General features: G+C 40.8%; 9 protein-coding genes and 3 long non-coding RNA genes across 19 annotated transcripts in view; 4 read left to right on the forward strand and 8 right to left on the reverse strand.

Moving 5' to 3' along the window:
* The window catches only part of LOC132324297 (uncharacterized), a 1204-nt gene extending 477 nt beyond the window's left edge, over positions 1 to 727 (reverse strand). The window contains exon 1 of the long non-coding RNA XR_009485564.1: positions 590 to 727. This is a non-coding gene — a long non-coding RNA (uncharacterized LOC132324297). The remainder of the gene's footprint in view (positions 1 to 589) is intronic.
* Positions 728 to 3627: 2900 nt separating this feature from the next.
* TSGA10 (testis specific 10) lies at positions 3628 to 19654 on the reverse strand. The gene is given in 18 exon segments (XM_059840316.1): positions 3628 to 3688; positions 6213 to 6268; positions 6271 to 6319; positions 6643 to 6726; positions 6728 to 6840; positions 11388 to 11429; positions 11431 to 11470; positions 11472 to 11559; positions 12121 to 12235; positions 14151 to 14256; positions 15656 to 15689; positions 15692 to 15806; positions 18248 to 18325; positions 18513 to 18692; positions 19043 to 19112; positions 19114 to 19192; positions 19445 to 19606; positions 19609 to 19654. Coding segments are annotated over 18 exon segments (1518 nt in total).
* Positions 19655 to 23713: 4059 nt separating this feature from the next.
* LOC132323807 (uncharacterized) lies at positions 23714 to 25953 on the reverse strand. The gene is made up of 2 exons (XR_009485435.1): positions 25728 to 25953; positions 23714 to 25645 (listed from the first exon to the last, which is right to left on the reverse strand). It is a non-coding gene; the product is annotated as an uncharacterized LOC132323807 (long non-coding RNA).
* Positions 25954 to 26033: 80 nt separating this feature from the next.
* LIPT1 (lipoyltransferase 1) lies at positions 26034 to 27801 on the forward strand. Its single transcript, XM_059839498.1, has 2 exons — positions 26034 to 26123; positions 26324 to 27801. The coding sequence occupies exon 2, from the start codon at positions 26548 to 26550 to the stop codon at positions 27688 to 27690; it is 1143 nt and encodes a 380-aa protein (XP_059695481.1). The 5' UTR covers positions 26034 to 26123; positions 26324 to 26547; the 3' UTR covers positions 27691 to 27801.
* A 1313-nt stretch (positions 27802 to 29114) lies between these two features.
* MITD1 (microtubule interacting and trafficking domain containing 1) lies at positions 29115 to 33336 on the reverse strand. Its single transcript, XM_059839499.1, has 7 exons — positions 33183 to 33336; positions 32900 to 32995; positions 32316 to 32452; positions 32147 to 32233; positions 31448 to 31563; positions 31065 to 31125; positions 29115 to 30974 (listed from the first exon to the last, which is right to left on the reverse strand). The coding sequence occupies exons 1-7, from the start codon at positions 33334 to 33336 to the stop codon at positions 30873 to 30875; spliced, it is 753 nt and encodes a 250-aa protein (XP_059695482.1). The 3' UTR covers positions 29115 to 30872.
* Positions 33337 to 33421: 85 nt separating this feature from the next.
* MRPL30 (mitochondrial ribosomal protein L30) lies at positions 33422 to 35874 on the forward strand. The gene is made up of 5 exons (XM_059839500.1): positions 33422 to 33554; positions 33871 to 33951; positions 34418 to 34564; positions 35368 to 35441; positions 35541 to 35874. The coding sequence occupies exons 1-5, from the start codon at positions 33504 to 33506 to the stop codon at positions 35671 to 35673; spliced, it is 486 nt and encodes a 161-aa protein (XP_059695483.1). The 5' UTR covers positions 33422 to 33503; the 3' UTR covers positions 35674 to 35874.
* Positions 35875 to 38436: 2562 nt separating this feature from the next.
* On the reverse strand, positions 38437 to 51014 carry LOC132324216 (lysozyme g-like). The gene is given in 6 exon segments (XM_059840317.1): positions 38437 to 38567; positions 38948 to 38992; positions 38995 to 39081; positions 49585 to 49710; positions 50452 to 50590; positions 50817 to 51014. Coding segments are annotated over 6 exon segments (717 nt in total). The 5' UTR covers positions 51006 to 51014.
* A 10704-nt stretch (positions 51015 to 61718) lies between these two features.
* On the reverse strand, positions 61719 to 71757 carry TXNDC9 (thioredoxin domain containing 9). 4 transcript variants are annotated; one of them, XM_059839507.1, is made up of 5 exons: positions 71621 to 71757; positions 69714 to 69930; positions 67457 to 67575; positions 65434 to 65688; positions 61719 to 63262 (listed from the first exon to the last, which is right to left on the reverse strand). In XM_059839507.1, exons 2-5 carry the CDS (start codon positions 69900 to 69902, stop codon positions 63145 to 63147), a joined length of 681 nt encoding a protein of 226 aa, XP_059695490.1. In that variant the 5' UTR covers positions 69903 to 69930; positions 71621 to 71757; the 3' UTR covers positions 61719 to 63144. The 4 variants fall into 4 exon arrangements, with proteins under 4 accessions (XP_059695490.1, XP_059695492.1, XP_059695494.1 ...); XM_059839509.1 differs by having other exon boundaries at positions 71486 to 71630; XM_059839511.1 differs by lacking the exon at positions 71621 to 71757 and adding an exon at positions 71114 to 71136.
* Positions 71758 to 71843: 86 nt separating this feature from the next.
* EIF5B (eukaryotic translation initiation factor 5B) lies at positions 71844 to 109927 on the forward strand. The gene is made up of 24 exons (XM_059839501.1): positions 71844 to 72283; positions 86980 to 87105; positions 87195 to 87282; positions 87658 to 88300; positions 88759 to 88979; positions 89149 to 89299; positions 90899 to 90991; positions 91884 to 91970; positions 93370 to 93453; positions 95616 to 95911; positions 96522 to 96629; positions 96745 to 96855; positions 97711 to 97778; positions 98938 to 99079; positions 100625 to 100756; positions 101403 to 101585; positions 101713 to 101874; positions 103467 to 103598; positions 104908 to 105039; positions 105149 to 105225; positions 105326 to 105490; positions 106470 to 106608; positions 107142 to 107303; positions 108163 to 109927. The coding sequence occupies exons 1-24, from the start codon at positions 71868 to 71870 to the stop codon at positions 108268 to 108270; spliced, it is 4026 nt and encodes a 1341-aa protein (XP_059695484.1). The 5' UTR covers positions 71844 to 71867; the 3' UTR covers positions 108271 to 109927.
* Positions 109928 to 112040: 2113 nt separating this feature from the next.
* Positions 112041 to 167101, reverse strand: REV1 (REV1 DNA directed polymerase). 5 transcript variants are annotated; one of them, XM_059839503.1, is made up of 23 exons: positions 166855 to 167101; positions 153328 to 153394; positions 152404 to 152536; positions 150513 to 150681; positions 144680 to 144829; positions 141887 to 142599; positions 139986 to 140093; positions 138355 to 138471; positions 133583 to 133712; positions 132492 to 132620; positions 131668 to 131822; positions 130646 to 130765; positions 129018 to 129238; positions 127880 to 128052; positions 124950 to 125052; positions 123266 to 123422; positions 122680 to 122882; positions 120655 to 120888; positions 116530 to 116638; positions 115276 to 115487; positions 114949 to 115108; positions 114031 to 114133; positions 112041 to 112461 (listed from the first exon to the last, which is right to left on the reverse strand). In XM_059839503.1, the coding sequence occupies exons 2-23, from the start codon at positions 153382 to 153384 to the stop codon at positions 112350 to 112352; spliced, it is 3768 nt and encodes a 1255-aa protein (XP_059695486.1). In that variant the 5' UTR covers positions 153385 to 153394; positions 166855 to 167101; the 3' UTR covers positions 112041 to 112349. The 5 variants fall into 5 exon arrangements, with proteins under 5 accessions (XP_059695486.1, XP_059695485.1, XP_059695487.1 ...); XM_059839502.1 differs by having other exon boundaries at positions 133583 to 133715; XM_059839504.1 differs by lacking the exons at positions 138355 to 138471; positions 139986 to 140093; positions 141887 to 142599; ... (3 more) ...; positions 153328 to 153394; positions 166855 to 167101 and adding an exon at positions 135247 to 135471.
* On the forward strand, positions 166420 to 170558 carry LOC132323815 (uncharacterized). Its single transcript, XR_009485436.1, has 2 exons — positions 166420 to 166461; positions 170197 to 170558. It is a non-coding gene; the product is annotated as an uncharacterized LOC132323815 (long non-coding RNA).
* Positions 170559 to 185164: 14606 nt separating this feature from the next.
* On the reverse strand, positions 185165 to 462936 carry AFF3 (ALF transcription elongation factor 3). Its single transcript, XM_059840318.1, has 21 exons — positions 462881 to 462936; positions 461890 to 462010; positions 455803 to 456663; positions 363437 to 363481; positions 321996 to 322082; positions 316593 to 316629; positions 310827 to 310878; positions 280648 to 280699; positions 265880 to 265920; positions 238083 to 238248; positions 229930 to 230967; positions 228545 to 228669; positions 224678 to 224879; positions 222036 to 222163; positions 209194 to 209257; positions 206439 to 206575; positions 204278 to 204349; positions 201769 to 201862; positions 197750 to 197799; positions 197405 to 197619; positions 185165 to 195957 (listed from the first exon to the last, which is right to left on the reverse strand). Exons 1-21 carry the CDS (start codon positions 462934 to 462936, stop codon positions 195836 to 195838), a joined length of 3765 nt encoding a protein of 1254 aa, XP_059696301.1. The 3' UTR covers positions 185165 to 195835.
* Positions 462937 to 570906: the final 107970 nt, after the last annotated feature.

The raw sequence follows: 570906 nt of genomic DNA on the forward strand, positions 1-570906 counted from the left end.
ATTTAAATATATGTATAAAAATCAAGTATAGCGTTGTTCATAGTTGCAAATAAGTGCCACAAATGCAAACAAAAGATAAATAGATTTTTTTGGTGTAGGTCTGCTTCCAATCAAAATATTGCAACTAAGCAAGAACAAGAAAATCACATGTAACAAGTAACATCATGAGGAAATAGATACATTCACAGAGTGAGTAACACACTTCAGGCTGGGCATACACAACAGTAATTCCTGGGCATTGAAAAAATTAAGATGTAATGCAGATTAGAATGTTTACAACCAAAAATAAAGAACTGTAGAAACTCTGAGCTTATTGGCCTTTAATATTCAGTCATGGTCTGGAGGCTTTTAGAATATACTATTGGGGCACTGCATACAATTCCCAACCAACAAACACTGTTTCAGTCCTCGTAGGCTATTACTACAGACATTGCCAACAAGCAAATTTATTGTCAAATAAAACATATTGTTTGCAAACTTCAGCAAATTCAATTTTTTTTTTCAATTTTTTTCTTTCTTTCAGTTTCTGACTTAGATCAGACATAGGGGGATTGGCTCTACTGTGATCCTGCTCTCTGAATATACTCACCTGAATGGGTTTTTTCCTTAATCATCAAAAATTATGGAGCAATTAATTGCTGTCAGAAGTCACTTGAAGTCTGTATGTCATCACCATTGACAAAAGTTCCTTTGGCTCCAATCCATGATATTGTAATCCCCTTGCAATTTTCCTGCAAAAAATGCAAGTTTTCATTTCCAAAACATTTTTTAAGGAAAGACTAACCCTAATAAAAAGGCTATTACTTTACCAGAGTACTCAATAAAAAGCAGGTTTATTAGATCTTGATATTTATAATCTCATATTGCTTTATTCCTCTCTCCATAAGAGAAGAGCTTTTAAGTCCAAATTGCTTAAGAATCTTCTGCTTTTACTTTTTAGATGAGCACCTAGCCCCTCTTCATTGACTTCTTTATTATGTTACATGGAAAAGCATCATCGTTGCAACTAAATAATTACATCTTAGGACATGGGCCTCTGCACCGCATATCCACTCCCCAAAAAAACCTCCTTTTATCTGTACTGAGTTTATCTAATATCTGCTTCTCATCTTCTAGATGATAGGGTATTAGTTTTATAGACCAAGATCACATATCTCAAACTGTTTTGTGATCACCCTCTAGAAAAATAAAAATCAATATGACAGTATGATTGCAAAACAACAAATTTCTTTCTCATCTTCCAGCATAATGAAATGATCATCTCTCATCTGGGAAAAGTGTGCAATATGCCTTTTAATGACTGCATAATGTGGCAATGGTTAATACCATTGTGTCTGCTCCTAGAGTCTTTATTTATTACTTGCTAGCAGTCTCATTAACACTGGTGATTGCTGATATGACTTCTGTGGCTGTCTGCCAAAGAAGGAATGAAGAACCAGAAGCTCCAAATTAAAATCTGCTCACCTGTGCTGAAAAATATTGTTACTCTTGTGGAAGATAATCCTAAAATTTATGTTGCACATATATATCTATACTTTAATTTTTTTAAAATATTGTTCATGAAACTATTTTTAGAAGAGGCTTTAAAAAGCCACCTGATCCTAAAAAGCAACACAGTTGCTTTATTTCAGTATTAGGAACATTCATATGGGTTATGCTGTCCTTAATTATTACTCAGATATGTATGTTAATGTTGAGCATTCAGCTTATCACAAAAAAAAACTCTTATAAAGGAATATATGTGCAAGTTTATGCTTTATCCATTATTGTGACCAACATGCCTTGCAAAAATAAATGAGAGACCTAATCAATTATTTTATGAAGATAGCAAAAAGGATTAATCTAGGTGTGGATTCTGAAAGCATTTTGAGGAAACTTCCTAGACTCTTTAACAGTCAATCCAGATCATTTGACAGATTAGATTTTATTGTATAAAAATGTCATGGCACATTTGATGTGTAAGCTTTAGACTCCTATCACCTAAGAAAATCAGACAGAAAAGGTCTTTCCCACCAGGTCTGCACCACAAACTGCAGGGCACATCCTTTTCACTTTACTGGAGCAAGGACTCTGATACAATAAATACACAGAGAAAGATGGAATAATAAGAAAAAGTTACTGTCCAATTTACTTCTGATATCACATCCTCCATAGAATGGAAAGGTGACTGCCTGCCCCATCACAGTGTGTCTACTGAAATAGCAGCTGGAAAGAAGGAAGGGCATTAATTGTGATTCCAATACTACTATCTCATTATACTTCTTGTATGATGCAGAGTCACACATCACCTCTCCAGTTTCTAGCAATTGTTTCTACAATACCTTTTTCAATCCTTGGTGACTTATCTTAAAGTGGCTGGAAAATGAAATGTCCTGTCCAGGAAGACCCTCCTGGAATAGTAGTACACTACTTAACAGGAACTTACACCTAGATCATATTTCATCAGTTTCCCAAATATCTATTTTAAAAGTCTTAATTCAGTGATTCTGATGATTATTACACCCAAATATTTGCATTAATATTCTTGCTTTTACTCTCAGGCAATATTCTACATTTGTTTTTATTTTGTTATGGTCTCAATGAATTTTCTAAATCTTTCTAGAGTTAGCTGAAAGGGAAATCATGATTCATAGATATTTCATACATTTCTACTATTCCATCTCATTCTCGATTGACACTCAAATTTCTTGACATAAAATTTATCAAGAACTTTAGTACTGTGGACATTTAAGCAGATCAAATATGCAGATCAAATGTAAAATCACTTATACAAAACAGACATTTCCAGGTTCAGATCTCTGCTCTATTTTAGGACAGCCTTTTCTAACAGGCTATTTCATTCATCCCTGTATCTACACTACACTACACAAACCTGATAAATTCTTTCCATTTAAGCTTTTAAAATGTAGCACAGACTGCTAATGTTTCAGTTATTATTGCATTTTTTTTTAAATTAAACAATCCCAAGCCATTTAGCATAAACAAGTAACTAAGTAGTGCTCATGAGAATTGAGCAACCTGGTTTAGTAAAGGTTAGAACTAGATGGTCTTTAATGTCCCTTCCAACCCAAACCATTCTAGAACTCCAGGATTCTGTAAGTCTGAAAAAACTTTAGTTCTTCCCATGTAATTAAAAAAAAAGTATAACAAGGACTTGGATGAGGAAAAAAAGTGGGGAATTATGTTAGTTATTACATATTAATTACATATCCTGAATTCTCAAAAATGGAAAATAATCGAACAGAAAAACTGAGTTCATTGCCATGCAAAAGCTACATAGGTTTAATTAGGAAAAACTTAGCTTAAAACAGTCTGAAAATTTTAAACCTGGCTCACTTACTTCACTTTTAGTCTTTAAACTATTGTACTCTAGGCATTTGCAAAAGTCACATAAGGCCAACCAGGATAAAAAAGCCCAAATCAAACAAAAACAGAACACCGAGCAAAAATCCCCCACAAAGACGGAAAAAAAAGGAACACCAAGCAAGATAGGAATTAATTCCTAATCTAGCTTGTAGAAGATTAGTCTTCATTTGTTATTTAGCCAGGAGTCTACTTCTTAGAATGGAATTTTATCACCTTGGAAAGGGAGTAATGCAAATAGAAAAAGCACCATGATTGTTAGTATCAGTGTGGTGACCACATGGATTGCTTCTTCTTCTCTTTATAAGCATCAAAATAGAAGAAACTGTTATGGTAATAAAAAGTAAAGGAAACTGTTCCAAATGACACAATGTTTCTTTCAATATATTTAAGAGCTACACTGTACTCAGATGAAGGAGGAGTAGACACAATTCTATCAGAGGAATGAAGACTCCCTGTACTTTCTATCAAGGATTGGCAGTAGCTAAAAAATAATTGTCCTGCACAGCTGTGTTTTCTTCCTAAGGGCACCAGAACCAGCTCGCTGACCCGAGGAAACTTGTCTCTTATTCTTGGGAGCCATTTTTAATACTTAGAGAAGCCTTTGATAGCAAAGATTAGTCAAGTGCCAAGGGAAATAATCTCAGTGAACAAATTAAACTTGGAAGTACATAATCATCTCAAAAGCAAGTCATGAACTGAGACTTCTTCCCCTTCCACTGGCAATATTTTTTTATGCATGGTGTCAGATTCTAAATGTTATTTTAAAAGGAAATGTAGTTTTCATCACATATTTATCTGAAAGACAGATTAGTGAGTCTCTTTGTATTATTCCCTTACTGAGATTTATTTCTATGTATCCATTGTCTCAATTTTCACTGAAAGACAGAAGATATCCATGGTAACTGCAGCTTTAAAACTAAAAACTGTAAACGTCTCCAGGGAGGAAGAGCCTAATTTTAAGGTTATTCAAAAGTAAGAACAGCGCTGTTTGAGTTGGCAAGGACAGTGGACCAGTGTCTTCTGAAGTGCCCTGAAACTGATGGATATTTAAGAGATGCTAGAATCCCCAAAGGGAAAGTTGCAAAATGGAAGTCAAGTCATTTTGAGTGCAAGAGATGGGGCCTGGATATTAGTTCAATTCATAAGTCCTGCATCTGGCTGTATGGGAAGGAAGTATGTGGGATTGGATAATCCATTGGAATGTTTTGAAGGTACATACTTCTCTGGGATCCTGGTTTCAGTCTGTCAGTTGTTTACATTAAGGAAAATCTAGTCTGTGTTGGGTTGGGAAGCTCCAAGATAGGGTGACTACAACAACCCCTGGGTTTCAGTGTGGCTCAGCCATTACCACAGACCTACCTATGGAGTGGACCACTGAAGCAGGTCACTAAAGCCTGCTGGGGAATGAACACATTCAGCACTGCCTCAGGGAGCTGGATCTAGGGACAACAAAAGGACTTGCTCTAGCAACAGCAGTTCAGCAAGCTCAACAGTCCCTGTGCTTGGTCACCACAGCCAGGAGAGGACAATAATTAAAACCTGTTGCTTCCACAGGAGTCCAGACTGCTTCTGCAATAAGAGAGATGGGAGGGATGGGGAGGTGCTTTTCCTGGCTGGTAAAGAAAAAGCCAGACTGATGGATGAAGCCTCCTGGTATCACTGTTTTGGTGCCTATTCAAGGTCTGACAATGTTGGCACTTCCACCTCCTAATTTCAGGCATTATTTCATTCTGCACCAGGGCAGTAAATTAGTAGGACTAGTCCAGCCACTGTTATAAAAAGGATTGCATATACCTACTTCAAGCTAACAACAAACCATTCACTACTCACAGCTGTTGCTTCCATTATGTACTAACATGATAATATTAATGCTAGTATTTTTCTTCTATGGCAAATTTTCTGGTTTTTGCTTGCCAGTGGCAGAAAAATACTTTGGCTCTAAGAAGCTGCCTAATTTTTTCCCATGAAGAAGATGATCTTCCCAGAGATATCCTCTCCAGACCCCTCATCCTTACTTATGAGAGAACAGAGTATCAACAATTTACTAGTTAAATGAGATACCTCATCCTCAGACCTATGCTATAATCACACCACTCTGCTTCTTTTAGCTCGCTGTTTTACATATCCAAAATAATACCCAAAACTGTAATATTTTATCCTCAATACACCCATGAAATAGGGAAGTATTGTTTTTTCAAAGATAAGAAGACTACCTTATCTTGGTAAGACACCAAGACTATGTAGATAAATTAATGCATGAAGAAGGACAGGGACCATTCTCTGCTGCTGTAGCAAAATCATGTGAAATAGTTCCTACATGTTGTTAAACTCTCTTCTTGCAAAATTAAAAAATATATATATTTGTCATACTGCCATTTGGGAACCATCCATAGCACTTCAAGTAGTACCTGGGAAAATGGGGTTGGTACGGGCAAAAATCATTCCAGAGGTGCAGAGAACTAGTACACTATAGAGCACCTGTATAAATGACTAGTCACCTGGATTTTCACTATAGATCAAGACAGGCATTAGCATAAATGAGTGAATAGAGATGAATATCTTCAGGAAAGTGACCCACCTCATCCTAAACCAGGCTATTCCAGAGGGCGGTTGATCCCACTGTCTCATTCTGTTGGCTACACATGCAACCTACATAACCAATTTAGACAGCATGTGTAACAGCCAAACAGACTAAATTTAGTGACATGAATAGTTTCCAAACACACAGGAGATATAGAGCAGTATAAACCCAAACTTTGTTATTTGTCTGACTAATTAGCCGGAGAACTATACTGCATTTCACCCCAATTAGCTGCAGGAAGCACAATACAAAAACATATACTTGCCTATCAGAGTGCTCAGTCCCCAGCTGTGTTTTGGTGATATCCAAATTTAGTTCTGACTCTGAGCTGCTCTGTTTCTGAGGTGAGTAAAATCTTGATTCTGCACAGCACTGTGAAGTCCATACACATTAATTAGATAGCAACTGTAATTCTCCAAGCATGTAGCCACATGCAATTATTCAAAAATCAAAAGGGCAGCTGTACTATGCAAATGAGATTAGGAACATTTTTTGGAGCAAAATATAGCACTATGAAGAAGAGTCTCTTAGGGTTTAACTGAGAAATCCAAAGCAGGTTCTCGGTATCTTCTGCTATTATTATAGTCAAGGCACATAGGCCATTTGAAAATGCAGCTAGATATAAAACCACCTCTGTTTAAATACACTTGGAAATAATGAGAAAAACTGCAACACTCTCCTGGTCATTTACTCACAGATTATCTTCTACTAAAGCAAGCTGTTCCTTGTGAAACTGAACTTCAGAGACTTTCTCTTGGTTTGCTCTCTGTAACTGAATTCTCACAATTGGACACAAGTGAAGATTCCAGGTTTTCCATAGATGCTTTTTCATTTCCCAGTTGTTTTCTCAGCAGCTCTGTTTCAGAATGGTGTGATTCACACTTGCTCTGCAGATAAACAAAGATTTTAAAGTTTCAGGTGTATATCTATTAAGCTTACTGGCTTTCTGTTGGAGTAACCTTAAAAAAAAAAAAAAACAAAAATTAAAAAAAAAGGAAGTCTGGGATCAATGACAAAATTTGTCTTCACTGCAAGATGGGTGGTTAGTTTTATATTTTCCCAGTCAAAATCCTCTGTAAGATTTATAAAATCATCCAATGTATATATCTTAATATAAATATACTTGTTACAAATGAGAAAATGCTATGAAATAGATGGATCAATGGATTCTGTAGACAGAATATTAATGAAGAGGAAGGAAGATTCACATTTTGTTGAGGCAAGAAGCTATTGATTAACTGTTTGCACACAGGAAATAACATGTGGTACTACAAACCGGTACCAACATCACCATCAGAGTGAGATTATTTTACTTTCAGGAGCATCAAGAATAAACTGGGGGGAAAGGCAAAATGAATAAAATCCAATCTAAGAGATTAAATATCTCTAAATCTTTGAGGAACCTAAAAAAGAAAACCCAAAAAACCTAGTATATTTCACTGCAGAAGGAACAATGGACATACCTGTGACATAGCTACACACACACATTTAAAAAATAATTCCAGAGATTGAGAATCAGGAAAATCAGTATTGGATCAGCTACAGAGACAAAGAAAACTACCTGTTTCAATCTTACTATAAGTAAACTGGATGCTATTTTCTCTTCATGTTTTCATGTATGTATTATAATCTGACTGAGTGCTGCAACACTTTTATCTCTATTTTACTCAAGCCTAGTTACATTAAGCACAACAATGCTCAGCCACAGGTCATGGGAAATGTATGAACTGAGACATCTTAAACTCTCCACTTCTCCAGCACATTTCTCAGAAATTTCAGAAGATAACCATTTGTATGTTCAAAGGAGGAAGATACTGAAAGGACTAAGATCTTAGGCCAACAGAAGGGGGGGGGGGGGAAGAAAAAAAGAAAGAAAATGGCAAGAAAAAAACATTTGTCATTTATCAAAAGTCTTTTTTTTACCAAACTAAACTGAAAGGTTTCTTCTTTCTGAAAGATCCCATTTTCTATGTTACTCAAAAATCTAGTTCCTTTGCAGAGAAACAGTTTTGATATTCTGCATTTGTATTTCAGAAAAAAAGAATACTGAAAACCGAAGACAGAAGAAGATACAGGAAAATAAACAGTATTAGAAACATTGAAAGAACAATATTATTCAGAATCAGGTTTAGTTTCCACTTCTGAATATAAATATGCTGCAATCTAATAATGCAGATTCTGTGCTGGAATACTGTGTAAAGCAAGAGCCTTATCTGAAGGTTATACATGGCTAATGAAAGACTACTGGTTGAAAGATACAGAAAAATTAGTGAAAATTTCCCAACTTCTGACTTTTCTCCAACTCTCCTATTGCATTTCTGCAGTTTTCTTTCCTGAAACTTGCTGTTCTCCACAGTCCCAGCAATCTCCTTCACAGAAGGATCCAGGGAGGCTCAGCCATATTAGATCTCATAAAAGTTTCAGATAAATGTCATATGCTGGAACTCTTCCATATCAAAAGAATCATAGAGGATTTCACAAGGATACAAAATACATCACACACATTTGGCTGGAATGCATAACCAACTGGCAAACAGCAGCTTTACCCACTCTGCTTCCAAAAGGCATAAAGGTTTAAAGAGACTGCTGGAAGCCTATAAAGAACAAGAAATTTTCTCAGCTGGAGCAGAGGATGGACAGGTTAGTAATAGAATCATACTGAAAATACCTGAATAATCTGAGTATGTATGAATAACTTTTCAAAGTTTATCCAAACTGAATTTTAAAAATGTGTGTATCACATAATTTTGTATTTTTATAAAAATCAAGGTCAACAAAAATTGATTTTCAAGGGAAATTAAGCAAATACTAAAGATATTGATATTTCCTAAAATAGTCAATCATTTTAAAGTCCACACCAAGTTTTATTGCTAGCAAACAGCTTCAGCTATTCTGCTTACCTGGTGACTAGATGTAAGATCCAAGATACCTTTCTTGAAAACAACAGCAATTTTTAGCCCTGACTTTTGAGTGTTCATAGTAAAGCCCTGCAAAGCAGTGAAGCAGCATCCTTTTCAAAAAGTGCTCAATTCATACCCTTTGAGGAGTAAGCCCCTGAGAAATGCCAAATTAAACATTTAAAAATTTGAAAAAGTGATCATTCATGATCCTAAAGTATATTTGGATCCCTTAAGTGTAACATTAGCATAAACTTATTTTTCTGATATATTTCACATACCCTTTTTACCTTCTCTGCTGTGGAAATTAAACGCTAATTTAATCATTCTTAGATTACATCTACTTTAATGCAAAGTTCTGGTGTAGATGTGGCATTTTCAAGTACAGAGACTCTCTCCTAATGTATATTTTGAGGCCCTCTGCCCATTTTCACAAAAGAGTTGCTTAAGGCAAAAATAGGAGACTTGTATGCTGCTTCTGTTGTTAAATGATACAGCAATGCAATATAAAACTCTACTAAAAAAATAATTAAAACAGCTTCCAAAATCCTACAAAATAGCTCTACGTAATTGTGGCAAATTTTAAGAGGCTGCAGTAATTTATTCTACAGTAAACTTTAAAGTTATTCCTTTAAATAACTCCTGTGTACAAAAATTAGAAGAGTTCTTGCTTCTGACAGCAAAATTATCTTCTGGCATTTTAAACTCTATTCTTAGAATTCTACTCCTTTTGCAAAGTTAATAAGGTTGAGAATTCCGCCATGGACCGCATTTTATTTTCAGATGAGATCCTCTTATTTTAGCAATAAAATTTGGTTTTGTATATAGATGATCTGTGAATCCTGAGATTCTGTCAGTCATGTTTACACTGCTGTCACCCGTAAATTCAGGCATGACTGAGAGTTGAGAGAATCACATTAAAGTGGAGTCCACAAGGCAGCAGCAGCAGGTCTGGCTAAAAGCATTAAGAATTTTGTACATTTCAAATTAACATAACCTAGGTTTTTCCTTTTTGAAAAACGCCTGTACTTTGCCCAATGATATTCCTGGTCAGCCACTTTCAACTCCTTAAGTTTCAGTGGGTGGCAGAATGAGTGTGGGAGGTTAACAGAGCAAAGTGAGAGGTAAGGCAACTGTGATTTGCTTGAAGGATTTACTAAAAATGACATCCAGAGAGATTATTTTATGGGAGCACATCACATAAATTCTAGCTCTGTCTCAACAAAAAAAAAAAAAAAAAAAGAAAAGCACAAGGAACACAGAGCACTGCTGAACACAATAAGATTTTTGAATAAAAACTTCTGTGTTTTAGATACATGCCTTGCATGTAACTGTATGAACTGGGATATGACATTTGGAATTGACCCAGTATGTTGACATGGTGTTCATGAAGAGGCCTGTTTATTCCTATACTCAATAGCAGGCATGTATTAGAAGGAAGTATTAGAAGGATGAAATGTCTGCTGATTTCAGGCTTGTTGGACAAACTAGAACCATGTACCAGTTTTATTATATCTTCAAGGAATGCCAAAATCTGCCAGAACACCCTCCTGTGCTGTTTTGCTATTGCTGAACAGCAACAGTCTGGCTCTTCTACAGTGTCTAATGTTCTTGAGCAGCCCTCTGTAGGATTCACATTCTCTGAACCTGAGAGAAGCAGTAAGAGAAGCAGAGAAAAGAACGATTAAAACAATTCCTAGCTCATTTACTGCTCCTGTGTTGTTCACAAGTGGAATGCATTGTGGAAGATTGTTTACCTGAAGGGAATTGATAATTGGATTCTGGTGTGGGTGTTTTGATTCATTGGCCAATTGAATCTATGTGTGTGTGGGGACTGCTGGCTGACAGTCACAAGATGCTGTGCAGTGGAGTGCAGTTGAGTGCTTGGCAGATTCAGTTTAGATGTAATGTAATATAATATAGAATAAGATAGTATAATAAAGTAATTAATTAGCCTTCTGATAAGATGAAGTCCTTCTCGTCATTCCGCCCAGATGTTGGGCAAAAAATATCACCAATAGCCCTCAGCAGCTTATGTGATGTTCAGGAAGCAGAGATGATCTGCAACAAAAATTGGAGAGCCTCCAAACCATGTTTATTTGCTCACAATGTATTTCCAAAGCCAAGCTATGAATTTTTCTTAAAGTTCTTCAGATTTTCCAGTGGGAAGAGCCTCTTTGGGACTTCTAAAGCAGTGGAAGAAGGCTAAGAAGCTCAAAGCAAAAAGAGCAGGGACAGAAACGTGACAGATGACAAAGTACTTGATATGATTCAGGTATGCTGAGTTGAGTTGTGCATGACTTTATGCCTTCAGTGATTTCAAACCATGAGAACATTTAATTTTTTTTTTTTCTTGAATTTTTTTTTTAATATTTTTTTCCCAAATGTGACCAATGGAATTCTAATCATATTATTATATAAAGTAAAATGCATACAGTTCATGTTGGAAAATCTCCCTGAAATAGAAGTGGCATTAAACATAATTTTAAAATATTACCAGACCATTTCAAGGGTGAACTATGGAAAGAATGATTTCAACTCACTTGCTCCATCTGTGATTCAAGGGACTCTATTTTCCCTTTCCAATTGTGACTCTCAGACTGCACTGATCACTGCCAGTCTAACAGGAAAAGCCTGTTTCTGCTTCCTGGCATTTTGCTTCCCAACTTTCTCCTTGTTCACAGGCTTTGTGATAAGAGCTCACAGTTCTCTCTCCTAACACATAAAGCTTATTTATTTAATAATTTACAGTAAGCTCCAAAAAATAGGGATATTTATAGATCTACAGATATGGTATTGGATATACTGTTTCCACTGAAAATTCTGCCATTTAGTGAAAACATTGAGAGACTTCTCAAGAGCCAGAGTTTTGTCCAAGATGAGCACATTTTAATGAGCAATAGACATCTGTTAAGAATGGCTAGGTTAACATTAGACATACAAGTTACAGCAATATAGTGCAGTAATATTTCTTTTTACTTTAATCCCATGAAGCAATAAAGAGAAAAGAGTTCCAAGTCTCTGTATTACTCCCTGTCTGATTTTTTAAGTTTAATAAACACACATGTGTGTGTGTATATACTTTTATATATATAAAACCACAATGAAATATTCTACAGCAATTTTGTACCACAAAACCAGCAATGAAAATGTGTCCAAACTACTAAAACCAAATTAAGGAAATAAAAATAAGTTTTGGTTAGGAAGCAAATTCTTCTATAGAGATATCTAAAAATTTCATTTTTAGTTAAAAACCAACAGTTTTAATTTGTATACTCACTTTAGACTTCAGCACATTCTTCAGCCTGAAAATATTTCTGTTTGAATCCTTGGCTTTCAGCTTCATATCATCAAGCTCAGTTTGGTATTTTGACAGTTTTTTATATAGTACCTATGAAGAAAGGTTTTTTCCCATCCCCCCTTTTTTTTTAAGGTACTGCTTGTACCTTAAAAAAAATTGTGTGTATTTAATATCTATGGCTTTATTAACTAGTTTTAAAAGGTTATGAGAAATGTAAATTATATGTATTTTTATAAACCAATTTTTTCATTTGTGAAAAATTTTTTTAACTTATAAATAATGCTAAATCTTCTTAGAAAGATGAAAAATGTCAGTAAAGGATTGCAGCAGTTAAAAAGAAAAAAACCAGATGGTTTATTTAGCATCTAGATTGTCATAAAAAACCAGCCTGTCCCATTTAACAAGCAGAGCTCAATCAATTCCATCTCTTTTTAAATTACAGTTTTTTAAAAGCCTGTATTTTAAAAGTAGAAGACAAACAATTAAGTAATTTAATTATTATGGAATTGCTTACATGCTAATTAATCAAGTGGTTATCTCCCAATCAGGAGAAATAAAGCCACAAGTATTAGAAGAACACACACAGGACTTCAGAGAATTATTGCTTGAGAAGGTGAACAGAAGAAGGAAAAAGAGCTGCAGAAAGGCCGTCTTGAACTGCACAGTTCAGAAATTTCTTCTGAGCAAAATTACTAGGAGAATTCAGCTGTAAGAACTGGGGGAAGGTGTGGTAGTGTGAGGAAGGTTCTATGGAGAAACCACCATTCCTGTTGCAAAAGGCTGTGAGTTACAGAATAAGGTATTCTGGAAACTTTCCAGTAAACGCAAGCAAAGAAATGGTAATTCTTTAAATAGTTGGAGTATCACCTCAATTAATGGAAGGGCCTGGAAGAACCAATACATATTCCAGAAGCAATCCTACTAAAAAGTACTTCATCCTATGATACTAAGATTATTTGTTTCCAACTGCTTCTACAAGCATCCACGTCTTGCAAAGAAAACCGTGAAGCTTTCAAAAGTAGCTGGGAGCAACAGAAAGCTGCATTTTGTACCAGCTGACATCATCCTTATAAAGTGTGATTCCAAGAGAAGGTGAAGAAGTTATTCCCTGGTGAACCTTTGGCAGTCAAACCCACAACCAAGCTCACCTTTTCCAGGAGGGCACTTAAGAGAAAAAATTAGTATGTTTGGGAGAAAAGCTATTTAGAATGCAAGTGGTCTCATGTGAGAATTAAACACCTGATCTAAATCCATTAGTTATACTACCTCTATAAGAAGGGAGAGAGGTAAAATTAATCACTTTAAAAACTGGGGTGAGATCTCCTGGAGGACCTCACTTTAAAGAGACCCTTAATGACTTAAGAGTTTTATATACCTGACATCAGGTACAGTTAATTTGCTCCTTAAAAACTGAGTAGCACTTCTAGAGGAAGAGAAAGTCAAGTGAGCAATAGAGCAAGTGCACAGATCAAGTACCAGAAAACCCAAATGAAGGCAAGAAGCTGAAGAACACCCACATCACTCAAGTGATGAACTCCTACAGGTATTAAGCTAAATTTCTAGCTGCCTAGAAAACATATCACTGCAGGAGTATTGTGTGTGCATGAGATGACACTAGAAACATTTTAACTACTTACACCAGGAACTGCACAGAGATAAAATACATAGTAGAAAATGTAAGGCTGTATTATAACCCACTATTTCAAGTATCTTCTATCCAAAAGCAACTCTTGAAGAAACATAAATACAGTATGTGTTGTCACTGAAACTTGCACTTGCCAGACTTCTGTCACTTAATTTTAAAATGCAAAAAGCTTTCAATAATGAAAGAAAACAAGAGTTTTGCATTCGAAATGTTAAAACTTTCAGACATATATTTATTAATTTGCATTCAATACCTTTTCTTTCAACCCATAAAAAAAAGATGACTGCAGAATATGAAAATTAGCCTATTGAATTTTATTTAAAAAATTGGATCTGTCACTCACCAGTTTTTTTAATCTAAATGCATCATTTTCTCTTGGCCAAGTTGCATTTCAACTTTTTTCTTCACAAGGCTTCATTGAATCTCTGAAACACGCTGTCAGTGTTCTGTCTTTTCATTCAATAAACTGGAAAAGCAGAAGCATTAAACAGGAGAATTCAGACACTGATGTACTATTTTTTTTTCGTTTAGAAAGGTCACTAAAATTGCAAAAGATAGGAAAAAAAAAAGAGATTTTTCTGTCTATTTTAGACTGTTTGGGATATTTTATTACTGTTAACTTTAATCCCAGTGTATTAAATTCTGAATAATTGTGTAAAGGATTACAGAAAAGTAAGAAGAGTTCTTTGCAACAGGTGATTATACGAAAGTCACAAAAATAATTAAAATAAAAACCATCCTCTGGGACATCCATTGGAATGCCTGACCTGTTTCAAGTTATAACCAAGTTATCTGTTCAAATGTAGCAATATTAATGATTCTCACACTGATCAAGAAACTGAAAAGAATCATCAGTTTGGTTTGGGGGTGTAAAGAAAAAGATCTTTTAGTAGCAGAGCCTAGTTTTCAATAATTCAACAGAGTTCACAAATCTAACAATTTATTATAAAGCAGGACTGACTGACATATTTATTATTTCCTAAAGGCTTTGATCAAGTCTCGTCCCACTGTGCTTCTGAACATAGCTGGGAATTCCAGTTGAGCAGCAGACAATAAGCCCTACACAAAGATTCAGTTTTACTTCCTCTCATGAAAAGGCTCCAAGAGTAAGAAACGGATCTTTAAAACTAATGACGTGACATTCACTAGTTTACGTGTGTTTACCTATTTTTATTTAAAAAAAAAATTAAAATAATATTATTCATATGCTATTTACCAAAACCCATCAATCCCTGTAGTTTCTAACAGAAAGCTCCTAACTCTAAATTAAATTAATTTTACTTTTTCACTGAAGGTGGTTTCCACCATATCATCCTATTAATAAGACAAGAACATTTACATATAAATAAGCAATGAAGAAAACAATTTCATTCCAAAATGAAAGATGGCTCATAAGCAGCTTTTGTAAATTCCTTTCTCTTTGAGCCATATAACAGTTACAGAAACCAGTGAAGTGTGGCAGCAGCTCTCTGGCTACAGAGAGTGGCACACAACTTCCCTGGGTCTTTCTGGGAAAGGCTGTGAGAGGATCAGAGAAAAGAATGAGAAACAATTCTTATCTTCGCTTGCTGCACCTGTTGTTGTGAACGTGTGGAATGTGTTATGAAGATTTGTTTATCAAAGAGTGGTTTCTTAATTAGCCAATGGTGATGGTGTTTAGATTGGAGGACCAATTAGGTCCAGGTGTATTGTAACTGTCTATAAAAGCAACGGGGTTTCTTAATAAGAATAGAATAATAAAGACATTGATCAGCCTTCTGAGAATCATGGAGTCAATGCTTACTGTTACCAGTCAGGGGCCTGCTGTGGCAAGACATAGGCTGGTGTTATTAGTCAAATTAATGCAATTACATAATTTTACTTACCTAAGAGAAGCATATTCAGCTTCTTGTCAACTCACTCAGTTTCAGAATCCAGTTCTTTTCTTGTCAATCTTTTCAATTCAGTTTCCAGAGAATCAATGGTGTCTTTCATCAGTGCCACTTTAGACATCTGTTCTAACTGTTCACTATCTAACTATAAATATAATCAAACACTAACAGCTGGCAAAAAAAAAAAAAAAAAAAAAAAGCTGATTTATAGAATTTTTTTCAATTTTTACTCTGTTTTTTGCACAAATCTTTTGCTGAAGTAGAAATGTCCAAGTATCTCATTTACTCAACAATCAGTTTACTGAAAATAGCTGGCAAACATATGAAATGTGACTTTCACATCCTTTGAAGGTAAATTGATTTCCCGTCTTTTAGATCTCTGGGAATATTTTCATTTATTCATATAAATTGCCCAAGGGCAAAAATGTTTGCCATTGATCAACATTAAAAGTTTTCAGCTCAAAATAACATGAAAGAAAACATTATTATGAGTGTATGAAGGGAGAAACCATGGTTTGGGACACAACATGACAAATAATGGCATTAGGTGTCTGTTAAGTTACATGCCTATATCAATAACCAGGTGGAGAAATCATTGTAAAACACTTGCATAAAGCACCATGTAACCACCATGTAAAGCACAAGTTACCACCATGAGGCCTTCAGGTCTGTAGCTAAAACAAAGAACAGACTGAAAGCCTCCTTCACAGACTCCAACAAAGCTAGTTTGAAATCTTCAGTCTAAAGAAACCTCTATCTTTTTATTAAAATGCTTACACTTAACATTCTTGAATTAAATTCAAAGGATTGTCCTTTCTAAATTATTTGAAACACATATTTTAAAGTACAAAAATTTTCACCTCATCCCTCTCCTCCTTTACCAAGTTTTTCAGTACTAATTTCTGTGTTACTACAATCAATGGTCAGGCCTCTAAAGAGCAAGACAGTAAGCCTTTGCTATACAGTAGCTTCTTCAATACTAATGTCATAAATTTCATGTTGATGTATCAACCTCAAAGGGTACCAAAAGAACCGAAGAAATAAGATGATGTACCTAAAACAGGGCTCCCAATACTCACTACACGTCATATGTAGGCGTGTGATTAAAGTTAATTTACTACTCAGAGCTATTTCAGCCTACAGTGTATTCTTCATATCAGATGCACTCTATTTAATATTATAAACTGTGGTATTATATTTATAAGCTTGGCAGGATTTTAGAAGGCTGAGGAGGAAAAAGAAGATAAACCAGAATTTAAAACCATAAGATGTAGAAGAAAGAGAAACTGCAGAAATCAATGTTAATTTTTAAAAATCAAGTTCTACCAAGACTGTAAGTATATTTAGGATTTATATTCATTATATTAATATTTCCATTTTATATTTTAGTGCCATTTGTTAGCAAACAATTGCACACACAAGTAACTTAAACCATATTAAATACGATTTGCCAGAAGACTACAATTACATTTAGCTTTGAAGCATAAGGTCTTAGTAATGCACAGTCATAAGATAATTCACATTTGAATAGACTCCAGGTCTCTAGTCTAAACCCCTGCTCAAGCAGGGCCAGCTCTGAGGTCAGGCAACTCAGGGCTTTGTCCAGTCCAGTGTGAAAATCTCCAAGGCTGGGGACTGCTCAACTGCCCTCATGAGAAGCAAGTACTCCCTTGTATTCAGCCTGAACCCTTCTGGCTTCAGTGGATGCTCATTGTTACTTATTTTTCCACCAAGCACTGCAGTAAAAAGCCTGTTAATGACTTCTTGATGTCAAACCTACTGGCAGGTAGGACTTATGTTCCTCTTAAGGCACTTCTTCTCCAGGTGAAATAAGCCAATCCTCACCTGGATATAAGATCACTGTGGGTAAATCTGCCAAAGCTTGGTACAGTCTTAAAATCACAGGATCACAGAATGGTTTTAGTCGGAAGGGACTTTAAAGACCATCTTGTTCCATACCCCCTGCAATGGGCAGGGACATCTTCTATCACATCAGGTTGCTGAGTGCTCCTCCATCCAACTGGTCTTGAATACTTCCAGGGATGGGGCTTCCACAATTTCTCTGGGCAACCTGTTCCAGGGCCTCACCACCCTCACAGTCACAAATTTCTAACTTGTATCTAATCTAAACCTGTCATCTTCCAGTTTAAAAACATTCCCCTTCACCCTGTCACTACATGTTCTTGTGAAAACCCCCTCCCCAGCTCTCTTGCTGGTTCACTTTAGGTACAGGAAAGTGCCAAAACATGTCTCTGAAGTCTCCCCTTCTCCAGGCTGAACAACCCCAACTTTCTCAGCCTGTCTTTGTAGGAGAGGCGCTCCAGCCCACTCTGATCATCTTCATGGCCTCCTCTGGACTTACTCCAACAGGTCCATGTAATCATTATGTTGGAGACCCCAGAGCTGGACACAGCTCTCCAGGTGGTACCTTACCAGAGCAGAGTAGAGGGAAAAGAGTCTTGGTAAATAACATCCACAGCTCCCAGCCTGTAGTTTCCTGATAGCAGTCTGGCTGGTGCTGCAGGATTAACCAAGAACATCACCTGTATTATATTTACAATTCCATAAATAATTATTTTCCCTTACATTGTGAATAGTCATTTAAAGCTCTTCAATTCTCTGTTCCAAATGAGCCCTTTTATTAAATGAAGTTTCTTGGGAAATCTGTATCAAATAACAGCAGCAACAAAATCCCTTATAAAACAAGTCTCAACTCACCAAAGACTTGTAAAGCAATTAATTCTCAGAACCAGAAGAGAAACCCTTAGCAACTTTAATTACACTGCTAGGTAGTTTTCATGTTTAAATAACCTGTGGGGTGGGGCTGAGGTGGAATGGGACAGACTCAAACCTGTAACTGCTCCCTGAGGCTATCATGTTCTGTAGGCATCCTTTGGCAATCTGACAGTGCTGTATTGCTTTCTAGCTCCATGTGTCTTAATACAGCTTGAGCTGTCACAGGAGTGATGCTTTTAGGAGTCCTGGGGCATTTTCTAACTTCCTGACAAAGCCGGGAAATCTCCCCCTGTGCCTGTTTTTGAAAACAGTACAATAACAGAAACATGGAATAGATAATCAATATATTACTGGGTCCTGTGGCTGGCTAGAGCATCCCAGAAACTGTGTAATATCGAAGATGAAGTAATCATTTGTGCACAGATTCTTTGATTCAGGAAAGCATTTTTAACTCAAGACAGCACTTACAAACTTGTATTGAACTGATAGATGCAAATCACAGAATTTCCATAACTTTTTAAAAAATATTTTTAAACAAATACTTTGCATTCTTTCTTTTTTATTTAATATGAAGCCAAAATTAGATCTTTTTCTTGCACATTACCTTGTTATTTTAATTAATCACACAAATATAAATAAAATTACCTGTTCATAAACACTGATAATTTTGTCTCTCTCAGCTGTTAAAACTTTAAAGTTACCCTGAATTTCTGCCATGACATTCATTTATTTTCCATGTTGACTCAAGTTCTTCACATTCTCTCAATATTTTCAAGACTTCTGGATCAGAAACCACTCCCTTAAATATGGTGATATTGTGTTAAAGCAGAGAAACAAAACTTGAAACCCTTTTTTATTATATCTGGTTAGGAAACTTCTATTATTGGCCCATTCCCATTTTATGCATCTTTCTGTTTACAATCAACTAGTTTTTCTTCCTGGTAGTTACAGCTTTAGTAGCTTAACTCTAAACTACTAGAGTAGTTCAGAGTAGTTTAGTAGTAGTTGTTATATTCCTCCTCTTCCGGAGTGACTTCCCAAGCTCACCTGGATGGATGATTTTATTTTTTATGCTGCCACAAGTAGAGATTTAATTAGGACTTGAGAATGTGTTTCTTAATGCCTTCAACAAATTCTCAGTCTCATATTTATGGCAGTTTCTGTCCTTTTCCAGTAACTAAATAAAGGCATCAAGCCTTGAGGGTGATCTCCTTGCTTTATTTCATATTCTCTTTGTAACAGAACCCGAATTAACATAAATGAGAGAGTGCATGCACTGAAATAAAACTTTTGTAATTATTGATACTTCAATGTAAACTGGATATATACTCTTCAAAATGAAGATGAAGCAGATATCTAATTAAAATAAGTATCCATATAATACTTTAACTTCTGAATGTCTGTATTTTTCTTTTTTTGTTATATTGCAAATATGCCTGAATGTCCTTCTAATATGTATCTAACAAGAAAGAAAGGGACATAAAAGCTAAATGTTAATTAACTTGAAATATATCTGTTCAAAACCAAGGGTAGATTTGTATTGGAATATCTAATGAATTTTTAAATATGATAGAAAATAGGCCACCATGTTTGTTTAAGGTCCATGAAAGGCAAATTTTTGGAATGGAAATAAAGTAATGTGCAAGTAAGTATTGTTGAAATCTAGAAAGTCATGTAAGAGCCTAAAACAGATTCTGAAGATAAAGTGCTATTCTGAAATTCAAAAATTGCACATCAAATCCCATTTGTTTAAGAGTAAACTAATGTAATTTTGAGTCACTACAAAGAGTAATTTCTAGAAATTGATTCCTACAATTGATTTTGGCATTCATACTAAATAATCATGTCCTAGGAGTACCTCTGATGATAAAGACAGCCTAGATATCTATTACAGTCATCATCACTGCTGACATATCATGTAGATTAGGTGAATCCCATCCTAATATACTGTTCTCTCTGAAAGAGTCACTCAAGTTCTGCAGTTATATGCATTTCCCTAGTCCTAGGGAAGGGAACAGATCACACCAATCAAGCAATTGGCACCTTCAGTACTTAACTGAGCATCGAGGACTCAAATTTACACACAGAGTTTACACACAGTATTTGCTCACTCACAATACTACCTTTAACAACTAGTGAAAGCTGGTTTCCACATTTTGGAAAACATTATAATATTTATATATCCTAAAATACTTACACTACACTTGCCATATAGTGGTAAGAATGTACTGCTGTGACACATTTCACCACTGATTTGAAAAGAAATATGGAAGACCCAGGGAAATACAGGCCAGTAACTCTTGCCTCGGTACCTGTCAAGATCATGGAGCAGATCCCCCTGGAAATTATCCTATGGCACACAGAAAATAAGGAGGTAACTAGTGGCAGATGACATGATTTCACCATGGCAAATCATGCCTGACAAATTTGAAGACCTTCTACAAGGGGGTTACAGCAGTGGTGTAAAGTAAGTGGTGAGGAAAAAGCAACTGCTATCATCTACCTGGGCTTGTGCAAGACATTTGACACTGTCCTGCACAACAGGAGAGACATGGACTTCACAGATGGATCATTCTGTGGATAAAGAATTAGATGGATGGTTGCACTCAAACTGGCCAATGACTGGCCAGGTGGAGACCAGTGGTGCTCCTCAGGGGTTGGTATTGGGCTGGTGCTGTTTAACATCTGTCAGTGACATGGACACAAGCTGGGAGGAGAATGGATGGAGAGCAGCCGTGGGGAGAAGGACTTAGGGGTGCTGGTGGACAAGAAGTTCAACATGAGCTGGCAATGCGGCCTTGCAGACCAGAAGGCCAACCACAACCTGGGCTGCAGCAAAAGAGGCATGCCCAGCAGGGTGAAGGAGGTGATGCTCCCTCTCTACTCTGCCCTCATGAGACCCCACCTGGAGTGCTGCATCCAGCTCTGGAGCCCCCAGTTCAAGAAAGACACTGATCTGTTGGAGTAAGTCCAGAGGAGGGCCACTAAGCTGATCAGAGGGCTGGAGCACCTCTCCTAGGAAGATGGGCTGAGAGAGCTGGGATTGTTCAGCCTGGAGAAAAGAAGGCTCCAGGGAGACTCCAGTACCTAAACAGAGCTTAAAGAAGGCTGGAGAGGGACTTTTGACAAGGGAAGATAGTGATAGGACAAGTGAGAATTACCCTAAGCTGAAGGAGGGAAGGTTTAAATTAGATAATAGGGAGGAATTGTTTATTTTCAAGAAGAATTCACTTCTTTGGAGGGTGTTGAGGAAGAGATCACCTAAGAAGGCTGTGGAGTCCCCACATCTGGAGGTATTCAAAATTAGGCTGGACAGAGCTCTGAGCAACCTGGTCTAGTGGAAGGTGTCCTTGTCCATGAAAGAGGAGTTGGAATTAGGTGGTCTTTAAGGTCCCTTCCAACACAAACTATTCATGACTCTGATTTCCTTCAGACAGTAGTTCTATAGGACAGAAACCAAGCAGCTGTGATGGACTCACTGACTTCTGGCTCAGTACCAGCAAAACAGCTTACCCAAACACCTTTCTAGTAAGCATGATATCTCTGCACTTTTACTTTCTTTACTCTTGCTTTCCAAGATGATCATAGTATTGGTTGTCCCTACAGGTGTATGTGACTGAAATTCTAAGGTTAGAAATATTCCTAAAAATAATTTTTAAAAAGATGGATTGTAAAATCTTGTACAAAATTATCAGCAAACCCCTTTTCCCATTAATGCTGATATAAATATTTATGACCACTGCTTTCATATAAATTTTAATTATTTCTCTACTTGGTTTCATTTTGGGAGGTTTTTGAATAACTCTTATCTATGAAAATTCAACTTTCTCTATCAGGTTTATGATGTAGAGCACGTTTTCTCAATAAAAGTTACTAAAGTCAAGGAAAGGAGCTCATTTTTATTTCTGATTTTAAGTACAAATGAATACTGAGTAACTGGTTCCTGCTACATCTTTTTGAAGACCTTTTCTGTTGGGGGAGAGAGTTAAGCCAAGCTTCTCCTCAAGTGACACAACACTTTCTCTACATCTTGACAAGATAAAAAGATGACTTCCTCAAATAATAGTTAAATTCTTCATAGTTATTTGGGGAAGGAAATAGGAGGATGGATCATAAATTGGCCCACTCAGACACATGCAATACCCCCATCCACTGTTGTTTTGAGTGAAATTCTTTTAAAGAATTCCTTTAAAGCACCTTTAACACCAAACCTCCAGGGCCCACACACGGAGCATAGGCCTTGCCTGTGATTAATGCAAAAGCCTCAGCAAAAGGCAGGGAAAGGCAGCATGAGCAATGCTCACAGGTCACAAGATTTCAGAGACAAAGTCAAGCAGCCAAGTCTTGTCATTCCAGCCCCAGGAGAGAGATGGGTATTCTGAAACTGCCACAGCTGATCAGGCAGGACTGACAGTGAACTCAGGGAGCTCAGCTGAACACCTCTACTCTAATTAGGTTCATCTCTTCCAGAAACTAATATCCACGGAGACACTTTCACAGATGAAAACTCCAGCAATTGCCACACAATATCTCAGGCCTGACAAGAACAAAGCAAGTGTTAGATAAGACTGACTTAATCTTGTGAAAATAGCTTCCTTTAATTAAACCTTATCTTCCATCCAAAACCCATCTAATTAATGTATTTATCTGTAAGACTATGTGCCAGTTGTATCATCCAGAATAAATATTATTCTTTGCACTATACTTGTTCCTTGACAGTGTCAAACATTAGCTTCACACATATGACAAAATCCAGTCCTGATTTTTAATGCCAGGACTAACATATTACTGGTTTACAACATCATGAAGTTAAAACATCAGAGTATTACAAGGCTAATTAAGCTTTTCTTTATTCCACCAACAAAATAATTTCAGAGAAATTACTTCTTATGTTTCCTTATATCCCAAGACAGGAGGTCTTATTTACAGTACCTCTGGCTGCACATATCTTCTTCTTGGAATAGCACAGACAGGGACAAGCAGACTGGTCCCTTTGAAGAAAGTGATGCAAAAAGGGTAAGAAGGCCATGTGAACCCTGTGACTCCTATTGCCTGCTCATGGCAAGGATATAAACAGCCTTTGTAAGAGGCTGCTTTAGGTAGTCCCAAAGTCAATCACAGAAACCAGACAAAATGCCCTCTCTCCCCTGCTAGCCACCAGCACAGGTTTTATGTTCTGGAGACAGTGCAGGATGAGTTACGGGGTTTTTTGGCAAGCAGCCCCTATTAAGCACTCATGGATACAGCTCGCCTTTTCAGACATAGGAGTGAGTAACACCTCTGAAATAAAATCCCCACCTAAAGCCAGAAAAGAAATTGGAAGATTTTTAATTTCCAGAAACAGAGCTAGAGAAACAAGTATTTTTCTTTTCCCTTTCCCCATCCTGGATTTCTTGTAAATCTTACTTTCAAATTTTGGCATGGTGGAAGTGGAGATTCCAGTGTGTATTATCACATTTATCTCCAAAAGAGATGTGAAAATGGCATCTCATGTTTTCACAACTTTAACAAAATTATCTCAAATGAAAATTCATTTTAGGAGTGAAATGATACATTTTTAATTGGTTTTATTCTGGTCTAAGGTATCCTCTAAGGGACATATGGTGAATAATTTTTCATATCTTAATGCTGGTTAACGTTATGCAGAGCAGTTACATTGCTTTTTGAATATCAAACAATGCTTCGTTGATCAAAAAAGAAATTAAAGTCATATACAGGATTGTTTTCAAAAGTGAAAATAATATTTGGTGTATTTTACAGATACATGATTTATACAATAGTAGTTGGGATATAAAAAATTTAAATGTCCAATCCAGAAGAGATAAATAAATCATGGTGTGCATTTACAAATTCATTTGTAAATTTTTGCTTATTCTCAGAATATTTCTAATTATCTTGCTGGATTCGTCTTCAACAATAGGAAGGCATTTATTGTTGCATGTGTATTTCATCCTTTAGCTTATCAGAAACAGACCCATGACATTTTTATCTGTCCACCCAGTATTCTGCTGGCTGGACAGATAAAAACTGGTAAACTTTATGTTTTTTAGAAAATTATGGTTCCAATTATGAAAACAGTTTTTGACTAGAAAAACACAGACTGCAACATCTCTCAGCAGGTTTTTAGGGACACCCTGTGGCAAAATGACACACTGCAAACGTTCAAAAATCAAGTGCCAAAATGGAGACAAGTGGTCCCACATTTTTTCAGAGTTTTAGTAACATCAGTGGTCTCGCAAGACACATTTCCATACTTCTGACTAGTGCTAGAATGCACGGGTTCATGTTTGCATTTTGTCAACTGCCTTCAACAGTGATTTCCAGCACATTTTTATGGACAAACTCCACATGCTTTTTACCTTTTTTTACCTGTGCATTACAGAATAGTTCACCCCACTGAAAAATGATTACCAGTCTAATTCAGCAAAAAGTTATAACCATTTCAAACTGCCTAAAAAAATTCCTTCTTTTTTTTTTTTTAATGTGGCAGGACAACATTAAAGGTGCTGGCACACCCATCACATCAAGCTCCTTTTAGAGTCTGTTTCTCTCACTAATCACCACTAGCACACATGTTGTGATGGTTTCTTACTTGCCCTATTACACCCACACAGTTCTTTTAAAGCAGAATGGAAGACAAAGGTTTGTAATGTACCTTTTAGAAATACACATCCATGAACAAGAGAAATACAGCACATATTTACCCATAGGGATACTACTGTGGATAAAAAACTTCACCTAGCAGTGAACATTCTCCCATGGTATAAGCTTAAGCACAGACAATAGCTTCTGATGAAGAATTATAGCTAAGGTTGGGTAGATTTTATGAATGGCTTAAATGCAAATCTGAAGACAATCTGCTGCCAGCAATACATCTAGTCTTTGATCACTTTCCAGTTTATTAATGAATTATTCTATCGACATTCAGCTTTTATATCTCCATGAGCCCATAGAGAGTATATTTCACAAGTCTCTGCATTTGCATTAGCTCTGTCTCCTTGTGAACTCATAAAAGCTTCTAGCATCCAGAATATCCTGCAGAGAGGATCTGCACATCTGGGTCTTGCAAGAAAAATCATCCATTTTTATGCATTGTGCACCGGCCTCTGTTGCCCTGTAAATATTGTGGGAAATGCCCAAAAGTATCTGAAGTGAAGGTATGAAGAGGATGAAGTCTGGCTCTTCTTGGAGGTGCCAAACAATAGGATGAGAAGCAATAGCCAGAAATTGAAGCACAGGAAGTTCTACCTGAGCATGAGGAAGACCTTTACTGTGCAGGTGACCCAGCACTGGAGCAGGCTGCCCAGAGAGGGTGTGAAGTTTCCCTTACTGGGGATACTCAAAATCCTGTCCAGGTGCTCTGGGATGACCCTGCTTGAGCAGGAGGTTGAACCAGACGTCCCGCTGTGGACCCTTCCAACCCGACCGGCTCTGTGATTCTGTGACCTGGTCATTCCCGCTCTCCCCAGCTCCATCCCCGCCCGGTGCCGTGGCTGCCTGCGCTAGGACAGGCGGGACCCCGCCGCTCACCGAGCAGCAGGCCGCGCTCGCAGCCCGCCGCCCCCGGCCCTCCCCGCCACCGCCCTCAGCCCTCCCCGCCGCACTGCATGTGCAGCACCCGCCCCCAGCACCTCTCACCCGGGAAGCGGAAGGCGCTCCCGATGCCGCCGGTTCCGAGGAGTCCCCGGGGGCACGGGCGGGCGCTGGAAGCGCTCCGCTCCCCGCTGTGAGTAGCGCAGGGCGCCCGGCGGGGCCGTGCGGGCGGAGGAGCGGCGTCGGGGGCTGAGGGGGCGCCGCGCCGGGAACCCCCTGGAAAAGAAGGCAGAAAATCTTAACAAAACTCGACTACGCGAAGTGAAACCGAATTAGCAAGGCTGCGTTGATGAGGGGATAATACACATTTCGTTTCTTCCCTTGGTTTTTCAGGCAGCAGGGATGCGAGGAGCAGCTGCTGTGACGCCCCCGGATGTCCTGTGAGGCTCCCGCCGGGGTCTGAGCGGCATCACCGGAGGAGCACCGTGCCTGGGAAGTGGCGTGCTGCTGTGCGAAGAGCATGACTGTCTCATGCCCGCCACTGGCCTTTCAGTTCTGTCACAGGAGCCGGCTGCGCTCCTGCCGCATTCAGCATTAGCAGAGCAGGCATTCCTTCCATGCGCTGTGTAGTTATTAAAAACATGGTGCTGCAGTCGTTAAAGAACTGCCTTTGGCTGTCCTGCATCCTCAGGACTCCAAAAGCTTTCTTCTGGAGCACAGCTAGTGGAGGTCTTATTATCCAATCTGTTTCTAATGATGTTTACCAAAATCTAGCTGTGGAAGATTGGATCCATGACCACATGGATTTAGAGAAGCAACAGATCCTTTTCCTTTGGAGAAATTCCCCTGCCGTGGTAATAGGGAGACATCAGAATCCCTGGCAGGAATGCAACCTCAGGCTATTGAGGCAAAAAAATATAAAACTAGCCAGGAGAAGAAGTGGAGGAGGAACAGTTTACCACGACTTAGGCAATATCAATTTGACTTTCTTCACAACCAGAAAAAAATATGAACGAATGGAAAACCTGAAGCTCGTTGTGAAGGCACTGAAAGCCTTGCGACCCCAGTTAGATGTACATGTCACTGACAGGTATGACATCTTGCTAGACAAGCAATACAAAATCTCAGGCACTGCTGCAAAGCTGGGAAGGACAAGTGCTTATCACCACTGTACCTTACTCTGTAATGCAGATAAGTTTGTTTTATCTTCTGTGCTAAAAAGTCCTTTTAAAGGGCTAAAGAGCAATGCCACTCCGAGCGTGCCTGCCTTGGTGAAAAATCTCTTTGAAGAGGATCCTAGTTTAACTTCTGAGATGCTCCTGGATGCCATTGCTAAAGAATATGCTGTGCAACACCAGATAGATCACCATATCACCTTAATAAATCCAGCTGATGAGACTCTGCTTCCTGGAATTAGTGACAAAACTAAAGAACTACAAACCTGGGAATGGGTTTATGGAAAGACACCAAAGTTCAGTGTTAGCACATGTCTTAACATGGTCTATAAAGATTCCATTCTTGATGTTAAAGTAAATATGGATGTAAAGCATGGAAGAATTGAAGTCTGTAACATTGATCTGCCAGAGCAATGGCTGCCACCAGGACTGTACAGTGAACTGGTCAAGAGTCTTACTGGCAGTAAGTTTTGCCCAAATGAAACCACTACGCTAGTGACAACGTTGCTAAGAGTGTGTCCACAAGACAATGAGTTGCACAGCAGGTGGAGTCTACTGTGTGAGAATATAATAAGATTAATGTGACTTGCATTTTGAAAATGTAAGTTAAACTTCTGCTGCTTTTTTATTTAATGTATTGAAAACAAAATTAAAACAATCACTAGTAAGAGAAAAATTCAGCTTGTAGAAAACAAACTGTTCAATCTTGTGCTTTTATTTAATATTACAATTAAATTTCACACTGCCTGCACCTGATGTTCCCAAACTGTAGGATTGAAACCACTGCTGACAAGACATCATTGCTGCTTGAACCAGGGAAAATGGTGGGGACATCCCAAACTGGCCCTGTAGCAGAGAAGGTACAAATGACTGTCACAGATGGAATGGGGTAGGTGTAAAACTGGTGTTGTGCTGCTGCACTGGATGCCCCAGCCTGCTCCGTGTGGACAGTAGCCCAAAAGCTGTGTCACAGCCTCTGAGCTGTGTGGAGAGGGATGTTCCCTGGTTTCTGATTCAAAGTCCTTTCTTGCAGAGTGCTGGTGCCCCTGTGCCTCTGGTGTACAAGCACTGCAGTGAGCTCAGCTCACAGCTGGGTAGTGAATCACTGTAGGTCCAGCCTGACTTATAGCTTTGTCCATGCATGTGCAAGAGCAGGGGAAAATTAGCAAGTTCAGTGTGGGGGTTTATGTGATGAGGACAGAAGAGGCTAACTGGGAGGCCAGACGTGCCTCCTCTGTTCTTGTGCCCGGCACAAAGCTGGGAGTCCCTCCTGCCATGGGTACTGGTATCAAAGCTAAACACTCGAAAATGCAAATACAGATCTAGGAGAAAGAGTTTCCTTATGTTACCACCTAGCTGATTTTCCCATAAAAGGCAACAATGAACTGAAAGTGACGGGTTTTTTGTTAAATAATAGCTATATAGTAAATTATATATAGCTATATAGTAAAATCATGGAAAAAAGGCTCAAGATGTATTTCACTGTTGTTGAAGAAAAAGTGTAATGCAATTTTGATTAGGTCAGAACAGATACCTGAAAGGAGGCTGTGGCCAGGTGAGGTTCGGGCTCTTCTCCCAGATAACCAGTGACAGGGCAAGAAGACACAGCCTCAAGCAGCACCAGGGGAAGTTTAGGCTGGGCATTAGGAAATAATTGTTCACGGAAAGAGTATTGGGCATTGGAATGGCTGCCCAGGGAGGTGGTGGAATCACCTTCCCTGGAGGTGTTTAAGAAGACTGGATGTGGCACTCAGTGCCATGCTCTAGTTGACAAGGTGATGCTAGGTCACAGGTTGGACCTTGACTCAAAGGTCTTCTCCAGCCTAGTTAATTCTGTGATTCTCTACATTTGAAATTGCTGGACTAGGTTAAAAGACACAAAGCTTCACATACGGGAAATTACTGTATTTACAGTGAGCCTTCTCCAGAATGTGGCTGGATCTATGAGGCATTACACAGCTTCCTTGAATTTCCTGATGTTGTGAAGAAATCAAACAGATGACTAAAGCTACAAATAATAAAAAATAACCTTTATTCCCATAAAAATAGGCATATATTATACACAACTGAGTAAAATTCACAAGTGACAAAAAACTTCGTATCACAGCAGCAAACCAGGGAGCTCCTATGGAATGTTTGGGGGAATGACTAATAGCACACAGCTCTGTGGCACATATAGTATTCATTTTGCTGAGGCAACACTGCAAAGCTGAAACATTATTATGAGAAAGGATAAAGAAGGCAGACCACTGGCAAATTGTGACCCAGAAAGCAAGGCAAAGACCAGCTCCATTTCCTATTGATTGCTGTGGAATAGATTTGTTGTTAGAAACAAGAGGAAAAGAATAGCAGCATTAGATGACAGAAGATGAAATAATAAAGTACATTAAGGGGAAAAAAAGATAATGGAATACACCAACCATCAAGAAAAATAAATATAGGAAACAAAAAAATTTCTAGCAATAAACATGCTACTAGAATATAGAGGCCTATTGTATTACAAGGCAGAAAGTGTAAGGCACGTGTCAGTCCTGAGGCTGAAAAGATTTTGATGAGACCTGAAAAAGAGGCCACTGCCTGTTTTTTATGTCAGATTGTATGACTTAGGCAGATTCTTGCTAACAAAGAACTCTTGTATAAGGGGAAAAAAAAAAAAGGCAGCACCTCTGGTAATACCTTCTGGTTTCCAAAGGCTGAAGGAATGACAAGGGAAGACTTTGTCTTTATTCTAAATAGCATATAGCTAAGAATCGCAGAATATTTTGAGTTGAGGGACTTTTTATATTTTGAGGAACCCACAAAGATCAAGTCCAGCTCTTAAGTGAATGGCCCTTACAGGGATAAAACACATGACCTTGGCATTATTCACACCATGCTCTGACCAACTGAGATACTTAGGGTACCCAACTTCTGAAAAAACTTAAATTTTCTTTTTAGGGGATTCCCTTAGTAGTAGCGAAATACTTACTGCAATTGAGAGTGGCATGAAAAACCAGTCATTGGGCTTTAAAGTCAGAAACTAAGACTCAGAGAGGATCACACATCCTTTCCACACTTAATGCAAAGGATGGATATCAGGTATATGGTCATGTATCACAAAATAAAAGAACACACAGGAGTGCCAGGGAAGAGATTACAGCTGTTTGCAGCCTTCCCAGTCCAAAATCCATTATGCAGAGACACATAAGACAACCCTAAAATGACTGGGTACTGAACACTACCACTTCATAGGCAAAGAGCTTGGAAACTGCAATGTGAAAATTGGGATTACTAGTAAAGTCTGGGAAATAAAGTATTACAGGATTGACAAAAACCCAGCAAAATAGTAGTCATGAGTAGAATACAGGAATTAAAGGAAATAAATAAGACTGCTTATAAAAGGGGACATGTGAGAGCCCAGCTTCCAATGATTGTGAGGTGGTCAGTTAAAGATATAAAATCCAAAAGAGGCTCAAGACAAAATCAACAGTAAAAATAGAAATGACATTATAGAGGCTTTTGAAAGACACTATTGAGGGTCTGTTATGAAATCAAGATAAAATTTAGACATGGATTGTAATTAAGATTACAGAAGAAGTACAATGAAGGAATCACGCCGTTTTGTTTTCTCAGACTGGAAAGTCTCAAGCATTCTAAAACATATAGATTTTAAAAGCTGTGCTGCACTAAGTACTTAGAAGAGTTGCTTCTGTGGGCAACCAGCTGGACTCAAGCAGCATGTTTCAGTCTTACATTTTTATGCTTATGAAAACACTTATTAAAAGCAGTCATTTCTGATCACATTTTCTTTGTTTAGTAAGAATGACATCCACTGTTGTTTCACGACAAGGTCTCAAGTCTAAGTCACAGTATCCAATGCTGAAAAGACCCTGCAGAAATGAACAGAATTGACATGGTGAGCATATACTCACCATGAAGAGCTCATTTTAACTTAAATAAAGAAGTCAAAGTATCCTTACCCGTGGTTTCTTAAAATAATCAAGACCCCTTCCAATCTTAATCATCCACCCATTGTTGAATCTGTTTGAAAAATGCACAATAAAAAGGTTACATCCACATGATGCACAAGCTCCTTGTTTCAATCACAATTACTTCCTAGTGCCACCAATACCTGTGTGAACCACAGAAGACACCATTCTGTATAGAGACAACTAATACTATATTCCCAATTAGAAAATACAGAACTACAGAGGGCTGATTTCATCCAGTGAGGGCCAGTGCCTTTTACTTTGTTAACCACAGCTGTAATTATCTCAAAAGTTAAATAGTTAACTTTTAAGAGTTAAATAGTTTTGAGTTCAAATAAATAACTGCCATTTGGTCATTTTTTTATATCACCCACCTGATTTCTCGATCATGTATTGAAGACGAAAAGTCAATATTCAGTGTTACTCCATAATTACTCAATGACTGTTTTATTTCTTCCAAGGCAGTCATCTGTTGACTCCTCCCACCACCCTATCAAAAGTAAAAATAATGTGGTGGGGTTTAGTTTTCTTTTTTTAACGTTATATTCTACTTCTGGTCACCACTTCTTAAACTCACACACCTTTAAACTCAAAACCTTTTCAGTATCAAAGTAAACCAAAGGAAAGTAACTTGGATGAAGGCAGATTTACAGTTTCAAAGACAGGATAAAAAGCAGACAGACTACAGGTATATTTGCTGAGGGATGTGGAGGATGAGTTCACTCTCAGCCCTTTGAAACTATATATGTACTAGTTGAGCCAAAATAGGTGCAGTGATAGTTTGAGAGATTTCAGTTCCTGAAAGCCTCTAAAATGACAAATACAGCTGTTGGAAGAGCAAAAAACCCTTTCTCAACAGATGCTTTGGTTTTTATGACATTTTCCAAAACAAAACTTTCAGAGAAATTTCAATTTAAGATTCTGCTTACTCAGAATTGGTTAACCAGAAAACTCTAAACTTAAAAAATTACTTATGTTCAACTATCTAGGAACAAGTCTGTATTTTTATATTTTGTTTTGTACGTGGCATCATCTGAGTACAGGGAAATAGAGCTCAAAATCTAGACACTTACCTCATCATAGGAAGTGAGGAGGTGGATTGTTTTCACCTTGCATGGCCCCTTAATTAGCATCTCGCAGAATCGTAGAAAGTTATACAACTGAAAAAGTTTTATTTAATTTAGTAGCTTGGAATTTCTCTAGTGGCTACATCTGTATCAGTTACACCAAATATGTACTTGCCTGATGAACCTGGCGAATGTATGGGTCCTCCACCCAAACTTCAGAAACATTCTCAGTGAGGTACTCATGGAAAAGCTTTTCATAGCCAAAACCTGTTGCATTTTCTTCTATCCTGATTTGCTTATGGTATTTGCTATCTGAAAGGAAAGTAAATCACCGTTTAAGTAGAGGTCAGGACATAATTCTCATGTTAAACCACCTCACTCATCAAACATTCATGTAACAACAGAAAAAAACATTTAAAAGCAAACGGATATGTCCAGTACATCCCAGCTCATAGAATCACAGAGTGGGTCAGGCTGAAAGGGACCACAGTGGGACATCTGGTCCGACCTCCTCAAGCAGAGTCATCCCAGAGCACATGGACAGGATTGTGTCCAGACAGTTCTTGGGTATCTCCAGAGAGAGAAACTCCACAGTGTCTCTGGACAATCTGTTCCAGTGCTCGGTCTCACGCACAGTGAAGAAGTTCTTTCTCTTCCTGTGCATCAGTTTCTGCCCCTTGCCTCATGTCCTGGTGATCGGCACCACCGGGAAAGGGCCTGGCTCCCTCCTCTCGGTACCCCCCACTTAGGTATTTATACCTTGTTTCTTAATGTGTTCTTTAATGTCCTCGGCTCTGGTCAGGTACTCGGATATCTTCTGCTGGTAGCGGTGCTTTTTCGCCTCGTTAGTCGTGGCTGTGAATCACAGAAAGTCACGGGTCAGCTGAGCACAGAGGCCGGCCCTGCCGAGCCCTGCCCGGCCCGGCTCTCCCGGGAGGAGACCGCCAGCCCCCACTCCCTCCCCGCGGGACGCCAGGGTCCAGCACTGCTCCTGTGTCCCCAGGGCCACCCCGAGCCCCGACGGCGCCGCCCAGCCCGATACCTTTCATCGCCTGCAGCAGGAGGTCGATGCCTTCCTGGTAACACACCAGCGACTCCTGGAACCGGGACGCCTCGTCCAGCTGCACCGCCCGCTTCAACGTTTCCGCCCCGGCCCGCTCCAGCGCGGCAGTGCCATCGTTCCCCGCCCGCGACATGGACAGGGACGGGGACACGAACCGGATGGCTCCCGACTGGAACGGGACGGGGAGCGGGGACTGGGCGGGGGAACGGAGGGGAGGTGTCGCACCGTTGTCCTTCCGCCCGCTCGGAACTGAAGTGCCGCGGCACCGGTGTCCGGCCGGGACGAAGGGTGCACACCGAGATGGCGGTCGCGGCGGGCCGGGCCGGCCTGGGGCTTGCGGGCCCCGGGAAGGTGAGGCTCTGGGGTGGGGACTGGGGGAATCCAGGGGGAACCGGAGGGAGGGGGAACGGGAACCCAGCTGGGGATCCGGGCTGGGGCTGAGACTTGCAGCCTCCAGGACAGTGGGGATCCAGATGTGGTTCCGGGAGAGGGATCCAAGCGGGGTCTCGTGGAGGTGGATCCAGCTGGGAATCCTGCTCGGGGCTCCGCGGCCGCTGGGAAGGTGGGATCCAGGTGGGGCTGGGACTCCTGGCTCAGTGTCATCTGTTCGCAGGTGTTCATAGCTGTAAGGAAAGTGCAGACAAGTTATGCCCTCCTCTCCTTGCAGGTGCTGGAAAAGAGGATGGAGGCGATGGCGTCCCCGGTGTGGGTTCGTTGTCTCTTTACAAGGTCGAATATTCCAGACTCGGTATGTGCCTGACTTGCACTTTACATTTTTTACGTTTATAATTTTAGTTTATTTTTGCGAGATACCATCTGGTGTCAGTTGACTATTTTCCCTAAAAGCATTCTTAAAGTCTGTGGAAAAAGTTGCCATCCAGAGGTTGATCACAGGCTCCCTGATAAAATGCATGTAAATTAGGTGTTGTGCTGGTACGGGGTGTTGTCCGTGTATTTCTGTGCCATTCTGTGGCTAAACTCTAGAGCTACTATACTTACCAGCAAACTGTTATAGAAATATGTTTGACTTCATGTTATAAAAGCTAAATTTGAGGTCACTTTGTTGGTGCTTTGACTGCCTGAAAAGAAAAATATGTTAAGAATTTTTACCAAGGTTTGTAGTTTGAAGTATGTTTTGGGCAGTAGATAACTGCAGTACTTATGACCAGATATTTAGGGAAAAAACCTCTGGTTTTGTCAACTTTTTATTCTAGGTATTTCAGCCACGGCCTGGAGATCATGAAAAGTATGGAGGTGACCCTGAAGAGCCCCACAAAATCCATGTTATTACTAGAATAAAAAGTGTCATTGGTCGCCCATATTGGGAAAAGAAGATAATACGTGATCTGGGACTGGATAAAGTATGATTGTTGTTTTTTATACTTGTGTATGTCAGAACTGTAGCACTAAGTTGGTGGGTTTTATAAAGACCTCCATTTTGCAGTCACAAACCAGAATTACATTTATAGCAGCCATAAAGCAATCTGAGAAGGTGATGATGTGTTGAAGAGCTGAGGGGAATGTTTGTGGCAAATGTGCTTTTAGTGAGAATTCAGAATATCTCTCTATGGTATTGTGCTGCATTGCCTGAGGAGAACTTTACCCTGAGAATTCTTCTAAAATAATATAAATAGGTTTGTAAATACTTTGAATTCAGGTCTCTGTAGGTCATATTATTCAGAAATGGTAGGAAGGCAAATAAAACTCATTTATCAGTGAAAAGGCTTCTAAATTCAGGACTCTAAAAGTTTGTGTCAAAGATGTGTTTATCTGAGTTTTTCAGGCCAACTGCACATTTTGAAAAGATTTGTCTAGTCAGTGTTGTATTACAGAGAAAAAATGTGTGCTTGATCAATTTAAGATACAACTGAAGAAAGCAGTTTTGCCCCTAAACTCTTGTATTTACATTTACAGTATTTTTAACTGTGTTTTTAGTTGGGAGGAAAATGCATTTATAGTGAAGTAGGAATAAAGCTGAAATTGTCTTTTACTGTAATCAAGTTTTGATTGCATATTTTTATGTCTGTTCTTGATGCATGGCACTTCTCTAAATCTTACATTTGCAAATGTGGTTTATTTTTGTACTGGTAGTGTGCAAAGTTCAGTGAACAAAGATTTGGGATTTGGCAACACATTTGTAAAACTTGTTTTATCCCTTATGTAGGCACATCAGCCAAGATTGCACAAAAATATCCCTTCTGTGAATTCCAGACTGAAAGTTGTTAAACATCTGATAAGGTTTGTTAACTATTTGTTTATTTATTTGTTTATTTGGAACACTTAATGTAACTCCCTTCTAGTCACAGGACTTCACTAAGGAAACTCTTTTGCCTGCAGAATACAGCCACTGAAGCTACCCCACGGGCTGCCAACAGAGGAGGAAGTGTCCAGCACCTTTCTGACACCCAGGGGAGAGCTTATCATTAAAAAGCGCCTGAAACCTGTGGAGCAGAAAGAAATTAAGTCCTAAGGTGTGCTGTTTGGATTTAGATTTTATAAAAAATATACTTTAAATCCCCAGTTGAGAGTTTGTGTATGAAAAGTAGAAATTCTTACTCTGGTATGAATGGCAAAGGTGGTACTGATGTTTAAAGAAGGACTGCAGGTGTACAGATACAAAATTCAATGTTGTTAATAGTTACCTGAATTATTAAATCAATTATAGGCTCTCTGTCTTTGTGTTTTAATTTTGTGGCTAGATTGCTGCAGTTTTTGGCTAACTGTAAGTTCTCTTACAGTTTGACTTTATTGGTAAATAAAATAAGCAGAGAAGTGAATAGAGTAGTTCTAGCTAATGATGGTGAGGACATTTCACAGCTAGCAGTAAAGATTTACAGCAATACTGCAGGACTTTCACTGCACAGAGGAAGGAATTGGAATTGAAAAGCCCTCTGTTCAGTTGTCACATGAGAATTGACTGGCTGTCCATGGACAGTGATTTGCCATGGTTATCCAGATCTCATGCTGGTTCCCTAGCAAACAGTCTGTCCTCTGGCTTCTGTAGCTTACAAAGCATGTGAACTCTTCATTTGGAAGGAATGGGAGTTATTCACCTCTTGATTGGTTGTCTGATTTTTCTTTCAGGAAACCTGCTGTGTTAATTGTATCCCCTGATCCTAAGTATTCAGTAAGAATAGCCTAAGAGCTGCAGTCCATGTGAAAGTTGATGCTTTTCCTTTTCTAGAATGGCAGACGTTAGAAATGTGGAGACCCTGAAGCAAACCTCTGATGTGAGTTAGAATTATGGGCTGCAAGCTTATAAAATACTACTGTGTGTGTAGTTTTATTTACAGTTTTAAAAACTGTGGCCAAAGTTAGCAAGCTGGTGCTGTATCAAATGATAAAGTAGTTTGCATTTCAGTCAGGATAAATTCTGTAATTTAACACGCTGTGAGTCTCTCCCACATTAGACACGCTGAAGAGGAGTTAATCTTAATGACTGCATGTTGTGAGAACATCTGAGGGATGCAGTCACTGAGAATTGGTGTTTATCCTTTCTGCCTGCTTGCAGAGAAGAGTAAACACCTGTAGGAGTTCAAAGGAAGAGATATATCAGAACAGGGACATAAGAGCTGGAGGCACCATGCAGAGGGAAAAGGATAGGTGTGGTGGTGTTTGAGGAGTGTAATGGCTCCTGTGGCCAGGCTGAAGGCAGAAATGAGATCTGAGCTGAAATAAAGTAGCATGGGAAAAGTGATTAATCAATCGCTTTTTAGATAAATTAATAATTTTTCAGATAAATTAGTGTTGTTTTTCTCACCTTCCTCCTTTCTTCCAGCATCTGCACAGCATCTTGTGCTGCAGCGTGTTATAACTGCAGTCTGTGCGAGGTGTTGATCGTATTCCCACAGGGAGGTACAAGCTGGAATTTGAGCCCTTTTAAAGGACATGTAGTGCATCCAAGACACAGGGCATTCTTTAAAGAGATCGTGCAAGTAGTAGGACACAGAAAATTAGGCAAATGGATCTTGCTGCTGGTGGATAGCAAATAATAAGAATTGTGGCTGGATCGGTGTCCCAAATCACCAGCTCCAGGCTGGCTCAGCCTTGCTAGGCACCTTCGGGGTTCACATCCGCGGCACTGCAACCTGGGGAGCTTCCAGCAGAGGGCTCTGCCAGCTCCCTCCCACACTCTGTGTGTATGGATGTGCGTATGGATCTCTGGCGCTGCAGCCTACGAAAGTGCTGCCGGGTATCCCGGAGGGCCTGTGTTAATGAAAAGGCTTGGTACCGTTCACAGCTAAAGAAGTGTCTGATAAACTATGGACACTGCAGGCTCCCACACAGAGAGAAGGGAAAATACATAGTAGCTGTTATTTCTGAGTAAGATGCAGCTCCAAGAGATCTTTGCAGAGATGTTTAATTGACAAGCTGACAGTTCTAATGAAAAAGAAAATTGGTTTTTTTAAACTTTTTAATATTTGTCTACGTTTGGGTGTTTCTGAAATGGTATTTTCCCTAAGGGGCCCCACTCTCCCACAGTCTGCTATCCCAAACCTTCTCTGTATGAGCATACATTCTCTCAAGATTTGCTGTCAAACTCTAAAATCTGAACAAGCAGTATGCACAAACACAGTGTGTGTCCACACCTTTTCAGTAATGGAGATTTGTAATGCTCCGTGTAGGTCTTAGTGAAGCACAGGTAAGAGACTTTTTGTTCCCTTTTTGTGTAGGGAACAAACAGACTGACTTAATGATGATTGCAAAGTTCAGATTGGAAAGTACCTTTCTGGTCTCTAGTCCAACCTCCTCCTCAACACAGGGCCAGTACTGAGGCCAGATGAGGTTGCTCAGTGGGTGTTGAAAGCCTCTGACAGGGGCAGCTCAGCCACTCTCCACAGCTGGCACTGCTGTTTTGTACAGCTGTTAGACATGTGTATTGACAGATAAAACATAAGGCAGGTTAAATCTTGTTAAGTAGTGTTACAACTTCCTTGCAGCATTAATCTGTTGCTTGAGAAACTGCAGGCACAGATGAAAACTTTGGATATTCTCATGATGTAAGATAAAAATTAGAGGCAAAAGGTAAGTTACATTTTGGACTATTAGGTGTGTTCTCTTCTAAGTTTTTTTTTAGTCTTAGCTGGAAAAAACCCCATTGCAAGTTTATTCTTGTTCCTGGCTTTGTTGTCCTGCCCCATTCTTAGTGGTTTTGGAGGAGAAGTTCTGAATGTTTTTAATTAGAAGCAAAGTATGCAATCAGGGCCTCAAATCTAATAATTACTCAGAGATCTCAATATCCATTTTTCTTATAAAACCTGGCTCTCGCACCCACATCTTTGGCATAGTTGTGTGTTTTGCCAGTACCCATTTTGTCATAGGTCTGGACAGTGTTAACTCCTGCATTATAGGCTGAGATCCCACCTGGAAAGAGGGTGAAAGAAACACGTGAAGTAGCACCTCTGTTTATCAGTAAATAATACTTCAGAGTTGCCAGGATAGGCAACCAGGAAAGGTTACTTTTTGTAGGTGAGTGTAGAACCACAAAACAAATGGAATGGAGAGAGGAGGGGGAGAGCCCACCCTTCCTACAAGCAACTGAAAAATGTCATGGTATTTGCCAGGTTTCAAAAAAAACCTGCTAGAAGGCTAATCTTATTCTTCTATTCCTTTTAGTGCACACTAAGGAATATTATTCCACATGAACATAGGGACTGGGATGTGTTTTGCTTTCTGCAGTGCTTGTAGCATTATCATGCCTGACTTCATATATGTGAAGTGTTTCAAAGCTGATAAAACTCAACCTCTGAGGTGCTGTTCCTCTGTCCAAGATGGAGATTTTTTTCGGGATTTATCATCCTGTATAAAATCTCTGTGTCTTGTGCTAAGTGCTCTTCAGTGTCCCATGGCTCTCCAATCTTATGGTACTGTTTGCCAGCTTGAAAGTGAGACAGCAACGTCACCACACCAGATACCCCACTATTTATCCAGAGCTCTTTGTTGCTTACAGGCTGCTTGTGTTCATTTTGGTCCTCAGTCTCATGATTTACCTCTTTTGTGACTCTATGGAGGGGGCACAAGCACTTTTCATGGCACAGGCAAGGCCAGCAGATGTCTGAGGGGCAGACATTTGGACACAGAAGAGGAATGCCAGCCCTACTTTCTTGTCTGTCAGAGTCTTCAAAAAACAGCACAGCTGCTGTTGTAAAGGTGACAGTGTGCAGGAAGCAGGATTACTGCTGCTTCACGGTGTTTCCAGGTGCAAGGTGACTGCCCCTCTCCTCCCCAGCTGAATCAAGGGTGGGAAAATCCATTTCCTTTAGGGATCTCCCCTTAATCCGTGAGGTAGTGAAACACAAGTCTGAGGGGGCTGGAGCTGTTACAAAGCAGATCCCATGCATGCAGCAAATGTTTAGGGATTTTACAGATAAGGCTACAACTTGGCAAACAAGCTAGGCACAAATGTAAGCATGAATAATGAAGCAAGATCCCCCACAACCTAGGCCCCTGCATAAAGTATAATTAACCTGATGGTAATAGCTGCAGCCTACAGCATGCTCAGCTTAAAAAGGTGCTTTTTGAAAAAAAGACTCATTATCTAAATGTGAAATAAGAACAATTAATCTCTTCAATCCCACGGGAGTGCTGGGAAGCAATCATCAATTTCACAGTGTAAAAGCAGTCTGCTCATGCACTGATGCTCACCCACGTCCTTCCCTGGTGCTGGGAGCTGACAACCTGGTTGGCATTGGCTTTAGCCTTGCCAAAGACTTGGTTGAAAAGGCTTAGGGGGTTGCTTTTCAGCAGGGTTCCTACCACTCTTCTGACTCTTCTTCAAAGGAAGGATGAGATTTATGTTTTTAAGAAGGTTGACCATACCTGCGTTAAGCCAAATGCATTTCCATGGTCACCCAGGCCATCCTTCAGTTCTGTCCCAGCCCTTGAAAGATAACTCCAGCAATCAATCACAGCTGGAGCAAGACCCTCACCATTGCCAGCTTTTGCCATTTTGGCCTGTTATTTCTCCATGTTCTTCTGCTGTCTTCTCTGAGGCAGGAACCTCTACAACATGACATGCATGACTTTGCCTTTCATTTTAGAATCCAAACCCAGTTTTTCTAAAGGTCACTATGGCTGAGCTGACATTTTGAATCCTTCTGAATCTGTTTAGAGCGAAAACAAAGATAGAATTGACTAATTTTACTGAAGGGTACCTTAGAAATCAATACACAGATGTAAAAGACTTTTTTCTTCAGATTCAGAGGGCATTTCCCTAGCATGCAGATTGAAAGTGAGGTGAGTCTTGTTTTAAATCTAAGCCTTTGTGAGGATTAGTCCCAGATTTAGTCCCTTTGAATTTAGGACTATAGTGGAGAAATGTTCGGAAGTTCAGGTTTTCAGGGAAACTCTCAGTGGAGAGAGAAAAGTATGTTCAGAGGTTGGATGCACCCAGCAGACTTTAATTTTTTCTGTTATGGTCTTAAATGTCATCTCAAAGACAACCCTATTCCCAACATAAACTTATGTGCCCAAGTAGGATCTTTGTTGATTGCTTAAATATCTGCTTGCTTGGCAATGACTGTCAGAGACCAGGATCCATAATAGGCATGAGCTTGTGCACTGGTGTAAGGGGGTAATGAACAACTGAGTTAGTGCCTACCTACAGCTCAGACCGTCTGCTTTCACAGTGGCCCCAAAGCTCCGGTTGTGTCAACATTCAGTATGTTCCCATAACACTTTGAACAGCCTAAGAACAGGTGCTGGTTTCAGCTTCAACCAGCACAGAGCAGTCTTTACAACCAGATGGCAGGCCAAGGCAATGTGTGACTCATGCTGTTAAAATGCTTTCAGATCCTTGACAAACCCATGGCATCCTTTTGATACTAGTACAGGTGTTTGTCTAGCAGATGCAGTCTGTATGTATGGCCTGCTCTGGAGGGGATTACCTCTTAGTCATGCTAGCTCATGTACCTCGTGAACTGGTACTTTGTGCCCAATTCATCTCCCCTAATTACCTAAAACTTTGCTGTCTTAGTCTAAGCTTGTGACTTGGGCTGCCTGCATAGCCAGTGGAGGAAGGCATCTCAAAAAGGCAGGTTTTCTATTCCAAAATTTTTTAAAAAGTGAGGAAAAAACCATGAGAGTCAATTGAAATCCTACACTATTTATTGGCTCCAGCTTGCTTTTCCATAGCTACAGGAAAATCAAACCAAAACATCCTTCAATTACACCCATTACAATGTATCTGACTTGCAGATTGTTTGACTTGCAATTTATCTGCATTTATCTGTTGTCTTAACACACCATTGCAGGAGGGAAAACACACAAACATCAACTGAGAGGAACAATTCATCTAATGGAATACAGACTTTGGTACAGTGAATCATTTACAAGAATATTAGTCAAAGATCACAGACCTGACATGTTTGCTGCAGGATGTCTCCCCACATTCTCAATGCACTTCCTGGAGACAAATGGGCTTTGTGTCTGCTGGCAGTGTTCTGGAACAGCTGGCTCCATGCACTTCCCACCCCCACTGGTCTTACAAGAAACAGAAACACCTAACGACTTGTGCATCCTCCCAAACACAACAGGGATTCTGTTCTACAGCAAAAACACAATTAGAAATTAAAAAATGAAATAGCTTTTAGTTTAATTTTAAGTCCCATTGCTAGGAACCGTGGAGGAGCTAGGAGGAGCCTTGTCTGAAAACGGCTGCTCCCCTTCAGTTCTTGGAAGCACTAACATGCTGACAATAGGAAAATGTGCTTCTGGATTTAATGACATTTTTGCAGGCAAAGATCCAGGAACAATAACATGACCAGAGCTGCAACTGCTCGGCATTCGGATATGCAGAGACTACGCCAGGCCCCTGTTGTTATCCCCTCTTGCACAGAAACTACAAAGGTCAACAACCCCAAATTAGCAGGCGCTGTGGGTTTCAAAGCTACTGTAGCTGTGCAGCAGTAAGGAAAACAGCCACTGGATGGCAGAGCTCCCGCGGCAGAATCTATCCTGACCCGCTTCTCCCCCACGGCAGATTTTGAGGGTGTGAATTGCCATTTTGCTCTTTCCGCAGCTCTTTTACATTTTTATCGGGGGAATTCACCTCGTGTCATTGCACTGAGAGATTCTGTAAGTTTTTGCTCTGCTGTTGATACTTCCCATAGAGAATCAGCTACAAAAAGTCACAGCAGCTCATGCATGGGGCTCTTCAGGTTCACAATTATGACTGAGTGTAAAGAAGCTTGAAACAGGAAAGTGCATCTGACAGGAAGAAGAATAGAACAAATGTGGCTCAAAACATGTGACATTTAAAAAATTCAAAAAACACCAAAAGTGATTCACAAACCAGTAATCTCCAAATGGTCTGTGCTACTATTCCCTTATTTCTGGGGCAGAAACATAAAGGATGTACTAGTTTGCTTCTTCTGCATCACAGTAATTGATGCATTCACACCATGTACAACTTTATTCCCTGCACATATTCTCTATACAAACCTCCTTTGCCACACCTGGACAGTTTCACCTGAATTCCCTGGGACTTTATTTATACTCAGCTAGCCCTTCAGCCTCTACCTAGAGCAACCTGACAGCTCTGCTGTGGGGGGATAGAATGTAAGAAAATAAAGATTGTGCAGAAGGTAATCTCTCACCTGAGGAGTTGCAGCTGTACTAATCACCAAAGATTAGGAACAGGTGTGCCCTTAATAGGCCACAGCTGTGTCCAATAAGAAGATGAGTGCTACAAAAGAGTGGGTTAGCTGGTTGAGGAGAGAGCTGCAGTTTGTTGGCTGTGCTGTGAAGAGAGTTGGAGTTTGTTGGTTGTGCTGTGAAGAAGAAGAAGAAGGAGTTAGTGCTGTGAGGAGCTGCCCATGATAAATCACCGAGAAGGTGTGGAACTTTTGCAGTAAGATGATGACACTCTACTACTGAAATATTTTGTGCACGTGGTAAGTGTAGGACATCCACCTATAGTACACATCACAAGGGCCACAGTGATCCATTCAATATCAGTATCCATGATTGATTAGCAAGCAGCTCTTTAGTGATCACAAGAGTCACAGGGCAGGGACAATTTTGGTTTACCCAGAAGCCAGGCTGCAGGGCACTGGACCAGATCTAGTATCTTTGCTTTTCTCTCCTGTGTCTGGCAGGAAGGAAGAATTGTTTCTGGCAAATAAATGGTTCAGGGCAAACATCTGTGGGATAATCTGGTCCTCTATTATGGTATTTATGGCTCAGGCATGCAGCTGTGCCTTTTTAGAGTTTGTCTTCATTTCAAGAGGAAAGGTACAAAAATATGCTGCCTAGATTTTTATTATTATGGCAGGAATCTATAAACCTGGTTTCTGTAACTATGGACACACCCAAACCCCTTTAAAAACTTTGTTTCTTGATCTGAGTCAGCCAAGGGGTGGCTGAATAAGCAGGGAATTAATAAAATAAAACCTGATTTGAAGGACAAAAATGAGTCAAATTTCTCCTTGCCTGCTTAGGAACAAGAAACCTTTCCAGTCCTTGGAAATTGAGTGTTTGTGGAAGACCGAGGGCTGCGGCAGTAGCAGGTGGCTACTGGTCAGCCACATCCTCCCTGTGGGGGTTTTTTCATGTTCTTGAACATTTCCTCTAATTGCTAGTTAGCTGAATAAGAGGTGGGTAAGAAATGAGTGATCCTAGTTATGCTTTCAGGGGAGAAACTAGGCTGACACAAGCTTCCCAAGGCAATCAAGCCAATTTAAGCTGTGGGAGGTTACCCAGCCCGTGTTAGGAAGGCACGGTGTTCTGTATGCTGGGAGAAGGTCTGTGTCCTGAGCCTCATAGGGAAATGCAGGGATTTGTAGATGAGTGAGACATGTGAGGAACTGGCAAAACATGGATGAGAGGTGCAGCATGGAAGGGGCAGGCTGCACCTGAGCTGTAGCATAGACAACCAGTGTCACTGGAAATGGAAGAGCTTTTAGAGGAACATTTCCACTAAAAGCAGGGGAAAGCTGACAAATGCAGAGGAGTATGTTTGAACTCATGTGATCTGTAAGGTGAACAAGGCTGATGTTCAGTTTACCTCTGAAAAAAACATGAGGGAAATAAACAGCATGATCACAATAGGTGAGAAAGACAAAACAGAATACTGTGGCAAGGATTTGGCACATGCAGTATTAAGCAACAAAGCAAATAAAAACTTGCAGGTGTTTTTGTACAGTTGCTAGAGACTTCAAAATCAAGCCAGAACCCAAATGCCTGGACCAAATGACAACCCTGACTCAGAAGGTGTCTCAGACACTTGATGGAGGCTAGAAAACCAATGAGATACAGCACTGCCAGCCTCACAGGAACCACTGAGTAGGATGTGGAGGTGTGATGCTGCATGTAGAGTGATGCTGTATGTGAAGGATAAAAATGTTACAGCATAAAAATATTACAGGAAAAGAGAAGCACCCTAAAAACCTGTGGGTGGAAATCCCAGTTGCTACTGATAAAAATGCTGTAGTAGGACTGCACTATCCTTTTTGAGTTCTGTGAGATTGTCAGTGAAGCCAGAGGAGCAGTAAATGTGGGATGGTGGCATGAGTGGGAGCCTGCATACTGGCTGGATCAGTGTCTCATCAGGATGAGGTGCAGAAGCAGAATGTTTGGTTGCAATAAATCCTGGCTTCTAGGATGAGCTGGTTGAGGAACCCACAGAAACAAATGCTGGAGAGAGGCACAAGGATTTTGTTTGAGGGATAGGAAACTGCTCTGAGGTTGCAATCCTAGAATATGATCTCTTTTAACACTGAAATGGGTAAAAGCAGGCCATGTGCATCCAATATGGATGCACAGTTTCAAGGAAGGCAATTAAATAAACTGAGGCAAGCATTAGAAACAGTTACCCCCAGCTGCAGCACTGATTCCACAGGAATCCCTGGTACCACAGGCTGGTGCCTGTCCTGGGCAGTGTAAGAGGCTCTGTCCTGGGAACAAGTTGCTCTCTAGGAAATCCCAGCCCAGTTTTGCAATGAGTAACAAAGCAGAACAAACACAGTTATTCAGCACTGCTGTGATGTGCTGGTGTTTCCCTTTGTTTTCTGCATATCTCAGGGAGATAGACATGGACACGTGGCTCAAACAGATCCAGCTGCAGCATTTGGAATCAGCCATTAGAACAATCTGCTCTCCCACGTAGCTTAGAGCTCTGACCCAATGGGGACTTGGTTTTGACAGTGTTTTCCTGCTGCTTCAGTTACTGCTGAGATTGTTTAATTGGTCCCTCTGCCTGGTTTCTATGAAAACTAGTCATTGCAGCTCCAGTCTCCAGGCAGATCCCTGCCTGAGCCACAGAGGGATCAGCCCATGCCACCTGCAGCTTAACAAGTTGATGAGAGAGAAAGACTCCACCTCACACTTGCTCTTTGCTGTAGGAAGCATGTTTAAATAAATTTCCCAGTAGTAACCTCAGTTGTAAAACTAAATCATAGGACCCCAACAAAGAAGGTTTTCTTCCCTGTCTGCAATTTGTTTTCCATTTGTTGACTGCTCATTCTGATTCAGCAGTGTTAGCTTGGAAAGGTCCTTAAACAACACCTATTGTGTTTCCCCTCTCTGCAAAACATTGCAAAGAGAGCAGGTTTAGATTAGATATTAGGAAGAAATTCTTTACTGTGAGTGTGATGAGGCCCTGGAATAAGTTGTCCAGAGAAGTTGTGGATGCCCCATCCTGGGAAGTGTTCAAGGCCAGGTTGGATGGAGCCCTGAGCAACCTAGTCTAATGCAAGTTGGATCTTGGTGATCTTTAAGGTCCTTTCAAACTCAAACCATTTTGTGATTATATATGATGTACAGCAACTTTTACATGTTGGTCTTGAATGTTGTTTAAAACACCCAGGAAATGTTGCATTGCTTCGTTATCCTGAAAGTTTTTTAAGTATTCAACAAATCTGCTGCTAAACTCATCGCTATTTGTCTTACCCTCAAGGGGAATGGAAGCATGTAGGTCCTTGCCCTTAATTTCTTTTGCATATTAGAAAATCATAACTGTGTGCTTTTTTTTTTTTTTTTTTGGGGGGGGGGGGTGGAAATCTAATTCCTTATTTCCAAAGACTGTACTTTCCATCAGGGTTGTGATTGTCCTGAGCATATTTTTGTTGGTGCAACAGGCACAAACACTGTTGCCAAGCCTCACTGACTGACAGGTGAATAGCTGAGAGAAGAGTTACCCCAGGTGCTTCATACACAGTGCTGTAACAAAGATAACCTCACAAATAAGATGTTGTTCTTTTTGATTTCTTCTGTCTCTGGCATCAACTTTCCTTCCCACTAGGATCCCCAGCCCTTTCTGTGAGATTGTTGCCCACCTGCTACACTGCTGCTTGACCTCATAGAGTGTTTTGCACCTGTGTTTAATTGATTCCTGTGTTTGGTTCCTAACAGGTTTTCACAGTTTCTAACCACAATGGAAGCACTCATGTTCCCTTCCCATGTAGCCCACAGTTTGATAGCTCACATCCTCCATTCATTTTCTGACTGCAAATTTCAGAGAAACTGCTGTAGGACAGACTTGTGTATCTCCACTTGAAAATATCATGGGTTTGGCCAGAAGCTGCTGCTGCCCAGTGCTTTTTTTTCCACTTATTTTAAAGCCCTTCACATATGAGGGCACTTTGTATTTCTGCTGAAAGCATATTTGACCTCATGATATGGCACAACCATGGCTTCTCTCTTGGCCACTTACCCAATTGATCTGAGGTGGTTTTTCCCTGCCAAGCCAGGCTGCCAGCACCCTCCTGACAGTTTCTTGCTGCTCTGTTGTCCCACAGGATCTCTTGAAGGAAGCATTCAATCCTTTACTATAGCACCTTCCTCAATGTTTCAGGCAGGTGTCTTGGTCTTTTTTTTCCCTGGAACTTTTTTTCCCCTCTGATTTGGTTTTTCTCTTTCCTTGCCTGTGCTTCTGCTTTTTCTGATATGTTACTTGGTATTAGATAATTTGCTTTGCAAGATGTCTGTTGTTTTTATTTTTTTTTTTTAATAGGTCATGGGTCAAAGGTGACTGCAGCTGCTCTGTCCACATCAGGCAGAAAGGAACTTCCAGTAACATGGACAGAGGTGACCAGAAAAAGATCAGAAAGGAACAACAATGATTATTTGTCAGGAAACCTTTTGCTCAAATCTTAAGGCAGCATGCTACTGTTAAACTTTCCTTGTTTATTTCTTCCTTATTACCAATTTATCAAGCTTCAACTAATTTTCTGCAGAGATTTTTTTGTATTTGCTGCAAAGTCCTGATACCCTAAAACAAAATTTGGAACAAAATATGGAATTTCCATAACTTGGAATTTTAAATGGACTTTAAATTATAAATAATCCTTTGTGGTGATGCTGCACAACTCAGCAGGCAGGTCTGCAGGCCCTTGGGTGTTGTTACCACAACATGAAGCAGCAGCTTCATAGCTTCAAATTGGACTCCTGAGGAGCTCAGAGATCTGCAGGGCTGGCAGCACCAATAGTGGTGACAAGGAGCTTGCTGGCAGCAGCTAAGGATGACATGAAGGCAAACATAGAGAGCTCCACTCTTGTCACCCTTGGAACTCAAGCCCCAGCTTTGTACACACAGGCAGCAATGAGATTCCCTGCCCCATGTGAAGTTTATACTGATCTAACAAAAATTCATTCATAGGCTTTATATAAGAGGTTTATGTAACATAGGTTTACATAATATAATGCACCAAAGGCTTCATCCTATGAATTTTACATAAGTAATGTTAAGTAGACAACCATGTGATACATTTCGTAAGTTTGTATTACAAAGTAATTATTTCAGTAAAATTATATTAATATAGTGCAGAATTCATTAAAGACTAATATCAGGATCTGTGATTGCTCAACCCTGAACTGTTTATGGTAGTCTTTAAAAAAAAAAAAAATCAGCGACATTTGACATTTGAGACAATATAGGGTTCCCTTTGGTCTCGAGGTGATAAAATTAGTTTGCTTGTAAGGTATGTTAATCATGCAGAGTCCTTGCCGTGATGGTAAGCAGATGAGTGACTGGCAAGACAAGGGGCATGGTGTTAAAAGTGCTCTGCTGGCAAAAGCTGTCTCCAGCCCAGCTCTCATTCTGCCTGTGTTGACCCTTCCTGGCAGCCCAGGCACGGGCACAGCACTGCCCCTTGCTGCCAGGCAAGAACTGCCAGGAACATCACTTCTGCATCAGCTATGGCAGCAGCTGGAAGAAAAGTACTCTGACACCTTCAAAATGGTTATTTGAAAGGCTAGATTGAACATTCTTATTACCAGGTTCACAAGTTTGGGTGAGCAGCAGCCAGGGTCAGGCCCAGCTCTTCTGACCTATCCAGTCTGCAGCACCGTTATCCTCCCTCTGTTCTCAAACTGAGTTTTAGACCCCTTCCAAGAGTACTATATAGGGTTATTTTCTCAAGCTATAGATTGCTACCCACTGAGCCCCATGAAACTGAAAAAAAAAAAAAATAAACATTGGTATTTAACATTTATCTTTATTTCTATCTTATTCTTATTATTGTTCTCTAATTAATAAATTGGCACCAAGAGACCCATCCACTTTCAAACAGACCAGAGCTCATTCACTTCTACTAGAAACTGGGATTCCTGGCACAGGGACAGATGCTGAAATGCTTTTAAATTTGGAGGAAACTCAGCATAAATGTGCCTAAGCTAAAGCAGGAAAGGTTGTGGGTTTTTTACCAAAACCATTGCTGTGATATGGCTCCTGGTGTGGGTACATATGGGGCTGATTCCTGCTCCAAGGGCTGCTCACTGATGGAAAAGCATTTTGCCTGCTGTGGCACTTGCAGTATTTTCCATATAGATACCCTGATGAGGTTCCCCAGCTGCACCATGGCCATGGACTTAGGAGACCAACCAAAGCATGTTTTGTATTGTTCCCCTGAAGGCTGGCTACAGGAACCTTCAGCTACTGCAGAGACCAAAGGCTCACTGAGAAGTCTCTTCATTGCTCCTTAGCCAGCAGCACCAAGGCAAGGAAAACAGGGTATTCATCCCCTGCATTGGCTATGGAGAGGAAATAAGGTGGCTGCAGATGAGAAGAGCACAGCTGATGCCCAGGGAGAGCTGTTTGTGTCCATGTCTAGGAGATGCACAAACAGCCCCAGGGTGCAGCTTGAACAGGAAGAGTCACCTTCCTCACTCAGAATTTAAACATTGCTGGTGTGTCCCCATCTGCCTTTCAAAGGCCCTGGGGATCTCCTGGAAGTCAGTGCTGAGCTTGCCCATCAGTGAGCAGGGGGCTGGGATTTGCTGGAGCGAGCAAGGTGGCATTGGCAATGCCACCAGCATCGGTCCTGCCAGGTGACCTGAGGAACTGCTCTGGGTACTACAGCACTAGGCTGTAGTGGGTACTACATCACTGCTGGGCCAGTCTGCGGAGGGGAGGCTCTGTGGTGGGGTGGGTTTAAGACCTAGAACCCATTTCTCTTAAAGTACTGGGCTCGCCTAATCACGCCGTTGGCGTAGCTGTAGTCGCTGCTGCATGGGTCTGCCTCGTAGACCTGGACGTTGTCCATTTTTGCACGGTAGGTGCAGAGTCCCCCTGGAAAGAGTTGAGAAGAAGTTGTTATGGGCTTGTAAGTAAGAGATAAAAATTGAAGAGCAAAAATTTGTAGCAAAAAATGCCATGCATCTCACCAAACAGGAACTGCTTGACAAAGTGCCAATTGTGCATTATTTTTGAAAAGTGACTGATTTTGTAAAATCTTTTTTGCTGTAGTGAAGGAGCCCATGACTCTCTTCAAATACAGGTGGAAATGGAACACCGTTACCAGAAAAGGGTGTTAATCAGAGCAAAGGAAGTGCAATAGCAGAGCAAGGAAGGGGGACTAAGAAATAGCATAGGGTGAACAAACCCACACACAGCATCGACTACAAGGAAACCTGGATTGCAATCTTCTTGGACACAACAGGTTGCTACAATAATTCTGCTGTGTTGCGATGCCTCAGTTTCTGCATTCTCAAGTAACTTTTTTTTAGTTGCTTTCTATCATATTTATCCACCTAACAGCCATTTCTCATTACCAGTCTGCTGGTCTGGTACTGCTTCTGTTAAACTAGAAAACTCTGGTTCTAGTTGTTATTTTGGGGTTTTGGGGGTTTCTTTTGTTTGTTTGGGGGTTTTTGTGTTGTTTTTTTTGTTGTTGTTGTTGGTTTTTTTTTGTAAGAGATCCTGTAAAATCTGCCAGATTGATGCTCTTTTTCCCTTAAAAGTGACACCAAAAAGCACACAGCACTCCCATCAGTCAGTCTGTCCCTCCCTAGTACAAAGCCCATTCCGTACCTCTCAGCTGCCGGTCCCAAGTCCAGGCAGGATGTCTGGCCCGTACTTCATTAATGGAAAGAACCAGGATATTTGAGCACTGATTTATGTGTTCTTCACTATCCCACGTCACAGAAGGTTCTGCTTGCTGCCTGCTGATCTAAGAAAAACAAGCAAGAAAATGGGTTTGCCTCTGAATGCCACTCCCTCTTCATTGCACTCCCAGGCTTTGACTCATTGAAGTGACCTTATTGAGGACAGCCTTGGATACAGAGGGATTGCAATGAAGTGCCCTTTCAAACATGGAACAATCATTTGCTAAGCTAAATCCCTGGGGTATGCACTACATGACTGTGCTGTTGCTCACGCTTGTCACCCTGGAGTACCTGCATCAGGCCGTACTTCTGCCGTGCCCGGTCCCAGCCGTTGTCCAGGAGCAGGCCCACACGGCTCTCCTGGGACATGATGCCACCGATGAGCGCTGGGTCCAAGCAGAGGTTTCTGGCTACTCTCCTAATTGGGACCTCGTATCTCCTCAGGCGTGGCAGGTCTGCCTCCGCAGTCCTCCGTATCATGGCATATCCTGCGGCTTGGGAAAAGGCAGACTTACACACACCCCTGTCCAAACCCCTCGCTTCCCCCTTGAGCAGGTGTGTCAAAGGGGTAACTCAAGTTTTTAAGAAATCGCATCTACGTCAAGTTGGGCAGTGGGGTTTGGGGAACAAGCACGGCTCTATTGTCTCTGACCATGGCCAGGGAGCTGCTGTTCCGCTACCCAAGGATGACCAGGGGAACAGGGAGGCTTCTTAGGAGGTGGAATGCATGGTCCTCTTCTTTTGCTGCCCCTCTGGAGTCAGAAAACTGCAGTTTCAAAATGGATTTGAAAAAATAACCCCTGTATGTTACTACAGATTGTCCACGCTTCAGTAACAGCTATGTTCTATTTCTAGAGGGTGGGGGATTTTTTGAAGCAAATTTGGAACAGTTTGGAAAAAACCAAGCAGGTTCATATCTATGCTTGAACATCCGCAGTCAGGTATCTGCCCTGGAAAAGCCTACATCTGAGGAACATGACGATATCAGCAGTATGACAGTGTGTGACATAGTCAGCTGTGTGCTCACACAGGCAGTAACACCAGGCAAGAAAGAGAGAAATGTGAAGAACTAGCCAGCTCAGCCAACATGCCAGCACTCAGGACCTGGCTCTGTATATCTTACCCTGGGAGCAGACAAGCCCTGGGGCTTAGTAAGGAGGCTGATGCTAAAGTCCTGGCTGATGAAGAAGCTGTTTTAACTGAAAAGAGGTTAAAACTATTTCCTTTTGCTTTGAGGCCAAAGATTCTTATTATGGGACATGAAGTTTGTCCTTCCACTTCCCATCAGGTCTGGAGGCTTCACCTGCTCTTTTGGGAGAGGAAGTGTTGCTTTCTCCCTTTTTGCTGTTTGAATAGCTGCACCACATTTAATTTTCAATGACAGGAGGTAGGGCATCTCTCTGTCAGGTACAAAAAAGTTGACAAATCAAGCAATGAATGATACATACCACAGTCAGCGGCTCTTACAGGTGTACAGGAGGTCGTGGGGGCTTGAAGAGCACTTATATCGCCATAGCAACTGTAACTCAGGGATGGAGCTGAAATTAAATGGAGCTGTTTGAACACATAAGATCTCATAAGAGCAGTATTGTTCAAGTCCTGCAAGTGCATACAAGTCAAGCATGAGAGAGTCCAGACCTGCAAACCACATCCCCTTGTGCAGGCCCTGCTTGTACGGTTGCTACTGGTCTCCATCAGTAATGTTATCAAAGAAAGGTAGAGAACAGAAATTGGTTCTTTTCTAATTGAATATTGAAGCAAATGGATCTAATGACTGTTTAGGTGAATATGCACCTGCCCCATTAGGTCTAAAGGGTGGTGTGGGAGAGAACCAGAGCCTCTGCATTTATTTCAGAGGGCAGTTCCCATTCAGTGCCCCACTCAGGTGATGGCTGGCAGTAGCTGAGCACCCTGGCTGGGATTGTCTGCTGTGCCCCTCGATAACTTGGTGAGGAATTAATTCAGGAGAATGCTTGCCTCAGTCTGGGAAAATTACTTTGTTTCCCCAAGAAGTGAGGAACAAATAGCCTCTATCAAATAGATTGCCACTTTTGTGAGACCATTCCTGAGAAGGCGAGATTGGATAAGGTTAGCTGGGAAAACCAAGAGGAGCCATGCCTGTGAGTGAGTCCCTTGGTTTCAGTCCCCTCCTCCAGGTGAGCTGGTTTAAAAGGCACATGTGGGCAGCAAGCAGTCTGATACAGCAGCTGAAGACCTTCAGCCACACCAGATCTTACAGGGCCATGCAGGAAGGGGCCTCAGGCCTACTGCACACTTCCTCTCCAAGGTCCTTCTGCAAACAATTCCCAGTGTGCTTTTGACAGCAACCCAAACCTGTCTTACCAACAAGGGCTGAAAGACCCAGCAACAGCAGTGCAGGGATCATGGTGATGGCTCTCCTCAGCTGTCCCAGGAGACCTGGAAACACAGTGGTTTGCAAAACATGAAGAAATTACTGCTGATTTTCAGCAGCGCTCTAGCAAAGTTGGCATGCCAAAAGCCTCCACCCTGAGGCACCAGAGAGAGATGGCATTAGCTGAAGAGGGGTTGGGCAGCAGAGGAACTTTCTTCCCTTAGGGAGGTTGGGACCAGGGAGGTCCCTGTTGGTAGCCTGGACTAGCAGGGGCCTTTTTTAGCCCCAGTCACTTGTCACTGCTTGCTCACATGGCCCCTCCTAAAGGTCCATGTGTCTTTATGATGAGCAGGTCCACTAGCTTTGCTTTAATTTTATAGGTGTTTGAAGTCTGATGTGCTATAAAGTGCACACAACCCCTGCCTCCCCATTCAAAAAGAATTTTTCCTTGGCTCTTGGAAAAAGTTGTTTTCAAAAATCATGGACTATGACCCTTAATACTCTGCTAAGAGCATGCAAGGCAACTCCAGCATATATTGGGTGAAATAATACTTCTCTGTGTGATACTGGCAGATAAGCACTTTACTAATAAATGTGTACGTTTTGCCTATTAATACCATTCCAAAATATCAACAGCTATCAAATGCAAAAATATTGACTGTATTTGCCTTGCTGATGAACACATTTAAACTGTGCAGCTTTTATGGCTTACAAATGTTTTGGCTGTTTTTTTTTCCCCCCAAGATTTCAAACACAAAATACATCATGAGTTTTGTAGGCAATTAACACTAATCCTGTTAGCACTTGAGAACACATTTTCAGTTTTAATAGCATGTGACCATTTCTCTAGACTGCATTTCTACTGCAAACCAGATTATATAGATGCAGAAACACAAATAATCCACCAGTACCATTGGAAAGACTCTCTTGTCCTGACTGAGCTTTTTCAGGCCAGCAATGCCCATGGCCAGATCAGGGCACACCCAGCAGCTCTGTTTGAGCTCTAACACTAAGGCTAAGTATTCACAAACCCAGATCAATACAGCTTGACCCAACACCTATGAATTCAGTGGCAAATCCATCTGTGTCCCGGTTGAAAGCTACAGGATGTAGCTGTTTCCACAGGCAGGAATTTTTTCACTCCACTCCCATCACAAAAACCTCACAGGCCTTATATAGAAACACCATAGCAGTCACAATATTGGCAAAATGCTAAATCAAAACAAATCAAGGCTTCTGGTTCTAAATAAATATTCTGTAAGTGAATTCAGACTCACCCGTATTCAGTTGTTCTTCCTCTGAGGCAGGTCACTTGAAGACTTTTATATATATACATAAGCAAAGGTATCCACCCTATGGGCTTTGGAATGTTAATTCCTACCTAGTGTGATGACTGTTCTAAAGTACACTAAGTAATATATATTAAGAGCTTAGAACTCCAATGATTTCTTTCATCCCAAGATTTGCACAAAGGGTGGTTAGTCAGACTCAGGACAACTCTGTGAAAGGAAATAAACACTGGTTTTCCTCCATCAATAAGCACATTGATGCACAGTAAATGCCTTGCAGAAATTATCGAAGTGAATCAGTGGCAGAGGCCAGGCAAAATCCAGATCCCTGTCTAGTCCTCTCCTTGCTTTGCATCTGGACATATTTCTGGAAGGATTGGTTTTGTCTTGTTTCCTCAATGGTTTCAGATAGGCAAGCTTTTAATTAAGTATCATACTTAATTAAGTATCATACTTTAATTAAGTACCATATGAATTTTAACAAGGACTATTAAGGAAAATCATCCCACTGCTTCATTGTTTACAACAAACCTAATTCAGGGTGGGCACTTGACTACTTTGAGAACTGAGGCAGGGTCTGAGTTTAAGATGTGGGGAGGCAAGAGGTTGCAGCAGAAATTAGGAGGAAGAGACTGGTGTCTCAGCAACGGGAGTTAGTGGGGACACACAGAGGGGCTCTGAAAGACTTGCACTTTGCAGCCAGGACACTTTTCCCGTCTCTAAAATATCTGAGTCACTTGGAGAAGGAAAGAGAGTCTGGGAGGCCAGTGCCCTTCAATCCTGTTCTGTTTGCCACATTTTTCTCTTCCCTGGACTCTGCCCAGCATGCATGGAGGTTAGGAAGGCCAAGATTTTCTCCTGGTGGTTTTCTCTTCATTATTTAATGCATCACAAATCTATCTATTCCTAATGCTCTTTCAGGACTGATGTGGCAGGTAGGAAATGCTGTTTTGGCCAGATACTAATAAATATGTTCAAAACCAGGCAATGTTACAGGAGGTTTAGTATAAGGGTTAAGGTGAGTCTTAAATATAGAACTCCTGCTGAAGCCTTCCCAAAGATTACGACAAAGCTAGGCAATAATTCTTCATGCACAAACCTGATATTTTCTGTGGTATCTCAGACTAGACTATCATGTAATCCTTTTCCTGGGGTTTAACATTATGAAAAGCAGAAGGTAAAGTATGAAATAATGTGAGGTGCACATCTTTGTGGTGTTGTCATGGTCTAACACTTAGAAAATAGAAACATCACACGTACAGTGTGCTTTAATCCGTTCAAAGGCAATAGCTACTGATTAAATGCTGGAGGGAAGGACAAGAAGAAGAAATTATCTGGGAAAAGCTCATAGAGCACAGCTTGACGGCAGCAAACCCAGTAGATACATTCATTTATCCTCTACAGAACAAGACAATAATTTTGTATTAGAAAGAGATGTATTGTCTCAAGTAGATTATAACAATTTAGTATTAACATCTGGGTATCCTTTATAAAAACAACATCATGTTAGTGACAAAAAACTAATGTTCCTCTGTCACTGAGCCTGTGTTCATGCTGGTGACTTGGGACCTTTGAGAAGTAGCCTATAATCTTAGGTAAGATTTATTTCCTAATATGTTGTCCACTTGCTGATGGTCCTTCAGGTAAAGTTTTGAATTGAAATACTGTTTGGTTTTGCTACATATTTTTCTCTTTCATTTGTTACCATGTAATCACATTTTTCTGCATTTCACAGTAGTCACATGAATTTTTAATGCCTATTCTGCATTACATTGCCCTTTATGTACTCATTGAGTAGTGGATATTATGTTTTAAATGCAAGTTTTTATCTGTGCTGCTATAAGCTCTTAGGTCCCTGAGACAGAGTCCTTGTATTCATTCAAATTCCACTGTAAGCCCAGATAAGAGGGTACTTTTTCAGCAATGTTATGGACTTTTTCTCACTCAAACCCTCTTTATCCACACAAAATTTTCCAACTGGCTTTTATAGTAAAAGCCAAAAGCCAGCAGCCTCTATGGAAACATGCTCATACATACTGAATGGAGCAGGGCTCTCGGCTAGTGCATTTGCCCAAGGCACCACCACATCACGAGAGCTGCATGGTGTTAGAAAACACCATCTTCTGCTAAAAGGTCTTTGTGGGGCCGTGTAAACACACAGCATTGAGTGTAGGTGAGCCACTTGATGAGAGTGGGCTGCATCTGTCACTAGTACAGCACATTTTTCATTTTTATGATAGATTTAATTTGGAAATTTTCATCAGGAGTAGTGTTAATACCTATTCTCCTTGTGCTGGGTTTGGTCAGCACAGCATGTGACTGGAAGGGATGGAAAGTCAAGGAAAGAGGAGGAGTAAACTTATCAAATAGTATCTGCATCTTCTTAATTTTCAGAAGCAGGAAAGGTTCCTGGTGTTCATGGGCATCCTGGCATTAAGCTGCAGTCAGCGACCACAGACACACTTTCTCTGTGATCTGTCAATGACACTGTTGGTTACATTCAGGTAAAGGGAGAACAGAGTGGACAAAAAAATGTTACCTGACACAATAGCATTTTCCACTTGTCTTACATAAACTAGAAGGGACCACTCCTGAGATCTAAAGCCCACCAAGGTTCAGTAACAACAGTTCTTTCCTACTCACAGATTTTCACTTCATATTTTTTCTCCCTCATGCCAAGGGAATTTTTTTACATTCTGTTTGATGGAGAAGTGATCAAAATTGAGCATCATTTTGAAAAGGACTACATGCTGCACATGTTGTTCTCCTTCGGGTTGCAGGTTTTAGCATCACATGTCACTGGGTGGTGAGAATACCATCTAAAATTACTTGGAATGATACTCGCAATAATTATTGTCTCCATTGTGTGTTTCAACTTGTTTCATAACATTGACAGGTAGATGAATTTCTCAGGTTGTTCCTTTTGTCTGGGATGTAATTACAGGTAACACCAGGTATTCTCAGACTTTGTAACTGCTTTATAGGGAAGTTGCCAATCACTGCTGATGTAGGTCGGATACCTACCACTAACTGACCAGTTAAAGATGCATCTGTAGCATCATCTCAGACAAATCCTCTACAGTTGTCCTTCCCAGCTTTTAAAGGGACACACCCAATTTAATAGTTACATTTCCATAGTTTTTTCTTTCTCACATCTAGCATACCTGGAAGTAATCATAGAATCATTTAGGTTGGAAAACAACTTCTAAGATCATCAAGTCCAGCCATTAACACAGCACTGCCAATTCCACCACTAAGCACCACATCTACACATCTTCAAAAGTCGTTAAACTTGTAAGACATGAGGCTGTCAGTTTTCACTCTATTCAGAAGCGAACAAGTGCTGAGTGTCCCAATCTTTTCCTTTACCTTGCCTTTCTGAATAATGCAGATGAGCACTGAAGTAACATCCCACTCTGCATCTCTCTGGCCTTCACATAAAGTATCTAAGGCTAGAAGTGTTTATGAGGGAGGGAAACAAGTATTTTCCTTCTGCTCTCTAAAATGAAGTTTTTAATTTTACTGTAGGAAAGGTGTCCTAGCAAAAAGATCACTGGATTGGATTCTATGAGAGCTTTTTTACATCCCGTCTTAAACATAGATCTATCACCTAAAAGAAGTAATTCAAAGTTTGAGCCAAGTTCGGGTTCTGCACATGGGTCGGGGCAATCCCAAGCACAAATATGGACAGGGGGATGAATGGATTGAGAGCAGCCCTGAGAAGGACTTAGGGGCATTGGCTGACAAGAAGTTCAACATGACCCAGCCATACGCACTCACAGATCAGAAAGACAACTGTGTCTGGGCTGCAGCAAAGTCAGCGGGGCCAGCTGGCTGAGGGAGGGGATTCTGCCCCTCCACTGCAGTCTCCTAAGTTCTGGGCTCCCAAAGTAAGAAGGATGTGCAACTGCTGGAGCAAGTCCAGAGGAGGATCACCAAGGTGATCAGAGGGCTGGAGCACCTCTCCTATGAAGACAAGCTAGGATTAGGATTGTTCAGCCTGGAAAAGGAAATACTCTGGGGAGACCTTACAGCACTTTCCACTACCTACAGGAGCCAAACAAGAGAGCTGTGGAGGCACTTTGTACAAGGGCATGTAGTGATAGGACAAGGGGGAATGGCTTCAAACTGACAGAGGGTAGGTTTGGATTTGATACAAGGAAGAAAGTCTTTGAGTGAGACACTGAAACAGGTTGCCCAGAGAAGTTGTGGGTGCCCCATCCCTGGAAGTGTTGAAGGCCACAGTGTATAGGGCTTTGTGCAGCCTGGTTTCATGGAAGATGTCCCTGCCCATGGGCTCAGAACTAAGTGGTATTTAAGGTCCCTTCCAACCCAAACCATTCTGTGTTTTGATGATAAATATTAAGGACATTTCTGTGTGCCTGGAAGTGATGACAGAAAGCATTGAAGACTGTTAACATTCTAGAAAACAAACAGGAAACCATTTCAGGCTTTTTCCTAGGGTGGTGCACTAACAAAAGAAACAATTAGCAAGGAGGAAGTACATCAGGAAGGTAATTAATGTTGTTCTGTGTATCAATCATCTGGTTTTCATACAATGCCATCTTGGGAAAAGCCAATCATTACTGGATATTGCATGGTTTGCAAAGAAGATAAGTTAATTTTTAAACCTTTTTTATAAGAGTCACATGTTGAAGTCATACCACCAGGTGGGTGATGCTTGAACAGGCTGTGTTCCAAAATGCAAATAATAGTAACACAGATTCAACACTGAGCTGACCCAGCTACATGGCTACTACACCAGGGTTGGCTTAGTTTAGGCAGCTCAAGCCATGGCTGTAACAATTAATCAAAAACCAAAAAATAGCTTTAGAATATTATGGGTTCTCTAAAAGTAAGTTTTCTTAACTACTTCCTTTCCATCAACAAGCACCCAGTATTTCTCAGTGTACATGCACTTAAAATTAATGAACCAAATTTGAACAAGGTATCTTGGGGTTATGCTCTGGGGTGTTATGTACTGCTTTAGCCAGCTGGATGTGTTACCTTAAATTGATGAAGAAGGTATAAGTTCCCTTCTTTAACATATGATACAAGAGTGGTGCTCTGCACAGGGCCAGGAAACAAGGAGCAACTGGCAGACCACAATGTCTTGGATCACCACAATCTTATTGGACTGGCTGAATGCTGAAGGCTCCCAAGCGTGATCCAAGAACAAAAGATCAGAGTAAATCTTTTTTGTGTCAAATGTGGGGGAACCTATCTCTATTTATCCTTTAAATGTGGCTCAGGAGTAACATACTCCTCAGAGGAGTTCTCAAGTAGTCTACTGTAACATCGAGTACCCTCACCTTCTGATTCTTAGAGGCTTTTCTTCAGCTCCAGAGCATAACTCTCACTCTCAAACTGTCACATACAGCTGTTCCAAAGAGACAGATCAGCGACTACTGACAGAATTTTCCTTTCAAAAAGTGTGTTACACAGCTATTGTATATACAATGAGTACAAAAGCCATGTTATTTCTGCATCAGCTAGTGCTTGTTTTTGTGTATGTGAGAAATGAAGTGACAGCATCCCTCACACTGGGTTGAGAACACCAGCTTTACTCTTATGGGGAAGACAAGGGGCTTGTCTTAGAAACTGTACAGGTCAAAATTCTATAGAAATTTCTGTAGAAAAGCTTTCATTTTAGTATTTCTAGGTGGGGGATAGAAACAAAGGGGGTTACTTGTAACATAGGACTTGACAGAATCAATTCATTTTTCGAGCTGGCCTCCCTCCACTCCTGTGACACTTGCAGGTAATCCATGGGGTCTGAGAGCAGTAACTCAGGTGATGCCCTCCCCAAAATTTATTTCTCATCCTGCCTCTTTCTGGAACCAGACTTCTTCACACTCTCAGATTCCAAAGCTCAGCTCAGCACTTCAATTTGGGGTAGATTTCCAGAAACAGAGCAAAAGCCAGGATCAGTCAGTGATCAAGGAGTGTCCAGTCGTGTCCAGATAATTCAGCATCAAGACCTAACAACAGAGCTCTCATTTGGTTATTATGATTGCCTTCATGCTTTCTTTTATTATTTCATGCCAAGCATCAGGCATAGACTTGAGCACTAATCATTATTCAAGTTATATGCTGAGTTCAGGCATAAGCCCCAGCACTTCCAAAGTTATACCTGAACATTTCTCATCTCTTTGTTGTCTAACAACCTTTCATGGCAGACACATGCCAGACCAGGCACCATTTTGTGATTGGTCTAGGCTCAGGAACCTTGCTCAGTCATGTCCTCACATACTTCATCCATCTGTGGTAAGCAATTAATCACATAAAACCTGTGTTTCTTCTGCATATTGTAAATCATTAGCATCCCATCTATCAGCCGTACGGCGACTAGATTGCTGTTGACAAAGTTATCTTTCTGCTTTTCAAGTCTGTACAGCTGACATTTATTTGAGCTGGTGTTCTCTGTATCATGACACTTCTAGCTGCTATCCCAGGTCTTATATCATGGACAATTCATTAATTTAACCTGCAAGACAAAATCATTAAACTTTACCACAGAAGAGTAATTTGTTCCTCACTACTCAAACTAGATGAATTTCCCATTTCTTAAAGAACTTCTAGGTTTCAGCAAAAATAAAATTTTTGGGTTTGAATTGTTCATCTCAAAGTAATATGCAGGATGGAGGTGTAACGAAGAGGACTGTTCAGTAGCAGTTTTAATGTTCATTCAAAACAGAATATGCAGAAACTAGAAAAGTTTCCATAAAAGTAAAGACTTGAAGCAAATCTGTGAGATTGCTACTTTCAAAGTAAATCTAAACTTATAGTACAAACAGTCTTAACTTCCTTTGCTACCCATGTCCATGGCAGGGGGGTTGGAACTAGATGATTTCTAGGGTCCCTTGCAACCCAGCCCTGAGCCTGATTCTACCCAAGCCACACATTCCTGCAAACTCCTTGTATCAGCACTAGAGTATGTGTGGTCATGTTACAAGCCTGATGAAGGAAAAGGTCCCAGGAAGAAGGGAGATTAACCTAGAAAAAAAAAATCATCAGCTTAAAGTGACATGAAAGCACAGACTCCAAGTAGGATTTGCACTCAGTTTGTAATGAGGCTATTCACGTGTGGAACTGAGTAACCTCCAACAACGCACTGTGCTGGAATCCTGACAAGCCCACGCGTTTCCACACAGCACGCAACTACATTAGAGGTGATTTTATATTTACACAGCTTATTCAACACAATTAGGGCTCAGTGATGACTCCTAAGACACTTGTAAAAATACTATTGGAACATTGGTTTCCTGAATTTCATGCAACTGGTGCAGGGGAAAAAAAGGAGCACTTTCTAATGCATTTGGAGACTTTGTGCATTAAAAAAGAGATTAACGTGAAGCAAGTCTCCTTTATGCAGCTGTGTAATTTTAAGCTGTGTTCTCAAAGTGATCCTGTATGTTAGTACAGAACTGTATATCACCTGTTAGAAATCTAGAAAGGGCTCAAACAAACTTTCTGATGGACTTTATTAATAGAGAAATTATTCCATAGCACCTAGATCTTCTTTAAAAGGATACAGTAGTCAAGTCAACATTAGAATTAAAATAATTTTATTTCAATGTACATGAACAGAAATAAAATATAATTTTTTAAACTTAAAGAGATATATTGCTGGGCTGGCCCAATCACAAGTGTTCTCTACTACAAGGCAGCAAGACTGGCTAGACCCACTTCACTGCTATTTGGACCAACTGGGTTCAAAGTACCACCCCAAAAGGGTCCTTCAGCACAAAGCAAACAATTTTTCTGAAAATGAAAAGAAAACTCATCAATGGTTCACCTAGCCAGGAATATTATATTGTGTCCAAGGAAGATCTCTCTTAAAAATTCTGTCCATCACTGAAGAACAGTACACAATATGTGGCACTATATCTAAACTTAACAATCAAGGTTTCTCCCAAATACTTTTCTCTATTCTACTCTCTTGTACTCTCTTATCTGCTATAAAACCCACACATTCACAACCATAGAATGATACAAACCCATGAACAAGGCTGTTTTCAATATACTTGTTGCTATGTGCTATCGCCTGCTGTATCAGCTCTGACATGCAGCATTCGTAGATGGTAAAAGGGCATTTCTCTTGGCCATCTATTTCAGAATTCACAGAAGTTATGACTGTTTTTACAACTTACAGTGCAATGCAGTTAATTTATTCAATGGCATGATATGGCACCATAAGAAAAGCAATTATTTGTTAAAATGCACAATTTCTTTACTAATAATTTTGTGGTGCTTTCCTGATAATGCAAGTAATAATAAATATAAAAAGACAACTGGAAGAGGAACTTATAAAGAACAATCTTTTTTAGAAGTGAATGTTACCTCCTTTAATAATGAAAAACAGAAAAAAACCCTTGTTAGATTCAATGAAAACAACAGGAAGTAGTTCCTCACAGAGCACAGTTAAACTGTGACCTCCTTGCCACATGATGCGGACGCCTGGATACTATAAGGATTTCAAGAGATTTTTCTTCTCTTGTTTTAAGCAGCAAATGCTCTCAGATATGGTGTTCCCCAAGCCACAGACTGCTCAAAGCAGACTGTGGGGAAGCATTGCTATCCTGGTCACCCTGTTTTCCTTCTTCCTTGTGCATCTCCTTTTAGCCACTGAGACCAGATCCTGGGCCAGAGGGACCTTTGGTCTGACTTCATACAGCTGTTTCAAAGTTACTTCAAAACATTTAATAAACTTATACTTAAGACAAAGGGCTTAAGTTCATCATTTGCCATGTCATTTAGTTAGAAGGACTAAGATTTTCAAATGACAAATGACTTCCAAAAGAGGAAAAAAAAAAACTTAAGCTTTTTCCTGCTGTGACTCAGTTGTATAAAACTGTATAGAAAAATGAGAATTATGTGCAGATGTAATGAAAAGCAGTAAGCTTTATAAAAAACATTCTTAGAAATGTACCACGCATAAACAAAAGATGATTTACAAATATATTTAGCGGCTCTTCTAGTCATCATCAGAATCTGAATCATATATCTTTCCTCTGATGGTCTTCTTGTCCAGCTTTGTAAAGCTTGTTCCGTATTTCTTTTGACTTTGAAAAGGTGGATCCATCAAGTTTCCACTACAGAGAAAGGGTAAGACAAGTTGATTAAAGCCATATTCATACAGACAGTAAGCATCATGTCTAATGACCCGTTTCTCCAGAAACACACATTCTAAGAGAATACAATGCCTACTTGCTACAGGCACCCTAAGCAGCACTGAGGTGTTGCTAGCATAGCACATCCTGGTCAAAATGGCTTGGATAACTGGAGTTAAAAGGCAGGAGTGTGAAAGTAAACAGCACCTGTACATGGAGCTGTAAAATGAAAAGGCTTTTCCTGCAAACTGATCATGCTAAAGACAACAATCTGTCAGATTGAACTGTAACTAGGGAATTACGGAGAGACTTTTCAAAACAGCTGAGGAACCACCAGCACAAAAGAAGCTAAAATGTTGCTAACAGGGACTTTGGAGTCAGAACTGGGTTTGCCAGAAGTCACTCTGTGCTACCTATCTCTTCCCAGCAGGAACTCACACCTTGGAGTGCCCCCATGATCCTGCAGGGGCTATCTCAGCAGCATGTGCATCCATGGGAATGGGCCTGGGCTCCCCGGTGGAAGCAGCAGGTTTTCACATAAAGCTGGAGCGCCTGCTTCTCTTCCAGCAGGGTTGGGCAAGGAGGGGAATCCCCTCTGGCTGGCTCAGAAAAGAGTGTGCCCTGCTTTTGCTCACATGACCTGTGAGGGGTTTGCATCCAAGTGAGTGAGTGAGCAATTGCAACAGTTACAACCTTCTGGAATTAGGAATAAAGGGGTGTTTAGAAATGTGTATTTCTTTACAAAACATTAATACTCTTTTGCTGATATAGATAAATATACAGTTCACAGACAGCAATTTAATCACATATGTTAACATACCACTTGAATCCTGATTTTGGACAAATAATCTGACCTGAACAGTTTTTCCCCTAAATAAAGTATACCCTTTTACCATTTGCTATCCCACAGGTTGGAGGAAAAGAACTATTTCTAAGCTCTGAGGAGGCCTATGCCCTTTTCAGGAACTCCTGAGAGTGGGAAGTGGGAACTGTTTCAGAACAGTTTGGAAATCTGGCTCGCATTGCAAAGCCAGGGTCTGCCAAAAGGAACGAAGAACAAAATTCCCCCACTCCACAAGGAGCTAAGAACAAATACACAGTACAGAGTCAAGTAGAAGTAAAATTATGCCATAAGCCAATGTATCAACGTTTAGCAAATTTAGTGGTGCTTGATACAACTCCAGTGAAGGATTTTTCCCATAAAAGGCTGTTGCAGTCTAGAATATGCATCCAAGCTGTCTCTGCATATTTGCTTTTTACTGAACTGGGAAATACCAGTTGTTTTAAAATTGTAAGTTTCAGTCATTTCACCCAAAGTTCAGCAGCTACTAAGCCACATTGAGTAGTAGTTCCTTTGGCTTTAAGATACAATACTTCTTGCCAAAATTTTAGCTCATTAGACATTTAAATAAATTCAGTAATGAATATTAAAATTTGAAGTGCACTAAATACATTCAAAACAATAGAGCAAAATTAACCTAAAGCAAGAGATGATATTTGAACCACATTGGAAAGGAAAGCAGAATTTTAGTAAATAATTCTCCGGTAAAGTTAGGCTATTGTGGTGACAGATATGTTCTACTGCCTTTTGTTCTGTAGTCTTTAACAAGATAGTTATGATGAGTATATTGTACTGTTACTAAGTTTATTTACACTTATTCAAATTATTTTCCACTTTCAGTACAGTTCGTTGAAGAAAAAAGTATATTCATGTATGTAATACTGACTTAGATGCAGTTTAAGGATGACTTGCTGAGTTTTCTCTGAAGTGGATGAAAAATGCTCAGACTTCAGTGCACTGCAACTGTGACATGAAGCATCTATAGATGCTATAGGATTACATTACATGCACGACACTGAAGCCATATCAGAGCATCACTGCTACTATATACACCTCATGATGAGAACTGGGTTTATTTTTATTACTCTACAAAAGGGACACCTCAACACTCATTACAACGTCTCAACACTTTGCCAAAGAGATTATCTTCTTTCCCTTGATGAAGCACACAGATTAAGTAACTAGATTAAACTCCTACATGTCTTTTTTAGCATACAACATAATAAAGTTACAACCTTTCAGATTCCCGTCTGCAAGCGCATTCTCTTTGTATTTAATCTGAAAATAAAAGAATCACAAAACACTTAATTACCTGTAATTAATTACATCTGCACAGCCTAATCTCCATTCTAAGGTTTCTGTAGTGAAGTCATCAGTGTTACCGAGGTCAGTAAAGCCCACAATGTAGTCTTGTGTTTTCCCGTCTTTTATTAGTGCTAGAGTGGGAATTACTTTGATGCGCAGTCTCTCACACAAGAAAGGAGATTTTTCAGCATTTAATTTCAAGAATTTTGTCTCAATGTGCTTTTTTGCCAATACAGTCAAATGTTTGTCCATTATTTGGCACCTGTGGAAAAATTAACCCAAAATATATAAAGTGTTAGAACGAATAAGCTGACAAATATGCATTTGGGAGGAAGTTTAAAAGGAGCAGTAAAGAACTAGTTCTATCATGTTAATACTTAGACATTACCTCTGTAATAGAGAATTTAGTTTCAAGAGAAACTATGTTTCAGAGGTAGCTGGATCTAATGACTAATAGTGGAACAGCTTGGAGCACCTCTACTGTATAATTATACCATCCCTTTCTCTAATTTCTTCCTAATTACCCTCCGTAAACCTGGAAGCCTCGCTCTCCTTTCTGGAGGCCTGCATTTACTGAGGACATCTCTTTCTAGTCTTCCAGCTCAAGCTTCACTGCCTGTCAACTGGAAAAATTTCTCTATAGAAGATTTCTTCAGAGAAGTACTCTCAACATGATAAGAGTGTTCTGGATTTCTGCAGTTACTACCTTCACAGCTGAGATGCAGTAACTCAGTGTAAGTGAAAAAAAGTGATTTGCACAGACTACTTTGCACAGTATTGCTAAAGGCAAAAATACTTGGCTTCTCTGTTGCCATGGAATAGGAGTGAGCATAAAACTACTGTTTCTCAGCCAAGGGACAGTGATGTGAACCGCTCAAAATACTTGTCAGATCACAGAGATTCATGGACTCATCACCAAGGAGAGCTGAACAGATCAAAAAAGCTGGACTGGGCAAAGATGAAAGCAACTTGATAAGGTGGTTGGTAAACCCAACACACAAGTTTCAACCTGTCTGTCAGCATGACACACCTTACAAAGCACTTTCTCAGAAGTTCCTTCTCCTCTCTGAGCCTACAGACTTTGCTGATTCAAGAAACAAGAACCCAAACCTGTATTAGTTACTTCATTTGCAGTGACAGCCTTTCACCCTCTTGAGTAAAAGCTAGCCAAACACAACTGCTTTAAACACTTAGGAAATGTAGGACATGGATACCTCACTGCAAAATCCAGCCTTGACCTCTTTCAGTTTCTCACATGGAGACTGTTTCAGTTTATATTCTGTAAGCCAGGGAGAACATAACACCTTTGGGGGGAAAAAAAACTCGAAACAACCAAAAACCAGGACAACTGGCTCCTCCTTCAATAAACTACTCTACTTTGCTACTGCATTTTAACAGAACACATTGAGAGAGACCCAGTGAGGAACAGCCTACAACCCAGAACTTCCAAATTCTTCCAAGGAAGTGGGACATCTTAGTTTGGGTTCCTATTCTGAGTCACCACATATTGTCAGATCTAGGTGTCTCATACTCTAAAAAAAGTGACAGAATCACAAAGGCAGAGGCACAAAGGGAAAGCAGCTGCAACTGATCCTTTCAGAGTAAAAGGTTAAATTCTCAAGATGCCTAGACAAGATTTTGGGGGTTTTTTTTCTGTTTGCCAGAACGACCCAGATTATCTCCATCTGGACCAACATAAGGATCTTTTTGATAGACCTAACTGCCTCAAACTAAATCAATAACGAAACACAGCAGTCTCTCAAATATTGTCAAAGAGGTTAAACATCTATGTTCTAATCAACTACGTAGCAGAATATTAATTGTTGTCCAATCATGTTCAGATTAACTATAGTGGAAAAATACATTTAAAAAAATCAAATGTCTGGAAAAGTGACTGAGATTTATAATGAAGCAATGTGAGTACTTCTAAAAATGCCTGTTCATGAGTGGGATTTGAAAGAACAAAAAACATCTGTTTTTTTAGACATCTTTAAACAAAAGTTTCTTCAGCACAGCTTAGTTAACTATACCTGAAGGTTGTATCTCTATAGAAATGGCAAACCACATTTTTACTTTCTTTGACTTCTTGGAAAAAGTCTCTCTCGCTTGGGATTTCTCTGTATTCTCCATGTCCTTTTGAAAGCCACTCCTTGAAAAACAGAAAAGCAAATAATTAGTATGGAGGTTGTTAGTCTATCTGTTGTGCAAACTATACAGCTTTTAGAAAATGGAAGAGGGGGCCTGTAGTGAAAACCCATTTCATACAGTAGTGGAGAAACAAATCACTTCCTCCCCTTGAGTTTTATTTTAAAAATACACAGATAAGGACACCTTACTTCTTTGGAAATACAAATCTTGTACAGAGCTACATAAAATTCTGCAATGCAGCCTCTCAGTAAGACAAGAGTAGTTCAAAGAATACAATAAAAACTCTTGGCATTTGAAAATTCTTATGTACACTCAAAGAACTCATCTAAATTTTATCAACTAATTACATTAATAAAAAAATTTATTTTAATTTTTTACTCTATGAGAAAAATCAGTGAGAGAAAAAGCCTACTAACTCATCTGCAATAAATGATGTTTACCTATCAAATATACACTGAAGGGATCTTAACATGAACCAGGCTCAGAGAAAATCAGGCAGAAAACACATGTGCACCATCAGTCATAACATCAATGGAGAAACAGAATGTCACAAGCTAGAATTTAGAGGCAACTTCAAAAAATGTCTGATTAATGTGCAAACACAGCTTCCAAAGAGCTAATCTTCCACATTTTCAACAAACACACTTAAAGGAAAAAACCCACAGCCTCTACAATACTAAAAGGTAATTGCAGTGTATTTAAACAAGTACAGACTAATCTACATGATTAGAAGTAGTGCAGTATGACAAAATTTGACATAAACCTTAATTTTCCAATAGGGGAAAAAAATTTAGATAAATCACTGTTCTTAATCTTGCAGTTTTGTCTTAGGAAGGTGAAAGAAAAAAAGTTTCCAAGCAAACCAAAGATATTCTGTAAGCTAAATTAGGGTAGAACAAAGACTCTCCTGAATATTGTAACATTAAAAATTCATGCAAGTATGAGCATATGAAGAAGTCATCATGATGCAAATCAAGAACTCACTTATCCCCCAACAGTGATTATGCATTAATTCCCCTGTCCACAGATTTATTCTGGAAGAGTGTGAAGCACATTTCTTTACTGAGCAGTATCCTACACCACATTTGCATTTGAAAGCGTGTAAGAACAGTGACAAGCCCAACGACATAAAGAAGTTTTTGCATGAACCTATCACATGTTCATATCCAAGGACATCTAAGTGTTATGACTTCTGAAAAAGGAAGACACTAGACTCAAATATAAACTGAACTTCTGAAGACAAGTGAATAGTGTTTCTCTTCTTCTGTGTTTACAGAACCAAAGCTGCTGGCGCTGCCTGTCCTCCAGCATCCCAGCCATGCCATGATATTTCACTGCATTCCCATTTCAAAGTCTGGCATCAGCTTTTAAGGACTTCATCGCAGCCAGATATCTCCTTTCAGCCAAGCCACTTCTCCCCCACCACAATCAATTTCTTGTTTAGGTTAGGTCAGATGGAATAAGCTAAGAAACCTATAGCTTCCTTACTTACTTATAATTCACGTCTTACACCATATGTTACCAAAATGATGGTGTAAACTATTGCTCAAGAAGAGCTCTGAGGGAGCATAAAGACCTCATCTGACATGAGGCGTCAGGTCCCAAGGGAGTATTTCCTTCTGGTAAGAGGAAATGAGCAGTCCTACAAAGCCAACATTTCATTGGCTCAGAAGGAGTGTGACAAATTATTCCAACCTAGGAACAAGGAAAAATCCCATTTCACCCTTCTACAAAATACCTAAACAGGAGGGCACATATCACATGCTGTAAGTAAAAATCCACACACTTCAGAAGGAGCCTAAAGCCTTATGCTTTGGTTGCCTACAGGATTTATGCTTCCCGATAGCAATGTTCAGTGAACAGGGACACACTCAGATCTCTGTATGAAACTCCTTATCCTATCCTTATTGTAACAATCAAAGAGGTGCTTCTCTCCTCCTGTTAAAAAACACAAAGCATGCACATGTGGACAGACACTTCCTTTCCTGGACAATTTAAAATTAATAAACACAGAAGGGAGAGAAAGAAGGAAAAATCCACAAAACCAACCAAGCAACACTAAACCACTTAGTTCACACATACAATTTTCAAAAAGTCTGTTACACTCTACACATCAAGAGTCTGTACTACAGTAATTACTTGTTTCTGCTGCTGGCTCTTTTTTAGGGCCTCCAGCCTCCTCTGTTTAAGGCGTTCCAATTCATCTTCATCCATCTGGTCCAGCTTCTGTATTTCAGCATCCAGATGTTCTTCCACAACCTTGGTTGACTGAAGTATTTCATTCTCCAGAACTTTTTGAAGGATATCAACAGGGGTATCAGCAGCCATCTTTAGCTGGAAAGGGGTCTCTTCAGAGCTGTGGAAACAGTGATACGAGGAATTAACATTTACACAAACAACTAAAACTCTGATCTCTCTTTGCTTGCAGTTCACACCATACAAAGTTCTCTGCTATTTGAAGACAGGAGTAGTTAGCAGATAGTTCTTTACTTTACTGCAACCCACTTTGAAGAATACTTTCATGATGAACACAGATGGCAAAGATACAAATCAAGTCCTATTATTTCAGCCCCAAAGACGGCTACTGAAAGTGCACAGGAACCTAAAACTGCTTGTTAATATAAAGAAGAAAAATTCAGCAGTTTCAAAATGATGCTCATCGTGAGCCAGCTGTACCTACTTTAACAAATATTCTGAAACAAGAAGATTCAGTTGGAAAGCTCCAAGCTGCTGGGAAGCGGTAAAGGATGCCTCAGAACAAGTCTAAGCAATGCTCAGTATGTAAGTTTGTGCCAGTAGTTTAAATGCAATTACTTTAAGTTCTAAGGCACATTAACATATATAAATCTGAATTAACACTCCTCTCCTCAGCTACAAGAAAGAGAAGGTGCTCAACAGCAAATGCTCTAGGCCAATACACTGCTTTAATTAGTTCCAGAAAATTGCTACTGTAAACAGCAACGTATGACAGCCTGCAAGAGGATTTAAAAGTCATTACCTAATTGCTGTGTGAAGAAACACAGCCAAAATAATTTTCTGTAAAGTTCTCCCTGCCCAAACACATCAAAAGACACAGAACACTAATCAGAGTGCATGAAGAGTTGTGACAACACAATCGACTGTTCTCCCCAATAAACTTACACTGCAGAAAATTATCAGTGTGGTGACTGACAGTCCTGAAACGGTGACAGTGCACAGTCACCCTACTCAGACTCTCAACCAGCTGACTACGGATCTGAGCTGCCGACTTTGCGTTCCAGGGCACTCTTGGCTGTATTTCAAAGCAGGCGAACTGCCAGCGTCACAGGCTCTGTGACCATCTTGCATACACAAGCAAGAGAAACATTTTAAGCAAGGACGGGAGAAGCCCGCAGATGACGGCAGCAATCCGGGAGCAGGGCAGCACCAGCAGCGCCCGGCCCGCTGCCACGCGTGTCACTGCCACACTCGCTCTGGCCCGCGGCCTCACTCTGCCTCCCTCTTCCCACGAAGTCTGCTTGCCCTCCACCCTTTCTTATGTTTCCAGAAGGAATGTGAACCTTGCCGGCGAAGATCAGAGGCCAGCAAGTCTCCAGGCGACGGAGAGCCCCTGCTCAGCTGGGGCAAAGGGAGGCTGGTCCTCCAAACAATCAGGAGGGAAAACAGGACCAACCCCCGCCAGTCCCCACGGCCATCCCAGGTACCCAGCACTATCCCGGCCCCCAAGTCGCGGAACCCCGCGTGACAAGAGGCTTCTCCTACGCAGCCGGGAGCCTAGGCGCCACCGGCGGGGACGCGGTTCCGTCGCTCGGCCGGGAAGTGGCGCCGGGGTCCCGGACGAACGGGGCGGCACAAGGCGGGGACACTGCGCAGGCGCCGCGCGCCTTCCTCCGCGGGCTCGCTACACACAACGCCACAGACAATGCACGCACCCGGCTCAGGACGGACTCTCCAGGGGCGGGGCGCCGCGCCGCCCGCCCTGCCCCGGGCTCGGTGCTGGTGGTGCCGCCGCCCGCGGCCGCAACCGCGACCCCGACCCCGACTCGGTCCCAGCACCCACCGCTCACCCTCCGGTTCCTCGCGCGCCGGCCGCGCCCCTCCGCCGCTATCGCGAGAGTCAGGGCGGGGAGCACCGCGCGCGCGTGGAACTCCCCCCGACGCGCTGATTGGCCGGTAAAGGGGGCGCGCGCCCCTGCGGGAGGCCGCGCACGCACCCGCGGAACTACCCCCGACGCGCTGACTGGCAGCGGGCCCGCGCCCTGCGCTGGGTACGTACGTACGTACGTACGTGCGTGCGTGCGTGCGTATGTATGTATGTGTGTGCGTGTGCGCGTACGTGTGTGCGTATGCAGGCCGCACCTGCGGGCGGGAGCCGCGGACTTGGGGCCTGCCCGCCCCGCCGGAGGAGCGCGGCTCGCCCGAGGTGGCCGCCCCAACTCCGCGGCGGTGCAGCTCTACCCCGAGCTGTCCCCGCCTCCGCCAGCACCCGCCTGCTGGGGCGCTGCCGTTCCGTCTCCCGCCGCGCTTGCGGGGGGCAGGGTTTGGCCGCGAGAGGCGGGGCAGGGCACGCCCCCTGCTTCCAAGGCATTTTCCCGTCGCGTAGGAGGTTCTGGCGCTGGCAGCGCCTGCCGCTGCTCTGTGGGTGATTCCTGCTCGGGGTTGGGCGTGAGGCACCGGCGGGGGTGTGGCGGTCGGGAGCGGCGGGGCGGGCCCCGTAGCGAAGGTGTGAGGTAAGTCACGCTGCGGGGGCTGCGCACTCCCGGCGGGCTCGCCGAGAACCGGGCTGTGCCGCAGTAGCTGCGGCTCGCCGTCTCTTTGCTTCTTCTGTAAGTGCGCTGGAAGATCCGCTCATATAAGTAATGGGATATTAAAGCGTGGATTTTTTTAGAAAACAGAAAAAAAAACAACCAACCAAAAACCCAACGACAACAACAACAAAAAAAACCCTACCAATCCCCCCAAAAAACCAAAACGCAACACACGTGTTCGGCTTTTTTCTTTCTTGGAAATCTGGCTCCCCGATACCGAAGTGCGCTGACGGGAAAGGCGCAGTGGGAAGATAAACTCGGCCTTATCTGCAGTCGGTTGGGCGCCTGGGTGGGAGAGACTGATAAGGAGCTACAGCTGTATAAAGGCAAAGGCAAATAAGAAGTCAGGGAGGTGGTGATCCTGAGGCTGAAAGGTGTTAGTGAACAGTGAGCCTTGCTCTGTCGACCAAACGAGTTACGGTGGCAGGGTGATGACAACAACAGAACACGTGCAGCTCTCAAAACCTATTAAATAAAATCATAAAATGTTGTCTGTGTTGCCCGTGAGCGTTGTTATTTCTGCTCCATCCTGCTTTGCTCCGGAGGAAAGTGGCCACAAGAAGGTGAGGTCGCACATGAAGCCCCTCCACCCCAATAAGTGGTGCTTGCTGCCTCGCTTCCACGCTGTCTCTCCGAACTTCAGCCACCTCCTCCTCACAGGAGGATCCCGGCGCTCCTGTGAGAGGGCGCAGCACTTGCTCCCTAGGCTCCTTGGAGGGGAGTGGGAGGGAAAGCTTTGTACGCTGAGAAAATCTGGCAGCGGGGGAGGAATTACCGTGCTTTAAATGCCCGGAGCTCCATGAGGTCACGGCCATAAACTCAGTGCTGCCTCCTAGGCCCCCCTGCTAGGAAGAAGGCCAGTCCCCTCAGGGGAGGTCGTACACTGGTTACACTTCGCCTACAAGGTAGGCGGGGGGATGCTGGGGGTGACGGACCAGCCGAGCCCCGTGAAGGGCTGGGGGAGGTGACCTGGTCATGTCCCGCACCAAAATGACTTCCTGGTTGCTGTACTGCTGCGCTGCTCCATGAAAACCTCCGCCTTAGCCTCTTCATTCCCCCACTTTGGCTGAGCTATCCCATTTGCCTCCAGGTAAAACTTTTCAAACGCGTTTATTTTTGACTAGCACTCAGGTTTCATGGCCAAAAGGGGCACAGTCCTGCCTGGAAGTCCTGGGGCCCCTGGAAAGGCAGGAGGGCTGGAGGGAAACTACAGACTGGGGGCATCATTTAGACATTTTCCGGGGCTGCCTGAGGACCAGGAAGGAAGCTATAAGATTCGGAGCGTCACTTAGACGTTTTCCGGGGGCTGCCCACCGTGCAAACTGAGGCGAACAAAGCCGGTTTCTCGAGGCCGGTAAGTATCTGGAGCACCCGAGAGCCGCCGGCGCCGGGCCCGTTCCCCCTCCGGCCGGCAGGAGGCGCTCGCGCACGGAGGCTCGCGGCGCGGGCAGGGCGGGGCTGGGGGCGGGACGGGCGCGTGCGCGGCGCGCGGCGGTGCCATATGCGCGGGGCGGCGCGCGGGGCGGCGCGCGGTCAGCGCTGAGGGGTCGCGCGCACCGGTGCCGCCGCCATGGGCAAGAAGCAGAAGAACCGGAGCGAGGAGAGGTGAGGGGTATGGGGAAACCCCCTCCCATTCCCCCGTCTCGCCGCAGGGACCCCCGTGCCGGGCCGCCCGCGGCGGCGTGACACGGCCCACACGGCGCTGAGTCAGGCGCCGGGCCCGGCCGGGGCTCGCGGCCTCATCGCAGGCGGGGCGCGCCAGGCCCGGCTCGGCCTGGCCGTACGTGTGCTTGTCCGTGAAGGGGCAAGCAGCTCGATTTCCAGCTGGAAAATAGCTGCTTAGTGCAATTGAAGTGATTCAAATGTGGGTTTCTTAATTATTTTTTATCTCTTACTGGGCGTTAGTGCTGTAGATCGTGTTGTGACACTGATATCTACATGTTTCGTGCGCTTGCCTAATAAATGAAAATGTTGGATAAATGAAAGTGGTTGGGTGATAAGAGAGTCCCCTCTGTCGCTATATTCATATCTTCGTGGACAATGCCCCATCTATGAACTTTTTTGTGTCGAAGAGTTTCCTATAAAGGCAGCTGTATTAACCATATGGAATGCTGACTGAATGGCATTCTGTATATGTACGCTATCAGGAGAGAATGTATATTTACTTGTCACTATAGACTAATAATACAAAGAAGCAATCAGTTAAAACAGTGGTTTTAGTTTTTAATAGTGACAGGTAATTAAATGAAAGCTGATATCTTTAAACGTATATGAAGTTGAAACTGCAACGTTTTTTCTTTGCGACATTAAGTGTTTCTCCTCTGGAAGTTCTCCACATGACAGCTGTGTCAAAAATACTGTTTAATCCCTAAGAATTTATTATTTAAGCATGTATTGATGCTTGCTTAACGCTGTTACTCTGTATCAGGTTAGGGTATAAACTGTTTCAGTTTCATCGGTCCTTTCTGGGTAATGAGTGTTTTCTCAGTGAGGTATTTTCCTTTCTGTCTGTTTTTCCCGATGCCTTTTGCCATACCACGTGTGTTGATTTTTAGTATCATTATCAACTTGTTTCACGGGCTGTATTTGACAGGAATAGCTCTGGTGAGGAGGGAGCAGCTCTGGTGAGGAGGTGAGTTGAGTCTGACTTGAGAAAGAAGAGGGAAGGGTTGACATTTTTGCTCTAAAGGAAAGAAGACTTAGTGCCTGCCTTTGTATGCAGTGTGGTAGGTGCCAAATGCATGGAAAAGCCTTTGGGTACTGAAACTCTGCTTCTTGGGGCTGTTTCAGGGGTAGTGGCTGGTGTGCAGAGAACACTTTGAGAGTCTTGGTACCTGCTGGATACTTCGTTCTCTCTCTGTATCTCTGCACGTATTTCTCTGTGTGAATTACTGAGCACAGGCCTCTCTGGTGTGCTACACACAAAATGTTGTGTCTAAAAGTGGAAGCATACCTTAAAGGAAAGGTCAAGAATTTCTTGTTAGAATAGTTGAGATCTTGAGCACCTAATTATTATTACATCAGATCTTAATGTTGCAAAAAAGAAAGAATAATAGTGCAGTTATAGTAGTTGTGCTCCCTGTTGCCAAGTCCTAACAGTGGTTTCATCCTGGTGGTGAGCTGATACAGAGATGTCAGCATCAGGTGTCCTTCACCGGGTGCGTGTGATTGCTCATGGTTGTGATTTCATCTTCCTCACTCTAGGATCCACTTGGGATCATTCTGTGTGCTTAGTAATGTGACTTTGCTCTTCACTGATTATTCCGTGAAGCTCTGTGGTTAGCTGCCTCCATTGGTTATCTCCAGAGTACATCGAAATAAGAGAAAGGCACTGTGTATTAAATACTATTTCTTTCTTGTTTGTTACCCCTAAAACCAATTTTGTTCAGGTCTGTGTTTCTTTTAGCCAGCATCTCTCAAGTTATGGGGCATCCTGTGCCAAGTCTGTAGAAGCCATCTCTGTTTATCATATGTGCCTGTGCCCGCTGTGTCCTGTCTCTTCCCTTCCCAAAGCCACTGCTCCCATATCAGGCCTGTATAATGTATAATAACGTAGTGTATAATATGTAGTGTATTTCTCTACACTACATTATTGTTGTGGACTTTTGATTATCTCATTCTGTGCAGTGACTGTCACTGATTCTGTATGAAACTATGGTTGCAGCATGCCCAGGTAAACAGCAGTAGAACCAATGAGGCATAGGCACCTGGTTAATTGGAGAAATTCCTGTCACAGCTAAATCAAGGAACAGTTGCAGGAGGTCAGGAGTTCAGCCAAAGTAAGCCTTGACAGGCTTTAGTCCTGATGTTTTGCCAATGCGGTACCAAGCTTAGTAATTGCTCCTAGCAGTGACAGAACTGTCACAGGGCTATGCAGTTGTATGGCAGGGAGAGGGATGATGTGGAAGAAGAATACAAACAGGCATGTCTTTGAGAAAAGAGGACAGGATGGTTACACTGGCTGTGTTTTGTAGAAGGGGCTTTGAGGGATAGAAGTGAGGATGGACCTGGAAGGCCAGTCGTGTTTTGGAACAGGTGTTACCTGCAGAGGTAACTTTCATTTTCTGGTGGTCTTGTTTCTAGGTGACATCCTTATGAATGTCATGTTCCCTGAGAGAGAGGATGCACTGCATGTTTGCATCTATGGCTTGAATTTGGAGTTCCAAAATCCCCCATCAGTCTCCTCTCCATTTCTGGTAAAGTGAGAGAGGAATGGCACTGTGTAATCAAAGGCTTCCAGTTGGATTTGCTTGCTGCGTCTTCATTTCTGTGCCATATAGTGCTGTACTATTTATTCCCTCCTTTTACAGTTATGTTACGGGTACAATCCCTTATATCCTTTTTGGCTGCAGCTCCCAAAGCATGTGGCAGCTCATGGGCATAACTTGTAGTGCAGAGGAAGCATGTGGGAAGGTGCAGGTGGTTATGTTTATGCTGTGAATATTTGTTTGAGAATCGATGTGGTGACAGGAGATTTTCTGCTTGACACACTGAGACAAATTATGTAAGGTACAAGTAATCTTTACTCTACTTTTTCTCCCCTCAGCCCCATAGCTTTGACTTCTGTAGTGGAGTTTCCTCCTCCCTTGTTTCTGCTCAGTATGGTAGTGGTCATACCAACAGGTATTGATGTGTGGGGGGAAATGAGGCTGAGGATGAATTTTGTCCCTATGTACTTATACCCTGTTTGTATAATAAGACCCTGAGATGATAGCTGTGATGAGCAGGAAAATAATGAAAAGCAAGACTGTAGCCTGTTATGAAAACACTACAAATCTATACAACAAATCTATACTATACCAGCATCTCTGTTATGCCCTTCTGGAACTCTGTTAGTGACTCCTGCTGCTGTGCATCTGCCAACGAAGAGCATATTTATCTAGAATGGTCAAATACATGGTGACTTTGTGGTGTGTTAGATGCTTTGTAAAGGTGTAGAATGTCTTGGGTAAAAATAGCTCCTAAGCCTGAATAGGGAAGTTGCTTTAATTGTTTCTTCTTCAAAATCTTTGTGTTTCTGGTAATCACTCATTTTCAAATGAAATTTCATGGCAAATATTTCAATAAAAATATGAGAGATCTGAGCTTTCAAGCTTTTTTAATTGAAGAGCAGGTTCTCTGATGTACAGTCTAGCTCCTTTTGGGGGGAGTGTTATGCTTTGGTTCTTTGATATGGTTGTAATGGCAGAAGGTATGTCAAGGTTCTATCCTACGGTCTTTGAAATTTAGTTAGGAATTTTTTTTTAATGTTTGTGAAGAAAGACTGTTTTAAACTGCAGAACTCTGCTTTGAATCTGAGCCTCAAAATGCTGCTGTAGACTTCCTAGTGAGTGTGCTGTGTACTCTGTGTTACAGATTATTGCTCGCTAGAATATGGATCTTTCCCTTTGAAGGTGTTAGCTTTTCATATGTTTGTCCTCTTCTCCCAGCTTTAAGTCGCCTTCTTTTTCTCTTAATAGTTTTTCTTAGCTTCCAGTAGGTAGTATTTAGCTGTGTTTATTCTTCTGTCCTTTAATAATGTGACCTGTTTTCTAGGCATTCCACTCTGATCATTCATGCTTATTGCTTTGGAAATTACAGGTGCTGGCTGTGATTCTGCAGCCAAGAGTGAACACAGCTGCTAAAATAAGACTTAGAGTATTCTTACTGATGCTGTGTATTGCTTTTTATCTGGTATTGTCTACTAGTCAGTCTGTTTGGTTCCTTTTCTATAAGCGTGTTAAGTAAAATCTTCTTAGTGTTGTGTAGGGAGGTTCTGTGAAGGCTAGAACAGAGTTTGGAAACATTCTGTACACCAGAGTGTCACTGTAAGTTATCTGCGTCTCAAAAATATTTCCACAAGCAAAGGTTTCCGCACCTTCGTCAAGGACAATAGCTGATAAACCCTTGAAATCCCTGTTTTCCCAATCTCATCTGGAAGATGGAAGATTTTGTACTGAAAGATGGAGTAAAATAATGCAAAATAAATTCACCATTTCAGAAATTTGTTTTCGTGTTCTATGCAAATGTATATTTCTGTTCCTCCCAAACTTATAGTTTTTCATATTTACAAGAAAATGATATATACTTCTTGGATTTTATTTTAAAGCAAAGCATCATTGTAAAAAGTCTATAGGGATCATGAAATATTTGTGGTAAGGGCAGCATAAACCAAAAAACACTGCACTACACTAGGGAGATTGTAAGAAGCAGCTTTTCTTGTGGAAATCTTTATTCTTTTCATTATCTTCATGGTGGCATCTACATCTCACGTGTAACTACTGTTAATGAAAAGTATGACAACAGTACAGTGCAAGCCATTGGGAATTGCAGAACCTGTTGTTTCAGTTCTCTGAAGACTTCTGAAAGCCTGAAATGTGTTCCTTTAAATACATGCTGTAAGATGAAGTATTGGCTTTAATTACAGTTCATGTAGGTGGGCATCATTTGCTCTTCAGGATTATGGGCAATGTAAAGTGTAGTTCTGAAGTTGTTTTAAATGGTGTTTTTGTGATGTATTTTGATTTTATACAGTGAGATATGTAGGATATGGAAGGTGTGAAACACTGAATTGGTGGTAGTTTCTGTTGTCTTTGCACTTTTCTTAAACAAAAAAAAAAAAAAAACCAACCCAAAGGAACTTCTTCAGGGAAGACCAAATGCTAGTTTTTTCTTAGCGTTTCATATTCCATGCTTTTAGTAGTCTTATTCTCTTGAGATGTAAGCATAAACTGAACCATGAAGAGAAGCTTTTTATCTTGAAGTTTTGCTATATCTTTGTTTAAATGGGAATTTTATGTTGTGGGGGTTGTGGTTTGTGCTTTTTTTTTTTCCTTTGGTGTTTTTTTTTCTTCCTTTTTTGGTTGATTGCTCATTTGGTTTGGTGTTTTTTCTTTTTTTTTTTTTTAATCTGGGTTATATAAAGGAGACTTCTTATTTTTCAAGAATCTGTTTGGGTTAAAGGTGTAGTTCTTTATCTTTTTTTTCAGAAGGTTTTGCTTAGCTGGTAGTTATGCCACTCTTTTTCCCCAGCCAAACTTGAAAGAGAAGGCATGACTCTTTAATATTAATAATGAAATCATTGTCTTGGGAGCTTGAATGAAAAGCAATTACCCTTTTAGTCAGATTTTACTTCCTTGCTCCCTCATGTAATTAGGTAGCTTCACCAGCTTCCTTCATCTGTGAAAAATCACAAAGGTGTAGTTCCAAGTAAAACTCAGTTCAGTTGAGCTGCTGGACATTTCAAGCCCTGTGGTGTTACTTTTGCTGTCCCCAGCTGCCAGCTGTACCTGCTTCCATTGCAGTGCATTCAGTGCTTATGGGCCCACAGTACAAACCAGGTGTGTGTTTTCATCTGCTGCCCAAAAAGGGTTTTCTGTGTGGACTTGTGGCCACAGGCTTGCCCGAGCTGATAAGAGGGGAAAATGGCTGGGAATGGGCAAGGAAGTAAATTCTTCCCTCCCCTATGCCTTAGTTTGAGGAAAAGGCAAGAGGAAGGTGCCCTATTTCTGGGGCTGAGATTTTAATTTTATTCTTTAAGCAGCAGTGGTGGGTTGCATAGCTGGTACTCACATGGACACTCCTTCATTTTCTGGGCTGAGAAAGGAGCATAGTTCTTTCTTTCCAGAATTTCAAACTGTCTCAGTCATATATAAGTTAAATGTTTTCAGTGAAGGAAAAAAAAAAGCAACAAAAAAAGAAGCTTGTAGTGTTGATGTACTTTGATAGGCCAAAATGAGAAAAAGGCCAGGGCTTGGTTTTCATGTTTTGAATAGCCTTGCTGAGTCAGCAGATGCTTGCATTTTTCGTTTCATAACCTACTTAAAGAACAAGTTGGTGATGAACAAACAAGGGATTTTGAACAATTACATGATTACTTCCAAAATGGTTTAGGTTTTCGCACTGTTTAAACCAGTTGCTCTAGAAGAACTTGAACTAGCATTCTGTCTTTCAAACAATCTTAATACTACAGGTGAAAACAGCTACAGGTATGTCATTCAGCATTGGTAACTGGCTGGTTTTGGATAATCTTGTATTTAGAAATGCATCTTATTACTGGATTTATGGCTCACATATGTGGAGGATGGGTAAGGTACTCTAGGGAAACAATGATAAAGATCTGTCTAGAGGTATTAGTTTTACTTGATCTAAAACAACTGCAAAACCAAACACATGGAAAGAGTTGTAATGTAGTGGTTCAGCTTCTCTTCAGTCTTTTTGAAGGTCAAGGACTTTTTTTTCTTAAGCAAAGAAAATTACTTAATGACTGTGACGTTCTTTTGAAGGTGGTTAGAAGAGCTGGTGTAATGTAACTGATGAAATATCTCCAAGGTTGCCTCAGCAAAAATGAGTCTTCTGATTATGCAGGAATGTGGGCAGTGAGTTCACAGCAGTGATGCAACTTTCCTGCTGTGTCAACTTGCTGACTCTTCTGCCCCTTGCACGTGAAAGTTTAGTTTCTTTGTTTCAGTCTGTTTTTAATTGTACAGTGTTTTCTTATGTTTCAACTTCACCTTAACAAAGCTGAAAAACAATGCTAAATAAAAGGTTTTTAGCATGATTTAAGTTTGCACGTTCACTGTAAGGTGAAGGCAAGCATAAGTAATCATATTTGTGTTGCTCAGTGCAATGGATCAAAAAGTGCTTGTAATTTTTTAGTCTGTGTGTATGCTTTAGTTTTGGTTTCAGCAGGACAGTGTTATCCTGTCAACTTTGTTTGCAAGGCTGTAAGTTGGATTTCCAGTAGTTAAGGCTTGTCTCATTTTAGGCTGAATTCTTCCATTTATTTTCTGCAGTTTCATTTACCTAATTTCCATAGAGTCAAATTAATATGAATGAGGGCAACTCAGCTCCTTTGTATAATCTATTGCTCCACTCTTTCTGTTCTTGAATGGTTTAGTAGTTTTTCTTTGCCCTTTATCTCTCTGCTGCCTAGTCAGGATGCCATCTCTGTCATTTGTAGCTGCATGGTGCCTGTTTATAATGAAGTTTTTCCTCTGTTTGGGGATATGTATTGTAGGTACTGTAATAAGTGTACTGGAAGTCGTAATTGTGTGTGGCTTTAAGAAAGCATAGGAGGAAAACATGCATATTTGCTGCTGGTCTTGCTAATGTAATGAGCTTGTCTGTTATTAGAGAGTCTGTGAAATGCTCTTGGTCAGGCTTTCCTTCACTAGAACCAACAGGGAAAGCTGGAGGAGCTTGTTTGGCAAGGAAAGGCAATTATGCATTTTAGCTGCAGACGTTCATTGAGCAAGGAAAAATGATAAAAGCTTATTAACTCTTATTTCAATAGATGTAGTACTGTCTTCCGGCATTTGGCTTTGTTTTCCTGGGCAGTGCTGAGGAAGTCTTTCAAATTTCCATGCCTACATTTGTCTGTTACAGAGATTCTGTTGCAGACAGTATCTGTCCTTAGTATGGCAGGTTCACACTATGAAAATCTCTTAATGATGAATGTATTAACTATGTCAGTACTTGAAGTAAATTTTTAACCTTCCGTGAAAGAGAGAAGTGATAAATAGTTGAAGTGTACTTGTAACTGTTCTGACATACTTTATTAGGGAGGGAGCATTGATATTTTTTGTTATTTGAGAATTGTTTAAATCTTGATTTGCAGCATGAGAGCATCTGTTCTGGTGAGTGGTGCACTAATGAACACCTGTAATATTGTTGACTGAAAGAAATGGTGGAAGTTCAGAACTTAAAAATAAATCTCGCTAATTGTGAACAAGTATTAGAAACTGTCAACTTCACTGTGTAAGGAGTTTTTTAAACCAAAATGGGAAAGCATGTCTGTAAAAGACTAGAGTAAACCCTAGAATGTGAAAACTAGGATTAACGTTAATTTCAGTATCTGTAAATCAGAGTTTGTGTTTAGGTCAACTCTGGTATCCATATGGCTTCCCCAGGAAATTTCTAGGTTCTGGCTGTTGCAGGCTATTGCATCAGAAAAATAACTTAATCCAAAACTGTGCTTGTTTCTTGTGTTAAAAAAAAAAAAAACAAAACAACACCCCCTCATAAAAATAAACCCAACACCTTAAAGTGTTTTTAGTATTTTTTGGCAGATGTGATGTATTAGCTGAGGGGTTGGTTGGTTTCTTTTTAAAGTGTGTTCCTAGTCTTTAATTCTGTTTCCTTGTTGTAACAGCAAGAGAAACACAGCAGAGTTTTTGGCTTTTTTTTTCTACAGACTGTGCATCTATCAGTCACAAGATTTTTTTTTTTCTCTTTTCTGACTCAATAGCTTGCAACTGTGTGGGATCTTATAAATAGCAGAGCTACTGGATGTCTTTGTACATCTGACTGAGCAGTGGTAGGTGACAGCTCTTTTATTTCCTAGCTGTTTTAATTTTCCCACTGAAAGAAATTTAATACTTAATAGGCAGGATTTGGAATTGTAGCTTTATTTGTTGTTGAACATTTTTGTTTAACATGAGCAACTTAGGTTGTGTTTTGGGTATCAGTTTCTGTTACTGGCCTGATCTGATGCTTTGTTTGTGTGAGTTAGGTTACTGAACTTTTTCTGTTGCCTATGTCCATCTTAAAAATCTCCAAACACTTACTTGAGATGGTCTGGGAATATTTGATCCTAGCTTTGTACAGAATGTTTTGTTAGGACAGCTTTTAGCTTGTGACCCAGTGAATATTCAGGAATCTCTCCTTAAGCGGCTTCTCCCATGTAATACAGGTGTTCATTAGTTTGTGCAGACAACTTGTACTGAAACCCTTTTGGGAAACAGTAGAGTTCCTAATGTAGCTTCTAGTGCATTAAGGTAAACATTTTTTCAGTATAAAGTATGTAAATGTTTCTGTGTGCTATTTTAATGATTTATATTATCGTAATCTTGCTTAATTGGCAAAAGGCGATGCAGTTGTGTTGGGAAAATGATGAGCACTTTCTTTTTGATTAGTGATGCAATTCTAAAGGAAAAATATTTTGTTTGATATATGAAATGTAGTGATCTCTGTGTACATGTTATTGATTACTGCACTCTCCTTTAATTAACGTGACTTGTATTTTCCCACTGCAGAGTTTTACCCTATCTTAGGCAAAGACCTCTGTGGAAAAATATCTGCAGCCAGTTTTGTTTGAAAACTGCTTGTTTAGGCTTAAGTGAAGTACACACACCTAATTCCTGCTGTAGTTTGATGCATTGAAATGCTGCTTTAGCAGTATCAAACCTCTTTTTATATCTGGCAACAAAAATAGAGGCTGAAATCAAAGTATGTTAATAATAGAGGTGGCTTAGGCTTTGCTTGTGAAACAAAGACAAAGGAGAATCAGGGAAGCAACTCAGTTTCTGCAGTGCAGTAGCACTTTGTTTTCTAGATTTCCTTGAGCCTCTGATGTTGGGGAAATGTGAGGGTTTTTTTAAGTGTCAATGCTTATGGCTTGAATGATCTAAGGTAGTGAGGCTGTGAAATCTGTTGATAAAATCTTCATACAAAAGCAGTTTGAGGTCAAAATTGAAAACCTCATGAGAATTCCAGTCCTTTCAGGTTCCTGTATCAAGCCCTCTTAGGGTTGGATCCTAGTAAAGGCTGTAGGGAGACCTTTTGGAGATCTTGGAGGAGTCTCCTGAAAGAATGTTTGGGTTTCTGAAATGTGTGTTGGGGGTCGGGTTAAAAGCCTTTACAAGAAAAAGTTCCATGGTGTATCTAACCATGCCCATAGGAAATGTGATACATGTTACGTGTCTAAGTCTAGTGGGTTCCTTATAAAAAGGAATAAGAATCTCCCAGGAGTGGAGGGGATCACCTGCTTAATTTTCTTTTCAACTTTCTTATGAAATCCTAGTGGAATATTGTCAGAGTTTTAAAAGCTAAGGAAATTCAAGATCAGTATGGCAATAAACTTATAGTAATGGAAACCAATGTTTGAATTCCTTGGGTTTCCAATGACATTCTTACTTGTTAGTTCTTATGAGTTATAGCTGTATATATAATTGCATGCAGTCTTAATTTTACTTCTTACTTCACTGAGGCTCAAATACTTGAAGCTTGCTCAGTCACTTCTTAGTAAATGAAAGTGTAGTGGAAAATATAGAGGATTTTTTGGTTGGTTGGTTTGTTTGCTTAGGTGGTTTTTTTTTGGGGGGGTTTTTTGGATCAGAAACCATTGACCATTTTTTCAGAAACTAAACAGTGAAAAACAAGTTTGGAATTGTTTTGTATTGATGCTGCTATTGTGACAGCTGGGAGATGATGATGATTATTATTATTATTACTTATATATTTTTATTTATTTATTATTCCTAAACTGTTCTTGCTGGTGGGTGTTAAAACCTAATGTCTGTCAAGTAGCTTTTTCAGTGTTTGAGTTTGTTTTTTTTTTTCCCTTAAAGAACTTTTCTTCTTCAAAGTTCAGTTGAAGTGAGTTGATTTAGCAGCAAATAAAACCTAACTCCCTCAAAGCCTGTACCCTGGAAAACATGAGACACCACATGAGATATGACATCTTCTTGTGGCAAAAAACCCTTGTGTTTTGTGTTTGGACATAACTTTCTGCTAAACTGCATTGTGAAAAGTCAGCCTTTGTGGTATCCGTGTAAAATATGAGCTGTTTAAAGGCCTGGTGCTTTTGGTAGCTGAACAACCACATGGTTAAGATCCTGTAGTAAGGGGAGCAGTACAGCCTTGGAGGAAGTAGTAGTAGTGGACGTGTTTTGGTGTTTTAAATCTACTTCAAGCTTGGATATGAGTCAGTCTCCTCCATAAACTTCTAGAGGAAAAGAAGGTAAGCAAGTGTGCTTAATAAACTTGATACTCAGCAATTAATGCAAAAACAAGTTTGAGGGCCTATGTGTAGGCCTGGATATAATGTAGTTAGCCTGACATTAGGGCTTTAATTCTTGGTATAGAGGTGAATGGCATTTTTATTTTCGCTGTTACCCCTGATATACAGCCAGTTAAACTGCTTATAAAAACAGCACTTAAATTGCTGAAACATCAAATCATCTTAGGGTGAGAATAGCCAAAATGTGTATTTTCTCTTGAGGGAGGTGAGGATTACTTTGGAGAACTTGCATTAACTATTTGAGAGATACATTTCTTTTGACAAATGTATTACAAATCAGCACATGAGGAAGTGTTACTAGGCCGTATTTTAGGTGTGTTTTTTTTCTTCTCTTGACTGAAAGGATCTCTGGCAATACAGGTGCTGTACTGTGAGGTTCTTCATTGTGCTGCTTTTTATTTGGTTTGTCCAGTCTACCCAGAAGAAAAGATAAGATCTTAAAAATACAAATACTCAATCTTGGCCTTTAAAGAAATTACATACTCTGTTGCTTAATTGTGCTGTTGTCACATGTAGACAGTTTTTGGTGACTTGCATATTCCCAGTATGTCAGCATTCACTTGCAGAAGAATCCAGCCCTTTCCTTTTTTCAAAGAGAACTGCAACTTAGACTTACTGAATTTTAGAATCTGTAGCTGAATAATGAAATACTTGGATGTCTTTATTAAGATTCAACTTCTGCATTTATAAATTGGCACAGCTGAAGCTCTGGTAGTTTAGAATTTGCTGATATTTTGAAAGTCCTGAATCTGGAAGAAATTTATTTCTGTTATTTTCTGGGTATAGTTTTGGGTATTTGGTGAGTCAGCCTTTGGCTGATTTATCCTGAGTTGGGTGCTAATAAATGAGACCAGTGAAATTGTAAAACAACAGTTTTCTGTCCAGTTATCTAAGAGGCAGTTAAATGAAATATTAACAGCTTGTTGATTAAATGGGTTTTGAAACTGCAAGTTGTGATAAAAGTAGCATCAGATCAGTTTTGATCTGAGTACCAAAGCTCTAAGTGTGAAGCATGGGGATAAGTAAGTCTCCTTTCTTACAATTGCACTGTGAGTGTGATTAGGTAAAATGCCCAGACAAAAACTTCTTTGGCTTTCTTTAAGGCCTTAGAGAGGTAATACTAAGGCACGTGGTACAAATGATTGCTTGCCAACTACATTGGTATTTTTTATTATATGCTTTAAAGTCTGGCTTGGGGCTGAACTCTGTTCATCTGTGTGACTTCTTTTCGTGAAAGGTAATTTTTTGTCTGATGGCAAAGCACAGGTAACTGTTATTGTGAGTTGGAAGCTGTAGAGATCTGTCACTTACTTGCTAAATAAAAATACAGCAGGTTTTTTGTTTGCCAAAGGGTGTTTGAAGGAGCAGATAAATATCTATTAGTAGGATATCACCTGGTTGTGAATTTCATATTGACACTTTGATTATGGTGGCTGCTTTTCTATCAACGACACCTCTGAATTGAAGGGCTGAACAACTTATCTTTTGGAGGACCAAAGTCAAACAGTCTAGTTACATTCTTCCAAGAAGTTACATCAAATTGCACAGCTAAACTTTCAGTGCTGGGGTTGCAAGAACTGAATGTGCTTTATTGTTCCACCTCCCTTCAAGCAGACAACATGTCTGAAGGTTTTTTCCTTCCCTTCCTACTGAGTGGAATAAGGTAACAGTGCATAATCATTTGTTAAACATGGAGCATTTTTTTTCTGCATTGCATATGTTTTGTGATTGATTTTGCATTTTGAAACTTATATTTTTTTTTTTGTTCAAATGGCTTCTACTTATATAAACTTAACGTTTGAACTAGTAATAACCCTGCTTTCCTTCTTCGTTTTAGTGCAAAAGATGATATTGATATTGATGCCCTTGCTGCTGAGATAGAAGGTGCTGGAGCTGCAAAGGATCAAGAGCCTCAAAAATCCAAAGGCAAAAAGAAAAAAGAGAAGAAGAAACAAGATTTTGAGTAAGTTAGGGTTTTTTCTACCTGCCTGATCTTACTCCATGGTTCAAAAACTCAGTTACTTAAGTGCCCTAACTTCTTTCTTATTTTAGTGAAGATGATATCCTGAAGGAGCTGGAGGAACTGTCAATAGAGGCGCAAGGAGGGAAAGTTGACAGGGAACAGCCTTCTACAGGAAAGGTGAACACTGAGAGGGAAGTGGGCTTTTTAATAGGAAATAATTAAAATATGAGATACTTCTGTCCCAGAGAACTTCTGGTGTAGTGTAAATCCTATGTGAAATGTGTAGCTAGCATGTTCTTTTAATTTTATTTGACCATATTTTAATAGTAAAAAGTCAGTCACAAAAAAAAAAGACGTTGTCATGCTGACAATTATTCAAAGCCAATCAGAAGAAATCTTACTTGTGGGCTGAAGTATGGTACACTCAGCAGGAATAGTTATTGCTTTCAAACTTTGTGTTCAATGAGAGAGGTTTTTCTTGATGTATTTCAATGCTTAGTTCATGATAGCAAGTAATTTTCATGGCTGATTATTGAATTGTTTAATTATCAGGTTGAAAATGACAATGAAGAAAGCATATCAAAGCAAGATAAAAAAAGAAAAGGAAAGAATAAAAAAGCCAATCTGGAAAATGACTATGACAGTGAGGAAGTGGAAGATAAAGATAAAAAATCTAAAAAAACTCAGAAAGCAAAACAAGACATGCTTTCTGGCAGTGATGATGATGATCATGAGACACAGCTTAAGAAAAGCAAAGGGAAAACTCAGAAGTCAAATAAAAAACATGATTTGTCAGAAGAAGATGAAACTAACATTAAGAAAAGCAAAGAGCGTGGGGGAGGAGTGTCTGCAGGCGAGAGTGGTGATGAATCAGATGAGGTTTCCCAGTCTAGAAAAGGACAAAAGAAAAACCAAAAGCCAAAGTCTGCTCCTGCTGCAGAGAGTGGGGATGATGAAGAAGAACCTTCATTCAAAGTAAAAACAGTGGCTCAGAAGAAGGCAGAAAAAAAAGAACGTGAAAGAAAAAAACGTGAAGAAGAAAAAGCCAAATTGAGGAAGCAGAAAGAGAAGGAAGAATTAGAAGGCAGTAAAGAACCAGCAAAGCCAAAGGAATCTCTAAAAAAAGCTGAAGAGAAGGCTTCTCCTGAAGTTACAGCAGTCCCTGGCCCTGGGGAGGCTGCTGCAGGAACAGAAGGTTTGTAACATGGTTTCTTAAACTTTAATTTAAATTTTATAAGGCCGGAGAGGTGCCAGGCAGTGAGGATAGTGTGTTGGTTTATTTTGAATTATGAATACTAGAAATTTGGTAGCCTTGTCTTCCTCTTTGTTGGCTCACAGGCGGCTGCGTTTTCTGCCATGTAGTTTGTCCAGGTATATGAGGAAACAAGCCAAATGTGAATTCTCATTACAGTATATGATTACAGTTCTGTATTGCTGTAAAGAGTACTTTTTCACTTCCCTGTTTTTCTGATACTTTAAGACTTCAGGCCATGACATAAAAGAGTTTAATTGTTTTCACTATGAAATGTTTATGTAGTAGCCAGTGAAAATATTCCTCATTTGATGTTATTTATCATATTTGAAACATAAATTGTACTTAAAATATCTTTGGAATTTCTGGGGTCTTTGAAAATATGCCTCTTCTTTCTGCAGCTGATGACAATGAGGGGGACAAAAAGAAAAAAGACAAGAAAAAAAAGAAAGGTGAGAAAGAAGAAAAAGAGAAAGAGAAGAAGAAGGGTCCCAGTAAAGCCACGGTTAAAGCCATGCAAGAGGCCTTGGCTAAAATGAAAGAGGAGGAGGAAAGGGCAAAAAGAGAGGAGGAAGAACGCATAAGACGACTGGAAGAACTTGAAGCAAAACGCAAGGAGGAGGTACTATATATTTCACTCCAAGAATAAAATAAGGAAGAGAGTAACTTTAATCTGTCTGCTTGCTGGTGCAGTTAGTGAATTAATCCTTAAAATAATATGTTTTTGTGAACAGAATGTACTTGGGCAGCTTTTGTGTAGGGTTTCTGCATGTTGATTTATATTTTTCTAGGAACGATTAGAGCAAGAGAGAAAAGAAAGGAAGAAACAGAAGGAAAAAGAGAGGAAGGAGCGTTTGAAGAAAGAGGGAAAGCTTTTAACAAAAACTCAGCGAGAAGCCAGAGCCAGAGCGGAGGCTACTCTTAAACTACTCCAAGCTCAGGGTAAGCAGTAGAGCTTAATAATAATTAAACCAAACTGAACAAAAAACCCATCCAAACTTTATATCCATTATGGCTCTGTTTATTTTTTTTCCTATCTGGAGCTAGGAGGGCAAGTTCTGAGTGATTCCATATAAAGTTGCTCTGTTGTCAAGAAAGGCTGTCTGTGCCCTCCCTTCCCCTTTATTTCTCAAGCAGATTTAAGTGCCTGTATTTTTATCTTACACTTTGAATATCCAGCTTTTTAATACAGTCTACTTGCAGTTTAAAGATGTTACTTGTGGAACTTAGAAAGAAGCATTTTAAAGAAGTGGTATAGTCTAAAGGCCAGGAAAAGCACATGGGCTGTGCTGAAGGTCTTGTAAGACCAGTGATCTGGATCTTGTTGAATTGATTCACATCCTTAGTTAGGTGAGTGCACTCTTTTGCTTCAAAAACAATGGGGAAGTCCATGGAGAAGATATGTTTTTCTCTGGGATTTGCCAGGAGTGTGTAAGAGCTTTCCTGCTTTTCTGTGAAATATAATCTGTCTCCATTAGAATGAAGTAAAATTGTCCAATATGTTGGAAGTAAAATGTCCTAAATTGTTCTTGGTAACTGGTTTGTGACTAAAAAAAGGAAGTAATTTGTGGGAGCTGAGTGTATTTCTAGAGTACACTATCTGACACTTCACTGGTAGGTGGATGTGTAAATGTAGGAATCTTTGTAGCTAGTAAAATGTTTGGAGCTCTTAAACATATGTGAAGGCTATTTCTCCTTGGTTGTTGCTGTAGCTATTAGAATCTTTCTATTTATGTGCCCCTACAACTGGATTTTTGTCAGATCTACAATATAAATCACTCAGTACCTGAAAAAAAATTTGAATGTGCAGCAGTAATTCAGTTTTTAATTTGTCTTTGCACCAAACTTCTGGTTTTGATGGAATCCCTTCAAATATTACAGCGCCCACTTCTGGTGAGGCAAAGATGAAGCTTGTGAATTGAACCTGGCATTATTTTGATACCTCAAACCATCAGTATTGTAAAATTAAAAAAAACTCAAAACAGCAAAAAACCAAAACCCAAAAACCTGAATGAACAAAACAAATCAAAAAACACAAACATTCCCACACAGAGGAAAAAGGAAAATGCTATCTGCTGGACAACCTTAAGCATTTAAGAAGAGTTCTGCCTGTGAACTACTCCAAATTGACTGAATTTAGGACCACTGGCAGATGGGTTTTAAGTGATTTTTTGCATAGCAGACCCTAAATTGTTAATCATGATGTATGTGTTTGTGGCATTTTATGCAGGTTTGTGGTAACTTCAAGCCTGCAGTTGTAGAATCCAATTGTTTTGTTTATTTTTTTTTTCATTGCCATCACTTTCCTCCAGTTATCTGGCTTCTTTTTGAGAGCAAGCAGGAGTATCTGAAAAACTATACTTCACTTAAGTTTTCTAGCTTTTCATTTCAAACTTTTAAAAAAGATAAAATATGCATTGAACCTACTTTCTGCTTTTTCTTCCTCCATCTTCCAATTTTGGAAAACATGTTCTTATTTAAAGTTTATGTTTATTAATTACCTGGATTTTCTTTTTAACAGCTTTTTTGTTTGTTTTACAGGTGTTGAAGTGCCATCGAAAGACTCTGTGCCAAAGAAAAGGCCAATATATGAAGACAAAAAGAGAAAGAAGCAGCAGCAGCCAGAAAATAAAGGTGTAGTTTGCATATAGGGATACCTAATTGATCAGTCACATTTCTGGAAGTATTTCTAAAATAAATCAGCTAAATTTAAGCTAATTTCATTTTGGGGTTTAGATTTTCTAAATATTGGGGATGTACAGGGTATAAACGCCTTTTACAAATGTGATGTTGAATGCTTTGTGTGCATATGTACATCAAATACAAAGTAATTTAAATAATAGTGACTCATAATTAAGTCTGAGTTTGTCCCAAGATGAAAATACATTGATCCTAGTTTTAGTGCCTTTAAATTGGAGACAGTTTGTTCATTTGCTTTCTGGTATATAAAATCAGTTTTCAGCTCCTGGGTGCAAGTTGTTCAGAGCAGTTCAAAGAGCTTGCATTTTTGAAATCTTAGAATTCATTGCCCTGGTAGATGTAGGTTGAACGTGTTAGTTTTTTACTTTTGTGGTTTGTTACTTTCCTCCGAGGGATTACTGTGGCTTTTCTCAAGACTAACCCTTAGTTGAAAAATTTCTTATGTATTTCTTGCTTAGCTGTTTTTTCTTTTTTTTTTTTTTTTAACATTAGTTATGTGCCTGCTTATCATTTATGGAGTGTGTGTAAAGAATTGAAAATGGTGCTTATCTGAATTGTATCAGTAATTTATTTTCTTTTCTTAGTTTTTTCATTTTTAATGGAACAGTTGGGGAGGTGTGGGTAGTTCACTAGTATTACTTCGTTTTCTCTTGTCTTTTAAAGAAAGTGAGGAGTTGTTAATGTCAGTAACTGACCTAGCTTATAAATGTGCTCAATTGCTTAGAAGGCCAAGTGTTTTCCAAATAGGCTGCTGTGGAGCTATCTGTGTTAGTCAATTTGCACTTTGAAACTATGTAGCAATCAACTTCCTGTCTTGCAATTTCAGAAAGTGTGGAGGTAACTTCCCCAGCTGAAGATGCTGTAGAACTGGAAACACCAGTCAAAGAAGAGGCTCCTCTTCCTGTAGATCCAGGTTGGTGGTAATGCTAATAAATGTCAAACATTTAAGCTTATGTGTCAGTGGGCAGAATAGGCAGATAGGGCTGAAGGGCCATCTTTTCTTGAGGTAGTTGCCTTTTCTTTTTTTTTCTCCTTTCTTAAGGGAGTAACTGATGAAATTTTATGGAGTAATAGGCATGAAGCTTCTAAGTGAGTGTGTAAAGGTTCCTTATTCTGGGTGAACTCCAATGTTCAATTGGCTTGATCGGTTATCTCAAATGAGCACATTCAGTGCCTTATTCGCTCCCTTGACTTTTCACTTGCTTTTATATGTCTGTTTTGTCAACAGTTACGTGGAGGTAGGGAGGAAATATGCTGCTTCTAGAATTGAAAGTGCAATATTCACAGTGATTGTATTCTTTATGCCAGATGTTTTGCTTTCACAGGTACTGAATGAAGAGGATATGTATTAGCCTGTGAAACTGAGTTATCAGCAAGTTTGCTGGTCAGATTGTTGCCCTCATCTTTGCCTACACACAGTACTTGCTTGGTCAAAATCACATTGTACTGGACTTCTTTCTCTGCAAGGAGACTGTTTCAATTTTTACTCTTATTAAGTCAGACAAATACTGACAAAATGTGCAGCTTTTGAAAACAAAGCTGAATGTGTCCGGTGATTCTAGCTTGACTTATCTCATGATTGCTGTTCTATTGCCTTAAGAGAAGGGCTCAGTGGCAGAACATTAGCTCCTAGCTAGTATTCTAGCAGTGTGGAACTTAGTCTTCATTTCAGAGAGCTGAAATTTATGACACATGTGCTGCAGCAAGCATATGTTGTATAATGCCTCTTTTGGAGAGGGTTGTATGTTTGCATTTTTCTATTTGTCTCTTACTAAGAGCTGCAGTCTTTTCATAAATCTAACTGAATTCCTGCTGAATCAATATGTTTAATGCTTCTGGAATCCATGGTATATTTATGTTAAGGTGCCTGGTGTCCTTTTTATAGACAATTTTTGTATATTCTCACTAGTTAAAATTCTACTGCAACTTGTATACTTGTTTCTCTGCTACTTTGTTACACATGGTGACTGTTAATTGGGTAATTCCTTGCAAGGATTGTGATTGTGGTACAGGTTTGTGTGGCAGGCATTATGCAGGCAGGAACTAGATGAGTAGGTTTTCTGTGTCTTCCACAAAAGTTTGTCTAGGCAAAGATGGTAGCACTACATGATTTTTGTGGAGAGAGTTGGAGATTATTTTTTAAGTATGCAGCATCTTCCTTTTATGGTGTGCGGAGATACTTCAATAGAATTATGGTAACAGCAAACTTGCGAGTTGCAGTTGTCAATATGTCAAAAGAAGGAGTATCTAAAAATGTTATATCTTGCTGGACTGACTTTTTTAAACTTCAGTATTGGGTTTCTTGGTTTCAGAAGAAAAGGAGGAAGAAGATGAAACAGAAGATGCAGGTCTGGATGACTGGGAAGCTATGGTTAGTGATGAAGATGGAGAGAAAGGTGGGCATGTAAATACCAAATGTATGTTTTTTCTGGTTAAGAGGCTTTCGGCTAAGTTTTCTGTTTCTATAGGAAACAATATTTTACTTAGATTTTTCCTCTGCTCTGTTAGGTAAATTGTGAGGTAAGTGTGATGATAAATACATACAAGAGCCTCTTCTCAAAAGCAGAGCTTTCAGAAGCCATGCAAATGCTGCTTAAGGCAACCCTTTGGAAATACTCTTTTGTGGAGTTACCATCTAAAATAAATGGGTTGTAATTTTTTTGTCCTCTGTTATGGGAGTAAAAATCCTCTTCTCTAATATGTGCTTAAACCATCTCTGTGAGCTTAGGGAAACCTTTTACCTGGTATTGTATTTCTCTAGTTATAATTTCAAAGCTGTAGTATTTTTATTACAGAAATCTGGCAGCATCTAAGAGTACCCCCTGTGAGAAGTTTCCAAAGAAGTGGGGGAATAAAATGGTGTGAAGGTTAAGTGTGCATGTGTTATAGTAAATTCTTCTCTACAAGGAGAGACTGAAAGAATTGGGATTTCTCAGCCTGGAATAGAGAAGGTTCTGGGGTGACCTAATTGCAGCCCTGCAATACCTAAAGGGAGCTTATAGGAAAGATGGAGATAGACTATTTACAAGACCATGTAGTGACAGGACAAGGAGAAAGAGCTTCTTTACTGTGAGGGTGGTGAGACACTGGAAGAGGTTGCCCAGAGAAGCTGTGGATCCCCGTCCCTGGAAGTATTCAAGGCCAGGTTGGATGGGGCTTTGAGCAACCTGCTCTAGTGGAAGGTTCCTTTGGCAGGAAGGCTGTAACTAGATGGTCTTTGAAGTCCCATTCAGCTCAAACCATTCTGTCATTCTATGATATGCTTCTTTGAGAGGCGGGTTTAGAAGAAATGAAAGAATTGCCAGAGCATTTTTATTCCTGTTCATGTATGCCAAAGGCCATATTCTGTTTGTACTCAACAGCAGTGTTTATGGGAAACATTAGGGCTGTGTTACGGTTCAGGGATAACTTCCTTCCAGTGGTAGAGGAAAGTATATTTCTGTGAGCCATCCTGAACAGGACTTGATTACTGGACTTGGTGCTTCCTTAATGTCTTAATTGTTTCTTATGCTTAAAGACTATTCATCAAATACTTGTTACTTGCCTATACTTTTGACACCTGTTCTTTCAAGTTTAATACTTGACATACAGATACTCCAGAATGGATTTAATTCCAGCACAGATGTGTTCCTCTGATGCTTTTGAGGTCTAAGGGCTGCTTGCCTACTTGAGTGTTTGTTTTAGTCTGGCACCACTGTCCTGGAGAGGATATAGCCCTTCTTACTGCTTGGCTTAGAAGGCTCTGCCAATGGGATACAGGAAAAGAGCCTTCCTGGGAATTAGATTTAGTGTATTACTAAGCTTATGGACTATGAATGTAGCAAGGAAACGTTACTAATCTCTAAGAGCAGTGAACTTGCCAGCAGTGTTGTAAGGAGGACAATCCATGGTTTTAAAGTGATCATCAGCTTGCCTTTTATGATTTTACAGGTGATTATAATTGGGAAGCTTTCAAAGAAAGACAATTAATTATTGATAATTCTTTTTGTTTGTTTTTTAAAGCATTCCTATGAAAAATGCTAATCTTCTCTGAACCATCTAAGAAAACCTGAAGACGAGATTTTTAATTTTTTAATGGGTGTAAAAAAGACCATTTGTTCTGATTATTATGTCTGCTTAAATGTGTCTTCCTGATCAGTAGTGTACAAAATCCATATAGTAATGATTTGGAGTATTTTGGCTTTATTAGAAAGGTGTTGGTGCATTATTCCTTTATGAAGTGCCCATGACTTTAAACAATGTCTGAATGTTTGCAAATAAAGTTAACATAAGTGTGTTGATAATATCATTCTTCACTCCACCCTAAATTTGCTTTCTTTCTGGATTTGAAACACAAGCCAACAACTCTGAACATGAAACACTTTTTTTTCCACTTTTTTTTTTTTTTTTACATTTGAAGTTGATAAATGATCCTGACAAGCACTTATTATAGATCCTACTATCAGTCCTCATTCTTCTCTAGTAGTCTCTTTTGCTTTTTGGTGCCCTGTCCCCACAGAAGTGTAAACTTCAATAGAGAATTTGTACTTTACTTTTTTTTTTTTTTTTTTTTTAACAGAGAGCAAACCTGTCCATATTGAAGTCAAAGAACAAAATGAAGTGGATGATGAAGAGGAGGAGGAAGAGGAAGAGGAGGAAGAGGAAGAAGAGAGTGAAGAATCTGAAGACAGTGAAGGCAGTGAAGATGAGGATGAAAAGATTTCAGATGAGAGAGAGCCAGACTCCCAAGCTATTGGAAAACAATCTATAGAAAAAAAGCCTAGCAAGGAAATTAGCTCTGATTCTGAGTATGACTCTGATGATGACCGCACTAAGGAGGAGCGTGCTTATGACAAAGCTAAACGGAGAATTGAGGTATTAAGATACACTTGGATTCTTGTGTTGTACAACAGATTAATTTTCAGTTAGTTTTGTCAAATTTGTCAAAATGGTGGTTGTGTCAGGGCTAATATTTAAGCAGGTTCAGAAATTGCATTAATTAAGAAAAAAAACCAACTTGGTTTTGTGTGAAGATAAAGTATTTGTTTTTAGGTAACTTGACCACAAAGATGGCAACTTAAGTGTTGTTCCCCTCCACCTCTATATCCCTCCTGGAAAAAGAGGCTTTTGTTTTTTACAGATACTTTCAAGTTCTAAAAGATGTGTCTAAACTGTTCATTGCTTTCATGGCTGCTAATGTTCTTAGTTTCCTCACCCAAGGTGCTTGTTCAGAATGCACCTTCAGCAAAGCTACTGTTAGTGATTATAACAACTTAGCCTACTACTGTTAGAAGAACCAACCAAACAAAAATGTAACTGTTAGTCAAAAAATTTTGATTTACCAAAAGAGGGATGCCAGACCTTAAATTGCCTTGAAAATATAAGTCCCACAGCTAACTCTGTGTTTGTGCATATGTAATCAAGTCAAGAGGTGAGCTGTGGTTTTTGGTTTATACTTACCAATTTTTACATGTCTTTTACATAGAAACGACGAGCTGAAAACAGCAAAAATATGAACACTGAAAAGCTCAGAGCACCAGTTATCTGTGTCCTGGGGCATGTAGACACAGGCAAGACCAAAATTTTAGATAAGGTAAGGTGTGGAGTGTGAAGGCACTGCCTGTGCCTCTTGTTTAAGCATTTATTTTTTTGGTTGAAGACAGAAGGAATTAGTGTGCTCAGTTGTTTCTGTTCTCTTTTGTCTTTAGCTCCGCCACACTAATGTGCAGGACGGTGAAGCTGGTGGTATCACTCAGCAGATTGGTGCAACTAATGTTCCTCTTGAAGCTATTAATGAACAAACTAAGATGGTGAAAAATGTAAGTTACAGCACTTCAACAACTGCATCTTAAAAAATATGAAATGTAGACTAATAAAGGCCTTGTGAGATTTCCTGACATGGACAGATGTACCTTCCCCCCCCACCTCTAATTTTGTGGTCTATTGTTTAATTCCTATCATTCCCCCAGCAAAGGGGAGGCTGTCTCATTTTTCATACATTTGATTTCAGTTAATGCATTGCTGTTTCTTCAGAAAAATATGAAGATACTGTTCACTCTGTTCTGGACAGTGCGCATATGTACACAGACTGCTTACTTTTCAGTATTTCGATTGTAAATTGAGACTCTTGAAACCTTTTGAGTATATTTTGTGCTGAAACCTTACCTTTTGCTGTGTGTACTGAAATTTGGCCTATTTCTGGGTTAATGAATTTTATCATGTTACAGACATAGTAACTGTTCTGTATCATTTGTTGTGGATATTCTATCCTATTTTGCTTGCAGAAGCAGCTGGCTGAAAAGCCTTGGTGTAGTAATGGCTTTTTCCAAGATTTAACTCAACTTAGTAAACCTGTAAACTTAGGGGAGAGGAGAAAATTATCAAGCTGAGGATGGTACATCTCACTACCCTGAAATGGCTTTTCTTCTGTAGGCTGTCTTGTCTTACAGATTTTAGCTTTGCTTGTGGCTAGTTGGCACCTGGAGGAATGTGCTGCATCATTTTTTTTAATGTTGAAATGACTGTTGACTGATTTGGTTTATAGAGGGTGCTGGCCTTAAAATATGTATCTGGATTTTTGAAGTGCAGACTGTCAGTAATGTTGCCAGCTCTTATTTTGTTCTTTTTTCTTCTTGTGTAATCTCTACAAGATGGCTAATATTTTGAAATGTTAGTTTGACAGAGAGAACATAAAAATTCCAGGCATGCTGATAATCGACACTCCAGGACATGAGTCTTTCAGGTAACGTTTTTCTCACAATGTTGTACTTCTCAGAACTGATGGCAAAAGCATCTGGAGATATTCTTAGCAAAGTGTGGTCTTTGCTTAATCCATTGTTTTAGTTCTCACTTGAAAAAAAGTCCAACAAAACCAACTTAAAGTAGAGGAATTAAGTGGATTTGCTTCATTTGCAGGTGCTTTTTATATCTGGTTAATTGCTGGCCTTTTATAGCTGATTAATTTTCTGTCTTCGTGCCAATTGAGCCATGAATATCTGAAAAAGCATGTAAATAAATAGTTAGTGTAAGAGGAAAGATGGAAGCAGGAAGCTAGCTGGAGGAAAAAAGGTGAGGACTTCAGGTGACCTAAGTACTCGAAAAATTAAAACTTTTTTCCTAGTCTCTCATTCATAGTGTCCCAGTTAAGGTAACTGAGTTTGTAAGACTGGAAGTTACTAATTACCCAAGTCATGTGAGTCTTAGCAGAGGTCAAATGCATTCTAGGAACACCAGTGGCATACAGGCAAGCCGCTAAATCAGCTTTTAAGGGTAAAACATCACAAGCATAACAACTCACTGAGGTGAGATCTTGAGATCTTGGATGAAACCTCGAAACAGAAGGATTAAGACTTTGGTGTGACATTTTTCAGTAAACACCTTTGTAAGCATTGAAATGGTGTGTTGTGGAGCCCTTGGTAATGTTCAGATCAGTACCTTGGCATGGTACCTCTTACAGCTCTCCATCTTCTAGCCAGGTTTTGTTTGCCAACAAAGATGTGATACTCTCTTTACCTTGTATTGTATAAAATCGTGATAATCTTAGTGTTTATGTAGTATATAAAAAGAGTCTTGTTCAGGTTTTACTCTCCTGCATTTCACTTCAGGTGTCTCAGTTGTTACTCAGAAAATGATCAGAACATATCTTGCATTGTAAAAATATATAATAATATGAAAACATTCAGGATAATAATTTCTTAGTTTTGCTTACACATTCATTAATGTATTTTGTTAAATGAAAAATACGAAGTGTCATTTGAACAGTTTACATTTTTGAGGGGAAATAACTGATGAGCTTTAGCTTTTTGTCTGTCACTGTAAGTTTGACGTTGTACTTGGTGTTTTTATAAAGGTTCTGTTGCTAAATAACTTATTTTTTTTCCCCCTGTCTTTTAATGTCACAGCAATCTAAGAAATAGAGGAAGCTCACTTTGTGATATTGCTATACTTGTAGTTGACATCATGCATGGTTTGGAACCACAGACAATTGAATCAATAAATCTGCTGAAATCAAAGAAATGCCCCTTTATAGTAGCTCTCAACAAGGTAGGATAGATTTTTATCCTAATAGTATATTTCTCCACTTTAATAGTGCACTTGGCATTTGACAATTGTCTTTTTTCTTTCCTGAACTGGAATTGTTTTGTGTAAAATCTGAAGGGGTGGTTCTTGAGTCCTGTGTGTTGCATTTTTCGGTGTCCTTGATACCACAATGGCTCTGTGGGAGCTTTGCAGAACAATCAGTTCTTGCAGTCCTCACTGGTAAATTTTGTTGCCTTATGTAACTTCTCTATATGATTCACAATTCTGGAAGTTGTACTTCAATTGTGGGGTTTTTTTCCTTGTGCCTACTTACATAGATTTGTGTCAATTTTCTGATAAAATTCCAACACAAGCTTCACGTTGATGAGTTATACTTTATTTTAGCCACTGATACTGGTCAGTTTGACTTGAAGACAAGCTGACCTTAGGCCATGGAGCAGTAATGTTGATTGCTGGTGGAAAGTGTTTTGGGCTTTGCAATATTAGATGGAAAATTTACCAGTTCTTTTCAGCCCTGTTTTTAAAATCCTTTGCATGAGAAATTACGCTGCCTGTTTGTGATGACTCAGTGAATTATTTTATTTATATGGAAATTACTCATGTCCAATGACTTTGGAAGCCATCTAATACGCAGATGGAGAGCTGTCAGAAGGCTAGTTGTGTGCAGTGTAAAAATTGCAATATACTTGAAAAAGTGTACTTGAAAGGCGCTTCAAGATTGAAGGTGGTTGGAACTGAGGGAGGCCATTATCTCATTGCCAAAACCAGCTACTTTTTGAAAGAATACAAACAGCCTCTTGGATGGAGAGGTGTCCAGGCCTTATGGCAGAGTAGTAGAGAGTTCTCTCTTGGTCAGTCCAAAAACCTGACTGTTATTCGTTGCCATCACAGGCCTACAGTGAGCCTGAAATTGAATAGCTAAGAGCTCTTGCATTTTAAGTTATAGTTGTATTATTTGACCAGGTTATAATCAATTTTCTTAAGATGTAGTTTTGATTTCTATGGCAAATATATTTTTGGGCTAAGTCTGTCCTGCTTTGGCAGCTATTGTGGGGAAGTGTTTCTGAAATACAGTTGTGTCTTTCGAACAACCCCACTCTGGTCCCTTCTCTGTAGCAACATGGGAAAGGGTCCATATTTACCAGTAAATTTTAGAAGTTCTTTGTAAAACTAGTGTAGTCTCTTTTCAGGAAAAACCACAAACACCTCCGTGGTTTTGGGTTTTTTTGTGTGTATGGGAATCTATGAACAGGTCTCTTCCCATGTTTTATTTTAACCTTGGTGTAATTTATGCACATAAACTTTTTCCATATGAAAAAGATTACTATAGTTTAAATTTTTAAAATCTGAAGTAACATTGCTATCCTGTAATACTGCCTGACATAAACAGAGCTAAATATAGCAGCCAAAGCAAATAAGAACACTTTAATTTGATTACTGGAGCAGATAGATGGCTGGCTAAGTTGGTTGATAAAGTATTTCTCATTGATAAGCATAAAGACACCCTTTAGTAAGCTGCATAAGATGACCTACTGTTGTATTCTCAAGATTGATAGGTTATATGACTGGAAAAAAAGTCCAGATACAGATGTAGCTGTCACCTTAAAGAAGCAGAAAAAGAATACAAAAGATGAATTTGAAGAACGTGCAAAAGCTATCATAGTGGAATTTGCAAAACAGGTAGGTTGGAATATTCAAGCTTCTTTGCTTAAAAGTGCTAGTAAAGACGTGTGCGGTGTTGTGGTTTGTTTTGGCTGTGTGGGTGGTTTTTGTTTTGTTTTGTTCTTTCCCTGTTCCTCAAAACAACTTGGAATATCAAGAAAGCTGTTGCATCTCTTCTGACACATTGGTGCTAACCTCTTATAAACCAAACTTTGTTTGTTTTTACATTTTGCATAATTTTAACTGCTCCATCCTTACTGCTGGTTTGGAGAAAAATAACTAATTTCTGTGCATGGTCAATGGAGTCATGAATAGCAGTTGAGGTTTTCTGTAACTGTTCTCTTACTCTTTGGGAATATCCTGAGAGAATCCCATCTGTCTCTTTCTCTTGGATGCTGGCAGGGTATGAATCACATCATACCTCTGTTGGTGACATACAATGCTGTCTAGAAGCTAGATGGGGTAATTAGCTTGTAGAATTATCCCACACTGCTTCCAAGTGTGGATTGAGGCTTCCTGTTCCATAGCACGCTGTCAGTAACAGTGTTGGCTTTTTAAAATGGGATTTTGAAAATGCAGTGGTATTTGCCTGGGGTTGAATGTTACTGTCAATACTGATGTGTATATGTGCTTTTCCCTGTGTAACTGTTAATCCTGATTCCAGGGCTTGAACGCTGCCTTGTTTTATGAGAATAAGGATCCCCGCACTTTTGTTTCTCTTGTACCTACCTCTGCTCACACAGGGGATGGCATGGGAAGTCTGATAGCTCTTCTCGTTGAGCTCACACAAACCATGCTGACCAAGAGACTGGCTGAGTGTCAGGAGCTGAGAGCTCAAGTCATGGAGGTAATACAGCAACTTTTTCTTGAAATTCATATAGAAATTTCTCCCTTCCCTGCATCCTTCCTTCTGGTAAAAAATGTGTGTTTGCAGTGCTTAAATAGGAAGTGACTTTTTCCCCCCTTTCATTCAGGTTAAAGCACTGCCAGGCATGGGCACTACCATAGATGTTATATTGATTAATGGACGTCTGAGAGAAGGAGACACCATTATTGTTCCTGGGGTAGAAGGTCCTATCGTGACTCAGATTAGAGGTCTGCTGCTGCCTCCTCCTATGAAGGAGCTGCGAGTTAAGGTATGGCAGCTGTTACCGTACTGACATTTATAACCAGGAAAAAATTAAATCAAACTTTATAAAAAGAGAATGTAGTAGAATATGGTTATATTAATGGTATCTAAAGGGAGCTTCAAGGGGAATGCAAGGGAAATCTGGTGTCTTTTTTGAAAATGCACTTGCATGTTCTTGTTGGGGTGTGTGTTGTCACAGCAGTGGCAAAGAGAATGATGATCAAGGAATTACATTGCAGTGAGGATTAGAGTGTGCATGCTTTAATAAGGGATTCAAGTATGTGGCTACATGTGAGAGGGAAATGCCTATCTCAGATGGAAACTGGAGTGTACCAGTACAGAAACTTCTGAGTTAAAATTATTATAGTAGAAGTGTTTTTTTAGTAACAAAAACCATATACACTTATTACATTTGAGAAAAGTGAACACATGAGTTTCTACGGCTGGTTGGTGAGTGGCAGTGACCAGGACTTCTGCAGAATCTGCAGCCTCTTGGCATTTTCAAGAGTTGTAGGTTCTGCTGCCCTTATTAGCCTGAGGAGAGACCCTGAATTTAAAATCCTTCTTGCATGGCTTTCCTTGAAATGAGGAGGAGACACAGAATCAAAAGGCTGTAAATAAATTAATACATATATTAAGATTAATGCATGCAGTTCAAAGATGATGAAAAGAACTGCTTTGATGTTTCCTGTTTAAAAGGGAAGGAATAAATGTCTGCACAGACTTGTTTTAAGGCAAAGAAAACCATATAGGTAAACTAGGTGAATGTAATAGGATAAACCTTTCAGGTTTGGGAACCCTGACCAGGGGAGGTAAACCTAGGGTAGCTGTTGGGCTTTTTTGATGCAGGCAGTGAGGATCCATTTTGATTCAGCTTGTTTATGTGGAATTGTCATCTTTGAAATAAGACCCAGATTCTTGGAGTGGAGGGCTAAAGGATAGAGGTTTGCAGGAGCAAAGTGCTTATTGAGGAAGGAAGCTGCCTTGCAGTTTTAAGAAAAGGATGGGACATCTAAATAAAAAATTAGAAAACAAACCAGAAAATCCTTCCAACATCAATTTAAAGATCTTCAGAAATAACTGGTTTTGTTATGTCTTAAAGCCATGCCCTGAGTGTGACATCTTTGAGGTTCCCCTGGATGGGAGAGAATCTGGGAAATTGTACATGGAATTAAGCACATGAGAAGGCTGGTTGGCCTTCAGTGGGAGAGACAGCCCTTCCTGCAGAGAGGTTTGGGCTGGGTGTCAGCTAAGCTTTAGTGTTGTTGTTTAGCTGTTGGCATCTTCCCATCACTTGCCCATGGGGCTGAATTTGTGGTTTTATTAGTGAGTAGATGCCTATTATTGCTTGTGTTTTCTAGTACATGTTCCTTTTTGGCCCCCTTCTCTGCTTTTAGAAGATTTCCCTGTGCCCTGCCTACCTCAGCAGGGGTGCAGGGGGTATCTGAAGGGAGAGGAGCAGGAGGACTGAAAGGTGCAAGTGCAAAGCAAAGACAATCATGCTGAAAGTTGGGAGCTGCTGCGCTTCACTGCTCCCTGCCGTGCTCTTCAGCTGCTCAGCACAGAACTCTTTGCTAGTGTGTATATTCTCTTTTTCAGAACCAGTATGAAAAGCACAAAGAGGTTGTTGCTGCTCAAGGTGTGAAGATTCTTGGGAAAGATTTGGAAAAAACCTTGGCTGGTTTGCCATTGCTTGTAGCTCATAAGGAGGATGAAGTCCCAGTCCTCAAGGTGAGGTGGCTGATGTTGAACTACAACACACTGAGGGTAACTTGAGCTCTCTGGTGATGAAACTCAAATGTTGAGAGCTGAATTTGCAAATAACTGGGTTTTTTGGTTGTTTTAAAAACTGTTCCAGTAACATGTTTTGTGCCCTCGTGAAGCTTTGGTGGTGTGATGTTTTTAGTATCTTGACCATTATTTTTTTCCCTGATATTTTGCTGGGGTGTCTGTGCTGCTAGAATAAGGTTTGAAAACAAGTATCATGGCATAGTTTGACTCTGTTAATTACTGATTTGGTATTTGCAGTAAATTATGGATATATTCCAATCAGATTATAGTAGGTACATATCTACTAGTGGAGTTCTGCAAACTCTCCTAATTGCAAAGCTAATTTAAGACTTTTGCAATAAATTTATTTTGTGACTTATATGTTAAAAATGGTAGAGGAAAGGATGTAACTATCCTTAACTCAAAACTGCTTCGTTTTGCTTCTCCAAAGGCAGGAAGTTAGTTTGCTAATTTACTTTTAATTGACATGTTGCCAATTTACATGTTGCTAATTTACTTTTAATCATAGTCTTCCTTTAGTCTTCTGTCTACTTATTTGTGCCTTTGAAGGGAGGTTAAACTTTTGGGATGTCCAAACGCAGACCTTGTTGCTGGGTCTATACAAGTATTTACTTCAAGTGTACTACTGGTTGTAGATACAGTGGCTAAAAGTCAAAGGCAAAACCCATTCATCTGCCAGAGGAAGAGACTTTAGTGTTTGAGGTTAGAAGGCATGGGCTCTAAAAAATGTGGTTTTTTCACTTCTCTAAAAGCAACAAATTGGGTTTGCTGCTCTTGCATCCTGTTTGGTACTCAGGCCTAATAAATGTTCAGGATCCTTTCCAGCTCATGGGTTTAGGTGTCAGCTTTTGTCATTGATCCCCAGGCAGCCGAAGGCATTGCCACACAATGTGGGCCATGTGTTTGCTCAGCCTTGCCAGCAGAAACTCGTACTGCTGGGGAAAGCGATGTGTAGTCTGCAGAGAAATGTTACCAGCTCTGAAGGTGGGCATCTGCTCAGTTTTATATGATCATCTTCCTAGAAAATCCTCGGGTCTAGTTCAGCTCAGGCTTTTCTAATGCCGGAAACCTCCAGTATCTCACAGGCTGTGTTTGATTTACACTGCAGCTCTGTCACTTGGGACCTATCACCATGGCTGTTGCCTGTTTTCAGCAGCTCATGAACAGGAAGATTTTGTACCCTGAGGCATAAATAGCAAGAGAACTAAAACTGGCTTTTTCTCTCCTTTTTTTTTTTTTTTTCCTAAAGGATGAACTAATACATGAACTGAAGCAAACACTGAATGCAATCAAATTAGAAGAGAAAGGTGTTTATGTCCAGGCTTCTACTTTAGGCTCTTTAGAGGCATTACTTGAATTTCTTAAAACATCAGAAGTGCCAGTAAGTACTACTGTGCTTTGTCTGATGCCATTGATTCTGTGTTTAGTCAGTAAATGTTTCCTTTTCACTCAGAGATTAGTGACTTGATTTTTGTGGCTTTCTTCAACAGTATTCAGGAATTAATATAGGTCCTGTCCATAAAAAAGATGTTATGAAGGCATCAGTTATGTTGGAGCATGACCCACAGTAAGTACCTTTGCTGTGCTGATAAATGTGCAGTGGTGCTGCAGGCTGCTCTGGCTCTGTGGGGAGCCTGCTGAACTGCTGGGCTGGCTGTTCCCTGCAGGTACGCCGTCATTCTGGCATTCGATGTGAGGATTGAACGGGACGCACAGGAGATGGCTGATAGCTTAGGAGTTCGGATCTTTAGTGCTGAAATAATTTATCACTTATTTGATGCCTTCACAAAATATAGACAAGATTACAAAAAACAGAAACAAGAGGAATTCAAGTAAGTATGAGCAATTGTCTTCTGGATGTTTCTCAAATAAGTGTCTCTCTTATTCTAGTATAAATGAAGCTGTATTTAACTACTTGTTTCCTTATTACTTAGCATATGGTTCTGATGGAAAGGGAGGAGAGGAGGAAGATGTTAGGACAATAAATTGATAGTTTTCAAGAATTCAGTGCTCCAGTCTAATTGTTTAGTTTGGGATTAGGCCTAGTAGGGTGAGAGCTGTGAAAGCTCTGCAGCAGATACAGGATTCAGCTAGAACTGTTGTATAATATGGAGTGTTTTTATTACAGTTTGCTTTCTGTACTTGGCTTCTCTTCCTAGATTGTAGCAGATGGGTTAGTCTTGCAGAGTTCAAAAAACAAAACTAAAAGGATTTGGATTCTATTGTTTCATATTCATGTGATCCCAGTGTAGAGGGCTTAATTCTGACTGCAGTAACATGAATATTTAATTATTCAAGGATTTATAGGGACCCAAAATTAATTTTTGGAATTGTGTCATTGGGTGGCCTTCAGTAAAATAAGGACAGTCAAAATAAATGAAAATGTGTTTTGTTTAATATTGATCCCAACTTGAGTTTGTTTATCTCAGCTTTTAAATGTATTTGTTCACTTGGCAAAAAAAAACCCTTGACATTCTGGAGTTCAGGCAACAATATTTCTATTCCTGTGTCCTTGTGAGGCTATAATTACACTGTAAAATTACTACTCCTTTGGTCTTGGTCTAGGTTGAGCACTCAAGCCTGTCAAATTAAAATCCATACCAGGCATGAATGATTATTGCTCCCTGTAGTTCTTGAAGAACAAGTATGGACTAGAATTAGCAAGACTGGAAAAGAGTTTTTTTTCTTGCTTTTCTCCAAGTAACAATCCTAGAATGAATGCCCAAGAAGTGTGGGAGAAGGCAGAACTGTTAATGATACACTGGAACAGTGGATGTGTCTTTCAAAGTGCCTTTTCTTGTCACCTTCCAGGCATATAGCAGTGTTTCCATGCAAGTTGAAAATACTCCCTCAGTTCATTTTCAACTCTCGTGACCCAATAGTGATGGGTGTTGTGGTTGAGGCCGGCCAGGTGAAGCAGGGGACTCCCATGTGTGTACCTAGCAAAAATGTAAGTAAGGGCCTCTTCCCACTGCATGTTTGATCCAGCTGGTAGCTCCTGGGATGATGCACCTTAGAGTGCTTGCATGCTTTTCCTCAGTGCACATATTGCTGCTGGAAGATGAGGGTCAAACTTGCAGATCAAGTCTGTCTTCTGGTGCTCAAATATCTCACTGCACTTTGCCAGAAGAGTTGAGCCCTGGAGCAGGGCACAGGAAGTGGCTGGAGGGCACCTGCCAGTTCTGTGCTGTGGTATGGAGTAATGGGCAAAATTGTCCTACCTGGTAGCTAAAAAAGGAGAACCAACTCTTGACACTTTAAGGGCTAACCAGTTGGTATCCCAAATGAGCTGTGGGAGGTTGGTGTCCCTGCTCTTTTCAGGATGGAGCACTTGCTGTGCTGTACGTTTGGCTTGTGCTGAGGCGGCAGCTCTGCCAGTGCCGCGCTTCCTGCAGCAAGTCTGTGCCTACAAACAGGAGTTTACAGAAGGGTGCATGCACAGGGGTTTGGTGGATGTGTTACAGCTGCTTCATTGTATTACAGTTTGTTGAAATTGGAATAGTCACAAGTATTGAAATAAACCACAAACCAGTGGATGTTGCAAAGAAAGGCCAAGAAGTTTGTGTTAAAATAGAACCTATTCCTGGGGAATCACCTAAAATGTATGGACGACATTTTGAAGCAACAGACATCCTCGTCAGCAAGGTAAGAGCAACCTCTGTTTGTGGAGAGGGCTTAGGGCAGAGTGGCAGCTTGCTTGAAGTGAAAACGTAGCATAAAGCCTCAAAACCAGGGGAGGAGCCTTCTGTCACAGACTGACTTTCACTTGGGAGAGTGTGTGCGGCATTGTGCAGCCCAGGTCTCTGGAGCTGTGGTTTGAGGTCTGTAGGCCCCTGCAGAGGCCTAAGGAAGGAGGTGCTGTGGCTGCAAAAACTTTGCAGTTCAAAGCACCTGAGAGGGCAAAATGCCACACTCACTATTTGCCAACTGTTTGTACACAGAGCTCAGCAGTCCCCCAGGGCACCACAGCCTGTGCTTGAAATTGCACAACAAATAGCAATCCTCCAGTTGCTCTGACTGTGGGGCACTGTGCTGGAATGAGGAGATGATCCTTTGCTTCATCTTTTTGCTGTAGGAAGTAAAGCCACAGCTCTCCACCTTCCCAACGGCTTTAGTCACCAGGTCATAGGACACCTCCTGCCACACACGTGCCAGGGGCGTGTGCCCACAAATGAAGGGCCAGTAGGGGCTGGAATAGGGACAGGCTGGGGTTGCTCATCCTCTAGGCCCTGGTGGAAGCAGGAGACCTCTCCAGTTCTTGCCTTACTGCATAAAGTGTGGGATGGTCTGTCCAGCTGCAGCCCCTCTAGACCGGATAAGGGATGTGGTGTGAGGAGAAATGAAGGGAAACAAATAGGTTTGGTCATTCAGCTGACCAGTAGCAAATAGGGGCTTAGAATGAGTTTACCTGGTGTGGAGACTGCCCTTCCTTCAGAATAACTGTTTCCAGTGTGCTGTTGTCAATTCCTGCGTGTTTCTGATGGGTTTGTCTCGTGTGTTACAGATCAGCCGTCAGTCCATCGATGCTCTGAAGGACTGGTTCAGGGATGAGATGCAGAAGTCTGACTGGCAGCTTATAGTAGAACTGAAGAAAGTGTTTGAAATCATCTAGATAACTTTTACAGCAATGGGGAGGCAGGAATAAACGCACTCTTCCTGTTACTAAAAAAGTTACCAACAAAGTCCTGTATTGAAGACAGTGTTGGATATATGTTTGGGAGGAAAATATGTGGATAAAATGTTTTCCATGAGAAACCAAGAAATTTACACTGGTTTGACAGTGGTCAATTTACATGTTCCCATGGTTCCAATGTGCCTGTTCACCTCTCCTACTACCCTTCCTAATACTGGCTGCTGTTTTAAAGTTTGCCCTTCCCTCTCTTACACCTTCCTTCCACTCTTTTTCCCTCCTTCTCTCCAAAATAAAATAAATTGAATTTTTATTACAGAACTAAAGCTCTTTCACTTTTATACTGATGAGAGCAGTACTGCAGTATTTGATTAACCAAGCTTCTGCAGACTTTGTGATTCTCGGGACATTTTTGATGTAAGAAATACTTCTTTATTTATGCATACCTCTTTCCTTGACTTTCTTTTCCAACATTCTTCTGCTTTGTGCCTATAGTTTTTTTAAATAGAAAATTAGGCAATTGGGTATCTCTGTATTTGCTTTGTGTGAAACAATGTTGTAAAAGCATAGCTGCCCACCTTTTACTGCTTGTACAGTTCATGGAGGTCAACCTGTAATCATTATAATGCAGAGCCACAAATAAAGGAGATGGACATAGCAGCCCATTTGTTTTACAGTTTGCTTCGGTAATCCAAATTTCACTTCATGGGCTGTGGCAAATGTGGAAAGGCCAGGCAGGGACCCTCTTGCCTCCCTCTGCTTGGCAAAAGGCTGGAGGCTGTTCCAGCAAAGGCACTTCCTCCTCAGAATGCACTTCCTGTGTGCTCAAGGTGGTGACGCCAGCGTTCCCGAGGCACGGGAGGGGCAGGCCAGGTGTTTAGCACGGCAAGCTCCCGTGGAGGTCAGAGCAGGCATCTCTTCTGCAGCTGCTGCTCAGGGTGCGAGCACCTGCCACCAGCTGCCGGCCCGGAGCTGTGACTTTGGATGCTGCATCACAGCTGTGGAGCCACCTGACAGCGCGGAATTGAAGCAGCTCCAGCGTGGATGTTCGTGATGACCAGGAGTCAGTCTGCAATCCCAGCATTCTCCTACTCCCCTTCCCCTCTGCCTCCCTGCCTGGGATGACAGCTTAATGTATTCTTTCTGAGGCTGTCTCTGCGTAACTCAGCTCATGCTGATGGGAGCAAAACAAACATTCTTCAGAAGCACAAGCTGAAACAAAATGGAGGATTGTTTATGCAGCTGAGATTTTTAGCATTTAAGATACTTAAAAGAGTTTAACATTCAACACGCAGTTTGATCAGATTTCTTCTGTCATTTGGATTACTTTTTTTTGTTGGAAAAATCTGAATGTTATGATTGAGACTATGTGAACTCCATTACAAAGGAACATTTAGTAACTCACCTCCTTTGCAAATGGAATTTAACTTTCTGGATTTTTTTTTTTTGTTAGATTTTAAACTTGCCATTGAAAAGTACCTTTTCACTATGGTTGGTGTGTGGTGCAACTTCCCATCAGTGGGTGAACACAGTGATCAGAGGAAGGAGACTGCATTTAATTGTTAAAATTTTCTTTTGCAAACTATGCAATCATGAAAACTACACTAATAAAAAGTTCTTAAGAACACAGATGTCAAAAGAGTGTGGTCAACGTATTCTTCTTTGTTCCCTCAAATCCATAGGTGAAAACTCTGGGAAACAGATACACTCCTTTGACAGGGTCCTGCTGTGGAACTTAAACTAGCCTGACAGTTAATAAATACTGAGTCTTTTTAAAGATGCCAATTGTACATCTGTCTGAGTGCCAGTTCCAAAACCGGGCTGTACCTGAAACCCGACTGGTAAAATACCTGCTTGAGTTTCAGCAGTACCTGCCTTGATGTGAGCAGCTGATGTGCTGATTTTTCTAAACCAAGGTGAAGAGAAAAATGCAGCTTCAAAAGCAGGAACTGAAGGGGCTGCAAAAGACCCAACCCAGAAACTAATGGAAACTTGAGAGGTCTTGGCTCAGACAATGTCCATCTCTCTTGAGACTTGTATCAATGACTGGATGCAAGGAAATGAGCACCATCAGGTGTTTATTCACATGGATCAGACTTCCCCAGCCTGCTCAAGGTCCCTGCTGTCTCAGCCCTCCTCGTGCTGTGGGAGAAGCTCCACTCCCAGCGGCACCACTGGGGCCTGTGCTTGAGAGTTGCTCTGTGCCTCTCTCCTACCAAGGGGCCCAGCACTGGGCTCAGCACTGCAGCTGCCTCTCACCAGTGCTGAGCAGAGGGAACAAGCTCATGCCTTGACTCCTAGGGATCTTCCTCCTGCAGCCTGGCAGCTGCGTCTGCTGGGCTGAGCCCCAGGCCTTACTGCAGAGCTGGCCCTCCCTCCCTGGGATAAGAACCTGGCACCTCTGTGCTGAAGTTCATGAGGTTCCCAGCGCCACCCTCACCCTGTGCCATCAGAAACATGCTGAGGTTGCACCGCCCCATCGCCCAGGTCCTTTACAAAGGGGATGAATAGGACTGGACCTGGTACTGGCTCTGGGTGACACTTGGGCCTGGCCCTTAACAGGACTTTGTACCACTGACCTCCACGCCCAGTTTTCAGTAAACTTCTCTCTCTCCAGCCTGTTCTTCACCAGCTTCTCCTTGAGAATGGTACAAGAGATTTAACAAAAAGCCATACTGAAGTCAAGGAAATTGACATGGCTTCCCTCATCTGTCACCTGGCTGTAGATGTTGGTACCTCTCCCAGTGTATGGAAGGAGGAAGCCAAGGTCACAGCCTAAAGCTAAAACCCTGCTGCCACTGCTGTAAGCTGTGCTGCAGCCAGGGATGTACCACACAGCTTTCTCTGCCCCAGCTGTACTGGCAGCTGCAGCTGCTCTCCAGCAGCAGCTCCTGCCCTGTGCTAAGCAAGGTGCTTCCATTTAAGCTAGTGGTGCAAATACTGCTCCAGCTTGCATTTCTGCTCTCAATTCTATGCCCAGCATTATGTGGGATACTTCTCACCTCCTCCCATCATTTCTATAGCAGAGGTCTTTCTTACCAACTTGGTTTTTGTCAAGTGCTCTTCATTCTCTCCAGGTCCCTGAACAGCCTTGTTCAACGTATTGGGCCAAGTACAACTGTGCGAGGCTGGTGCACACCTGCAAAAAGCAGACTTGCCCAAAACATGAACTGCAGGGACGCAAGCTCACCCCCAAGCAGGGACTCAGTGATGGGATGGTTTATTTTGTCTCAGCTGCTCCCTACAACCTATTTTGTTATGCTGCACGAAGGAAATGCGTGCCACAGGCTGGGGAGAACGGTGCTGTTTTAGATGTGGCTCTATCTTGAGTAGGAGCAATGCAGAGGACAGATGCAGGCTTGACCAATGCTCCATGTTGGCTACTCCTCTCCTCCTTCACAGTGCTACTTTGGGGTGACTTGCCTTCCTCCAGAAGCACGTCAGAGGCGACAGGACACCCAAGGTCAGACAGACAGTCTGTGTGCTTCAGGAGTGGCTGGGCCACCCTGGCTTGAATCTTTGAAGGATGAAACTGAAAATGAACTAATATTCTTCCCTCAGCTTAAAATCTGTAATAAAGTTAGCAAAGAAGAAACAAAAAGTGGCCATGTGCCCGTACAGCAGCCTCCTCCATGTGTTGAGGCAGTACCACTGTGTAAAACTTTGTGAAATGAATCAAAGCTGCAGCTTTAGTAAAAGGGGTTTGCTATATTCAAACTGAAGCATCACAAAATAGAATCAGTACAAAAATATACATACAGTTCTTTATTAAACAACTGTAAACACTTCACTGTAAAAATCCATAAAACTTTATAAACAAACATTTTGTAAATAGATTCTATACTACAATAAAAGAATTTTAACACAATTATTTACATGCAATACTGACAAATTTGGCACTTTCTGAAAAGAAATGTACAAAACACTTTGTTGTTTAAAAAGAAATTTGAAATTATAAAAACTCAGGGCATTACTATCATGCACTTTGCAAATACCTCACAAGCACTTATGGCACAGCTAGCAGAGAGCTCCAGGCTCTCATCAAGCTCTTTACTACAAGTTCAGATAACTTTTAATGTGCTTCCGTAAGTTTGTTGTAAAACTACCTGAACATTGTCAAGAATGAAGTCAAATGCCATATTCCAAACTGATTCCACAGATGACTGCATTAACCTGAGGGGGAAAAGGAAGAAGAGGCTGAAAATCACCATTACAGAACCAGTCCTTTTTACAATCACTTTTGGTCTTCACACTGGAAAACAAGATCACAACGGTTCCCCACGAATGGAATTTTGATTCAGTCCTGGTAAAGCCCTGCCTCTCTACTTAAACACACCAAGCCTTATTTAACAGCAGGAATTCCTGGTGTGAGCAGTGTCACAGCAGCTTGTGAATGCTGGCATCTGACAGTGGTGTGAGCCTGTGAATTAAGTGGTGGGTGACCTTCCACCAACTGCATACTGAAGAACAGAAATGGCAAGCTTCTGAATCCTGATCTTTACTTCCTCATCCCAACACAAAGATGCTATTTCTCTATTTCCAACAAATGCCAAGTGCAATCAACACATTTAAATAATAGGGTTTGGGGCATTATCTAATTTTTTATATATATTAATTTTTTATTTTTTATATTTATTGCTAAAACCAAAATCCACGGAGAACTATGAATTCCCCCTATGATGTGAGTTACTTTTATGATCAGCAGCTACAAGAAGCAAATGAAGGAACTGCCCAAGGAAAAAAGAGCAGCTCTGCACTCTCAGTGTCCCTTCTAGATCCCTGTACTGCAGGAGAGCAGAGGGTTCCTACACTCAGAGCTTTGGAGGGTGTAACATCAGTACCACATGGCTAAGTGTGAACGCTCTGGGGAGACACACTGCCATCAGTGGTGCAGATCCAACACACAGGGACCAGGAATGGGACATTCTGACAATTCTGAAGAATTTTATAAAGAATTTACTATACAGATTTCATGAAACAGTTCATTGCACTGTGTATTCTGCATTTCCCAAGGCCTAAAGATGTCATATAATACAAAACCCAGTGATCTCCCTACACTTCTGTAGTCTTTTTGGTGTTGATTCAATTTGTGAAACATATTTGCAGATCTAAAACCTAGAAAGATGAGCTCTGTGGTTAAGCTTTAGTTAGTAAGCAAGTCATAAATGGATTAAAACCTCATAAACTCATGGCAAGAGCAATAGGAGCACAATAACAAAGTAACAGGAATGCATTTAAAGGCTGGAGGTGAGACAGAATCCGTACACAGCAAGAGAAAGAAATCAGGTCGAGAGATACCATGAAAAAACGAACAAAAACAGGATGAAGAAAAGGGACAATGCTGATGAAAACTACAATCTTTGTCTAGAAATTGTTCCCAGAAAAGCTGTGGATTCCCCATCCTTGGAAATGTTCAAGGCCAGGCTGGATGGAGCTCTGAGCAACCTGGTCTAGTGGAAGAAGTCCCTGACCATGAGAGGGGAGTTGGCCCTGGGTGATCTTTAGGGTCCCTTTCAACCCAAGCCATTCTGAGATTCTATGAATTACTACTAAATATTACTCTTATTTTTTCACCAATTACCTATTTTAACACTCCAACTCCTTCCCTTAACCTCAGTATTCAAGGTTAAAACCACTCAGCACTGGAATGTCTAATGGGTTAACGGGCTCACAGTGCAGCATCTAGTGTACAAATTCTAACAAAAATAGTCCAAAGTTCACAAATACTAGCAATTAAGTTACCTTTTCATGTACTTGACAACCAGATCTAACTTTTCCAAGTCTTTTTCTTCTATTAGATCAGTACAGTATTTCACAACCTGTAGAATGTCTTCTTCCATAGGATCTGCAATTAAAAAAAAATTAAAAAATGAGGTCTTTACTCTAAGTATACTTAAAATATAATCACAGAATAATGGGAATACAATAGAAAGAAATTCTGCAGCATATCACGGGCCAACCTGACAATTTCTGTATTCTCAGAGTGCTGAAATACTTGTCTTGTAGACTTTTTTTTTTTCAGTAAGAACAACTGACAGCAAATCTAGCAGTAACCAATGGGAAAAGAGATTGAGTTTTAGAATGCAATGGCTGTTTTGAAACTCTAAGGAGAATAATGTCCAGGGCAGGCAGGTCAAATTTCCCAAGGTTTTAAGGAGTTGCTATTTGTTTGACCTAATTCAAATCACAATTTAGCAAGTGTCACAGTTGCACAGGTTTTTTTTATCTAGTGTTCTTCCCAGCATTTATTTTGACAAAACCCCAAACCCTGCACTCCTCTGACTCTAAGAAGAGATCTTCACAGAAGAAATTAATTCCTTTTCAAGAACTTTCATTTGGCAGTTGTAATATGTTGGAAAAATTCAGTAAACCTCAGACACAAGTAACATTGAGGCATAGGACAATGGCCAGACACATGGCTTGAAGAAGGATCATGTTACTTTTCATGATGTTAAGCAAGAGGAACTGGCAAAGCCACAGAGTAATAACTGGCAGAAAGAATCAAGTTCTTCCAAGACTGCCAAGGCAGCAAGACTTCAAGAGTATTGTAAAAAATAAGCAGCATAAGGAAGAGTGAAGGAGAAAGAAAGTACAAAAAGCCTACTCAGAGCAGTTTTCTTTGTGATGCACAGCAAGATCACCCAGTGTGACATCCCTCACCTGAGATAGTTGTGATCCACTCTTTCAACAATGTCTTCACATCGTTGAATTCCACAGCTCCAGCGAGGTTTGGGGCCTGTGGCCTGAAGGAGCCCGGCTGCTGCTCCGTCTGCAGAGCTGATGGGCCTGCAGAATCCGAAGTTGATGGAACTGCTTCTGCCTGTTCCAAACATGGAATTGGATAATGCTCAGTCTGACAAATATGGCAACACCATATACATACAGAGGTAAGTGTCAGTCAAGAATCCAGTAAAGAAAAATAGCAACCTGCACTCAGTCTAAAGAAGCAGATACAGCTTTACCTAATGCTGTTCGTCTTAAAAGTACCTGAGCAGCTGTTCCTTCTTGTTTCAAGAAGCCATCTATTAGCTTCTGTGGGCTTCCAGATGTAGCTGGCATGTTTTTTGCAGGACTACCAATAAGTTTGTTTTTCAAAGGACTCTGAATCTTTTTCACAGGACTGACTGGATTTTTTTTCCGTATTTTTTTCTTATTTTTCATAGTTGTATGCTTCAGGTGTAGGAATGGATTTTTTGACACTGAAAAACACAGGAATAGTCAATGATTGATACATTTAAAATTTAATACTTTTCCACAGAAAGAGAGACTCTGTATCTCCCACAAAAATCTAATAATAGCTTGAGAAAACACAGCCTAGATAAAGCAACTTTAACGTACACACCATTTCAGATCTGAAAAGCACTGTTAGACTTTCAGTGTACACAGGACATTCAGCTATTCATAAGCTTTTAAATGTGAGCATTTCAGTACTTGAATGCTCACATGAAGCAGCTGGTGAAATCTGAATCTACTGGACAAATTGCCTCACCTCAGTCAGAGCACAGTGCCACCAGTGCTAGTGGCAAGCCAGCAGTGTAAAGCCCCCACAATGCTTTTATCACAGCTTACGAAGGAAATCTCTCTCTCATTCCATCATTCTAACATATCTGCATTAGTCCACTGGCTATGAAATCAGGGTGTGATTATAATTACAGTGCAGTGTTTAACTGGCAATCAAGCCAATAACATTTACAACCTATTTTTATGACAAAGCATGTTCATAGGGAATCAGTCTTATTTCTTTCTACTGATTATAAAAAGGAGACCTGGATGATCAGCTCAGAGTAAACCCAGCTGACTATCAGACATTCAGTGAGATGCAGTATATCTATCTCTAGCTGCCCCAAAACCTTGCCAGGGCTATGGGTTTCATGGAACCACGAGAATGCTCCCTGAAAAGAGTTTAACTAACTTAAGAAAGTGCAATACTTTAAATCAGAAGACACATCAAGTTTGGATTCCATATGGCAAACATATGGATGTGGGGAAGCTTAGTGCCACAGTCCCCATGAATTGAATTAATTACCCATTTGAGTAAAGCTGGGCACCTGTTTGCAAACTGAAACCACAGCTGGTTGTAACTGACAGTCTGTCAAAAATAAATACAGAAATTCAGTCCAACCCAGCATCTTCAGAGAAGCTTTGGTTACGTTTTCCAGTTTGTAACTTAGGGCTGTATAGCTGTTTAGATAGCAAACAACTCCTGCATCAGGAGAGTACTGCACAACTACACATTCTCACCTAAAGTGTTAGCAGGCTGCTGCTCTGATTGCTTCTGCCTTTGATCATAGGCATCTTTCAGCTCTGCTTGCAACTCAGCAGGTAGTGCAGAAAAAACCTCAGGGTCCACCTGGACAGTAACAAAAGATTCATTTGATTATTTCAGCAGTGAGCAGAACCGTTTGCTTCTTTCTAGGTCACTCACATGAGAAAGGCATTTACATTTTATGCCAAGCAAAAACAAAGGAGATATAACTCAAATACTGTAAAACACATTGTACATTTTCTTTGTAAAAACAACAAAACACACATTTAATATTACTCTATTTACTAAAATTACTATTATGAGCATATTACTATCATTTTTACCCACCTACTGATAGTCAGTACAGCTGCGTTAAGAGCAGGATTAAGCCTAACCCAGAGAGCACTCCCTTCAAATTTCAAAACACCAACATTGTGACCATCAGATTTTTGTTCCTCCTTTTCTTTTGATACTTCTACTTCCTGCAAGCTGCTATATAACTCAGAATATTCTCAGAAATGGTCTCAGTTCTTTAAGGACAGGAAAATCCAAGTCCAGCTATGTTGTATTTTGAACTAGCATAAAAGGGTTTAATCTCTTTCTCCCACAGTTGTCCACCACTTGCTTGACTGATAAGAGCACAGTTACTTGCAACTGTCCCAAGGACTCAGATTCTAGATAGGAAATAATATGATGCCAATTGCCAGACACACTCATATGGACAAAATAAAATTTCTTGTATTATCAGTTATTTTTTTCTCATTGCGTGTCTGAAGTAGCACATCAGTGACAGACTCATCTTGTATTTGGAGCTTCCCATTACAACTGAACAGTGTTTTCAGCTCATAATCTTCAAAATCTAATTCAAAGCAAAGCTATTGTTTAGTGGATTAAATCTGTCAGTGGGAGAGGGCCCTTCATTTCACTGGTAGAATTCAGAGATGAGCAGAAACAACAAAAAATTGGTCAAAACTACAATTACTGTCCTAAGAATACAAGGTAATTTCTATCATTATCTGAGATACTGTATTTATTGCATGTCAATCTGCAAAGGAATTAAAATTTATCTCTTATTTTCAATAGATTTCTTTTTTTTAAACCAAAACATGTATGCTATGACAAGGAGGTACAATGTCCTATTCACACACATGATGTCTAAATAATACAGATCATAAACATGAATGTGCTCTTACAGGTTAGAATTCATCAATTTAGCACAAGTTTGTTCCTTTTTCAGAACTCCATGAGTAACACCAATTTTTCACCACAGCATATGCACTAATTGAAGGAGGAAACAGGAACAGCTGTGACCTCAGTTACCATATACATTGTGCAGAACAAAGCACTATAGTGGAATGCATCCAATTACATCACGGGTGTAATGTATCTTTTTAAATACAAATTTTACTTCATAAAACTTTTTAAAAAAGTTTAGTGCTGTCTGGTAAGGTATTCAAGACATGGAATGCTCTGAATTGACACTGTTTTTTTGTGTACACCACTTGATAAATGCAGAAATAATACAGTACATGACGCATTTTTGTTATTCCCCCATCACTGTCCTCTCAGAGTGTAACATGGAAAAATTCAATTAGAGGAGCCACCAGCTGAATTCACATGAATTCTCCAATATAACTGGAGTTTCAGGTAACTGATTGTACAATGTCCTAACACTGTCATACAGGTATCTGAAAGCTTTCACATTCTGGAGAACCTTGGTTTTACAGAGTTACGGGTGACCTCAGCATACAGTTATCAGTATTTCTGATGGGCTTATATCAATTTCCTTAGGAGGAATCTGTACCATGTGAAGACACTGTAAGGATTAAATGAAAACTTGCCACAACTAATTAATTAACACCATTATTACAAATGTCATTCATTTCTAGGCATTTGTAATCTTCATGTTTTGCATCCTACACTTCTGCAGGATCCAGGCTACAGAGATATACAGCTATTCTAAATTATAAGATTACTTCAGCAACTGATGGAAAGGAATGCAACTTATCTGGATTCCTTTCACAGGAGAACTTTACCTAACAAAGGAAATTTTCCACATGTTTTCTAATGAATAAATCACTGTCAGCCAATTAGCTTTGCAGCTGATCATAAAACTCAGCTCAGACAAAAGGAATGAAGAGCTGCAAAACAAACATTAAGCTATAAAAAGATGGCAGAGCATAATCTACATCTGATGTAGATAAAGTACTCATTTTGGAGTGGTTGGCACTATTTCTATACCCAAAATCTATTACTACTCATTTCACTGCTTCATGGGCCACAAAATAGATTTAAATGTCTGTGTGCAGTCAGAGCATATACACTACCACAAAGACTTGAAAAAAAAATGTTTCAAACTATATTTAGAGTAAGATAGTATTTTTGAATTAAGTTCATGTTTGATTTTAACACAGAAAAAAATCCTCCTGTATTAATGAGCTGGGTTTAGCCTTTTTTTTTTTTCCACGAAGCCTACAGGAAGCTTTTCAACCATACTATTCTAGGTATTAAACTTGGACCTGACTCAGAAAATGTACATTTTAAATATTAGTCCTCTTTTTGCCAATAAAGAAAGCTGAATGGCTTTCAGGAAAAAAATTAGAGTATGAGCATAAGGCACTCTCAAATAGATAGTATGGATATCCTTGACAAATAAATAAGAAGTACTCCATTCTTCTTGAACTACATCTTCAAACAAAAAGGCTGCTCTACTAAGTTGCATTTTTGGATCAAGTAACTGGGTCACAAAATACATTAGTAGAGAGAGACAGAAAAAACAGTGCAAAAAACGAGTGCACACTAGTTTTTTTAGGAAAACTTCAAAAAGTAATGCTGTTTTAAAAAATAACAATCAATTTTAAACTACCTAATTAATAGATAAAACAAACAAACAAACGAAAAGGAATTTTTATAGAAAGCCATATGCAGTTACCATTTACTCTGAAAAACAGTACTGAATGGCAAGCCAAGTGTGGAGGGGTGCACTTCAGAGCACAGCCTAATTTAACACACATCCTGGTTATGGACAGATGTAACTGCAAAATTTGAAACAGCTGGGGCAGAGAGTACTCAGATATGTCTGCCCACTAATCCATAGGGAAAACCAAACTTTGCAGTTCAGGAACAAAAACTGACACAACTGTTTCTGAACCAATGAACTTGAATCAAGGTGAGGAAATTTTAGTAAAAGAATAGACTACACATTTTTTTAAAATAACAATTATGCATTAACTATTTGGTGGAATTTCTACATTATTTTCTCTGGATATTTTTGTCAGCTAAGCAAAATTATGCATTAGAAACAGCAACTAATCTCTATAAATGTGATTAAGAGGTATTAGTTCATTTGAGAACAGCAAAGGTGCAATGAAACAGAAAAATAAAAACACTGCTCCATTTTAAATGATGCAATGCAAGATAGTGTATCTCTGGGTAACCCAACCTTTGATTTTTAATTTTTTTTTCTTTTTAATTTTTCAACTACATTTTTTCAGCATCATCTTGGACTGAAGAGCAGACTAACATCAGAAGCACCCTTATTGTTCCCTGCTGCCCTTTCAGGTCCCTGTTTTGACAAACATCTTTGTTCTTTCCTCATCCTGACATGCTATGTATTTAAAAAACTATGGAGATATGCACAACCTTTAGCCATGGCTGTCCTTCTCTCAGGAATGGGATACAAACAAACACATCTACAGAAGAATCTAGCAGAGGCTGGCTTTACCCCATCAGAACACACTCTTAAACAGAGTCTCCTGTGACTTAGCTAAGCAGATTTTAGGACTGCTTCAAGACTTATGGTTCAGTGTAACTCAGCTGCAATATTAAAAAAACCTCTTTACAGACTGGATTGCAAAGCAGACCATATATGAGGGGGTTTTACATTAAACAACAGCAAAAACATAGGCAGACTGATGACTATAATCTTCAATAAATATTACCATACTACATTTCTGACAGATAATGTAACATTTAAAAACAGACTTTTAAAAGACATTAAAGGACCATGAATGATTGACTGTGGGAAGTCACAGGTTCCAGTTAAAGCTGTCTCAAGACAGAGCTTCTAACTTCCTGTAGATGAAAAGTCATTGTTTATTGATGCCATGCAAACATCCTACCTGTGAGAAAGCTGGCAAGGCTATTACATTGATTCCCATATTGGTATTTGGTTCTTGGAGCTCTGGTATTTGTAAAAGCACTGTTCCAACTGGTTGTGACAGAAGTGCAGTGTTACATCCATTTATTGGCTCTTTTTTGCTCTCTCTGTAACTCTCTCCTTGCTGAATGGTGCATATTTGCTCCACTTGCTCTCGCAGATCAGGTGGCAGAGCTTCTAGCACAGACTTATCTAGCTACAAGTACATAAAAGTTTTTAGATTTTTCCAAGGAATAGGTAACAGAGCTATTTTAGTCAGAACATTAGTTATACAGTCCCTGAATTTTACAAAATCCCCTACATATTACCCTGCGTATGCAAACATCCTTAGGAACCAGAGAGTTACACTCTGCAGCAGTAAATATCATTTAAGACTAAGCAGCTCAGTAAATAGGAATGCCCAGTTTTATCTTGTCATAATGATCACACTTCTTACCAAAAAACATAGACAGGGTTTCCTCTACAGCCACCTAATGGTAAAGTAACCTGAATTCTGAGTTCAAATTATACAGGCAACAGGTTGATATGAATACTAAACTGGTGTCCAGCACAAAGCTGTAAGCAATTAATTTCTTTCTTTATATGGTTCTAGGGTGCATGTTACTGATTTACTTTACTGGTATTATGAATGCTTGCATAGTCAGACTTGCCAGAGTTGGATGATGAAATAGGTTTTTACTCACTATCAGTTATTCACTTGAAACAACTGAGATAGCCTCTCAGTGTCCCAAAGTTGCTGTGTACAATGACAGCTGCACAAGTGACTGAATGAATACAACTGACAAGCAGATGTGCAGCATCCTTTTTCTCACTAGTAAAATTTGAATAAAATTATGTAGAGAAAAGCCAACGTTTGCCTCTAAGTTCTGCTGAGTAAGGCTTCATAGCTGTGTTAGAATAGTTTATCTTTTACCTTTAAGAAGAAAACTTGGAGCTTATGACCAGATTCTGGATTTACAGAGAAGAACCACAAATATCTATGAAAATCTACTTGGAAACTGAGAGGTTTTGATGAAAGCTGTCTGTATTGTTAATCACTTCAGTTACTCTTCCATGTTCTGTTTTATTCACTCATTCCAAATTTGCTGCATATGTAACTCTATAATAATTTCCTGGGAATCTTGGGTGTAAAATACCCAGGACTGCTGTTACTTTCCTAGTACAGTATACAAAAAGTGGTGTGGCACTAACTCTCACCAATCCTTCCCAGCCCTGAATGTTTTATTACATTCCATATTATAATATGATTAAAAGCAGAAAGAAAGAGATTGTGCCATAAGGCCACCAAAGTAGGAACTTTGCTGAACAGCTAGTGCATTTTTCACTTGTTTATACATATTCCTCCTATGGCAGCATCTGAATGTACAGAGCTTCTCACTGTTCAGTCAAGTTACTTTTAGATCCTGAGCTGGATTGGATATTGCATTATAGGAACACGTTTCCTGCCAAAAGCATAATTTGCTTCTTAAAATGGGTAAATATTTGAGAAAGCTGTTAAAAATCCACAGAAATACTTTTACAGATTTAAATGACAGACATTTAAATGACAGATCTTTACAGAAGAGCAACTAAGTCTGCTTATATCTAAAATACCTGCAGAAGTCTGTGCAGCTGTTTTATAGCAGACCCTTCTAACAGAGTCTACTTGAACAGCATGTGGGGCAGAAATAATGAAGGTTGTCCCTTTGTTAAAACACACCTAAAAAAAAATAATCCCCAAATCTCACAGAAATATTCGACTTAAATAAAGATTGTCCTCCTCTCATCTAAATAGTGGTATCCTGTACAAATATTAAGTGTGCATCCTAACTTTAACATTATTTATTAAGGCAATATATTTTTGCATCATTAAGAATTACTTACTGTGTACTATACTTTACTAGAACTCTTTTTATTTAAAAAGAGCTCCTTTTGGGTCTGTCCAAATAAGACAGACAATCCCAAGTTATTACAATACACTGTAGATGTTTCATATTCTCAGGTTTACCTGGGAAGCAGATGGAACCTCAATACTCAAATTGAGCCTGGATTTTACACTGACAGGAGAATGCACACCATTCCACTTGACAGCAGACTCGGTGTTGTTGGCATTAGAATTGAGACTAGCTGTGACATTGGTACCACGAGATGGAAGGAAAGTGCAAGTTCTTGAATTAGAAGATATTTCAAGGTCCATAGCAGCCACAAATACTATACATATGGAAACAAAATACAGAGTGATCATCTAATAGTTAAAAATACTCTGAAGATTCAAGATGCAGTAAAAGGTATTTTCTAGCATTACTTGAAGAGTTTATGTAATACGTAGCACCATCATAACACTTTTTATTTCAAAGTATCCTCTGTTACTATTAACTAAAAAACTTTACCCAAAAAAACCTTATTGGACTAATCCTATACAAAGTTTTATTAGCAGCATTTTCATTTGCAGCAGCAAACCCAACTCTCAGAAATTTTATAATTTGCATAATTTACACTGGTATAATATTGAATAAGTATTCCAAAAGGTGATCTATATTAGGGTCCTTCAGAACAGATCACTATCACACAAGCCAAGTACAAAGCTTACTGACCTTCCTTAGGGTCTTCCTCTGAGTGCTTTTTTGCTTTCTGAACATGAAAAAGATCAATAACTGAATGTGATCCACCAGGTAAATGGCCAGACTGTACTGTTGAGAGAGCTGAAGTTGTTTTACTGATGGGAACTAGCTGCTGTACCTGAATTCCAACCTAAATCCAAAACATAAATGCATTCATTTAATAAAGTTTGAAATACATAAAATTAATTTTAAAATAGGTAATTATATCCTAACAACATTTCCTTCTTTGGAAGTGACTGCCTGTTGTGTGTGGGGGGAGGACAAATAAAAATATATTGAAATACACATAAACAGCCACTAAAAACATATCAAACAAATCCCAGAATTACCCACCATAACCCAACAACTAAGAAATTACAAAGGTACTAACATCTTAACTTCTGATATAAAAAAGTGCTGTCAACAGGATCATGAAGCAATGTGTTTTTTATGAAATTTCTTAGACATTAACAAATACAGAAATACTGATGACAAGAATATGGTTAGTATTAAATCTGGCTACCCAGCAATGCTTTTCCCCAAGGACAATCTATACTAAATGCATCACTTCAGTCTACAAATGAGAAAAATACTAGTGTTTCACTTGTAAACACTGGTTTTGCAAAGTCTCATTGGATGAAATTACTTTGGCAGAAGTAGTCTTGTTTAGATGAGGTATTCCTCATTTTTCAAGACATCCTAGATTTTCATTTAACTTTTAAATACCAAATCAGCAGTGGTTCAAAACGTGTCATAAGAATGCCCTGGTGCACTGTATGAGTTTATTGCCTAATCCTCCATAATTTTAAAGAAAAAACCTGACGCTTAGAAAAAGTTGCATATGGGACTCAGAAAGCATGAAGGAGCTACTGTATACATCTCCACCAGGTTTTCTTCTATAATTACATAATAAGGATTTTGTTTATTAACACCTTTTTAGTTGCAATAATGGGATATGACATTTAAATTAAATATTTCCTCAACTCCAAGCCAGGGAGCTGACTTTGCAAGGCAACATTGTGAATCAAAACCTACTTCTATATCCAGATGAGGAATTAATGCAGGTTTGTTTTAGAAATCCTCTGTGTTCTATTGTAACAAATGGCTGATGTCAAAATAGCAGCATTGTGGGGTCACATTGCTATGACAAAACCTCTGAGATGAGCAGGAGTTCTAAAATAAGCCATGAATCAAAAGAGCCAGAAAACCACTTTGAAATAAAGGCCAAAACATGGGCTGGTAACTTTTCTTGCTCTAAGACTTGCAGTCTAGAACAAAAGCTCCTTTTATCTCATTATAAACAGTTATATATTAGTTTATATTAGTTACACAATTAATGTATGGCAAAAGTTTACAGAAAATTCCAAGACAAAATAAAACTTACACATGCTGATGGAACTGTAGAAGATATAGACTTACTTCACCATCTCAGGATGTTTAAAGTTGTGCATTAATTTATACCACAAAAAAATTAATTTTTTTACATTTATGGCTTTGTAACCATGTTTTTCAAAGGTTATAAAACATAATACAATTGCATACACTAATTTACATAAGCTTTATATTACCTACACTTTTGCTTAAGTTTGGTTATCATCTACTAGAGGGAACTGAAAATCCACAACAGACAGAAATAAGTTGATAAAGAGAATGAATTTCAGTTTTCCCATTAACTCACCCCTCGCATATCGGATATGTTCAGCTTCATTGTGTGAAACATGTTCAGAGTTTCCTTCCCAATTACTTTTGCACTGTCTGTTGCATGGTCTAAAGTCACAGTCCTAAAAAGAACAAACAAGCATGGTTAAAAAGGAAACTGTTTCACAAATCCTGAAGTCAAAAATTCTGTATTTGTTCCAGAGAGGACCTGAAAGAAAGACAGATGATAATTTCTTGGCATATAGAAACTGAACACTTTTTATTTGTTCTGTGGTTTCTTTTTAAAGGTAGTTAAAACGAAGCATCATCTACAGAAAAAGTAAGAAAAGCAGAATACTTACTAACTGAACATTCTTAGTGTGCAGTCCACACATTAAAAACTCAAATTTAGGATATATATATATATATATACACACACACACATATACACACAAATATTCATACACATATACACACACATGCAATCCACTGAAGCCAGACCAAAAGTTTCACAAGAAGTTTACAGTTTGCACAAAAACACACTCCTGCATTTCCACTCAACCTTGATTCACAGAAAGTTTGTTCAGTATTATTTCAGTTGTCAATTGTTTTAAGCAAGAGTTTCAAAAGGAACTCAGAGGGGAAGCAGATGTAGGCATGTGCATGTGGATTACAAGCAACAAGGTATTCAAATTAATGGCAATTAACTTTAAACAACATTTCAAATTATCTTAAGCTATGGGCAATTTTTTGCAACAAGACTCACAAAATAATCTGGCTGTGAGTTTTACAGATTACCATTTGAGAGTATGGCAGGGCAGCAGCAGTGCTCGGACAGCTCTGGATTCTCTAATGGCCTAACCTTTGACAAAATTCAAGTGGCTCATCAAATGCATATGAGTGATGTAAAATCTTCTCACTGAAATAAATGATGCGGTTTTAGCTTTGATAGAGCGGGCTCTATCAGCAAAATGAAGTTTGATGTTTTGACAGGGTGCCATCCTGACTACTTACTAAACACTTTGATGGTGTTACTCTGCTTTTCAATCTGTCAGAAACCACCATGAACAGCCAAGTGCTCTTTGGAAAGGTCTAGTTCTGCCAATATGAAAACAAAAAACCCTCAGACTGTGAAGAATATTAAGATCTCCTTAAGCTTTACATGTTAGTATTCTTAAGAAAAAGGAGATCAATCTCACTAAAGGTACACAACATTTCAGAAAAATATTTTAAAAAGGTTTGTGCTGAACTATCATGACTGGGTTTCAGAGATGCAGTAAAAATACCACTTAATCTCAAAAACTGAGTTTGATTTTAAATGTGTCTTCAAGTCTGAATCCTTTGTAGTACTATGGTTATCCTAGGGGATCTTGACCTGTAGGATAAGAAAGCATAGCAAGCCATTCAACTGTGAGATAAAGGAGCAAGAAATGAGTCATGAGCTATAGCTACAGAGAAAATCTGAAACTGACGAGAGAAACTGGTCACTTGGGGGACCACAATGAGAATCGAATCCATTTGCTTGCACTCAACTTTTGGAGTTTACCCTTCCACTGCTAAAAAGCTTTTTACTGGGCTGAACAGAAATGCTCTAACAAAGACAGAAATACACCACCTACAGCATAACCTGGAGTGACTGGGGTTGAGAAGGTCACTGGAAAGCCAGAAGCAGAAACAGAGATGCCACCAAACAAAATCCTGGCATCTGAACCACTTTAGTGATGTGTGAACAATTTTCCATTCTTGGGTGCCCCCTGACCTTACTGAAGACTTCATGAATTAGGGAAATTTCAGGGCATGTGTACATTAGTATGCCTGACCACAGAAAAGGGGTCCTAAGAACTGATATATTCACGAAAAAGCACTCTGACAAGAGTTAAAATATGGGAGGAATAAAGCTCTATCTCAATGCACACTCAATACTAAAATATGTTCTTAGGCTGTTAAGAATAAATCTTCAGGTCAAAGAATTCAGGATAGCCAGAAGACAAAAGTATAGATGGAGGGATTTTCTTCTTGGTATATATACCAATTCTAGAAAGTGATGAGCTTCTTACAGTGAAACATGAATTTTGTCGTTTCAGCTTTAATTACAGCTGAATTCTGTGTAACAAGATCACAAGCATGACAGGCTCTATGCATGCAAGTCTTACTACTGAACTCTGACCCACTGAAAGAACTCCTGGGCATGTGGGTGGTGCTATGCAGGGCCAGCACCTGGACTTGATGATCCCTGCGGGTCCCTTCCAACTCAGCATATTCTGTGATCTGTGAACTCCACCACCTCTTCTGTTACCAGCAACACAAAGCAAATGACCCTCCAGTTCAGGAGGGATTAGTCTGTTACAACCACCTGACATGGAAGGAAAAGCAGAAAGACTCTCAAAAGCCAGGATCATCCTGTACTGAAGAACAACTGCTTTGATAAAGAAGTGTATGCCTGAAGAATATATATGTATGTAGGTTCCATGACAATCTTGTATGAAACAGCATATGATACTCTATGCCTAGATTATATCCATGTGTTTTTAGCATGCAAGTACATAAATAATATTCAGATTAAAAAATATTAGTCAACATCATCCAGCTTATCAATAAGGAACAAAGATTTGGAGGAACAAAGCAATAGGAGGCTGGTTACTGAAAGAAATCAATGCTGCTGCAAGTGTATCACAGTGCAGGACATAAATATGTTTTCTTCAAACACTCTAAGAAAACCCTCATCTCCAATACTGAGCAAGCTGGAGAAAGGTACACCAACAATACATAAGCATATATGTATTACTGATAACCACCACAAATGTACAACCCAAATGTACAACCTAAACACAGAGGAGTTTTGATAATAATACTCTACTTATTTTGGTGCAAGTTTTATACATATACAAAGTACCAGGCACTTCGAAATTTCTGTCTTGTCTTCCTATAAATTTTAGCTCCTGCAGAAGTGTGCTCATGCCTAGTACTTACCTGGCAATATTATCACAGATTCCATGACCTCCATACTTTGCAGGCTCTACTGGTGCTCCAGCCTTTCTGACCATAATTTTAAGGGTCAATCGTTTACCCTTCATACCAGCAGCTTCAAGTCTACGCTGGATCTCTTCTGAGAGGCTCAGAAGGAAAGCTTCTGCTTCCTTAGGCTGAAGGGGAAAAACAACCTGTTTAGATAATTACTACTTTTCAAATACTGAAAGTAAATCATTAAGGGTTAATACAATCCAGATTGCACAAAGTGAAAAGAGCAAGCTGACACACAAGCAATTGCCTCACTTAACTTCAAGTGGTTTGTTTTCACTGTAGGTCACTTAATTAAGGCAAAATGGTAGATTCCTGTCCTGATGTTGAAAGAAGTCTTTTAAAAATAGAAACCCCAACACAGAATTGCAAGCCTAAGCTCAAGCCTAGAAGATGAAAAGCATAGGACTTAAAAATCTTTTTCACCATGAGGAAAGTCAAGCAGAGGAACATGTTGCTCAGGGAAGTTTGCAGTCTTCATTCTTGGAGATTTCTGATGCCAGACTGGATAAAGTGCTGAGCAACTGGTGTGATTTATTAGCTTCCCCTGTTTTGAGCAAAAGTCTGGACTACACAACACTGTCAGGTCTCTTCAAACTCCCTTTTTTCCCTATCATTTCTATAAATACTCAAGATCTCAAAAAAGTGCCGAGTTACTTTTTAAATACAATTTTGTTAATAACACTCCCCCCCAAACAAAAAGTAATTGTAAAAAAATCTAATAAAAATGTTGGACGGGAGCAGCTGGTGATAGTTTCAGGCACTGGCATCTTCAAATAATCAGCATTTAAATGAAAGAGAATGCTAGGTGCTGACAAACCTACTGCAGTTCTCTTTTTCTGTACCAGACTTGTATAACGAATGCAGAATAGCCAGCTAATTTTGTGCAAGCTTCTTTTCACTCCAATATTTTGCAGTCTCTCCTCCCATTTTATCGTTTGGTCTCCTACTTCTTCATTTTCCTCATTTCTATTTCGTGGCTAAGATGGTGCTCTAACAGATCAAAGTGTAAGTGAAAATAATCAGAATATGAGAAGATTCTTCTACAGGTGAAAGAAGTAACTGGAAAAAAGAAGCAAGTCTAATTTACCTGTGTAAACCTTATTCCATAGTTGATTTCTGCTGAAACAGATTTTCTTTCTTTTTCTGTACGAACAGGTCGGTCATCCAAACCACGACAAAATCTGTAGAGCATTTGTCCTGTTTTTGGACCAAATTCTTTTTGTAGTTTTGACATTGAAGCACACTGCAGATCTCCACAGGTTTTAATTCCCAAAGAAGCCAGCTTAGATTCCATTGTCCTGCCAACTCCTAACAACAAAGCAATTAGTTCTGTTAACCTTATACAATGCAAAGCCAGCTGGGTTCTGATTACATAAAATTTTTATTTTTAAACCCATATTAAGTCATATCAAATTAACAAATAAATATATATAAAATAAATTCTGCTACATAAAACATGGAATGGAAACTTTTGCTGTCATCACCAGTGTATCTTTAATCTGTTTCACATATTTCGTTTAAGATGTCACACTACAGCATGTTAATTTTTGGGTAAAATATGACTGAATCCTGCTTGGAAATTGTCTGCCTGTTACAGATTAAATCGTTCTGAATCCCCCCAACAACTCAGTCCAAAACGAGTGTCCAACAAGTAATATGTTTTCCCCTCATGTACAAGTGATCTAATCTAAATGAAAACCGACAAATATTTTGACCATTGTTGCACTGCTTCCTAGGTAGAAAAATAATATTTCAGGTAGAAGTGATAGCATACCTGTATCACTTGTGCTTTGAATTACCAAGCACTGGAAATTGTAGGTATCCATGGCAACGGCACATATGTAAGTGTGATAAACAGAAGTATATTTCTGGGTTTTGGAGAGGTGGCCTGTTACTTCCAGAAAATATTAATCCTATGAGTTCACACTACCAAAGTCAGCAAAAATTGGAAATCTTAAATAATCAGATTCTATTCTTGATAATCTGTTTCTCTGTTGAGGGGGTATTATCAACACAAACACTAAAATGCTTTTACTATGAACATGCAAGTGAATTCTGAAAACTTTAAAATGTTAAAGTCAAAGCACAATTCTAAATGAGTAATATTCTGGAGGAAAAATATCTCCTGTAAGTTATGCCAAAGAGAAATTACAGCACAGCTGTGCTGTAGATAGTGTTTGGCCACTAAGGGCTACATAATGAGAATTTCTGGTAAACCTGCACCTGTCCATGGATGCTATTTCTACCACTCTCCTATTTCAGTGTCTTTGCCTGCCTGATTTTTTACTGTTCCTCCCTCTTTTTTTTATCTTTAACAGATAAAGATACAATTTTTTTTATATCTAACACTAAATATATGTGTATACATGCAGGCTGAGGTCAGCTGATCACTGAAAGCATAAATGAGTGCTTACTCAGCACTTCTTGCACCATGCCTGTGTCACAGTATACTATCTATGTGTACTAAGTAATAATATAAAGTTACATGCCAGGAAATGCTTTATGTTAAAAACCTTCTAGGTATTCTCCTGGAACACTAAAAATATAATAAAGTCTGTTTTCATACAGGTGAATGCCATATGTCTTTACTGTCTATTCACATTTTGGATCATAAACACAGAATAGCAGCTAATCCTGTTTGATCTAGAAAGCAAATTTGTAGCTGAAAGTGGTTTAATATCAGGAGGCAAAATGCCCTATAAAAGACAGGAATACCTGGAAGACTGGTAACAAGTTGCCCTCTGATAAAATCATCCACTTCTTCAGGTTTTAAGTGATACTGTCCATCTGGTTTTGCTTTACGAGTTGCCATTCTGGCCAGCAGAATATTGGAACCTGTAAAAACAACAAATTAAAGCATGTCTGTGGTAACTTCTGTCCTCAGGCAGAATGTCACAGTTTAACACTCAAGGAAAAAATGCAGAAAGTACAGTCAAACTCTTTAACTTTTACCAAGAATTTAACAAAATCTATGCATATATATTTGCAGCGTCTACCTTCATAATTACCAGCCAGGACTTATTTGCTATAACAGCACTTAAACTGTAGTGCTAAGTGCAATTGCAAAGTTAGTAAGGGAAGAATTCTTCTTTTAGTCATGAATTTCAGCTTGTCTCACAAGTGGATTTCACACACTTATATACACTCAGTACAGGTATGTACAGATATTCAACTCTAATATTAATTAGGAACAAAAAAGAAAGGATAAAGGAATGAGCCAAGAAGAAATAAATCAAGGAAATATTTTCAGATGTGTGATTTAATATACAATACCTACTACAAATCACAAATCTTTGTCCTCAATACCTTTTAAGAACTATGTAAAATCATGTCACCCTGTAAACTCTTACTGCTATCTTCATTAAGGAACACAATCTGTGCTCCTTTTTCTATTTACTGGAAACATTTCATAAAAATGAATACAAGAGTGGAATTTTAGCATAGTGTTCAGATAAAGGAGAAGTGATAGCTGGATGGGCCATTGACTTAAGAGATGGTCTTGATGATCCTCGCTGGTCCCTTCCAATTCAGAATATCCTGTGATCTCTGATATGGAAATTTTATACATTTTTACTTACAAGTTTCCAGTTATGAAAATTTTCTTGCGTTTTTATTCAACTAATTTAATGTAAATGGCAACATATTCCACAAACACTTAGGAGTTCTAGTAAACTTACACAGCTTTGATACATTAACAAAAGCAGTCCCTGCTTGTAAACAGAAATGAAGTTACTTACCCATCCCAACAGAAGCTGTGCATTTAGTCTGGTCTTTGATTTCAGTGCGGATAGCGTTTGCAAATTCATCAGGAGTCAGTCTGGTCTCTGTAAGGATTTCAGTGATATCTACTAGTGCTTCATCACAACTGACTGCTTCGATGTTGTGAGTATAGCTATCAACACAAAGTAAAGGAGGTGAAACACCAGCAACAGCTCACCATCTGTTAAAACAAATATGTAGCAAATAAAGTCTTCCTTTTGTGGTGGCATTTCCCTGCCTATTTTGTATCACACACCACTTAGATATTAAAAATGCTAAACCAGCAAATTACAGTAACATTACTAATGTAAGATTTAATTTCAACATGCATCTTGATTTTAAAAGAACAGCTGGAGAGGGAGTTGAATATTTGTTTTTCATTGACAATAACAAATTTCCAGTCTTATTTTAAGTGCATTTTAAACCAGAAAGTAGTTTCTAATATATGTTACTCTAATAACCCATTCTTAAATTACTCAAAAAACTTCTCTTGGAAGGATCTCCTGTCTAAGCAGGGATCTGCTTCTCACTATATGAATCAGTGAAAAAATTTAACAGTGAATCATTTGGAAGTCAGATGTTGATTGTTTACAGCATTTGGCTTCAGGATAAAAGAATGCTCAGAAGCATAGTGGTCAAGGTAACAAAAATACTACAAGGGAAGACCTCAAACAGGAATAGCTTCACTGAAGCTGAAGAGTGGGAGATGAAAATATAAAATGAGTAATAGCCTTTAGTAGTGGCAACCAAAATATGCTTGATAACCTTACCATGAAGATCATGCAAACAAACAGCACATTACCTTGCTAGTATTTCATACACTGTCCGTGCAACTTCTTTGTATGCATCAAAATCATATGAAACTGCCTGAAGATTTGGACACAACTTTTTTGCTTGGCCAAAAAACATTCCATTCTTTATGCCAACTTGTCTAAAATTAAATAATAAAATAAACCTTAAGTAAACACAGTGCAAACCTTACCACCAATTAACTGGGAGTACTTTCAATTTAATTATTTGTCTTTCCCCCCCGAAAAAAATGGGAATAAGAACTCAGTCAACAGGTAGAAATTTAATAGGTTAAAAAAATAACTGCAACTAGAGTATTTGAATTAGCTGTATATTATTAAGCCATGGAGCATGAGAAATCTGCCTTCAGGAAAATGCTAAAGACAAAGATTCCAGAAAGCACACTTGCTATCTTCTGCTTCCAATTAAAACCACACATATACGACAGTGACTAAGGCAGAGAGATCTTATATTCCAAGGTGCAAGTTTACATAATTAGGCTCCTGCTAATAAATAAAGTCTTTCTGAGATACAAATAGAAGCCTGCCTATCCTAGCAAGCCTAATAAAGCTTCCAACCAAGAAATAATTTCTGGAGTATTATTTCCATTAGAGAAGACCCCCTGTATTTTGGACACTGTGCTTATATTTATAAAAGCTGTTCTACATTCTAAACCTTTGCAAGTTAGGTCATTGGAGACAGTCAGCAAAGTCTCTGTAGAATTGTTTTAAAGTCACACTTTTGGTTTGAAATAAAACCTTCAGAATGTGTCATTAATTCTACAAAATACTACAACTTTGATACAAAGACATGACAATAACATGAAACCAACAGTATCACAGTGAAAGGCACACGGTTTTTCTCCACAGGCTTTATTTCAACTTATATGTAGGCTGGGTTGAGAGCTACTGAGCAGCATCTACCAAGCAGCAGCATCTAAAGGGAAGAGTTTCTGTTAAATTTTAACAACCTATATAATTACAACTTTTGAACAGAAACTTCTTCTCCAGATAAATTTAAAGACACTAATAACCCCTATTTTTGGACATCTTATGCCTATCTGTATAGGATTTTCAAACAAACTACTGGGTAACTTTTACCTACCTGGCTTCATAACTACAAGAAGCTATTTCAGCCATGGACAGAACAGTGAGATCAAAGTCAGCTCCATTCACATGTGTGGAATCGGTATGTTCCCAGACTGATGAGTCCAACTGATCAGGTACTCTAATTTCTGCTTAAAAAAAAATAAATGTCTATGTTATTCTTCCTAAGAGTTCAACAGAATGAATGCCAATAAAATAAAAATTATGGATTTTATTTTATACAATTTCTATACTTTTATCTTTTGACAAAGACATTCTTAATAATATTGATTCATATTGTTGTCCAGAAAAAAATCCAGACCCCTCCCTGAGTAATGTCTCTCTGGATAGGTCTGCACATACTACTGAGAACAATATTAATAGAAAAATGGTGCTTCCCCCAAAATTACTACTCAGCAGCTCACTGGTGACTACAGATACCATACTGTAAAATAAGAATGATCTTAGCTTTATTGACCCTAAAAATGATCAAACACGCTTGGCTAAATGTTAGAACCACATCCTGCCAACAAATACAAGATGCTACAAATTATTTAACAACTGCTCAACTAAACAAGAAGACACTTAGCAATGTTCGTTTTTACAAAATGCACCCCTGATATCAAAACACTGAAATTTCATATAGAATATAAATCCACTTCACATCATACTTGAAACTGTTTTTCTAATAGTCTAGATACCACAAAGTGATTTTTAAGAAGTGAAAACCAGAATGCCAATTAGCTGAAATAAAAAACACTAGCTAGAAACTCCTATTTTCTTTAACACTCTTATGGGGATATTAACTGAAATAACTCCTCCTTTTACTTATTAATAATTCTCTTATTAGGATGTGTCAATTTCTTTCAAATATCACCACAAACCTATCTTGGATCAAAATGATACAATTATAAGTGCTGCAACCTCAGACTTAAAATGACACAGAACTTCCCTCATTCTATAAAGCTTTACTACATATCCTTACATAAATTTTAAAGGATCCTCCAGGCTCACTGGGTACTAGGTAGTAGACAGAATTCCATGACACTGAATAATGGAACCAAGCAAAAGATTTCTAGTTCTATTTGGGTTTTCATAGTATGTAAGCCTTGAAATACGTGCCATACTCTAAATATGAATCAGCTTGAAAAAAATCACTAGATGCAAAAACTACTATGCCTGCCCAAACTCCCATCAGATTCAAAACAATGAGGTATCTCAGAGATAAAATGCTTCTATTTAAAATGAAATCCACTACGCAGCTCTTTTTCATTACTATAGTCTATTTAATACCATACACCTTTGTAATATAATAAATGGGAGTTTATTATAGTCCCACAATGAATATAGAGTGCCATAATGCCTAATTCCACAGTACTAACAACTTACACACCAACAATCTGACTGAAAAGAAACCTGGTGCTATGTGCACATATGAGTAGCTTTCAAAGCAGAGAAAGTGGTGTAATGAGTGAGTGGAGATACCAGTGGTAGAGCCTAACTCATGCGGAAAACTGCTTTTATTCAGAATTTCTGCTAAATTTGTGCACTTTTTGATTTCTTAAATATTTTAGTTTATGATGAGCTCAATAAGTTACCTAAGATGTCTGCAATTGAAAATCAGAGCAAAATTATGCCCCAAATAAAGATAAGAATGACAAGAACAACTTCTTTAGTCCATGCCTTCCTGTGCCCTGGCCTGAGATGATGCTGTCATCTTGTCTATCTTCACTGGATTCGTCGACTTTTTCCACATCGCAGCAGAGCAGATCCCCCCATGAGCTGATGGAGTCACTTCATGTGAAATTCAGGGCAATGCAGAACACATTGTCCTCAATGGAAGGCAAGGTAGAGAACCTCTCATCAAAAGCTGGGAAACTAGACAGGCACATGGTGAATGTGGAGCAACGGATGGAGAAATCAGAGGCCAGGACCCAAGTCTGTGAAAAAGAAATCGCTGAGAATAAATCTGTGACTAATATGATGGTTAAAATCTGCTGCTCTTTAGAATGAAAAGGGAGATTCTAGGGTTGAGGGAAAGGAAGTCTAGAAAACATTCACATCTTGGGCATCCTGGCCATGGAAGAGACCCCAAACTCTGAATTCCTGATTAACGTATGTTAATCTTTTATTTTTTTGAACATGAACGTTAAAGATGGCATGTATGTAGAGAAGCAATTTCTACTATCTAAAAAGCCTATCTCCAATTTGAGGATTTAGGGTGAGACCGGTATCAAGTTTTTAAATTTAAAAGTTATGCATTTTTAGATGAATTAATATAAGAAAAAGAAAGTATTTCATAAAAGACTGAAGATTCTGTTGACACTAGATTTTGTCTAGCAATGCAGATCAAAGTCAGGATCCAGTATCACTAAAGAAGTAATTAAAAAAAAAAAAAAAAAGAAGTAAATGAAGCAGCAGAATTCAGCATTTGGTCAAAAGTGATTCACAAGTGTTTGGGTGTTTGTGTTTGGGGGTTTTTTTTGGTTGTATTTTTGTTGGGGTTTTTTTTGAGGGGGTGAGGTGCTCTGTTTCTGTGGTTTTGGTTGGTTTGTAATTTGGAACCTCTTTTCAAATAAGCAAGATGTGGAGAAGGCAATATCAGAGAACAGCTTGGAAAGTATGAAGCACCAAAAATTGAAGTGGGTTCCATGTTGAAGCATGGATGCAAAAATATGCTCATGTTCTAAGCTCCTCCCAACTACCTTCCTATTTCATTTATATAACATGTCCCCATTGTGTCTCCTTTAACAGCCTAATTTACTATTCCGTATTTTTGACATTTTTGTAAAAGCATTTCTGCATGTAATGCTTGTGCCTATTGCACTGTATTTTCCTGTGTCACGGCACAATTAAACACATGCTGTGAAGTGTGTCACTTTCTAAGATACTGTGATGTCTGAGAAGCCTAATCAGCAATTCTACCTTTACATCAAAGACCATAACTAACTATAATTCCTTTATCCCAAAAGGAAGACAAACCTTGAGAAAAAAGCAAGCAGAAACAACAGGTTTGGGGTTTTTTTAATTGGTAAAATGATTGCACATGGAGATAAAATAAACAGAGACTCAAAAATATTATGAACTGCATCTAATGAAACAGAGACTATAAAAAGAGTGTTTGGAAAAAATCCTGTCACCAAAATAATAGGCTGCACAATCAGCCTAAGCGTCAAGAAAGAAAGAGCTAGCTGCCTGCCTGCATGCAAGCCAGTTGAGACTGGATGCTGAAGTTAAAGAAATGAATGTGTGATATCCAGAAAAAAGCTGCCACAGTAAGAAACTGAGCTTGTTATACAATGAGGTTGAAAGCTGCTGTACACTTAAGCAATCAATACAGCAGAAGAGATACTACTGAATTTGTGAATCAAAAGAACATGCTAGGTATCAGCTAAACTGTAATTCAACCATCTAACTCTCCAAACCACTCAGCTGTATAGTCACATCCTTATCCAGTTCAAGGCCCTAATAAAAGTTAACAAGTTACTGTATAAACTGAACTACCAATAAATACTTCATACACAAGCTCTACTAGAGAAAATCCAACTCCATAAAGACCACAGCTATCTCTGTCAGGAGCATACTGATAAGTCCTTAGAAAGCTTGTGGGTTCTACAAACATATATTCTACCTCAGTTTTGAAGTGTTCTTAAACTACAACAAAAAACCCAAATTAAATGGCATCAGTTCCAGTAATACCTTGGTTGTATAAATGTCTTCAAAAACCCCCAACAACCAGCCAATTTCCAAAGTACTAATGTTCCATAAACAACCATGGAAGAACAAGCTGTCTTTTGCCCCACCTTGTCTCACCAAAATAAAACACTGAGGTGTAAACTTTATAAAAACAGTACTGAGTACCACAAATTTGGTAAAAACTGCATATACAAAAAGGCAAAGGAGAAACTCAACTTCCAAGTCTAAACCAAACTTAAATAGCAGCTACCCCTTGTATATGCACTTTTTACCAACTTTGTGGCAAGAACTACGCTTCTAGATGATTAAATAAGACTGGTACTAGCCACTTAAGTTGTGAATGTTTAGCAATATACTTTCTCATACTAAATAAAGTTCAGGCAGTATAATAAAACCTATTAATAAAACTTTGGTTTATATTAGTACACTACTACTTGAGGACACAGAAAGTAACACATTTCTAAATTGCTGCAGGCAAGTACGGAATTCTCAAAGTACAACAGACAAGCTGGTTTTCAAAAACAAAATACTGAACAAACAGAATTTATTAAAATTTCACAGACTTTCCAGAGACCTAAAATGCTACACGCACCACCCAAATTAACTCATTGTACACAGATATTCTACATATGCAACTCAAAACCAAACTTCAAACAATCAGTTTCTCAGTGGTCAAGTGCTGTTGTTCTACTTTTACAGAAAAAAATCCTCTGTAGTAAGACTTTCAAAATTTATTCTGCATCTTCTTCTCTATATTTGACTTTCTGAGAAAAAGGTGATCCTGGAAAAACTGTATTTAGTTTTCACTTTAAACAACTACTAACATTCTATCTTACACTCAACCTTAAGAAAGTGAGTAAAACCTAGAATTACTCTAAAATTTACCCATATTGAGCAAAGCTAACTAACAAGAAGCCACAGTGTCCTGCTATTACTGAGGCCACAGAGCACTGTGTTGTCCAAAGGTATTTATTTTCTGAAATCTCCCACGTGAAAGAAATAAACTTATCTATGGTACACTTTCTGAATAGTTTTAAAGAAAAAGTCTTCCATAACAACAGCTCAAAACATACATACAGACAGACTTATCTGTACCTGCTTTGCCATTCAATAGCTTTTTCTGGTAATATTGCTGTTCAAGCTGGGGGTTTGCACCAGGGCGCAGCAGTGCCTTCCCTGTACCTCTGTTACTAGTAACAGCTACTGGCTTTCCTGTGGAGAAAAAATGCATATACTTATAGGTCAATACCTATAATAGCTTAGATTTTAATAAAAGCACAATTAGGATAAGATCATAAGGTTTTTAATTTACTTTCTATAATTTCTTGAAAGCTTAGGTGCTCTCAAGGCAGAAGGAACAGCTATGAAATGGCCTTGGAATTGTGACAATGAATCTGTCTTAATTGCAGTCACATGCAAAGAAGAAAAGTTTTCCACAAGTGAAAATACAGCTAATATTAGTTTGTCTTTAATAACAAATATAAATGGAAGCTGTGAAATGTCACCAATAACCTAATGATTCATTAGTTTAAGATACAGCAAACACTGGACTGATTTTAAATACTTCAACATGTTTATTAGCTTAAGTAAATCAGAGAAATATACACATGCCAAAACACTTAGTTCCAATTAGTTTAACTGCGCAAACCAAAATTTTTAGTAAACTTTTGACTTTTCTGCAATATCAACACCTCCACAGTGTTTCCAAAGCAAGCTAATTTATGCACTGAAAAATCTGGCAAACTTCTGTGGAACAGAAAAAGTATTTGCAGAAAAGTCTGACATTCTTTATGTTCCATTAATGGACTTGAAACTTGGAAGGAAATCAAGTTTAAAGAACCAAACATAGCAGAAGAATCTTTGATATAGCTGCTCCTGCCTTTGGACAGAAGAGAGCAACGGAACCACATATGCATCTTACTCTTTTCCCAAGGTCTGTGATAGCTAGGAATGTGAGATGGTCTCCACTGCAACAAGTCTTCAAACTTGTGCATCCCTGAAGTTCAGTGTTTGCACAGAACTAGCATCTCCCCTTCTGAATAGTACACTTGTAGAAAGCAAACCCACCAAAGTTCGCTAAGGTGCTCCACTAACTCCCCTGTGTCTTAAGGATGATCACACAACTCAGACTTCTAAATGCCAACTGAATTGCTCCTGAATCCTCCAGGTCTTGTAACATCTCATGTGAAATAGCTTAGAGAGGAAAGGAAAGGAGAAGCAAACTTCTCTTGAAAAATATGCACCAGGTAGAGACAATTAATTCTCAACCTTGACCTTTCCACTTTTCTAGTTAAACAAAGCTGCTTAAACTACTTCAGGAAGAATATTACGCTATCCCATTTTCTTTAATTTATCTCTTTTTCTTTTAATAGACAGTGCCCATACCCCATTTTTAGTATAACTGAAATTTGATTTCCAATTTCTAATATGGTAGATTAAAGTCTGAGTAAGTTTATGTACAATATCACACAGAATAGTTACTACAGATTTAACTTCTCTCTTCTTACTTTAGATACTGAAAGGAGATAGCAAGGAAAATTCCAGTTCTCTCTTCCACTTGCTTTTGGATTGTGAGAAAATAAACAGGAATATGAAAGTTGCATGGCCTAACTACTGAAGATGCAAGAAAAAAGATTAATATGCCAAATTAATTTCATAATTGTGCAAGTCTGGTTTTTTAAAGGCTTAACGGAGTAAACTGTAACACACAGATTTAAAATACTGACCTTTGAGATCTGGTCTATTTCGGATAGCCACAGACACAAAGAAGCAATCCATATCCACGTGCATTATACAGCTCTGTGGCTTGGCTGAGCTCGCAACAGACACATTACCTAGTATGAAGATACACCAACAGAAAACTTGAACCCTAATTTACACACTTCCGTACTGCTCACAGTAGTCAACAAGGTCTATTATGAAGTTTTTACCACCTCTTAACCATAAATATTTTTGTTTCCTCTCACCAAGAAGGTATTTATATTTACTCCAAGAAAGGTAAACATAAGCAGTAGACAAACAGCCTAAACAATGAATTAACTTAAGAGTTTCTGGTTTTTATTTTCTTATAATTAACACCTTTTACCCTAACAAGGTTCCCCGAATCCAAGGAGATTAAGGCATGTTGTCGCCACTGGATCTTACTTGTGCTATGTTAACACTGAATCAGAAGAGAATTTTACTCCTTTTTGTTCATCAATCAGAAGACTGCTTCCAAAGATAAAAGCGTAAGTTTAGCTGCACTACAAGCTACCATTATTCTTCATGAAACACACCACAATTAGCTTTGACAGTCCCATGCAACTGGATTTTGTCACTGCTGTCCTTAGAAGCATGCAAACATTCAGCAAAGATGAGCAAGGTAACTCCTCACTGAAAATCGTACACGCCTTACACACTAGAAATGCTTTCTACAAGTTCAAGTCTGCATGTCTATATTGCTGACCTACCAAAGGTGGCATTATCTAACAAAAAAATTAACTTGAACAATTCTTAAAGTGTAACAGTGAAAAAATACTTCAATACATCAAGTGAACTGTTCCACTTAACATCTGAGTTAATTACTGAATAATCAGAAAAATATCCTCTTGGTTTTAATAATTTACATTTTGAACTCATTAGAAAAATAAGGACTGTCTTATAATGGGCGTATTTACAAATCAAGTGATCAAGTTAAGCTGCTGCTACTTGTCAACTGAACCACATGCATTAACTATTTGAATACTCTAGGCCAAACCAAAGAGAAAATAAAATATATTAGCCTTTACCACATTTTGATTTAAAAAATACACATTAAGTAGTTCATAAGCTAACATGTTTGATAAGCGGGGTGTCCTAACACAAACACAGAATCAGTAAATTTATTATCTAACATTTTTTTTGATGTGGCAATTTCTCAAGCATATTTTCATATGACTACAAGTGAATAATTTTACAGCACAGGACTCAGAATCTCTTTAAGGGTACAGAGCTAACCTTTTAATTTAATAAGACTGTAAACAAGAGATTCTAAAGATGCAAAATATCTTATCTGTAACATTTTGACTCTAATTAATTCTACATTTTTTCACTTTGGCCCTTGATGCAATGACATTAAATACTTCTCTTCAAGCCAGTTTTAAAAGTCTCTTATGCCACTACTACCCACTTTAACAGACACAGAGTATATAAAACTCTAACTAACAAAAAAAATTTAGATTTTAACTCATGTCCAAACGCTACTCATCTTTTAAATGCTCATGCTGAACAGTTAGGATTTTTTCTTCTCTTTTTCCCCCCCTGCAGATTTTCACAAAGCAACTACAGATTTGTGTATTAGATATACATAGTATTTTTCTCCCTTATGAATCCATTTATCTTGGTAAAGTCAGAAATACTATTTCTACAAGGAAGAATTGAATATAGACCAGAGTATCACATTAAGTAACATTTTAAGTTTAAAAAACCCAACAAAGCCAAAAGCACTTGCATACATTAGTGTTCACTGCACCAAAGTCATCAAGTTTTTCCAGATAGTCTGACTATAATATGAATACTCAATACTAAACTATGTAGTCTCATTTGGACATTTAATGTACGAAGATATAAGGCATCTTCTTAACATAAACCTTCTTAAATAAGTATCTACCTGTGTCAGTTTTAAGTGCAGACCTGCCTGTTTTCCATTTTTTAATTTTTTCCCTTCCTGGAAAGACACCGCTGTTTTTTCTCTGCAGGCTGTTGACAAACTCTGTCAATTCACACTTCCACGTTGATATATGATGCAGTCTTGAACGCGAATAAAAGTCAGAAATAAAACTACAATCTGAAGGTTTGGACACAGGTAAGGAAGCTGCCTTGCTAGGAGCAGGTCCAGAAGTGCTTTTTGTGCTTGAAGGCCCCTGAACAGTTGTGTGGTGAGCACCATTTATTTTAGCATTACTGTGCAAAAATGAAGATGAGGACGAGTTACTGATAGTCCTGTGTGGACTCCACGAAAAGTCTGTATTTTTGCTGCTTTGCTGCAACTGCTGCATTGTGCAGTCTCTAAAGTCAACCATGCCTTTGTCAGTCTTCCCCTCCTCCTGCACAGGGCCTGGAGACAACCTGCCTGCAACACCGTTGCCAGAGGGCACCAAGCAATCCTGTGTCTTTAAGGCACTGGTAGAAGTGTGTGTGTGTCCATTAAAAAGGGCAGGGCTGCCTTTATGAGATTGAATCCCATTTTGTTTCCGTATGGGAAGAATCTCCTCCAGCTCTGTAAATCCAAAATCATCACTTTCTTCTTCCTCTTCCTCATTCCAGCTGTTTATTCCATTGGGTGTGATTTCATTTTCCATTTCATACTTCTTAATATGATTTCTGAAACAGATATAATAATTAAATACCACATCTTTTATAAATAAAGGCACATTTACATGTAATTTCAAGTTTTTCTTCTTAATTGTTCTCAATTTATACTTCAGTTACATTCTCAAGACAATTATCTCAAATTCTGAGCCACATCCTCTCAACATAACACCACAAAACATAACGCCATTCCAAAGATTTTACAGATTTCATGTAATATTAACTAGGAGTTTACATGGGAATGACCATGCTCACATTAGAAAAGCTATTTCCAAGGCCTTTAATCTGGCAGACAGTCTCCCACTAAATTACAGTAATTATTTGTTTGTTAACAGAACTGTACTGCCACACACAGCATGAATGTTGCTGGAATACACAAACCATCAGAAGGAGCTGTCCTTTTACCAAGAGATGTGATTTTTCTTAACTAGTTATAAACAAAAAAAAAAAAGAAATGAGAAAGTATAAACAGAGAACTATTTTTTAGGAAATTATTTTAGATTAATGTTAGATCAATTTTATTTTTTTGTAACAAAAAAATCTGTTCAAGCTCTAGAAATCACTCAGCTTTGATAAAAACCACAAACTAATTTTCAGCTTTTAAGCATAATCAACCAAAGTATTCTGCCACAAGCACACTAGCACAAAGACAAAGCTTCCATTCAAAAAATTAACTCTGGAAATGAAAACCAAAGTCTTCAAGAGTTCTACACACCGTTGATCTGCCGGAAAAAAACCCAACAAACCCAACCAGCACTCCCAGCTCCCAAAGCTAGCAAATGAAGTACACAAAAAAAGGTGGGAGAAGATTAGCTATCCAGTACACTACTGAAATCAGAAACTCAATTAAGCATGAAAACAATTTGGTTAAGATTATCCAAATATAAATTGCAGTAATGATAGTATTTTTGAAGAGTTGTGTGGTTGAAAATGGTATATTAAGTGGCAGATACTTAGTGGATAGACAGGCTTTTAAAGTCATGTTTTTCAGACTACACTGACATTTTGGGAAGTCTGAAAATTCTTCTCATTCAAAAAAACCTTTAACAATGCAATAGTAAGAGGTGATGATGATTGTACCACTCATTGTAAAATATGGGTATGAAATACTGCTTAAGATATTAATTTTTTGAGACTGGTTTTATTTTCCTAAGTGTAGACAAATCCTACTCATGTGGTGAAGTATCCTCAGCATTATGCATGACTGGATTGTAAAAAAAATCAGCAGACTGTGGAAGAACTCAGATCACCAGTACAAATCAGAAAGTACAGTATCTTGCACAGTATCCTTAGCCCTGCTTGAGCAGTAATGTTGAACCAGACGACATCCAGGTATCTTTTCCAACCTAAAAAATTCTATAATGTTATTATTCTTGCCTATAAAAAACAAACACGTATTTCTGAAAAATATGCAGGAATCGTCTTTATTAAAAAAAAATCTGGAAGAGTTCAAGTGCAATGTTCCTTTCCAAATTCCAATTCCTCTGCCAGTTAAAAAGTTTTACTGGTGCTTTCTCTTCAAGCCTCCTCTCAAGGTCTTAGGTGTCTTAGGATACTTTTTTATATTGTAATTTCATTTTTCAATCCATCTTCTCTCTCAAGCATGACTTAAACCTTGGTGTTAGCATACATAATGTATGCTGTGACTTCCTTTTTTTTTTTTTTAGGAGGCTAAAGAAAGAGATTAACAACTAGTATGCATTTATATTCATTCCTAGGCACCTTAAGCAAAAGCAGTCACCAGCTTTTTATTTTTGAAATAAAGACTCGCTTTTCAGCATCACCTATCAGAATCCTTTAATACATGCCTGTTGCTTCCATACAGATATATTACATCCTAGGACTCCTAGGTCATATTATCAAACAAACTGTGGTGCAAAGACTAGAGACAAGGTTTGGAGTCAAGGTAACTGAGCTCTTTCCTCAACTATTTATACAGCTATACCTTACTTTTAAATTTCAGCACCTCAGAACTTACAAAGCTGAAACACCTCTTACAAAGCTGAAATGAGCTTTAAAAATGCTATTTACAAATGCAAACTCATTATGGGTGAATGATGAGCACCTGCCTTACAAAATCAGAAACACTTACACCCTGTTGAGATCTTTCGCTATATTGCTTGGACCTGGCACAGCATCTTCAGGTTTGCGTACGCTATTAAAGGTGAGACCTTTCTGAACACTTGACTGCTTGGTGTAAAGCTGATACGGAATGTGCGAAAGGAGACGTCCAGCTTTAATGCTGAAAAAAAAAAAAAAAGAAAAACCAAGTTACTGCTTAAGAAATTTTAAAGAAATCCCAAACTTCTATGCTAAAAGAACCCCCTTATTTGTACTTGTAGTGCCTTCCACAACCCCTTTCTCACCCTTAACTGGATTGAACTGAAAAGTAATTTGTGATGTGGTGACTGGTGCAACAAAAGGTATTTGCAAAGATGTGTTGGTCAGTAGTCTACATCCATTCCTCTTTCCAAATGACACACACAAACCCCAAATATTTAATTTTAACAAAACAGTCAGAAAACCCTTGCTTAGCGGTCCAGGTTATTCTACCTGAACAATAGTGACTGAGCTCTTTATCATGTAACAAATTAGGATAGAATTTGAAAGAGGTCAGCTAGGATGTGGTTCACTGTTAAAAATTAACTACTTTTTCCATTCCACAAGACTAATTACTTCTTGTAAAAAATTCACTGAGGCAAACTAAACAGCAGAATAATTTCCAAACAGACCTACCATAAATATCTACAGCAATCATTCCAATTACTCCTACTGGGTTCCAGTCTATCTCCCTCTTCTTTTTCATCTTCCACTGAAACTGCAATTATACCTGAGTAACTGCTAAATTCCTTAGGGAAGCCACACACTTGGAAGTGAAATCGTCTCAAAAATACACCACAGGATGATTTAATCTTTCCACCCCAACACCTGTTGATGGCAACAGAGATAACCTACAGCCTTCCAAGCCTGCACTTCACCTCTTCTTTGTATGGAATTCTTCATTCTGGCTCAGAGACACTGGGACTTCTTCCAGCAGAGGAACCTCTCCGATATCAAAGCAGATTAGTATTAGCATTTAGTTTTGAAGATAGAACTGGAGTCAGATTTTAAAGATAATTTAGCTCAGTGTTTTTCAGCACCTGAATACTTTCTCTTGCTTGAATCTGTACAATTATCAAGGGAGCTGGACAGTAGAACAAAAGCCCTTGGGAGCTTTCTGGCTGCAATTAGAGAGAATATAGTAGGAGATCGTATTTCCCAATTAGATAAATTAAAACTAGTTAAGCATATACATATACCTGGTAAGGTTTCTATGGAAATGGAAGCCCGCCCCAAAAATATATCAATTAAATACTGTTTGATACATGAATATATATCATTCATAAAGAAACATTATTTGCATTAAACATTGCTGAACAGAGTTAAAAATACACCTGGGAAAGTTACAAAGCTTTCTTGTACACAAAGCGGTAATGCAGCAACTGAGTTTTTGCAATGCCTGACTTGACTGTTTCTCAAAAGGCCATGTGAACACAGGTGCAGAACCAACTAGGTAATATTTCAGAGTAATTGCTACAATTTCAAGATGATTAAACAAACCTACAATTATTTAAGAACTTGTTCACAACGTCATGGTTTTAGCTACTGGAGTAGCTGCATTACTAAATAAACAAACAGTTGTTTTTTTCCAAACTGCATCAACATGCAGCAATAGGAATCCTAGTTAAGACGCACCATTCAACATCTTTACCCGTTTCACCTTCCCCGTGTCACAGAATTCATAATCACTAAAAACAATTAGGTTGGAAAGGACCTCTCGAGGTCTCTAGTCCCAACACTGTTCAATGCATTATCTAAGCCATATCAGGTTGCCCAGGAATAAAAGTCAACGCAAATTTTGAATATCTCCAAAGGCAGAAATTCTACGACCCTCTCTAGGCACCTGTTTCACTGCTTACTCTCTTTTAACTATGAAAAATCTTTTTCTTATAGTGGAACTTTTCTTTGCTGCAACTTGTGACTATTGCCTCTTGTCCGCTTGCTGTACATCTTGAAGAAAAATCTGGCTCCACATCCTTCATAACCTCCATACAGGTAATGAAAGATAACAATTAGACTCCATCCTAATCCTCTCCCCAAGCAGAAGAGAACCAGCTTCCTCAGTCTCTTGTTACATGCTCACATGCTTATATTGGTGATACTTTTCTGAACTGAACACTGCAGTGGTCAGTACTTTTACTGAAAAGCCCAAAATCTGACACACAACTCCAGATTTAACTTCAGAAGCATTGAACAAATTGGAAGAATAACTTGCCTTGATCTGGACTGTCGTCTTGCTAATGCAACCAGTACCTGTTAGCCTTTATCTCCATAAGGGCACAACTGCAGCTTCAAGGTTATCTTTTAGGGTAAGACTTGAGGGTCCTGGTGTATTACAAGGGTGTGTCCCAGCCAGAGAGTCTCTCGCCTGTCTGGTTGCATGGAACTAATTCTGTCTTGCATTCAGGACTCTGCATTTTGCTTTGTTGAATTTTATCAAGTTTCTGCCATCCCATTCCTACAGTCTGTTGATGCTCTCCAAAGGGCAGACCTTCTCTACAGTGTATCAAGTGTTGCCTTCTAAATCATCCACAAACTTGCTGAAGCTATTTTCCACTGTATCACCAATGTCCATGTTGTTAGTGAAGATATAAACTACACCTGCCCCAGTATAAACTCTTCAGAAATGCCTCTTGTGGCTATTTGCTAGTTTGACTCTGAACTGCTGACCACTACGGTGACCAAGGCAGTTGGGCCAGTACTTACATCCCTCAGCCAGCAGCCCACTATCCAATTCATATTTCCCCAATTTGTCTTCAATAATGCAACAAGGGACTGTGTGAAAAGTGCAACTGTAGTCATAGCAAATGATACCTACTCCTCTCTTTTGCATTTGAAATCCTCATCAGAAAACTAGGTGTCATACCAGAATAGGATTATTAAAAAAATTATTTTAATTTATTTTCTTCATATTTGTATTAGATTAACACAGTTCTTTGGGAAAAATATTCACCTAATTTGAAAATCAAAATAAGGAATCCACAAATACTGGTACCTCATGTTAGTTATCCTCAGTCTCTGAAAAGTGATTATAAATGTCAAAGAATGTTAAAAGAACATTCAAATTTGAAAGTCAAGCTCTCAGATCATCTGAATTTGGCTTTCACTGCATAACCACCTTTCCACATGACATAATGGCAGTACGGTGTAATGGCGTATTTTTCAAATAAAGGAATGTATTTTCAAATAAAGTAATGGTGTATTTTTCAAAGAAAGGGATACCGACTTAGGAAGGAGGCCTGCCTGTAATCCTCTTCATTTGTTGCAAACATGGAGAGGTAGCAAAAACACACAATAAGGGGCAGGCAGAAAGAATGATTTTATCACTACAGCAACCACACTATTACTCTGCAACACTGGATTTTGCAACTACTGTTACAGAAAATCTCTAAGGGATGCTAACTAAATCAAAATTCTAGAGCTACTTCCATTTAACAACAAGTTTGTAAGAGTCTGACTTTAGACCATAGTTCAGAATATGCAAAGCCTTTAATGCAGCAATAAAGTTCTTCACATGCCATACTATCCTTGTGCAAGTAACTCTGCAGAATCTTGTATAGTTTCCATGGCATATTCCAAGTTATGAACATTTTTGGTGTTTTACCTCAATGTCCTTTAGTTGGCTCTCAAAAAAATTAAAATAAATAATAGCCATTATAATCGTGCTATGTTATATTCAATAATCTTTGGAAAGCAGACAGATGCTATAGTGATAAGCACCAATAAAAGACAGAAATTAATTATTCATTTCATTACCAGCAAAAAACTCAAGTCACATGCAATAACTAAGGAACAGGAGACAAAAAGAAAAAGCCATGTCACTGTATTAGCAGTCTACAACCTGAACTCAATCTTTTCTGTGCAGACAATGTGGCAGGTGCCATAGTGAAAAAAGATGGCATGTGATCATATAATTAAGGACTAAATCATAATATATGCATATAAGAAACAAATCAAAGCTCCACAGACAAGCAACTTCCTCATTTTGCAACCTTGGGTGACAAGACCAAAGATCTAACAACACTGTTTTACCAGCAGCTTGTGACAGCAACATTTTAGGGTAGATTCTTAACCAAACTGAAAAAATTGCAAACCTACCATACTGCCTACAAGAGAACTGCAGAGGGGCTCTTTACAAGACTGTGTAGTGACAGAACAAGGGGGAATAGCTTGAAGCTGATAGAGGGTGGGTTTTGATCAGGTATTAGAAAGAAAGTCTTTTCTGTGAGGATCGAGAGGCACTGGAACAGATTGCTTAGAGAAGCTGTGGATGCCCCATCCCTGAATGGATGAGGCTTTGAGCAACTTCATCCAAGGTCTAGTGGAAGGTGACCTAATCCATGGCAAGGAGGTTGGAACTAGATGATCTTTAAGGCCCCTTCCAATTCTATGAAATGGAAACTCTACATCTACTACACTAATTTTCACCAACTGATCCACTGAGAATGTAATTTGGTATTCCATATATAGAGAAGGATCATTTAATCACTGAGTATTCTTTAATACTGTTGAGAAGAAGGGAAACAAAAAAAGATGTGGTAGTGAAATTAGCTTCTATTCTAGACTGTGATATAAACCCTGTTCTGTTGAGACAGTGAATTCCCCCATTTCCCTGCGCTCAAACTCATGTATCTGTCTGTACTTGGTTCTTCTGACTTATTCTACAGTATAACCTTCCAGAGCCACAATGCAGAACCTGAACACAAGACACCAGAATAAAAATTTTAGGAGATTTGACATATCAGGTTCTATTAAGTCTCTACTGAACGTACACAAATTGATCTTTCCAATCTGGTCAAAATCATAGCAAGCTCTAATGGCACCAAAAAAACCAGTCACATCTTCCAAATAAAACCACACCTGCCATCAGTTTTCCAAGTCCTTAAACACAGGGGTGAGGCCCTAAAACTGTTGAGGGGAAAAAAAAAAAATCAATCTGAAGTCTTTTTCAAACTGAGTAACTTAAAATGTCTAACTAAAGTTTAAAAATTGATCATAAAGATACATTAGATGAAAACAGCTGAATACAAACGACTGAAAACCAGCAAATTGCAAGTAAGATTTCCCACATGCATTGCAGAACAGTTCCTTGCCTGTTTCCGCTGGTTATCTAGGAAAAAGGCTACTTAAGAATGGCATGACACCAGCAGGATAATTTCTAGAACATGTTCCTGCATGTTCTATTGTCTGTGACGTCCTCAGATGGAAGAAGAGAGATGCAAGCCACATTAACTGCTCTGAGCTTGGCTATTGTCTTTATCAAGGACAACTTGAGTGGATTCTATATATTCCACGGCATGGAGAAACCAAAGAACGTAAATATTTTGTAAATAAAATGTAGACTTTTTTTTCCTTTAGTTTTTATTATTTTCTTACAAAGTCACAACACAATAAATGTTTAAATGGGTTAGTTCCAATTTTATGCGAACAATTTTCAATTGACATCCTTCTTTATATACAGACACAAAACTTAGGCAAAACACACTACAGGAGATTTAAAACAATCACATATTAGTTATTTAACATTCTGAGATGAAGTCTGGTCAATTGGTTAGATATTAAATGGAATTAACAGGATAATGTTCAGTTTCCTAATATGCTTCAGACTTTCTGAATGTTCTTGGTGAAGTTTCTTAAAGAACAATCCCTAAGAAGCAAATCTTCAGGGTAACAGTGGTATTTCTACTTAGCTGTTCTATGACAATTATTTTAAGCTTAACTGTAATCTCAAAATGCAGTCTTTAATTTTTTTTCCTCTCCAGGTTTTTTTTGGTTTCTTTTCCCCTAAAAGGGGAAATCTCCAAATGCAGTAGATGTAAACTTACCTTTCCACGATCCACTCTGGCCGAACTACTTTTTCTCCTTTCAATTCTTTTATTTTGGCATTTGGAAGATTGGTGGCAATAATGTGAGTTGTTTTTGATCTGGAATAGTACACATGGTATTGGCCTCCATGTAACATCATCAGCCGTCTTAATTCATCAGCTGAGGGATCTATAAAATTAAAACCAGAAATATTCACGCTTAGTGTCAGCAAATACAGTGGGAGAAATAACTTTAATTGATAAATATGACGCCATGGTAAGAAAGAGTGCAAACCTTTGTTTTATTCTAGAAAAAAACTTACAAGTTCTTCAAAGAACAAATCAGAAAAACATTTGGCAAAAAAATGCCGAAAACTGTGGTTTTGAAAACACTAATTCAAAATGCAAACATTCTACTTGCTTTAGAGGAGCTTTCCACAATATGTATGGAAGAAGGCAGGAAAAAATATTCAAGTAGATGTAATGTTAAACTATATAAAAAAATGCTTTACATCAACATAATACAAAATTAGATTATCTTTTCACCAGAGTTCAGGAGAATAGTTTATACCCAGAAGCAACAAAAAATAATTAATATCAAAAGGGTTTAGCAACAGCACAGAACTCCTACTATGTAATTTCTGATGTACTGAAGCAGTTAACTCACTCTGTCCTCACAAGGTTATTCCTGAGTTGTTACAGGGAACAAAGAATACCTTAAAAAACAACAACTTTTCTGATCTCCTCAGTTGTTTTAAAAACAGTATTTATTTTGCAAGCAGAGGTGGGGGAAAAAAAAGAAAAAAGTGTTAGCTTTGGAAAATGTTTGCAGTGGCATCACAGAGGCACCGAAAGATTTGAGTCAACACGAACACAATGAATAGTGAATCTAGCACAAGATGTTTTTTTTAAAAAGTTGAACAGTACAAGAACAAGGAAAAAAATTTTAAAGGATACAGTTACAATTCCTGTCAAGTCTCAAAATATGTCTAACATTTCATTATTCCACTAACTTTTAACTAAAAATAGCACACACTTTCTCAAAGTGTTACCTTTCTTCCCTAGCCTTTTGGCCAACCATCTTCTAGAATTCTTTTAAGGGACTAGCCACTTGAAGAATACACAAATAGTGGATTTTCACTAAAGAAAATGCCTGCATTAAACAACCAATCCAGATGTATTAATGGTTTAATATCCACCTTAACCTTTTTCAATCCATTTGAGCCCTGTGCTTAAACCAGCACTAATCTATCCCATAGAAGCTCTATGCATCAGTTACATAATAATCACAACTTTCCTGGCAGAGATCCCTGAATAAGGCTTCTGGGGAGTTTCCAAAAGGTTATTAAGCTGCTTTACAGAAATAAGAAGCATGAACATAAGCATGGAAGATTAAAAACCTTACTCCAGCTAACGTGCACTATCAGTCCACCACAGATGGTCCCTACAGTACATGGTCCCTTGTTCCTCCTTCCACTATCAGTAGGTTCTGTCTCACACATTATGTCACTCTGAGCAAGAAAACTTTGACATATTGTCCCAAATATAAATTTAAGGCATACAATAACTAATTTGAAAAATTAAAAATTTAATAAGTGTAGGAGGATGGAGGAAATTAAAAAGCTTCATTTCAAATACTAAGATCACAGAAACATGGAAAGATCTACTCCTATTTCTACAAGTTATGTTATGTAAATGATACAGTAAAGCAATATTTATATTCAGAATGTAAATCAGATTTTTTAAATTGAAAACTTTAATCATGAAAAACAACAGAATATAAGAAACATATAGAGAGTAATTGTCATGTAGTTACTTAGCTGCAAATTCATGTCTTTTGCAGTTACTTCCACTCAGGATGGTAAACGTGAGAATGACACAATACAGATCCTTAAAAAAAATAAAGGTTCACCTGTCAAGCCATTGACGTAGATGGCGACTCCACTAAAGATACTTGATGAATTTCCATCCCTCTGTTGTTGTATGGCTGAATCTGACCGGAACTGATCTTCCAACTTCTTAACTTTTGCTGACATGTACCCACCCTAGTTTTTAAATTAAAACAAAACACAACCCATGATGCCAGTCCTATTTCCTAATGTTCACATACAGAAACTGGTCAATTATAAGACTGGAAAGGTAAGAAACATTCCTCCAAACTGTATTTGGTTGACACACAAAAGACATTGATTTTTCAAATGAAAAATAGCAAATGCTCCACCATAAACTTATATCTACAAGATAACTGCATCTTGTTATCAACATGGTAGGATTTATTTCATACTCCTTAATCTTCTTCTTATAGGAAAAGAATCTATATATATAAATATTTTATATATATATATATATATATATATAAACTTTTACAGAACAAAAAGAAAGAAGAAGAAAAAATGGGATGATGCAAATCTGGGCACTGAATTGGTAACTCATTGCCTAACAAAACAGTGTGGTTCCATATATTTCAGTTCTTAAGTATACAGTAGTATTCTAAACATTGATGTAAATTAGGTGCCTCAGTTATTTGTCCAACTGCAGAAAGAGGTGGAGACAACAGTAAATAGTTTTCAAATTACTTAGTTTATTTTTTAAATGGTGATTTAAAACTATTCAAGGGTCTGCACTTATTAATAATGAAATTTAGTGATTATTGTGAACACAGACTTCAAAACCTGGTAATTAAATAATTTCTTTCAAAATTAATTATGTATTTTTCAGTAAAGCAAAAAGGTTTCATTTATAGTGTCCTCTTGGCATGTGAAACAAAATTGTAACCCCTTTTTAACCACAGTGCCACCTACCTGTTTAAAAAAAAGATACTAGGTTTTGAACATACCCATATTCCCCATCCATCGCCATCGGCAGCTCGTTTCCGCCATCCACCCCGCCTCATACTGAAGCTTCTGCAGAGGAAGAACAATGCTTGATCAATTAAATGTTCATCAGCAGCATTTCAATGATGGCACTACAGGCCATTTACAGATTAGCACAAAGATTTTTTTCAATCAGCTTCACTGAAGTATTTGAGTTTCACAGCCAATCTAGAAATGAAAGATTACATAAAAACCTGATTCCTAAGTTTTGTAGTAATGCATACTGTGGCTCCTACAACATATCAAAATCCACACACACACCTTTTGCTTTATTCACCCTGAATATTAAAAACTCCTTGCAATGTTCACTGTCCATTACAATTTATTAAATTCATTCTGTTCCTCATACATCTCCTATTAAAAAAGGAATAATAAAATGTTCTTAAATACAACTGCTAACATCCATGCAAAATATTGTCCAGGTCATGAACAATCTTTTATTTCCTATTTGATACCATAGACATGGTGCAATGCAGGCAGCCACCTCCTGGTATTAGAGACTGGATTAATGGATTTACAATGGAGACACCAATGGATTTAGAACTGATTATAAAACATCCAAGCATATGTTGCTGTAATGCAATACATCACATCAAAGCAAAACACCAAAGGTGATCTTATGGTCAAAGAAAAGCCAGATGTTTAAGTGACCTAGTATGATCTATAGTTAGGTTTGTGATTTGATTCTTTGGGGCTTTTTATTTGCATCGCTTAATAAATAAATAAACAAACAAACAAACCCAACCAGCCAAACTGCAGTTCTCCTTTATGCAAAACACTTATCCCTGGACCACATGCTGAATGCAGCCGTGTCCCCAGATGAGCTATTAGTTGGCTAGAACAGAACTCCTGGATAGAAAAAGCAATGCTTGGACTGTGGCCAACCGTTCACTGCACCCAAGTGATTCATATTTACTATAGCTGTTGTAAAACCGATTTTAGAATATTGATTAATGATGTGGTAAGATCATGAGATCACTGCCTGCTATTACATCACTCACTTTTCAAACAAAATAGTTCTCTAAATAAAAAGACAAAATAGCCTTTTAGGTCTATCAGCTCTCAGAGGATCAGCACAAGACTCTGAAACTATAAAAAGGTGACTGTCTTAAATCTTCTATTTCATTAAATATTTAATTTATATTCCTTTATCCTCCCTAAAAACCATGCAGAACTACAGTAAATACACAGAAGAAAGTCAACTATTTTTATTTCCATCCTTGCTTTTGAGTCTCTGGACTATCCACAGCATTGTCCAGTAACAAGAGCACAAAAGCTTCACTCAATCTCCAGCTTACCAGGAAGCACATATGGTTATGGATGGAGAAGACAACAACACGTTCTGGTCATTTTCCTATCCAGGCCTTCTACTGCACTGTTTTGGAGACTACCTCATTTATAGTATTAACATTCAATTTCTTATGAACCTAGCTGAATGTGAGTCCTAGCTTTTGTCTCTTAATTCCCTTTTGTCCTAGAGGACAAAGCAGGCACACTCTGATATCCAGTTAAACCACCCTGGATCGCAAAATACGACACAGCTGCAGCAGAAGTTTTCATAAGTACTATCATTTTCATTGACTACTGCAAATATGGCAAATTAGGCAACCACAGAATTACAGTCAAAGCAGGTAGCAGGTATTTTGAAAAGCTAAGCATCTGTTTTATGTTTCAGGACCTCCATAAACACTGAAATATCATTATGCACTTGGTTCTGTACTAACAGTTGCTTGTAACTAGATACACAACTGACATATACATTGTTGTTTGTGCAATTATGAAGATCAATCACATATCAAGGAGATGAGCTCTACACCAACATCCAAAACTTCTCAAATTACTGTATTTTCCCTCTAGGTACCTGCATTTCTTACCCATAGACCTGTTTCCAAGACATTAGGCCTTCTGAAATTCATTTTTAGTGGTTTGGGTTGCATCTAATAGATACCACAGAACTCTTAAGAAGCACTGAGAAAAAAGAGAGGAGATGAGCTAGATGACCACTTAAGACACGAAATTTACTTTTTTGCTGCAGAGGACAGTGTACAGTGAAAATGGCTTGATGACTTCTTTCATATGGAAAATTTGTATTTTTTCATCAGCTGTAGTGAAGAGTATTTCACATTTATCACTTGTGGCTAAGAAATTATTGGAAAAACAGAAAAGAGTAAGTTCATGAAAAAAGAAAAGCCATTATTGAAAATGTTATCCAGTTTTTTTAGATACTACAGATATCAGTGTATGAGCTCATAAGAGACACCAGAATCTTAACTAATAATTACTTTCTCCCTCTTAGTCAAGGATGACAAAATTTTAAAGGGTGGCTACAAAAATGGCAGAGGCTCTCTCTTCATAAGGAGGCACACGGAAAGCACATGCAGCAACAGATACAAGCTGCACGAGGAAGTTTCATCTTGAGGTAGAAAAAAAGTTTTTAGAGTGAGAGCAATCAATGACTGGAATGCAGGGACTCGGAAGAGTCCTCATCTCTGCAGATTTTCATGTTGCAATTTGACAAGGCACCGGATAACCTCAACCAGGCTTCCCTACCCATGAAAGATTGGACTAGATACTCTTTTAAGGTCACTTCCAATCTGGGCTGCTCTATGATTCTAAGAGTATCAAAGAAAAAACCTCATACAAATATAAACTTTTGCTCTGCAAAAAAAGAAGACTGTACAAAATGCATACTCTAAATCACCACAACACCAACCACTGAGAAGACAGGATTTGATAACTCTGATCCCTATACAACAACATCCTGCTTAAACTAAAATATCCAATGCCTGATAAACTGAAGAACTGCCTTCATAAGAGTGAGCTTTTCTGAAACCTTGAAACATGTTTCATTTTTATTCAGGACACTGGGAGGTAAGGAAAAAGACCTCTAGTTTGAAAGTGAAGCCAATTAAAATCAGAATCATGGTTATGTGCCTAGTTTGATTAAAATTAGAAATCAAACAAAACTACTGAGGTCAAGGTGCTAAAAACATGACGTATCAATTGCTCAGAAGTTGTCTTCCTAGAGCCTGAAAAACTAGAGAAACAAGGCTCTAATGCCTACTTAAAACATCTGATAGTGATTTACCATTTCCTTAGCAGATGCAATTTTTGACTCACTCCACTAAAGCCAGCCCACTTAAATTCTGAACACCCAGGTTAGGAAAATGCTACTTCAGTGATTACTAGATGTCTCTGACTCAAGTCTTCCCTTTCAGGGTCACGGATTATTTTCTTAATGCTGATAGGAAAACCTGGGAGACTAGTTTCTCCCTTTATAGTTCCAGGAACTGAATGATGAACCAAGGTTTCTGTACTACAGAGAAACCTCTCTGCTAAAGACTTCTCCTTACAGTGTGAATTTTTCCTTAAAAATGAAGGTAAACTGTTACAGCTGCCTTGCTGAAACCTAAGGAATAAATGAGCACGAGAAATATCTTGCCCAAGATATATTAAACCAAAGGAAAAGTTAAGCAAGATTTTAAACATGCTCACTGGTTCATGAAATAAGAAATGTAAGGATGGTATGATGCTCCCCCTATAGGAATCATGATGAAGGGATGAGTAAGAGAAACACTTGGTAAAGAACATGTGAAGGTGGGAAGTAGATGAAGTCTGGGTGGGTAGAAATCAAGACAGAGGACTTCAAACAGCCATCACAAACAAGCCAATTTCAGACAAGAGTTCATCTTTCTTGTAGATCCTTCTTAAAGTATATAACTTGTTTCAGAACAGTTTTCTCTGCACAAATTTGTTAACATGGCTAAGGGACCAGCCCAGAACAAAACCACAGGTATTATGGGGAAAAATGGTTGGGAGCACAGATCTGTATTCTGCAATGACTCTGCAAGAAGTGAACATTGATCATCATGAGCTTTTCAATTCCAGTGCAGTACTAGTCCCTGCTTCTGTCATACATTTCAGCAATCTCTCTGCCAAGCATATATACAGTGCAGAAGTATTTTTGCTACCTCTTCAAGTAGCCAACTTGAATCTGGCAGAATATGAACTTTATGGTTCTGCCTATAAGAAAACATATGAACTATTTCCAAAGACAAAATGAGACTGCACTGTGACTCAACAAATAACCCTGCCAAAGTTGTGTCTAAATACATCACACAAGTAATGTTCCATACAGATAATCCAATTTTTGGTAACTGAAAGCTGTATGGAAGTAGAACACACTATAACAGCTAGTCTGCATTTCTGACCAGAGACATCCTGTCATTGTCCTCTAATGCAAAAGAACTTGATTTATTTAACATACTCACATGCCACAAGCCCATATAAAAGGTGTAACTCCAGCAGAAATATGGGTGTCTCGGGCCACTCCTAATGAGCATCAGAATCTTTTCCTTGAACTGTAGATTGAATTCATCCCAGCTCAGCAGGGCTTAGAAGCTTTTTCCATCAAGTGGGTATTTTGTGGCTTGTTTGAGTTTCATGCCTGTACATTCCACCTCCCACATCAAACTCACCACTCTGCTTGGCACTAGTCCTCAAGCTCTTTGAGCAAAGAACTCTTATGTGTTTATACATTTCTAAGCGCAAGAGTCCTATTCTTGGCTGAGTCTTCTGGAAAAGAGCTGCTGCTATAGGGTAGAAAACTAATTTTTTATCATATATTAAGAAGTCCAGAATCCAGCAAAAAGAACTTACACAAAAAAGTCAAAAGCTTTTTTAAAGATACTATATGCTTAAATGCCCATGATTTCAGACAATTCAGGGTTAGCACTACTATTCTATATTAAAATTATTAATCAGTGCATTGCAAAGCGACTGAATTTTATTCTAGGTGAGAAATAAAGTCTCAGGGTGAAGTTTCATAAGATATTTGAGTCAACTTGTTGGCTGACTGCTACCAAAAGAGATGATTCTGCACTTCAGCCTCTGCTGGCCTAACAGACTTTATCCCTTCTTCCCAAGCTCATATGACCCCTACATTCACACCGGCACTATGTGCAGTTCAGCTCACTAAATCAACATAAAATTGACACAATTTTATAGTTTAGCTTTCCCTAAGTTTAGCAAGATGAAGTGACTTACAAAAGCATCAGATTAAGCCAAAGCAGACCGGCAAAAAGAGAGGAATGGATGGGCTCTTAAAATTATCTTAGCGATTTCTAGAAACCAACTTTTGGGTCATGACTATAACTAACGGCAGTGTAAATGTAGATACAGAGTTCTAATGAGCTGGCCACTGTTCACTAAGTAGTGCTGCTTATGCTTTTTCCCCTGCAATAAACCAGAGGGATAGGCTACCTTACCTTTTCCATAGGGTAAGGGCTTTAAGAAAAAGTTACAATCAAGCAGCTCCACATCTTATGGCACCCGCCCCAACAGGATAAGAACTAACTACAAGCACCTGATGTTACAGGGCCAACCAGCAAGTTCTGTTTTGCAGTTCAATCTCTGATGGTACTTTAAATCAAGAGAAATTAAATTAGCTGAAGGACACTTGAACCACTAGCTATCCCCAAAAACACCCAACACCATCTTAATGTCCTGTGATTAAAGATAAGGGTGTAAATGAGAAAGAACAAGCATCAAAATCTTGAGCAATTTAAACTTTAGAAAACAGTATGAGAAATTTAGAAATACCATTTTTCTAAAATATGAGCATTCATGGCATTTGCTAGAAAGGCAAAATACCATACAACTCAAATAAAACATGGAAAAGCTTCAAATTCCTGCAGAATCAACTCCTTATGAGCAGATAACTATTCTAAAATGATGTTCTGCGCATACTTTCATTTGAGGTTGACAGCAAAGAAACGATACTCTGAGAACTTCCAGTTCAATCAGTCCCCCAGAAAGAGAACTCTTTGCTAAACTAATCCAGCTCCCAAACTGACTATTTTTGCAACTCAAAATGGTCTCTATTTCAGACCAGTTTTTCATGGTACAATCAGTAAAATCATAGACTAAATACTTGACACAACTAAGTAACAACTAAGAAATATAAATTTCTTTTGCTGGATAAACAATAATACAAAAACCAGCTGTACAACAGATAACTGTAACAACTTTATACCAGAGTTGTACAAGGCAAAAGCCTTTATATCTTGTTACAACTAACTAGGGAGGCTGGGACAGACAATTGTTTTACTTGTCCCAACTTGAGGAAGCACGAGCACGAGGTCCAGAAACCAGGGTCACTGTACAATCCACACCAGCTTTGAACAACCTGTTTTCAAGATATCATTTTTGCTTTCATACAAGGCATTTGAGATGGCTAATTCTTTGAAAAATAGGAAGGCAGATTTAACTTGAAACCAACTGTCAATTTCCCTCTAGGAATAACACTCAGTAACAGCTACAGTTCATTTATAGCTTGTCACAAGTAGTGGTTTAACCTGGTTTTTTCTTCTGCTTACAGAAGACTGGCCTTCAGTTTCAACATTTCTGCATTTTTTGGTTAAGTCATGACCTCCCCAGCCCCTTCAGACTTCTCCAGTGATGAATAGCTTTTCTTCACAAACGTTCCTTGCTGTATGTAATCAGGTAGCTCAATTCACTTATTAGTTCAAGTGTCACTTCTTTGACACAAGGGTTCTTAGTGCCACAATACAATGATAAGATTCAGCAAACTTCACCAACTGGCTTCATCAGTTCTCTCCTGTGCTTAAATTCTTCTGGGGCTTCAACCCCAAGAGGACTTGGCACATTCATAATCTTTATGCCAGCTTCTAAGTGCCTAGAATCCAGAATAAAAACCATTAAGTAAAATCAGAATAAGAAACATGGTTTGTGAAACTAGGACTCTAAATACCAACACAGTGAAGGGACTATAGATCAACAAAAGGAAATGCTCTCTTGGACTTGAGTATCCAAATCAATGAACAAGATGAGCTTATGAGCTGCATAGTCTTCCTCCAGTCCCCTCTGTTTAGCTATCTATAATATTTGAGAAGGGAGAATGATGTCTCTTTTTTCTTTGAAAATGAAGACTGGGATGTTAGTTTTCTACCTAACAAATCAACAGAACTTGTTTAGAAGGTTTTTGGTTTGTGCACTCAGTATGACAATCCAGTCCCACAACTCCTGTCTTCCCAAAGCAGTCTATGCTAAGGCATAGGCCAAGAAGTCAGTAGGTAGTGTAAGTAAACCCATGATCACTACTCCCAAATAATTAGAAGAGGTTGCTATTGCTGAATGATTAAGGACTTTCTAAGACTTTCCAGGCACAACTGAAACATCCCTGTAAAGCTAAAGAAAAACTTAACAAGGCAGAAAAAGTGGGTAAGTGGAGGTATAATTATTCAAAAATAACTGCAAAATTTTCATGAGGTGATCAAAGCAAGGAATCTGTAGACACTCTGAATTTATTAACATCAAGTTCAGAGGAACTTGTGCTTGTGAAAACCTTATATATATAACCACTTTGAGTTTCCCCAGACTTCAGCCCAAGAGATGGATGAAATCCTTCAGAGACTACATCTTTTTGACTGAATTTAGGTATCTGACTACACATGTGTGTATGGGTATCTGTATGTATGTGCACACACAACAAACCAATCTTTGTTGCTGACCAACGTGGGTCCTGACTACCCAGACTGACCACTTTGGCAGTAGTGAATGGCACAGAAACAAAGCCCAGGGCTCTGGGCCAGCACTGTAACCAGTGTAAAGAGAGGGTACATGCAGTTTAACTAGGCCAAGCTCAAGGTGCTGCACCAGGGGAGGGGCAACCCCTGCAATCAATACACGGAATGAGCAGACTGAGACCAGCCCTGAAGGACTTGGGGGTGCTGGTGGCTGAGAGGCTGGACATGACCCAGAAAGCCAATCATACCCTGGACTGCATCCAAAGCAACATGGGCAGCAGGGTGAGGGAGGGATTCTGCCCCTCTACTCTGCTCTGGTGAGACCCCACCTGCAGTGCTGTGTCCAGCTCTGGGGGCCCAGCACAGGAAGGACATGGACCTGTTGGAACAAGCCCAGACAAGAGGCACCAAGATGATCAGAAGGATGGAACACCTCTGCTATGAGGAGAAGCTGAGAGAATTGGGATTATTCAGCCTGGAGAAGAGAAGGCTTCAGGGTGATGTAATTGTGGCCTTCCAGTATGCGAAGGGAGAATACAAGAACAAGGGAGAGAGACTATTACAAAAACACGTAGGGACAGAACAAGAGGGAATGGCTTCAAACTGAGAGTAGGTTTAAATCAGATATTAGGAAGAAATTCTCTCCTGTAAGGGTGGTCAGGCACTGGAACAAGTTGCCCACAGAGGCTGTGGATGCCCCATCCCTGGAAGTCTTCAAGACCAGGCTGGATGGAGCTCTAAGCAACCTGGCCTAGTGGAAGGTGTCCCTGCACATGACAGGGAGGTGGAGCCAGATGACCTTTAAGGTTCTTTGCAACCCTGACTATTTCATGATGATGTTGGGGTTTTTTTAGGAGACATGCCCAAGGCAGATGTGCTTTATGGTCAACCCAATGTTATCACTGAGCAAGTGCTGATCCTGCCAGGCTTTTCAGAGAAAACAAGAGAGAAGGCATCTACTTTACAAATGGTAGATGAAGTCAGATACTAAGGAGGACTCTTTACTCATGTATGGGCAGCAAAACTCTAAGAACTCAACAACTTCACCAGCAAAAGCATTGATAACTACAGATTCAGTATTGAAACAGGTAGATCCTCTGTTCATAGCAGTGTTTGAATGACATTACTTAATTTCAACTGACATTGCACAGTCAAGTTCCCAAATGCTTTTCTGACATCGCCTTTGAAACTCTCAAAGCTGCAAAATCTTTTTTGAAGTAAAATCTTCACAACATAAAGCTTCTATACTTAGCCTTGAAGCTTCAAGTTCCTACTCAAGTTTTCTACATCTTTCTTTAGTCCACAGATATTACTTTTTTTCATCAACTCAGACCAACAAGACTAGGAAGAATCAGATGAAACCAGCAAGTGGAGAGATCAAAAGAAATGGAAATATTTTTTAATCTATAGCCTAGTTTATTTTAAGATTATCGGACACTGGATACCAAGGATGCTAAAACTCCAGATCTATTCAATAGACAAATAGAACAAAAACATATTCTTTTTTTTTTTAAGGTAACAAAGTATAGAAGCTCAGAACACAAAGGGAAATTATTTTAATGTGTTTGCTTATTGTTAACAAAACAAACTTCTGATCTGATCCAACATATTATCAAGTTTCCTCCTAGATTCAGAGAAAAATAAGAAGAACACCATGTTTCTGTATTTTCCAGGAAAAGTACAGGGAAAAAACCAAAAATGCTCTAATTCTTCCAGATCCTTTAATTTAAACTCAAATCTGAATTGTGTTCTTGGCCTGTACTGGTTCTAAGTTGGTATTTTAAGCACCTCTGACATAAAACCAGCAATGTTACACTGCTGCTTAGTGGAAACAGATCAATACAAAATGGCTACAGAGCAAAAATGGCCTATCCCAAGCAAATGCTACAATTTTAAAACTTGGGTTAAAAATCAATATAGAAGTTGCAGGAAGGGGCAACGCTTAAAACTTCAAATCAGCCAGAAATTACAGTAAAAAGTCATTACAATCTTACCTCTCCCCTACTATTGGTTTATTAAGAGGATTCTTGGAACTGCTTACCAAATAATGCAATTACAGAATGAAAATCAAGGAATTATGACTGAAAAGGCAGTATTAGAGCTGAGTGCTCTAATGTTTCCTGAAAACAACAGCAGATTCAGAAATCAGGAACAGTATCCTTTCAATATAAATTATTTTTGTTCTTTACTTCAACTGAGAGTTGCATTCAATTTCACAGAATGGTAAAATACACTACTTGGAAGACTGCACTAATCATTTACGTTACATGCTATGGGGTCAGGGGCTTTCCTGTTTGTAAGAATTAACAGCAATTCCATTACTTCCTTAAAAAGCAACAGCTCCTAGGTTTCCAAAATTAACTCAGTGGAGCACAACCATTTGTTCAAGATGCTAACTCATCATGCCCTGAACAAACACCTGATGTGAGCCAGCTCAAAGAGGTGAAGTCATGAACATGATGGACAGAACTTTATTTTACTTTGGATATTCACTGACAACTGGAACCTGACAAAACATACTAGTTTTGTCAACAGTCCCCAGGATTCTGCCAAAATACACCGCATACCTCACCTTACCAGAAGATTGCCAGTCTCTATGTTAATATGGAAAAACCTTAGAGTAGTTCTTGACCCTACTATGGATAGCTTCTGCACTGCTTTCTTGCTTTGGCATTCAAACCAATCCACCTGCATTTGCAAGAATGACTCTGCAAGGCACCTGAGCAGTGTCTTCTCCTAAGAGAAACCACCTTTCTCTTTCCCAGTGTTATTCATTTACTTTCATAAATCAAGACACCGAAGAGATGAGCATTACTTGAGGCAAACCAAATAAGGAGGTTACAACCAAGAATTCCATTACACTAGGACTTGGGTAAAGTATTTATATATAGCTGGGAATGGAAAAGCAAAACTAACAGAAGAGTTAACCACAGCATGGCTAAGCTTTACTTCTGCAAGTAAGTGAATTTCAAGTCACCAGTTTCAGCACTACCAAACAGGCAGAATACCAGCTGGGAAACCTGAAACTTTGAGATAGGAAAGGAGTTGCTTTAGCCAAGAGCTAACACTGAAATTCAGGGACTACAGTCTGCCTGGGCATTTAAAGGAAGGAATATGGAATATACAATCCTTGCTCTGGGTATACTGGAAGTATCTCCTAGGGGAACTTCATGGTTACGGATTCCTTGGCTACAATAGCAGCAGTCCTTAAGCAGTCGATTTTGAAATAAAAGCCACAGGAATGGAAGATATCATTCCAGCCCAGAATTCAGGGCTGTTCTGCACACTCACCTCTCTTCTGCTGAACACTGAGAAAGAAGCCTTTCCTAATTCTGCCTTCTATCTTATGAGCACCAGACATTCCATGTGAAATACAGTTAGGGGATCACAGACATGGCCCTCCTCTCTAAAAACATTTGTGTGTCCAATTAAGTGCTGTCTGGTTTCCACAACAGAGTAAAAAGCTGCTCTTGGGGCAGAGCACTACAGATACCTATCTGTTAGACAAAGTCACTTCCACAAGTATACTGCATGACACACGTCTAAGAATTCCTCATGATTTTTTAAGTGGAGAGCATCCACTTAAGGTTTGCTCTCTTACTTCCAACTTTTTCTTGTAATTCCATGGCCACTCTCGTTTCTACTTGTTTTCAATTTTTTCCTCACTTTGCTATGCTTAGGTAAACATGAGGCACTATCATCAAATTAATCTACATTGTATTCTTGATGAAGGGTTTCAACATTTGGATATTTAGCTCCCTTGTTATATATACACCAGGCAAACCTCCTAAGTGCTGACAGAGATCTCAGTGATAACAATATACCCCTTTAATTAAAAGAGAAAAATGTTGAATTAAAAAAAAAAAAATCCCTATGAAATAAACAATAGCTAACAAATTAAATGAGGAGAGCACATGGCAGGGTCAGGCAAGTTTTTTTTTCCTGCTTGTCCTGGGTTATTAAAAAAAGAGTCTGTGTAATCACATTAATTTTTTTCTACCTACTCAAAACCAGATTTAATTCTTACTTTTTTTTTTTTAATCTCTCTAGTAAATGAAAGGGATGGTAGAAAGATTGAAAATTTGTCATAAAATTTTTTTCAAGAAGTCATGTGGGTCAAGGGATCAGAAACAACTAATGAAAATTAGCACTCTGTTACAACACACTATCACTGCACCAGAACAGGCTGTACCAGAGTGTATGTACTATTCAGAAAGATGGACTGGCCTAGGTTTGAAGGGCTCATTACTAAACAATGTACTGAAAAAAATCACATATTGTTATCAGAAAAAAATGTACAACCACTTTACAATTGAGGCTTGAAATATACTAATAATTTTTCCTATTAGCACTTTACTTAAAAAAAAAAATCTTCAAGTAGTTAAACATGAGTGAGTCACAAGGTAGGTGTCTGCACTGTGCCTCTACTAACACTGTCCTACCAGTGACCTCCAGTGTGACAGCTTGGGATTATTTACTAACAGGGATTTGGTACATTATCCAGCAGAAGAAATGGACTGAATGAAAGACCAATATGGTGGGAATGGGTAATAACTACATGCTTGAGGCAAGATAGCAAGGAATTTGTCAGAGATTTGGATTTCTATCTGATCTTGGATTTCATTTGTGTTTAATGTCGTAAACCTTAGTAAAACAGGACTATTTCAGAAACAAATTTTAGCTGTAACTTCTTGCAACTAATGGTTATTAGGCAACTGCTCGAAACAGTTCTATTTGAGAAACAATTGCATCTAAATGAAAAAAGAATTCAGATTATAAAATTAAAGTTCCCTGGTTTTGTCTCTTTGGATTATGGTGCCAAATTCAAGGTAGGACCTGGATTTTAGATCAAGATGCACAACAAACATCAACTCATCTTTTCATTAAGACAGTTATTAACACAAGCAGAGTACTCACAGCCCTGTCATTCTGAAGACTGTGATCTTAATTTTAAAGCATCAGAAATAATGGAATATTACAGCACAAAACACACAGACTTTCTACTCAGAAAACCCAAACGTGCTGGTGATACTATGCTCCTCTTCCTTCTTAAGGTTAAGATGCCATTACAGCCCATTTCCCATCAGGGGCTTTTAGCTCAGTATCACAGGTCAAGTCAATGGTAATTGTATAGCAGAAAGCATCAAAATCACACAGTAAAGGGGTCAAGATGTGAACACATCCATCCCTCAGTGTTGGTAAGCACGGGCTTACTCATCAAGCACAGGTCCTCCCTCTTCCCTTCAGAACACCAGTTATACCCGGCACTATTGCTCAGCAAATGTAACTTGTGACAAACACTACGGGAAACCGCAGACAAGATACAGGCTGCTACAGCGCGGGGAGCGTTCCAGAGGGCACGGCCGCGCCAAGGCTCGGGCTTCCCCTCTCCTCCCCCTCCAGCCTATTTCCCTGCAGTGACCCCTCCGCGCTGGTGGAACGCTGTGGCACAGCCTCGCTCTCCCCGGCCCTGCCTGGGGGACCCGTGTTGTGTCTACAGCGCAGGCCCCATGTGACAGACACAGACAAGACAGACAGACAGACGCACAGGTGCGGGGAAGGGCGGGTGACCCGGACACGCGCACACCTGGCGCGCCCCCGCGGCGCCTCGCGGGCGCGCACGGGGTCTGTCCCCGTGTCCCCCTCCGCCCTCCCGCGCGGGCAGCCCAGGCCCCCACGCGCCGGTTACATAACGCCGCGCGCCGTTCCCCTTTCCCTTCCCCCCGTTCCCGCGCCGGGAAGAGAACGGGAAAGGCCCAGGCCGCGGGCCCAGGGAGGGGCGGGGAGTCAGGGCAGCGGCTGCGGGCCCCGCGTCTGCCTCCCGCTCCCCTCCCTTCCTGCCTGCCTTCCTTCTCCCCGTCCCCGAGCCACCCCCCGCACGTCCCTCCCGCCATGGGTCCGCCGCGCCGTGGGGGGGAAGGCGCCAGCTCCGCCACCGCTCACCTTCTGCCGCGTCCCAGACACACATTCCCGGGAGCGCCGCCGCTGCCTCCTGCCCTGCCGGGCCGTGTGTGTGCGTGTGTGTGTGCGTGTTGTGTGTCTGCGGGGCTTCACATCGCGGCTCCCCCTCCGGCACGGACGGACGGACGGACGCACGCAACCGCCGCCTCCTGCCCGCCTTCTTCTTCCTCCTCCTCCTCCCCAGCGCCGGCCGCTCTCTCTCTCTCCCTCCCTCCCTCCTTCTCTCTCCCCGCACCTCGCTCGGTGTCCCCGGCACGGCCCCTCCTCCACCCCCACCCCCTTCCCTTCCCGCGAGCGCGTCACGGGAGAGTCTCGCGCCACCAACCCGCCGCCGCCGCGCGGTCAACAAACGGCGCGCGCCGGCCCGGGCAGGGCCCCTGGGCCGCGGCGCCCCCTAGCGGCACGCCCGCAGGGAGAGAGGCGCCGGGCCGCGGCGCACGTGACGGCGGGGCGGGGAGGGGCGGGGCGCGGCGCGGCGCGAGAGCTCGCGCGCCTCCCCGGGCGCGCGGGCGGGCTGCGGCGGGCGCGGGGCGGCGGCGCCCCCTGGCGGCCCGACGGGCGCGTTGCAGACACGGGCGGGAGGGCGGGGATTCGGTACCGGGACGGGCGCGGAGGCCGGCACCGGGGAGTGCCGTTCCGGCACAGCCCGGAACTCCCGCGCCCGGGGACCGCCCTGCAGCCGGCACGCGGGTGGGGAAGGCCCGAGTGGGGTTGTGGCGGTGCTTGCCCCCGCTGTGTCCAGGTTCTGGCCGGGGAGCCGGGAGCCGGGTACCGCCCGGCTCTGTCCCTCACCGGGCTGGGTCCTCCTGGATGAACTAGAGCTAAGCCAGGTTCGGGCCTCGCCACCCTCGCTGTAGAGGGAGTTTCTTTCACAGAAGAAGGGCCTGCTTGTTCCACTCCCGGGCTGGATACAGGAATAACACCCACTGGTTCTTCCCATGTGATTCTGCATTTTTAATTGCAGAAGCACAGAATCTTTTATATTGGCAAAGACTTCCAAGATTGTCAAGTCCAACCTTAAGCCAGCTACCACCTTGTCAACTAAACCATAGCACTGTGCCACATCCAGTTATTTCTTGAACGCCTCCAGGGATGGTGACTCTACCACCTCCCTGGGCAGCCCATTCCAATATTTAACAACTCTTTCCATTAATAAATTCCCCCTGATGTCCAACCCAGACCTACCCTGGCACAGCTTGTCCTGTCAGTAGTTGCCTGGAAGAAAAGAGTGAACCCCCGCCTGGTTACAACCTCCTTTCAGTGCTCTGGGGATACTCTGAAGTGCATCCATGGGGAGGCTGAGAAGAACGGAAGGCCAATTCTGGGGGAAAACATAGGGTATGTGGAGATTCTTGTATAGGAAAGTAGGTGTAATAGAGGTATGGGAATGTAGGGGAAATAAGAGAGAAATACTTAGAAACACCAATCTTATTAATTGTGCTACTTTATGCAATTTACATAAAAATTACTATTGACTTCTTCTGATTCTGGTATATGGAATTTGTTATAAAAATAGCAAATAGACCTCGTTCTACCATTGTGTCCATACAAACAGATCTGCTAGGAGTCCCCACTGGTGCTAGGCAAAACTCCAGTTTGGTTATAACCACACCAGTCAGATGGACTCAGACCCACATGGATTTAGTTCCAGGGATGAAGCTAGTTATCACTGTAAGACAAGGGCTTATGGGGAATCTTCTTTTCTCTATCTGCATAGCCACAGTTGTCCTGTTCTGTGAAAAATATTACAACTTAAAATATTTTTTTCTTTACTTTGAGTGATAACATCAAAAACTTAATGAATGTCCAGCCTTTCACCCGTATTTCACCCGTTACACACTGCTCAAAATATCGATGCAGGATAAGGAAAAAGAGTTCAGGTCTGTGTCTCTCAGCTGAGCATCAGCTATTTTAGCCAGAGTGGTTGCTGCATTTCACTTTGAGAAAAATTTATAGCTCAACTCTCAACCTTCATGAGAACAACCCAAATATTTGACTTTTGCTCAGTATTTTAATGAATCTTTTCTTCACAATATGGGTGTTTCCTGCCAAAGGGAAGCAGTAACTAGAGTTTTGACTGGCTTTAAGTCAAATTTTGGAGACGTTGCTGGCTGCTTTCAGTCTAATTTTTATCAGCAATTATATTACCTGGAAAAAAAAAAAGTTCTGAAAAATACTGTTTAGAAAATATATGTTATCTAGAATATATCCATTTCACTGGGCCAACATTTTCCAGTTTTGCCAGAAAATGACTCTACCAATCCCAGTCCTTGCCAGTCTAGAGTAAACTAACTGTTAAAAGTATTGCATGACTGAATATGTGCATTATTTTTTTTCTTGCAGAGCTGTTTCTCTAGGGGGCAGTTGTGGAGCAGAAAGGCAGAAAGACAAGTGGAATAGGGATTAATTTAAGTTAGCAAGAACAGCTTTGAAATGGTTAGTCAATGATTGTATTTTATTTTTAAATAGAAAGTGACATATAAGCAAATTATAAGAGGAACCAACAATTATTTAGAGAGGCATGTGGGGATAGCTATTTTGTTTTGTGAAATATAGCTGGGGTAAGAGTTACCAGTAAAAAAACCTGAAACAGCCATTCTATACTTTCAGCATAGAATAGATACAGTTAGTTAAAATAGGTCAATATTAGTTTAGGAAAAAACAGAAAACAGACTTAATGTAAAAAAGAGGATAAAAACAGGCAAGTCTAGGAAAAGGCCCAGAAAATAACAGTAGTGAGTTATCTTTTGTCTTTTAACGCACTCATGCTGTAACTCATCTTCACCAGCGAGCTCCTGAACTGACAGAGGAACATCTTAGGTTATAGTAGCCAGATTGGGAACTGGGTTTATTGCTTAGTCGTTGGTAAATATTTACAGGGTGAAGCCTGGTTCAAGCCTGCTGACTTCAGTAAAAGCATTCTTGCTGTCTTCATGGAGTTTGGAATCAAATCTGAGGATAGGGAGAGAGGCACTAGGTGTTCAGTGGGACTGAGTTTTTAACTGGGCATCTCAATGAGGTGTTACTGTTGAGCAGCCCTTACCTATAAATCTCATTTTCTGAGTCAAAATCTGCTCTGACTTACGGAAAGTACATCTGATGTAATTTCAGTAACTTCAGCACAAAGGCATTTCCAGGTGAAACTTGAGAAGCTCAGGGTCGTGCTACTTGCAGCCTAATATAGGAAGCATTACCAAGCAGTGACTGTGGCTGCTATGGCATCTGAAGGCTTGTGTCGTGACATCTCACATTGTCAGAAAGGGCATGTAAAGCCACCAAGGGAAGATCCCTCCCCATGCTGATATTTCTGTGTATTTTTTCTAGTCTCACGTGTTTCCCAGGGCGATGTTGGCCTGTCAACTACACACCAATGCAAGGACCAACAGAGCACCAATCTTCTGCCATTCCACAGAGGAAAAAGAAAACTTGGGCTATGCCATTGCCTGCTGTTTTGCTGGTCTGCAGGTAGTTATGTTTAAAGGGCAGAGCACTTCCAATTGCTTGGCACTACCAGAGCCAAGCTGGTTGTATAGTAGAAGGTGTCTTTGCCACTTTCATCCATTTCCAGAGAGGGTCCATGAGGTGAAACTGACAACCAGTTGCTGCTCACTGCTTTACCATGGCACTCACCGGCGTGCAGCTGCTGTAAGCAGCAGTCGTGACAGACAAATAAACAATTGAGAATAGCTGCAGTGAACTTTTTACTTGGCATGTGGGAAAAGGGTCCTTGCTTCTCACTCTGTAGTTCTCCTGGCTCAGGAGCTCTTGGAAGGATCACCTGCGTCAAATTCACGCTGGGTGCATTCAACTCAGGTTCAGTTCTCAGCCGCAAATTCGGAGGTGATTTTTATTCGGGCATCAGAGGGATGAGAAGAGAAGACACTGAATCCATCTCTCTCTCTGGACCCTTTCATACCAACAGGTTCAGCCTTGCAATTCATTCAGGTGTTTGTCTCCGCCCAAGGCTGTTTCTTATCCCCAGCTGTTTCTTATCCCCAGCTGTTTCTTATCCCCAGCACAGCCAGCCCGGCTGCCCGCGAGTGGCTCAGGCCGTGGCTGGCAGTGTGGTGCTGTTCTCCGCGCAAACACGTGTTACACCCGCACCCCCCGCAGCAGCCAGCCGGGACCGGGCACCGGCAAGCCCAGCCGGCCCCGGGCTGGGGTGGCTCCGGGCAGCCGCGTCCGGGCGGCAGCGCGGCGGGGGGACACGGCTGCCCGGGGCGGCGCCCGGCGAGGCGGTGCTGCATTGCGGGCACAGCCCGGCCCGCCCGGCCCCTCTGCCCTCGGGCCGCTCTCCGGAGAGCCCCGCTGACAGCCCCGCTGACAGCACCGCCATCCTCCCGCCCCTCGGGCCGCCCTCCGGAGAGCCCCGCCGGCAGCCCCGCCGACAGCCCCGCCGACAGCCCCGCCGTCCTCCCGCCCCTCGGGAGCCCGCCGCGGAGTCGGAGGGAGGGGAAGGCTGCTCGTCTGTAGTTTCGCACGTCTCTCGCAGGGCCGAGGTAATTATGAGCGACAGAGACACATTTCACAACTCCTGCAATGCTGTAGTAACACAGCCTGCTGTAGTAATGCCCTAAATATTGACATGTAAAAGCTGCAGGATTATTGCAGTAGTTCCTGACCGAGCACTATTGTTTCATGTTAACCAGTGAAATTGCTGTTGTAAAATCTCATCTGCGGCATTTGGTTGTAGCATTATTACATATCACTGCCTACGCCTACTTTTTAATCATGATGGCTATTTTTGTTAGCTCCTAAATCACAATGCAGTCAGATATTTTGAAGTGGAATAAATGCTTTATTGCAATTATAATTAATTAGTTCTACTAAGCAGAGCTGCTCTCGCTCTTTCAAGAGTGAAAGAACCTAAGGACGATTCCTGGCCAGGGATAGAAATCCGTGTTTCTCTGGTGTGATTTTTAAACATAAAGAAAAAAACCCCAAACAAACAACAAAAACCTGCCAAACCTCTAGGATAATCTGTACTTGCAAACAATCTGCCCCATCCCTCCCACCCTTTAAAAATTTTTCTCAGTGTGTAACTAAGAGCAGTCCTGAAAGGATGAAATAACATAAACCTTGCAGAGAGCAGCAATCTACATTTGGGGCTGGCATTAGGGGAAGTGGCTGTGAGGCTCTTTGCACAGAAGGCAAGAATAAAGACCTAGGTGAAAAATTATGGGAAGCAAAGCAATTATGAAAAACAAACAGACCTAGAAAGGCTGTTGGAAAGAATCAGAGCCAACCTTAGCTTCAGACATTTTGTTAATGATGGAGCAATATGGTTGTTGAGTTACTACTGCAGATCACAGGACCACTGGTTGAAGGGAAAGGTGTCACCAATATGAATTTGTCTCATGTACTGCCCAGCTAAGAAGAGTAAAACATGCTGGCACATGGCTTTATTTTATGAACCTACTTTACCCCCCAGTAGTCATTTTGGAGAGGTGCACTAGTGTCCAGAATGGAGCAATGCATCAGGACTATTTTACACAAAGTGTTGATTTACTGAAGAGTCTAAAGACCTCTTGGTTCTGTCTTCCTCTTGCTCATTACCATTGGTGGGTGCAACACTCTGCTGGTGCAGATCCTGTGGGCACAGCTGAATGGTGAAGAATCCTCCCCCAGTCATACGTCAGGGCTGCATCTGCCCTTGCAACTGGGAAGAATACATAAAAATAAGTTTTACTTTGGTTAATTTTGTGCTGAAGCAGTTTAGGACACTGCAGTAGAATTTATTTTAGATGAAAATTGCACATCTGCAAACATTTATACATCATCTCAAGAGTGCTCTGGTATCTCCATTTCAGCAGTTCCCTCCATGCAAAATTCCTTGTGTGAAGGGCAACAATACATGATTGGTTTGCCACCTGCAGCCCCATTTTTAATGAATCTGAAAGCGTGGCTCAATACTCAAAGATATTAAGTAAGAGTATTCTATGCATATATAGAAATAATGTGTGCCTTTATTCCATTTACCTTTTATTTTCATAGTCTTCCTAGTCTAATACTCACTGATTGCAAGTTTTGCCTCTCTGTTTCAATGAGAAGTTGAAGTGGAGACCTTGATCTCGTTTGCTGTCATTCTTACAGTTTCTTGAGCTGAGCTTGGAGCACTGTTGGACACAGACATTGGTACAGGGTTCTGCCTAAAGTAGTTGCTTGCTACAGCACAGGACAGTCTATTCAAAACAACAAAGTCACTGTTAGGGAACTGGAAGGAACCTCAAACCAAGAACAAACCCCTGGGGAGGCATATTGGATCACAATGACATAAATAAGCCTGAAGCTGTGTCTCTCACCTAACTGCCCTGTTTCTCCCTATTCAGAGACATGGATCTCTCTTGACAGTGACCCAGCAGATGGATTCCCTGCTGACTGCAGGACTTTGCAAGGCCCCTTGCTGGCCTGTTTGCAAGTTGCATAGGAAGAGAGTTCTTACTCTCTCAAGTCTCTTACTCGGTGAACTCTAGGCAGTCTGTGTTAAGGAAGAGGAAGGATTTTTCTCTAATGAGGCCAGTTACCTCCAGTTCTTTTCCCTTTTTCTGCTTGGAGCCAGTGTTTTCCTCCTCCTCAGAGTCATTTGAGATCTCAGTTGTATGGAAGACCATACATTTTACTTTCTGCCAAGATTTTCTTCTTCTTTTTTTTGGTGGGTATTGTGATCAGATTTAATGGATGCTATTGACAACATTCAAACAGGCTTACATATTCTCTTCTCTCTGCACAGAGGGCCAGGAATTATTGCTGGGGTTCTTTCTCTCTAAAGCCATAGGAGAGCTCAGCTTCTCCGTGGTAGAAATTAGTCAGTGTATTTGTTCTGTCTCTCAGGGTTCCTGAATAACAGTGAATACCAAACAAATTACAGATTCTATTGCTACTTGCAGTTAACAGGCAGAAAGGATCCTGAGGTACTCTGGAAGACAGAGCTGTACTCTGGCATACTTTTTTTCTCATGTTATGGCTTGTGTTATTTTTAAGAATGTAAATATTGAAAAATAGTATTGGCATCAGTGAAGTGGATGTAGTGGATTTAGTGAATGCTGATACAGAAGATGCAATTTGAACCAAAAGTGAAGGATTGAATTAATTTCTCCTTATTTAGATACCCACAGCTGAGCAAGCCTTGAATGTACCTGACTATGCAGACTCTGGGGTGAATAGCTCATATGTAAATGTCTGGGCTTTGGGATGTTTGGTATTAGCCAAGATGAATGTTAGTCACAAAAGTCAGTCTTTCATATTCTTCTCACTTCTCTGCCATGTATCACAGTCTTCTTAACACTTTATCCTTTGGCTGTTCTGAGGTACAGGGAAACTGACAGCTCGTGAGAAAACAGCCCCTTGAATGGATCTGGCCTATGCTGGCTCTCAGCCCAGTGTGGAGTCCCAGAGAGAGTCAGAATTGCCACAACACTAAAGGAAGGGATAAACAAGTAGAATGTGAAAAAAGAGGACAGCATGTCAGCAAGGATGAAATGGCGTGAGTGTTACGACCATGCTAGTCGTAGAAAGTAGTAGAAAAGAAAAAAAATCTGTGCTGGGGCTAAAGGAATCAAATTATCTGGAGGATGTTTGTGAGCCAGAGGAGGAGACTGGTCAATACAGGTTTGGGGTTTTTTTGTTTGTTTGGGTTGCATGTAGACAGAGGCCTCTGCAGTGGTTTTGGAGAGAATTTCAGTTGCTTCATATTGTGATGTAGAGCAAATCATACTGTCATTGAGGAACATTGGAATCCTTCCCTTTTTGCAAGATTCCTGTCCTATTTTCATTGTATGCAAATTTGCCAGAAGGGAAGCCAAGACTGAGGCTCTGGGTGGGGTCTAAATGTTATGGTAGAGAAGGTTTTGAGAAGTTCCAGTGAATTGAATAATCCTAGAGATGGCATGGTCCAATCACACTCCTGAATTCCAGGCAGTTCTGTGAGGCTGTGTGCTGCACAAATGATACAGCTGTGATGTACAGGGACAGGTCTAAACTAGCTTGCAGCAGTTTTGCTGTTTAAAAATGCTGAATATTGGCTGTCACTGTTCTCCCAGAATGCTAACTCTTCAGACATGAAAGTAAGTGAAATTCAGCTTGGAGCTTCATTCTTTTATTAGATACCTAAGACTAGAAGGAAGACTATGAAAAATCTTTCCACTCATGACTGTGATGGAGTCCTCTGATTTACATATTAATAAAGAATGCCATGAATTAGCAAAACTCCCTTTTCCTACTGCACTGTTGTAGCAGAACGGAGGATGTGAGTGTAGTAAGGAATAAATGCTAATTTTTCCATGCTCAATTAGAGTTAAAACTTGTTTTTCAGAAATGCCGAGCATCTAGAATGCCAACTGATTTTAAATGTGAAAAATTTGGGATAAAAAGTAGTATCTCCAATCACAGGCAAGGACAAGTTAGTTTGGCTGGTTATGCTGATTGCCTGCCCGAGAAAGGCATGGCACAAATTATTTCCTGTGATGTTCATAGCTTATTAAAGATTTATCTATGTTTTGCAGTCCTAACTCAAATCACCATGTAAAAACACTATAAATGGGAGCAGCAAATGTTTGAAATCAAGCATGGCCTTTCTGAACTTGGGATTCAGAAAATCAATGAACTGTAAAGAAAAAAATAGTTCATTTTGCATGTGGACCCTAAAACAGCTGCAAAATTGTAACCTTCTGAATGAACCATTCTGTTGTTATTTTCCACATAAATGAATTACTAGAAAATTTGCAAGCAATGCACAGATTATCTAGTTCTCTTACCTGAATGCAGTTTGGATAGGCAGCTGCTGATGCATCAAGTGTGTGCAATGCTTTCAAGGGAAGACCAAAAAAATAAACCCGAAGATTGCTCACTCTGGGTGATCCAAGACATTTTTTTCCTTAAATGACAAGCAAAATAAGGCAAAGGCAACAGCAGACCAGCAAGTCAGGCTTCCTATTGCTGAGACAGAAAAGAGTTTCCAAGAGAATGCCGTGTGGCTCATGCTTCAGCACAGCATAAGCCTGCCCATAAACCCTGTTTTAAAAGCATCAGTGCTGCACTATTCTGGCTCTCAGAGCCTGGAAAAAAACTGTGTGTCCCCAGCTGACCCCTGATTCTTACACATACATCTGGCCTTCCACACACTGGACACTTCCTGAAGTATTTCAGAACAAGTTCATAAATTCATCATAGAATGGCCTGCGTCGGAAGGGACCTTAAAGATCATCTAGTTCCCACCCCCTTGCCATAGGCTGGAACATCTTCCACTAGACCAGGTTACTCAGCCCCTCATCTAACTGGTCTTGAGAGCTTCCAGGAATGGGACATCTACAGCTTCTCCGGGCAACCTGTCCCAATGCCTCACCACCCCCACAGTAAGTAATTTATTCCTAGTATTTGATCTAAACCCACTCTCTTTCACTTTGAAGTCATTCCCCTTTGTTCTGTCACTACATGCCCCTGCAAATAGTCTCTGTCTGTCTTTTTGTATTCTCCTTTCAGGTACCATAAGGCCACAGTTGGGTCACCCACAATTAGGTCTTTGTGCTGGATTTTCAGAAATTGCCCTGTTGGGCTGAGAGGAAATGGATACTTTTGCCTGTAGGGCTATGATGGTGCTGGTTTCTATATGAGTGAAATCTTACCTTGTTTCCACATTCATCTTTCCTTTTCCCCTTTCCCCATGTGCAGAGGTGTGCAGACACCCGTGCACACACAAACAGGACAAGGTGTGAGGAGATGTGGAATGTGCCTCTTCTTCCAGGACACATTATGGGAGCTGTGAGGTGGGCAGTGGAGTACCAGTTGTATCTTGGAGTGGGCACACCAGATGAGGTCTCTGAAAGCTGCATCCTGTGTTGGGATCTCTGGTGTAAGAGACTGCCTGGCACTGTCCTCCAGCACAGGGCCTGGGCTTAAAGCCATCCTTTATCTCAAGCAGGCTGAAGCATATGTGAGCCTAATTTTTTCCAAAGGGAACCCTTCTTTCCTGTATGAATGCAGCAAGTGGCAAATGCAGGCAGGATGCTCTGCCCTAGGTGTGAGAAGATTGTGTGGTTTCCCATTTCTCTGCTACTGTGCCTCAGCTGAGCACTGTGTACAAGGAGTCTCCACTGGCTGGATGGTAAAACTGGAAGCAGAGAGAAGTGATAAGGAACAATGCAAGCGGATTCAAAAGGGATTTGGATCATTTAGTTGATGAGCCAGCAGATGGCAAATGCTGCTCGGTGTAGAAAATGAAAAGTAATTAGTCTGGGAACAAAGAGCAAATGTAGGGAATGGGTGTTACATTCAACACACTGATCAGAGAGAGAAAGGGGTTACTGTGGAAAAAAAAGCACATAGGAAACGTCACTTCAGTGCACAGCTGCAATAAAAAAGGCAAACAAGACACTAGACCGATGGAACAGTGAGCTATAATGCACCACCAAAGAGGCAATACAGTCCCTGGGAAAATGGTTATTAGGCCCCAGACTACTGCATGGAGCATGGGTCACTGTCTCAGGAAGGTTGTGTTTGGAGAAAGGTGCATTATAAAGCAACTAAACTCTTAATGGTTAAATTGTTTCAGTTAGAGGCTCATTCTGAGGGGTCAAAGAGACCTTAAAGAGATTTTAAAATTACAGTAATGATCAGCAGAGATACCAGAAAATAGTTGTAGTAATACAAGATTGTAAAAATTGAGGAAGTGGTACTGAGCAGAGAGCAGAAACTTCACAAACAGCTGCACAAGAAAAGGACAGTTACCTTTTGACTCCATTGAGTTGGCTATGGTGAAATACAGCTTCAGGAACACATAACTCAGTCAAGTGAATGATGCATAATTGCAGTACATGGAGGTGTCCTGTGGAACAAGCAGGAGGACAAATAAAGACACATATAAAAGTAGAAAAATCATTTAAGGGAAGAATCCCTCCCCAGGCTCTCAGGGTTTGTTTTTATTTGGATTCTGTTTGTGCAGATTCCTAAGCTGTGCCTATCTGCCTGCTAATAGAATGAACAGCCTATGCACACAAGCCATACTGATTGTGGGTTCCACCAAACCACATTCAAAGAGGAGAAAAGGGTAGGGGGAAGGTGAATGTTGCCCCGTCTTCCTTCAGGTCTAGTTAAGATAGAGATTGTTGGGCTGCTACCTGTGAAAAGCTGGGACAGCAACAGGCTGAATTTGAGGTCAACAGGTAGTTTATGAGGCTAGGGAAGGAGGGAAAAACTGGAAGCAGGAATTCCTGCAAAAGGGGATGTAAGAACTAAAACTGCAATTAAATAGGTTTCAGGTGCCTATGCCTGTCTAGGAAACTATCTATGCCTAGAAAAATAGTGCATGGTTGGGCAGGGATTAGAGAGGCACTTGAAGTAAGTTTACTGACGTGCTGTGTAACACAGAACTGCTGTATGTGTGGTGTAAATACAGAGCTGCTGCCACTGCAGCAGGAGTTGGATGGAGCCTGTATATCCTGCTGAGGTCTGAGATCCTGAAGCTGGTAGACATGGTTTAGAGCACACTGATCAACTGCATGGGCATTAACAGGAGGCCTGGGCTCTTCCATTTAGCACCATGGCCAAAGACAGTATTCTGGAAAGGAAATTAGAGGTTAATTTGCACAAGCCTCCCAACAGAGCTTGCTACTGGATTAAGCTCAGGTCCTGATCAAGTTTTGCCTCTTCTGTAAGAGGGCATGCAAGACAGTGAAAAGGAGCTGACCAGACTGAGCTTGTCTCTGGGGTGAGGTGAGGGAGGTAGCGAATGCTGTCGCTCCATGTCTGCAAGGCTGCAGCTCCACAGTTGTAGCCACGCTATGAAAAAGGAAATTGAGATAAAAACACCTTGTGCTGGTTAACTGCAGGTGGTGCCATGGCTGTATCACTAGTGAAAAAAGGGGGGTTTGAATTTTCTGACTTTATTGCAGCTACACAAAGCTATTCAGTGCCTCTAAAGCTTATGTGGAAGTGGCAAAATAGAAATTGTGTAGTTCATGCAGGCTGATGTTCTGGCCTAAAGAGAACAGCATCAACTTCTTGCAAGGACAGAAGGACCTCCGAGAAAGATGTGGGATAATCTGCCCTTATAGAAACCTAATTTTAATTCTCCTGTAGTCAGGTACTGGCTTACATTCTAAAGCCTGTCTTTTTACTTTTTCCAAAGTTTAGTGTAATTGTTCCAACTGGATATTCCTGTGATCCATATAGCCATCCAATCCTTCTTTGAATCCTGCACAGTTCTTGACCTCAGTGCTTCCTGTGGTGAAATTTTCCACTGTCCAATTACACATTATGTGAAAGAGACTTTCATTTGATCAGCTTTGAATGCATGAGGTCTTCATTTCATTGAATGTTCCTTTATTCTTGTGTTATGCAGCAAGTTAGAGAAAAATGTCAGATATTTCTTCTCTAGAGTATTTGGTATTTTATCTTACTGTGTGCCTTCCTATCTGCCTCTTTTCTGAGATAAACAAATCTCATTCCTTTCAATCTCTTCTGGTGATAGTCTCTGCCTCTGCCTTTACACCCTCTGACCCCCAACTCGCTCATTCTCATTCTCACTCTCTGACCTCCATTTGTCTCTGCAGGATCTTCTCTGCTTGGGGAGGGGCATGGACAGTATGCCAGAGGAGAATTCAGTGCTGGCTGAGTAGCTGGATATCTTGTTAGCTGTGTGGGTTGCAGCTGTACCCTGGTCAGATGTCTTGGTTGAGCTGTCTGTACTGTTTTTTAGGCATTTGGTGCTGAGCTCAGCACCTCAGACCTTAATTACTGTAACCAGCTCCTCTCTGGCATCTCTACATTCATGCTGTCTCATTTCATTTGGCAGATATCTTGCCACCCAGGAAGACTGCATTATCTGATAACCTGACCTTATCTCCCCTTCCTAGACCCTTTTTTCTACCACTTCAAGAAGAAAGGTCTTACCCTTCATTGAAAAAGCCTTTTCAATACTTCCTTTTGCTATCTGTCTGGTTTTATGCCATCCTTAAACTATTTATGACTTCCTTTTAATAAATTAGTAGATTTGACATGCATTGCTCACACTGTCCATGCTGTCTTCACAGTAATAGCTTTTCCATGCCAATCTACAGGATTTCCCATTATTACCTCTTTGTAGTCATTCAGAACATTCTAAAAGTCTAGTTTTCTGGTAATGCTTCCCAGATACGGTGAAGGGTAGTAAGGCAGGGTCATCTGGAATTCCATGCTATGCCTGGAAGATGTACCTGGATCTGAAAGCACGAGCAGCACAATGAAGGTGGAACTCCCCTTGATATTTAGCAGGAGGTGTATCCCTTCCAACCCACTCAGCCCAGGTTGGTATGTGGAGTTGTAGATCTATCAAAGCCAATTTGTGTCTTCCATGTCAAAAGAGCCACAACTATTTCACCTTACACAAGTTGGACTGTATGTGCTAAATGCTCTGGTATTGAAGCACTCATTTTCTGGCTGTGAGAATTGCTCCTTGGAAAGTCACTGATGATTCATGCAGCATTAGACAGTGACCTCCAGGGCTGTCAGGGCCACCAGGCACTAAATTGCATCTCAGTTAAATAGATTATCTTCCTGTCCTGTTATGACAGTGCAGAAAGCTTTCTTTGAGTTCTGGAGTGGAAGGTGCCTCTCCTGTGCAGCTCTTGTGGGCCATAGTTTTTGTATGGGGGCCCTGTTTGCACAGTTCTGTCTTCTACAACTAAAACTCCAGTCTGGAAGCAGAAAAAGAAATTAACTTTTAAGTGTTTCTTATTTCTTGAGCCTACTTCATACTACAGTCTTATTTTGTTGTGTTGGCTAGCTAAACCAAGATGTCTTGCATATTATTACATAATTTGGAAAATGAATAATTTTCACAGGTAGGAAGTTGTGAGTAAATTGGAAATTGGCTGAATGATGTTCAGGAGTAATCTGAAGAATATTATCTGGAAAAATGCTGCTGAGGGGGTTCAGTGCTGAGGTTGGGATACTTTGTGCTGAAATCCACAAAGTTTTTGTTTCTGCTGTCTTGCTCAAAAAGGAGCTGTAGTGGAATTAGAATCTGTCAAGGTTATTTTAGAGAGGGCAACTAGGATGGTGGACAATTTGCAACACTACTTAAAATTAGGAAGACACCTGTTAGTGCAATATTTTTCTTAATTTAGTAATACTTTCATAAATGCAATGTAATCCAAGTGTCATCTCTTCATTATGAGCCAGTTGTGCCTGACCCACGTGTTTTAAATTGGCACTGGTAAGGCAAATGGAAAGGTGAATAGAACAGCTGAACTGAAGAAGCAAACCCAGTTGGGTCACTTCTGTTTCTTTAGTGTGAAATTTTCAGAAAGCATGCATTATAAATGTATAATCAAAAGAGAATTTTGGATTGCTTTCAGCGTTCCAACTGCCTTCTATCATCTCAAAGCACCTATTCGTGCTTTTACAGGAGCTTTATGAAAGCATGTGAAGTGAGTATCCATTTACCCCTGTCTTATGCTTGGAAACAGACAGGACAGCTTTATCCTCTTCTTGTGGTTTTGTCTGGATGATGACGATGATTTTTGTGATCCTGATCTAAAGCTGCCAATACAGAATAAATTGTTGTGTATACCTCATTTACAGTGTTTAAGCTTCAGTCCTCCACTCTTGCAGTGTTTTAACTCAAATAACTTTATGCACAGCAAAGAATACCTTGTTTTGATTAGAAACTATTAGCTCAAGCTAGTTAGAGGACCTAAGCTTAAATATTTAAATCCCTCCCCAGTCAAAATTTATGTTCTGATGAAACAAGAACAAATTATGTCTGCCTCATCTAAACCTGTTTTTAAGCTTTTAGTCCATTCAGCATCATGAAGAGTGCTATAAAAACAATTCACTGAATCTAGACTGACCAGGTTGCCTTCAGTTGCAGAAGCAGATGACACCTTGTTTATATTTTGTATCCTTGAAGTTTAAAAAACTTTTATCACTCTTAGCTTCCTCTCTCTTTTTTTTTTTTTTTTCCTGGGTTCATCAGTGGGTTTAGAATGCCACTAAGTAATAATCTATTAATCACATTATAGGACCATTAAGCCTAGTTAATTTTTTCCTACTAGCTGCTGCTAGTGTTCTATGTGCAAGAATGACATAAAGATGGATCACACTTGGTGTGGTGGAACAGGTCCCGGGCCCTTGGCAGAGGGTGTGCTGTGGCTGGTGTTGGGACTGTGGAGCCGGTCTTAGGAGTGTGAGTTTCTGCTGATTTGGTTTTCTGTGCTCATTTTTCCAACACCAGTATTACAAATAAGTACTTGATCCCAATGGGCAGCTCGGATTAGGGTCTCTTCCTGAGAGAGGGCTTGTTTATGTTAAGGCTTGCTTTCAGATTGTAACAAAAAAACCTGCTGTATTTGCCTGCAAAGAAAACCCCATAACAAAAAACCAAAACGCCCCAACCTGGAACTGTGGCCTGGTTCACTTGTTTCTGAAGAGGTTTGCTTGGTATGCTGAGGAACACCTGTAGGAATGTACTTTTCTGAATCCAGCTGGATGGAAGGAGGTCTTGTCTGGGGCTCTGCATCAGGTACTGATAATTTAGAAGGGACTGGAGAGTATTGCCCTGCTTAGGCACTGCTGTCTGCCTGGATTCAGGAGCTCTTCCCTCAAGTGAAGGTTCATCCAAGTCATCCAGATCCCAGGCACCTGAAACAATGTGTCTGCTAACAATGCCTAAACCATTAAGTAGACATGGCTGCAAAAGCTTGGTTTAGTACTTTTTGAGAAGTGTGTCAGCAGTGAGAGGGCTGGGGAATATCTCTCAGGGAAATCTTTTAACGATGGTTACGCTTTCCCTAGTGGCTTTCCAAAATGGATATACTCCTTGTGCTTAGTGTTCATTCTCCTGCTTACCTGCAAGGATTTGTAAATCATAAGCTGTCCATAGCACAATTTTTTTTTTCTAGGGAGCAGGAAAAAAAGAAAAGGAAAAGAAAGATCTGTATCTATAGGACTGTATTCCCCACTATTTTAAACTGCATGTAGGCATATGTGCTCTCAAGTCACAGTTCTTGTCATATGTAACCTTAGCTTCTTACAGCTGATTTGTAACACTGGTGTTTGAAAAATGACTACAGAATATCAAATCAGTTCAAATTCACACTTGTCTGGAGTTGCATAAATGGTCCTGGGAGACACTGTAACAGCACATCTCAACTGATTTATAATTCCTTATGGGATGGGAGATTTCAAGCTAATAATCCCTATCCAGGCAGTTGAGTGGCCTGGCTTTCATTTTAAGGGACACTGAGATGTGCTGCTGGTTCCTATTTTTAAATTTAAGAAAATTTAAGAATCACGTTATTGTGAATGTGAGCTTGATGCAAATGTGGACGTATGATGACAAGGCCTGCATTTCAGCTGGACTTGTTGCAATGTTTCCTTTTGTGTTTTGTCTTGTGGGCTTGCATGTTCAGTGAACAAGATCACAGACTAATTTATTTCAGAATAGCAAATACTACTGTCTACGCATATGTTCCTCACGTTAGGAACAGAAACTCCCCTAAAATGCAAAGTTTCCCCTTGTTTTTCCCCTTTCAGAACACATATTCCATCTTCAGGTTCTGAGGTTTTTTTGGTTTGTTTGTTTGGTTTTTTTTTCTGTATGACTTTGCAGTTAGCTTTGATACCATTCAGAGTGAAACACTGGGGCAGAATTTTTAGCTTATAAGAGTTGAAGAGCTGCAGTAAATTCTTCAGTGCTCTGTGTCTTTAAATTAAGTCTGGGTGCCTTAGTAAAAGGTTAGGCTTCTCTTCATCAAGTTATTAGCCTTTCATAAAGAAATCCCTTGATGAAATGTTATGGCCTGTGTTTTCCTGGGAAGTAAGACTAGATCATTGTAATGGGCCCTCCAGGTCTTTAGCTCAGGGGTGCCTAATTTCTTTCCTGACCTTGAATTACACTGAGAAGAGGAAGTTTAAGAGGAACAAGTCAGGAGGTAAAATTCTGCATATTCTGAATATTTTACAGGATTATGAGCCAAGCGCTGAGGTGTTCAGAGGAAGGTGCAGTGCTAAAACAAGGAGCTCCATTAAGTGGCAGAAGTTAATGAACCTGTGTCTGGCGTGTAGAACTGAACCAGCACTGGTGTGGGAGATAGCAGTGGGCTCACTCTGAGCCTTGGTGGGCTTGGAAACACTGCTATGGGGAACTGTCCCTCTGCGTGTGGTTCATCAGCTCCTCAGCTGCTGCAGGCAGTGCCTGGGGAAGTGATCTCCCAGTGCCCGGGCAGACCATTCTTGGCCTGTTCTCCTGTCCCAGCAGCAGCCTCCTGGCAGTGATCAGGAGCAGCAGCAATGCCATGTGTCAGCCCATCATGAGTCATATTCACTTCCTGAAATCCATTCTCCACCCTCAGGACCAAAGCTCTCCATTTATGTGCTTCAGCTTGTGATGATTACAGTCCATTGAATGCACAGGTTTGTGTATGGTGACTCATCAAAGTGCAGAACATTGTTTGGTCTTTTTTTCTGTGCTGCACCTGAGATGTTCCACCAGTACCTGCCCTGGCTGTCAGATGCTGCCTGGAAAAATATGTCTTCCCCAGTAAGAAGTAGGAAAATGTCCAACCCCTGACTCCACAGGTATTGATGGCACAAAAAAGAACCACAAGACTCCACCACTTGCAAAACTGCCATGCTAAAACATCAGCATTTAGGTTTTGGCCCAAGTAAGGAATAAGAACTCCTAAGAAATGGCAATCCTGCATGGGAAGAAGCCATAGGAATTGGGAAATAGTTGGTAAACACTGTGTGTGTGTGTGAGGACAGGGGAAGGCAGGCTGGAGAGTGACTTGCATTTCTTGTGGTTTTATTATAATAGTGGCTGTAAATTGTCAAGTGCTGCTCTGCAGCTGCTGAAATCATGGCTGGCTTTGGCACTACTTACAGATGTTACTGCTCTTAAGGACAGGGGCTTGTTTCTTACATCTGCATAAAGAAAAGTACAGATTGGTGATGTGCTCATCCGGTGCCCCACTAAAATGTAGCAGTGACTGCTCTCCTTTTCCCTGAGAGCTGCCGCTTTTCACATCTTTTTTTTTTTTCTGCCAGACACCCCAGTTAAAACTGGCGTCCTGCTACTGAGATGGGCTGTAATGAAAGAACCTTTCCTCCTTCCTTGTACAAAGCTTTCATGAGCTCGCCCCCAAAGGAATTGTGAATGAGGGTATGTGACTTAGGCAGGAACACAGGTGACTGTGATGGGATTCAAAAGCTGCGACACAAAACCAGGCAATTGCTTCCCTTGGAAAAAGGTTTAAGAAAGAGACAGATGAGGCATAATTGAGACAGAAGGATGTTGATTTCATGGTTTATTGTCACATTAAAAAAGTAATATTACTGATGAATTAATATTTGCTTTTTAATATAAAAGTGCTTATTCTTACAAATCCTTAAGGCTCATTCTGTTACATTACAGTAGGATTTTTCACCATCCCAGAAACTGTGCTACATGAGTTTTACATGAACTGTGGACATAGCAAAATCTCCAAACAGTAAAACAAGTAATTAATAATTTCATTGCCTTTGTATGCATTATCCTGTTTAATTGTGTAACATAATTTAACATGAAAATGAACAAAAGCAACATTTTCTTTTACTTTCTAGTTTGGCTTGGAACTGATCCCCAAAATATTTCTATTTATTTTGAGCAAATGGAACAAATACAATTGGTTTTAAATCTCAATTTTTTACTCGTAGAGCAGAAGGGAAGCAGTGAGACAGAGGAGCATTACAGATGTGGCATTTACCCTATGTTTCTCACTAAAGAGGAGAGGACTGACTACAATGCACAAGTACTGTTTATATGCCATATATTTATTTTTGTGATGTCCCTATGTTGTACTTAGGTAAATCTCCCACTGAAGCCAATGTGAGTTTTGCCTGAGGGAGGAATAAGACCTGGGCTCTCACGAGGGACATTTTACATTAAGTATTTTATTATATTTTTGTCTCACAATGGAAGAATGAAATAGGTGAAAGTTACTAAAGCTCTTGTTTGTATTGATCACAAGTGGAATATGATTTCTGGCATATACTATGATACACAGATAAGAGTATACCATATTTATTTGTAATCATAATCAGAGCTATATTAGTTGGATGGGCAGTGAATTTGCTATTTCTACTTAAATTTTAGATATTTATTTATTGTAAAAGCCTTTTTTTCAATAATTGGGTCAAAATGCAGCAACTAAAAAAATACCTAATGCAAAGATAAAAATAATTTAAAGTATTCTGGAGCAAGGGGGAAAATGCTAGTCAATCTAATAAATAAGGCAGTTTAAAGCATTTGTGACTGCTACTGTGACATATGTACATACTTTACAGCATAAATTACTGTACAGAATACTCCGTTTATTAACCTGTGTAAACAATATTGCCTGCTGTATGGGGACATAGTGTGGGATTATGGTCAGCAGAAAGATAAACTGCTGTAGCAGGGTGGGGGAGGCTCGGGTAGCACATCCTCAGAGAGCAACATGAGCATTATTTTATGAGCTGCAAACAAAGTCATCTCAACTTGAGTAATTTTACAAAAAATCCACTGACGTTCGTGGCTATAAACGAAATATGGAAATGAACCTCTGTGGTTTGTTACAAAAATAAATCTAGTCATAAACTGGTCTCTGCATACCTCACCTGGCCAGGGAACCTCGCTCAGGAGCTCACTGTGTGAAAAGGGAGATGGGGAAGAGTCGCAATGCGCCAGTACCTTGTCGTGTGCTGTCTGCACTGCCAGCCAACAGCTGATCCCACACTGGGATTGCCACAGTGCCTTTTTAGCCACTGGTGCCACGTGCAGCATGGGAAATGGGGAGAGAACCCTGTGATTGTTGCAACTGGCAGGAGAAGTAATGACACCGTGTAAGCCTCTTGTTATTTCGCCCACCCTGTACTGCCTCCCCCACCCATTTGTTTCCCTCACCCATCCACAGTGTGGTTTATTTTTGACTTCTGCAAGGTGGCAACTCCAAGGAGAGTCTCTGTAGGATGCCTACTGCAACATGGCACTGGCCAGCAGACACCACTGCGGTCCAGGTTTCCATAAATAATATGCCCAGGAAGGCAGGGAGATGCCAAAAGCAGTATGGTGTGCAGCCATGATTTGTTACTCTGGCTATCGTCTCCATCTGCCATGGTCAGCACAGAACAATGCCCCTGCACAGGAAGACCAGGGATCACTGCCCAGAGAGCAATTCTCACACTGCATGGCTCCTCTGCTTTGGCTCCTGCTCCTCCTGTTGCTGTCCATGGAAAGAGACAATGCACTGCAAGCACCTTGACCTGGCTTTCTGGAGCTCCCAATACACCACGGCTCTTTCTGCCTCCACCAACAGCAAGGGAAGCCAGCCCTAGGAGCTGCCGTGGCATTCACTGGTCTGCTGGCAGGCCACGAGCTTTAGATGTCTCTGTGTGGCCTATGGGCTGGGCTGTTCATCATGGATAAGATTCCCATTTTCACATAATTAATTGAAAAATGCTGTTGAATTTCCATAAAAAAGAGTAATATTGGCTTCACTTAGGCTCATAGCCAATCTCATCTCTTTTGTCATCTACAGAAAAACTTTCTCCTTTTTTAAAGGAGGCTAGCTCTACTTCCAGGCAACATAAGGAAAAAGTGCCTGCAGTTGTCTAGTAAACTGTAAAATATTTCTTGATATTTCAGTAATCTTAATAGAAAAAGGTATACATTCAATTCTCAAGGATCTACTTTGGATTTAGGCCTAGTAAATTATAGAGTGGTCAAGAGGTGGTCCAAGTCTGAAACATATGCTTGAAACATCTGAGAAATAAATGTTATTACCACATGTCTATTTTCCTGCATATGTGCTCCCTCCCAACATGATCGCAGCCTCATCCTGCCTCAGTGCATCCAGAGATATTCACCAATTTCATCAGGCATTCCTGTCAGCAACAGGTATGACTGTGAACCTGGGGTGGGATTTATAGCACCTCTGTATCTACGCTTGTTACCTAAACCCCCTTTTTAGCCAGTGGAGACAAAGAAGCATTTCTAGGGTGAGATTAATTGTGCTTATTTTAGACCTTCAGTATAAGATGAGGTGATTTCCAACTTCTGTGTTTAAATCAGAATCCTTTTTCTCTCTTTCCACCTTCTTTTCCTATTTAATCCCAGTGAATTGTTACAAGGCTGACTGTGTATCCTCCATGGCCTAAGGAATGGCATTGTACAGGTGAGACCTCCAGTTCCTGCTTGTTCTACTGGAGGGCCATGAAGTGGCAAAGTTAACTCAAGTGGATTGGTGGCACAGTCAGGCCAAGGCATTGGGCCAGGAGATGCTGCTGGCACCCCTCCAGCTGCCTGCTGTTTCACATAAGGTATTTGAGTCACCAGCACCAAGGGCTTTTGATCCCCAGATCAAAAGCCTCCCATTTGCCTTTCCCTGCTGAGGAGAAGAGATGTCAAAAACTCTGCATGGACTCATCAGCACTCACTGTCCTTCCTCAAGAGGGAACTGAATTCTCTTGCTAGAAATAATGAGAGAAGGTGGATGCCAGTCCCACGGATGGGGTGTGAATGAGAAGAAAGCAGGAAGGTCCTGAACTGCTTGGAGAGCTCTTCACTGCCTTTCACCTTTTTCCTGCCACTAGTTTCTACTCTCCCTTGTCCTGCATGTCGCAAGCCAGGAGATGGAGTTGAAGAAGAAAATGTCTAGAACTGCAGGAAAGGACCTCGACATCCAGAGGGACCTTGAGAGAGAGAGAGGACCCTCATGTGAATCCCATGAGGCCCATCAAGGTCAATTACATGGTCCTGTCCCCGTGTTTGTCCAAGTCCCAGTATCAATACTGATGAGGGGTGTATGACTGAGAGCAGTCCTGCTGAGAAGGACCTGGGGGTGCTGGTGGATGAGAGGCTGGACATGACCCAGAAACATGCCCTTGCAACCCAGAAAGCTAAAAAAAACATGACCAGCTGGTTGAGGGAGATGATTCTCCCCTCTACTCTGCTGTTGTGAGACAGCACCAGGAATGCAGTGTTCAGCTCGGGGGTTTCCAGTACAGGAAGGACATGGACCTGTTGGAGCAGGTTCAGGGGAGGCCATGAAGATGGGCAGAGGGATGGGGCACATCTCCTATGAAGACAGGCTGTGAGAGCTGGGGTTCACCCTGGAGAAGAGAAGGTTCTGGGGAGATCTTACTGTGACCGTGGTCTTTCTGTACAAAAAGGGCATTTATAAGAAAGATGGAGAAAGACTTTACTAGGGCCTGTAGTAACAGAACAAGAGGAAACAGTTTTCAACTAAAAGAGACTAAATTTAGATTGGAGCTAAGGAAGAAATTCTTTACTCTGAGTATGGTGAGACACAGTAACAGGTTGCCACAAGAAGCTGTGGATGCCCCATCCCTGGAAATGTTCAAGGCCAGACTGGACATGGCTTTGAACAACCTGATCTAGTGAAAGGTGTCCCTGCCCACTGCAGTGGGGTTGGAACTAGATGATCTTCAAGGCCCCTTCCAACCTGAACTTTTCTATGATTCTATGATAAATCTAAACTGCAAAGGAAAATATTATTTTTTAAAAACAGGTGTATTCCAAAATGGAAGTGAGAAAAAGAATAAGAAGGGCCTGTCCTTTGGTAAATGTTATAATGTTATCTGTGTCTAGCTTGTTCCTTCAGGAAATGTTTTCTTTCATGTCTGTTGACAGGGTGAGAATTCCACATATAAGAATGCCAAGTGGAGGAGAAAAGGATAACTACTTCTAAGAAAGAACTTGTTAGTGTTGACTGAATAACATGAACCACGTTAGAAACATTTTGTTGATTTGACTGGTGTTCAGTCCTTGGTGAAGTGCTTTATTGATAACTTCTACAGGTCTCTGTTCTGTGTCAGAACAGAGCTGGAAGTCTGCCCTGGGGATACTGTCTAACAATGGTGTGATTTGGGAAGGTCACTCCCACACAGAGTAGAACATTGTGTTCCCAACCAATCTGTGACTTCCCACTTTGGTTACTGGTAATGTGCATCAAAATCAGACACCTATTTTGTCACGAGAGACTTTTTAAAAAAATGCTTTGTTAAGCATCTAGCTCTCTGCAATGCACCATGCTAAAAGAAAATTTCCATTGATTTGAAGTTATGTGAAGCTGGATTTGGATTAATGAATTATTTGAACACTTGAGGCTGTTTTGAGGAACATACTTTGTACAGATTTCTTTTGCAGAAATACAAAGTGACTGAAAGACATTACAAGATTTGAAACTCTTAGGATGGCCATGCAGCACTTTGTTAATCTATGCTGTTTGTCCCATTATGTACTGTTGTGATTCTTGCTCTCTGCCAGGATCAAAGTCATAGATACTCTGGGAATGGCAATTTCACCTACACTGTGACACCCCTTGGCTCTAAGCACAAGTTTTATACACTCCGGTGCTTACACCAAAAGCTTACATAGTACTTAAGGATTTTGTGGGTCTTGTAGCTCTGGACTCAGGGGTGAAATTCATCCAGTGTACTTAGCATTTTTTTTCCATAGCTCTTCAACAGCACTTTCCTTCTGAGGATACAAAGTGATTTGCAAACATTAATTAATTCTCATAAAGCCCTATGAGGCAGATAAATGTTAAGTATCCCTAATGTTAAGTACATATGAGAAACATGAGACCTGAGTGCCTTATCATTCATGCTGTTCACTGTATTTGCTCCCAAAAATGACTATGTGCCATGGGACAGAGAAAATCCCTCCCACCCCCCTTAATTCTGTTGTTTTCCTTGGACCTTCTGGAATTCTTTGAGGGCAGCAAGGATAAGGCTGGGCTTCAAGCTGCAGTGTGTGAAATTCAAGCTACACAAATTGAAAAAGTGAAGGAGCCTTGGTGTATTTGTTGCTGGTTTTGGGGGCAAAAGCCTGTGAGTTTCTTGCTCTGTGTTCCAGCACCCCATTGGAAAGGTAGCTTGGGCTGCCAAAGTAGGAAACACCCCTGAAAGTCAGGCATACTTGTGGGCTACCAAGAGCAACGGGGCTAGACAGCAAGTGGAAGCAGAGGAATTATTTGAAGAAATAGCCCCCATCTCACTGAAGAAAACCATAGCCTTTTGAAAGACCAATGGATGCTCTAAATCTTAGTGTTTTCCTCTCTGCAGCTTTAGTCAGGTTAGCACAAACAGGACCTAAAGTGACTTTCCCAGTTTGTTAATCAACCTTAAGAGCAATTTACAGCTTGGGGCCAGTGATGCTGGAAATGGAGGCTTGGCCTTTTTGAGGGCAAACGGCATCTTTGTGAGAGATGGTAAAGTAGCTAATTTTTCATGCAAACAATATTGGCTCAGAGACATAATTCCACATTTCTTGAGACATACCAGACATAAGACCATCCAAATGCTTTTCTGAATGCATTCTGACAAATTTATCTATGGTTACATGCCTTCCCAGCCCTTGGTGCACAGCACATATCTAATGTAACAGTTATGATACTGATCAGACCAACCAGGCATTTTTAAGACATGAAAACTAGACTAATTTTTTAGTTTCAAACACAGTGAGGTCAAATATGTGATGTAAATTGTAACAAAAGATAACAAAATGAGAGGCATGTTAGGTCTGTGCCAGACAGACTTCTGTTGATACCTTAACAAGTCTGTATACTTCAGGCATTGTTTGTATTTCTATTGTGCCAGGAGATTTTATTCTTTAGTTTGAGGATTCTTGCTGAATGGGGGAGGGAAATGTTGCCATTGCTGTGGACATTTTCTGACATATTAAGCATTAAGAGGATTATGTAAGACAAGGCATATTGCAGAAGGAGATGTTCTTAATATAGCTTTCACCATGAACCCACAACCTGCCAAAAATTTAGGAGAGTTAAAAAACCTATTGCTTTGACAATCTTTTAATTTTAAAAAAATCGTCTTGTAAAAAGATCAAGGAATTCATCCACTGTTATTTACATAAAAGTCAAACTTTCTTGCTTAAAATCATGAATCATTTAATGTCACATCTATGGGATATCTAGGCAGATGCCATTAATCCAAGTCGCTTTGAAAATTCCAATTTCATTTGGATTAAAACATACAACTAAGTCAGTGAATAGCATATACTGTACATGCATTAAGGCTGGTGACTACTAAAATCTCTTGGGTAGATAAACTAAGTACAGATTAGCCAGGTCTAAGTGTATGTTCTCATCTGGGGAAGAAAAGATATCCTGACATTTCAGACTTGAATCAGTAGCCATGAAAAATGGTTGAACATTTGTATTACAAAAGAGATACTATGGCACAGTCCCAAAGGTGCATTTCATATAAATTAATTAGCTACACAAATTATTTTGACAACAGCTACTGCACTTCTTAGGTGATATGGCTGCTCAGTGATGAGTACTTGATGATCAATGGTAGGCACTGGTAATATCCTTCATGCTGAGTGACTTTTATTACTATTTAGATTTACAGTATATACATATGTGTTTGTATCTACACTTAGGGCTTGATCCTCTTAACCTCCTTTACCTAAGGTCTTCTGTTCACTATAATCTCTTCCTTTGGAGCTCTGTTATTTGAACAGAAGAAATAGGCAAACAAGGGGTTTGGGTATCCTGCCATGTGACAGGAAGGACTATGCCTGGCTTTTGACCACACTTGAACCTCTGCATATGCTTTGTTCTTACCTGACACTCATGCCACCATGCCATACTATAAAGGTTTAAGGCCAAGGACTCTGTATGATCTTGCTGTCTGTGAGGATCCTACAGGCTGTTGTGGATTTGTCAAGCCCACCTGCAATACACAGTTCTTATGCATCCATTCCCATTGCTGTATGAACTCTTACTGATTCAGAAGCCTCTGTTTGTAAGCAAACATCTTCCTTCAGCATAATCCTTCTGAATTTGTACAGAATGACTTTTTACTTTTCCAAAATTGAACCTGAATGTTTCTATGGCTAAAGAAGCCTGCATGTTCCTGGATTTTACAGCAGATTAAAATAAGTCAGTGTGTTTCATGGAACTGCAAAAAAGAACAGCCTCCTCTGGTCCCATCCAAAACACACAGAGCATCTTTGACTCACAGTGTGATATGCCTAAGACTTTCAGGTTCTTAAAGTGGTGCATATGCTCAACGGGACCAGACCTGAAGTCACATGCACTTTTGCAGACCAGTCCCTAAGAAGATGAAATTAAGTATTTGTTGTCACTGTGCCACATTCAGACATCCAATCAGCAGCAACCCTATAGAGCAAATAGCCTGCACAGAAGAGTATTCTAAATAACCTCGCTAAAATAGTTTAGCTGCGAGAAACCCTATGGAGAGAAGGCCAAACCCTTTAATCCACTCATCCTGTTGCACCACCAGAAATTAAGGCTCAGTGTGCTCATCAGACAACACAGATGATGCCAGCACAAAACCTAAAAATCAGTAAGATTTCCATGGAAGCAATAGGTATTTTAGCTGAAATAACTCAATATGAGAGCAATGTACAGGAAAGGACAATCATCTACAGAGATGCTTAGTACTTGGAAATGTTACAACAGGACACCATTGATTCTTGCATTTCTTTGAAGTTTCTTGACATATTATATCCATACAAAGAGTTCATCATGATTAAGAAAAATATCCCGATCTTAGTAAAATAAACATGCTTCGAAGTTCCATATTTGAAACTCAAATGCCACATGTGCAATAAAACTAAACTCCATTTAAGGCAAGTAATATATGTTACTTCAAAAATTTTTCAACATTAAATATCAGAAAGGGCTCCCAAACCCCCAAACTTATCTGAAGATAAACATCATAGGCACCGTCAAAGAAAACAGAAGCTAATCTAGCTGGAGTTTCACTTTCCTGATCTGAGGAGAAATCCTGCAGTACCTGTGGATGGCATTGAAGCAGCTGACAGAATCTGTTGCAACTAGTCTAGCAAATCCTGACAGACTTCCTTCCACGGCTGGAGATCAGGCAAGTGATAAACAGAAAGGCACCGATCGAGTTCTCCACGATACTTGTGACGAAACAAATTGTGTTCCTTCTGGGGTGGGTGACAGCCAGGGCTAAGGGTGACAGCAGGACTCAGAGGTCACGTATTTTGTCATTTAAAGGCAAGTACATGTTCTCTCCTAAAGCCAGCCACATTTTAACACTCAAGTCCATGCTAAGAGGTGGCCACAGCCACAGGCATTCTCCTGGGGGGAAGTATCTGAGCACCGATGGGCACAAAAATATCGGCCCAGGATGGCTTGGGGCTGAGCAGTTCCTTGGTGGCTGCTTCAGAGAGCACAGTGAATGCTGAGTCTGAGCTGGAGTTATGGTGAGCAGCCTCGGCAGAAAAACACAGCTATGTGGGCCTCAGTGTGCTCATAAGCCCACTCTTTACCATGGGATACATGGAGTCTGTGCTACCAAAGACATTTGACTGAGAAATTGTGCCTTATTGTTTGGTATCTTTTCTTCAAAATGCAGCTCTTCAAAAATGGGGATGGAAAAATAAAGGCAGCAAGTATCAATTAATCAACCATTTGTATCAGTGGCTACTTGTATCTTCTATTGAAAGTCTTTTGTACTCACAATTTCTTAATATGTAAGCAAATTAGATTAGAAAATAACAGTAAAAGGGTTCCACTAATGCCTTGGACTAGAATAGTCAACTGAAAGTCACTGGAGCTGCTGATTTGAGTAAAGGCAGCAAATCTGATTGCAAAAGAAAATCTTTCCAATATAGAAAAAAAAAAACTAAATATGTGAAAACCACTGAAAATGAAGAAAAATGCACTGAGTGCAAGCGCAGTTGATATGAACCGGCCTTGACCTCATCTGACCCAAATTAAATTCCAATTATTGAGGGATTAATTCTCTGGCATGAAAAACACAGCCTGTCAACAGGAACTAAAAACATCCCATAAATCAAGAAACGTTAAAGCCTAGTTGAGGATTATGCATGAAGAGTGAGAGGATTATGATAGGAAACAGTTCTTAGCCTGATGAGCAGCAAACTCAGCTTCCCAGATAAAGGAAATTGCATGTAATGCTCCCATACAGCCTGGAAGAAAATGTTGCAAGCTTCTGCTAGATGAAAAAGATATGAAAGTCAAATACTGCAGGATGAAGCCTTCCCATGCAAAGCCAACAACTGTTATAAATATCTGTCTCTCTGTGTGTGCAGCCGAAATTAACACATTTTCCTTCCTAAGTGGATTACTGTTTGCCATATTTTTTTCCTTATCTATTTACTGTCAGTAACAAAATGCAATTTTCCACCCTCTCTTTTAAGTTCTTCCTACCAGCATATCTGTTTTCAGACCTTACTTTTGCTTGATACTGTAGGTTGCACTGTTGGTGAGGAGCTGAACGAGACATAAAGTTATTTAAAAAGACAGGAGATAAAGAAATGCATGCAATTTGTTGAAACTTATTGCACATGAAGGAATGCTGTCTTTCTCCAACTTAATGTGGACTACACACCTCTTCTCTGTGCTCCAGTGGAGAAGTAACAGGGAGATGGCACAATTAGTATGGAAACTTCTGTGTCCATGTTCGCAGTAAAAATTCTCCATGTCTATGATTCGCCCTCATTCATTCCAGTTCAGGAAAGCCCTTGTGTATGTGCTTAAGCTCTGCTGAAGTCATCAGGATTTCAGTACAAGCTTAAAGTTAAGTATCTATTGTGAGCTTTCCTGAACAGGGATCTGTGCTTATTGCACTTGGTTCAATCAACCCATAAGATTTTGGTTTCTGAGTTTTTCAGTATAAGAATAGAAAGGGTATGTTTGTGCATTAAGATCAGTTCTTTATAGTATTTCTAGAGTATGAAAATGTTTGGAGAGTGATACAGAACAATTCATTCTGAAGAAACATCATTGTATATTGTACCTCTGTGCACATACATGTCTACACTCAGAATAATTTTGCTCAATATTGAAGAAATATTCACCTTTGTTTGGATCAATGCTGTAGCTGACTATATCTGTAGCACAGTGTCCAGAATAACTGAATTATCCATTAAAGGGATACTGTCCATGTGAATGGCACACAGTCATTATGACAAGTGAGCACTATTCCGCACCCAGTGAAGTCCTTGTAGAGTGTACTGGACTAAATGCTCCATACTGCTGTGCAAGGTGATAGGTCCCATCAATGCATCCAAGTCGTTAAAAAAATCTGCAGGGGAAAAAAAAAAGCGCAGGGATTCAGCATCAGAGGAGTGAATCTTTATTTGCTACTTGTCACCCTTTAAAAGATTTTATTCTCTTGCAAATTGAGTCAGGCTGAACATTCCATGGGAATGAAAGTTTAGTGCTGGGGATATTAATTTTAAAGCCCGTGGTTCATGATGTTACAGGCTGATGCACAACAATTTTCTTTTTAACGAACAAAGCACTGAGTTCTTCAGCTTTGCTTTTCATTAATTTCCATTGAGTCTTGCTAAAGCAAACAGACTCTGGGCAAGATTTATTCTGAGATTGAGGACAATTAGATCAAAAAGTCCACACACAGGTGTCCAATGAAACATTTGTGATATGCTAGATATTTAAACGACCATGACAGAGAAATAGAGGCCTGTACAACATGGCCAATCAAACCAAAAAAGTAATTTGGGTAACGAGCCAGTCAGGACTTAGAATCACAGAATGGTTTTGGTTGGAAGGGACCTTTAAAGATCAGCCAGTTTCAATCCCCGTGCCATGGATAGACAATTCAGATGTCTATTCAGAGGCACGTAGTGCCCATTTGAGATGCTCTCAGGGAGTTGATACATACAGCCTGGACTGGCAGATCTAACACAGAATGTGCAGGAGAGTTCTGGAGTGGCAGTTTAGGTAAGGATACCTTAGTAAATGGTATCCCTGTCTCCCTTTTTAGTACACCCTGAAAGGTGTGCTGTTTAGTACACACCTTTCAGGTTGTACTAAACAGCACTCTGAACTGCTGCTTGTATTGAACAAAGCTCCATCAACTGCAATGGGAGATGAGCCCCCCAACTCATATCTACATACCTTCACTTAGGTGCCCTTGTTTTGACTTGGATTTTGCCCATGTCCCTGCCTTAAATACACAAATTAGCCTGAAAACTAAGGAATGCTTCACCATCAAGTCAGATGCTGAAGCATTTGCTTGTGGAAACCAGTTCACCTCAGAGTAGTCTGCAGGCACCTTGTTCCAATCTGTGTCTGCTGCAGATGGGGGAAAGCTAGGGGCTGTTCATTCCTTCTGCAGAAAGGAGGTGTGCTCCTGCTTTTGACGTGGTCTGGCTAAACACATCCCATGCAGCTCCATGACTTTGGGGGCAGGAAGCTGTCTTACCTCCCACAGACCCTCCTCTCTAGAATGCACAGATGGCAGGAAGTGCTACTCACAGCCAAGTCTGTGACCTGTCTGTCACAAGTGCTGGCTCAGCTCTTCTGAGCAAGACAGCTATCAAAATTGCCTTTTTAGGGCTGTTTTGGAACAAACTAGGAGCAGACTGAAGAAAGAAATAATCTCAGCAGTCCTACTTTGCAGGTTTCATATCAAAGTAGTTATTTTCCTGATCCAAATCATGAGACAGTCTTCTAGAATAGTCCAGTTAGTCCAAATAGTCCAATAGTCCAAGCCTTGCCTTGCTCACCTCTGTTTTCCTTGGCCAGATTGTCAGCCATCTCCCAGTAGTCATAGCTGTGCAGGATGCTGTTGGTGATGCTGACGTGGTTGGCCGCCATCTGATGAATGCGCTGCGGGATGCTGATGATAGGAGATGGGGAAGGGGCCCCTGTGCTCCCCTGGGATCCTACAGAACTGACTGGAGAAGGGCTAGGGGACATAGGTGATGGAGTTCCTGTGCTCCTAGAAACCAGTGTTAATGCAGTTATTTAAAAAGTGTTGGGATTAAAAACACAAGAGTATCAGAACATACCATAGGTAAAAATATACAATTTCTAACTGCCAATCTGATATAAGATTCTGTGCAACTTACTTTCCACTGGCACCCCAAGGAGATGGGTTCTGAGCAGCTTTTGATGAATTCTGGAAAGGAAAGAGCAATTCACAATGTATATAATTTATATAATACTACAAAATGAAAACATTAAAGAGTATAAAAGTACAGAAATGTAAAGAAAGCAATGCAATTGCATCTCCTGAAGTAATAAACCCAGTCAGCCTAGTTTGATGTTATGATGAAGCAGTGCTGCAGAATAGACTTGAAACATAGCCTTTTCAACACCCTGTCACAGGGACTGATTAGAAAAATATTAGGTGAAATGGATACTTTTCACAGAAATCCTGGGAATTCAGAAAAAAAAAATGCTGCAGGACTCTGTAAAGTTTAGGCTGGAATTTCTTGTGATGAAGAAAATCAGAAAGATTTCCTCCCACTCTCCTGCCCCTAATGACAAATATCATTCCCCTAGGACTTGCAAGATGGTGCAAATCTGCTCAACCTGGCATCCACAGGGATGTGAATCTGAGGATCTGCAGCTCAGGTGGGTGTTTTAACCACCAGGCTCAAAAATCTTGCTTATGATTGCTCCTTGTGGAGCTGTTCCCCTAGGTCCAAACATGGCAGCATTCACAAGGGCAGAGAGACTGCCTATGTAGATTGGTGGTTTTCATAGCTGAAGGATTCCCCAGAGAACCCCAGAAGGGGCCAGTTGATCATTTAGTGTGGTCTCTTGTATACCTGGAGTCACTAAGACCCTCTCTGGTATACTGTGCTTAGGCGAAAGAATTTCATTGCTTGAGGAGAGACTACCTTGTGCAAACACTCTATTTACAAAGGAGAAATTAAAGTGTCAGCAGTAATGGAGACTGGATAGATGATTTTATAATTTAAAAATTATTTTAGTAGTTAAAATTCCAGGAGCTGGAGGGAATTCAGTCACTAGTTCCTGGCCATTTGACCTGGGGAAAAACTCCACCCCTCTCCTAAGTGACTGATTTAGTCCTGGGGCTGTGAGAAAGAAGTCTAAGACACCAAGCTTTTCTAGTCCATCCCATCCACAGTCTCACATTCAGCAATGGCCAGCCTGATTCTTCAAAGAAAAGTAACCTCGTTGTGCTCTCCCCTGAAGCTGAACCTACAAGTAACTGTGTGGTGGAGAACAGCCCTCTCTTCTTGACATCCATGTGAGACCACACAAAGTCCTGCAGCCTGAGATCTGTTTATGGATACTGTTTTAAATGCAAGGCTGCAGGGGTTGTAAACTGCAGGAGTTACAGGCAGTACCAGCAGTACAAAACCTCTTGGTCTCTCAAGGCTTAGGAAGGAAAATGGTAAATAAGGGGCTTCAGATGGTAGTGGATTTCAAGGCCAGGAGTAATCCTGCAGTGCACACAATCTGCAATGGCTGTTTTCCACCAATCATGGCACTTCTAAAAGAATCCAAATTATTTTAAAATTTATCTTATTTTATTTCTTCTAAAAAGGACAAATAGCCATATAGAAATTCTTAGACACTATTTATCTTCCTTATTGCTCTTCTGTGTCCTGTTCTACATCTATCATCTATAATTAGAAAAAAATGGTGTTTCACAGTTTCAAGATTGAATCTTCCTAACTTCAGTGCTATCTTTTGGATTTTGTTGGTCCAAAGCCAGCAAAACTACATGTAATCTGCGAATTATCAGCTCTGTTTCCATGTACACAATGATCTCTTAACCCATTCAGCACCAAACTGGACACATCCCCTAAGCCTCTCTTTAAAGAACTTTGTTTTCTCAGTTTTAATGTGTCTTCCGAATTGCCTCTTGGGTTTCTACATCTTTTATGTGCACCCCAACACTGGCTGTATTTTAGCAGTGATCATGGCAGTGTTGTGTGTACCCTGTCATTCTTCCTGCATTTTGACACTGGGTCTTCTATGTCCCAGGTACGTGACATGAAAAATAAGCTTTGGAATGTCCCACAAGGGGTTCTTTCTTCAGAGGGTTTTCTTTTTTTTTTCTTTTTTTTTTTTCCTTTTGACAGGAAAAGCTCAGGTGTGAAAAGATAAAAAAGGAAAATTTCTCATTTGCCATCTTAAATAGAACCAACCTGGGAATCCTCAGCATTTGATCTTGCTACAGAATAGATTCTTTTTTCCCCCTTTCTTTTCTGATGCCTCTCTCTCTCAGAACTACTTGTCTTCGTCTTTCTAGTGTAATGGAAACTGAGTGCCTGTTGTTTACTTACAGAGTTGGAAGCAGGAAAATTTGAAAATTGGAGTCAAGGATACTTCCACTGTAAATGTAACCAACCTCTGCCTTACTGTACAACTTCCCACACACCTTTTTTCTCATGTTTTAGGTATATTGTTTCAGTTTCCTCTCAGTTCTGCACCAGAAGGGTGGAGTAAGGATTCTAAAGAGTGTATTGTTGTAAGGGATCTCTTATACCACTTTCCCTACTGCAACCCATTCTCCTGGTCTCTTTATTCTCTCATACATGCTGGTCCCTGAATATCTGGGCCTTCTTTCCAATTCTCTGCTGCATTTTTTTCTGTAATGGAAATAAATCACCTAAAGGAGATTTCAATAGCATCTTTTTCTTTTCCAAAAGAAAAGTATGTCAATATTCCCTGCAAATGTGTGATTAAAAATCCTTCTCTGATTGATAATATATGAGGAAGTTCTTAATGCAGTCAGCATTTCATGTCACTTGGTTTTGAAAGCTTTTAGATACCAAATATGAAAGGAGTGCAGAACTGGCTTGTTTTCCACTGAAAATTACATCAGATGGATGGTTTTCTCCATTTTTGCTTTTAAAGGTGAGAATACTTTCTAATGTGAAGCTATGCTATCATTGTGTCAGCAGGAGCTCTGCAAAGAAAGAGCAGAGTGTAAGTCCACTTTTTGTTTGCTGTGAAACAGTCTCTGCTAGCAGGAGATATTTTACATGGTTGAGAGCTGCTCTTAATATAGCTCTTCTCTGAACTGGTCTAGAAAAATAGAGTACTTCAATAGACACATATTTCTTTCCCCTGAAATCAAGTAATTGTTAGAGAAACATAACGTGTTGAATTATATACTGCTAAATTTTTGAAGCAATTACATTGATTTCAATTTCCATTTGACAACAACAGATCTGTCAATTCCTTCCCTGTCTTCATGTGTTCAGAATTTGGTCATAAGCATTCATGCTTGTATTAGAATTATTTAGTAACAAAATGCCAAAGGATGGATGTTTTTCATTTCAAGGTTCTTCTGTCCACAAAAAAACCCCAACAGATAAGCCCAGTGTTCAAAGAAAAATGGCTGTTCAGGTCCCACAAAGCAGTTTGTCTTAAAACACTTGTATATTCATTCTTCTTTTTTTTTTTTTTTTTTTTTTTTTTTTTTTTTTTTTAAATTTAGGAGGATAAAGGCTAATTTTTGTGTTTGTACATCACATTCTGGATGGATTGATTGCAAGAAGTTTCACTTTGTCAGAAATGAAAGATGAAAGCAGTAGAAAGTGAGGCAAAGCAGGAAGGGGAAGCCAAGGGTGACATATTAAGTACGTGGCAGGTGGTCTGTCTGCCCTCTGATGCTTCTGTACAACTCCTGCTGAACTCAGTGAGGGCTCTCTGACAGTTCTCTGGGTAAGATGTCCCTCTGCACTGTCCTACCTACTGATGCTGCTGAGTGGAAGGCCTGCATCTGAGGACTGATCTAGATCAAAGTCTTAAACTGGTGGGAATATAATCCCAAAGGGGATTCTTACAGCAAAATTTGCAAATTCTACTCACAACAGAGCTGGATAGCACTAGACAACTGACCAAGAATAATCTGAAAATACCTGTTTGTTAGTACAACAAATTTATCATCCTTTGTGAAGGGTCACAGTGTGTATTTTTCAAAGAGGGATCCTTGTGAAGATAACTGAATTAACTAGAGCTCAGATGTTGTCATGAGAGTCTGTGGCAAAACATCACTGACTTCACAGGGGAAAAACTAATCCCAGCACAGCTATGCCCTAGTAAGATGCTGTAGCTCCTTTAAAAACATTGATCTACAAACATGCCATAAAAAATGCACCTTGAAATACTCAATAAGCGCTTTTGAATACTTGACCGCGTGGTCTCTCTTGAGTCGGAACATCCTCCAGTACAGAAGGGCCAGGCAGCGGTAGCTGGAATATAAGGGAGAGCAGAAAGTAGATGGTGACTCCTAAACAGAAATCCTACTGACTATCTTAAATCCTCAAACTAATACGGAGTGGAAGGCTGACAGCACCTTGCTTACAGTTTTTATCACCATTTGTTGGCAGTATTTCACTCTTTGCCATGGATTCATGAGCAGAGCTAGGTACTAAAGCCAGGGCAGGGCATGCTAACAAATGCTACCAGTGATGTACTAAGCAAACCATACTCAGAAGGGTCTGGGCTCCCAGGCCTTCATTCTGGCTTGAAGTCTGCAAATTTGATCAAAGCCTCTCCCATGAAAAGAGACATCCTGAAACTCAACATACACATTTTCTTGTATTTTTACTTGCAATTGCATAAACAGCTTTTTGAGATATCTTATCTTGGGACTTTATTTCGATAGCCTGGATATAGTGAACTTGAGTTATAGTGGATGCATTCTGTATACACCCAGTGGTCTCTTCCAGCAGCTGGAGATGGCTGGGATAAAGGGAAACCTTGGATCTGGCACAGATTTCAGTGGCCAAGCTTCTCTGTAGGAAACCAGAACAGAGATTGTGTTGGAGCCCGGAGGCTATTACCAGGCCACTTGCCTGATTTGGTCCCCAAAGGAAATCAGCAGTGGGTTGAAAAACTCAATGTGCTATACTGGTACTGTCTGCCCCTGTGCTCCCTTTTTGTCTGCAGAGTGCCACGCACCTTTAAAGCTACATAATTAGAGTAATGGCTATTGACTATAGTTATGTACCACAATAGTCAGTATTCAGGGCACATACACTTGTCTTTGCTAGTGGCTTTAGGTGTACCTGTCTATTTTCTGAATTGAGAATCACCACCACCTCTTCCCAGTAAGGTTTTTGGATTGAAAAAGTGTGAAAACTAGGGCAAGTGTGAAAGTGCCCCACAATAACGCTGCTTTTGAAGCAAAAACCCTGTGGGATTTGCTTTTCCTTTGGCAGCAGAGGCCTCATTTTTAAAAGCAGTATTTAGTCTAGGAGCCAATCCAGAGCACCAGAAGGTGTCTTGAGTATGAAAGTGCAGAGTGCTCCCCATCTCTCCGCGCCCAAGGGCTGCCCACACCTTAGCGAACACCTCGAATTCGGAAACTGTCTCTGAAGAAGCCAATCCCCGGCAGGGCTGCTGGGGCAGCCTGGCTGCTGCCCGGAGCGCGGCGGTGCAGTCCCGGCCGTGGCCGCTGGAGGACAGTGTCTCCCCAGGAGAAGCGGGCCGGCAGCGGGCGGGCTGGCAGCCTGCCCGGCGGGCGCCGGGAGCAGCCGCGGGATGCGGCGGCCGCGCAGCCACCACCATCACTCTCCCTCTGTCACCTTCACAGGTACAGCACATATGCAAATGGTGTCAGCTCATCTGCTGGCTGGCAGACGGTGAGTTAAGATTGCCATTCATCGCCCAGAGAAGGCTCCGTCTGCTTTCCCTCGCGCTGACCTTTCTCCTGCTGGAACAGATGCAGCAGCTCCCTGAATTTGGATGTGCTTCCGCACGCACCGAAGCACTCCGGCAGTTCTCAGCAAGCCTTTGTAATATGGCTTTATATGTCCTTTTTTAACCGTTCTTAAGTCATTTTCCCACCTAGGCATTTTTAAACCAATCGCCACTAATGCATTCTGTGGGCCTCCCAACGGAACAGAAAACCAGTGACAGAGAAAGGGCATTAAAAAAAAAAAAAAAAAGCATCTCTGAATATTTTGTTCCTTTTTATACAAATGATTAATTAGAACTCCTTCTTTATGGAGGCTAAAGATGCATTTAATTTGGATTTTTAACAGATGGTTAATAGATGTTAAAAACACACTTGCTGATTGTAAATGTCCACTTACTGAGACTCAGTAACCATGTAATAGGTATTTTATGTATTAACTACAATGATATTAAATTAAACATTGATTTTAATAACATTATAGTATTTTACTAGCAATCAGAAACTGTCCTATGTCTAAGGTGCTTACATATATGTTTAGAAATCTCAATTTAATAGATAATCCAAGAGGCTTAATTATCCCCATCACCATATTGCCCTTCATATAATAGAAATAAAATTTATGATTATTGAGCCTAAAATGTCAGCTGCAAAAGAACTTACCGAGCTGTTGGTACAAAAGTACATCACTCATAAAAACAACAAACCATCAGGCATTTAAAAATTAATTACACTGACGTACCATAGCCAACCTGTCACAATCAATAAATAAATATGAATTGCTTATTTACAGAGACAGAATGCAGACTTGGTACAGCGATACAAGGGCTGGGCCTTCCCAGAGAAGAAAGGATTCTCTTAATTTCAATAGAGAACATAATTCTATCTGGCTGCATCCAACATCTGATTTTCAAGAACTGGCTCACTGCAGAAAAGAAGCCTTTTGAGGAAAGCTTGATCTACTAACCATAATGCTGCCAGCTGTTTGTCTTCTGGCGTGGCGTTGGGGCCTGAGTGGGTTTTTAGTCTCACTGCATACCTTAAGCAAGAAGAAAAAAGCCAATGTGAGTTAACTGAGACAGCTTTATATTACTGATCAGAGAGCTATGCTGGCCATTGTCGTTTGATCTGCCCCTTTATACATCTTTGTTCAAGTTACCAGCCATACATGTGTTTTTCCTGGTTGTGTTTCAGAGCCATTAGCAGTGCATCCCTGCACTCTTTAAACAGCCGTGAACTCCCCTGATCGTCCATCAGTCCAGAGGGGAGCCTAGCTGGCGAGGTGACACTGTCCTACCAAAATAACCTCTGCTGCTGCAGAGACCCAGTTACACAGAGTTCATGCAGAAAGGGGTTTGGAGCTTTTGAAGGCAGACAGCCTGCCTGGAAGCTGGTGCTGACCTCACCCTGCCAGTTCTGAGTGTGTCTACCCAGATTTGCTCCTCCGAGCACAGCACGGCAGAGGGGGAACATGTGGCTCAGAGCTATTTTTGCTCACATGACATTACATTCAAACTCTATAAATATTAAAGATCCACAGAGGTAGCACTGGTGTTTCAAGAGTGTATGTGCTATGCAAACACAAATTGGTTTCTGGAAATCTCAGCTTCCAGCTGAATACCTGAACAACAGACAAGGTTAGAACAACACACATCGCTTCTGGGCTCACTTCCAGAAAAATACTTGTTCCCCATAATTAGCTGCTTGTGATTTTTTCTTACCTTTGCTTTCAAACTCTAATTCTGATATCTGTGCAAAGCTTCAGTATGAACATTTTGCTTCTACAGGCATACCTAGCAAACCACTTATTTTTCTGAGTTGCAGCGAGATCAACAGCAATTCACATTACAACACAGCCACAGCTATGCACATTACTGAAAGCTATGCATCTGCAAGCAAAATTCATTTCCAGGGTTAGGATCATATATTTACTACCATGAGAAAAGACAGGGCAGACAAAGAAAGAGCTTTCTGCCTTTTGGGGGAAAAAAAAAAGAAGGGCGGAATTACAGAGATGGGAAAAAAAGGAAGGAAAAAATTGCAGAGATGGAATATACAATTCTCTTACAGAAAAAAAAGTATTTGATTTTTTTCAATAGCCTTTCAGTTAGAAAGCTGGCCTCAATCCACTGAAATGCATGAGAAGACAGCCCTAAGTGGAATAAAATGCCAGTGGAATTATTAACATGCGAGAAAATCTTCACATCAACACTAAGTCCAAAAGAATGCTTTTGTTTTAGAAGCTCTGACTCATTATGGATATCATCAAAAATGAAAATGTATTACTTCCTATGAGCTTAATCCTGACTGGATGGAACTGCATGGTTGACTATCCTGGAATGATACCATGGTCACTGTCAGTGCATATTTCTCCACTAGTGTGTCTGGGGTCTCTCTCTTGCAGAGTCCCTCAGCTGCTGCAATGGCTTTGACCTTTGTTTTCTCTACCAATGACACTGCCAATAACGTTATTTTAAGTACCAGCTATAATGGAGAAAAGGACTTAAGAGACATACTTCAGAGGGGCTGTGGATGGCACTGTATTCTAGACTGTCCTGTTTGGAGAGCCATGAAGGTGACTAAAGGTAGGGGTAGCTCTGAGGTGAGCTGTGCTCCTGACTTCACTGGCTACATTAGAGCACACACTGACTTTGAGTGTCCATTTTTCTATCACTGTTCACATCTTCTTTCAGGTAATCTTTAAACAGCAATCTTACACATGTTGCAAAATTTTTCAAGTTACCACTCCATGAAAATATTTTGTTATTATGGATTACTGGTTTCTTCCACTGAGTAGCTCAGGACTTACATCATGAAACTCTTGGAAGTAATTTGCAACTCAAATAATAGGAAAATCTCTGGGGTTTTTTGTTCGTGTTTTTGTTTGGGCTTTTTAAAAATTTTTTCTTTTTTTCATTCTTCAGAGTTTCTTGATTTAATTTTGAAAGAAATTACAGATAATACATATACATTACATATGAATAATCAGGCCGTTGTAAGGAGTTCACTTCTACAGTGCAGAACTTCTACATGCAGTAAAAGTTTACTGCATGTACGAAAATGGGCGATAATGCAGATGATTGTGTTTGCATAGAGTAACCCCTGGGGTCATTGCCTTCCTTTCCTACCTGATGAGTTCAACTGTTTCTGAATACATGGTATAAGGGGATTTAGATTCCATCGGGCCTTGTTCCATTGCATTTCCACACTCAATAAACGATAGTGCTGCTTCTGCATAATTCAGTGCCTTTCCAAACTTCTCCACCTAGAGAGAAAAATAAGGACACAGAGATGTAGTGTAATCATCAAGATGTCGTTACATTTGATGGGATTTTCTCAACAAATATTGTAAACTTGACACAAGTTGATATATCTTCAGGTGCACAATTTTTCCTGTGAGAAAGCTAATACCCATCAAACCCTGTGCATCAGTGAAAATCATAAGATACAGAAAATAGAGCTGGAAAAGGCTCTGAGATATTATTTGTTCTTTGGACACTCTTGTGTCCAAAGAAGGGTCAGCTGTGCCTAGGACATTCCCAACAGTGTTTGTTAAAGCTCTTCCAGTGCTGGAAATTCCACAAACTCATGCTGCCTTTTGTTCCAGCTTTCATCTTTCATTAAAAAGGGTTTCACACATCTTTACAAGTGTAGTTTTTTATCACTCAACGAAGAATGGTAACAGATATCATAACTAAGAGAAGAGAATTAAATACTTTGACTACTAATTCTTCTACAAAGGCTCATCTCTGTTCTCCCGTCTTCTTTATCCCTACCATTTTTAGCATTGTTCTCCTCTTGTCAGGAATTTGCTTTCTATATCCTCCTCTTTCAGGGACTGCTCTGCTCCCTCAGCATCTTCTGCCATCCTCCTTCCTTGCCCTGTTTCTTCTCCTATTTTTGGTACATCTTTGTGTGTGTATTTGTGCACTAACATGCATATACGTGCATGTCCTCAGTAACACTGCATATGCAAATATGCATCTAATGTCCATATGTGTACACTTACATGCCACTTATCTGCCCTCGGAATTTCATTTTTGAAGTGAAGAGAGAGATGAATCATACTAATACCTCTCTGTTCTGACTTCTCTCTCCTTCAGTCAGAACTCCTGCGGTACATAAAGCCCATTAATGGACTGGATGCATTTGGTTGAAATCTGATGCACACAGTGAAAGGTTAATGGACCTTATTCTTTTCCAAGGGATAAAGATTTTAAATAGTAACTTTGGAATGGCACACTAGCTTCAATCTATTTTAGGTTCTTATATGACTCCCACTGCGATCATACCAGAGAACTTCACAAACTTTTTATTATATTTCTCCCCCTGATGCTCCAGTGCGGGTGGAAGTGCTATTATCCCAATTTCACAGATGGGGGACTGAGGAGCAGAGAGACTTAGAGTAATTTTTAAGCTGCTCACTGTGAGTGCCTGTGTCAGGTAGTGCAGTGCCAAAGTAGGAGGTGTCGAGCCCAGCAAGGTGATTCAAAGTGCCTGGAGGCACTTTGGCAATATGGCATTTTCCCCAGGATGCCTACACAGCCAGGGAGGGAGAGGAAGCACCTGCAAAGGGCTGTTAACAAGGTCTGAGTAAGGTGCTGGTCCAGTGTGTAGGAAAGCTGAACGTGGTGATATTTCAACCACCTGATACTGATAGAAAGCTATTCAAGCCATGCCTAGGTGACTTTCATGCAGCAAACTTGTGGCACAGCAGAGAATAATGCTGGCAACTCTGCTTTCTGGGAGTCTACCATAAAAACATTTCTCTCCAGGCTAAGAATTTCCTTTGTGTATTAAGTGATCCTTTCCATTCTGTTTAAAGCAACATGCTAAAATGCACCATTTGTACTTCTCCACAATATTTTCTGATTTTAAGACTCACTTTAGAGTAATATGGAACTGAATAAACCACTGAAATTTGTGCTAATAAACTCAGGTAGAGTGTAAAACTAGGTGTTAGTGTTCTAAATTAAGGACCTGCTTCTGCTTCCTTGGCTTTTCTACATTCTGCACAGCTGAGAAAAACCTTTCTTCTTTCCTGATGGTGGGACAGCAAAGTGTCTGTCTGACAGAGCAAGACAGGAAAGCAGCTACCCCCATCTGCAACACAGACACCCTAATGCAGGGTCCCACTCCATATACTGCCATTCCAAAGACCTCATGTTGTGCTGGCTTATCTGTGGCACTGGACAAACACAGCCTTGGAGAGAACTGAGGGACAGCTAAGCAGAGCTCAGCTGCAGCACTGCATATTTTGTTGTACCCATTTGTTTGGAAAGACAAACATCTCTTCAGTGCTCCATATAACCTCAGATTCCCCTTTTTCTTTCTGGCTACATTTTTAGACAGGTCAAAGCCAGGGTGAAGAATCTGTTTGTTGCAACAGTACTTTGTGTGCTAGGTGTTCCTCTAGGGTTACAAAAATTCTTAGTGTGCTTCTGATTATGTTGGGAAACATCTGCCATGAAACCAGGATTCTTTTGGCACTGAAAAGCCAAAGCTCTTTTAAAAAAGTGCAAATGCCTCAGCTACCAGACCAAATTTGGAGGGAGATGCAATTATAGGACCTAGCCAGCTAGTTAAACCAAGAAGATAGGTATGTTGATCCTTTACGCAGCCCCCATTACTATAGTTACTAATTAAAGCAAAAGGATAAATGGAAAGTTTTATTTATCCAGGCCTTTATCTCAGTAAGTCATTATTTGTTATGTCATAGTTTATTGGGCTATGAACATTTGATTATATAAACATTTCTTAATTTAACAAGCCTAGCCATCCTTATAATAGATTTTATAATTACCCCAGGAATACTGCACTGATGAAGAAACTGCATTACAAAAATTATTTGGTGCAATGTAACTAGAAAGAAAATGTTCTCACCATTGCATCTGCTTTATGCTTCTTCCGTTTAGCTTCCTGCATAAAGTAATCTGCATTGCGTGGTCTACCGGGGGAAAATAAGAAGACATTTTATTATTTTCTGAAGTGCAGAATATTTTAAGGTTGTTTTTCCCTTATTTTAAACCTGATTTGCAAACATTTTTTATGAGAAAATACACTTATCGTGTAACCATGCATCTTCTATTTTCAAACTGCTGCCTGTGGAGACAATAGCATTTATGGCTGTTCTCATTCTTTAGAAGTCAGTGATTCAAGTAAAGAAAGGCTAATAAAATGCATTTTTATGGATTATATAAACTGCTTCCCAAATTAGTGCAGTTCTGATCTGCAAAATGGATACATGCGTTAAACAACAAGACATTCTGTCTTCTCCTCTTCCTGGTGCTTGCTTACTTCTTTTTCTAGTCCTCTATGTACATTGTTATTTGCCTTGGCTTTTCCCTCCTCTCAAAACAAGTGTGTGTTTAATCTCTCCACTTTGAAAACACACACTGAACCTGCTTGCCTCCACAGCTACATCTCGCTCTTGTCCCTCTTATCTGTAAGCATGCTGAGTACTGTTTACTTTTGCTTCCTGGAGTTCATCTCTGACTCAGGGCTGGGCCACCTGCTGCAATTCCACTGGCATTCCTCGAGCCAATTTCTCCATTGACTTCTCCTCAAACAGATCTGGGAGATTCCATCCCTTCCTTAACCTACCTGACCCACTGACTGCAGGGAACAAATTTAACTTCTGTTTCTGTCCTTCTTCTTTTTTGTGAATTTTGAAATTCATAAGTACATTTGTAACCAGATTTATCCACTCTCATTCAAACTAGAAACAAACTGATGTCTCCGTGTCACCACATCAGTGAGCTCCTCATGGCTGAAGCTAATTTCTTCATCTCCTCCCACAAGCTCTTCCTATGGCACCTTTATAAGTCACTGTGGAGAACAGCCATTTGCTGTGTCATTTCAGACCATAACCTTGCATCTTCAGTCATTGCCAGACTCATAAAAGTCTTCACATTTCCTGACCCTGCAGATTCTTCCTGTCTCATGTACATGGGAGCTGACCTTCTTTCTCTACTCAGCTAAAATATGTCCTGGTTCTTCTCAGCTTATATTGTGGTTACTGCATCCTTGTCTCTCTCAGAGAGGGAAGTTTTGACTTGCAAAATAGTTTCTTAGTATTGATTAGAGTATCATTCCTTTGTCCTCATCTCGAGAAAATAGATATTCCCGAGTATTTGGAGTACGAATTCTGATGTTTTTACTGCTCATGCTTTTAAGAGCTTGGTAAACGAAATGGTAAACGAAATGTTATTATTGCCACTCAGCAACCTGTTGTATGTTAACTCCAATAGAGAGCTCAGCTCCTCACTCACTCACTCACTCACTCACTCACTCACTCACTCACTCACTCACTCACTCACTCACTAAATCACTCACTCAATTCCCTCCTGTGGGATGGTGGAGAGAATCAGGAGGGTTTCAAAAGCATGGAAGAGTAAAGTAAGAAAACCTGCACATTTAGATAGAGACAGACTAACAGATAAAGCAAAGTGGAACAAGGAATTCCTCCACTTCTTCCCATGGGCAGGCAGGTGTTTAGCCATTGCATGGAAAGCAGTGTTTCAACATGATTAACAGTGACTTGGGCAGATAAATGCCATCACTCCAAATATTCACCCCTTCCTCCTTCTTCTCTCAGCTTTATATGCCAAGCATGACACCATGGCGTGGTCAGCAGGGGTCAGCTGTCCCAGCTGTGTCCCTTCTCAACTCCTTGTGCAACCCCAGCCTCCCTCTTGGAGGTGTGGGGTGAGAGGCAGAAAAGGCCTTGAGGCAGAAAAGGCCTTGAGACTATCCCAGCCCAAAAAATTCATATTCTTAACATTTTTCCCTTGAAATTGGGATTTCTTAACACAATGTATTCAACAAAATGTTTTGTGTCAGTCAGAGAAGATGCATATCTAAAAAGTGAAGTGGGATGGGTGAGTAAAACATTTGTGCTCATAGCAGTAAGAACATGCTCAGATCCATAACTGAGGCAAGTGGGAGCAAGGGAGAACCTCTTGACAGAAGAGGGGAGCTACATAACCTCCTCAAGAACCTAAGGCTATTTGAACAGTAGATTTACTCAGTCTGTTTCTTTCTATTTATGTGCACACAGTTTTAAGGACATTTAATTGCATCAGAGGAAGTTAGTCAACCTTATTTTGAAGAGAAGAAAGGCTAAATATAACTAGACAGAAATGAAATTCAATGTCTGGCTAATTTAGAATGATTTCTGTCCTAAAAACCTTGTGGACTTGAAAAGCAGTTCCCTTTTTCCAGCTTTCCTTTAAATATTATTCTCTTGCAGCTTAGTCTACCTGTTAGGTCAGAAAGGGGACTAGAAGGTTTGTGTTCTAGTATAATAAGAAGAACCATCTGAAACTGGTCTTGGTCAATTATAAAATATTACACATCAAAACAGTCTTAGCTTGATGCAGAAAAATAGCTATGCTTTCAGAAATACTGAAAGCATTCTTAAAAAAATGTTAAGTTCTGTCTCTCTTTGTCTTGTGCAATGACCTAGGGAAGATGGTTTACTATGAAGACCCAAAAAGAAAGCCAAGTAGAACAAATCAACAAACCAAGTCTCATCTCTCTGAAATGATGCAAGTGATGAACTTTTACATGAGCTTGTAAAACTCAGGTCATTAAAATACATCCTCTCCAGCATTCCCTCCTGTATATCACCCAGCACTACATGCCTAATTTTCTTGTCTGAAGCATGGTAAGAGGCTGTAAAAACAAAGTGAGATAACACAATGTAATTATGGTCGACTTATTTATACGTTAATTGTAAAATGGTTTTCAACTTGCAGCAGGATTTATTCTCCTGAGTTATGATTAGCAATGAAGGTATTAGCAGGAGTTCCCGAACCAAGAAGACTTGCACTGAGGGCCCTGCTATGGGATGGTTAAGCATAACACAGAAACTGAAGTCATTGGTTTGTACTAAGCTGCTTGCAAAATCTAATATAAAAAAAGAAGCTATTAAAATGTCATTTTAAAGCAAAGCATAAATATGTTCTCCATGTGAACGTTTAGGTATTTCCACAGGAAAAATACAAGATTGATTTAAAAATCAGGGCATGCCTAACAGAAATTAAGATGCATTGGGAAAAAATGGATAGGGTATCATTTTTATTAGCTTCCTAAACAGAACTTGTTCAGTAGTGTTAATAAACATGCCAAGTCAAATTCTGATGTCTTTATGCCACCTATGAAATACTATTCTTCAATTTACTGCTGCATGTTAATGACCTTTATATTCAGATAACTAATGTGCATGTTAGGTGAAAATGGGAAGCTGAAATGTCCAACAGATTCAATGTATGTTTTTGTATCATTTTAGTAACAAAAAGGGGTGCTTAATTTAATTATTTACTGGGTTTTTTTAATGAGAGTTAAAGGTTTTGAAGTTCAGTTTTGCATAGCTTCTCACTGCTCATGAACACAATCTGTCTTTTTACATTCAGTATACTAGTTTAAATTATTATGAAGTAAAAAAATAACATGAAGTAAAAAAATAACAAAACCACCCACTTTTATGGGCTCCTTGAAGATAAAAGGCTGCCTGAGCTCACGGACATATGCAGACACATGAGAAAACTGATGCATAAATTAATTATTCTGGATAGCTCTTTTGCATACTGCATATTTTTTATCTATGAAGTTTGTTAGTCATATTCTGATTTTACAGATTCTGAAGTTACAGTGACCAAGAACCCATGCCTGCTACAAACATGAAGGTCCAAGCAAACCTCCTCTGCAGCTTGACCTATTTACTTATGTTGGTGATAATCTCAGACTGGAAACTTTACAGGTAATCTCACTGGATGCTAATTTCAGATACTATATGTTATTGAAGAGAGGCATCTTGAGGAAAAGCAAATGTGCTTTCCAACTGATGAGATTCATAAAGATCTGTGGCTAAAACCCTTTTCAGGTATTTGGTCTCAGCTTTGCAATCCCCCTGCAGATCACATCCTTGCCACAGCCAGAGACCTAAGAGAATAAAAAAATTTCTGGTACCAGGCTACTGGTTGAACTGGAGTGCCTTTGAGTAGCAGAAGCAGCACTGGAGACTTTATGTTTACTGGTCATCAATGTAAACTGAAGTTGCAATGAAATTTATTCAGTGACTTCTGGTTTTCAGACAATTGGGTCAGATTCTCCTCTTAACTTAGTTACAACTGTATGAATCTACTGGCATCAGCACTTTCATTCCAGATTTACAAACAGAATTCAGATCAAAAAAGATAAAAAGAAGTCTGACTTCAAATTAACAGGTAGAAACAAATGTTTTATCTCTATTAAACTGCACAAGAAAGTCTTTTGTTTCTGAAAATCTGATTGTTGGTACTTTTAGAAATATAGTCCTCTTCAACAAAGCCAAAAAGGAGTTCTAATACACTGCTCTAATGCATCTCATATATCTCTCTGAATGGCAAGAGAAAGAGCGTAAAGCATTAGAGCCAACTAAGTCAGGCTGCTGGTGAATTCTCCCTGGGATCAAGTGTCATTATGTGAAACTGGCTGCTCTTGAGGAGAATTTACCCTACTCTGTTGATTGGGGAAAGCAATCAAGTACCGTTGGAACGATTTCAACGCATTCTCAGTCAACACTAGGCAGTCACCTAGGCACTGCAACAGAATCCAGCCTTTTACAGAACACCCCCCCTACGGCTAGATCTGATAGTACAAACAAGGCCAGGCTTCCTTTTCAGCAGTGGCATTCAAACCATTTATGACTTTGACAAGGGCAGCCTCAGTAGCATGGCTGTGGCTGAATCCAGGATGAAATTTATCAAACAATCCACTACTGTCCAGTATTTCTCTCACTCGCCTTGGCACCGCTTTCCCTGGGAGCTTGTTGAAAACCAGCAGGAAGGACAGCATATCCATTGCTTGTTATGTTGCGCGGGATCCCAGCGTGAGGTGAGATGGCTGCGGGCATTGTAATTACTCCTCTGCCAGAAGCAGCCTTTCAGAATTTCCAGGCTGTTGAGCTCCTAAGAGTGGTGTCACCACTACCCAGGTGAATGCCTGTCTGTGTATGTTTCTCTCATCTTATTTAACTCCATGCCATTACAGTGCATCTCTGCCACCTTTGTCTTCTGTGGCCTCCTCTGAATTTAATTTGCTCCAGTTTAGTGGATAATTGCAAAAGTGTAAACTCATGCAATAAAAAAATGGGAAGAGAATCAAACAAAGTGAATCAATAAAAGCCTTACTTTGTACAGTAATTTATCAGCATCTACTGCAAAATCTCCTTGGAACTCAGAACAGCCACTGGTATTTACAGAGTATGGTATAGCTTAGACTCCAATATACAATTTTAATTATACTGCATTCAAAACCACGTTTTTCATCTAATTTTTATATTTTATATGAACTAAATACTAAACTATAGCATTTTCTGCTTCATTTACATAATCTACCACTTGTACATTATTTCTTACTGTTGTATGGTGCTTTATGAGGATACATTAAAAAAAACTAATAAAAGTTCAATTAAACATCATAAATGTAGCCAAGTGCATAATTTAATACCCTTCAGAGATAATACTGCTGAAGTGTTGTAAAAAAACAAGCTAGTGCTTCCTCATTGTACAACAATTGCATATAGTAAAAGCAGCTTAAATCATCATTCTAAATATAGGAGCAGTTTCACAACTTTAGTAATCTAAACCCTAAAAAAATGAATGTGCTGAAAAGGAGTAGAACAGCAAAATGAGCAACTTTAGAATATGATCAGAGCTAGGGGCAAATCAGAAGAAATTAGCTAGCTAGGGTGAACCCATGAACAGTTTTGAAGCTGTGCCAGTATGCCCTGAACTTTCAGTCTAGGAGGAGAAGAAAATCCTGTAAGAGCAGGAAAACCACATAACATGAAAGGCAGGTGTACACAGCCTATTTTCTGTCATAATAGGATGTGTCAGGAGCTTGTTTGAGATGTTGAGTCATAGATAAGGGTACTCATCTTTGGGGTGAATGATAGAGCTCAGCAGGTGTTACTATACAAATTAGTGCTCTCCCCAGATGGACCATAGCCTCCTGCCCATTCCACCACTTGAAATAAATGCTGTTTTATGGGATGTGACACTGCTGTGTCTGAAGCATGGCAGACATAGGGGCACACAGGCTGGGAGAGAGCCCATGGCACTGCCAAAGTGGTTACCCAGCTCTATGGAAGTCTCATGGTCGCTCTGGCATACCCAGCAAACCTGGAAGTTCAGCAGAGTAGCATGCAAGTGGAGAGGGCCAGGAGATAAATATTGAGCCATTTAAACGATAGTACTGTAGGCATTTCAGAAAGATAGGAACAAAGGATCTGATTGGAGTTGGGCCAAAATGTGAGAAAAATTTACCCAATCACACAACTACACAACTACTATCTCGTTGGGTTTAGTATAACAAGGTCAATAGCTCAGATAAGATGAATAGGTGAATAGTACAGATACCTAGAGAGGGAGTTACTTTTGCAAAAAATAGCAGACAAAATTAAAGCCTGGTTTCTAATGGAAATGAAATGCAGAAGGATAAAAGTAAGAGGAGATTCCTATTTTGGCAAAAATGCAAAATCCCCCTGACTAACTATGTCAGTGTAGTGAAATACAGGAGAACATGAGAAAGAGTCAAAATCTACTACAAATTCCTGTGTATGACCCAGATTCATGACTTAAAGATTTCCATGTGAAATCAATATCTAGACTGAAACACACAAGGGCAAAGTGTACAACTGAACAGAGAGGAATGAAACAAGTATTCACAACAGAGACTTGAATAAACGTTCCTGTTTTAAAAGTAGAGGTAGAAAACAGTGTGCTTGTAGATAAACTACAATTTTGTCTCTTTAGATGTATGTTAAATAGATGTTCTGAATGAAGCTAACTGCAGTTAGAGTGACAGCCTTTTTAATCAGTCCTACAGAGACAGGGCAGTACCACAGCAGTCCAGATCTATTTTGTTTTAAAATGCCACAGAATGACACCTTGAATTCTCAAGAAGCATCTGTAAAGCAAAGGCAGAAAGACACTTCTGGGAGAGGGTCCACCTGGCAGGCAGCTCTGATGTTTCCAGCTCTGATGAGGGAGAAGGCAAGGTGTGGGTGAAACTGTTGTGTGAGAGTACGTGTGAAGCTTGAGTCAGTGAATGGGGTGTCTACACTGAAAGAAGCAGGTGATCCTGAAACAAAGACCCTATCCAGGGATCCTGTCCTGTGGAGCCTGTCTAAGACACTTCAGTAATCACAGGATTTGAAAGAAATCATAGCCAGGCACTAAAGACCAGGAAGATACCTGATAAGGATTTTGGGAATTGATGTTCCTCATGTGTGTTAAATTATCACAGCCCCTCTCCAGCTCCAGGACTTGTTGCTGGTTCTCAAAATGAACAGGGCATTCCCAGGGTAAAAATCAGTTTGAATGGTCTACCTGTTTCTCTAAAGAGATGATGATTATTGCCAGTGTGGTTCGTCATCACTGAAAGATGAAAATATCCTTTATATGTTGAAGGAATGATCAGGAAAGGTCTAATGCATCCTTGAGGAATCACAGCCTTTGCACCCTAGGGCGATTGCAGTCTAAAAGGGAATCTTCTGGGTAACTATATTGTTCAAAATGGATTTGAAGCACATTCTTCAAATGTATGTAAAGTTATTTTCCACTGCCACAAGGACAGCAAAGCTGTCTTGGGAATTAAACCTCAGATAGAGGCATTAGACCATCTTTTCCACATCCCATATGTGAATCCCGGCATTGAGTGTGATGAAAACCTGCACCATGCTGTGATCCAGCACAAGCAGACAAACCCCCAGTTTGCTACGGACTTGTAGATATTAGTAGAGAAAAAAACCTACGGAAAACAAGCTCTGACAAGAACCAGAGATGTGGTAGAACAGCAAAAACAATGGGAAGTTAGATGAGACTTCCTCATATTCAGTGTGAGACTTTGACTAACGAAAAAGCTGCAGGGTTTGGACTGTCTTCATTATGCACTGCAGACATCTGCTCATGGCTCACCCTGCAGAGGTGAGGAAAGGCTAGGAGAGACTGGTGGAAGAGACTGTTCTCTCCCATCTGTGAAATTCAGTTCTGCTTCTGGAACCTGGAGGAGTGTTTGCTGAACCTGATTAGAAGACCCTTGTCTTGCTTACTGTTATGATTTACAGTGGATTGAAGGTATTTTCTAGTCAATCTGTAGAGTAAGAAAAAGCTACATTAACTGATACAAACAAATTCTCTTTCATAAGTACCAAAATATTCAGAGGCTATTTCAGACCTGAGTCTATCAATAGAACCATTCATTCCTTGGCTATGCCTATGCCAGTGAAATAAGGAGGGCAAGGATACCAGCTTTATCATTTGATCATCCATGCTGTGTAATTGCTAATATTCTCCCTGGCATAGTTTTGAGCTCAGACAATGCCTGGGCACAGCTTGGGGACAGCACAGGCTAGGAACTACTCTCAGGAGACAGTGAATGTGGTTTGTTTTGGGGAGTGAAGACAGTTTAATCATACAAACATAAGCCTGCTAAACCACTTGCCTACAGGAGCAGAGGATGGACATGTATGTAGCTAAGTTCAAAAGAGGTCCACAGCTCTGGCTTTCATTTGACAACAGGGACTAGTGACTAAAAAATCTATACCCTGTGAAAACCTCCTGCTAGAGCTGATGAAGTATCTGTTTCCCACCAAAACAAGTCCTCATAAAGTGTCCCTTTAAAGGGGACCCGTGGTCTTGCAGAGAACAGGCAGCTAAATTATCTAATCATGGGAGGCAGTGTCTGGCATGTCTAATGTTATCTTCTCATGGGCAGCACACATGTGAGAAATTCAGTGCCATGAGTAAGAAGGGAAGAAGAGGAAGACTGGAAGAGTCAGACAAGTCTTGAAATTTCCTAAAGCCAAGAAACTCAGAGCAGTCCACAGTAAGCATATGAATTTGTGAGGAACGTAGTGTCATAGGTGTTCGTCTGACTAGTTATTTTCTAGATTGCTGATGAGAAGAAAGAGAATTCTCTATTCCTGAACTCTATTCCTAAACTGTGCTCCTCAGGATGGGCTCAACAGTACAAAAGTACCTCTAAATACTCCAGGAATCCTTAAGGCATTTTGAACAATTCAAGTAAGATCACTTCCAGATGTATGAGTCACAACCTAAGAGCACTTTTTCCTTTCCACTTTAAGGAGGAATAACAAGGAAGAGAAGACTGAAAATGAGACACTTGGAGTTTAAGTCAAAACAAAGAGATGAGCCAGGAAGTTATTTTCATAATGTGTAACACCTTTACAGGTGAATATTTTCTGGGTATATGGTTTACTGTTTGGCAAATAAACATGGGAATTCTATCTCACTGCAGAATATATCCCTTGGACAATGTATAGCTGATGGGTGTCTGTAGCACCTAAACCCATAAAGGTGGAAGAGACACTCAACAAAATATGAACTTAAAAAAAATGCTGTAGAAGATGTATTGTCTTGCTCCTATAAGGCAAGACAAAAATAAAAATAAATGCAAGTGAAGAAAAAGCATACCCCAAGTTTGAAATTATAATTCAAAATTCAAGTAAAAAATAATCCCAAGGAGCATGTTCTGATTTAGTTATAAGGAAAGATGGGAAGCTGGGTACACTGCTATTTTTTCATACCACACAAGGACTATTTTGAGGGTGCCCTTGGGCACGCACAGGATGTCTATGCCTAGCACTTCAAGGATAACAGACTTTGTTCCTAAATGCAGTTATTGGGAATTCTGTTATTCAGTAAAATCACAGGACTCAATATGGCTTGAAGCATTATTATGTAGCCTTGAAAATGTTCTCTTCATGGAGTCAGAAGTCACCAAAAATCCAGGAAATCTTACTAAAAATTACTACTAGACACAGCATTAATGTCATTGACACATGTGGCATGCTGGGTACCTCTAAGTAGATTCAGATTCATCAGCAAACAATGGCAAACCAGGGGAAGGAGACTTTTGCCTGTCTTTTGAAGACTGTTAGCTATATTTACTGCTATACTGCAGTATATGTGTGTACAGCACTCTGCCAAGCAAGATATACATTTTACTGACCTACTTGTGTTCCAATTTATTGCTAGTGACAGCTGTTGTCAATGATCTGGAGAAAATAAATTGAGAATACAGTAAAGAGACACTGACTGGTCAAAAAAATTAGTCGTTGTTTTAAATCAAATATAAGGGATTTAGTCTCTTTAAAACTTTAGAGTCTGATTAAAATTAAGACTTTAAAGCCATGGCTGGATTACAGTAATTCAGAACTTCATGGATTATGAGATGAAATACTTCATAGGCATCATTTAGGACAAATGCTGCCATTAGGATTACTACATAATTTAGACCTACCGTATTGCATTCCTTCAAATCCTCTGCTGTGGTGTTACACAAATTTGAAAGGCAGTGGCTGCCATATTTAATTTGATCCTTCTAACATGTGACTCAAATTTGTTAATATTTAACATTTGCAGCCAGTCTAATCTGCTACATTTCAGTGACTCCTCTGCACAGGAATTTCAGAATGAAGATTCAGTGTAGCTGGTATTCTGGTGGTGTATCACAGCTACAAGTTGTGGATGACAGCTGTAGTACTTGACAAGCTCCCTCCTCTAGCTAGCACAACTGGCATTTAACTGTTTCTGGCTTTTAAGGCCAAATTAGGACATATTTGCTTCTGTGTTTTATCTTTTTTGCCTTTTTAGACTTTGTTTTAGTGGTCTACACGTTGCTTGGGGATATTCTACATGGAAGGCACTACACATGAGCAGTTTAATTGTATCTCTCTCTGAAAAGATGAAACAGTTTTATTGGAGATGCTTGCCAGAGGAATCACTTGTAACACTAATGGAGAAAGCTGGTGATAAAAGCCTCAGATGATAGAGATGGTGACCAAAGCAGATCTCCTATGACTATATCCTAGGGGAAAAACAAAACAAACCAGTCCCCCCCCCCTTTTTTTTTTTGTCAGCAGCTTGAGGGAAAATCAGATGAAGACACAATAGTTTTGTTGTAACTGTTTCTATGTATTTTTCTAATCCAGAGATGAGCACATCCTACAATTTTGACTTTTATCAGACACTCTGACACCTTTCTGCCTTGTATGTACTTGTTTAAGCTGCAGAAAAAATTGAGCAGTTGCAAGTAAATTATAGATGACAGGGTATTTTAAGAGATACAAAGAGTTAGGTAGTACTTATAAACAGTTTCATGTTTCCTCAATGGAGATTGTTGAATAAGTCTATCAAGAGAGTTAAAAACATGGAGGGAGGTGGAGAAAGAGGGTGAATAAGGATGTATACACAGGGGAGTTTTCTCCAAAAGAGGCGGAAAAACTGATTACATTTATTCAGCTTACATCTGCTTATGAGTGCCGTGAATATACACAAAAATTAATCTCACCAGTCCTCTTTTCTTGACATACAAATCAGTTACATCCTTTTGAAGTTCACAGGAATTTATACCTTATGGTAGGAAACATGGCTTCTTTTTATGAGAGGCTGCTGTCTCTCATAGTTAACATTGAGACCATATAGTGTGAACAAGCATAACAACAACAGTAATAATAATAATAATAAAATTAAAAATCACAATTTTGGTAGAAAGCACTTCCTAAGGAAACCAGGTTGTTTGTTATCCCAGGGTTTCCTTTGGTATAAAAGAGTTTGAGATGTCATGGGTGAAAGTCTGGAAATATGAAAAATATGTCAAGGGCACACAGCTCAGAGCTTCAGGCAGTTTGAGGCATACGTTGAACAGAACCTCTTCTACACTACCCAAAACCAAATATCAGTATTTGCAGGCCATAACATTACCAGTCAAAAGGAATCTGGGTTTTCTAGATACTAGGATTTCAACCTTCAGTTTCACCATTATACTCACTAAATAATACTATGTCCTAAATGACCTAGGGGACTAACCAGCTTTTTTAATTTACCAGAAATAAACAGAGTTAGAAGCTCAGATAATTTTAAGAGGAGGAGAGCAAGGGATATGTGAAGAATGAAGTGGAAGTGGGGAGGGCCAGATATCCCTCCAGATACTCAGGCTAACCATTGCTACTTCCTGTTCCCCCTGCCTTTGTGATACCTTTAGCTGAGCAGAAGTAGCCATGACAGCAGCAGCTGTCAAGGCTCAGGAATGACTCCAGCCTCAGGCTTGCCCTACTCACTTGGCTTGGGTGTTGTGGGACTGGAGCCCTGCCAGCTTCATTCTGCATCCTGGCTCCTGGCTCCCTGTCCTTTAGGGAACAGCCACTCCTCACTGCTCCCTGATGCTCAGGGACTTTTGACAAGGGCTTGCAGTGACAGGACAAGTGGGAGTGACTCAAAACTGAAAGATGGTAGGTTTAGATTTGCTGTTAGGAAGACATTTTTTACTGTGAGGTGAAGCATGGGAACAGATTGCCCAGAGAAGCTGTGGAGTTACCCATACCTGTAAGTGTTCCAGGACATTTTTGAGCAACCTGGTCTAGTTGGGGGGAGCCCTTCCCACAGAGTGGAACTGGCACTCAGTAATCTCTAAGGTACCTTTAAACTCAAACCATTCTATGACTCCATGATTGTATGCATTCTACTATTCTGTGGTTAGAAACCTAATTTATGATGAAAAATTAAGGTTTTATATAGTATTTCTCATTAATTTCTCAATGTAGAGTAAGTATTACTGTAATAATACAGGCAGTGTATCAGTTCCTGTTGGACAAATTGTATTTTTCTCTCGTTAAATGCCTTTGTTTTCTTTATTTTAAAGTCATATATACTCACATATCATCAAAGATAAGCTTTGTTCTTCGGCAGTCCCTGGGTGTGGTGGACAGAGGTGACCAAGGCTCTGTTTGGAACTGTGGCTTATTGCAGAGAAGAACATTTTCTGAATTGATGTGAATTGCTTTCTAGAAAACAAACAGTACATAAGACATTTAGGAATTGGCTAATAACTTAAAAAAACCCAAGTAACAAAAACCAGAGTCTTTGCATTTTTTTTGTAAATTGGAAGTTGATTTTCCTGCTATTTCAGCAGGGAGTATGTGTAAGTGTCCTGACATTGATGGCCACAAATTCACAGATACTGCTCAGAGCACTTTGTAAAGGGTTTGAGTTTCAATGTGATATACAGCAGAAACTGAGCTAAAATATTAGTAACTATCAAAATACTCTGAAACACAGTAAGTGAAATTATTAAAGAATAGATCTGTTGTCATTTAGAAGATTAAGTTATACCTCTGGCCTTCAGCTTCCAAGCAAGCATTGTACCTTGCTTAGGAGAGCACTGCTCATGTTTGACTTGTTTCACACTACACTGGTGATGTGCCTGTGCTGTATGAATTTGTAGTCCAGGTTTCTTTGTGCTCCAGAGCTCCCTTGATCAGCTTGAAAGATCACTTCTCTGTGCTGCAGTAGAAGCACATGTCTTTTGGCAGGGTCTCATGCACGCCCTCAGCGGCAGCCCTGTTCCTCACGTGGCCTCCTGAGCACCTTCCTCCCACCAAGCGACCTGCTGTGGGGGCTACTGGGCACTGGTAGGAAGCAAAACAGAGGGCCCCACGTGGTTTTGGGTTGATAACCACTGCCAAAAAATACTGTTTCAATGTCAGGTGACAGGCAGAAAGGCACTAGGGACATGGGGAAAAAAGCTCAAATGGATAAATGCCCACTGTGGGCAAGCTTTGCTTGCAGTATTCTCACAGATATTTGAAGGACCACTTGGGCCTGCCAGTTGGATGCCAGATGGGAAGATGGGATAAAACAAAGCTAAGTTTAACATTTATAGTTCATGAGCTCTCATCTTCTATATGGCATATCCAGATCAGCTCATCACGCTAAAGTTTTCAGATGAATAACCAGATACATAAGAATTTTATTGCAAAGGTTGTTAAATGTTGACCAAATGGTGCATTGCTAGGCTATGCAGAAAATCTTAGTGAAATGCATTTGCTAAGGGTGTGGATCATAAAGCAATCACCTTTTACTTTTGATTTCCAGCACATTTGCCTGTGGAGGAATTTAAATTATTTTCGAGATACCCAGTGAAGAATCATAATTATAACTCTGAATGGGTTATAAACTTCTAAATTTATGTTTTGGAAGTTAAAATGTTTAAAACTTTACATTTAATTAATGAAAAAGAAATGAATAACTATAATTTGTTAAAGAACTTTTTACTGGAATATTTTATGTAATTTTTTTTTTCAATTTACCAAAAGCATCTGTGAGATATTATTGGAAAACACAATTTATGGTAACCTGTGTTTGAAAATGTGTCCGAAATTACGATTATATTTATTACTTCCTCCTCTGCTCTCAAAAAATCAACAAACAAAAGAAAACATGTATGCTTAACAGATACAAGCGGGCCACTTATCCCCACAACAAAAATTGCTGGAAGAGGCCACAATTCAGGTAGCTTGTTTTCCTAGTTGCATAGGCACTAATACTGAGGGTTTTGAAGCCTCTTTTGCATCAAATAAAAAACCACAGCAAATAGATACAGAATAAAAAACATTACTAGCTTTTGTAGCAAGGAAAGGGGCATGGGCAGCATAGTGCTTTAACAGCTTCTCTAGATACTACAGCAGCGGGCATCAAGAAGATGGTATCCAAATTGCTTCTTCTAGGTATTTCACACAAAGCAGAATAGTGTCATGGGGAGGAGGTGACAGTAGTCTGCCCTTGATCATTTACCCTCAGCATCTGTAGGATGGAGGGTAGGGTATGATTTTAAAAGATCAGATGAGAGAGAGATGGAAATTCTTCAATTAAAAGAGCTAAGAGGCTCTTCACTCCAGTATTCTAATCACAGAACTCATGCAGAAATGGAGGAAGCATCTATTTCTCTCTCTCTGTGCTCTGAAGGCAGAGGCCACAATGCAGTGTTGTAGTACAGCCTTACCTGGAAGAGTGCTCTGGGCACACTTGGTGTGAGCAAGACTCTGTGATAAGGTTATGAATACAACTCTGATGGAACTGAATTGTGAGGCTGGTGCTAAGATGTCACTGGTATAAGCAGAATCTGAAGAAATTTGTTCTAAGACAGATAGAAGAATTTGTTTGCAGGAACACCCATGGTTAGGCAGTGGCTGAGTGAGCCCTATGCACCATGAATGTAGAGGGCTTGCATCATGCCCAAGCAATGCTCTGGAGGCCTAGAGCCATTCGTTTTGGGCCATTAGCTTTTACCTTTTGCTTATGTAGCCTTTGCTATTTGCTTGTGTTACAGCCTGACCTCTTTCCTTTCTTCTATGCCTTGCTAAACTCCAAACCAGAAAAGCTGAACTTAGAAAATACCATTCATTATTACAACTTTTTTTATTTTTTTGCATAACATTCTGCAAAACTATCACAGACTGCAATACAAAGTGGAAAATATGCTGCTATGCTTTATATTGTGAACAACAGCATACACTTACATTGAAGTCCCCAGGATGTGGCTGTGACTGGATTTCACCCTTATGTTTTTTGCTGGAGGAGATTGAAGGTAATAGACTGCTGCCATTAGGTCTGCTGGAGGAAGTTAAATCATCGTTGGAATATTTGTGTTTTGATGCATCAGAGAGGGGAGAGACGGGTGACCGAAGCATTTTCTCATTTTTATTTATTGGTATTGCCAAGCTGGAAATGGAAATTACAGTAATGGAGTGTCACAAAGCTGGCTTTGAGAAAGGTAAATGTTTTATATATTACCAAAACTTTGAATTTAAAACCTGCTGGCAGGATAAAGTCTATTGGTATCTGGAAACGAGCTTACAGTATTGGGACCAAGAGTTCATTTACAAATTTGTATCATGTTTCTTCTCTTTCCCTTCAAGGCAAATTGTCATTCTGGAGTTAATATAAAGTCTGTATCAGAGTACTTGAAAAAAAATACAGAGATAAATGGCTACTTGCTCACCATTTCTTAAGGGATAGCTGGAGATGAAGATTAGGCTCTGAAGTGTAAGTTCAGGTTATGGAGCCCTATTTCACCATTACAGGTGACAATTTATAAGCCATGGCAATAAAACCATATGTGAACTAAAACAGGAAATGTGTTTAAAGATGACTGGCTTGTCTTTGTGCTCAGTGCCTAGCCTTTGGTAGCAGTGTTTATACTAATCTAATACAGATTTTGAAGACAAAGAAAGATAGGCTGATAATGCAGACAAAAGGAAACATATGCAAACAGTAGACACAGAGAAATGGGAGCTGCTCTATCTTCTAAAGCAGAAAGCTCTAACACAGACAGTATTTTCAGCTTTCATTTTTTTGGGACAAGTTTTGGATGGGAAGTCAGAAACCTTACAAATATGCCCAGAAATAAACTTCAGATGCATTAATTTGAAGAAAATATTTAGCTGAAAGTCTTAAAACAACACACAAAAAATGCAAGTTATTTTAAGAAGATAGTTGGCATTAAGACTAAAACTGTGATTAAGGTCAGAAAGATAATTTTAACACTATACCTTTCCCTGTCACATTCCCCTTTATTCAGCCTATTACTTTTTATGGACATTCTCACTTCTTTATAGTTACTGTATCAGACAATATACACTTAATGGAATCACAAAAAAGAATACAGTAAAAACTATACTTCATTTCTGCACATAATTTCAGGGAACAGAGCTAATTAAATGTGCTCTTATCATACATTTGTCCATTTATCTGGCAAGTCTTTAAAAAGTAGCTGTAAAAGAAGCCATGAATTGTAATTCAGAACCTTTACTGTTTCACATGGCATAGTACCTTTAAAACACCATGTCAACTGTTTTGCTGTAATGACCAACTGGCATTTACGAAAGCAAGACTCAGAGTGTGAAAAAGAGACAACTGTGCCCTTCTCCTCCTCCTAAGTAAAATAACATCTTTAGCAATCTGTTGAATGTGGAGGCTGATCCTGTCATTTCTTTTCCCCTTTTCAAACATAAACTCATGCCTTGGCTACCCATGTTTATACATCACTGTCAAAGTGTGGGCCCAAAGCAACCAAGGCAAGCCATGGCTCTTTGGAAGTACACCCAACCCTCAAAAGCTTAGCCCTGAACTTGTGAGGAGTAGCTGAAATTTCTACTTGTGCTGCACACATGGCCTTTGGTCACTGAGTAGGGCCAATCTAAACTTAGTGTGAGCAGGCAAAGTACAGCAGCAAATCTTATACTGAGAGGCCATACAGGACAACTTGCAGCAGAGGACTGTCAGAGCTGTGATCTGCTGGGAATGGGCAGACTGTGGATCATATAGATGCAAGAGATTTGGGGTATCTCTAAGCCTGTAGCCTTTCTTGTCAAACAGGATTTTACTTAGCCCGCCTCTCAGACCGTAATTCCACAATAGAAAATGCTTATGGCTGAAGGTGGTCTTGCTCCTCTAATTGCTACCAGCCCTCAGCTGTGCTGCCAAAACTGTCTGGGTAGCTTTAGTAGGACATGAATAATACTACTCTGTCAAAAAGAACCCCCAAAATAAAAGAAGGAAAAAGCCAGAGAAAAGAAAGGTAAAACAGAAAATGGGTAAGTAAAAGAAACAGGAGGAGAAAAAGAAAAAAAAAAAGGAAAAGAGAAGGAAAAGCAAAAGATGAAAAAGAAGGAAAAGGGAAAAGGAAAAGGAAAAGGAAAAGGAAAAGGAAAAGAAAAGGAAAAGGAAAAGGAAAAGGAAAAGGAAAAGGAAAAGGAAAAGGAAAAGGAAAAGGAAAAGGAAAAGGAAAAGGAAAAGGAAAAGGAAAAGGAAAAGGAAAAGGAAAAAGAAAAAGAATTTTGGTTTCAAACACATTTCTTATGTATATTTACAGGAGAACCTGAAAGGCATGGTGTAACTGAAGAGGGGATGTGCCAGCATGAGCAGATGCTGGTTGGAAGAGGACGAGGAGGTCCTGATATCTGCACTGCTGCTTTAGCTACAGCCTCAGTAGCCCTTCCTCAGCTGTGGGAATATCAGCATTTGATATCATGTCCTACACTGTGGCACAAACCACAGAAACATCTTGGAAGCAGAGCACACCAGGAGGCAACTGTAGGAACTAGGAGGCAACTGTACATTTCAGAAATTCTTTGTTCCTCTAATACACAGTTGCAACTGGAAGTACTGAATATAACGTCAAGAAAAACACAAATTATTGTCTTGCTTCCAGGAAGCACAGAATTAACCCTGTGACACAGCAAGCTATGACAGCCATGCTAGTCTCTGAAAATTAATGCAACATAAAACATATGACACTGGGGTAACAGAAACAGCATGTCTGCATGCAACCACCCACAAGAAAGGAACTGTTCTGGGCATTGTTTTCACTTCATGAAACGTATGTGACATGTCAAGACAGAGAAATTCAATGCATATTTCTGAATAAACACTATCTAGATCAGTTTTCTTTGTGATTTTTTCCAGTATTAATGGCAAGAATTACTCAATCTCATCAAAGATGTGTACAACAGAAAAGCCTACTTCAATAAATACAAACATTTTCTTTCTTATTTTGTAGCAGTTTCAACCCAAAAAGTACCCTGATACCAACCGAAAAATAATATTAAAAAAAATACTGATAACCAGCATGTACCAAGCAGCATGCAGCTGAACTCTGAAACTGTGCATGTCTAAGTGGGACTGCTGGAAGCCCCCAGAGAAACTCAAATGTGATTGCTCTGGCATTGATAGGGCTCTGTGTGCATAAACCATGCCAGTATATGCTAAATATTAATTTTTTGTTTCATGCCTTATATCCTCTGAAAAATCTCACTTTTTAAAAAGTCCTAAATTCCTTGCCCTAAAATACTTACTAATTACACAGAATAGAATGCTTGTAATCTCAAAAATACTGATTCTCAAATACATTCTGGAGCTGAGTATTGCAGACATTGTTGTGAATTTTTTTTTCAATCTTTTCCACAGATCTGATACATAATTCTTTTTATACAGCCAAACTTAAAGCTTGAAACTTGTAAGTAAAGAAAGTAAAAGAAAGTCTAAGAAAGAGCTATAAGATGGTTGTATATGTGAATTGCTGCCTACAACACAGTGTTAGGAAATATGTCTTGGACAATCACACTGCTCTAGCTATAATTACTTGTTCCATGAGCCTCACACTTGAGCTCACAACTTCTTTCCTGTGCAACAAGATGAAAATGCAGGTTCATGAATGTGTCAGGAGCTACTAATTTCATCATTAAACCAGAAGACTGCAGTGGTTAGTTTTTCAACATAAAATGCAATAATTAAAAAAATAGGGAAGGAAAGGAAAAAAATAACACCTGACAATAAACTGCAACTAGTGGTATGATTCAGTGGTAACTAAGAAGGAAAAAGCTTACCTATTTTCATTCATATTGCAGTGATTTGTTGTTGAGATGCTTTGGGCAGAGGCAGCTAATCGTGAAGAACTCTCTCGCTCTAAGTGGGTCTTCTTGATGTCTCTGCACTCCTCCTCATTCTCACACTGAGTGAAGAAATAAGTAATAATTTTTTATGGTTTGGATTTACTACAGATCCAAAAATATTTCAACAAGTCAGGGATGGTATTTTCTGTCATTTTGTTACAAATGATGATACTTTGTTTGAGTATATAGCTAACATGGATCGGAGATGACTGGTCCATGTCTTAAAAAATAAAATCTAAAGAGGCAGCATGTAAAGAAAGGGGTACAATATAAAACTTGGTTTCCACCACTTTCCCACTTGAACCAGGGTTGCCAACTTTCAGATACTAATAAAAGAAGGACAAAAAAATGAAGAAAGATAAAACAATATGGAAGACTGCTTTAGATAAATGGTCCCCAAAAAACATACAGATCCATCTGCACACATACAGCAGCTTAGGGGGCAACAGATGATTGGTTGCACAGCAAAACTGTTCAGAAATCGAGCAGATGGTGATTCCAGTTCAGAATGACTTTTGGGATCAGATCAGTACAAACAGACCAGAAAGCCTGCTTGGCTTTGGCCATGGAGTGGAAGGGGCTTTCCCCTTGGCCCCAGAAAGTGAGTGGGAAAAGCAGGGCAGAAGGGTGGATGTGAGCAGAGGGCTGTGCCCACCCAAGCATGGTGACAGTGCTGCTGAGTAGGGGGCAGCTAATGGACTATGGTCCTGCTCCTACACCTACAGCCCCAAGAGAAAATGGGGCCACCAGGGTGCGAGGGAGCCAGGAGTCAGGATCCAGAACCAGTCAGGTCCCAAGTCTCTGTGAATGCATCCCTCACAAAGCCAGGGCTCCCTGCTGCACTGAAGGGCTTGCCTCTTGCTGACAGTCAGAAGGGAAAAAAGATGATGCTGCCTCTTCTTTTCCCATGCACGCAGTGATACTGTGTCGACTACAACAAGGCAGCAGACAGCTGTCCCTTCGCTGACCTGAGCATCATTTCGAAACGCTCAGGTTTTGAGAGAAGCCTCAAGAGAGAAAATTATGCTACTATAAAGGCAGTGCCCTCGCAAAGGCACGCAAAGGCACACACACAGCAGTCAACGCTGTCTCCAAGGAGCTGTGATCCTTCGAGGCCAGGAATTTCATCACCTTCAGGGCTGGCATTTCCTCTGGGGTTTGGCCAGGCCCTACGTGGAAAGCAGGGACAAATCCCAGCTCTGAAAGGCCAGCCTGGAGAAGAAGCTGCCATTGAGCACTGGACGTGGGTGCAAGCGGTGTTAGCCTCCCACTTGCTGGAGGCTCCCCTACCCCCGGTGATCGGTTCCCCAGCAGCTCACCTTGCGTTTCCTTCTAGATTTCGGTAAACCCTTCTCTGCGGGGGGTTCAGCACTACTACCCTGCGGGAAGCTGGCCGCCTGGTTTGCTCCGGCGCTCATGGCCAGCGGTTCTTCGGGCAAACGCTCTGGAATCCTGGACAAAAGAGCCAAGTCAATGTTGACCCACAGCGACTTTACCTCATCACTGTCTTTCAGAGGAGACAGGAGCTCATTCCTACCGAAAGGAACCAGGGTGTAAAACTGTTCCTCCAGCTCCTTTGCTATTTCACTACTAGTCCTGGCATTAATAGAGCCAAAGGCACTGCAGCCGCCGTGGGGTTTGCTGGAGGTGCCGGTCCCCGCGTCCTTGGCACCCCGCGGCTCAGGCCCGGCTGCCGCTGGCACCTTGGGCAGCGGGCGCTCCTCCCGCTCCGACTCAGAGCCTGAGTCGGAGGAGGATGATGAGGACGAAGACTCGGTCTCGATGAACTCCTTGGATTTGGGCGCCGTTTTGCTCGGCCCTCGGGCCCGACGCTTCTCACCAGCTGCAGCTGAGCGGGGCTCCCGGCGGTGCCCCGCTCTGCAGCCGCTGCCGGCGGGCCGGGCCCTGGGCGCCTCGCCCGCAGCGTTTTCAGGGAAGCCGTGGCTCCGGGGGGGCTCCTCTGCGCTGGGGCAGGGAGGGCCGTCTCCGGCGGAGTTCCTCTCGGCTCGCCGCGGTGCCTTCTTCCCTGCTGCCCGCCTCGGCGGCCCCCCGTCGGCAGCGAGGGGTGACTTCTGCCGGCTGCCCTTGCTGCCGGGCGCTTTGTTGGCGGTCCTGGGCCGCGGCCCGTCCCCGGTGGCGGCGGCGGCGGAGGCGGTGCGGCTCTCCTCACTGCGATGCTCGGCCGGGCCCTCAGCCGGGGTCTTCTGTCCTTCCTGCCGCTCTACCTTCACGCGGCCGTAGTAGGGATGGGCTTCCAGCGCCGGGCCATCGGGGTGGGCTAGGATGGGTGCTTTGTGAGGGGTAACTTTGTTCAGCCACTTGTCCAGCTGCCACTTGTTGGACGAGGGCGGCTCAGGCTGAAAGGGAAACAGACGGCAACGAGCTTAGTGCCGAGGCCCTGCTGCCCCCACCCCGGGGACCCCTCTGGGACAGCGAAACGTCGCATCCCTCCGGGGACCACCCAGATTTTCCTTCGGTACAAGAGCTGCCCCATCCTATGGCGACACCTTGGCACTGGCCCTGCGTTGCAGGACAGGGCTCATGCCTTGCAATCGGGGGATGTTTTTTGTTTCAGAATGTCATTTGGAGATGAGAGGGAGCAGGGTTTCTGTGATGCATCATTTCCAAGGGTGATTCACAACAGCAGTGCTGCCACTGGCTCTACTGGGAAACACTCTCAAGTTCCAAATAGAAAAAAAATGCAACGGCGATAGGAAGGGAGGAAAATAAGGCAGGGTACAGCAGAGGCTAGGGGACAATAGCTATCAGGAAAGCTAGGGATGTGCATTTTGTGTCTTGTGCCATTGCAGTAACTACATTTTAGAAGCATACAAAGTGGCATGTGGTGGGGAGTTGGAGGGCTAACCAGGCGCTTCATGTAACCTGTCTTGTATTGACATTATAATCCACAAACACTTGTTGTGTGGTGGTGCTGTCAAGGGCTCATTTTGTGAGTATTGTTTGGCTGTTAGTTTTTCTTTTAATGTCTGTCACAACACTATCAAGTTATAAGAGCACATCTAAAACATAATGGTGTTAGGACAGGGAAGAAGTGGGATAATCATGATTTCAAATGTAACCGCAAATGTAACCAGCTGAGACAATGTTATTTCAGAACACTGTGTGACTGTTTTCTAGAGCTTCTTGCAATCAGTAATTTGAATGTAATAAAATGAAGAGGAAAGGCAAAAACCCCAGAAAGAAATAGATGATGGAGTAGATGGCTAGCCATAACCTAACCCCACAAAAGCCAAAGCAAAAAATTTCCTGATTTGCTCAGATGGAACCAGTATTTGGTACACTAGGCCATTGCATGTGAATTATCAAAAACTGTGTCATGAGTCGAACATGAAAACCATCAGTGCTCTGGAAGAAAGTTTGCTCAAGAGAGAATATCTACAGTCTCTAACTTAAAAGAGTATCTTCTTATTTAAAGTAGATGCCTGAGGGCAACACAAGTTTCTTGTACAGCCAAGGGCGCCTTCAGAATCACCCACTGAGGATTGTATGCACTCTACAAGGAGCAAAGGCTCCTAAAATAAGCAAAAAAATTAGACATTGGAATTCATATGATAAAAATATTCCTTCTAGCTAAAGTGTCTAAATTACTCATTACTGAGCTAGCCCAGACCTTTGGGAAGTTTGCAGGACTGGCTTACATTTATGTTTTTAAAGCATACTCCCTAATATCTTACATGAAGAATTTCTTTCCTGAGCTGTAAATCTTGAAAATGGATGGTCAATATTTCTCTTGGATGAAGCTGTATTTTTACAGGCCTTAACTCTTTATCTAAAAATGAACAGCATTTTTTTTATTGCTGTTAAAAATATAGATAGATATGTTTGGTGCCATTCACTGTGCACATACTGAATTTACGAGATATATAATAAAAGGTTCACTATACATGGAAGTCTTTCCACCGTTCAGAAGTATTTCAGAAAAGGAGATACATCAGAAGCATGTGGGGAAAAATACACCTCTGCCTGTAAGGTTAGGTCAGAGTGAGTGCTGCTTGGAAGTTCAAAAAAACTTCCAAATTCATCTGTTACATCCAATTCTGCCTCTTTATATATCTTGTAATTCTTGAAAACAGTGGCTCATGGATTTCAAGGGACCACAGTAACCAGCAGGAAAAAGTGATTACATGCTGCAGCATCATAACCTGGCTGTGCGGTAGTATGTCTGCTACTATGGTCCTACCAAACTATCCACCAACTATGACGTTTATTAAAAAGGATCAACAGTGTTACCAGCTTTCCTGGTTTCATCAGGAGTTTCAGGTGCACTTTTGAGGTTTAGTTTAAATAAAAATTCAAATCCTTGTGGCTCCTGAAAAAACCCCTAAGATCTGTCTGCTAAAAAAATCCTGTAAGATTCATCTGATGAAAGTAAAATGTCTGCAGCCTATCAGGTAAATTAAAAGAATCCAAACTTTAAAAATTGGAATTTTAAAACTTTTCTCACTGATTTTGGGCCCTGATACCATTTCTGAATATTTGAGATTCTCAGTGTACACGAGTGATGCCAGTTCATTTTTGGAAGTAATTTATTCAATTGATTGTTCTAACTGAAAATTACTGTACTTTGAGATCACATTAAAAAAAAAAGAAGGCACCTTGCAAGAGAACAAATCATGACAGCCAAGAATAGATAGTAGGACTGGTAAAAAAATAGACTGGGAAAATTCACTTGAAAAATTTTGTTCATCCATTATACATGCCTAATTGAAATTATTTGGGGGAGAAAAAGACAATCCCTAATTTCCGCTCCACACACCTTTCTATGGAAGAAAAGTTGATTTGCTGAATTGAAAGTTTTTCAGCAGCATCTAAGGATAGAAATACATATGAATATATATCCAGAGTATTCTGATACCAAAATGCTCTCTGCTCATTGGTTTTGATGTCACAGAAATATGCTGCCCGTAGGGCTTTTTAGAGAACTGGGCACTTTTCAACTGGGGTAAAGCTAGTGCTGTCCAGATGGGCACTGGTGATAGGAATAACAGTCTGTGATCAGCTGATTTTGAATTAAATATAGGTTGGTCAGCTGACTTGCAATTAAATATAGGTTTGGCATGAAAACTCAAGCCAGGAAACTTAACAGAACTAAGACACTTTCAGGGATCAACATGCCACAGACATACACATGTGCCAGGCTTCATGAAGAAACAGGATGGGATACATTTCCTTAAATATTGTGGGTGGATTAATCTGTACAACATAGACACCTATATCTTAGCTAGTCAACAAGTTCCTTCTCCTGTCAGTGAACTACTCTTCCAGGGTGTGAAAAATTCCCTCTTGAAATAGACATATGAAATAGGCCAGATGAGCTGGGCCCTAAAAACGTCTTTTCCTCTCCACAGACTGTAAAGGGGAGGCTGAGGTGGTGAGCAGATGTAGGTATCTACAGAAGAAGTGCAATTTTAGGTGGGATGACTCCCACACGACATGTCTACATATCTCAGATCTCTTCAAGGCTGCAAGTGCAACCAGAGGCATGAATGGCATGCATCCAAAAAAAAACTTGTCAAAATGTTATCCAGAAACACTTTCTAGGATAAAGGGCTGTTAAACAATGCAAGTGTAATGGGGTCACTCTATGCTTATTACTACAAAGAGGGACCTAAGGCGTGGCTAATATATGGTAAACTTGAAGTATGACACCCCTTTCACTGAGAGATATGTGAGCCCATAACATGTGCATGGACTTAGCCCACCATCCCTGCAAGCTGCTCTAGCTATTGTAAATCCATGTACTAATTCACCCTTGTAGTAACTTGCTTGTGCTGCCCTGTTATCAAATACTTCGCTCAGGGCAATGCCTGTACAAATGTGGTGCTTTCTCGTTATGTTTAAGGCATAGACGGCAGTGATGATGAAGAAGATGATGATGATGATTATTATTATTACTATTACTTCATTGCTACTATTAACACTGCTGCTAGCGCTTTAACAAATTAGAACTGGGCATTCCCATGTGTTAGGCACAGCACACAAATAATGTAAGAGGTGGTTCTTGGCACAAAGAGTTTTCTGGAGGGAAGGGAGAGTGTAGTTTGCAGTCTTTGTCAATAATAGTCCCCAGGACAGCCAAAACCCAGGAATCCTATTTGCAAAGGTAACGATGGCATCTACAGATGGTCTAGTGGTAAAATTCCTATATGTGACTCCTTAAAAAGGAGGAAGGAACTAATGGTTGTGAACTAGTCACAACAGCAAAATCTGTAAAGGCCATTGTATCTGGTATGTGGGGCTGGTGAGGCTCAGAAAGGGGCATTTTTCTCTTCTGGACTGGTTACTGTTGGTGAGGCCAGTGATCCTTTGTCCCATGGGATAGCTTCTCTGCTTCCTTCCTGCCCATTCCCCACTCTTATCCTCCCTCATAGCAGGAATTTGTGGTTGTCTAACCAAAGACAGCTTTAGGGAAGGCCCGCAGGATAATTCAATGGAACAAAGAACAAACCAACCAAACTTTTAGCTTTAGAAATGTAGCTTTTTCTATATACTTGACACGCAAATTTTTTTCAACCTCCTGAAAAATGGTAAGACATCACTGTTTTCCAGATTTGTCATTTATGACATTAATTAAGGTCATTCAAAAAATTCATTACTTCAGCAAAGAATCAGGAGCTAGAAGTCTCAGTTCCTTGTTCAAAATTTTAGTTTTGGCAGTCCACAAAGCTTTAACTACTCCCATTAATGTCTGAGGCACCTTAATTTGTCCACATCACTGAAACCAGTCTGAATGTTGTCTCCTGTTCTAGCTCAGCCATTATTCTTAGTTTACTGCAGACATAAAGTGAAGACAGCTGAGCTAGTCACTACTGGCTCTAAATAGTCAATGGAAAGAAACATACACTTTTAGGGTGCAATTCATCTAATCTACTTTATATGTATGCTTTACAATGAGCTGCTTTTTCACTCTATGCAGCTGCATTTAGACACCTGAGGACAACTTGAAAATCTCAAAATGAGATAAGGAAAAAATTACTGAAGACATGAAACAGCACTTGAATTGTTATATAACCTCAAATGCAGAAGATACACTGTCCCACCCAGAAATAAAAATCTTTGAGTATGTGCATATAATGTTTCAGATTATTGGGTGGGGAGGGGGTGAGAAGAATAAAGGCATCATAATGGTTTGCAAATTTCTACATTGAGTTCCTCCCAACCTTTAAATACAGAGTTTCTGCCCAGCATTGTGCTGGACTGCTCCAGTTCATTGAACCTGAAAGCACCAGTTAATGCTAAATCAAAAACCAAGATGTATTTACTTTTTTTTTGTCTAAGCCAATTAATTTTAAGACTAAATCTAGAATTGAGTCCACTACTTAAATTTAGGTGGACATGGCCTCCCTTTAGGGAGCTTCCAAAGACCTGTCTCTTTCCATTTACTGGGTAAGAAACTGACATATACTTTAGAAAGATGGCTTCATTGGGTGCATAAATGTAAGTTAAAGCATTTATGCAAAGCTAAAAAGACTTCCAGTCAGAGACATCACTTGAGCATGTTTAAACTGGTTCCATCAGTCATATGATAGCCCTGGGAAAGCATTTACCCTTGGGGAAAACACAGGTATTCTACTTCCCTGGGACACCCATACCCTATCTGTGTGTGCTGTCTCCTAGATCCCATCAAGGGATGAAAATTGCCTATGAAAATTACTGCAGCCATCCCATTTGTGAGTCATTTACATTTTTGTGTAGGCATGTTTCATACAGCATGTCCTAGAAGGCAAACCACACAAATATAATGCAAAGAGACAAGCAATCTGTTGGAGTGGGGCAGCTGTTTCGTGACAATGATCACTGACAGCTCAGGGCTCTGTGCAAAAGTAGTTCCACAGATCTCGAGAGGATATGTATAAAATGCTTAAGAGGAGGCATGTCCTCCATGTTTCCATGATGTAGTTCTCTGCTGGACTTTATGAAATCCAGGACCTGCCTCAGTTAATTAGCTCTGTGCATTCTCTGAGGAATTTCTGCTCTTGGGCCCAAGCAGCATGGGTATCTGCCTAGATAGTAACCACTCCTCCCTTCCTGTGCTTCTCCTCCTTTCATCTCATATTTCCTTCCCCTTTCTTTCTTCTCTTTGCCCCTTTGCTTCCACCTTTTGAGATCCCACAGGGAGAGGAGAGACCAAGAATGAGATCTTTGCACTAATTCCAGCAGGGAATTAAGTAGACAGAGAACAAGGTCTTAACAGGTCAGATGAGAAAGCTCGGAATGGGAAGTAAGACATGGGGTGCTTCAGGGAGAGCAACAAGAGAGACTGGAAAGAAGAGAGAGATATAGGAAGTGGACAAAGTGAGAGGAGAATTAACTGGAAATGGGTCTGAAAGTACTGTGAAAGAAAGACAGAAGATAAGTGTTAAACAAGGAACAAAAGTGACAGAACCTTAGAAAAACATATTAAGGATGTTTCTGTGAGTACTGCATTTTGTTCAATTGGAAATATGTCTCCAAATAACCAAGGAAAATATGAGGAAAGGTTTGCTGTTTTTGCAGCATAGCTTTTTTTTCAGGGTGAGAGAATAGGTGAGACATAGTTTTGGGGGAGGGATTCTAGTGAGTGGATAGTTTATGTGGAGTAGGAAAATACACAGCCTGTATTTCATGTGTATTTACAACCTTGCTTCTGGATTTTTGAATATTTTTACATACATTAATGTGTGTGATGTGGCTATGGAGTTCATAGTTTAATTCTAAACGTGTGTATTGACCAAAACATGTAAAATATCAATCCTAGTAGAGAAAGCAGCTTTGTTGTGTCTGTTGAGCTTTCTGCAGAGGTGAAAGCAGAAGGTGTCACAGCACTGGCAGCTTAATTGTAGTTTGGCTAGGGCTTGTCTACATGTGGAAATTTTCAGTGCCTGCCCTCCAGATGACTAGTTTGGGCTCAGTGCTTTGCACCATGAGTAATTCAGTTTAGTCCATTTTGGAGGTGAATTGAAAGAAATCACATAAAGGCAGCACTAGCAGAGAATAATTCACTTAGAGGGTGAGGCATGGGAAGTGCATGAGTGAACAATTGGTTCCTTTTAAAAATCTACCCTCAAACTGATTTTATAATAGCTTCCCTGTGTCGAGAAGCCTTTAGTTCCCTTGCAGTGCTGGGAGCCACATCAAGACTTACACACTAAGCAAGCCATTGCTATGGAGGCAGAGTTGCATAAAACTTCAAGCAAGCTGTGAGCCTTGCAAGATGCTCAACTCATCTCCAATTTGAGGAAAATGTAACAGGGTTATTTCTTTCTTCATTTTTGTTTCAAATGCTTTAATCTGCCCCAACATCCACCACTGCTTACATGTCACAGCATGCCAGGAGGAGGATCCTTGGGCCTTTCTCTCCCATGTTTTTTTCATGCATCTCCTCACAGCCTCCTTGTGTTGGTTTGGATGGGAAAAGGTGTGAGTGTGTGTAGTAATGGAGTGCCACCCTAAATCATAGAGAAGCCCTTACCTCTGGGCTGGAGTAGTGCGAGGGCTTGCTGCCGTCACTCTCGCTGGAGCTGCTTTCACTCTCTGAGTCAGACTCTGAGCTGGTCTCGGATTCACTGGAGCTGCTGCTGCTTGAGCCCTTGCTGGAGAGTCCCGAGGCTCGGGCATTGGCCTGCGGCACCACCAGGCTGCCAGCCCAAACACAGCCCATGGGGTGCGGGGACAGGGGAGGGAAGAGAAGAAAACAGGAACATAAACATAAAAACCCCACGTATAAGAACCGTGCTGTTTTAGGGAGCATACTCTTTGAATGCCTGTGAGTTTGTCTGTGCTGCTAATAAACAGTGAAGCGACTTCAACATTACATTGCTATAATTGGGGGGGAAATATAGGGTTACTCTCATATCCATTTAAATCCATAGCCTTTGCCATCTTTTTCATCTGGGGGAGAGTCAAGTTTTCACTTCACCTTGTCTTTTTTCCCATTCCACAGATATTTTAGGATGTATTAAAAACACTACGTGTTAAAAAGCAGTATAGAAAGCAGTTTTATGCTGTCTAATGAACACTCAACCCAGAGGTGAAAGCAGGAGACCAAAAAGGTGGACAATTAAGAAACAGAACCCCACACTACCAGTCATAAGTAGTAATAGCAATAACCATAAAAATAACCATAATGATGCGTCTTCACTGGAGCTTCCAACCCCCATCTTCCATTTTGCCCACTTCTTTACCTACCCATAAATGATGTGGTTACCTGTATATACTATCTTGATATTGGCAATTCAAGATCTAAGACTCAGCCTGCAAAAACTTGAAGAGCTCAGGCATGTGTTTTTGCATGTCAGCAGTGCAGTGCTGTCAGCAGAGCTACTTGCCTTGTTTAAAGTTATGTTTGCATGCAAGTGTTTGTATTATCAGGCCTGACAGCAGAAGAAATGTGTATTTTCCTGAAATAGTTGACCATGCATATTAAAAATATCGCAGTCATAAAGACTTGAGTGTGAAATATCATATTAAGTCATCCAGCTTATTCCCTAGGCAATGTAATATTGTTCCCTATAGCAGGGTGCATTTTCTAGTGAGTTGTCCAATTTGATTTTAAATTACTTGAATGCAGCTTTTACTTTTACCCCTGGGAAACTTCTCTGCAAACTAACCCAAATTCCACTGTCAGAAATTTCTTCCTACATTCAACCAGAAGTTGCCCTTTTAGAATTTATAGTTGTTACTTATTATTTCATCGTATTACTAATAGTTACTATGATAAATTACCCTCCTCCCTTTTTGCTCTCACATTTTTGCAGATTGTTTTCCTGTCCTTCTTCAGTCATCTTTCAGACAAGGCCTTACACATTTACTTCTTCTGATCTTTCTTCATAAGTCATTATCTCCAGGGATATGGAATCATTTTTATGGCTCTTTTCTGAACTCATTCCAATTTGTCTATATCTCTCTGATAACAGGGTGCCCAAAACAGAGTGCAGCATTATAGATGGCTTCTCTCTACAGCCCTGCAGTGAAGGGCTATTACCTTCCTGCTCCTTGATGCGTTGCTTCTGTAAACATATATCCGAGCTGTGAGGGAATGTATAGTCCATTAACATCCCTACCTCTCTTTCAACACTGCTTTCTTCAGAATTCCTCTATTGATAGCTACATGATTATTTGCTACAGAGAGATTAGCTTGCTTTTTTCCTTCATACCAGATCTCATTTTCCTCTTTTACCTTGCAAGCTTCTAGCTCCTTTTGATTTATTTCACTGCCCTCAGAGGTGTCTGGAGCAACTTCTAATTTAGTATCAAATGCAAACTTAATTAAATGGTATTCACTTCCTTTTCCAGATCATTAATGAGACTGTTAAATAAACCCCACATGAAACACACTGGTACCCTGATAACCATCTCTTCCCAATTCCATTCACCAGTGTTCATCATTACCCTTGTTTATGCTCCATCAGTCCAATATTGTGGCTAATGCAATGTGATCTTGGAGATGTATTTTGTGAGAAATAATATCTAATAATTAATTACAGTTCTGCTATGTTGCACCTAATGAATTGTCTTTACGTAGTAATGGTGTTTTTCATTATGGAAAACTGATACCTGATACCTTGCACAAGCCACATACAACAGGCAATTCCTGAAGCTTTGACAAGGGGCCAGGCCATCAGAGAGGTGATTTCAACTTCACAATTCCCCATGGCTGCACAGTTTCTGGCCCTCTGCCTGCCTCTCCTAACATATGCCAGCCTTTCCCTTCTGGACCACCTGTCTTGCATGAGCCAGTAGTCCCACCACAGTGCCATTACTTGCAGCATCCCCGCTGCCTTTTGCTAGGAAGTGGCACAGCTGCCCATGGCTTTCTTGCTCCAGAGAGTTTGTGCTTGCTTGGGGAATCCTGACACTGTTGCAGAGCTTTCTGCACCTTTCAAAGCACAGTGGGGCCAGGCAGTGGAAAAAATCTCAGCTGTGATCTCACCTTACTAATTAAAAACAAGTAAAATAAACAGGAGATGGAGGAACTGACATCCATTTATATTTTTGATCTTTATTCCCATCCTTGTAACTACTACTGGGCAGTAGAGAGAGATGTGGCAGTAAAAGCTCATGCTCTGTCAGGATGGCTTGGTGCTACATGCGTGGTCACAGTCTGACAGCTCCTGGGTGGCACGACGTCTGTCTTCATGCACAGGCATTAAATGTACCAGTTAAAAGGAGTGCCTTTAAAAACTTGGTTTTTTGTCTAGCCATGTAGGTGCAGTAAAGACAAGATTTTCAGGCAGCCATTTGTATAACTTCATTAAGGCACAGAGGTGACAGAAACAGCTGGGAAGGTTGTAAAGAATTCTCCTTCTTGGAGAAGGAAAATGGATATTTTGCAAACAGTTTCAGGGCAATGCAGCTTTCCTGACTTGTACAGATTGCCCAGTGAACTCTAGATTTAAGTTGCTCACTTTTATTAACAGATTGCAGTTAATCCCTTGCTAATAAAATAGTGAGAGCTATATACAAGCCATTATGAATAGGTTTTGTGGTTTAGATTTTTTTCCTTAGGAAAATGTGGAAAGAATATGAAAAGCTAACTGCCTTTTCAGACAGCATACCTTAGGGAATGCATTTGACAGTGTCTGACTCTGATGGATTTCCAGTCCTCTCCACAACAGCATTGTGACTGAAAAGTTCTTGAGCATCACAAAACATCTGCACATTTATGTCCTGCCCTTAGTGACTGTGGTTTTAATTTTTAAACCATAATTTTTATTTGTCATTGACTGAAATATTCAGAAATTGCTATATAGGGGATGAGGGGGGGAAAAAACCCCATGGTAATATTTCTTTCCTGTTGCGACATGAAATGTTTTTCTAGGCTGCTGAACAGAAATTGTTACTACAGCCCTAGATATAAAATATAACTGTTGGACTCTTCACAAACATCTGGAAATCTATGTTTGCTGTTCTAATGGTAGCCAATATACTACAAAAATTAAACATTACAATATTTTCTCATTTATGCTGATACTGCTGAGGTCTCCTGTCCCCCTTTTACTTTTTCAATTTTGAAATATAGCCTATTCTTATAAGGATCCTCATTATGTTATAGTGACCAGGGTAATAACAATTACATCTGTCTTCATGCATTCTTATTAAAAAACAACCTTTTTTTAAAATTGTAACTTTTACTTTGTACTGCTCTTTCTGAAGGATGTAAGCAAGATTGTGCAGTTAGACTGATCTACATTTTAATGACTGTGGCATATAACATTTGAGCATATTTTGCTACTGGTTTATGCCCCAGAGTTAATTACAACATCATAGAATTTTTATTTTTACTTTAAGGAATTAAACAACAATTGGGTGAGACCCTCTTTTCTTTAAAGCTCTTAATCATAACTTTCACTTTCTGACTTAAGAGAGACAGTAAATACCTTGTGAATTTGCTATAAGTTCAGCAATAAGACCATTTAAAAACCAACACACCATCTGAAGTTTTTGATCAGATATCTTCCATTAGGTGGAGATATCTGGCTACAGGGGACCTGGGCACCTAATTTCCATGCAAGTCTCCAACAACCTGTTTTCCTGCACTGTTTAGTGGACAACTGGCCTTCTTAAAAGAACTGCTAGATTCCTTGTAGCCTCAATTTTTCTCATATGTGCCAGTTCAGAAATGCAGTGATTTGGGGAGAGTAATACTTCTCCCCCATTCAAATTAACTTGTGATCCAAGTTGAGAGGTGGAGCCATCTCAATCCCTGGACAAGGCCCAGAGGTTATATGTGTGGGACCAGTTTAGCCCCTTCAGGCTGCATGGCTATGGCCAGCCTTTGAATGGCACCAAGGTGGTTTGAACAGTTATGCAGGAAGGTGCTAGAGGTGGCTATTTAGTCAGTGGAGACAGATTCCCAAATGAGATTGCTTTGGTGGCCCTCAGGAGACCTCTTTGGGTTAATCATGCTGGATCTGAGTCCCACTCTATGCTTCATATTAAGCTGCTGCTTACAACTGCACTACTTCCCATGATAATAAATCACAGCATTCAGCACTTGCCACAAGAATTTCCCAGGCTAGGCATATGCTGCATTGCAAGAATTCAAGCTCAGACATGCAGCATGGATAAAGATACAAGTAAAACTGATGCAGTTCTTTACCAAACTGCAAGTATTCAGTGACAATATAAAGAAAAAAATCCCTCTGATGCTGAAGAATTTGTGATCCCAGTTCTCCACTGCATTACAATATGAAGGCACTTTATACCTACTTTACACAGGCATGAATGATTATCAAGAATGCAATGCAAGGGAGAATCAGGCTTTGGAGAAATGACTCAGCCAAACGAACATATCAGTGAGCCTCTCAAATACTTTTCCAGCAACACAAAGGCTACGCAAATGCTCATACAATCATAGAATCATTAGGGTTGGAAAAAACCTCCAAGATCTTCAAGTCCAACCCTTGACCAAATACCACCAGGCCCACTAAACCATATTACAAAATGCCATGTCTACTCATTTTTATAAACACTTTAGGTATGGTTACTCTACCGCTTCCCTTTACCACTCTTTCAGTGAAGAATTTTTCCTAATATCCAACCTGAACATCTCTTGGCCCAGCTTGAGGCCGTTTCCTCTTGTCCTTCCTTGGTTGCATGAAAGACAAGGCTGACACCCACCTCACTACAACCTCCTTTAAGGAGGTTGTAGAGAGCAATAAGGTCTACCTTGAGCCGCCTTCTCTTCAGTGTAAACAAGCCTGGTTTCCTCAGCTGCTCCTCATGGGACTTAGGACCCAGAACTTTCACAAACATTGTTGTCCTTTTCTGGACATGCTCCAGCACCTCAATGTCCTTCTTGCAGTGAGATGCCCAAAACTAAATACAGTACTTGAGGTGTGGCCTCAGCAGTGCTGAGCAGGGAGAAAATGCATCCTATTTTAGAGTCCAGCTGGTCTGTGTAATTTCACTTTGCAAGAATTGTATCCAAAGCTTTCTTACCAAAAAGGTCACTAACACTATCAGACATTATCTGCTGTATTTTTTTTTTTTTCTGTGTCTGGAGATAGGACACTATTTATCCAGTGTCATCTGCACAGCTGTGATCATCTAAACTATTTTTCTTCTAAATCTCATTGTGGTGTGCAACTGTTAAATGGCTGTGACTTCCCAGAGGAGAGAGAAATGCAATAACTAGTGAGAAGAGCTTATATGAATAAACAAGAGACATTGTTAGGGATCACATTGTCAGCACTGAGAGGTAAGTGTGGAAAAGGTGATCCAATTAAGACATCACAAACATTTGAGAAAATCCTAAGATAGGCTGTATGAATACTTAGAGTATCTGGGATACCCAGAAAAAAGGCTATCACTGTCTAGAAATCAAGGCCAATTGTGGGAAAACAATACTTTGAAACAGACACCAGCCTCCTAGCTCGTATAAACTGTCATAGCTCCATTGACTTCAATTAGGCTACAGTGATTTAAATCCAACAGTAAATCTGACCAAGACTCTGAAACAGTATTTCAAATTCAGCGATGAAAACATATTCCATGGTTTAAAGGAGCTCTGTTGGCAGAGCCTCTATTTTGATTTCAGATTAAAGTATCTGAAACACCACTTCCTTCTTCCCTCAGAGCCAACCTACTACCCGTCGAAGGTCTTTTATGGAAAACTCTTTATCCCTTTATTGCAAGAAGCAAATTCCACATGGTGCTTCCTCAAAGCACAGACTGAGAACATTGTGCCAAGATCTGTATAAATATCTCTGCTGCCTGGCACTGAAGATATTGCATGTCTCTCATGCACACAGTAGGGAATTCCTGTCTCAATAATTGTGAATGGATCACAGAAGCCATGAAAATGCCCACTACTTGCTGCTGCCCCTGTGTATTTTTCAAATTCTCTTCCAGCAAAGACCTCTGAAGCATGGGAATTATAAGGACTTGAAGATCAGACCATCAAAATATTGTAACAGAACATATGGGGATCTCTTCTGAGGCAACTGTAGAATGCCAAGAAATAGCACCATAAGGACAGCCCATGGAATGGGGGTAGACCTCATCCATTTGTTTCAGGACAAAATCATGCTGAGAAAAGGGAAATGATACCATAAACTCTAGAACATGCACAGACAACAGCCAGATACCACCATGGCTTAAAATACCAGTACAAAGACTGGTTGTGTACTTAACATTCAAAGATGAGTACAATCACAAAGTCATAGAAAAGCTTGGGTTGGAAGGCACCTTGAAGATCATCCAGTTCCAACTCCCCTGATCTTTTGGGTTGGTTCTAACCCAAGCCTTTCCAGGCCTCTATGCTTCTATGACAGAAAGGCTCTGCTCTAGTTTTAGGTCTGTTCCATTGTGTCTGAATGACCAAATCAAACGACCCTTCCAGGACTCCAGCCACCATCCCATACATGGGTGTGACTGAACTTCCCACCATCAGTGTGTTAGGAGATTACTTTCATTATTCTTTAAAAAGCCCTTGGATATCCTTTTTCTGAAGTCAATATGGAAGTGACACAAATTAATGGTTTTGTGCCTTTGCTAACTACATGCATTAAACCAATTAAATGTCTGAATTCTTTCCAGTTACCAATTGCAAAAACCGATCATTCACTAACAGGAGAAGACAGTTAGCCCTGCCATGGCTTACTGTTTCAGCCTGAACGCAAAAAAATGAGGCTCAACACTTTCCTTTTTCCCTTTCTCCAGGTAAACGATTTCCCAGGAGTCTGTTAATATCTTTAGGAAACACAGAAATGTTTTCATACCTCATTCCTGTAATGGATGAGGTATGAAATGGGAGTCACGATGAGTGAGAGTCCTGGAGGTTGTTCAGCTTGTCACAATATATAATGCTTCTGTGAAAGCACTGCATTACCTTAGCTGTACCACCTTTGCACAGCTCAGCTAATAAAGCACAGCTGCCAAGAAGAGAGTTCATAGGCCCCACCTATATTTTAACACTTTCCCTGGGAGCTTCTTAAATAGTTTGTGCTGACAAGACTACAAGCACCATCTGATAACACAGACTGAAGGCAAACCAGATCTCTCTGAAGAGAGTCAGGTGTGCACTGCGCAACTGCAGCTTGTCAGAATAGTCACCAAAGAAAAATTTATAGGAAAGGCTGTTTAAAAGAACAAGCTATGAAGCTCAGGCACACAAATATACAAAAACCCTGAAGAAAATCCATTCTGGCAAGGGGCATCTATTTAAGGCCTAGTTGATACTGGAGGCAGTCAAATCACAACTCCCATTGTGAAGGAATATGGTAGAAAAGAGAAAGCCTCTAGAAAAAACCCACCTTGAGTTGAAAAAATATCCTAAAATAAAATGCTATGTAACAATTAATGGTGACACCTCTGTATAAATTGGTCTATCAAGAGGAGCATGTGCTGGGGTATCTGAGATGAAAGGACCCAGTAGACCTGGAGCAGCATTAACATGGGGGTGAAGTGATTAGTCAGCAGGCTGACAGCTGTGCTGGGAGCCTGGTGCCAGATTCCAGCGTCTGCTTTCCACTGCTGCTAAGTGTATGCTTGTCGCTCCAGATAAATGGAGCATCAGCAGTGTTTTATTTGACCGGCTCACAGAAAAATAAAGCAACTCTGACTTCCTTGGTGTGTTTGTCATTGACCTTGCATCAGCTGAATATGAGTGGAGAGAATCCCTGGTCCTGGCAAGTTAACTCTTTAGTAGAAGAGGACTGATAGGGTCTTTTTACCTTGGTAGATTAATTAGCCTCTTAATGTCTCAAAGTACAGGGACTTGAAGAAATGAATGGCATAGTCTGTATGTCCTATATTGTCCTTGGAAAATGGCCTTGGACCAATGGCCTGGAGAATGATGAACAGCTTTGAGAATAGTCCATGAACAGCACCCTTCTGCATCCCCTGTCAAATCAGGAAGCAATCTCTATAGAGACATTTTCTGAGGGAGAGAGAGGGTGGGCCAGAAATAAACTGGAACTGGATAAACTTGTTCAGAATATTCAGTCATAGAACACTGTTTCTGATTTCCCCCTGAGACCAAGGACAATGGCCTTTGTGTGTTTTCCTACTTATGCACCCAGAACTTTTAATTTTTCTTTTTTTTCACTGTTTTGGCCATGTTAGGAACTTTCTATTTTAGATCCCTCTGTTGTCTGGTCAAGGCCAATTTGTGCTCTCTGGAGATTCCTACCTCTCTTGATGGACTTAGAAAGAATTTAAGATCCTAAGGATTGCTTAAACTGTGTGCTTTACAATGCCCAGCACCTCGTGCATTGTAATCTGTATGGGAAGCCAGGGAGGTTTGGTTCAGATTCCTTTTCATAATCTTCTCTTCAGGGTTCAGTCACCTCTCTCCACTTATCCTGAGGTGGGGTTGGTATCCAATATGAAGACCTACATCCACTCCCAACTCAGTACTCCACTGTTTCATTAGACCACTATCAAAAGCCCTGTCAGATTCAATTATATCAGTATCAGGAGCAATTATATCTGTCTTAGGAAGAGATCCTCCACTAACATTTTGAAGGTGATTCCAGCAGTCTGGTTGGCTTCAACCCGCCAAGAGACATGTTAGAAAAATAAAGGTAATTAAGCACTGGAACCAGTCAGCAATGAAGATAAGGAGCATCTCCACAGGTAATGGTAATGGCAATTTCAATGCAATGGTAATTGCAGAAACTAGGCAAAGGAACAATTCAATATATTCTGTAGAGTGGCTTTAACCTACCATTTTCAATATGTCTCATCAGGAGATTTTGATGCAGTTTCACTGGATATTAGACTGGGTGTTGCTCTTTTTGCCCATTTATTTCCTAAGATGTGAAGTATAAATGTACTTCTATCCAAGAGAACAGCCATTTTTGCTTGTGAGTGACAGCTTCATCAAGCCTCAGAAGAAAACCACAGCAGTGCAGACTAGAAAATCCTCATCTGCACTGGCCTGCCATCACCTTATTTCAGAATTACTGTTAATGCTGTGGCTGGCCATCAATACAAACAGCCTTTCGTAGTCTTCAGACACAGTCACACCTTGCCTCAGCACAGAAATCGTTTGCCTCAGTCAGCAGAGCCCTGGGTATGCTTCTGCCTTGCAGGACCTTTCACTAAGCTCTGAGAGTCCAAATACAGATGAACTTGTGCAGATAAAATTACTAACTACCATAATGGCTGTCCAAATGGGTGCAATAAATTTCAGCATGAGACAAACTCTCTCAGGTTTCACTGACTCTTAATGTTGCTGCTGCCAGCTTTAGTGTTACTCTTTGACTCAAGCCATATTCTGTTGTCTCCCAAAGGTCTTTTTGGCCCGTCAGCTCTAATCAATATGCTGCCTTGAGAAGAAGCTTGTTTTAAGTAGGTTTGCTCACCATAAAGTACCATAAAAAGAACATTTGACTTCTAGTCCTTGTCAGCATATATCACTCCCTATGCAGAACAGCATTTAGATGGCCTGTTATTTGAATCCAAGTGCTCTCTTTTATATGTTTCAAGAAATGACAAATGCCTGAAAAAAATGCATAGTTGTTCTACAGAAGACATTAGGCAGGCTCAGGAATTAGGCAAGCAGAACAGCTAATAAAGCCCAGAATTGTAGCAGAGAGGATGTTAAAAGCTAATTTGAGATTATTTGAAGACTTGTAAAAGGTTCTTCTTTCTGTTGTAGGCACAGCCTATTTTCCATCATCCAAAAATACTTCGATAGGTTTTTAGAAAGAGTTGCCCAGGATATGCTGTTTACCTACTATTGACATGTTAGCTGGAAAATAAGGAATGTTTAAAATGAACTTTTAGCTGTTGAGTATTTGCTTGTGATGCAGCCTTAGGTTTTCAGGGGTTTGAGCCACTGGCAAAAAAACTTCTCCCATTCTGACCAGGCTCAGATTTTTGACCCCTTATTCTGGTTTAGTAATATCATACTTTACACTTGGATAAGAGTACCCAGAAGTGCTCCTGAAGAGCAGGAATCGTCTGTCTAGTGGGGGTGTCACAATCTGACCCACTGTAACCCAGCAAACACAGTGTGCAGATAACTGATGAAGGATTTTGAAGCAGAGAGCAGTGTCTACCAGTAACCTTTGCTGTGCCTTCCTCAGGTATAATGTGATCGTGAAAAACTATCAAGAAGTATGATATGCACAAATATATAAATGTTACAAAGAGTTATATAAATTGCCCTTTACAATTCAAAGGAAAAATTGAAAGTGAATTGCATCTTTTTGTTAGATGTTATCCATGGAAAGTAAACTTGAGGTTTACTCATGCACACACAGATGATGAGGGGAGGCAGAAATAAATTTCAAAGTAAATATAATTTTATTTGCTTTATTAATCTACAGTGTGGTACCAATGTGTCTGGACTCAGTGGTTCCCCAGCTGCAACCTCCTGCAGGATGTTATCAATCCTTTATTTCTGTGAAATGTGCTACCAACTACTACGAAAAACACTAGATCTATATGACATTTTAATTAAAAAAAAAAATTGGTCTTATACCATGCTGTGTCCTGATGTAGTTAAACATATATCTCCCAATATACCTTTCAATCCGTATCTCACATGTTTTGCTGTTCATTAACCACCATGCATCTTTTTAGGTTTCCTGTGAATTTACAATATCACTAAAGCTGTGGAGATGCCCTTGCCTATTCTTCAATGCATGTTTTGTTCTCCCAGCCTTTCCCAGTGGGGCAGAAAGGAAATGCACACGACAGTGGGGAGAGGGCACAGGGACAGGGAGGGATATTGCCAGTTGGTGCTGCTTTCCCCTCCCAGTGGCTCAACAAGCTGTTGCTGTCTTTTTCCTCTCTCTGCCCCCAGGCCAATAGTCCCTTTCTGGCATTGGTCTTACTGCAGTGTCTCAAACATGCCCCTGCCTGCCTGAGCTCCTGCATGGTCTAGGATGTGCTGTGTCAAGTGGTGAGCCTCTTCAGAGCAGGAATGTGTGTTCAGCAGTGTGACCCAGCATGGAGACTGTTAAAGGTGTAGGAGTCAACATGTGTTGCTGCTGGGAGTTCAGTGCCCAGCTGTGAGGATATACATTCAGTGCTTCTTTAAAAGGGTATCACATCACCTGCCTGCAGCTGGGAAACAGCTGGGGGAAAGTTGGAGAGTCTGCACAAGGGCTTTGCTAAGATGAGACACAGCTTTCCAGGAGATTATGATTTTCCACAGTCAGTGCAGTATGAAAGTAACTCTTGGGGATTTTTTTTTACTACCCCAACACAACCCTAAGTGCAGCTAGGAAAGCTTCAGCTTGGGGAGAAAGATCAAGCGCTGGGATTTTGCCATTATCTTAGGCACTAGGGGAGAAAGCTAGATGACTTTGTTGATAACTACTAGCTTGAAGACCCCAGCAGGCCTTCAGACAGTTTTATTAATCATAAAAGTCATTAAAAATGGCCAATTCCTCAGGGGCAAAGTAAAAACAAAACCTTGGAAGAATGAATCAGAGCAGGCATCTCCCATTCCTAAGAGCACTCCGTTCAACATTCTCTGCAGGAAACTGAAACAGAATATTTAGGACTGATACTCCCAAGCAATATAATCTAATGCTTTCTCAGGGAAGGGGCAAGCTTCCTTATGGATTTAGATTGCAACAAAGAAAAATATTGATGGACTCCGTGTACAGCTGGGAGGCAATGAACTCTCAGTCGGTTGACTCAGAGGCTTGCATGTCACATCCAGAATCAGCAAGACAGTTTTCCCTTTTGCCTTTGAACTTAGCCTTTCCTCTTTTACTTTTTTGCTTTCCCCTGGCCTCTCCCAGGATCCAGATCTGGGCTCTGTAGCATAGAAGAGACATGGAGACCAGCAAAATGCCGTGAAGATGATTAAGGGATTAGAAGATCTTTCACATGAGGAGACTGAGATGACTAGGAAGGATAAATACCTGACAGGAGGAAGTAAAGAAGACAGAGCTAGGCTCTTCTCAGTAGTGCCCAGTGACAGGACAAGAAGCAAAGAACAAAAATCAAAAACCAGGAAGTTCCATTTAAATATAACTTTTTTTTTTTTTTTCTTTTTCTGTGAGGAGGGTCTAACTCTTGAACAGGTTACACAGAGGCTGTGGAGTCTCGATCCTGGGAGATATTCAAGACCCAGCTTTGGCCCTGAGCAACTGTTTTAGCTGATGCTGCTCTGAGTGAGGGTGGGACTGGATGATCCCCAGAGATGCCTGCCAGCCTCAGTCACTCTGTGACCCTGTTGGGACTAACTCAAGTACCAAAAAGATGGTGCTAACTAATGTGATAATGTGATAACTACGTGGGCACTGAATGGTTCTTGAGCTCCATCTGGCCTGGAGTGTCCCCCTGTTTTGTGTTTAAAGCTCACTCAGATGACGAGTAAGTCACTGCCCCAACTCGACTGAAATGCAGACTTGGCCTCAGGCACCAAACCTACAGCTGAAGCGTCAGCTGCCTATCGTATGTTTGCAGCTTCACCCTCTGCTCCATCCTTTTGCAGGCTACTCTATACTTGTCAGAGTAAAATGGACTCAGGGGGTGTTCATGAGCTTCATTTGTTGCACTTGGTGTATTTTACCAAGTAAGTGAAACATGCAACAGCAGCAGCCACAGGCTGGAAAACTTCCTTCCTCAAACATTTCTGGATCTGTTTCTGAATGTGACCAGCAGTGTCTCAGGCAGCCCATCAGATTAAGCTTTATTTATTGAGCTGTACTTTACAGCACCTCTCCTCTATAAAACTGTGCTGTTAGGAGACTGCTTAACATTTTTTTGGGAGTATCTCTCCAGTGCAGTTGTCTAGCATCATTGCCCAGAGCAGCTGCTGACAATTCCAATGCACTGACAGCTACAAAATCCCTTCTTTCTGAAGTCAGGAGTAGAAAAGATCATCATGAAATAATGGACTAATGTGGCCATTCTATCTATGCTGCTCATAAATTACATTTTGAACCTGGCAATTGCAGGGTAATTAGGAGGAGAGTAGCTTTCTTGCAGGAACATATATTTCCTATTCTGCTTGCCTGACACACTCCAGTTTAATTTTTCCTTTGTTCACTCAGCTCAGAGAATGGCAATTATGAGAGGTGATAGCCCAGTGGCAATTTTTGAATCATGAAGAGACTTAGCACTGAAATGAGAGGGAAAAAAAAGGACAGGTATCACTACTAATTAAAATAATTTTGAATTAAAGGGACTATTTCAATAATTGCTTTTGTCCTATACTTGTTACCACATAACCTATCATTATGAATTACTAATACAGTGAAATATCACCGCCGTGGAGAATGAGCTTAACAGGTTTCCTTAACATGTTACTTCAGCAGTCAGAGGTAAGTAATATTTGGGTAGACATTTTGAAATGGTAGGTGATGCCACAGCTCTGATCATAAACAGCCCTGCAATTTTTAAGCCCTCCTTCCCCTTTTGGCCGTGACAGAGAGGCACAGGAAACAGGGCAGGAATTCCCATCTTGAGTAGCCAGAAGAAGGTTTCACATTGTTAAAACAGATGATTTCCTTCATCTAAAAGCCTCTGAGGAGCATAAATTACAAACAACATCAAAGCAAGTGAAAATTTTTAGAGCAGACTGTCAAAGAGGCTGCTGGAGTTTCCTTGGTAGGTTTTCATTTTTAAAAAGTCTCAGCAATTTGCTTTCTTTCTCAAAACAATTCCATATGTCTATGGATTATTCATGGTTGTTTTGATTTTTGTTGTCAAGGGTTTTAAAGAAACAATATCACAATTATTTAACATGGGGAACTAAAGTTAGGCAGACAGTGTCTGCAGTAAGGAATTACCGAGATGATCTCATGGACTAAAACTCTGCAGACTTCTCTGTACTCTCCAGGGTTAGTCTAGATACAAAGAAAAGCAGTACAGACAACTGGAAAATAACTGTAAATCTGATGCTGTATGAATACAGCAACTAATTATTCATGTTGCCATCACGGATTTTACAGGATGGCAGGGTTTTACCAGTGTTGCACAGGAGTAAGGTCTGCAAGACATGTTGGGCCAGACCTAAAGCAGAACTGAGAAAACTTTGTTTAATGATTATTGGAATTCTTCTGATGAAAAGCACAAAGGCCAGCTGTGGTCTTAGATTAAAAGTTATGAGGGCAAGCTGTGAACTGATTCATATTAGCTTCCTAATTTAGGGTAAAGAAGTGATTATTATTAGAAAGACATGGAGACACTATGTGCTGATGAGGTTATTAGCTTGTCCTGGGGAGGTGGCACCTGCTGAGTGTAGGTTTTAAGTGCTTTCCCTGCAGGAAAAGGTCGTCATTACTCGCTGGAACACACACCATGCAGGAGGCTGGTGTGTCACACCTCAGCCTGTTGTTCCTGCCTGCAGGGCCATGGGTGTATTCAGCAGTGATCTACAGCCAGACACCAGGCTGTGTTGACCACACCCAGGACACCAGGCTCCATCTGTGCAGTGAAGTTAGCAGGAAAAAGGATGGATCTGTGAGAAGCATTGCCACCTCTTGGGACCACCAAGCAGAAGATGTCAGTTTTGAAGTCTGTCATTATCCTGGCCAAAGCTTCTGCCATGGCAGCCAGCAACCATGTGAAATAAAGATCCTTAGGAAGAAAGGATGAGGCTGAACACTTTCTTTTCTTTTAAGGGAAGGATCCCACTTTGTTTCACATAGATGCATAGCTGTTTGGCCAAAGAAGGAAAAAAAGTGAAAAGGCACACATTAATTGCTTGCCAGCCTTGCAGCAAATGCCAGATTCTTAGATCCATCATTTTCTGCTGGTGAATTATTCCAGAATTTATTCATAGTCCTTACCTAGTAATTATGCAAGAAGTATTTTCATAAATGTTACATCAATAATTTAAAAGCTGCAAGAGCCTGTGATTTTCAGAGTGACCTCTGACTTGAGTTTGATGGCCAGGAGAGAATAAGAGCAGAAGAATAACCATGCATGGTAAGTGTATGACATGAGAAGGAAATTCTAAACTCTGCATCACTGATGAATTTGCTCTGATGGGTGGACTTCTCTGGACTGAACCATAACAGCACCAGTCCTCCATGCACCACTGGCAAGGACTGAAGAATACTGTACTTGATTGCCTAGGTCAGTGCTTGTGTTGACTTGAACATTTGTGAGGAGCTTGGTTGAAAGATGAACTCTTTTCTCTTCAGCTTTTCCTGATGCAAAACTAACTGAATGTAGTTCCAGATCATGTCAAGCTTATAATGTAAAGCTGTTTACTTTCTTCATTGAATGTGTCTGTTTGAAAACTCAGAGCTCTGATTCATTGGTTCAGATCTTGATTGTGACCTTGATGACTGTGCAGTCCACTGTTATTTAGTGTGTTGTGGTTCTGCTAATATGGTGATGTGTTTTACATTTGTTTGCTTATTTTAGTACAGAGGGCTGGCTTATTCATTTCAATTGTAACATGAGTCATGTCAACTGAAGATGTATGTAATTTAAATAAAGTAATTCCGATGCATGTGGGCCTGCAACCAAATAAATAACATTAACCCCGACAAGACCATATCAACATTAAAGCAAAGATAATAAAATATGTCTAAGTAAAAAATTAAACACAGAAAATCTCAGGGTTGCAGTATTGCCTTTAACAAGCTTTTCACCAGCTGCAAGGCAAACCTAGTACAATTACTTCCCAACTAAGCAAACCCTTGTCAAGTCTTAGCTTTGGACACATGTTGGTAAATTTAGAATCATCATGGCCATGCGAATTGAGTGTTACTTCTGAAAAAAAAGAAGCACATCTTTTGGGGGTAATTATTCTTTTCAGCACAAGTGCAGAAAGTGTGTTTGAACACCCCAGATATTCTCAGAAGCTAAGCCTTGACTCAATCAGCATATGACAACCTGTAAACAGTATCAGAAAATCTGTTCTTTCAGGTATGGTAAGGCCATACTAAGGTAGTAAAATGAGTCTCTTAAGAGAGGCTCATCTTTTCTCATTCCAGATTTTACCTTTCTTCCATGATGTCCCTTTTTATAATGGCCAGACTATCCACATTGCACCTCTTTTTCATCCTTGCAACTGTTGATTAACCAGAGGAGTGACTGGCAGGTCCATACAGTTACAGAGTTTGCAGTTACTAGTTCTTCCAGCTAACCTCCCAGTTCAGCAGATGAACATTGGTGCATGTTATTCCTGTGCAGCTTGACTCCAAAGCAGACAAGGAGTGCATTGTGACACTGGAGTATGTCTTCTCCATTTGGGACGGTGGGAATTAATTTGCCATTCGTTTGCCTCGCTTAATCAGAGAGTGTTTTCATGGTTTGTTGTAATATATTTAAAAAGCTGGAGTGGTAAATGACTGACATATGAACAATTCAAACCAGATCCTCAATTTACTGCTGCTCCACAGTGATACCAGATTTTGGTCATAAAAACAACCCTAATAATTTGGGTAGGGCGACTCTGTCATAATTCCCAGTCTAACCAATCTGTGAGACCTTACAAAGGCAGAGGACATCAACGTACAGTAGACAATGACAGAAATTTGTCATGGCTCTTGTTAAATGGCTAATGCTGCATCTTGACCAAATGGAAGAAAATAATACAATACATTTCTTAGAAAATAATGTGGTATTGGCTCAGATTAGTTAATGACATCAAGTGCTGAGGCACTCATCTGCTTCAACAGTGCCCTTTGTCTGCACACATAAAGAATATACATGGGGATAATTCAAGGCTCCAGGAGGGGGCAGATGTACTTGCAACACAAGGGGAAAGCTCCTGGATAATCAGGTGTCAACCTGCTGCTTTTCATCAACATTTAATTCCTTTACAATAATTTAGGAAATATACATATATATATATATGTATATCTATATATATATATATATATACACACATTTATATAATACTCATAAAACATCAGCAATCTGAAGTTAAAATTGGTTGCACTTGACAAGCACATAATATGCTAATATAGAAAATGGCGTAAAAAGAGAAGTTGAAACAGAGGTACATCTGAACCAGTACATCTCTATCAATTAGAGAGTGATAATATCAAAGGAGTGTTTGGGTTTTGCTGTCTTCTCAGACTGTTCTCTGGGTTTGCACAAATGACGTTGCAGTTGTTGCTTCCCTCTTCAGCTTTAACAGAGAGAAGTGCAGTGCTCTGAGCCCTCTAGCAGAAGGAGAAGTAGGAAAGCTGAGGATGATCTGACAGCTGGAGAAGCCCAAAATTAGGTTCTTCTCAGAGCTCCACTTTTCAACACCATTATTTCAAAAATGTAGGCTACAGCTTTCATGTCAGAATACCAGCACTCTTATTTTTCTATACACTGGCACTCTTCCCACAAGTCCTGTGGGAGATATTTGCACTAGGGGTCTTTGCACCAAAAAGTTTCAAACTGGAAAAATGAGTGTGCTTCTTATTAGGTTCAGCAGACTGGGCATCTGCCAGGCTTTTATAAAATTGCTCATTTTCTGAGTCTTAGCTCTTTCACAACTTTTTTTTTTTTTTTTTTAATTGAGTGCAGGACAAGCTCTATCTTATTAAGTGAAAACAAAAGAGTGAGAAGTTGGAAATTGCCAGGAAGCCTGGGAAAGACTGATTTTCAGCTGAGATTTCATTCCATGTTTTCCTGTTGACCTCACAGGCTCTTGACACAAGAGCTCTGAGTACATTAAAGAAAGGCCACAGTCTCATTTGGTCCTGTGAACATTGGCAATATGTTATGGGGACAATATACAAGCTTGAAAGGGAAAAACCGCAGCAATGTCCCCATGCCCTGGAGGTTTTGTCTGGTGCAATGCTGTTTAACCAGAGCACTGTGAGGTTTTAAATGGCCATATGAGATTTATAGTAGGTCATGACCAGATCTCTTTTCAGGGCAAAGTTTGAAAAGTCCATTTGTCTCAAAATTTAAAAAAAGAGTCTGGTAATTCTCCAAGGTTTTTCCTCTTCCTTCAGGCAACTATTTTTGCCTGGCCAGAGTTCCTAAACCCTTCCCAAGAGCCTTTTTAATGTGGGAATTATTGTCCTAGTGTTTGCTATCAAAGAAATAATACTGAAGATACAAATATTTACAAACCCACTCTAACTCCACATGGTCAGTATCAAGCTTATTAAGTTTTAGAAAAAGGGACGTCATGACCTTCAAAGAAATGGCTTCAGGAAGTCAGTATTTGAGGGCATTATGAGCAGGGAAGAGTGATGGTTACTGCGAGGAGTTGGGTGCAAAGGCTCGAGGTGCAGACAGAGCCCCCTGTCCAGCTGATGACGTGGCTGCCCCACCGAGGGCAGCCCTGGCTGGGCGGGTGGCAGTGCCAGCCCCGCCGCTGCCCAGCTGGGCTGTGCCCACCCTGCCTCGGGTGTCCTGAGGGCTGCAAACAAGGCAAAACAGGGCTGGTCCTCTCTACAGCTGTTTCTCCACTGTCCCCTCCAGTGATGGGTCCACACTGAGCTTTCAGCAGCGGGTGATGCTTGGGTACCCTGCGCTGGGCATCACTGGTGACACTGCAGACCAGAGGGGCTCCTGCTGCGCGGCCCCAAGCCTGGGGCGGCTGGAGGAGACTGGTGGGAGATGGGGGCTCTGGGGGAGGATCCAGGCACCCCAGTGGGGTCACGGTGGCTCTGAGGAATGGGGAAAGGGCAACCTGAGCAAGAAACACAGCAAGGGTCCATGATGGGCAGACAGGGAAGCTCTGGGACAAGGTTGCCTCGGGAAACAGCCAAACTCATGGAGATCTGAGGCCCCGTAGGGGAAGGTGCATGTGACAGAGGCCGCATGCCTGGTTTTCCTCTTCTCCCTCTGAAGGCAACGTAGGAAGGAAGAAAAGGAAGATGGGAATGATGGGAATGGCAAGCAAAGTCCCTTAGGGCTACTGGGAACCACGGTCTAGCTGTCCCCTAAGCAGCACCTTCCTCGCCAGCAGGCATCACCTTCCTGGGCATGAAACAATACAAACCTCCCTAGGTATGCATGACACCAGGGCCACAGTAGATCCTCAGAAAAGCATATTAAAGTGTCTTAAAGGATCATTGCAAAGCAATACATTTACTTGACAGGCTCTATGACTTTTGAAGGGGGATTTTTTTCTGTCAAATCAGAATCATGGGATTCTTTAACCCCACTTCCCTGTTTTTTGTGGGTTTTTTTTGTTTGTTTTTAATTTTACTTGACAAACTGCTCATTTAGAGCAGTTAGGTTTGATTGTGCCAGTAAGTAATAGATGAGAATTGAATAGTGAATTATTTGGCTTCTAAATTTTTGCAGAGAAGGGCCTATTCTCTTCTGTGTGAATGTGTGGGTGAGAGGCAATGTCTCAGCCTGAAAAAGAGTTCTGTGCCTGAGTCAGGAATGAAAAAACCTTTTAAAATCTTGATAACAATCTAACACAGAAGATACATTGCTATGCAAAGTAAATTTTATAGGATATAAAATACCTACCTTTAAAATAAACAACTTTCTTTTTGGCTAAAATGGTAGAAGATTACAGACCATATTAAAGATAGCATGTGTCATGTTTAAATCATACATTGTGGGAAAATACCTCATTTACTTTTAGTAATTTCTATTTTTTTCTGCCTTTCAAAATAATAAAATTTTCAGTTTATAAAACTGTAATGTCTGAACTTAAACTTTTTTACACCCAGTTTCAATCCAGGCCTAATTTTACTTCTCAGTTAAAAACACATTAGAGCAAACAGTCATAATATGATCTGGCCCCTCTCTGACTGCAAAAAGGGCAGCCTAATATAAATACAGTCCTTGAGAAAAGGAAGGTCTTCCATTTGGAGAAGGAATTTGAAATTTCATGCCATTCCAGTTTGGAACAAAGCCCTCCAATTTTGAATTTACCCATGAAACAGAACCTCAAAAGAAAGCAATAATAATGAACAATAAAGCAGAAAGTGTTTGGTCTGGTAATTTGTAAAGAAAATGTCACCAGACAGACTCCCTGGAAATGTTGAGTGAGCAAAAAAAAACCTAACCTTGTAACTTTAGAAAATGAGCCATTTCAGATTTTTGGATCTCAGTTTACATCAAAAAAGCTTAAATGGTTCCAGAGCCTGAATACTTTCCCTGCTCATCAGGTTGCCAGTGAGGGTGTTGGGGGAGCTAGTTGTGCCCTACTGGACTGCTGCTGTACCTCCCCCACCAGCAGATGTGACATAGCTGTGGTAAAAAGCTGTTCCACCACAAGAGCTTTGTTTAATTTCACAAATGCTCCAGTTTTTCTTTGGGAGAAAACCCAGGCTTTTCAAAGAACACACATTTCCATTCACTAAAGTGCAAGATACCTAGAACAGTATGAACCATTCCTCAGTGGTAGATTAAATCCAATACTTTTCCAAGAGAGAGGAAAGGATAAAAATTTTTCCTGCAACTTACATCAAAATTGAGGCAGTCACGAAAAAACGGAGGAGACATCAAGACGGGACTGCATGGGAGTGCAAAGTATCTCAGATCACAACAAGGTGACTCCTTGCAGGAACATTTCAGGCCTGATCAGCCCCAACTAATCCCCATGGAGAAATCACAGGGTGCCTCATTCTTTGTACTAACTCATGCTATTTTTTTTTTTTTCTTGCAAAGAAACCGGACAGAGTTCTGCTTCTGTGCAGTATCCTCTTCACCCCTCAGAGAACAAAGGGACAGCCAAAGCACAGGCTTGTTGCACAGTGTTGTCCCCACTGGGGCCCCGTGAAGACACTGTTCTGAGGAATCCCTTGGCCATCCTGAGCACAAGCATATCATTTTCATGGGACTGGCCTCCTGCAGAACCTGACTGCTCTCCCCTGAGCAAGCCAGTCTCTCCTTTCCTTTCTGCCCCCATTTGTTGCCAGGGTCAGAACAAAAGCAAGGGCAAGAAGAAAATGCTCTTGAATCTAAAATTAAAAACTACAGAGGACAGAAGGCAGATAGCCTTACCAGTGACAAAGGCAAACCCAGAAATTTAGCTGAGATTTCTAAACCATCTTTGCAGGAAGGCAGGAAAAACCGACTGGAGCAAGCATGTCATCATCCAGGGAGCTGGTGCCAGAAAGCCCTGTTGTGCCTGGCTGATTACTGAACGATTAAAGCTTGAAGGGGGAATCTCCTTCCATCTGCTGCATGGACTGCTGCCTCACTCACAGGGAACTGAGATTTCTCCTTTGCATTGCTGCACCTGCTCTGGAGACTCCCCGAGCTACAGCTAGGATGCAATTCACAGGCACACAAGGAGTCAGAAATCCCAAACTCGTGTCATGGAACTGGACCAGGCTGAGGTGTTGCTGCTTGCTATGAATTTTCACCTTTTCTTAAAATGAAGTGGTAATGAAAGTGGTGATTTCTGTGAACAGAGTCGCTGCCAGTTTCCTGCTTTTGGTGCTGTGTAAACCTGAACTCTCTTTCATCAGACTGCCAGGAAATAGATACAAATGTATTTATAACATTTCACTTTTTGCAGCCTAGCACTAAAAATAGCACAACATGTTACTCCTAGTATAGGGCTCTCTGTTCTCTTATCCCACTGCTGAAGTAAGAAAGGCATAATGTTATCAGCTGTCCTCCCACTTGTTCGAAGAAAGCAAGTTTTAGCTACCAGAATTACTATCAGGGTTAAAATCCCTTTTGTTTTACAACATGTTCATTGCCTTCGGGGACTTTTATTGTCCAGATGTTCAAACCTCACTGAAATATCATAAGTAGTATAAATAATAAGGTAAACAGAATTTATTAACAAGCTTTCTGCCTATAGCTGTGCACTCATGATATATCTAAGTGGTGTTCAGAGCATCAATTCCACAAAACATTAGGTCAGAGCTCCTTTGATCCACATTTATGAAGATGGACAGACAGGTTAGACAAGATTACGCCTTCAAGCGTCATAAAAATGCAGAAGTTTCCCAACTGTGAACTGATTTTTCAAAGAAAATTATGTGCACAATTTAACTGGATGGCCATATATGCCTTCCAGGTTTTATATTGTTAATGTTTGTTTCCTCTTGGATTGTTGCTGTTCTAATACTCACACTTTTTATTTTTTGCCTCAGATACACACATTAAAAAAACACTCTCACGCTTCTTGTCCTATTTGATTTATTCCAAAGAAATTAAATTACATTTTTATAAGCCTGTGTTACCACAAATGATAGCTGAAGATTTGCTGAAAAAAATTAATTCCTGATCTGTTGCCGTGAAGCGTCCTCGCTAGCACTGTACTGACTCCGTCTTTCAAAACCAGATGGAAGCAGTCCAACAGTATGATTAACTTCTTAGTCCCCGCAATTTCCTATTGCTCTACTTGCCCTAGATTTCAGGATTGACCTCCTGCTTCACTGCAAAATGCACAGTTGCTCAGTTTGATAAATCACACGAATACTTTTTTGATCACAGTTATCTACTATTTACTACATACCCAGCGAGGTTAATCATATGCTGAGGCACTTCATATGCTGCACACATATACACTCTTCTTCCCAATAGCACTTTGCATATTCTTCATGCTGCCAGCCAGCAATGGGACCTGTTTTCTCCTTACTAATATATGAAAGACCACAGACCTGCACCTTGCCTTTTTACCTTCCACATTCAGGCTGTAACTATCCTCACACTGTTTCTTAAAAGACCAAGGAAGTCAAAGAAAATACGTGAGAAATTACTAGTCAGACTTTTCTTCTAGCAGATAAATGTTTTTCAAAATGCAGATGTATCTGGCAACTAGAATTGACTGACTTCCCCCAGATATCTTTGGGGAGCAAATGCAGGAGGTTGCCCATAGGGAGGTGGAAAATGTTTGGCTATCATGATAGCAAAACACAATCACTTCCTTGAAGGGAAAAAGGCATCTTAATTTTTCTTTTTATGTCTTTAAACATCAAATGAATTCCAGTATTTTGTAGGGCTCAAAGTTGTTACAGTTCCCCAGGACAACTCTGCTCCACCTTCTCACACAACAATACTTCCACATCACATCTTTGGTGCTATGGTAGAGCAATTCTAAATAAACACCAGCAATATTCAAGGTATGAGAAAAAAAAAAAAAAAGGTGAGTGATACAGGTCTTGCTCAAAAATTAAACAGAGGGAGGTTTACAGAGATACCTATTCATTCCTTTTCACTCCAAGCTGTCTACACAGGCTCTTCTTCTAAAGCCCCTTTTCACTAATTCACAACATTCTCCAATACTGGAAAAACTATCCTATATACAACATGTATCATTACTCTTCCACCTTCACATTCTGTAACCAGCAGGACTGAGAAACACCAGACCATTCCTTTGCTACCTATACTGGGATAGGGGCCAGGGAGGGTGCAAGTGTGAGACACCAGCATCTCCAAACAGCCAAGCTTTCATGCAAGACATGATACAAGACAAATGATAAATCCATATATTCCCTCTCAGAAGTATTCTCTTTTTCCTCTCAAAGATAATCCAGAAGGTTGAAGCAGTGTGCTAAAGTTGAGAGCTGCATGCCTGCCTCTGTGCAGCGAGCACTGTGCGCGTACGCTTTTCTCTGGCCAACCTTTTGACTCCTGTGGAGCCAGTGATCTCAGTTCCATCACTCTCTGCCGGGTCCCAGATCAGCTGTCCCAAGCCAAGGCTCCCCCTGGGCTGTCACTGATTGCACAATACTGCCACATGAAGCTTTTCTGGCCAGCCAGCTAGCTGAGTCACTCACTGATACGCTGACCATGTAGCTTCTCGTGCGGAGAGCTCTCATGGCGTGAAAGGCGATGTTATCAGAAACATCATTCCAACACAAACATGAAGTATGTGAGTGACATGAAGCACATGAGTGTTTTTGCTAGCTGTCACTGGACTCTTTACTTACTTTAGGGTATCACAAGTTTAACTGCTTCGCATAATCACAGCTGAAGCAGATACCTGAGAACAAGAAAACTTTGTCTCTTTTCACAAAAAGTTTTAAGGCTGCTTGGACAGCTGCCCTACCTGCCTTAAGTGATCTATTAAAAAATCTAAATTGCCTCTTATTGTTGCTTTAATATTTCACAGGCAGTGCCTCCCCAGGCCTCCTAACACAAACGGTGTATCTCAATGTGGCTTTGTCTGAAAAAGAGCTGTGCTACACATCCTGCTGGACTAATCATCAATTAGATGCTGAGATAACTGGGCTCAGCTCTGCTTGTACCTTACACGCCTAACTGAGGTTTGTATGGGCAGAGCTGGGGGGTTTTGCCTACCTCCTCCAGTGCAAGCACACAGAAAGGAGAGCAGATTGTGGCTGTGAAGTCAGCACATCTCCCCAGTACCACCCAAGGACTTGGCAAAGGACCTGTCTTTCCCTTGCTACAACCAGAGAGGAAATTCAGCAGTGGTACACCACTTTCCTCTAAGTGTTCAAAACTCTTCATCAGACCCACTTGGCCTACACTCCAGCACAGAGAGTTAAAAGCAGCTGGGGGAATAAAAGTGCCCTAGGACCACAATAAATTTTTACTTCATGGAAAATCTTATCTTGCACATGAATATGAGCTGAGAGTAAATTTAATGTGTGGATTAAGTACTGTACGGTCTCCCTCATGGTGGGCTTTTCAGCCTAAAAAGAACAAAAGAATAATAATGAGTGTTGTGTTTGGGTAGGATTGCAAACAGCTGTAATTTACAGCTGGATGTTCTCCATTGCAAATGTATCCAGCAAGCAAGTGCTTCTGGGTTAGTGGAACAGGCTGCAAAAAAAATTAGCTTTTAGCTTCAGCCTTAAGGTCAGAGTTCTGGAACCATGGGAGTCAATAATAAAATCTATTTAGCTCAGTGGGATTAAGCAAGTTTAAGACCTGGCTTAACCACACTGCTTACTGTTAAATAACAACAGAACACATTGGATATTTTAGTTACAGGCATTTTTCTTCACTTGAAAGCTATTCGGGCAGTGGATATAGGAGACAACTGAAAATATGCCAGCTCTATACCATTAAGGTATATGAGTTAAGTTCTTGCTCTTCTCTGTCCCAGAAAGTGAGTAATCTGTATAGTTTGACCACTTTACTGAAGAGCACAATAAAATTAAAACCAAGCTGTGCTGAATAAACACTGAGGGCTTTTCATGAGAGAATGAAAAGCTAATGGGGCCAGTGCATCTTTGCTGACAAAACAGTCAGTGCATGTGCAGAGCAACCTGTCTTCTGGAAGCAGAAAAGCTGTTTCAGTCAAGCTTCTGGGTCACTAATCTTTTGTGTTTGCACATAAATCTGCTGGGGGTTACTGTGTCATTCTGAAAACAAGACTGAGTGTGATACACTACAGAAATCAATGGCTAGATTTAAAAACTCTCTCTTTTATGTTTGTTTAGGTTTTCTTCCTCATCTTTTAGTTTAGCTGTTATCTCTTTAACAGAATCTGAAAACAGGAACTGCAAGAGGAACTTCTGGAGAGCATTTTTTTAAAAAAGGGCAAAAATACTAAAAGCTTTATAGTAAGCTGCCATCTCCCTTGTTGCTGGGAAGTGCTGGTGTGCGGCCGGGAGCTCTGAGTTGCTACTGGGACGCAACTAATGAGCAGCAGTATCACAGGCATCCTTGCTCTAGCCAAGAAGAGACAGAACTGCTGTCACGGTGGGGGATTTTGGCCTCCTGCCCTCCCATTTGCTCCCTGCAGTGAGGTCATGGGTGGCAGGGAGGAAAACCCCCAGGGTGCACCCCCAGCCTTCCCAGCACCCCCTCCAGAATCGGGGGAAAGAAGGGTCAAATTTTTGCAGAACCGGTTGGAAAAGCTGTAGTCCCTGAGTATGCTTTTAGGGCCAGACAGGGAAATATCTGATCATAAATCCTAAATCTGAGCCATGATGGTTATTAATACTGAGGCCCTTCTACTCTGTGAATGAAGGCACCCTGCAGCCAGCTACCTCCCCGCCTCTGACGAGGTAGGGAACATTTATCCATCACCACCACTTTTCTTTCTGGGGAGACAGAAATCAAACTATGGGATTTGGGGTTTGTTAATTACCTCCAGGGCCACTTCTGCAGGAATGTTCCACATGTAGCCCAGGGGAAGAATGCTGTGAAAAAAATGCCCATGTTTCCTTGTGTCACGGTATTGTCCCCACCCCACCAAGTGCAAAATCTGCTTTGCCTCGGCAGTGAGCTTGCACACCTCCAGGGAGAGGGGCACAGTGCTGACTCCAACTCCACTTTCTTTTTGCATTCATTCCAGTTACAGCAAATACTTCGAGCCCTATAACTGTGCCAGCAATTTCACCCGCATCCCATACATTTTACTCTAATTTTTTTTCCCTTAAAGCGGGGCAAAAAATTCTAAACAAAACAGTGTTTGTAAACTTGGGGAGGGAAGGTCAATAATTTTGGCGGTCTTACCCTCCGAGCAGAGAGAAATGTTATTCATCCATGCACAACATATAATTCAGCCTAAGTGACAGGCTCTGCTCTGGAGAAATCCTGGCCTGAGCTGCCTTCCAGAGTCAATTACCACTTATTCCCAGGGAGGCGGGGGGCTGGGGGCCAGACGGAGCAGAGGGGGCTGCCAACAAGACATGGGGAAATTTACTCTGTGTCAGCCTGCATGACACAGTACCTCATTTGTGGAAAAATGTAAATCTGCTAGTTCTTTTTCACAGGCACTAAAATGTACAGTGTCTCCTCCCCCTTCCCTACCCCCTTTCCCAAAACTGGAAAAGAAATCAGGACCGTCTTAGAAAGCTACCTTATATTTCAATCAATCCTCTTTCATAAAAGTCATTTAAGGTAAATACCTGTGCAGACCTACAGCCCAACTATAACATTTATTATGGCCCAAATACTGAATTCCTCACTCAGGCAAGTTTCCCATTGAAGTTAATGGATTTTTTTGCTTGAAAAAGAGCTGAGTAAAACCTGAACACTAAGGATTTGGTCCCCTGCTTATCTGCCTGGAGCACTGCTGCAGTTCCAGAAGAAGTGAAAAAATTAATTAAATTCCTCCAAAATACCAATCTCTTAAAACTTAAGGGGTAAAAAAGGGCATTGTTTTTGTGCATAAAACATACAGAGAATCTCATCAAAGGAAGAGTAATTCCCAGGGAAAGGATTTGGAAAAAGTCAAAAGAGAACATCTCGGAATAAATGAAGTACTTATTGCTGAGAAATGAGCTCAGATATATCTCAGCAAACTCTAAAGCTCAGAATTTACTGCATCATTCATGCCTTCTCCAGTAAGTTTCTTATCTCTCGTTTGGTATCACAACAAGGGATTCTGCATACTCTCTATGAAATACAACAAGACTGTGATTTTTGCAGTAATAAACTCTACACATGCATGACAAATCCAAGCATGCAAAATGTTTAACATCCCAGTTCACAGATACTTTGGGGACAAAATCCGATTATGAGTTATATGCCACAATAAATAGGGCTCAACGTTTCATAAAGCAATTTATAGTTCATAAAAATGACAAAATGTACCTGTCAGATAGAACGCGGAGAGCAGATCTCTGTGCTGCCTGCTGGAAGAAAGGGCAGAGATGTTTATTTTATATTCTGACTTGAAAATTACGAGCACAATCAACACTTTAAAAAATGCGTTACACACATTTTTGTCACATGTCCAAAATGTTAAAGTACGAGCAAAGTAGCAGAGAGTCTATAGTCAAATGGACATTCCAGCCCAGTTAATGTAAGAACACTTTGTTTAAAATGCCAAAACCCAGAAGATTGTCAAAGCACCGCACGGTATTTGAGGTCTGAACGACTCTATTTAGACAATTATTTTCTGTAGGTCCCTGAAAACTCGCCAGGGCTCGGTTTTCTGCTTTCCCCTCTCCCGCTTCCGCACTCCCACTCCTTCTCCTTTACCATTAGTCTCCTCCCATTCTTCCACAGAAACAAACATCACATATTTGGTTCCTCTGCTATGAATTATAAATTTTGCGAAGCTTGCCAGAGCTGCTGCAGACTTTTCATGAACGCTGCCATGTTAATCTGCTGGCAGCATTTGCCTACAGGATTGACCTTTTGCTGGTTTGCTCTTCAGTTTTTGCCTAGTACAACTCTTTGGATGGGGTGGGGAAACACGGTTCTTGTTCTTGTGTTAAGCACCAGGTCTGGGAACAGAAACTGTAGCCTCTCAAGTTTAATAGGACTACAAAGCCTATCCCTGAGCTAGTTTGCCACTTTACTAATATTATTTTTCCCCCTCCTTCAATCACTTCAAGTGGTGATTCATGGCTTTGGCACAGTAACCAGCTGCTAAGCAAAGATGAAATCTATAAGGTTTTGAAAATCTGCCTTAAAGACTCCATTCCACTTGGACATGCCCAGTGTGTCCTATCCCCAGCTGCACCTGTCCAGGCTGTGCCTCACATGACACAGAGCTAAGCAGTACAGACAGTCAAGGGGAAGGGAAATAAAAGTTTATTTTCTCATTGCAGTTACCAGTAAGTACATTTTGAAATGGTTCTTCCTGTCTTATAAGCCTGCTGAGGGCCGCATCCCTATTTCCAAACAAGTTAGATGACTTACAGGCATCCTGCTCAGCACCAGAGAGTATGGATGTAACCCTTCTGGCTTGGCAAAAATGCTGCTGGCAAATTGCAAATAAAAACTTGAGAAAACCTGACTTGTGGCTACAGTTACATTGTATTTTACAGAAACGTGTGAAAAGATCCCATGAATGGATCCCTGAAGATCCAGGAGTGGGAAGAGTTTGCACTTGATTCTGGAAGCAGGATTTCTTCTCTTGGGACTTTCTGGAATAACTTGTGCCTGCTGGGTTTCTGGGGAGATGTAGTTTGATGTGTATTACCCATCAGATTGTCAGAAGACACAGTGGCATGGCTCACAAGAGGGTTTTTCCTTAGTGTTGACCTTCTGCAGTGGGAAAAGAACCTGTGGGAAGGGCTTGGAAGGTCTCAGCAGCTCAGTGGGAGTTTTCTCATGGCATGAACTTATTGTTTTTAGTGTTAGGAAAATAATATGGCAAGTCTGGTATTTTTCACTTTTTTCTAGGAGGTCATACTATTTCCATGCTCTCGTATACAAAACTATCCATGCCACTGGCTACAGGCTTCAAAGAGTGCAGCCACTCTCCAGTCCCATGGGCTGGCATCATTTTTCCTCTCTCCTCTGCAAGGGGTTTGTTAGGACAATGTCACACATTCTTGCAAGTTCAAATTCAGAGGATACCCAAACCTTAGGTTTTAGAATGACTTATAGCTGAAACTCTTTTTAAACACCCAGGACCCACAGGAGTTCCTCTGCTCCCATGCCTATTTGGCACGGAACATAATTCCAATGAAATTCATAACGCTATGACCATTTTGAATTTCAAGCTGCCCAGCTTCGTTGCTGAGGCCTGCACTACGTTGCATCTTTGTCTGCAAAGCTCAGGAGCTTCTCTTACTATCTGAGCCATTTTCCATGGCCAAGTTGTGTAGACAGCATTCAGGTCTCCTCTTCTTTTCCTCCCACGTCAGCCAGGGCTAGTCTTTCCATCTCACACAGCCACTGCATGGCAGTGCTGTTCGAGACTCGTCTCACGTTTCCCACTCTTGGCTCAGGTCACCACAGGTGCTCATGTGGTCATGCAATACGACAGGTTAGAAAACTGATCAAGTCAAAAAATAACAATTTTCCTTCATTTTTTGTGGTTTTTTTCCTCCTGTGTTATTTCTAACCTAGGTCCCTTTCCTGAGCTGCTTCCCCAGGAAGAGGGTGTCCCATTGCAGGGTGCAGTGAGAGAATATGAACAGCAGTGGAGGAGGAGTGGAGACCTTTGCTGCTGACACAAGAGCATGTCCACCAGCACGGTCACTTCCACCTGACATTGCTTCCACTGCCTTCTGGAGCTGAAGAGCCCTCCTGGAGAAAGGTGCATGGTGGCTGTGGTAGCCAGAAGGCACTGAAGGAGACAGGTTGCTCTGCAGCCACAGGCCTCATGGATATTGAAGAGACCACAAGAAAGCAAACATGAACTTCGAGGATACTAAAAGCCCCTATTATGGGAAGTGGGGTTCATATCACTGTTGTATTTCCCTAAAATTCCTAATTTTGAGAGGAAGACGTGCTGGATAATTTCTCTTCCAGGTTGAGGAAAGCTGCCCTCAGGAGGGAGGAGGAGAGGTGCCTTGTCCTGACCCATTTGGTGTGCTAATTGGGCCAGGAGACACTGTGTGGAACTGCAGCCTCAAGTGCCAGTCTTCAGGTTCCATCTCGATGCATTCAGTTGCTGAAAGCTTTGAAAAGTCATCATTTCTGGATAAGAAAGTGGGTTCAGATGACAGGCAGGGACGCAGAAAGAAATGTACCAGTGTGTTTCAGTGAGATCATTCTACTTTTTCAATTACCCTCTCATTTTAAGTCCTTTCATAAACATCCTTCTTCACTGAGGTGCAATGCAGATTGCATGGGGCACCTCAGTCTTCGTCTGGTGGTCACACATTCTCTAAATGAGACTATTGATTTCTTTCTTACACAGGCTGGAAATACAACTGTGTTGGACTGCATATTTGTGTGACCCCCTGAGCTGGTAATGGCCCCATTTCTAAATGATGGGGGAATAAGATCCAGTCACAAGTTTATTCTTCCTCCCTGGAGAAACAGATCTATTGCCTGCAATGAAAGGCAGTTAGCAACTATCCAGCAATTTTAATTCTAGCCTATATTGCTCCCCTCTCCTGGAGAAAGTGAGCTGTTGTAATTAAAGGTAGTTAGCAGTTCCCTAGCAAGTATAAATACTTGCAGCCACTAATTACAGTCTGCTCTCCTGTTCCCCTCCTTGCCACAGGACAGGGCTGCTCAATTTAGGGGGAAATATCTGCCCTCACTTCTTGCTAACAGTTTGTGATCCCATTCAAACTCATTCAGGAATCCCCATGGAGGGTTATGACCCATAGTTTGAGGAACTCACAGCTACAGAAACAATTTTTTGTGATTTATTATGTTTCTAATATGCTGGTGTTATCTATGTAACAATGTAAGCAAAGGAGTGGTACTTAGTATCATATAATGCCTGCATGACTATTTTTTTAATAGCTACGTTTTGATCGTGCTATTTAATTTGCATTTTATTTTACATCATTAACAACTTTACTGAGGCCAACTCATCATCTATCAAGAAATCTGAGAATATGTTCTACAATCTTTATTATTCCTGGAAGTAAGTTACTATGCTGGTTATAGAAATTGGGGATAAGAAATAATTTTGATATTGCTGACAGAATTTAAATATCTCCAAGACTTAGCACTAAAAAGTCCTTTATGGGAAGCTTAACATTCTCTTGATAAGTGGTAGAACGTGTTCATTAGTGAGGAACATAATCTTGAATTTTCAGTTCTTGGAATCAGAGGGGTTACTAAATGGAGTAAGATTCTCCTCAATATGAACACAGATATTGGAGGCCAACTCACCACATAGTAACCTAAATGCTGAGTAGGAAGCAGGGAAGGGAAAAAACCAATCACTCAGGTGTCTCAGGTACTTGAGCTAGAGAAACCAGCCACAGTAAATGAGTATGGATTATGCTATTTCAGTACATCAGGAATTGCAAATTACAGGACAGTGGCTGGTTAGACTTCTTTGATCCCCAGCTGAGTTGGTTCAGATACATTTAGGGCAGAGTTTCACTGATCTGTCAATAGTCTATTAATCATTCACGGAAGATTCTAGCTGCACCCCAAGACTACTGGGACAAAACAAGTTTTCAGCCAGCAGTAATCATGGTCGGGTTCTCAACCTCCAGAGATTTCATCTCCTTTCTCCATCCTTTATTGCAATGAGCCAGACCTTGGGAACATATTTAGGTTTCAGTGTGTGTTAAACGAGCTACCAAAATTAGCTTGAAGTGTGACAAGTTGCAATCTGTTGTTGAAGGGAAATCAGAGAGGAAATTAAATACTTTTATTGTAATTGGGACTGAGCAGTGAGCTAGCTCATTGTAATTGGGACTGAGCAGTGAGCAGAACGGGCTGAATACAGCTATTGAGATGGAGATACAGGAGTGTTAAGAGTGTTCCCCAGAAATCCCTCTTTTTTTAATTTGTTGCAAAAGGATTGCTTCATAAACTGCCGGGCTCACAGGCATTTTTGGATAAGACACAAATGAAAACTATTGAAGTATGTTCTGCTGAGCTTGGAAGACTGTCTTGGAGGCACTGTGGGCTGACTGTAGATGCATTTTCCTATACCTCACCCACAGCAACCTTTGGCAAATAAAAGCCAATAAATTGGCTGTTGGCAGATTCAGGCGTTTTGCTTTCCATCTTGCCTGTCCTGTGGATTAACTGTTGTTTTTGTGAGGGAGCTCAGTTATAGTGATTGTATGGAGTTACCCCAGCTGCTCCAGAGACTTCCCTGAGATGGCACAGGTGTACATGTGGTGGGAATTTGAACCAGTTCTTTGGTGACAGTGAAGCAATACATGCTGCCTGTGCATGAGTAAATTGCACAGCTTCCAGACCATCTTGTTTGTCTTCCTTGGGTGGTAGATGCTGCCCTGGAACTCTGCAGTGAACCATTTATGCTCTAAGTCAGCAGCTCTCATATTAGCAACCACCCAGAGTGCTGGATGTCACCCTGTGTTGGGCTGCAGTTAATGAGCTGTACACACACTTTTTCCAAGCCAGAGTTAAGGAAAGATGTCATTACTATATACTGCCATTTGGGAACTAAACCAGGAAAAACACTTTTTTATCTGTCTTCTTTCACATTTCACTCTTCACATGTCCTTCCATGTTGATTCTGTTTTCATTTCCAAAGGTTTTGCTTGTTTTTAGCTTAAATGCAGTTTATTCTTAAGCCAGTGAAGCCAGGAAGAAATTTTTGTGAAGGGCACAACCTGATTGCATGCCACAATTTGGGTGATGGGACTCCACAGAGTGGGGTTTTTTTTCTGCTTCAAACCTGGGTGCTGTTGTGGACCCAGAGCAAAACTTCTGGATAATAACCACAAGCAGAGTTTTCCACCTTCCATGCTAAGATGAGTTTATAAACACCTTCTTGTGCTGGATGTTAGACCTGTCCCTGTGAGACAGAGCTGCCCTGCAGCCTCCCAGCTCCTCTCCCTCCCTGCACAGGTGTTTATAGGCTGTGATCCAGCCAGCCAGCCAGCAGCCCTGCTCTAGACAGGCTCAGTTCATCCTCAGGATATTTTCACTCCAAGGCATGCTCTCCCAATGTGTTAAGAATCTTTCTCCCATGTCTTGAAACCCTCTCCAGTTTTTGGTTTTCTCCTTGAAGAGTGCAGAGCTGCCCACCAGGGCTGAAAACAGAGGCAATGGGAACCTCCTGCACCCAAAGACTTGCTCTGGTTAAATGCCCTCGAGTATCTCGTGGCCACAGGAAGTTGCCTGAGATCAGGTCAGGCAATTTTTTGTGATTCCTAACATGCCTTCTCTCACTGCATTATTCTGTACTCCTCACTGCTCCTAGAGGCTTTATTTGAGGATTGCTTTCCAGTGTGGATTTCTGGGGGATTTAAAATCACTTGTAAACTGCAGCTTGAGTGTTTCTCTGTAAATCTGCAATATAAATGTATGAATGTGATTTTCACTGTCTGGTTCATATTTATTTAAGATTTACAGACTGTAAGACTTAAAAGGGTCTTCCTTTCTTCCCATTTTGGAGTTGGTTATCATCAGAGCCACATCTTTTAAGAAACTGTAAAACTCTTTCTGGATTTCATGGATTCTCTGAGGCCTTTCAACACCTCAGTATTAATTTTTCACCCTGGAGTTTTATTATTATATTCTTGGCATACATTGTTCTTTCTCCTCTGCTTTGCCCATTAATCCTTATTAATCTTCAGGGGCAACACAGTCTAGTGACTTGAACATGGCACCTGGGAGTGAAAGACCCAAGTGCTAATCCTGACTTTGCAGCTGACTTGCCATGTGGCTTCAAACAAGCCACATCTCAGTCACAGTCTCCCTGTCAGTTCTATAGAGATAATAATTCTTGCTTAGCTCTACCTAAATACCTCTCAGGGGTATTGTATTAAGTAGTTAATACTTGTAAAGTGATTTGGATCTCCAAATTGCTGTATAATCAGCATGGGTATTAACCATACAGAGAATTTTATAAATCTGTAAATGCTGAGTCTTCTGTCCTGCATCCGCTCAGATTTTTCCTGCAATCTGGTCCCAAAAACCATGCAAGGTTTCAACACAGATGAGCTAACTTTAATCTTTTTCAGTGGAGACGAGCAGAAGAAAAAACTTTGTTATTTTACATTAATAAAATGGTTAATTTCCAATGCCAGCATTAGGAAGGTCTCAGTCATTGCAAACAAAGAGGCAGTCACCTTGGAAAACCCTTTCTGTTTCAACAGAAGTAGTCTCCTTATCCAGGAAAAAGTAACTTGGTTGAAGTGCTGCTTGCACTTAGGCTATTGCAGACAAGAATTGTCAGTGTTGGGCCATGGGCTTTAAAAGATTTATTGGGAAGTCTGAAAGCTCAGAAATTAAAGTAGATTTTTTTTTTGAGAAGTCCAAATATGTGAAAATAGGGGAAAGACAAGCCTAAGTTCCCCAAATAGTGGTAACACTTCCCAGGGATGTGCTATGTCAATCAACTGTGATGCATTTGCTACTACCCAAGTATCTGCTTGGATTGTGCAAGGAAATAAAAAAGAAGACGGGGTAACATCCTAGGCTGATTGAAACCAGTGGTTAAACTCTCACTGACTTCAGAGGAGGCAGTTTTCATCCTAGGCACAGGAGAATTTGTAGCAATGGTTCCTCAGTCTCTTTTTCTTAAGTGGTAGTTTTGATGGATTGGCTTCTGAATCTTTTTACTTACTTCTCATCATGTTCTAATATAGCTTCTACTCCCTTTATAATGTCTTTGTCCCCACAATTTGTTTTCTTCATTAATTTTTTCCCCTTAATCCCTTTCCCCTTTTGTGTTCATTCTGTTTTCTGACATGCACTCAGCTGCCTCTCTCTATTTCTGTTGTCTCCCACCTCTGTGCACCACACCTTCACACAGCTCCTCATGCTGATGGTGATGCTGGCATCACCCCTCCCTGAGCTCAATGGCCAAGGGGAGAGAAGTGAGCTTGACCTTCTGCCTTGCAGGGAGCAAGAGGCAGCTCCTAGGGAGGCTGTGAGACTGTGTTTGTGTGCATGCCTGAGTGTGTGCACACGTGTGAGAGAGACTCAGCCTTTAATAGCTGTGATGGTACAAACAGCACTGATTATCTGTGACTGCTGCTTGTTTAACCCTTCTCTTGCAGGCATGCTGGAATGCATTTGCCTGAAGGCAAACAGAGCTTGGTGGCCAGGCTTGAGCAGGACCAAGACTCAGGCACAGTGTCAGGCTGCAGCAAGGGCTCTCTGCAGCAGGAGGAAAAGTGCACAGCCTGGAAGGCTTATGAGAGACAGGGACAAGCAAAATCCAGCCTGGAAATGTTGGATCTAATCCTTCTTTATGCCTCAAGTTAGCCAACACTGCTGAATTGATTGCAGTAGGATACGTTCCCACGCCAGTCAAAACAGATGTTCATACAGTAATTCTACTTCACAAGGGGAAAAAGTTCTAAGAAAATATTTCAAGAAGATGGGGTTAAGAGTGTTACGTCAGATACAGAAAGAAGTCTTGGAAAAAAGTGACATGAGTGGAAAAGGGCAGGCTTTGGAGATTTACCAAGCTAAAACTTAGCTTAGTCACAGCATCCACATGAAGAAACAAAGAAGATGCCCTTACACTTTAATTTCCTGTCTGTTTTGGAGTTTTGCTACTAAGAAGCACACAGATCAAAGTGTCATGTTCAAATGTCCCCAAATTTTGTGCAGGTCTAAGATCTAGCAGGTCTCTAACTTTTTTCACTGTCATTTATAGTTGTGGCATTCAAATTTAGAGCTTGATCCTGCTTGCCAGCCATAGAATCTGATTTTGTAAGATAGGCAGTGATGTGAGCCAAGTTGGCAGGACAAGACTGAGCTCTTATTTTGTTTCATCTGACAGTTTCAGTGAGGCAATCTCGGTCTTCTTGTCATGCCTTGTGGAAGTGCAAATTTAGATGTCACGGAGATTTTAAAATCAGAGCTGGCAAACCACAAAAAACCTTGGCTCAGCTGGCTTAAATCTTACTCTGGATTCTAGTTAAGTTGGATACCAAAAGAATTGCTTCTCTAATACACAGGAAATAATGGACTTACCCAAGTTAAGTAAGGCTGTTACAGTGCCTATTCCTCCAGTCTAAAAACACACTCACATTATAGTGACAGGGGGCTGAACAGAGCATTTGGATTAAGTAAGAAAACCACCTGAGGTTCCAGCCATTCCTTTACCCAAAACCTAATTTTTTCGACTTTTGCTTATCTCTGATTTGTGTGGTTTTGGTTGCAGTCAGACTCATGTGTAGCCCGACTTCATGAAATAAGTTTTCTGTGCTCAGTGGAGTGAAAAACTTCTCATCAGAAAGATATTTTCCTCCAAGTTTGTCAAGGCTTTTTTTTTTTTTTTTTTTTGAGAAATTCATTTGCAGAAATGATGCAGGCTGTGTGCTTTTTCTCTAAGCCTGAGTGTTCTCATCTCCTTTGTCACTCATTTTCCTTTCTGACCAAGGATCAGGTATTGCCTGATGAAGAGGTGAATAAAAGGGAATACAACACTAAAATGACATAATGTGGTTAAAATATTTGGACGTGGCATATGTGAACACAATTAGCACTGTCTAAAAATGGTTCTAATAATGAACAGGGCTATGCAGTGTTGGGTTGCAATTTGCCCAATAAAACTCTTCTCTCTTGATATTCCTGCCTTGTTGCTCTGCTCAGTTGATCTTTGACTTTGGAAAGTGCTCTCCTAACAGGTTTTACAGAAAGAAAGCTTTGCTCCTTTATCAATTTGTTTCACAATTCATTACAGACAGCTTCAAATTAGCTGAAATATTACATTTCACATGCAGAAGTACTGTTTATAATGACTCTACTAAGAATCATTCCTTCAGGGAGAAGGTAGATGTGTGACTGTTCATTTCAGGATGATTTTCCTCTTTTTGTTGATTGTCACTCCATATCCAGAAGTGAAAGGGCAAAGTCACACATCAATTGCCATTGAGCACATGGATGGACTTCTGTCCTGTTACAGTGTTGTGACAGATCTGGCTTGTCCTTAATGCCTGTGCTGCAGACAGTCCTACCAGAAGGATGCATTTCCAGCAATGAACCCTGGTAACCCTCAACGCATACATGATGGAAACAAAACGTAGGCATGTGTATTCCCATGGGTGCTATAAGTGTAACTCAAAGCAGCATCAGTTTTTATGGCTTGACCATGACCAGGGTGATGCTGAAGCATGGACAAGTCCCCCAGGGCTGGCAGCCCACCTCAGCTGTCCCTGGGCTGCCGTGGGTGGGAAGCAACCCCAAGATGCCCAGGAGGGCTCCAGGCTGGGTGGGCTTCCAGCACCCTATGGGGCTCCAGTGGCAAGCCAGATCAGGCTGATAAGACTTATTTTACTGTGCTAAAGCTGTACTTTAAAACTTTCTGAGGCTGCTCTTCCACTGAGGTCTCCCATGAAATGACAAGGCTTTCTGTTTGTCTTGGCTTGCCTGCAGAGGGGCTGGTTTCACTTACACCACGCACACCCTGCAGGACCAGTCTGTCCTTGTCCTCTCTTGAGGAAGGTGGCCACTTGCAGGCAAATGCTGCCTGATCTCTTCCTTCAGTGCAGGACACATGAGCAAAATGAAGGAACTTGAGAGGATTGATTGCTGCCTCCCTGTGCACTCTGCGAGGGGGGCATCTAAACCCCTGTGGTTACCTGCCGCCACAGGAGAGCAGTCATACTATTTTTTCTTTGAAAAGAAAAATCTTGTGTCTTCCCTTTCGAGATCAGCTGGGGCTAGAGTGCAGAGCCATGTCCCTGGGAGTGTGTTCTGATTGCTTCTTCAACTTCTGTTTATACAATTTTACAAAATTTTGGCAGGAATCAAGAGCACATACCAGGGTGTTGGCTTTTATGAATCTCGTGGGATGTGAAAGTCAAGCTGACTCGATGAACTTTGGTTACATATTCCAGACAAGCACAATGACTCTATTTATTCAGACTTGGCAGCCAGAATGCAGATTGACTCTGTGGGTAATAAATTTTCACAGCCACAAAACTTCAGCGGCAACCAACCTGATCCTGTGCAAAAAAAATGCATATGAGGAAGCAGACTTGGGTTGCAAAAATATGCTAGATTATTATTCCATGTATGCGTACCAGTCAGTTCATTTATTTGGCTATTGATTGACACGAATTGCACAAATGATGCCAGGGATCTTTCTCCCCTTAAAGGAATTATTTTCTATTACAAAATGTTCATGTTGTAAAAGGACAAGTGGCGGGGGGGGAAAGAGAGTTGTTCACATTACAATTGACAATCTTCTTTTAATATTTCACCCAAGACTGATTTAAGTTATCCGGTGACCTCTACGGAGAAGAGCAGGGTATTATAATGGGGACTGTTTCATGTGCTATGCCACACTTCAAAGAGCCAAAAGGCAATAACCACTACAATTCTGCAGTCTGAACAATCTTAAGTACAATTTTGACATCTTCATGCTACAAAGCTTCAGATGCTTTCTGGGAGAGATGATGATGAAATTATTACTCTATGTGTTATAAATCAGAATGAATTGGCTCTTTAACTTGCAGATTTATGTTAACTACCTTGGTATCTGCTAATTGCATGCTCTTCAGATATTGATTGAGGATTAAAAAGTATATTTTCTTCAATCTGTGTGGTGTAAAATATGCCAACAGGAAATTTTCTCTCTGCATATTAGATCCTATGATCACTGCCTGTAAAATTGAAACGATCAGTTTAAATGGATAAACTATGCTCATTAAAGAGGAAAAATACATTTATGTAATTAAAATTACGAGACTAATATGTGTGGATAATATAATTACTGTGGGTGCACATGTACTCAGCTCAAACCCAGCCTCTTTGGCTTCTCCTGGGTCTGTGAATCTCAATACCTTAATTGCTGGTGTTGAGGGAAGGGCTGGGAATGCTTTGCCCACTGCAGTCTCAAAGCTTTTAATCATGCCCCTGTCTTGCATTTGGCCTCCCTCATCCATGGCTCACATTCCTTGGTTTGGTCACAGCACTCCAAACACCAGCCCTGGGAGCACAGCAGCACCTGTCCCCCTTTGCACCACTTCAGAAACTTCCCATTTGCTGCTTGGCAATTTCAGACTTCAATGCAAAATCTCTTCCAAAGTTTTCAAAGTTTTTCCCCTGAACTTCCCCATTTAGAAATCAGCAAAATTAAAAGCTTCCTAGCTTATGTACAGCTCACCTTCAGCTCTTTGAGAAACTGGACTTCTTGAATGAGTCTGCTCAACAGTTAATTTATTACATGAGGAATATATGGGAATCTCTCTTGTTCTGTTCCTATCCATTAATCTCTGATTTTTTTTTTCTTCCCTGTTTCTGAGCTCAGGAGATATGAGATTAAAGAGCCTCTGAGTTAGGAAATAAAAGGAAACGTGTTCTGCCGACATTTAAACACAGGTCTATCTGAGCAGTTATTGGAAGAGAGAGTCTGTGTTACTCTTTTTTGTGTCTATTTCCAGCAAGGTGGATGGAAAGGCAGTGTTTTGTTTTTTCAGCAGGTATATTTATTTAGGATTGTTCATTAAGCAAACCTGCAGGTCTCAGCTAAGGTTCTACAAAGTATTTCATACGGCAGGAGCTGGCCTGTGCCTCTGGGAGATTTCTGTCTGTAGAGCCAAGTTAGGAAAAAAATTGTGACTAGGAAAGGGTACCAAATAAATAAGCAATTTCCAAAGGCTGTTCATGCCAGGGCCTGTGATGCTTAGAAGTGAGTCATGGGATCTCAGCCCTGCTCTTTGCCACGTGGGTGGTGAGCTCTGTCTTGGCTCTGCAGAGCTCACTGGAGCACCGAGGTGAAAGACCCAGCCCGTATCAGCTGCATCTTGGAGCCCTGGTGACAAAGCAGAGCCCTGGCACAGCACATGAACACACAGAAGATGTTAATAATTACAAGTCATAGTGCTAGACCAGAGGTCCATGTGTGCCTGCCCCATCGGCAGGACTTTACCACAATCCCTTCTCTGCCTAAACCTACTCATGTTCTTTATGCACAATAAACACTTTCACATGTCCTTTTCTGCTTGCCATGAAGCAAACCAGAATTTTTTCTCTCTGGCTGTCCCAGCCTGTTTCACTTTGACATCCATTACTCAGGATCCTGTCTCCCTGCCTGAAGGACATCTCTCCTGGCCAGCAGCTCGTGCCTCCCCTATCACCCAGCCCCTGGCTGCAACATCATGGCATCATGGTCTGCTTTTGTTACTCTTCAGACATCCCTTCTATCCCTCACTTTACTTTGTCCTATGCTGTCTGTGAGCTGTATTTTAAACTATCTAGACAAGCAGGAAGAGTAATTAAATGTGAAGTGTTTCAGGATGAAATATGTTAAACAAAAAGAAATTGAATAAATATGTAAATAATAGAATCTATGTGCTGAATCTTAACACCAAGAAGCTCTGCTCAGAATAGATGAAACAATGGTTTAGTATAAATATTAAAAAGTTTTGATTTACCTGTTGTGTGGAATATATTGTAAAATAGAAACATCTAATAACAAGAGTTAAAGAAAATCATGCCCATCCTATGAACCTAGAATTATTTGTCTAAGTTTCTGAATTTCAGAAGTCTAGATATCCATCCAGCATACCCATCTAGGAACTCCACTTACCCATGACTGAAATAATCATATTTGAAGCTCACATGGTTTTGCCCCAGCCAGCAACATTACCATGCAGCTACTTGCTCATTCCCCCTGCCCCAGTGGGATGGGGAGGAGAGGCAGGGGAAATAAGTTTGTGAGTTGATATAAGAACAGTTTAACAATTGAAATAAAAGTATTCTAAGAATTATAATTGCAATGTAAAGGGAGACCACAAAAAGAGAGAAATAAATTCCAAAGAAGGACAAGTGATGCAAAATACAATTGCTGACTGATGCCCAGCCCATTCCCAAGCAGTGATTGGTGCCTCCCAGCGAACTCCCCCCAGTTTATGTACTGGAAATGATGTTCTGTGGAAGGGAAATCCTTTTGGCCAGTTTGGGGCAGCTCTCCTAGCCATGGGCCCCTTCCAGCTTTTGATCCACCTGCTCTCTGGCGGAGCAGGAGACACTGAAAAGTCCTTGACTCAGGGTAAGCTCAGCAACAACTGAGACATCAGGGACTTACCAATGCTGTTCTCACACTGAATCAAACCACAGCACTCTGCCAGCTAGTAAGAAGAAGATTAACTCTATCCCAGCCAAAATCAGGACAGAAAACCACATTATATCTGTGAGATGCAACCAGGAGCAGTACTGCCCTCGTACTCTGGTGAAGGCATGGGTTGTACATTTTAGGGAAAGAAGGAAGGGAAGGGGATCTTGGCCTCTCATTCCCAACCAAATCATCCATGCCAGGATACTGAGAAAAACAGAGCATAGCACTGCTTGGCAACGAGGCACTCAGCTGGCCATGGGAAAGTCAAGCTCCAGCCCTATTCTACTGAATCCTTAATTATTTAGACAAAACACAACAATATTTTAAGGAAAAATTGGGAGAGACCTCCTACAGCCAACAAAACCCAGCTCCCCTGACACATGGAAAACACTGGATGGTGTATCTGCTGCCAGTCAGGTAGTTTAGGGTGTTTAAAACACAGTTGCTGTAATCACCGTGTTACAGAGTGAATCAAATGCACAGCCAAGGTTTTTTCTCAGTTTTCTTTAGCTTTCTTAGCAGGCATGAGCCACGCAGAGTCAGGACCAAAAATGCTCAGAGTTGAGGCCAGGGCTGGGGGGACGCCGGAGGCAGGTAAGAGATAAGCAGCCCAGCAGCCAGTCCCCAGGGCCAGCTCATGATTGCAAAGTTGGCCTGAACCCTTAATCCAGAATTCCTGTTTCTCCCCTCCTTGGCCACTCTTTAAAACAAAACAAATTCAAATCAGAAGGAAGCTGATACAAAAACCTTCTGGGTCGCATCAAGGTAATAAATCAAGAGCACTGCAGCCTGTTCCCTACCAATCCAGCAGTTAGCACATGCAGGCTGGCTCTGAGCAGCAACATCTGTTACTCCAGTTACAGTACTGCCATGTATTTTGATAACCTTTCTGTATGTTTAGAAAAAGCATTAGCAAAATATTTGCAGTAGCTCAGTCTCGACGTGAAACATGCTTCAAGTGACACGTTACTTGTCTGGTTCTTACCTGGTCATTCTCCTCTTCGTCACTGCTTAACTTGAGGTCATCTTCTAGCATTCTGGAGAGCAAGCAGAATAAATTATAACTTATCAAAATGCTTTAAATTGGTTATTTTCTCAGAGCTACTGTAAATATTTAATAATGTAAATAGAAAGAAAATATATTTTATCCCAGGAACTTTGTAGCTGTGACACTGTATCTTATCCAGCTGCTATCAACTAACTTTTTAATTAATTTCCTACTATTGCTGCCTAAAAGAAAATGTTTGTTAGAGTAGTAAAGGATTTTGCAAAGATTCTTGTTATTACAATCACTGACAAACAACTTTTTATGCTAAAAAGAATATTTTTGATGCTAACAGGTAAGTAGTCTCCCTGAGAGGAAATTTTTTGTCCATTTGGCTTTGAGCTTACAAAACAGAAGTAGATGTTTATACTGGCAATTCTGAAGCACAAAATAAGGCTCAGTGATGTTTCCCAAAGGCCACTTCTACTTTATTGCATGTTTGCTGTAAAATTGACATTGACTGAAACAATTAAAACTAAAATATATTTTCTTAGTGCACAAGAGTATCCACAGGATTTCACTGTCATGTAAATATAGAAAATAATGCATCTTTTCTAATGAGGGTTTCATCCCGCCTTCCCATATCCTTTCCCCCACTTGATTAAAGCGGCTCACAAAGAAGAGGAATCTGGTTTTATCTACATTTTTTTACAAATCTGGTTTTATCTACATTTTTTTATCTACACTCATACAATCTAAGATTAAGTAACCAGCAGCTAAAGGAGTTGAAGACCTGCAAAGGTTTCCCCCAGTGCTTGAAAAGTCTTAGAGAATAGGACCTATTTTTAAAAAGTGCCTCAGTAATAACAGTAATAATTCAGAAAGTTGCTAATTTTTCTTGCACTCTGGGAAAAAAGAATCCGTAATTTCATCTCAGCTCCAGAAGAAAGCTTGGTGAGCAATTCAAACACATCCTGTGCCGTGGGTGGTCCCTGGAGTGTAAGTATTGCAAGAAGACATATGTAGTAATTTCAAACCACCTCCTTGTACTTGTGCCTAGATCTTCCAAGAGCGTGCCTGCAAAGCATGACTCTTCCATGGGCTCCATGGTGTGCTGTGTCTGAGCAGAGCACAGAGCCCCAGCACGCTCTCCTCAGCTCCTCGTGTGCGCACAGTCCCTGCCTGCTGCTGCTGTCACAGCTGCTTCCCCATCTGCCCACGGCACCTTTCAGGGAACGGAGGTGGATGAGAACAGGGATGGGGATCTGAGCAGAAATTCTTGCTAGTTCATCTCTTAAAGATTCTCCTCTTGCTTTTCCCCCCACATTTCCTTCTACTTGTGCCAACGTTTCTCCTCTGTAAAATCAACGTATCAAACTCAGCAAAATCTCTTGGCAGTGCAGACACCTCGAATATACAGAACATTCATTGAGTTGGAGGGACTTGACAATCTCCCAGCAGGTCTGGCCTATGTTTTATCTCAAAGTATGTCCATTGTCAGGAAAAAGCTCTCTCTGCCATCTCCCAAATCAGCAAACCTCTGATGGCCGTATCAGTGCAGGCACTGACCCAGCTAACAAGCCCTTTTGAGAAGTGGGCAAACAGGACAGGTATGATGACACAGGATACAGCTCCTAGGAGATAAACCACGTCAGAGAGGCAAAAAAACTTCCTTTAAACACCACAAGATCCATACTGGCCTTGGATCCCATCACTTACAGGGATCCAAACAATCTTATAATTGCTCATTCTTTTAGTTGGATCTGTTTAGGCCATCCCTCAGAAAGCAGCGCATGAAAATAGAAAGCTCAGCTCTGGGATTTGGCACCTATGTGACAAAATCTGCACTGATAGTGATTTAACCAGAAAGCGGTATGCTTGTGTGAAAAGGAGAACTCCCAGGGTGTCACTTCCTGCTCTTTCTTGAGTGCATGAATTTCTGCTAGTGATGTGGTTGTTAAGTACATTTACTTTAGGTTTAGCAGTTTAGTTTGTCTCATAAATGGAAACTGAAAAATCAAAAGCATATAATGAAAAGTTCTAGATACCTCTGTGTATTTATCAGTGTCCTGGAATTTTGTATTAACATATAAAAAAGTGTTTTGTGAGCTTGTCCTTAGAAGCAGCTAGGATATTTAGAAGCCTTTGGGCTGTGTGGCTGTGTGAGACAAGGACTACAATCCAGTACCATCCACACAAAAGGAATAACAAACAGCAGCACTGATCCTTCAAACCCTCCTTGCTTGTACATCTTAGACCACCTTTATTTTTCCCTGTCTGTTTTTCATTTCAGAAGTGCTGCTTTCCAAGAAAAGCACTGCCTGCCTGGGGCTCATGGCCCCTTTTGGAACTACTATCAGACTACAAACATGCTCCTAACACTGGGGCTAGGAAAAAAAACCCAGGTCATCATAAAGTGCTTGCTTGCTTGCTTTTTTTCCCCCCTAGAGAGGGATCTGGCTGATACATGAATGTATCAGGTTGCCAGTGTACAGGTCTTCCTTGTAAAGCAGGAGCTGTGCAGGTATAACCTCTGGGCCTGAAAGTCTTCACTGGCTCTCAGAGAGCTTTCACTCTCAGGTGAGGCTCTCAGCCCTCATCCACAAGGCCACAGCCAGAGCAGGACACACTGCCACCTGGTCTGGGCAGAGAGGCTCCTTGGGCACCAGGGCAAGGTGCTGAGGTCCTTGGGCTGAGGAGGGGATGTTTATGTTACAGCGATTCCATTTTACACTAAGTGTCTTAAGTAAGGTATATCAATTTTAAGTATGGATGTTTTTGAGGAATGTTTCTCCTTAATAGCTCATTTCCATCATGAAAACAATGGTGGTTGAAAGAAAAATTCCACAACTGGACCACTTGAAGACCCCACTTGAAAAGAGTGAGAACAGAAGAGAAGTAAAATACTCTAAGCTCACAAGAGGTGTTACATTAAATTGTAATTTATCTCAAAAGCACTTTGACACAAATTTAGCACAGAATGAGCTTTGGTACACCCTGTTAGCAGAGCACTTCAGACCATGTTTAAAACCACCCTTGTTTGGGATGGGATTTCTTTACATAGTCTGGCAAACTTAGTGTAAGGATGGAGAGACAAGCACAGACAAGCTCATGTGCAAACACTGCCTTTACACTTCTTTCAGAACATGCAAAATTCAGGCCAGTAAGTGACATCATGTATGGGCTTTCAGATTTTTTAAAATGAACCTGGCTTTGATGTATTTGGGCACTGGTAAAGAGGCAAGTAAATACAACCTTGTAAAGAAAAGCCAGAAAAATGAAGTGGCACTCAAAGCAGCTCTGAAAAACACACAGCACCACTTAGGGCTTCTGCACTTGAAAAGGGCACATATGGTCAGGAAGTCACTTTGCAGAACTTAATTATACATTTTAGTGAAATCTCTGTGAGGTTGTGGAGGCAGTGAGGGGTGGGCTCAGGCAGGAGTGCTCACTGCTCTCTAATGAATGCATTTGTTCCTTTCTCTACAAAGAATGCAACAGGTAGAGACACAGTGAGAGGAAAGGAGGATGGGTTTGGGATATTGGGAAATGCCTCAGCAAGCCAGCTGGTTTCATTCTCCAGGAACAAGGGGCTGCAGCCTGGGGTGATGGGCCATTCAGTTACAGGGGAAAAGGAGGGGCTCTGCAGGCTTACTTACGCGAAGAGGAAAATCCAAAGTGGTCTGGAGGGCATTGATGTACAGCATCTGCCAAGGTCAACGTGGCTGTGTCCAAATCTCCTACAGCTCTTTAGAAACCCTGACCTGTTTTAATCTGAGGGTTACTCACTGCATTGGTTCAGAAAGACACTGGGGCTGGGGTAGCCTTGGTGCTGCACTGCAGAGAGACTCGTGTGACTCTTGCTCATCCCAACATGCCAAAGGGCCAGGGGTTGCTCCTGATCAAAATTACAGGGGATTTGGGATGGGAAGTCATCACAGGCTGCCAGGGAACCACCTTGCTCAAATGGAATAGTTGAGATTTGCAACTCTGCTGCTTTGCTTGTCTGCCTTTTTACCTGGTTTGTCACTGCAGGAAAGCTAAGTCCCCAGCAAGTGTTATCTTCAGCCCAGCCAGAGTGCAGGGAGCAGCAGGAAGACATCTAGTTTCCCCTCTGGGAATTAACATCCAATTAACAACAAGTTTCAAGTGTGAGGGTAGAGTCAGGCCTTATGTCAAAGATTTCTGACAGAGCCGGACAATTCTCCTTCTGAGAAGAAGGAGCTGCTGGGGAAGGAGATATCAAGGCAGAACTGTCTGGGGGAGGCCGTCCTCAAGAGCCAGCCAAGAATCTGTGGTCACTTTTGATGTGTGGAGCCACTCTGAGGTGCTTCCAGCATAGCCCTACTTAGAAGGATATCTATTTTCTTCTATAGTGAAGACATGCCTGAATCCTGGAATTATCCTTCACACCTGCTGGTGCACGTTAAAGAAGCAGCAGGCACCACACCTTGTATTTCACTTTAACCTCTGATAAATTTCACCTTCTTTGGCCTAATGTCTTTTTTCCTTCCCCCTGCAAATTACTTATTGAGCCATAAAACTCTCAAAAAATTCCTCTGGGTTTTTTTTTTTTTTTTGTTTTGTTTTTTGTTTTTTTTTTTTGGTGATTAGAGAAAGGTTCCCTTTTGCCATCTCAAGAGAGGTTATACAAATGAGGGACAAAACTCTCTGTTCCTCTGGTGGTCTAAGCTACTCTACAAGATATGGCCTTTACCTTTCCTCATGATAATGTTGATCATTATAATGACCAGAAAAAAATTGGGAAGGGAAGGGAAAAATATTGATAGTAATTAAATCATTTGCATTAATGCTTTAGGAGAGAACTTGCCAATGGTTTGTGAGCACAGGGCACAAATACTTGTATATTGCACTTGTAATTTAAATAAACTCAGAAGCTGCTGTCTTTGCAATCTGTAAAAGATCTCCTGAATGTGTTAATCTGATCAAGTGTATTGTTCCAGTTTAATTCTAGGCAGCATCTCAGTCAGAATACTGTGTGTATTATGGACTTCTATGGTTTCTTCTCATTATGGGAGGAAAGGAACTTCAGTAGTGGAAAAATACTTTGATTTTAGCTGAGGAGGAACCCCACTAAGCAAAGACTTGCAATGAAATACCAAAATCAAATAACTAAGTGCTCATTTGAGTTCAGGCTACCACAATGTTTTATTCTGAATGCTTTTGGAAAATTATCTTATTTTCAATGTACCTTACTGGCATTTTATTTTCTTTCCCATAAATGCATACTGACCTTTCAAGAACTGGGCATTAGTTTTGATATTACCAGAAACCCATAAAGAAAATAGATATTATTCTAAGTAGCAGTATGCTAGAAGACTTTCAGACTGCCCCAGATGTTTAAAGTCACAACTGATGCACTGATATAGGAGAAGAAAAGTATTCCTTCACATTATAAAAAAAGCAAGACAAAACCTTTCCAGGGGCACAGCACAATGTAAGACCTTTAACTCTTGTCCCCAGCAAGATGAGAGAGAATGCCAGGTGGGAATCTGATGTTCCTACCCAGACTGTGCCCTTATGTTACTGGGATTGCTTCAGCTATGAGTGCTCACATACATAACATAAGCTCCAATACGACAAATGTACCTTTAGGTTCTGGCTGTCTTCCACTGCTTTCTAAAAGAGAAATGCTAGGAAAAATGTGCCTGGTAAGAAGTACAGAGAATTCATAAGAAACAGATGAACATGTTTCCTTTCTTAAAAAAAAAAAAAAAAGAAAAGAAAAAAAGAAAGAAAAAAAGGAAAACAAATGTTGTTGCTATAACCTTGGTTACTTGCACATAACAGATGGGCAGTTATATTTGCTACTTACCTACAGCCAAAACAGGTTTTTCAAATAGCTTTGTTTACTAATCCTAAATATAGGAGTTGCTGCTTTTATACAGTAGTAATTTTTAATTAATTAGATTCTGATTGCTGAAATTATTTTTCACTCTAGTGCTACAACTGATGCAAATGTTTCACTTTGGAAAAGCTCATGCATTTATATTATCTGAAAAGTGTAGTATTTATTTTTGTTTTATACAAAATAAAGTCAAAAGCTCATGGATTAAGGTAAGCAACAAGATCAAGAGGATATTTTATAAGTGCTGTAACAGAGCTTTCAGCAGGATTGTAAGACCTCTGCAAGCACTGCTTGCAGCATCTAAAATTCACTCTGAATATATGATGTTTAAGTTGTAAAAATCCCTTAACAAACCGTTTGTGCAAGTTCTGCTACACAGAAACATGCAGGAAAACATGGTTATATAGAATACCATCAAATCTAATTAAAAACAGAGGGAGAAAGCCAGTAAAATCAGGCTGGTGAAATATTAATGTACTTAATGCTGGAATGAAGCCTATATATCAATGTGAGATTTAATTCCAGAGCGTAGAATTTAAATGCCTGAAAAACGGACTCAGTCTATAGAAATAGAATTAGCAATTCCAATAAAAAATAGATACTCTGAAGGAAAAGTTTTCTGTCCTTGGCTTGAATCCATCTAGGCTGGTCAGCACTGCTCTTCAAAACCATTTAGACCAGCTAAATATTCTGCTAAATTCCCATTACACTGATGGTCTCATTAGAAATGCAAGGCAGTCCTCTCCAAGGGATACAGCCATCACTCTCCTAGGAGCAGAAGCTGAAATAAGGTTTCTTCTGCAGCAGCTGCCCCTGTGAGCAACTGTGTTTGCCCTGGTGATGCTTTTCCTCTATAAAGAAAGGGACAACAAGCGCAATTGAATCATACCCTGAATTTTTTAAGTCCTTGGCAGGGTGGTGAGAAAGTGCCCCACAGACCACAGCACTTCCTGAGAATGATGTTTGGGCAGAAGAACCTCCTGAAAAATGAGAGAGATTGAGGAAAGCAAGGAAACAAACCCCTGTGAGGCCGCTCCCTGAACAAGAAAGCCACCAAAAAATGCACAAATACTCAGAAGAAGGGCAGAGTGATGAGTGACATATCAGCAGCTCACACCTAAGTAGTCCAATCAGTCTGAGGGCTTGCCAAAGTTTCACGGCTAATCATGCTCCGTGTGCCAGGAAGAAACACGTTTGAGGAATAAGAGTTTTGAAAGTGCTGCTTGCAATTTTCTGATCTATTTCTTACCTCCCTGCCCCTGCACCCCCCAAAGCTTCTCTAGGTGTGATTAGCAGCTATTTACTAACGCTCTCCCTCTGATTTCCGAGCCATTGCTGATGCTGCCACCTAAAAAAATATTCATTTCAAATGTGAAATGAAGTAAGAGTGCATGAACTGCAGCACTGCCTCTGTGTCAGCCATTGTGGCAGAAATCTTGGGGAATTTAATGTGTCTGAGACAGAGCTGCCACTGCCAAGTCTCCGAGCTGAATGCGCAGCATCTGATTTAGTACTCACTGATTATTTCCTTACAAATGATCTCTTACTGCCTAATCCCCAGCAGTACAAGCATCTGTCCTTATCCTGGAGTCATCATGAGGGTGAGGTTTACCCCACATTTCAAGGTACATCATGAATAACCCTCAGATTTTGCTGGCCAGTTGTGTTCCAGCCAGTGCCTGTACGGTGATATGGAAGATCTGAGGCATACACATACTTCTCTCTGGGGTAGCTGATTTTAAATAACTTATTGTCTCTAGACACTGTTCAGCTTCCTGTCTGTCTAATAGGCAAACCTGCTTTTTCTCATGTAAAAAAAAATATTTATTGACTCTAACATTATTACAGCTTTAATACTTCCAGCTAATGAGGGGCTATTGCTAGAATTTCTTTATTATTGTTGTTTTTCATGTACCTTAAGAAACCCCATATTCTCATTGTCCTTGAGCTTTCATCTACTATCAGCCACTCCTTTTATCCATATTCAGTATTTTACATTTTCTTTTTTGGACTGTAATGTGTCATGTATATTTATTCATACTACATATATTTTGAATTTCATGTCTATTGCACAAATTGTTTTTTCTTTCTAATTCCTACTTTTACTTGACCACTGATGCTGAACTAGTTTTTTGTTGGTTTTTGCCTTGATTGTGGAAATGCAGCCTTTTGCTATCCTAACAAACTCTGCTTTAAAAATTTCAAGCTGCCTTGTTTCTAGGCTTTTCTATCCCACCAATTTATGGTCAACAATTTCTTATGCTTTGGGACACCCACCTTTCCTTACTGGGACTGTCCTTTATTTTTCTAGCTTGGACATAATGAAATCATGATCTGGTTCACCATGTGCTTCCCATCCACTGACCAATTTGTCTTCAAAGGAAGGGTGAAAATGTCTGGTAAAAAGTCATCAGTGTTAGAAAAGTGCCACAAAAACCATCTACAACCTTTACTCCACTTTCAAAGCTGTCTGTGTGGACCTCTGCTGATACCTTCCAAACTAAGACCTCTGCAATCCACCTGATTAATCTGCCTTTCCTCTACAGATTGATGCCAATGAAGCACCTTCATCCCCTCTTGTAACTGGAGTTGATATTCAGCTGATATTTTGTCTCTGGGATAAAGAAGAAGTTTGTTGGATATCCTGAGCTGGAGTTTTCCACGTCAAGAAAGGCTAGAGGAGGAAAGGAACAATTCCCAAAGGCACATGGCTGACTGGCTGATACAGAGAGGCTATTGCAGGATATATGAATGGCACAGGAACATATGGGAACTATACCTCCTCCATTCCCTCTGCAGCTCCAGCCAGTAGAAGCACATCTGTGAAAGACACACCAGGACCCCTGAAGTTTTCAGCATTTCCTTTCAAATGCTTTGCCCAGCCATTTCCTGGAAAGTCACTAAATGTATTTTACTCAGTCCCGTCTGCAATACTTATAGCTTCATTTAGTTTTAATATAGTTATAAATGGGCTGTAGCGGCCTGCTTTTTTTAATAACTAAGTAAATGAAACCCTGTCTGTAATAATAAATGAACCATCCATCTGGGAGGCCTCCAGTAAAAATTTCAACAGGTATTTATTGCTCCTTTATGTAAACAGTACTCTGGACAATACAAGTGATTATACTCTCTGTCAGCCTTGTCAGGAAGGAGACAGTAGAGTTTTGGATGAAGTTCCATAACATGCACACTGAATTTAGCAGTTTATTTGACTAGATGGAGAAAAAAATGATTAAAACGAGAAAATAAACAGACAAGAATCCAGTTGGCTACTGTGAAAGGAAGCATACCATTTTATTTAAAGATACAGACTGTGAGGATAATCTATAGAAAATTGACAGGTCTGTAGTGCTACAGACTTCTCACAACTCCAGATGCTACACAGACAGCTCCCTAAACAACCCCACCCCCTCAAAATGGAAGGAGTTTCACTGTAAAACCAACACTTGACAGAGACTTTAAAATATATTGCGCCCTTATAGGCTCACATAGTATGGAAGAGCAGTGCCTTGGGAGAATCTCCAGCTGGAGTTGAAACTCATGCTATCCATCCCTGAGGGTCATCCCTTTCATTTATGGACACTGTTCACACTCTGGAAAGGGCAAAAGCATGACACTTTTCAAGTAATGAAATTTTAATTTAAAGAAATCTCGTTGTGGAAATCATCTTCGTACCACTGTTATATTCTGGCTCCTAATTACACACCATTACATCCACTATTGTTGGAATAATACAATGTCAGAATAAATTGTCAAATAACTAATTCTAATAACTAATTTCACTGTGTGGCAAGGGAGGGTGGGAGGGAAAGAAAGAAACAAGAGGCAGAAAGACCTGAAAGCTCACACATGGCCAAGGTGATGTGCTATCACTCGATGCTGAGGAGTGAGCCCTAGGGAGTTCTGTGCATTAAACATGCAGGGACCATTGTGACTTTTGTTAAAATTTCCAACCCTCAAATTTTTGTGGGAATGGGCCTAAACCTCTCCCATTAGCAGATTTCTCAGAGCCTTTAATTTTCAGCCAAGATAGGCACAGGGAAAAATGCATTATTTTTTTCCTACCAAGGCAGACTGTAAAAGGAAAGCAAAGCTCTCTGCACAACCCCAGGCACATTCTGCCCCATGGGGCAAAAGGATTGCTGCTCCTTAGGAGTCCTGCAGCCTGCATGCTCAGCTCAGAGACAGGGAATGCCCTGCTCCTGAAGCTCCATCCATGGCCAGGGTGTTTCCAACAGGGTTACCTAGCTTATCAAGCTTAATTTAGTAGGAGATGGTGCATTAGTGATAGTGCTCTCTTTACTCCTCTCTGCTTTAATATGTTGGGGAAGAGATAATCCCAACAAGGCAGACATCTCTGAACTGATAGCAGTCCCACCAACATACAGGAACTCTCAGGTTTGCTTGAGGATGGGCTGAAGGAGGAAGGGAGAGAGGAAGGGGCTGCTAAGGGAGCTCCAGGACTTGGAGCACAAGTTCTGCAGGGACAGGGAAGGTGGAGGCACCTGGGGCAAGTTCACGGCCATGAACTTTGCTGCTGGGGGAGGACAACACATGTGCAAGCTGCAGTGGTCAGCTAATTCCTTTGCTTCCCACGCAGCAGCAGTGAAGGGATGGGTGCTCATGAAGGGTCCCATCAATTCAAACTGCCCTGTGCAGCTCCACTGAGGAGGGGGTTTTCCCCTAGCTGCCCTGGGGTCTGATGTCACCAAGTGCTTCCAGCCTGCTTGTTTCACTTTGAGATAACCCCTTCTAGGATGCAAAATTGGCTATTGCTCTTTCTGAGAAATAATCTCCTTTGGACATAGCAACAGCAAAGATAGTCAGCTGAGGGCTGCTCCTTGGATGAGAAGAGTTTTATTCCCAGCATTCAGATGCACATGCTGTGCAGAAATATACCACCTGCACTCCAATATATATGTATTAAAAAAAAAAAGAAAAGAAAAGAAAAAGTCCTTTTTCTAAAAAACACTCTTTGGAAAAAAATTATGAATTTAGCTCTCAAACAGTAAACCACACTAAATCTCCTTTCTAATGTCTCTTTTTAAATATACACCAGGGAACAACTCTCATAACTCACTTGAAACACACTATCTTATGAGTTATGGGTCAGTCTTCTACGCTCAGAGTGTGTGTTGCACTTCCACACAACCTTATGAATTTTCCATCCCTCATCATTCATATCATGTCAGAATATCTATTACAAACCCTTGTTTGCAAGAAGGGCTTCTATTTTATCCTTTCCTTTTATCACTGCTCTTAAATTTTCTTCTGGACACCAGCTTGGCATGCTGGCAGTATCATGCTGGCAGTTTCTGAGAAAAAATCTGTCAAAAATCCTATGTCAGGATTGTAAAGAAACTGCAAAGAAATTAAACTGTAAAGAATGGAAAAGAAATAGCCTATTTTAACTAATAGGAATAGTGTATAAAAATGAATTAGACACAATTGTATTCTGATTGCCAACTTCTACCACCCAGCAGAAAACTACCACAACCATCACATAAAAAATATTCATTTGGAAGTCTAAATGATATCTGATAATGCTTTCTGCCATCATAAAACTTTGGAAATGTTGAATCATCTCAAGAAAAATGTCAACAATAATTTTTCACAAAGGCTCAAACATGGACAAGACTGACTAGAGTCTTGTGTGAGGGATTTAGAACTGAGGGGAATTTTCTAACACAGTTTAACCATCAGGAACAGTGTGAGGACCAGCCAAAATGCTTGGCAATTGCTAGATTTGAGAAATGCTTTTCCCTAAATAACTAAAGAAGCCTCAGTTCTGTATAAAGTTATAAATTTCAACATTTCTGAAATGTTGTGCTTTTTTTTCCTTCTTTCAAGAACATTACTTTGAAATATGCTTGTATCTAGCACTGTAACAAGGCTGCCCAAGCACTATCGGGGGTAAGGTAACCTAAATGAAATTATTGGCCCTGAGTGTAGTTCTTTTACATTTTGCTGAGAAAATTACCAAAACTATTTTTATTTTCAGTTACCCCATATAATTTTTATTGTATTAAACAAAGTATCAATTACCCCTGCTGATTCAGGAGCTAATTTAATTCCGTTTGCAAACTTCTAAACCTAAATTTGAGTTTTCATATGGGTCCACAGTACTTACTGGCTTCTTTCATTTTTTCCCTCTCATTGGCAGTTAATTGAAACTTTCAGTGAAATTTTTTTTTCTGTCATCAGTTGTCAGACTGACATTAATAAATGCAAATATCCTCAGCAGTGTTGTGAGCAAGTGTTGCAATGAACCAAGCACACAGGAGTTGGATTCTCAGATTGCTACATGACTGAAATGGAAGAATTTGTGTTGCTGGCTTTTTAGTTTTGTTTGTTTATTTTATAGAAACAGATAGGAATGAAGAATACTTGCTTAAATCTACTCTGTTACATAGCTGGTTGTTTGGTTTGTATGTTTGTAGTTTATGATTATCTGATACTGAGTTCCCAGGACAAGAATTCTGTGTAGGCCCAACAGGATCTACCTATGGCCTCCACCTTTGAAAAAATGGCTTTAAGTCCCACTTAACTTGCTATTACTTGATGTCAGCTTCAGTCCAATCAAAACAATCACTATTATTTCAGAAGTATTGTTGGGTGTGGAAATAAAATATGCAGAACTTAAAATAGTCAGAGCTGTGGATAATTATCTGTTTGATATTTAAATAAGATTAAACCCTACAGATAATCATACATGAATTTAGTAAAACTGCAAATAATTTGTGACCAAATATGGTGTCTATATTGTGCAATATATATTCAAAAAGTCATATATACAAGGAATGACACTTGACTTTTGAAGAATTCAATTTAGTAGTAACATTGTTAATGGTCAAAAGTAGATCTCCTGAACTAAATGTATTGGGTTACTTTTATCATCAGTGTCGCTCTAGTAAAACCAGTTTCATCAGCAATTAATTTAGCTCACTATATTACCTTCAAGGCAAATGATTTTTACTGATAAGAGAAAAAACTTCAGATGTATGTATTATATCAGGCACTTAAATATTTTTAGTGCTGATGACAGCAGAGATGGCTGATAAAAATAAGAAATAAAATAGACAAAATGCAGGAGACTGACAATAAAGAGCTTTGAAATATGTAAATTACTTTCCAGAAGTTCTACAAACCCTTAGATTATCTCCAGCAGAGTGTTTATGAGTCTAAAGAAATCATTGTGTATTTTTCAGTGTACTACAGAAAGGTTTTTCCTGTTCCAAAAAATGCAGCAACCAGCCCTCATTACATCTTTTTATAAATGTCTTGAAAGCTTCAAGTTTATTTGCAATTGAAAGGAGTTCCAAAGAAGAACAGGGAGTAAAAAAAGCAATTCTGTCAGAATTTTCTGATACTTTCTCACTCTTCCATCTAGCTGAACACACTTGCTCTCCTCATTACCAGGATCATTAACTAGTATGGAACAGGATCCATCCTATCAAGACCAATTTGCTACTGGGCTTCATCCTATTGCACTGTTTTCTAGGGAGACATCTCTGCATAGGTACATTTCCCAGCACCCTGAGAAATCAGAAGTGAGCAAACCCATGATAATTCTCATTCAATCAGAAAGAGGAAATAGAGGCAAAGAGATTCACTGCTTTTAAACAAAGTCACTGTTCAGCCAGACTCAGAAACTCCAGGTCCTGCTGGGGTAGGCACTGCCTCAGATGTGCCTGTGACCCAACATCTCACGCTGCTCACTCTCTACTTCATCTCTGAGCCTGCACTAGGAGGAAATTTTAAGTGAAAGAAAGTCAAAACCAAGGAGGGGAGGTGAAGAGGTGCTGAAACTGTATCTTCCTCCACAGAACAATCTCTCTTCCATCAGAGCACAGCAGAGCTACTGGAACAGAATATGTCAACACTCCAGAGCCCCTAATTCTCTGGCAAACAGGCATTCCTACCTGAGACAGAGCAAGCGGGTTTTGTGTAAAGAATGCATTTATTCATCTGCAGAATGTTGCAAATAAAAAATGAAATTGGACTGGACGATTTCAATTTCTTCCAGAAAAACCCATAACATTTGACCTATTTCAGTATTTTAAATCAAAATTTGATTATTTTAAGCTACATGTGAGAGATCATTCATTCCTTACAAGGATTTGTAATATTGCTTGTTTAGATTAGGATTAAATACTTTACCATGCTGGGACTGTTAACTCTTTACGTTCTTTACTGCTACACTCATCCAGTTATTAACTCCGGAAAGTCTTTGGTTTGGGCTGTAATTGCTTCTTCCAGTAGCTTTTTGTGAGATCTGAAACTGCACTTAGAAGTGGCCTTTAAATACTTGGTTTTCTGGTGGAGTTTTCCCCCATCCTTGTAATAGCTCTGACAATTGGCCTGCTAATTATTATCATGTGATATTAAAAATACATTTCAGCAGATGCATGAAGGAACAGCAGATAGGTGCCTTCTGCAGCCCTGCCTGGGACCACCGGGGCTGTGTGTGGGATGTCACTGCAGCTGCGGTGATGGTCCCTGACTGCCTGTCTGATGGGGACGGCTCTGCTGCCCGTGGTGCCTCAGGTTTTAGCTTTTCTGTTTTTCAGATTCTGTACTGCTTTAGTGTGTACTTCTGAGCTTCATATTAGGGCATAGTAAGCTCTCTTCACAGAGAAGGTAGACAAAAGAATTCCTTCTCTAGCTGGGGACCAAGGACGAATGATCCAAATCAGGCCCAAGAGCATAAACAACAGTGGACTGAAGAGAGGAAAACAAGAAGGATGGGACTTCATAAGCTAAAGCTATAATTGGACAATTAACTCCAATATGCTAATGGACCAGAACTTATAAAAGTGTGAGACCCCATGACCAGTTGTCCATTTTGTGACCATTTTGGGTTCATCTTGGGTGTAGCCCTGGCTGGGCTCTTGTGCTGCCCAAGGTGTATCTGTTGAGGCCTTCTAATAAATACCTGCCTAATTCTGTAACTCTGTCTAGTCTCTACTCTGGGTCAGCCTCCACAAGGCATCACCAGCATGGCTTTCTGTGGGGCCTGGCTCTGCCCCAGCCCAGCACTGCCACGGCAATGAGCCAGCAGGCAGGCAAGCACGACCAAAATTAGCCAAACACGGTGCCATACTTGGGGGTGTGCTTTGTCACAGCCAGAAGGGCTGGCTGACAATGAGCTTGGAAGGATGGCCATGCCCTCTGGGGTGCTCTGGGAATGAGGGGGAGTGGTGCCCATAACCTGCAGCACCTTCCCACGCACAGGTCTTGGGGCTACTTCTGATGCAGCTGAAACATCAGCTGAGACTCTGTCCCACAGCCCCAGCTCTGAGCCTGCAAAGGGTGAAATGGAGACACAGTAGGGACCCTTCTTCAGCTGCTTGTGACTCAGGGTCAGTCCCCAAGGAGTTCTGGGATGGCACTCAGGGCTGGGGTGAGGGACACTGTCACACATGCCCCAAGAAACCATACCAGAGGCTTTAAAATGTTGAAGACCTGGGCAAAAGCAGACAGAACTGAGTGTCTAGCTATTAAACAACAAACAAGGATTTTTGGGACTGAAACCCAGGTCACAGCCCCATTTTGGGGCTTCAGGCACAACATGAGCCTTTTGCATCTTTGCTCCGACACCACTCCCGAGGTGTGAGTGCCCTCTGACACCCAGGAGCAGGAAGAGGGCAGGGAGCAGGCGCTGGCACACCCTGCAGGGCATCACTCCTGGGCACCACCCCAGCCCTGAGCTGCTCTCCTCCTCTGAGGACACTGAGCTTCATCTGCTCTGCAAAGACCGAACCCAAGAAAGGAATAAGGAGGAAGGTATTAGTGAGAATTCACTTTGTGGCTTTAGCTGGGGCATCTTCAGTGCTCTTCAAAGATGGTGATGCTGCTGTATTACATTAACCTCTGGGCAGGTAATGAGTGGGAGCTGTATAATGTATGGTGAGCATTAAATCACCAACCTCAAAGAGATTTAGGGGAAAAAATAATAATACACACTGAAAAATAAATAGATGCAAACTAGGACATAGAAATATTTTCCAGAGAATGCTGATTAATGTTGCATCAAATCACAACAAAATAGCCCCCAAGGCTCATTTTCCTATTTGTAAAAGGGTAACAATGATTAGCTTTACCAATGTTTGTAGCAGGCTTTGAGAGGGGTTGTGTGTTCAAAAGAAATATTAATGACCTGAAGAGGTCATTAGTTTGGGGATATTCTCTTGGACTGGCACCAAATCCCCTCTGACTCTACCTAACAAATCATACAGCAAAAAGTGAACTTTCATCTGCACTAGCTTCAGGCATATTTTAAATTACTTAAATGAGTGTAATTGCAAAATAATTTTATTCCACTGTTTTATAGCAGTTTTCCTGTTCTGCCAAAGGCAAGACTGGCAAGCCTTGAAGGACAGGAGGCTGCTGAGAGGATCATATTTGGTCAGGACTTCTCAGTCCAAAGGACTCACCTCGTCTCAGCTAACATCCCATCACACAGGACCAGCACCCTGAGCCCCACCACCAGGCAGGGCACCCCTGTTTACACCACTGGCACTTGGTCTAAACACCTGATGAGGTGCTAACTATAGCTGGTCTGTGTGACTTGACTATAGTCCTAGAAGTAATTTCCTACACCTTATTACCACATAATAATGGCCTCTTAACAACCAGGCTAATCAAGAATTAATGAGGCACTAAAACACTTTTAGGAACAATGAAGGATTTAAAAATCTCTCTTATGTGTTTTATTTAAAAAGCAATTAATTTAATAGTTACTGCCCTTACTTTGGAGTCATATAAAAAGTCTTGGTACTTACCAAATGTATCAGTTGAAAGGTTTTATTCATTTATCAGTTATTTACTTATGTGAGGCTGCACATAACCTCAAGAGAGTAGAACCAGATTTGGGCCCTGTCTGCCTCCCTCTGTCTGCTCAAACACTCCCCTGCTCTCACATGGTGAAGTACAACACCAAAATCAGAACAAAGCCCAAATTCACACTACTGCCAAAAAGGGATTTTATTTCCTTATCTCTGGAAACTAGAGTGTCAGGGATTTTTTATTTTGTTTTCTTTTGTTGGTGGGGTTTTGGGGGTTTTTTTGGATTTGGTTTTGTTGGGGTTTGTTTTGGTTTTTTTTTTTGGTTTTAGTTTTTGGGAAGAGAGGGTGCAATTCAATGGGGAGCCATCCTTGACAGAGGTTTTCAGAGTGAAACAGAGTGAAATAAATGGTGGGAAAAATGTAGGTATAATTTATGCTGCTAAAGGATTTCATATCAGTGACTCCATGCTGAATTAAAGCCCCAAAAATATGTGCCTTTACCATTAGCCTGGAAGGGATAATCAAAACAAAAACATGTTCGAATTTGACTTATTTTTTAAAACTTCCTTCTGTGGGGTAAGGATGGGGGATATATCCTGGTTTGCTGAGAAAATCCCCAAATAGATCATTCTGTGACAGATAACAGTTATGGTTCTTAATTCCACTGCTGACATTGAAATTACACTGATTCCCAACATAATAGATAAGTAAATAGCACATCAGAAATTCTCAGATGCTTCCGCACTTCCTATGCAATCAAAAAAAAGAGAACTCCCTCATTAAATAATACACTGTCAGAAAAGGCAATTTGATTAAATAAACCTATCTGTCAATCATGCCTTAAGTTATAAAAGGAAAACATTTTGTAGCTAAGTAAAACTTTTCTCCTTATTAATATTTCTCTCTCTATTTTCTTTTTCTCGTGTGATTCTTAAAAGAGAAGTAATGAAAAACTACGTGCACCAAAGGAAGAGTGGGGCAATACCTAGCGCCTGACAAAAGATTTAAAAGTTAGTCTTTACCATTGAACAGAGATGACATGATGGAAAAATCAAGGGAGAAAGGAGGCAAATGAGGATATGCACTAATCCAGAAACCTGAGCTACTGTTGGTGTATTTTTTGTATCCCTTGTTAAATACATCTCTTTATTTCTTTTCTGTTTTTCAGGAGACATGGAGACATGTTTTGAAAGGAAGAAATAGAAAATGGGGCCAGGTGAAAAACAGGTGAAAAGCAGTAAGAAATGAGGCTGCAGGTGATGAATCCTGACAAAACCAGGAATGCAATGGTAGGAAAACAACAGAAAGGTTGCAGCAAGGAAGAAACTGAAGGGTAAAAAGTAGAAGGGGTGGATGGCAAAGGATGGACAGCAAGTAACAAGTCAGGGAAAGAGAAATCAGAAATCATAGTCTGCACTGGGCCTAAGGTGCCCAAGGATACCTGGAGAGTGGGTAGGGTTTTGGGGCCATTCTCCAGGTTTGTTCTACTGGGTTCCCCTCTGCCCCATTCACAGTGCCACACTACCAAAGCATCAAACACTACCAACGCAGCAGCAAATGAGGCCACACATTACCCAGCTGCATTACAACAACAGTAGGGTTAATTTTTCCTGCTACTTAATTTCATCAACACTCTGGGCTGGGGAGAGGGAAAGAGTTGTGTAACACGGTGTGATGGGTGGAAAGTCTCTGAACGTCACTGTGTCTGGTGGCCAAAGATGGAAACAGGGTCTGGCAGCTTCCTCTCCTTGGCTTTGGGAGGCAGCAGCTTCTTAGGACATCAAATACTTAATTAACTGAGCTGCAGAATTGTAGGATAAGATTCATACAGTTCCTTCTCTGATGGGAGAGTGTCAGCCTGGACCGTGCTGTTCTTGGTGAGTCCTTAAAGCTAATGCAACTCATACAGAAGACATTCTTTGAAAAGAACCAGAGGTTTATTTGAATAAAAATCTGAGTGGATGACAAGAGCATGCAAAGAAATAAGATGAGATTTTAATTTCTCTCAAGTAGAAAAACATAAGCAGCTTGAGCAGGAGGTATTTGCTTTGCAGATAGGCACCCGACCTTTTATGTTCTTCAGTGCACAGAAAGAGTTGTTCTTCTCATACTGAATTCATAGCTCTGCAATGTCATTGAGCCAAATGGGATCATGCTAAAGAGATACTTGGCCATTTCTGTTAGATAAAGATAAATCAAAATAATTTTAAAAGGAGCGCTGTTGCTTTATATAATCTTTTCACAAGGCCTGGAGATGATGGTTATTAAGTAATCCGCCTACTTTTGTCTGAGGGAAATATATACAAATTTGGAATAATACCAGTATTATAGGTCCTTCTACAAATCCTACCTTTAGCATTCAGCTTTCTGCCCACCTCTCACTGTTTATGTATTATGTATGTCTTTATATTTGTTTAGTCTTATGTGTTACATACAGTAATGAAACCCCTAAAATCCTGGATGACAAGTCTTCTGTTATCATTCCTCTGATCTCTCTTTATTCCATTGTTTCCCAGGCTGCAGAGCTGGCAATTTGGTCCCTGACTCCTGCCTGCTCAGCACCAGTCACAGGATGCTGCGGTGGGTGCAGCAGGGCTCCCCACAAGAGCTTGCCTGCTGAAGAGTGGCATCAGCCAGCCACTCCTAGACAGTAATGAAACACATGCAGAAGGCTCAGGGAGAGGTTTCCTTCTCCTGAATACAAAACCTGCAAGAGTAAAACTCTGGGAGAGGACAGGACATCTGTCCTGAGTTGGCCGTGTTTCCTGGCCTCGGAGCTGGACCGCTCGCGCAGCGGAGCCGTGCTGGGGCTGCCGGGCTGCGGGACGATGCTCAGGGTGCTGAGGGCAGCTGGGAGGCATGTGCAGGAGAAGCAGACCTCCACTCTGACAAACACCTCTTTTTTTCCCCCCTGCTCATTCCATGTGCAGTCACTTTGCAGCAAGCCCTTTTTTCTACACGTGTAAGTCATCCTGCCTTTACTGAGGCTGCTCTCAGTAAAGCCTGCTGCTCTCAGGGAAATGCTTTTTAACTGAACTGGAGATGGGCAGCACAGCACAAATGCAAATCTAGGTACTCACAGGAATTCTTGGTCTTTCAAACAATGATACTGAAAGAAGTCCTGCTAGAAGGCATCATGCTTTTCTGTAATTATTTAAGAGATCAAAATCTTCTCATGTGACAGAGGAAAACCCAACATTTTTTAACAGTTTGTGGCAAAAAGCTTCATTGTTTTTTCCATAGAAGTGTATAGAAATTGCTGTTGCTTACAGTTATTACAAGCATTAAAGTTTGTGCCTCATATCACAATTTTGTATGTTATAAGGAAAACATGGATTTTACACGAGCAGGGACCTGAATTGTTTCTTAAGACCAAAAGTTAAAACCAGTATAGACCAAAGTAATGACAAATTGTTTTCGTATGGGTATGTTCTGTGATGTTCTGGGGTTCCCAGACCCAGACATTTTCCTTGCTCTTTGCTGTATTTGGCTTTCATCAACACTACATCAAGACAGGTCACACATCTGGGTGCCTGCCTCATCTCCCTGGGGAACTTCAGAACAGAAGGCCCCCTCTCTGCCCACTTATATGATACAAAAATTGGTCATCAAGCTAGGTACAAAAGGGAAATTTGCTTATTCTTTGTCTGTATTGTGCTGTTAAATACTTTAAAGATATTATTTGTGCTGATTTGTCTGCTCTGCTTTGATAGTAGGAAAGCTGATGGTGAATGTACAGAATTTTTACCCATAATTGCACTAAATTCTAATACAATTAAATATACAGTAAGTTCACATGATTATCAGGTAACAGATCAGTTCTGTTTTAATTTAGTGTTCCTGATTTATCACACCTCCTGGAGTGTGTCTCTGAAGAAATATGTCGAGAGACTCCTTCTCTCTACCGACAATTGCTTACAGTTTATGCCGTGAAAGGGGGAATCAGCACAAATGAATCCTGACAAAATATCTTACAAAACTAATAAAAATCAGCATGCAGAAATGCCAGCTGTAATTGCACTATTTTGCCATAAAAGGTCTGTGGGCCAATCAAACCATGTGGTTGTTTTTTTTTTTTTCCCTTTGGAAAAACTTAGCTTTTATCTTTGTAAGTCGGTGGTGCAGTTGCCCTGATTTTGGAATGATCAGTAAGTATAAGCCTTTTGAATCTCAGGAACAATATACCTCATCCAAACCTTTGTCCTGATTCATCTGCAGCTTTGATAGCTTCAGTGTGTCACCCTGCTTGCTTGTCAAATCTATCATCAGTTCTAAAACTGCCGATAAATATATTCCACATCTCTTTTGGGAGATGAGGCTTGTCTGCATGCTAAACAAAGAACAGAACGCACAAAGCCAAGATACACGCTGAGATATAATATTCTCCCTCTTAAAATACCACAGGTGAAATGATAATGTGGAAATATTCTTACCCTGAGGAAGGCAGACTCCAGTTGTAGCTTAGCAAATCAAAGACCAGAAAACTTGCTTGCAATAACATCCTAACAAATCCAAAGGGTTATTTTTCCCCAGTTAAAAAATATCCACACTCTGACTTTTAATCCAAATCCAAAGATTAAGGCAGAAGAACTTCAATAATTTGTTTAGTTAGGTATAAAAAGTAATTTGTCATGAAACTGCCAGCCTGCCACTATAAAGGTTAAAAAAAATCATAGCTATTCATGGCTGAACAGTCAGACTTTTCCACACAGGAAAATTCATCATCATTTCAGGTTTCAGTATCTTTTTGTATTTTGCATGGCAAATAAAAAGTTGTCCACCAAGCTTGAAATGTCTCTTTTTTTCGAGTTGGTCACTCTGTGGGAGAAACAGGCGCTTCTTTAGATTCCTTTAATTTGTTCTTCATAGTCATAAAATAGGTTAATAGCAAAATGAGGGAGCTTCTCATTCAGAATCTCACTTTCTTGTTATTAAAAAATTTTATCTGTCTACCAATAAAGTATAAATCTAAGGCACTTCAGATACCAAAATCTTTCCATTCGTGGACGAGCTTTAGTGTTCAAATGTTAATAGGATGCCTGCATTTAGGGGGAAAAAAAAACCCCTAAAAAACTTGGCCTGTATTCAGGCTCAAGAGTCTGTGAAACAGACTTTTTCCATACTATGACCTCAGTCTTAGGATTTCTCTTTTGCAAAATGTTAGTTATTTTTCTTGGCAGGTGGCCAGAACCCTGTATCTCTCTTTCCTCCCCTCTCACCCTCCTCCTCTCCCCACCCTCCAGGCTCACACACACCTCTCCTCTTCCCATCACCCAGCAATTCAGCCCTGAGATGAGGTAACCCCCCCCTGCTCCCATCTTTGGCTGACATGGTGTGGAGAAGATGATCAGGTTATGACATCCTGGAAGTATCGAATGCTCCCAATCGCTCTTCTCTTCCTTTAGACCCATTTTGTTTTGTTTCCCTGCCCCAAAGCCCTGGGCAAAGCCAGCAGCCCCCCACGCACAGCAGCGGTGGTGCCCCCGCCAAGCATCAGCTACGGCGGGTTTCAAGTTGCAGCAGCTTTCGCCCAGGGTAGAGAATTTCCAAAATGTGTTACCCTGGCAACCAGGAATTTTAGCCCAGCAAAAACCAGCACCACGCACACCGCGACTCCAACGTGCGAGACGCCGAGCTTCCATTTATCATTTTCTTCAGAGAGAAAATACAGCGTGGGGTCGGTGGTGTCTGCCTTCCTGGAGGCATTGCCAGTGAAACAGACTTCTTCCCAGCTACCTGCATCTCCTGATTGTCCTGGCAACCCCTCCTGAACCACTGCATTCCGAGCTAATACATAACGCATACAAAATTCCTAATTAGTTCCCTACAATTGACAAAGTCCAAGGAAAACAGTCCCTAAGAGAAAAATATGCTTTCAATGTAATACAGGAAAACATTTCCTCAAGCATGATGATATTTTGTCCAGTTAAGCGGGTCAGCTTTACTCTAAATGGCATTTAATGAACACTGGTGATACAGAAGCATTTTTTGACTTGGTATAAAATTAGAAATGATGCCCTGCATAATATTAAGTTTTCCAATGGGACAAAAGCTACTGTTTTGGAGTGAAGGTTTCTCTTGCATAAAACCACTTTCCCCTTCAGCTTTGAGCCAAGGGTGGCATCAAAATGAGGGCAGCTTCCTGCAACTAATTATTTTTCCCTACAGTGTGCAGAGTACAGGTAGATAGTAAAGGTGAAGGCGCTACACAAGAGGGTCTGTATCAAGGTTACTTTATAAATAAAACTCTGCATTGAGCCATAAGGGTGGTTAATGCAAGCTATTTGTTATATCTGGTAAAAGAGAGGGATAGCATTTAAAAATAGGACAGTGAAAGCCCTATCTCACCCCATCTAAGTAAAAAAAACTTCCCCAGACCTCAGTAGTACTTTTATTTAGCATTCACCTATCCCCGTTTTTGTTGACATCTCAGATAATGCTTTTTTTGGTCTGACTCAAAATCAACAGAAGCTCAATTTTGTCCCAGGAAAACCACAGCTGCAATTAAGGTCATATTGGGTTTCCATATGTTTTCTTTCTGAACCCAACAAATCAGCTCCAACTCATCTTCTTTCAGGGAGATCATATTTTTGAGATCTTTTTATGACTTTAGGTACTATTTAAAGATTATTTTTACTTGTATCAACTTTGATTACTGTGTGTCTCTATTTTTTACATGGCAAAAAGATGACCAGTAATACAAATTTATTCTTTTCTTTAACTCTGTAGACCTTAAAGACAGATTCAGTCAAGATGTGTGTGAGCAAATGTCTTCCAAGAAAATGTCTTTATAGCATTTGAAGAAAATAGACTTCTTGGGGTCAACTTACAATAGGGTTTTTTTGTGAACTATCAGCAGCATTGTGCTCTGTAAACTCAAAAAATCTGTGCTCAGAAAAGGTTAGGAATTGGCAGGAAAGGTTCACATCAGCATTGTGACAATACTACAGTGACTGATGCATCCCACAGGTGAAATCACTTCATTTTTGGGACTGGGAAGTTATGGTAGAATTACATTTTTAACAGTCTATATATTTAACACACAGAGAAACACTCTGTACATGGACTAAGGTTAATATTTCAGGGAAGAGGGCAGAAAAGAGGAACTTTTTCATGGAAATTTGAGAGCTGAGGAGGGGGTTTTAAAATTTTAGCTGCCCTTGCTTGACTGGCTGAGCAGAGTGAGAATCTGGCTGTGTTCGGGTTTAGCTCTGCAAGCTGAGGCTCAAGTACACAGGTGGAATAGTGCAATGAAACCAGCCTTCTTCTTCTGCCAAAGACTTAGTTCATGGATAAACACCAGACTTTCACTTCTGCAGTTTTAAAGACCTCCATCACTCTGAAAAACACTGCCTTCATTCATCATAGTGAGGGGTTGTTTTCTTTCTTTCTTTTTTTTTTTTCATGGACTGCATGACTTCTCTCAGAAACATCACAGATATACATTAAAAGCCATTGATCTAATAAAGTTTTTAGAAACAAAACAATCCAAAAATTATCATAAAGGGTGCTATTTCATATTGGCTACCATCCCTTGGAAGTTGTGCTTCTCAGCAAAGCAGGGTCATCGGTGGCTCATGAGCAGACTGATGTGCCCCAGGACAGCTCTGGACAGAGCCTGTGGAGTTACTAAAAGAGTTTTCACCAAATCACTGGCTGATGTGTCTGCTGCAGATGTCCTTGCCATCTAAAATGCCCACAAGCTGAGCTGTGAGAGATTAGAAAGTTGCCCCAGTATCTTAATCGGAAAGCTGCAAAGTGGATTATAGCCCATAAAAGTGTGTGCAGCCCTTTTTTTTTGGAACCAGCTTCCTCACTAGCATGGATTTCACCCCTTCCATTGTCCTCCAGGCCCATCTGTTAGCTATTTTCTGGTTCAATTGACTTGATCCATCATGGTCCTTTTGGCAAACAAAGGGAAGGATATTGAAGATGTACCGCTGGAGGGTTTTTTCCTCCACAGTTTGCATGCTTTGTCCCTTCTCTATTTGCCACCTCTCCCTCCACTTCAGCAAGATTAAAGCCAAATCCTTCTAATTTAAACTGTGTGACCCTTGTCCCAAGACTGAAACTCTAGGGAGAGGATGGGAGAATGGTGATGGAGCAGGAGCTGCCACTGATCACCAGGTCTGCAGGCACCTGGGAAGGGCAGCAGCTTCTGCTCTCCCTTTCTCCTGACGTGTGGCATTCCTCAGGACATTTACCATTTACTACCCACGTCTGTCTTTGAAAACTTAAACTACTACCCATTTCCTTTACTGTTCTGGATGAGTAATCCTCAGCTTTTTTTACAAGACATTACAATTTTCAACACTTTGTACAAATATTAATGAGATAGTCTTCATGGTGGTCTAATTATTTTAGCTGGGGAAAAGCCCAAGGTTAACTTAAAATAACTTGCACCAGGGCTTTCAGTGAAGTGAGGTAGGATTAAGGCTACTCTTCCAGCTCCCAATGTCCCATTAGACTGCAGCTGTTGCCTGAGAGACTTGAGGTCAAGACCCCACGTCAGCCAGATGTGAGAGGACAAGCTCCCTGAGGGCTAAGAGCTGGATGGTGAGCTAGCAGCACTTGCTCAAACTGATCACCTGTATTTGAGACTGGTTCTCTCTGTTCTCTGCAGGCACCTTGTGACCCCTCTGCCTCAGTCTTCCCATTGCAGAAGTGGGAAGCCAGCAGGTGACTTCAGCTGTTGAATAACTATCTGTAAGCCAGTCTGAAGATGCAAGGGGCAAGACAAGAGAGGAAGAAAGATGCACTGCGACATGAGATGCTCGTGCCAATACAAATGTGTCACATCAAGCAAGAACAGCAGTGATGTTGCTCCAACATGATGTTTCCTTCCTGAAGGAGAATCAGGGTGGTGAGAATGATGAGCAGGTGTTGGATGGACAAGAAACTGTAGCACTAATGTCTGCAAATGGGCAGCTTAGAAGCTGCTGACTTTAGTGCTGTTAATGAAGATCCCCCTGAGCAAACCATTCTGTGCGTGATGCTGGGGACCAGTACAGGGAGGGAACAGAGCCAACATCTATTTCTGCCTGGCAAAAGCAAACAAGCCAACACACACACACACACACACACACACACACACACACACACATACACACATACACACATACACTGTGATTGCTGTGATTCTCAGAGAGTATTAGCAAAGGACAAAACCTGCACAACTGCCATAAATTATAAAAGCCTCCCTCAATCTTAGTTAATTCTCTTGTAAAAAGGGAGGGGAAAATCTGGAGCAGCTCGGCATGAAAACAATTGTGGGAGGGTTAATAAAGAGACAGCACTGAGGTATCTGGTTGCTAGCCCTGATATCATTAAGTAAGTGCACTAGAAATGTCGAGGTAAATGCATAGCAGTGAATCACAGTCAGGCATGATTAACCTTGGGTAGTCTGAACTGGAAATCATTTACAAACACAAAGGTACTGAAGAACATTGCCACAGACAGTACATCGAAAGTCATTCCAAGAGCAGGAGTCACGCTAGGCACCTTGTATATTTGTGCCATTTTAAAATTATTGCCATATTTTGCACATGGGAAGATAGAAGATCCCAGATCCCTGGCTCAGGGAGGTGTTTCTGTGGCCCTGCAAGGTCCTCTGAAACATGTGCACTGGTTGGAATCACTTTGCCTTGCACAAAAGTTTTATAAAACTAAAAGTTTTAATTACAACAATCCGAGGCTTACTGAAAGGACACACAGATCTGTCAAAGAAAGACTAAACTCGTGTAACTGCAAATATCAAAGAACCAAAGACCACTCTTCCTTCATCCATACCCGTGTCTTAATGCAACTCTCCAGACTCTGGTGGTAAAAACACAGGAGGGGAAAGGATTTTAATAAAAATCAGATATTTTAAACAAAATTTGTGAAAGCTTTCTGACCCTTGAAAATTGACCCTCTGATCACAAAACCAAAAGAACAAAACATCACTAGATATTTCTGACCAGTCCTAAAAGTTTGGAAATGCTCAGCAAAGCTATAACCATATGACCCACAGAGAGCTATATATATTGAGTACAATGACAACAAAACCCCTTCAAATACAGAATGCCCATGGCTTTAAAAGCATTCAATTACAAGGAACATGAATCAACTGGGGAAGACTCCAGACAGCTTAACACTTCTGTATTGTTTGCACCTTTTATTGCAGTTCTTTAGTGCCAGCTCAGGTGATTATTTTGAATGCCAAGGCAGTGAAAGCCATAGGAATATTGTGCAAAATGATACAGCTCTGCTTAGATTTCCTTACGACTTTTCCATCAGTCTTATTCTCCTAAATCCATCTCCGTTATCCTTAGCATTGCAATAACTGCCCTTATTCATCTGCCTCATTAGGGTGCTGCATCAATTAATATGCATCATCTAATGCCTACTATTTTTTAATGTTTAATATTATTATCAGTGGAGAGCTATGTCATAATGACTCTATCTAGGGAGTCAGACACACAGGAAAAGCCCCTATGCATAATGCTGTTCCAAATGATTCCTGTACCCAAAGCCTCTGAACAGAGCACTGTGCATTCTGCACTCTCAGTCTGTGTACTCTGGGAGGTTACAGATAGCACCTCTGCTCCTGGGGCTCCAGGTCTCAGGGTTATGTTTGTTTTGGAGGACCTGGAGCCCAGTGGGCAAGGCACGAGGGTTTTCTTGAGGGGAGATGTCATCTTAATGCTTGGTTCACAAACGCCTCGCTGCCTGATTCAGGAGGGTAATCAACCTGTCCTTTGAAGCTGCATAAATAATGTTTGGATGGAGGTAGTATATCTGCACCAGGGATGAATTAACTGCCATTGAATCATATAAGCTTGGCTAGAGTGTGAGGCTTGTAACATGCCTGAGGAAAATAAAAAAGACATTTTCAAGGAAAAAACATTAATTTAATCCTCCCTATCTTTTCTGTAGTTTTCCTCTACGCAAACATGACTTTGGGGGAGGCTTTTTTGTTGCTGTTTGTTCCTGTTTCACAGGGAAACGCTGATTCAGGGTGAGTTTCTCCATGTCAGGCCTGAAGGTGCCATCTCTCTCCTACATCAGCATTGCTCCTTTTTAGCACCCCTGCTAGGAGATGCCAACGGGGCTCCTCTGACACTCTGAGAGGAGTGACACCTTGCAAGAGGGTACAGCGCTTTTACCCACAGGGACCCTGGCAGCATTCCTGCCCCTTGCACATCCCTGAGGCTTCCAGCTGGGCACTGCTGCAGCTCTTGCCCAGGCATGGTCTTCTCCATGTGCATCATGGAAGAGAATATCTGCAGAGAAACCAGGCACACAGGCTCACAGGTCCAAGTGCAGGGGTGCACCGCAGGTTCTCCTGGCTGTGCATCACGTGCACAGGTGCGAGCTGCTGCAGCCCCAAAAGAGCAGAGGAGTTCTGTATTTGTGACTGCCTGAGATACCAGGGATAAAAAGCTGTCCTAGAAGACAGTGAAAAAGAGAAGAAACCTAGGAAAGGCCAACAGTAGAGTAGCATAAAGAGAACTGGGGTGTCGGTGTGTTCCTGCGTATCAGTGTGAGTTACTCTCCTTCACTAACACTCACAGATCCAGCCCTCTGTTGAGGAACATGTACATCTTTAGTTTGCTAATGGCTTTTACTTGTCTTCAGTTTCTGATCTCTGGTTTTCTCTTCTACTATTCCCAGTTTTTTATCTCTTTCTGAAAACTTGATGTTTGCAATTCCTTTTCCAACTTAACTGTATCAGTCCCAATTTCTTCCTTCTCTTTTGACACAGCACTTGTTGGGTCCCTTCTCATCTCTTTTTTCTCCTGCCTCCATTTCTATGGAATTTCCCTAACTAGAGTGGCCTCTGGTTCCTGAATGCAGTAATTTATCAACAGTAACAAGTTGTTTCTGCCTCTAAAAATTTTTCTGGGAACCAATGCATACTGTGGGGTAACTTTAGAATATAGTAATAATTTAAAGATAAGCATTAGAAATATACTGTATCTAGCAGACAGAAAGGTTTCAGAAGGTACCAAGATCTCTTATTAGGCAAGGAACCTTTCACACCTAACCAGATTCTGACTGACTGTATCACCCAGTATGTAGTCTCAAATCCAACCCATAACCATATTGGGGTGTACCTCTAAACCTGTATTTTGGGTTCAGAGATACCACTACTGTGGTTCAGAAATCCTACAGGATTTTAATCCAATGAAGAAGAAAAGAACATTCCTCATCAATAAAATACTAACTAGAAAAAACACTTGGAGGATGGCTTATGTTTTACATATTGCTAAATATCAGTAAAAATAAATGTGTTCATTTCTCCAAAATACCTCCAGATGGCATTAAAACCCTTCTTCTTTTGGTCTTTATTACAATATTATTTTTAAAAATGATAATTATTGAAATCATTCTATTAAATGTTCCCAGCAATCATGCTATCAGAAGGCATAAGGTTGCTAATGCTTAATTCATTTAATAAGTTTGCCTAAATGTGCTTGCATACTATAATTACATTCCACAACACAATCTGCAGGACAAGCCATTTCTTACACCGTGTCAAATCTTTTCCCAGATTAATTTCCAGAAGATTTTTAATGCGTATTTGCAGCAGAAATCAAAATGTCCCACCATAAATCACTGTTATTGTACCTCCTTCTGTGACTGCTTTTGGCCATGTAACAAATGGTGGCACCTTGTGAGATTTACATGATATAATGCTCTGAATTTAAATAACAGGAATCAGAAAACATAAATTATGGGCCAGATGCACTCTAAAACTCACATGACTGACTGTTACAAGAACTTCTCTCTCTCAAAGGGATTAAAAAGGTGAATGATTTTGCAGAAATTCATAATGCTCCTGCCTGGTAGTTATTAAAAGAATTCACTTATCTCGCTTAGTTTGGAAGACTGATGCTATTTTAAAATTTTTTTTAGCTTGCAGCCCTCTGTTTCATAGACTGGTTGATGTTGGCAAAACAATTCAGTCTTTTGTATAGTAGAGTAAAAAATGGTAAAAGCTTCTATTGTTGCACTAAAGTGAAGGTGAACACTGATATATTACAAGTGCCTGTTCCTATCTATTTCTTGACTTCTTTCGTTAATTCAAAAACATCAACAAAATCGTGAGAGACCAGAGATAACTGTAATTGGATTTCAAGTAATTCAGAGGTGAAGCTGCAGACTGCAGTCTTTTAAAATTACATCAGTACATCAAAGGCATATGTGACATGATGTTTTTTAGCAAGTGTGACAAACTCCAGCAGCATTAAGGTAATGTTGAAGTAAGGTTCTAAAGGCCAGCCTTGCCCACCTACAAAAATAATCTCATATCTATTCAGTGTGATATGGAGCCATTTCACTTGCAAGGATTGCTGACTTACTAGCATGCAGAAGTTCTAGGAATAATTAATGTTTAGTCATTATCTAAAAAGCCATTTTCCGAAAAGCATCAGTGAAAGAGCTTTATCTTAATGAAAACAAACAAATTCTATTTTGCCCAACAAATCTGATAAAAACACAGCTGCCTTCTCCAATCTTAAACGCAAATGTGACTTACGATGTATGGGTTGCGCTTTTCTCTGGGGTCTTTGGCTCTACATCACTTTTCCCTTTAAAAGAGAAGAAGAAAATGACATCAGAAATGGGTCAGTATGAAAGCTGCTCAGATGTGACACATCAACGCTTTATTCATGGCTAACACTGACCACTCCTGCCACACACACAGACAGCTGTGGAGGCAACCTCAGGGCTGCAGGGGCACTGCTGGAGCATTTGCAAGCAGGGAGTCAATCCTGACTTGACTCTTCTTGTCACTGACAAATGCTCCAGAAATGCAGGCAGAGGAACTCCACAAAAGGAGGTGCTTAGAGAACACAGGCCTTATCAGGGAGAGCAGACCCTGGAGCAATGGAAAGGATTTCTCTAGGGCCCTACAGCTCTGCTGTTGAGAGTGTACTCCATACAACATGCACTTGCTCCAGGACCCTGCTCCAGGAATAGTAATTATTTCATACAAAGCAAAACAGCATCAGCAGGGGACAGTAATGCAGTGATCAGGGCACAGTTCTGCCAATGGATATTTTGGTTCACATTCATTTTGACACATTAAAGATTTGATCTTTAGCTTCTGTAGGTGGGGGCTGGGAAAGCCCTCTTTGCTACGTTTGGCTTAGGCACTCAATGCCAGGAGAAGCCAAGTACCCAAACTCTTGGGAAGCACCAGAGGCCCCAGGGATGCCTCTTCACATATCCTTAGGAATCATGTGGGTCCTGGTATGCTAGCTTGCGATGATCCCCATCCTGGGTCCAAAATAATATCTGCCCAACACAACTTAGTTGCATAGCACAGACAGTGGGAGGCAGGCTGCTGGCAGGTGGGGTGGTGCTGCTTCTGCTGAGTCAGGCACAGTCCTTCTCCCTCCTTTCGACTGCCTGCCAAAAACCAGCAAGGCTGATGTTTGCAGTAATTAAAGTTCTCTGAGTAACCTGAGAGAGCTGCATTCCAGTGTAAGATTTCTGTGCAGCTCTACCACGGATTTGGAGGGTATGCTACTCCACTTGAATCACCTTGAACTTGAATCCTGGGCCTAGTGAGTGTGCAGATGCTGCTACTCTTGTGTGTCGCTGGATGCTAATAGCTGTCTACACATGAGTTTATGTTGCCTAGCAGACAAGGAGGCACAGAGGTTGAATGTGACTAGTTTACTGATGGATGTGTTTTTCTCCATTACCCTATAATGAGCTGTGTTAAGCCAAAATCCACCTATTTCTCCTGAAAAAAACGTGAGAAATTCTTCTTTTGGTCAGGCTGTTTTGGTGTTGCCTGATGTGCTGCTCGTTGAGTTGAATGGGTGTTGGATACCTAGTCCATGAACATGAGCATTACACATCATCCGTCTGCTGCTGACAAAGACCTCACCCTCAGTTTCCACAGAGCAGCAGCTTTAAGGGCACCTCTGGAAAACTTGCTCTTGCCTTCAGAAGAGGTAGGATTCTGCTACCAGTGTTCTTCCACTGCTGTACAGAGGGAAGCTGAAGGACACTCTAGACAGTGACCTTCTGGAGGCAGCTGACTTGTAGTGGAAACTCTGGGTATCTCAAACACCTTGACACAGTGCTTTTAGATGTCATCCTCCCCTCTGGTAGGGTTGGTGTCTATCCAGCTGAAGTGACTAAACTTTACTGAAAAGGATGGGGAAAACTCTGGATTACTTCAAAACCACCAAAGCCTACATGAACCTCTAGGGAAGCTCAGCATTCGCTGTAAGAGGACAGGTAAAGCCACCTAAAATTTAGGCATGAGCAGGACATCCACACAGAATGGAACACATCCACTCCATAATCTCTAGGTCACCCTTCACTTTCAGCAGAGACCTCAGAAAGTATATCCAGATGGTGAACTCGCTGGCTAGGAAGCTGTTGCTACAATATACGTTTGTCAGCCTTCCGGAGCCTGGAGCCCTGGAGCTCATCTGCATTATGGTAATTTGGAACAAGAAACCAACAGTAACAGTTGGCATATATTCAAAGATTTCCTATTTGTAACTTGGGTCTTTTCTAAGTGATGAATTATTACCATGAACACTGGTTTGTTTGAGTGTGAGAGGGAATATGGATTCCTGAGTGCTTTGCCAGCAGAGTTCACATCAGTTCTACTTTCAGCAATGTATGTTAATGCAGCAACAAGGGAAACAGCATACGTACTGTGAGGAAACAGAATGTCTGTGATTTAGCCAAACTGGATATTAATGGATTACCCTACCGTAAGCATTTGTAGCTGCTTTTATGCTAATTGTCACTTAACATACTTCTCTGTGGAGAGGAAGGACGGAGCCTGTACAGATGGTAGAAATGCATCAGTACAGCCTATCAAGAGTAGAAAATCTGGCCATTAATGCTTTATCAGTTCTTACCAACTTCATTCTCACTTGACTGAAATGTAGAAATTTTACAAATGTGTATAGCCTAAGCATAGTTGAATGTCACAGATACGATACAGATAATATTTTTGGATAAGGGTATGTAAAAGGTAATTTGCCTGTTACAATAACTTGGCTTTTTTACACTCACTCATGGCCAAATTAAGATTTGCTTTTGATTTTTTCATGTAACCTGTCAAATGCATGCAAGTACCATTGAGGGAGGCTGGCATTTGCTGAACTGCTAAATCTTCTCTAGCACTGACTGCTTCTTATGGGCAAGTTTATGTGAACCATTGTTTTTCTTAGCCTTTTTGGAATTAACAGAGGACATGCTACCCACCTTGCTATGGGATTGCTGTTAGCACATTTTATTCAGATGCTGAGCACTGAGTATGCAGGTGTGTGTCAGTGGGTGTATGCAGAAAAAACACAGTGGAAACAGTCAGTCCACAGATCCTTAGCCACAGGACTGGGAGGTCTTTGCCGGTTTCTGCCTCAGCTCACGCAACTTCTTACCCAACATTTTTAGATACAAGCAGAAGATGTGTCCAGATTTCTCAAATTTCAAAATAAATTTCAAATGAACTTTTGTAGATTCCCCTGTTGAATAGTGGGTGGCCAGAAAAGGAGTTTTCTCCTCTTAGTTGGAATTTTGGTGAATCACTCAACCAGATTAAGTTTCCCTTTCTGGGTAACAGGGATAAATGATATTTATTGTGATGGAGTTGTATAATTTCAGCCATTGAGTTTTTAAATGCTTTGATTTCCTTGCGGGGGAAGGATGACAAAAATGCAAATGCTATCCATGAGAAAGACAATGTTGGCAGCTGCAGTAAAACCACCACAAATGACAGGCTCAAGAGCCACTCCAAAGAAGTCAGAGTGCAATGGGAAAAAACAGCTAATTGGGACTCTGAAGATGTGCACTTGGATAACACAATACATTGACCATTAGAGCTCTTTCTCACAGAGTAATTTGCTAATATTTCCTGGCAAGACTTGTGGAATCATGGAGAGAGGAGCCCACACTGGAGTAGGTTTGCTGGCAGGACCTGTGACCCTGTGTGGGACCCATGATGGAGCAGCCTGTTCCTGAAGGACTGCACCCATGCTAGAGCAGTTTATGAGAAGCAAAGCCTGTAGGAAGGGCTCTTGAGAAGTTCATGAAGGACTGTCTCCTGTGGGAGGGGCCACACACCAGAGCAGGGAAGAGTGTGAGGAGTCCTTCCTGAGGAGGAAGGAGTGTCAGAGACAAGGTGTGATTTGATTACCTGACTGCAGCCCCCATTCCTTGGTCCCCTGAACTGCTGGTGGGGAGAAGGTAGAGAATCTGGGAGTGAAGTTGAGCCCAGGATGGAGATGGGTGAGGAGAAGGTGCTTTTAAAGTCTGGTTTTGTTTCTCATTGCCCTACTTTGATTTGATTGGTAATAAGTTAAATTTATTTTCTCAAGGTGAGTATGTTTTGCCCATGACAGTAACTGGCGAGTGCTGTCTCCCTTTTTTTATCTCCACCCATGATCCTTTTGTTGTATTTTCTCTCCTGCGTCCAGGAGAGTAATTGAGCAGCTTTGGTGGGCACATGGTGTCCAGTCAGGGTCAACCCACCACACATCTGAATTATTTTTTCCCAAATTTCTCTTGAGTTTGACATACATGACTGGTAACGTCTATATCTTATTCTAACTGTGTTTTATCTGATACCTTGTTCCAGCACTTCAACAGGAATTCTCATGGATACAGCTCTCAGAGGTAGTCAGACTCTCTCTGGGATGTTAGAAAATGTGTCTGGGCATCCAACAGTGACCCTAACTTTTGCCACCAATGAAGAAAATATTTCTGCAGGGGTCCAGCTGTTCTTCCATTTGGTTGCCATCAGCTAGCGAGTACTAAATGTAGCTTCTGCCCAATTTCAGATTTTACTGAGCAGGAAGAATGAAGAGAGGAGAAACTGGAGTATGGGGATGTAGGAGGGATGGGAGAATAGGAAGTGAAGTGGGGTTGGAGATCACAGGAGTAAGAAGCAGGGAAAAGTTGTAAGGTCATAGGATCAATTTTGTAATACACAGGAATGCATGTTTCATTAAATCTGCAGAACAACACATTTATTAAAGAGTTTGAAGAAGGAAATACTCAGCTAGGACCAAAGCTGGCCAAAAACTGTGGCCTCTGATGTCACTGCAAAGCCCCCAGCTCAGCTGGTGTGTTTGTCATGCTTGTGCCTCTGCCTGTGTTTGCACAGTCCTCTCTATTATGGTTCTTTTGTGCTTCTTTCTCTCATTACTGTATTCATTATTTTCTGACAGAACATCATACCCTTTGCCTTTTATTATTTCCTTAGTGCTGGTACTTGCAGCAATATCAAACCAATGCCAGCAATTAAGTGACACCACTGCATGTTTCTTCACAACATTGTCTTCCTCATGCTGACCTTTCCCCAGTGAAGAGACACACCATTTTAAAAGCCTGCATCTCCCAGCCTTGTCTCTCTGGATGTCTTTCCCCTCACACAGTGGGTGAGCAGACCCTTTCAAAGCCCTATCTATGAGCTCAGGGCATTTTTCACCTTCAGCCACAGCCCTGCAATTTGCAAACTGGGCTTTGTGTTGGCTGACAGGTCAGGAAACTAGCAAAATAATTCTTCTGGTTGAGATAATTTTATGTGGAAAGCAGGGTAGAATCATGCATTTTTAATATGCAAGACAACATCAACAACCATCAGAGGTGTCAAGGGAGAGGATTAATATTTTGTTTTGCAGAACAATTCAATCTTCCTGTTCAATACAGATGCTAAGTTTTTTACCCTAGTTAAATGTAGTAAAAGTGCTACTGATCTGCACCATGACTTTTAAACTGGAGTCCACTGGAAAGCCCTGAGCAGGAGCCACACAAGCACCCATCACTCCCCTACCCACACTGCTAGACAAAAAGACCCACAGCCATAGGGTCTTTGAAATGTTATCTAGTGTTAGTTTGGCAAGATTTATGTGGCTTATTACTGTGCAATGGCCACAAAATATACCACTGCATATGAAAGATAAATGATTACAAGTTTTCTTGCACAATTTTCTGGCAGTCTGGATCTGACTGTGCAAGTAGGTCAGCTCTTTTCTGGCTTTCCAAAAAACCCACTCTTTTGCTCTTTCAGTCTTTGTCATTTACATAATGGAATAGCCGTAGTGAAATGAAAACTTTTTGTTCTTCCCAGGCCACCAAAAGAGCTGACATTTTGATGGTCACTCTTCAGTTCAGCTCTCCATATTTGTCCATAGCTGAGTACTGCCTGCTGAGGCTTTGTGCTGTCCCAGTCTTCCACCAATCCCTTACTTCATCAGCCACTTCTTTTTCTAAGTCACTGTCTACCCCTCCACCCAATGAAGCCAGGAAATGAGTTGGTACTTACTTGTATTGCTGTGTCCTGTAGATCCCTGTTGTGACTCCTACGGTAATAACAGAAAAAAGGGAAGGTGTATTATTTTTTCAGCAATTTTTTTTGCTGCAATACTTATTGGACATAACCTTAACAGTCCAAACAGCACTGATGATTGTTCATTTGGTTTCAAAGTAATTTTCACTTACAAGAATAAGTCCAATATTTATTGGAAAATCCATTAATTATTAGGCTTGTAAACTTATTTCACAACAACCCCATAATGGTGCAATTCCTTGTACAGTTGTTATGACTCTCGTGCTCACTATTCATGTATTGATCAGCCAAAACTCGTCTATTATCTTCTACAAGTTCAGATGAGAAGACAGAGGGAAGGCCAATATTGTTTCATGGACCATTGGATTCCTGAGGTAGTAGCACAGCTGGTCTTTTCTTTTCACATGTTGACATTGACAGCATCAGAGAATGAAAATACAGACTGGTTCTGGTTCCCTGAGATTACAAGGTCGACCTCGTATGACAACAGCAATATCTGTGAATGTGGTGCAATAAATCAGACCACTTTTCTCTCAAGTGCAAATGTTACCACACTGTGTTTTACTCACAGAATTTGTTTGCATTCATAAAAATATATATTTTAAAAGCCTATAAATACAAATATCAACCATAACAAAAATAAAAATAAATCAAGGGAAAAAAAAATACTTTGCCATGGGTGACAGCAGGAAAAGTATCCTATATGTAACTCTGCTTCTGAATAACCCAGACACACACAGGAATGCCACTTCATATCCATGCTGCAGTTACAGCTGCAGTTAAGGCTGCCCAGAGAGGCCAGGCACCCACAGGAACTCATGTGGTCATTCTGGGTGAGGAACCAGGTGCTGGACCAGACCCTGGTCCATAGACACAGGGGGATGAGCCAAACACAGAGCTCATGGGGAGAGGAACTGCAGGTCCCCAGAGAGCCGAGGATGCTCTGACTTGGTTGGGCTGAGATTGTGCTGCTAGGTCACTCAGGAGAATTCCTCAGGGCCTTGGGGACCCAAGAGCTTCTTGGGCCCTCTAAACAGAGGCTGGCTGGACAGCAGGTCCTGGCATCTTGAGGGCTCAGCTGATCAGAATCCCTCGATCTGCACATTTTGCTCTGTCATGATTGCATGGCTGTGATCTGTAATTTTACTGCCATAATACACATCTGCAACTTACTTCCATCCTACATACCTGTAATGTGAGACATCAAATTTTTGGGCAAGCCCCAGGAGTTTCTACCATCTACTGCAATATGAAAAGATCTGTACCATGTTTCACATGCCAAAAATAATTTCTCTGTAATCTGAAATTGTGTACTTTTGACAAATTGCATCAGATTTTTGTGAATGTTTCTGATGGAGAGAGATTAAAGCCTGTTTTTTTCTAGTGACTGAATGTAATCTTAAAAAGTCAAGATCAGCTTACAGTGGTGATGTAGTGGTATGTATACTTGAATTTAAATGCTATTTTTGTAGACAACCCCACTCCCAATAAAAGTAGGCTTTTAGAGCTTGTTCAGTTTCCAACACAGAGAATTTATATACCTGGAGAACTTCAGGGAAATACAGTAATTTTGAGGGAAATTTGTATTTGTATTTGTAAAAGTGTTTGAAACTTCTAAACAAGGATCTTGCTGACTTTTACCTTTTCATTAACCTCAGAAGAATGTACCTTCCCCTTTACCTGCTGAATACATTTATTGCTTCTGCCAAAGGCTAGTAAAAATATCTCATAGAGAAATATAGAATGTTCCCACTAATGGAGGAAAAAAAGAATGTAACTTTAAAAAAAGGTGAAGCCTTAATTTCTGAAGATTATTGTCCAGTGTATTTCCTCCAGCTCATTAAAATCAACAAGAAAGGAAAAAGCAAATGAATTGCACTTGTAAAGAGCAACATCACTATGATAACTTAGCATCTGCTGAGAATAATCACCCAATAGCTTTTTGACAAGAAACCAGTTCTCCTGGAGCGGCTAAATTAATTCTCAGATAACAAAATGATGGCTGATCCCATAATATCACATATACATAACCAGAAATCAAACACCTGATCAAACTATCAAGACAAGAAATCACAGTAAAAATGAAGAAAGAGAGCAAAGCAGGCAGCAGAATTAACAGCATTTTTTCTGCACAAAAGAGTTAATGCTTGAACATGAAAGCTCATCCACACAAGCATCAAGTGAGCTCTTACTTACAAATTTAATTATTCATTTAAAGTTTATTTATTAAGATGCTTTAAATAAAATTAAAATCAAGAAATGCCTGATCATTTGTGCATAACAAAGTGTGGCAGAGATAGGAGAAAGGAAAGCACACACAGCCTGTCACATCACACATTCAATCAATTATCCTTAAGCTTTGAAAAACAAGAAATAAAGAGACTGTCATTGCCCCTTCCAAGTAAATTCAAGAGTACAAATTAATGCCAGAGAGAAAGAAAATTTAAAGTTAAGGATGGAATGGAACTTTTTGCCCTCCATTACATAAAGGACAGGTCTCTAGTGGTGCTCCTCCAGCAGCATAGTACTTGGAGACCTACTTGGCACTGCCACGTGTGTCAAACCTGACCCAGACTCTCCTCCCATTCCTGTGAATCAATCCAAACCTCCCATGCTAAGGAGGCCTGATTTCAAACAGAAGTACAGTATATGCACATCCATCCCCTCCAACAAATGAGCATTTAGTTATAGTGATTGATACATCCAGTTTCAAATGTGGAATTCCGTTATATTTGTGATATATAAATCTCAGATATTTAGTTTTTTTTTTTACTAGACTGATTTCAAAACCACTCCAGCTATAGTTGCTGTGGCCTTTGCAACTTTAATAGCCTAATTAATAAATTTCAAGTTTCAAGCTGTCAGATTGCTAATTACTTGAATTGCAGGTTAAAAGCAGTGTGGCGTGAATGCGAACTAATGGTGCTGACACTCAGTTTTCATGGACAGAAAAGTAGTTATGATTTGCATCCTTGTAACATGGCAGGAGCCTGACAAGCTTCTCTTTTTCCCATTCCCAAAATGATGAGTATTTTTATGTTTGGGAACTGTCTTCTGTTAAAAGTGGGTGCAGCCTGCTTGCTCCTCTAGCTGGAAGAGTCTTTGCAAATGGATTGAACTGATGTCTCAACACTGCCCTTAAGACAGAAAAGGAAATCATGTTACTGTGCATGACATGGAACTAAGAGATGAAGCTGTTGCCCTGATTTTAGCCTTTCAGTCTCTTTATTTGCCTTGGTCACTACTTAACTGACAGACCCATTTATCTGAATAATGTGAGATCCACAAAAATTTGGTGTCACTCTCAGGTTTTAAAAAATAGGGACAGCTATGTAGTTTACCTGTGGGAGAGCTTTCCAAGAGCTTTGGAGACATTCTCTACGAGGTCCAATAAAGATTTTACACCATGCTTTGTGAAAAGCAATAGCTACCCATGAAATTTTGAAAAACAAGTTTGAAAAATTAGGAAACCATTTTTTGCATTTTGGAGCCTGAAAAGCAGATCCTTTCCAAAGTCTGTAACTGTACAGATTACCAATTAAGCAACAGAATAGCTTTTAATAATTTTAAAACATTTTAAAATAGAAGTGGCATAGTAATGGCAAGTAATACAGGATTGTTCCAAGACTCCAGTGAGTTTTTTAAGGTATTTCTTTCCCATCACACACAAAGCACTCTAATTTGTGGTCATGAAGACCACCCAGGCCACAATACAGTTGTGATGTGATTATATGTACAAAACTATCCTCATATATTACTAGATGAAATCTTGTCCATCCTAAGCCTAAAAAAAAAATGAAAATTCTACTTTGGCAAGAGGAGAGGAAACCACAGGGAAAAAGATCTTTAAAAATGAATGGTAGATCTCTGACATGGCTCTGCAATTCAAAATAAGAGAAAATTTCCCAGAGAGATGGATGAACAGGCAGAGAGAAGATGAGAAAGTCAATATCAACCATTATTCATGTATCTTTGCTGTCTGCTCTGTGGTTCTCCTATTCCTATATTTATCACAATACATTTAGTTGTGAGGAAGTGGATTCACGATGGCCACACAGACCCACTGACAGGTGCCCGTGCACAGCTGCACATGTGCCACGCAAACACATCGTGTGGGGATAATTGTGGCAGGAAATGCAGCACTGCAAGCACCACCTCACTTTGTCATTCCTATGAGGCACTTCACCTGCTTGTAAGCTGCTGATCCACCTCTCTCCAAAGGACTTACTCTAACTTAACAAGCTTCTATCTCACCTACCATCTTCAGTCATTTGTCTGCCTTCAACAAGCAAATAGTGAGTTATTTCCTTCTTATTCTTTCATAACATGCCAGAGATGTCTTGGTTTACACCCCTGATACTTCAAAATCGTGACACTCTCATCCACAGAAAAGCTGTTTTACTGCAGGCAAATGAAGTTTTCTTGGCTTTGTAGTTATAATTATTCCCTGAACTAAATTTTGCAGAATGGACTTGAAAGTTGCCAAACGAGCTTGCTTTAACAGGAGAAAGACTATAAACAGCATCAATACTATCTTTCAAGCTTGAACGCTGCATGAAATATGCTTGTGACATCTACACAGTATATGGTGATACAATGTGAAATTTATTGGCTCTTGCACAAGATAGCTGATTTCATTCCCTCCTGACTTACCATGTATAAATAATGTGGTTTCCCAAGCTTGTGCTGATGAGCTTTACCATGCTGCACTGCATGCTCCCTTGGATAGGATACATGTCCAATAGTGGGGCTGGCTTTAGGGGAGCATCAGCAGGACTAGTGGCTTTGGTCTCTTGGGGGATCAAATGTTTCTGTGGAAAATGCTTCTGTGGCCCCTCTGGTCATCACAGCCCTGGGCTGACTGCCCCTCTACCAAAGCTGCCCCTCTGAAGCCAGGCTGGTGGCAGAAGATGTATGGCCAGTCCTCAGGCCCCAACTAGAGGCCAGTGTACTGCTGAAGGTCTCCTCAGACATCAAAGGTTTCAACCAAAATCTGGTGTAGCCAAATGATGCAGGAGCAATGGATGCAAGGAGGAGCTCCCTGACTTTCCCCTGCTGTCTGTGCCCTAAGGTATCAGTCAGGAGCCTCAGCAGAAGCCACCCCATCTGGACATCCCACCAGAGACACCTGTGGCTTTGCCACCAGGCACCAGTGACCCTCACACCACCTTCAATTCTGCTGCCAAGAGATGCAGACTGTGTAGCCCTGCTGAGGCTGTAAGAAGGGAAAAACCAGGGAATACTGGCACACACACACACACAAAGAAGATCATCACCAGGGCATCAACCTCAAGCCAGAGACCTCAGTCACTTAGGGCTTGTGTAGGACATATTGTGAGGTGCAGGAGGAATGTTTCTGCATGGTGCTGAATGCCTTACCTTGTTTGGGAAGGGAAACTTGCTTTGTTCTGCCTTTCCTGGTGTGTGAATAGCTGACAGTGGCGGAGGCCATGAATGGGTCATCTCCTGAAAAACAATATTGTTCAGCAAACTGCATTTAGAAAGTCAGTAGAAAAGAAGACAATGATAGCATATCAGTAACAAGAGTACCTGGGCAGTGGAATATTTAAGTTACTGCAGCTTCTAGGAAATGCCCAGTTTTCTTATAATCTAGACAAAACACAAGCTACAATCATTTTTACAGACTCTTGAGAGCAGTTCCTAAGCAGAACTGTTTCATTTTCGCGAATACATAATTCATCTTAAGTGCAAAAAGTTTGATTTTTCTGACAATCTGCAAATACACTTTAATCACAGAATGTATTCAGGTTGGTGAGATTAACACAAGTGCATTTTATTGTAGACGGGAATAGAAATTTCAGTTCATGACCAATGGGGTACACACTGTGGACTAACCACAAAACAGATTTCACAGGCAAGGTCAGAACGGTAAATGCTTACTGCTTGCTAACAGGTAATTCCTAAAATTGTCTATATCATTGTGAAGGAGTTGAGTAAGTTCCTAACTCCAATGTGTTTGTGCCTTGCAGGACACAGACATGTGGCGAGCCTCAAATGAGGGGTGCTGCACTCCACATTTTTTCTCCTCCCTCTTTTGTCTTGAGGGACCTTTTTTTCATACCTAAGAGACAGATGTAGATTGACCTGACTTTTATGTAGTCACCCTTTACACAGCTTCAGGTAGTAAGTAGGCACACACACAATACTGTTATGATTGGAGGCTGAATGAGCTGGTCTCCAAAGCAAGGCAGCTTTTGGGGAGAGATAAATGAAACACTTCAGACAAGAAGTTTGTTCCTCTCTAGTGCAGGATCTTAAGGGATGGATATGTTTCTTTGACATGTTCAGCACCAACAGCCACAGTATTTGGTACACAGTAACGTAAGAGAATTAATATGAGAAATAGTGCCAAGCATGACAACCCTGAAAAGCTGGCTTGTATGTTAGAAGAACTGAAGAGCCAATAACATCCTGCCTTAAGCAGGGGGATTGCTGACGCTATCAAGAGTCTGCCTGGCAGATGCTTTGCTGGGTTTGCTACCATTAACTGACTGTGGAATTGTTTCTCAGTGATATTCCAAGGAGCCACGCAGAGATCCACAGCCTCCCAAAATAAGACTGGAGTTATATTTCCATGACTCATTCCTTTTTAAAGAGAAAAGAAATGTTCTTGTTTGAAAAAAAGTGTGTGTGAGTCTCTTGCCCATTCCTCATTAGTGCTGACAGAACTGCTTCCTGACCCGGCATGGACTGAGCTGCTGCATTTTTTACATAGTGGAAAGTCTCTGGCTGTTCTGCCAATGAAAGGACCAGCCCTTTCAACAGAGTTTATTAGCAATAAATGTCACCTTTAAAGCATTCTTGATAAACAGTTTATTTCCTAATAAAAATTGCATTCTTTTATTTTATTTGAGGCGAAAAAGTTGCATGATTTATTATACTTCTGTAATCTATGTGCATGCCTCTAATCAGAGCATCATCTGGTTTGCAGTTTAAGTATCAGAATTGCTTTGCTTTTCACTTTTTTGAGGCAGATCATTCATCTTATGTCTTCCTTATCTGATAAGTGCCAGCAATAACAGTATATAGCAATTTTTAATAGACAGTAACTTCTTAAAACTCAGGCAGCAAAAAACATAGGCAATCAGATTGCTGTTTGCCTCAAGTATCTGGCACATGTGCTACTGTTTGCAAAAGGTTAAGGAATTATATGTTAAGGAATATTCCAACAGTAAAGGTGTATGACTATAAATTGACATAAAGGAGATTTGAAATGTGGATATTTAACCCTAAGTCTGTTATCTAAAAAGGTACCACCTTCTCACCTGCTTTTCTTACTTTTCCCTCAGAGGACCATTTATTTTGTGAGAAATGTGATGCTGCGTACATTGACTATAGGTGTTTCCACTGCTAAAATCCTGTTTCCAACCAAAGTGTTTTTCCTGACAAGTTGAGGTGCTGAGCCCAAAAGAACACCTGGGAATGACTAAGTGTCCCTTTCTTCCAAAGGGCAATGCTTTATGTCATCTCTGTCAATTGAAGAATGGGGGCAGCCAGACTGGGAACATCTGGTGGCTTTGACCTAAAGTTGTGAAATATTCTATTCAGTGCTTGTGATTGCCATTTGCTCAAGAAGCAGTTCTTGCAGGTTACACAATTGGTGACCCCACTGTCACCTTCAGGGAGATGTCTCCTGAGGAGTCTGCTCTGTGCCAGCACGAGCCAATCTGTTGCGGCAGCAGAGCTCTTTCCTCCCACCTTGCCTGCCCGAGTCTGACAAAGATGCCTTCATCCAGGGAAAGGACCAGAGGGTTGATTAAAAATAAGGGTGACCTTTTTTTTGACATGTCAAAAAATTTCATTTCTTCTTTTCTCCAACATTATTTCTCATCCACACTTCAATGAAAAATAGCCTTAATGGTATTTCTTTTTTTTCCCCCCAACTAGTTTCTCTTCTCCTTCTTTACTTTCAGTTGTGGTATATAATAAAGCTTTCTACATAATTTAAATTTGATGTAACCCTTTCTGACACAAGGATTTAGTAAGACTACTGATATCTGCCAGGGTTTATAATTGCCATTATCATGAATATCTGAATATGAATTTACTAGAATAATACATTGAGTTGTGATATATTGTTTATTGTTTAGAGATAAATAAACAATTCAGAAAACTTTGAAATTCAGAAAACTATAAAATTAAACAAAATTAGGAAAAAAAGAATCAGAAAGCCACCATGAAAAATGTCCCAAACAACAGGCTGTCAGCACTGAGGAGTGGTAAGATTTAAATGTAGTATAATGTTTTCTTGAAAATAGAAACATTTAACTACGTGCAGAGTCTCCTTCTGGCTGCCAAGAACAGAGCCTCAAAAATCAGGAGGAAGGATATAGGTGTCCAGAAAATGTCAACACTTTGCAAGATCAAGCAGAAACAAATCCAGAACATGTTCAAGTGTGCCAAGTCTCAGGATTTTAGACTCTATCTGAAAATATTTGAGACAGATTCAAAACACTAGTAGGGACATATGATTATACTGAGATCTTTTTTTTGGTACATGGTGTGAAATGTCTGAAAATGCAAGCCTAAATGGTGACTATTTAACTAACTAAACAGAAAGAACTCAACTTTTATTGTAAAATGAACTTTCATGTACATCTTCTTTTCTCAGGAAAATTCCGTCTTTGGAGTTTGGCATTAGCAGTACTGCCATAAAGCACCCAATGGATTGAAAACAGTTCAAAAAGGACTGATGAAAATTTAAATGCATTTAAGAGCCTTAGCACCTTCAAATTGGTGTTAGAACATTGAATGACACAAAGGTTTTTGAAATTAGAAAGAGAAAAAAAAGCAGGGTCTTTTTTAGCAGAAATCAAACAAAAAATAAGCCAGAAACACCTGGCACCAGAAAATGTTCCAGCCACTACAAGATAATGGTCCAATTTAAAACCAATTTATAGTCTTCTTCAAACCTGATTAACTTAATCCTAAAGCCTGAACACTGTCAACTAAAGAAAGTACTGAGAAGACATTTGGGGTACAGAAGTGGGGAAAACAAAGACTTCTAGATCATAGAAGGAAGTCCTGATCAGGCCGCTTAAAAGTATATATGGATAATGATATGTCCTGCCCAACTGCAGGACAGCTTGTTTGAGATGACAATGACTGCCCTCCTCCTCCTGCAGCCAGATGCACAAGTCCAAGGAGCAGCTCAGAGACCCTCTCTTTTTTTTGTAACACACATTTCTCCTTGTGAGAGTTGCAGCAATGTTGTTTTGCACTGGCATCTTTGTGGTGCTGGTGGTGATGGCAGGTCTCATTCACATGCATACTGTAACTCTACAACCCTGCAACTCTGCTCGTCTCTGCCTGTAGTAAATCACTTTTCAGCAGTCATACATAAATGTCCAGTTTTACAAGCTATAAAGGTCCAAGCCTAGTTAATCTTACTCAACATGCCAACTTGGCTTTTCTTCTCACTGAAGGGAAAGCCTACAAATAAAGAAATCCATAGTATTGCATATTCTTGCTCCAACTTCAGTTTCTGCAGCAACAATTAAGTAACCAGACATTTCTTGGGGATTAATGACTGCTTGGCAGTGTTTTGTTTGGAGCTTTTAACCCTAGCTTGTTGATAATTTTTCAGGAAAAGTACCATGCAGAGGTAAATAATAGTAGTCACTCTAGATTTAAGGCAATGCTATTTATCTAGTGTCATCAGTCTTGCTGTGTGGCACATGATACCGGGAACAGTTGAACTGATTCAGAAAAAAATTGTAATTAATAACAAGAAGGGGGATGGGTATCATCTAGATTTAAAGTCTTACCACATGCATAATCTTGCTGTTCACTCAGTGCCAAAACCAGAACTTATCATTGGATCATTAAGAAAACCAACTGTTTAATCCTCCTCTCTGCTTCTGCTCACCTAGCTGATTTTTGATTCATAATATTTTGTCTCTCTACACATGATGATTTAGGAAATATTTGTGGCACCTCATAAAGGCCTGTCAAACACCTTTCGAAAATTATTTTAGCTGACTCAACTTCATCCACTGCTCTACTGACATGTCACAGGAATTATAGGAGATTTGTGAGACACAATTTTCCTTTGCAAATACTCTTGCTGGTTAGCTCAGGGGGACTGGAGAGGACCTGTCTTTGTAGTGTCCTACACTGAAATGCAGATTTCAGGGAAGCATTAGATATATTTATTCAGCTGGAAGTCAAGGCCATGTAAAACTAATGCCGAGCTTTCCAAGACCCTTTAGCGAGTGATCACAAGACACAGTCTGAGAACTTCCAATCTAGTAACTCTTCTGTCTTCACAATATTATCTTTTTTTTTTTCCCAACACGAGTCTCCCTTTTTAACTGCTGTCAGTTGGAAAATATCCCTTTCAATTCAATGAAGCTTCCTTGCCACTAGCTGACAACATGGCTATGATTTTAGTGTCAAATATCCAAGGCAAAGAGTCAGACATTGAAACTTTTGGAGACTGTGCTGAAGCTGACAGTATTTCACTGTGGTAAGGTTCCTATCATGTGAAAAGCCAATTTTCTTTTTTAAAAATTGGTTCCTGTAGTATCTGTCATTGCCACAACTTTTCTAACCCAAATCTCCAATATGCACCTATAAAATGGAAAGATAAAGCTGTTTCATCTTGTTTCTTTATGATGTCACTTATCCATACTTAGAACTCTTTTTCTACTTCCTCATTAGCCCCACAGTTTCCTTGGAGCAATTGATAACTTTCTGCTTTCCATGTGAGCATCTCTTATTGGTCATTATCCTTTTGATAACATGTTATTCAGAACCATCACCACCTGACAAAATACCTTGTAATTTTCCAGCTTCTGTTGTTTCCTTTTTCACTTACGTTCTCTCTACTCATTTGGGTGGGTTTTAATTTATAATTAATATTTGTCATGTATGATGCAAAATGCTTTCCAAACTTGAGACAAGTGGCACACATGGTTTCACCCACTAAATAAGGAACTATGGTGAGCTCCCTATCGTGGTGCTGAAATTGCAGTAAGGACACTGAGCTGGGCACCAATTTAGCACTGAACCTCAGTCAGCAGTTCTATCTCTCCTACTCCTGCTAAAATGATTTCAGGGAGTCACTTTTTTCATAGCAATCTGCTGCAAACACATTCTACCACATTTCCCCTCTGGCACCAGTCCCAAGACTCTCCAAATGCTCCGTTGCTTTCTGTAATATGAATTCCTTTCATTAGGCTTCATTGGTATAATGTCCAAAGATACATGGCAATCCAGGGGCAAGTGCTTGTCAAGGAATATTTTTTGTTGTTCTAAACAAAGAAATAAAGGTGATTGTGTAGCTTGTGACTGTGCCATTTTTGCTGTGCTTGGTTCTTCAGATGTGCACAGATGGTCATCAGCAGAAACTGCTTGATAGTAACAGGACTTGGGAGTGTGTGTGTGTGTGTGTGTATGCATGCCCATGAGCTGGAAGGAAAAAAGAGAAATTTGGCCCATGAAAAGGAAGAAGGTAAGAGATTTTGCTGACTGCAGAACTAAAGAATGTGTTCAGCATTAAATCTCCAGATATTTGGTATCTACAGAACTAAACCATTCCAAATCATGAGCAGTTGCAACGTGATCTGCGGATCAATTCACCCTACAGCAAATCAGAAATGCCAGTGCAATAAGTTTCTGTGTGGAATATTTTATCTCTGCTTTAGTGGAACCATCCTGAAAATAACCTCAACACTTAGTCAAGGTTCAGCAATCTAGGACAGATAAACATAAAAGAAGGCTATAGCTGCTTACTTATCAAACTGACTTATTTAGGTCCTTCATTTGTATGATTATAATTCTTTTAACATAGAGGCTTGCAAATTTTTATTCATTTTGGGGGGGGGAATAAATGAGCCTCTAAGTCTAGAAGAAGTTATGGATACCTAAAAGAAATGTGGTTTCATTCTAAAAACAAGTTAACTAGCTTATAACCCATGTCATGCTCTCTCATATCAGAGTTTAGGACAAACCTTCCTCCCCTCCCTTATTAGTAAAGGAAAGTGATCTTTTACAGGTAAATCCCAGAACAGCATTTAGACAACTTCCTTATGTTTTTTTAAAATATTCTTCACTGGAATGAAAAAAAAAAAAAAAGGTAAAATTTCTCCTTTAGTCACAAAGATGAATATCTCTTCCTAGCTAAGAAGCTATGTTTCTAGATGAATGCATTGAGCCATATGATACAACAAACTGTCTGAAAACCAACCTTGCTTGGGCAAGCTGAGATGATGTGGTTAATCAAGGTACAATCTTTATTAGTGCATTAACCTCCTGCACCCAAGGACTATGGATTCTAATTCCTGAATTGCCATGCAAGACTGATGCAGCTAGTTTTCTAGTCTCAGTTGGCAGCAAGCTAACAGAAGTGGCTAATGAAGATGAATAGCTGCCTCTTGGGAGTGGGGGGAGGAAAAAGAGGAAAGGAAAAGACCTAGGATACTTCAAGGTCCAGATCTCTGCATGATTTCAGATAATAATGAAAAAGTGCATATAGCTGACATTTCAGAGACTGTAACAAGCATGTTAATTCTTAGGCAATGGTAGTGACCTCAGAATTGCTCTGGAAACATTTCAAGAAGTCAAAACAAAGGCTATTGAAAAAAAATAGCAGGACACTGGTCAGGGTCTTACTCCTGTTTTGATGGATTATTGTATTAATACAGACAAAAAAGCAGAGAAAAAAATGCTCAAAGCTGAAAACCAGACACATTTAGTAAGGATAACATCTGCGGTTTGGAGAAGACAGAAATACCATCACGGTAAATATTTATCAATACTGAAATATCTTTTCCACAAATGCATGCAATGTTCTAATATAAACACTCCTTTAATTCAGACAAAAATACACTGCTAAATGCAGGGAGGTCATTGAAGCAAATTTTGTGGGGGAAAAAAAATCTATTTGTTTTTTAAAACAAATTTTTCCATTCTCTTATGTTGTGGGAGGCTGGAAGCTTTGTGATAAGTACATTAATGGTCCTGGATCACTCCATGGTCAGAAGATGAAATAACAGATCATGGGTTTGGTCTAATTTGTTCTTAATTCCAATTTCATACCCTTGAAGCCATTTTAAGAGGACTGGGGGTACCATAAAGACTTACTTGGTTCCTGGAAGCCTGGGGCCTCACTCAAAGGGCTCTTTTGTGCATCCACAGTGGAGATTCACCAGTGGGTATGAATTAGTATTTTTAGTTCAGCTTGTTCAGCCAACTGATTGAGCATGTCAGCCTCCATGAACTTAGGGGTAACACAGTGATGCCTGTGTGCTCTGTGCACAAGTTGTGGGCAGACAGTACATGAAGTAAATGTAGCTTGTACTCTGGGTTAAAGTGCTACCAAAATGCCTTTTGGCTAACATACCTGTGAAGTCTGCCAACCATAACAAGAAGCAAGGAAGCTTCTGTTCTGTGCTACTACAACAAACTTGGTCAGCGTGAAAAGATGATAGAGAGGGTAAGAAAAATCCACAAAAAAAAAAAAAGTCAGAAATAAAGTATTAGAAGTTAAGATGCTGTCAAATGTAGCTCTATAAAGTACAGTTCGAAAAGGTTTTGCACTTGTGGTTTCTTAATGCAATTAAATTAAATCTGTTAAATTTACAGGTGAAAATTACACCAGGTTGGAGCCTTGGACTGAAGAGCTGAGCATCAAGACAGAGCCCCTCCTTCCCTCTTCCCTGCCATAAAACAAAGAGGCTCTGCAAGGCAAAGCAGCCTGTAAATCCTTCCTGGACAACCTTGCATGGATGTGGCTGACTGCAATTAGCAGACAATTTTGTTTATGATGCTCTGACAACTTGGGGAATCTGTTCATATACAAGTCATTTATTCTGAATGAGATTAAGAAATCAGTGTAGCACTGTGTGCTTCAGTGTATGTGAATTCAGCCATCTGTTCTCAAGGTTACATCATGTGCCTCCTAGATCTGAATTGACAGAAAGATGTTAAATCTGGCTGGTTTGTATTCTAGAAGTAGCACCGTGGCACAATGTGATGTCTGAAGCCAACAGATACTACTTCAGCTAAGGGTACAGAGGTGTACAGAGTTGAGCACAGACAGGTTCATGTCCAGAAATTAAGAACACCATAGACTGGGACACTGGACCCAGAAAGGTGTTAGAGATCATCAGAGGACAGGAAACTAAAAACAAACATCCCACATCTCATACGCTTGCCCAAAGAGCTCAATCCATTAGGCTGTATTTGGATATGGTAGCACAACAGAACTGGTTATGCCAATGCTGTAATAGTGTGTTTCCTTGAACACATTTCTTCAGAAATGCTGGGAATTCTGAAGAAGTGCAAAAAAAAAAAAAAAAAAAAAAAAAAAAAGGAACAGAGAAAAGATCACAGATGGAATCAGCTCTGTTACACTAAGAGCCACTAGGCTTGATTTGTGTAAGCATCTTCATGGGGGAAAACCCCCCGAAACATCATGACTCCTAGAAAACCTATTTGGAGCTAACTGTCAAGTGTCCCCAGGAAAGGCAGAACCTCTACTCAATACCTTCAATAGGAGTCTCAAGAGATGACTTAAAAAGTCAGGGGAAACTGTTGCCAGTCCACAATAACAGAAAAAGACAAATATCACTAACGTCATTAGGGCTACAAAACACATCTTGTGTGTGTATTTTATCTTGTAAGCCAATGGAGAGAAGAACCAAATGGCAAGATGAAGGTAGGAAAAAAAGAACAACTTCTCATGAGCTGGTGGTTCACTGCAGGGATGCAGTGCTATGGAAATGCCTGTCTTCATCTCTTCAAGTCATTAGATAAAGGATGTTTTTCCAAATTATGTGCTTCGGCCAAATACAAGATAATAGGTTCAAGACAGAGGACAATGGTTGAAGTTATCTGGCTTGTCACACAGGTCAGAGCACAAGTCATTCTGGGTGATAAAATACACCATTCAGACTCACAGCTAAAATGTAGCTAAGTGGGATTTTCTTGTTTATTTTTCAGTCCATCAAAATCCTCAGCATTTATGGTTGTCAATACATACTTTGTAAGTCAAGAAAACAAGTGAACCATTTGTATTCACATGTTAGGTACTGACCACAAAAGGAGTGACAGTGAGAAAGGCATGTCCCATTGTGCTTTAGAAAACATAGAAACAGAAGTTTCTTATTTTCTTATATATCAGTAACCTATGGATCATACTTGTCCTCTGCTGCTTTTGATTTCATAAGCTCCTGATGCACCACAATAAACCATGGGGATTTGAGTGTGGGGATAAATACAGTGGAGGCATTTGCCCAACACTCTTGCTATGGCCTGCAGAAAGACAGCATGGGGGCACAACAGTGGACCTAAGATCTGGACCATCCTCTAGAAGAGTGGGGAGAGGGCTGGAGGCCAGTCCCTTGCTGCTGTGCACAGAGATGTTAGGCTTGCCAGCAGCACGGCGTGTCGGGAGTCCTTGTGAGGGCATTGTGCACAAGCAGGGAGCCTGTCTGGCTGGGAGCTCTGCTCACCATCCTGTTCTCAGAAGCCAGTGCTGATGCCTTAAGGTTTAGCTTCCATATTTTCCAGATTTCATGGGCATGAAACAGCACTTACAATTTCTCCCTGCAACACATGGGGTGGCCTTAGCAGTGCTGTCAGAGGCGGGCAGAGCCCCTTTGTTTGCCTCAGATGTCCCTAGGCAATCTGGCATTCCTTGTTAAAGCTCATTTTGTGTGTGTGCTTCTCTCTAGCTGCAAACACAGCCATGGAGCAGTGAAGGGGACCATTCTGTAGCTGTGCAATTTACATTTGTCTAGTGCTTATATTAAGTGTGTTCCTCAAAGCTATTATTGTCTCAAGCTCTGTCTGTTTTAAGCCCTGAAACAGTATTTCGTGCTTATTATACGCACTGGCTTTCATTTGCAAGGTAGTCTGCAAACCTGAATTAGGCATCCCAGCATCCCCATAATCTCTGTAAGTACCATAGTATTATTATGAGTTACAACTCATAAAATTGGAACTAAGGTTGAAAGACTCTTGAGTCAGAAAGTCCTTTAAGAAAACCCTTGTCTCGATATAAACGGCACTGAATGTGACAATGCCAATCTGTGGTTCCAGATGGAAAAATTAGTGCAAGGTATGAAAATATACATTGAAGACTTCAATCAGCTCTGAAAACATGTTCTGGCTTCATCCATTACAACATTTATTTCATTAAAAAATAGATTAACATCAGTATCTTATGCATTATTGTAGACATCGTCTGCATAAGAAATTTACATCTATTTTTTTAAAAAAGGCAGTGATTTTTAAGCCATTTTAACTAAACTGAAATACATTTAGATTTATCTAATTTTTCTAAAATCACATTAAATTATTAGAAAGTAAAATAAACAAATGTTTGAAACAGTCTTTAACTGTTTAAATTGAACTGCTGAAGGCCCTGTATGGGGCACAGAAAACCTTGTGGGACAGCATGTCATGCTGCCTCACCATTTCTAGGTATTCTCTGCCAGTGCTATATCAGACTCTCACTACAGACAGCTTGGTTTTACAGCTAGAATGATATGAAAAATGATACTAGCAAAAGTTTTTATGACTCTCTAAAAAATTCCTCAATATGTTTGCCAGCAAACAGTAGGTGATTATGAAATTATAGGCTACATTATGATAGAGGTATGCAAGGAAATAAGATGGTTACAAATGCTTGTTTATTTTTGAACCCTTAACTACATGATTTACTTATTCACTTTACAATATAATTAACATTCCTTTGCTGACATTAAAAAAAAATGAGGATGTATATGTTTTCTTTTTTTTAACCTCACAGAAATCATGTGGAAAAATTAAAGTAATATATAAAGAAAAAGGAAACAGGACATATCTTTACCACAATTTAATTATGTTACCTATTTTTTAGAGTGCAGAGAATCAGAAATAACTGCCTTAGCATTGGAAATTTAAAATACTGAAAGTCACAAAAGGTTGTTTCATGGCAGCAAACACTAATTTCTTTTGATTTCTCTTCATAAGCAGCATCAAACTGCAATTCATTCAAACGAGAAAGTTCAGATAATGTCTATGTAGCAATTAATATCAATTTAAGCCTTCAGAGACTTATCTGCCCAAGCAAGGTTTTCACCCCTGTTGATTAAAATTAGTCCTTTAGGTCAGTTCTTTTTCACTTTGAAAGAGTTTCTTAGTAAAACAAAGCAGTGGATATATCCTTCTAAGCTTTAGCATACATAGAAGCCCATCAGAAGATGGGCTACCACAACATAAAGCTTTTTTCCCTACTAGCAATAAAACCATAAACTGGAAATACCCTCAAAATGCAATGGAGTCAGTTGGAGATCTCTGCACTGGTAAAAAAGTACTATAATAATGAACATTTGGGGTTCCTGCAATTCAGGTCGCTTAAAATAATCTGCATGGGCAAGGCAACTAGATCCAAAGGATGTAGTTTGTAGTGTGGAGAGAAGAAACAGTGACCTAGAGGTGATTCAACTAGTGCAACTCTGGGTTCAGAACACCAGACATAAAAAATACCAGTGGTACAAACTCAGTGCATTCCCAGTGCTGGATTACATCAACCAAAGGGCACTTGTGTTACAGCAAGGCAAAGCACCATGACCTGCCAAGGGTTTTGCACACTGTTCAGCAAATAGAAGCACTCATAATTTTGTGCACCAGAAAAAGAGGAGTTTTAAGACAGAGGATGTGATAAAGTGAGATGAGAAAAGATAAAAACTGTACTTTCAAATTAATCCTTTAATGCCAACTAGCAGTAAAGCTTTTAGTAGAGTCTGTTCAGTTTTATTGATAGGTTCAATGTGTTGAATCCCTATCCATATTTTAGCCTCGGTGCCTCAATTCACGTTGCCTTTGGTTTCTGATGCTTAATCTCATTAGTGCAGCTATTTGTATTGATATACCCAATAAGGTTGCTAACACTACCTTAGCTAAGTGTTATTTATTGTATCTGTATATACAACAATATTAACACAGTCAAGCATCAGCATCGGCACTTGAGGGCACCATTAAATTCTTCCAGTGTTCAGTGAGAGATTTAATGATGGATTTAATAGTATTAAATAGGAAAAAATGCCCTTGGCCTTTACTTTCTCATTTAAAAACATATAAAAGAGTAGTAATTCAGGCAGTTATACTTCTTTCAAAGATTTTCCTTTAAATCATGCTCAGCCATAAGAGATCAGCTGTACTTTGGTAGTTATTGTATCTTGACCAAAGACAGCAGCCCCTGGCCTACCAGAATCCCCAAACTGTTGGCAAATTCAGACTCAAGTTCCTACAATAAATATGAGTGAGTTTGCTGCTAAAAAAATAAGGACTGGTGAAAAATTAGCACAATGATGTTGCCGGAAATCTACAGTGATGAGACTTCTGTTAGCAATAGAGGTAATCAGAGCTGTGAAATAACTGGACATTTATGTCCAGGCTTTTATGCTGGCTTTTTCCATGGAATATAAATATGCTATAGTTCTGGGAGTTTTTGTGCAGTAGTATGCCTGCTGAATCGTTTCATACCTTTTAGCTACATTTACCTTGCTTTCTTCCCATCTCCAGATCTCTGTTACTAAACCACAGAATTTTTTAGGTTGGAAAAGACTTAAATAATACTTTGAGATCATCAAGTCCAGCTATTAATCCAGCACTGCCAAGTCCACCAATAAACCAGGTCCCTAAGTGCCACATCTACACGTCTCATAAAATCTCCAGGGATGGTGTCTCAACCACTTCCCTGGGCAGTCTTTTCTGATGGACCTACTGATGTTATGTAGCCCATCAACAAGAGAATTGCACTTTAGAAAGGCATGGGAAAGGCTTCTTTCTCCCTGTCTTTGAAATAACTGCCTCCTTTAGGTCAAAGAACTAGGACTCAGTGTGCACTGGAAACCTTCTTTATACACTGCCTAGCCAAGTCTGTCCTCTTACATTCAGTTTGAAAGCACTAAGTGGGAGGAAAAGAAAAACATTGGGAGACAAAAATTCTCCCTTACCAGTGATCAGAGGATCACCTTAGCACCTGTGACTTCTTCTTAAGCTTGGAAACTGTGGGTCATATACGCAGGCTCACAGTGACTCTATATGTAGAACCAAATTTATATCACCAGGAATGAACAACTGTTCATTTGCAGGCTTTTTTAAAATGTATTTTCAGTGTCTATCATGAAAAGGATTAAACACTTATACTAGCAATATGAATACCAACAATTAAAAAATGACAGTAAACCCATCATATTTGAATTGAAACCAAATTTAAAAGGCTTTTCTCAGCAATTTTAGCATTAAAAAGAATATGGATCAAATCAAAATTATACTTCCACACACATGGGTAATAACACTTAAAACTAGAACCTTAGCAGCAAATTGTGCAAAAAAACGACGACAACAACAACAAAAGCTGAAGTGACTGCTTGTCAGGGAACATTCACATTTTCTTCTGAAATTTCCCTGCTTGTAAACAGTTCCACTGACACAGATACTGGGGTATTTTGAATAAACTCACTTTATGACATCTCTCAATACAACACACCTAGTTTAAAGCATGAGTTATGCAACCAAGACAAAGAAAGGGACAGGCCGTTCTCATTTCTTCACACAACCAGGCATGCTGGATTACTTATAGAGTATTATATAAATGTACACATGTTTAATTCCACAGTGCTTCCCAAAACAAGGGTAAAATATTGCTGATTTTCAGCCACATCACGGGTGGGAAAAAGCCATATAGAGTGCACAGTTCACTGCACAACAGAAAGGGGATGGGGAGTAGGCTAAAGAAAGTATTATCCAAGGATGAGAAGAAATCCCATTTTTTACCAGACAAGCCCCCAGGTCTCTGATGTCATTTCAGAACATGGGTCTTCAGCTATTGCAGCTACAGCTAACATCCTCATACAATGAAACACATGCTTCTCAGTTTATCTGTTTCAGAAAAATAAGTGAAGAAAACCAGGTTCTTCCTCATACCATTAGAGCCAGGACTCCTGCATACCTGTTCACACTATCATTTTGGTGCATCAGACCTTAGTTGGATACACAGCTAAGGCTTAGTTTATATATTTGTAAGTGTGGTGCATATGTAATATGCACATTTTGCACATTTATTTTGGATAATGAGAAAGCTGTTTGCAGTTAATTAAAAAAAATTATCTTAAGTGGTAAGGTTTATTGAGAAAGTACCAGTACAGGTATCATAGAGCTGTCTTCTCTCGCAATCTACAATAAGATTTATTTTATTTTTTTATCATCTCTAGCAGCAGGCAATCCAGTATTAGGCATTCCTGAAATGACTTCATAGCACTTTGCCATCTTTGGATGAGATAATCATGGTGAGCCTTTTGGAGGCTCTGAGCTTTACTTCTGTCTGTGGGTGCTCAGAGACAGCTCCTGTTGAAGTCAATGGGAGCTAAATGCCCATAAATAGTAAGTACAAGGAATTTTACTAGCGGCTGTAAGGATTTATAAATGCTTGAGTAGGCAAAATCCCTTCCTCAAGCTGGTTGCTAAAATGATATACTTTTAAGAGACTGAAAAGGTTCACCTAAAATTTACTCTCTTGGTTAAATAATACTTACACAGGTTTTTGCATGCCGATTATGTATCAATTATTGTATAATTGCATCATTACTTTAATTAGATTAAACTGCATAATTGGGATGTCTAATTAGAGACTGAGGGGGAAAAAGGTAACTTTCCTGACATTAACTGTGGTTTTTGAAGAGGGGCTTCTACACAGATTTTGCTCTAGGGGCAAGTTTCCAATGCAGGAGTCACTGGCTTCCCCTACAGTGACAAGACTGAGGTTACCCCAGGTACACCAAAACCATACAGACCCTTTCCAGAGCAAGGTTCTGATAGGGAGGGCATTTGCTACTTGGTACCTTACCAGCAAGGTGTGTCAGAGCACTGGGCTCCAAGTCAGCAGTGCCAGCAGTGAGGGGATGTGGGTCATTGAGTTTGTGTGGAAAACCTTGCACAGAATACCAGAGTTAGTGTCAAGGAAGCTGCTCCTGTCTTCCAAGTGCTGGGCCACAGAGACCACAAATTCTTGGTAATGAACAACTGCATTTTAAACAGAGATGCAGGGGGAGAAATCCTACCCAAAGAGCCACAGAGGGCCAAGTTGATCAGCATTCTTATTTTCCAACTGGAAGTGGGAAGTTGAAGAGGTACCTCAGCAAACGGAGTCAAAAGGGGTCCCAAAGCCTAGAGTATCCTCTGGAAGATACTAATGGGAAATGGCAATATAGTACAAAATCTACTTGGACAAGTCTCCATAGGAATAAATTGGTTTCTAACCCTTTCAGACTGGACATCTGAGCAATTTTGGAGGATCAATTAGAAGCGTCAATTGTATACATGTTAAATGACATATCACCACCTTACTTTTTTTAAGAGCGCACTGAGATTTTGGGAAGAAAACAGGTAGAAGGCTAAACTGATGGAGCTAGAGATGGATGTGAAATCTGCAGAAGTCTCCAAAACTATCTTCAGGTCATGACATAAGCTAAACACATTTCCAGTGACGAACTTACATTGTGTCAGGACTTTATTGAAAGCTGTCAGAAGAACGAATGCTCCAGGGTAGTGAAGGGATTCTAATTTTTTTCCTCCAGATTTACAAGTTTAACAGATTAACTTCTGCACCTTCATAAGACATAGAAAGAGCCTGAAGTTGGAATGGCCTAATTAAGGTGGAGGCAACTTTGGGAGCAATGCCTCATGCCAAATAAAGCTACAGATACATAACTATTGGCAAAGGAACCCAGGATTTGGGACCTCTCAGAATCTTCTGAACTTAGGAGACAATTTCAAATGAGGCTGAACTTCAAAGGATGAAGCAGTGGAGGGGCGAACCAACACATTCTGGATCACTCCCCCATTCTCTAGGAAAGCCCCATGCAACAGCCCCATTTCAGGCTGTTGCACAAGGCCCCTGCAAATAATCCATCTTTGGATCATGAATCTGAATGATAATTGTGAATGGGAGGTGTAAACACGTAGTTCTCTTCTTGACTCCTGGTCTGGATTCACTCAGCAAAGTGCCCCACAGAGACACTGAAATAGCAACTCCTGTCCCAAAACACTAGCAGTCCAAATATGAGATGAAATTCAAGATGGATGCAGACAAAGGAAACAATACTTGGAAACAATGATCTAATTTTGACTACCAAATCAACTTTAGCTCACTAAGAGTGTGTAACATTATTTTTTAAAGCCCAAGTGCTACCAGGCATATTTGCTCTTTTCTTTTTTTCTTTTTTCCTTGAAGTACCACAGCACATTTAACAAGTGGGCTTATCAAAGCCATCATTCACCTCTGTATCCTAACCAACAGACAGTAACTAAGTTGGGGGAAGGCCAGCAAGGGCCAAGGCATGCATGTTTAAAATAAAGGAAAGTAGATGTCAGAAAAATTGTCCCATGGTTGAAGATGCTGATTGGCACAGCATTCCTTCTGTTTTGGTTTATTATTTTTTCCCTGGTAACTCAGACTGAAATAGAAATACCACTTATGGTGACATGAGATGGTGAGATGCTGCTGTTGGGCTCCAACAAGAAAGATGTATCATGACTGAGATGATCAGAGAGCTGCTGTGAAGCAAACCAGTCCATACAATTCTTACAATCAGCTTTGTAGAGGGTTCTGGCACTAATATGTTTGGAAGAGTGTTGGCCAAAAGAACTTGGACTATCAGAGGTTGGCTGGCACCAAGTGCCAAATTTGGCTCTGGTCCTGGGAGACTAAGATTCACAGAAAGGCAACAGACATGGCTGGAAGATTCATCACACTTGACAAACAAAATTGTCTTGATCCTGTTTATTTGAGTGTTCTAAGAATTACAGGCATCTAGAGAGTCAGTGGGGAAGTAGAGAATTTACTGAAGTAAAACATCAAGGGTTTTTTAATGAAGTGCATAGCCAATAGAAGTTGGTAACATCCCTCTTCCTGGTCACAGCTATTTTTTAATCTACAAATCCCTACAGAGCCCTGAAAAGCTGAGTTGCTTGGGGTAGGGCATTTTACAGACCATGCCAGTTGGTGGCAGCCAGATATAAGCATCGTCTACTTGACAGTAATTCAGAAATCCCTCCTTGTCCCCCAGGCCCCAGATGAAGTGTTTCATGAGTGTAATGGCAGAGGGCAAGGTTGCCTGTCATCACCTGCACAGTCTTGGAGTGGAGCAGTGTGTCCCTGGAGTGGGGCAGTGTGCAGTTTCATGTCTGCCACTGATCCTAGAAGGAGGCTGCCACTTCACCTCCTGAGCTGACAACCTGCAGATAAACATGATGGGAGGTACTGTTGGAGGTGGAAGAAGAGGCAATCCTGCTGCACATCTGGCCTGCTGATCAGCAAGGACAGCCCTTCTGAAGCAATGGGAACCCATGGAACTACAGTGCCACTGGAAACCAGAGCTGAATTTTCTACAAACCACTGAAATAATGTACAGCATAGGTATGGGGCATGATGTGGTGTGTGAGCTGGAGTGTCACCACTTGTTCTGTTCTGTAGTGCCTTCCATTTTGTCCTGGGGCTTATGAGTGAGAAGCAACAGCTTTTTCAGCGGTCACAAGTGTACTCTTGTTTCCCTGTGGCAATGTCTTGGTTAATTCTTGAATCTGGAAATGGGTTAAAAGAGAATTCTCCTCTGTCTTTTGCACAGAGAAAGTGATTAAGCCAAGTCAACTACCTATTAGAAATTTCCCATGAATGAAACAATCATCCCCCATAACTGATAACTGAGTTCATCAGGCATGAGGGGATGCAATTGCTTTTGCAGGGATTTCTCTATGGACCAAAGGAGTTTCAAGAGATCAACTGGTAAAATTGCTCAAAAAAAATTATGATTTTATGGATAAACAGATACTAAAAGTGATGCTGATTCTCCAAGCTCCTTTCTTTGAAATGGAAGTAAGGTTCCTCTGGATGCTGACAACACTTCTTGGACTACAGTGAGCTGCATGCATTTTAACACTGTCTCCTCAAACTGATGGGAGATAGGGGAGGAAAGCTGGTCAGGTTGGATATTCATCACTCACTTCTAGCAGGATCAGAGATGGGTGCAGAGCAGAGGAATTGTTAGTGGGAAAGCAGTGCTAATGTTTTCACTAATTATGTTGGAGGAACAGAGTTAAAGCTGTTGGACCACCCAGGGGCCCAAACATTAAAGGTAAATTGTGGGGTTAGAAGCAATGGAAGAGTAGTATGAGTCCGCCCTATCCCTTTCCTTGCAAGTCACAGGAAAATAGGTAGGGTGTAAATGGAGCCACGTTGTTATTCAGAAATACTCCAGTGTGTTTCTGGGGTGAATTCTGCAGGTATGCTTTATTTCAGACTATCAGCTTTAACTAATCAGCTTTAAATCACTGTCAAAATTATTTGCAGGTATTTTTTAGTAAGGTACATTGATTCATCATGAAGTTAAACATTTTGGCCTTTGCAATTTCTTTTCTTTCATTTGTAATTTTATCTATTAAAATTTCACAGAATTGTGAAATTAGTCCTATTATAAATTAATTATTTGCACATTTATCCTTAAAAAAGTAGGCTTTAGAGCTTAAGTCCTATATCTACTTTTAAATCTTCTACAGTTAAAAAAGAATAAGAGAATGAACTTCTTTCATGTTTCTTTCACTCCTCCCCGCCTCTGGTGCACATGCCTTTAGAAATAACTTCCCTGATACCACACCTCAAATTATATCTTCCAAGGGAGATGTTAGACAAAATCCCATTGACTTACTGGTTGTTGTTGTGTGGGTGTGTACCAAGAACAGCATTTAAAAAAGCTTTTAGCATGCCAGCTTTTATCCAGAACAGCTTAATTAAAACCAGATATTATAATAGTACCATTTGCCCCAAAATGAACAGTAGGTATACTAACTGCCAGTGCATTAAGTTTGGTTAATGAAAGGAGTTATATATAATATACTACCAACAAAGGTACGAGGGATGAGGATAATAAAGAGCCATTTGCTGCATGCTGAGGTCTGTGGAAGCCCCCAGTTCCCTCTTGCCTAGTGCTGGCAGCCCCTTCATGTGCTGTAGATCCACGTGAGCCTGCAAAAGCATCTGGGGGCTACACGTGCCAGAGCCACCCCTGTGCCTGGGGAGCACATACAGCCCTAGCAGACAGCTCTCCAAGTCAAAGAAGATTGGGAGAAGTGGTAATGAAGGGAATAAATGCTGGCACTCAGAAAAAAAAATTGTTATTTTGTTGTGTGGAAGATATTTGTGAGTGATATTGCCTGTTATTACCAACCGCATTTTCCTGAAATAGATTTGCCTTCTCCAGGTGAGAATGAAGTGAGGTGATGAAGTCAGCTCAGTCCTGTAAAGCCCCAAATCTTGCACAACCTGACCCAAGCACAGGCAAACCTGTCCCTGGATTTGAAAATGCTAATACGCTAGGAGTTTGCAACAACGCTATGCTGAAGCAGGAGCTGCACATTGTGTTGAAGAGCAGAAGAAATGAGTTTGAAAGGGAATTTTATAAGTTTCCCAGAACACCCTAGGTAGTCCCTATATTTTGTTGTTGCTGCTTTTTTAACCCTAGCTGTCATAGGACGTATCTTAAATACACCACCACTCAAATTACTTCTCTGATTTTGAATCCCAAGTGGATGGAAACACGTGGCTCCCTGCGTGAAAACAAATTGTGATGAAGGTGGAAACTAAAGATTAGCACTAATGCACATGCTTTAGGCTTCAACCCCAAATTCAGGTAATAAAAGACCTGTTATATTTCTCCAAAACTTAATGGATGAAACCTCAATCAAAAGATATCTGAGGAAGCAGGGTAGGTTCAAGAACAGGGCTAATTTTGCAGAATTAAGGAGCAACATGAAGATTTTTAACGAGGAAGCAGACACCTTTGCAATAACTGCACTATGATATGTTGCCTAGCAACAAGATATAAAAATGATGTATAACGCCAGTAACTTCTTTCACATATGAAAACAGCACCCTACCAAGACAGCTTCATAATGTACTCTTACAAACTAAAAATCCATAGAGACCATTAAAGCCTCCATCTTCTGTAATATACTCTGTTAAACAATCATGTGTTTTTGTTAATGCAGTAAAACACTGAATTTATTTAATGATTACCCAATGATACATCAGCAGCAGCAAGCAGGAACATTTCTATTTTAAGCCTGCAGGATCCATCCCAAGATATCACACTTTGACGGAGAACAAATGCAATGAGCCAGACCCGTGCAACGCCCAGGAGAGAGATGCATTTATGGGGGGTGAATTAAAATCACCTTCTGGCTGATAAAAAAATAGCATTATTGGAATGCACAGGAATGCATTTATTGCTTTTTCTTTTCTTCTGTGGCTTGTAGTTTAACATGATATTGCTCACAGAGTATCTCCTGCTTCCTGGCTCTGGAATGGGAAGGCAAGGAGGGTGTCAGGGCATGCCAAAGAGTGGGTCGTGACTGCATAATGTCTGCTAAAAGTAGTACAGGACAGGGTGAAAGAGGGGACTGTCAGAGGGTGAGGTGCCAGGTGTTGCTGGGGCAATCTGCAGCCCGGGTGGAGGGGGAGCAGCTGGCACTGGCAGCCCCAGCCCCAAGCAGAAGCAGAGGCAGCCCTCGCCAGCCCAATTACAAAAGATGATCCACAGCCAAAATGAAAGCCCTGCAGCCAGAGTGCTGTGCCAAGACACCAAGTCCTCATCTCTAGGAGGGCTTGCGAGGGAACAGAGAGGGTGGGGAAGTGCCCCAGGTCTTGGGGGGACTCATTTTCCTTCTGCAGCATCACACTGAGCAAAGTGATGAGAAGAACAGCCTTAGCAAAGCATGGCAAGTAAAGCCAGAGCACAATGACCTAAAGTTTAGGACTGGTAATGTATTACAGGGCTCATCGAGGACTCATCTCAGACAGGTCTGGTAGCAGCCAGTGTCAGGCTTATGGGGTAGTTTGGCTCAGTTCAGCATTACACAGAGAGGAAAATCTCTTTCTTATCTGCTGTGAGTGGGGACTTGGCTCAGTTTACCACCTTGCATTGTTCCTGCATACTCACGGGGACAGGCTACCTGTGAAACTGCCCTGCAAGCCAGTGGCAGCACAGCTCCTGTGGGAGAAGACTCACTGGTCCACCCCATCCTGTAGTCCCTTGTTGTCCCTTCCCTGTCTCTGTCATGTCTCCCTGTCTCTTTTTTCTTGAAAGTTATGGGCTGAATATTTCCAAATGCTGGAGTAATTCCAAATCTGCAGATTAATTGAGATACATGTTATATATGTCTGGAAATGAAGCAGATGAACATGACACTTAATCCTTTGCTGATCTAATGCCTTGAATTTTAATCTTTGCTCTGCCACTTGCTTTTTACCTTGAGCAAACCACAACAGCTCTCTGTACCTCAGCCCACCCATCTGTTCAAACATATCTGGTGATGTGACCCTCTCCAGCTGACCCATATTTTATGGGATTGCTGCAAGTCTGCATTAGCATGTGACTAGATACCAGGACACTTTGAGATGAAAACATTAACCATGTAAGGTTAATGCACAAGATAAGCACAATGCATTTTTGCATTGAACTTCTGAAAGTATTAAATATTCATAGTGGATTGTATATTCTATGAACTCAGCAGTGCCAACAAGCAAAATCCAGATCATTGGGATTTCAGTGCTAGGAGTGTGGTGAATTATAGGATTCCAGGATTTGTTAGGTGCAGACTAAGGAACCAAGCAACTGAGAGCCTGGCTCCTGGGTAAGCAAGGAAAGTGTAGCATAGGCAGAGGGGAACACAAGCAGGCACAATCCTGATCTACTGCCAGGATAATTTCTGCTGCGAGCCTTTGAAGGTGAAGTGTGGAGAAAAATTAAAAAGTCCCATTCTTCATGTACTACTGAGAACCTGCAAAAGTCCAGTGTCAGGGGACAAATAAGATCAAAGATAAGCTTGTGCGGTTTCCTTTAATCTAAGTGAAGGCCAACTTTTGAGCTCCAACAGAGAATTTCAGTGTAAAAGGTCTTATTCTAAGCAGTTTTGTGGATTAAAGGTAACTGAAAAGATGGAGACATTGGCAAGATATAGAAAAATATATAAATATGTAAATGCATAAAGGGAAGTCAAGTGTGACTCCCTTTCCTAATTGCCTAACATGATTCCCACTAGATGCATAAATTACAGCTCCTATTAACAGCACTATGAATAATAATCAGTTTACTTTCTGGCTTGTATCTAAATATACTTTCTATATGATTTCATCTTTTATTCAGCTGTTTAAAAGCAGAACATCTAATTACAGTTCATATTAGTCTACTTTATTTTTTTTTCCACAGAGCATGTGTGATGACTGATTTTCTAAAAACAGACAGAATTTTTTAGCATATGGAAAAATCATGTTATTATTAATACATTCCCACATGACTCTACATTTCAATTCCCTTAATTATTTAGTCATTGCTGATTATGTCTTTTCACAATTCATTATCCCATTTCCTGCAACGTGGGCATTTTATTCATTAAGTGTCAAAACTAAGGGCCTGACCTCCAGGAAGATAATCAGGAAATAAGTGGCAGACATAAAAGGTCTGGGTTTCCCTTAAGTGCTCACTTATTTCGGTAACCGTGCCATGTTTTTAGTAAGCGGTGACAGAAGCGCGGTGCTGTTGATAATTGCAGAAGGGAGCGGGGCTGGCAGGCTGCGGGAGCTGTTTTCCCGGCTGCTGGAGCTGTGTGTCCCCGGCTGCGGGAGCTGTGTTTTCCCGGCTGCGGGAGCTGTTTTCCCGGCTGCTGGAGCTGTGTGTCCCCGGCTGCGGGAGCTGTGCGTCCCAGGCTGCGGGAGCTGTGTTTTCCCGGCTGCGGGAGCTGTGTGTCCCCGGCTGCTGGAGCTGTGTGTCCCCGGCTGCGGGAGCTGTGTGTCCCAGGCTGCGGGAGCTGTGTCCCCCAGGCTGCGGGAGCTGTGTCCCCCAGGCTGCGGGAGCTGTGTGTCCCAGGCTGCGGGAGCTGTGTGTCCCAGGCTGCGGGAGCTGTGTTTTCCCGGCTGCGGGAGCTGTGTGTCCCCCAGGCTGCGGGAGCTGTGTTTTCCCGGCTGCGGGAGCTGTGTGTCCCAGGCTGCGGGAGCTGTGTGTCCCAGGCTGCTGGAGCTGTGTGTCCCAGGCTGCGGGAGCTGTGTTTTCCCGGCTGCGGGAGCTGTGTGTCCCAGGCTGCGGGAGCTGTGTGTCCCCGGCTGCGGGAGCTGTGTGTCCCCGGCTGCGGGAGCTCTGTGTTCCCGGCTGAAGGGCTCTGCTGCGCGGCGACAAGCGCGGGGCTCTGACGCCAGTGCGGGGTGGCTCATTGTGCAGCACACAGAGCAGCGCAGCCCTTCCAGCGCCTGTGGCGGAGAGAGCGGCGGCAGAGGGGCTGGTTGTGCTCCACCACCCGCATCAACTGCAACGCTGGGGACTTGGCAAGCTCTCGCCAGCCCCAAAGGGCTCCTGCTTCTCAGGAGACAGAATCACAGAATCACAAAATCACAAGATTGGAAGAGACCTTCAAGATCATCGAGTCCAATCCATTCCCTGACACCTCAACTAAACCATGGAACCGAGGGCCACATCCAGTATTTTCTTAAAAACATCCAGAGATGGTGACTCCACCACCTCCCCGGGCAGACCATTCCAGTACTTTATCACTCTTTTGGTGAAAAACTTTTTCTTAATATCTAACCTATATTTCTCTTGATGCAACTTGAGACTGTGACCTCTCATTCTGTCACTTGCTGCCTTGAGAAAGAGACCAACCCCACCTGACTACAGCCACCTTTCAGGGAGTTGTAGAGAGTGATAAGGTCACCCCTGAGTCTCCTTTTCTCCAGGCTAAACACCCCCAGCTCCCTCAGGTGTTCCTCACAAGGCTTGTGTTCCAAGCCCCTCACCAGCCTCACTACCCACCTCTGGATGGGCTCCAGTGTCTCAGTGTCCTTCCCAAACTGAGGGGCCAGAACTGGACACAGCACTCAAAGCGTGGCCTCACCAGTGCCCAGTACAGGGCAAGGATGACCTCCCTGCTCCCGCTGGCCCCACTATTCCTGATGCAGGCCAGGATGCCTTTGGCCTTCTTGGCCACCAGGGCTCACTGCTGGCTCATGTTCAGCCGGCTGTCAGCACCCCCAGGTCCTTTTCCACCTGGGCACTGTCCAGCCACACCCTCCCCAGCCTGTAACATTGCAGGGGGTTGTTGTGGCCAAAATGCAGGACTTCGCACTCGGACTTATTAAACTTCATCTCGTTAGACTCTGCCCATCCATCCAACTGTTCCAGGTCTCTCTGCAGAGCCATCCTACCTTCCAAATGACTGACACATGCTCCCAGCTTAGTGTCATCCACAACTTTACTAATAAAAGACTCAAGACCTCTAGACCCTGCTGAGTTTTGGGAGGAAATACTGCTCACTCCCTCCTGTTGAATCTAGATCTCTGGCAAAGGTAGAAAAAGCCCAAGCCAGCCCAACAGGCATGACCAAGGGTCCCGTTTCCAGTCTATGGGTTAGACCATGGGTATTTCAGGTCAGGCCTGGTGCTTCAGCATTTCACTGGATTGAAAACAGGTCCACACTGCACCCAGCTGCAGAAGCACATCTCTGGTCTCCTGCATGAGCCTAACCTCAGCTACTGATGGGTGTACCAGTGTCTTAAAAACAGAATGCTGGTGGAAAAGCACCTGTCTGTGTAAGTACTGCACCTCAGCTTCCTGACCCCTTGCTCACATTCAAAGCCAACACATTCAAAGATGAAGGAGCTCAGCAGATAGGTGTGTCCCTTCTAGATTTTTGAAATCAACAATTTAACATGTGAGGAACTGGGATGTGACATCAGCACTCATTTTTTCCCTCTGCTATAGATTTTTTACAAAGTCTGTCGTATCAAAAATAGCATCATAACACAGACAAATAACAATTATTCAGTACACACACACACACACAGAGTATCAATTACAATAAGAATGTGAGGATGATTTAATTAGCTGCTGATAACTCCTGGTAATTTTGCAAAGTTATGACTAAATATTTGTGGTATTTATAATATATAATGCATACATATGGGTATCCCCATATGTGTGCATGCATATATATAAAAGGCATATACCATGTTTTATTGATGGGGTTTCTATGAGCAAAAATTAATTTGAAAAGCTTAATTTGAAAAGCTTTAATCAACATCACATTAATAGACAGCAGTTTCTTAAATAGCCTCATAGCTAGACAAATACTTTGCCTAATGCCATTTCATTTTCTGCCAGCTGCATGTGATTTGCTTTTGATCTGGCACACGCTTCGTTATACATTATTAACGAGCCAAACAGCATGCCCCTGGAGTTAGCATCCTGCCCCTGCTTATTTTTTAACAAATTTCCTCTTTTATTTCGTCCCACAGTGATTAATGGTTTCAGCTAACGGCGGCACTGTTTATGATCTGAGTCAGTGACTTCAGACCATCTTAATCTCCTGTTAGGCAGGTTTTAATTTGCTTACAAGTTTTTATTTATAGCACAGTATGCTCTCCATTTCATACAACAACAAAACCAAAACCTGCAAATAGCACTCCATTTCTTCTTTTAATGTTTCTGATGAGCTTTTATGGGTGAGAAAAGCCCAAGCAAGACATGAAATAAAAAGGCAACATGAAAAATATTTATTTTTCAAAATGATCTTGTTTTTTATCCTGTTATCTGGAGACAGCCTGTTGCTTCCAATGTCTCTCTGCAGCCAGATCATTTCTGGGTGGGTTATTTTGTACCCCATGGCTGTCTGCAACAGGGCTTTTACATGATTTGCTTATTAAAGCAGAGTCCTGTGGGGCTTCCAAAGTCCTTACTTGCAGAATTCTTATTTGTGGCATAGTTGGCACAGAAGCAGCTTTGATTCTTCTGTTAATATTATAAATATTTCCAGCTAACTTTAAGATCTATGCTGAAATGGATGACCCCTTTTCTATGTTGTTATAGCAGTTCAAAAGACTCTTTTATTAAGCCAAGTGTCGGATCATTATTGGTTTTTATTGTGCTGTAGTTTTGTCTAATATCAGAAGGAAATGATTTGAGGTGGAAGATAAAACACCAAATGGATTTAGTTATCAAAAACTTTATGGTATCTTAGCTTCCTGCAGGAGTAGTCTGAATAGATCTTTTTGGGAGTATTTGTATTTCTTTTTCCTAAGAAAAAATTGTATACCCATCACAACGGTCTCCATCACACGGGCAGTGCCAATGACTACAGTCTGCTTAAACAAATACTGAGTGAGGTGGAGACAAGTGGCTACAAAGCCCAGGCAGAATGACACAGAACTGAGGTCACAGGCTTAAGATCTACCATGCCACTTTCCCAGAGCACTCCCATGCCACAGAGTCATCCAACAGAATTCCTCATTTCTAATGCCTACAGATTTTATCTTTTGATTCCCTTTTGCACCATAATGAATTAAATGCTGGACTTTTCTACATGGGAGAAATAATGGTCAATATCTAAACTTTGTACAGGGGAGAGCAAAGCAGTGAAGGTCACAGGAACAGTTTAGGAGATCTGTGGTCAGTTACACAGGGACGGGGACAATGCTGCACTGCTCTGGGGAGAGAGAAGATTGAGCTCCTAGTCCTCTGGATGCAGAAGAAATAGGTGCCAGGATCTGCTTCCTCCCACTTTTCACTTCTCCAGTATCGTGTTTGCTGTTGTCTTTCTTGCCAGTAATTTTTCACCCTCACCCCTCAGTTCCTATTCCTAAAGTCAAAACTGAGCATCCCATTATGGCTCCTGAGCTTGTGTCTCTCACTTTGACAGATAGTTTTTCATGTTCTTGATTTGTTCCCAAAGGCAGAGCATCACTGTGAACTGACTCTATGTTTATGTCCTCCAACTACCTTTTAAACATTGTCATCCAAATGGTTGGTGGATCAGTCATAACTCATCACACTATTACATATTTCTGACTCTTTTGCTTGTTGAAAATTTTCCTATTCACCACTTCTCAACAACAATCTTGAATCCATTTTAGCTATAATTTAAAAAAAAATAGCAAAGAGACTGAGATCCCTGGGTAGCCAGTGAGCAGAAAGGCATCTTCAGAGGATAATTTGTCCCATCCTCTTCCTGTGACTATGCAGGGAGATTAAAATCCTAACTTAGATTAGACGCCTATCTTCAGATAACAACAAGGTGAGATAAATTCCATCTCAACTCATCATGTAATATTCACACAGTAAAAAAGAAATCTTATTTTATGTGCTTTCATTTGCTTCAGACTTCGGTAAACCTGTGTAATTCTACTACACATTATGCTTAGAACAATGAACTTGTTACTAACCCCACTTTTACAAATTTAATAGTAAACTATCAACTTGTGCAGAACCAGAGAGATGCATAATAAATGTTACAAGAACAGCTTTAGGCATCGCATATTAATAGCTGTTGTAGGATTGACTTGCAGAGCCTTAGTTTTATGATCAGCAACAAGATAATTAGTAAAATGATCCTGCAAATTCATTATCCTCATTCCTTCCACTTGTGCATTTTATTCATTACATATCAAAATGAGGAGCCTTGCCTCCAGACAGATAATCAGAATGTGTCAGACACAAAAGGTCTGAACTTTCTTTCAATATGCTTTGGTAAATGTGACCTTAAGTAGTCTCCATGATACCAAGGAATTTACAGTCATTATTCTGAAAAGAAGAAACCCTGTAATTTTACAGGGAAATGCAGTTGTGCATTTTGTAGACTTTTTCACACCTTAATTCCATTTTGAGGTAAATGACATAAACATTGGATAGTACAGGAGCAGAATAATTTCCTTCTGGCTTAGTCTGAATTCACCTGCAGAGCTGTACTTTGCTTTCCATGCTCCTTGTCTTCCTGCCTCTTAGATCCATAACCCAGCTGAGCTACATAGGGACTCCCTTCAACCTCTACATCCAGGGGATTTGGGGCTCAAACTAGGGAGCAGGAAAGTTGTGAGGACTGATTTATGCAGGTCTGTTGTCCTGCTGTGTGGGCAGGACCCAGCTAGCTGTGAGATCAGAAGGACCTCCTGGCCACTAACAGCTTAGATGGAGTCAGATGAACCAACAGTGCTCCCCTACACCAAGCATCTCATTTGCAGATATTCATAACATTTCACATCTTAGATTTGAGGTTTTTGCTCAAATCCCTCCTGCTCAGAACTAACACAAAGCATTCAGCTGTCAGTGCTGAGTCTGTTTTGCATGGGGTGCTCACACTGGCTGTGTCTCACCCTGAACTCAGGGCTGGGTGCCTGCTCCTTCTCAGTTCTCATGGACCCGGAGAAGAGGAGGAGGCAGCAGCATGAGCGTTATTCACAGCAGGAGCCTGACTTGTTCCACACAGAAAAACTGCAGTGCTTGGCTGGACTGACCTTGCACCCAATCCCTTCTGGATACAGGAACAGCAACTCAGCAGTGGAGAGAGGAGTGGAGGTGAGCTGGAGAGGAATGGCCATGGTGGATGGGTGTATGATCAGCCGTATTTCCCCTTTTACCTCTGTTGGCTTCAACACTTGATTCTCCTTATCTTCATCTCCAAAAATGCTTCATTTCCATTTACTTTAACACACTTTAAGTTGCAGGATTCTTAAAGTGCTTTTATTTTGGGATATGAGCTTCATAAAAATGCATCTGCCAAGCCAACAATGCTTTAAAATCCTTGGTTTGTATTTTAAGGACACCGAAGTTGGTACTTGTAAGATTTGATTTGAAACACGGTCTTAAAAACTTTTAGTAAGAGTGGCAGCTTTTGTGGAAAAACTGAGGACACATTGCAATAGATCATATAATAATGGTTTCATCACAACTAAGTACTTCTTGCTGGCCCTACATCCTGCATGCTTCCCATGGTGTACTTTGCATACTAATTCAATGGCTCTTGTTCAAAATACAGGCACTTCAACAGCAGAATAAGATGCAATCATGGATCAACCCATTTCTGCATGTGTTGAGTTTATTAGTACTCACACTATTTAGCTGGTATGGCTTTTGAATTATCTTTTGCCAAGTGAAGCATGTGAGAAAGGACACCAAAACCAAACACCCTGAGTCTGTGTCTATCTAAGCTGAGAAATCCCTTCACTTGCTCACCCAAGCTGCATGGTTTCTGCTGGCAAAGATGGACAAAGACAGGGGTAAAAAACCAGACTCCTATTGGTTTGTTTTAAATCTGAACTCACTGAAATTACCCGAACAAAAACCAAAAAACCAAACAAAACAACAAAAAACCCCCAACCAAAATGAAAACCAAACAAAAACCCCCAACCAAACAAACAAGAAAAACAAGAAAGAAGAAAAAAAAATCCATGAAAGCTTAGATGAGAAGATATGGAAAAGTCCATACACCACAGAAAAAATAACTGATAGGGAACATCTTTAACAGAAGGGAATGTTTGATGTTTTGGGGAATCTGCCTATGTATAATTTATGAATTCCTTATGGCTGTTTTTTACTATGTAATGCTTTATATTCCATATGCTAAGAAGACAAGGAAAAAAGTTAATGTCTGTGCATGAGAAGGCTGATAGCTAAAGATTATCAGCACCCGAAAAGATTTTACCCAAGGAAAAGAAAAGGTTAAGGGCCATGGTTTTTTCCCCTTGCCTCTCCAGAGGGGTCTAGATGTGGATAGTGGAAAATCCCAGACAAGTGAAAAAAGATATCAGATACTAATCCTAGGTCTTAAAAAAAAATCAGAGAGCCTAAGTGACTCCTGTGAGACTCCAAGGGCCCAGAGACAAAGGCAGCTTGTTTAGGAGAAGAGAGCCTGGAGGCAGCTCTCTGAGCAGAAAGACACCAGGGAGGATGAAAGATGCTGCTGCCTGGGAGGGGAGAGAGAGAGAAAGCCAGGCTGAGACTGGAAGACAGGTCGGAAATGTCATCTTTGGATTCAAGGGAACTGAGGAGTGACAGCAAAAAATGATGGGAAAATTTAGATAAGAAAAAGTGTGCAGATCTTTTATTGCTTTGTCTAGAGACACACATTGCTTCTAAATCTAACGTGGAAAAGCCCCAACCACCTATTTTTTTTTTTAATTTTTAATTTTTTTTTTTTTTTTTGGAAAGCCTACAGAACCTGCAGTGGTCACAGAGACTGGACAAAGTGATGCACACAGCAAACTTGGGTAGCCTCCTTAGGCTAAGGCAGGCTCGTTGTCCCTGTGGGGCAGGCCCACAGATAGCAGGATGAACATCATCCATGCGCTTGGAAAAAGGCTGAAGTGGCTGAAGTGAAAAACCAAGCTCATGTCTCTGTTCCCATGAAAAATTTTCTTCAAGCATCATCCTTCCTATGCTATGAGGCTGCTGCAGCTTTGAGCTTTCTCATCTGAGGAACATGAGAGGGGACCAGCTGCTGCAGCAGCAACTATATATAGCAGACTGTTCTGCTATTGATGCATATATACCTGGTACCTATCGCCTATACGGAGAATTATTCTGACAAACCACAAGGAGAACAGGCCTTTCAGGATTCAGTTCATATTAACACAATGTCTGAGGAAAATTACCCTCTTTTTGTCCGTGCTAAATTATTCCAGCTTTTCATTAATACTCATTAAGCTTTTAAGGGTTGGCATTTTTAGCAAAAAATAGTTTTTTCTGACAGAAAAAAGCCACCCAGAGAAATGAAGAAAATGTTTACTCAGTTTAATAGGCATGATTTTCTCTTTTGGTGCTCAATTCAAAATCAGGATCTGAAGTCAACAAAGGTTGGATCAGGGTCTACAATTTTTTTAATTGGTCTCTTTTCATTTACATTGGAACACTCTGAAAATGCAGAGTTATAATGAACCATTACATATGCATACATGCAATATGAGAAAAATTAACAATGTCTTGGATTTGCTCAGTATTTATTCACCATTCATGAGTAAATAACAAATAACCTGATAATATTAATGAAAAAAAAATCCTGTGGAAAACCCACACAGCTGGAGAGAAACGTTTTTACTGCGTGAAGCCCTCTTTCTCTCCCACCAAGCTATTGTCATTACTCTGAATAACTTTTTTCCCCTCCAAGGGTAAAGTGACAGGCTTGCAATTTCTATATAAAATTGCATGGTTTTTAACAAAAGCTTGTATGTAAGCCCTTTCATGTCTGGGTGACTTTAAGTTTAGTCAATATTATTGCAAAAAATGTCTTTTTAAAATTAAATTAATTCTGTTGGCAGAAACTGTCAGAAATGTGATGTTTTATCATGGTTTATAACCATCTTCATTATAATCTGTGCAGTGGGATTGTTTGGACAACTCACTCAGGGGCCCATCATTTCAGAAAACATAAAAAATTTGTACATTAAATAACTGTATTATTTCCAAGTACCTCACTTTTGAAGCTCACATGATAGCATGTTGCTTCCTAAGTTACTAAATCCTAAATAACTTTAAGAATGACACAATGCACCATACACAGTAAATGGCATTTAGCACTAATCATAAAGGACAGATACCGTGGCATTTTGGTTGGTCAAAACTTGATTGGCATTCAGTCAGTCTCTCTTAAAGTATGCTATTAACATCACTGCAGACAAGTGGCTGCATATGCTCTTGTATTTCCTTCAAAACCAAATTTTACATTTCCAAAGAAAAACCCAACCCAGTATGTCCCAAGGGCAGAGAACTACAATGGCAAAAACATGCCAAAATACACAAAATTTGAAACATTACAGATTTTCAACCACTTTTTTTTTTTTTTTTTGCAGTGTGGCTAGTACTGTATTGTCCAAAGTCGTTGAGTTTTTGCACAAGGCAGGAAGAAACCACAGAAAATTAGGCTGCATCCCTGCTGACACAGCGAGGGGATCACACCTGAGTGCTGGCCCACAGCCATTCCTGCCATGAAATCACTGACAGCAGCACGGTTTTGACTGGGGCCAGCTCTTGCAAAGAAAAACCCTGCATGCCTGGGGTCTCTCCCAACAGGCAGCATGGGTGAATCCACTCTGCTGCATGGCTGTGAGAGAGCTTAGCTTTTTGGGCACGAGCCACACAATGCTGATTAGCCTCAGGCAAAGAGAACACTTATTAGACCATTTTACTTATTAGTACAGACATTGCAATAGAATATTCTTGAAAGTGATTTAATTTCCTTTTATTAGACTCCTCTTTTCTCCCACCATTTATTTCAAGTCTTTCTGCCAAGTGAAGCTAACTGCTAACTCATGTGTTGCTGCTAAATATGATTAAATAAGATTAACAAAAGAATATTTGTCCCAAATGAGGAGAGCTGCCCCTGTCAGACATAAAAAGAGAGCTCATGCGTCCTGGGTCAGACAGAAATGTAACAGTGGTGGGAGGTTCCTGCTGATCATCTCCAGTTGTGGAAAATCAGGCAGCACAGAGGAATTTCCTAGATAGAAGAGAATGTCTACTGAAAATATCAGTGTAGGAGACAGGAGAAGGTGCATGGCCAAAGTACTTGTGCAATGTCAGCCCCTGAAACCCACAGCTCAAAGCAATGCAGGTTTTAATGCTCTGTTTTCAGAGACACAGCTTGAGGTGGGGATGGCACTAGGTCTGTCACCCTGCAGGCACACAGGACAAAGCAGGGCTGTGTCCCTAGGCGTCAGGGACTGTGGGGCAATGACTGCCTGGCTCTGCAGCCTCAACTGCAGTCTGCAGCCCAGAACACATGGAGTATGGGCTCTGCCTCTCTCTCCACTGCCCTATAGCCATCCCTGGAAACATGGCAAAGCAAAACTTTGGATAGACAGACAATTTACCAGCATCTAGCTACATTCTTTGGTCAGTTCCTTAAGCCTGTTTAATCAAGGAGGAAACCATTGTCACCATAGGGTTTGCTGAAGGGCTCTGCCATCTCAAGTCACACTTCCCTGTGGTTTCAATTTGTTTTGTGTCAGTCTTACCAAGGGGGTAGAAAGTCAGTTTTCCTCTAAAGACAGCAGCTGAAGGCTCAAGCCCCAGGCTCCCAGCTGTGCAGATACCTGCTACTGCCCAAATTTTAGTCTTCTTTTGTTAGGACTGATAATACAGATCCTTTCTGCTATTATTTTGGTATTAATTTTGTTGGTCTCAGAGGAGCTGTGGCAGGGCTATACAAAATGAGGCTCTCTCTGGCCCTTTGCCCCTAATAACAAGGAATCATTTCTCTGTATTGGAACAAGATGGTGATTGTGCTTTTTCCCCCCAGCTTTGTGAAAACACTCCAAACAGAGGGAAAAATTAGTAAGTATTTTACTGTATTGTTTTTGCATAGCAGAGAGGCTGGATAATTCATTCTGGATTCTCTCTTGCTATGTCAAATAACATGGTATATACACTCGCTACAAAACAGCAATCTTTAAAATTAATTCCACCAAATTAGTACTGTACTGTTTCATTTTTACACTGACCTGACTTTCCCTACCACAAAGCCTTTGCACATCAGCTACTTGAGTTCTAACAGGAGTATGGGTCTCTTTTTTCTGTAGCATCCTATTCAGTTCAAAAAACCACCAGGTTTTGTTGTACTTGAAAATGTCAGTGCCCCAGCACGAGTGGCTAACAGCACAGAGTGTGACTCCACATCCTGCACTGGCACCTGAACACTGAAAGACAGAGTACCTTTGAGTGATGTTAGTTCTTAAGTTAGAGCCCCGTCTAGGAGTTTCTAGCTTGATCTCCTATTTCCACTAAAATATTTATAATTTTTGTCTTTTTAAGGTGGTATTTATTAACTGACATCAAGATTTATTATGTTCAAGTTTTAAATATACAGCATACTTCCAACCTCAGATTCCTTTGAGACAGCATTTTCAACAGCAACAGTGGAGGCAGAAAAAAACTGAAGAGTGAAAATTCAGGGGAACAGCTGATGTACAACTAATTTATGGTTGGTTGACATTAAAACTGTTAGTGTAGCATTTAATGCATTTTACATGGTGTTCTGTACCTCAGACTCTATCTGTTAAGGGCCAGGGAAGCAATATTTACATGCCTAGGTTTAAAATGTTGGCTGTGAAGGTTTATTGACAGTTGAAAACCACAATGTGGGCAATAAAAAGGATGTGCCATGCATGGTGGCCAAACCAGGAGCAGGTTCTATTCAGATGAACTAACAATAAGTAACAGATCACCTGGAAAGGGACTCAGATGATCTGAGAAAGCACCAAAAGGGACAAAATGTGTGAAAAGTAAGCAATCTCCCTCCAGCCTTTTGGATGGAGAAAGACCCTGGCTTAAGCAGACACACAGAGATAGTCCAAGGCACCACATTCAGAGGGTGTGTCCTGAAATTTTCATGGTATGAGGAGTCAAGGGGATTGTGGTGTACCCAGCTATGGCTCTTTGTCATCACTGCTGCTTATGTGGACAAAGCCAAAATATCTTTAGCTCTGGTACTGCTGCTAATTTTGCTCTAGCAGCACAAGGTACCGTATGGACTGCTAATTCTCACTGAGAAGCTGGAGAAGCTCCAGGCAGAGCTTGCTGAAGCTCTACAGTGCTGCTGTCCACACCACTAGCACTACCCAGGCTGGCTGAAGAAAGCTGATAAAGGCACAGTGACTGCTCAGAAAAGGTTCTGTACAGATGAGCTGGGTGTAGGTGTGGTAAGAAGGGCAATGTTTATAGGTGAGTACTGCAGGTTGAGTCAAATGGCTTGAAATGTGTTTTAATGTTTCTGGGATTTAGTGCTTGAGTGAAATGCTAGATTTTCCAAACACTCTTGGGTATGTATGATTTTTCATTTACTTGAGTAAGAAAGACAAAAAGAATAATACTGAAGAAATGCAATGAACAGTACAGATCACCTAAAATAATGCTTTAATTGCTCTGAAATTTAGGATGCTAAAAGCAAAGCCATGCTGTGGAAGTTCTTATGAAAGACTGCAATGAAAAAAAGTGCTGTTTTATGCATCTGATACATTATTTTATTTAATTCTGACACTTTGGAGTACTTCTGTATTCGAGACTAATCAAGTGTCTGCAAACTGGGGCTGTTTCTAGGTCTCCACACCTTCTCTCTCCTTGACCACCTCTCTTTTGCCCAAAGTTATTGTGTTCCTCCAGAAACTTTTCCAGGAGTTTCCCACCAGGTTCAGTCACAGCAGCTAACCCAAATGCCTCCACAAAGGTGCTGGTCTGAGGCTGGCCTTCTCACCTCCCTCCTAATGTTGCCCAGCAATTTCTTCCCAGCAGTGAGACTGCAAAGAAGCTCTCTGCTAGTGCAGAGGCAGCTACTGCACGAGTGCTGTGCAGCAAAGTGGGTCTCACTCCACCTGTAGGGTTTTCCCTCTGCTTTGGAAAGCAACAGAAGTGTTTAGAAATATACTGCAGATTACCATATTTGTGTTCTGTAATTCTTCACATGTCCAACTCCACCAGGAGCTTAAATGCAGCCAGTGGGATCTTACAGTCATTAACATCTACAAGGCAGCAGTTCACAGTTGTTGAACTAACAACCTACCTCTAAGAAACTGATTTTTCTCCCCTCTAAGTATTGACACGTGCTCCACTGACTGTGATGCTTATTCACAGTGACAGTGTGTTTGGTAGAATTTCATGTTTTCACAGGATTTGTCTTGTGCAGACAGTTTCTAATTTACCTCTGCTCTTGTTTTAATTCAATCAGCTGATGGAGTGCAGCTGATCTCATGGCACATATGGCTGCTGAGGTTTGAAAAAAGGCCCTGAATATTTGATGGGTCGATCCGTAATGCTTCCTGCTAAAGAATTAGCAAGACTGCTAATGAGCCAGGGATCCCAAGTGGGGAAGGGAAAAATACAGAATTAGATTCTGTTTACATTCTTTTTTTTAATGTTGCTCAAATAAGAAGTGCAGTGCTTTACACACTCTGATTAGACTCACAGGGTAGAGAGAGTCAAGTAAATCACTTATCAAAGCCATCACACTTAAAATGTCATTTTCATAAGTGGATGTCCTGTGGCCATGAGGAGTCACAACCTATTTCAAGGCCATCTGTGGGTGCTTATGCCTCCCTGCACAGGAGGTTCATGGCACCAAGGAGAGCTGTCCTTCACTGGGGCGGATGTTCACAGCTGGAGTCATGTCCTTTCACTGCCTCCCAATGGCTTTTTCTATCTCCACTGAAAGAAATTATCTGTCCTCCACTGCAGACCCCAGCCTGTCTTCCCACTGCTCCACACCATTTCAAAGGACGTGGCTTTTTCTGTGTTAACTGCCTGTGCTTGGGTTTTCTCCAGCCCTTTCTCTGCATTCCTGTTGCTCCTCCAGCTTCCTGCTGTCTTCTCATTCTGCAGCCAAACACTGTTTGCAGGCCAAACACTCAAACTATGCCTCTCTCTACCCAGTTCAATGACACCGCTCATGTCAACAAAAAAATCCAGGGAATTCACAAGGAACCTCTTCAATAATCAAAAGCTCAGATGCCTGTGGGTTTCCTTCCAACAAAGCTACCACAGCTCTAGGAAATCACAGCTAAGACTGTAAGAATAGCCAGATCAATCTCCACTTACCTTACAAATCAAGAACTGCCTGCACTCATCACACTCCCTTACTTAACTCCACAGCAAATATTCTCAGAGTGCCTCCTATATTGACTGCAACAGTTAACTTAGTGGAGAGGCAGGACTCTTGTTGCTCCCATTTTTTGAAGGTACTACAGTAAAATAAATGTTTACTTTAAAGCCCACCAGTCAAAACAAAATACACAGTTCCACACACTAATAAAGTCAAATAGAAATCAGCCAAAATTACTATCATAGAATCACAGACTCAATGGTTTGGGTCAGAAGGAGCCCTTCAGATCTTTTAGTTCCAACCCTTCTGCCAAGGGCAGGGACGCCTTCCATGAGACCAGGTTGCTCAGGGCCCCATTCTGTCTGGCTTTATGCACCTCCAGGGATGGGTCATCCCCAGCTTCTCTGGGCAACCTGCTCCAGTGCCTCCCAACTCTCAGAGTACAGAATTTCTTCCTAGAATCTGATCTAAACCTAATCTCTTTTACTTTGAATCCATTCCTCCTTGTCCTGTCACTACATGCTCTTGTGGAAAGTCTTTCTCCCTCTTTCTTGCAGCTTTTTTTAGGTACTGGAAGGCTGTAATTAGGTCACCCCTAAGCCATCTCTTTTCCAGGCTGAACAATTCCAGTTGTCTCAGCCTTTACTCACAGGAGAGGAGAGGTACTCCTTCCCTCTAATCAACTTGGTGGCCTCCTCTGGACTTGCTCCAACAGGTTGATGTCCTTCCTGTGCTGGGGACCCCAGAACTGAAGTAATCTTGCTTAGCCAGCCTGTGTTTTAGCAAGGAAGTGAGTAGGTTGGCTTTGGCAATGTCTCAGGAACTCACATAGCAACTGCTCCATGCACGGTGGAACAAAGGGTATTTGTGTAGTCTTAACTTTTATTTTCCACTTCAAAGTTTTCTATCATGTCCTCCATGAACAATGCAAAGCTTACAAGGAATTGCCTTTTAAATCTACAAGCAAGAAATGAAGCTTTTCTCTCATGTTTCAACATTACATCTTTAACTTGATCATACCAGAGTTATTTACATTGAAGGCTCTCTTAGAAGTTCCTCTATCCTCAAAGTGTGTGCCTGCAGCTGGACAGAGAAGTCAGCACACTTTGAAGAAGCTGCTATAAATTAGTGCATGGGGTTAGATGAGGTTCAGGATTCCTGCAGTGATTATAAACCCTACAGGAGGCCTTACAACAGCTCCAATCTCAACAGGGTTACTGTCTTGTTAATCAACCTCCTTCAGGACTGGAAGAGGTTCTGTGCTTCAGTACTTGGGGGCATTCTCTGGAAGCTGCAGTTTTGTGCAGAAGGATCTGTCAGTTTACAGAGTTTACAGAGCTTTGACACATTTGGTAAAACAACATCAAAAAAGGCTACACTTAAGCTGGGGCAACCTGTGTTGCAGCAGACAGCAAAAAAACTATAAAATCTTTTCACAGTGAGTGCAACATCAGATTTGGTGATTTTAAAGCCTTGCCTAAACTGATTTGCAGTCCAGGTCCAGATGTTCTAGCCATGGCCACATGCTGGAACCAGAGGGTGACAAGATCTGTGCACAAACCTGCCTCTTCTCACATGCTGGGGGAAGGGAACACAGGGAAGCAGATGGAGCAGACCTGGGGCACACTTACTACTGCCCTCACTCTTGACTGTGGAAACATGGACATGCCATGGAAGTATCTGTTTCATGGAAAAGCCACAGCCTGATTTGTGCAGGGAACACATACCTAGAAAGAGGGGACATTGTCTGCTTTATGTTGTGCAAGAGACAGCCTAAATAGGGTGAAATGTTCCTTAAAAGGATGAATTTTAGGCATCTTCTTCCTTTTGCTGATGCTCCATACATTAGGAGTGGCCTTTCCCACAATAAACACATTCCAGCAGGTCAGCCATCTTTTCTGAGGGGAACAAAGTATTTCAGCTGCTGTGGCTTTTCACTGTCTGCCTTTGGGCACCTGTATAGCAACTTCATAGATTCTGTTTGAAAAGAAGCTAAACTTTGGCTTTATGATGTGAACAGCACCTCCAACAAAACCATGGAAATGGCATTCCTTATAAACAGTCTGTTTCAGAAAAGTGAAAAATCTGTGTTACAACTTCATGGATCGCTCAGGACAAAAAGGGGGCATGGAGAGGGATGGAAATGTCTAGATGCCAGTAAATTACAAAGTGAGGAGCAAAGGCACATTATTACTGTTGCTGTTTTCAGTAATTACCAGTAACAACAACAACTGCAGATCTGGATTTGTATTACGAGAGTACCTAAGCACTGCTTTTGTAATACACAGCAGTCCCTTGATGTAGAAAATCCAGTTTTCAGTACAAAAGAGAGAAGATGGATATATCTGACCTGACAAGAGTACTACAAGAAACAATTGGGACAAAAATGTTCAAGCATGAGAAACAGTGTAGAACCCCAACCTCATCACTAGTTTTCCACCACCCTTGGTAAAAAAAGAGCCCCTTAAGATTGGGAGGTAGCTATGGAGCTGATTGGGAAAGTTTTCAAGGCTCTTCACAGATGTGATGGGAAGCACTGGAGAAATTAGTTGATGTAAAACTTAGCAACATTTTGACATCACCAGTTAAGCTAAAAGTGGGATTTAATATGTTAGCATGGACTGGAGGCCTTAAAATCAGAGACACATAGCTGTACTTGATGTGACAGAGAAGGAGATGACAGTGGTGAGATGTGAAGACAGATGTCTCTGGGCAAGATGTCAAGCTAGGAAAATAATCTGTACAGCAGTATGAATGAAGGTGAGTAACATTGGATTTGTGAAAAACTAGGAAAGGATGCAGCAGCAAAGTGTGTAATGAGAATTCTGGACCAAAGACTTACACCCTTGAGAATAAAGAGCTTCAGTCAGAAATACTATAGAGTAACAGCCTGGAAGATTTACATGTAGTCTTGGACACAGAGACACAAGGGCAGGTCAGAATAGAAAGTGATGCCCAGGTTTGCAGACATGGAAGATGGGCAGATTGGTGAGGTTACCCAACATGAAGCTTGACAAAATATTTCTTGAGGAACATTCCAAAGGAAAAAAAAGAGAGAGCAGCAGCTGTGTTCATTGTTTTGGAGATGCATGTTACTATCTTTAGTCATACAGCACATTTTCCTTCTCAGATGGGGTCTCTTACATACCCATCTTCCTCTGAGTGGAAGGAATTGTGCCTCTTGTACATTTTTGCTTAATGGCATGAGCCAAACTACCGAAATTAAAGGATGGGTCAGTTTTTCTGACTGTTCATTTTAAAAGCCTTGCTTTAAAATGAAAATGGGAATCTAAGTGTGACATCACATCATGAATTCATAATATCTGCCACTAATTTGTAACAAACCAGCAGGGACTGTGACTTAGGCTTGTTGCATACGCACCTATGTCCTAACAAAGCCTACTTTGTAAATGTTAGCTAAGCAAAAACTCTGCCAGTGAAGTCATAAGCAATACATCATCATCACCCTTCCATAAACTCTTTGTCCAGTTTAAAAGCTGCATTTTACATATTGAGGGAGAATGGAGAAATGCCTTTAGAAACAACGGGCTTGATGCAGTGCTAACCTCCAAACCAAATATTTATAACCCTGTAGTTTATAAATCATCAGAAATATTTGGGGGGTGGAATATCCAAGAGGTAGAAGCACATACAGTAACAGGAAGGTTTTATCATTCCATCTACCTTGCTTTGTGTTTCAATCACTACTACATCAGGTTTTTAAGCATTGTGAATTATCGAATTATCATTTTTGAAAAAGAACCAAAATAACCACGCATTAAAATATTACAGAAAATTTTCATTGTTTATAAATATTTCTGCCACAGAAAATAATCAATATCCAAGTTAATTCAAGCCAAGATCTGTCTGGATGTGCATTAATTTGCTCCATAAAAATAAACTAGAAATTACAAAGATAAAAGAAATAATAATGAAATATGGAAATAACTACAGGTTTTGCACATTGTCATTATGTAATGGACATAATGAAAATAATGACATTACATAATTAAATCCAGGTGGAAAATGACCTTCCTAGACCTCCCTTCAAAATTAAGATTTTTGACAGTCATGATTAATGGAAACATGCACTTTGCATGGTTTGTAAACCTGAAACATCATTGTACATTTCAGTTTATAATTTATCCCATTATCTGCTTCTCCATGCATGAAGGTCAGCTGTACAGGCATAAAGTAGCAGTGAAATCCACAGGCTTTGAAAGCTTGTTCTCACAGATTTTTCAATTATTTTTCATGAGGAAATAATTTTTCCTACTTTTTCCTTAGAAAGATGAAAATCTAAAGGAAGAAAATTTTAACAGCAGTAATTGCAATATTCTTGTTATTCTCTTGTCTTTTCAGAGCAAACAAAATTGGAGTGGACAAAATTATTTTTTTAGGATTCCTACCCGCAATATTTCTTCAATGCAGCTGTTATCTCCTGTTCCACTGTCCTGTAAACAAAATGAGAAGACAGTTTGTTTATGTTTTAAAAAGAAATGACAAATAGGTCTGAGGACATGCTTGTCACATGAAATATATTCCGACCTCTATTACAGATTCAAAATGAAACTAAGTCTTTCCAGCATCTGAAAAGTTGCACTGCTTAAAATTCCAAAATTACTCCCTATCAGCACCACAGGAAGAGGCAATATTTATAGTGTTTACATATGATTGCAACATATTTCTATAAATTCAACAGACTTTTTTTCACACCACTTTTGGGTGCTGTTCCTGCAGTTTGGGCTGTACTGTGTATGAGTAAGCAGAAGCAAAGAAGTTATTGCATGTACAAGGATCCAATGTGCATTTATTTCTATTATGAAAATATCATCTCTCCACATCCTCTGTGCAGCAGAGCTCTGCAGTGAACTGTCTGTGCAAAGCCTGAGGATGCATAGGGCAGATGTGATGCCGAGGGGAGAGCTGCAGAGACTGCAACACAGGCAGCAATAAAAAAAAACTGGGCACAGCAGTTCTGAGAAGCTGTCATTTCCTAAAATGCCAAGTCTAAGGCCACCCCTGCATTGTGGGACTGAGGGCACAGAAGAATTCGACTCTCCCAAGCAGTATGACTCACTCCAGAGCTACTCTGCAGAGGGGAAATCAGAGATTTGGCAGGGCAGCTATTCCCCTGCAGGGACCATCCAGACGGTGCCTCACCTGCGTGCTCAGCCCGAGTGTTCACTGGGACCCAAACTTCTGTCAGCAAGGACGAGGCAGCATGAGACACACACCCCCCTCCCTCCTGCCTGCCCCCTGCCCAGTACCAGTCTGCTTGCACTGCCTAGCACACCTGGGAAGAGAGGGCACCCTTGGATGGAGGTACTGATGCCGAGGGAGTGCCCTACAACTCTCCACAAGATACAGGTGGCTGCTGCATCCAGCAAGCTGTCTGGGGATTTCCTTCACCACACTACACTCCCTGACAATTCCCCAAAAAAGGCTTTCTTCTTTTTGCAGAACAGAACTAACTCAGGAAGCAGGGGACTGGGGCTTGAGACCTTCCCATGTGGAAAAAGGGAATAGAAAAAAAATCTATCTGGTAATTACTGTACTCAAAGAGCTATCAGAAAGGTGAGCTTGGTCTTCTCTTGTTTTCAAAAAAACCCCTGGATGCTCTGAATTTTCAGGTGTGCACCTGGAGATATATCAAAGCAATTCGTTTTTCCAAACCACTGAGCTCTTCTCATCTGGAAATCAGACCTCTCTACCACATCTGTATTTGTGCACCCAAAAAATCACAAGGCATTTTCAAAAATGGGTACCTCTGCCTATGAAAGCCAAATGATTGCACTGACCAATTTGTGCAAGTCTTGGACACTTTTACCACCACTCCCCAGTCTGAGCTGAGGGACTGAGGATGTCTGGATCTTCAACTGCTTAAAGCAGCTTACACCAGCTGCAACCAAGGTCAGGAGAACAGCAGCCATGCATATGCAAAAGAACAACTTATGTTTTCTAATTTTTTGTGGCTGTTGTTTCATGCCAATTCCTAGAAAGTCGTAAGTGCTTTATTGCCTGCACTCCTGCTAAATCTTTGGTGAATATGGCCCTTGACAAACAAATTAATCACATCAACTCTTCTTGGTGAAACACAGTCCATCAGCTTTACAGTTCACTACAAATTACACCACTGATTTCAAAGGCAAAGGTACTAAACTGGTGAAGTCAGACTTTGAGGAATTACTCATATCTGATACAAGGATGCTGAAGAGAAGCCGCTGCCCTGAGCAGATAGCTGTGTTCTGACCTCAGACCTGCCCCCAAGGAGCTGCACAGCACCATATGGGATATTCCTGTCACAGGAGCAGGAGTGCAAGTGTTCGTGTTGCCAGTGAACCTAGCAAGATGGAGAGACACAACAATCTCTGTATATTTAATAACTTAAAAATTAATATTAGATAATTGCTATTTCTCTTGTCTCTGTGGGTTTCCATCTATTTTTTCCCTTTCCTTTCCCAAACCCCAGTTTGTTCACTTCTTAACCCACTAACAGTGGAGAATGCAAAACCCCCATCATGAGTGCCTTGTTTATAGAGCAACCAATTCACTGCCATCCTTAAGTTGTCTGTTCTAGTCTATTGCCATCTTACAGAGGGATGAGATGACCATATGATCTTATGCTGCATAGAGCACATTGAACATATGATAAAATGATGATCTCTCTTTCTCTGTGAGGATAAAAATACTGAATGTGAATTTGGCAGCAGGCTATTTCAGACTAGGATTAGGAACAAGCGTCTGTTACAAAATTAAATAACTCCCCTAGAAGTGTAGTGAAAAAGGCTGCAAGTACTCATCAGCAAGAAATTTTGCTTTCTGTTACCCCAGAACTAAAACTTTAGCTTTTCTTTCTAGCCCATCATCTCTCTGGGCAGGAAGTCAAAATCTTTTCACATCTCCCTCTCAATATCATCATGCATCATTTCAAAGGGTGAAAAATAGGCTGGAAACACCAAGCCAAAGACAAGATATGTGAAACTGATATAATATTTGTGGAAAACTCCCTCAATTTCTACATTTTCCTCTTTGTTTTTCATCTCTTGAGTGCCAAATGTAAATTTGATTTTTTTTTTGAGTATTTACGAACATCTTAACATTACTGTTGATATCAAACTTTCTAGACCGTCCACTACACCTCTACTGACGTTACAGAGGAGCACGCGCTGCCATGGAATCTGGCAAAGTGAATTTAACTCTGTGGACACAGTTTAACTTGAAAAAAAACCAAACAAAAACACCACAATGAAAACTGGCAAATGTTTCTTGAAATGTAAATGAAAAGAAGGGATTGCATTAGCTGCAGGGAGCCCTTGACACGCTATTTGCTTGGGTGGACTTCCCCATCCGAGCACTATTGCGTTGGTGGCGGCTGCGTGACGCGGCCCCTGCGTACGGCTGATGTCGGCACTGCTGGCAGGCTCTGCAAAGCGCCCCCTCCACCCTCCCAACAGCCACAGGGCATTCCTGCAGGAAACGTTTTAATCATTATTTTTTAAAATTAAAATTAAAACCGACTAAAGGTTTTGAGGCTGCTGGTGCAAACTAAGCTGAGGAGCTGCTCCCCTGTGTTTGTTCTGACACTGATGAACCCTTCTCGTTTGTCTTCCTCTCTGTTTTGCAATCTGTCATAACAAACTTGCCTCACTGAACCTCCAGCGGACCATCAGCAACATACCAGCAAGTCTTGAGGACCTGTCAGGGAAAGTGGACTCAGCCTCTTCTGTTGTTTTGATTTTTAAAGATTTTTTAAGCTTTCTGATGTTTACATTTTTGTAGCCAACTTTCTCACGCACTTTCTGTAAATAACTTATTGTTTTGCATTCTTTTATGGAAGAGGAGAAATTTGATGGACTGTTGGTTTGTCCAGTGTCATTGGAGAGGTGGCACTTTCACCCTCCAATCCACTGTCACTTTTAGAAAACTATAAATGTTAGAGTCAAAAAATAAACTTCCCTCTTCTTCACCTTGAAAGCAGCGGTGTGTGCGCTTGTGTTGTTTCGCGTCCTATAGTGACACTCTTCCCCCTCGGATGCCGTGCCCATCGTCCCTCGGTGAGCGGAGCCTGCGGAGCGCCAAGCTCCGCTCCCGGGGCGGCTGCCGCGCGGGCTGGCGGGGGATGCGAGGAGCTGCCGCGCAGGATACGGCAGCGCCTGCTCGAGAAATAGCCGGGAGCGTCGCGCTGCTGATAACACGAGCAGCTAATTACCATGCAAAGCACAGAGAACTGTAAGAAACAAGACTGACTAAAGGCTACATAGAATTCTTGGGAAACGGGATGTCATTTCGAAAAAAAAGCTACCTCTGTACAAATTTTGTTTCAGAGCATTATTTTTTCTTCCCTTACCAAGAGCATGGAGATATATAAAGAAACCTCTCTGAAAAGAATTGCCTATCTTGTGACACTTCTCCCTCCTTTAAATCTTTACGCTGAGGAAAGAAAGAAAAATCTTCTGCAAGAATCTATTTCCATTTTAGCCCAAGAGATTTTTATGATGCAAGCTTTTGGTGCTGTCATTATTTGGACTGTGCTAGGTGTTTTTACAAAGTGTCCAGAAGCTACTGGATTTTTGTCTTCAGTATCAATTAGGCTTGAGGACGATCTCCAGAAGCCTGAGGTACATACTCATCCTCTTCCCCTAAGTGGGAGCCAGGCTGGTTGTGTCACCTGCAGCCAGCAGCATGACAGTGGCCACCCCACGCTGCTCAGGCTCAGCACAGCACTGCTCACCCTGGGGCTGCAGGATTTCCCCTGGGGCATGAAGGGAAGATTTAGGCACTGAATGTTGGCAGGCAATAACCAAAATCCACAATGAAACAAAGCAGGCAAAGGGGGTGGGGGGGCGGGAATCCCACCTTGATGGACCTTAATCTGAAAGCATATTAGAAATGCTTCTTTGCCAGGCACACACATGCACATGCATATATGCAATATTTTCTATGCAATCCATTTGCTAGGAAGGAATATCCACGATGAAGAAGAAACTCCTTATCTTTTTACTTATCCATAGGTATGGCTTCTGCCTGTTGAGTTCAGGAGAACCATTACTCTCAAAGTTTCCCTTCAATCATTTCTCTAAAGAGATCTTAACACATTCAAGTTGTGGCATTTGCTGGAGTTTAACAGGGATTTGTGCCTGAGATCAGAGTTGTGATTTCTGGGGGTTCTGCAGAAATATAGCCAGGCTGTGGAAAGGAATTTTGGGAAGGTGTCATTTGCAGATGCCCAGGAAGGGTTTTCAGACATTCAGGGCTTAACTTGTAACTGACTTCCTTACATGTGCTCCAAAATGCTCTTTATGGAGTGGTTGTGCTGAACCCACACAGCTCTTAAAAAGAAAAGGCAGGACTTTGAACCTCAGGAAAGATGGCCTGGTAAAAAGATTAAACCTCAATCTAGTTAAAAACTGACCTTTTTGTCCCTCAGGAAATACCCACTTTTTGTAATGCTTTCATTCTGAATGGGGACCGGGGGGCAGGCTACCTACTTGTTGATTTTATCCCTTTGGCTATGCTTCCATTCAAAATGCAATTGTGTCACATCATTACCTTAAAAATGAAATTTTATGAACCACTCTTCAATTCAGTTGAGAAATCAAAATTTGATCAGGTCAAAATACTTCAGTGACAAATATTAAGAAATAAAATCTGTAACCATAGAATAATATATGGCCTAAATCAAGAACGGCCATTCTTGATTTAGGCCATACATTCAAGAATGGCCATTCTTGATTTAGGCCATATATTACATTTGAAATTTTACCAAAATATCAAATGTTTAACCAAAATACCAAACGTTTCTCTCCAAATTTTGGATTTTTTTTTACTTTAAGAAAACATTTTCTTCAAAAAAGAATGAAAATGGGTTTGCTCAAAATCAACATGGATGCAGACATTTTCAGTTCTGATAATCTGGGACATCCCACAGAAAAAGGACTGAGCAGGAAAAATCAGGACAGAATTAAAAATGGTATTTATCTTTTTTCTTTTACCTTCTCTAACAACAATAGCATTTTGATCTTGATGGGTGATACAAGACCTACCAGCAATGTTTCCACCCACATTTAGATGGATAGACTTCAGGGAGCCATGGCACACTGTAGTCACCCTCATTTCACTGGGTGGCATTAATAATGCTTGTGCCTTCTGTGAAGAAGACTCCTAATCTCTCCCTAAGGATGCAGGGCTGAGCTGTGTAAGGTTACACCAATGAAATAAAGAGACAGCTCAGAAAACTTGATTTTCTGTTCCTGATATTTGAAAGCTTTACTTTGCACTCATGCTATGCCTTACCACTAACTGGAGTGCCAGTGGCCACGGTCTGTTGGTACAGGAGTTTTCTCCTGTGCTTGGCACTGCTGTGAGTAGGAGCTGTTTCACTTTTACTACGAGGAACTGCTGACACTTCTTTAGACACAGAAAAGTGCAGGTGGGAGATGGGAAAGAGGAGCTAAATTTTCCTCAAGGTCTGTGTCAGAAAGCGTTGCACTAATTAAAGTCATTAAATCCATCTATTTCACAGTTGCTGTTAATAAACTGTTACCTTTAATAAACCCATCTCTTTTGAAATGGACCCATCATATTTTTATGGGGATTATTTTTCCTACTAAGGGATCTTGCAACACTGTTCTTGCTTCAAAAGGGAAGAGGAGTAGCTTTTAAAAAGACTTTATTTCAAGGAAAAAAAAGATCAAGTGATGAAAGTCATCTAGCTTTGCTTTAATGAAAGTATCAGTACTAATTGGGGGCCTCACTGCAACTGGAATATCATGATGCCCTAGTCTTGTACCAGGACCAGGAATATGTTCTGGCTAATTAAAGGAGATGAATCAAAAATATCTGTAGAGAGAGAGAAATGCCAAATGATCCAACAGACTTGCCGTGAACACTAGGAAAGAGAAGCAAGAGCCCATTTTACTCTTGATGAATGACAGAGCAGTGTTCTCAGCAGCTCTCCCAGAACTGAGGCAGAACAGCAGCTTTTGGAGAGCAAGACCCTCCAAAGAAAGACTGGAGAAGAGTTCACAGAGCCATAACCCAGAGTATCACAAGCCTTAGGTTGTGCTGGTCTTATAGCAGATCTGAGTCTAGGTGAAGATGGATGTACTGTGGATGTGTAAGTAAAGCCATTCACCATATTGTATTCTTGTTAAAAGAGCAAGGAAATGATGTTAGAGCATAACTCCTCCAATTTGTGCACATGGCCTGTCCCAGAGCTTGAGACATCATCTCCTGTCCATGCAGTGCCTGGCCTGCAGTAAATGTTGCAAAGCCAGGAGGAGAAAGTGAAATGATGCTGAAGGGCTGCCATCTGCATGGCTGCTGGGAGCTTCAGCAGAGCTCAGACTCCTACAGCCCAGCTGGGAGGGTATTTGGAAGGGCTTGGTCTGGCCATGTGTTGAGAGGTCTTCAAACTGGTGACATGGTCTGAGTCCAAGTCTCAGTGTCCACACCACAAATAAAATCAAGACAATTAAAGGCCAAGAATTCTTCTTAACCCTCCCCACTCTCTCCACCCCTAAGGGTCATTGAACAATCAATGACTGGAGCTGCTCCGGTAACATTTCATCTAGTAAAAGATGCTTGGGAGCCTCAAATGAAACCTACTGACAGATCAGCAGAGTGATTTTACAGGCTTTTACATTATATTAATAAAAATAAAATTCCAAACATGCCAGAATTACACTGTGACCCAGAACAATAAAGTGGAGCTGTAATGGAGACGAACTGCATTGCTCTATTAATAAAATATAAAGGTTTTATTGTTATTGGGAAAGATTGATTGCATCAAATCAATACCATGTCACAGTATATTAATGTTTTTCCTCACTAATGAAAAAACAGGGCCTGTTGTGATTACACTCTCCTACTACCCATTTGAAAAATATAATGGGCTGGTGATAATGAAGATTGCACCTTGCAATTTTACTCCTTGCTAGACGCTTGATCCTGGGGAGGTGCTAGTAAGTTACCTGTGCTTTCAGAAAAGTCAGCAGGAGAGGAAGGTATCTAACATATATGAAAATGCTGTCAAAACCCCCTGAATGGACTCCACAGCCCCTGCTTCCCACAGAAAAAAAAGTGGAAAAAGCCATTGGGGACCTCTGGAAGCGTCTTCAGCATGCTACATTTTCTGCAGTACTCTATGCATGCCCAAAACATGTCAAGTGACTGCTGCTTGACACAGTAGTGTATTTGTCAGAAAGTTTCCATTATGGAAAATAGAACCTTTTGGTTTTGCAGCATGAAAGGCTTTTTAGTCAAGCCACGAGCTTCTTCCCTCAGCCCGTGCAGTCCTTCAACAGCCCATCCAAGGAGCCTGCCCTGAGACCAGTGGAGAGCAGCTCTTCTCCCTGTTACATACCTGTCCTCCCTGCTGCACAGGTGGCCAATTAGTGTCAGCTGGAATGTGGTGTTTTAGTGATGTGGGCATTTGTCGGCTGGGACCTGGACTGAGCCTGATTGATTGCATTTCATATACTGTCTGTGCTTGTTTGGGGAGAATGTGTAACATCTGCATAATGGCAACAGTTGGAAAAACAGGTATTATGGAACTGTTGATATTTTTGTGAATTTTAACATGAATTTAGCATCAGCTAGTATAACACTGAATAAATTAAATGGATTACTTTGCCAAGAGATCCTTTAAAAGTGTTAATTAACGATAAATCAATAAAAACTATTCAACATGAAAATCAATTACATCCCTGTTTACATTATTTAACTCCAAACATTTCTGTTTTGTGTGCTTGTAATTAGCAAGCTATAAAAGCTGCCATAAATAGGCGCATAATGAGAGGAACTGTTTATAAATGATAATTGGTATTCATTCCCACTGAGCTAAAGGTTATGTGATTACAAACTGTTGCATAGAAAGGGTTAAATCTCTTACAGGTTGAGGGTTTTACAGTACACAGCTCTGGAGAAATCTTTCCCACAAAAGGCCCCTGATGGAAGAATGCCCCTGTACATGAGTCCTGATGGAAAGAGTAACATCTCCCAGGTGTTCCTTAAAGCCTACTTACATCCATTTAGGAAATACTGGGGAAAAAAAAAATCTAGCCTTTGGGTAGTGGCAGAGGCAATAAGAAAAAACCAGAACCTTGCACGAGAAATTCAATATTGATAAAATTCATGGTCCAAACAACATCTCTACAAAGTCCAAAGGAAAGATACTAGCTCTGAAATGCTACCAAAAATCTGAATGACCATCCTGTTAACAAAGCTGAGGACAGGCCAAAGGACACAAGGGTGTTTTCTGTCATGATGGGGTAATAGGGATGTCACTCCACTCAATACCTCCTTCAAAGATTAAGACAAAGGCTTTCACAGAGGGCTAAAAGAGGATTACAGGATCATGATTACAGGATCTTCCAGCAGCAGGCAGAAGCCCAAAACACTGAGCAGCAGCCTGTAGCTCCAGAAGGTAACACTGGATTATTTCCTACAACATACAGAGATAAAAAAACTTTCCTGGGGAGAAACAACCTCTCACTAATCCCTAATGCTGAAAGCAGCCTTCTCAGTTTTAGAGACTGAGACTGATCTAAACTCAACAGGTAAATAACTCCCATGATTTGGAGACCAGAGGCTTTCTGCTAATGGCTTTTGCTAGTCTAAGGATGTCACCAACATCTGACAGTTTTGGCTTTGACAGTGTCTCCTCCCCAGGAAAAGAAACCTCAACCTTTCACTGTAACTGCTACTGTGAGGGGAACAAGCATCAAGAGCCCTTGACTGAGCCAGTCTGACCAGTGAGCATCTGGTGATAAAGACAACAGAGTCAAATGACCTATCTGCAAATCCAGAGCTAGACTCTATTTCTACCTTGCCTGGGCATAGGTGATATTGCCTTGCTTTGCCTTGCTTTGCCTTGCCTTTCCAGTGATTTAGAACACTTACATTGCACGGCTTTCCCTGACTTGCACAGAATACAACTGCTTCACAGAATAGACAGATTAGAAATGAGTTTGAAAAGAATCTTTAATGTGTAAGGAAGAGAGCCTCACATGGTTTTGACAACGATAGCTCAGTCTCATTGCTAAGAACACAAAAACCATATTCTGGTCATGGCAATTATGACCTGGACATCTATCTGCCCAAGAGGGTTATAATTTGCTATTGAAAACCCAAAGCATTATCAATGAAGAAAAACTATTGTATGCATCTGTATCTTTAAATCAATCCTTTGATGCCTCTGGTCAGCTCAGGTGGATTCTCTTAAAGCCCACACGGAGGCTGATAAATAGCACAATTCTTCAAGCTGCAGTGAAAACCTTGGCAGAGTTTTATTGTGCTTTCAGCATTCCTGAAAGTCAAAAGAAAAATCCAGGCCTACTGTGGTCGCTGACAGACTGACGGGAACACATTCACTGCAAACCTACTGAAAGCAGTACTTTCTAAATGTATTGCAGTTAATAGGACCCATAAAATTTCAACTAAAATGTCAGAGCTGGATGTCTTAGAGCTCACAGATGTAAGTTCCTTCCTGTTAGGAATGTACATGACACCATGATGACATCAAGGTATAAATATATATACCAACGTATACATACATATGCATGTATGTATGTACATGCCACACAAAAAAACTCTAAAAGTTTCCCAGAAATGCCCAAACTAACCAAACAAGTTTCAAATCTTATCAACAAAAGCCTTACTATGGGAATCAATAAATTCAGCACATCTATAAAGTTGCAGAATAGAGAAATACCTTCCTTATTTTTTCCTGCCCTCTCTTTCCCAAATCCCACTGAAAAAAAAATCACCACTGATTCACTGCAAGCCCATATCAGTTCTCTTTTTTGGGAGCTAGGCAGGAGCCAGGCACTGTCCCATGCTCCCTCACCTCCAGAGTGAAGATATCTCCACACCTGTAAAACCATCCATCCCAGGGAGTGGCAACTTCCCAGCACTAGTCCATGCTTTCCTGTGGGCTCCAGAAGAACATCCTACTTTTTGGGCAATCACAAACACAAGGAGCAGGAAAATAAATGATGTCCCAGGTTTGGGGGAGAGTTGCAGGTAGTTCTCAAGTAGTTGTATTGTACTTGTTAACATTTTTTGATGGAAGCCACACTGGTCCTTCAGTCTTGGAGGACAAAAGGTTTGCTTTAAATGATCCTAGTTCTTTTTCTTTTGGCTTTCCCTTTTCATATTCTCTCAAGGTATCCACTTTTGCAGGGGATATTGCATCTAAATGTCACAATGCTTTCTGATTTTCTTTTTGCTGCCAGTGTTACAAGTAACAGTGAAATATAGAAAGAAAGCAGAAAGAAAAACTGGTCTCAGCTTTCCCAGATTTTCTGTCTGGAAAAGCATGTTTGACCTTCCAGTAAGCACCCATTTCCCACCTGCTGGCATTGAGCCCTCCCACACAGCTAATGGACCACCATGTCTTAAAGGAGTTTGTGAGTTTTCACAGAAAGGTTATGTTGCCCTTAGGTTTGGTTTGGGTTGATTTCCAAAACTTTCACTGGAAAGCTTCAAAAAAGCCTTTAGGATTTTTTTTTTTCAACAATACTCCACTTAAAAACAGGTTATTTGGTCTCTGGAGAAAGAAACGTTCAGTGTAGCCCCATTTCATTTTAAATGGAAGCTAAATGGAGAGAAAATCCCTAATACTGCTTACAGACATTTCCATCTAGGTCAAGTACAACAAATCTGCATTTTTGAGCAGCAGAGCCAGCTCTCTGTCCCTGTTGAAAATGGCAGGTCTTGTGGCACCCTGAATTATAACAACACATACAGAAAACAGGAGTGCAGTTGGAAAGCCTTTCAGCTGAGAAGCCACATGCTTCCCTTTTGTTATGTGATCTTGATGAATTTATTTCAGTGGCTTTTATTCATGTTTCAGGGCGTTGAATTCTTTAAACTTGTTAGTATTTTCCCTTTTTTATTGTTCTCTGCCGTCCTTTGCTGGTTTATTTTATTCTTTTGTTCCCCAGTGTAACTGAAGGTAATGCAGTCCTGAGCCTATTACCCTCAGTCACTTTGATCTGGCAGTGGATATCAACAAAGAAGTTATTTGTTCTCAACACATTAAACCCTTCTGTGTAGCTTTTTACAAATTCTGTTATGCAACTTTGATAGGGCCTGGAACGAGTTGTCAGGTAGGGAAAGGCAGGGGAGCACAAAGATCTCTCCAAAAGCCAGGCTATGAATGGTGTCATCTTGCTGCTTCACTTTCAAAGGTGGCTCATAGGGGTTTGTTGAATAGGAGTCGTTTGACAGCAGACATCTGAATTTGTATCACAGTCTCTAAGACACCTTTATAAGAACTTTGAATATCTTAGTTGACTCCTGAGGATCAAAGCTTCCTATGTAATAAACCTATCATGGGTTACTCAGGGAGATTTTCAGCTTTGGTAACAATGGCAGCTGATTTGCCTCACATAAAAAGCTACCAATAGAATGGAAGGGTTGTGATCAATACTTTAACTAGCAAGATAAAAATCTATCTGAAACCCAGGAATTACATTATGGTCTCATCATTTACTTCATAAACCATCTCCTATAATTTGAGGGCACACATGCATTAAGTGTTGCTTCAAATACATTAAATTTTGATTTTTCAAATCAGAATACTAGAATAGTAAGTAGAATTGGCAGCATAAATGAATATAATGAATAAAACACAAAAAGCTCTTGGCTGGCTTTTGAATATAGCATTAGAAACAGAGAAACACGCATTGTTTTACAGTGAACTACATTAAATATATTTGTTATGGGTTTGAAATACTCCAAATTATTTGTTATGGATGAGAGAGGATGCTCTGCATTTATGATAGATGATACCACATTGTCATCAATTGTCATGCTTTGTTTATAGGACTGAATAATTTGTAATCATCAGATTACTATGTTTAGTCTGCACTCTTTTTTTTTTTTAGAGTGCATTAAACAGATCAGATCCTTGTATCTTTTATTTATTTGTTTGTTTATGAAGGGAATGACGAGGGACTCATTCTCCTGAGAATTAACTATTTGATGAAGGGTTTAGAGTTTCAGGTCCTGGTTCTCTCCTGTTGGAGAGGAGGAAAAGGCAAAACTACACTTGGGACCTGATTTTTATTTGTGTGCCCATATTGTCACATAAGGACATCAGGCAATAACACCAGAGAAAAATGAAAATGCAAAAGGCCACATATATTCTAAAGGCTTCCGAAAGCTCTCTGTTTCCCTCTCCCCAGCCATACTTCCAGAAGCACTTCCAGAATGTTTTGTGTGCAGATGCCACTACAAGTCCCTTGTAGCCCAGTGATATATTTGGGCAGGTAGAAGATGGGGAAGCCACTCCAAAACACAGATTGTCCTGCACCGTTTGCAGCAACAGGTATTTTGCGAGGAACAGAACAAAATGTTCTTGGCAAAACCCTCTCTTCTTCATGATTCTTTTTCTGCTGGAAAATTACAACTATGAAACAAGATACTCTAACAAGGGTTGCAGGCAAAGACTTTTAACTGTTTCTGTGCAGGGGAAGGCACAGACCTGACAGTCAAGAACCAGCTGGTCACTGTTGCCTCTGCCTTAGGGGCTTACTGGGAAAATCCCCACTTAAGAGCAGCTCCTGCCTAGTATAAATTTTATATACATTTATGCTAGAAACACAAGGGGATTTTAAACAGTTGGACAGTCAACAGTTATGGGCTGAATACCTGCATCACTTTATCCATAGGGACTGTCTAGACACAGCAGCCTGTCTGCACAGATCACCCACATGGGTCTCAGGCTCTGTTACCCCTCACCCACTGCCCCAGATGCCTCGTTGACAGCACCTAAATATAAATTCAAGATACAATGGGATTGCTCATTCCTAGAAAATAATTGCAAAATCAAACCACTGCCTTTGAAAAGGTGTGATATTGGTTCATTTGCTACCCAGAATAACTGTACCTCTAAGCTAAAGAAGAAAATAAGAGCAAAAATGAGACAGAAGCCAAGCTTACATTTTCATTCTTATCTCTCTGTGCCAACACTGTCTCAGAGGTTCCTGCTTGCATAGCAGCTGCTGAATTGCTACAGTTTACTGTCTAGCATATTAAAATAAACTAGCACTGATTTTGGCAATTTGCATAAATGGTTGATTGATCTCTACAGCAGAGACAGAAGCTCTTCTTCTGTGTCCACATGTGCATCAGACCTCTCAGCCTCTACAAGGACTAACCACGGCAGAGACTGCTGTGTGAACCTACCCAAAGCCAACCATTGTGTCTCACTAGGGTTCACAGCTCAATCAAAGCTACCAACACAAAAGATGCAACTTTTGAAAGTGGTATATCCTGCTATTTGTTCACAAGGAAAAGATTAAATCACAGAATCACTCTGATCTTCTGGACTTGCTCCAACAGACCTGTGTGCTTCCTGTGCTGGGACCCCAGAGCTGGATGCAGGGTTCCAGGTGGGGTCTCACCAGGGTAGAGCAGAGGAGCAAAATCCCCTCCCTTGCCCTGCTGGCCTCACTGCTTTGGATGCAGCCCAGGATACAGTTGGCTTTCTGGACTGCAAGCTCATATTGCTGGGTCACATTGAACTTCTTGCCAGCCAGCATCCCCAAGTTCTTCTCCTCAGGGCTGCTGTCAATCCATTCATCCCTCCACCTGTAGTTGTGCTTGGGATTGCCCTGAGCCAAGCTTGCACAGGCCCACCTCTCAAGCCTGTCAAGGCCCTTTGGGATGGTACCCCTTCCCTCCAGCACACTGCTGCCAGCACACAGCTTGGTGTTGCCAGCACACTTGCTGAGGGTACACTCAATCCCACTGTCCATGTCACCAACAAAAATGTTAAACAGACGTCTCGACTGGAAACAGTCTGAAATAATCTGCATTTGGTATGCAAGCACATTACCATAAAGCTTGTATAGCACCTCACAATCTAGATATGTATTGGTATACATAATTTTAAATACAAGATATAGCTACAGTTCTATATGGGCAACACTACATATTTTTAGGAAGGATAACAAAGAATACACTGTGCAGCATAAAGGGTTGGAAGCATTTTAGGTAGGCAGGATGGAACTCCCTCTGAAAATTACAGTACCAAGTGAAATAAGAGAAATCCTAACAAACTCTAATACACACACATGCACACACACTCTCAAAAATCTACAGTGGGTATTCTGCAAACAAACATAAGATCTGTCCACAAGATCTCAGCTTTTCAAAATCAAGCCTGCAGACATCAAGCCTTCTCAGGCTCAGTCCTTCACAAGAGGGGAGCCAAGGCACAGTGTGTGCTGGAACAGTATTCCCAGGGCTTCCACTCATAGCAGCTGGGTCCAGCCAAGGAGAAGAGGTTTGCAAGTACTCCATAGGAGCTCTCCAAACAACAGTCTGCCACTGACGCCCAGAAATACCTCTACCACATTTGGGGACCAAAAGTAGCCAAATGTTTCTGTCTGCTCACCCATTACTTGCACAGAATCATGTAACACTTGCACATGGTGTTACAAAATGTTCCCATAATTTATTTGCCCACAAAATATGCAACAAGGAAAATCTATGGAGTATATTGGAGGCTGATGAGCAATTTCTTCAGAAATAAAAATCATAGCTAAATTTGGGATCTAATGTTCCAGATGAGTAGCACCACCTCAAAAATCAATCTGAAATGCTGTAGAATTAGATATAAGAAAAAACTTTTTCTTGCACACTGATGCTTGCTTTAGTGTCTGCTAGACTTCTTGAAAGGCATAGAGGATGGCTTTGGAAAGGGGAAGGAAAACAAGATCAAACATTTCCACATCCTATCATAATGACCAAAGAAATCTCTATGTCATCTTATTTTACATGCTCTCACAAAAAGTTACCTGAGTAACAAGTGCATTCCCCCAGCAAGGCAAACAAGATCTTAGACTGGTTTCACTCTTAAGGCTGGATATCACTGCTGCTGAGCAGATCTACTACAGGGAGAGTGGAAGAGGGAATGTAGGTGAAAGGATGGTTTGTGCTCATTAAGGGTCTAAAATGTAGTATTTGATACAAAAGCAGTGTGTCTTCTGAGACAAACCATAAAAATACAATAATTATAATAGTGTATAATTTACCAAAATATTTTGACATTTTTCCAGAGATAGTCTGTTTTCTGGTATTTGCATACCTTTGACTCTATAGGCATGTATAAGCACTGAGGAAAAGACAGCAAGTAATTATTTACTGATTAAGGAGTGGATGGGCTTGAAGTTTCAAACATTAGCATTCCTATTTCACCCTCATCCTTCCAGATGAGGAAGAAGAAGACATGAAATAGAGTGTTCTCAACTCCCAGAGATTCCTAATTCATGGCATTATTGCCATGAACTTCTCCTCTTTGTTCTTTTGACTCACTGCCATATCCTGGTAAGCCCAGGTCAGCCATGCTCAACTCACATTCACTTTGCTGAGGTGGTAAAGGTTACACAACTCCAATTTTTTTTTCCATTTCTAAGAGAAATGAATCCAAACTCAGCTAATTTGTATACAGCTCCAGGCAATATAAACATGGCTGGTTAGAATCATTTATATAGTATAAGCCTTTGTACTCCATACTTCATGGAAGTTAATAAGTAGGTGTCAAACTCTGAATTAAAATTCCCAGAAGAGGACACAGCACAAAGGACAATAAAAATGATTTTTAAATAATCATAGGGATAAATAGCATCCACTTCTGACAAATGTAAGTGCTGGCATAAAATGTTATTAGGCTACAGAGATTTTCTTTTGTTCAGGAAGTATGTTTTATTCTCCAGCAGTGTCATTCATCATCCTAATGAGCCCTCAAAATGTAAATTAAATAGCAAAGACTGATTCATTCAAAAACATCTTTGTGCTGTGTGTAAAACCTTTTTTCTACTTTTATCCTTATATATTGGTCCATTCTTTCATTACAAAATAACCCCTCAGCCCATGTATGCTGTAATGACCAAGTTCAAGCAAAGCATATTTTCAGTAAACACTGTTTATTCATTGCTGCTGTTGGCACAGTAATTAAAACAAAAAAAAACCAAAAACAAACAAAAAAACCCCAAACAAAACAACCCCCCCCCAAAAAAACCCAAAAACCCAACAAACCAAGCAACTGACCAAAAAAAACCCCAAAACCACAACTTTTTTTTAAAATGTTGTGCTCCTTAAATTATATTTGATCCAGAAAAATCTCAGAAACCTGTGTGTGCATGTGGTTTTTGTTTTATTCAGTGTCACATAGTACAGGGAACCCTCAATGGAAAAGGATTAGTCGAAATTTCAAGCAGCTCTAATTTACTGAACCAAATACATTAACAACTAAGCAAACACCACATTTTTGCTAATGGCAGAAAAAAAGAAAAGAATCCAGGGTCATGAGCTAAATTAGTTCAGATTTCTTGTTATCTGTTGATAAGGACATTACACATTCTTACCAGGAATGTAGAAAAAAGGTTTCATACTTGACCTGAATTTATGCATGAGCACACACACAACAGCAAGAGCGACAAGGAACAGGGCTTCTCTGGAGCCAATCCAAACAAAAATACAACGGGAATGGAAAAAGCCACAGCAAAAGCATTCCTGGTTTTGGTATGATTAATCTTCAGTTATCTTGTTCTCTGCCTCTTTCCTTCTCTTTCTCTTCCTCTAATGCTTCTCAAAAACATCTTCTGCTTATTTTGTGTCTATATATGTTTCTGTGTTTAAAAAATGCAGATGAAAATATTGAGAGAGGAAAGTTTGCCTGATGACAAGAATGCTGTCATTAAACTGCATATGGAAGACTTAAAACCCACAAATCTTCAGAATAAATTATATCAAACCTCAGCAATCAGTGACATTATGCTTTTATAAGGTCGAAATGTTGGAGCAAGACACGAGGGATTACAATGAAACCATCCAGCTGTGAATGAGGTAAGTACATGTATGGTGTCTTGCTGCCAGGGATCCAAAAAATGGCCCTAGACCAATACTCCTTTTATTGCAAACCCAAAGAGAGCTGAGTGATGCATTGGCATAATTGAGTTAGGAGAGCTTAGAGACGGGGTTAAGTGTTACAACTTTTAGCTAGAATATCTTTGATGACAGGTGACCTTTTGTAGGGTTTCTTCTGAAAAAGTTAAAATGGTGATTTATGAAAGTTCAGCAAAGGTTCCATACTGCAACTGTTAGAGAGACCATATGTAATTAGGTTAAACTCCACTAAGGAGAAAGAAGAATAAAAAAAGATCAGTATTATGGCATGAAATATTATCACTTAAGAAAATTAAGCATCATGAACCCTAGCTGAGAGAGCTTAACAAACCATCTATCATTTATCTTTGAGTGCTGATTCAGAAATCAGACCGGCATTCACAACTGCAGTGATTGATTAAAATAAATGCATACAGTATAGTACTTTATAAATGAAGACAGTAATTTACAAATTAAGTAAAGACTTTATGCCTGCAGAATAAGCTGCTGAAGCTGAAATTATATCTGAAGATACTTCAAACACTCAACATGTCACAAAGAGTCGCATGATGCAGCAGCATCTGAGTTTATACTTTGCTCAACTAATCTTCAAACTCAAGAGTATCTACTAGATACAAAGCTGCCTTTCACATCCTTGTGCATATATGATACATGGAGGTGCCCTACCTGTATTTTTCCTAACTACTCTTTTTACTGATGTATCTAAGTACCTCTTATTACCTCATTTTTTTACATGACAGTCAAAACACCGATCCTTGGATCCTATATACTGCATCAAATTAGAGTTTTTCCAGCCAGCTGTCCAAAACTGAAGCACAAAGTTACAGAGAGTCCAGAAAAATCATACTGTTAGACTTTAGTACAGCCAAAAAAGTGAGAATAGAGAAAATAAAAAAATAAAAACTCTTTATTCTGACTCTCTATCAGCCAGAAAACAATGCATTTCATTATGGTATTATAAGGATATTGTAGATTCACTATTTTAAAGTTCATCCACAATACCACAATTTTAATGGCATAATTAGAAAAGAACAGGTTATAACAGCTTTTTTGTTTGCTTTTCTCTTCTTCCTTTTCTCTTTTTCCTTTTCTCCTTTTCTTTTCTTTTCTTTTCTTTTCTTTTCTTTTCTTTTCTTTTCTTTTCTTTTCTTTTCTTTTCTTTTCTTTTCTTTTCTTTTCTTTTCTTTTCTTTTCTTTTCTTTTCTTTTCTTTTTTTATCAGTGTAAATTTGATTTATAAAATCTAACAGAAATAGCAACAAAGGAAAAGTTAATAGAACTGATCTGCCCTTAAGGCTTGCTCCCAACAATCCTGGCTTTCTTCAGTATCACAGAAGCCTCAATGCTTCCAGCAGCAGATGGAAAGGCTACATGAAAGTTAGCCATTGGTGTCACACAGAACTTACAACCTCTGCTCTTCCTTGGCACTTGCAGCCCTTTAAAACACACCCTAAAATAAGTGTTGTCATTTGGGGCCCAAGTATGGTCCTGACCAAGACTGGACTGTTATGCAGAGTTCATCTTGTTGGCAGTGATTACAATGCTGACAACAATGACGGAGGCAAAATGGATCAAAACACAAAGAAAGTAGCAGAATTAAACTTCTCTGTGGAAAATGCTCCCAGCTCCCCTGAGCTCATGTGTTCTGTTCCACAGCTGATTTCATGTACTGCTGCTTGTTACATGGGAGCTCTTTGTAAGTCTGACTCTGGCAGCAGTAGCTATGGCTCCTTCATTTCAGTGGAGGGTTTTCTAGATTGCACAGACTCCAAAAATGACTATTACAAAGGGAATTGGGCAGCAAAGAGAAGGAGTGAGAAGAAAAAAAAATACAGTGCGTTTAACAGCTTTTGCTGTCCTGGAAGTCACAAACCTCCTCCAAATATCCTTTTTACAGCACAAAGCAGTTAGAAACAAAACCCATCAAGAATGGGTAAAATGTGAATGCTGAAGACTAAACAGATTTGGAGAGTGATGAAGGATGCAAATGAACACTGAATATGTCAGACGACTCTTTTTTCCTTACTACAGTTGACACTGTACTCACCTCACTTTTCCATCCTATACTTGCATGTTTTGAAATGAGTGCTCACAGAATTAAAAACATGGATCCTGCTTCAAGTACCATGCATGTAGTTAATTCAGTGATAAATTACACCTGATAATATATTCCTTGAAATAATTTTAATATGCTTTCTGTCTATACATGCCATTTTCACTGTATCTACACTTTATTGAAGATTTTCCATATGTTGAATAATTGTATGAATGTATATATGCATGCTAATGTTTGAGGGGTACTGCAAATATGTGTCTAACGAGTCTTAATTCAGTCAAAAAAGAATATGCTGTATTATTTGAGAAATAGTTCAGGACCATAAAATGAAACATCAAATCACAGTGCATGGAAGAAAATTAAGATTGTCATTAAGATTGCCATTGCCAAAATTGAGCTGTTCCTCAGTTCTGAAGAGCAGCTCAATTTTGAGGAATTCATTTTCAAGTAATTTTGTCCAAAAACAGATAAGTTAGCAGAAGGCAAGAAGCAGGTTCTGTCCCCAAAATATTTTGCCATTGAAGTGGACGCAAGGAACATCATGCAGAGAGGAGCAAAACATACTAGAGGACTGAGTGGGCTGGGGACTGGCTTGGACTTGTCAGCCTTTCTAGAGTTAATTTTAGTAAATAAACATCTCAGTGGATGCTGCAGGCTAGATGAATTCCCTGGAGATCCTGAATAAGGAAAGAAGTGTGACCTTGAGGGTCATTTCATCAGAGCTCCATTGTCCACAGTGACAGGCAGAAGATCAGGAGACACAGTGTCCCCACTGGAGCAGGGAATTCAGCTCACCAGGGACAAGTGAAGAAGAGAACGGGAGCAAGCTTCTCAGTGCCCTTGAGGGGGAAAAGAAGAAATATAACTCTGATCTGGTAGATAAGAAATGGGCTGAGGTTGCTGGTGGTCTTTGTGAGGGGTGTTTGCAAGAGCAGGATGAAAACACCTTGCCATGAACCAGGAGATGAGACACACCAAGCCAGGAAACCGGCAGGGCTAGATGTGCTCTGTGAAGGCAAAGACCCTCATAAAGCATGAATCAAAGAGAAGCAGCACACTGGCTTGCTCTCAGGTGCACAGGATGAGAGGAAAGGAAGAATCAGATAGTTGCTGCAATACTTCCAGCTGAAGGACATCAGAAACTTCTTTTTTTTCCTGGCTGATTTCCACTTACTGCCTGATTGCCCCGGTTTTTGCAAAGCAGTTGCAATGATTTAATAAAAAGCAGTTTTGCCACAGAACCATTAGCAAACTGAATCTCTAATATTTCCTCTCCTGTTGAGCGACAGGTCATTCATTGGCAAAATCCATTTTCTCCCAGACATGACAGTACATGTGGCAGAGTCTGGCCCTTTGTAACATAACACTGATAAAAGCAGAGGCATTTCTAACTTTGGCTGCAACCCAGTCCTACAGTCATGCTCATATGTTCGTGCATTTCATTAAAGGTGATGCATGAAATCACTTAGTGTACTTGACTCCTTTAAATACCTTGACAGAGAGTTAAGTAAATTATGAGTTGTTTTTCTGTATAACCAAGAGCCATATCTGAATATACACACTCATGTGGCATTAAATTCGTATGTATGCAATTAAGAATGATTGTTTTGATAAATTTAATTATGTGACTCTTGTACTAAATTTTTTTCATGAAAAACAGGCAAGAGAATAAACAAAATGGTATCAAATAGCCCACTGCCTGAAGGCTGTAAGAAACAATCTATACAGAGACTTTTAAAAATACAGGCAGTATTTTTGATAAAATTACGTGCCAGTTCAAGGGCCACTATTCTTCTTCAGCACACACAGTCAAGTCTTCTGGAATTCATGACCGCTCAAAGCCTTTAATGAAACTTGAGCACATTAGTCAGAATAACCTAATCGCTCCGTCTTTGAAGATAAACTCCACTTTTCTTGCTTGTTCCCACATACAAGGAAATGCAGAGACACTAGAAGTGTCATCATCCTGTAAGACACTTGCTATTAAATCTATTCTCAATACAAGGCTGACCTGAGGTACGTTTCAGAAATCTTTCTCTTTGTCTGCTCTAATCCATCAGAATACTTTCAGGTAAAACTACCACATTTATACATCAAAACTGCATTTTTTAAGTAAGGCTGTCACTTTTAAGGCATGCATCTTTTCAGGAAAATGTCAGGGATGTTATACTTGGGTGTCCTTCTGCCCAAGAGGCCAACAGAGCCTGAACAATGAAGCAAACAAGACAGCTAATCAATAGCAGTCACAGCACTATTTTTTATCCTCCAACATCTTCATTTTCGAGTTGGTACACATCATTACAATAGGAAAACAGGACAGTCAATCTCCATTAAGTTCAAGCACTGCATGAAAGAATTAATTTGGCTGCCTTAAAATGATGATACAACTGCATGCCCTTAAACCTTTTAAATTTATACTAAATTTAAAGAAACTACTTGGATAGGCAGATTGGCTAGATATGAAGGAGGGGGATATTGACTTGTTTTTTCCCGTTGGCATCATGTATTTCTTACAGTGATGACTTCTCTGAGCACTGGAATATATCCTGTAATTTTTTTTAAGGCTTTGGTATAAAGCAATTTCACAAGTACCTGTGTAACTAATCAGATTGAAGGTTCATGATGCCAATTTCTCAGAAGTATGTCAGTGGCACTGAGTCTTGTTGCTAGCTCTAAAAAATATCCTTTAGATTTGGGATTTTCAAGGAGCCCAGGGATTTAGTTGTCCATAAGCCATTCATATACGAGTGATGAGGTCAAAACTCCCTTTGGCTATTTTGACAAATCCATTTCAAGTAACTACTCATTTTCACATTTAATTTGAGTTCAAAGCAGTCAAAGTTATGATTCTCCCCCTCCTCCACGTCGACTGCTTTCCGTATCTGGCACTGAACACTGACCTTATGTCATTTGCACCTGTATGCATATATGCATATGAATACACATGCAAACACATACAGGCAGAACCACTGAAATGGGCTGGCATATGGCAGGAACCCTTGCTGGTGCTCCAAACACATATGCTGGAACTTGCCACAGAGGGAGGGGGGTAAAAATGAAAAGCATGCAGAGACTTCTAAGTCTCCCTCCCCATACATCTGTTAACATCCTTTTATTTCCTATATTTAATGGAGAATTGCATACACAACAACTCGGTCTAGTACAACCTTTCAGCACCTGACACATTAGACTGCAAGAAGAAAATTCTTCACCCAGCCAGCTTCAAACCCATTTTGTGTCCAGGGCTATTTGAAGTAAAACCGAGTAGTCTTTCAGTTACTAATTATGATGTGGTTCTGCTTGATCAGACATCGTGATTTTAACTGAAAGTGAGATATCCATTCATTTACAAATAGCACCATGTTTCAAAATTTCAGCCAATTTTAAATCTATTGCTAAATAGATTTTTTTTTTGTTTTGGGGAATTAAGCAATCAATACTCAGTCTATAGGCATGACCTTTGTGAAACAAGACTTAAGAGAAACTGTGAGAAATGGTCCTGTCAGAAAATTTACTCTAGATCTGCCAGTGCATGCAGGAATTTCTGGTGGTACTTAATTTAAAAATTTCAAAATATATTTGATTCTCAGCAGATTTATAACTATGACATTAGAGATAGAAGACAAGCAAATAAGACAGAACTTATCAGTTCTTTGGAGGAGCAGCACAGCAGGGAAGGCCTCTGGGAAAGAGCATTGCAACATTTGGAGAGAAAGTCTCCATCATGTAAAAGCCATTCTGAACATTTTTCAGTCTATTTTCTCTCTTCTGTCCTCTGGCAAGTTTTTTCTCAATATTAGGTTCAGCATAAAAATACTTATAGACTGGCCTCATGTACTCTCCTGTTTCTAGCTCCAGGACATTACAATCACTGTCCTGATGTTTTTGAAACCTCCAGAAAGTTATCTGCTCCCAGATCTTTCTTCAGTAAGTCAGTTCTCTTTTAGCTTTACAGCCTGAAATAGGCTGGTGGTTTTGTTGGGGTATTTTTGTTTGTTTCAATATTATATATCCCTGACTATGCAAAAAAGGGAAGGTCATGATTAACCTGTCATCTACATGAAGTTTATGTAATGACTAAGTTTTAAACCACACATGTATTCTAGTTTTCATCTGGATTGGAATTTTTACTTAAAACTTTTCTGGTTTTCATGAAAATTCTGAAAATGTATTTTAATTACACTGTCTTTTGAAGGGAAGTGATACTCTGGCTTACACAGATGGAATTAAACTATGGAATTAATATTTTGGCAGGTCTAAAGGAGGAGGAAATGTTCAGTGAGATAGTTCTCTCTGGATGATTTCATGATTATCAGGGGATGTAGCTAGAAAAGAATGAAAAAAACATAGAAAATGTTGGGGTTTTTTTTAATATTACATGGGCTTGTTGAATACTTCACTACCAGCAAACACTGAAAAGCCTTTGGAGAGAATTTCATTCACAAAGACCTCTGCTTCACTGAGTCTCACCACAGTACCTACCAGCCTATGGCCAGAGCCTGTGCTGAGTTTACACACTTTTTGGCTTACATCCCAAATATGTACAGGACCACTGAGCCTTTTCATTTTTGCTCTTAATAGGAGCGTTGGAGAGAACTACACTTCCATCAAGGAACCATAAACAGACACCATTAGTTCTCGCTGGTGGCAGATTGTGTTTCTGAGCAGTGCCAATGGAAAGAAGGACAGACTTGTTTGAGGCAAGGATTGGACAGAGTGACAGCTGAAGGACTGACAAACCAAGTTAAAGCACTCATTATCAGTTATTTTTTTGGTGAATTTTGGTGAAGAATGTTCAAGATTTAAATCTAGATGTGCTTGAATAACATCAAGGCAGTTCAGAAAAGAGCACATTTATCACAGCAAGAAAAGGAACTGGCAGAAAATAGTAATGTTTCAAACTTCAAACTTTGGCTTGCTTTTCTGCCAGTTTCTACAAATTTTTTTCAGGTCTCAAATACTCTGCTACTGGAAAGGTCATTCTTCTTCCAAGATAACTTCCCTAAGGGGCTCTACTCTTTTATATAAACATGCAGATGCAGGCACCCCCTCTACAAGCATTTCAAATTTACATTCCATTTTTTCTGCCCAGGCAAGTAACATGGGCGATATTCAGCATTTGGCCAGGACACAAAACAGTGGGAAAGCTGATTTACACCTTGATTTTTCCACTTATCCCCTTCATTCCAGTAATCCTCCTTATGCTCCAAAGGGACAGCAGAGTCACCTGGAATCTTCCAAGCAATGTAGCGTCTCTTAGTCTGACTTTGACAAATCTTGGGACAACTATGCCACAACTCAGGGCACATAAGCAGGGTAAGGCAAGACTGCTATAGACCCCTGATGGCCTCCTCCTGTCCCCTTGTGTCCACCTAGGATGAACTTGCACTTCTTGGTGACTGCTAAATTTAGGCTTTTCCAGCCATGTCTGCCCCAAGCTGGTTTAGTCAAACCTCTCTTCCAATTTCTGATACAGTGGGCTCCTCTCAGTTTAGCACAACTGAGAAAGTGAGTTTTTCTCTGCTATACAGTCCAAACACTGTTTCAGTGAGATTCCCCAGACTAGAAACTCCACATTGCCCTCAGGAACTCCCTCAAATCTTACCTTTTTCATCCAGTTTTTTGTATTTTAAAAGCTTCCAGAGTAAGAGAGAGAAAATTTTCTTCCATATGTGTACATAAATCCTGTTAATACCTACAGGAATTAGATCTGTTCATTGGATGAAATATGTAACCTGTTGTGTACTATTTTATTTTCTTTCAGGTCACTCATCTCTTTCACCCTTGTTTCAAAATAATTGGTAGCAATGCATGACTCAGAAACATCCTTGCTGTCACACAAAGTGGATGTCAACAGTGTCAGTATAAAAAAAAATTACACGTTATGCGCTTTCAAATGCAGAGATGGCATGAAAAAGAACACACAGTGATGTGCTATGCATCATTTAAAACCAGATACAATCTTCTGCAAAAATTGTTGTCACTGACAGTGTTAGATGTGTGGTTTTTTCCCCTTTTGCTTTTTAAACTAAAGCATTTAAAGTAAAGGCTTTTTGGTTTTGCTTTGCAGGTTTTGGGGTTTTTTTGAAACAAAGGTCACTTACTTAGCAACAGATAAATAAAAATTCAAGCATCCCCAGAAAAATCAATAAAGGTACTAAAAATCTAAGTTGATAATAAATTTTTGTTCCCCCTTCACATAGCTCAGGAATGTCAGTATTTACTGGAACCACTGTAATATCAGATATTTCAGAAGAGTATTGATTTTGCCACTGAAGTGTGACTAAAGGGATAAATAAACTGCTCTTGGGGTCAATCGATTCATTTATCTTTGCTGTTATTTTATAAGAAGTCAAAGAAGCATAAACTTTGATAAATAAATGTTATCATGAAGAAATACTATCCATATGAAGATTTTGAGAACAATGGGAACCTATTTAGACTGCTGGCACTGAGCTGAAAAATCAGGATTCTATTTATGCTGCTTTGAGTATTAAAAAGGAGGGCAAAATATGACTTTCCACCATTGATGCACAATGCCTCGTTTGCAATTCTGAATGTGGCCTGGTGAATTAGGATGAGCGTTACCGTATATAAAGTAGAATATAACCACAGGATAGGAAATACCTGATAGGGAAAAGGGAGAAGAGCCTTTATTTTTATATTTGCAATGAATCTGAATCACAGTTGGACTGATGCATTCTGCTTAAAAAAAAATAAAAGACATGTGATAACAGCCAATATATTCAAGTTGATAAGTAATGAGAATGCTCTGAAGTGACTTTATGCAGCTTTAATTGCAAGAAGGATAATAGCTACTTCAAGAAGTCACAGGGATATTATAAAAATTACAGTGCAAAAGTCACGCAGAGCCCGCTACATTGTGATTATGATGTGAATTTAAGGTGGTAAGAGACTATTTGGACAAATACAAGGTTTGTCTAAGACATAAGGAACTGCTGTCTTTGTGAGAAACTAGGAGTCTACTTTTGCAAAGCTATATAAGAAAGAAAAACAAAAGAAATGCAATGGCATTGAGTTAAAATGACAGAGAAGGTGAGTAGCACATTTTTATATGATACCTAGGTAATAGGTGTATGCTATCCATCTAAATTGAAGTTTGTAGAAACCAGACATCTCTGGTCATGGCTAGTCACTCTGGTCTGCTCACAGTCCATGAAAGGAATCAGACACTTTCTGCAAGCAGTTCCTCTTCCAAGGTATTTGCCTAAGAAAGACCAGATGAATCACCTCTTGGAGGCACCTGTTTTGGTCTTTTGACCATAAAAAGAGTCCAAAGTAGTCTTGGACATGCAAGTTTTAAACATTGCAAGTGAAGGGAAATTAATCCTACACAGAGTATCAGTGGTAAGAACAACATCCTGAATTCACCGAAGTGAAAGAGCAGTAGGTAGCTGTTCAATAAATGAAGCTGCCTTTCCTGTAGTCATCAAATTAAAAAAAAAAAAAAAACCAAACAAAAATCCCCAAAACCAAACCAAACAAGAAAAAAACCCCAAAGATAAACAAAAACAAAACCCCCCAACCAGACAAAAAAAACCCAACACCAACCCAAACAAACAAAAACCAAAAACCAAAAAAAAAGACAAAACCAAAAACCAAAACAACTCACCAAAATCCCAACCAAATATCCCCAAAAAAGCCAAACCCAACAAAACAGGGATACACTGATGGTTTTAAACCTTTAGCAGTTTTAAATGGTTGCATAAGGTTAAATGAAGTGAGGACACAGGAAAAAATCTCTCAATTTTTTTTTTTCTTAAAATCCAGGTTTATGACTCCTCTGTGGGCTTGTAAGAAACCCATGGAAGAGCAGCTGAAGAGGTTACCACCTTTTAGGCAGTCAGAAAGTACAGGGTTTCCCAGAAGAGTAAAGGGTTTGATTTCACCTCAGGCAACATACTAATTCTATAAAATTCACAAGGCAGTGCCCTGCTCTCTCCTGAAGAGCAAGAATTCTGAGGACTCCTTACCTAAGGTACTGCAGCTACAGGGGAGACACTGGCAGACAGGGAGACACAGAAACAAGAAAAGGGAACTTTATGAAACTTCAGCATGAATGGCTGCAGAAGTCTGGAAGTGGCAGAGGTACTTTCTTATGAAAGAAAGAGGTTAGACACAGAGGCTTTTCAAAGTCTGAAGGACTACAAGAGCACAGCTAGCTAAATAAAAGAAAAAAGGATTGTGTTAGGTGGTTAATGCAAGAAAACTGAAGGGCACGAAGAAAAGAGAGTTAACAAAAGCTGACAGAATTTAATAAACAAACAAGTTTCCTTTTGGTTTAAGTATGTACACTTCTATGGAAAGAAATACACTGACACAGTCTAGGGCCGTGTTTTTTTAATCTGCATGAAAAAAAATTTGATTTGACATATCAATTGATATTTGAGAAGTACCACTGTACCTCAGTCTTGCAAGATAGCCCCAATGGCTTTCTAGAGTCCTTCCAGCTCTGCTGCCTAAGGTCAAAGTGAGGCAGCCCTTACATATCCCACAGTCTTGCACAGGCATGCCATGGACAGGTCCCAGCAAGGAGAACTGACATCCAAGTTCTTCCTGATGCATCAGGGCTCCACACTCCCACATAGCTCCTTAGATGACCAACTAGAGCCATGGGACATATACCATTCATCTCAGAGACCTAAGGGAAAATCCTGGGAGCTGTTCACCAGGTAACTCTATTTTTTATTTCTCTCTTTTATGGTAAAAGAGGCAACAAATCCTAACTTGTTGTGTAGGCTTTTACACTGACAGAGCCTTAATAAAATGAAAGCAGCTACTGCTTTGGCTACCACATAGGAAACTTCACTGGTGCACAGGTGACCCTCCCTTGCCAAGCAGAGATGACTACCAGACAACAAATGAATCTGAGAATTCAGGAGGGGAAGAGGGTGCTTTGCATTTCAATGACAAGGATCTGCCAGCTTTAGGGTCCATCCCAGGCACTCATCCAGACCCTTTCTTGTGAAACATGCTTCAAGACAACTGTTCACTTGTCTGAATCTGCACAGGTGCATATAACTTCAACTTGTTGAATGAATCAGAGCTGGGCACTAAATAAAACCAGCTACAGCCAATCTTTATGTATTCATCCTGTTAAACAGGATTAACAAAGAGCTCAATGCTGGTTGGAAACACCTACCAGTACTTTATTTCATTCACATTCATAAGAAAGAAAAGGAGACAAATATTGTGCACAGCATATGTGTGTTGTACGCTCTGTCCTGCCAGTAACAGCTGCCAAGTGGTGATTTATTTGCTCCAGAAAACCATTAATTTTTGAACAGTAACCAGAAACAAACAGTAGAGATACAATATTTCCCATGCTCCAGCAACAATATTAATGTATGACACACAAATATTTTTCAGATATCAGAGTATATATTCAGTATAAATATATTTTAGCATACATTTCCTTCTTTCCTCATTTTTTTTACTTCCCACTGGTTTGTATATGACACAGGGTATGCTTCCTCTGGCCTGGTATGATGTTTTGGCTCAGGAACTGGACAGCAATAAAACTCTTCCCCTTCTGTAATGCTGCTCTGTGAAGATCCTCCATATGTCTGGGGAAGACGGCAAATCAACCACACCTCTGAAAGGAAAAATCAGTCCCACAGCCACTATATGTGGTATTACTTCACTGCTGTGCTTTGATATAAACCTGGCTTAACACCAACAGATTGTCAAATTGTTGTTGTTGCAAAGCTTTGAAGAAGCAGCATGTTTCTGAGCCGTAACACATAGGACAGGGAAGGCAACTGACTCAAAAGAGAACAGAAATCCTGCTAGCAAGGGGATAAAAGGGCCACTGCTGGGGAGAGCTCCACAGATGTGCCCTGGGACAGTGGCTGAGGGATGGTGGGGTGAGGTAAGGGTGCAGGCAGGCTCCAGGGAGATTGCCCTCTCCTAGCAATGGGAGGTGAACCTCCCTCCTCAGCAAGGCTGATAGCAAGTCTCTGCTGACTCCCACAGAAGAAGGAGCACGGGCAGTGAAGCTGCCTTGCCTGGCTTGTTTTGACATATGCTATACCCATCAGTTATTTTTAAATCATGTTGTTTGACAAATCTGCTGAATTCATTCACAATTTCTGATTTGCAAGCTGATTTTCTCTGTAACTTCTAGGAATGTATGCAAATGGCAACATGATGCTTTCTGTTTTGCTCTGTATTTAAAAATCTCTACAGGTTGCGACTCTTCTTACCTATCTGTTCTACTTGCTGGCAACTGTTTTCAACAGGAAAAACAAGCTAAATAATTAACTCATCCACTTTCTTACACTTTAAGTGATGCATTATTTAAGAGTCCAGGCATTAAATTCTCAATCCTGAAAACATGCCCTTGGGACCAGTTGCTTTGAAGTCATCTGCAAAGTTAGGCAGGTATACAAATTCTTGAAGGATCAGATCCTAGAGAAGGTTACCTTTATTGTAATGGTGAGCAATAATCATAATGAATCTGTTTGGTATTTTATCATACATTACAATATAGCACCTGTTCAACAGCCATCAGAAAAGTAATTGTATTTCAGTGTTTGTATTATTTTCATTTGATAAATGAGTTTGTTTTATACATTTGCTTTATGCAGTGAAAGAATATTAAAGCAGATCTGTTTAACATCATGTTTGGAAGAGTAAGGGAATTGTTCTTTGGGAGGCTTCACTCCTGCCAGGATTAAAGTATTATGAGAGCTAAATGAACATATGGTTAAGCCAATTTAAATGCACTTCTAATGAACAAATGAACACACTTCGCTGCATCAGTTAAAAGCCAAAAATCCCTGAATCTTCCCTTCTAGCATTATCTGCCTGTGTTACCATCATGAACACCATCTATGTTATCAGCTTGAATCTTACATCCCAAACAGTAGAAAATCAATTAATTGGGAAGCCTGCTGAATAATATATATTGTTTTACCAAATAATAAAAAGTAGGTCATTAAGGAACTGGCCTTGCTTACCAGCAGGACAGCAAAAGGCAGAATTTTGCTCTTGTATACACAGACTGTAAACGCCATGGCAAGTGTCTGAGCTATTTAGCAAGGATGAAATCTGTTCTTGGAGCCACTCAACTGGCCACCCAGCGGTAGGGCTTATTTTGACTCTTTCTTTGATATGATTGGTGCTGGTTTTCTTCTAGTTAGCAGCAATGTAAAGGCTGCTTAAATTTTTCATAATACCTCCAAACTGAAGAGCTCTTCACTGCTCCTGGCTATTCAGATAAACTCTCCCCTTCTCATGCAAATAATCACACAATCAGCACAAATTCAAGATAAAACTTAACTGTTACTGATCCAGTTTCCTCGAAAAAACAGCACATTATGGATGCAGCAGATGTTACTCCATGGAATGACATCTTGTGTTAAAAAGTGAATATTCACAGCACTATTTCTTCCTGGTCCCAAGCTGATTCTAGGAATCTCCTAAAGGGTCTTTAAAAAGCAATGAAAGTCAGTGCCATGACTTCAAGAATTACTGTGCTTTGCATGTGAACATTTGTGCAACAGACACAAGAAACTCTGGCTGAACTAGCAACAGTTAAGCATTTCAAGGGAAAAACAAGAACAAAAGCAAAATTCCTCCCTCCTCAAAACCCAAACCAGTCCAAAAGAAGCCCAGCATGTTGGAATCATTCTGAAACGCATGCTTCCTCTGGAGACAAATTGTTTCTAAGAAATATAGTAGGAAATTAATCATCAAAACCTGGTTTGTTCAGTAAGGTCCCTTATACCTGCAATCCTTGCTAAAGGGGGATCATCTCCCCCCTGAAGATGTCATTCACAGGTGGTAAAGACTCACATTGAAACATCCACACTCACATCATCTTGATTCACATGAATCACCAGCAAGAAAGGCACACGGAGAATGTGTCACTCATCTGGTCTGTCTTAAATGTCTGCCTTAAGTGAACTGAGACCCATGAGGCCCCTTTCTCTCCTGCGACAGCAAGGACAGTCTAGACAATTAGCTCAGATGTCAGCAGCGAAATCTGATCAGTTGAATCCCATCTTTTCAAACCACAGTGGAAAAGGGGGAGTTGGTTCTTTGTATGGAAAGATTTGGGCAATAACTTCAAAAAATTAAGAAAATCAAGCCCTAGCACTATACAGGACAAGCTGGCTTACCAATTTAATGGTCACAGTTAATGCAAACCCCTTGATGTTGCAAAGTACTCAGATATTAAATAAATACTGTGAATAATCATAGTTAAAAAATTGGCTGCAGGTATAGAAGATAATATTGAAATATCAGTTCTAAGTATAAGAATTTGATGGAAAAGGAAGCTTACTGGCATCCTTAGTGCTTTAGCTTTTCATGCAGAGGGAAGAGGCCATAAGCAGAAGTTTGCTTTGGCCAACAAATGTAAAAAGGCTCAAAAGACTCCCTGAATATCACAGGTATCTATCTTTTCTGAAGCATGTGTGCCCAAAGTCTTTGTAAGCTGCAAGCTATCCCCCACATCAGCCAGGCAGGCTCCTGACCTGGCATTGGGTCATAATGTCCCACTTGTAAATCTGCTGCCTTCCAGAATCATCCATCTGTAGGTGCCAACTTACAAACTGACACTCTGCACTGCTGTGGAGCTGAGGAATTCTGCCTCTCCTCTATGTATTCTGGTCTGTTTAGAAGATGGGCAGAGAAGACAGGAAATTCACTTTATTGATTAATCTAAGTAATCCAAATAATTTACACGAGTAGAGGCCACTGAAATTAATGTATTTTGCTCAGGCATTTAAGATGTACAAAGCATACCTAGTTCTCCTCTCCACGAGAAGGAAAAAGTTCATGAACTATTCATTAACCAAGTCAGCTGAACACCCTTTCCACATGTGTTCAAGTCAATTTGAGTTAACTGGATAATAACTATACTTTAACCATGTTTGCTGGCCTCAGATCTCATTGAGTCTGGTATTCACAGAAAAAGAGAACCATTAAGGCTGAAAAAGACCCTTAAGATCATTGACTCAAACCATTACCCTGGAACTGCAGAGTCCGTCACTAAACCCTCGTGTCCCCGGTCACTAAACCCCGTGTCCCCGAGCTCCACATCTACATGTCTTTACCTTCAGGAATGGTGATTCAACCACTTTCCTGAGCAATCTGTTCCACTGCTGGACAACCCTTCTGGTGAGGAAGTTTTTCCTGATATCACACCTAAACCTTGCCTGGTGCAATATGAGGCCATTTCCTTTCATTCTGCCACTTGTTACCTCAGAGACAAGGCCAGTCCCCGCCTGGAATTTCAGGCCACTGTAGAGGGTGATAAGGCCCATCCTGAGCCTCCATTTCTCCAGGCTAAACAACCCCAGCTCCCCCAACTGCTCCTTTTAAAAGCTGTGCTCCAGACCCTTCCCCAGCTCTGTTGTCCTTCTCTGGACATGCTACAGCACCTCAATGTCCTTCTTAGAGTGAGGGGTCCAAAAGTGGACACAAGACTCAAGGTGTGGCCTCACCAGTCCCCAGTACAGGGGACAATCCCTGCCTGCTCCTGCTGGCCACACTATTGCTGATCCAGGCCAGGTCACCATTGGCCTTTTGGGCTGCCTGGGCACTGCTGGCTCATGTTCAGCAGCTGTGGACCAGCAACCCCAGGTCCTTTTCCACTGGGCAGCTTCCCAGGCTCTCTGCTCCAGCCTCCAGCACTGCCTGGGGTTGTTGTGACCCAGCTGCTAGACCCAGCACTTCACCTTGTTGAACCTCACACTTTTGGCCTCAGCCCATGGATGCAGCCTATCCAGATGCCTCTGCAGAGCCTTCCTGCCCTTCAGCAGATCAAGACTCTCTCCCAACTTGGTGTCATCTGCAAACAGACTGAGAGTGCCCTCAATCCCCTTCTCCACATCATGGATAAAAGCATTAAACAGGATTGGCCCCCATACTGGGCCACAGGGATCCCCACTAGTGACTGGATACATCATCCAGTAGGTGCTCAAAATTTCACCTCTCTAATTAGTCTCTGGTCTCTTTCTTTGGCTTCTCCTCTTCTCTTTTGTGCTCTCTTTCCACTTCTCTTTTTTTTTTTTTTTTTTTCATATTTCAAACAGGCTTTCAGGTAGATACAACCTCTACTTATTGTAAAAACTGCTGAATCAGAAGCTGTCAGGAAATTTTAATTTAGCTTTTCCACATTCTATGGAACAAGCAGAACTATGCACTGACACCATAGCAGAAATGCCAAAACGATGGTATTTATGCCACTAGAAGCCATCATTCCATAATTCAGATAATACTATACTGTGTTTTTATAATATAGTTTGTCTTCAGCAATGACAGTTATAGAGTTTTGAATAATAATAGACATTTTTAAAGACTATACTAATCTCTTATCTTCCCATTTGCTATTTCCTTGTCCTGCCTGTTACTGTAATATAATGGTCATGCATTATGGACATAAAAGACTCTATTCCATCATGAGATGTGCACTTCAGATAGATTATCTGCACAAAATTTTGCCAAACAAATTAAATAGCACAAATATGTCCAGGCCCATAAAACTCCTACTATCCCCTCTGGAAAGTAGGACTTTCCTTGTGAACCATGTGGGACCAGTGGTCCTGGGAGCTTTACTGACTACTGGTGCATACCCCACCCAGACTACAGAGGGCTGACAGGCAGGAGGCAATGCCCTGGGACTTCAACATGGGTCATAGTTGACACATGCCACGTGCCATTTTTTTTCTTATATAAACTTTGCTAGAGTAGATAGAGTCTGGGACCCTGAGGCACATTTTATTTCCCAGGGGCCTCAAAATGGACCTCTGTAGGGAAAACACTCAGATGCTCAACAATTTACAAATTGAGACATCTGGGTCATCCTGGAGTCCATCATATAATGTATAATGAGACCCAAAAGTGAATCAGTGGCTGGAGAGATGGACAGCAAACCCTTTACCAAGAGGGGTGGGTTCTGCCAGCTGCACAACCCATCCTGCCATCAGCTCCAGGCATGGTCACAGCATCTGTGGTGCCAGCACCTTCTCCCCCATCTACCCTGCACTCTGTAACCTCTGCCATGCCTACATCTCCTTGAATAGCCTCCTTCCTACCGGACTGAAATGCCTGAAAAATTATACATGACATGATCCAAAGCCTTTGCAGCTGTTTCCAGTCCGTCTTGTTTCTCCCCTGTATCATGGCTAATTAATTTTATATTACAAGCCAGCCACTTCTGAAGGATCTATGGAGGTTCAGATTAAATGTAAAATTTCAGCCTCCTTCATGTGCCCTTGCTAAAGATGATTTTATAGCCTTTCTGTCAGATGTTCTGGGCACTAGTTATGCCTTTATTTTCGACAGGTAAGTAAGTTTGCAAAAGTTTAGGCTGGGTTTTTTTTCCCCCTTCTATAAAGTAACAAGTACTTGGATTTTATTTTCTTTTTAACCTTTATTTGACTGTATTAGATACAGATTCATTACTGTGAAGTACACAAACAACAAAAAAATTAAGTTTAAATCCAATTATATAATGATTTTTTGAGCATACCATTAAGCCTACTAGCAGTAGGACAAAAAAACCATAAAAACACATAACTTAACAAAGTGTAATAGACCAAAACAAAGCACAATGACTGGACAAATTAGAATATACAAATTGAACAGACACAACTAAATGATCCAAGAAGGTTCCCATGTTAAAAACAGAGAGAACCCAAACCATCAACAACCCACAAAGAGCAGTTTGTCACTTAGAGAGACTGAGGTGCCTGTGGCACACTGGATTGGGTCTATCACATGGGAGCCTAGCATCTTTAGAGAGAACTTTCTGCGTCTTGAAGTTCCTTGTCCCTGCACACACTGCATCCTTTTCTACTACTGGATGTGCCAAGATGAACGAAATTGGGCTGCTGTGCTCCCAACTTCCTCCCACCACAGTCACAAGCACTTCCATGTTCCTTGCCTTGGGGAAAAGGGATGTTCCCCAGTTGGGAAAATACTGCCTTGGTCTGTAATGGGACTTAGTTATCACCCAGTGTGGGCACCAGGATTGCACTGAAGTGACTCAGACACCTTTTTATTCAGGCTCTGGAGACCTGCACACCCAACGCCCTGAGATAAAGTCCTTGCAATGAGCTTCTCAGCCTGCTGCTCTCACTGCAAGGAGCCTTTTAGTAACAAACTGTAGGGCTGGTACCACAAAACACAGGACTTTTAGGAGAATGGTGCTTCCTTTTAGCCAGGGCCTCCATGGCAAGGATGAGTTGCTAAGGTTAAGGAACACAGTGCCGGCAGTCTGAAGAGCCACTATTACAGAGAGGAAAAAAAAAAACAGCAGGGATAGATGTAGAGCCATCTGCTCTTAGGGAAGGAGTGGTAGCTGGCAGAAGCTGAGAGCATCTAGCAGACAGATAACATGGACTGAAAACCTGTCAGACAAAGGAGAGATTGAAAACTGGCTTTCTCTTTTCCAGGTGAGTGCTCTCACTGCTGACCTGTTACTGAAGAGGGAGTGAAGGGGAAAGATAGCAACAGGCAGCACCTCAGACAGCATTGCCTTGGAGGAGTTTGCCAGGGTACCTAGCGGCTTGAGCAAGTGAATTTGGAGTATCTAATTGTTACAGGGACAATGATTTTGACTACCTGGAGTTCCACCTCTGATCAGGCTTCCAGGGTCTCATTCTTGTGGCCACTGATGCCAGCTTCCTGGTGAAGTACTTCACCTGCTTCACTGAAGAAGGATTTTCTTCCCTGATGAGTTTCATCTTCATTTTATGATGCTCTCCAAAAGATGCTCAAGCTGGCACATCATTATACCATCAACTCCCAGTTCAAGGTGGACTATATAATGAATTACTCTTGTGCCTGAAAACCACTAGATCCAGGTAAGGGAGTATTCATTCCCTCTCCAGTTTGTAGGCAGGAAGAGGCCCTTAGTCCCTTTTTCCCTTGTGCTACAGGCCAAATAACAGGTAGATTATTCATTTTATATCAGTTACCTCCAGATATCCTATCTTAGTCTCAGGTGTGGCAGCAGACCTTTCATTAGGGGTAGAGTCTGAGCCAAGGCACAGACTCTCATTTAACAACCTGAGAAAGGTCCCCGTTTATTCTTTTTTACAGCTTAGCCATCATGTCTCTGACTACAGCAAGCTCCTGCTGTTGGCTTCTCTGACAGACTCTGACTGCTGGCTTTTTCCTACTGGAACATGACTGCAAGTATTTCCTTGCTGCCTCTGACTACAGGCTTTTACCTAGCTCAGCTATGACTGCAGGCTCTAACTCTATTAGACCCAGACTGACCTCACAACAGATCATTTGCAGCAGCAACTCTCTTCCTTGTTTTGGTCTCTCTGGATCATTCCTTCTTCCTCAGGGCTGGTCTACCTCCACCAGGCCCTCCCTGACTGGCCAACCCACCCCTTTTATCACCCTTTATTAGTCACAGCTGCAATCCATTAAGGGCAAGGCTGTTCTTCTCCTTTGATAATTAGAACAACTGTGACTTATCAGGGGCAAGGCCACTTGTAATCCCTTTTTCTACACCTACAGCTAAGTACACCAATCTGCAGTCCAGAGTTCGAGACACAAGCCTTGGGGAGGAGAGCAGCCCAAAACTGCAGCCCTGTTTGCAGGATTTCCACATGGACAGCTTTGATAGGACTTCTGGACACTGCTCCCTGACCCATAGGATCCTCCATGCATTGTGATATCTAGATGTCATATATTGCTACCACCTGGACAAAACATGCTGTAAGTTATTAGAAATGGAAAGTGCAATGTATACAAAAATGCTGTGGTCTCCTTATTATACAGAAGTGAACTTTGATAAGTGGAAGTGATTAGTCTATAAAATTTAACTTCCCATTTATTAACTTAACCCAACAACGTTGGGCGTTATTAAATTCTTAGGGTAGGAACCACAATGACCAATAAAAAAGTATTTGCCAGCCAAAGTGCAAATCAGTAGTTTTGCCTTTAGCTAAAATTTTATGTAATATGCCAAATACAGCTCATAAACGTCACTTCATAATTTGGATTACTACAAATTATTAGCAAAGAGTCCCAACCTTGTCTTACCACAGCAAAAAAACCCCATTAATAGTTTTTCAGAAGATTTTCAGATTTTTATTTAACCTAATGAGCCTGTTAAAAATATGATAAATAACTTTTTTGTTCTAATAGTATAGAGTTTATGTTCTTCAGGCACTATCTAATGAAGCAAAACTTTATAACAGACCAGAGTTTTAAACCCTTAGAAATTAATATGTATATGGAATTATAGAGCAATCAGGATCCATCAGGAAATCAAGTTTTTAGATATATAAGATAGCAGAATGAATCTAAAATGTGGTAGATTGAAAATATAAATTTGACTGATCTCTAAAAAATTAAAGGTCACTTTTTATAAATGCTTTCTAAAATTTATTGTTTAAAATAGTACTTTCTGAAAAAAGGGGCTCATAGTGATATATTGCTATGCATTCCAGTGTCCTATTTTAACTACTTTCCTTAATTATACTGAGGTTACAGACATTTTCAGTCTCTTACACATATATAATATTCAGGGCAGTAGTATTTGCAAATTATGTACTGGAAATAGAACTGAACTTCAGGTTTCAGGGAGCACAGTGAACACACCTTAACAATTTTAATTGGCCATGATATCACCAAGAGGTCAGCAGTAAAATCTGTATTCCAAAGTTTATGGCTGTCATTTTATAGATTTTGATTTAGGGTTAGCGCCGGCACCGCAATTACTGATCAATCCGTGATATTTAAACTACTGGTCTCAAATGCAGGAGTTCCTCCTGAGCAGTCGGAGACCGTGACAAAACCAAGCAGAAGGTCACAACTTGCTCCTCTGTGCAGTCGCTGGCCTCTCCCTGTAGCTGGAGGCTGTAATCCTGACGGTGTTTGCACTGGATGTGTGCAAACACACATCTCCCGTGTCCTCCATCTGCCTGCGGTGCTACGGACCAGATGCACTGTGACCCGGGCCAGGTGTTAGAAAGGGGGGGAGAGAGGAGCTAACTAGGGAAACCTTCTAAAGGTTATGTTCATGATGACAAATGCTGTGCAAAGGGCCATAAATGCACTTTCACGGAAACCTGCAGATAGAAAAGATGTTAGTGAGAGCTTCTTTGGATGGTGCATTCCCCATCATTTAACACCCGTAATGGAACAGCGTCCTCGTATTTCTCATGACACTGTTATTCTTCTTAATGGGGATTAACAGCCTTTCATGTTATTTCCTGTCTAGATTTCTCATGAACTAACATCCCCACATCAGATACTATATTAGCCAATAATAAGAATAAATGACAGACGGTGTAGTTTCTTGCCCAACAAGGGTGCTGCATTATCCCACCACACAAAGAGTACAAAGAAATTTCTGGGCTTTATTTATTGTTTTGGCTATTACATAAAAATATTACAGAAATAAAAACCCTGAAGAACTAGTATGGTGTGGTATTGCTCCAGTCATAATGTGCTAGTACACAATCAATTCTTATAAAAGCTTTTCTCTTTCAGAGCAGTTTAGTTGTCCAAAGGGAATAAATAATTTACTGCTTCTTCAATGTGGTACTTCTCTCCTATTATTTTAAAAAATTTATTCTACTTCGCATTTACCATATAAAGCATTCTTTGTTTACAATCTGACCATTTAAAATCCTTTGCCTCTTCTAGCACATAGAGGAAACCTTTGGTCAAGTGAGCTCACCCATAAGGATGCTGACAGCTTGAGAAGAGTTCAGGTCTACATTTTATTTTTCTTATTTCTGAAACCAGTATGGATTGCATTGATTTATTTTGATGTAAATTTTCACAATTTCCACATTTTCAAATGAAAACCATATACAGCTTATCAGACACAAGCACATATATAGTCTTAATGCATAACAAGGTGAGGTTGGATGGAGCTTTAAGCAACCTCCCTGTGGAAAGTGTCCCAGCAGGAGGGTTGGTACTAGATGGTCTTTAAAAACCCTTCCAACCCAAACCATTCCATGATTCTTAATATAACTGAATACAAGTTGGTGTTGTCAAACTGGTTCACAGCTGTCTGGAAACCACCCCACAGAGATGTCAGGAAACTCTGCAGAGACAAGTTGGAGCACCTTGCTGACACTAGAGGTGATCATGTCTAAGAGGATCACATAGTGGGAGCCAGCAAAGCATCAACCCTGCTGATACTCTACCCACTGACAGATGCAGAAAGAAGTTTCTCCTTGCCCTGGACAGAGCACCCACAGAATGTCCCCCAACCTAAGACTTCTTGGAGAGGAACAACCACAAAGACTGAAGTACCTATATTTTTAGCAAATGAGATTGTGTTCTAGGCATTTAGTTATTGCTTCCATCCAGCAGATTTTTTCACATTTTTCACAGATGAAGTCTCAGTATTTCTAAGAAAAAAATACAATGTTTCTACTGGAGACAGGCCTTAATTTATCATTAAGAAAGAAAAAAATTCTGCCTTCCCAAATGCTTGCATCTTTCAATTATTTGAGGAATAATTCCAAAAAGATAAGAATAAAAATGAATGCATGAAATAGCACAGCACTTGTCTCTATCAGTGGTGTCTACGCCTCAGAAACACACAATGTAATTTTTACTTTTCAGTTGTCTTTTTCATACCAGTTTACTGGTGGGGGAGAAGTCAGTATTTACTGGCAGAATGAACAGTACATAGAGGATCAGATGTCCAGTTCAACTTTTCACTTTTACCTCTTCCCAAGCAGATATGTAGCAGTGAACCTAAAAACTCATGAGAACAACTGCATGACCCATATAGCTTACCCCTAAAATCTTTTAATGACAGTGTCTAAGTGACTCATTTACTGTCTTTGGTATCACACAGGGATTCTGAGGAGTATTCAAATCTCAGATGTCACAATGTTTTAAAATATCATGGTTACTTGATTAGAAGAGGGATCTATACTAGTGCATCACTTTCAAATGGGAAAAGATGCATCAAACTCTCTTCTAAATATGTTCTCTATGTTGGCCTTGCTATTGGTGTGATTTCTTTCTAATTTCTGCTCCAGTGATCACTGGTGACTCTCATGGTCATGGTAAATGGTCTCCAGGTACATTTGCAGTATGTTCATTGATGTATTTTTCAACTAAAAGTGCTGTGAATACACAGTGACCTGTGAATGATTTTGAGGGCTGACACTCAACTGTTGACCCTTAAAACTTTGAAAAAACTACATGAAATATTTAAAGACAGGAATGAAAGATAGGTCTCTCTAAAATAGAATTTAATGACTATTGGGAATTTAAAAATAGTATGTGTGACCACTCTAAAACACAGTGTCATCACTCCAATTCCAGACTGAATACAGCAAAACCTTACTGCTAGTACAGGAGTGAATACAGTACAGGATTTAGATAATGATTTCCCCATTATATTGCAGAATCCTGAGTAGTGGTTAAAATTCTTGATCAGTTTTGTGGCTTGCCTATAAGACCACAGGTCAAGGACACTGTGTTGGATAGAACCTTTGAGTTACTGCTTTGTTTAGATCTGGGGTTGGTGAAGAGCAATAGAAATGGAGGGATGATAAGTTTCATCACCTAAAAAACCACAATTTTTCTCTCTAAGAATAAAAAACCTGGACTTGCTTTCTGCAGGTTATTGGCAAGAACATCACACTTGGACCATACTGCACAAAGGCTTATGGCTATTCATGCTGCTTCTGCAAGAAAATTCAGCAATTTAGCTGTGAAATCCTAGGAGTCCTGGATCACAATCTCAAGACAAGAGATTCAAACTTTTAGTGTAGAAATATTTTACTGAACTTCAAATTTCAACGCTGGTCTTCACAGAACTTATTAAATTGTTTAAGATGAAAAGAAAATCAGGTATAAATTTACATTGACAGCAATCTGTTTACCATTAGCCTCACTTTTAGCACACAGTATAGATGAGAACCAGCAAATAAACTCAGCAACTTGATTGACTGCAAGCAGGGATTTGAGCCTGGGTCATCACACTTTCTCTCTCTGGTTCACTGCATGTTTAAGTAGGGTGCAAAAATGGAATATCTCCCACAGAAGTGACTGAGTGAGCCTAGCCCTGCTGTGCATGTCGCGTGCTCTCTAGATGCTCCTCGGGAAGACCAGAGTGCTACATTTAGATCCATCCTGGTCCCAATAACAGCATGGCTGAACTCCCACTCAGCAATGTGAAGATGGGACATATGCAATTTCTTCCTCTTAAAGCTGTTCCACTGTTTTTACACTGGATAGGAAAGGGAGCTAGTAAATAACTCCTTTGCTTTAGGGGGAATTAATTTGGGACATAGAATACCTGGGCTCTATTCTCCATACCAGACACCAGTTTGCAAGGAGAACGTAGAAGTGTCAAAGCAAAGGTTGGAAAATCCTTCTCAGTCCTCTCTGAAGTATCCCACAGGCTTGCAGTCATACTGTCCTTCAAATGCTTCTAGGTAGAGGTACCTCTGCCACCTTTTCCTCATCCCATTTTATCAGTCGAATTTGACAGTGGCTTTGCTTTTAGCACAGGTGTGTTCTCTAGCAGCATTTTACCTTTGGGTTTGAGTAGGATGCTTTGTTCCATTAGAAACAATTCCTCTAGTTTTTGATTTTAATAAACAAAAACACCCCTTGTATTTTCACTTTCAGCTAATTCTTATACATTTTTAATGTACTTTGATTAGAGAACTGAAAGAAAGCACATATGACATACTCAAGGTCCTGTTTCCCCTTTTCTTTTTTCCTACTGCTGCTAACTGATTATAGTGAAACTGAACCTTCTGAGTTTTAAGCAAAACAAATCAGGTAATGGTTATTTCCTGAATTGATTTCCTCCAATTGACTCCAGCAAGTGGCTAAAAGTAGCCTGGGAGAATTATAAATTGTATAGGAGTGGGAGGAGGGAAGGGGTTGAGACACTCCAGAGAGGTCTGCTTATCACCAGCAGGAGTTAACACTGGTTCCTCTGACAATCCAAAAAACCATTTTATGTTCCTATGCATATTTAAAAATATTTGAGATCATACTCACAGGCTCCCACATGCACAGGATTCTCTTGTATAAAGGAAAAGCGTGCTTTCCTGGAGGTTGATGCCATCTCAACATAAGCCTCCATGGATTTGATATTTATGTGCTCAGCTCTGAGTAGATCCCAGCAAAATCAGTGATGCTTGACCTCCCCTAGAGAAAGTGTCTTGCAGTGAGACACTTAAAATGCAGCTCCCTGAATGCTGGACTTTGTTTTCTTCTGCTTTTTTCCCCCTTTATTTTAGAAATTTCAGAAAAATCACCTACCTAACTGTTGCCAAATCCAAAATTCAGCTCTGTGAACTGAATGTTATGGGTATGGTAGAAGGGGAGCACTTGTTTTTGGGACTGAACAGAACATCAAAACATAGACTGAAAAGACTGACACAGAAATACAAATATTAATAATATCCTCAAAAATATTCAATACGTTTTCCTAGGTGATGGAAATTTCTTGTTATCACACAATGTTTGGTGTAAAAGCAGGTGCAAAGTTCTCATTACATGACATGCAGTACAACAAAGCCTGTATTTAATGACAGGAAAGTAACAGTGTGCCTTGGTGGTCATGGTACTCATCCAGTGAAGAATTCCAGTTTCTGACTTTCCTTCCAACAAACAATTAATCAATGGATTATAGGAAAGGATCAAAAGAGGAGACTGTAACACATTTTATGGCTTTTCCTGAGATATCCTATGAATACACAAACATATACGGATTGAGAATGGATTGAGAGCAGCCCCAAGGAGAAAGACTTGGGGATAGTGAAGACAAAAAATTAGATATGAGCTGGCAACGTGCACTTGCAGCACAGAAAGCCAACTGTGTATCCTGGCCTTCATCAAAAGCAGTGTGTCCAGCAGGGCCACTACAGTCTGGTGAAACCCCAGCTGGAGCACTGCATCCAGCTCTGGGGTCCTCAGCATCAGAAGGAGATGGACCTGTTGGAGTCCAGAGGGCCACAAAGATGCTCAGAGGGCTGGACCACCTCTCATATGAAGACAGGCTGAAAAAGTTGAGGTTGCTCAGCCAGGAAAAGAGGCTCAGGAAGGCCTTACCATCTTTCAGTATATAAAGGAGACTTTATGAACGATGGAGAAAGACTTTTTATCAGGTCCTGTAGTGACAGGACAAGGAGTAATGGTTTTCAACTGAAAGATGGTAGGTTTTGATTGGATATAAGGAAGAAATTTTTTTCCTGTGAGGATGGTGATATACAGGAACAGCTTGCCCAGACAGGCTGCAGATCACTGGAAGTGTTAAGGCCAGGCTGGATAGGAGTTCAAAGAACCCAGTCTAGTGAAAGGTGTCTCTGTCCATTACAAGGGAAGGCTGGACTAGATGATCTTTAATGGTCCCTTCTAATCCAAACCATTTTATGAGTCCATATATTCATTCATGCACATATGAGAGACATATATTTACATACATACACATGCACAAAGATTGATGTATCCACCTTCATGATTTGTTGAAGTGAGATAGAATGCATCTTTTTTTATTAGACGTGCATATAGAACCCTCTGACAAAATTTGTTACTTGGTAGTGGAAATCAATTAGTTTTAATCAACCCTGCTCTTTCTGAAGCACCTAAGGAATATTCCAGCATTTCTGTCCTACTGGTGGTCACTGATGTAGGTCCCAAGGATCAGATATCACATGTGATGATCTCAGAGTTAGTACTTGATTTCTTTTTGACAGCACCCATAAGGAAAGATTCACCTGAACTATCCCAGGAGACTGATAGCTCGCTAGGGTTTCCCATGTAACATGACATGGATGTCACTTTATGAACATAATGCTGTAGAGAGGTCCTAACCACCTTTTTTGTCCTCAAATACTGGCTTCAGCCTTACTGGATGTCCCTTCTGATACCCTATAAGCATTTCTGTGCTTCCACTACTGCCTTGCTGTTGCAGCTCTTTAATTCATCCTGTCACTTGCTCCCCTATTACGGCTTTGAGAGTTCATTTGCTGCAGGCAACAGAGAGCCTGCACAACAGTGTGACATGAAAAGCAGTGCTAGGCTGCTCCTGCCTACTGTGGGTGTGCTGCTCCAGTCCAGCAGCACAGTCTGCATGTGTTTATCTCTTCAGTTTGCCTTTTCAATGTATTTTCTTGGCAATCTTGACAGCTGCTTCTGCTTCGCCACTAAACTGGAGGAGATGCTGAGAAGGCACAATATGACTGAAGCCTGATGACGCTGTACACTTCTGACATGCAAACCAAAGGCCACTCCTTCTGTGGTCCTCCTTCTCCCAGTCAAACTCAGCCTTATGGCTGATCACTGATATTTCTATCAGTGATAGAAACTGCTGCTTTTTATGTAAGGGATCCATTTAGCAACCATCAACAAAAGCACTCTGCATTCATTAGGGCAGGAGGGGAAAAACGAAGACAAGACAAGCTGTGGGGTTTTGTTTAACCTTGCTCCTCAGGGACACCAGCCTCCTTACAGCCACCAACTCATCGACCAAGTGCTAAGTAGCTCAAAGCAAGATGGTTCCCTCAGGGAACCAACTGAGTATTTACACAAGGAGGCTGCTGACAGCCTGTCTGTATTAATACTGCTTAAAACAAAACTTGAGGTGCTTATAAAGCGCAGTTGGCAATTTAGAGGAGGGAGCTGACAGGATTGAAAATAAAGAGGAAAAGAAGAGAGGCGCTCTCAAAACCAGTTTTTGCTGAAACACTGCTTAATATCACTAGATTTCAGGGCACATGGCAGAGTGACAAAATGAACTGAAAAATTTCACTTGCTCAAAAATCAGCACAGGACTATTTCTTGTGCAAAATGACATAAATCCCTAATGGAGACCTAATGATCCAGCAGCCATTGTGACTGCTCAAGGGAAGAGTCTTTTGCACCTGTCAAGCGACATTAGCCATAATCCTCATAAATATCTTCACCACCAACAACCCTGTTGCAGGTGTGGGTGTGAAGGCCCTTCTCTAGCACCATACCTGGCACCCAAGAATACTCTCCTTTACTGTGGTCAGCATTACCTTCAGGGGAAGAGGACTACATGCTAGAGATGGCAGGGAACACTCTTGGAGAAGGTGCATAAAGGGTCATAATTTTAAACAGCTTTCTGAGAATATAGCAAAAACACTGTTATGCAACCACCCTGTCCTCTGCAAAAGAGGAAGGTCTTTACACCACGACACACCAATAGATGCCATTAGCTTAGGCAAAGACATTTTTCTGGGCCTCAGTTTAGTTACTGAGACTAGAAGAGCAATCTGCTTCAACTGGCTATTTTTATCTGAGTTCCAAAATTGTTAAACTTATATTGAACATAGAAAAGACAGCCAGAGCTTTAAGAAGCTCTTGTTCCAAATAAATGAACAACGCTACCAGAAATATGAAGTGTAGCATTTTGAAGGATGCATTTTGAATATTGCATTTCAGTTCCCCTGTCAGTCAGGGATCCTTCATGACGAAAAGTTGTTTATAAATTTAAGGCAAAACTAAAACATTACTTTTTCTTCTTTTATCAAATAGAAGGAAATATTTACATTTATTCTCTTTTGCATGCCTACAAATAAAACAATATGTATAAATACCATATGGGCTATGGGGCTATAATTCTGCCACACACTTATCTTTTGTTTTGCTTAGTGATTTGTGGTTTTTTCCACCAATTGCTGCAAGTCATTTTATGGTTTTTATGTTGCCTAGGCAATCTTACAGATTTTTAAATTTCCATCTTCTGTTCTGCTTTAAAACTGATCTCATCATAATGGCAATATTTTTTGTTTCACATCTGGGTCATATGTGTCATATGGAATGTGTTGTATGATTAGCTAACTCGCTCTAATCTCTGCGCTGTTGAGTATTCTGTACTCTGGTAAATACACTCTGCACAAAGTCACCATGCTGTGAGGACAACAAGATGACAGCAAAAATCTACAATCAGTTTTGCTCCATTTCAGGTAGGAGGACACATCTCATAAGGTAAAAGGCCACATCTAGTGAGACCTTTATCTCCCATACCTTCCATCCCCCCAGTCAGAAGAGATGAGGTCGGTTTGCTTGAAACTAATGACCTGACTTGAAATATGATGTTTAGTTCATGATGTCTAACTTTGGGGCGGGTGAGAACTTCTCAGCTCTGAGGTCCCCACAGCTGTGTCTTGACTGGGGAAGAATGCCCAGTTGTGTAACACCCTTTGCTTAGATTTTTAAGCACCACCCCGTGCTTTGACTTGTAGTAGAAAAGTAGGTGTGTAGGGAGAAAGGAGGCATCAATATGCTCCAGAAATCTCTCTGATGTCTGGGGGATCAGGACTGGGAAATCCTACAGTTAGGACAGAGACCAAATGAGGACACAGGGAAAAGAGGAGTTGACATAACTGGTAAAAATGATAAAAGGCATGGGTGGACTCCCAGATGAACACAGATGGAAAAGACTTAAATGGCTTAGCTGACAGAAGAATGGGTCACAGATTATTCCTGCTGAAGTCAATTGGATGCTGCCATTTGACTTTTCTTGCAATACCAACATAAGAGAACAGTTGATGACACTGAAAACAGATTTAATTTTTTTTAGGTGAAACATAATTAAACTGTGGCATTCACTGTCACAAAGTAATGAGAAAAGCCTGGAGCATAGCAGGATTAAAAAGGGACAGGATCTTTATACAGGTAATGAGAACACATTCTGTTACCTTAGTTGGCAAACAGAGTTTTCTTAATGAGAAGTAAAAGCCTCACATACCAGCATATAAAGCACTGAGAAACCTCAAGACTGTGAAAGCTGTGCTCCCCATCAGCAGGTTATTTTGAACCTCATTGCCTTGCCTTGAGCCCAGAAACAGGATGCTGGACTGGAGGGATAGCTGGTCTTGCCCAGAATGGTAATTTCTGCATTTCAGTGTTTATATGTAAAAAGTAACAGCTCAGTTATAACCAAAACAAATTTAAGGGAGATAAGTTGATAAAGCAAATCCAATCATAAAGAAGAGAGAAAGTATTATGTGTATGCACTAAATTCTTGTATGGAAAGAAAATAAATAAACCCAGATAAAGTAAATACAGGCCAGTAAAACTGAATAATGCCCAAAGTGCTCAGATATAATTCTCACAAATGAAGGTGTCTTTCTGTTCCAGCAGCCTGTGCCGATGCACACTGAGTACAATATTTTCTCTGACAGCAACAAGCAATTGTCACAAGACCATGAGGCATTCTTCTGTTTTTTCTAAAATCCTTAAAGCAGCAGGTCTGGCCTGGGTAAAAACACTCTTAGCCACAGAAGACTGCTTCCCCAGCCAGTGCAGATTGCTGCAGAGCCTTTGACGTCAATGGAGCCATACTGATTTATACCAGCTGAGAATATTTCTGCTCAGTGAAAATCTTCAGTATGATGGTGTGTCCTCTAACTAATTTTATTAATTCTTATAATTATGTTTATTCTCAAGCCTGATGCTACTGCTTGAATGTGAGAAGGAATCATTGATATTTAATTTTACAGCTCTCAAAATCCATTTGTTCACATTTTCTGAGTTGTGAAATAGGTTTCACTCTGTTTCCTAATCAGTTCAAACAAATCTGGAAAAGAGCAGAACTACGTACTGTTATCTATATTTGCTGGCTTACCTTGCTTCTTCTTCTTCTTAACTTACATCTAAAAAATAGCTTTGTGTCCTCTCCCCACCCCCTGCTTTAAAGGCAAATTTGCAAGTCACTCATCCAGGATATAAGCTCAGTCCTTCGGGGATTCTAGTTATATTTTATCATTATGAATATTTATTATTTGCTCTTTAAAAAATAATTAACAGATTTAAATTAACTCTAAATTTTGGCATCGTTTTCACTGTCCAGTTCTTCATCTTGAGACTGCAGACATCATAGCCACGTGAATCTTCAACAAGCTGCTGCTGTACATGTCTGAATAAAATGGCATAATCTAAACAACTAAATCTTGGAAAAGAACTTAGAACAAGGTGGTGAAATGATTTAACTCTGTTTGTAACCAGTGAAAGGCAACCATTTCAAGCTGAATTTATACTGTACTCCCTCACTGTTTCCTTCTGAAATCACTCTCCCATGTAACACTGGATTTGTAAAATAAAATGGCTTTGTAAAAAGAGTATTTAAAAGAGTGGTCCTGCGTCTTCTGACAGTAATCTGCAACTTCAGTTTCTCAGCTCTCAAACCGAGTAAGTGTAGCCTTCGCTGTGAACAAATTACACTGCAGATTTGTACATCCTGAGATAAATAGAAAGCAAGCAGTACCAAAAGTAAAAGAAAGGTATTGCTGTAGTTTGAATGTGCAGTGCAACGCCACCAACAATTTAGTCCCGTAAACCACATGTAAATAGAGCAATCAGCAACAGGACCAAAACCAGGCAGGGAAAGATCTAAGCCAAGCCCAACAGCTTCCACACTCAGAACAAGAGGTCTGAGGTCTTCAACGACCCCGTGCCTGCTGTCTGCCCAAACAGATCACAGTGGGAGAGCATTCTTCCCGACTGCGCTTGCTTGTCTTCAAAATTGATAAAGGTCAGACTGACTGATACCCTTCCTGGAGTTTGAAAAATGCACAGAACACTCTATTTTAGCTCCTTACTCGTATAAGAGATTGGGAAAAACAAATCCTTGAGCAACTACTGTCCCAAGAAGCATACTGTGCCCTTCAGTCTGCTGCAAGCCACTCCAAGGTGACTCACTTCACATCACTAGAGCTGTTTCTTTTCACAGTGACACAGCTCAAATTTTCCATGTTGCTGCAGTGTTAATTCACAGGAACTAGATGCAGCCACTCATGACACTCAAGGGGGCAAGCATGCCCCTGTGGGGAAGCTCTGGCCATGAGGGACTGCCTCATCCCATACCCTCCTGCTTGTTAGGATTTCAAAGTGATTACACCAGGTAAAAAGTACAGAAACAGGGATAAAGTGTTGGAACATACTTGTACCAAGTTCTGTGTGTTGGTCCTCTGAATGCTGCATAATACAGGTGTCAGCTAAATGCAAGGCTAAAGCATTTGGCCCTTCAAGCCCAGATCTGAGCCAGGAATACTGATGGATGCTCTTGGCACCACTGGGCCAGTCAAGAGTGGTATGGTATCCGCTGGCACTGTGTGCTTCATCTAGACCATCAGAATGGAAGGAAAAGACACTGCTCTAGTGTATCTGTCTGTTTGTCTGTCTGTCTCAGGAAAAAACAAAGGCCAGGAGAAGATTTTGTCTTCTTTCCTTGATCAGGACAGCCAATACTCTGGCAAAACCCCCAGAGCGCTGTGCTCTGTTAGCAGAGAAAGGAAGAGAAGGACATTCTTATGATCTCTATAGCTGCAAATACTCTTCTCTAATCTCAGTGAGAGTTCTTTTTCCCTGTCTCAAGAGACCTTGGATGAAGACTGCATTGGAAGGGTAGGAGGAAGGCAAGGGAAGGACAGAGGGAAGAAAGTCAGAAAAGTCCGGCACTGAGGGTCTTTGCTCACTGCAAAGGTGGGGAAGGAGATGTGAGAACAGGGTGGGAGAGAGTCTTCTGTGGGGCTTCCTGAAGTCACCTCAAAGGAGCAGATGAGCATGGACATCTATGCAAAATCAGGTCCCCAGTATCTAATGCCTAACATTGCTGCATGACCTGTTGAGCACGTCTCATTTATTTGGCCAATTAAGTGGAGAATAAAGCTATTTTATAAAAGGTACCAAGCATTTTCAGGCAGGAGCAATTAGCCAAACCGTGTCAAAAGTTGGTCTAGATTCAGTTACAGATAATCAAGGACAATGTGCTACTTCACAAGTTCAAAGGCTTTAATATTCACAGCTACAATGCAGCTACAATGCAATACAAGTGTAGCCTTAGGGCTTTTGTGTTTCTTTAAAGCATTAGCCATTAATAAGCTAAGTTTACCACTGGGATACAGAGTACTGGCCCAGCAATGCAGCTTGAATGTATTTATTTTCCAGCCTATGATTTTCAAGTGCAGCATATCACTTCTATAAGGATTTAATGAGAGCCAAGAGGTGTACTTCATAAGCAACAAATTTCTATTTCTAATGGAGCTCAGTTCAAATCAGAGAGTGATTTATTAGCCTTATCAGCTTTTACTTGTAGTTTTCAACAGAGATCAGAAATTTAGATTTAGGGCTAAAATTCACAGGATAGCATCAAGAGCCTTGTTTTCAAAGTCATGATTTTTTAAATCTTAAATTTATGAACATTCCATCCTGCTTAAGGTCAATCATACTGAAGAACAATGAGTATCTGCCAGCTGCTTTGGACATTAAAATGAAAGCATTTAACTTCTTAAAAAAACCCCCACCATCTGAGTACATATTTAGTGAAGAAGGAGAAGGAAACACATTTGTCTAAATAAGTAACTCCTGATGAGACATTTATTACCGTAATTATTGTCAGCAATAACAGCAATTACAAGAACTGTGCTAGTTGTCACCAGCCAGTGGAACAGGTTCTGCTCTTTGCAGCAGAAGACACAGAAAAGTGTCCACCTGTTTGTAACCCAGGAGTTGGATGCAAAGTTCAACTGATTGTAAGGTCCATGAAGCTTCATGAGTAAGTCCAACATGCCGGGTCCCAGTACAGTCAGCTGGCAGCATCAGAAAACACTGTCTGTTCAGATAAAGAAAAATGGCCTAACATGATCACTGGATCATTCTGAGATTAGTTCTCTTGTGTTGAGCTTGGCAAAGGACTGAAAGGCTGGAGGAAAACCAGAGTAAAGACAACAGAACCTAGAAAAAAGCTGTTTACTATTTGGAAAATTTGCAAAGCAGATGTTTCCTGCAGGTGGAATTGTAGAAAGTTTGCCACAGATAACAACATTTGACAATTTGAAGCACTATAAAATAAGTTCCCTCTGGAATAAATTTTTTAATAAAAGGCCTAAAACAACATCAAAATTTGAATATTAGAAATATAATGCCACAATGTGCTCGGAATAATAATTAAAGCTGTGTTAAAAACCCCACACATCCTCCTTTCTTAGAATCTAACTGAACTGAGTAAGAAAGAAAAATGTAAAATACTAACAAATAGCATATATTGGTTATGATAGAAATATTAACGTTCTATTTACTAGTGTCACTTATCTTAGCCTTACCCAATCTATTTATTTGTGGTTATTACATAAGGCTACACTTAACTATGGGGAAAAAAACCTAAAATCGAGTGGGGCATTTTATTTTAAGCTTACATCTCTTTCTACAACATCTCCTTGAGTTCATTTCTGCATATTCATGCCTCTCTTCTGTCACACATATACCTGTTCGCTCTCACTGGAAAATCTGAGGACAGTTAGAACTGAATGACTTGAGTTTACATGATCAGATTAATTTCTTCTTTGTCTAATAGAAAAGACAGACATTAACTCATCCCTCTCTTTACATAGATTTATTATGTTCAATAATTGTCTGTTATTATTGCTGTACATTGTAATCTATGTCTAATGAATCCCTCTTGGTTATAGTGAAGAAGTCTTGCATAATAAATTCTAATCTGCTAGTCATTATCTTTGTTAATATTTTACAGTCTACATTTATTACTAAGATTAAGAAATAGTTTGCACAGTGCTTGGTATTTTCACTGTTTTTAAGTGCTATCTCTTTGAATTAATATCTCTTTGAACTTGCCTTTGCATACTTAGGTTAATACCAACCACACTGGAAACAACAAAGTTTTCAGTCTTTTTTTTTTAAGTCTTCTGCTGGCAAACACCCGGCAAAAAATTCCCACGAATTTTTTGGAATGGGTGTTTCTTCTTGCGCTGTTTCAGCTCATCTGATTGATGCTGCTTGGGTCCAAGCCTGCAAGCAGATGCCTGGGACTGGAGCTTACAGGAGCAAAAGTGGCTGCACACAATCACATCTGGGCATTCTCCACCAATTTGTCTTTCTTAGTTCTTGAAGACAGGGATTTCTTTGGGGGAAGCAGTAAATCTGCTCAACTTGCAAAGTTGTTTCCCATCTACTAGTCAGAGGCTTAGGAGTGCACCCTCCAGTCTCCTATTCATAATACCTTTTACAGCTACAGATGTCTTGGCACAGAGATAACAACTGGAGAGCAATTATCAGATCTTGTAATCTCATTACAAACCAGGCATCTCTGGCTCGGCGCGAGTTAGCCGCAAGAACCCAGCCCGCGTTAAGCACCGAGGGACACAGTGCTCAGGCCCCACTGAATCAGATGTGTGGTGAGCATTTGTTTAATGTCACGCCCGTGAGCATCACTGCAGTGAAGTGAGGAACAGGGCCCTTTCAGTCGGCTGAGTAATTCCTGAACAGTGTTGTGTGACTGAAGAGCTCCCTCGAGGACTTCACTGCACATCTTTGTGAGGCGCTGGGTATCTCTGAGCAGGCTGCCTTCGGGCTTGTTTTTGGTAGAAAGGACAAGCAGCGCCTCTGCCAAAGCTGTTTGTGCCTTCTGCAGTCTTTGTTCAGGCAAAGGGTTAAGGATGAATGAGCAATGCTTGCTTTTAGTCCCCCTACAAATGCTTATTGGCATTTGGCACTTAGATTTGACAATTACAGCCGGCTGGTAAACTTCTCATGATAAGCAATGGAAAATGCTGGTTTGCTCAAGCTTTTAATGGGAACACACTGGGTTCAATTAAGGGGCTTTGGATGTGCTCCTTAGGGCAGAGTGGTAAAAAATTGAAATTCTTTCGAGTAGGTGAATAGTTAGGTACTCACTCAAAGCCCCACTCTGATTTATTTGGGAAGAATCTGAATTTTTATATATTGAGAAGATATCTGGTCTGATCTGATAATGAGTATTAGCAAAAGCATTCTGCCTGGAGGGAGACAAGGACCACTCCAACTCAAAAATCTTTAAGAAGTCTCAAAGTAAACCTGTACCATAATTCTGCCACAGTATCTGTAGGACAGCAGGATCCCTCTCTGTCCACCTCTAGGAGCATTCAGTGAGTCATGTAGTCCATACATTTTTTCTTCTGGATGTCTTTCTGAGGTGTGATCTCTTTTTGAGAACCTTGCCTTTTTATGGCTTTTGTCAATGCTTTTTATACTGTGGGAAATATTTTTTATTTATCTTTTCCTTGTCTCTCAGAAGAGATAATTTTCCTGAGTTTCCATTGCTCTATCTAATATACTGTGTAAGGAAGCTTTTCTTTCAGCAGTTTTAAAATGTTCTTTAACATGCGGTCAGTACACAAACATTCCTATTAACCCCAGTGTGTTCTTCATAACTCATACCCAGTGAGCATTATTAAACCAGTGTGAGAAGGATTATATTGAATACCAAACTGCATTGCAAGTACTCACAGCAAAGTGGAAGGAAGCAGGAATGAGCAGCAGGCAAAGACAGCTTTGAAACACTGGCTCTCCTTCAACATGTAAAATATCTGTCCCCAAAACATGACATGTCAACACTAGTTTGCCACAATAAAAAAGAATTAATGAGTGAGACAACTCAGGCCCCTTCCCACACTTCACTGGTGACTCTGATCCCTGATTTCTGTGCAAAATTCACTATGCTGAACTCAATCATCACTGAAGGGAACAGAAAACACCTGTCAGTGGAATGACAGCATGAAGAAGTCATGAGCAGCTGCCTTTTACTGCACTGTATTCTAGACAAATATGCTCGAAAGGTTAGCTTTGAAAAGTGCACACAGCAAAACTCTCATGGCAGCCATTTAAGCAGTAGAGCCTCCAGCTGAATGAATCTTCCTTTCTAGGAATGTAAGACACTCAGGTTATGAAGCTCCAGGACTGATTAAGGCCTTTGGGTACTCTCATAACATAAATAGTACTCAGAACAAAACTAGTCACAGCTGCTGCACTGATGGAGAAAGGTCAAACATGGAACCTAGAATAGCCAAACAAGAGAGACAGCAGATAGTAATGTGTGTGTAGCCAACAGATTTTCTGTGGATTCTTAAGGTCACAAGCTCCTAGACTTGCTGGGGAAAAATGCTTGGTCACTGCAATTCAAGTGGTGGTATATTCTTTCAAGTAGAAAAAGTTCAGTAAATTATTACCAGTATTTTCATGCTATTGTCATTTCACAGGAAAACTGACAAACATATGAAGTGCACAAAGATTCAATGAAAAGACAAAATTAAAAAGCATGCATTTTTGAAAGAACAAAGTAAACAATTTGCTTATTGAGGAAGGAGGGGAGAGATGACAGAGTGACAAAATTGAGGAGAAGGAGAGAGAGGAGAAAAGAATCACCAACCCAAACAGAAAAAGTGAAACAAAGTATAAAATTATAGAGCTGTTTTAATTCTGAGATAGGCTACACACCTGGTGTAATATGAGACTGGGGAAAAAGATTTCAGAGGAAGACAGAAGTTTTCTACTCCCTTTTAAGTGGGGAAGAAAGACAGTAAAGGAAAAGGAAAAACATGACAGGAAAAAAAAAGGCACAAAGAGGATTCAGAAATAGTAGCAAAAGTCATTCCTAGGGAAAAGAGAAATAAAAGAGGAAAAAGGCACTAAGCCAACAAAGAAGAAAAAGTGAAAATAACTGAAGAGGAAAAAAATTCACTCATACATGTGCACAGTGAAAGCCTTTGAAAATACAGTTCTGAACTCATGAGAAACATCTATCAGGAGACATCAGAAATGTATCTGTGCAGGAGAAAATTGGGAGATTGTCTTGCAGTTGTGAGATGAGCATGAGGGATATCATTGATAGCCATGGGAAAGAGGACAGCACATGTGTTTCTTTAGTCTTCTGAGATGAGTCTCATATTTCCCCCTCTGTGAGAATAATTCACTCAGAGGTTACATTTATCAACATAAGAAGAGTATGCAGATGTGTGCACACATGCACACGCAAAACATAGTATTTAGAAATGCTTGGATTGGTTCCAAGATAGTTGAACAAAATGAGACTAATAAAATATAATTAAACATTAATTACTGTAGCTATCAAAAATAATTGACTAGTACAAAGCACAGCACTCCTATTAAAAAGGGACCTGAGGGTAATAAAAAACATATACTATTCTGTATAATAATTGCTATGAAGCAATTCAATTTATAGGCAACTGTTAAAATTCTTTTGTGACTATTCAAACAAGTGAGCACTGGAAAGATTTGGTCCAAAACTGTCTACTATGAGACAGTCTTGTTATTAATAAGGAATAAACATTACCATTTAAAAACCAATCCAAAGGTGCAATGCTGCTTGAAGTAGATTTGAAGTAAAACTGGATGGATCTGTCACAAAAAAGCTGCTGTGTATGTCCCAACAGGTCCTACTTCTTCCATCAGCTTTTCTTTCTATTCATCTTTTGAGCATGAGAGAGACAGATGAAAGCAGGGGAGTTGAGATCTTCAGCTGGTATGAAGCTATGTCACTTCACTCACTTCCTTATGCTTTGCTGATTTTTAACAGTGAAGGGAAGATCTAGCCTCAGTGCAGGCAGAACTGGGGGAGAGACTGGTTACAGAGCCAAGGTTACAGTCAGTGAATGAGAACCTGTATAAAGAAGAGTATTTCACTGACTAGTGGGGACAAAGTGGAGCAGTAGACTGAAACAGCTTGTGCTGAGGCCCCCTTCTTGAATTTCTGTGTGTTTTACTGAAGACTAGCACTTAAGTTTGCTCCTGAGAGTGCCCATTGGTGTGTTAGGTGTGCTTCTGGAAAAAAGTTTTTGGGCTACTTCTCCCCAAAGAAAAGAACCTACTTTGCACACTCTGACTGCTCAGTAAGCTGAACCAAGATTTGGTAAGTGAGGATGACCAAGATTGACTTCAGATGCAACTCCTGATCCAAACTAGGGCACTGATGTAGCTGCACTGGAAAAACAGTTTTATGCTTTTTAGATTAACTTTTAAGGGGAAGAATTGGTATTTCACTCCCTTGTGGACAGCTTGTTCTCTTAGTTGCCTTCAAGAAAATAAAAGTTGAGTGTTTACATGGAATGCAGTCTTCTAGAGTAAGGAGCAGGGCTAATGGCAGAAGGGGCAATGATAACAGTCAAGATTGCATGAGTCTGTTTTGAAAAGAGAAGGGACAACAGAACACTGCAGACAGCACTTCTATGTGTTCTCACTCTGGGAGTCCTTATTCCCTCCTTCTGTGCTGCCTTCTCGCCTCCTTTGCTTTGGCTGCAGCCAAGATTTACTTGTTTCTTGGCTGTTAATTTCTCACCTCTTATTTAATCTCACACATCCTATTAACTCAGAAAAGTTTTGTTGTAGTATGCATAGAATAAAAGAGTTGTAACAGAAACAGACAAAATGCAGAGCAAACCAGTTCATTTTCATGAGCCCATACTTAATGAAGGAAATGAGAAGGCTTGAAAATTTTAGAAAGAGGAAAAAGAATACATTTCACATATTTCTTAGGCTCTACTCCTTCTCTACTCCTAATGTATTGGGAACAGATTGGTAAGTCAGTGGCTTCAGTTGCTTTGAGAAAACCTTGGCAGTCTTACATAAAATGACAAAAATGGAGTCAAATCCTGAAGACAGATGTAATGTATCATTGAGAGTTGGTGGAGATGCCATGACATGAAACATATTTGGCATATGGCACCTTCACTTGTTCTTCAAGAAAAATACTAAACATAGCAAGGTAAAGTCACTTGAAATTGTGAAGGAGAGAAACTGTCATTACTACGAGACATTAACATTGCTGTGTTCAAATTACTACAATCCACCAATCAAACTTCAACCTACCGACCAGTTCTGCTTGTAGGAAATTCGTTCATTCATTCATTCATTCATAGAAAATCTGCGGCCCCAAAAACCAACTAAAGGGGCTAAATCAATCCTCATTTTGTTTGTCTCTTGGCCCCAGTGCTAAATCACATCAAATAATCAAATCAAATTATAGGTCATATATCATAACATACTATTAGAACAAAAGGAAAGACAAGCCTTTTTTTTCAGCTGTTCTTCCCAAATTTTGCATGTCATGCTATGCTTTCTGGGCATGCAGCATGTTGAGCTGCTCCTATGCTATAAATATTCCTCTTACATAACCAATTAATCAGATAAAAAGCCAAAGAAAGCAACTATTTTTAGTATAATATTGCTAGTCATGCTTCTGCAGTGTTATTTTTTGCTTTTAAATAAAAGGACTTTTTCATTCTGCAGTTTTTTTCCATCAGTGTGTGGGACTGTGCCAATTCAAGCAACATTTCTGTATAAAGAACCCTGATTAATGATCTAAAATTCCAAGCAAGCTTTATTGTCTCAGTGTTGCTGCTCAAGCTGCTTGAAAAGTTTCTGCTAAAACATTCAAGCAATTCCTATATAATACCTAAAGTGTTTTTCAGGCTCTGGCACTTTCAACCTAAAAAGAATGAATGAATCAAAGAATTTGGAAGAAAAAAAATACAATGTTATGTAAGACCTGGTGATTTTTCATTGAAAAATGTTTTAAAACAATTTTTTTCCTTAGCTTTCTTTCCTACTGGATATGGACTTGGCTTTTTATATGTCTTCTGCCAACTAACTGAACTCAAGAACAAACTGGCCCATGGAGCCAACCCTTAATTACTTCAGCCTGGACTGACATGGTTTAATTCAAACTGAGGCTTAAGTTCTTAATTTCAAAATATTCTTTTACATCTCTATCTCCAAATCCTGTATTAAAAACAAATCAAGGCTGTTTTGAAATTATGAATTATGAAGCTGCAGTAACTGAACTGCTTTGTTGTTGACAGAGAGAAGACAGAGTGGTAAAGCAAAACAAGCCTGAAAATTCTGAAACCTAGAATGAAAGATTTAATTTTAGATGACTTGAGTTCACATAGTTCACCTAGGTTTAAAGCAGAACACTCCTCCTGAATGAATTACACTTTTACCTTAAAAATTATCTGGTGCAATTGCTAGGCCACTGGATGACCACTAGTGGGGTCTTGTGGGGAGCTTCTGACTCTCGTTCCAGACTAGCCAGGGTACCACAGATCATACCTGTGCCATGTCTGACCATCCCCTGGGGGGGCCTCACCGTCTGACACTGCACATGACCTCAGGGGTACCTACATGGGTGCACATTTTGCCCTTACTGGATGTGGACTGGAGGATGCTCATAGCATGGATCCGTGGAGGGAGAGAAGAAATAAACTCTGGGTGACACAACAGACCCACTCAGGTCCCCAGAGTATGGGAGTCCAGGATCTTTTTATTTCACACCAAAAATATAAGGGTGTTTCATGCCTCTGAGGGATGGACACAAACAGGAGAAATGAGAGCACTCTCTCTAACCTAAACAAATGCACCAGGGTTAGAGCAGAGAACCCAATAAAACCAGCCCTACTCATGGGCATCATCTTGTTATTAATAATATCCACACGTACAAAGACACCACAAAATAAAGCAATTTTTTTTTTTCCGAATTGGTTTGTTTCTTCTCTAGGATACAGATAATTTTTAAGTAAAGGTCTGCTTTTACAGAATGCTGTGGTCAGGGAGGCATTGTAGCCTTTTTACATTCAATAAATGATTCTCAAATTAAATGTGTGCCTGTATCATTCCTAAATATTTATCTACCACATAACTTTTGTTTTTATTAAACATTATCATAAACAACCAAGTGAAGAGAATTTTTCTGCTTTTATTTACATGCAAGACTGGATTTAGACACAGGAGATTAAGTACAATTGGGGAAAAAAGAACAATGGATGATGACGGTGATGACAAGGGCAAAACAATTGTTTGAAGCTGCAGCACAGTATTTGAAAAGCAGGACCTCACCAAAGCCAGCCTGTGGTTTGCAAAGGATCAAATGGCTCCCGTTAGGTTAAGGGTAACTTTCACACAAAGCAAGATGTGAATGGCAGCGGGCTGTGCTGTCTGGCTGCCAAGATTTATTGATGATAAAGGCAGCAAGCGAAATCATTTTCAGGGGAAATCCACCTCAGGATCTAGGAAATTCTTGCCGTGTCTGATGTGTGTTCTACATCAGAAGCACAGGAGATGAGCCAGGGTTTGCAGAACAGAGCAGTCCGTACAATACTGAGGAAGGCGAGCAGCAGGACACTACGAGAGCCCTGTCAAAACCAGAATTTTCCTGATAATACAAATCCCATCTGGCAGGCCAGGCATGTACACCCTCTCATCCTGCCATAACCAACTGAGGCCACAGCTCAAAGACTGTCATGCCAGGCACTAGGCAATTTTGTAATTAGTTCTGTGGAAAAACCCAACAATCAGAAATTCTCTGTCTTCTCGGCAGCAGTTGTTGTTCTTTTCCCAGAGAAACTGGAGACAAATATCACTTTCAGCTATGTTAAATTCTTAAAAGAAGAAGTGAGGCAACTCCACAGAGTGCAATGAAAATGTTTTAAAAATGCAAATAAAGACTGACATACGACAGAGAAAAAGGGAAAAGCTTTTTCCCAAGGAACATCAACTCCATTATTGAGTGTAATCCCAACACATTTACAATAAACTTGTTTCCTCAAACAATTCCTCTTCTTTTGGAAAGACCTATTTAAAAAAAAAGCTATAGATCATAGTAGTGCTATATTAGCAGGTGACTTCTCTATGTGATAAACCTAACTGTATTATTGAAATAATTTTAAAACGGATATACTTCCCAGAAAAACAGGGCAATAATAAAACCCCTGTGATGAGAGAAAAGTTTTGCATATCTATCTTAATCTTGCCAAATTTAAACCTACTGAACCTAGGTCTTTCCCTTCAAAACACATACAACAAACAAGGGAGGTTTTTAAATCCATGATTAGCAAGAAAATTATTTCTTCAAAACTAATTTATATGACATTACTGCTTATACTGAGCCAAGATGACTGCATGTTAAATTTTGCCAGCATGCTAAAAGTGATGTCAAGAAATAAGAAAAAAACACCACCATCATGTTCATTTAATGGATAAAACATGAAGTGAGCAGCAGCAGAGATAAGCACCCTGGAGGCTGTTTGGTTTGTCAGGACATGCACATGCAGTAATCTCTGACAGTCCTTCTTGGTAAAGAGAGTGGGGTTTTTTTCCCTAATGTGGAGCAAAGCTGTGGTGATTGCTGCTTACTAATGCATTAGACTTTTAACAGTGTAAACATGAAGGCAGTAATTCAGAGAACACTAAACTTGAAAGACGTAGCAGACATGTAAAGTTAATTTGATTTACAGCATAATCAGGAGCAGAATTCTCTTGCTTTCCCTTCCAATCTACATCTGAGCCCAAAAAAATCAGATTTTCTTCCCACAAATCCAAGCAGATTCCACTCTCTTGTCTTGGGTGGATGTAAGAAGAGCCAAATTTGACCCAGACCTCCTTTGGGGAATAGAATTTTGCTTCACAAGTTGTCTACATTACACTGCCATCACTATTGTCTTCATTTGTTTACTTCAAGAGCATTTCCAATACATCAGGAAGTTTCCAAACAAAAAGCAGATGCTGCCTGGATTTGAGACTCCTAAAGACTGAAGGCAGGAAGACAAATGAGGGGTGAGGTGGCAGGTAATAAAAAATCAAGAATGGTTAAAGCTGGAAGGGACCACTGGATGCAATCTAGTCCAACATGCCTGTGGTATAAGCAAGCATTTGAAGAAAATAAAACAAAAAGTCATTTCAGTCATGTTACAGCCATAAGCAGTCAGATGATGCCATTTCAACAACTCTGATTGTGCTTCTCTCATTACTGCTGGCCAGTTCAAAGCTCAACAGCTCAGGACTCCTCCTCTGCTACAAGAGGTGCAGCTACCTCTGGTAGCAAAAGAGGAGGGGGCTGCAGCTAGCCAGCTTGACTCTGCTGGCTGCTGTGAGGCCAAGCACATAGAGATGCAAGCTAGGGCCACGACTGAAGCATTTTCAGGGAGAAAATATGAAAACCGCTCATCCCTTTACCATGAGCCCAAACTCTCCCCAGCAGCGTGGAGAGAAAGGCACAGGGGGATGTATGGGGGTGTGTGCATCCAGCACACAGTGCCTCAAGCCTGCTGCCCAGGAGGGGCCTCATCCTGTCAGATATGGATTGATCAGAAGAGCTTGTTCCACTGAGCGTGGACAACACAAAGCCAATGTGGAGAGACACCTGAAGCTCCTGAAACACAAAACCCACTGCCTTTCTGATCTGTGGTAGAGCATGGCACTGCAGGAAGAAATTGCCTGGTGTTTCTGCTTTTCCCCTTCACTGACCCAACACACCTTTGCCAGTAGTAAATAGTTTAACTGCATGAATGTAAGCTTTTATGAGGCAGATAGCATGTGCACATCCTTTCAAATATTGCTGAGATGGTTTACAGGGTCAGCTTTCAAAACTTCTATAGGCAATACCTTGTGATCATTCCCAGTTAAAAAGCTCACCCATCTCCTATTGCACCTGAGGTAAGAGGCACACATAAAGAGAAATAAAGAAAAGAAAAACAGACATCTGCACATGTACTGTGTGATTACACAGGTATTAACAGAAAGCAGGATTAAGGCTGGAGGATATTACCACAGACATGCATACATGGCATAGACTCAAAGAGAAAAACACCAGACAATAAAGGCACTAAAGAGAAGGCTAAAACCAGAAAATGCAGATAGTTTTGTCTAATTCAGAAGCATCACCACGGAGGGCAGTGACACTGCTCCACGGGGACTGTGAGGAGGACAGTGCTGGCTCCACTGCCCCAGAGAAACACAAAGGGTATGTGGGAGACAAAGGGGTCTCCTGAGATTCAAAAATCCAGCTGTTTCATACACATGCTCTTCGTGTGAAACGGAGATGTGGACCTTGGAGAAAGCTGCCAGGCAAGGACTCTCAGCCTCTGAAACAAGCTGTTTATGGGTAGTTGAGGCGATGGCATGAGAAATAAGAGCATCATGGAGAGGATCTGTGAGGAGGAAAGTCCCTGGCACAGTAATCAGAAGGAAGCATGAACTGCTGGGCATGCTGGCCAGATGAAGGAGAAACATTAGCAAAAAGGATCGCATCCTTTGGCCAGAAAGGTTTAGTTTGTTATGTGCTGAGAAGACATGACAGAATATTCAGGCAGCACTTTTGAGACACCATGTGCCAAAGCTGGAGCCAGAGCCTTGCTAAATGGAAGGCAGAAGCCCAGGGCTATGCTCATTAAGCTGTGAGAGTGCTCTCAACCTCCCTGCCTCTCTGGGCCACCTACAAAACATCTCCCTGGCCCACCAGGCATGTTCCACCCACACCAGAAAGGTGTTGAGAGAGCCAGGTCTCTACCTGTCTGGGGTGAGCAACCCTCTTGGGGTGGTAACCCTCTTGGGTTACCCCTGTGCCCCCCCTGCCTGCACTGCCCTGGAATGCCATGGGATGTATTCCCACCAGGGAGCCACGTGCAGCTCAGGGGTCAGAATCAACCGACAGTGGGATGGCAAAAAGGAGGGGCAGGAATTCAGACCCAGATGTGGGTACATCCTTCTCCCTGTATCACATCAGCTACAGAGAAACTGTACCTTTGCACCACAGAGCAGGTGGTGCTGGCAAGGCCACAGGGATTGCTCTGGCAGGGAATGGTGCTGCTGAGGGTGGGCAGTGGAAAAGTGAGACTGCAGTGGGGGGAGGCGAGGCCAGGGAAGGGCATCCCCACTGCCTCATTTCAGGAGGTGCTAGCAGGCAGCCCTGACAAAGGCCTGAGCTGCACTCTCTCAGCACAGCTGCTCGGTGGGCACAGCCACCCCAGGCAGCAGTGGCTTGTCTACACACACACACACACACACACACACACACACACACACACACACACACACAGAGTTCTGTGATTTCAGAGCAGTTCACGCTTCCCAGACTGAAGAGAAATGAGATCTCCCGCACTGCTGTACATGTGGCATTTCATTCATCAGTTTTTCCACATGGAGGGCTTGTCATATAAACAAAATGAGTGTGTGTGTGTCATTCTACTGCTTCTGGATGCCCTGCAAGAGAAACACAGCAGAGCACACGCTATTTATCAAAGTCCTGATGGGGAGGAAGGTATATTTGTAGCATTTTCTAAATATACTCCATTTCTGCTACTTTCTCTGCTCTCAGTGACAGCAAACATCATTTGACAGAGACCAGAACATGCTCATTGTTTTCCCATCTCCATACTAGCTTTTTTCTAAAAAAAAAAAAAAATCAAAACCACCATGGGTGAGATTTTCAAGAACATTCTTACTGAGTTCAACCTCTCTCTGCTCACATTTGAGTCAGTGGGAATTAAGGCTAGTGCTGAACCTTTTAAAATTCTTACCATGTATTTACATTACTCTTTTACAGGTTTACTTTAAATAATAACCATGTATAACATACACTGCACATACACAAAGCACACTTTTCCTTTTCCTGGCACTGAACTTTACAGATAACGATCCTCCAAAACACTTGCCTTTGTAAGTCAAGCAAATGTCTGATACGTGGCAATTGTCTGCATTTCATGAAGAAAGGAAGGGAAAAAAGGAACTTGACAGAAACCACACTGTACTGTGGAAAAGGTGATCAGGAAATGGAACAGATGGTTCTGAAGGGTATTGATGAATCTTTAGCTGTTCTATAAAATGTGACGTTTTTGGAAAACACTTCTTGAAATAACATGCATTAGGACTTTCAGTGAAATTATCTATTTCAACCACAGGTATCTGACACAGACATAAGTATATTTCAGATTACATTAGTTCACTTAAGAGGAAGCTGTTAGAAGTACATCCATATTTGATAATAACTATGGAGCCAGTTTTATACATACCAACTGGAACAAGGGAACTTGAATTAATAATGTATATTTTGAGCTTCAGCTACAGCTGCAGGACTATCTGAAAAGAGACCCTTTTTTTCAGAGTGCTGCAGTCTGTCTCGCAGTTGTACACTATTTTTGAAAAAACCTGGGAACCTTCGACACTCATCTCCCAAATGGGGGTTTCCAGCCCACTCTAAGCTGGACTGGTTTCTTACTAGCCCACGTAATTCCCTGAAAGCTCTCCCAATGGGGAATGATGGTGCTGGACAGATGAGCTGGGGGCAATCACTACTGGGCCTCCAGATGAGCCAGAGATTTTTGGGAGGTGCCTTTATCTCCGCTGGAGGAGCCAGGATATACCAATACAATGTGTACATTGATTGGGACCCTGAAGGAAAGCACAACAAATTTTTGAAACATCAAAACTTTCTGCAAACTGGAAATGTGTGGTTTCACCTAGTCCTGTCTTCAACCAGATGCACATTTGGTACTTTAACCTGGTAAAAAGAGTCTGCCTTCAGATGGGGATTTTTGTTGTGCTCTTGAAGAATGACTTGAGTTTTCCAGATTTTCTTCTGCCTGCGGACTTTGAATATCATCCCTTAAAAGGCCAAGCTGATCACATCAATTGCAATTAACAGAATATTTACTGCCACATAAGAAGTCAAAAGCAACCTGCAATTGCTTTGTCACAACGTATCAGTACACCTGCATCATAATTCAGAAATGATAATGACTGTCATATCTGGCCATACTACCATTACCCAAATACACCCTCAAACATCCCATGAAAAAATCACATCAGCTAGCTGTCTGCCCAGAAAATGACCAAAAGAAAGATGTACAGTTTGCAACCCCCTCAAGTATCCTGACATACCTCATATATTTTTGAATGCTCTCAAGTTCCTTTGACCTTCAGATGCCACATATTGATTGCTTGGTGAAGTTAAACCTGCTCCTCTCAGCATCCTGCACCCGTGCTCATCCCTGGCAGAACTTCTATCATCTCTTGTCATCAGCTACATGAGCAACTCTCAAAAGTAAGCCCTCTCCACTATTTTGCAGCTTATCTGCACATTAGTATTAACCAAATGCTAACATAGATAAAGGAGGGATTTTTATAGATGCCCTAATAAGAGAAGCTACTTTTTCACTGAGTTTGAGCTTTCTTAAAACAAGCTCTGAAAGGATCATTTCCCCCCTCTCTCTGCTGAAGTGCTGCTAATGCTGCTAATTCAGACTAGATGATTTTACCCTTGCCTGAATCTAGAATAAGTCTCATGTACTTTTGCAGGGGGATTAAAACAGGTTTAAAATGATGTTTAAAAAAACCTTCTCACAACTCAGCTCAGGGAAGGGTGAATTCTTTCAACTTGTTTTTTTTTTAGTCCTTTTTTCTGGATATTCACAGGTTTCAGTCTTGTCAAGGCTGCTAGATAACCTCTGACACTTTTGTATCATTCAATATTTTTTGAGAACACTACATGAGGTAATATATATTGCAAAAACAGATATTCTTTCAACCTTTTTCTCCAAAGGCACTTTTGATGATGCTGGACTTACATTTTCTTAATTACAAATAAACACTGTGTTTCCTCCTTTGGAATTTTTTTTCTTTGCTTTTCTTTGAAACTAGATATTTCTTTTGTTTTCTATTTATGAAACCTTTTACAGAAAATGATTACTTCATGTATCTTCATGGGTCTTTGGTGGCACATAGAGTTTCAACAGATATTATTTTAATTAGTCTGCTTGGTTCCATTTCCTTTTTAAATGGCTGTGGCAAAGACCTTGTGTTGTGATGTGCTGAATGAGAGGAAATGTCTGCTGAGGATTCTTCCCTTCTGGAAGTAGTGCATTAATGAGACACTTTCTTAATAAGAGCTTCATGTCAAGTCCTGTAATCAGAACATGAGAGACACCCAAACCAGCAGAAACATTCATTAATTCCAGAAGTCACTATTTCTGCATTATGTTTGAGTATTATTCCAAAAGAAATAGAACCTTAGCAGTGATGTGGGACAAGAGGGTGTTTTTGTATTACAGTGAGAGAGGGACACAGTCAGTCAAACTTACTGTTTTATACCAGCTGGTACATCTATAAGGCTAGTCTTTCTTTAGGGAAAAAATCCAGTCCTGTTAGGTATCAGAATGCAGTGCCTTGGAGTAAAGAAGCAATTTACTACAGGACTTCAAAATTGTTCCCTGATTATTCTCCAGTCTGCCCTAACCAATGCTGAGAAACTAACTGGTGCCTGACTTTATAAAATAATTCTAGTTTAACATCTGTGAGCTCATTATTATGTCTTTCCAAGCAGAGAAGCAAGTGTGTTATTCAACAAATCTGACACAGTGGTGCAATATGACCAGACCATCTCCATTCACACTCTCTGAAATGAGAAGCCTAAAACATTAATTAAAACAAAACCCAGTCATACACCTCATCATACTACTGTAGCTAGAAGATAAAATCCTCCTGGGAGATCAAGAGACTGATCTAGGAACTATTAGCACAAGTTCCCCTTTCTATGTTCACCAACCAATTGTATTAACACTCCTTATGGAATTGAAAGGAAGTGAAGATTAGACAACTCAGAAAGGCATACCTGTCTTTCTGGACCTACATGCCATTATTTCCAAAGCAAGAAGAGCATAATAACAGAAAGATGTCATATTGGTGTTATAATCAGCATTGGATTAGGTTACTGTATACAAAGATTATAGATTTTAATAGGTGCTAGCATAGGTAAAGTAAAAATTCCATTAATTTACCTCAGAATGTCATCAATGGCAGAAGAAAACTAAATGTTTATCACCTGATTTCATAAGGGCGATCCACTTGCATCTAATCAAAACTGTCTCTATAATGATTTCTCCCTCTTGCCAGCTTACAACTTTTCAAAATATTTAACATTTTGGCTAGTTCACATTTGGCCTTGTCTGGTAAGTTATTTCAGTTAAATCCCTTAAGCCATCTTTAAGCTATGAACAAAAGTGAGTAAATATATTTTACTACTGTTTTCTGAACAGGCAGAAGGCCCTTGAAACACTGGTAAACATGGTGAGCAGTGTTATTGGTGAGTGCTCCTAACTTGAGGAAACTCCAGTGAAAAGTGATTTAAAGAGCACACCGAGGAGCAGAATACAGTATTTCCCAAAGTGTATGGATATCCACATATCCACAAATATTGAATGTCTCATACAGTAAAAAAACCTTACTTAAGTCTAAGAATGGTGTCCACAAACCCACCTGTAAAATACATTTCTCATCTCTGTGGAAGAGGTGAGCAAGTCAATCAGCTGCAGAACAAAAACTTATTTTCTTCAAACTAAGTAGTGCCTGTCAGTCTCTCTTATACTTCCCTGCAGCCATCAAGGTTCATTTGAAAAATCTGATTTGTGCATGAGGCATTATAGATCAAATTTTCCAGTGGTACAGAGTCTCCTTTATTTATTCTTTACTGAATAAAATAACTACTGAAATGACCTAGAAGTTCCCCTTCTCTCACTCAAGCAAACTGGATTTCTTGGGAATAATGGGCCTGATTCTCTTTATCACCAAACCATGCCTCTCCTCCTTCATCCTGACAGTGAATTGCTTTACAGTGAGGGTAAAATAGCTTTTAAATTGCAATTTCTACACTAATTTTAGGGCTTCTTTATAATGGAGATAAAAAGCAAGATAAAGGGGCCTTATCATAAATAAAAATAAGGCCATAAATAGTTTATATTGATCCTACTTCTCACCTTTTGGGTTTTTTTCTGTGCATCATGCTTAGGAAAATGTTTTCAAGAATCATTATTTTTAAAATCTGAGTCAGGAAATTTAAACATTAGGCCATCAAAGTATGTGGGGTCTGGTGGGCTTTGGTTTCAAAGCCTGAACAGAAGAACATCAGGTCAATGCCTAGAGATGAGTATTTAGTTTTCCAATTTTGGAACAAATTGGCCTGACCATCGAACGTTAATACTGGGCTGCCAGCATGGATGTGGATCCAGCACTCTGCCCAGCCTTTTCTCCATCCATTCTCATGGACGATGGTGTACAGGAGTGAAGCTGGCTCTCTCCAGCTTCCCCGAGCACTGCTACAGGAGCTGGCACTGAGCTCTAACACCAGAACACTGACACAGCACCAGTGCATCCCCTGGGCCTGCAGCCAGCCACCAGTGAGGACAGAAATGACCACCTGAGCCAAAAATGCAGTAGTTGGCTTTTTGTTTGTTGGCTTTAATCTTCCCTGTGAGTCTGTCCTTGTTCTTTATCCAAAACACCTGTATTGTGGGTTTACTTCAATACTTTCTCAGCAAATTATCAATAAATTAGTCACTTTCTAACTTCTCTGTAAATTTTATTGTTTTCATTGTCACTTTTTTTTTTAGGAAAAAATTGATGCATTAAAGAAGAGAATGTGGCATCAAATGCACACAATGCAAAATTCATCACAGAGACTTCTGACTATGAGAACACATTGATGGGAAATAGTCAATTAAGGGTTTAACAATTATACAGAGTCTAATTCTGCAGGATATCATAGATTTCTGATGGGAATACTTCACAAATGAAAAAAACTTCTCAATTTAAATTAAATTAAATTTCCAATTAAGTCACAGGGAGCTGTACTTCAGCAGGAAAAGCTACTAAAAATCATATATTCTTGGTCATGAATTAAACATTTAGTATAGTTCAGTCAACAGTGACCCAAGACAGAAGGATAAAAAATACCTTCTGGGTTCCCCCACTTCTATTTTAAACCATGTGTTTTACAGTTAGATGTTTCTTGCATCATTTTAAACCAGACTTCCTTCATTATTCAGAGTTATATCTGTAAAGTTTACTTCAGAAAACAAATCTGATAGTCAAGCTCCTTGTGTCATAGAGTTTGATACACTCATAAATATTTCAGGTATTTTATGCAATACGCCCATCAAGTGACAGGCCAAAATAGCTCCTAAGACTTTACCATGAATTAAAAATGTGAAAATAATGGATTTTCTGGGTTGGTAGCTGAAGTGAAAATTGTAAGAAAAACTGTTCTCATTTGAGCTGAATATTTTCGGCTTGTTTTTTCCTTCAAAAAGGAAAGAAGGAATACAAAAATTAATTACACTACATCCGTCAAAACAATTTATTTTATTTGAATCCAGATATTATGATATTTGATATTTTGATATCAAATATTTGATATTATGATAATTTCATCACTTGAAAGAGTAAGAAACTAAGGAAAATTTTTAAATGAGGGAGTTCTTTCACATTAAAAATCTGAAACATTTGACTTTGAAATTTTGGAACTAACTATTTCAACATTTCAATTTCTTTTTCCTCCAGCTAAAGCAGTTAGTTGTCTCTACACCAACTGCTTTGAAGAATCAGAAACAGAAAATTAACCTTGCTCTATCAGTAATATGCCCTACTTAAAAAAAACCCAAACCATTGAAGCCCATGAGAAATTTACCTTTCCCTTCAATGGAGTCAGGACTTCTCTCTTTGTCTTTATCTGCAGAATAAAGATATTGTGCTTTTCCTAGAAAGGGCTGTGAGCAAACCTGGTACTCTGAATTTTTAAGCTACACAGATACAGACCATGCATTGCCTATGAGCTAGCATTATGCACTTGTCTATGAGCTGTTACTTTTTGAACTGTAGTTCCAGAAGTCAGAATCATCTGTGAGAAAAAAAAAATTCATGCTATCCAAGGAAAAAAAATTCTCTACAAAAATCTTGCAGAGGCAATGATGCTTACAAGATAACTAACATCGTAAGAATAAGCACACCCCACATGGAGAGGGATGCTGGAGCTGAGTCCTCAGGTTTTTCTGAGGAAGCAGGGTTCCCTACTTCACCCTCAAATGTGCTGTAATTTCAGGAATGTGGGGTGGTAGGGTGAAGAAGCAGAAGGGCATCAAAGGTCCCACTTTTTCCTCCCTAGCCCTGGGGAACTGTAGCAAAGCTGCTACTCAGATCAGCAAGGACTGGGCATGGTTTCCTCTCCAAATTCCTGACAGAACACATTTCTTAACCATTCAAGTTTTGAGGTGTTGAGTACAGGGCATCTTTTTTCCTTATCTTGGCTGACAGACCATAAGTTACCCAACAGCAGGAGGTGACATCTAAAATGCATCTTTAAATCTTTTCTCTGCCTCGGTGGGAAGGCCATATCTCCTCTATTTTCACATCAAGTCATCCAGAAGGAGCAAAGATTTTTGCTGCCCCAAGTGCTTTGAAATGCCTTGCATGGATCCAAATGCAGCATCAGACCTTTGTTTTTACAGGGAATATATTTAAAATTATTTGCCAACGCAAAAGTACATTTTCTTACGTAATAAGGAACAGGCATAAGTAGTGGGAAGAGGCAGCATTCCCGACAAGATGTCTTTCAAGAAAATTTTGTCACTTTGAAGTGTGATCACTTGAAGTATTATTATAGTGTGATTTCACAGGGTAATTAGTATCATACACCTCTCTTCTATTAAAGTACCCTCTGTAACATATGCTGAAGTCATAAGGCATAAATCACTGTATCCCATTTACGATTTACTGTGTCAGCAAATCTCAGTGACATAATGCTACAGAGCAACATTTCTGTCTATTTATTACTGTAATCACGACACTAAAGCGCGAAGACACCTTGCTAAAACCTATAACCTCTCGTAAATGGGGCTTTTTTGAGAAGAAAAAATCCACTAAGTGAATAACATGCAATTCACAGCTACAGACTCAGTGACTACCGTTCAAAACTACAGTAATTATTTAGGTATGCAACATGCTTGGCACAGCAGCAATAGAAAACAGACACAGAAAGTGAGGGATTTATTTGACTAACTGTAGACATCTAAATGTAAGCTAACTGCTCCACATTCCCTTGCTGGTTGATGGAGAGGGTTACATGCTTTTAAGGATTGATCTTATTCTAAATGGATATTTGGGAAGGTCAGATTAATTGTAGCTAAAAATAGCCTATTTATTTCAACTGAGTGCAGCTAGAGTCTTGAGTCACTAGTTCACTTCTGCATTAGAAATATCTAATGGTAGATTAGACAGAAGACAAGAAATGGTCAAAATAAATAGTCAGAGAAGAAAAATTTTAAATGTAACTTCAGTGAAAAATCCAGACCTTCCTCACTTCTCCAGTAACTTCAGTATGACTCTTGCTGTCCTCACAACTATACTTCTCAAGAAAACAAGCACATGACGTGGAAACATGCATGTGATATAGACAAGATGTCCAAAATATCGTTTTTATATTCCAGCAGCAATAGCACCTGGGCTTCTTTACAGGAGACGAAGTAACCTCCTCAAGAAAGTCAAGCTTAAAGCAAAATATGGGCAACTGCAGAGGTCCAAGGCTGCATTCTAATTACATGGGCTAACAGGAACAACGTATGCAGCTCTAAAGGGTAAAATTTGCCATGCCCAGGCATCTTGGAAAGCTCAGAAAAATAAGGCAAACTAGGAGTTTGTAGATGGTAAGAGATGCTATTTATTGCAGTGATGAGGCCCTGCAGACATTCACCACAAAGGCAGCTGCTGTGGCAGCAGACAGGCAGCAGTACCCAAGGCAACCCCTGCACATGGGCAGTATGCTTTGCCCATCATGGATGAAGTGCTGTGTCCTCCTGTCTACCTACTGTGTGTTCATACCATTCCAGTTCCTCACTGGAATCCACTGTATAACCCTCTTTCTCCTTTTATGCTTCTCTTAAAGTAAACAACTACTTGTGGACAGGAATTTCTGATGACTCTCCCACCCTACCCACGCCCATATTCTTTGAACATCAATTCTTATTATAACCATGTCCATGATATGTGAGCATATTCTTCTACTGAGGAACATTCCATACTTACAGATTCACTACTTCAGATAGCTTTGTTTTTAAGTAAGCTATAGTTTACCTGCATTCTCTCATTTTCTCATGATTTTATGTTTTTTTTCAGTTAAATGCAACACTTAAAGGTTAAAAGTGAAAGAGGAAAAGTTGAATGGCAGAAAATAAAGTGAGAACCCTTATCTTAAGTGAAGAGTTACACAATCTGTTGAACCCTTTTCTGTTTGTGGAAGCAAAAGCAGATTGCTTCTCTCAATAAGGAACAGCAAATTTTGCATATTCTTTCAAGAACTATACAGGCTCTCACTGTGTTCTGGGGCCAAGTTTTCACTGGTTTTAGTGATGCAGGATAAGGCATCAAAAACTTAACTGAAAAAGAAACCGGGCTGAAATCTGTTTAAATTTAGTGTTGCCTAGATCAAAAGAAAAACAAGGCATAAAATATTGGTGTGGAAACAATCCAGTGTGAAACAGACGATTAGTCTATGATTGTAGGGAGACGATAAATGTTTCATTCAGTAAGCTTTTAGCACAGAAGTTTTAGTATCAATAACTTATGTCTTCTCTTTATTCTGTTTTCATTTGCACTGCAATTTTTGGCCTATTTTTCATTATGCTATGAAGCATTCTTGGTCGTTTTCTGTCTTGATTTGCAACAGCATTGCCTCGTTAACAAATTACTGTAAGAGATCGTGTATTCAGAAAGGAGGTTTTATCATCCTTTTATAATCTTCCCACTCTTTCTCACTATTATCAAAATATTGAGGAAATAGAGTATTAAACTGTCTGGCATTTACAAACTTCATGCTCATATATGGAAATGAAATAATTGAGGAAGGAAAAATAAGCTTCCGAAGTGTTTATCAATTCATTATATTAATGCCATCTGTCCCACAGCTATGAAGTCAGACTTCTTTCTTCCTTCTTCATTAAGGCATAGTTCGTTTACATGAACTGCTGCTTAAGATACTTGCTGGAACACTTAACAGCTCCCTCATTTGTTTGGTAGTTTTATAGGCCTCTTGTGCAGGAGCAGAGGTACAACAGCTTGCGATGCAGGAAAAGAAAAGATAAAACTACCCCGCTGCGCAGATTTAGTCAATTTTCACTGGCTCTCGCACAGAAAACAAATTGCAACCCCTCACAAAGAGTTCTCTCTCTGCACTGGCAGCCCTGACAAATGCAGACAAAAATGAGTAAATCAGGCAACTTCACATCAGGAGGAAAAAAATGGCTACTGCTCCAACAGCTGCTATCATAATTAAGAACAGATTTCATCACTAAACTCTTGCTGGTTGTATCTGCAGCAAAACAAATACACAGATGTGGCACATTTGCATACTGAAAAATGTGTGCCGTGTAACCGAAACAAATTTGCTTTTTCAGCTTCTAAATATTCACTTTTTAATATGAAACAATGGGGGTGGTTTGCATAATAATCCTCTGTCTTTGCTCATCAAACTCATTCAATCACTATATGAAATATAATGCAACACTAATACCTAATAACTCCACATTTCAGTCATGCAATCCAATACCAAAATTTTTTATTATGTCCAATAAGATACAATTTTGAATTGCTTTCTGAACTGCCCTCGGGCACTTCTGTTTGTAAATGACATGCTTTAAAAGCAAGATAAAAAAGAGGAGAAATATGGCAATTACTTCCTTAAATCATGACAAGCACAAAATTTACTGCCCCTTCATTTATCCACACATTTTAAAAGGTCACCTAGGATCATTTAGTGGAGAAGAATGCAACCCTCTCAAAGTAAAAATGGTATAGCATCATGCCCTGTGAAAGCAGGGTGGGATTATTAATGCAACAGTGACTGGACCCCCACAACTGCAGCATGTCCATCAGAAGCTGCAGTATCTTGAGAGACTCTCTTACAACACAATGACTCTCTAGATTGCCTTCTCCTCACTCCGAAATCCCATCTTTCCTAGCTATGGCTATTTCATAGCTCAATAACCTCACTGGTTTTAGGCAAACTGTCATAGCAGTTTTTTGGAATTGTTTCCTGTCTGTCAAATCTGTGATAATTACAAAAAGAATGTGATTATCAAGGTCTATAGATTGTTTAAGGAGCCAATCTGCAGATCTGATAATGTGAAGAACAGTTTCGCCTCAGCTGTATTTTAAGCCATTCAGTCATGCCACTATGCTTTCCCTAGTGAATACATTTGTTCAATTTAAATCCCTCTGTAGAATTAATTTGTTTATTTTAAGTATTGTGCAGAACTGGATGATTAAGTTGGAGCACAGTTTTTTCAGACAGAGGCATGTCTGATAAAAGAAGCCTGAATACAGCTCTTACAGTAGGTGCTCAAACTGCTGTGTCCTCAGTCCTCCTCTTCTGGTACTCATTCCAGAAGCTGATTTGCTGTGTACTGCAGGAGCTTGGATTTAAAATCTTCACATTTCAGTGACACTCACCTTTAAGTGGAGGGTTTGGGACTTGTAAAGTGCTCCTGCAGATACCTGCATGCACATCTTTGCATGCTTACAAAAAAAAGGTTATTGCTTGAGAACCAGTTCCTTGACAGTGGACACCATTATAAGGCAAATAATTAAACCAAAGCATCATGAATGCTGTTTCACAGAAGTACATAACTATCTGCAAATGGTAAATGGCAAGATTTTAACAGCAAACCAGTGCATAAAGAATTCAAATGAAATCTCCATTAAAAATGAGGGGGGCTACACAGCCAGGAAAGCAAAGTGGTGCTAATATGTATGTGCTTTTTTTCCATGTACAGCTTGTCTGTGTTTTGCAGGAAGGGCCTCCAGATAGTACAAGAAACTCCATTTAACCTTCCAGCTGTCTCTACCACTCTCAGCCTGTGTGGCAGCACTGATGAGACGATTTGTGCAGCCCCAATGACATAAGACGAGCCCTTTCTATTGCTGTACTTGGAAATACAGAGAGCTGGCCATGCTTTTCACAGGCAGTGGGAGAGAACCAGGAGAAGTTAACAGTATCAGAAACCGAGGTCTCTTGAACCCAACAGGCACTGCAACTCTGTCCTCTGGCACAGGACTACATGATCCTGCACCAGCCAATCCTGGTTTTCTTCCTTGTCCCTTCAGCAAGGGAGATGAGAGGTGCCACACTGTACAGGCAGTGTTCTGTTTGAAGACATCTATAATGCCAATACTGGACCTTACACATTGATAAACTGTCAGTTAAAGTAAGATGCACAAGCAGGCAATTCTCTATCTGCAACTTTGCATGATCAGAAAAAAGTGGCCAAATTAGGACTGCTGCAATCAAGGCTGCATCTGTTCCACAAGGAAAATTCTTAGCCATATTAGAGTAAGCCCTGAGTTCTAAATATGAAATGCCTTTGCAGTGAAATTTGTTGACCTGATGTCTTGAAAAACACAGTTTTCCAGATCTGTGCATAACTTTATTATTTGTTCTTTCATAACAATATTTTCATCTTGAAGAATAGCTCTTAAAAGCAGGTTCTTAAAAAGAAAAGGTTAAAGAAAAATTTAGATAAGGTTAAGGATATTTCCCATTGTAATGGCAAACAACATATAGTAATATACATGAAAAGAGAAAATAATATTTTGGGGAGAAAACAGTATCAGAAGGACCTGCTATATAAATCACCTCTGTTTTTGTCTATCTCAGCTCTAGATGTGCAGTGCAAGTGGCATTAGAGTATCAGCAAGAAGCCTATTTTTGTGCACATCTGGATTCTGTTTTGGTAATCAAGTCCTCATTCCTTTTTGTCTGGCAGATGTTGTACATACATTTTTAATATGAGTTCACAGAGGTTTCCAAGGGAACTCAGGGCCATAGTTTCTTTTTGGTTTTTTATCTTGTCTGTGGTTCACTTTATCATAAAGGTAATATCAGTCAGCTCTTCAAGAATTTCTCAGTTTCTTTTCTTTATTGTTTTCCTTTTTTAGGCAGTTATAATAAAGATAAAAGAAGTAGTAAGCAATCAGTGAGTGTAGCAAAGGCTATATCATTAGTGAATTTGTTTCCCTTTATGTATTTAAAATTACTAATTTCTTAGGAACCAATAGACTAATCTCTGCAAAGCTATCTCCCCTTTGCACTTAAGTACAGTATTTTTGTTGCATTAGAGCAAACAGGACTCAGCAAAAAAAAAAAAAAAAAAAAATGGTGGGATGGTTTTAATATCAGACAACTGAAATTAGCTCCAGGACACTTGTATAACTATTCCCTAATGCATGCTGCATCAACAGTAGTCTGGGAATTGCTTTGTTTTTGAAGGACACAAGCTTTGGGATTTGGGATATGTACAGTATAGATATATAATTTCATGCTGTTTGCATCAAAGTCAGTGAAAGCTTCGTTCAAATGTAGTTTTACTAAACTTACTTACAAACTAAAATCCTCATGTTCTTAAAAATGTAAGAGTGCCTACACTGTTCATCAGTGCCAAGCTTGCTTTGTCTGCATGCAAAGAATTAAAGAGCAGGGTGGATGGAGGCATGGGCTAGTCTAATCTGAGCATTTTCATCAAGCCTCATAATTTATATGCATTTTGAAATCTGAAACAAATATTTGATTGCAAGTTATTGGGTCGGAGGTAGCCTTCAGTCGCCAGGTATTGTTGTTATAATGGAAAAATGGCAGCATTAGTTTAATGTATTATAATAGCACAGGGTAATGATCCTTAGCTCAGTACTACTGAAATACCTTGACAACAGCAGTTGAAGTCAATGGGAGCATTGCAAGTGCATATAAAAGTGCAGTCTGCAGACCATTAGGCATAATTTCATCACATCTTTATTGGAATAAAAATTGCACTTAAGCTTCTGCTGTTGTGTTGGCAATTTAGAAACACTCTATTTGCGTACATGAATTTTACAAAGACCCTCTGTTAAAGCAGCGATTAAACTACTGTTAGGGTGCATGGACACTGGGAACTTACTTGCATCTTGCAAGAGACCAGCAAGTAAAGAGGTAAATGTTGAGGGTGGGTGGCATGAGACCAGTTGATACCTGTAGAGGCCTTGGTTCCTGTTACATGCAAATGAAACATGCCTATCTTGTGCGTTGATCCAGACACTGCATTTTCAGTATCAGCTCTGACACCCTGACAGAGAAGAGACTTTTGCAGAGATCTGCTTCCCCTTGAACAATTCCACAGGTTATTTTAAGTCTTCCCTACTTATTAGCAAAGAAATGAGATCTACACACAAACAGCCTCCTCACAAACCACATCTCCGAGGGTACACTGTGTGCTAACTTAGGTACTCATGTTTTTGCACGAGGTTTAAAAACAGATACAACTCTGCTAAGAAAAGTCACCGAGTCTCCAAGGTAGTCACATAATAGTTTATCACTGCCTCAACTGCATAGGGAACATGCAGAGGTTGCAGACATCCCAGGGAATTCCCAGCTGGGCATTGAGACGTATCCTGTCTCATCTCTGAGGGCAGGCTGTGGCTGGCATCAGACAGCCCTGTGCTGCCTTCCTCTCCACAGAAACCAGTGTATGTGTTTGTGGGCTGATGCAGCCCCTGAACCAGCTCTTGGCCTCCAAAACCAGCATGAGCTCTGAAGCTTGCCATCCCTTTCCTGATGTTTCATTGGAAATACTTGTTTTACCAGAAATAAAACAAGTCAGAGAAAAACTTCAAGTAATTTACCATTTTTCTGAAGCCTAGGGGGAATAATGGCTGCTGATTTACTAGATGACTTCTGTGAGAGGCAGCAAATAGAACACCATCCTGAAAAGTCTTAACAAAAAAATGTGGCTGCAAAGAAAAACATCTTAACAAAATGCTTTGCATTACCAAATGCCAAGAAGGCGAAGGAAATTCCTCCAGAAAACAACCTCATGCCAATGTCAAAAGTCATGACAAGTCAAAATAAAAGAAAATTATGTGAAAGTAAAAGAAAAAGGCTTAGCTTTGTGTGGTCTCTGGAGGAAGGAGAAGATAATTGTCAACATCTTTATCATCTGGACACCAGCTATTTCAACTATGCAAAAAGACAGGGCCCAGTGACCCCAGACTGAAGTACAAGGCCATTTGCCTGTCCCCACTACTCAGTGGAACTATTTTCCATTTTTATCTTTCAGTAACACAGTTGGGATGTTTAACACCTTCTGCCTTGAGTCTCAGCCAAATGATGCCAGTGGCTTGGAGTCACGGGAGCCTGGGCAACAATGCCACCTGTAGCACTGCCAGCCTGGCAGACTTGCTGTGAGAAGTAACCTGCCTCCTGTGAGAAATTACCATTTCCAAGTCTGACATCAGCTTGGGCACAATTACATGCTGTGTGCAACGGGTCATTTTTATTTAGGGGAAAAAACACCCAACAAACTCACACCTCAACACTTGCCGGCTGATCTTGTAAGAGTCAAAATAAATCCATCAGGAGAGGGTTGTCCAAGCTCCTGAGCTTAGTGCTGCTTAGTGCTACTGCAATTCTCTCATCCATATATAAGAACAAAATCAACAAAACACTATCAGAGGACTGCCAGCTCCATGCACAGAAAGTCAAAAGTAGATTTGGTTACTACAGGGAGGCATCAGTTTCTTTTCACATTCACAATATGTCATACCAGTGAGGAAAAAATTGCAATTAGCACGAGCTCCCCATCATTTGGTTTATCACAGCCTACTCAATGTAAATGTCTTCATTCACTTCCTCCCTATGTAAGGCCTCAGGCTCACACTGGTGGGCCTGTCCTGCACTCAATGTCCTGCACTTTTCTGGGACAGAAGTGTCCTTTCAGCTCCAAAGAGTGTCCTTCATCATCATTAAAGGAAATGCAGCAAGTCCTAACTATCTTCTGCCCCTTTGGAGCCCTTTTGTCAGGCTGCATTCTCCAGCAAGTGGAGTACCAGACAAATGCCTCCTGTAACAGCCGGGCTGTGCTTTCAGCTTCACCTTCTCCATGCCCTCCTCCTTACCTCACTCTTCCTCCCAAGTGTGGTCTTTGCTCACCCTATTAAGACTTCCTCCTCCCAAACACCATCCATGTTTTTCTATTTGGGTACCTCTCTCAGCCTTGTCGCTATCTCCTTTCCTCAGGTGCGATAGGTTAATTTACTTTCCAGGCTTCTGTTAACCTTTCCTCTGCCTTTCCAGGGCTGATAGGCTCTATCACAGGATACTTCTCGCTCTGTGCTTGTACAGCACCTTGCATAGTGAATCCCAACCTCAGGCTTTTCAAAAACATTATCAAGAATTCAAGCTTCTTGTCAAACCCAACAGAAAACCACCCTGCTGTACCTTTGCTGAAGAATAAGCAGGAAAGAAGAATATACAGAGCTGACCTATTCTCACAGCTCTTAGCACCATCCTGCAGTTTCCCTCTATCCTGTGCATTTAACCCTCAGTTGTAATCATGCACCTCAAAAGCCTACCTGAATCAGGACAGTCTAATTTTTAATCTGGGCATATCACGGTTTAATCAGAAAAATTTTGTGTGTGCCTATTACTTGTTATTTAATCTGTGAAATCCAGCCTATAAACCCTGTTGGTGTAAAGATAAGCACTTTATTTAATATCCAATTAAATGTGGTCACCAGAGAAATCACAGCTTATGCAACTTTATCAGAAAAAGATTAATCTATTTCAGGCTTAGCCCAAAATGTCATAAAGAACTCATGAATTTAGATAGGAATCCACTTATTAGCCAAAGACATTTTCCTATTGAGTAAGAACAGTCTAAATTGCTGCCTATATTTATACTTGGTTCAATCAAATTTCTGTACTCAGTAGCTGTCATTGATTTTCAGGACAATTATCAAACAAAAATGATGAACAAACTGCAGGAACATTATAGAGTCTTTTTCAACTCCACAGTAATCATTAGAAAATGCACAGCCTGCTCATTGATAATGCTTTAATGGCTCACAGGGTGACATCATCAAATTAAAAAGACAGTCTCACCCCAAAGGCAGAAGAGTTTCTTTTTAGCGTTACAATTTACCATTTTAAAGTTAATTGTATTTCACTTGGTGTTTCAAAACACACAAGGCTGCGCTGAAAGTTACTTTTTTCATATTGTGTGATCATGCCCAAACCCACGATTTTAGAATAAGGAGGCAAACAGTTGAACTTATTTCTTTAAATTAAGCAGACTTTCTTTCCCTGTCTGGAAATTGATATCCCTCAGTTCATTAGCTGAGTTTCCCACAGGGCCTACACAGGCACATTCCATTTCTATACTGTTTGATTTGTCTAGCTGATTTATTTTAAAAGAAGTAGTCTATATTAAGATTATTAAATAATAACTATGTGCTATAATATTTCCATATTATTTATTATCTTCAGTAAGATATGTATTTCACAGTACAGAAAACTTGTGTACAAAACAAAAAAGGTGTATAGGTGTTTCAGCAGAAGTAGCAGAGCTGGGGCCCAGCAAGTTTGGTTTCTGTCTTCTGGGTGAACCTGAGGCAAAAGGATTAAAGTGCAATGGCTAAAAATCAGTATTAAACAATGATGCTTAATGGCCTACTTAAAATTAGTTCAGTGATCCAGCCCCACTCTGCTGAGTACAAAAATACCTATCTGTAGTCAATGCATAAAATGTATCATATAGAAAAGCTACAGGAGAGTAACTCACACCTGGCTACAGCAGATTTGCTGAACTGTATCTTCCCCTCCATGCTGTAAATTCTTTTGTGGTACTCTATAGATAAGGAGTTCATTTGCAAAGTTTGGCATGGCTATCAATTTCATATTAATTAAAAAAAAAAAAAAAAAAAAAGGAAAGTTATTTACGTGGACAGCATCTTCCTGTCACTGAATGGCAAACCTAAGCTTCTCAGAAGAGGCAGTGGATGTCCATTAGTTAGTTTAGCCCTTGCTCTAAATACACAAAAATTCAATATGAAGAAAACAGCAGCTTTATTCTGAGAGCCATCTCATGGATGAGAAGATGGAGTGGGAAATGTGATCCAGTCCATTTCAAGAGAAATTAATTAGGCCTGCATTTGGGTGTAATTTAGAACAGATGAGAATGTCACCTGGGCACCACACCCAAGAATCCAAGAAGGTGGGGAGTGATTCCTGTACTGGTACTGTGCCAAGCCCACAGGCCCCAGCTGCTGGCAGCAGCTCCCAGAGAGGCAGATCCCTGTCCCAGCTCCTGCCTGGCCACTGCACTGGGCTGCAGGGAGCCACCAGCCCTCCCTGCCCAAGCTCACTCAGCTGCAAAGCCTTTGCTCAGCAGAGCCCTGCCAAGAAGTGGCAGCAGAAGGATTTGCTTCTCTGTGGACCTTCAAAGATTTGTGGCGGGTACTTTTTAGCTGAACTTCCTCTGTGGCAGCTCTTCATCCCGTGCTCTTTATATAGCAGCAATTAGCATATCTGAGAAATCCCCATTCGGCATGTTTTATGGTCTCTTCTCTGTACTGAGCTAGTTCTGTAAGTTATGAGCAGAGATATGCCATAATTCCTAATGTACAACTGTCAGGAAATCACTCACGTAGATTTATTCACTGAACAGTTGGTGAGGAAACCAATTCTGAAAAGGGAGCTAGAAACTTTAATTACACAAGAGAAAAAAATTACTCAAGCACCTCAGACTGGTCAAGAAGCTCCTCTGATGTGCTAAAGACATGACCTGAAATTAATAGATTAATGCACCGTGGTGTTTTGAGTTCAAATGCTGGCTTCTGCCCCAAGTTTTATTCTGTATTACTATTGCTGACTTTCTTTAAAGTAATAATAATGTCAAAAAATAACCACAAGTGTTACATCTGCACTCTGGAACAAAACAAAGGAAGATTGAAGACAAAAGACCATCTTCCCTCAAGCAATATCTTCTTGACCAAAGGAAGTTCATACAATGTAGAAAAGAAATATTCCTCCCTGTCAAATCCTGGTCTTGCTACCACTGAATGCAATGGCAAATTCCCTATTAATTTCTAGTGGAGGATGTGCAGTGAATAACTCAGATGGAAGTGGTAAACCATTAAGTGACATAATCACTCAGGAACTGTCTCTGCCTCAAGCGACCTAAATGACAGGAAGAAATACAGTGAGAAATAACAATTTGAGTTTAGTAAGAAGCCTTTAGTTGTGTTTCTGTGTTTACTTTCATCTTATGGAAGAGCTTCATGTGTCACTCTGTATGGGGTCAGCTGTGGCACAGGCACCAGAACACAGAACTGGGGCTTTGGTCTCTGCACTTTTGCACTCAGCTTTGACACCAAGACACTCTGGCTCTGCTCACTCTGGGCCTGTGGCCAGCCATGACCCTGCCCAGCCTTGGTCTGGGAATGGAGTAAGGTGCATGATCCAGGCGTGCCATCCTGTCCTCTAGCAGCCTCTCACATAATTTTCCATCTGATCCCTCCACTGGGACCACCAGCAAGTGGGGCCAAGGAAGCAGGCCTGTTCTGGCAGCAGCAGCATCACAGAAGGTGTCCCCATCTGCCTACACCTCAGCTAATCCTTTTTGTAACCAGATTCAAAATATTATTTTCAGAGATGTCATTAATGCTTATGAAGAGCTTTGAAACTCCTGAATGCGTTAGATTACAGTAGCAAAAAACAGAGAATTTTTTGTTTATTGATAAGAATGCAGCTGGGTATGATCAAAAGCTATATTCCCTATGCGTAAGGGTGGTGGGAAAAAAAGGACCTGCTGTGTTTCAGATACCAGCTCTTTGTAGAGGTTGTTCACAGATATTTAGACACCCTGTTTGAGCATGAGGTTTTGCCTCTTCCACCTACCCACAAACCCAGATTTGTGCCTTTTGCAGTACTGCTTATGGGGGAAAAACAGGTAATGCATTTTCCTCCTGAGACAGTGACTTCACATCTGTGAATGCAGTGATGCCCCACTGTCTAAATTTTTCTTCTCATGGGAGAGGAAGAGCTTCTTTAGAAATAAGCACAACCATAAAGTTTGATTCTTTTTCAGGGGTGTAGTCTGGACATTGGTCCATTCCTACCTGAGAGCAGAAACTGCATGGGAAGGAAGGCTGTCCTAAGGCTTCCTCATGGGAACAAACACACTACAGAAAAAGAATAATGTTTTGGACCCTGCTCAGCCATCTCTAAGCTACTGAAAGATCTTGCATGCAGACCTTATCATAAATTATGATTGCTGCTTATGGTATTTTTCAAACTGTCTCACATTGCACTTGATCCTCCCATGAGGACAAAAATTTAGACCATGACTAACTCCTTTTCGGTGAGTTTCCCAAAGCATAATTTCATTATTTTCAGTTTCCCACACAATTCTTTTCTCAGATTCCTTCACTGTTATAAAGCCCAGTTCATTTTTATGTCCTCTCTATCTATTTTAACTCTTCCTGCATGCTAAACATTGATGATTTGGTGCAAGGAAGACAATTCATCATCTGCTAATGGCATTTTCCCAACTGTACTTCTCACACTGCACTTGGTCCTTCATCCCATGCCTTTTTTCTAGACAGCATACTTCTGCTCTGGACTGCTACTTCCATGAAATCAGAAATTAACCAGCTAATATGTTTTATTGCATCGAATGTCTCTAAGAGTATGCTTTCTTATATGAGATGGCCCTGATATAGTAAGTAAAATCAGAGAAGGCCTCTTGGAAAATATTTCAGAACTGCCAAATCATGGTCATTTTATACACTTTGTATTAATACTCTGTTTGATTGTATTTGTGATCAATAATCTCGCAGCTGTCTTCCCTTTTTCTACTTCAGTTCTCAAAGCTTCAGCAGTCACATGAAGTTGTACCTACCTCTGTATTTGACTGTGGTTGTACAACTACATTTAAATAAATGCAATATTTGATTAGCAATAGATTATGCTGCTGGTATTTGAATACTAATAATCTTTAGCATGTGGAAAAAAAAAAAATCACCTTCAATATCTCATTTCAAAGACGCTGTGAAGCAGAGAGTCTTCCATCCCATCTCTCCTTAAACATGTTAGTGATAAGAGCTAACAAGAAATGCTCTTGGTTCTCCTTTCTTTCTAGTTACATAAGCTTCCCTTACAGCCATTTGCAGTAAATGCAGAGGAGTATGAATAGCAATTTTTGGTTCTGAGAGAAGATGCTGGTTCTCAATATTCCTGACCTGTTGGCTCACTGGCTTGAATTATTTTTGTATATTTATCTTCTGAATAAAACGTGGTGAAAAGCAATTTCACATCATGCCTTCATTTCTCAGAGAAACATGCTGGTGGGAAGGGAAGAAAGTGGGAAATGTTGAGGGCATTTTGGGAAGGAACTTGTCCTAAACCATGTAAGGAGCAGCCTCAGCCTTTCTGGCATGCTGGTTTTGAAATGAAATACACCATATTTCAGAACATGCAACTGTTACATATGAAATACAATTAAGAGATTTGGAACTACATGAATATATAATGTACACATTTCTTTACAGATGCATTTTTCTCCAGACAGTCCGGTGCCTGCTTTAATTTGGAAGCTATCCATTTTCATACAAAGTTAACCAAGAGTGACAGGAAATCAAATGCTTACATGATATATCTTTTCTGAACTTGAAAAAAAACCCACCCTCCTGTTAATTACTTTTCTAGGAAGCTATTTTGTGATACCACAGGGATAGATCTTCCATATTCATAAGTGGTACAGAAATGAAAACTTTACAACACATAGTGTGAATAAAGTATGTAACATGCAGATATTTAAAAGTATATTTGTCTTCATTTAGTGTTATGTGAATATGTGACCAATAATAAAGAATTTAACTGCTTCTGGCCTGGTTGGATGAATTGACAGTTGCTGGAGATGTGACCTCTTTAACCTTATACATCAAGCGGCACATACCCGTTATTTATTTAGCTGGAATTAACAGTGATCTGTGAAGCTCACTGTATTTTCCTTTAGTTCTCTTTCTCATCAGTCATACCTGACCCCTGCAAGTATGTTCAGTGGTAGTACTTTCATGTCATTCTGATTCATGAAAGACTGGGAAACTACAGAACAAAGAAGTTAAATGATTTTCATGGATTTTTTTTTTTATTTTTAATTTAAAATATCCTAAACCACCTTTACGTCCTACATGATCCCTTACAGACTGTGAAGGTGAAAAGTAGACAGAAATGCCCTACCTTGCTATAATTATTGGAAAGGAGGATGTGAGCTGGTATTAAGTCCTCTGCAGAAGCAGCAAGGGCTTGGACTCCTCCCCTGACTGCACACTGACAGAATACTCCAGTGCTGTGCAGTGGGAGGTCTGGGAAATAGAGTCCATCTAAGTATTTCATTGGTAATCTGAACTCCACAGCAAGCCCACCCTTGCTCTCCCTCTGTACCTTGACTCTCTCTTTTGTTTAAGAAGCCCTGAAACAGATGGGGAGAAGATGCTCAGCCAAAACTCCACGTGGAGGACAGCTTCTTGTGTTGGTGGGAGCGCCGTGCTGGAGCACGCAGCTTCTGCAACCACATCCAGAAGAGTTGCTTTCTCCAGCTGCTGAATACCTTACAGGCCTGGGAGCACTCCATGCTAATGGGGCCAAAGGTGGAGAAGTGATAGCAATACCGTGTATCTTTTCAGGCACATTTTACAAAGAACATCTATTAGACTACTTTGTTTCTGGTCAGGATGACTTTTATTACATGCAGTTATCATCATAAGCACTACAATGGATTAAAAAAAATCAGACAAAATGTGCAATTAAAATCTGAGGTTTGTAATTCCAGAAATCTTATTTCCTTCATCAATAACTTTAGTGCTTACCACAGGGAACTAAAGAAGCAATTAAACATGGTTGTGGACATTTTTATGCATGCACTCTTGTATCAGCTCCAGAGCTGATTCATAAACCAAGCCATCCACTCGAGGGGGGGCGGGGAGGGGCAGTTAAATACTAAAAGGCAAGACAAGTTTCTCACAATTAATCATATTCTTACAAGCACTGAGCTTTCCTTACTCCAAAAGTGGCTACTTTTCCAACTTCAGAAAAGATGGAAAGACCAGTTTTATCAAAGGGAGGATCTGACTTATGAGAGACCCGAATCAACTGCTCAAGTATGTTTTCAATAATTAGAAAACAACAATCTCAGGGAAAACTTGCAAAAAAACACAGGTGCAAACATTAAGGAATATCCTTGAAAATTGTAAATTTACATCTAATTTCAAGATATTTTTCTCTGATCGTAGTCATCCTACCAATGAAAAACAATGAGGAACAAGTGATTCACCATAGCAACAAACACACAGCACATACCATATGGTAATCAATCCATACAGAAAACTTTAGAGGTTATTATTCTATTAAATTCTTTATTTTCAAAAACCTATAGATAAGTTTAGCTAGTGCTGTCCCAGGAAAAAAATTATATTGACAATTAATTCAAAAGAGAAAGGAACTTGTTTCACTGAGGGTAGAAACAGTCAATGTAGGGAGCTCTGAAAGTAAAGCAGAGGTGCAGAGGTGTCTAAATAGCATTTCCATTCTACAAGAGCTGTCTTGGAAGAATAACCAGAGAGATTAGGCCCACTGTGTTCACTGAAGCTGCCCTCACACACAGTTGTTGTGTGCCTTGGAGACTGCAGAAGGTGAGAAAGGAAAAGGCTTGTGTCATGATTTTAAAACTGTACAAATAGAAAAAACCCTTTCACATTGTGGTCTCCACTGTGTTCGTTAAGAGCGTTTCCAATACCACTCTATTTAATACACTCTTTCTTTACAGTCCTACTCTGTTGAACTCTGCTACAAAAATACAGGCAGTAACACACAGCCCTCCCACAGACACACTTGAAGGTCCTGAGTAACTCACCACTAGCAGGGATCTCTGCACCACACTGCTCTTGTTGTGCAGTTCTTCCTGTTTAACGTGGGAAAACATTCTTTATTTGTGGGGAAGGTCAGTGCTACCATTACAGGGATGAATTGATCTGTGTCTCCTTGTAAATGCAGCGTGAACATCTGGGAAAGAAAACATCTACAACTGCCTCATGCTCACAAGTACTCAAGTGCTGTGATTGCTAACTGGCTTCTCAAGCACTGCAATTCTTCAATGAAGTCAATAAATGGTAGAGGAGTATCAACACACTTAATTCTGTGCTTATGGCTCCAGCCTCTTCGGGCGCATCCTGAAACGGTGCCGGAAGAAGTCTGGACCCTTTCACTAATGCATTCAATCTCTCCCTGCCTTTTCATCTAAAAGCATCTTTGACTGTGCTTTTATTTTCATTTCTTCCTTTCTGGGCCAGAATTAAACAGCCTGGGATGTAGAGAAGAAAGACCTGAATTCTACTCTTAGTCCTGCAACACTTCAACAGGCTCCACTGCAGCCAGGGGGATGTGGTGTTGTACCTCTGAGGAAAAGCACTTACTCAGATCTCCTCCAAACCCTTTTCCTTCCTCATGAGATACTGTTTCCCCTCTACTCTCCTACAGACCCAGATATGTGGGATTTCCAGATGAAGCATGAACTGATAATGACTATATTCCCTATTTAGTTTTCACTGGACCTTCTGTTCTCAAATGAAATGTAGCAGCACATGAACTTGCATCTTCAGTTTTAAACTGGGAGGGAACTGCTTATTATGCATGCATCTTCTTCAAAAAGACTCATTTTGACCAAATTATCAACATTGAGGCCAAATTGTAGTTTTTTCAGACACAGGAAAGAGTTATGGGGTGTTTTTGCTTTCTATTAATATGTGGGGATAGAGCTGATAGGCAAAAAAGAGATTGCAGATTCAAAGGACACTTGCTAGAGTGTGTGCCAGATGCTGATAGCTATATATAGCCACTCAAAGGAGAGTGACTGCAGAGAGTATCTTACCCAGGCAAATAGGAATTTGCCTGAGTAAGAACAGGGCAAAAATAAAAAAATAAAAAAATTTAAAAAAAAAAAAAAAACAAAAAAAAGGAAAAACAAAAAACAACCCCAAACTCAACCTTTAATCTAGGGTGCATTATTTCTGCTGCAGAAGTTGTGTAAGTACTCCGTGAAGTGAATAAGAAAGAATATGTCCTCATGATGACCTTACCTACATTTCACATAAATGTGTTTCCAAATTTAACAAAAGCAAATCTTCCTTTTTACCATTAGACTCATAGTCATTCTTGAATACAACCTTTATTTCTTTGCTCCATAACCCTTAAGAGAAGTAAGCAAAGGACAATAGATAAGGCTTCTTCAATGTAATAAAAAGCAGCATGCAGCCCTATGAGATGAAATTCAAAAACAGAACTTGGATATAAAGAACATGATTTGCCACCCTATGTTTTTCTTATTGTTTCACTCAAGAACATTTTAGAAAAGAGAGGCACTTGATTTCCCTGCCTTTTTTCCTCTATACCCTGGTATCAAATCTTTCTTTCCTTTTATCCAATACAGTGGGATTTTACCTACAGCAATATAACTTCTAAGTAGTTCAAACTGTGAAATACCAGCACTTGAGATGACGAGCTATCATTTCTACAGAGCAGTATGGTAATTTTGGAATGACCAAGAGGTTGGGTATGGATTCTAGTTAACACTGATGAACCTGGCTACTAAAGATTAAATTCCCAAATGAGTAAATGCTACCTTTCTACACACAGGTCTATCCAAATTATTCTCATTAAAACAATTTAAAAAATTTATAAGCTTCATTCTGTGTCAAGTCTGTTGAAGACTTTCCAAAACTGATTAAAAATATAAAATGAGTTATTGAACTGCATTAAAAATCAACCTTTTCCATGTATTGAAAAATAATGGTCTATAATTCGTATTCAAGAGATCTTGTTTCAAGTGAATAATAATTGTACTGCAGCCAGCTCTGTGCCCTGTTTCTCTGAAAACCTCGTGGAATATACAGAAGAGGGTTTTGTATCCTGCTGATCACACACACACACATACACACACACACACACACTTTGTGTGGCACTGCTGCTTATTCTCCAGTCCTGACAGGGAAGCTTAACTTTGTTTCATTATGTGTTTATTTTTCCACTGATGGTTCTTTCAAACTGGTGAACACAAATGGAAGTGCACAGGTACCACAGAATGGTTTGGGTTTGAATGGATGTTAAAGATAATCTAACTTCAACCCCAGTACCGTAGGCAGGGACACCTTCCACTAGACCACGATGCTCAATGCCCCATCCAACCTGGCCTTGAACACTTCCAGAGATGGGGCATCCACAGCTTCTCTGGGCAACCCTTTCTAGTGTTTCACCACTATCAGAATAAAGAATTTCTTCCTAATGTCTAATCTGAACCCACCCACTTTCAGCTTCAAGTCATTCAGCTCTTGTCCTACAACTACAAGCCCCTGTAAAATGTCCCTCCCCAGCTTTCCTGCAGCTCTCTTTAGGTCCTGGTGCCATAAGGTCTCACTGGAATCCTCCCTTCTCCAGGCTGACACCCCAACTCCCGCAGCCTGCCTTCACAGGAGAGGTGCTCCAGCCCTCTGGGCAGCTCAGCGTCCCTCCTCTGGGCTTGCTCCAGCACATCCACATCCTTCTTGAGCTGGGGCTCCAGAATTTGTTCCCCTCTGGCAAGGGGAAATACTGAGTAAGGGGAGGGATAACCTCAGCAACAATACAGGCTGGGAGCTAACTGGCTGGACATGAGCTCTTCAGCAAAGGACCTGGGGGTTCTGGTGGACAGCAAGCTGCCCAGAGCCAGATGGCCTCCCAGCACTGCCTACACGAACCCTAGAGCACAGTGACTGCCCTGCCCAGCCCTCCTCAGCCACACACCTTTTGTTTCAGCAGACACAGAGCTTCATTTCACTACCAGCACCTCAGATACTCTACCTCAAGCCCTCTACCCCTCTCTTTCTTTCCTGGCTGATCTTAAACAGCTTTCTGCCACTCTCATTTCTGTTTCCACGTAGCTTCCAGGCACTGCTGTAGCCTCCTTGTCAGCCTGCTTTCCCTCACAGTCATCCTGCATGACATCTCTCTTCTTCCCACAGCCAATGGGCATACTAGGTCTGTCCTGGCCAACACCTTTAGCCTCGCTCTGAACAACATTTTGCCTGCAAACATTCACAGGACCATGGCAGCTTTTGTGCTGCATGCAGCTTAAAACTTCTGGCCCTGAGAGGATGGCACACATTTGATGTAAAGAGAAAATTTATGAGTTTAATAGCAGAAATTTTTAAAAAGGATGGGAATTCTTACACAACTCTACTAGAAGATTTATGATACAAATAATAGGAATGGAAAAACATTTTGAAATTAAAAGAAGTCCAACTGAAAATCAAAGAGCGGGTAGATTAGGCAACACTGAATAAAAAACTTTCAGTCTTGGTCAATATTTCTCCCTGTAGCAATACCAGTGGGTTCCAAGTTTCAGCTTCTGCCACTTGGGATGGAAAAAGTTAGAACAAAGAAAATATCAGGATAAATGAAAAATAGCTGGTCTGTTGTCTTTCACTGATTTTTCAGATCTAAACATTGTCTTTCATTAGCTCCAGTTTCAAACCCCAATACCCATAGTACCTACTATTTTTCTTCTTAGAAATTTGTCCAAAATTTTCATATAAATCTTTTTTAAACCACCAGACACTGCTTTTAGTCCACTTCCTTCAACTTCAGTTGAATGTTTATATTCTGTTATGAAATACTGTTTTATTAACTCAGCATCACATAAAATCTGTGAGAAACTGGTGAATATTTAATAGGTAACCTGCAGTCCACTCTCTTCCACTATACTCTACATTGCCATCAGTATCTAAACAAGCTAGTTTAAAGTGGTCTCAGCTATGCCTTCCCATCTAGAAACTGCAGTATAAACTTATGCTTATGCAGCAGCATGGATTACATACAACAAATTAAATCTTTCTTTCCGGAGGTAGACGAATTTGGAATGCAAATGGTAAATCCTGAGTTTCAGACAAACAAATGATTGCCTATCAGAACTCCTTTCCATACTAGTCCTTAGAGTATTGCATACATGTAAAGGGGGGAAATTTGAAAGAGTCAGATAATTGCCACAGGCATCTTTAATTCTAACAACGCTTCCCACTTGCAGATAGAAGCACAAGTCTGAAAGGGGTAATAACAGCTAAATGGATATTACTATCTGCCGTTACCTGATCTATCTGCACAATTACAGCACTTTGTGAATGTAAATTTGCTTATAAGATCTAGCTTAAGAGCCTAAAACAACCCCTTTTCAGGAACAACATATCACCTACAAGTTGTTTGGAACTGATGGAACTTTCACTTAGAGAAAAATCACAGAAATAATTGCTTCCAGAGAGATTTCTTTCCCAAACCAAACCCAAGGGGAATACAAGAGTCAACTCCATTTCTGAAAAGCAGGCATTAAGAGGCCAGAGAACTCCACCAAAAATTAGATTTTTCCTCTCCTTTAACAATGCCAGAAACAAAATTTTAAGATTTAAAACATCTCAAGACCCACCACAGCTATCAAAAAAGAGTAAACAATCATTGCCTGTTCTCTGAGAAAGTCACAGTGATTCAGTCAGAGTCCTATAGTCCTATAAATACTATAAATTGCTGAATTCATGGGAGATCTATCAGTTTTCACAAGAGGATGATGTGACCATCTTTGTATTGGCATACAGGCCTTTGAACACACCCTTGAATAAAAAAATCACCCTTTATTCTGCCAAAACAAATCACTTCCTTCCCAACAAAAAAGACCAAATAGCCAAAAAACAGATAATCACAGTCAAAGTGGTAAAGCAAAGTGTCCTCCTGGCATAAAAGGAATGTGAAATAAATGAATATACAGTAAGCCCAAGCAGATGTATTTTATTGCTGATAAATAAATATTGTCTAAAAGCTTTTTCAGACACGTTCTCATACTTGTAGCATATTGGGTCAACCCACTACAACAGGTTTCTATAGATGGAAATTCTTCAAGAAGGAAACCTCAGTCTTCTCATAAACTGGCTTCAAACACAAACAGATAATATTAAAAGGAGAGTCTCATTGCTCTATTCTCATCTATTCCACAGATTTCATATTGCGTAATTTATTTAGATTGTGAAACTACTTTGACATTGAGGATGGCAGAACTATTTCTGGTCACATTCACTTCATTTAATCTTTGCCAAAGAGAAAGAAATCAATGAAATATGAACAGCAAGAAGCAATACACCTGCCAAAAAAAAAAATCCAGGTTTTATAAATGAGCACTCTGGAAAGAGTCAGTGAAATAATATATATTACTAGAAAATGTGCCATTGTAGGAAGTGTTTTGGTCCTGAAGACAATGAGCATTTTGCTGTTGAGATACTTTTAAATTACTGTGAGGCTGCTATTTGCAATATACTATATCAATGTCACCAAAAATATCAACATGCAAACCAATATGTTAAAAATATGTAAAGAGACAGGTGCAATAAGACATCATCCATCCATCCATCCATCCATCCATCCATCCATCCATCCATCCATCCATCCATCCATCCATCCATCCATCCATCCATCCCTCCGTCTGTGAGGGTATGTTATAAGAAATTTGAAAACACTTACTTCTTCTTGCTTAGGAATGCTGAACTTGTTGATCTTTGACTTGGCCCTGGCCGAATCAGGCTTGCTGGAAGGCACTCCCCGATATGACTTGGTTGTCTCTGCTGGTAACTTCAGCTTTGGAGACTCATCCGGAGCCTGGTCCTGACCGTCCATTGGCCTTACATAAGCTGTAGGCTTCTGCTGACCCAGACTGGGCTTTGAAGCAAGAGAGGGTGGGAAGTTTTGGACGCAGTGCCCCCCACCATGCTTTGCTGGCCTCTCTTGGACTTTGGTTCCTCCTTCTGAGCTACAACTGAGCTTGGCTGGCTGCTGGACTCTGTTGGTGTTGTCTCCTAATGTGGCCCTCAGCGAGCTCTGCTGGGCAGGATTGGAGGAGGAGGAAGATGAGGAAGAGGAAGAGGAGGTGGAGGAGGAAGAGGAGGAAGAGGAGGAGGAAGAGGAGGAGGTGGGACTCGGTGCATAGTGTTTTAGTTTCTCCAAATTGGATTTTTGGCTCGCCAGTTTGAAGTCACCCTTGTGTGACTCCAGGGACCGGTGTCCGTGTTTGCTTGCTCTCTGCTGGCCATCTGAAGTGGCATTATGTCCAGCCTTCTGCCAGCCCATTGTGTTACTTTTGCTCTGCTGGGCAGCTAGGGATGCTGGTGTGGAAGAAGTAGTGCTGGAAATAGGAGGAGGAGGTGGTGGTCTCGAGTCTGCGATAAGATGTTCATCAGCCTTGGGGAGAGATGTCTGAGGAACCCCAGGTTTTGGAACCCCAACAAGATGGCTCTGGTTTGACCGGTCAGTTAACAAGTCTTTCATTTCATCATAGTTGCCCAAAGTATTCTGGATGCGATTGGAAAGCTCATCCCCCTTGTTAGTCTGCAAAACAAAAATCGAGTGTTCTGCTACAGTCAACATAAGAAAAACAAAATTCCCTGCATGCTTCTGCTGAAATCCTTACTGAAGTAAGACTGCCTTATTCAGCAGCAGCGTTGAGGGATGAAATCGAAAATCCTTATTGTCTCTGAAGACACTTGTCAACATCTTAAATCTACCCTGAACTGGAAAAGCTATAAAGGGCCTTAGAGTATATAAAAAAAGAAATCTATCACAGATATCATGCTGTAGTTAAAGTATATTACCTGGAAACTGGAAAATTTATTATTGCAACTGCACAGAATGGTTTGGATTAAATCTGACCATGATAAAACTTTTCCTGTAGCCCAATGCAAGCTCTTTTTCAGTCATGAATGAAAACACTGCATTCCCAATTTCTTCCTCTGCCTGCCTAAGTTTTCATAACCATCTGGGAAGCCACACAACATCCCATGCAAACGCTGAATGAATTTGTCAGTCTAAGCCAGCCAAATGCTCCGAGGTGACTTGAAAACAGCTTGTGGGAAATGAGAAAGGTACAGATTATGTCCCTTCTTTAAAAATGCTCTGACAGGGTGCTCATTCCAGGGCACTCTCCTCTTGTAAAAAATAATAAAAAAAAAAAAAAGGTGAACAGAACCCTTGCCAAATTCTTCACATTTCTCAGTGCTTGCTGTGCATAGCAGGGGAATACAGCCACCCTTCCTCCCCTTCAAGATTAATTATTGTCTTAAAAATGATCCATTTACTTCCTGACTGAAAAGGCAGAAGCTTCACAAAGAAATAAAACAAGCAAACAAAACATACTGGCAAATATTGAAAATTCTTGCTTTAAAAAGCCACTGTAAGCAAAAGGGTATATCATTAGCATTTTTACAGCAGAGATTTTTTGAACCCTGCCAAGATTCAGGCGTGTGATATCCTTTGCTTTACGTTTTCAGAGGAAGACAGTAATGAGGCAGTGGAGTTCTCCTTTCTCTCTTCCAGACATGGAGTCTGAATGGGAAAACCCCTATTGGTTTCAGAAGGCCAAGCTTTCATCTGAAGACCCTCTGTTTTAGAGGAAAACAGAAATAAGGAGAAAGAAGGGAGTTAAGGAAGTGGAGAAGATCCTCTTAAAGCTCCTTTAAAAACACAAAAGATGTAGCAACCAAATCAGTTACTCTGGAAAACTGGGGGGTATGGAAGGGAAGGTATTCAAGGGAAACTCCCCAGTTTTGAATCTTTTATTTTTAGGGTTTCCTAGTAGAAAACCTGAACCCAGGCAAAAACACACAGTAAATGAGTGTTGTGCTTGCCACATGCAAACTTTTAGAGGTCTAGAGTGGAAGCATTCTTATGTCTAACAGTAGAACCAGTCCTGTTTTGCTTCAAACTTTTCTCCTCAAATTTCAAGGACACTACCTTGTACCTGTAAAATGCATTACACCGATATGTTTTTGTTAATATGCTAACAGAGCTAAATATATATATCAGTAGTATATACTGAAGGGGGATAGGAAGGGAAGAACACCAAAGTCTCACATCTGAAACATTGCATTGGAAACTTGGAGTAAGATGGCTCAAGGTTCAACCACTACAGCCTGATCTTCCCTCTACACATGAGGCTGTTGCTGTTACAAAGATAATAACCCTCTATGGAAAATTTTGAAGGACTGACTCACAGATAGCAAGTCACTTTAAAAAAGGGTGTTCTTTCACTTAACAGGAGTAACATCAATGTCCTATAGAACAAGAATCTATTAATGAGGCGAAAGATGTGGGAAGCATCACACACATCTGAAAAGAAAGAAGGTTGGAGGTACCTCACATGTCTCCTGAAGTCAATTAAATAACTTCTACACTTGGGCATCTCCTTGACCAGCAGAATTGTGTTCTAGGATGCATAGAAAACTTTCCTTTTACCCACTGCATCTCTTTATGCTTCACTGGATCTTCCAGCTTGTGTAGATACGTTGTAGAGAAGCATTTTTTCAGCTTCCCTCTATGGTGGGAAATCTGCTGTTGGGCCTGTACTCATTATTATTATTATTCAGCCAGAGTGTATGTGAGGTTTCTTCCCCCACCAGGAGCATGGCAACAATGACCACCAAATGGAATGGGGCTCCTGGCACCCACAAGTCTCCCACAGTGCAGACATCCTGTGAGGACAGCTCTCCACTCATCTGCCTCTAGCTCCATGAACATAAACAAATTTGTGTGCAGGTTTTGCCCCTAACAAGTCCAACTTCCCTAGGTCTGTTTTTTTTATGATGGCCACTCTGTGGATGGAAAGGAAACAAAAGCCTAATTGCAGGTTATCTGTAGGCTATCAACAGCTCAGAAAAGTCACTGGGTTGTCTTCTACATGGATGTGATGTGAAGGTCACACGCAGACATCTTGTACTGAGAGATCCCAGATAACCACAAGAATAACTGCAGGGAACTGGTATCATGGCATATGCTGACAACTGGTCTGTGCTGTTTATTCCTTCAAGATGCACTGGGGACAGTTTCAGGTGAGATTCTGTGTTGAGCTGATCTCATACAGGAGAGTTCACCTACATCCTCCTGGGAACATGGTGGGATCTGAGGTAACTTGTTACGAGCTTTAGTTTGTCCTATTATCTTCTCTGAAATATTGCTGGCCTTATTTAAGCATTCCCACAGGGAAAACATGGTCACAAAATGGGTAAGTAGGAAAAGCATTCTGTGCAAACATGTCTAACTTACAGTGCTCTGATATTCTTCTGCAATGCAAGACAAATCCAAGCATTTGAAGATGGCAACATATAACACTTCTAAAAATAAGCCTTATGGCGGCATGGAAGGCCAGCAGAATTTTTTTCTTCACTAAAAATACTTACATAGTTAATGGGGCAAGGTGTTCTGTCCAGAAAATATCCAGAACTAATTTCCTACTTTTTCATTCCCGTGTAAAAGAGATTTTATGTAAAAGATACTGGATTTCCTGTAATCCTTCATAGAGGGTTGCTATGGATACTTTGAACAGGATAAGGGGCAACCTGAAGAGTCAGGATTTTTGAGAAAATTTGATGTTACAGGAGTAGTGATACATGTCAAGGTGAGAGAGGGCATAAGATTTAGGAGATTTCCAGCCCGCCTTTGATTTTCAGATATGGTCTTCTGAATAGCACATCCTTTGACTTTAGCTCATGTTTCTCAAGCTGTGCAGAGGAATAATGAATTTAATCAGAGCTTGCAGTGAATGTCTGCTATAACTTCATTCCCCTCTGGAAATCCCTAAGAGGTGAACATGATCTTTAAAGGGAGTACAAGTGGGTTTCAGTTTTGCTTCTGCAGAAAGGTTTCCTCTTTTGCAGTTAGGCTCTCTCCACAGTAAGATCAAAAAGCCACAGCTCTTTCTCCCTGCACCGAAGGTTCACAAATGCTTGGCTTAGTTCAGAGAGCCCAATGGTCCATTGCCAGTGTATACATGGCATTCAGAGTATGCCACTGACAGAAGTTATGATGTCCAATACTATCAGAATGACTGATCACCCCAAGCAACTCTGCCACACCAACATAGCTGTGAGGTATACTACTGTCCTGGGCTTTGCCTTTCCCCAAGTCTCCTTGAAAAAGTTAGCTGTAGGATGTATTTCTGCAGCACCCTCTTTATACATTTGTTCAAAATAGGGACACAGTGTTTAAAGGTAAGAAGCAGGAATGGAGCCATTATTCTGCTTGCCTCATAGGATTATCCACTCAGTATCCTCTGCTTCTAGAGATGGCAGTGATTTTTCATCCACTCCTATTAAAGCTGATGGAATTTTACTGTGGTTGCACAGAGGTGCCTTCTGGCATCAGAAACTGCTGGTGTGTCCATGGCACATCAGGTCTGTGTCATGACAGTCAGTACATCGGAACAGAAGTTATATTCAAAGTTTATTAGTGATTTGAGCTTCAGTAGCACCAACTTGAGGCACCACAGACTAAACAGTACTGGGGACACTGCAAAAGGCCAGGTCCTTTTTGTGTGTGGTCTGTTTGACTGAACCAAATGGAAAATCATTAAGTCATCACTGCAGCACAGCCCTCAAGAAATGCCAAGACACAGCTGACTTACGCTTTCCAGGCTTTCTTCCATGGATTAGCCCTTGACTGGTCTCACGGTAGACATTTTCAAGTAGGTCATTGAGGAGTTCAAGACATTTGACATGGTTTCTAAATGCCTTTGTAATGAATCTGAAATCCGGGCAGCTGGAGGTCAGCTTCAAGGCAGACAGAGCTGTGTTCCTTCAAGGGACATGGTTTGAAAGTGGTAGATCTTTCTTTTTTATTAGGGACTAAATACAAGCAACAATCTGGAAGAAGAGCAAGCTAAAAGCTGACCCTGGAGCACAAGAATTAAAACGCAAGCATGGAAGTCAAAGCAGAAGCCAGGTGCCAGCTTCCAAAAAGGGTCTCCTGGAAAGAGGCACTAAAGCACCCTAAGCATCAAGGGCAAGTGATGCTGCATGGAGGGAAAGGCTTCACAATGTGGCAGCTGTGAAAGTAACCTGGACATTTGTGGAAAGGCACAGCAGAAAATACATGATGATGGTTTGATACATACCTGGGGTCATTGGGTAAATTGAGGGAGATTATGGGACACTGCTCTCTGGTCCTGTTCACCATTTTCAAGCTTCTGCAGAGTGTAAAAGGCCCTGCTTGACCTTCTAATGGGGAGTGATGAAAGACAGCTGTGCCTCATCAAACTGGTGTTACCATGAGGATCAACACAGGGAGTTGAGACCCCTAAGCTACTTCTGCCTTTGGTGGAGGAAAAACATGTATAGCAGACAAATTTTCTTATTATCATGGTAATTCTTATAGGGAAAAAAAAGATATTTCAGTACAATAACCCTGGCCAGGGCACAATGTTTACAGTAGTGCTTGACCTTCACACACCAGTCTTACACAATTGTTTTCTTCTAAGGATTGCAAAAACAGGATACTTTTACCTTCACCTCCTAATTTTAATTCCATCTCAAATATTGCTGGGATGTTTCTAGTTTATTTCACTCTTGTGTGCTGCTAAAGACTAGAAAAAGCTTTATACACATACATAAATATAAATATATATAAAATCCAACTCTCAGGGAATCGTGCATGTTCTCCGTGAATTTTGGGAAGCTAGCACTGGTGGGAGAATGATGAAACCTGGACAGTGCCTTCTGCAGGCTACATTTTTGTACTGTGGAATAAATAAATAAACAAAGATTCGCCCAGCTGGGAAGCATCTACCTTGTAGGGTTCACTGAAGAGGGAATAGCTCGCGTTAAACGCGCCATTGTCCTGCTGGGCCTCCTGGTTTCTCCTTTCCCACTCCTTCCTTCGCAGCACGTTTCTATCTGGCTCATAGACACTGGAGTTAGAGAAAAAAGAAAAAAGATAAATACTTTTTTAAGAGTTAAAAATTAGAGAGCAACATATAAACCAGCGTGCATTTAAAAGTGAAGAACTCTGCTTTGCAGACAGATGGCAAAAATAAGCACAAGCATGAATCAGATGAACGCCAGTTCAAGTAGGCTGGGGAGGTTCAGGTCTCTGGGAATGCTGCTGCTTTCTTCACACAGAGAACAGATAATTAAATTCTTACAGAAAAATAAAAAAGAAATCACATGGCAGGATCTAGTCTGTACAGGACTTCTTGGCTTGAAACGTGACAAAGGAAATATCTAAGGAACTTTGACAAAGACTAGATGTTCTCTTAAGGCAGATGGTAATTACAGCTGTGAGTAAATAGAAATTATGAACATGTTCCCACTTATGACATATCCTCTGAGTGTTGTATGAAAATGCTCCTTTTTTCACATGGTTGTGTTTCTGTAGTGATTCTTTCATTAACTAGCTCCCTAAAGAGCTGTTAAAACTATATGCTGTAGTGGTTTCCACAGTTAGGTTGCTTCTTCTGATCTCTGCTAATCAGCCAAGTCGGGAAACTACTACTGAAACAATTCCTCTTTCTGATGGATTTGACACTATCACAACCACAGAACATGAATAAATGAATAGTGGCACAACAGGGTATGTATGACTAGTAGAGTGTAGCTGGAGAGAGAATAAAATCACTGCATTACACAACAGAATTAATTTTTAGAAATTAACAACTTTAGCTCCAACATAGACATTTAGAATAATAATTGGGGTTTTTTTTTATTTTCAGAATTCTAGTTAAATACACTACAACATAAACTAGAGAATTCTTATTCTGAATTTCTACAGAACAGCACACCTTTCAGGTTTACACAGTTTATTATGTTTGATTCTCCTCATAAAGGAAGCCAACATGTCTAACAAAGTTAACATGCTATTTCAGGACAATGTGACAAGTATGCTGATTCCTATTTTGCTTAGCTCATGTAATGTTTTTCCTCTGACAGAGTAAATCTGTAAAGTAGGAATATATATTAATGTCATGTAAGTGCACCATGTGTTAATAAGATTAATGTTGTCTTGCTAACCAGCTTCCCAGTTAGCAAAACATATGTTGCATTGGCTACCCACGTGATGCTACCTAGTATGCCTCAGGCAAGGCAGCCAAAAGGCCAACAGCTATCTGATTCTAATTCAGGACTTGAGAGAGCTGAAAATACACAAGATATGTTAGATGCTATTAATATCTAAGAACAATGCCTCAACAGTCACTAAATGAACAGAAAATCTTTTGTTTTCTTGTTGATGCTGCTAACTCGAACAGGACTGCAGAGCAGCCTTCTGATGGGTCTGAGGGAAGATGCCAGGGGCCCAGCACAGCTCTCAAACACAGGGGTTTGTTGTGAAACACAGCACAGCAGGTTGGAGACAGCATCCAAACACCACCTTGATTACAACAACTTACAGATGGCTGAGAGTTTTTGGGGTTTTATCCCATACTTTTCATGAGCAATGCTTGTTATTCACTCCAACACCCTCTCTTCGAAAAGCAGCATAATGAGGAGGCCATCATAAGGATGGAGTTTTGGGCATGGAAAATGCCTTCTTCCAGTAAGAAGGGGATGCTGAAGGCCTCCCCATGGCTCCTGTGAGTGAGAACATCTCCTGCACATGCTGCACATGCTGAACATGCTGCTGAGACCAGAGGCAGAGCAGGTGTCATTGACCGCTGTGAGAGTAGAGGTCTTCAGTTCATTGTGCCATCGAGCCTACTCCCATCAGCTGAGTCAGTTAACAACCACCTGTATCTAAACCAGACTTCCTGCCACGCTTAAGAACTGTTGTTAGGCTGGCTTTTCCTGGAGTTTTAAGAGATCAGGTTATAACTTCATTGTCAGCCACCTGTCCCCATCCAGAATTTCTTGACTCTTTGAGATGCTTTGCATTTGTACTCTAGCCTGCAGCCAAATAAAGATGGGTAACTTCCCTGAGATTAATTACAATACTGGCCTCTACCCAATTTCTAGGAAGTAAATAAGTGCAACATTCTTCACTAGTCCTCATAGAAATTTAAAAATTCACTGGTGCGGTAGTCCTAAAGTGGAAGAACATTTTTATCCCTTTATTGGACAAAGATATATTTGATGAAGCCATACAAGTCACCAGGTCTCTGAACCCCCTTCTCAAACGAATTCACTGCTGGCAATGCAATGCACAACCTGCAGTAATTCAGAATGATTATGCAAATGTCAGAACCGTGTGACAATGCCTAATATGCCATCTACAAGCAGTAAGTTAGGAAGAGCTACAAGTTGAGAGTTGTGTTCCTTTGGTAATACCAGATGGCAAAATGTCTAGCATTTGTGAAGCTGCTCCTTATTTGCATGAACATTGCAGCAATCACATTTCCTTGAACGTATGTCACCAAATGTATTTATTTGTTTTGGTTCAAGGAGAATACTGCCAACTGCTATAATTGTCTTTATTGCAAACACTTCAGTTAATGGAAAATGATTCTTTTTAATAGATTTCTTCTCTATTTTTTTTTAATTTGCAATTTAAAACAATCCCAGAGGTACCTTTTGATGGTTTAATCTGTGTCTTGTTTCAATAGCTAAGCCATGAAGAACAAGTTCATGAAAACCTCATGACTTTTCCCTCATCGGGGCATGTCTACATGTGAGTGATATATGCATATATATGTGTAGTATGCATGCTCAGTTTTGTAAGACTTGGAGCCAAAGAACATGCAAACACTCACCACTCAAAAGTCAGTGTCATTTATATTTGTTTCATACAGGTCAAATTCCAAAAGGGGAATTCAAACAGTTTTTAAATGGTATAATGTTATTTTTAAAATGTTGCATCTGTTTCTAATTCATGCTTAAAGGACATGAACCAGAACGTGAGCAACAAGTCAAACTCTTGCAAAAGTTATGTATGAATAAAGGTTGTATTATAGAAACTAAATTATCTCAAATCTGGCACATTGCTTTTTTGATTTATCTCAGCCCTAAGATCTGCCAAGACACATGCTGGATATACCAAGGAATTGTGCCTGAATGCCAGTGTCCCAGGCTCAAAGAGCTTTCAGCACACCTCCACCACCCTAGCCACAGCACCCCTGCCTCCTCTCCTTCTTCCAGGATACAGAGAATAATTTCACTCCCAGATATTTGCCAGATCAGATTTCCCATGGATTGCTAAACATCTCAGAGTAGGTATGTTTAATGAACTTTGATCTGCTGTGATACATTTTGGCAGATTACCTGGGGGGTCCCCGGTCTTAGGCCATGTCCACGGTGAGCGTGGCTCCCTGTGAGACCAGCCTGCAGAGGGGAGCCCAGGCAGGCTGGTTCCTGGTGGGAGGGTGGTAGTGGCACCAGCCTCCCCACAGAAACACTCACAGCTTTCTTCACGCTACTCCTGCCATCAGAAGGAACAGTTTCCTTTAGTCCTTAATTAGAAGTAGACAGGATGGCTCAGGGGACAGCCTAGGAGCAGAGCAATAATTTCACCTGAAAAACCTGCGGCTGGATTTAATCTCCTACAAAGTCCAAAGAGTTATGTTGTCTCAAGCTAGGCTGAAAGAAATCATATAAAAAGCTTAAGCTTTAGGTGTTGAAAAATCTCCTTTTCTTTTCTTTCCTCCTTTTTTTTTTTTTTTTTAAGCACTCTATTCCTGACTTGCTCAGATATCAATTTTTGAAGCAAATCAAATAAAAAAGTCTCATCTCTGTGATGAACGAGGTGGAGACAGTGCACCCACATATCCTCCTGTCCTTCAGTTTGGGAACACCCAAATTTGCATTCAGAGGAAGATGTCCTTTCCCACAAACGAAGCACTGCACCTTCACAGAGGAATTACATGGTGTGCATTAACGATGCTGCTTGACCTTTTCAGAAACCACAAAACTGCTGCATCACGAAGGGGAGATTCTGGAAGTGTACTGTTATTCTGCACAAGATCACCATCCTCCTAACAGCTGGCATCTTTGAGGCTGTTAAAGACACAGGTAGGTAAAATGAGGGTGAGATTGCTGGTACTGCCCTTTCTTGGCATCAGTTTATTTTCTGGAAAAGGAAGGGGGCTGTGACCCAGCCAGCTGTACCAGCATGACAGAGTCAGGTGTTACCCCATGTGTACAGAGACCTGGCCACAGTGTCTGAACTTATCATTGGCAGCACCCTGCAATCTTGCCTTTGCCTTTCCAGACCTTCCAAAATAATTTTCCAGTCCAAAGACTTAGTTCATTATTCTCTGAATTGTGAGGGCTTTGCCACACCCATATATATTCACATCTTCCTTCTACCTCCCCATGCACATAAATACTGTGATATAAATTTAGCAGGAGTAGCTTGTTTGTTTGCAGTTAATGTTTACCCAGGAGGCTGATCTCCTTCACCTTGGCAGCTACCTGTGGCACTTAGCACAAAACATTCAGAACCTGAAGTCTAGACATATTAATTACAAAAGCAGAGCTGATGCTTCATGCTAACAGGCAGCTATTTCTTAAACTGTCAAACCCACAGTTCCTGTGGGTTCCTGGCAATCCTTTTCTAGGGAAGACCTAGTTCCCAGGGCTGAGCTTCTTTCCCAAATTTTGTCAACCTCCCCACCTGTTCTTAAACTGACTCTTCTTCTTCCATCAGGAAATGAAAAAGCTCCATCAAAACGTCATCAGACTACAACAGCCACTCCTGGTGTCATGGGAGTGACACCATCCCCAAGCTGCTGAGTGCAGTCCACATGAGCACAGTGCTGATCATGTTCCAAACAAGCAAAAAACCCCCACCTCAAAAACATAATCCATACAGTAAGTGACTAAAAGATGTGTGCGTTTCAAGAATAAACCTAGACCCGTGAACAAGTTTTCTGCAAGGACATATATATCTTTGAAATTAAATTTTAGCACACGGTCATTTTTGAATTATGAACAAAGCTAGAACTGCTTCAAAGCTGTGGAAAACAGGCAATATTTCAAGAAAATAAATTTTAAAATGGTTTACTGATTATTCTCAATATTTCCCCACAAATTTTAATCTGGCACACAAATCAATATACTAAATTTCAGGCTGAAGTGAGGACATTTTCTTAAATATTTAATAGTCTAATTCTCCCCTGAATTACTACATTTATGCCAAAGTAGCTAAATAGAGTAAGTCAAAGGAAAAACTTACACAACACTATAAAAAAGCAGCACAGCCCTGATGCAGGACAGTGATTATGAAACTCAATTCAAAACAGAAACTGGATTCTGAATTTTAATGTACCCTCATTCCTGTATTTCTGCCACATTTTAAAACTCAAAAGGACGAGTCAGACTGAGACCCTGTAAAGGCAAAAGCCTCCAACATTTTTAGAAAAAACAGTCTTAACTCTAATAATTTAATTACAACAATTGATGTTGTCTTGTTTGCTGAATAGCCATGCTTCACGTGGTAGTGTTTTCTATTTCACTGTTCATGTCCGTGGTTTTTGCTGGCCAATCTCTAGGTACCAGTTTCATTTCCAGATAAGCATAAATGGTATCTGCTTGGAAACTCATTGCTGACAGGGTATAGGGAACTCCAAGATATGGCAACCTTTCATTTTTGAACATTAAATATTTTCCCTAATGATATTTGAACTATCGGTTAAATTATAACAAAGGAGCTGCCTTTGATGAACAAGTGTCATAATCAATAAAATACCTTCCTAGGCTACAACTGGCTTTTTTTAGACTTTTTATCTATCCTAAACAGCAGAAGTTAATTTGAGGACTTTTACAGTATTTTTTCCCATTTACAAACAGGAATGCCGTGGGGTAAAGCAATTACTCTGATTTACTGTTTTCACTTTGATTGAACATAAAGATGTAGCAGGGTCTCAAAAAAGCAGTAACTTAACAAACTGTGCTCCTATCCACAGACAGATAAAGTACCTATTTTGCTATTTCAAAGAGTTTACCTCCAGGCAGCAGCACAGAGCAAACATCAATCAATGACATGTGTCTAAGATGAGATTGATGTTTACTCTCACAGCTTTTCATCTTACATCCAATAAATTATTTTTCCTTCACCAAAGTGCCTGGTTAAATTTCATTTTTCACTTTGCAGTATCAGTTTTAAAACTTTAGCTTCCAGCAATTTTAAAGCTAGGCTTCATTGACGCTTCAGCTTTTACAGCCTGTTTATGATTTGTATTAGCCATGAAACACTACCGACCAAACATGAATATGATCAGGGGAAGCCGAGCTGAGGCAGCCTCTCACACGGTGGCAGGTGCAGGCTGGAAGGTGTGAGATTACTTTAATTATCTGCCTGGAAATTCCAAGTCCAAAACAGGGAGCTGTATTTTCAGGGGCAGATATATTGCATCCACCAAACAAATGAATATATACATATCATATCTGCAAAATCAGCATCACAGAGTTCAGGTCAGGTCTTCTGAGGGTTAACACTGGGCAAGTGGAAGGAACCAAGGAAAGGCTAGTTGTGGGTACAGTTATTACCTTACAGGCACTCATACCTGACATTCACGGAATATAAGTGCTTTCCTATGCAACCTGATTGAATTTTAAATATGTATCAAAATGCTGAGAAGACCTAGGGCTGCAGTTAAGACTGGGACCTAAGCTGTTGAGTCAGAGCATCACAACAGAGGAACATTAAAAAACCATATTTAGCTCAACACCTGCTTTTAGAAGAGTACCTCTTCCAGTCTCACTACAGACAAAACAAGCACATTTTCTTCCCTCTGTGAAGTTTTGCTCAATGAGAAATTGAAACATTATTCTAATTTACTTTTAGTTTCAGGAAAAATAACTTCATCATGTGATAAAAATATTTACCAGTCCCCACTTATATTACACATAGATATTAAAAAATTCACCACTCTGTATTAATAGGCAATCCTGTTTTCAATACCTTATTTTCTTTTATAACCCTGAATCTGCTAGCAAAAGTGCCTAAGATGGTTGAAGATCTTAAAACAACATTGGGCCAAGCTAGAAACAAAACATTACAACAGCTTTAATTTTGCACTGTTTTAACAATATATTCTTTGGAAGTATATTCACAAGTGTAAAATTCACCACTGCTAACAATCTTACACCTGGAAGGAGCTTCTTTTTCTTCACAATTCACAATTAAACTTAAAACCTCTAGAAACCTAGTGAAAATGTTGGCTGCCAAGAAACAGATACTGTAGGTGTGACAAAGCATTCCTTTTGTATCCTCATCCATATCTCCCAGGTACAGATTAAAAAAGAAATTAAGACTGAAGAGCATAAACCTGACAGATCACAATAATATCCTTTAATTTCATTTTGAAAATGTTACTTTTATGTTGTATTTTAAAATACAATGGCCCACAGAACCACAGAACCACAGAACCACAGAAAGGTGTGGGTTGGTACTCAAGAGGGACCTTTAGGATCATCTAGTTCCAAGCCTGTGTCCTGGGCAGGGAAACCTTCCACTAGGGCAGGTTGCTCAAAACTCGATTCAACCTGGCCTTGAACACTTCCAGGGATGCAGCATCCACAACTCTGTTCCACTGTCTTGCCATCCTCATAGTAAAGAATTTCTACCTTATTTCTAATCTAAACCCACCCTCTTTCAGTCTGAAGCCATTCTTCCTGTTCTATCACTACATGCCCTTGTCAGAAGATCCTCCCCAGCTCTGTTGCTGGCTCCCTTTAGGTCCTGGATGGTGGCATGAGGTCTCCCAGGAGCCTTCTCTTCTCCAGGCTGAACAACCCCAACTCTCCCAGCCTGTCTTCCCAGCAGAGGTGCTCCAGCCCTCCGATCATCTCCATGGTTCCCTCTGGACTCCATCCAACAAGCCCACCTCCCACCTGTGCTGAGGATCCGAGCTAGGCACAGCACTCCTGGCTGGCTCTCACCAGGGAGGAGCAGAGGAAGGAGCAGGGTCCTCTTTGCATTTCTTCTATAGGCTTCTTACAGTCATAACTGGTCAAAAATTATAGCTTTCTTTAAAAATCTTTTCATGTCTGTAGAGAATGTGCACACACAGGTAAATTATACGTACAGTCGTGGTCAGACTGAATGGTGCCATAAACTGAATTTACTCTTATCATTGCCTGATTTCTAGGGATGCTCTGAACTTTTAAAATGTAATGAAAAAATTCTGGCCTTTTAAAAATCTATTTGACATTTTGCAGTAAGTGTTTAATACTTTATTTAAAATGTTTGTTGAACCTCCTTTTGATATGTTTGCTGAAAACTGGATTTCAGTCAATAAAGATTTTCAGTGTTAGTTCCAGTAATAAAAAAAAATTAAACTCATAAAAATTACCCTAATAAAAGTTTAAAAGTTTCCTGAAACTTTATAAAATCTAAATAAATTAAAAAGTGCCCTGAAAAATGTGAAAAATTATGTTTTGCCTCTAGGTTTTTTAGAGTAAAAAAATCCCTCCTTGCTCCCATTTTTTTTTAAGCTACTTAAATAGCCTGTTCCTTCCAAGGGGCTCTGTACAGTGATCCATCTACCCACAGCTATTTGCAGGACTGCTAAATACTCTAAGGTATACTTCACATGGCACACACAAATTGAAAGCTCTGCAACTGGTAGAAAAATTTTATCACACAATTCACCCTGGCATGACCTGACTTAAAGTAGCAAAAGCAAAGATTAGAATCATACAATTAGAGAGTCACAGAACCACTGAGGTTGGAAAAGACCTTCAAGATCAAGTCCAAGCTTTGACCAAATACCACCATGCCAACCAAATCACAGCCCTAAGTGTCACATCCAGTCATTTCTGGAACATTTCACTGCAGCACCTCCCTGGAAACCCCTTTCCAACCACCCTTAACCACCCTTCCAATGAAAAAATTCTTCCTGATGATCCAACCTGAACCTCCCTTGTCACAGCTTGAAGGAGGTTCCTTTTGTTCTGTTCCTAGCTGTCTGAGAGAAGAGCTTGATCCCCACCTGGAAACAGCCTCTTTTCTGGTGATTGCAGAGAGTGATAAGGTCACTTCTGACCCCCCTTTTCTGCAGGCTAAACAACCTCAGCTCACTTCTTCACAAGACTTCTGCTCCATTGCCCTTCTCTGGACGTGCTTCAGCACCTCAATCTTCTTCTCATAGTAAGTGACCCAGAACTGGACACAGCATTCAGGGGATGGCCAGTGCTGAGTACAGGGACAATCCCTGCCCTGGTCCTGCTGGCCACACTATTGCTGATCCAGGATAGGATGCCATTGGCTTTCTTGGCCACCTGGGCACTGCTGGCTCACATTCAGCTACTGTCAACCAGCACTCTCAGGTCCTTTTCCCCAGGCAGTTTTCCAGGCACTCCGCCTGGTCGTTGTGACACAAGGGTAGGACCTGGCACTTTGCTTTACTGAACCTCATACAACTGGCCTCAGCCTATTAATTCATCATGTCCAGATCTCTCTGCAGAGACTTCCTGCTCTCTCTCAACACTCCTTCCCAACTTGGTGTCATTTGCAGCTGTCTGAGGGCGCATTCAATTCTCTTGTCCAGATCACCAACTAAGATATTAAACTGGGCTGGCCCCAAGACTGAGCCCTGGGGATTAGTACCTCGGGCTTTTCCTCATCCTTGGTTACAATGTTCCCCTCCACATCCAGTAAAGGATAAAGATTTTTCTCAGCCCTTTTTTTTTTTTTTTTTTTTTTTTTTTTTTTTGGTAATGTGTTTATAATAACATGTTTTATTATCTTTCACAGTGGTGGCCAGATTGAATTTTAGCTGAGCTTTTGCCTTTCTAATTTTCTCTCTACATGACCTAAAGACATCCTTGAACTCTTTCTGAGTTGCCTGCCCCTTCTTCCAAAGGTCATACTCCCATTCTTTTCCTGAGCTCCAGTAGAAGTTCCCTATTCAGCCCGGCCATTCCTCTTCCCTGTCAATTTGTCTTTCAGCACATTGGGATGGCCTGCTTCTGTGCCTTTAAGATTTTTGTCTTAATGTATGCCCAGCCCTCCTTTGTTTTTAAGGGCTGTTTCCCAAGGGACTCTCTGAACAGTGTCCTGACCAGGCTGAAGTCTGTTCTCACAAAGTCCAGGGAGGAGGTTTTGTTGACCACCTTCATTACTTCACCAGGAAATATAAACAATGTAATTCTGTGATGGCTCTGTCAAAGATGGCCTCTGATCAGCACATCTCCCACCAGCCCTCCTCTGCTCATGAACAGCACATCAGCAGTGCACAGCACTGCTCCTGGTAGGCTTGCTTACCATCTCGGTCAGGAAGATAACTTCCACACACTCCAGGAACCTCCTCAAGTGCCTCCTCTCTGCTGCGCTGTTTCCAGCAGACATCCTGCAAGTTAAAGTCTCCCACAAGAACAGGGGGTAGAGAGCATGACATGTCAGCCAGTCACTCACAGAACCTGTCATTTGCCTCTTCATCCTGGCTGGATGGTCTGTGACAGACTGCCAGCCAGGATGTCTGCCTTGTTAGCCTTCCCCCTTTTCTCACCCACAGGCACTCAACCTCATCATCACTATTCCTGAGCTCCCAACAGACAAAACACTCCCTAATGTACAGAGCCACCCCACCACCTCTCCTTCCTTGCCTGTCCCCTCTGAGGCGCTTGCAGCCATCCATTGCAGCGCTCCAGCCACGAAAGTCACCCCACCACACCTCTGTGACAGTGACTATGTTGCAGCTTTCCTGATGCACGATGGCTTCCAGCTCCCAGGGTTTGCTCCCCGCACCGCTGCACTGGTGCAGCTGCACTTCAGCTGGGCCATTGATTTCACACCAACACTGGCATGTGACCGCTAGGCTCATCTCTATTGAGCCTGATTTTATCCCCTTCCCACTTCAAACCTAGCTTAAATCATTAAGCCAGATCTAAGAGCACTTTACCAGCACAGAGGTAACAGTGTTTATTAAAAAAACATTCTTGACATAGAAGCAAAAGGAGCAAAACTTCACAGGATGACAAAGACGAGTAGCTTTAAGTTGTTAAACAATTCTGGTGCTGCTAAGAATCCTTATGAAACGGGAGTGAAAAATACACAAATTCAGCATCTCAATGTACGGATTCTGAAAATTCTTTCCTGTATTTATGTCCTGGTTTTAGATCAACATTCAAAATTGTCTGATGTCCAAAGCACACCAAAATACAAACCTGAATTACAGAACACAGGACTGCAGCCATACACAGTATTTTACTTTCACAGAAAGCCAAAGCACAGTATTTCATTATGAATGTGTCAGCTGTTAATAACCATCAAATCTATGACTCATGAAAACGTCTATACATGTTTTATTAACAAAGCAACATTTCCAATTTACTTTTACCACAATGGATAATGACTGAAGGTTCATCAGGGTTAATCAAGAAAATGATGTAAATTTTATACTGCATTATGTTTCACTTGGCTTAAAATGGATCTTGAGCGACAATCTTTTTTATGTGTTTAATCATGATTTACAGCATTATGGAAACCACACAGCAGCCCCATTGTGGGAAAAAAAAAAGTTATTAGCAAGTCAGTGCATAAGTCATCAGATTTTATGTATTCACAGAAAATCACTTCTTAGGATCTTCAACGGACAGGCACTGAGTCTGCTTTCTGTAAAAATAGAATTAATAGGTTTTGAGATGCCTTGTTTTAATTTATCTTTCCTTCAGATCTTATAGATAGATGGAGATCTTATAATTTTATTTTTATTTTTTATTCCTTTATTTTATATATTGCAGAGAAACCATCACTCCATACAGGTAAGGTTAAACTAAATTTTAAACAGAACTGGGCTAGCATATCTACATGATAAAAATAAATTTGGAGGATGTTTTTGGATCATTTTAAAACTGCACATGCAGATAAAACAACCAAAGAAGTTAAACCCTATGCTAATCATAGAGATTAAAAAAAATCAACCTCTGTAAATGCCCAAATAATAAATCCACAAAAATCCCTACTTTTGCTTACATGAACACACAAATGTAGCTCACTATAAGAAGAAACTGTGATTGTTTTTAGCAATCATTTGCTTGTATCAGTGTCTGTAAGCATAAAATCTAATTATGGGGAATTATAAAATTCCATCTTCATTCTCCTCAACTGAGAGCATTTCAACAGAAAATGGAATGAGATGCCTATATTTATTTATAAAGATGGCTATATATAAAAATTTAAACCTAAATCTATCTCTCTAGAACCTATGTAGGCAGCTTGCTTTCACAGAACTAAAAGAACCACTGTAACAAATCTGGGCTCAAGAACCTAAGAAAGTTGTGCCTTATATATAACTTCAAGATACAAACAGTGAAAAAAAAAAAAAAGGTTATATAGAGGACATCTCACTCTCCTTTCACAAGACACCAGTAGTAGCCAAACATTGCACTGTGCCATAAAGCTAACCAACTTCTCTAAAAGACATTGAATACATTTAAACTAAGAAGAATGCAAATTCCTTCCCAGTACTTCCTTGTGAAAATGGACAATGTAAACTGGACCTGAGGTTTATGCTTTACCAGATAATAGTATCACCACATATCCTCAGAACCTGCCTAAGAAAACTGCCTGCCACACAAAACATATGACTTTTTTAGTATCTTATTCATTATATCCTGCTTGTTCTATCATATTTTGACACATTAGCCTCAAGGGTTATGCAATCAAAATTAGAAAGAGAAGTTAGTCAAAACCAGCATACCCATGAATATAAGAATAATTTACGTCCACACATGCATAAAGATGCATACATGTTAAAATGATGAAAAAGTTAAAACTTTTATGCCCTGTGACTGGTGTAATTCATGTAAGCTTCTTACAAATGCTAGTCCCAATTCATTCTGACTACAAAGATGACTGTATCACATAACTCATGCTCACCTTCAGAGCTGCACAGAGAAGCATACACGTCTTTCCCCGCTCAAGTCACATGCCATGGGAATTGAGGTATTTTATCTCTCATTACAGCAAAGAAACCCCAGCATTTGAATCACAATTTTAGTTTGTGCCTCCCTTATCATTCTGCTTCTGTTCAAGAAGAATGGCCATGCCACAAATCCAAACCAAAACCTAAATATGTCAGAAATACAGAAGACTAAATGAAATTTAAGTGCAAAGAAATCTCCTATACTTTAACTTGCAGAAACAGCGTGACTGTTCAAGTGCTTCACTTTCAAGTAGGGTAAAATGCATTTAGATATTTCAGAATTTGAAGGAAATAACATAAAAATGACCAAAAAAAAAAAATTAAAACAATTTAAAAAAAAAACCAAACCAGAAGCTTCAGTGGTTGTGATAGATGCAGAAGCCAGAGATGGCCATGCAGGGATGATGCCAGAGGCAGATGCTGTCAGCTGGGGGACTCAGCCTGGTTCCAGGCCAAAGCAGGGAAGCCAGTGACCTGATGAAGCTGGATACATTGCTCCCTCACTCTCTAACAGCTGCCTTGCCCTGACTACTTTTTCTCAGCAAATTTTAGCTTTACCGAGAACAACAAAAGCTTTCAAGAGAGAAATGTTTTATTTTTACTGCATACTCTACTTGAAGTCTGAGTTCATAAATGTATATTTGTGTCACAGTAAATTATAAGGATATTATTTACCTGTATAGTATAAGGTGTAAAATTATTCAGTGTTTCATTTTGAAAGTGTTAAGAGGTATCTAAATTCTATGCATAGTTGCAAAAACATGAGGAAGGATCTAAATTGTATGTATTATTCTAAAAACGACTATTTGGGAGACATCTATAACATTTCTATTTGAATCTTCCATAGCAAAGATCCCTTTTTGTTGTGTTAGGAAGCTTAGGAATCTTTGGGTAATTTTTCTACAAATTCTTTAAATGTTTCAAAACATTTGACTTCAGTGTGACCTTCTCTCACTACAGTGCTCAAGAACATCAAATTTGTGTGACCTGTCAATAAGCCCACTGAAGCTGATTTCATGGGAACAACTCAGAAGGACTGAAATAATTCTCTGACAGGTGGTGCATCAAAAAAAGGGCCAGAATTTAATTATTGTTCTGTTTCACTAGGATAATAGAATATAACCGAAAGAAGTTAAAGAAAACCAGGAAACAAGACTGAAGGACATTCTCCTGTTTTTTCCACTTCAGAAAAGCCAACAAAATGCTGATGCCTAAGATAGGAGATCTGCAATGTTAAAAAAAAACCCATACAGGAGGAACCCATCCTCCTCCTTTGTATTGGCAGATTATCAACCCACAATCCCACAATTCTCTGGGGATGGGACAGGACTGAAATAGAAAGGACTCTAAAAACGAGGTAAGATCCCTAAGCAGTTTCAGTTCACTCAAACTCACATTCACCATGCTAAAAATCCAGCACTTAGAAGAAGACTAATCCTGCAGCTTGGATTTAGATGCTCACATGCTTTCAGGCTCTCTGGTCTTAAAAGTGGCGACATTCAAAATCCCCACAGTAGACACCGAAATTCTTGTCAAGAGATAACATTTGAACCTCATGGAAGAGGTTTTAAAGACACTGGTAGAGTGACTCTGGTAGATCTAGCAGAACAACTTTTTCCCCACTAAAAGCTGGTTCCTGGGGTAGGCTGTAAGACAAGTGAACAGTGGAGGTATTCCACAGTGCAGCTTGCTTGCAGAAACCCAGAGCAGCACTGAACAGAAAGATGAAGGACCTGCTTGCTGCTCCTCCCTAACCCTGATGGATGGGCTCACAGTGAGGAAAAAATGACAGAGCTGAGGGTGAGAGAGAGCACAAAACTACACCAATCACCAGTGAACTTGATTTTTATTTTTATTTCAAACCAAGGTAAAATTCACACTTGGTAACTGGAATATCCCAGTGCAAAAAATAAACAGAAGCTGTTATTAACAGGAGAATATTTTGTTGCTAACATGCCATGTTAAGCAGGAAACTGCTACTACATTTAGCCTTCCTTAAAATTTCCTAAGCAGCAATGCTGACAGAGTTTCTCAGTGACAAAGGGAATGGCAGAGAATTACTTCCTTCTAGGTTATGGAAAGCAAAAAACTTATGATAATCCATTTGGGTGGTTTTTTTAAAACAAGCAAAAGAAAATAAGTTCAGTGAATTTGTTCAAGTTTCTGATTGGGGTTGTTTCCTGAAAAACCTGTGAAATAATTGTAATATGCATGGATCTATTTTGCTGTGAACCAAGACAGTATCTTAGTAACTCATAAAGATTTCTGTTTTGTACGTGGTTCTAGAGAACATTTTGCTATTCCTGATGTGTTCCACTAAATAAAAAGGATTTAATAGTTGGAAAGACCTAAGTATCAAGCTGGAGATAATATCATTTAAAGCTAAGATAACAAACTTCATGTGCAATGGGCCCTGGGGTGACCCTGCTTGAGCAGGGAGGCCAGACCAGATGACCCACTGTGGTCCCTTCCAACCTCACCCATTCTGTGACTCTGTCATTCACCCAAAACTGACCCACAGCTGGGCACTGAGGAAATCCCACACTGGCCTGGGACCTCTGCTGTAGGAAAGACTTGATGTAGCCCAGAAAAGAGACAGGTGGATAAAGAGTGAGGTATGAAAAAGGACAGCTTGAGCTCATCTGGTTTAGAAAAGAGGAGACTGGGAGACACATGATAATGATCTACCCACCTATAAAAACTTGTTGTAGAGCAGACAATGATGAATTGTGTTCTCTGTCTCTTAAGTCATGCAACCTAATTTGCAGATGAGGAGATTTAGATATGATTTCAGAAATGCTATCTAACTTTCAAAGGAAGGGCTGGAAGAGGCTGGCTATCAACTCCACAGACTCCTTGGCTTCTTTATCTCAGTTCTCACAGCCCTGTCCTCAGCAGCAGACAGTTATTGTTAAGATTGTTCCTTCTTAGACATGTTTAATACATAAAAAAATCAAGAATGGGAAGTCTTTATTCACTGAACAACAACAACAACAAGACAACAACAAGACAACAACATCCTATCTTCCTTCCAGATGAGCAAAACTGCCCCCTGACATTACTACAGGGATGCTCCTCCTTCAGAAATACCTGCCTGTTCTCATTTACCAAAGTAAGACTTGTTCTCCTCAACAATGAAGGCACTTCTGGGAGGGACATACATCAAAAAGATGTATTAAAAGATTATTTCTGGAGTAGGGACCTACAGATGCCTCTATGTGGCTACTCCACAATTCTGAGGGACTCACAGGTGCTATAAAGGTTAGATTCTCATCTGTCAGGCTGGCCTAGGTGCACTTCTCCTGACTTAGAGCCAGGGGGTGGAATAAAGGTGCTATGCAGCCCAGCATGTGCAAGAGTTTTGGGGTTTTTTTTTTTTTTTTTGTATACTTTGGGCTTTTCTTTTAATATATGAGTTAAAGGACAGAGAAATTTTCCTTTTTTCAGTAACGGAATTCAGAAACTGATCTGTAAGATGTGAGAGCAGGAACATCTTTTCCACGACTTCCAAATCAACCATGTTTAGCTGCTACAGAGACATGCAAGGCATGCAAGAGGTGACATGCAAAAACAAGTGGTTTTCTAAAATATCTTGGTTACGACAAACTTAAAATTATCTGAGACTAAAAATTCCAGAAGGGATTCTACTCAGGGCAGTTCTACTTATATTTGCTATTTGAAATTTACTTCTCATTCCTAAAACTCTCTGGTGCACAAAATATCTGAATCCCATTTTACAAGAGGAAAGCTAAGGGATAAACAAGATGATTTTGTGACCAAACTCACACCCCTGACATCTTCAATTTGCCCAAGAGCACACATGCAAAGCCAAACACTTGAGCAGGGCCAAGTACACACACCAATGGCACCAGCCATTCAGAGCCAACTCAGGAAGATTCTCATCAGTGTGGGCTTTGGGAATATCCACAAAATATGGTAGACAATCATGGCTAGCAAGAAGCTATCTGCCTCAACAGCTGAGTCCCAGAGCTTAAGTTCACTGTACATGGTACAAGAACTATTTTTTTACTTTCTCTCATGATTTGCAACTGTGAGGTAAATACAGTCTAACAAATTCACAATGGAAGAATAAGTCATGATATTTGAATTCACCCAACTTGTGTTGTAATTTATGACAAATCAAGAAGACATCGTAAAAAAAAAAAAGTAAATTAAAGAATGATGATTTTCTATTGATAAGCAAGCTGAAAAAAATTACAACTGCCCCTAATCCCACCAGAAAACTATTCTTCTACTTTTACAAGTTTAGCAAAAAAAAATCAAGAAAGAAGAGATGAACTTGTCTGTATGGTGCAGATATATTACACTCTATTTTGGGATCTGATTAGACATTTTCTATAATGTGAAAATATAGCATGTTTTGTCACAAATTGAAGTAAAGCCTTCTTTTTTTAACTAGTTTGGATATTTTTGCTTACCTATTCATGGCATGGCATTCTATTACGTCCATCATAAAAAGAAAATACTGTTGGTGATATTTTCTTGCAGAGACAGACATCAGTGCTAAGCACTTAGCAGTATGTTATGCTTTTCTGAAGATGCACTTGGGGGAATCAAAGTATTTTATTGCACAGTAGATACTATTCTGTTTGTACTTGCATTTCTCTAAAGTTAAACCATTTGCAGTATTTTACTTCAGAGCATACATAACCAAGAACACTGACTGGGTCATATTGTTAAGTATTCAAACAATTCCTGCACATCACTTACCAAAAAAATGCCTTTGGGTAAATATCTTTGCTTTTTCTTTTTCTTTGCCTTTTCTTTGACAATGCCCTTATATGACATGTTCTAGGAAAAAATGAACCACATTTGCTCCTTTTACTGCTTAACAAAAATAAAAGGAAAAAATGTTAGAAGCTATAAATAAAATCATCTAGTATTTGTATTGCACTAATTTGTCAGGGCTTGAACAAATGTTAATTATACAGCTTTTTAAAAATCGGGCTTGTTAATGTCATTTTTAATTTAGAATGTTACACTGTAAATGTTTTCCATTGTGTTAATTTACACCTGTTATTACAGCCTTCATTATTAGGTTTGTACTGGAACAGCTACTTTGTGCCACTGAAATTTGCTTAAAACAGCAGAAACAATTACTAATTAGAAGGGCATGTTTACTTTAATTATATTTATTTCCTAGTCTACTTTTATATGTAGCACACTATGAAAGTGTATGATTCAATTAGCCAAACCCATTTATCTGAGGCAATTCCTCAAATGACTACTGCTTGGAAAGACAGCAAATTCTTCCAGCACTACTTTGCCTCATAAATTTCATATGTGACACTAATAAATACAAATGGTGACTGGGTATCACTTTCTATGTGACCTCACTGCTTTCTCTGATTTTTGTTAATGTGTATTCAGTAATTGCAGATTACCAGAATGATATTCTGGTTTAAACAACAAGCACAACTCTTTTAATCAAAGATCTTAAACCACTGACATGGTGAACCATCTTTAGCATTCATACACTCAGGATCAATGGCAGATAAGCCCCCAGCTCATTCAGATATGCTCACGCTGTGAAACTACTACTGATACTCATCCACTGATACCTAGAGTTAGTCTTATGTATTACAAAGTGCTTTATAAATTTGCAAATCAAGTGCAATTTAAACTTCTTGGGAACCAAAAGGTAATGTCTTTATCCTTTACAAATATGACTCTTTGAGCTTTTCCAGTGGAAGCTGTATTATCTATCTACTCAGACAGATAAAAAAGGAAGACAGTCATAAAAATTCTTTACAAATTACTTCCCTGAAGCTCATTCCTAGTGCTATGTTTTAAACCTTAAGTGAGGATTAAAAAAAGAGTTATGTTGCTAATTGACAGTTGCTGCTCCTATTCTATGCAAATGATATTGGCAGGTAGTACAACATGCTGTTGCTTTCAAATAACATTATTTCAGTACTTACAACAAAATTCAGCACTCTGAAAAATAAAACTGCAGATAAAATCGTACCAGCCAGGGGGGAAGCCTCAGTGAGTTCTGTGTCACAAGGTGCTCTGTTTCATTCAGCCATCAAGGCTGACATTTTCACTATTCCTCTGTCACTCCATGGGCACAGCAGCTGCCCAGCACCCAAAGGGTGCAGCTGACGAGCTGATGCTGCCAAAGTGGCTTCCACAGGGCTACAGCTCCCCAGACAGGGGCAATGGTTGCCTGTGGAACAACTGCCTATCAGCAATGCTACCCATAATGATCAAATATATGAATCTAGATCATCACACTTTGGACTGCTTGGGCTTCATTTGATACCCTACCAAAGGAAACTTGTTCCTAGATAAATTTCTCTTTAACATACAATGCGTAAAAAAATTATGAAAATCCAAACTTCTAGTAAGAATTAATCCATTATCTTATGTGGCCAAAGATCACAGACCTCCCTTCTCCTAACCCACTGCAACACAAAAAAGAAAACAGTGTATAAATAGAAAACCTGATGTAATTCAGAACAGGCTGCTATTAAAAAAGTCAGCATTTTAAAAAAGCTAACAGAGACATATCTCAGCTGAGGCAATTATTTTGTAGGTTAAGAGGAGAGAGATATTGCTGCAATTGAAGATTCATCTTCACAGGGGTTCTCAGGAAAGTCAATGCAAATCAAGTGAGGGAATGAAGTCAGTTCCCAGTCAGATGAACATATATTATGGCAGCTTATCCTTCCTCCAAGAGGAAAAGGGATCAACTGCACTGATGTAAGATCCCTTTGAGGATAGACCAAGCCTGTTCATGCAGGGGTTTAACACACTTTAATGTACACAAGCTTACTTCAAGTATTTAGTGCCTCCTCTGTCACCTTTATCCACCCTGTGTGGTCACTGGTAGCAAAAGCTGACTTAATGGACCCCATCTCTGACCTTACACTAATAGCATTTTCTCTTTTATTTACATAGGGGGCATGGGGACAGGAGGTTATACAAAGTGCACTGGAAATTTCTAATAGCTAACTATCTTTAATAATGAAGTGTAGGATAGCAAATCTAGTCTGAGTCACAACTACTTAAAATAAATGGGAATTGAAAATAAATGTAATTAGTAAAAATTTCTGATGGGTGTTTTTATTTTAAATTTTGTCATTAAAATGGAGAAATCCATGTTTTGTAACAAAATCAAGCCACTACACAAGCAACTTCTGGCACAAGCAATTAAAACTTAAATGAAGGTGGTAGTGCTATTTTGTTGAAGTAAGAAATAGATGCACTTGTAATGAATTTGAGTTCTAAAGGTTTAGGATATATACATGCAAAGCAGGTACATGCCTTTTAAAAAGAGGCCTGTAGTTGTTATATTAAGCAGACTTCAGAAGAATATGAGTTTATAGGAGAAATATATTGATTTACTCTCACATTTTCCCACTGACGTATATCTTCTTATACCCATGGGCTGGTGCTTTCTAGGCTTTTTCAATATGCATCCTCCAACCCCCAAAAGGGTTTTTTATCTGTAACAATTGACTGAAAGCACTGATATATGCTTTTCCTACCAACTATACACCTTGATTTTATTCTTTTCCCTCCTCCGCAGCCTATTTTGACACAAAAAAACCCCACAGAGAAGCCTGGTATTTTCTTCAATGCTTGCAATGCTGACCCACCTCAGAGCTTTTTGATTACTTTTAGCCCACATCCACCAGGTAATGAGCTCACTGAGTGTAAGGAGCACACCAGCCTCAGCTCTGCCTGGCCAGCCAGGGGGGCACTCTGCCTCGCTGGTGCAGCTGGGAATCAGCTGGGTACAGAACATGGCACGGAACATTTGCACTCCTCTTGTCCTTCTCCTCTTGCCCATCAAACAAAGACTGAGGCATGACAGTCCTTTCCAAAAGAACAGGATCCTGATCCAAAAGATAACTGCATCCAGTGCAAACCTACCAGTGCAAACAGACTGATAACACACGACACAAGTCCCAGGTTCTTTATTACTCCTAGGAGAAAGTAACACTACTTTAACCCAACGTCCCAGACACAGAGAGCAGAGGGAAAATGCACCCATCCTCAATTCAGGGCTGATGGATAAGCAGCAGCTCCATTAAGCCATGCCTGTGATCTGACACTATCTAAAAGGCAAGGCTGCCTCCCGGGGAGCCTGTCTGGTGCCCGCTCCTGCGGCTCTTGTGCGAAAGGCTTCAATTAGTACTGACCTCAGCATGGAATATTTCTCCCTGGGCGACAAAGAAGTATCACAGACTCAGTGCCCTTCTCTCAGAGACTGGGGTGAAACTGTGCCATGGAGGATTCACTCCCCCAGACCCACCTGGAGTATCATGGAGCAGCACTGTCACACCAACCAAAACAAAGAAAACAATTTCTTGGCTGTTTGCACTGCAGGGAAGCGCACGGCAGCGTGTGTGCCCAGGCATGCTCCCCTCTGCAGGCTTGCCAGCTACCTCGAGGCAATGCTGCTTCCCACTCATGCTCACACACCAACACCTACTCACACATAGGCAGCTGCACGTTATGTACGACACGGGGAAAAAAATACAGCAAACTAGAAGTTACAAGAGACTGAAAGATATACTCAGGTTTCACATGGACCCTGAAAACCAAACAAAACTGCAAGGAAAAAAAAAGGGGGGAGGCAGGGGGAGAATATCTGAAAAGTGGCTGTATTCAAATATTCCCTAAACAAAGTCTTCTTTTACTAAAGCTGTTAAATTACCTTCTAAAGAGCTTCAGAAACATGGGCCTGAGTGCTACTGTAGCAATAAAGAAGCTGCTGAAACACAGCGTTCAGGCTACCCAGTGAAGTATAGCTGAGATTACCTTTATTCCTGATTCACTCAACCTGTCACCCCACCAAAAAACCAAAACCAGATTCTTGCACACAGTTGGAGGTCACTTTAAAACAGATATATGTACTCATCTTAAAGCCATTAAAAAAAAAAAATCTCTTTTTACTATGAGATTCTGGCTAGATGGAAAACTGGGCAAGCGTGGTAGAATCAAATGATTAATAAAGCAAGAATTCATCCGAATCAAAGGTAAAGCAAGCAAAAATGACAAGCAGAAGGAGAAAGCATCTTAAAAAAATTACAAGAGAGCTAGTTTTGGACTTAAAGGCAACACCAAGCCTGCCAACTTCTCAAAGAGACTGCCAAGGAGCCAGATGCCATAACTGGGAGGATGTTATCCAGAGTTTTACATCTGAGTCTTATGAGTGCCTTTGAAAAAGGACAAAAAAGGGATGCTGGCAAGAGTTCAACTGTTTAATTTCTATCCCCACCCTAAATATTTATTTAAAAGTCAAATTGAAACCATTGCAAAAATTAAAGACAGGATGAGTAAATACAATGTTAAGTATTTACAATGACCCACAAGAGCAAACTAGCCCTACTCAAGTACTGGAAAAACCTCTGGGAACACAAATTTAAAAGGTCATCCCAAACTCCCTGTTTGAGCTGAGCTTCAGAGAACACTTGGAGTCCCTGAGGAAAGGCTTTTGACGACTGAGTTTACAGAAGTGGTGCCTGCCCTGCAGCCAGGGTGGGAACAGGAGGACTCTCCCTGGCTTCTCTCCCCCCAGGCAGAGCGGGCACAGGGCTGTCCCCATCACACCATGACCTGCACCCATGGGTGCCCCTGAGAAAGAAGGCTGAGCTGCACAGCAGCCGGCACGGGGAGCCCAGCAAGAGCAAAGCCTTGTTCTGGCCATGCTGGAGGCGTGCTTGATCTCATCGTATCGGGGAGGAGGTGCTGACCACCCCTGAGACAGACCACCAGAACAGTTTAGATGGTCGACAGCTTTCTCAGTTCTCATAGCCAAAGAAGCCAATGCAATGAGGCAGGCAAGCAGCCTGCCAGTAATGAGGTGCAAAAATAAACCCCAAAAGCAACTGAAGAGTATCTAATCAGTGAAAGGTTGGCCACATCTGCTCTGCAGCAATGGCCCCGAAAGTGTCAGGTAGCACTGACAAACAGGATCCAATCCCTCTAATAAGAAATACAGTGATCCTACTTGGAATTTTAGGGTGAGTGAAAGAACATTTACAAAGGGCTCTACAGAACCTGAAAGCTCAAACTCTGATTTTACTTCATGTAGCCCCCATTTTGTGAGTGCATAAGCACACATGTTTAAAATACTTGAATAATTCCATTTAAATCACCACAACTCCTCCTGTACATCAAGTTAAACATTTGCACAGGGTCCATTTAGGTCACAGCCTTGTGCTGTTTATGCAGAAAAAAGAAATCTGGTACCAGGTTGATTTGTATATCCTGCCATCGCTTGGCACTGAGCATTTGTATCCCTTGACGTTAACTGGCATCTGTCAAGTGCTCTCCTATAAAAAAGTTGTTCAGTTGCACACATTTGTAGTCTGCAACTGCATATATTTCTCGGGTAAAGAAAAGGCAGTTATTTTGAATTCTGCCATAAAATACAGCGTAAGTGTAAACTATGAACTGCAGAACACAAAAAAATGTAATGACTTTTTCAAATACTGGCCAAGTAAGCAGTATTTTATGAGACAAGAAACAAATGTTCAAGTCAAAACTGCAAATGGAAGTGACCAGGCCTGCGCTGGACTTGAAGGAGCACAAGATCCACCCCCAATACTCTGACAGGTTAACATCTCATCTTTTTATATATGCTGTCTTTGTCTCTCCTTCTGGACTTTTTACAAGCTCATTAGGACTCAATATGGCTTTTGAGGTCTATTTTTTTAAGAAAACACCAGGTAGTGTGCAAAAAAAATTTAAAAAAAAATACTGAATTAACCTAAAACCTCCTTTTAGCTAGTTCAAGCCTTGTTTATAGTGTGCACACACCACTTTGCATTTACCATGAGGCTCCTCAATTAGTTCATAGCCAAGTTAACCTTCTATCTCCCAGCAAATATAACTCATGCTCATTTTATACAACACAGCATTCTGCTGGCTATTATCCATCATTTACAAGTGTTATTTGTCTATAAAAATGACACTAAAAAGTTGAAAAATGATTCTGCTCTGCCTGCTTCTGGATATGTTTTAACAAATGATACCAATGCAAAAGGCTCTAAGTCATGTAAGAAGCAATTAGTCAAGGAAGCCATAAATATTTTTTAAAAAGGATATAAATGATTGCTTGCCAGATAGTAAAAGCTCTAAAGGTTGCTACATAATAAAAGACTGAACCTACACATACATATCTGAGTAACTTTACCCTTGTGTGCAATCCCATTAGGATGAAGAAGGTTACTCAAGCAAGTAACATTATCCAGGTGACTGTTTGTCCTAAAATAGTTAAAACATTGTTCTTCATTATTTATCATTAATGAAGTTAATCAAATTCAGTGGTACTTACTCATGCATGCATTGAATAGAAACCTGAACATGACATGCATATTTATGGAACAGAGATTGAAAGATCATTATCTGTAGGGAAGAAAATCCAGCAAAGAAAAGGATGCGTAAAATATGTCTGTTATCTTATTAGAACATAAACTGTTTTGCTTTAAACATAAATATTTATTTTAATTAATTCAATTAACCTAAATAATAGCTTCCACACATGGCAGCTATAGCTAATATATGAATTTCATGATTTCTAATGGCCACATCCACAGCTACCATCAGCCAACTGGTCTGATTCCATGGAAGTCAATGTAGCTCTACCAATTTACACCATTGTGTGTCTGGCCTGTAACTCCCCACTAAGTGAACTGAAATATAATATACTGCACATCACCAGAAACACAAAAGGGAAAAAACAAAAAAAAAACCTGTTCTATTTATTTTGCAGTTCACAAATAAGGTGAGTATTCCCCACTTTCATCACAAAATTCTGAAACTGCAACTAAGGGTTTTTTTTATTTTTAAATTTAGATACCTGTAAACAGGTTTAGAGGCCAGACAGATGGGTTTGGCAATCCCAGAGAGAGAAAGGATGAAAAAACTTTAAAAGTGCAATTATTAAATATTCATGCCACTAGCATTCTGTATCTTCAGTGAAGTTCTTGCTCTATATATGGAATGAAACCTATGGTTAAGCCCATGAATCTACCAGCTATCAGTTTTGAAAGAGGTCATTATAATGTGGAGGGGAAAAAACTTTAGGTTATTAAATATGCACTAAAATATATGGAGAAAATAGGTAAAGAAGACATTTCTGCATGTTCCTTGGCCTTTAAAAAATGACAGATCAATTTTCTTTTAAAAACATTCTAATTGTTCAAACACCTGAAGAAAAAACAGCACATTACCTTCCATCATATTTTCATCTTCTAAGGTGATTTTATTAACTCTTTTTTTATTGCACAGTTTAAATATTCTAATTGGCACACAGCACACTTTCTGTCACTAGATATCCATTAGTCTTTAATGGGTTTGAAATGGTCCACAGTATTCCAGGGCTGGCAGAGCTACTGCAGTCCCATTTGCAATGATGCAAGGTAAGTGGGGCATAAAAACACAACGGTTAATGACACTGCAAGCAGAAAAACACCCCACTGCTTCCAGTTCCTCCTATGTGTATCCTCAGGATGGTTTTGGCAGCCTCCACAAGTGCTGATGGCCAAAACAAGGTGTGTAGGTAGGGGAGAGAGGAGAGAGGAGAGAGGAGAGAGGGGAGAGGGGAGAGGAGAGGAGAGGAGAGGAGAGGAGAGGAGAGGAGAGGAGAGGAGAGGAGAGGAGAGGAGAGGAGAGGAGAGGAGAGGAGAGGAGAGGAGAGGAGAGGAGAGGAGAGGAGAGGAGAGGAGAGGAGAGGAGAGGAGAGGAGAGGAGAGGAGAGGAGAGGAGAGGAGAGGAGAGGAGAGGAGAGGAGAGGAGAGGAGAGGAGAGGAGAGGAGAGGAGAGGAGAGGAGAGGAGAGGAGAGGAGAGGAGAGGAGAGGAGAGGAGAGGAGAGGAGAGGAGAGGAGAGGAGAGGAGAGGAGAGGAGAGGAGAGGAGAGGAGAGGAGAGGAGAGGAGAGGAGAGGAGAGGAGAGGAGAGGAGAGGAGAGGAGAGGAGAGGAGAGGAGAGGAGAGGAGAGGAGAGGAGAGGAGAGGAGAGGAGAGGAGAGGAGAGGAGAGGAGAGGAGAGGAGAGGAGAGGAGAGGAGAGGAGAGGAGAGGAGAGGAGAGGAGAGGAGAGGAGAGGAGAGGAGAGGAGAGGAGAGGAGAGGAGAGGAGAGGAGAGGAGAGGAGAGGAGAGGAGAGGAGAGGAGAGGAGAGGAGAGGAGAGGAGAGGAGAGGAGAGGAGAGGAGAGGAGAGGAGAGGAGAGGAGAGGAGAGGAGAGGAGAGGAGAGGAGAGGAGAGGAGAGGAGAGGAGAGGAGAGGAGAGGAGAGGAGAGGAGAGGAGAGGAGAGGAGAGGAGAGGAGAGGAGAGGAGAGGAGAGGAGAGGAGAGGAGGCTTTCTTCCACTCCATGAGCAGCATGCCCACCGTAGCTGCTCCCCACATTGAACACTCACCCAACACATACGGGCACTGATAGTCTGATGCACCTATTCAAGGAAAAATGAGAACTGGGCACCTTTGTTACTGTGAATGAGAAAGCCCTTCTCACTGACTCACTGTATCTGTGTAAATGAAAAGAAAAAAGAAATCTGAGTTCCATATGATAATTTTAAATTTAATTCATTACCATGCAAGAGGTTTTAAGCATCCCATGTTTTATGATGCTTACGAAATATCAATAAAAGCCTATGGAAATCTGGAAATCTGTCTGCTACTACATAAATAATTCCTTTGCCACCACTCCTAGGTAAGTGCAAAGGCCACGTGAAGATTCATTCCCTCTTTCCCCCTCACCCTAACCCAGCTTTTCAGGACAATTCAATGTGAAGGAATAATCATGTTCCTCAGCAGCCTCCTTTACTGAGTCAAAATAACTGATGCCACACATTTAATCACAGAATCCTTCTTTTATCCTTTAATTATGAAGTGGTGCCTGTTCAAATTAAAGCAGCATTGCTTGAAAATATTTTCAGGCACAAAGGAAGTAGCAAAGCCAGCAAAGCAGTTTGGTAAGAAGGAAGGTGAAAATATCGTGAACCTAAGGAACATCCTGTATTTCTGAGTTACAAGTGATGAGACAGTTTTTATTTGGGTGGTTTTACACAATAAATTTTAAAGAGTAGTTGCTTAAGTACATCTAAAGGTTAAACCTTCAAGCAGCTAATCTCTGTGTAAGAACAAGTAACTGTCAAATACTTAACCTTTTACAGATTAAAACTGTCTGCGTAACAGATGTGAAATCATCATTGTTGTAATTGTCATAAGTAGATATCTGAGCATTTTCTGGAGATAAGATCTCTTTTTTCTGAGCAGTAATTTTATGCCTTGGGTCACTTGCATGTTCATGGCTGTGATAAAACCACTGCTTTCCATAAGAAGTCATATGCCAGGACTTTATAACTGCTGCCCTCGTTCCCAGCACCACAGTTATGGGTTGGTAACGGGCAGTTTTAAATTACTATAAAATGAACTCGCAGGGTGACTGGAAATGTTTTATTGTTCAGTTGCTGGAAGTGGTTGTATGAGTGAACTCTCACAATAGTATGGCCAGGGCATAGGAGAAGAAAATGCTTCAATTTCTGAATGCTTCAAATGTTAATATACAATATTGCTCTTTGACAACACTGGATAGAAACACACGCAGTCACCAGAATATGTCTAGAATGCCATTACATTATGTTGATCAGTTATAAGTATTATGGATATAAGAGAAAAATGTTTCTAGTATAAGTGAGCATGGAAATGGAATTTTTCCGGTATGTTGCTTATATAAAGCAGGGAAAACTAGCTTGACACCCTTCAGCTACTCTGTGTGAGCATATGTTCTTACATGGGTCCATGTTCAGGCCCACATCCTGTAACTAGACCAGGCATTTTCATTTTCAGTCAGAGCAAAAGGTAATCTTTAGACTGTCCAGCAACCCAGTCATCTTACAAGTCCAGGATGTGACACAGCCATGCAGGGTTTGAGGGCACAGACTTAGCTCAGCCCTCACTGTGCTGCTCAATATGCTTTGGGAAAGGTGGCCTGCATCTGATTGAGGTCCAGGTTTCACCCTTCTCTTCAGCTTTCTAGAGCTTTTTTATCATTTTAGCTGTAAATATCAGAGATCAGGATTCTTCTGGTTCAAGATGCTGCACTAAGTCCAGCACAGGGAAAGTGGCTGCCCTTCACAGACTCCAGCTGCCTCCCACACCACCCTTCCTGAAAGACTTAAAGGCAATTTTCCTCATAAGGAAATGTCCTGCAAGGATGTGTTTTGGGCTCTGTACCAGATATTCAACCTGCACTTTTTTTCCTCCATCTAATGATAAATATGGTTTTGAAACTAGATAGATTTTTTTTTTCCCAAACCCATGTTTGTTTCACAAACTGACACGTACTGCATGGTCAACAAGGTTTCCTTGGGAGGCAAAGCAAATCTAGACTGTGGTGTCTCCCTGCCATCCATCCAGCCCCTCTTCCACAGCTGTTACTTTGAACCTGCTAATTGATTTCAGCCAAAACTAACAGAAGTTTCCAAGAAGTCCTACTGAAATCAGCAGTAGTTTAGTTACTAGTAGTGCTAAAACCTTGGTCCTTATCTGTACCAGCTGATGGCAGCTGGCTGTCCATCAGCCCACGAGCCCTGCTGAGTCCAAGCACAGCTCTGAAACTGCCCCAGACCTGTTCCCTCCCCACATCACCAGAGAGGAGCACGAGGGAAGATGCCATCACTGGCAAAGACTTTATGTAGTGGGGCTCCTGCATTACAGGGCACAAAACTATGATTTCCTTTTGGTAATTCCACTGCTCAGGGAAGCTTTTCTTCTCATATCTAATTAATAATACTAATAATACTAATACTAATAACAATTTCTATCAACTGTCAGTCAATACCCTTTTGGTATTCAAAGCCCAATCACTAAAAACAAAAATAAGGTTCTGAAGAGCAACAAAAAATGCCAACAAAAGCAACCTCTTGCAAAGTACAGTGCAAATGACCCCTTGCACCCCAATTTGTCTGAAACAGAGATGCAAAACTTGGTGCATCACCACCATGCCTATGAGAGGTCATTTCCAGGACAGAGTGAGGCAATAGGCACTGCCCTGCACTCTACATCAATGCAGCTCCCCTACAAGTTTATTTGTCAGCTGAACTCGAGCAGGGAATGCCAGCTGTGCCATACTGTAAAGTGGATTTGTCATGTGGATTTATCTATACTTTGTCCATTAAGTCACCCTTGGGAACAAGCACTAGTTAGAACTCTCTGATAGATGCAAAGGGTTTTATACAGATGAGAGGGAAAAAAAAAAAGGAATGCAGTGATTTCAAGAGACTGAAGGAAAAAAGAGGGGTATTATTAGCACATCGATAGGCATCTGAAATATAAATTATTTGAAAGCACATCACTTTATATATCCTGTTAATTACATGGTTAATATTATGGAATCTGACAACTCCCCATAGACACCAGGACTATTGATGAGTACCATTTCATGTTAGAAATTTCTCTCTTCTTTCCAGAATTACCTCTTTAACCTCTTTCAGTCTAATAAATTCACATTAAAATGTGACCGGGAGTGACAACCTTGGGAGAGGACTAACCTCTCCCTCTATCATGTCATTTTAGCCTCAGTCTCAAATTGGTACAGCACTCCCATAGCTATTAGCTCAGCTCTTCTCCTGCCTCCTGAGTAGATGAAGCAGTATGTCTAATTAATTTACAATCCTTAAGTACAAAGGTAGCTATCAGCAAAACTATATTAAAATCAAACTACCAATAAGGTAAATGTAAAATCCTAATTTTCTGGGATGTTTTCCACTAAATACCATCTTAGCTTACAGGCTGAATGTTTTTGGAAGTTTAGCCTTACAGCTACATGAAAGTCAAATACTTCATACATTATAGTATATCTCACTCCCTACCAAAAAAAAAAAAAAAAAAAAAAAAGACATGCTCTTTAATACAATGAAATGCAATTTAAAGCCAAGTCAATAAGATAGTAACCTCTTATCCTCAAATGAGAGCTATGCTATACATCATGGGTTAGAAGTAAAAAATGAAGAGAATGGTTCTTGCCACTCATAATTCAAAGGTTGTTGTCAAAAGCTTTCTGTTCATAGAAATGCTATTGGTTTTATTCAGCTGGCAGAAGCTGTGCAGTATTCTAAGCAGCTCAGACAGATAGCTTTTTTAGCTATTCAGTTCAGAGCCAAATTTTCCTGAACAGCATAAGGACTTGATTTTGCTAATGTATACATGTTGCACTGTACCCAGTTCCAGAAATAACCCACATCCCCGAGTGCTGGTCTAGGGAGGATACATGCTAACAGCCAGATTCCCTGTTTTTCTTTGCACTCAGAGAGGCCAGACACAACCAGCAAAAAAAGATTGCTCCAACTAAGAAGCCCTCTGACAGAAAGCTCAGCTGCTGCCCAGCTCCCTACCTGCTTCTCACTGGTGAGAAAATATTGAATACTGGGGGTGGGAGGCAAGGGCCCCACTGCCGCACAGCAGCAATGGGCGAGCTCCCATCACCCCCATAAAATCCATTTTTGCTGGAACCAAATAGAAGAGGGACATGAGAAGCAACCAACCTTCTGCAGGCAGCCATCCCCTCTTCCCCCTCTTGAGCCTGCAGGGAACAGAGATGAGGTGCAAAATCTGGAGACCCCTTAACTCCCCTGTTTTCTCTGGCTGTCAGATGAGGGATGCTTGCCAGCATCCTGAAGGGCGTGGGGAGCCTTTTCTCCTTCTCATTCCCCTGGATAAACCCCTTTCTGCTGCCATGGCATTCCTGCATGGTCAGAGACAGCAGGAGAGGAGCTGAGTTCATTTGCTCTGAGAAGCTGTCAGCATCTCCCTTAAGGAGGGCAGGTTGCCAGCCTCCCAGAGCCAGCTATGTGCAGCCTCGCCTCAAGCAACCCTCATTTCCCACTGTCACATTCCTGTACACCACACGATCCCTTCTCCTATGGCCAAACCTGACCAGCACAACCCAGTCCTAGACTTGGTCCTGGTCCTTTGTGGTCAATGCAGCTCATGTAAAAGACAGGGACAGGAAACAGAATGCTGGGCCAGCCAGTGACTTTTCTAAGACAGCCCAGAAGTGCAAAGGCACAGCTGAAACCTTAGGTGTGAAATCTCGTACTGTTTGCTTGGTGTTGTTTGGTGTCAGTGGCCCTAAGGAGTGAGCAACTGCAGCAGGAACAGACAGAAATGTTCCTGCTGACAGGAACAGAACAGGATGCTTATTTGTCCCATTTTCTCTCTGGAGGGAAATTACCTGCTACTGCTAATGCTGAAATCTGTGCCTCACGTTTGTGTCTGCATCGGGTTGAACATGAGGGAAGTTGCCAATTACAGGTAGAGACCATCTTCAAAATTTGGATAGAAGCTGCTCATTTTGACTGTTCTACCTTATACTAGTACTATAAGAGTTTAAGAGTATTCTTACTACTATATATAGTAGTAAGAATACTCTTAAACTCCCAGAATTTGGTACAGACATGACATTAGCTATATTTTAAATCTATACAAGCGAATTCAGTTAAATAACTGCTTGTATGTGTGCAATTTTCCACATACCAACACCAGCATCCTGCAGGCTGTAGAGCAGGCTACTCAGTTTAAATCCTCATGCATTTTGTTTGCTCACATATAGGTATGGCCATAGTTACTGATATTCTTTTAGAAATCTGCCCTGCTGTCTACTGGGAATTATTATATGTCTCACGAGGAAATGCTGGATAGAGGATAAATCCTTCATGAGAGCATGAGGACACACATTCCTTTATCCTTATGCACTGCACATGCCTTTTCCCCAGGCACATACCTGGCAGGTGCAATCCAGACCTTCATTTGTCACTCACACCAGTAATGGGCTCTCCAGAAATACTCTAAATAGATTAGATTAGATTAGAATTATCTTCTGTCTTTTTAGATCATCTTGGCATTAACAAAAAAAAAAACTGGATGTATTTTCTAGGCAAGCATGCTTTCTTTGAAAAACTGAAAGATTGGACAAATGTTCCCATCTCTTCTGAAATAACATTTACCACCTCTTGCTGGAGAGAAGCAGCTGGCTTCAGTTAATCTGGTGGGATAACAATAAACTTAATAAATGTAATGACATTAAAATCTAAACCTTCTTCTAAAATACTTGGGTGCAGGGATGTGCTGCACAGATGCGTGCAGTTTGGCACCCAACTCTCAAAATGGATCTCAGTGTGCTGCACTGGGTGCCAAGCTCCCCACAGGGAAAATGGGGAGAAGCCAGCACCAAAGAGCCAGTTCTTAACACCCAGAGGCTACACTGGGAAGCAAACCTTATGCTGGCCAAAGGAAAATGTCAAAGAGAACTTTCAGGTTTTGCTGTGATTAAACTTCCCGGTGGAAGCAGGACTCACAGCTTGAGTGTCACCTATGTGCCCTCTTGGGTATTTAGGTCAGACAAGGAGGGCATACCTCCCTTTGAAAAGAAAACCAAAGGACACAGCAAAACACTCTGTTTTGCTAACACTCCAGTGATTAAAGCAGCAGCATAAGAAGATGGGAAGCCCAGATCCAAGTATCTCTCTAGCATGAGTTTCACACCCAGAGATTCAGTCTCAAGGAACATGTGCTGCTTACTAGGTCAAAGGCTACTTCTGGATCACCTTCAAAGCCTTCACCCACTCCCTGGAGCCTGATCTGGGAATGGAGGGATCATGGGGCCAGGAGTAAAGTGGACGAAACATTCAGCTGGAACAGGGGAGTCCTGCCCTCCCTGGGTGGTATCATCCCAAAGACTCAACACTGTGTGACATGCAAGCAGCACAGACAGCGTGTGGCCATAGCACATCTTGGACCTCTCCAGGCCCTCATGCACTGGGCTCATGAGTCTGCTAATTCCCAAATTGCTTCTAGGTATGTGCAGTAGCAAAGCTGGAACTAAGACTAAATGTTCTTCTGCCAGAAAACACCATCTTGGGTGCCCAGTTCAGTTGTGTGGGGTTTCTGGGTCATGGGGTTTGCTAAACTAATTCTGATAAAACTGTGCACATAAATCACTATGTGGCACCTTCCCTAAAAGTGGTAAAACTCAAGTAAGGACCTGCTTCAGTGGCACATCAGCAGCTAAATTAATCTCCTGGCATAAACTTGCACTGCCTGGTTCAGTGAACAAAATCAAAATCCAGTCTCCAAATAAGCCAGAGGAATTTCTGGCTGGTGTTGCAATTGCTAGGCACATTAAATGACAGATAAAATCAAAGTGATTTTCAGTGGTTTGGATACAAAGGGCACTAGAATGCTAGTCCTGCATTCAGCTTCCAACATAGGTATGTCTCCAGCCTGCTAACAAGCACCCTTTGTGGATTACTCCTGTACTCTGACCTTCCAGAACAGCCTAGTTTTGATTTCCATTGAAGACCTAAGGTCCTTCTGAGCTCCCTTAGCCTGTACTCCTCATAAGCATTGTCTCTTGCCTGAACTGACTGAATTTCTCAGTAACCACACACCTCAGATTCCAGACTGCAGGTTTAGATGCATCACTGTATGAAATACTGCACAATGAGCAATCTGCTGACATTCTATCCTACTTAGGAAACACAGTCTCATAAATAAGCCTGGCTCACCTCTCTCTTTTTAAGCCTGTAAGGTGCCCATGCCCACAAAGACAGAGCTCATCTTGCTCTCACCCTCTGTGAAGCTTTGGGCACACGCACACAGCAGAGCAGGGCAGAGATCCTCAAGCTAACAGAGATCAGAGGAGGGCTCTCACATGTAGCACCATGCAGCCCTACAGCCTTGCTCTAGAAGCAGCATAGATGTACTCACATGATGCTGAGCCCAAAATAGTTCCTCTTTTCTCCTGAAGAAAAACAACCATGGACAAAGCTGATCAACTCAGATGTTCTTCTCTATGAACACAGCAGAACTTTTACAGATCTGCAGATGTGATGTTCAATGCAACTGGTGCCAAGCATCACACAGCATTAGCTCAGGTAAATACAAGCCCACTGTTAATAATAATAATGCAATTTGATTTTATCATCACCCAGTATACTTTTGCACTATCTTTCAATTTATGGTCCATATCAACTGTATAATTGAGTGTTAATTTTTACACCCTTTCCCTGAAGTATCTGTTCTGCTCTTCTGTGTCCTTGCAATGAATTTTTTTATACCAGAGATTTTCTTCAGATTTTCTTCTTCAAGCTCCTGCTGCTACCTCTCTATCTACAGTATTGCTGAATGTGCCATATCCAGGCTCTACCTCATCCTCTGCTTAACTAGTCCACAGTTATTCTCAAAGATTTTCTATGCCTTTTCATTATTATAAGAAGGTCAGTTTCTGTTCACGCAAGTAAAAAATATAACTGATGCTATTTTTCTGGTGTTAAAACTGTGTATCACAGACTAAGAAAAGCATCAAGTGTACTCTTTTCCTACCTGTAAAAAACTGATATTGCAGATACCAAAAACTTGACCTGAACATGTCCCATATTTGGCTGCATTACTTTTGTCTGATTGCTGAGCAAACCTTTGCAAACCTACATCTTTTCAATTACATCAAATTCATGAATGTGTCACACCTCGCTGTGTCATTGTGCCAGAGACTCATTAAAGATCTGCTCAGAGCTTCCTTCCTAATTTATATTTCTTCTATGAGTTGCTTTGATTTGAGAAATCTCTTTTGCAAAAGCAAAGACGTCCACTGTTTGGAGTCTAAAAGGAAATGTAGGCGTTTAATTGGTGGATGTGGTTTTCATTATACTTTCTCTCTCCACCACAAACCCTCTTCATTGCTGTGACAGGTCTGTTGGCAGCCTGCTGTATCAGACTGGGGGTAGCTGACTTGATAAGCATGTCATCCAGATGAAGAAAAACACAAATCCCCTCCAACTTTGCTCAGAATTTTTAATTAGCTGAAAGGCAGTGTCCTAAATTGGCACAGAAACCACCATGAGAAAGTCCAGAGGAGACACAACACTGTAACTCAGTAGGGTCTAGCAGTATTTTACATGTTTTCTGGTTTATTGAAATCAAGTCAGCATCTTTGCCCTGAATATACTCGTTATTTAAACACAAGTGCAGTGATGTACAGTAAAGCAAAGTCCCCTGCTTCATTTCTATACAGCCCATATCATGACGGTAAAGAAGGCTCATTTCCTAGAGAACATAAAGAAGATGATGCTTTTGTTTTTACAAAATCAGTCACCTACTCTCATAGCACTGAGGTCCTTTCCCTCATTCCCCAAATGAATGTAGAAGTGGGGATGAAGGAAGTACCAATCTGGTCACTGTTATGATTCTCTGCTGCCATTTCTCGATGGGGCTCGTTACCTCTACCACTCAGACCAAAATAAAATCAAACCCTAGTGTACACACTTGGAGTTTCCAATAACCAAGTGGTAAGGAAGCATTTTCAATAAATAAGTTGCATGTGGCTACCTTTTTTTACCTTACTAATGTAAAACCTAGTTGCTCCTATGACTAAGGGCAAATCATGCCTGTCCAGTCTGATGGCCTTCTGTGAGGGACTTATGGCAATGGTTGACATGGGATTTCATCTATCTAGATTTGCATACAATCTTTGATATGGTCCCACATAACAACCTTATCTTCATATGGAAGAGCCATGGATTTGATGGATGGACTGCTCAGTGGATAAGAATTAGCTGGATGGACGCAGACAGAGAGCTCTATGTCTCTATGTCTCTATGTCCAGGGGGTGGTGGGTGATGAGTGGTGTCCCCCAGGGCCCTGTCTGGGACTGGCGCTCTTCAGTGTCTTCATCAAAGACACTGTCAGTGGAATCAGGCACATCACAGCAGGTTTGCAGATGGCATGATGCTGAGCAGTGCAGGTGGCACAAGAGAAGGACAGAATGCTGTGTAGAGGGACCTGGAAAAGCTTGAGAAGGGTACACAGCAGAACCGCATGATGTTCAGCAAGTCCAAGTGCAAGGTGCTGCATCTGGGTTAGGGCAATCCCAGATATGAGTGGATGGGGAAAAGAAGTCATTGAGAGCAGCCCTACAGAGGACTTGGGGGTTATTGGGGGATGAAAAGCTGAACATGAGACAGGGGTGTGTACTCACAGCCCAGAAGGGCAATGGCATCCTCAGCTGCATCAAAAGATGAGTGGCCAGCAGGTCAGGGGAGACAATCCTCCACCTCTACTCTGCTGTCATGAGAGCCCACTCAGAATACTGCATACAGCTCTGGAGTCCTCCACACAAGACAGGAACCTCTTAGAGAAGGCCTGAAGGAGGGCCACAGAGATGTTCAGAGATCCTCTCCTAAGAAGACAAGTTGAGAGAGCTGGGTTTGTTTACCATGGAGAAGAGAAGGCTCCAGGGAGACCTCACCAGGGTCTTCCAGTACCTAAAGGGGGTTTATAAAAAGGAAGGAGAAGGACTTTACAAACGGGCAGATAGTGACAGGACAAGGGACAATGGTTTTAAACTGGAAGAAGATGGGTTTAAATTAGATGTTAGGAAAAAAAAATCTTTAGCCAGAGGGTAGTGAAGCACTGGAACAGGCTGCCCAGAGAAGCTGTGGATGCTCCATCCCTGCAAGCATTCAAGGCTGGGTTGGATGGGGCCCTGAGCAACCTGGTCTTGTGAATGCCATCCCTGCTCAGGCAGGGAGGTTGGAACTAGATGATCCTTGAAGTCACTTCTGACACAAAACACTCTATGATTATATAATTCTATGATTTTCCAGCATGTGAATGTATTTTGTGCCAAGTCAGTCAGCCTACAGGGCAGGAAGCAACCCATGACCCATCTGTGGCTTGAAGTTGACCTCTTTTGAACATCCTCCGAGGTGGCAGAACAACACACAATCACAGTGTACAACTGCAGGCTCCAACCTCTCCCTGCTTGGGATGCTCTGACCTCCATGGCCCTCAGGAAGGTCTTCACACACTGACAGCTCTTAAACTAAAGTTTTCCTACAAAAATAAATATTTTGATGGATACTGAGAAGGCACTCAGGATGCTGATGCCTTGAAGCTGTACGAACATTCACCTGATACACACAAAATCTTAATGTAAAAAAATTGGAGAACAGATTTGAACTTGTAAGAAATTTGGGTATTATTTTCAAAAAATGCCTAAGTTGACAGAAAGAATACCTTTATAGGTATGGGGTAGTTTATATTTTCAGGCTTGTATCATGGCTTGAATGAGTACAGGCACACTGAAAAATGGTGCTCAAGCTTTAGTAACCCCCATATGTCCCCCTCCCCCTGGACGTGCCCTGGAAACGCTGAAATAAAAAGAGAATGTCAGCAGTTTCCCTAGAACTCCCAGGCAAGCCAGTCACAGTGGAAACCTGACATCCATAAGACCTGGAAAACAGCCAGTTTGTGCACAGCATGTCCATCCTGTATGCCGGCATTCAGGTGCATTGGATTTATTATGCATGTGCAGATCACCTGATTTATTGCCAGGGTTTATTACCAGGTGCAGCAAGGCCAGCAGCATGTTCAGAAAATGTTGGATTTACTGCACGTACCCAGGACATCTGTGAGCACACACAATCACCTATTCTCCTGAGACTTCCTAGGAGGAAATACAGGAACCATTCCCAAACTTCTGCATTCACTTTGGTTCCATGCTTGTCTGCAGACAGAGACAGACTTCTGGGATAAAGCAAATGCAGCTACTTCAGCATACTCCAAGCGTGCATTGCTAGAAAACTTGTTTATACTTCCCAGTCCTCCAGAGACAACTGTGAGTGGATGAGGGCAAACTAGCAGCATTTCAACAGAGCTGGCCTGCTTCTCCACCACACAGCAGATACATTAGCACCTAATGAGTTATGATGGCTTCAGCTTTAATAGATGACTTTTCTTCTGCCAATCAAATCACAGTAGAAGCAAGTCTGAAATTTTATTAGTTGTTTTGGCACGTGAATGTGAGTTGAAAACACTTGAGCTACGTATTTGTTAAAAAAATCAGAATTTCATTTTCTTTAAGGCTTTCAATAAGAGGTAATTCCAAGTAATTCCAGAAAGTGGGAGAATCAGGTATATCTGACTGGCATCCAGGTCAATGTTCCAAGACTCAGTCTGATCCAAAGCAGCAGTACTGTAGGAGTACTCCATAGTAGTGCTGTAATAGGTGTATTTAAGTACTTCCCATTGGTGCCACATGTGGTCTGATGAGGTGCTGAAGTGCCTTACAGAACACCCGATAGTTATCAGCATTTCAGTATCAGAACTTTAACACACTATGGGATTATGGGAGCTCCAAACTATAATGTGTTACTGAGACCCATCTACCGACTTCTTTGGGCAAGGGCATTTTTCTGCTGCTATAAATGCCTTAGTCTGCACAACTGGATTTCACAGATGAGAGCCAGCTCCAGCTGAGATGCCACAGCCAACAGCATTTCCCAGGCAGGGTGCTTTGACTATGAGCCTCTTTTCTTCACAGCTCTTCACTGGTTCCCACTTTCCTCACCATGAAGGCCCTCTGTGGCCTGTCGCCATCATTATGAAAAGTCATTACCAGAAGTTATTAAAATAAGGCTTTCTAGTCTTCTCTTGACCCATTAAAGCTCTCCAAGTTTCCAACTAATCCCCCTCAGGTTATTCCTGTGCTGTCACTCATACTTGGGAGGAGTCCTCATAAACATGCTCAAAATCATTTCATTGTTTCTTTTGAGATTCTTATAAAGAAAGTTCTCAGTTTTCCCATCATGCTCACACTCATGGATTTGGTAGCACTGTCAGGCTGGTGGTTTGCTGCAACTGCTGTTTATTTGGGTTATTAAAATACTCCAGTCTTTTCTTTCTGACCAGTTTTACCTTTTATCCATAATTTTCCTCCGTTTTTCACTTTGCCGACAAAGTTTTTAGTATTGTGACTGGATTTCTGCCCCAAGTCTCAACAGCTCTTCTTACAGCAAATCTGGGTCCCTATGCAGGTGCAAAGGGCAATGGTAATGCTGAATAACAGCAGCAACAGGCAGAAGGGTAAAATAACACAGCAGCGACCCTACTATGGAGCCTGTGCAGAGCACTGGGCATTCCAGCCCCTCAGTGAAGTATGGCTATAATGGGAACATGAGGAATTTCACTATTATTTCTGTTGGGGTAAATAGCTAGGATGTTGACTCTTCTCAGAAACTTTTGTTGTAGTTTAATTTCAAATCATCAGCATTCCAGAATTAACTCCAACTTTCATTATTCAACTATTTTTCTTCCTCTTTTTAACCCTTATGATAATTAATTCATTTTCTTTTTTTAGCTATACATTACTTTGCTCTGTGTGTGTCACAGAAGTAATTTTTCTAGTTACTTTGACAAACCTGACATCTTGCAGCTGTTACACATCTTGTGTCAATTACATCTCTAGATAAAAAGAATTCTTAAACCCTGAAGGCTGCAGATGGCTTCCTGGAGAGGGGTTAATGGGTTAACTTCAGCTTCGTAATAAAGCCTTTTGGGGGTCCCTTTTTTGGGCTGTTCTCTTCAGTCTGCTTCTCTTATTCCCTTCTAATTTTGCTATTTCACTTACTATAACTCACATTCCTCTCTGGTCACAAGACGGGAGCTGGAACACCAGTGTCCATGCACCCCTGCCCCCGTCCCACCCAAAGGTGCCTGGGGGGCAAGACGAAATATCTGTCACCTGAACCTTATCTCCACATATCATGCAGGCTGCTTATGGCAGGGCACAGCTGAATGACCACAAATCAGTGGAGTGACAACTCGAACCACCACTAATCCCTAATAAATTCTGGACTATCTCACAGATTTGGGGATCTCCTGACAACTGGTGATGCTCTCAGCATCTGGCAGACCACTTGTGTCTAATTGGGTACCTTGAGATATTTACAATGTGCTTAATGGTTACTGAAGAGATTGATCACCCCTTCTTGATATCTATCCAAAAGGGGTATATAAAATCCTTTGATCTTGCTAAGGCAGCAAAACATGTCGAACCATCAGTTATGTAAAGGTGGTTGTTATTAATTTGAATACTGCACAGAGAGGAAAGAACAGAAGTACCATATAATGAGATATATTAAGACTACAAAAGAATTAAGTGAAGCCGTTACATTATGAATCATGATTTTATTGTTTAGCAGTCAGCTCTTGATGTAATTCAGATAATAATGAATGGGCTAATTTCTTCCACCTTATTCAGGCAAAACTTCCATTGACTTCAAAGAGAAAGTTGCCCAAGTGAGGACTAGAGATTGCTGCATCTATCCCATTATTTGCAAATGCTTTTCTGAATACGAAGTTTTCCTTTATAATGGGCTATTGCCAATAACACTAACATTTACATAATATAAACCTCTTACATAAGAATCTTTCATGTTCAAAAAAGATTTTTATTCCTATTGCAAACTGCCACATTAAAAGTTCTTCCATTAACCCTAGCATATATTAAAGTATAAGAACATACTGACTTTCTCAGAGCACCATTTCAACTATTTTTCCTTTTGCTCATTTTTTTAAATTTCATTTTACCATGAATTTTTTTATCAGGAGAATGTGTTATTTATTGATTATTAGCAAAGAGATGATTTATCATTGCAAATATTTCTCTTTATCACAGAAGAGTGCCAAAAAGGGGGAAATGTGCTAAGCCTTGTTACTTGTTACATTTTAACAGATGCCAGGAGTATTTGAGGAAACAAATTAATAGATAGTCATACATCACTATTCCTCTTACTCTCTAGTTCTGTTTGTAAGTTATTACCCTATAAAACTTTTCAAATTGGGACTTTCAAGTAATTCCTAAAGCAATGGCTCAAAACCTGGAAAACGTGCTTAGGCATAATACTCTCTGTTTAGATCAGGGCAGGACTCTTCAGGTTTTTGACAAAACCAGATATTTTTTCTCAGATTATAAAGTATGCACTTCCATCTGGAACTTATTTTGACATTGTGAATCTTAATGCCTCAGAAAAGCACACAGAACAATGGATGGGCACTACTTGATTATTTTAAATTGAAATTAATTAATTATGAAACAGCTGCAATCATCTAAATTACTTATTTCTCCTTTCAGTGAAAATGAATTTATAGGCATTTGCAAAGCACACAAAAATAAAAAGAGAGTCAAGAAAGTCTGTACGAAGGGAAGTCATCTAAAATTGTCTATGATCTGTATTTCAAGAAAGTAAATAATTAATAACTCCTAGGAAGCATATTAGGGATTGCTCATTCTATTATACAGACACATTGAGCAGCAAAATGCATTAAATCTCAACAACAGAAACAGTACAGAACGCCATAGAATTTACCTTACCAGGTGATAATTTTTTCAGAAGAAAACAACAAATTTTTCACATTAAAACCATACTGTGACTTGAAAGAAGCTTCTCAGTCATTGAATAAAGACAGATGAGCAATGAGTGTTAGAAAAGCTACCAAGGCATCAAAAGATCTACAGTCAAGGCCATTAAAGAATAGCTAATCTGCTCTAGTTCTAATTCTTTGCTAATGGGTTTTCTTAAATGTGCTTTACATCAGCTGTAATTAGTTCAAGATACTGCTACTTATATACTTCTAAGAGCAACAACAAAAAAAAGGGGTTGCATTTATACCACTTGCTATGTAATCATGTTCACACAGCCACGCACCCAAGTTGGCAAGGTCTTGTGAAGTGTGAAGCCTTGAAGACTGCCATAAAGAGATAGTTTTCTTGCATCTACAAAAGCTGGTTCAGCTCCAGCAGCAAAAGCATTTATCTGTGCTTTCCTTTGTTGGGGTTATCTCAACACCATTTCACCTCAGATGTTGCAGAATCATCTGTGTTAAATGGCCAGGGATGCATTAACAGGTACACATTACCACAGATATTGGTAATACGTTCATTTCTGCTACCAACGCTATGGGTTTGGAACAGATTGTCATAGACACTGGCAGTTATCAAAAACCAGACCCAAACCCAACTATAATCCTTGCCCCTTTTACATCAGAGAGTGACTGTGCTCTGAATGGGATTCACTCCTTAAAAAAAGGAAATGAGAAGTCTTGGGGAAGACTTTTGAGCACCTTCCAGGACCTAAAGCAGGCTGACAGGAAAGCTGAGGAGAGTCTTATTACAAGGGCATGTAGTGATAGAACAAGGAGGAACAGCTTCAAACTGAAAGAGGATGGGTTTAGACTAGATATTAGGAAGAAATTCTTTACTGTGAAGGTCAAGACACTGCTGAGACACTGAAACACATTACCGAGAGAAGCTGTGGATGCTCTGTCCTAGAAAAGTTCAAGGCCAGGTTGGATGGAGCTCTGAGCAACCTGGTCTAGTGGAAAGTGTCCCTGTCCAAGGCAGGGGGTTGGCACTAAGTGATCTCTAAGTTCCCTCCCAACACAAGCCATTCTGTGATTCTATGATACACTTTGAAAGACTCCACAAGCTGCAAACACTCTGCTGTACTCAAACATGCAAGGCAATGTGCTGACACAAATTCAGATCAGTCAGGATCATGGTGGTTTTCTTGTGGGGAGCCTTAGTAAATGGACTAGCACACAAACACCTTTTGTATTAAGAAATTCCTGACAGTCTTCAGGCCTAACCACAAATAAAGCACATTGTGACATTAATCTACTCTTTAAACTGGTGACATTTAGTTAATTCAAGGTCATCATCCTGGAGAAAATGTTACACTCTCTTTGCCAAACACAAATGAAGAAATGCATGCTTAGCTTTTATTGTTACTTTGTCCTTTAAAAACAGGTGATGACATGACAAGTTCCCTCCCTATGTCAGAAACAAAAAATATAAAAAAGTGTCTTCTATTGGATGCATATCAATGTTAATTATCTTCTCCAGAGTCTCTGTCAACTCAGTCTGTAATTTTTTCTAGGCTAAGGTACAATTTGCTGTTCTAAAGCCAAGGAGCACAAAAACATTAAAGCTACATCACTCTCTCTGAAAATTGACAGACCTGAGAGATGAACCCTTCTGGTCAATCACAAGTGGTCAATGACAGAAGGAATCAATTTTCTCTTGGTGCATCACTAGGATGTAGACATCATTTAGCATCAGCAGAACAACAGCTAACATCCCCCCAGAGGAGGTTTAGGACACCTGCCAACATCAATGCACGAGAACAGGCTCCCCAAAACCTTCACAGTGACCAAAACAAAGAAGGCAAGGATAGAAACAGGGAGATGCATGGCTGGAGAGACCACTGCTGGGATGGCTTTTGAATCTGAACTCGGCAAATGCATACGTCACCGAACCTTTTTCCTTTTGATCAGTCTGTCTGTCATATTTGCATTTTTCTTACCACCACAGGTCATCATAACACTTGGCATCTAGACTGCACCATCATGGCAATGCATGAGCAAGGGAAGCCATGAGTTTCTCCCTAACATATTTCAAAAGTGATTTGTGCAGAAAGAAGTGATCGCAGCTCAAAGCAATCAAAACATACTCAGTGTAAGCAGACACCACCTCCATCCTCTATTTGTACACTCCTGCCATGCAGTCAAACCAGGCTGAGCCACAAAGGACTCTTTCTCTGCTCCAAAACATGTGCAAACAACCACAAAGAAAGACTGGGTTACATTAAGAAGTTGTGCAGCTTTGTCAGATACAACCCTCTTGTTTTTAGTTTTAAGTACTTACAGTTGTGGATCATCTTTATTGAGAAACAAAACATAGCAACAAAAAGCTTCTTAGCAAAGATTTCTGGTCCCTTCTGCATAATTTTAAGTGTTTCCTGCCTGCTGAGACCACCACTGTTGCATTGGAACTAATTTATTTTTTAAGAAATACATAAAGGGTCTCTGAGGCTAAGTTTAAATTGCATTCCTACTGTCATATTTCCCAAGATACATTTGTATCCAGGTCCTTGGTACATGCATTCAGGTTTAAATCTTCCTAAGAGGATAAAATGCAGTCCTCCTAAGTCACTAACACTTCTTGTTTGCTTAAGGTACAAGGAAAGTTGAGCTAAAAAGTTGTAAGAGAGGAACACAAGTTATGCATTTTTACCTTTGAAAAAACACAGAAAACCTTTTTTCAAAGGTAAAAGAAAATTTTACACAGAATATTAATAATTGTCATTATGTTCATTTAACTGTCACTACAGCTCATTCACTCTTTCTCCTAAGTCTAAATTTGTAGTTATCCACAAATTATTCAGAAATTATGTAGAGTATTACCTGAGTATTCAACTATAAGTATCCATTATTTGCTCTCCTGGGGCCTTAGGCAGAACCAGCAAGTATAACCAGTGTCTTAATACTGATTTTTAAGAGACAGAAGAGTAGCCCTACTGCTAACTATGTGAATCCAATGGATTTGGCTAGAGCAGGGACCAGTGGCCTCCCTAGGAGCAGTCAGAATCCAGGCCCCAGCAGCAGCACCAAAATGGGAATTCCAACTCCCCAGCAAGGCAGGGTTTTATGAAGAGCTAGTTCTGTTCAAAACCAAGGAAGTTTGATTACAGCTTTCCCTTTTCCTACTTCCAGCTTTTCCCTAAGAACTTGTGCTTTTTCCCTGGAATTAGCCTTACAGCTAACCAACCATATAAAAAGAAAGTTTCCACAGGTTTCCTAGAAAATGCCATCCTTCTGAAATCTCTTTTTTTGACAGGGCCACTTCACAATCACAACCTGATCAGTCTGTCAGATGAGACAACATGTCCCACAGAACTTAACCTCCCTGATTTCTACCTATATGTGATGCTAGTTTCTCTTCATTTCTACAGCTTTTACTCTATTACTCCTATTATTAAAAAAGCAATAACCTGACTGTATGGTATCTCTCTTTTTATTCATGCTTTGTCATCTCCTAGTCATAAATACAAAGCAAATGGATTAATTTGTTTTATGAAGTTAGAAACCCCTGTAATTAAACAGTTGCTTCCTTTAATGACAGTGTCATGGAGTTGAGTATGAAATTACTGCTAATATATGGATGACAAGATGTTCCCACAGAAAGTATTTTTTGAATGCTGCTTTTTAATGGCCCGTATTTCTCGTCCACTAGTTTAAAGAAACCTGGTATTTTCCTCAAAGTATTCACAAAGAATGGGAAATGCTGCATGCATCTCATGCCCTCTTCTGAACCCTTCTCCAATAACCTAGAGCAAGGGTTTTGCCTCAACTTCTGATGAATACATCCCCAGAGGAGGACAAATCTACACGTCTGAGTGTCAGAGTGAGAGCCTAAAGGGCTCTTGCATCACACAATTGGGCATGGGTACTCAAACAGTCCTCAGGGAGACAGATGAAAGCACATCCATTGTCCTACTGGTGTAACAGAATTTTACTTATTAGACAAAAACAAATCACAAGCTTAAAAAACTAATTATTCTTAAAAAAAAAAAAAATACTAAGTACTGTGAATTAGAGACAGTAGTCCAGATCCCAGATCCTCATCTGATGTAAACTGGCAAAGCCTCTGGACTCAGTGGAGACTCAAATGAGGAGGATGTGGTATATTACATCCAGCAAATGAGCACTCACACGGCACAGCAGACATCTTTTAAAAATATTATTATTCAGCTGATGTTTATAAAGTATTTTGAAAAGCTTGCTCTTATTATTAATTATAATGTTTTAGTACACACAACTTGTTCAGTGCTGTAAGAAAAAAAAAGCTCAAACAATAAAAGCAGTTCCTGACCCAAAGGGCTTCCAGCCTGAAAAACAGGCATGAAGAAGAGAGAACATGCTGTGAAAGCAGGAGAAGGGAACAATCTATAGTTATTACTTGCCTATTGTTTGCTCACAACTTATAATCATCACAGAAAGAGCAAATTTTTAGATGGGATCTCAGTGAGGGACAGGTGGTAACTGTGAGTTGACACTGGGAGGAAGGGAGAATAGGAAACACCACACAGAGAGAAATAAGGAGACAAAGATGATTTCAAGCATTATTGGTTGAAAAAGGGAAAGAGGTAAAAAGGAAAAAATAAAGAGCGAAGTCCAAGACACAGGCTGGAGTGGAGTTGTAAAGGAGATGGAGATAAAAGAAAACCCTAACTTTTTTTTTTTTTTTTTTTTTGAGAGGGAGGTATTACTGCTGAGCATTTTCTGCAAAAAGGATAAACATTGTGATCTTCTACTTTGACTGAAGAAGTATGTGTAGAATTAGCTTTCTAAAATTGTCTCCAGTAAACACCATGCAACATAAGAAAAAAAATCTTGCCTTACACAAATATAAAATGTAGAGACTAAAAGCCAGGCAACCTGGAATCAAGAAGTTACAAAAGGTTCATTTATAAGACTGCTGGATGCCTGACCACTTTTTGTTAATAGCAACTTCCAAACAAAACTCTCATTGACTTCAAATGGAGCAGGAACAGACCCAAAGATAGCAAATGAACTAATAATTCAGTACAAGGTCTGTAAAACACACTGGGCCATCTTATACTGTGGCATTTGATATTGATCTTAGCTTGGAAGCTATACAGCTATACATTTTTTACAGGACTATCCAACCCCTACAAAACTGATGTTAACTCAAAATGCACAGACATATCAGGTAACTACCAAATGAACCAATTACATACTTGGCTTCTTTTACCTAAACAAACACTGTTTTGTTTGTGGCTAACAAACATCTCACATTCAAAATTATTTTCATGTTTGGTACAACACAGTAAGTGCTTTAATACATCTGCTAATTGCTTTTAATGAATGGGGAACAACTCTGCCTATCCATGAATCTGACATCAGCATTTGAGGAGAGCCTTTCCTCACTGGTCTTCACTATTGCTGTGCCCAAACCTAAGCATGGAATTAAAGACCTGGCTGAATTTTGATCTTGATTTGTTAAATAAAGCAAATAACAAAACAAATGCCTGTAACGCAGATCTAGTCAGGGCACTGTGATTAGGTCCTTTTCTTTGTTCATTTGCTGCTTTCCATCATGTAGAGGATGTTTACTGATGTACAACAGGCATATAAAACACCTCCATCTGAGATTTACCATCTCTTTTTGTCCTGTGTAAACAAATGCAAACCCGTAACACACTGGAGAATCCACATCCTCGAGTCTGGACAAGTAAAACTACACATGCAGCACACAAATAAATGCATGGAGGAAGAAAAACAGAAGACAGGGCTGTGGTTTGAAGTCGTCGGTGCCCTGTGTTCAGGTTAACTCTGTTGGTCAGCAGTAACGACACCTTGAGTTAAGTTGGGCTGACCACCCTAAAATGTTCCAAAAAAAGCTTCCCAAATGGGCACAAGTTTTGTTTACTCCACAGATTGGCATGTTTTCTTAAAATTCCTATTTGAGTTTGTGCTCAGCTTTCACTATTTGAATTATAGTAGTTTTCTGGAAAGCAGAAGTGTTATTGGCATCCATACAATCTGAAAAAACTACTGTCTAGTAGAAAATAGCCTACAATATTCTACCATTACAGTTTACTAGCTAAATACTGTCTTATAGGCGCTACATGATATGTCATTACATTTTCTGTGTTACAGCAAAGCAAAAGACAGAGCACGTATTAATTGGAAAGAAAATTCATTAGTAGTGTAATAGCAACAATCGATGAAAACTGATTAGCATTCCCTTGTTCATTTGGAAACACCTTTTGATTTTTTAAGAACATCTCAAGTAAATAAAGAAAACCCCAAAAAAACAAAACAAAAAACCAAAACCCCACTTTAGAACAGCATATTAATATTTAATTACTGCACTTCTAAGCAAAATGTTCACCAAATACTTCAAAAAGTAGATTTTCAGTCATAAATTAAGTGCACAAATTGCCATTATGGACACATTCAAAAGAATAAAGGACAACATTTATTCTTGCTGCAGAGAAAATTAAGTCTCTTTAAGTGTTGCTCTTTGCCATGAAGTACTTCCTATCTATGTGGTGTATTTTATTTCCCTTTTTGGCAACAACTGCACAACTTTGAAGGCATTCTCGTAAGTCTTCATAGCTGCACATCACCATGTTTAAAAGCTTTGTTTTGGCCAGTTTAGTACAGAATTCACACCACTTTTCTTGAGAATGTCCATAACTTGTCCCGTGCTGAGCAGGCAGGACAGCAGGAGGGCAGCATGCAAGAGCCACCCTGCCTGCAAATGGGAGAATGACCCAGGGCCCCAGGGCACTGCTGACCTTCATAACAGACTTTGGGAGCTTTCACTAAGCCAAGGTAAGCTTTTATTTATTACTGTTTGTATGAGTTTTCAAAACTGACCATTCCAAACCACTTGTCAAACAGCTGTTTCATGATAAACTTTCAGCCCATGACCTGATACTCCAAGCTAAAGCTGATGGCAAAACCTAGGGCCCCAAAAAGGACTCGGAAACACAACAGCAACCCTCTTGCTCCCCTCACTAGGCACTGCTCTGGGTATTTGTGGGGTTCAACCCCTACAAAGGGGTGAAAGTTTAGCAGTGAAGGCAGGCCTGCCACAATGCAAGGACTTTTAATGTGCATTTTGGAGACCTTCTGATGAACTCACCTTCTGAACTGCAACAGCTATAGAGGAAAACAAGTAACAAGAGCCATGAAACCACAAGATTGCAAGTAATGCAAATACAGATATTTTTAAGGAGGTAATTTAGCTGGAAAACAGTTGATGTCTTTTTGGACCCATACAGGAGTCTTATGGCAACCACAGTCATTTGAGAGTGGCTCCAAAACAGCCAAGAAGCATGCTAAAAAAGTTATGAGAAGAAGCAATGGCCAGACACAGCCCAGATCCCTAATGTCCCAGAGTTATGCTGTTAGTTTTTCAAATCATTATTAACTCAAATAGCCGGCTCAGAGAACAGAGTAATGGATAGCCCACTTTTGCTGAAAAAGAAAATTTGCCCAAAGTTTGTCTTCATTCAAGGAGAAAGGGAAAAGCATTCAAATGTGTAGAAGTATTATTTCTCCCACTCCTGTTTAATAGAAAAAACATGTAATTTAATTGTAAAACCACGCATACGGACTGTAAACTTAAAATCGGGCCAGAGATAAATGTTATGGTTCGGATATAAACTGAATATTGGTATTTATAATTGAAATGAGGACATAACCTTAACTTGTGTCACAGGCAGAAACACTATAATTAAAAACTTTTATGGGGTAATAACTAATTTTGTATTATACGTGCTCTTTAAAGTTCCCACAGCAATGTAAAAGTTTTATTGGGCTCGATGTTATCAATGTATGCATCTATAAGCACCCACATTATGCAGCGCAAGCTGTTCTCATCATCCTGTGGTCTTTTGTGAGAAGCGGCTCAACTAACGGGACTCGCTGGTCCAGCTCCTTTTGCTACACCTGCCACCGAGGAGAAAAGCCGGCGCTGTCGAACGCGCACCCTACTGACAGAAGCCATAGATCACCTAACACGGTTTAAAACAAAATGCACACCGGTGCCTGATTCCCGGCAAAAGAAACCTCAGCTCGCCGCTCTCCAGAGCCGGCGGGCGGGCGCGCAGTGCCGCCGCTGCTCCGCGGAGCGCCCCGCGCAGGAGCGCACCACGCCGGGGAAGGCGGCACGGCCCGCCCGCCCCCCGGGCTGCGAGCGGCGGGGCTCCGCGTCCTGCCGGGGGTACCGGGATCGCGTCCCGCCGCGGGCTCCAACCGCGGGCTCCCACCGCGGCATCGCCCCGCGGGTCCCGGCGCGACCCCAGGGCGCTTCCCCGCACACCGGGGGGGTTAGGGGGAGCGGAGCGCTTCCTCCTCACCCCGCGGACCGCAGCTGGACCCGACGGGGGCGCGCCGCCCCGGGGCCGGTAGCGGGGAGCGGCGGCCGCCCGGGGGCAGCGTGACTCCCGCAGCAAACTCCGGGACTTGGCAGAGGCAGCAGCTTGGGGAGGGTGGTGCAGGGGGGAGGGCAGCGCTTCCCACCTCCAGCCGCTAATGACATTTCTAGAAATTGTTTCCCCTCCTCCCTGGCAGCCCCGCACCCGCCGCCGGGGCGGGCAGGGACGGGGGTGCGCAGGGGGAGGTCAAGGGCACGCAACGGGCGGCGGGGGGGGCGAAATAAAGACGGCCCGGGAGGGACTTGCGGAGCGAAGGTGGGGGGGGGGGGGGGAATGTTGAAAGGGGCGTGCAGGAAGGATGGGGGATGAGTCCAACTCGAGGTACCAGAGGTGGGTGGGCACAAGGTATTATTAGAGGGGAAGGGGGTGAGCGCGGGGGGGGCGGAGGGACGAGTGCAGGTGACCCCTCCAGCCAAACACCACACTCACCTCCCGGATCCACCCTGGCAGTCAGGGGAGGGGGGCACCCGTCCCTCTGCCCCTGCCGAGCCAGCAATGCTAGGAGAGCAAGTGGCAGGGGAGACACCTCTCTGGGCTGCACCCTCTGCTAATGCACCCGCTGCCCCAGTTATTGTACCCTCGGGCCAATGCACCCCCCTTACTGCACGCCCACTATTGCTGTACCCCAAATTTACTGCACCTCTCCAGGTAAGTGCGCACCCACTCCAAATTATTGCACATGGCCCAGTTATCGCACCCCCTCCAGTTACCGCACATCCCCCGCAGCCCCTGTGTCCCCGCGCCGGGGGGAAGCAGAGGCACCACTCACCATAGAGAGTCCAGGTCCCACTCCTGAAGGAGAGCTAAGTCGAAGCTGTCCATGGTGAGCGATGTCAGCGCCGCCGCGCTGCAACCACACGGCGTCCGGGGCGCATCGTAACTGCACCGCGGGCAGGGCGAGGGCGCGGAGCACCCCCGGCGCCACCGCCGGCCGCTCTCCGCACACGCGCGGGAGGGGACGGACCCCCTCGGCCGCCTTCCTCCCGCTTCCCCCTCGGAAAGAAGCAAGCACCCTGCCCCCAAAAGAAAGCACACGGTGCCACCGCTCGTGTGCGAGCGGCGCGGTGCGGCTCGGCTGGGCTCGGCTCGGCCGCCGCCGCCGCGCTCCGCTCCCGCCCCGCTCCCCCGCGCCTCCTCCCTCCCTCCCTCCCGCCCGCCGCCGGGAGCGCGGCCGAGGCGGCGCCCGCCCCGCGCACGCAGCGCCCGCGTCCGCGCAGCGCCCGCTCGGCGCGGGGGGGGCGGCACAGCCCGGCGGGCAGGGGAGCTGGTGGCAATTTGCACCCCCGTGGGAGGTTTGGCCCGCCGAAGTTGGGTCTGGGGTGTGTTCCCCCCCCCCCCCCCTTCGTCCTCCTCTTCCCTTTCCTCCGCCTCCTCCTCCCCAGGTACCCCGGGGTGGGCCAGAGCACCCCGGCTCACCCGCACCTCACGCGTGGTAAGCACCGCGATGTTCGGCTGAGAAACATTGGGGAGAAATTGTGGCATTTATTGTGGGACGAGGACGGGGCCGTGGCCCTGGTTCTCTGTGCTGGAGCCAGCAGCCGGGGTACTCCCAGGAGCTCTCTCCGCAATCCAGGGGTTGGGCTGGGTTAAGGCCTTTTTGCACCAATTCCTCATTAGATGTGTAATAAACTGCACCTGTGCAAGTCTTCGTGTCCATACAGGTCCACCTAGACCTGCAAAGGCAATTAAAGGTCCCTGGATTGCACGAAGCCTTTAAAAATGAGTGATCTCTGGTTAAAAATAAAGTACCAATCATCAGCATTTGCCACCCAAAGCGAGTGAGATGCCTTGCACTGCCATCCAGCCTGTGTGAGGCACCGGCTGTGATATCTGGCTGGCCAGGGGAGGCAGGCGCTTCTGATTTGTAGTTGCTGAATCACATTAAGAGAGGTTAACACACATTAAATACTTTCCAGAATACTGGGCTTTTCAGCTAAGCCGTGAGTAGCTGCCAGAGAAGTGCCATGTCATCGCAGACAGGGAGAAGAAATGTGCAAAATCCGTGACGAAAAGAGGGGGCTATTCATGCAACAGCACCAAGGCGAATGTCTGCAGAGCGATCCCACACTGGGAGATCCCTGCTCTTGGAGACCGAGCCAACCCAGCTGGCAGCTGGCTAGGGCACCCTGACGTGCATGACACCCTGGCAGCCCAGAGCAGTGCTCAGGCTCAAGTATTTATGCAGGCTTCTCGTCTGCTTTTGTGACTGTATGTATTCGTTCCTGAGTTAGCTTGATTTAATTTAGGGCTGGTAACCTTGCACAAGCTGCGGCGCAGCTTTGGCTGCAGCGTAGGCACACTCCAAGGGAAAGATTTGAACACCCGTTTGCACGGGCTTGAAAACAGTTTGCACGCCAGTTTCGGCGAGTCATCTCAAAGTCCCAAGCCAGTCCGCAGCTGCTTCTGTTCCCTTGCACAGCCAAGGTGGTGCTGCCTCCTACTGCCAGAAGTCCCCTGACCCTCGGGATGTGGCACATCTTCAGCCTGGAGTGACACACGGGAGCCGGCTCCTGTAATGCCGGTCTCGTCACTTTCCCCAATGGGAGGGAGAAGGGTGTGTCCCGGTTGGGCAGGCTTGTGACACCCCCTGCCTACCCAGAGCAAATGAAGATGAAAATAAAAAAAAATCATGCCAGTTCAGATGCCAGGCTTGGTACAGTATTAATGGATACATAAAGCCACCTGAAAACAGGTTTTCTGTCAGCTGGGGTAAAGCTTACCACGGCGGAAGATTGAGCCTGGAAAGCAGGTAACATTCTCAACAAATACATTACTTATGTGTGAAGGAGTGAAGGGCAGCATATTTACACTGACCTTTTCAAGCCACAGCCTGTGCTGCCTCACTCTTCTTATTTTAAGGGAGGTTGTGCAACCCCCATGGCAGCATGACCCCGATTCTTTCCCTGAGACCCAGCTTAAGCAGTGATTTGCAGAAATGCTTAAATCACCTCTGAAATGGTACATACAGCAGGGCAAGCTCAGGCTGCCTTTATGGACTAAATCACTAGAAGTGGGACCCCCTTTACACCAGTGCTGGAATTTACCCCAGGTCATTCTGTAAAGAGCAAGGTGGACTGCAATGCTCACAAGTGGCAACTCATGTGGAAACTTGGAAGCAAAATTCCATAGGCTAAATTCATCATCCAAACTGAGATCAATAGAAAATGTAAACAGCATGAACAGCACTGAGTGAATTAAATTTCAAAGAGTAATACATAATGATAGGCTGTATGTTTTATGTTTTTAATATGTTGTAACACAAAAAATTATTATTTTTCCTTTACATTTCTTGAATGTGTATCATTATCGTGGTGTTCTTTTCTTTCCCATCATGGCCGTGATTCTCCTCTCATGCAGTGCAGAGAACATCAAGACTAATTGCATTGAAATTAATGTCAATTCAAAATCTCAACTGCTTTGGCTATCTGCCAGGTGCTCAATGTTTCCTCTGACCCTGGTAGCATTTTTGAAACTCCTTGTATGTGAGACCTCACCTACAGGTTAACCTTCCACCCCTAAATTTGCTTCTCCCCTATGATGTGCTTCGCTGAGTTCCTGTTCTGGCTCCTCAGTATAACATTGTGGTTGGTCCCTGTGGCTGGAGCATCCTCTGTGCTCTGTGTCTTATTCATTCAAATCCTTTCGTCTTTCCAGCCACTGAACAGTAAACTCACCTGCTGTTTTCTTACTTCGAAGTGGCCCATCTATCTCCAGTGGGTTCCATGATCAAAACCATAATGTGCAGTAAATTGACACAGACTGTTTAAAAAAACTTCAGGATGGTGACCGAAGAAAGTCCTTCCCCACTGCCTGTTGCAACCCACAGCTTTCCCGCAGCCACCAGCAATCCCCTGTCATCCCTTGCTGTGTGACTTGTCAATGTATTTTCAACTCCTGTAGGGAATGAAACCTGCCTTTTTACAAAAGCATGGCATTATATAAATAAAAATATGCCGTGTGCTATCTAATTCTGCTCATTATACATATATTTTTCATGATTCATATAGACATTACTCGCCCCTTCATTGTGCTCTTTCCTCTGTTAACAACTCTTCATTAAGAATAAGCAAGCAACTGTGCCCAGTCAAGCAGACTTTGTAAGAACCTAGGAACAATATGTAATTCAAATCCCTTACATAAAGATTGCATGTAGCAGGAAAGCTGAACATCATCTTAAAAGTTGACATTTCCCTCTTCTCAGACTCTCTGTCTTAAGTGTGGCGTAGCAACTGCCTGAGGAAGAGTAAAGATAATTTTAATGTAACATAAAATAAGGGGGAGGTGAGAAATACTACATTCCTAGTCAACATCCTGTACGCCAAATACCGCTATAGTATCTCTTTGGTAGCACCTACCTTTAAAACATGTACCCAGCAAGAAATTAATTCCCAGCGAATTCTAAGACCTTAGCTGAATGCTTTCAAAGAACAGAAGAGAGGAATTCTGGAATTTTCTGGCCCATGCAGGAAATGCTTTAGCATTAATACAGTGTGTCTCAAGAACAAGAAATTCTACATCTTGCCCCACTTGTGACACACCAATGCAGAGTGGTGGGACACAGGCAGAACCTCTTTTTTGCCTGTGAATTTCAGTGGTTGCTGGGGACAGCCTCACAGCCACGTGCATGCAGCATGGTCCAGGATGAGACAGTGCGTGTCACATCTTGCAGCTTCAGGAACAAAGTGAGGGCTGTTACACCTCACCACATCTCTTCAGTAAATCCATGTCTGCTCTTGTCCCAGCAGCCCAATCCATCAGCAATTCCTTCAGAGGGCAGACTGCTGCACTGCTCGGCATGGAGGGTTACCAAGCACAGTCGCACGTTTCTTGGTGTGTGGTGCACTTCCACCTCTCTCTGCAAGGCAGTGCTCCCAGGGCAGCCCTGAGCCCTTGTATGGGCTGTGGCGGGACACTCGTGGTTCCTCAGTGAGTGTTTGCATAACACCTAGCCACGAATGTCCTCCATGAGATGAAAAGCCAAGAAGCATTATTTAGTCTTGCATTAGCATCTCATCACCATTCTGAGCAGTACCTATTTCTGCTGGGCACCAGCTCCACAGGGGCGAGGGATCCTAAATTAGAACCAGTTCTGCAGAATCAGTCCCTCAGTGCTTTTGGATGTGTTTTGTTTTTCCAGGGGTCTCTAAAGTAGTCTAATGAGTATACTTTATAATAGGTTTGCTATTTAAATTCAAATACAGTGTTCCACTGTGGATATTTACACATTAAAGTGTAAAGTTTTCAATGTACAAGTGGGTTTTCATAACCTCATAGTTTATGGCAAAAGCAAACCCACTGGATTATCTAGTCTAGCCACCTGTATATCACAGCCTATCCAGTGTCACTGTTCTTCTCATATTGAGCTCAGTAACTTGCAGTTTGAGCAGTTGCACAGTCCATAGTTTAGTACTCTTAACATAATAAAATGTACATTTGGAAACAATTTTTCTTTCTAACTAACTTTACTTTCTCCCTGTATCTTTATGTCTTCAACCAGATAATGTTTCATTAAATCAGTGCTAAGTTCCAGCACAATGGCTGGCATTGCTTCAGCAGAGAGAGAAATGAGCTCTGAATTGGGTTTCTCTATTTATTTAAATTTGCAATCTGCTTTGAAATTCCTTAGGATGAAACTTGTGTTTATGGCTGATCACTAACATACACCTAACCTTAACTGACTCAGCAGGTGTAAGTGCTCCTTGATTCTGTGCTCTTACACGCTCCTTTATTGCATTATTGTATATTGTATTCGTTAGGTGGCTCTTCTCTAGTCACTACAAAAGATGCCAAAAATATTGTGAATGATTTCTCTCCTGTAAATATCATCACAGTCTATTTATACACTGTAGCTTCTGAGATTTGATAAGACCAGAGTGTAATATGGCATGGATACAGATGCTGTCAAAGTTAAGTTAACACAACATATTTCATCACTCTCCCACTTAACATGCATATTACACAAACGGTTGCAAGCTATCACTCTTTTAAAGAAGCAAAATATATGGATTTAATTTTTAATGATTTAACTTGGTAATTAATCCAAATTATTAGTTAACAATAGCTAAAACAGAGAACTATAATGGATTCTCTGGATAATGAAAATATTTATTATTTTAATAAGGTGCATGGCTGGAAGTCTAAGTCAAGTCTTAGTCTACTGGCCACATATTGCTCTTGATTCACACATAATACCCCCACAGAGGTAGGTGGATGGCTGTGTCCCCAAACAAAGAAATATAAATTGCTGTTTCCAAGTATTGATGACAACATCTATCATGTCAGCTGCAGAATTGATCCATCTTAAATTATAAACCAAGGCTGATGGAATTATGCCAATTAGAGAGACACTGATTTTTTTTTTTTCCATCTTGTTTTTCTCTTTCCTATAGTTTTTTACCCGCACAAAAGGTTTGGAGACCTATTTATATTATCAAAGTCTTTTTGTCACCTGAGCCCCAAAGAAAGATTTAAAAAGAAAATGTAATTGCTGAACAGAAGTGCTGTGAGGACTGTTCCAGGCTCAGGGGAGGAGAAGGTCAAGTTTTTAACCTGGAAACAAAAGGACTGAACCCAATGCTATGAGTGGGCTTTCCCTGGGGTCCAGGTCGAACAAAGCCCTTTTGCTGGATGGTGGCTTTGTGGTGATGGGGAGGGCACGACCTGCTGGCAATGAGCACGGCAGGTACACGCCAGCCTCCGAACCAGAGCCCATCGAGGGGTCTGCAGGTTGGGGTCAGGCACTGGGGGCAGGGGGGCAGCAAAGAGGCTGTCCCCAGTGACAGCTCCCAATTACACTTGCCTGCCAGTCCCCCCCAACAGATGTCAGGGGCCATCTCACAAAGTGGCCACGGGATCAGCGGGTGGACGCTCAAGCTGGTCGCCGCTGCTGGCAGCACACAATGCCCCTTGGAAGCAAAAGAGAAAGATTATTAACCTATCCCTCATCTTTCCTCCGAAGATTTCTGAATTTGTGAGTGGTGTCAGATTCTGTTAAGTGATTACTACCTATTTCCTTTTGTCTTACATTCGTGCCTTGAAAACAGCTTTAATAAATGCCATAATTACAATTCTCAGTGACTGCACCAGTTTAAGGGTGCATCTTTTCTGAGCTTCTCTTGGAGCAGTGGCTCCCTGAAGAAAACCTCCATGTGGCCAAGTTTGCTGCCTGGCAGCCTTCACTGAACAGAGAAAAGCTGGAGACAAAGGCAGTGGTGCACAGCACAGTCCCTGCCTGCCTCCACACTGTGCCAGAGGCTGTGCTTGTTCCACTGCCTCCACCTCACAGGCAAGCCCTGAGCAGTGCCAGTACTGAGAAATCTGAGAAAGATCACAGTGACATAAAAAATGTGTGTGTGTATGTATGGCTGTGTCTGTGTGTGTGTGTATAAAAATAGATATGTTTGGGATAATTGCATTTGCAAAACAAAACAAGGAGGAGGCAGGTGATCCTCACTGAACAATCCTAGAGACTTGTGTGCTATTTCTGGGGATCTCAGGTGCTGCTGTGAGCTGGGGTTATTTACCAGCAGCCAGGACCTGCTATGGAGCATGAGCTGGCAATGGAGTTACATCCAACATGACATTCCCGTGCTGGCTAGTTGTCCCCTGGTCATCTTCTCTGGCATCTGAAAGAGGGTGTCACTTCTTGCTCTCCTAGACAGGTCCCCCAAACTGTGCTTGGAGGTTGCTGGTTGCTCTTCTCCAAAACTAGGCAAAGATGCTCAGCTTGGGGGGCAGGTCCATTGCTTCCTGCTCCTTGCCTTTCACAGCAAAGGTTTATTAGAGTCAGGGAAATCGTCCAGCATCATCCCCTGGCAGATGTGGATGAGGACTTCCCAGGGAAGTTACTCTCAGAAAGGGGCATCTCATGGTGAGGAACAAGAGATGACAGTGGTAATGATCTGCCTGGGTGACAAGGAGGCTGTTCAGAAATAGCAGGCACTTAAAACCCTACCGTTTAAGGGGGGATCCTTTCATCACTGGTAACATCTGAGGAGGTGACAAAGGACTCACTATGGGCTCAAGTTAACCTATCACAGCCATGTGGAAATGTGTTCTCTGCCTACCTCTAGCAGCCAGAGGTGCTGGTCAGCTCCTGGGCTTGCAAGACTCCTGTTTGGATCCAGGGTGGTCCATCCAATTTCCCTCATTAATTAGATACTTGAGGAACTCTGTAATCAGCAAAGCCCCAGCAAATGCCTCTCAGCTGAAGCCCTTGTTTCTGGGCTACCAGGAGCACCTTGCAGGGGTTTTGTTTCATGAGGGAAAAAGAGGACCTTTGGAAAGGCAGTAAGGTGTTTAAAGCATTATTTCTGGATGTTTTTGTGGGGTTTTAATGTACCAAATGTTGTGTATCAAAGTTAAAGGTCATGGACCTTTAGAAAAATTAAAAGGATTCTTTGAAAAGAGGTTAAATATATTTAAAATTTATGAGTGTGCACCCATGCAAATTGGAAAAGGAAATTAAACTATATCTGCCGAAAAGGAAAAATAAATCTACTTACATATGATGTAATTTAGAAAGTCAGCTGTAGCTCTGAATGATGTCTGGATGAAGGGATAAAGTAATGCTGAAGAAGGCTTTATATTTGGTCTTAAAAAGCCACATGGGGCCACAGGGAATAAGGGTTTGCAATATAAATGTATGCTCGTTATGAAGAGTTTCCATGGAATGAAAACTATACCTAGCTGACTTTCAGCTAAGAGAGAAAAAAAAATCAGAGAGAGCAAGTACAGTTTTTTCAACCTCATCAGTGTTTTCTGCACCAGTAGATCTCTGCTCCACACAACTGATTTGAAATCCTACACACTGATATTTTTTCCTATGTCTGTATAGTATTTGTGGATCTCTATTTCCTATGCTGCACAAAATAAACTTCTAGTCAAAATAACTGGTCTGAGAACAAAGGAGGAAATGTTGAGAGACGTAAAGCAGAAGGAAATAATTTGTGTGGGTATTTCAGGGAGACACAGGAACAACAAGAGTAATTCACAATATTTTTGTTGAAGCTAAAGGCAGAAGCTGTCTGTGTTTCAAGCCTGGCATGGCACAGTGCACTACAATCTGTCTGCCACATTAAAAGAGCCCGTGATCTCAGCTCAATTTCTCGTGAGGAGGCACTCGCCGAGCAGTGCCGAACAATTGGGTCCCTGGGTAATAATTTTATTGGCAAGGCCAAGAAGGGAACGGCCGTGGAATTAATATTGCTGCACTGTGCTGTTCCAATTCTGAGGGTGAGAGAGGACTTTGCTTTATAATGCTGACACCGCAAATCCCTTAATGAGCACTAAATTCACTTAACAAAATTCTAACCCCCTCAGATTTCTGATGTAGCTTAGCACGTCGGCTTTACCTTGGAGTTTTCTGCGTTTCACTGGCTGCGCCATCAACCTGAGCATCCATAAAGCCTACATTCCTTTTTTATTCACTCTACCTGTTTATTCCTTAGTATATTTACCCTTTTATTAAGAGCTTCCACTTGGTTAAGACTTGTTCAAGTATAAGCTCAACAGGAAGCATTTTCCTTTATACTGTAATAACTCTATATTGTTGCCTAGAGGGTGACAGAAAGTAACGTAAGATTCATAAAAATATAACTGTCTGAGCCAAGTAGATAGAATTATGGTAAGCATTAACCAAAGTGTATTTCTCTGTCCTATAGGGTGAAATCAGAACATCTTAATGTTTTCTTTCTTGGGTCACATAATTCTGCAAAAGTACGCCAAGAGGAATGCCAGACTGCTTCTGCTTGATTGTTACATTCTGTACCAGCCTTTCAAACAGGTTTGCAAATAAAATTACTTTATTTCATTATGTGTCATTTTACATTTTGCCCATGCATCACCCCACAGAGACCATTTGGTTTAAGACACTTTTTTCATAAGCTATAAGCAATTGGAGTTTTAAACTCATTTAAACTGTATTCAGGATGCTTCTAGTATCCCCCTTTCACGTTTAACCATTAAACAAGTACAGCCTTAGAAAAAGAAAAATGCATGTCTTATCTTTATTGGTTTTTCTATCCAAGTAATAGCAAAAAAATTCCAAACCTCGAAAAGGCACACTGCTGGAGAAATTTTAACCCTATTGGTACCAGCATGATGGTTTCTGAACACGACATTTCTGGTTTGTTTTCTCTAAATTGGATGAGGGCAGTGTAGGCATGCTAACTTTCCCTTCCAAACCAAGGGGGGTGAAATAGCCCATACATCTCTCAGTCTCCTACGGCGAGGAGGTGGCTGAGCCACGTCCTCCAGATCACCATGCTCCTTCCTCCTGAAAGAGGGGGTCAGCATTTTGGAACTGAAATCCAGTAAAGCCATATGCTCTGTGTCAGCAGCTAGACCAGCTCCATTAGCATCAGCAATAAGCTTTTCCATAATGCCTTACCGTGCTGCAGGAGAGCTACCCGTGTAGAGCAGCTGTCTCCTGCAAAGAGGAAGCAAAATTATAGCAGCAGCAGGATAAACACCGCAGGCAAAGTCATGAAGGTGATATTTGTTAGCAGTTGCGGGTTGAGAAAGAAACCTGGCACCTGAGTGACTGAAAGAATAAAGGATGAGATGGTCTATTATAGTATTTTCATTATTTCATTTCAATATTTAGTCAAATTAGCAAGCCTTAAATAAGATGGAACCAGGTAGAGTTGTGTTGAGGAGACAGGTCGGAATGGGAAAGTCTAGGTCATTTTTCACATTTCTAGGTTTGACAGTTCTGATGTTTTCCTTGTTCTGGTTGCCTGGTAATAATTTAATACTTTTATTTCTATATTTACCTTATTTCTTAAAAAGCCAAGAGGTGGAGGTATGTTGACAGACTGGAAAAGGAAGCTATTACTAATTAAAATTATTTTAAGTCTAAGATTAAAATAGTGCTCCTGCATATAAATTTGCTTCAATGAGCTGGACCTGCTCTAATGTTAAATCACTGCAGAAATTAGGAAATGTATCAAACACAGTAACTGGGGACTAGATGGTGCCACTGTTCTATGGTGCAGTCTGTTTTCCCCATATCCTTCCTATGTCCACAAGGAGCTTAGATGCCACTAGGTAAGTGTGTGTTTCTGGTGTAAATTAAACTCTTTCTCTTAAAAGGAACAAGACCAAAGTCCATGAAAATCAGTGAAAATTTCTGAACTAGCTTGAGGACAAGTTGGACCATGCCCAGAAAGAAACAGAGCATGGAAATCTGGGAGGCAGTGGTTATCTCTATTGTTTGCTGGTAGAACTGTAAAGGAAATCTTGCTAAGTATCATGCAGCCTGCTCTTCATAACATCTAACTAAAACATGCATTTACTATCAGAGAGCCTTTGAGAACAAATCTAGTTTCATATGAAAACTAGAGAACAAATCTAGCTTCATCTGAAAAATCAAGCAAGGAGTAAAAAAGCTATGATGGAAGACAGCAAGATATTAATGAAGTTTTGCTAATTTATATCATTACTCCATGATCACAGTGAGGGGTGGCAGTATTCCCAAATATTCAAATTAGATTGTAATACTGACCACTACCAACCAGCTTATGAAAAGCCATGCTCTCCGTCTGCTTGGTGACCTGGAGCAGGAAGAACCATGGCAGTCTCTGTTACAAAAGCAGAGCCCCTTGCATGGAGTGGAAGAGCCAAGGAGGGAGGTTTCCATTGGGGCTATGTAAATATATTTATATTCCACTGCAGCAGCAGTCCAAAACACACATTCCTCTCCAGAGCCCGAGCAGGGAGCTATGCCTGGCCCATGCTGTGCTGAGATAGAAGTCAGCAGAGGGACCATTATGGCTAATCCTGGAGCCAGGATCTGCTGATTTACAACAAAGTCTACCATGACTTACAACAGCTGCTCATGATCACCCAGCTCTTTGGAGGAAATGGTCTATGACTTCTCCATCCTGTCCTCTTGTGTATAATAAAACACTGTCTGTACTGAAGTGAGGCGACTTTTCCTCTTTCCTCTGCTGTAAATGAGGTGGAGCTTCTCTGTGGGAGGGGAAATCTGAACAGTAGGGTTCTGGATCTTACTCCTGCACACCCAGCAGTTCAGATACAGAAATCTGGAGGCAATGTGCAGTCTGCCAGACTTGGTAGAGGAGGGCTGCAGAGACCTGAGGCTCACAGGGCTTCTGCAGTGTCAGCTTCCCAAAGAGCAAATGGAGAAGAGAAACCTATCCTTGCTCCGAGTGTGACATCCCTCATGACTATATTTTTCAGCAGAAGTGTTCTGCATTCCCAAATGGTCTGCAGGGCAAGCTATAAAATAAGCCAGAAAAAATCCAAACGAGATGGCAGAGCAGCAGAAAACACTGACAAATGTACCATGGCAGAGCTGTCAGCAAGAGGTGCACCTGCTGTTGCAGGACTGCCTTTTTCTCCAGCACCACACACAGATGCCCAGGCAAGATTAAAAAACCAGGAAAAACTTTACAGCCTGGAAATGCTGATAAAATGAAAGAGTTAATATTGAGTAGTACAGGGTCTGACTCTTAGTTCATGTAGGAGCACATATGAAGTAGTTCAATTAAGTTTACACCAGAATATTCCTGCATTTCTTGTACGGACAAGAGCTGCTGAAGACCTCACTGATATGCATGTAGACATTGCAGATGTGTAGATCTAGTTTTATGTGTAACCATCATATTGGTGTGCTGACTAGGGGGTCAGCCTGTTCTGCCCTGGCTCTTTCTGTCTCAGCTACCTGTAGAGCAGGCACACAATGGAGAGGTGTGAGATAGCAGCGTGATCTTTACATTTGTGACCACAAAGTCACGATGTAAGGCAAGGACCAAAGACTTTGCTGCTCCCCTCCTTCCCTTCTGTGGAGGACAGCTGGGACAAGGGACTTGATGAGATCTGTAAGAGCCTCGGGGACTGGCTATCATTTTGTAAGCAGAGAAGTATATCCTCCAAGCTGTTTATTTTTATGACTGCAGAGGAAGAAAAGGATTTGCCCCAAATGCCTTCTTATTTATGTTCTCATCGAACTGTTTTATTATACCTAATTTGTCATCCTTAGAGGATGCCTCTTATCATGTGCAAATTCTTTTTAAATTATTATACTGACACAGAAATAATAGATGCCTGATTTACATTGTAATCTTCAGTAAGAGGGATGTTTTTATTTTTTAAAGTGTTATGATTTTAGTTCCTTCTCAGTGGGGTTTTTTTGGCTCATGTTATTATATTGCAACACACAGAAATGAAGGGGAGTTCACCATTCATTAGAGATACCTCACAATGAGATCCCAAAATCATAGTCCCCAAATCCTAGTCCCTGCCTAGGACACTGCAGTCATCAGTACAGACAGCAAACCATTAAAAAGCTCTTAAGTAAATAATGACTGCAGTGATGATATAGTGGGGAGAGGAGTAAAATTTCAATTCACTAGGGTTAATAGCGAGAGGCTCTATTTTCTAAACAAAGATTACTACCCATTCTCCGGAGCACACATACACTTAATACTCAACTGCAACATTAAAGCTGAGATAAGGAGGTAGATAATACTCACAGCAGGAAGCTCTGCACAATGCAGCATTTACAGACAAGCTCCCACCATACTGTTTAAACCCTGGGCTTTGGCACTACGCTGTTTAAGCCAAGAAAGCAAATCAGGCCACCTGCACGCCTAAGCGAACCTCAGCCCACTTCGCACGGCACAGCTCTGGCTCTGAGGAAGTTCTCACCTCTCCTGGAACAAATCCAGCTAATGGCTGCTCAGAAAAGCACTTTTTTTTTGTTGGGTTTTTTTTTTAGCTCTCACAGACGTTGATGTGTAGCAGCTTTTATCTCACAGCAACACTTAAAAGATGTCTTTTGCAGGTGAGTTTGCCTATGCAAATTTGCAAAGGAGGGTTATCAATGCCCTACCCAATTCCATGCGCTGCCAAGATCAGTATTGGGAGGGACAACCTGTATTCTTCTTTATGATATTCAATGTCATCCTGTGTGCTGAGTCTTTTTTTCACCTTGGTGAAGGAGAAATTTACTTGGGGAAATTAGACTCATTTAGAAACAGATTTTTTACTGAGGGATCTACACTTTTGCTGGCAGAAAATGCATTCTCTTCCTACAAATGAAAACAACAATACTGGAGAGCAAGGGCCAGAATTCAGCCAAAGAGTAATTGAAGATCAAATTAAAGGGCAAATAGTAGAGTTTCATTAATACTCCTCCCACTAACTACTGACCCTGCTGTGCCTCTCCTTCTGCATGAGAGAACAGTACGGGATGCCAAGGACAGGAATCCCATTTCTTTCTCTCCAACAGGAGATGCATTAAAATAAAAAAACAGCAGCAGTTAGATTTTCACTACCAAAAAAATCTTTTTATCTTTCATATAGTTACTTAATGTCCCTCCTTTATAGGCCAGCCTTCAGAATAATGGCACAAATGATTTTACTGGCTATCTGACTGTCATTCTCTTTAACACAGTCTGTGGTTTGCTAGTTGATGATAGCTTAAGCGGAATTTAATTGGTAACATATTGTCAGCTGAATTAGAGGCCATATGATACAGATTTAAACCTTGGTAATTTTTGCATAAAGAACAATCTGTCAACAAATCACAGCAAGAAAAACAGCCGTAAATCAGTTTGTCAGGTTTATTAGTAAATGCAGAAGTTTTGTTGTCTGGTTTGACTAGAGCCTCTCTTTCTTTGCAGACAGAAAATGTTTCTCTAAATGCAGTTTACTTTGCAGGTGTGCAGATTTTATGCTTCCCGTGCACAGGGATGTACATAAACATACAGAGGGGCGTATGCAATTGCAGAGCATTGCAGATAATGACCTAGACAGCTCCTCCAGCCCTGTCTTCCTAAATAGATCAAACCACAGCACCACACATGGATGTGCTGTACAGTCACATCCACCTTCATTTAACCATATAAGCTAAGGCTACGTTCAGAGGAGGATCTTGCACTTTCTCTGTGCCTCTGTGTTTCTGCTGGCTGATTTTGCATTATTAAGCTTCTCCTGATAGAGTCACTTTTTTTTCTCCAAAGACTCATGATAAAACTCTGCTAGCTCAAAGCTGGGACATTGACACTGTCCTTTTTTTCTGGAATCATGCAATTCTGAAGTCATTTTTCCAAATACGATGATATTCGTCCCCATAGAGCATTCCCCTAGCATGGGTTGCATCAAAAGCAATGGAGCTGGCTTTGTGGCACAATGCAGAGTTAGCTTTATCTTGCAAGCCAGATGAAGTGCAGAGAAGGATGGATTTGTCCATAAGGCCTCCAGGAGAGAGAGTGTCCCCCCCCCCCCACCATCCTCTGGACAGTATTTCTAGAGGTTGCAGAAACACAAGGAGGGGCTGGATCTCCCAGGAAGCCCTTCTTGGGGGTGTCAGAAAGGGGCCCTGTAAATCACCTGGAAGATTCCCATTGTTTTTGGGTTGATACCCCCTATCAGGTATACATGTACACTCCATCCCTCTCCCCTCTGTACCTCTACTGATACCAGCCATCCTCTGACACTGACCTACATCTGCCAAGCAGAAGCTGTCCTCTACCATAGAAGGGCACAGGGTTCTCCCTCGTGGTTTGTGTCTAACGGGATTAATTTTTCTTAATTGTCAAGAATTTGTGAAATGAGAGAAGGCAAGGCACCAATTGAACAGATATCCACTGGGCACCATTATGAAAAAGATGGGAATACACAAAAAAGTGCCCCATTAATATTTCATCTAAAAGGTTGCCTTACGTATTGCGATTACCCTTGGGTGACAGAGACTGACAGAGCATGTCTATCACTTACAATAAAGATTGCAGGATGGTCTGCAGCATCCTTCATGAGCGTGATATAAGGTGCTGTAGTTGTTACAGCAGCATAATGTTCCTGTGCAGTAACAAATATACTGTGCACAGACATGCACATAATTAAAACGACGCTCGCTGGCTTGCTAGCACCGTTTGCCAAAGAATAAGTTGCATGCAAGTGGATTTGCATACAAATGAGATACTGTCAGAACAATAATGGGACTTTGATAAGACCACATACTCATGTCATTAAGTCACTTCAGTAGCTAAGGAATATTTAGTTGGCATTAAACGAGGATAAAAGTTGATCACTTCCCCTTCCCCCCAAATTAAAATAAAAGCCAACAAGGTACATCCAGTTAAAAATATCAGGACATTTTTAAATTAAAAAGATTCTGCTGTTAATGTCATCTTTTTAAAGTTTTACGATGTACTGTGGAGTGAAAATTGTAATTTTAACACAGAAATGAAACCTTTTTATTGTTAAAAGCTATTGTCACTGGGACTCCATGTCACCTGCCTGCTTGGTAAGCACAGCTGTAGTATTGGGTTGGGTTTTTAAAACAAATAGAACTTTTTAAAAAAGACATTTAAGTTCATGCTTATATTTATTTTATTTTTAGCTTTATGCTAAACTAAAATTTTAGTTTTATGCTTAAGTGTAATAAAAGGAGCATATATTAAATACCTACTCAGATCTTCCAAAGGATCAAGAGCTTGTCAATCCTATTTTTTTGTAGTACACAGAGACCTCTCATAAATGTCTGAACTTTGGACTTCATCCAGCTATGCTAAAATCAATGAGAATTTTTCCATTGACTTCAGTGAATGCAGCTCCTCTGGGAACAGCATGAACTCAGATGTAATGCTCTACTTCGCTGCAAAAAAAAAACCAAAACCTTTTGGAAGACCATCTTATGGCAATCTCAAGGTCTGTACATCCTCTGTGCTTTATAAGTCAACAGCCTTCCATTTATATATGTAAATATGTAAACAATCAGAGGAAAGGTAAACACTGAAGTAAGAAGTTTTCAAAGCAGAAGTCAAGACATTAAAATAGTCTTTTGACAATGGTGGGAGACCTGCTACCCCTGTGTTGCTGGAAATGGTCTTGCAAATTTTCTAACTTCTTTCCTAACTTGAAAAATGGTGCAGGAGTCACTCAGAGGAGGAAAAAAATTAATATTAATGTTTTCATTTTGACAGGAATGAACTCATTACCATGCACATTTCCAACGTTTTTCAACAGTTAATTTTAGCTGCTGAAAAAGACCTCTCTTGCTAAGAGAGAATATGGTAATTTCACATTAAAAACTGTGTATTAAGAAGTCTTTCTTTGCCAAAGTTACAAGCTTGACAGGGTTTTATAAACCACACTGAGCACCTCACAAACTTTCAATCACACATTATGAGAGGACTAAAAAAATCCAAAATTAAAATCAGTTGCCTGATTCATTTTCTGTAATGTGTAATTTTATTTTTTTTTAGGTATTGCTATTATGACAAAACAACTAAGACATATGGAAAAAATATATTGGCCCATAAGATTCTCTCTCTATATTTTTTTTTAAGAAAGAGAATACAAAATTATGGTATAATAACTGTCACTCCCAGTGATAGAAGGTATACTCTTTTATTTACAGGTAGATGAATTAAAAGCTATAAAAACTTTTAATTCATCTACCTGTAAATAAAAGTACCTGCTATAAAATGAATTTATATTAGGATAAATGTGTCCATTTAATCTCTGGCACACTGATTCTTGGACACTCACTTTTATGGTTTGCTAGCAAAACCTGTATTTAGATGCTGGTGGGCTTAAGGAGTCCTGAGAAGCGTGGGAGATGCATGAGATGTAGTTCTCCCTTTTTTGCTCAAGAGAAACAAACTCACCTGATGATTCTGAAGATTTTGAAACAGGGCCGCTAACAAATTGGCTATTTTAATCTGGAAAATCTTCCAAAGGAGTTTTCAACCCTTTTGGAAGGCACAGCATGAAACATTCCTTTGTCTGCTCTGCTTTCACCACGGCAGTTGTAAAGGGTGGGGAAACACACCAAACAATGGGGTTCACTCTCCATCCCAAATTGCATCCCCTTCCCAGCCCGGGACCTTTGCTTTGCCAAAATCTCTGCTGTGTAACTCTTCCCTGGGGCAAGCTTTGCAGGAGCCCTCTTGGCACTGCATTGAGCTCTGTGCTGATAAACAAGGCAAATAACTCCCTCCCGGTGCTGTCAAAACCACGACACACACAGCCTGCAAAACAAAGGAGATTGCCTTTATTTCCTTCCAGTCTAATCTTCTTCAGGGCTATTTGTAACAATAGTAGGCATAACACTGCCAAATGCAAATGTGATTTCCAAGTTGGAGTTCCTTTCAGAAAATGGATTAGTTCAATTTTCCAGATGTCAGACAGGTGTGTAGTTAAGTATACACTGGAATTCACTTTTGGTGATTAACACTCATAATGACTATTTGGCTATGACAATCAAAATCTACCATTTATTTTTCTAGTACATTTGCTTCACTTATAGCCACCAGCCAAATCTGAGATCAGCTAGAAGGAAATTAAAACCAATTTATTATGCTTGCACTATTTGTACAACATTCATCATCACTAGAAGAAAGTGGCTGCAAAAAGCAAGGATAAAGAGGTTTAACAGCAATACAGAAAGAAATTAAGATGTGTCATTCAATTACATGTGGTAGCATTGGGAAAAAGTTAAAAGAAAATGCAATCAAAATCTCCCCATATTGTTTGCATCCCTTGACGCTTTGCTCTGTAGAAGTCGCTTCCAGAGAAATCCTACCTCCAACACTACAAAAAGTCCTCACACCCTAAAAAAATGCCAATGCCTTGGACATGGAATTTTACAGGTCAGTATCTCTGAAAGATTGCTCTTGCAATGAAAAGCAAAAATAGTAAAAGAAGTTTCTGTTTCTCTGACAAAGCAACCCTTGCTCATGCTGGCTTCTCACACTACACTTTGAATGGGCTGAAAGTGGGCAGAGGAATGACAGGTCAGGACTGCAGTTCTCTCTCAGGAGGAGCTGATCACAACGTTTGCCTCCATATCCAGATTCAACCCAAAGTGTTCGCTTCTAAGCATCTCTGCATACCTTCATAGTTCTGGATTGACTTACCACAAGGTTATAACTCTCCTATAAATTGATTTGCCTTTATGACCTAAAAGCAAATCACGTGGAAAAGCAGTTCTATGTGGCCTTGATGTAGCAACAGACTTGGTTTCAAAGGTGCTGCTGGTGTGCTTGAAGTCATATGTGGGAGAATCTAGTGCTGTGGTTTACCTGTTGTCACACTGGTATTGATCCCTAAAGTATTGTTCACTCCCTGCTGCTTAATTAGGTGTTGTTAATAAATCAATATACTGCTTTGATCCTTATTTGATTTTTCTGCAGCAGACATAATCTGTCCTTAACCATTGTGGATGGGCAGCAAGGTTGTGACCTCTCTGCAGCCAGAGAAAAGAAGTGTGCTACAGTCGCTGCTGAGAATTTTCAGTGTCATAAAGCATGTCTCCATCCTAACACATGGCTCACATCCACCCTGAAGTGAGGGTGAAAAACTTAGATCTTATAAGTGTAGATAAGAAGAAACCAAGAGTTAATGGGGGTCAATTTGGCTTGATAAGTATGGCAAGTATTTTTCCAGGCTTATTAAGGTTACTGAGATCCTGCTGAGTCTGTCAGCCCGACACGGTTTTAAATCTGCTTCCAGTTCCAGGCAAGCGTCTTCCTTGGAGATTTTCTTGCATGCTTGTCTCTTTCACAAACACACCTACACAACATCTTGCTGGTTGTTAAGCTTCAGCCACCTTTTTTGAGCTTTTAGAGTACTGTTCTATTTTGTGGATGCCAAAATACCTTAACTTGACCCAGTCCCTTAGCTGGTTCTTTTAATATCACCCTACTGACATTTAACAAGGACCTTTGTATCAAGACCAAGTAAAGACTGCTGCATGTGGTTGTTCCACTCTGCAAATTTTGTGCCCAGGTACTGCAGTATTTTTTTTTTTAAATTTACCCTTTCTTTCAATGAACAGGTTTGAGAGTTACACCTGACAAAATACTATATGAAGTTAAAAGAAAAAAAACAGTGGAATTTCCTTTTCTTATTGAAAGTAGACATCAGAAAATAACCTCTTCAGCTATTTTTCACTCATTTTTGTTAATTTTTAGGATATTGTCAGATGAAACAAGCACTACTTCTTTTCTGAGTCAGGCTCTGTGAGAGTGAATTAGTGTGGGTGGAACCAATAATAACTCCAGGGAACACTATGAAAGCAGTATCATATAAAGGTGCCTCAACACATTTGGAGGTAGATTATGTGTCAAATCTCCTTCCTTATTGTTGCTTCTTTGAGTACCACAAGGAAAATTAGGCCTAGAGGAGCTTCTCCTGTCACAGCTCTGGCTCATCCTAACCTCAGCTCAGAGGATTGCATGGCACTTGAGACCCTTGCTGGCCCGGATCTCTGTCCACCTTGGCAGAGTTCAGGGATAGCAGGACAACCTCCAATCTATCTGATGCAAGGCTCACAGAGAAAATGGATTCCCTCTGTTGAACAGGGACCAGTCACTGGAAAAGGTGGGCCAAGATCTCAGGGATCTTGGGAGAGACTGGAAGCTTGGCCACTTTTCCCAGCCGTGTTTGAGATGTGCATTAAAAGGCAGCAACCCTCCCTGCGATATTTCCTTGCATGGGACACCCTAAGTCCTACCCCTGCAGTGTCTCCACTAAGATTACCACATGAACTCAGCTGCTTTTCAAACCAAATGCACTATTGGGTTGAGATTGCCTCTGGTAAACCACAGGAATCTCTAGCAAACCAAGCAGTGGCTCCGAAATATCTTCTATGAATGTGTTGGATTTTGCGTTGGCTAATAGACTGTTTGCAGTCTGTGAACAGACACAGGACTATGAGCAGTGTGATCTTGGGTGTCTTTTCCAACCTAAATGATTGTATCATTCTATGTGTGAGGGGAAGGAGAAGAAGGTGGGTAGAAAAGATGGAAAGGGAAAGCAAAATTATGAAATAAATTTTTTTAGCATATAAATATCACAGCGATGAATATAACCTTGACAGGAAAAACTCATGGGACTCTACAAGTATGTTAGGGTGTGAACCCACTTAAATGGTTCATTGGAACACATTCCTAAATTCATTTATCTCTTTAGCAAAGAAAAACAATGCTACAAACAGAGGGTTTTTTATGAAGTCAAAGAATTTTTACAAGAGTTCATTGTACAAGGTGAGCCAATTATAATCTTAAAACAGAACGGTGAAACCAGTGATAATTAGCAAGAGAAGGGGTCATCAGGCCAAATTTACATCTCAAAGACCTACATTATAATTCCATGAACATTAAAGAAAAATAACCTTGTACATTTTGCAAGCTTCTGAAATACTCGGTATTTGGCAGTTTGAGTTTGTCGTTTGGTTTGGATTTTTGGGGCTTTTTTGAAATTGCACTGATTTTCTCCCATTAAAATCAACTCTTTCACTGACTTTCCTGGAAGTTTATCTCAACAGTTACAATTCTTGTGAAAGTGTTGGGAAATAATTAATCTGTGAGGTAGCAGGGCATAGGAAGAGACTATGAAAATGTAACTCTTTTCTACTGTTTGGTAAATAACTTCCAAAGACACTGGAAATGTTTCAGTGCTTCCAGCTGAAATTTAAAAATTAATCCATTTACTAAGGAAAGTAATACATATTTTTATTTTAAAATGGTGTGTGTGCATGTGTCTGTGTATATATATATATATATATATATATATGAGATTAAGTGTTACATAAATGAAAAATTGAAATATCTATATATATCTATATATTTATGTTTCCCCTTCTAAAATGAGTAAACAATAGTAAGATTCTATTTGATAGGATGATTATTCAAATTCAGGCATGTTTTTCCAATGCTGCATGCATTTTGGAATAGTCTTCTTTAGGTACAGATCTGATTTGCAAAATATTTATTATATTTTTTTTGCATCAATTCTTTTTAGAAAAGGAAAAGCCCCTGCAGTGAACTATGATCAAATGAAAATGCCAATACTGGTGTTACCATTCAAAGTTGTTTTGCATTAGAAAGTGCAACAGCTTTTCCCTGTTTTCCCATGAGAGAAGCTGTTTTTGTAAGATCTCACATTCATTCAAAAGCATAGTTCAGACACACTAGCTGGCTGACCCAACACCCCATGTACTTAAAAAAAAAAAAAAAAAAGTGTTTTCATGCTTGTTTCTTTCTGTAGCTTAAATCTAAGTCTTTATCACTTTGCTCCTTTTATCCTAGTGGTTTATTCAACCTGACAAACCTTTGGGGTTTTTTTCCCTTTTATTCAGTACAGTTGAGAAAACCCTCTTACAGTGTGTCAATTTTAATATTTGACTTCTTCACCAATAGACAAACAAGTGTATCAAGGTCTGCCTTTGGGGAAGCAGCAAGTGCAGTTGTTGATGCTGTACCACACAGTGCTTGTAGCAGCCCCTGGGTAGCTCAGCTCAGGCTAATAAACTTACCTGCTCCCTCAGATTACTCATTCCTCTCTTTCCTTCACCATCCTCCTTCTCTTTGTCCTTCTGACAAGAGTTGACACTGCTGCCTCAGTGAGCTGGGGCTCGTTCTGGACTCATAGAAAAGTTTATGAACCAATAAATATCTGGAATACTTTCTGAAATCCTTCTCCACCCGTTTCCAAAGTGAACTAACGATGCACTGGATAGAAGTTCTCAAAAAATAGTTTTAAAAAGGAGGGGTTCAGTGTATTTCTTTTCACTACTTGTTGTTTCTATTAATTGACTAGAGATGGAATTTTTCCAGTTTTATCTTCATTCAGGAAAACTGAATTTTAGAAGTGCTTACCTTGCCATTTCCCATGGGTGGAAGGGGGTGCAGTCCCTTTGATGCCTCGGAACATAGGGGCTGGTCCAGCTTAAGCTGGGTGCCCAAAAACAAAGAAGTTTAATCTCTCCAAAGAGCACTCCAAAATTTCCTCAAACATAAACAGGGACAACAAGACTTAGCACCCAAGGGGAGGATACATTATGCAGTGCTTTTTAATTTCCCCCTTGAAATCGTGATGTGAAGAGCACTGTAGAAGTGCAAAGTGCTACAGTCAGGGCTCTTCTCAGAAGCAGCAGGGTTACCTGCCTTTCTGCTTTGAGGGAAAATACACAGCTATGATTTGCTTCTTCTTGTGGCTCCTGCAAAAACTGTTGTCATATTTTACACGTAGAGCAGACATGAACATGTTGTTATTAAACATTTTCTTTATAAATTTGCCATGTAATCAGATGAAAATTTAGTACATAGTCATGACTGTATCTGGCCCATGTCACTGAGTATTGCCACAAAGATGAAAATTCAGGAAATCACTGAATATTTTGGTTTTGAGGAATATTTTAGATAATACAGTAATGACTTTTCCATGCTATTAAATGTGCAGTTTTCCTTACTCACTTTCCTTATCTAGAAGTTTGTCTAAAACTTGTGAAAGTACTTCTATAACAGAAACCTAGATGAGCTATAGTTTTAAGACATTTTGTCTTTGAGAGTATTTCATGTTTTTACTAGTTTATTGTTTGCCCATTTATCTCATCATATCAAAATTTCTAAATTAATCCACATTACCTCAGGCAGCAGAATCCAATGATTTTAAGAACACTGATGCTTAGCAAAAACTGCTTCTGTTATAGCAAGAAAAATACAGAAATAAAGGCACATGCAAGTCAAGTATGAGGTCTTGCAAGTAACTAGTAGCTAGAATAATGCCATCACCATCTGCAGAGACTCACAATTCCTAGAAAACTTTTGAACTAATGTTGTGGGGCAAATGTGTTACGAGGGACACTGCAGTCAATGGGAAAGCAATCACACATAGTTGTGTGTTGTGCATGAGCATCTATCTGCACTTATGTACTTGGGAGGTCTGGAACTGCATTTATATAAATACTTGTATAATATCCTTGCTTGTAAGCCTGTCTTTTTTAAGAGTTCAGTATGAAACTCCTAAAAGATAATGGTTTCCTTTTGTCATCAGAAATTCTATGACAAGCATAAAATAATCATTCACAAAATTTTAGCTCAGCTGTAAAATTTTCTGTTGTTGAAACCTTGCTTATGTAGAAATAATTAATTTTGCTCAATTGGATTTTATAAAAATGCTCCTTTTGATTGCAACAGTATGAGATGTTTGATGTAATTTAACTGTGGATTTCTGAGGGGGGTTTTACTGTCTGAGATAGAGTTGCCTATTCTCGAGCAAGCAAACTATTATACAACATTATGTTTTGTGCTACTGTGTAATGAAATGCTATAATTGATATAGGTCTTTACCACACTGACTATCATACAGTACAATATAAAATAAATTACCAGAAAAGAACAGCATTTTTCTAATCCTAGATGCTTATATAAAGCATTTTGAATTGTTGCATTTTAAGAAGGTGACAATTACTCTCTCCATGTTCGCTTGATTCATGAATAGTGCAATTTTCAAGCATTTATATTTGGTTAACAGTGCTCAGAGAGAAAACCCCATAACAAATAGTCAAGTGGCTATAAACCAGATCCTTCCATGCTGACAGACTAATTAATCTGATCAGCCTTGAATACCAGTGTTTGCCAGCTTCAGTGGTCACCTATAAATGCTCCCCAGCTGCCCCAGCGCTTCACGCTGCTCCCACCAAAGCCAAAGGCAAAATCTTTACTGATCCCAGCTTTTAGAAAACGAAGTAGCATCAGCTCAGTACCTGCCAGGATTGAATTGTCATGCTGCAGTGTTCTGAGGTCATGCAGTTTGTTAACTGCAACAATTTTTAAGAAAATCTGCAAGAAAATAACATTCAATTCAATTAAAACCCAACCAACCAACCAACCAACCCAACCACCAACTAACCAACCAACCTACAGCCAAAAATGCTCATGAAACAAAAAAATGCAGTAAATGCAGGGGATCTAGGGTTTTCAGGAATTTTCACTTTTCTCTACTGATGAACAATCTTTCTCAAACTCATGGTGCAGGTCACAGCAACAGGCTGGTAATGTTTTCCCATTTGAACAACGCATCATATATTGAGGCAAAAGAAGCTGGTATTAAATTCCTATCATCCGGAGAACACAAAAAATTTCTAGTAATATGATACTGAGAATAATACAAAAAACATAAAATCAAGCCATAATTTTTGCATTTATTTATTTATATTCACAAAATTATAATTAATTCTTTTATCAAATTGTGAGCAGCAATTCCTGCTACAGAAGTAGCAACCTAGAGCATCAGATATTCTCTGGTGAATCTTTCCAACCCAAACCTGCTTAGCTTTTAAGATTAGACAAGATCAAGACTACTTTGACAAGGAAGGCCATCTGTTTTCAAGGATCCAGCTGCTATCCCTTCAAACATAACTCACTGTGGACTCCTGCAATTTATTAATCCCAGGATAAACCTCTAAGTCTGCAATATCATTATTTGACTTCCTTATACCATTAGCCTGAACATTTTATCAACCACTGTGCAGGTAACAGTCAAAAAGCTAAGGAGATTTGTCAACCCCCATAATTAATATCTCCTTTCTTTTAAGTTATCAGGACTCCAGTTTAGCAGAGACTTAAGCACTTTCTGTGTGTGGGCAGTTTAGAGGATAAGATTAAAGACTGGCACGTGTTTTAGACCCTTTCAGTGCCTGGGACCCATGTTGAAGATTTTGCCTGTGACAGTTTGGTTTTGAAACTGGCCCATAAATTCACTCACATTTGCATACACACTGATGTGTGAGCATGGACTCACACACACACTACTAGGTTATTTTTAAGTTCCTTGTTTCTTCTTCAGAGAGGGGACAGATGAAGACCCTACTCAAGCCAGGTGAAATTGGTTTGAGTTAGCTGGTGGGTTTTTTAAAACAAAGAAGTCAGGAGTTATCTGGGCAGGAGTTCTCTCAGCCCTCAGAATTTATGTGCTGGATTTAAAAGTGGAAAAGGCTTTTTCTCAGTCAGACAACTCCAAATTGGCTAAGTGGCTGGATGGATGTTAATAAAACTTCCCTTTCGTCGACAAAATGATTGTGTCTGGTCCCAGGTGGAGTATGATAAATCAATGTGAAAGCTGCTTTTCTCAGAAAGTTGTAAGTGACTGAAAATAAGGGTTTAGAAAGTAAGTGCCATGTTAGTTGTGGTTTCAGAGTGTTACTGTTATGATTGTGCAATCCACCTACTAAAAGCATATTTAACAAGATAAAATAAATAAACCTTTTTATATATGCACAAATATAGAGTTGACTACTACCCACTACTATTAGTTCTTAGATTGTACTTTTCTGGGAGGCTCTGGAGTACTCGCAGAGGTCATTCAGGTTTCTCACATAATTTTGGGAGTTATCAGACCTTTTTGCCTGAGCAGAGCTGGTGTTTGTGCTCTGCCATGCTCTCTGCCTAGAAGACAGGAGGAGAAAAGGGTGGGTTGGGGGGTTCAGTTTTCAGGCTTTTCAGTTCTGTGTCTTCCCAGATGTCTTTTGGAAGAGACCAACACCCACCTGGACACAACCTCCTTTCAGGTGGGTGTAGAGAACAATAAGGTCCCACCTGAGCTTCCTTTTCTCCAGGCTAAACAGCTCCCTCAGCCACTCCTCACTGGACTTGTGCTCAAGACCCTTCAGCAGCTCCATTGCCCTTCTCTGGACATGCTCCAGCCCCTCAATGCAGTGAGGGGCCCAGAACTGAGCACAGGATTTGAGGTGTGGCCTCACCAGTCCCCAGTACAGGGGGCAATCATTGCCCTGGTCCTGCTGGCCACACTATTGCTGATCCAGGCCAGGTCACCATTGCCCTTCTGGGCCACCTGGGCACTGCTGGCTCATGTTCAGCTGCTGTCAACCAGCACCTCCAGGTTCTTTTCCACTGGGCAGCTTCCCAGCCACTCTGCCCCAGCCTGTGGCACTACCTGGGGTTGTTGTGACCCAAGATCAAACCCGTCACTTTGCCCTACTGAACCTCACACAACTGGCCTCAGCCTGTCCAGATCCCTCTGCAGAGCCTTCCTGCCCCTCACCAGATCAACAGTCCTGCCCAGCTTCCTGGCATCTGTGAACTGCCTGAGGGTGGAACTGTTCCCCCCATCCAAATCATCAATTAAAATCACCAATGTCAGCAGTAATGAGCCTTTGGGAACACAACTAGTGACCAGATGCTACTTGGAGGTAACAGCATTCACCCCCACGCTCTGGGCCTGGCCATCCAGCCAGTTTTTAACATGGTGAAGAGAACGTGTGTCCAGGCCATGGGCTGCCAGCTTCTCCAGGACAGCAGTATCAATGGCTTTGCTGAAGCCTGGGCAGCCTACCTCCACAGCCTTTCCCTCATCCACCTGGTGGGCCACCTGGTCACAAGAAGAGATCAGGCTGGTTAAGCAGAAGGTGCTTTTCCTAAATCCATGCCATCTGGGCCTGATCCCAAAGGTATGTCCCCTAATAATCTAATGGTGTGGTCCTCTGGTGGAATACCCTGCAGCACTGCAATCTCAAAGAGTCAAAAATCTTATCTTTTTATTTTATTCCATCTACTTGGTTTGGAACTTTTTGAATTATACATTCAATTTACACCTGAAATAGTAAGTAAGGAGCTAATGTTAGGAATAGTAGTAAGGAGCTAATGTTTTGGATTAACTTAAAATACTGAAGAACAAACTGTAAAAGATAATCAAAAACTGTATCAGTAATTAAGAATCCCTCCAAACCAATATCAAAATTATTTAATTTGTGGTTGTTCCACATTGCTTCATATCCATTTCAATACAGGACAACGTGCAGCAATTGCCATAGGTTACATTATAAATCTGTTTACAGTAGGGAAGCAACCTCCACACTTTTATACATAATTTCCTGACTTCAAATGTTCTAAAAGGTTTTGAGGTAAACTTAGTGAGGATCAACAGATACACTTCTGTGAACAAAGAGAAGCTTACAAACCATTCTGTAAAATCTGTGCTATTCTAATTATTTTGGACACTCACATTCATCTGTTTAATTGGCTATCAAAATATTAAAAAAACCTCAAAGCTGAAAAACATTTAAACTCGAACATGATTCACTTATTAAGGATTCTTTGTAAGGCATCCAGAAACTGGCCATGATTGAAATGATAGGAAGACTGCTGTTGCCTGAGTGCCTGGACAGTAGGAATGTCTGACCCAGAGATGTCTGAACCACCTCTGAGCACTACCCAGATAATCACATATAGCTGTCCATTGATAAAGTCACCTGACAGCATGGAAAACCACAACCTCAGGGCATCCACTGGTGGTCTGACAGCTCTTGAAAAAGGGTGTGGTAATACCCAGACAGGACTAAAGAATGGGTCCACCTTAGAGAGAAAATAGGTGGAAGGATGCCTGAAGAAGACAACTGCACAACTAACTGTCTTGGTGCAAAAACATGCTTTTTGCAGAATGACAGCCCAGTAAGGCCATAACATGTATGAGGAGGAATACCAACAGCATTCATTTAGTACCACAACTTCCATTTAACACTGTCTGGAAAGTGGGGAGGGGAGCTGCTCTTTGTAAGAGACATGTTACGAAGATGATCACCAGAGCCTCAGCACAGAGAATAGGTTTTGAGGGCTACAGGAGAGCCTTATGGCTCTATGGTGATTAACCATAACACTTTTCCAGGTCCTTTTCAAAAAACACACTGGGTAATGTCCCTGTGAGAAGATAGATGGCAATCTATCAATGACTGCATGCAAACTTTCTCTCCAAAGTTGCTCCAATGAGTTTGGTATTACACATGTGATCTTCAGTGGGTGCAGACCCAAGAATTTTTCCAGTGTTCAGAATACCTTGATGGGGCCTTTAAATTTACCAAGTTAGTATCTTATAGATATACCCTGGAAGGTGCTGGTCAACACAACTCCACTGGCATGCCAAAGCAGAGTTGATTTACTCCACATAAGCATCTGGCTTGGCAGTCCAAAGAGCAGATGCATAATCAAGCAATCTCGTTCCCAGGTAGGTGTTTTTTGCTACCACTTTAAAAAAGCACTAGGAAAAGCATGTTTGTTTTATCATTTGGTGATTATTCTGCCTGGTAATTGCAAATATCCTGTGTTAAGTCTGACAAGAATTAACTTATGCTTTGCAAATATTGGTGCTTTCCTTCATGTTCTCCCCGATAAAGGTAGTGTGACTTTGATATTGCTTAAAGTAGTCATAGTCTTTGTTCTTCAGAAATGATAAAGCATTTCTAATTCTGAGTTTTATAATACTACAATATGGAGAGACAGATTTTATCTTAATAACATCTATATTATGATAAAGAACCAGCTACATGACAGGAAAGTGAACATTTCAGTTCATCTACAATTCTCCATCACATCAAAAGACACTACATGTGAGAATGATATGCAAAACCTTGCCATTATGCAGTTTGGAAACACATATATTTATTCCTAAAGAACCAGTATTGTTAAGAGTAACCTCAAAGGTTGATCTAGATGGTGTTTCACAGCCTGAACTGATACTTTAATTACAGTATAATAAGATACTGATCTAATTTCTGTACATCTTCAAAGATATTTCTGTGAGCAAGATGCTGGATGTAAAGCTACAAATAATAACACAAGGGCTAACCCTTCCAGCTATGTTGGGACACCCAAACTGTTGTTGGGATTTAATGGAACCAGTGACAAAATAGGATAAACTCAATGAGAAGTCCACCTGCAGAAATATATAATAATTTCTGTGAAGAAATGGATAATCAGGTTGAACCATCCCTCACCCCAAGGAGATAATTATTTATTATGCAGCATTTATTCTGCATAGAAAAACATAATAACCAAAGTCTGCCACACCTTCTTGTAGTAGAAGATGTGAAAATACAGAGAACAGACCTGTGAGTTTTTGCTTAATGTGCACATTGGTAACTGCATGCTCATATTTTATAAATCCCACTCTCTCACATTCATTCATATAGGTGAAATATATACTCATATGTATTTATGATGGGCCCAATTCTGCCTACCTTGCTCATAATGAGAAGCATCTTACCCTGCAGTAGTCCTACTGAAGTCAAGCAGAGATAATGCTCTTTAATAAGAGTATGGGTGGCAGATTCCACCTATATATAGCACATCTATATTTATCTCCATTTAAAGTGGTTAATTTAGCTCTGTATTGCTGAATTAAATATAAATTATCTGCTAGCACAAAAGCAGCTTGGGAGCAATTACAGCCCCCTATCTCCCCCCCCACTCCCCCAAATACACTAAATATCAATGTGTAATATGCAAATCCTAGGGGGGGTTTTTTAGCACTAACCAAGTCAAATTCTCAATACCAGACAAGAGGAAAATCATAGCTTAACATACTCCAGTAGATGTAATAAATAATGAACAGCACTAACAGCTTAACATCATAAGGAAACAGATGGAAAACTTCCCTCCAGAGATCATTGCATCTAGTATTAGAGAATGAGTTTCTGGACGTGCAGAGGGTGAACAGTTCAAGTCTGAATTACAATGAGGTTGGTAACACTTTTTTATTATAAATGTAGGAATTTCATGTCTTCCTTTTAGAAAGTACTGCTATTATAGCATTCATCTGTTTCACTGAAGACATGAAAAGCAAAAGGCAAAATCTTAAGCTGCTAAAGCGTGCATAGCACAATCAAACCAAGATCTCACTCAGGGAGTGCCTTGGCTGGGTTTGCAGAATACAGCAGGGCTGCAATGCCATCATCTGTCCAGGAAACGAAACAGAACCCAGCCTGGAAGCCAAGTCTTCACTTGCAGTGTTTATCTACACTACTGAAAAACCTTATTGAGGCTATAGCTGTTGTACTTGTAGGTCAATGACTACTACATATTTAGAGAATTGTAACAAAACACTGCCCAATCTGTTTCACTGATAACATTTCTACATCAAGTGGCTTGGCTGTATGGTCGAAGTACCTTTCAAACTGATACAACAAGGAACAATGATTTTTCTGGAAAGTGAGCACATCTGTTAATAGACCACACTAGACAAGTGAACCTTTTATCATATTTTTCCTGCATTAGTTTACTTTTCTTTCTCTTTAAATAGGTGGTGTCCAGGTGACATATGCACACTAAATCACTGGAAGCAGCTCAGCTAAAGCAAGATGTCCTGCTTGAATCCTTAATCTATATGGTTCTAGTGGGCATTTGAGCACATGGTATAGCTTCTCTTAACTTTTATTAGGAATTTGTGCATGTCCATACACATGGAATCTGTATTACAACACATTCTGGCCTCTCTCATCTGCTGTCAGAAAGGTCTCCAAGAGTGATGCAAAGTTCCACCTCTAGACAGACCCTCTTTCAAATGTCTATTATAGACACTCTACTTGCTGTGTGTGCAACTACACCCCATATAGAGTTTTGTGCAAAATAATGAAATCTTACAAGAAGACAAAAGTTTTCTCACTGCTTCCTTTATCCATCCTCTTCACATACACCTCCCCACACCCACCCACACACCCACACTTTAGGGACCACAAAAGAAGCACAAAAACTAAATGCTTTATTCAAGGTCTCAAAATCCATTTCAGCAGAGCATGCCCAAGACAGCCCAGCTGCTGTCTGCTCTCTCAGTTATTAGATAACATTGCTTCCAGGATCAGATGGATGCAGAGACCACTGATTTCTACTATGGCTGAAAATATATGAACATCATTGAAACTTGTATTGATTTTCAAGGCAAAACTTCTTGATGACTAAAACTCTGGGGCAGCTGTAGGGTCAGCCAGAACACCTTTGGTAATAGGGTGAGGAGCGGAAGCTGATGTTCTCTTGACAAACTTGCTAAGCTTATAAATGTCTAGCACTCATTACATTATACACAAGCCTAGCCAATAATTTCAGGCTGCTGTTCCAAGATCCAAATTACTTCCAAATGCAGCACTATACAGGAATAAATGGAAGAGGGAAGAGGTCCAGTATTGGAATATAAGGGACATCAAAGGGTTACTTCAATAACAAGACTGCTCAATAATTTTGTTTTGTGCGGTTTGATACTCAATCAAATAACTCCACAGCACCCACCGTCCATTGCAAATGGAGGGCTAGTGATGTGCTTGCAGAGACTGGCTGTAAAGCAATGAAATAAGAAGTGGAAAATAAAAAAAAAAAAGCCCCACAACTCAAACATCTTCTGGCATACTGAGACAGCTAAAAATCTCACCCCTGTGTGCATGCCTGAGCAGCATCTGAAGAGATGCAAAGTTGCAGGGCTGTGGAGCAAGTAAGCTGCTTGCAGGCAGAGTTTAGCATTTCCCCCCTGCCCTGTCACAGGAGGCAGTGCTGGCAGCAAAGAGCTGCAGGCAAGAGGCTGCCAGGGACAGCAAACCCACTGTGATCTCCCTCAGCCCACGACCTCTCCTGATCCAAGCACTGGACAAGTGGACATGTTGTAGATAGGAGGGAAAAGGGGCCAAAACTAGAATTGTGCTACCAGAGTTGAAAACAGATGCGCAATAAAGGAAGTTGCCCAGTTTCTCCATCCCCTCCTCATTCAGGTTTCTATTCTTGATTTCCATCTTGCATTACCCCATCTCCTGCTAAGGAAGTGTCCAAGCACAGCTCCACCTGGGGACAACACCTCGAACACTCGGTGGCTGAGAAACTTGAGGCCACATCTCCCAAGAGAATGAGAGACTTATAGCACAAGTTTCACCTAAAACCATATGCAGTCAGTGAGTTTTGTATTAAGTCCTGTCATGAACTTCAGGACCATGTCCAAAAACTTGCAGAATGAGATAATGGATTAGGTTCTGCTTAAGTCCCATTTTTCTTTTGACCTTCCCCAGGTTAAAGTAGCGTCTTTTCTGTGCTTTTCACTGAAGACCCTAGAGTGATTCCAGGTCACCATATTCACCACATGCTTTTTGGTGCATCAGCTAACTTTGGATCTCACAAAATTTCTTTACAGTTTTCTCTGGTAGAGCCAGCTTTGTCTACTTGTGTGGGATTGCTGCTAAAAACTAGGATCATAGCCAAATAAGCTAATATGAGGGGGAAAAAATTGGAATATGGTGAGAAGTAGCATACCAGTTTGATGCTGGCAGCCCAGATTTGTTTCTTCCTCACGCTTCCCCTGCATTTGCCTCCATTTGGCACTCTCTCTGTCCTCATTGCATCTTTGCAAGGACTTCCTCCCACCCTTAGCAGCTTTCAACCAGAATTTAAAAAAAAAAACCAACCAAACTCAGAGGTCTTTTCTTTACCTTTCTCCTTACAGCTACTTTAATTTTGTTTCTTCTGCAAATTCAGAGGCCAGCAAAATTTTTTAAGTGCACGGTTGGGGACTTTGCAAGAGATCCATAAGAAAGTGATGCTTGGGAACTTATCCAGAAACCTTGCTTGGCACAAGAAGAAAAATTTCTCCTGGTGCATTTGAGGTTTTCCAAGGAAACCACATATTTTGCGTCTGAGGTTTGCTCATGACCTTTCTCTTTTCCTTAAGCTATGACACATTACCTGACAGTGGCTGTATTTGTCATTTATTAACTTAAAGCCCTTTAAAAGTGAAACACTTCCTATGCAACTTTGGGAAACCAGAAATGGCCAGAGGGAATGCTAGGCTGAAACAAAAGACTGCATCTGTTATGGGAGGGATCTCGATTCCAAGCAGAGCTTTACTAAGAAAGTGAGGTTTGAACCACTAACCAGGTGGATTTACACCCTCCAGCATACATTACATCAGTCAGACATGGGCATGCTGTTAGGCTGTAGCCACAGACCCTGAGAAGGCCAGGTCAAGGGCCAAAGGCAGGGGCCATGCTCATGTGAGCAGTTTCTCTGTGCACGAGCGTCGGGATTGGTTCCCTCATTATTTTGCAAAAAGATGTCAAGAGGCGTGAAACGTTGAAAAAAATCAAAGGAGAAGCCAGCAACACCAGCACACACTTGTCTTGAACGAAGACCAAATTCAAAGAAATTAAGTGAGCTGCTAAGCTGCTAGCCTCCATCATACGCTCAGGTTGGCTTCATAGACTCAAATCAATTGAAAGTATTTGGCAGCCATTAAGTCACAAATAGCCCATACTATTAATAAAAATAACTGCCTACGGGGTTCTCCATTTTCAAAGCTCTTTACTATTATTATCGTTAATATTAAATATTTATGCTACCGTAGGGCCCAGAGGGAATAGTCAGATCAACTCGCTAGGGCACCAGGCTCCCCGCAAGTGCACCAGACATAGTTCATAAATGTATTTACCACTTGTGTTACTTCCCAGCTTGCCTCCCTGACCCCCCCTTGCTGCTTCTACCCAGCCAATGAGCCCTGTAAGAAATGCCCAGCTGGAGAGGGTGAAGCACCGGCACCCTCCACCCACGCTGTCAGCTGCTGTCCATCTCCTTTCACCCCCTCCCGCAGCCCTTCTGCACCCCGCGCTGTCACCGCTTCCCAGTCACGCCTCTGCCATTAGTCTGCCACACTCGGCAAGCCCCCACCGTCCTCCCTTAGCTGGGGGCTCTGCTGCCATATGCCGCAATTGATTTATTAGTCCACACGTCCCGAGGGAGCCCGGCGTACCCGTCTGATGCCCCCGAGTCACAGGGAGCCGAGCAAGGTGTGAAAAGCCCATCCCGGGTGGGTCCTGCCGGCGCTGCGCTCCCCTCCTGCCTGCGCCGCTTACCCCACTCCGCCTGCGGAATAAATTATGCTCCTGAAATTTGCTGTCAATGGCCTCTCTCAGATAGCGGCAATGAGTAAGATAAAACCTGCCACTTTATGTCAAGTCACACTCGTCGAATACAGATTTAGCAATAGTAATACTTATCTTTTATGTAGCACTTTACATTTTCCAGTTGCTGCACAGAGATTAATTAATCACTTAGACATATATAAGCCAGGCCTGAAGCACATATTGGAGGATTGACAGATGCCTGCTCTACTGTGAAAGCACAGAGGTGACTGTCTGACCTGCACAGGCACAGGTATATTTGGTTGGAGTGAGAGACACTCTGATCTGCCTGTGATTCTGAGTTTTATAATACTACAGTATGGAGAGACAGAGTTTATCTTAATAACATCTATATTGCTCTTAATAACATCTATACATGCTCTGTGAATGAACACGGGGGACTCTTAACTTTGCATTGTCCCTTTTCACCTGCTAAAAAAATAAGTGTAAGCAAACACCAACCTTTCTGCCATACATCCTGCAAACCCTTTCTTGCCTCTAGAGCAGTTACTGTCTCCAAAGCTGGGAAATGTGGCACAAAGATGGATGGGTTTGTATCTCCCTTCTCATTAATTCTCACTGCCAATGGTGCCCCACTGAGGGCTCTCTCTGTGCCAGGCTTAGATACCCCTACCCTGTGCTGTCCCAACCCTTGCTGGGCATCTTCTGAACCCCCTCTGTGTGGTGCAGAGGGAGGTGGTGTTCCTGACAGGGACACGGGAAGGCCCCCAGCACACAGCCATGGGCTGACAGCACTCCTCCTGCAGGGCTGCCCAGCTGCTGTGACTGCTGCTGCTGAAGCTCTTCGGACGTACTTTCTGAGCTAAGCCAAGCCTGGATAATTGGGAGCTGGAACCAGCCCAAACATGAGCCAGCAGACGAGGGATCGTGTTTTTCTCTGAATTGCCCATTGACAGTGAAGGAAAGCATTTGGGGTGGAGCACTGCTGACATCCAGACAGGAGCATTGGCCAGTGGAGCCGCTCACAGTTTTGAGAGAGCATCAGTTTTGGTCTCAAACTGGTTTTATGAGGCTCTTCTTGCCCCAGATTGCCCCTGAGGCTGCACAAAGGCAGACCGGGGACTCACGGTGAGGACGTGCCCAGCACTACATCTTAACTTGTCATAAACTGAAAAAAAAAAACCCAGAACAACCAACCCCTATAAGAAACCACTGACATCTTTATACTTAGGGACTTTTTTTTCTTGACATCCACATTCCTGATATCTTCAGAGAATGTAGGGAGCCATTAATATGTGCATATGGGATTACTTCTACCCTTATGCCTGTCATATACTTGCTATGTGGAGAAATATCTTGTGTAAGAAATATCATGGGTAAGATGCTCAGATGAGCTAAAATTGAAGCCTTCACAGAATGCATTGTCGGCCAATTAAGAGTCAAAATTGTTTTAAAATTAATAAATGTGGAGTTCTTTTTATTTGTCTTTTAGTTTCTGAATCCCTAAGTCAAAATTTCAGAATATTTATACTCAGCCAAAAGGGCTAGCAGTCCAACTGGTACTTGAAGTGGAAGATGAGATCCTTCCACAATCAAAAGACTCCAGCAACTGAGATTTTTTTTAAAGCTCAATTAGCCAGAAGCTTGTAAAAAGACCTGGCAACACTGCTATGAGACATTAAGTGTTCCATTTTTTGACACTGGGCCTGTTTACATTTGTATTTATGGAAGCTTTCTTGTATTTAATTTGAGTGGCACTTCTGTCATCCACAGGTGTTTCCCATCTTGCATTTTACTGTCACCAAAACCACTCCTGTGACAGAGAACACAGAGTTGCCCCAGGCTGTTGATGGTTCCCAGTGATACTGCTGGTGGAAGTGTGATTTTGCAGTGAAACCAAGGTTGAAGCAACTTAAACTGTGCTCCAAACACTCTGAGGTACCTTGTCATCTCTGTCTCATTGGTCAGCACCTGCAGGGATGTATCTCCTCCTCTGCTGAGGCTCAGACTGACCTGCTGTGCAAGCCAGAGATGTGAGTCACTAAGTTGGCACAACACCTTTGTCTCGGTGTTTCTGAATTCTCCCTCATTTTTGGAGTAAGGAGGTGATTGTATGTGCTGCAACATTACAAATGAAAAGTTAAGTACCTAAAAGCCACCAAAAGAAAAAAGTTAGATTGGAAACAATGCAAAGCCAGCCTTGCTGTGCCTCGAGTGTCCCCTTGTGCTTGCTTAGCTCTGATGAGGTGTGATTTAACACTGAGACATGGAGCCTGGCTGTGACCTGACTCATGGGCATCTGCTGGCACTCCCCAGGGAGGGAAACACTGGGGGCTGCATCCAAGTTCAGGCCCTGTGATTCCCAGGAAGGCACCTGAGGCATTGCTTGGCTCTGTGGAGGTGAGCAGCTCCTGAAGCCCCAGGAGATTATCAACAGTGCAAGTCCACCATGCTTATCCTGTGTATACTGATCATACTTAGCTCCTGATGCCTTGGAGGAAGCACAAAGGACCTGATTCACCATGTGCTGCATTCACAGGAACTGGTCTATAATATTTTCAAAACTACCAGATAGCCAATTTTGGTTTTCCACCATGGAACTGATCTGTTGCTCAGGAAAAAGGAGGAAAAGCAAGTATTTTTTCTGAATTTTCTTTAATCACAACTGTTATTGTGGATGGAACATAAAAGTGTGCATGCAGGCCTGTGATGTGACATTTTTCCAGAGTCAGAGCTCCAAACTGAAACCTCTTGGGCTGTACTCAGAAGTGACTGTGTTGTGACCCTTGTTTCATGTACAAAAAAATTACCAACCCAAAAAAAAACCAAAAACCAAAAAGCCCAAAATAGAAGGGGGTCACTTTTAAGAATATCTCTGTGTTTCAACTATGCTTAGCAAAACCAAATGTTTCTTCCTTCTTTTTCCCTCCATGATGAATCTCGCCCCAAAACTGACAGTCAGATTTTGTAAAGTCCTTATTACCACACTTCACTACATATCAGGATGAATGAAGAGAGCTGTGCAAACACTGCAGATATCTTTTCTTTATTACAGCTGCAGCCACTCCCCAGAGACATTATTAATGTCCACAGTTCTTGTAGAGAGGCGGTGTACGCTGGCATCTGATTGCTATTCAGATCAGCATCCTCCTCTGTCTGTCTGTGAACCAGCACATTAGTAGGTACATAAAGGGCTCTCACTGTGGGCTGGACAAGTTCCTAGGGCCTCTGTCATGAAAAGATAATGGCAGCATGATTGCAAAAATTTTGTGGAAATTGTGCTAAGCCAAAGCAAAATAAAACCCAAAGCACAGGATGCATTTTTCCCAGGCAATTTATTATTTATCACAGCTTAGCAAACCCTTTGTTCTTGTGGGTGGCAGTTAGTCTCTGTTTACAGCTGACTTGGGTGTTTAATTCAAAAAAAAGAAATACATTTTTTTTAAGAATGTGAGGGTAAGTCTGGTTCCTTGGACCAGATTCAGGCTTGACAAGGGGCAGTTATTTGAGAAATGAAGGTTCAAAAAAACCCAACCCACAAAGTGCACATCCACTGCTGCCTTGAGCTTTCTGCAGGGAGAAACCTGATGCATGGAGTCAACAGCCAGAAGGATTCCATGGATCATAGGAAGCTCCTGTCCTGCCAAAACCAGAGCTGCCTACCAGTGCTTTTGAACTACACATTGGCAGGAGCAATTAAGCAGCCAATAAGGGCAGCACCTGAGAACAGGACCTGGGTGAGAGTTGTGGGTCTGCTTTGCCTGCAGCCACAGAGCCCTGTGCACTGTAGAACAGGCACCCACCCCTCCAGCCTCCTGCCAGCTGCTTGAATCCATGATAAACGAATCTGTAATAAATCTGGGCCCATAAAATCCTACTCACAAGCCTACACTGTTCTGGAATGATGCAGGCAGCATGCCCACTAAGTGCCCATTCCAACTGAAAAATACTAAATACCTATCCTCTTATGATACACTTATATCCTTGGCACAGTCACACGTCAGAGAAAGCAAAAAGATATTTAGCAGTGAACAACTGAGCTGGGAGATTTGAGTTCACAGGAAGAGACAGCTGCTTAAGGAAAGAGAAGAATGTAAATGCCCTGCTGTCTTGTTCCCAACCACATCCCAGGCAGCAGCAGATCCCTCACAAGAACAAACCTCCCCAATAACCTACTTCACGTAGGTGTTGTAAGATAAAAAGTAGTGCATGGCTATGTGAATGCATCCCACAGACACTAGGAGATGCTCTTGGAAATGCAAAAAGTGAGCAAAATTGTCTAGCTAGAGACAGCCCACAGGGACCAACCCCAAAAATTGACTTTTTCAGGGAGATATGTCTATATATGTGAGACAAGAAGAACTGTGATGCTTGTGAGTGTGCAGCTGTGGTCCTCAGAGGATGCAGGAGAGGCCCATATCCATACCCCTGCAAGAATGCATTCAAAATTAAACCAGGCACTGCAGCTGGGGCAGACAGGAGGAAGTATTTGATCCCTTCTATTGACTGATGCCATGTGCTCATCCTTGAATAGCTTTTACAATAGGCCTTCAGTGTGCACAGAGATCAAGAATGAGAAAAACCATGGTGTGTTCTCTTATTTAGACCCCTGTGGTAAGTGCTAGCCATGATTAGCAGCCTGGACCTGCTTTGTCTCATTGCTGTCCCTAGGAGGAAGCCAGCCTCTGGAACTTGTTGGCAAGCAGTATCTTTGTCCAGCTTTGGGCATCCTGACACGGGGGGCCTCACATGGTGTAAAAAGCTCCCTGGCTAACACGAGCACTGCCTTTCCCCTGGCTGCCTGCTTCCACAGCCTGCAAAGCTCTGCCAGCAGCAGGGGAGGTTACCTAATACACTGCCAAGGCACCTGCTTTGGGAACTTGTCACTGCCTGGGGCTGCCACTCCTGAGCCCTGTGCCGACATGACTTGTCCTCTCACTTGCTTTCCTTCCAAAGGAGGATGGGGAGGCACGTTGCTGTGCAGATTTCCTTCCAGCTGCTCTAGACACTTTGCAGCAAGAGGCACCATCTCCTCCCAGTAAAATGAACCTGAAGGTCGCAATGAGCTCTGGCAGTGACCTGATTCTCTGCTATGTGGGCTGTCAGGGCAGAGATATAGAGCACCTGCTTCAGAGAAGGGACTCGTGACTCACAGGACATCTGAGATAGATATCTACTTTTCAGAGAAAGCAGGTTGGTTTTTTTTTCCCATGAACCAAAGCCCTGCCCCATTTTACACCTGTATGAAACTGCCTCTTTTGCCCCTCAGCATATGGAAACATGCTCCTGAGGGAATATTCCAAAGACAATCAGGAAATGTGAAAAACCTTTTTGTCTGCTTCATGACAAAGATACACTGCCTCTACATGCTACCAAGAAGTGGACAGAAATATCAAACAGAATATTTTCAATTGCATGTCTGCATCATGAAATCACATTACAGAGGAAGAACTTCTTTACTGTGTGGGTGACCAAGCACTGCCACAAATTGCCCAGAGAGGTTGTAGAGTTTCCTGTCACTGAAGATATTCTAGAACTATTTGAGGCAATCCTGTGCCACGTGCTCTGGGATGACCCTGCTTGAGCAGGGAGGCTGGCCCAGATGTTTCATTGTGGTCCCTTCCCTCATTTCCCATTCTGTGATTCTGTGATTCTGATTAAAGGCCTTGTGAATCTTCTTTCCTCCTGACAGGAAGCACAAATGTGACCTTACACCTGAGGATGACAGGTTGTGACAGATTTTCTTGTATTGTTGGTAATGACCTATCCAGGTTTCCTAAGAGCAACAGGCAACACACAGACCAAGGTGTTATTTGCTCCTGATATAAATAACAAAAAAACCTGCTAAGCCCTCTTGGAAAATGATTTTGCTCAGAGAGCGATGTATTTTCATGGAAAAGTTTTATTTGTTAGGCACTTCAGTGCAATTACTTGACCATATACAGTGTGGCTGAGTTGCACTGAAAATTGATACTTTCCATAATGGTGTCTCATTACCAGTGATTCATTGGAGAGGTGCTGCTGTGATAATTAGTGTTTTATGGGTGAATGGGCCACACATTCTTTAAGTAGACCACTTCCCTAACAATGATGGATTTAAGTGGCTGGCCTCTGATAGTCATATAATACATGGTAATGGAACATAGCGACAGTGCTGCTGTTGACAGGTTTCTCTGTCTTACTGTAAAGCAGCTGAAAAACTAAATCTACATATACAAATCCATAATGGTTAGGGGCTTTTATGTGTTTTTGCTGGAGAAGTTTTGACTGAATGCACAAAAAGATGCAAATTTCTCATCTCCTTCAGTTTTTACCTCCCAGGCTGGCTTCAAAGCTTACTTTTTAACTCAGATATTTGGAGAGGCTGATGTTGGATGAATGAGCACTATGCTGTGTCTGTTGACAGCCTACTGCTGTTTCAGAGGCTGGCTTCCCCCTCCCATTCCATTAACACACTTTGTCTGGGAAGATGCTGTGCTAGATGCTTTGAGCCATGCCCTACCAAAACAATTCTGTGTGGTCAATAAAAGCAGGGATAACTTTAACACTGGCTGCAGTGGGCAGTGGGGCACAGGATGTGACACATCCTGTCCCAGCTGGTTCTGCTCCAGCTGGCTGAGGTCACCCTTCCCAACTACTTGCCACTACAGCTTTGCTGGAAGTTACTACCCCCTGAATTTAGCAGATGAAAATATAAAAATAAGGGAGAAATGGTGGGTCTGTGCTAAGTCAGCTTTTGGGACTGACAGAGGTTAGGTGGTGTGCACCAGAGCAGAGAGCTGGCAGGTCTAAGGGCAACCAAAGCTGGGAATCTTTGTGAGGAACTCCTGCAGGCAGGAAAAAATAGAAATAAAAATTAAAATCAAATTTAAAATCCTCTGAACCAGTAGTTTGGCAGGTTTTCCTCCCTGGCCTGTGCACCCCACTTGGGAGCCCCTCTTGGATACCTGCAAAACTTCTCTGAGGGTTCATGGGACAGGGTGCAGTGAGCAAAGCTGGCACAGCTCTTCCACTCTGTCATTCTCTGATCACCATGAGACAGCCAAAATAAGCACTCATAAGCAGTCCTCATTCAATCAGCTCCAGAAGAAAAAATGCAAATAAGCTCAACAACAACAACAAAAACCCCAGCATTTTTCTGGTGCAATTATGGTTCCTATAAACACAACTTCAGCTCCAGACTCACAGTTGATAGTGTTAGTTTATACTGCTCTGGAAACTCCTGACATGTGAATAATCTCATTGAGGAAAATCCTAGCCTCACATAAGCAATTAGCAAAATTCCTTGCCATTTCAGCATGCAGAATTTTGTGCACCATGAGCAGTTTTTGCTTAAATCCAGAATTCAAGCATGAATATATAAAATGAAGATAGATTATTATAGCTGTAATAAAAATATATACATCTGCATTCATATACTTAGAAAAAGGAAATAAAGGAAGGGTATTTGCTAATGGAATCCATAACAGTTTACATCTGCTAGTATAGTTGCAGGGAATTAGACCAGATGTTGAAAGTCTGTCATCTTTTATTTTGAAAGATATTCTTTCAGTGTATATTATCTGGTGTGTCAATTAAAATATGTTCAAGAGTAAATTTCTTCCTCAGCATTATAAACTTACTGTGACAGGGTGGCTGAGTCATGCTTGTCTGAATCACTTCAGATTTTCTACGTTCCTTCAGCCAGCCTTGATTCCCCGTGGACATGAAGAGAGCCAGTTCCTTGGTTGTGCCAGCTGGGAGGGCATGATATGGCTTTCAAAAGCTGGCAGGCAGAGCAGGATGTCCTTCCCCTTAGTTTGTCACAAACCTGTGTTCTCCCCAGGGACAAAAAGCTGTTTCTTCTTCAGGTAAGAATGATAGCAGGCTCTTTTCATTGATTTTCATTTCCATTTCATTTCATTTTCTTTTAAAGCCTAAGATGTCTGGTGACTGTGCCATGCCCTTGTACTAGATGGAGGACAGGAAGCAAAGCAAGAGACTACCTATTTAAAGAAAGGTCAGATGTTAGTGCCCTGCACTTCAGCTCACCACAAGATACCTGCCTGTCTTTGAGAATTTCAAACCACGGAACTCCATACAGCCCACGACTCACTGGTTTCTCCAGATGATTCTATACTTTAAATAGCACTTGTAAAATAACACCTGGTTGAAACTGTGCCATTTGAGTAACATACAGATAAATCTTGCAGAAATTTGAAGAGAGGTGCTGACCCAAACACAGGTCATTGTCTCACTGACCTCAAGGTAAAGGCATGCATATGTAGGCACACGCCAGGCAGGCAGCACATCAAGGTCACTTGCATGTATTTCCTTGCTTCCAAGAACAACTTTATGCCTTTCAGCAATGTTTTCCGTTATTTTTCTCATCATTTATCAGAGGGAGCAAGCAGAGTTTAGGAGCTGGAAGAAGGGTGACCACCTTGGCCACCAGTCTCAGCAAATTTATAGATGTCTAAGCCCATGTGTGGGTGCTGGAGGCACCTGTGCCACTCCAGCAGAGCTGGCTGCCCTCCTTGAAGGGTCACCCACCACCACCCCCAGGCACTTTGTGTCTGCTGCATGGGGGCTGCTCCACAGGGATGCCTGTCTCAGCTCTCCTTCAGCCGCTGGTAATGAGGCCTGACAATGACTCCTGCCTCAGCAAGGGAGGCTTATATAATGTCAAACCTTACCATCTTTGCTGTGACACTGGTTCAGTTGTCTCCTCCAGGAGAGACATGAAGGGCAGATTAGCTGCCTCTCCTCAGGCTAAACCAAACCCATGGCTTTCAGACCTGGGAAACAGATCCTGCTTTCTTGGCTCTGCCTTTTCCAGGGGTCTCTTCTGCGTTGTTTCCTCTTGGGTCTCAGCTTCTGTCAAGTGCAGTACCACAAACCTGACACAGCCTTCCAGCTAAGACCATGCCTGAGCTGAACAGAGTGAAAGCATTACTTTAAATATTCTTATGTACATGTAGGAACATGAGATTTATCTTTTTTACTACAGCATGACACAGTAGACTCACTTTAAACAACCAGTCCACTAGAGTTTTTAATTGTTTTTATAGATTTGCTTATTTGCAGAACTGATCCCTGTGGGAAACCAGGAAATTCCTCTGGCTGCCCTGGAGGACTTAAGCCCCTGCCCGGGGGGCTTGGAGACCTTGCCACAGAGCTCAAGACCCCTGTGCCTTTGATTTAGCCCTTGGAAAAAACAATTACCAACCTTATATGAATAATTACAAGCCACAAAAGTTTAAGTAGAATGATAGCGAATTTATCACATGGTGAAAATTACTTTTTTTGGGGTTTTTAAAATGGGGGTTCAGGGGGCAGGATGGAGGAATCTGGGCGTGTCCAGCCTTTTTCCTTCTTCTTCTTCTTGGCCTCCATCTTCTGCTGTGATGGTGGCACTTTTAGATTGGTTTAGAGTAGAAGCTCGCTGTCTAACATAGGCGATAGGTATTGGAAGGTTATTGTAAACATTGTACACGTAGTTTTTAGTATAAAGAGATAACACTGCCCCGGGGCAGGCAGAGTGCCTTGGACTGTCTTGCTGAGTGGACCTCAGCTGGACAGGAGAAAATATTTTACAGATAAGGAACAATAAACAACCTTGAGACCAAGAACTAAAGAGTTCTGATTCATTCTTCGAGTGCCGGGCTGGGAAAAGAGACTTCCTAACTTATCTCAGGGTCACTCTGACCAGCTAGAGACCCCAAGACATCCCTCTCTGGCATTTGGACTTTGGACACTTTCCTTTTGAATTGCACTAAATTGCTTTGTTTTTTCTTCTTTTTACGAGGACATATCTTAAATACCTCAAGCCTTTTGGAGCCTGCCCCCAGCACCACTGAGGTGCTCACTCCTTGCTGCTGTCTGTAAATGCACCAGCCTCATTCTCCAGTCCATCACTGGCACTGCTGGCTGCACTGCCCAAGACTCTGAGCAATCACAGGGCCACAGCAGCCTCCCACTGAGCCCTTCTCCATCAAAACTTCCATTCTGATAATGAGTAAATCGCTGTTACTCTCTGAGCAATGTTTTCCAGGCTGCTTTGTGCCCACCACACCGTAGATCTGTCTAGACCACACACTTGCTGCACTTGCCTGTGAGCGCTCTGTGGGAGACGCCGTGACCAGACATGCATTTGCTTCTGTCAGCCAGATCTGTCACCCTGTCACATAAAGAAATAAGGCTGGCATTTGACAAGCCTACATTGGCAGCTATTCCTTCCCTGCTCCCTTCCAGGTGTCAGATTATTTGTTTCAGTATTTTTTGCAGGAACCAGTGTTGCTCTGATGGGGGTACACTTCCCCAGAGGGCCTTGCCCTTGCCCTCAATGCCAGGCACCCTCCTCTCCTGTTACAGTCTTCAGAAGATGTGGCAAGAGCTCAGCGCTTGTGAATTCCTACAGAAAACCCCCAATGGCTCTGAAATTTTAGCACAGTCCCCCCTTCCCTCCCCCTCAGTTCTTTTGAGCATCTTAAGATTTAGATCATGAGGTCTAGACGAACTTGAAAGCACCATATTTATTTAGAAAGTACACGTTAACCTGGTGCTTTGAACTTGGTTGGAGGGCTTGTTTGTTTTCAGTGTTATATTAGTTACATAAATCTCTTTTTTATGTTTCTGCATGAAAACTTTGCTGTCGACCAAGACTGTATACAAAGACTGAATCACTTCCTTTGAGGCATACTATGTTAAAACATGGGATGAGTGTCTGAGATCTCCATTTTGTGGTGAAAAGCTAAAATAAAGAAATCTTCCAAGAGCAGCTGGCAGAAAATATTTGTAATGAGAGCTGCCAACTACTAGAGGAAAGTGGCTTATTTATACAGGGGCACCACTGAGACAGACTGAAGAGACAGACTGTGTTGGATTTAGAAAATCAAAATCACCCAAGTGGACAAGGCTGTAAAAGCTATATGATATAAAAAATGAATCTTATAATGCAGCAGCACCTGCATCTGGCAATCTCATTCACGCCTTCTGCAGGAGATAAGCCTTCTTGCTCTATCAAATAAACCCCATAATTACACTGCTTAAGTAGGATATTAAGTGGCATCATATTAAGCCATTACATGACCCTTGTCATCATCAGCCCTGCCAGGCAGTGAGGAGAGCTGTTGCTCCCTGCTGATTACTCTGGGTATCCATTTAAACATACTGTGGTAATTAGAAACATCTAAATAAAGCCCTGCCCAAGGATTAGAAGAGCTGAATGAAGTAACCTTTCTTTCTGGTGGCTACAATACTCTTACCTGCTGTTGTTGTGTGTGCACACACATCCTTGCCAATGTCCCTCATTTTGATATGCTCCAAAACTCTAAGAGGTAAGAAAGCAAAGAGGTTCAAAGGCAGCATCCTTTTCCTCCTCTGATTGATAGAGCCTCTGTCACTGGCAAAGAGAATTTTTCCGCAGGGCTTGAAAGCCAAATGTGCTAATTCCTCCTGCTTTACTCTTTTATGCCTTTCTCTGAAGGGAAACCTGCAGGTTTCAGATGCCAGCTTCATTCTAGGCATCCTTCCTAATTACCTGAACTGCCATTGTTATATGCAGCACATATATTGATCACTACCATGAATGTTGCCTTTCTAATATTCAGCAAGTGTGAATCAAACTGTGTCACAGATGTGGACTTCAATCACAAGGTATATCTGAGTGCACCCCACAGATTACCCTTCCTTATAGTAACTGTAGCTGAATCAGAAAAAAAAATCACTCAAGTTCCTGTTCTTTAGTTATCATCTAAGGTAATATGATTAGCTCGGGAACACTACAGGGCACCAACTCCTGGAAAAAAATTCAGCTTTGGGTGGGAGAAACCCCTTGCTGTACATGAAAGGTGTTTGGGAACATACTTCCAGACTGGATTGCCTCCCAGATTTAGGAAACAGATGGCCTAGAAAAGTCTATGTTCATTTTTCAAAGCACCAGTTTTAGCATTTGCTTTTCACTTAATTGTGTTTCAAGAGAACTTTTTTTCACTTCCCACAGGAAAGCCACCGCAAAAGAATTTCCAGCTCTATGCTGTGCTGCCATCCCTTCTTCTCTCTCACTCACAGGATTTACCTCTCCAATGCCTGGGCTCAGATGCTTCTGTGCTTTCCATCAACTGCAAAAATGGTCCACGAGCAAGCTCACAAACAAGCCTTACTTCATGCCACTGTCAAGTAATTATACTGATAGTCACAGTTTGTAATAGTGCTTTATGGAAAGGAAAAAGTCAGACATGCCAATGATCTTTGTCAAAAGGGAGGTATCTAAAGATTTTTAGATACTTGAGGAGAAATTGAATTTCTCCACCTAAATCACAAGGGCAGCCTTATGTTTTATAGCCAAGGGCCAAATCATCATTGGATATTTAGAAAAATGTCTTCACCAAAAAGATTGCCAGGCATTGGAATGGGCTGCCTGGGGAAGTGGTAGAATCACCATCTCTGAAAGCATTCAAAAACCATGTGGATAGAGGACTCAGGGACATGGCTTAGTAGTGAACATGGTGGTGCAAGAGCAATGTTTGACTGGATGAACTTAAAGATCCTTTCCAATCTTACCAATTCTATGATTCTGTGGTATGAAAAACTACAACATTTGTCCAGTACTTCCCCTTGCATACAGAATGCATCTTTTATGATCAGGAAGGGCCAGACACCACTGAGACTTCTCAGTGCCTGGCCATGCAACATGTCCACACCATTGCGCAGACAGGCACACAACTGCACACTCCCAGCCAGCTGCAGGGTGTGGGGGTGTGTGAACACCAGGTTATCTGATAATCCTCTGGCTTTTTTAGACCAGAGCAGCTGTTCCAAAACAAACACAATGCAATAGCTGCCCTAGAATGGCTCATCAGGTGGCTCTGCTTTTCTGAAGAAGGTTATTTCCCATGAATAATCACTGCCCTCTGGAAATACATTGTCTTTCCTTCAACTAGCACGACCTAGTGAGAACCACTCCCAGGCAACTATTGGGAGATGATGGATTCTGTAACAGTTATTATAGCAAATTTGCTTAGGTAGAGAAGGTCAGGAGAGGCATTGACTAGAAATGCTCTTGGACCAACTTGCCCAGAGGTTAAGGAACAATAATGAGCAGAATGGAAGATTTTACTCAGCAGGCTCAAAACCGATGCTGAAAAAAAAGCGAAGCCTATTTTTGTCTCTTGTCATCTGCACCTCAATCACAGTATAGAATTACTCTGGTCCAGAGACTGCCTGCCCAGAGAAAGGCCCATATTCATTCCACCTCCAGGGTTTCCATTAACACAGCAGTTACACTGTCATTTGGGCAGAAGGCCCGAGTCAAGCACTGCTTCATTTGATCTGCATCTGTCCTAAAGTAATATCCCTCTGCCCTTTCCATCCTGTTTGTTTCCCTCTGAGGAAGCAGACTGCTGTTCTTGTGAGGAATGGCTGCCTCCATTGGGCAGCAGAATACTTTGGAGCAATCACGCTAAGTAGGCAATGCTGCTGCCATGAATTACTGTCTATAGCACATTATGGTGACCTCCCCACTTTCTTTTTCCATTTCATATGAGGACCTAGAAAGGAAAGGCACCTTTGTCTGCGTCGTAATCATTCAAATATGATGCTTTTCAGTGATTCTTTCAAGGTAAGAGAAAGCAATTTCATTGAAAAAGGAGAATGATCAAATAACATGGATCCTACTCTCCCCTTGTGTTTGGCATGGTGGAAATTACAGGCAGTGCCTGTATTTCTGTGGGATTGAAAATCTGGCATTCTGGAGGTCTCAGTTCAAAATTGGCCCTTTTTTTGACCACCAAATTTAACTGTCAGGATATCAGGTTACTATTTAATATGACCTAAAGAAATTTATGGATCTTGTATTGTAAGATTAAAATATGTATGCTTTTATTTCTGCCGGCATTTTTACACATTTTCCTCAGTCTGCATGTCTTTTAAGATAAGAAAAAGCCCCAGCCTTTCTCTCCTTTCTCCCCCAAGGGAGATTGCCCTCCTCCACCAACCTAAGAAAGACAAAATTTTGAGGCTTATTTATTTATATTTTCTGCTTTAGAACCCTGGGAAACCATAAAGCAAACCGTGTGCACATCCCTGTAAATTCTTCCAATTAAAATATCTTGATTTATACAGGTCATTCTTTGACAAGGAAATTGTTGAAAAGTTTTAGTTTCTTTAAATTCTAGGATTCTTAGGACTAATTTAGGAATAACAAACTGTTATCCCAACCATTTTGTTTTGTAAGATAGATGAGAGAGATATTATTGGGGGAACATTTATTCTGAACGACCTTATGTCTCCTCTAAGGGAGAAAGGATGCTCGGCTCTCCAGTGCGAAGTTCTGTTTAGCTATTGCTAATGATAACAGTGACCTCTTGTGGATAGTTCTAAAATCTTTTGTAATTCAAGTTATTTTAACCTGCTGGTAGTTTTGGATCTGTTTGTTGGCATTTCTAAGACATTTGTAACTCAATAAAAGAAGAAACAATTTCTCGCTTGACCAGGTTTTCTTACGAGATCCCTTATTTCAGTGTACCAGACCTGTAAGTTAGAAAGGGAAATAGTACATATATTGAACAGGAAGAGACTTGGCTTAAAAAATAAATGGATGGGCTTCAGGTTTACTAACTAGGTGGGCTACTGTAGCCAGAAGTCATGGACAGACTTTGGTATTTCGAGTTAAAGATCACATCTGCCTGAGCCAAAGCAGTCAGTAACTGAAGCAACTGTCAGTAACTTCACCTGGGCTAACAAATTTGTCTTTTCACTTCAGACACAAAATGTAGTTTTGGCCTAGTGTCACAGGATGTTCTGCACCATACCTCTCTTTTTTGTTTCCAGCTGCATGTTGTGCCTCTTTATACTTGGGCTTAGCCCTTGCTGTGGCTTCTCAAAGTCATAAACAGGCGCCTGGTCAGCATTCAGCAGGGTTTGAACCCAGGAGCCTGAGCTTTATCCCAAAGCAGCTGAGTCTCATCTACACTCTGGTCAAGGGCTGGTAGGAGTTTGCAGAACGACTGGATGAATAAACACAGGACATGATTATCTCTTTCATTGAAACAGAGAATTTTTTGGGTTTGGGCTGGGAGGGACATTAAAGACCATTTAGTTCCAACTCCCTGCTTTGGGCAGGGACGCTCCCCTAGACCAGGTTGCTCAGAGCCCCATCCAACCTGGCCTTGAACATTTCAGAGAACACTTCTCTGGGCAACCTATTGCAGTGTCTCACCACCCTCACAGGAAAGAATTTCTCCCTAAGATCTAATCTAAATGCACTCTCTGTCAGTTTGAAGCCATTCCCCCTTGTCCTATCTCTACATGCCCTTGTAAAAGGCCCCTCTCCAGCTCTCTTGTAGGCTCCTTCAGGTACTGGAAAGATGCAGTCTGGTCACCCCAAAGCCTTTTTTTTCCAGGTTGAACAAACCCAACTGTCTCAGCCTTTCCTCATAGGAGAGGTGATCCATGCTTCAAGCTGAAAAGGAATTATGTGCTGGAGATGGGGAAAAATACCTAGTGGTTTTTTCCCAAGGACTAGTCTTGGGAGAAATCCTTCCTGTTCAGTAACTCCTGAGGTTTACCTACCCATGGAAGTATTTTACAAAGCTGAAAGACATTGGCACAGAGGAGGAAAAGATAATGTGTCTGAACACCCACAGGACTGAACTGAATGGAAGTGAAATTCAATAATGCAAAATACATTTTTGGAAGCAGCAACAAAAATTATCTGGAAGACAGGAAGAGAAACCTGGAAATGTTAACAAGAGAGAAAGAAAGAGAAAGAGAGAAAGAGAGAAAGAGAGAAAGAGAGAAAGAGAGAAAGAGAGAAAGAAAGAAAGAAAGAAAGAAAGAAAGAAAGAAAGAAAGAAAGAAAGAAAGAAAGAAAGAGAGAGAGAAGTGAGATTATGATGACCCATCAATGGCACTGGGATCCATTAAGGGGAAGATTCAATCTTGAGAAGGGTGTGTCCCATCCAATTGGAGAAATACAGGAATATTATACGGTGTGCTTTTCTAGGCATGTATATTAAGGACACAGGAACTTGAAAAATGATCTAATGAAGAGATGGGCTACTTTGACTGTCAGAGAAGAGAACAAAGCTGTCCTGCTCCTGCCAGCAAAAGAAGAAGAAGGTATGATTATTCTGCACAGTTCCACTTGGGCTGGAGGACATGGGAGGGGAAATCTGCAGAGCATACACCAACAACTGAGCCTAGCAGTTTTTTCAGTCTTTGCTTTGACCGGTTGGTGTCTGCAGCAGGTGAAGGATCAAAGTCCCACCACCATGTGAGGAGCCTGAAGGGACCACAAAGAGAAAGATGGGTAGCAAAAGGAAGCTTAGACACCCCTTCCATGTACATCATGGAAGAGACAAAAACAACAACTTACCTTTGGGTAAGAAAACAAGCTGTTCCATGAAGAGCAAATAAAAAAGAGCACAAACTTGTCTGAAATGACCAGTCTTTAGAAATGTGAAGCAGGGGTTTGTTAATGGACTTTTGGAGCATGCTGTCAGTTGCAGGTATTGGCACAGAATGATGGTTGAATGATGCCAACTTTACACAATTATCTCATATTCAGAGGACTTACAGCAGAGGATAGGAGACACAGCAAATCTTGCAAAGTGACACTGTAGTTGCTTTCTTTATCCAGGAACCATTTATTAAAACAAATAACAACATCCCCCTCCTCCCCACCAAAAAAACCCCAAACAACCCAAACTATGTCATACTTTAAAAAGGAAAGGAAAAAACCCCAGAAGATTACCTTCCTGACATTGACTGTCCCCTGCAGCTTCTTTTCAGCATCCTGTGAGATTTAATTTACTGGTAACAGAGTTTACATTTTCTTTACTTATATAGTTAATTCATAGTGAAAGCACCACCTTTATAGAAATATCTACTTAGTAAAGTAGATAGCTGATAAACAGCCTAACCACAACATACTCATATTATTTTTTGTACACATTGTACTGAACACTGTGAAACTGGGACACACTGTTCTTAAAGCACCACACCAGGAAATCATATTCCATTACCATTTCACATGGGGGAGGCAGGGGAAAAAAAACCACTGTTCATTTTGCTTGTTTTTCTTTCTCTGTAATTACTTTTTAAGATTCATCACTTAATATGATTTCCAAATTTCCATAGTCTCAAAACTTCTTTCTCGGGTTTCAGAAATAGCAGACTGGCAGCAGCACAGCCAGGGATCAGCATTTCACCTGGGCAGTGACACCACCCCCACAGCTCTTGATTGATATCTTTTGCCATTAATGCAGGTCTCTGGCCTTCAGATGTTTAATTACCTTCCTTTGGAGTGATCATTCACAGCAATGTAATTGCCCTCCTGGCCAGTGTCTGAGACATGGGGTTCTCCTGGAAGCTGAGGCACAGCATCCCTGTGATTCCTGGGCTGAAGTGTTCCACCAGCATGGGGCCAGCACCAGGGTGCTGCACCCCAGGCATGACATATTGGTGAGAGAAGCACCACCATGTCCCACAGTACAGCAAATGGGTGAGGGGAAACCCACTGCTGTCTGGGTAAGGGGGCAGGAGGGGTACAAGGGCAGGATCACCAGGTTCCTGCCTGGAAGCCTACAAAAATAAAAGCAATCCTGAATTAGTCATAAGTCCAGGGGCCAAACACTGCTCTGGTCACACTTGGGCAGAGCAACAGCCAGACCCCTGCAGTGTACTGCAGGATTAGTCATGCTCTGAGGGAACAAGACAACACAGCAGATTAATACTAAAACAAGTCATTCCCAGGGCTCTCAGAACCATCCATCTTGTTTTCTCAATATTTGTTTCTTCTGCTTGATCAATAATCTTTTAAAATGCAGAGTTTTTTCCTTAGCAGGAACAGGAATTAGAATTAGTGTCTCTGTCCTCTGTGTGGCCACCACTTTTCACTAAAGCTACAAGAACTGAGGCTTCTCTCTCACTGGAAAATCTTGCTGAATTCACCAAGCAGCTGAAAATGTTGTGGAGGGAAGGACTGCTGCTCCAGCCATGAGACCTTACAGAGTCCCACTGTTGTTGTCCCAGCTGGCAGCAGCACTTGGAGCCCTCTAGAAAGATGGGAAGGATTACTTCATGTTTTACATGCTCTGGGTATATTTTAACCACAATAATAAGTAGTGGTTGCAACATAACACTGTCTCTGTCAGTGGTTGTCATGGTTCAGTCCCAGCAGTCTGCAGGGGCAGGAAAATGTAATTACCTCCCAGTAGCTCTTGGGAGAGGTAGCTGGTTTCAGTCATCTTGCACTGGCGTGGCTGACAACAGAGGCACAACCTTGCACCTAGGCAGGGTTTTCTGTCTAAAAATTTAGCATGAGAAATGAGGCATTAAGAAGGAGTCTCTTTCCAGAAAGAGACTCGGTGCCTCTTTCCAGAAGCAATCAGGAACCAGGTTTCTCTGAGCAGGATGTGTGGATGCAAACAGGTTCATAGGGCTCTTCCTAAGCTGCTTCTGGGAACGTGCAGGAATCTCCTGGCTCCCAGGAGTAAAGACGCTCATTTTCCCAAAGTACAAATTTTATACTAAAAACTCCCAGAGGGGTGCAGGACATGAAAATGTGCCTAGGAAAAATACTTGCATCTGTACAGCCCTGAAGGCATAAAGTTATTGTCAAGAACAGAGCTGGGGGGGCACAGCATGGCACGGAGGATTGCTGTAGGGCCCCTCTCCGTGGTGCCTGGAAGTGGCTCCAGGTTAGGGTCAGGGTGCAGCCCCTGGGCTGGCTCAGTGCAGCACAGGCAGCTGCCTTTGTGCCTGAGCAAGAGCCAAGAGGTGAGTGGAGGTGAGGGAAGATAGGGTGACAAGTCACCTGGTGCTCCTGTCAGACATTATGTGATGAGGGGAGCTGGGTAACCAGTGGTAACCAAAATAAAGGATTTGTGTGCGTGTTGTATAACGTGGCTCAACCCCAGACAGCAATGAAACACCACCCAGCCACTCACTGCCTTCTCCCTGGTGGGATGGGGGTGAGAATTGGGAGGGTAGGAGTGGATAAAATGGTGGGTTCAGATAAAGACAGTTCAACAGGTAAAGCAAAAGCCACACACATCAGCAAAGGGAAGGAAGGAATTCATTCACCCCTTCCCACAGACAAGCAGGTGTTCAGTCAGCTCTAGAAAAGCAGGGCCCCATCACACATAATGGTGGATTGAGAAGAAAATGCCATCACTCTGAGCTTCCCTCCATTCTCCTTCTCCCCCCAGCATTGTATCCTGAGTGCATAGGGTGTAGGGTCTCCCTTTGGTCTGTTGGGGACAGCTGTCCTGGCTGTGTCCCCTTCCAGCCCCTTGTGCACCTCTGTTCATTGGTGGGGTGAGGAGCAGAAAAGGCCTTGACTCTGGGTAAGCACAGCTCAGCAGCAGTTGAAACATCTGTGTTGTCAGCACTGTTTGCAGCCCAAATCCAAAACTCAGCCCCAAATGAGCTACTGCAGAGAAAACCAACTCCACCCCAGCCAAAACCAGCACACCATAACAACTACACACAACCCCATGGCCTCCTGCATCATCCAGGAGGGGCTGGAGTGAGTGATGGAGTGCTGGATGACATCAGGCTGGGATGTCAATGAGGTGCTTTAGCAAAAATACCCAAGTTCTGTCTTCTTTTCAGGCTCCTTCTGCTCCCCACGGTACCCTCGAGCTCCTCTGTATTCCAGTACAGGAAAGAGAAAGGTAGATAGAAAAGGTCTAGGCAAAGAAGAGCAGGAAAACTTAGCAAACAGCTGCTAGACTTAGAAGATTTCAGAAGGATTTGGATGACCCATAGGATAATAGAATATTTTAGGTTGGAGATTACCCTTAACTCTTACCCCAGCACTGCCAAGCTCACCACTAAGCCATGTCCCCAGGTACCACATCTGCTGGTCTTTCAAATACCTCCAGGGGTGGCAGCTCTACCACTTCCCTGAGCAGCCTGTTTCAATGCTTGACAATCCTTTTGGTGAAGAACTTTTTCCTGATATAAACCTCCCTTGATAGGGAGGCTGAGGCTGTTTTTTCTTGTGCTCCTGCTTGTTACTTGTGAGAAGATGCCCAACCCCACCTCACCACAAGTTCTTTTCAAGTAGTTGAAGAGAGTAGAGGGAGAGTAGAGCTGAAGAGGCTCCTCTGAGCCTCCCTTTCTCCAGGCTAAACCGCACCAGCTCCCCCAGCCACCCCTCACAGGGTAATATTCTCTAGGTATTGCTGAGTCATTCAGGCTTATACCGGTGAAGGCTGACCTTGAGAAATTACAGAAGGGATCTAAGTGGGAGACTAAGCCTGGGCTCTCTGGTTGGATGAAGCAGAAGTAGAACAAAAAGAGATCACCACCTTGGAGGAACAATCCCTTCCTTGTTCAGCTCCTGGTGCCCCTTGATTTCCTCTATTGGAAGAAATTATGAGCTGTTAAGGCCACCTGCCCATGGCTTTTTCCAAAAATCTGCCTTCACTCGACCATCCTCACCCACCTGAGCCCCCCAAAGACCAAGTCCCTGTTGTTTACCCCCAATCTTCCAAGGTAAGAGCTAGAGAGTGCAAAGGAAAGCTAGTAATAGCCTCATCCAAAATGAAAAGGAGTCCTTTACACACCCTCCAGTCAGCCTGTGGACATCCTTGCCAGAAAAGCCTATGGGTTCAAAACAGTGCCATAAAAAATAAAGGTGTGAGATGTACTGAGGGCTCTGGAACACACAGACGTCACATCTGGCTTGGGAAGTCTCTTCAGTGCTGGAGGCTGTGAGATGAAGTACTAGCATTTCTCTGGACTCCAGATAATGTTTCACCCTCTTTCTCCCCAGCTCCTCAAATCTGTCCAATTCAGGAGCCGCTCCCAACAGGTAGTTTGAGTGAAGCTGCATATTTTGGGTGGGAAAGAGGATTTCACACTGCGGCCACACGCATCAGTTCTGTGCCAAGCAGTGCCTGAGCCAAAGAACAATCTCGCACGCGGCTTCCGAACAGAGCAGAGCCAAAACCGTCCCTGCTTTCCCTGTATTCCTCCTTCCCCCCGGAATGCACGGAGGCAAAGCGACAGTGCCACCGGCTGCTCCCGGCGAGCGCTGCGCTCCCCGCCCGCTGGCTCGGATCTGCAGCGCCTGTGCCTTGGCTCCTGCCCGGCCGGTGCATGAGGGACGTGAGCCCTGCTCCTGCTCCAGGAGCAGCTCCAGAGCAGTACGTGCTTGCGGGCAAACCCACTCCCCACTCGGGGACAGATGACTCAAGCAAGAGCTCGGCAATATTTAACTCCTCTGTGCCAAGAGATTTTCCAGCACCAGACGCAGAAGGAACAGAGTGCTGAGCAAAAGGCAAACTGCAATCAGCAGCTGTCGGTCTAAAGGGGAACAGATATTGCTGCTAAAAAAAGGATGTAAACCCAGGCTGTCTTACAACTGGAAGAACATCAACCCTTACCGATGCTTTAGTACACCAAGAGGAATTACCTGTTACTGCTCTCGACAATAAAATGAAGAAACCTCTGCACTGAACTAGCACATACTGAAAATATTTGAAAATAACTGGCCAAAGCCAGCACTTAGGCAGAGTCAATTGCTGCAAAGTAAACAAGAAAATTACTTTCTTGAAAGCACCATCTGGTAAGGAGGCACCTCTGTGAAATGAGAAGCTCGTGATTCAGATAAAAGGGCTCTGAGCACAACCTTGTAACTGTCTACGCAGCAAACAAAACACTTCAGTGAGTGAAGAGTGGGAGGCACATTTTTTTGTACAGTTCCTTTACTTAGGAAAGTGTGATCGATTTGGGCATCTCTAAGCAAAACAAAACATACCAGAAATAACAGAAGCTCTGAGCCTAGAAAAAACAATCCAAAATGAGGGAAAAAGGAAGATCTTTATGCACAATTAATCTGAGGAATTAATACACTGTGTTACTGAGGTCACAATATTGCAGAATTATAGAAGGAATCAATTGTTTTTTATGAATGCCATGATTATGCCACATTACTTGCTCTAACTCAGAGCATCCCTCAAATTCTATATATACATTTGGAAAATAAAAAGTTTTCCAGGAAGTATAGAAGAATCAAATTGGGGGACTTGGGAGAAACATCTTGCCAGATTCTTTTAATTTTTCCCATTCAAGAATTTCTTGTACTTTCCAAGTGTCTGCTAGTACTCAATATTGAGAAAGAACATTAGACTACTTGGAAAGTGATCCAATTCTTATGGAGGATTTATTCTGCCTGGGTGCAAATGAGCTTAATCTTGAGCTTTGTAGGTAAACCTGGTGTGGGGGCACAGAGTCAATTCATAAGAACAGCGAGCAAGGGAGAATAAAAACCTACTCTAAAGTAACTTCCTATCTTCCAAACAGTTTTTCCAAGTACACATAAGGTTTGGGAACACTGCACCTTAAGCAAACCAGGCTGGGTATTTCACATTTTTCCTCTGGAATTTACTGTGGTCCCACCACAGTGGGACCACACCACACCTCAGTGCCTGAGGTTTGGATGTTCCCTCACGTGCCCTCCTGCCCTCCACTTCCAGTAGAGACCAGGGAAAGAAAGAACCTGGAGGGGATTTCTTGTTCTGGGTAAGTAACTTCTGTTTTCTTTGAATATCTCTATTTGAATCTTGGTTTACATTGGCAAATGAACTTTGGGTCTACAACATAAGGCTTCGCAGATTTACTTAAAAAGTTGATCTGAGAGTGCTCCACATGAAGAAGCACCTCTTGTGCCTGTAGACAACAATGTCCTTTCCACAGTGTTCTCTCAGTATGGGCAGGCCTCCAGGCAGATGCATGAAGGGATCAGGAATGAAGTCACCCTTCAGCAATGCCCCAGATGCAGCTAAGGCTCTGGTGACATGTACCTAAGGGGCAGAAAGCAAATTTACCTTGACAGTTTTGGTACCTCTCTCGATATAAGAGCTGTTCTCTGTAACACACCATCACTGGTGAAAGACGTTGGTGGCAGGTTCAGATCTCCATGGTGATACATCTTCCCTGAACACAGAGGGAAATCACATTAGTGCTGGGCCCTTCCTAGTGAACTTCCATTCAGGCAACCGATGATCTTCCCACTTCTGCCCAAGCCAAATAATTTCAGGTAAAAGAAAATAAAGCTGGCACAGAGCAGTTAGGTATTTTCTGATACCATGACTACTTAGCCACAGCAATTCTATGTTCTCTTAACCAACAAGGGCAACCAGCCTGCACTGTGAGGTACCCCAGCCACTAGCAGAAAACATGAGGTACTCGCTCCAGGGTAGGGCCGAGATTGAAGGTGGATATCTCTCCACTTATAATGATGGACACTATATTTCCTCCCTCCTTCTGCTAGATCTGCTCTGATTTAAGAAATCCTGCAGCCTGAACCTGCTCTCTTACTATAGCTTTGGCCAAAGAACTGGCAACTGAAGCCACCACTCAGCAAAACTTTCCTGGGCTTTTGGTTTATTTACCTTTTCTCTCTCTTCTCGCTTGGAAAGAAAGCCAGTGGGTCAGCAAGGTTAGAACAAGACACTGTGATGAGAAGGGGCAGGCAATCACAGGCAAGATTCAGGATGATGGGTAGTGGGTCTCCTGAGGGCTTTGTGAGCTGAACTCAGAGTAGGAGGATTTTAAGATGCTGTGAACAGGTTGAGCAGGCTACAGAGAGGTGCCTCCCTTTGGCTTTTGCTATGGTAAAGACAGATTATGTTCTTGGTCACTTGCTGTATACCATTCTCAACATGCCATCCTCAGGTTTGCAAGGACACAGGCCTGTAACTTTAAAAGTGCCAGCTCTGCCTCTGGAGCACACTGGAGAGAAAAGGGGACCAGAGCTGTTTCTGTAACTTTGTCCGTGGTGAGGTTAACTAGCCTGACCCCAACAAAAGCTTCTGTGTTCAAAATCCAGGTCCTCCCAGGAGCAAGGCTCCAATATGGTTGTTGCACAAAAAGAGCAGCAGATGTTTATGAGAAAAAATGTAAGCAACATTTACAAGTGAAGACATTTCTTCCATGGATGCATGAAGTCCCAAATTTAGCAGACAAGGCAGAACCCCACATATGGCAGAACAGAGCTATAAAAGTTGTCAGCAAGTGATATGCATCTCAATTTAGAAACAACTTGTTCCTACCATGTAACGTAAATGCAATGGAAAACATGTTTGTCTTTTAGCTGCAAGTGTAGTAGGCACAGTCGTTAGAGGAACTGAGAAAAGTGCTAGCATGGATTCACTTTCTTTTTATTCTTTTTTGCACCTGATAGTATCAGATTTTCTCCTGATCTTTCTTATTCTATTATTCAGTAGGTAACAGCTTCAAGGAAGTGCTGTTGGACAGAACGAAGCAGCATTATTTTTGGTTCCTGGTTTGATTAGTGATGCAAGACAATAGACCACTAAGGTTTCCACGCTCTAAGAATGGCATTGCTCAGGGAAGCAGGCATTAGTCTGAGATGCTGCCTTTCCAGGCCTTGGTATCTACCTACTAGCAATGGACATGCAAAATAAGGAGGAAAAAAGCTATTTGCAACTTCATGGAGTTACTTTACCTCTATTCTTCTCAAGTCTCAAGGAGCATGAGGATCTGGCTAATAAAAAGTAAACCCTGAAAACCTCCTTTCTTCAGTGAAAGGAATGTTGTTTCAAAAAGCTGTTGTCCAGGGTATTGAAGCAACTCAAGCAGCATTTACAGATACACCCACATACACTTGCAATCTAAAAGAGCAGTCCTGTAGCTGATGTTTGTATGCTCAGACAGTCAGTGAATACAAATGCAAGGATCAGTCAATCCAACACCAAAAGGGAAAAAAAAAAAAAGGCTAGTATTTACAAAAATGCCTTCACAGCAGTTTTGCTCCACAGCTTAGCTGGCAGGAAGATGTAACTGAGGAATGTAATGTGCTCTTCACAATCTGGCCTGGCTTTTGCCTTCACATAACTCTGTTTTAGAAGAGAGTATCATGAGTTGGAAGGAGCCCATGAGGATCATCAAAGTTTTGCTGCTGACAGTGTCCCACCCC

This window comes from Haemorhous mexicanus, chromosome 2 (assembly GCF_027477595.1).
Source record: "Haemorhous mexicanus isolate bHaeMex1 chromosome 2, bHaeMex1.pri, whole genome shotgun sequence".
Taxonomy (NCBI): domain Eukaryota; kingdom Metazoa; phylum Chordata; class Aves; order Passeriformes; family Fringillidae; genus Haemorhous; species Haemorhous mexicanus.

Bases quoted from the DNA above. Each gene is read 5' to 3' on its own strand.
- LIPT1 (XM_059839498.1), top strand. From the start codon at position 26,548: ATGCGCTGTGTAGTTATTAAAAACATGGTGCTGCAGTCGTTAAAGAAC.
- MITD1 (XM_059839499.1), bottom strand. From the start codon at position 33,336: ATGTCGCGGGCGGGGAACGATGGCACTGCCGCGCTGGAGCGGGCCGGG. The intron at 32,234-32,315 runs GCAAGTACATAT...AAACTTTTTCAG, and splicing joins ACATTCGCCAGGTTCATCAG to TTGTATAACTTTCTACGATT. The intron at 31,126-31,447 runs GTGGGTGATATA...TTTTTCAAACAG, and splicing joins ATACATGATCGAGAAATCAG to ATTCAACAATGGGTGGATGA.
- MRPL30 (XM_059839500.1), top strand. From the start codon at position 33,504: ATGGCGGTCGCGGCGGGCCGGGCCGGCCTGGGGCTTGCGGGCCCCGGG. The intron at 33,555-33,870 runs GTGAGGCTCTGG...CTCTCCTTGCAG, and splicing joins GGCTTGCGGGCCCCGGGAAG to GTGCTGGAAAAGAGGATGGA. The intron at 33,952-34,417 runs GTATGTGCCTGA...TTTTTATTCTAG, and splicing joins GGTCGAATATTCCAGACTCG to GTATTTCAGCCACGGCCTGG.
- TXNDC9 (XM_059839507.1), bottom strand. From the start codon at position 69,902: ATGGCTGCTGATACCCCTGTTGATATCCTTCAAAAAGTTCTGGAGAAT. The intron at 67,576-69,713 runs GTAATTACTGTA...CTGTTTTTCAAG, and splicing joins AGAGCCAGCAGCAGAAACAA to GAGTGGCTTTCAAAAGGACA. The intron at 65,689-67,456 runs GTATAGTTAACT...ATTTTTCCACAG, and splicing joins TATAGAGATACAACCTTCAG to GTGCCAAATAATGGACAAAC.
- EIF5B (XM_059839501.1), top strand. From the start codon at position 71,868: ATGTGTGTGCGTGTGCGCGTACGTGTGTGCGTATGCAGGCCGCACCTG. The intron at 87,283-87,657 runs GTGAACACTGAG...TTTAATTATCAG, and splicing joins AACAGCCTTCTACAGGAAAG to GTTGAAAATGACAATGAAGA. The intron at 100,757-101,402 runs GTAGGTTGGAAT...TCCTGATTCCAG, and splicing joins TAGTGGAATTTGCAAAACAG to GGCTTGAACGCTGCCTTGTT.
- REV1 (XM_059839502.1), bottom strand. From the start codon at position 153,384: ATGAGGCGGGGTGGATGGCGGAAACGAGCTGCCGATGGCGATGGATGG. The intron at 129,239-130,645 runs GTATTCCTGTCT...CTTTGTTGTTAG, and splicing joins ACTTGTTACCAGTCTTCCAG to GAGTTGGCAGGACAATGGAA. The intron at 116,639-120,654 runs GTAGGATGTTTG...GTTACTGTCCAG, and splicing joins CCTTGCCAGCTTTCTCACAG to GTGGACCCTGAGGTTTTTTC.
- AFF3 (XM_059840318.1), bottom strand. From the start codon at position 462,936: ATGTTGGCTTCCTTTATGAGGAGAATCAAACATAATAAACTGTGTAAA. The intron at 228,670-229,929 runs GTGAGCTGCTGG...TTCTTCACTCAG, and splicing joins AATCTAGAAGGAAACGCAAG to TGTGAGAATGAGGAGGAGTG. The intron at 197,800-201,768 runs GTGCATTTTTTA...TTTCCTTTCCAG, and splicing joins CGCTTATTGAGTATTTCAAG to AATTCATCAAAAGCTGCTCA.